Genomic DNA, 432,399 nt, shown 5'->3' on the forward strand with positions numbered 1-432,399 from the left:
ACTTTTTGCACTCACTGTGCAGCAGACTACTGTTTTTATTACCTTTTTTATGGTGACTATGATATGGTAACATGTAGGAAAGCAAACTATTATCACAGCATGCTGCTTTAAATGTTAATTATGTTATGGCCTTTAATTTATTTAAATATTATGCCAGTTAACTTATTATGAGCGTGGTTATTATCCTCCGAAAACCCTACCACAATTCTATATTGAACTGTGAACCCATTAACTTCCACTTATCGTAAATCAGCTGTTCGTGGTTGACATTCTTGAAAAATCATGCAGCGCTGCCCCTGCAATATTGCAGGATGGTTGAATGTCACAAATGGTTGAAAAACCCACACACAAATATGGCATGCAGGTCACCCATCGTCCCTTTTTTTACATTTTCCCGACTGCCATAAATCACATAAATGTGTGGCCGCATCAGCGGCATTCACAGAAAAAAAGTGAAGAAAAAAAGCAAGTGTAAAACCGGCGAAACAACAACGGCAGCTCAATATCAGCATCAACTTTTAGTTCAATTAAGCGTTACGCTGATGGCATTCCAGAACTTCCGAAGGCTTCTTTAAAATTTATGGCTTTCATAAGGGGGATTTTCCATAATGAGGAGCACCGTAAAAATGCCTCAAAATTCATTTATGTCCAGTTAGCCACAATTCGCAATAGCCCTGTTTGCTTTAAAGTCATGGCTTTTGTAGTACTTTTTGGTTATTTAATGTGCTCATGTACATGAACGACTCTCAACCAATTATTATTCCTCGAATTTCATCAACAAACTCTTTTTCAGCATACAAATTCAATGCCGCTGTCATCCGCACTCATCAATAAGGCTTATAAATGCACACGAAAATGGCATTTAAATAAAAATCATCAATATAGATTTTCCAGTCATGGACAACATATAAATTTAATTTATCTAAGGGCTCTTAAAAACAAACAGCTAAATTCGAAAAACGAAAAGCAGTTGAATTTGTAAAAAAGCTCAGTTTTTTGCTAAAATCATTGCTGGGTAGGCGGTGAAAAAACCACAAACATAACAAATGCATGGCAAAAACTGAAAAGAGGTCGAAACGGGCAAAAACATTGGACAGAAAATACAGGCGGATGAACACGGGTCGGAAAATGCTTCAAATGCGTTCGTTCGCTGCGAATCAATATGGATCCGTAGCAGGGGGGGTTGGGGGATTTGTGGGGAATCAACAATAACAACATACTGAATAACGTCAAACTAGACCATGAAAACGGGTGGAAATTCCAATGAAAAGATACCTACTACGCACTCAAAGAAAATATTATTAGCATGTCAAGAGGGTGAAATGATAACTTTGACGAGCCACGGAAACATTATCAATACAATAATATTCAATGTTATTCTTGTTTATGTATAAACAAATGTAATAAAGACATTTTATAAAGATAAATGGTCAGTTTCGATCAGTTTAAATGTGTTAACTGTTCGCCGCAGTGTAAAATCCATGGCAAAAGCATACGCCCCGTTGCACGGGATGCACCCAAAAGTATGCAACGTTTCCTCAGCAGCAGCCCAGTTCTCTGTGGAAAACTGCGGTTTTGGTTTTTATTATTTTGAATTTCTCCTTTTAGCCGCTTAGAGCCGAGACACAAAATCGCACCACGTTGACCGCAATTAAAGCGAAATGTACGAATGATGAAGGTTTAGGGGCGAAAGTGGGGCAGATGGAAGCGGTTTCTTTTTTTTCTACCTTGCTGGCAAAGAAACTTCCCCGAATAGACAGTGCTCATCTATGCTGACAGTTGAGTGAGGATGCAGCACAAGAAATTTACTGTCAGCCAGAAAGGAATAAGGCTTTTCGCTAGAATTTATTTCGCTGGTCGCAAGAAATTAAAAGACAAAGGTAGCCGCCAGGAAATGCCAGGACAATTGTGGCAGCAGCCGCAGGAGGACTTGTTTCCTTCAACTTTGAGGCATGTCCACTTTAAGAGGCACAACAAACGCTGGCTTTAATGTTGCATATAATTTTAAAAAGAGAAAATGTTCCAATAGGCGAATAGTAAACGTTTTTACTAATAAGGTTTTTATGTACTTATTATATTTGAATTTTATTGTAAAATCTGAAATTTTTAGTAATAGTAAATATCTATAGGATAAGCAGCGCTTGCCTAATGATTAATTTTACCAATAAATTCTCTTGTCACCCAAAACATTCGCTTCCGTATTCATGGAAAGGTTGGGATCGCACAGAATACAATTAGTGTGTGATAAATAGTCTCAGAAGACAACCTTTCCCCCACTTGAGACATTTGATGCAATGCCAACAGGGGGCAACAAACATGATATATCTAAGTTCATCTATTGAAAGTCATTGTGCTGCACTAACTACCGACAGATGGCTGCACTTTCAGTCCTTCGGACTGCCATGAGGCATGTGGTTAGGGCCCCTTGGGTGACCACCAGTCCACCAGAGAACCCGACCGACCACCAACCCATCGGTCCTTCAGCTGACATATTGTGTGAGTCGAGTCAGCTGCTCGGCCTATTTGGCATTTTGCTAGACGACATCTCGGAGCCCTCCTGGCTGCTAGTAGTTTGGGCTGCAATTAAAATTGTTAACCCTTGTGTAAAATCGCATTGGGGCTTGCTGCTCTTGTGGGCCAAGATCCGGCAGCTGTCGCCTCGTTCGGCTAAAACTTGGGATTTATGGCATAAATAATTAAGTATAGGCAATTTAGTGGTGACGAGCAAATATAGAGCAGTTACTAACCCAAATGGAACGAGGCTAACGTAGGTTATTGACATTGGCACCATGTGAAATGTGGCCATGACTTAAAGCGGTGCGGTTATCTGTGGTCAACTACCATCCTTTGGGTTCTGCAGTTGATGGCCAAAACATTCGTTTTTCCCGGAATGCCAATAAAGCTTCCTTGGCCATTTCGATTCACAGATAAAATGTTCAGTGATTTTACCACTCACATCTTGTGAGTGAGAGCATATATATGAACATATGCGTAAATACGAATTGTCGCCATTATCGGGGGCATAAAAACTGCAGCAGCCAATTTGGGTACAACTCAAATTTGAACTGGAACATGTGTCATCCCGGCGAATGCAATGCCCGGAAATCGACAAGTCGTCCAAAGAACATGCAAATGGATTGCAAAAAGCTTTGGGAACTCTGGTTCTTTTTTATATGTCCACCAAGGCGGAAGGCGAAAATTGTCAACGGCTTGTCGGCGCCTAAATGTATGCCATGAATTTGTGTGCGCCCGCATATTTGCATATTTCGCAGAGAAACTTTTGCCATCGGTTCACAACCTTCGAATTTTCGCGGAGGAAAAGTTTTGCTGGCAGGGCCCCTAAAAAATACAAAAATATATATATATATATATGTATATATATCCCCCAGTTAGTCTGCCAAACAATTGGCAAATATTTATAGTCTAATTGTGAGTGCGATTGAGATTGTACAAATACGTTCTCTCTTCGAGCCGCCAGCCCACACCTTTTTGCAGCAATATCCAGGGACCCACTTTGTGGCCCGGCACAAAGAAGTCTTCAATTTAGTCCTCTAAAGGATGTGCAGTGGGTTAGGTTGTTCGGGTGGAGGACAGGGCAGGTCGGGTCGGGTTGGGTTGGGCTGGGTCGCATTCGCAATCTCCGATCCTAACCGGAGGTCGCATACTCATACATATATGTATGCATTCAGATATCTATACATCCATATCGAAGGCGCGCCTTTTGTGCTTCTGACACTTGTCAAAGCTATAGGAATTTCGAAATAAACAATGTAGGTATCAGTCGACAGTGCACAGTGTGCTAAACTAGTTGGAAAAGAGATTTCCGCATGACTTCACATTCGATTCGAAGGGCCTGAACTTGTAATCCTGGGGGATTATTCACTTATCGGTGACAAAATAAGTGAAAAGTGTTTCAACCACTTGGAGATTTGGGGAATTCAAGAAGACAAACTTTTACAGTTGCAAACAAGCATCAAGATAAATTTTTTAGCATTTATAAAGATTAATTTCCAATTTAACTCAAGATTCTCGAATACTTATTATTATTAAGCGTATGTATAAAGTCAGTCATAAAGCAATATTTATTTTGACAATGTTTTTGATCCTAAGCCCACTGTATTTTTCCACGATACGAGCTTGAACATCCTAATGGTGTATATACGTATACGAAGAAACGGTTTGTTGAGCAGCTGCTGGTTGCAAAGGACATGGGGCACCAACACCACTGCACACCAGCTAACACACACACACAAGCCGAGGACCCCCAACTGTCATAAACTAGGATTATGTTGCATAAGCCTGCTTCCTCCAGCTTCATTGTTATTGTTGTCGTGAATAGAAGTGAGATGCCTACACAGTTTAAGGCTGAAAAAAAAGCTCTGTTGCTCCAAAGCCGATAATTAGATTTTGGTTGAAAATTGATGGGTATGTGTCATTCGGCAACGAGGCCGCACTGCAAAGTCCTCGCAAACTAATTGCTGCCTATCGACCTAGCCGATGCCATTCCCTTTCGTTTTGGCAAGCCAATTAGAAAAGACGACATTTGTTAGTCAAAGCTTAAATGCGTAATTTGATCCATTTGCCAAGATAAAATTTGCCGGCCCAGTGGCAAGGACAAGCGGACGAGCGAACTTTCCATTTCCATTACCGCCTCGCCTGGAACTAAATCAAATTTTCCCTTGCACGGCTAAAACGACAGCTTCCGGGGGCCGCATAATCAATAAGTTCGCCTGTGTGTGGCCTCTGTGTTCACGGCATCCAGTTCTCTGTTCTCAGCTCTGAGCTCTGTGGGCGCGGGCACAATGGCGAAAGTTCGACTTGCTGCTTCATTAAATTTAATTTATAAACTTGCCATAAGCACTAAATCACTGTGCAGCATCTGGAGGAGGGGCCATTCCAGTGCCAGGAGATACACGCTGCTGGCTGCGTCTCCGCTGCGCTGGCACACTCCTTGTGGAACTGCATAAAATGGCGACCAGTGGCCAAAATGGCGCTCCATAAACATCCGGTCTCCTCTTGCTCTTCCTCTTCCTTTTTCCCGTTTGCGTTTTTGTTTCTGCAGCTGCTGACCACCGTTATTTACATGGCAACAAAATGGCTGAAGGAAAAGGGGCGACAAAATAAAAACCCAAAATATGAACATATTTATGCAAAATAACCCAAGGCTGCGAGGAATGGAGCACTTGACAAACAATCGACGAATATTCGCAAAAAGTTTGCAGATACAGAAGTTTCATCCTCGAATTCTGAAGCTCAGAAAAAGCCAATCAAAATCGTTTATTCTACCATACTTTGAGACTTTTGATTATTGACCAGCAAAAATAGTTTAATATCTATTTATTGAAGCGTTTAACACACTTTTGACTTGTAAAACGGTAAGAAGAGCAGGAAAATAAATAGGGCACAAAAATCAATGGCTGAAAAGCACCAACGCTTAACACACTGAAATGGAAAAACAGCGGAATCAACTATGAAAGGGCTAACATTTGTTTAATGTTTTTGTTGAAGCTGTCCAAGTCGACATTCAAGCCATTTGTTTGTTGTTGACATTTTTCGTGCTTTTTCGCCTTCTTGTTGCTCAAGCATTTCCGCTCGGCGCTAAAATGTGTGCTACACTTTTTTGTTCGCCCCACACACACACACAGACTTTTTGAACTGGCTGCCTGTTTGTGTCAGGGACCGTCTATAAGAAACGACAATTTATAAGACCACGCCCCCAGCTGGCGTGGCCCCGCCCCTATTTTTTTCTCATTCTGCGTGTGACAAGCGCGTGTGTCGAGTGATTTTTGTGCGAACTGACTTCTGATAATCGGAATTAGTCTGCTACAATTCCACTTGCCAACTGTGCGTGGATGGACCTGTTGGTGGCTTTAATTAACTTGCTTCACTGCAAGGACGTGATCTTTGCTACGTAACCCTAAGACAACTTTCCAGAAATTTCCCATCATACATTATAGGTCTCTTCATAGCAAAGCTGAATGAACATATTTCACAATGAAATTGTTGCCCAGAGCTTCAATATTTATTTATTTATTCATAGCTAAAGAAGCTCATAATTAAGCTAATCAATGCCATTTGATTTTATTATTATTGATAAAACGAGAATGCTTTCATTTTATTTATTTGTTTAGAAAGTATGCACAATTAGCAATAATTGTCTGGAAAATAAATAGAATTGTTTCTAATAACAAGTCAGTTATTTATTTTAAAACTTATGCATCATTTATGCTATTTAGTTAAGAAATAATGGATGGAAAATATAGCAAATAGAGCTAAGAAAAGTATTATGATTGAGTTATGTAGCCAAATGCAAAATGTAAGCTCTCTGTTTTGGCCCATTTAAGGATAATCACCGCCTAAATTATCAGCATTTGAGAGGCATTCAGACATCGCGGCGCCCACTAAAAGTGGCACAAGAGCCATTCCACGAAACCCTTCGACGCGGCCCATTGAACCATAATAACAGGTGAGAGACAATTGGCGCCATCCAAAAGGCGCTCCTTTGAATTATGTTAAGTGGACGAGTGTCTCTGCAATTCTGTCCATTCCATTCTGCTCAATTGTGTTTATTTGCGCGAACTGCGCCCAATGGCAGATGACAAAAAGACGCTTGACCTTATGGCGCTAAAGGCAAGTCCTGAGCGCTGAGTGCCCACTCACACAGGACGAGGGCGATGTGTCGCCAGAGAAAAATTCGTTACGCGCAGTGCGAAGTGCCACGCCCTCGGCCGGGCCTTCGCCCACTTTCCCAGGCTCATAATGATGAGATGCTTTTCCCTCCCTCTCTCTCTCTCTCTCTCTATCTCTCGCTCTGTCTTTTTTCGTCTGTCTTTTTCGCAACAACAGCGAAAATTTTCAATGTTGTACGCGAAATTGTTGACAAAGTTTGCCTCAAGGCAAACACAATGCCAAAGTGGGCTGGGAAGTCTCAGTTTCAAGGCAGCAGCAACCAGCCACCCACCCATCCACGCCCCTCGTTGGCAACATAAAAATAAAATTACACAAGAAATTAAATTAGCGCAAATAGGAGCGCACTGCAAAGGAAAAAAAGAGGCAAAATTAAAATTTACTTGCCATAAAAACGACTGTTGTGACACTTGAAACGACGCAGGACGACTGAGGGGGAGGGAAAAACAAACAGCGGCCAACAAACGAAAACAATAAATTAAATTCAGAGAAGCAGGGCCATAGGCGTCAAAGGCGACTAAGTGCTCCGAGTGGCAGGCTCAAGGATCTGCAGTGCCACCTCCTCCTCCTCTAACCACCTTCCCGTCCAGTCAGACGTCTCGCTATCAACATCAACCCTCCTCCACCTTCGTAGCTTCAAGTAGCCTCATAATAAACAGGCAAGTGCAACAGTGACGATATTTCCAGTCGGCGCCCCTGAAATCCTCCAAAGCATCGCCCAAGTGCGGCGATGGATCATTTGGTGGGAATGGATATGGCACAATTAGGCCCGAATGAGCGACAGGTGGACAGCTTAAACATACAACTTAAACAGCTACGAAATACAGCACAATTTTAATGTTTAGCTTAATGGTAAGCAAAACTATCTATCAAATTGAATTTTTAATTTTGAATTCAGTTTTAAAATATAACATTATAATATGAAAATGTATTATATCACAGTATATTTTATTTCATTTATTATTTACTCATTGAACTTTTAACTTTTTTAAGATCAAAATGTTCAAGCAACGATGTATCTTCTTTAGATGCAATAAAATGTCATAAAGGTATATTAGTTTACAACTAATGCTACATTTTTGGGCGCTCTATAAGTTATTTGATTTAAAGCCATTATTTTAATTGCTTTCCCTCCGCTCATTTAGCCTCCAGGTCAGTCCGAGCATCTTGACAGCAAATTTGCAAATGGATTTTAGTGGGCTATTTTTGGCAAATGTAGCATACCTCGGGGAAAGTTGCAAGCGAAGGACAAGCGACTGCAATCCCCCCCTTTCTCCCACTGCCCTGGTCATATATGTAAATCGTGCCATTTTTGCGCTTTACGTATGTCAATTTAAAATGCAATTCGAATTGCGACAGCTATGTGGCTGAAAACTGGCAGTGGGACTTGTGGCGTGGGAGGATATGAACCAGTTTATCCTTGGTGGCTGCACTGTGTGTGTGTGTTTTGATGAACGGACGTGGCTGGGGCCGTGCCAGCGTAATGAAACAGTGCGTCAAATATTAGCCATTCGAGGTTTTGCGAAAGTTTTGCGAAACTGCAACAAAATGCGGCAAAGGCCGCAGCACAGTAGGCGGGCAAAATTTGTACAGGCGCCCACATGAGCCGAACCAGATACAGATACATACATGCAACTGTCTAAATACCCAACTATCTTCTCGTGTTCATAGTTGCCCAGGGGACAAGTTCTAGGAGCAGGTTTAACTGGCTGCCAAGCTACCTTTTTTCCAGCTTCCACAAAAATCATGCAACAAAAAATTGACAGGTGTTGTTTGTGAAATATTCACCCATGTGAGTGCCAAATTTCGGTCGAGAGTGCGTGGCAAAAATTCCAGAAAGTATTCTCCACGCCAACCTGACCAATTGAAAATAAAACGTGCAAATACCAAAAATGAGCAGTTATTTGCGCACGTTTTCAACAAATTTTCTTCGAAACACATTTGATGATAGAATTTTTGAACAAATTTTGCAAATGTTCAGCTGCCGCCACATGTATATTTATAAAAAGTTAAAAACTAAAAACTAAAGTTGGCAACATTTAACTACTACATTTGACTAGCTTTCAATCAGTAGAGAGAGCAATCCTTTAAAGTATTAAACTTGAATAAGGACCATATATATCTATCAGTGTTTCAGCCAAGTTATAAGTGGCTGGCTTGGCAACCTGAATTGAAATCCGATTACGCCGTTTCAACCGCGCCCTGAAAGCTAATTAAATTTACAAAGGCCCGCCAGCATTGACTATTTTCCATCAGCCAACATTATGATGCACACAAACCGCAAGGCAAACAATATGGGCCACAATTCAAATTTAAAACCGGCTACACGCAAATACAAGTCAATAAAGGTTCAATGCCTACTCATACCACAAACAAAACTCGTTCATTATTTAAGCAATTTTTTGTGCAAACATGCGGTGGCGTCGAAAAGATACGTATAAATGTAAATTGAAGCGAAATGTAAACGAATTCCGAAGCGGGGGGAAAATCTGTGATGGGGAATGATGATGCTGATGGGCTGACGACTTTAAAGCCAGCGCAGAATGTTGCCTACATTTCGGGCTGCTGCGCAATCAATCATGGCCGAAATCAATTTGAACGAAAGAAGGCGAACGAAAACACATCCCAAACCGGTTGAAGTGCGTAGTTCACGGAATGACATCCTTGCCGGGAATCCATGGATTCATGTATCCATGGCGATGCCCTTGGTGCTGTCTATTATTTTGCCAGCTGCTGGGAGGTGAAGCAATTGCAGATGGGGAATCACAAGCTGCACGGACACAAACAATGCTCATTAAAATTGGCAAATCATGTGGAAAATGTGTAAATAGCAATTACACAGCCACCCAGTGCACACACTGCGTATGCGTAATACTGACTTTGTTTACTTCACCGCCGTTAGTTAGAAATATGCGCAGAACCATTTGCAAAACACTCGCTGAGATTAATTTACATATTTTTGTAGTACTGTACCACAAAATATTTTCTGATCAGTTGCTTCATTGTTATTATCAGCTGGAAGTGAAATAATATGTATGTTTTAAGTGTTAAATTTTCCATTAAAAATAATATCAGTCCATTAGGCTTATAATTAAATGTACAATTATTAAATGTTTGTTTCAAGCTTAAAAGCTTAATATAATGTAATATTTTATAGCTCATAAAAGTCAAATTGTTAAACATTATATCAAATAATGCCTATTTTATGCATTTCCGAAACACATTTAATAATGCAACTTGGTCATTTGCCTAAATTATTACCTTCTTAATTGCCGAAAATGGAATTCATATGAAAAAGCTGTGCTCCCCTCGGCAATTTTTAATTATTCCTATTTGGGATACAAAAAGATAAAGGAAAATGAAAGTCACCACCCATGATTGATGGCCAATCGAGCGGCCTTGTTGGGCTGCCGAAATTTGCATTAGGCCGTCGGTCATTTCAGGCTTGATTGCTCGAAAAAAGTACATATTTGCGGTGGAGTAGAAAGTTTGTTTTAAATTATGGTCAATTATATAACGGCACATTAGCTTCGAATTATTTGGGCTATTCAAACGCTTGACTGCAGCTCTTAATGGACATGCGGAGTTTTGGGTGCTCGAGGTGTAATTATCAGTGATGATGTGACTGGGAGGTAACTTCTCGATTAGTTTATTGAAACTGAAATTGATTTGCGGTTTTGCGAGTGCTTATGCAGCCTACATATGTTTAAATCAACATTTAAATCATACTGAAGCCAAAAACAAGATTTAAGTACATAACCGCCGCTAGGTGGAGCCTGTGTATACTATAGGCAACATTCTCTTTAAAAAGGAATTGGAAGTAAAGAATATCTAATGGTAACAACCCGATTAGTTTATTGAAACTAAAATTGGTTTTCAGTTTTGCAAGTGCTTTTGCAGCATACATATGTTTCAATCAACATTTATATCAACCTAAAGCCAAAAAGTAGCTTTAATTACCCCCAAACCGCCGCTAGGTGGAGCCTGTGTATAGTGTCAGCAACATTCGTTTTAAAGGAAGTGGAATTATAGTGGTATCAGATAGTTTTAATGCTTAACAGTAGCGCTTTCTATTGCCTTAAGAATAACGTTTTTTTGCTGCTTAGGCATAAAATGTTTGGCAATTTGTATCATTTGCAAATTCCCTAGAACTTTAGTGTACTGTACTAAGCTTTTCCATTTCCAACGAAGCAGACTAACTCCCCCTCCACTTCTACGCAGTTGGTTTTTATGCTCCATTGAAGCGCTTAAGTCGTTTCTGCACCTAGACGGCAATTAATTTGGGGCAACTCTCGAAGGGAAGTTGGGCTTTTAGTACCGCAGGCAGGCGGCTTGGCCCAAAAATCAATGCCACATGTTAAATATCGTGGGAAAAACACAAATACCAGCGGGGGCGCTGGGGGGCGTGGCAATTGGAGGGTTAAATGTTGAATGAGGCCAGCAGGCAGAGCAAAACATAATGAACATTGTTGTCGCACTTCCTGTCTCTCAGTGCCTGTTCTTCGGGCCGTTGTCGCTGGGTCATAAAAGATGGAAATACTTCAGGCACACAAAAGCCAGCAGCATTGACGAAAAGTCAACATATCCTGCGAAAAACGTGGAGCACACTGCCTGGTGGGCCGTTAAGTGTGCAATATTTATTTTGTATAAAACGCGTGCCACGAATAACAACGGCGGGAAAAGGCGATGCCATCAAATGAAACGAAAAGGTAGAGACTAATGCTTTCACTCCACGAAAGGATATTTTCACGCGGTCATGAACTTTGGGCCAGTTAAAGAGTTAGTGCCGCAACTTGGAGGCACTTCATAGCATCGTCTCCTTTCAAATAAATCTATTAAATCATATATATTTTTGGTCTTTTGAAGAAACGCTATATGTTCCATAAATAAATTTAAAGGGTATTATTTCAGCAAGGCACGCATTTTCTGCGATGTGCGACTGCGCTGCAACATTAATTGAAATATTCATGCCAGATTTCCTGCTGAAGTTTATTTTTAGCCTGGCCAAAGGACTGGTAATATTTTCTCTGTAATTATTTATTCATGGGCAGACTGGATAATATTTCGTGTTTGCAACCGAGGCTTTTACCAAAGTTAGTTAACTAAAACAGATAATCGGCCAAAAAGAATAACCCGCTTTTTTGTGCTATTTATTTACTGTCAACGCTCAGTTATTGTGAATTTTAAAAATGTATTTTCATTTATCGCAGCTGCCAATCCAAGCGCATCGAAACAGACCAGTTCAGTTTTAAGAAAAGCTAACTCAGAAGCACTTACTTGTAGATATATATAACTAAATTTTCCCACTAGCAGCTAGTTCCGCATACAAGACGTATGAAAAATCCTGCAAGTCATTCAATTAACTTTGAGACCTTTTCGATTAATTGAAATTCGGGCGCTGATCGCACGCACTTGATAATGGCCATAAAACATTTTCCCACAATTTTGATTGCAATTCTTATGCCATTTGTCAATATCAACAGATAATTCAATATATATTTAATTGACTCAATTGAATCAGTTGGCTGCGCCCCTCATAAATTTCAAAATCAGACCAATTATGCAAACCGATCGATCGGTCAGTCGATCGATCAAAGAGGTGATCACCACGGATGCATTGACTTTGAAATATGTTCATTGTGATATTGCCCCCTCATCCGCAGTGGATCAATTTTTGGGCTGGTGAAAGCGTTGTGTCAATTGAAGGTGATGCTTGCCACAAGCGAATGCGATGCGCGATGCTTCACTTTGGGGCACGTTGATCAATCGAGCGATCGTGATCGTTCATTTGCCGCCTTGGTTCAATTAAATTGACCGTTCTGGTGACGTCGCACATGCAATAAACTCATCGGCGTGGGAGACCAGCCGCCTTCGCCGATATCTCGATGGTCTTCAGTAGAGAAAGTGCCACTGCCACTGCCGCACAAGTGATGCGTGTATGGCCGCGTGCGGCAAGGTCGAACAGATGTCAATTGGACCGCCGCACGTGAAAAGTGGAAAGTGGCGAGTGGCAGTGGCAAGTGCGTGTGCATCGCCCAAAGAACAAACCATAAATGGATGCAACGTGCAACGTGCAGCAATGCAGCCGTGGCAACCTCTGCTAGGAATTTATGCTCTCCGCTTAAATAATTCACGCGGTGTGGGCTCAAGGACATTGCCACAAATAGCGAGAGCCCTCCGAAGTATGCAACGCCAGGAACACTCGCAGGCTTTACAGTATATATGCAGTATGGAAGCCGAAAATAAAATGCCATTTTAATTTCATTGCAACGCGCTTCACTAATTTGTTTTGCTTTCTGTGTTAGTTCCCTGCCACTTCCACACCCGCAACCGCATTTTACGAGCCAAAACCAGTCCAAAAAATTTTAAAAGCACTGCCAAAACATCTCATTTTTATTTGTCGTCCATTAAAATGCATTAAGTGCAACGCTGGATTTCTAACACCAAGGAAATGGGGACTGTTTTCAAGTGCTGTTTTCTCCTAAGCCGTCTTTTAACTTTTAAATTTGCACACTAAACATTCTATTCTGGGTATGCATCTATATATACTTAGGTTTCTATGTGCTTTCCACTTTTATTCAGAATGTGAATACAATTTCTTCTGGCCAAAAGCCGTTTCTAAACATACTTAAAATCCAATTAGCCTTCCTATTACCAAAATTCTTCCTGCTAGTTGGGCATTCATTTTTAATTTCCTTATTCCTGCTATACAGCAAAATTTCAGATAACAATTTGGCAGAAAAAAAGAATTGTTGTGCTCTGGGTAATTATGCGCTTATCTCTGTTTTCCATCCCCAACAAATTTTACCAAAGCTCGGTCTAATTTCATTAGGCATGCAAATCGCAAGCAGTTTTCGCCATCTGCCGATTGCGGCCAAGTTCTTTAAAAGAATTTCGAATAGGAATTTTCGATTGTTTCGCCGGAAAAAAACGAAAAGGGGGTGATTTTTAATTGAAAGTAAATGGAATTTTAAATACCCTTTCCTTTGTAGAAATTGTTTTTTTTCAAATTTTGGAACCAGACAGTTAATTTCAGTCAAGTTAAATCTGTCTTAAAAAATATGTGTAAAATTATGAAAGTTTAATTTTATAGAATGGCAAAAGAATATAGAATATATGACAAAATATATAATTTTGTATATACATTTTCTTTCAACGCTTGTAACTAAAATAAGTATTAATGTAAGCCCAACTTTACATATGTTTCAACATTGATTTTAAATAGCAAACTGCTCATGATGCCTAATATGCCCCATCAGGCGAAAGGCAAACCAAAATTTGAGCAAAAATCTCATTAAAAGTTTTCGGCATTCTTGGTTCGTCTTTGTTGCGTCTCGAATTTGGCTCACACTTATTATATACATAATCAGCCAGAAGTCGCGTGCTAACCTGTCCAGGACTTTTGAGCGGGTTTATCGGTGGCCATTCAAGCGTGCAGGGAAGGGGATGTGAGTGCGGGGCAGACAAAGGCTACCCTATAATTTCACGTTTTATGTACTTTAATTTGTTTTGTTTTTGGTCGGGCAGCCGTCGACTGAGAAACGCGTGCAGCAAACAATTTACAAATACGTTTGAGTCTAAAAAGTAACATGGTTGTTAAACTAATTCGAAACCCTTGTGGTTATTTTTTGCGGTTTCAGGATATGAAACAGAAACGTGTGGTTTTAGTTCTTGCTTGTATTTCAATGATTACAAAAACGTGATCATGGAATCATATGCTTTTCTTCAAAAACCATAATTATTACATATATTAAAAGTAATTCAAAACAAGATTAAAAATTCCATATGCATTTATGGTTTTTTTGTTGAAAACTAACTTGTAATTTCGATAACATTGCATTTTTAAACAAATTTAATTATATATTTAATATTTGTGTAAAGTAAAAGCCTAATTGCAAATATTAAATAAATGTATACAAATTTGTTTTTCTATAATATTTTTTTAAGAATGCATCTTTTAAAATTATTTTGAAATAAAAATTGTTTAATTTCTTTGTTTTGATCCTGTGTGGGAAAGTTTAAAAAGTAAATACAACAGAAAGAGGAAACGAAATACATTCTCATCTCAACTTCTATGAAACAAAACGAGAAAAACACACCCAAATACCTATTCAAATTGTTTTTAAACTTTTGCGGCTGCAAGTCGACGCTGTGCGATGGGCGAAAGTGATAATTTTAAAATTCAGCCGAGGAAAAGGCGCAGGGAAAGTGGATCGGGAAAGGGTGCTCCTAATTCCCTCGGCTGCTGGGTGCACATGCCCCTGACATTTAAGCTTGGTACGAGCCACTGGCTACAGGACGAGCAGGACGCGCAGGAGGAGCAGGGCGAGCGGGGCAAGAACAACAACGTGCCACCGTTTGAGGCAGCCAATGTCAGAGAACGCCACTCGCTGATTGGCTGCGCCCGCTGCATGCTGCAATCGGAATTGTTTTTCGCCTGGCCTGGCTTGGCCCGTGTTTTCGTTACGTCCTGCAGGATTTCTCCAGGACTTGTCGCATTCTCACCTGGACTTTTGGCGCTACATTTGATTGAAGACTGACGTCTGTCGTTCCGCTGCTAAATGATTTTCCACTGACTTCTCACACAATCGAATCACTTGGCATTTTGTTTGTAAATTGCGCTTTCTGCGGTACAACTTTGCCCGTTTTGGGTCACACACACACGTATCTATTTGGGAGTATCCTTTTTTTATTTGATTTTGGTGCAGGTGCAGGTGCTGAGTGTTTGCATTAGTTTTCACCAAAGATCTCCAGGTAATAATCACGGACCACAAAATTTCCAAGCTCTCGTTTTTCTGTCGAGTCCAGAGTCTGTCGCCCAACTGAAATTGTCGAGCGAGTCGGCAACGTAGAAAAGCAGAAAAGCTGCCTCACTTTCGTGCGTGTGTGTTGGTGTGCGAGAGCGGGCGTGAGAGTCGCCTGCGTGTGTGTATTGGTGCCAGGAGCCACGTGAACGTGCGTCAGCTGTGCTGGGCCAGAAACCAGCATAATTGCCTCTTTGAGTCGCTCTCAAAGCTCGGCTCTCCGAGCTTCACGTCACCTGATGTGGCGTCACTTGATTCTATTTGTTTTCGTGTTGTTGTTTGTTGCAAAAAGCCGGTTTTTCCTCCCCGTGGAACGGGGGTCCTGGTGCAAGGAGTCACATTAGGACCCACTCGCTTTGCAACAGCACTTCGCAGGGTAAGTCCGCGTAACGCTACTTCACTTCCAGCCAGGTGGGCTCCCAAATGATGGATGAATCATTTGTCGGTGGCGGGTATTTCGCGCGAATTGCCGAAAATCGATTCAGGGCGGCATACCGAAAAGGATGGAGACCTCAATTGATTTTGAGGTGTTTTGAAGAACGGGAGATTTTGTAATCCAATTCAGGACAAAATGTTTTTAGTTTTGTTCAAGTAAAGTTCCATGAGCCCACTTACTTTAATGAATAATATTAAACAGCTCCATATAAGATTTTCTATCTTGTAACTTAAATTAAAAATAATACATTTTAAGGAAAATATAATATTAGAAACCTAAAATAAATAAATTAATTGATAATAATATAAATATATATCATAATATAAATAAAGATCTATTTAACCTTCTAGTCTTGAAATTGAGATGACTGTGGAAGCATCATGCGACGCCTTGAGCCTCTTCCGTTTAGTTAGACACAGAGGCGTCAGCTCTCCCGAACAGGACCCTCAATGGCCGTGCTCTCCGACTCTCCGGATGTCGCATTCTCTCGCGCCAAAGGATGCCGTGCACCTGCCTCAATGTGCGTGCTCAATGAAAAGCTTGGCCAAGCGAGAGAGCGAGCTCTCCGCTCCGAGAGTTGATGTAACCGAGCTTTTTTTGGCTCGGACTATGCAGGACGCTTCCTGTATGTGTGTGTTTTTTTTTGCGATTTTTTTTCTTTGCTCACGGGGGGTGGCGCCTCGCTTTTGCGGCCGCTGAAGGCCGTCGCAATCACTTTTTATTAGGAAAGGTTAGTTGTGGTTGCTGCTATTGTCGTTGGCCCGGTTGTCTGTTAAGCAGACAAAAGCTGCGCGCTGTGCTTTTTGCGTAAGGCGTGGGCGTGGCACTCTTGCGGAGTTGCAACAACGAAAGTTGCAACAACGAAGAGGAACCAAGGAAATGTAATCACAATAGTCAAATAAAGCTGGCCAACAAAAGGATTGTTTACCCGCCGCCAGAGTCTGTAAATTGAAGTGAAAGTTGTGTACCCTTTTTGATGGGTGCTTTTACTTATACTAAATTTCCTGATTTCAGACATTGATATTTTCCCTTAGTATTTGGGGCTACACATACAATGATGAAATCAATAATTATTTAAATAAATGTTTTATATACATTATATATTTAATATACATTGAATAATAAAAAAAGACTACATAAAACATATTTTATGGGAATTAAAACAAAACGTTTAATACTAACTTGTAGGTTGGCCATTAATGGAAGTACCTAAATATTTAATTTTTATAACACTTTCCCATCGTACCAGTAATTTTAATTTTTTAATTTTATTTTTATTTACAAATGGAAACAGAGACTTGTTCGATTAAAAAATTGCAATAACGTAACGACCATTTCTTCTTACGTATACGTAATATGTTTGAATGACTAAAGCTTTCCGCACTGCTTGCTCGACTTAATAAGCTCACAAACGATGGCTTTCTGATTCTTCAGGCTAGCCAGCTTTTCGAAAAATGAAGCTCAAGGATTGAAAGATTTCTTACATCATTAGTACATATTCTTTACATAGATTTTACTTTTTACTTATTAGACATTTTTACAAATTGTATTAATCTAAATTCAAAAGAAGTGTATATTGAATATTTATTTAAACATTTTTGTAAGGCTTGAGTTTACTTTACTTTAAAATTAAATGCTTAACTTAACGCTTCAAATTTTTAAAAAATCAATTTCTAAGTTTTTTACACAACAATGTTTACAAAATGTGTAAATATTCTAAAATAAATATGATTTTCTCGATCTGTCATCTTAAACTATAATTTTTAAGACAAAATTGTTTCCTGGTCGTAGATAGATAAATATAATAAACATAGATAATTCCTGTTAATACTTACCTTTACTTACGAACTTCTTGTTTTATAGCCTATATTTAAAATCAATCCAACTGATTCGTATAAGCCCTATCATTGTGATACTTTAATCCGTTTATGTCCACGGGTGACAACAAGCCAAATATTAATTTAATTCCATAATACTCAATTAATTGATAAATATATCAATCTATATACTTACACATATTCACGAACACCCACCGCTGTGACAACACATTAATGTGAACAATTTTTGCATTTGTCAAATGAAAAACAGAAAAATGAAATGAAATTGGTGCTCGGCAATGTCCAGCTGAGTTTTTATTTCGATAAACAAACAAAAATGTGTTTACACGTAAAATATTTCTTTCGCAATAAGGCTACAAATGTTTCAAAACTTCTACAATTCTTCTAAATGCATACCTTGTTTTGAGTATTCGCATACATTTATTACATTTGTTAAACATTTAGAATGTACGAAAACACAATAATAGCCCCAGAATATATTTAATATATGTATATTACAGTTTTTTTCGACATTTTATTTATTTTTCTGTTTAAACCGCTTATGAAATTTTAATAAACAGTAAAGCCATAATTTTTTCTGTGCGCAAGATAAGTTCGACGTCAATTGAAGCTTGCCAATTCTTTTTTTTTTTTTCATTCCCATTTAAATTGTGTTTGCGGTAGTTAATTATGTTTTACAGCTAATGGCGAAATGTCAAAATAATTAAAATGCCCACAACAGCTCAGCAGTGAAAACTGACCAGCCGTAGGTACATATATGTACATATTCGTAATATATGTACATATGTACGATGGAGTTTCATATACGAGTATTCATGGCATAATTGACAAGCGGTTGTCAACTGTCAGCGCCGATTAAGGTGCAAAGCCGCTTAACTATAAATTAAATATAAATATATATGTGGTGTAAGTTACACCATTGTCACTCTAATTGACTTTGGTTTCAGCATTGGTTTAATAAAATTTAATACATTCGTTGATAAACTCTGAGATGGTTGGTTATGTAATTTGTTCCGTGGACAAACGTAGCTAATGTATTTAACTGCCGATTGTCAATGCATTTAATGAAGCGGCCAAATGCACGCAACTCTAAATTGGAATGAGAAATTTATTATTAATAGACAAATGCGACTAAAGCGGCGGAATTCGAAACGTTTTGTAATTAGCCAGCTGGAGTGATGCGCCCGAACAGAAAGGCACACGCAAAAAAAGTTGGATAATTACACGGAACGAATACGAGTTTATAATTATATATTAAAATCTAATTAAATTAGCAGTCTGGCAGGCAATTGTCAAACCGGACAATTTGCTAGGATTTGATGGGAATGGGTGCGCATAAATGCATTTGCACCCATTGACCGGCAAAGAGGTCAAAATATTACGCGCCAATGACATCACATACTGAAATGTGCATTTCAATAAATCACCGAACCAATTAAACCATTTGATTGCACTTTACGCTTCGCAAAAGGTTTTAAATTTTACTAAATTTTTGTAGTAATTTTTCACTGACAGAGTAATGGGCATCTGATAGTCGAGGTATACAACCATAACGTTCTCTCTTGCTTTAGAAATGACATTGTCTTAAACCTAGCTAGTTGGTAAGTAACTTGCTGCTTTAAGCACTCAATATTTCGCTTAGCATTTCGCTTCAGTCAACTGAAGTTCTTTGGCTAATTGCCGGCAGAGTTCATTACCAATGCCCTGCAACTTTCTTAAGTGCTACATATGTTTGTACATTTATGCCAGTCTCATTAGCATAGTGATATTGATTTTCTGGTTAACCATCAATCAACAAAACGTTAGACACACAGGCCCCAGATTGCTATGCAATTGAGGCTCCAAACCGCAGCACGCCATGCTCGAATGCCTTAAAGCGCCTGTTGGCATGCAGCAATTTATGTGCACATATCTGTGTGTATGTGTGTGTAGGAGGCTCCAAGGATGCGTGGCTGTGGATCCTTCGCCCAGAAGGGAGCTGCGCTGGAGGCAAAGCCAAATTCGTAGCTCGATGTCCTTGCGCGACCATTGGGTCTCGACAAACAATTATGCCAGAGCTTCGCACAACCAACTGAATTCACAGAACGTCGAGAACAATTAACGTCTGCCCAGATGTCACTAATTAACTATTAAGCTGAATACTTACCACTCCACTCATAACATGTAAATATAACATAGAAAACCCATAGTGAACACAGATTTAGTCACTTGAATTCAACTAATGACTAGCGCACAAGTCAATGGGATATATAGCAAAAAAATTGTCTTATATTTATTCGGTTGATCTACTAAATACATTACTTAACTTTAAAGTTGTAAAATTCTTTGCATGTAAAGAAGAACAACTTTTACATTATTAGCAAACAATTCTTTAACAGTCATCATATAATTCTTAATATAATCGCCTCTATATATGTTGAAGTTGTTTTTATTAACCAATTTATTCTTATAGTATTGGAGATGGTTTCTTTTAGATAACTAGCTCAAACTTTTTCCTACGAAGTTTGAAAATTTCAGCAAGGATTCCAAGTTCAAATTTAAAGGATGCCGCACAGATATGTGTAATGTTGTTGCCAGAAATATTTCCCACATAAGCTGCAAAATCGCTAAGAATAAGTTACCACAGCGAAAGTGGCATCGGCAACTTGCATTGATTTCCACCCAGACGCACCCTGCCCTCCAGTTATTCTGGAAACCGCATCCGCATCCACCATCACCCATCCTCCGCCCATTTCTTCGAGTCAAAGACACAATCAAGTCGCCTGAACTTGGTATTGCATTCGTTGACTGACTTCCGCTCTATTTGCTGCGACAAAGTAATAGTAAAATTTCATACTTCCGCAGAATCTGTGTTATGCGTTGGTTCTCAGCTTTATACGCAAAGTTCCTGTTTCTGATTTCGGGGCTGGGCCACGCCCACATTTTTGTGCCATCGACCGCCCTCTGGCTTCAGTCGCTTGTCGCATATTTTGTGCTCGCTCAATTATACGCTAAAATGAAGCTGCTTTTCAAGTCGCGCCCCGAGGCCAACGTCAGTCCAACAGTCCAGGCCCCAGCAATTCCCGACCATCCTCATCCGACCAATTTACCCATCCCATCCCATCCCCACCCAGCTCATCCCATCCCATCTCATTGCATCCAACCGAACTCCTTCGCATTCCGACTGCAGCCCTTGCCCAAGCGATTTAACTGTTTGGTTTTGTTGGCATTTCATTTAAGCGCAGCAGCATATTTTGTTGCCATTGTTTGCAATGCGTCCGCATCCGCATTCAGTTCGGGGAACACCCATACCATCTGCATCTGAATCCCATCCCATCTCGCATTCTGAATCCCCAGGAAGAGCGACATGGCCGGGCCCGCTGTTTCGCAGCTTATTTGGCGCAGATTTGGCGGGAATGTAAATCAGTTATTGATAGCCCAAGTAATGAACGATTTGCATTTCGATCTTGGGGTTTCTGTTTTGCCAGTGAAAAATTGTTTAAGACGATAAGTCTTGTGGTGAATCAAAAGGGCGTTGGATTCGAGCTGAGAATATTATTTATGTACTTTGCGCTTCTAGGAAGTTTAACCTAATGGCTGGTATGAATTAAAGGAGCTAACTGGGATATTCTAATATATTAAATCTTGTATTTATCCTTATAAGTAACTTGTAATCCTTGAAGTTAGATATAAAAGCCTGCGAAGCATTTTATTAACTCATAGAATAGCAATGCTTTACAAGTAGATTTGCATCCAAGTTTGTATACTTTGAAGCATGCATCACTAGAACTCACCTTTAAGCTTATCTTGATGCTGAAACTGAATACTTGGCAAATCCACCTGCACGAAAAACATCTCATTACGAAATCCGCTAAGTCAGTTGTGCGGCAGGAGCGGCACCTGCAACTGGAACATCAAAGAAATGTGTCAACTCAGACATGGTCTGTCCATGGAAAACGAGAACGCCAGCGAAAGTTTAGCAGAGAGAGCGCTGCGCCAAAAATTGGTAGCGGGGCAAAAAGCAGGATGCATGGCCATATGATGTATACGCCGTGTGTACCGCACTCACTCCTGGCTGCGGAAGAACAAAAAGCGAAGCAAGCGAAGACCCTTGACACGTGGACAGGTACGGGCACAGGTAGCGGGCAGGTGTGTGTGTGGCGGTGCAGCAACTGACATTGAGTGTAATATGCCAAACACAAGCCAAAGCCAAAAACCTTCCTGCCACCGCGTTCAACCGTTGCTTATGCGACGACGAGTGGCGAAAAAAAAAGATAAAAACGTGTTGCACATACGCCCCGGCAAAAACTTTAACTACTTTTTCGATTGTTTGTAAAATGCAAATGTGACGCCTGCTCCCCACGAATCGCTGCCATCCAGGACAGGCTATATCCGTTTTTCACACAATATTATTCCCTTTTTTTTGCACTGCCTAGCACCTTTTTACATCCATTGTTCCTGCCAGTTAGGATAAATAATAATTTAAGCGAAACATGTACTCTATTCTAATCCCCTGCTTATTTAATATATATATTTAAATAATCTTTTATTGTATTTTTTTACGAGCACATATATTTAATATTTCTTTACATATTTTAAAGCATCCTTTAAATTCTGCCTTACGCTCTTTCGATATAAATAATATTAAATATTTAAATATTAAATCTTAAAGAAGAGAAATATGTGGCAGGCATATATAATCAAATTTTTTACATCTTGAAATATTTTTGTTTGATTTTTTCAAGCCTTTTCTCACTTAATTTTGATCAGACTGAGACATGATGGCTCATCATTGCAATCATCTTAGTCGACGGCAAACATCAATCAGTCTGCAGGCACTGAGCCGCACTGTCAATCGCTTTCCGCAGACAAGTAGGCAGCAATTTGCTCAAAGATACCATACATATATTCCTGCATATTGATATGTACATATATATATGTCTACGCCAATCTATATATACAACCCGATATCTACGGCACACGAACTAGTTCCCGCCAATTATGGCAGCTTTGATCATCAATCAAAGTGCACAGTGGCGGGCGGCAAACGATTGACCCCAAAGAAGCAGACATCGCCGAATCAGTTGGCCTCGAACTAATAGACCACGGTCTCAAGGACTTTGGGGGTACCGCCTGCTCCGACCCTGAGGCGTGTGTGCAAATTTTTGACAGCTGCCAAACAAACGTTGCACATTAACAGCAATTGCTTTTAAATTGATTGATTTGCCTAGGCGAGGAGATGAGCCGCCGCCGACGCCAAAGACTGTGTGAGCGTGGGAGTGCACATGCAAACATTAGCAGGACGTGCAGGACGAACAGGACGAGCAGGACGTGCAGTCCTGCCACTGACAGAGCGACCTGATTGCATCGCATCCCACCCACCGACAGACAGCGAACCACCGCCACCCAAAAATCCACCGATGGCAGCCACACCACTTCGCTCAAGCAGCTCTTGGCAAACAAAATATGATTGCTCGCAATTAGGCGCCACGATTTTGGCAGGCTTCAAACCTACTGGCGACCGCGCCAGTAACACCCACAAACCACCCACACACCACCCACCAATTTCCCGAAACTCCCGGCAGGCGCATTAAATAAGAAATTTTCAAAAATTGCCCCACAACACGCCAAAAACTAATTACCCGCCGACTGACCCTTTCATCTGCAGCCGAATGCTAATGAGGATGGGCCGCAAATGAGAAGGAGGTCCTGCCGATGGAGCTTGCGGTAGCTTTTTTCTCCGCCATCTGTCAAAATCCAGCCACAACAGCCAGGCAAATATAATCCATTGGTTAATCGGACTATTTTAATCGAGCTGCTTTGATTTATCACTTGGTGCAGTATGCATTTTAATGCAATTATTTTCACATGCCATACTCGTCGTTATGCCTTTAATACAAAATAGGCTTTTCAAATGACTTTAATTGCCAACACAAAGTGAGGATTCTGTTTTTATTCTTTAAATGATTTTAGTTTTCTTTAAAACAGGTATATTTAGTAGCTTTCATACGGAGTAACTTGCAACAACAAAATTAAGCCCACAAATGTTGGTTAATAACTGATGATTTCTGGTGGCATTAACGCCGAAAAGGATGCAAGCTCTCAATTCTGGCCGAACGCACTTTTAATCAACAAACTGTTGATGCAGCATGCGGCTCCATTTGGCTCAGAAATCGACGCCCATCGTTGCCACGCCCACAATGGGGGCAACACAATGCAGTAGGGCAACTGAAATTGCCAATTTTACCGTTTCGACAGTTTTCGGTGCAATCAATTTCGATGCAAATGCACTTGTACTTGACGACTCAATGAATGAGGCAGTAGTCCTTCTGCCACTTTTGAATGGCCAGCGACTGAACAATCTTGGTAATCAACATGATTAAATGCTTTAATCTTGCTTCGTTGCCCTTGGAATTCCGCATTCCGCTCGATAGCTAGAACTTGAAGGATCCCTTAAACTCACTTTAATGAAGCTGTCTAGAAATATGCAAACAATTAACTTGAAATCCTCAATGACACAACTGTGAATAAAAAGGAGCTGCAGGACTTAAAGCTCGCTTGTAAAAGCTTCTAAAGTCGTGTTAAATAAGTTTGCAATAAGTAGTAGCAATCAATAATCTGAATAATAATAATTCATACTCAATAAAATGTTATTGACTTTGGCGGCTCATCTAACTTACTCAAAATATGACTCTATGGCCACCAATTAAAATATTTCATAAGCCTATTAAAACAAAGCGAAAAGAAATAATTATACCCTTATTTATATTCAATTGTTTATTGCGTGGCCGGTATAAAATATGTCTGTCTGTCTGGCAGGGAACATGTACGTGTTCGTGTGAATTGCATCAAACTTATGCGCATTCATTTCATGCCTCGTCCCATTCCGGCCAACATGATGCCATTTAAATCGCGCTTTAACTTAATTTTTATTGTTGTCGTGATTTCAAGCCGGCCGAACCGCTCGTCGACCACCAGAACCAGCACCATCCTCGTCAGCATCATCATCGTCCGTGGAATGTGTGGATTGCATTTTTATTTTAATTAAAAAGTCGTCATCACAAAGCGAATCGGCCGAGACCATTGCGCGTTTCAAGTGGCCATCGTCCGATGCCAAATGTATTTACGGCTTCATTTTGTTCGATTGTTTGCTTTCCAGCTCTTTTGAGATCCATCCAGTGCGTTAGTCAATGGTCAATGGGCCCCTCCATTCGTACTCGCATATTGATCAATTAAAGCGACTTCTGTCTATAAATCCTGACGATAATTTCACATTATTTAAATTGATTACAGTGCGGCAAGCGCAATACTGAAGTATAGTGCAGAGCTGGTTGGAGAAGTCTTAATTGTTTCTTGAAGTACATTTATAATTAAAGTAAAATGTTGCTAAATGGTTTCAAGTAAGTGTCTTTTAATATTTTGCCCAATAAGTTGGATATTTTGAACTAAATTAAACTACTCAAAGTATATATTTCGAGTCAGTACCACTTCAACCTCCGAAGAGATAAGTCGTGCCACTCAGTCTAAAGCCTCGCTTCGCGTAAGCCCAAAACTCTTATCAGCAAAATCTTGATAAACAAATATCAACCACAAAGAGAAAATAAAAAACTTAACAACAAAAACAACAATACCGCTAATCCGGGCTCAAGCCCTTAACCAACAATCATGACAGACCCACCAAACATTTACAAAATCACTTCAAAAACATACCAATCCCAATTAGGCGAACCTAAATTTATAATTATTAAAAGAAATGACAACAACTCTTTCGAAAGAACTTCACCATTCATCATAAAAAAATCGGTGGACTTTGCCTGTGGAGGAGAAGTTGAGGGATGCAAACGTACAAGAGACGGCAACCTGCTAATAAAAACCAAAAATGAATTACAAGCCAGAAAACTCCTAAAACTAACAAAAATTGCAGATGTGGATGTAACAGCAAGTGAACATAAAACATTAAACTTCTCTAAGGGAGTTATTTACTGTAACGACCTTAGACACATCGACGAAGACACGATTCTACAAGAACTAAAACCACAAAAAGTATCTGAAGTTAAAAAAATAATGAAACGGCAAAACCCCAACTCTAACTCCGACACCAACAACATCACATTAGTTGAAACTGGACTTATAATTATAACCTTTGAATCGCATAAGCTCCCCGAGATAGTACGAATCGGGTACGAAACAGTCCGAGTACGAGACTATATCCCACTCCCACTTCGATGCAAAAAATGCCTCCGCTTCGGTCATCCAACACCCATATGCAAAAGTGTAGAAACTTGCATCAATTGCTCTGAAACAAAACACACAACCGACGGAGAAAAATGCACAAACGAAAAAAACTGCTTAAATTGCCGAAATAACCCAGAACTTGACCATCAACACAGCCCAATTGACCGCAAATGCCCTACGTTCATAAAAAACCAGGAATTAACAGCAATTAAAACCACACAAAAAGTTGACCATAAAACGGCCCAACACATATATTTCGAACGTCACGGCTTCCAAACGAAAAACACCTACGCCAAAACACTTACAAACGGCACAACCCAGAGGACAACAAACACTCCATCACCTAATATTCACACAAACACAACCCAATCACAACACCAAAATCCGCACCACACACCCAAATCAGCAGCACAAAACACTTCATCTAAGACACCAACAACTGAACCAGCCAAAACAACCTTACTATCCAACCAACCACACCAACACCACCACCACCACAGCTACGACAAACTAGAAGACATGGATACCGACTACACACCTACCAGAAAACCATCTACGGCATACTCATCACAACTCACAGAAGACCTAAAAATAAAAATCTTCCCGAAAGATAAGTCCAATAACCTATCCATAAACCTTAAAGCATCTAAACTAAAGGCCAAAGCCCACAAAAACAAACACACTAACAACAGCGACAGCGAATCCATATAGAACCTTAAACTCTACACAAAACCCTAACCGTTAACACTACCTTTAAGTAAGTTATAAGCTTTAATTTTCTCTCAAATGTCACTAACTATAATCCAATGGAATCTAAAAGGATATCTAAACAACTACAGCCATCTCCTTATTCTAATCAAAAAATACTCCCCTCACATAATTTCCCTCCAAGAAACCCATATACAATACACTAATAACATCCCAACCCCAATAAACTACAAACTATTAACAAATATTGCCACCAACAGATTTGGGGGCGTAGCACTTCTAGTGCATAAGTCAATACAACACACTGTCCTCAACATAACAATCGATATAGAAGCAATAGCCATAAATATAGAATCTAAACTTAAATTAAACATATTTTCCACATACATTTCTCCGACCAAAAACATAACTAACCAGACACTCCATAACACATTTAACATACAACAAACACCCTCTCTAATTACGGGAGATTTTAATGGATGGCACCCATCCTGGGGCTCCCCAACAACAAATAAACGAGGAAAAATAACTCATAGATTCATTGACAACATGCACCTTATCCTGTTAAACGACAAATCTCCCACACACTTTTCAACACACAACACATACACACACATAGACCTCACACTCTGCTCTCCAATCCTAGCCCCCCACGCCAAGTGGAAAATACTAAACGATCTTCACGGTAGCGACCATTTCCCTATTATCACAACACTATTCCCAACAACCAATCCACAAAAATTCTACAGACCCTTTTTTAAACTCAAAGAAGCCAACTGGGAACAGTTCAACGCTCTTACCCACCAAACCAACAAGAAATACCCCACCTCCCACAACGTAAACAAAGAAGCCGCTCTAATCAACAGAATCATCCTATATAGCGCAAACCTCTCCATCCCACAAACCTCACCTAACACACATCCATACAGGGTTCCATGGTGGAACAAACACCTCGACCAATTACGTAAAGAAAAACAACTTGCCTGGAAAAAATTAAACCGCACAATTACTGTTGACAACATTCTAGACTATAGACGCAAAAACGCAATATTTAGGTACGAACTAAAAAAGAGGAAAAAAGAAGCTTCCAGCTCTTTCACCTCAACCATCCATCCCACTACTCCCTCATCCAAAATATGGGCCAATATAAGACGCTTCTGCGGACTTAACCCAGCAAAACAAATTCATGCCATCACAAACCCAGTAAATAATGAGACTACATTGGCTAGCAACGAAATTGCTAACATATTCGCACAACATTTCTCTGACCTCTCCGGCGACTGGAACTTTTCAGAGGAGTTCCGGAACAATAAATATAGAAACAACCTACATCTCTACACCCCCTCTCCAATAGCCCAAACCATAGAAGAGAACATAACGTATCTAGAACTTAGCTCAGCACTACAAACATTAAAAGGATGTGCTCCAGGACTAAATAGAATCTCGTATCAAATGATCAAAAATAGCTCCCACACAACAAAAAACCGAATAACGAAACTATTTAATGAAATATTCAATAGCCACATACCTCAAGCCTACAAAACAAGCCTAATCATACCAATCCTTAAGCCAAACACCGATAAAACGAAAACTTCCTCATACCGACCCATCTCCCTCAACTGCTGTATAGCTAAGATACTTGATAAAATAATTGCGAAAAGACTCTGGTGGCTAGTGACATATAACAACCTAATTAACGACAAACAATTCGGATTCAAAAAAGGCAAATCGACTTCGGACTGTCTACTCTATGTAGACTATCTCATAACGAAGTCAAAAATGCACACCTCCCTCGTCACTCTTGATTTTTCAAGAGCCTTCGATCGAGTAGGTGTGCACTCCATAATCCAGCAATTGCAGGAATGGAAAACGGGTCCCAAAATAATAAAATACATTAAAAACTTCATGAGCAACAGAAAAATAACTGTCCGCGTCGGTCCGCATACATCAAGCCCGTTACCCCTATTCAACGGAATCCCCCAAGGTTCACCCATATCCGTAATACTTTTCCTCATAGCATTCAACAAATTATCCAATATCATATCCCTACATAAAGAAATTAAATTCAACGCATATGCCGACGACTTCTTCCTTATAATAAATTTCAACAAAAACACAAATACAAATTTCAACTTAGACAATCTATTCGACGATATAGAAAATTGGTGCTCCTACTCAGGGGCATCGCTTTCCCTATCCAAATGTCAACACCTCCACATATGCAGAAAACGTCACTGCACATGCAAGATAAGCTGCAACAACATCCAAATTCCTAGCGTTACGTCCTTAAAAATTCTAGGAATGACCTTAAACAACAAATACAAATGGAACACACACATAAAACTACTTCTACCCAAACTACACAACAAACTAAATATAATAAAATGCCTATCTAGTCTTAAATTTAATTGCAACACGCATACACTACTTAATGTCGCAAAAGCAACAATTATAGCCAAACTAGAGTATGGTTTGTTTCTGTACGGCCATGCTCCCAAAAGCATTCTAAACAAAATAAAAACACCGTTTAACTCCGCTATCCGTCTAGCTCTCGGCGCCTATCGCTCTACCCCAATAAATAACTTACTTTACGAATCGAATACTCCCCCCTTAGAAATGAAACGAGACCTTCAAATAGCCAAACTATCCCAAAACCTAATCTTCTCCAAAAACACACCAATACATAAGTTCTTGAAGCCTAAAAAAGCTAATAAGAAAAAAACATCAACAATAGACCGAACAATCAAGCTTAGCCTAGAACTTAATCTACCCTACAAACCAATAAAACTCCATAAAAACAGACCACCATGGACCCTCCCCAATCTAATAGACACGTCACTTAGAATCCATAAGAAAGAACAAACATCTCCAGACCAATACAGAAAATTATACGAACACACAAAGAATAACCTCAAAACACATAATTTCATATTCACTGACGGTTCAAAAATTAATTACACAATATCATTCGCCATTACAACGGAGACAGACGTCTTGAAATACGGCATACTGCCCCCATATTCATCCGTCCTCACCTCCGAAACAATCGCCATCCTAGAAGCAATAGAACTTACTAAAAACCGAAGAGGCAAATTTATTATCTGTTCCGACTCCCTATCCGCAGTAGATTCAATTCAAAACACAAATAATAACAGCTTTTACCCAAGCAGAATACGATCGCTAATAACGCAACACGCACCTAAAATTAAAATAATGTGGATTCCTGGCCATTCAGGAATAAAAGGAAATGAACTAGCCGATCAAGCTGCAAAATCAGCAAGCAGTATGCCACTTATCCTCACCCCAAACATAAATACCACAGATATAAAAAAACACCTTAAAGCCGACCTTGCGACAAAACAGAAAGAACACATAATAAACTGCAGTCCATGGTACCAATCTATTAACACGAACACCTCACACACATGCGATTACCTTAAACAATCCCACCCAAATTGGACCAGACTCGACCAAATAAAAATAATACGACTTCGACTAGGACACACAAACATAACCCACCAACACTACCTAAATCCCAATTCAATACCAACTTGTCCGTTTTGCCAAGGTGATATTTCTTTAAACCACATATTAAACTCATGCCCATCCCTCCTACAAACCAAGCAAGATATATTTAACAACACCAACCCTCTAGACCTTCTTAGCAAACCCAATCCAGATAACATAAAAAAACTCATACTTTTCCTCAAAGAAACTAAATTATACCACAAAATCTAAAAACAAAACAGGCATTTGTACATAACAAGCCAGCAATTAGTTACCAAATTAGATATTAACTAAATTAAGATTGTAAATAAACATTGTAAATAAATATAGCTGTAAGCCCCGTAGCTAATGCTATACTATCTAAGTTAGTCTAGTTTTGTAAACTATTCTATCTATCATAATAAATAAATAAATAAATATATTTCGAGTTAAACCAGACATTAAATTAAAACTCCACTCAATTAACTATGTAGCTCAACTTAAACTCATGTACGAATTCATTAACATTTGTACTCATTTTCTCTTAATTTAACGAAAGAGCGGAATTGTTGGCTCAATGTTAGCACTTGAGCACCTTTTGTGCAGTTTACTCAGTGTTGAGCAGAAAAAGGACCTCTTCCTTTGCAACTAAACTCAAAAACAGAGTTGAGTAGATGATTTTGCACTCCACGCATTTTCAATACCGTATCTGCATAACAGCTTGCATTTTCAGTTTTCGCGCACTAACACTTGCACGTGTTGGAAAATTATGGCGCTCACACACACGCGTGCAATGCAGCACAATGAAGTGCATACATGGATGAAGGTGAATAAAAAATTGTAGCAATTTGCAATGATTTATGATTTTGATAAATTCTCTTCGGGTGACTTTATTATATTTCCTAATAATGATCTATGACAATGTGAAGCTCTGTATATAGCGGGTATTAAAAGCTGCGCTATAATGCATTTACGTTTAAATTATCTGAAGGTTGAACACTAAAATCCCGAACTAGTAAGGATGTCTTCAAACTCAAATCAATATACCCTCTGAAAGGGTATATATAGGGTTACAAGGCTTAAATTCGTGTTTAATTTCCAATCAAGGTCGGGTATTTCTAATCAACAAATATGTAAACCTCGTATCCCCAATCTAACCATCAAAATGTGGACAAACACAAAATTGGGAACAATAATAAATGCATATTCATGTAATTACCTTGTCTGATAAATAAGTGGGTGGCTGGCCAAAAATATAACAAATTTATTGACGCAAAAAGTTTGGCATGTCAGCAAAAAATATTCGAGGCCACATAACAACAAACGCAAAAATAACCAAAAGGGAGAGAATCTACAACACATAACTAATTAAACATTTCAACTATAACCCTAGAAAACTTTCAAAAACACCATGACCAAAACTAAAAATAAACAAAATTGTGAGCTTACTTCCAAAACGGAAGCATGTACTTAAATTACTATATATTTAATATAAATATAAATAAATACTACATAGATATTCACACTTCTTCATTTTTAAATTACTGATTGTATATTAAAGCAGCCGTTTCAGACGTTTTTTGGATATATAAGGATATTTTTTGCTAGGGTATACAAATGTCGCTATAAAAACTTTTAGATCTACGCAAAATTCAAAGTGAAATAACGCAGTGCTAAACTAAAGCAAACTAACAACGCGAGAAACACGCAAAATAGCCAGGCAAAAAAACCAACAAACTGGCTATTTCCAAACCAAAAATATAATAACAATCATGGAGTTGGGGAGTTGAAAACTGAACCGGTGCTGACCTTACTTAAATCCTTTAAAATTCAATCACAATCATCGACTTATCAAAATTTTTGGTTGATTAATTTTCAATCCGTAAAACAAATTATTCAAAAGCTCACATGATTCGATTGACAGCAAATGCAGAGCATGAGACAGAAATTCATATGATTTAGTGTAGTTCAACCAAAATTCGGATCCTCCGCCAGGACATTTGGCATGTCAACATAATTGCCTCTAACTTTTCGTTTTTGCCATCCAAAGCCGTTTACCGGCTACAAAATTTTTGGGGAGTCTGGTGTTTTTCCGGTGCGAGCTGAATCATTTTACATGGGCCAAATAATTTGGCTCGGACAAAGTTTGATTATATTTTTGGGGCCAAATAGTTTGGGCCAGGCGTTGTTTTTGGCTGCTTTCTGGCTGCTTTGTTTTGCGTTAGCTGCGTTGATTTATTCAGCACAATTACATGCCAACGCAGTTGTCTGCGCTTGCTAATTTAATTAGCGACTTTCATGGGTCTCCATTCTGAGAATAGTTTGCCACCATTCCGTGTCCATGTCCACCACGTCCGTTTGACAGTCGGATATTTTGGTAGGCAAATAAGCCATTTATACGATGCTGCCACATATTTGGCAAGTAGATATGGAAAATTTGCCACAACACTTTGCTGTCTATCGATTCTAAATGCTGTGATAGGTATCCTGCACACAGCAACACAATTAAGTCATTTTTATATTAAATTAAAATATCCTTTTTACCAGGTAGGGTTTCATTTAAAATTACGAGCTAATAAACTGAGAAACTCCACTTGCTTTTGAATGTATACATTTGCAATAAGATATACCTTCGAGTAGTGTGAATAATTTGAATTTCTTATTATTATATCATTGTCTTACGAACGACATTATCGATCGACTTGTCTTGCCTGTGTGTGGTGCACAACTTTCCATTTTCTGCAATTTAATGAACGAATTTCAATAGTCGCGTTGGGCCTACGGGGAAAATCATATATCGGACAGATTTTTTAATAATAAATCCCCACGCACACACTCCATGCGTTTGCTTTTGTCACACACAGAGGCGGGCTCACCCACATCCAAAGGATTCGAAGGATGCACGCACACAGACGCCCACATGCATGTTTGCAGGCCTATCGCAGGTCCTGCAGACTCGACAACCACGTAGGCTCAGCTGCCTGGACTCGTGGGCTGATTAAAACAGATTTATTGCTTTAAATGCAATTTACATAAAAATCAGACAATAAGTTCAGCAGAAAACGTTGGCAAACGGAAGGTTTTCACTTTTACGGGGGGGAATGTGTTCGGAGCTCACCCGAAAATTACTTCACAATACACATTCAACAAATAATTTCAATTTGAATATTTAATTTGTATTACATGCATACATGGTTTAATTATAGAAAATATTTATATATGGTTCAAACGCCATGTATGAAATCAATCTACATCTTGCTATAATTAACATTATATTATAGTTCTATAAATGAACAAATACTAAGCATATGCAACTAATAATATGTCCAAAATCAGTAGGATGTGTTGATCGAATAAGTGACCTAAAAATATATCTTTTTTTCAATTAATTTCAATTAATTTTCAAAACTAAGCGTGCAGCTCCCCAAAATCCCCGCTTCATTTGGAGTAGCAACATGATTACAGTTACTTTTAATTATATAAATTAGCTACATTTCCCTCTTATTTAACGAATTAATTTACTCCCAGCTTTTGTGTCAGCAGATCGCTTGCCGAAATTTGCCTCGGCTGAAGGCAGGTGAATAAAGTGATGGCTCCTGCGGCTGGCCGCATATGTGGGCCAACTTAGTGGCAATAAGTTAAATTAGCATAAACTTAATTAGCATAAGAGTGCTGGGCCAACTGGGAGACGGTAGATAGAGAGACCAGTTGGGTGGCCCAGGTGGGCGGGATGCTGGGATATATGCCACCCAGGCCACCTCCCACTTTGCATATATTTCACAGCAAATCCGCAGCGCATTAAAAGAAAATACGTGGCAAAAAAAGAGTGCAGGCTTTATATGTATAAAATAAAATGCACAGCAAAACAATGAAGGCAGCAGGGGCGAGCATTTTCGAGTCTGGGGATTGTGCCAATGAAGTAACGACCGCACATACAGATACAATGTTGCCCAGCTCGCAGGTTGGTGGCTTGGATTGCGGAATGGCAGGATGGCAGGATGGCACTGCGCTAAGTGACTGCTGTTATACATTTAGCCAGGGCTGATGGGATTGTGCCGAGCGATACGGAGGAGCAGATATGGCCAGAGATACGTTTACAGTTGGAGTCGAGAGTGCGCCCGGCCTCACCTCATATGCTCGCATACTTGTACACTCGCCTCTGAACAACTGTACAAATGTACAAATGTACTCCGGTGGACTACACCGGGCTGCCACCTGGCGCCACCACCTGATCCCCAAAGCGTCCAGGAGCGCGACAAGATAAAAGCTGGCGCACTAAATCTGCTGCTATGTGCGCCACGGGACTCGATGGGCAACCTTCTACGGTAGCTTCTATTCTCGCACTGCTTCTTTTGGTCGGGCCACGCTGCGTATGAGCAATGCTGTGCGCGTTAAGTATACGTATTTGTTTGTCCTAAAGGATTTAGCCAAACGGCCCTCATCATGGTCGCCTGCATATGCAAAATAATGCGCTCGAAAATTTTCCACTCGTTGCACTCACTTAGAGCAATGGTATTTTAGGAAAATATGCAAGTGCACTCAGTGCTTTTATGTATTTCATTCTGATTTTCATGAAAAGTTATATTTATTGTGCTCTGTAAGTGAAGCAAGTACGAGGAATTGGGAAAATAATATATATTTTCGAACTAGCTGAAGAAAATATTGATATATTTAAACTATATTAAGATAATTGCACATAAAAAATACCCGTGAGAAGATTGTTCGGATTATTTTAATCTCACATGTGCAAGAACGAATTAACAAACTTTTATCATCGACTTTTCGCTGATACTGCAATACATTTTGCAGGCCTCTAAAGCTCGATGGCCGTCATTAATGCAGCCATTATTTCCCATATTTTTTATTTTTTATTTATATTATTTCTCCTTATCGGAGGCAGGCCTGAAAGGGGGCCAAGTTAATTTCAGAGCACACTTTACGTGCTGCAATTTGGAGCGTTTCAGTTGCATTCGGACCCGGGCCAGCAGCACATTTGGTAAGCAATAAATTGACCCGCCAGCCGACGCCATCATCTACTTTAAAAGCATTTGTTGCCACACCGCCACCACCCAGAACCAGTGGCCGCACCCCCAATCAGCAGCACTTGGAGCCATCCGCCGCCCTTTGACCTCCACCAATCCCCTCCAGCAGTTGCCAGAGCGCCATACTCGAAGCGGCGACGACGCTAAAAAGATACCGGAAATGTTACAGGAAACAAAATGACTTAATGGCCGCGATTGCAACGGCATGGAATCGTTTCAGGCATCCTCCTGATCCTGGTCCTTTCCATTTTCCTTCATGCTCCTTGGTCCGCAGCCTGCTGGCATTCATGGAGGTTGCCGAGGTCAGCAGAAAAGCATAAAGGAAAGGTTATGGCACGGCCATGTGCTGAATGGATACCCTTCTTCAGTTCATCTCTTTTCACAAACATATTTTATTTCAATAAATCATTGTTATTATATTTAAGTGCTCAAAGAATAACTATTAAAAAAAGTACTAAGTCTAGTTAATGCGATTCTGTGTTGTATGCACCCCATTCTAATAAAATACTTAAGACAAATATATTATTTTAAGGTCAAGTGATATTTGTGAAGTAATCCCACTTACATCAACTTATTTGAGCAAGCATTTAAGCTCATGCTTCTCGAATGCCACACATGAATTGCTTTCCCTAAATGGAGCAGACTCCCCCACTCCACACATGATGTCCTCCAAATGAAGCCGATGATGAGCGTGATCAGCCAAAGGCAAGTTACTGCCCATACGACCCGACCCGACCTCTTTCTTTAAACAGGTAATTGCAATTGCGACATCATTATCATAAGCTAAACGGAACTGAATGCTATTGAAACGGTTTTGAGGTTTGAATTTCTTTTGAGCTGAAACATATTTCTAATTAAATTAATTAAGCGAAGCGAGAATATGGCAAGTATTCAAGCCAATTAGTGGAAAATGCAAAATTAAATGTCTGTGCATTGAGCAGACTGGGGTGTTGAGTGGATGGGTGTAAAAATAGCTGGGAAAATGGCAACCAGAAGACTGCGGGGATCGCTCCGCCAACCCATTGTCCTTGTCCATGGAGCACTTTGTTGGCCACTCCGGCTATAATTGCGTTGAGACATGTAAGCTTTTGTTTTGCAGTTAGGCGTGTGGCTGTGCGACAAAGTTAATGACAGCATAATTAAACAAAACTAACAGCAGACTAATAAAATGTTCATAGTGCATGTCGCTCAAGGCCTCGCCACATCACCTCCCTATCACCAGCCCCTCACCACCCACAATGCCAACTCCTTTCCATATCACTAAATGTATATACTTATTCATATACCTGGCGAGCATTTCATGTCGTTGTGTGTCAACGTTTGTCAAGCGACAATTAAAGTCATAATAAAGGCATGCCAAAGACAATTATTATGCGCACGTCCTGCCACGCCCCGCAAAAAGGACCTCCCAGCTCGTTCGGTTAGTTATGCATAAAGTTCGCCACAAAAGGGTTTAACCTGAGCGTAAACATGCGCTCCTTTGTCTCGCAGGCATATAAATTTCAAAATTAAAGCAGAGTTTAACCTTTGTCCTTGTGCAAATGGGTAGGGTGGGGCTATAACCCGCATAAAGAGCCTTCGGTTTTAATGCACGCGAAATTGACTTATTTGATTTATTTTCATAGTTTAAGCCAAGGGCTTTTATTATAAGCATGCTTTAAGTGAGTGGATATTAAGAAAATGCAAGGCAAAAGTTGTGCTATATTTAAATTCGCGTTGTTTGTGAATTATTTATTTAGTACTGTACGGTGATTAAAAAAATAATGTTGTGTTTGAATAAAGAAAATCATTGTGTCCACAACACTGAGAGTACATTATACCATATTTTTTTTTAAACTGCACCCAAGTGCAGAGAGCTTTCTTCGAAAAGTTATCCAACCAGCATGCATTCACTATTCGCTCATTATGGAAAGCGGCTGATTAAATATTAACTAATTTAATAAAATGCCGGCCTGCTCCAATATTGAAATAGTCAGCGAATGTATTTGCCCAAGCGCACCTAGCCGAGATATATAAAAGGTGGTGCCAGGTTGCGGAATGATTAGGCTATCCCTTGACCGACGATGCATTCGAACAAGTCATCCGTTCTCCTGCTCGCCCTGGCCATCAGCGCCAGCTGCGTTGTTGCCACACCGCATCTGCAATTCTTGGATGGAATCTTCGACTCCATACCCCAGACTGGCCTCCACATCATCAGTGGGTTCGTGAATGCCACCAGGAATGGCACGGCCATTGCTGGTGAGTTCCTGGACAGCATAAGGAACTCCTCCGCCCAGTACACCCACGAAACCATAGAGTTTGCCCACAAAATCGCGGATGCAGTTCATAGAGCCGCCTCCGAGGCAATCGTCGACTTTTCCGTGACTCTGCAGGCTAGCATCGACATAGTGCATCAGCATGTTGGTCTGGTGAGAAACATCCTGCAGCAAAAGGCACTTAAGGATGCCCTCGCCACACTGCAGACCGTCACTGCCGTCGTAAATGATCTGGAAGTGGCCGTGCATAACCTCAATGATCAGTTAGACGAGAAGAAACAGGAGTATTCCGCCATAATCCAGGTGAAGTGGAGCCTGTGGACTGACGACCAATTAAACCGAGTGGATGAGCTGACGAATGGAGTTGGCAACGAGGAGGCCGAGGAGATCATGAATGAGCTGGTCTCCCGCTATTCCGGATATCTGCACAGCTGCCTGGAGGAGTTGCAAGCGCAGCAAGCTACGTATGAGCAAAATGTCCAAGAGGCCATCGTAAAGTACCACAATGCCACCAACAAACTGACGGCCCAGGTCAAGCTCTGCGCCCAGTTCAACCTCAACTACCTATCCTGCCGCAATGGCATCAATACAGAGCTACGCGCACTCGACTCGGCTCCCGCGGAGCTGCTCACCCTGAAGCTTCAGGGCATCCGACTACTGGCCATCGGCCTGAATGCCAACGGATGTGTGGGCCAGACCCTGGCTGATCACGAGCTGGAGAAGGCCAGCGTGGAGCTCAAGCTGGATGAGATCATTAGGCAGTACCAGGAGCAGCAGGATGGGGAAACGACCACCATAAGTTAGACGGATTCCGAGGAGTCATCCAGCAATGAATATGACAACTCCAACAATGACGACGAATCCTCGTGGAAATGTTTACAAGAACGTATAGTACTTTTAGGTGTCGGGTAGAAGCAGCAAAATAAATTACTCTAATGCAACTAAATTTGAAATTGTTTTCCTTCATCGTTTATCAATGGTGTTTCTAAATGATATTTCCTCTCAAAATATTTCTTACCTTTTAACAGTCCTTTAAAAATGAGTACCAGATAAAATGCACCACCCAGATACCGATTAACTGCTTTACTTTATATGTAAATTAAAAAAGGGTGCAAAATAATATAGAGAAGGGAAAAAGAAACCAACTTGCACTCATAGCAGCTCCCCTACTAACAAATGATACAAATGAACTGAGTGAATTCCCCTTAAAGGACCTCCCCAGCTGCTATAAACATAAATAGTTGTATAACAATAATAACGAACAGTATAACACTGAAAGTACAATCTCAACTGCTATAGAAATGAACTTTTGTGCTTTTGTATAACGGTTAATTGAAAAGGACACAGAACGCGTAGTACAGCTTTTTTAAACTTTAATGCTGTTATATTTCTCAGTAGAAATGTGTTGTTTTATATCAAATATAAAAGATTCCCTATAATATACAAATTATACCTCCGTTCAACTAGCATACATCTTTGTGATTCTCATTTATAGCTCATACGCCCCGTATACATAACTAACATACAGCTGGGTAAATTACATTTATAACTCATACGCCCTGTATAACACGTGTACGATTTCCCCTTTATGACTTTGCGAGGGGCACTGAATGAACCACTTGAGAATAAATATTTGCTGAAATTAAACGCAGTCTTTTTATCTTAGTTTGCTTACTTGCAATTTTATTGACTTCATGTGTTTGAATAGATCTCTTTAGTATCTGAAATTGCCTCTTAATATCTAAAGACCACTAAATCTGTTTTCTGATTTCTGTTTATTATTTACTTAATGATTATACTTTTTGTGCGCTAAGCCAAACAAAAAGTTTACACATTTCGAAGCATTGGAAATTCGATTCAGTTTCGTGATAATACTAAACTTATCATTTTGCGTTTCTGCCTCATGCACAAGCCAAAAGACAAGGACCTGTAAATATGTCCCAAGCTTTTTTTAGCCCACTAACTCATAGGCTAAGCGCATACCTCGGAGGAGCTTCTGCCTTACTAATTGGTAATGTTGCACTAACAGTTCGCTGGCAAAATATCGATACATATTCATTGTTTTGCTGCATGCATCGCCTTAATTTCATTCTTGTATACCTTATTGCTTACTCTACAACACGAAACAATGGCTTAGATTACATATGAATTTCGCATTAGGAATTTACTGAATTTTGTTTAGGAATAATTTTGCATTAGGAATACCAAAATCGGGAAAGCATATTTTCCAAATTAAAGAGAACAACCAAACAGTGATTAGTGATTATAATAATTTCGTAGTTGCTTCTATCTAGCATTAAGTATTTCTTAAGTCTCTCATCCCTTGTTTCATCGGAAAATATATCAACGAAATATTTGTTTCAAAATTTAAATAACTGAAAATATTGGAACAACCAACTTGATTTTCGCTGATATCATTGGCTTGAGATCATATTGCTACAATCATGTGTTATTGCTTCGATTCGTAAGTGCCTTCCTTCTATTCCTACTGTGAGCAAATGAAGATACTTAAATTCTTAGGGTCAGTTACTGTGTTGAGCATTTGGATGAAGGCCAAATGAAGTTGATAAACCGCACCGGAACACAACCAACTAAATTCTCAAACTAATTGGCACATAAATGAACCAAATGCCCCAATTTAAATGTTTCCAACAATGTCCCTATCTCATTGGTACTCCACCCTGGCCACGGGCACGCCCAAATCATTGATCTCGAAGACAATCAGCTTCCGTTTCTTGCGAACATTGGCCAATGGAATCGATTGCTTGGGTGTCGTCGTGGTCCTTGTGGGTGCGGTGACCGGGATGGATTGCTGCTGCTTCGTTGCCGTTCCCTTCGTTGTTGCCTTCGTCGTTGTTGTGGCTGTGGCAGTGGCCACTCCTTTGATTAAACTCTCATTCGTTGTTGCACCCAATTTTCTCTTTGGCTCCAGCAATTTCGAATTTTCCTTGGGCTTTTCCTGGTGCTTCTCTTTAGTCTTATCATTAGTATTTTCCTTGGCTTTCTCCTTGGTCATTTCTAGGGTTTTTTCCTGTGGATTCTCCTTGGTCTTGAGCAACGGTGGCAAAGCTGGAAGATCGCAACGCTGGCGGAGATGGCGATACACTGCATCCACGCGCTGCACCAAACGATTCACATACTTTGTGGTAGTGCGATCTACAATCGAAGGAGCCTTGATGCAGTCGTTGCCACCGAATTCGCAGACCTACAGAGAATAATAAATTTATAAAATAAATATCTTTCGGAAAGTTTAGTTTATACTGACCCGATAATGCTGCAGGATGGCCTCCTTTGGCGGCACGTTGAGGGATCCCTTGCCAGGTGCGAATTCCCACACGAAGTGGTTGCCCGCCTCGACAACTGCCTCCGGTTTACAGATGTACTTGGATCGTTGCTTCTGAGGATGCAGTTTATAGCGCCTGAAGTGATTAGTACAGTGATTAGTATAAATTATCCTTGTTGCTTCCCTTTTAAAAGTCAACTTACCTTCGTGTTTTACGTTGGGTGACTAGATTGGCTCGGACTTTGGCCAGTTGGTCATTACCACCCTCTATTCCAGAACTAGCCAGGCTGTCATCCGCAAACTGAAGATAGTAGAAGGCGTTCTGGAAGGAATAGGCTCCTGTGTTGCGATTGCGAAAGCGCTGGTTCAGTGATCTATATATATCAAATATAAGAATAAACAACAAATTGAGTAATTATCTAACTTCATGCATGTGTCCTTACCCAATGAGTTCATTCAACGTATCCGAGTAGCGTGGCACAATGAACTCGTCCAGATCCACCAGGGCCAGATACTTGTAGCGATACATGGTGCGGTAGAGGCAGTCGTTTAGGGCCGCAAAGAGTCCTTCGGTTCGAATCTCCTTCTGGCTGCGCATGCGCAGATTCCACGGCAGGATGCTGACCGTGGGTCGCTGATATTGTGTCCTTAGAACACGAGGCGTGGCATTGTTGGCTGCCTCCGCTGGCGTCAGTGGCTCCAGATCGTGTGCGGTCAGATTTCCGGGCACCAGACCCCGTTGATAGTTCTCCAGGACGCAGGAGGCGTGTGGTCCCAAAGTGTGGTTGTAGAAGGTGAAGTGGGACACACCCAGTAGGGCATAGAACTCCAAGTACTCCATCAGATACAGCGCCTGGTCGTAGTTGAAGTGCAAAGGTTTCACGCAGACGGCTATGCGATCGGGTATGTTGTCGCCACTCGGCGGAGGATGAGCCACTGGCGATCCTCTCTTGGCACTCGAATTAGGCGCTCTGCTCGCCGCAAAGTCCGCATCCTGGTCGGTGTTCCGCAGAGTCAGCAAATTACCAGGCGGAGCACGCAGTCGGGATACCACGCTCACGAAATGAGGAACAGCCAGCGGTGGAGTTCGTACCGGACACAGGATGAAACAGGCGCTGTATTTCAGATTCCAGTTCTCACGAATAATCTAGAATGTTCAATTTTTATTTGTATAGCAATATATATCTATATATTCTGACTCCTTTCTTTTGCATTGCATTGCAAGACTATCAGTGCAACAATATCAATTGAATTTCTGTGCGGACGTGTGGAAAGTGCGGAATAAATTGAAGGGCTCACCTTGACGCGAGCCATCACAGTGGCCGAGGAGTACTTGGCACGTGCCGAGGTGGAGCTCGCATCGGTGCCATTGCCAGGACTCGGTCCGTACCAGAATCGACACCACACCCGCTCCGGTCCCCTTGTCTTGGTGGCGCCCACCACTCGCACCAGGCGTGCTCCTTCGCGCCGGTCAAAATAGGCGGAGTAGACAAAGAACTTGAAGCGGGTGCCGTTGACAACCTGCCAGGCGCCATCGGTGGGCCGTGTGCCAAACGGGAAATGGGGCAGGGTCTCCTCCACCTTGTCCGGCAGTACCTGGCCCCAGGGTATGAGCGGTACATTGACGCCAAACGCTCCGGCTCCACCACCACCGCCATTGAGAAGCATTCCGGCCAGGCGCTGGCCATCGGCGCCTGCGGCTTCTGTGAAATTGGAAAATGCATGAGACATGCGGCGTATACGTAATGTCCTATTGTCGCAAGCCATTTTCTTTGTCGCCCAGCCTTTTGTGCTTGGGATTCTTACCTTGAATTTTCAATTTATTGTCGCGCAGCTGTACAAATCCTAATTTATTATCACTCAAAATGCTGGCATCCAATAGATCGTAGTCGTCCTGCAATAACAATTTATTTAGCAATGAAATTAAATGAATCTTTAACTATTTATTAGGTAAGTAAGTGAACAAATTTGATTCAAATTATAAATGTTTTAGGAACAGGAATTAAATAAGATATTTAGCTAATTTATAAATTAATTAACAAAATTCATTGGTTAGTCATTCTTTTATTTTCATCATCCTGTCAAAAAGCACATTTTGATATTCCCACCGATTTTTTCTTTAGCCCTAATGAACGAGTTGGCCACTAAGCCGTCTGTGGGCCGATTTGCATAGTCCAACTTACCTTAACATTATCATAATCCGGCATGGAGTCGCCCATCCGTCCGCCCAGGCTGGCACCGCCTCCGCCACCCGCCCTCATGGCCAACATGCCGCTGTGGGTGCGCTCGTCGATCATGAAGACCTGCAAGGAAGATGGAGGAAAGTCCTTTGGTCAATTTGAATTTCAAGTGGCTTTCGCCTTTTTGATTAAAATTGCTGGGCAAATTTACACTCGCAACTTGAATTAACATCTTCAAGTTCCGGCTATCTCTCTATGAACCATGCAGTTTAATTCCATTCAATGTCATAATATCAAAATCATTTGTTTATAACAAATCATTTTGGAATTCTTTTTTGTCAATATCTATGGACTTACCTCGGTTAGAATGATTAGTCCAAAGACGGCGAAGAAGGTGATGACGATGAGGAAGCTCATGCCGGATCTTTCCCTGGTGCCCCACTGCTTCTTGCCCCGCTTCATGGTGGGCGTGAGGGATGTTCGGGATCCGTGGTGGTGATGGTGCTGCTGCTTCTGCTGATGCGGCTGCAGTTGCTGCTGCTGCTGCTGCTGCTGCAATTGGTGCTGATAGCAGGCGTGCGAGTGAACCTGCTGTCCGTAGGCGGATTGGTAGTGGCCCAGCAGCTGGGACGCGGAGCTGGCGGAGCCGACGGAGCCCCCCGGGGATTGCTGCTTGTACTGGGGGGGGCTCCGGCTATTCAGCATGTTGGAGTGCAGGGAGTGGGGGATTAAATTTCGGTCTCAGGGCGATACTTTTCCCTATGTTTCGTATAATTTTTGAACACTCATGTGCAGATTTTCATCGCAATGTTATCGCTTTTCCAACTTAGTGCTATTCAATTTCCATATTATGGGCAAGCTTTATGCATTTTAAGGTTTTCGAATTGTTTATTTGCGAAGAAGCTGAGCAAAACAAATGGGAAATGGAGAGCGGCTCTTTTCAGAGAGCGGAAAGGAAAAGCCGTGAGCAAACGGAGATTGCGCTCTCAGGACACTTTTCCTTGCTGGCCAATTGGAAAGGAAAAATCAATAAAATCTGTGCAAAGATTGGCTTCAATTATTTTCTATAGAGAAGCTGTAGTCTACAAAAATGCCAATTATACATCCGTATAATACTTTATTCAGCCGATTTTTGTTTCAAGCGATTCTTTTATATTATTTTCACATAGTGAATGTAATCACTTTGGTTATCACCTTTTCAATGCAAATTTTATTGGCAAGTAACTTTGATTCTTAACCACTTATCGTTATACACTCGGATTGTATTAAACTATATTCATAGTAAATATTGATTTGATTTGCTTAGTTATTTATTTTTGGCATTTTATACAACATTTTACTCGCGTCGACAACAGCAGGAAAACAATGCGGCACAGCTGAGTAGCTCAAGGCGAAGGACATGCGCACAGGACATTGAACGCCAACAGATGATATCGAACATTGCCAGATATTCGCAAAATTTGCTGTCAGATATTATATATTATTTATTATTTTTGCACTAAATTTTGAAAGCCAATTTTGAAATACTTTTTAATGCAAGAAAAATATTTTTTAACCGAAATCTATTTTATTAAATATTGTTTAGGGATTCCTTAACAAAATGCATACCTAAAATATCTAAATTGGTCATCTAAAATTGTGTGTTCGTTAACGTTCCTTTCAAACTAAATATTCAAAACAAAATTTTCTAAATGTGTATTTTATAATATATTTATATAACAATCTATAATTTTATATTTTCTTAAATCGGGCAGTTATTATTCAAGAACCAAATTTATTCGGAAGAATATAATAAAAGTATAATCTTGTTTTAAGTGAACCAAAATCATGAATGAGACCAGCAACGCTTATATTGAGACAAAGATTTCTCAATTCAATGGATTCAGTTTCCTGGGAAACTTTTCGACCAAGAATGGCTTTCCGAAGAATGGCCCCTCCACATGTCGGATTATTTCCTGCCCGGACTGGACAAAAGAAATTAGCGGAAACAATAAAATTTGGCAAACTTTTGAAAACCAATAAATTCCAAGTGTTTGGAAATCAATTGGGAACAAATTGCAACAGGCAGAAGCTAAGAAAAAGTACGAAAAGCGAGTGGGAGTGAAATGTGTGCTTGGCCAAATGCATATCTACATATTGACGCTCCATTCATGGCATTCCACTTTTCACTTGATATTTTGCAAGGGAATTGCGGAGTTTGCAGGACAAATAAGCAAAGAAAAAGGTGCTCAAGTGGCTGGGGCAAACAGTTTTGTTTGCTAAACTTTTGTCATTGAGTGCGTTCCCAACAATAGCAAAGCAACCGACTGGGAAACTAAATTCGGGCTGCAAGCCAACCTTAAGTTTCGGGGAGAACAAGCCAAGCAACATTGTGGCAGAAAAATAAACATAAATTGAAGCCAAGTTAATTCTGAACAAACATGCAAAACATGGCCAAGATAGACGACAGACTAGACAAACTATTTATGGTAAAATTGAAGTTGTAATGTGGCAAGTGAGTAAATACGAGCTGAGGTAACGAAATACCATTCTATAATTAATTTCTAAATTAAATATCACTAGATGCATTGTTGGTCAGTTATTACGATGATTTACATATAATTGTGCAAATTGCCAAATAACCAGAGTAAACAAATAGATTGGAAGGCAGTGCTGCAAGTAATAAATACACAGCACAAGCCCAAGAAATCCCCAACCATTGCTGCCACTCGAGAAGAACATCCGAACATCCAGTGCTGCACCTCAAGTGAGATTAAATAAAACTGCAGGGAAAATTGAAATGAAAATTCGGCAAGGCAAACACAAATTCGAGACAAGTTATAGCAGCATCTATGAGATACCTTTCCCTTCCCCCTCCTGCTTCGGTCCTTCCTCCTTGGTTGCCAAAAAATATTTCATTTATACAGATAGAGAGAACTCGCCTGCATATATTTGCCGGCAAGTGGGAACTTTCACGTCGAAACGGCGCTGTGGCAGCTTAAGTTACTACCCAGTCCACCCAGCTACCAACTCCCACTCCCAATCCCTCTACCAATCCCACCGATATTGGCCAGGCGTGGGCAACTTAACTTTGATGAGTTTGCGAAGAGTTCCTGGGTGGGGGAAAGGCAATAAGGTGTAGCGGACTTAACTTATCCACCTACTTGTGCGGTCGGGTGTGCTCAAAATGATGATTAAAATAACGAAAAGGATGACTCTCCCACAGGCAGCTGAAGATATTAACATGGATTTGGAAACTAATAAAGGTGTAAGGACATACTCCATTTGAAAATCTCTCAAAAAACTTTTAAGTATGACTCTTTTAATTACTAATTTAAAAGGATATTTTCGAACTCAGAACTTATTCGTATAAAATATATTAGCAACATTGCATTGTATTCAACCACCATGGTGATGCACCAGCAGATATCCGTTAAGAAGGACGACTAGCATGCTTCCAGGCATTTTATTAATTTCACTGCATTTTGATGCTCTCGTTATCCTGGCCAGAGGACGAGGACAATGATGTCTGGAAATGGCTGGCAGCACTGCGGGCGCACAACTGCCGGATGCGCGGGTTGTTTGGTAATTTCCTTAAAGGAAGTGCATGCAGTTGCAGGACCATAATAGGTTCCTCCGCGGTAACCATCCTTATCCTAGCCGCCGGCTGGAGCTGTCCGAAGACCGAAGTTCGCAGCCGGTTGGCTGGCCAGTGGAAAAATATGTGTGGCCAAAAATTTGCTACACAAATTTCCGCAGCAATGAAAGAGCAGTCAGTAGAGGAGCATTGAACGCATCCCAATGCCGATTTTCATTTGATTAAGCACTTTTGTGGTCGACACCAAGCCACATAATCCAGCACATATGACCACTATAATCGATGGTTTAGGAAATGTGAAACAAATCTAAAAGTTCAACTATTTTAATAATTGGCTGATATTACTTTGCACTCTGGAAAAGTTGAAAAGTCTGGAAAGTATACATTAAGCGAAGATCAATATATATTTACTTACAGGACTTAGGGTTTATTTCTTGCAATAGTTACATTTCTGTATATTTATAAATGCTATTATTAAATATCTGTTCTCTAAAATTATTAAGAATGAGAAGTAAAGACTGCTGTAGTCTATGTCTATGCCAACTTAAAAGTAATCGCTTAGATATTAAGTACGACAGCCATTTAAGTAGTGAAGTAGTGTGAAGTTTTTGCAATTGAGCACCACCTCCTTTTAAGCGTTGAAGTTTGAAATAAGTACACATTATGGCGCTGACCGATTGTGAAGCAGTGCAGCAGGATGTGCAGTGGCACCCCAAAGACCATTAAGCCCAGGATGAATCGGAAGCACAATTAGGCTGAGTGCCAGGGACGTGGGCCGTGGTAAATGCCACAAAAATTCGCCCTAAATTAGAGCTGAAACAGGAAGGGAAAACCATCAAATGCAGAGACCACAAGTCTGAGACGATTCCGACATAAATTCAATAGAACGATGGCAATAAGTGCATTAGCAGCATATTTCACAGATTGGCAGACACGTCGCTAGATGTGGTTCCGTGGCCAGTCGAGGAGCATTCAGGAATCGAGCAGCCCAGCCAAGCACACCAGACCAGACCAGACCAGACCACACCACACCAGAACAGACCAGAACAGTCCAAAAGCAGCCAGACGATGGCCAAGACCAAGCAGTAAGCCACAAATTGCATGAGATCATAAATATTTCAAGCATAAAGTACAAAATATGCAAAAGTTTCCTATTTTTCTTTAACGTTCTGTTCGCTTTGGCTATTGCCATTCCCATTGCCAATGCCACTGTATTCGGATGCAGTGCAGCCAATTTATCCTTTTTGGCCGAACAATTTTCACACAACTTCAACAAACTTCAGTTTTGAGCTTGACTAAGCTAGGTAGTAATTTTAATAATTGTCAACTTATTTATTGGATTTTCGTTAATATCAAATGTATGGTAAAATGAGATCAATATTAATATTAGTTGTTAAAAATATGCTTTAACACACGTCTTTAATTCTTTTTGTTAATCTAAAAAAGAAAATATGTTTATACCCATATAAAAGGTATCCTTTTCGTCCTTTTTCAAATCGCTGCTGGCTGCACCAACTGCTGCTGGCTGTGGACCATTGCAGTTGGCCAGATACGAAGGACGTCAAACGGAGTAAGAAAAATATATTGCTAAATTCTCGCACAGGAAACAGCAGCAGGAGCAGCAGCATCAGCAACAGCCAGCGGGTGGACAGGACTCTTCCGTGGTCCCTGCTCCCTAGTCCGCCATCCTTCGTCCTCCGTCCTCCGTCCACCGTTCGAATCCAAGTCAAGTGTCCGCTGTCCGTTGTCCGGCACGTGCACTACGCCAAAATGGCAAACGGAAGTTCAAAAGAGCAAAGAGCATGTAACGATATTTCGGTTCCCTTTTCCCATTCCGCATGGCCCAGCGATTGCGGGCAACAAATTTGCAATAAGCAATTTTTCAATTTTCAATTTAGGCACCAAGGCGGGTGGACAAGGATATGCAAAGCGGCGGCCACATATCGCCGAGCCATAATTCAACGCGAGTTGCCACAATCGCATTCGGCCCAAAGGACAAATGAGAATCCTGCGAGTGACCCAAACCGTCAGTCAGGCGTAAAGCGCTATTAATTAACAGCGATTCTGTTTTAGCGACGAAATGGAAACTTTACTTACGATTCCGCCCAGAAGTTGATTCTAATACTTATTTTTTATGTTCCGCCATCAGCCGGTCAGCCAAACCGATTCCCATGATGCACGGCACACATGGAAAAAAATGGAAGCGTCCGCTTCTTCTAAAATCTCTGAACTTTTCAGAACGAAGACAGAGTTCCTGCCATTGCATCCACATGCACAATGTCATCCTTGTAAGACTCTTTCCTGTAGATTATATTGAAGCAAGGAGACCATCAGCAGGAAAAGAAGTTGGGTGCCACTTAAAGTAGGAACACTACTGCAGTAACAAATCCCTTGTCGATGAATTTATGGGTCAGTAAAATCATACTATATAACATATCGGAGAATCTGGTAAGGAAAGCTGGTCACGAAAGCTGCCTAAAGTCCAACAAAATAGTTTCCAATTCATGTGTTTGATTTTGGATTCAATGTTTTATTAGTTTCTCAATAATGGTTTCACACCATGTAGTGTCGTATATCAAGATTGCGTTCCCTTAGCTTCAGATCGATCCACTGCCGGTACAACTTGACGTTCGTGTAAATTCCAAGAAGTTGCGGGCCATCGCAGCGAGCTGTCCGGGTCAAAAGACCGGCCAGGTGGAACCGATCATCGTGGCCGGAAAGCGGACACATCAGCGGCACAGCGGTCATGTCCAGATCACCACAGACGAAGTCACCCTTGTCGCCACCGGCACACAGAAGGCTGTCGTTGTGGGCGTGGCGTCGCCCCAAGAGGGACAATCGCAACTTGGTCCTGCATTGATCGGGTGGTAGGACGTAGAGAGTCCAACGCTTGGGCAGGATCGCAGCTCCACCAAAATCGCTCCTCCTCCAACCGGACACATAGCACTGGCTGTAATTGTACATCATTCGCGGAGGCGGCAGGCAGATGGGCTGAACATTAGGTGCCAGCTGGAATGGTTTCTCCTTGTCCACCAGAAGTATGGCTATGTTGTGGGCCAGTGGCATTTGAGTGTAATTGGGATGCACCAATGTCTCAACCACCGATCTTTGCTGGTGCGGCTGGGGTTCCAGCTCCACGGCGGCATCCCATTCACCGGCCAACAGACGAACCTTCGCCAAGTCCGAATTCTGAACGCAGTGCGCCGTGGTGATCACCGCCAGCGGAGTGATAAGTGCTCCGCTGCAGAGATAAGCATCCGCCCCGTAGACCGCCACCAACCAGGGAAACTCCCCGAACTTGGCCTCCTGCTGTTTATATCCCAGCGGTCGAAGGTAGTACCACAGATCATGGCGTCCTCCACACGGGCAGCTCATCATCTCGCCAGGAAGTTCCGTGTTCGGGAGCTGTTGGTATAAAAGTTCGACTATCAAAAACCTATTGATTTGATTCTACTTCAGGCAATCAAATGAAATTAAGTTACGTTAAATATAACATCAGTGTTAAATGCTTGACTGCTAGAAACTGAAAAATAAACTGGTTTTTTCTCGTAGCAATGGGTAAATTATTACATACAAATTCAAATTGTCAGCTAGCATAAAAAAATTGATTTCTTTGCATCAGGTAGAGAATAAAAGAATTTTTTCGATAAATCGCTTTATTTTGTTGACTGATTGTAACCAGTTAATCATTAAATGTGGCTGCAATTCAAAAAGCCAAACGGTTAAAAATCCAAAAGGGATTAAGTTAAGAGAGTTGAGTGAAGGATTGTTTGTTTTTTATTTGATTTAATTCCAATGCGATTTAAACCATTTTTTCAAGTAGTCAAGTTTTTTAATACAGCATTCCGGTAACCTTTTCAATACTCACTGTATCGGGGATATTGCAGCACTTTTCCATATAGTGACAATTCTCATCCAAAGTCGTTCTACTGCGATCCGGATAGAATTTTCCGTCCACCATCAAGCCCTCGTTGCACTGCTCGTAGGGAACGCAATGCTTTTCCGGTCCGCAGACCTTGAATGCCGCTATGGAGGGCACTAGGAAGCCCAGAAGACAGATGACCACTATCCGATAGAAGCACATATCCGAGGATTCCGAGTCCGATTCCGTCCCTGAACAGGTGCCTTGCACTTGAACTGCGCAACTGGGCGACCGATGGTTTTTATAGCCTCGCCAAAGTTCAAGTCGGACACCCCGATTTGATTGGGCAAAAAATAGATTGCGATCCATTAAAGTGCTAAAAATAGTCGACATTGTGCTGGTGAAAAAGAGGGGCTGGACCTGGACAATATGATAATTGGTTTAGGCGGCAATGCACTCAGAAAATATTCCTCCTCCTCCTATTAAAAATTTGAAGAGCTGCCTCATAAAATCAAAGTTTTAAATACATTTTAAGCCAGTAAATGGTATTTGTAGGTATTGGTTGGATAGATAGTTCTGTCCTTAAAGATACTTTGTGAAGTTGTCCCCTGGAAAGGGTATCCATTCTATGCCCAATTACGCAGATGTATCTGGCACTTTCCTTAGTCTGCCGCCACTTACACGTATCCATATCTCTTACATTCGAATGGGACTGAAAGTGGGGGAGGATGCGGATCAGCTGTGCACTGGCTCAGGGATTGCGTCATATCTTAATGTACAATCGTCGCCTAAGTGCACGTAAATTGAATAAAATTTCGACAAAGTTTAATACACCAGACATGCACATGCACACAACACTCAGAGGAAAATGAGGTGGCGACAAGATGGCATGGGTTTTTCCGGGCAGAAATCTGCAGTTTGCCTGCCATTCCATTCGATAGACAACACCCAGCTTTCAGCATCTGGACAAATGTATATATATATATTTGATGCACCGACTTGTTTGGCTGAGATTTACGCAACTTTAGCAGATTGTCAACAGGAATTGTAAGGGATGAGTTGGAATCGAGGACCCTGAGGTGGGCGAACAAGGATGCCAGGAGGAGAGTAAATGCGTCAAATGTGTAGAAAGTTAACGTGTCCTGTGCCTGCCTGCTGGTCCTGTGCGAAACTTAATTTGTTCCATCGTGTTGCAACACTTCTGAACAGATGTTATCCTCGAGGAAATGAATCCTGTTATTGTTGCTGGCCGTCCACTTAAAACAGATTTATGAACATGTCACACCCTCTTCACTCGCCATCGATTCCCCCTTGCGGTGGCAAATATTCAATTATTATGAAAATTTATTATTCAACCAATTGTGCTGGGCGGATCGGAAGTTCATTTTGCATGAATGGGATCAAAACTGTTTGTAAATTGTGCTGTGCATCCGTATGAATCGCTTTTAATGCACCAAATAATACATATAACAACCGCAAAATGCCATCATCAAAGGATGGTTCTTATGCAATTTGCTATCACAATTTAAATAGATAAAGTATAACCAATTGCATTAACATTTTAATATATAGCATTAATCGAATCCTTGTGGTGTGAACTAAATGCCAGTCATAAAAAAAAATCGAATTTTAAGAAAATTTAATTGTGACTATAAAAATGCTGCTGCAAAAAAACCGGTGTTGTATTAAATATAAGTCCATGTTATTAATACAATTCCATAATTTAAATATAATTCTTTAGCATGTCAAATTAATCTAACCACCGTAACTTTGAGCATTGATAAGTATCACTAAAATGATATTTAACATTTGAGTATTATTTCTGCACCTTTTTACACTCATTCTCAGTTTTTTTGGCTCAACTGAGTATTTCCATTGAGTGGGTGTTTTTAACTCTCTTCGCTGCATATTTCTCTCTTAAATGCAGTTTTTTAAGCTCAACTTCCAATTGAGTGAATGTTTACGGAATGTTAACTGCAGTCTCAAGACTCAAGCGCAGTTCTGAGTGAGTCAAATAAGTAGCTTTGAGTGGAACAGACCAAGCTCATAAGAGCCATGAGCAGGATTTTGACGAGTGGATTGGATTCTTTTGTCCAGCAAGAATTTTAAAAAATTATATAAAATAATAATGATATATTCATTTTCAAAATGTAGGTATAATAATAAGCTATTACCTATTAAAAAGTTATTAACATAAATTCGTGTTCCCCATTCTTGGCTCGAAAAAACAGAGTTTTGAAATTTGAAAGCTGTAATTGTTAGTCCATAAAAATGCTAACTTACTCAGCTCTTTCCATATCTCCACTGTGAATAAAATAAACTTTGTGATTCGTATTTGATTTTACATATACTACGTTTGCTTTTATTTCAACTCAGATCAGAGGATAGCTTGAACATAAAATGGCCTACAAGCAATAGTATTTTAAGTCGTAATTGTAACTACTAAAAGATTAGGGGATTACATTTAGTACATGTCTTATACGGATTTTATTTGAGTAGAAATTAGTCAAGGCAACACGAAACTATCGTAAATTTCAACTATTTTAGAAAATTGAAATATTTTAGAATAGTAACGGTGCTCTCGAAACTAAACAAAAGGGCTTTCACATTGTAAAATAGGAAAATGTAGCATGGAAACTGTCGTGTGTATATTATAGACGTGTTTAAAACCAGCATAAGACATGCCTATTGTGTATGTGTTATCTTATACTGCCATGTCAGGAAGTAGTATAATGTGAAGCGCTCCCCCCCTCTTCATCGTCCCTCAGAGCACCAAGTCCAAATGAATCTTCCTCATCCTCCCCTCATCCTGTCCCAATCCCAGTCGCTGCCACTAGACGCATCGTCACAGAGTGTCGTTGAACAAGCGCTTGGCCTTGTAGCTCGGATGAATCGGTCCCGGTATCCAGTGTGGCTTAAGGGCACTCTTGCCGGGCAAACGATTCGCGTCGTAGGGCACCTGCGGAGACAGCTTCAGCTGGCGGTAGTAATCGCTCTTGGGGTAGACGCAGTTGCTCTTGGTCATGATCCGCACACGCTTGCCACTGCCAGTTTGTGGAGTCGCAAACTCTGCGCGCGCAGGCTGCTTGGGTGTGGACTGCGGCAGCTTACTGTTGGCCTGCTTCACTTGCTGTTTTCGAGAAGGAACAAAGATGTCCTGCTCACCTTCCTCTAAAGGGGCATCCCATCCGTTGGCCGGAGCATCATCATTACCGGCAGCCTTCGTTTTGGGAGTCGGCTTGGCCTTGGACTGCCCCTCCTCCTTGGGTGTGGGCTTGGGCTGCTCGTCTGTCTTCGTCTTGGACTCATCCTCCTTGGACTTGGGTTGGTCAACTTTCTTGCGCTTCGCAGGCCCTTCTTTCTCTGCCTTCAAAGACGGTTGCTCCTCTATCTTGGGCTTGGACTGGTCATTCTTCGGCTTAAGCTGGCTTTTCTTCTTCACCTTCGTCTGGTCATCTTTCTTCTGCTCTGGCGGTTCTTCCTTTTTTCCTTTCTTGGACTTGGGCTCGGCCTCTTTGACCTCCTCTACTACCCATGCGTTGTTTATGCTGGAACGCACCTTTGCATTGTAATTCACCTTCTTTTGCAACTCAGGAGGCAGTGCCTTGCTAATAACCTCATCGTAGTTGTGCTCGTCCACCTCCTCAAAGTTAATAGACTGCAGTAGGCGTTTGCGCTTGGATTTGTTGAGCTTCTTCAGTTTTCTCCCGGTTGCAAAGACCTCGTCCTCCATCTTATCTAAGGCAGTCACTTTTTGCTCCACCATTTCCGCCATAGTTTGTCCCTCCACCTTTGGCATTGTCCTCACGCCAAGTGGAAACTCTCCTCCCTTGTAAGTCTCAAAGATCTGGATAAGTTTGCGCAGTCCCTTGCGTCTCTTGCTGTTAAAATCGTTGGTGCGTAGCTGCGTCTGCAGCTCATCTAGAACGCAGTCAGCGTTGAGCGGCAGCTCCGGCATGTGAACGTCAACGTTGCCCGCTCGGGGATCCAAGGATGTGGCCCGCGGCTGCTCCTCCTCGGCGTTGCTCTCGTCATCCTCCTCGTCAAATCCAGAATCTAGTTTCTCGATGTCATCAATGGAGGCGGTGGGGAAACCCATCTGCTTCCAGGCATTGTACTTTTCGCTGTACTGTCGCCCCAAGTCGCTCTGGTACATCAGATGATAGAGCACCCTTGTGCGGCACTGTGCCACTAGCTTAGCATCGCGTTGTGTAGCAATGTAGGTGACAAACGGACGCAAGAACAGGTTGACCTGAGCAGCAGTGATCTCACCATTGGACGCCTTGGCCAGCTCCTCGAAGAAAACATCTAGGTAGTGCATGGTCATGCCGCGAGACTTAGGCTGCTCCGACATTACAGAAAGCTGCATGCTGCTGTTGAAGGCGGCTATCAGGTCCGCATTCCAGTTGTGCTGTTTGAGGAATCTCAGTAGATAACGCACCATGCGGCGGGTGAGCATTAGGAACTTGTCCATACGCCACTGATCTATGCCAAAGTACTCCTGGCACATTGTGCGCATAAACGCACTAAAGTAGGCCAGACTGCAGGCCGTATTACCGCCGAAGCTGTCCACCATTTGAGCCAACTTCTCGGCCAGCTCCTCCTGCACCAGCGGCTTGTCCGACATCCACATGGTGTAGTACAATCCCTTCCAGATGCGCATGAAGTCGTCCTCGTTAAAGGGAAAGGAGCTACCGGCACGCGCCTTGAACCACTTGCGCAAAATGCGGATCTGGCGATTACGCTCCACAACATCGTTGCAGGCAAGAGCACGTATGATTTTCACCTCCTGGGCGACCACCATCAGCTCCTTAGCCACCTTCGGCTGTGAAGCGTCCTCCTCCTCCTCGACCTGGATTTCGGCCGCCTCGGCGTTGCGCTTAACTGGCTTCTTGCGCGTCACCATTATACGGCTAATTCAACTTTTAGTTGCGAAAAATAAGTGAGCTGTGTATATTGAATACGGTACGGCACGACCGCACGTGTTGCCGTTCGGTGCTGCCAGATGCTGAAACGAAATTTTCCCCAAATTTCGTCTAACAGTTCTAAATGCCTAGCTCAGGCACTGACAACGGAAACTCAAGTTAGAGAAATAATTTTCAGAGCCTACGTGATTTAAATTCTCAGAATAGCTTATAGGAGTTAAGAATATTTAAATTGCTAGTTTTGATACTTAATACAACGCTTGCTTTATACATTTTTATAAATTTTTAGCCATTTATAGCTTTTTATTTTATAGCTACCAGCGCTGACTTTTTTACGGAAAGTGGCAACTCTCTTCCACAGCTGATAATTCGGTCTGCCTTTTGTAAATTTTGCTTATCCAGCAAATTTAGTTAAATAATTCAAAGAAATCATGCCCGTGGTGAACGTGTCGGCTGCCGAGGAGTACCAGAAGTACATTAATGCGGACAAGACGACCGTGGCTCTATTCGCCGCCGACTGGGCAGAGCAATGCGGTCAGGTAAAAGACGCGCTGGAGGAGCTGGCCAAGATTACTGGCGAAAAACTGCAGTTCATCAGCCTAAACGCTGAACAATTTCCGGATATTTCCATGAAACATCAGGTACGCTCGTATTTATTTTATGAAAATATAACAGAAGTGCATCATTCATTTGCGATGCCAACAGATCGAGGCCGTGCCCACAGTCATTTTCTTCACCAAGGGCTCCGCCGTTGACCGCGTCGATGGTGTGGATATTGCCGCCATAAGCGCCAAATCCAAAAAGTTGGCCGAAAGCGCCAGCAGCGCGGCGGCAACAGGACAAACGCTGGAGGAACGCCTAAAGGCCCTAATCAATACAGCTCCGCTGATGATCTTCATGAAGGGCGATCGAAATGGACCGCGTTGCGGATTCTCCAAGCAGCTCATCGGCATTGTGAACGAAACAAAGTATGCAAATCGATTAGTTGTATTTAATTTCCAGTTATAAACGCAAATATCCTTCGATAGCTTGCCGTACGAGACATTCGACATCCTCGGCGACGAAGAAGTGCGTCAAGGCTTGAAGACCTACTCCGACTGGCCCACATATCCCCAGGTTTACGTCAAGGGTGAACTCATCGGCGGACTCGACATTATTAAGGAACTGCTGGCAAACAATGAACTCGAGTCCACGCTCAAGGGCTAATTCCATCGGATTGCATCTACTCCTACAGACACCTTAAACCAGAAATAAATTTTTTGCTAGATCCTTAGACTTTTTAATAGTTTAATAAAGGATTTTTGCTACATTCGGGTATTATTTCAATCAATTGTATAAAAGGAAATGAACTATAGGTCATCCATAGGACATTTTACACGGGTTTTAATGGTGTCACAATAAAAGTTTACAAACTTATTAACGACATAAATAGTTTTTATAGCTAGAAATTTGTAAGAACTATTTATACGCCAGCCCTGGTTTATCTGGTATTTTGGATACCTTCACTGTGTAAACAGCTGTTTGGCGTCGGCATCTTGCAAATTATTTTCGCAACATTATTTATATTGTTGAAAATACCTATTAACTACAAATTTATATTCAAATCTTTAAATGGCTGAGGGTAATACCGCTGGCGGAGAGGACCAAAAGCTGACGGACATCTTTTTAAAGGGCTGGAACATATTCGACGAGCTAGAAGTCACCGAACTGCCCTTCAATGGCAGCGAATTTCAGGTGTGTAATATTCAGCATTTTATATGTAACTAAATAAAGCATTGAATCTTTGCCACAACGTTTAGAACAAAGTTAAGACTGCAATGGGCCTTTTTGAGCAGGCCACCGTCATTGTGAACCAGGTTAGCATGTTCAGTGCCAACGAGTTGATCGACGAGGTGTCCACGGAATCGCTTCCCTTCATGCTGCTCCCCTACTTTCTGGGCAAGCTTACCACCAAGATCAACAACCCCAATAGCACACACTCCATAGAGCTGGGCGAGATTTACTTCAAGGACCACCTGCAGCGCTGCCAGGAGTATGATCTCTGTGCAGCGCCCAAGTCTCAGGTGGATAAGGCGGATAGCCAGGCGGAAAAAAGCGAGCAGCGCGAGCTGGTAGAGGCAGCCTTTAATAGAAACGACAAAATAGCCCAGTATCGCCGGATGAAGGAGATTGACGAGTATATGGCCAAGATGAGAGATGCAGTCAAGAACAAAACGGTCGACGATGAGGATAAACGCGTCTTTTTCCTCAAGTATTTGGACAAGAGCATAATAGACTCCAAGCAAGAATTGGAATCGTTGGGCGTAATGAAGCAGATGGCCCAAATACGCCTTGCCCGATTGGCTGGTGGCGAATCCGACAACGAAGTGGATTCGTTCCGTCCACCGAATCAAAATCAATCTTCCGCATCGTCCAACTCCCGCGGTCATGGTCACAGCCACGGACCAGGACACCACCACCATCATCAACAGGCCGCTAAGCCAAAGCCCTTGCAGCCCTTCATCATAACACGTAATGCCACCCAGAAGGCGGTTTTCGGCTTGGGATACCCCAGTCTGCCCATTATGACTGTTGATGAATTCTACCAGCAGCGCGTCGACGAGGGCATCTTTCCCGATGAGGAGAAGGTTGCCAAGATGAATCAGGCACAGGCCATCGCGGCCGCCCGCGATCCCAACGAAAAGGAGGACGAGGAGAAGGCCGTTGAGGAGCTGCAGGCGGAGCAGGATGATCCCGAGTATATAGACCGCATGAGACGCATGGATGAGTACAAGGATGTGGTGCGTCGCGGGGACGGCAACCGTCATAACCGTAGTTAAGAAACTCAAAATTTATGTATTTTTATAAAACCCAATAAAATGGTTTAACCGCAAGACTGGTTTTAAGTCAGTATACTCAAAAAATAATTCTAGTTTCTTAATTTTTTTTCTAAATCCGAGGGATGAGCTATTTATAAAATAAAAATTCTTTCCTTTTATTAAAAATTATGACAATATTATAGCACGTTACAATTATTTTTCAACGTTTCGAATAGTTCCACTGTTGCAGTATTGGTAGGCGTTTAGCTGTAATCGGGAATTTTGCAGCACTGATAGTCACCACCAGCAACAAAAACAAAAATCTCAAGCACAAGACAAATTTTTGTGAACTGCTACATAAAAAAAACGTAAAAAAGAAGACTGTTCTCTCGAAATATTGATAGATCAACAAATATTAAAGTGAGGTGTGTAAAAAAAACCGGAGATAAGTGCTATTATCAAGTGCCAACACTTTTCGTACTCTGCAGCAACCCAAAAGCATAATGTCAGTACGAGACTTCATCAAGGGTCTGCCCATTCACGATTCGAGCAATTTCACCCATTTGAGCAACGAGCATGGGATTCGAACGTCGCAGAAGCGTGCCTCCGTCTACCTGCCCACCGAGGATGAGCATTCAGAGCAGCTGATCGTGATGGACAAGCGATGTGTCCTGCTGCGCTACCTCACTCAGCAGTGGGACAAGAAGACGCTTCAGCGGAAGAGGGAGCACGGTGGCGAGTCGGGAAATGGCAACGGCAACAGCTCCACGCCCAACGGCAACGGCACCAACAGCAAAAAGCGCCCGCGCTTGGACCCCAACGAGCTGAACTGAGCTGAGCGGCAGGACCTTAAGCCAAGCACACGATGGATATCCCGCGCAGCACTACGAACCCGAGCGAACCCACAGCAGCCACCCTTCATTTACAGTCATACATATATATTAAATTAAATATACTAAGTACAAAGGAGTTGCAGTCGAAAGGTCCTTTCAAAGTTTTGTATCACGCTGGTCATTAGTCGAAAGCCCCAGTATTTCTTAAGATTTCAGTTGTACCCAAATTAACACAGCTAAATACTGTTTTTGTGACCAACTTACTTCCTTTTGCATGGAAAAACCAACATTCGTATAAAATGTCGAGTACAAAATTTTGTAAACTTTGTTACTGCTAGTTCATGTATCACGGTATTTTTTTCAATTCTTTGCACTCACCTTAGGCAAATATACTTCTCAAAAAGTTTTTAATTTAAAATGTAATGCGTTTCTAATCTGGGAATTCATCTGCCTAACCAACTGTAAGCACTATTATTGTAAATTGGCAATGAATTATTTTGGCAGAATGAAGATCGACTGAATTCCAGTACATCACATTTATAATAGCACATACTGTGAGTTCCAATAGATTTACTTTTAAAGACAAAGATTGGATGTGATTTGACTACGGTACTCTTAGATTAGTGGTGTCCCAGGTCCTTGGGGTCGGGCTTGCCGTACTGCTTCTCCCACCAGGTCACAAACTCCTTCTTGCGCTGCTCCCGCTTGGCAAAGTACTCGGGGTACTGGGCCTTCTCCAGGGGATGCCAGTAGTCCAGGACCCAGTCGGGCGGAATCACCTCTCGTTCGAAGGCACAGCCACCGGCACTGTTGGCAACTACAACGATAACAGACGTTAGATACGCAAAAATATGACCATACGTTCCATTTGTTTACAGTTTCGGGGCTGGAAATGCTTCGTCTCGAAGAGCTCCCTTTGTCCACAGGCCAGGAGGCGGATGCCCTCGCCCAGATCCTTGGAGCAGTTCTCGTCGAAGCGGGCACGCAGCTGCACAGCGCGGTAGCGGTAGACATCACTGATGGGCATTAAAAAACAACCAAGATGCACTTGCTCATTATATAATCTTTGGGAATTCTGCGCCGAGTCCACTCACCGTCGGTCGTACCACGCCTCCAGGTTGCGCAGTGCTCGCTTGTACAGGCTGCACACCTGGCGCTTGTGCGAGACGATTGCCAAGGGAACTTGGGCCATCGTTTGTTACTATATTTGTTAAATTAAATTGCTACCGCAGCCGAGGCAACAACAACAACAGCTGTCAAAAGTCCAGTGCTCTAAAGCGCTGCACCTGAAAATATGTGTTGCGAAGCGAAAAATAATTTTAGACGACGACAACTCTGAAATTAATGGAAATTCAAAAAATATTTATAATTCTTAATTTTATTTAAATTTTCTATATAAAAGCAATGGCTATCTTTGATTTTTATATATGCTTCTGTTTTTGCAAGAAATCAAAATGATCCTGTCTAGAGTAGATACATATAACCAAACACATTTAATACTTAAAAGACTTCCTACCTTATTTTATTTATAAAATAAGACTATTTTGACTATACCGAGAAACCTGACTTTCCTATAATCGCATTTCCCTTTCAATTCGCGAGGAACAAGAAAGTAATTTTGTAAATACATCTAGCGAAATGCTTTAATAAATTATAACTGTTAACAAATACTCTTAAGATATAAATATAAAATGTCGTTAGTCCTCTGGCTGCATAACATTCATTATGCATTGAACAATATGCTCTGGTATTTTCAGCGGCGTTTCGCACAACTCGCCCGTCTTTTTGTCCAGCATGTAGATTTCGTTGAGCACACGATCCTCGTGCTCTGGATCCAGGGACGAGACGAGGGCCAGAGATCCTTCCGCGAGCTCGGCGAGAATTTGTTCGATATCCGGTTCGGTAGTGGACGGCGGAATGGGGTCATCCGGCGTTATAACTTCATGACCATGATCTTGGTCTCCAATGAAGTTTATTAAATATGTTTCTGCCTTTCGATTGGGAGTCTCTGTGGCGGGTTCAATGTCGCTGACATAGCTTAGGGTACCATCATCCATATTGATCATAGTTTTATCACGTGGCTTGTTTACATCTACGTCATATTCCACCGGATCATCCATCAGGAGGCCATTGAGCTCAGCCTGCAGTTCTCCCCCCGTTGGCAAATGACTACTCGTTTGTTCGGTTTTGATCGTTTTTTCCTGCTTAATGGCCGCCACATCCGACAGACTCTCCGTTGCCGCTGGAACTGGAACCTTGGGAGATCGTCGCTTAGCCTTTGGCTTTCGTTTAGCCGGCGAACTCCCGTCGTTCTCATCGGTCTCCAACTCCTTTCGCCTTTTGGCCCAGGCTTGCTTGCCGAGCTTTGTACTCGTCACGTGCTCGTTTTCGTAGACAACATCACCATCGTTTAGGGCCCTTGATGCCTTGCTCTGCGGCTGTACTCGAGAACGCTAAATATAATTAACAAATGTTAAATGTTAAAATGTTTACAGTCAGCTATAAACTATTTACCTTCTTAGGGTTTCCCGGAAGAGCTCGTGCGATTTCCCTCCACTGGCGATCATTTTCTTCCCGTTCGCGGTCCTCCTCTTCCAGTTGATCCTTAAGCTCCTGAATGTTAAAGGCCTTAGGATAGAGTAGTGCTTTGTTTATGAGCTGCCCATTGGTGCGCTCTTCCTTTTTGTACTTTAGCTTCAGATCCCGACGGGAACGTGTTGGAAACATTTGGCACATCAGCGAGAAGTCCGTCCCGATGATCTGCAGGCTGCGGTAGAAGCGCACGGTCTCATCGGAGGTCCAGTAGGGCGTGCGCTTGTGGCGTTTATAGAATCCATTATCTCCTGTAAAGTAAAAATCAATTCGTTAAGTATTCTACTATTACGTATTAACTCTGCGGCGCACCCGTAGTCTCGTCCATTAGGATTAAAGATGAGTTGGCTAGCACCTTGCGTGCCTCCACCTCGGCCGTGGTTTCGATCTCCAATGTTTTCTCATCAATGATCATCTCGCCATTGGCATCAAGCTTTAGCTGAGGCACTAACATAGCGGATGTGGACTCTCCCTTGGGCTCCAATAGTTGACCGACTGCGGGCTTAGAATCATCGCCACCAGACTCATCCTTGATGGTCGTCACCGACTGTTTGGGCACCATGGGATTGTTCTCCGGATTGTAGAAAATCATGTCCATCATCTTGAATGTGGACTTGTCGGGCACACCCTTATTGAAACGCGTTTCAAAGTCTCGCCGTGCATTTAACCGCTGGCCACCTTGACTTTGCGACTTATCATCGCCCTTTCTCTGCTTGCTGCCTCCTTCGGAATAGGTGGAACAGGTGGATTCGGTGCGAATGCGTCCCATGCCCGGACTGGCGGGCGGAAGGTATTTATAAGGGGACGGAGGCATAGGCGAGTGCACCTGCTGCTGCAAAGGAGTTCCCGATGAAGAACCGCTAAGATAGCGCTCTCGCCGCGTGGGCGTGGCTGGCGACTGATAGTCGCCCTCATAATCACTGGCCATGGGTGAGCCCACGAAGCTGTTGCGTCGCTGGCCAAATACCGGAGTGGGTCGCACACGCTGACGGGCTTGAGCCTTGCTGGGCGACATAGGGAAGCCATTGGTGGTCTTCTGCAAGTCCATCTGAATGACATTGTCCTCGAGGTCCGAGTGGAATACCTCTTCCAGCTGCCCAGCCGAGCTTGCGGGCATCTTGAAGGCGATTGCATCAGCCTCTAGTTCCAATTCCGCAGCAGGGGCCGATGCAACGGGCGGGGACCCAGCCGCTGCTTCCACCACCACCTGCTCTTCCTCCTCATCCTCCTTTTTCGTCGTTGGGAGCTCCTCCCTGCGTGGCTTGCGTTTGATAAGCGACAGGTTGGCCGGAGCCTTGATGCGCTGACGCCGCATGGACATCCTGCCTGGGTACTCTTAGGCTTCTTCCAGGCTCAACGGCAGTTTCACACATCAAATCGAATCAAAATCTGCGCAACAAAAACAATGCGGCCGCAACCACGAGTTTCTCAAGTCTAGTGTTGGCTAACGCCAAAAGGCATTCACAGTGGGCTGACCATGTAAGATAGTATACAACCAATTTATTTAAAGTTTTAAAATGGCTATAGGAAACTTGCAGTACTCAAAATGATTTTGTCATAAATAAAAAAAAAAACTACGTTATTATAAAGCATGTCAAGTAAATTTATTCGCAGTGTCAAAAAAATTGGAATAAATTATGGCATACTTCACCAGATTAACGTCAAAAATTTGTACACAGTAAAAGTTTGGTTGAATTTAATATTATTTGTGTTTCAGTGTTGCAGAAAAGTGTGATCACTGATCGTAGCTGTCACCTCTCAGCAGGCGGTTTGCAATTTTCCAACACTGCTGCCTGTAACGGCACAACAACAGGAACAACAACAGCGGAATAACAACAGAAGCAGCAGACAAATTGCAAGTTGCACGTTTTTTTCTTATCGGGGAAACATGATAAGTCCGGTCAGATCCTAACCCAGCTCTCCTGCAGTAAGGCTTCCGGCAAACCGATCGGGTGTGTCCTGGCTAGAAGTACTGAATTCCCCAAGTTTTCTGGTGACAAATGTGCCAAGTGTGCGGGGGCACAGTAATAGCGAAGTAGCATTAACAAGTCGCCGAACTTTTGAGTAGGTTGTTATGCAAGCGGGCGGCCGACGGACAAATTGAATTAGCCGGCATGCTGTTCAATCGATTTGTACTGGCCATCAAGAACCAGTCCCGGGAAACGCTGCGGGCCTGGAGCTACCAATGCGAGTCGATTTTCGCCCAGCGCTCGCGCCGCATTCAGCAGTTGTTCAGCTTCTACCAGTCGGTGTATGGAACTCAGGGTCTGAAGCAGCTATGGCGCGCATACTACCGCCGGGAGCTGCAGCCTCCGCTGCGGGGAATGGTAATGAGTGCGGTGGGTCTCGTCGGGCTGAATATCAAGCGAATGGGTAGTGATGGCTTCGATTGGAACAAGGAGCGCTTGGCCCTGTCCAACTTTGATCTGTGCCGCCGGGATATTGAGTTCATCAACGCCCTGCCCAACAATCAGCTATGCGACCGCTGCCAGGCCAAGAAGATGAAATACTGCTACTGTCAGCTGGGCAACCAGCGCTGCAAAAAGGGCCAATCCAAGCCGTCCACCAGCAAAGAGGCGGAGTCGGGGACGGATCCGGACACCAGCATCAGCAACTGTCTGCGACCGTTGGATCTGGACGTGCGCAATGCACCGGCCGGAACGGTACGCATTCAAGCCCAGGACGACCAAAAATGGGAGCCGTACTTTAGCAAAAACGAATTCAGCATTTGGCGACGGCAAGAGCGCTCCTCCTTATACTCATACAAGGTAAGAGGTCTTCTAAAATATTTGTAGGGCTCATTTGTATGACACCTTTCCGATTGCAGGTTTATGCTCGATTCGACGACATCACAGCGGACGACTTCCTACACGTTCAAACGGATTTGGACTACCGTCGTCAGTGGGACGACACGGCCCTAAGACTTGAGCTCATCAGCGAGGATCCCGTCCCGGGCAGCAACTCGCATCTGATATACTGGGAGATGCAGTGGCCACGACTGTTCGCCAATCGCGACTATGTCTATTGTCGCCGCTACATTAAGGACGAAAACAAGAAACTGATATTCATTTGCAACCGCGGTGCCACGCACAACACCTATCCGGCGTTGTCTGGAAAAGTTCGCGTCACTGACTATTGGAGCCTGATGGTCATCAAGCCCTTTCGCGGTTTTCATGAGCCAGGCCTCCACTTTGTCCTCACGTACTTCGACGATCCGGGCATACCCATACCGCAGAATATTAAGTCCTGGGTTACTCAGAAACAAATGCCCGAGTTCCTCACCAAGATGTACGTGGCCACCAAGAACTATGCCTGCTCACGGGCCATCAAGATGAAGGACATGTTTCACGGTTTCGCGCTTATCAATGACGAATATACGGCTAATGAGCAACGCGGCAGTTGGCTGGGCAGCTTGAGCCGGCGCAAGGTCAATAGTAAACCCGAAGCAGGTCGCTAAATCTTTTACCATTATATACCTGGCTGCTCCCGCTCCCATGAGACCTCCCTACCCAACAGAGCCACGTATCAAACCATCCGAAGGTCCAGTTCCATCTTATGTTAATACCTTCCATCGGCTTTAAAATCAATTCAGGCGAGAGAAATCGAAACCATTGAACACCAGAGCAAGTGTGCAATAGCTGGAAGTTTTGCTCTTAATTTGATGAAACTTTAAAATAAATATATATCTACATTAGCTATATGGCTAAACCAAAATATTTTAAGTTTAGAAATTGTTTTAAATGCAAATAGAAATTATTGAAATTAATTGTACAATAAAAGAAACGAAAATAGACACCCAGAGACTGAAGTCTACTAAAAAGCGATGTCTTGCATAACTATTGATATTTTACGGCATTAATTTTCATTCATAACATTATCTACACCAGATAGTAAAACTCGTGCTTATCAAATAATTGGCCAAGCATTATCTTGAATTACTTTCGAAATTTCTCACCCGAACTTCGGCTATTCTTATCGTACACTGTATACAAATCAAATTTACTTAAATACGAGGATTCCACTAATCTGATATGGTATTTCACATACTAGTTTATAACTTCAATTATATTTTATTATTTCAGTAGAGGCATAAGCGCAGTGTAAATGAAATTATACTATTAGTTTTAACATAATTTATTAGTATGCTATATAGTTACAAAATGCGCATACATTCTATAAAATATTCGATAGTCTAGACGACATTCAAGTTGAACGAATACAGTTTATGGTAATACAAGAAGTGAGATTGCAAAGTGGTGAGGGAGAAGCATCGTTATACTTGGCAACAGCGTATCACAGCTCTGTGCGGTCCGCTGAGGTAGGCGGGTTGTTCATATAGGCGATAAAGTCCTTGCTGGTGCGTCCGCCATTGTAATCCAGCTTGGTTTTGAGGTAAGAAAAGTACAGAATGGTGGGATATCCGCGTACATTGTACTTTGCGCAGAGGGCGGCAAGCTTTGTGCAGTCGATGGCGACAAACGCTATCCGAGGATCATCCTGTAAGGACGTGGCAGCCGCTGTGAACTCCGGTTTTGTGTGCTTACAGTGTCCACACCCTGAAGATGGTTAGTTTTTAATAAAGCTTTAAATATGTTTAACAATCAAGCGGCAAAACTTACAGGGTGCATAGAACATGACCAGCGCATGCTTTTTCCTCTTCAGCGTAGAAGTGAAGTTTTCGTCATCCAGAAATAGAACTTCCTTGCTGTCCTCCTCCTCCTCCCAACTCTTCTCGGGCGGCGGAGGCGGTGGGGGCTCCTTGGGATCTCTCATAAATTCAACAATTTTCGATGCTTCGCGTACATTTACTTCAAACTTAAAGACGCCATTCGAGAAAAACTTAACAGTTGGATAGCCCTTGACTTTATATTTCTCTGCGATTGACGGCTCCTTCGTTGCATCCAACGCGGCCAAAAGGCCGGGAATCTTTTTCTGCTTCATCTCCAGAGCGGCCTTTTCGTATTCCGGCTTCATGCGCTTACAGTGTCCGCACCAGGGTGCATAGAACATGACCAGGGCGGACTTCTCGTCCTTCAGAGCGGGCTCAAAACCCTGCGACGTGAGATGGACAATCTCCGAGTTGGTATCCGCCGACCATTCGGGTTCCTTGGGCTTTGGCGTCGGCTTGGCATTTGGGTTGAGCATAAAAGATACCAAAGCGTCCTTATTGTTCTCTCCTTCGTATGTAAAGCGCAGCTTGCCATTTTCAAAATAAATCAGGGTGGGAAAACCTGCAAAGGTATTGTTTAAATTAAAACTACGAGAAAATTGTTTATACTTGTTAACTTACCAGTTATGTTGAACATTTTGCGTATAGGAGCGTTCTCCTGTCGCTCTACATTCATTGCTGCCAGAATATAACCGCCCTTAGTTTTCAGCTCCGTGGACGCTTTTCCGTAGTCCGGCTTCATTTTCTTGCAGAATCCGCACCAGGGAACATAGAACATGACAAGCATGGGCCGGATGACCTTGCGTAAATGCTTTGTGAAGGAAGCGGCGTCGCTGAAGTGCAGAACATCCTTGCCGGCTGGATCCTCCTCCCAGGGCAGATCGCCGGAGGGATCACGCATGAAAGTGATCATGGAGCTGACGCTCAGCTGCCGGTCGTAGTCCTTGTGAAAGTCGCCATCCTTGTAGTGTTTAATGGCGTAGGGGTCCGGCGATACTTTCAGCTTCTTGCACAGTTTCTTGCGATCCTGCTGGCCGCAATCCAGCAGCAACATTGTCCCGGTTCCCCGTATCGCCTCCGCCGCCTCACGGAATATCTTTAGCTCGGCAGCAGCGGACTTCGCACTTGTCACGTATAGCGCGAGGACATTGTTCTTGGTGCGCAGCAGCTTCTTGAAGTCCTTATACTCTGCGATGTCATCCTGCACCGCAGAGGTTTTCGTTTTTGCGGCAACAAGTGCCACCAGCAGAAGAAAAACAAACGGACCGGTGATCCACATCAGGCGGCTTGAACTTTACACCTACAGGTAACAGTTGACTTAACTGAAGCTATATTAGTTAGTGCGCTCTGGATAATTGCATGTTTAACACAACATTAGCGTCATTCTTATTTTACAAAACGAAAAACCGCAAGTAGAAGACGTGGACTAGTTGAGAAACCTATCGATAGGCAACTTTGAAGGAGATGGTAATAACAGCTTGGATCAAAGTGCCGGCTTTTCGAAAAACACCTGCACCATCACCAGCCAGTGCTGACGCTTAGCAAGCCTAGCGGCCAAATAACAAAAATTTAATATTTATGGATTAACACTAAATATAAATATAATAATATATAATATATAATAATAATATAATATAATTGAAAAGCCATATGTACTAAAAACACTTAATCCTTAAATTTCCTTTAATAAAATATTAATGACGAACAGCTCTTCTTATGTCAGGAATAGCTGTTGATTTATTAATAATTTAATTGGAAGTTTAATTTTATGTACTTAAAAATAGCCATATCCGAAGAGCTTGCGACTATCGATACGCCGATTAGCAGCGCCTGTACGTGGCAGGCGACAACCCTATGCCAGCTCTGACACATTAACGAGCCGAAGAAGAAGAGCAGCGGAGGCAGCAAAAGAGTTTTTCTGGTCTCGCCGCAATTAATTAGTGTTTTCGCAGACTGCCGTAGTTGGCCCAAACCGTGGAAGATGCCTCTGAAACTAGACATCAAGCGTCGCCTGACGTCGCGCTCGGATCGGGTCAAGTGCGTCGATCTCCATCCGGCGGAGCCGTGGATGTTGTGCGCCCTGTACAATGGCCACGTACACATCATGAACTATGAGAACCAGCAAATGGTTAAGGACTTCGAGGTCTGCGACGTGCCTGTGCGCTCCGCCCGTTTCGTGGCACGCAAAAACTGGATCCTCACAGGCTCGGATGACATGCAGATCCGTGTGTTCAACTACAACACGCTGGAGAAGGTGCACTCGTTCGAGGCGCACTCGGACTATCTGCGCTGCATCGCGGTGCATCCCACACAGCCGTTGGTGCTGACCAGCAGCGGTAAGTGTGATGTGGAGCGGCGGAGTGGTGTGACTCTCATTTCGTCACCCAATTCGTGTGTTTACCTAGTGCACCAGCTGGGAAGTATGCTTTGGTTTCGTGTCTTATTCCTGTTACCTCTTTTTTTATAGACGACATGCTCATCAAGCTTTGGAATTGGGAGAAGATGTGGGCCTGCCAGCGTGTCTTCGAGGGCCACACCCACTACGTCATGCAGATCGTGTTTAACCCGAAGGACAACAACACCTTTGCCTCCGCCTCGCTGGATCGCACTGTTAAGGTGTGGCAGCTGGGTTCTAATTTCGCCAACTTTACGCTGGAAGGACATGAGAAGGGTGTCAATTGTGTGGATTATTACCATGGTGGCGATAAGCCATACTTGATTTCCGGTGCTGACGATCGCTTGGTCAAAATCTGGGATTACCAAAACAAAACCTGTGTGCAGACTTTGGAGGGGCATGCTCAGAATATCTCCGCAGTCTGTTTCCACCCGGAATTGCCGATCGTGTTGACTGGCTCAGAAGATGGCACCGTCCGCATTTGGCACTCTGGCACTTATCGCCTCGAGACCTGCCTTAACTACGGATTCGAGCGGGTGTGGACCATCTCCAGCATGCGCGGCACCAACAACGTGGCGCTGGGCTACGACGAGGGTTCTATCATCATTAAGGTGGGCCGCGAGGAACCAGCAATGTCTATGGACGTCGTGGGAGGCAAGATCATTTGGGCCAAGCACTCCGAAATGCAGCAGGTTAGTTAAACAATAAGCATATCCTTTCAACTTTATTTCTTACTCCGTTCTTTTCCTTTAAAGGTCAATCTAAAAACTATTGCTGATGGCACAGAGATTAAGGATGGTGAACGCTTGCCCGTGGCCGCCAAGGATATGGGCGCCTGCGAGATCTACCCGCAGACCATTGCTCACAATCCCAACGGTCGTTTCGTCGTGGTATGCGGCGATGGCGAGTACATTATCTACACATCGATGGCCCTGAGAAATAAGGCTTTCGGGTCCGCGCAAGAATTTGTGTGGGCCCTCGAGAGCAACGAGTACGCCATCAGGGAGAACAACGGCACCGTTCGACTGTTTCGCAACTTCAAGGAGCGCAAGAGTTTTACTCCAGAGTACGGAGCCGAGAGCATATACGGTGGCTACTATTTCGGCGTAAAAACCTCCTCCGGATTGGCCTTCTATGACTGGGAGACGTTGCAACTGGTGAGGCGCATCGAGGTGCAGCCAAAGAATGTGTTCTGGAACGAAAGTGGCAGTCTGGTCTGCTTGGCTACAGATGACTCCTACTTTGTCCTGGGGGTGGACACTGCCCAGGTTGCCAATGCCGTAGAGACCAAGGAGGGACTGGAGGATGATGGTGTGGAGAGCGCCTTCAATGTGCTAGGTAAGTTGAATAAATATTGATACCAATTATCTAATATCTTATCATTAGAATACGTGTCTCAAACACGATTTCTAAAATGAGATTCCGCTTTCAATTTTTCAATAGAGCTTACAATTGTTTACTCTGTATTTCACCATGAGAGCAAACTATTTTAAATTTAAATTAAAAAAAGATTTTCTTTTATCACATAATAAGTATAATTGTATTTTATTCATTTTATTCATTTGTGTTTCAGGCGAGGTTTCGGAGTGCGTCAAAACAGGTCTGTGGGTGGGAGACTGCTTCATCTATACCAACTCGGTGAATCGCATCAACTACTACGTGGGCGGCGAGATTGTGACAGTATCCCACTTAGACCGCACAATGTATCTGCTGGGCTACGTGCCCAAGGACAATCGTATTTACCTCGGCGATAAGGAGTTGAACGTGATCAGTTTCTGTCTGCAGCTGTCCGTGCTGGAGTACCAGACGGCGGTTATGCGAAGAGACTTTGAGCGCGCAGACGTTGTGCTACCAACCATTCCCAAGGAGCACCGCACTCGGGTGGCACATTTTCTGGAGAAACAGGGCTTTAAGTCGCAGGCCCTGCAAGTTTCTACCGATGCCGACCATAAGTTTGACTTGGCCTTACAAATCGGGGATTTGGAAATCGCTTTAAAGCTGGCCCGTGAGTCGGAGAACTCCCAGAAGTGGTCACAGCTGGCAGATGTAGCGTCTAGCAAGAACAACATGGCTCTGGTTAAGGAGTGCATGCAGAAAGCAAACGACTTCAGCGGTCTTTTGCTGCTCTCAACCGCGTCCGGCGATGCAGAGCTGCTCGATGTGGTGGGTGCGGCTGGCTCGGCCCAGGGACGTCACAATCTAGCCTTCCTCTCGGCTTTCCTGCGTTCGGACGTGGAACGCTGCTTGGAGATTCTCATTGAGACAAATCGCTTGCCAGAGGCAGCGTTCTTTGCCCGCACCTACCTGCCCAGCCAGATGTCAAGGATCGTAGAACTTTGGCGCGAGAAGCTTGGCAAGGTCAACGAAAAGGCGGGCCAGTCGCTGGCCGATCCGGCACAGTATACAAATCTCTTCCCTGGCCTGGGCGATGCGCTACGGGTGGAGCAGCATTTGCAGGAGGAGCGAGCTCGCAAGGCGCCGGCACGCCTCGCTGCCCATCTTCCACTGAATAGCGAACGTCATCCTCTGCAAGAACTTTTTGCCGCCGAGCAGGCTGGCGCCGGCCAGCAGTTGGAGGAGAAGGTGAAGCCAGCTTACGTTCCCGCTCAAGCTGCTGTTTCCAGCAGCCAGGTGGCCCAGCCTACAGCCGCTGCGGATGACGACGACGACCTGGACTTGGAAATAGATGGAATCACGTTGGATGATAACATTGATACGACAGATGTGAACCTCGATGACGATTTTCTAAGCGACGATTAGGACGGGAGATCACAGCCAGATCTAGAATACCATTTAAACTATCGTTTACTGCTACGGGAGTCCCACATTTCGTGCATTTCGAGCCACAGAATTCCGCGCATGCATTCACATTTGATTTGATTGAATGTTGTTTAAATATATATCTATTAATAATATGTACAACAGTAATGGAGCAAACACTGCAATAAATACTTATACAACAATTTCAAATAGGGCGCTCATTTCAAGGATATCGATTGCATTCTAATATTTTATCGATACAACATTTAAACAACCTCACAATCAGTTAGAAGTACGTTTTTTTTTTGATGATCTTTAATAATTACTTGTATTTTTTTTTTTAGTTAAATTAGTATTCATGATCCATTTTACTATATATTTGTGTCGTCGCTTGAATGAAGTTGCCTTCAGTGGCTACTACCCTTGGATCTCAAAGGAAAGGAAAGATTCTTCCTGGCAGTAGTAGCTCGCTCGTTTTATTCTATGACTGTTCTTTAAGATTATTCAGTATAAAGTATATTAACTTTATCTCACCGCAGTTTGCCCTCCACACTCTCGATCAACAATGGACGTTAAGTTTTTCGCGCCTTGCGATGGCGTTCATTAGTGTGCCCGCACACATTTATCCACCAAATCCTATCACTATCAGGAAATACTAACTACGCCTATCGATCCTTGTTCTTTACCTGTTAAATACTATTCAACCTATTTACTCTACGAATGGGGGTGTAATAAGTAGGCACTTCAAAAAAAGTCTGGCAACCACAACTATCACTAACATACATACATCGTGTGTGCGTCTGGATTTTGCTGTATTTTTTATTTAAGAATGAATTATTAACTAACCATTAATAAATTATTATTAAATAAAAAACAGTTAAAACCGCAATTCAAGCGTGAGTATTCCCCGAATTTGGGCGAGAGTGTAAGCTAAAATTTTCACCCGCTATTCGTCGGTGATGTATCGATTTTTCAAACAACTATTACCCCGAAACTTCAAACAGATACACACCGAATCCTCCCGAAAACCGTGCAAAACAAGAACACCATGGAACAGGAGAACTTCCACGCCTCCAGCTTGTCGCAGCAGCTACAGAACCTTCACATCCAGCAGCAGGCGCCCCCCAATCCTGTCCAGACGGGATTTGCTCCACGGCGGCACTATGATAACCTTGGTGGCCTCGGCAATGGCAATGCCGTCAGTGGTAGTCCGGTCAAGGGTGCTCCGCTGGGACAGCGCCATGTGAAGCTCAAGAAGGAGAAGGTACCCGCCCAGGTTTCGCAGCTGTCTCAGCCAGGTCAGCTGCAGCTGTCGGATGTTGGTGATACCGCCTTGGCTGGCGGATCGGGCTTACAAGGTGGAGTCGGCCTTATGGGCGGAATATTGCCCAGCGACGAGGCCTTAAAGTTCGTCAGCGAGACGGATGCCAATGGACTTGCCATGAAGACGCCCGTCAGCATTTTGCAAGAGCTGCTAAGCCGACGGGGAATCACTCCCGGATATGAACTTGTCCAGATCGAAGGCGCCATACATGAGCCGACCTTCCGGTTTCGCGTATCCTTTAAGGACAAGGATACGCCCTTTACGGCCATGGGTGCAGGACGCTCGAAGAAGGAGGCCAAGCATGCGGCGGCCCGTGCGCTCATCGACAAGCTGATCGGCGCGCAGCTGCCGGAATCGCCTAGCAGCTCCGCTGGTCCGTCGGTGACTGGGCTCACGGTCGCCGGAGACGGCAACGCGAATACCACGGGCGGAGGAGAGTGAGTTGCTCTATTGATGTCTAATTCTAAGTTATCCAAATCATTGTTTTATGTGTTTGCAGTGGCGGGGAGAAGACCGTAGGTAATCCGATAGGCTGGCTGCAGGAGATGTGCATGCAACGGCGATGGCCCCCACCGTCGTATGAAACGGAGACGGAAGTGGGTCTGCCCCACGAGCGGCTGTTTACGATTGCTTGCTCGATACTCAACTACCGCGAGATGGGCAAGGGCAAGAGCAAGAAGATAGCCAAGCGCTTGGCCGCCCACCGCATGTGGGTGCGGCTGCAAGAGACGCCCATCGATTCGGGCAAAATCAGCGACAGCATCTGCGGCGAGTTGGAGGGCGAAGTGAGTATCATCCAAGACACCGATCGTTACGTGCAAGTCTCTAAAGATTTTGAGTTTATCAAGATCTAACCCAGAAGCAATTTATTAATATTCTTTGTGCAATTATTATGCATGCGCAGTTCCAGATTCATTTTGAATGGTTGCGGACTCTCTCTAGTTTATATAATAGTAAAAATTGATTTAAAAAATATATATCATTGTTGGTTAATGGTAAATATTATTTACTACGTTTGTCTTTTATCCTTCCATAAAAGTAGTGTTGTAAATATACCGGTAATCTTTTTAAAGATGTATCTAGCTGAAGTTCTAATACTAAAGCATCCCTTTTATACTGTGATGTCCGATTTTTATTATTGTCCTTGTTTTTATAGCTAGTAGTTTTGACATAATTATACAAATAATTAACAAAATGCTTAAACCTTATTTATATTTCTGGTTTTATTTATGGTTATTTTGGTTTATATCATATTTCATTTAACTTTTTCTTGGCATGGTGATTGTTTTAAAGAACGAATCAGTAAAGCACATTTTTCACACCTAAGTGATATGTTTCAACTCACCATTGGCGTGTGTGCGAAATGCAATGGAGAAAAGAAACCAACAACTTTGCGCTCTTATTTACAGCCCCGCAGTAGTGAAAATTATTATGGTGAATTGAAAGATATCTCTGTGCCGACACTGACCACGCAGCACAGTAACAAAGTATCTCAGTTCCATAAGACCCTCAAAAATGCAACGGGCAAAAAACTGCTTAAGTTACAGGTAAATTTCAATCCAATAACGCTCTTTACTTAAAAACGATCAAAAACATATATCTAACATTCGAACGTGATTTCCAAAGTACATTTTTGGCTTTCCCCCTCACATTCCTTAAACATGTTCACTATCATAATAAAAGTGATGTTGCTTGAAAGTTCAAATTATGTTTATCTAAAGTTTAATTTGACTCTGCTAATTCGACTCCATTTGTATTGTTTTCAGAAGACTTGCTTGAAGAACAACAAGATCGATTACATCAAGCTGCTGGGCGAAATCGCCACGGAGAACCAGTTCGAGGTGACCTACGTGGACATAGAGGAGAAGACCTTCTCTGGCCAGTTCCAGTGCCTGGTTCAGCTGTCCACGCTGCCCGTTGGCGTTTGCCACGGCAGCGGAGCAACAGCCGCCGATGCCCAGCGGCATGCCGCCCAGAATGCCCTCGAGTACTTGAAGATCATGACCAAGAAGTAGGGGGTGCAGCCAACAGCATAGCAAAATCTGAACGCACACCACGACCACGAGTATTTGATGCGAGCGATTACAGAGCGGATACGGGATAACAAACGCCACCAGTAGTCTAGTTGCTTTTCTTTCCAGTGTTTGGCTCAATCCAGTGGCGATGTTATATATATTTTGTTTCTTTTCCACCGATTCCTTTGATTAGGCAGTTGTATTTGTTAACTATATATGTAAATGTTCATATATGTACTACACCTACCAATCAATGTATGTACACTTGCATATACAGACAAGTGTGTAATCTATATTGGAATCTTCTAGTCGCTTTCAAATTCTGAAAAACGTAAAACGGCATATAAAAACAGGATTAATCCAATGAATCTAGCTAACTAGGTTAAGGTAGACTGCGTGCTGGTTTGCGGAGGTAAAAAGGCTTATGAATATAATCGGTATTTGGTAATCGCTACTTATGCAGTTTTCTTTCACTTAAACGGGGAGATGTCTTTATTTTCCTTTTTTTGGGCTGAAAAACTTTGTAAACTTCAAATTAAAGGGCATGGATAACTGGAATTTATCAATCAACTTGCGGAATATTCTGTGAAAACGATATCTTTTATGATATGGAATTATTTAACTACAAATTAGTTAGGAAATAAATTGACAAATATAATACTGATGTTATATTAGCCGTGGCTTTATTTAAATAGGTAATTTTGTGCTTAATCTAGAGTGATATTCTAAGTTATCATAAAGGATTGCATCTATTTCTTCTTTCGGTCCTGCGTACACTTGGGGCAGAACCACTTTCCCTTTGGCTTTGTGGTGAGGCCAACACACGCGAAGTGAAACCACTCAATGGGGCACTAAAATGGTTGAGTGAAAACATATACAACTGACCACAGAGTACATAAAAATCGGATACTCACGTCGGGATTGTCGCAGCCAATCATCTCTCCATAGGACACCTGGTGGCATAGGCAATATGTGGGCTCATTGGGGTCGACGGGCATGTCCATAACGTCGCTGGGATGAGTGGCGGCCGTGTGGCACGATTCCTTCTCAGAGTCATCAACCTCGACGGTTTTCTAAATGGATATGTTAGCAAAATGCGTAAGAATGGGGTTTCGACGACAGTAGAGGCATGCAGGTACATAAGTGAAAATGCAAACGATATGGAAGACAATGGATAATGCAGGATTTCTATGGGAATAATCTACAAAAGTAAAGAGTATTTCATTTAGGGCCAACTAAAACTGGGAAATAGTAAACAAACGAAAGTTCTAAGAATGTATATATGAGAATGTGGATGGTTTACCTTTTGAGCGCCCCCCTTGCGAGTTTCTTTTTCTTGATTTACCTTAGACTTTTTCTTTTTGCTACCTTGCCCGGCATTGCTGCTCGAATTGACACTGGAATTGGCGTTAGATTGGTTGTTGCCGCGCCCAGTTTCCTCATCCGAGGATGCTGATTTTTTCTTTTTGCCCGTCGTCTTGCTGTCCTTGGTCTTTTTGCGACCTTCTGTGCAAATGGAAACAAAGGAAGGGATCAGCTTAGCGATGAATAGATACTTTGGAACAGTCTTACTCTTGGCCACCACTTCTTCGGATTTGGCACGCGTAGATGAGGCCTTCTCCTGGATCTCGCCCTCGAAGCGAGCTAAATCGTTGTCCAGTCGCCGGATCTGCTTGTCCACCAGTTCGTAGGTTTGAATGGCCAGCTGCACCTTGTCGTCGCTGTACTCCTTGGCCTTTCCGAACAGCGCCTTGATGTCCTCTTGGCGCTCCCTCCTCTCATCATCGCTCATGGCCCCGTTCTCGCCCAGCTTGCGCATAAAGTCCTTGGCATGGCTATCGATGCTTTTCATCGCTGTTTGTGCTCGATCGTCCAGTTTTCGCATCAGCTTAAAATTTCTCTCCAGCTCCGTTGGCAGACTTTCCAATCCTGTTCGTAAATCGTGAAAAATACATATTTTCGAGTGATTTCCATACTTAATTATCTTCTTACCGTCCAAATAGGTCTCTAGGTATATAGCCGAAGACATTTTCGGTGTCAAATATCGGACTTAACAAAGAATATGGAGTGTGTAAGCAAAATTCCAGCGTCTGTTTACGATAGCAACAGCTGTATTGTTGTACATGGGCTATTTAGAAATGACAACTCGCTTTTTAAAGTTATCGATTACTTTACAGTGGTTAAACACATAACCCAAAACAATTGGGCTGAGCTTTTAATAATAAATTATAAGAAAAAATAAAATATTTACATTAAGTAGGTTTCGGATCCATTTGTGGTAGTTATTCGATAAAACTATGAAAAACTTTTATTTACGACAGCGCATCAGCTGTTTTTGAGCGTGGTTACAACTTTATGATGGTTGGCAACTCTACCTCTAGTATACTCACAATCAAAAACACACTAATTTGTTTTGATAGCTCATAATTAAGTTTTGAAGAATGAGCGCCAGTTCCGGAGGATCCTGGATTAATGCCATCTACGATGAGGTAGCCCTCGAGGGTCTGGAGGGAGTGACATTGCCCTGTAAGTGATTTCGATGCCCTCCACACTTCAAGCCCAAGTTATTTGCTCATGATTTTAGATCTCTGGGATCTGCTGGCCAGGCGACTGGAGTTTTTCCCCTCTCCGCTGCCTGACCGCATTCGGGAACAGACGTGGACCTTGCTGCTACGCACTCCGCCTCACAAGATCGAGTTCTTTGAACTGCCGGCGGAAAGACCACTAATGCCCTACTATGATCGCCTCAACGACATCGACGAACAGCTGGGATTGCCCGTGGTGCCCGAGCAGTGTCCGTACATGTTGTTCCCGGCCGCCTATGTGCAAGAGGGCGACATCAAGGGTAACTGCAACGACTTTAAGACCCGTAAGCTGATCCCTTCCAGCGATCTGCATTCTCTTAATGCCGCTCAAGCCACGGAACAGTGGGCAGGCAGGCTCGTAGTGGTGGCCTCCCAAGAGCTGCGGGAGACAGCACTCACGCCCGAAAGCCTACTGATGCCCAAGAATCTGCCACTGCCCAACTACATCTTCCTGGAGACCATCGGACGGTCTCGGTACAGCGGACACACCACCGCAGGCCCTTGGTCGCTTATAAACTACAGCAAGGACACAGGGATTCTCTTCTATATAAAGTGAGTTTCATGAACTATACTTATATTTAATATTTAAAATTACATTCTTTACAGAAACAAGTTAATAAATCTGCAGCTGATTATTGCCCAGAACTATAACGAAATTAACAAAGGACGCATCTTGGTCTCTTCGCTGCTGATGCTACCGCGCTTTTACCGCATCTACAAGAACCACTCTCAGGAAAATCTTGAAAAACTATACTTGGGGATAATGCGGGCGCCAAGCCGCCAAGTACCCGTCACCGAAATAACCGATCTTCTAGGCCGTCCTACCAATTTTAAGACAAAGAAACTCCTGGTGACCCACTCCTTTCGTAAGTTCTTCGAGACTAAGCAAGTTGAAAGGCCCGTTGCGCCACTGACCAAGTCGGGAAAGCAGTCCAAAGCAACCACACGCAAGGTGACAGTGATACAGCTGCGCAATCCGAATATGCAACTGAAGGACCTGTACAAGAACGACGACAGCGAGGAGAATCAGGTATCAGAGTTCTTGGATCTGGGCCACTGCTTTCTTGATATGCCTCCGGAGGAGGAAGTTTTTCGCGCAGTGGCGAGATTCGGCAAACGTGGTCTTAATAGCAACGAGTTGTGCCACTACACGGGCATCAACGCCACCTACATGCGACACTTTGTGAAGCGAGTGAAAAAGCACGGCCTGGTCAAAGAGTACTCTGAGCAGGTGGGAAAGAGCCGGCAGTTCCGCTTTGTGGCCGTAGGACATTTGGGGGACCTTTCAAAAGAAGACGAGATCAAGAAAAAGGCACTGGAGATTAGGTGTAAGGATGAGCCGGTAAGTATATATATAGTAGAAAAAGCGTTTATCCAAATATATCTGTATCCCTATATAGAATATTACCGAAAGCACTGATGTCCTGCTGAAGGACTTGCCCGAGATCGTGACGAATGCCCGACCCATAGCGTTCAAAATTAAGAAGACCAGAGCGGCCAATCAGACACAGCGCCAAATTAATCGCCAGAAAATGATCGTGCGCCAGATCGACCAGAATTGTTTGGTGTCCCTGCCCCGCGTATTAAGATCCCTCCAGGAAACGGAGCGGCAGGCCGGCTTCAAGGACAGCCTATGTCGCCGCTCGTTGATGCGCCTGCTGCGTCCCATGGTTGAGGAAAATGTTATAAACGTGTTCGAGATCACACTGCACTACAATCAGCGGGTTCGGGTCTACCGTTTCGCCACGCATCCAAAGATCGGGCTTGACCACGCGGTCATGAAACGCGAGATTGTCAAGCTAAAGAGTAACTTCCACTTGATCACCGAGGAGCGCATGAAGCGGCCATCTCAGATGGCGCCCAAAGAGCGCAAGGAGGTACTCGCTCGTCGAAAACTGGCGCCAGAGCGTTCAAGTGCGGTGTTCAAGACGCAGGCACCCAAACTTCTTTTAGCTAGGACACTGCACGAGTTTCTCTTCTATTTGCACCACGAGCTGTCGCCGGAACAGAAGCCCCTGTGCATGACCGCCGAGCTTGTGCAGCAGTGGCAGAAGTCAGAACCGGCACTGCAGCCGCGCCAGTTTTTCGACGAGTGGCAGGCGGATGAAACAAAGGTTCAGCCCTACACTGAGGATATAGGCTGGCGCACTTTTATACCGCCGCTGCCGCGCTACGTGGACAAACCATCTGGCTGGCTTTACTTCATGGATGCCATGGACCGAATGCCGCTCTCGCTCTTTATGCGTATTTGCCGCATTGAGCGCGAAGCCAGCGACGATTTGCGTCTACAGCTTCAGCATCCCATCCGTCAGCACTATCTGCTTTCCCAGCTGAAGCTGGAGACCATTGTGCCACGCCTGAAACTGCAGCAGCTTTATGTGGGCACTCTGCGACTGCTCAACAATATGGGTCTGATCCAGGTGGGCAACACTATTTTTCCTGAGCTTAAGTCCACTTATAAGAATCATTCGTATTTAGGTGAGCGAGCAGAAGTTAGGTCGTGACTCCCTGCACCGCTGGGTGTTCCTGAATCAGCGAACCAGCTTGCTGGACACGACTTCCAGCACTGAGCACAACTATATGCAAGTGAGCGCCGATCGCTCGTATACGAAGCTTAACTTTGAGTTCTCCAGCGTGGAGCAACTGGGCAACTATTGGGCCAAGTTGCAGCACATCTGCATTTACACGAAACTGGGATACCGCAAATCGTTGAGCACGCAGAGAATTCTGCCGGCGCGTTTGAAGGTCCTAGTCTTCCAGCCAACGGTGGAGTTCGATCAGGCCGTCGAGCTTGACAATGGGACAGTTCCTGGTGATCACCTGGGTGCCGCTGGACTGAGCTCCAATTTGTTTGCCCACCAGTTCCGCCACTGGTCGTGGGTGCAGCGTCAGAATGGTGGTAAGTCGAATGCAGCAAGGGAAAAGGCCAAGAGGACAGTCCGGAAGCGGGCAGTAATTACGCGCCTGAAGATTGGACCCCGACTAGCGGTGCGCAAGGCACGCGAGCTATCTACCGGCAAAACTTTAAAGAAGTCATCCGGCCCTCGAGACGATATTGATCGGGATGCCCTGCGGAATATGCGAACATTGCGCGTCAAATGGGCGCCAGAGGAGGATCGTTTGCTCAAGATGGGCCGGGCAGTCTACATGTTCATTGATGCACCCACTATGACCTTGGCCTTGTGCGACTTGGCCGTCGTCTGCCGCGATTTGATTCGCCGCTGGCTGGGCATCTGCAACAAGACAACACAGGCCTGCGTTCGCCGCGTTCAGTTTATGGTGAAGATGAAGCGTGACATACCGGACGTTCCCAGCTGGATCTACGCTATGCAAACGCAGCCACAGTTCAACACGGTGTACAACGAACGATTTCTCAGCCAGCTGAAGCGGGACTATCCCAACAAGACTGATTTTCAAAACGCTCTAATGACTCACTTTGCTCTCATGATGGCCAAACTGCAGCGTATGATAGCGAAATCTGTAAGTTAAATAGAAGTATCACATGTTGTTCATGCACTTATATCTTTTTTTGCATACAGCAAGGTTCAGTTAGTCGCCAGTTTTTGCTGCCCGACTCCTTGGACGCCTTCGGTAGCCAACTACGCGAGTGTCGATCGGCGCACGAGGAGCTGCAACTGCTCTTCCAGGACCCCGCTTCGGAGACGGATCTTCAAGTGGCCGTAGCTCATGGCGTGTTGCATAGCAACATATGCTGTGCCAAGGACAAGACGCTGCTGAACCTGCAGACTTTCGAGATCTACAAGCACTTCTCCGAGGAAGTGCTCAACTCAGCATTCAACAAAGCGCGCGCAGATTCTTTGCTAGTAGCGGTAAAGCGGCGAAACATTCAGTCGGCGGCCAGCCGACAAATCTCCGGACCGGGCCACTTGCTGAGCTCAAAGTACAAGTACCGCTTGATCTACACCAAGCTGACACACTTCCTCTACGACTGCTTCTTTGCTTTGGACCAGAAGTTGCGGGCAGGCCAGGAGCAGCAGCTATCCTCGCCGCATTTTGGGCAACTACTGGTGATGGGCGAGTGGTTGTCGGAAAACAGGCTGAGTCTTTCACTTCAGCTGCCCGCGAATATCCTGACCGTGGACACAACCACCGTGGGCAGGCAGAGTGGTTGCCACTCGGATCGAATTTTGGATCATTACAGCTGCATTTTCGACAATGCGCCGCAAACCGAGTACTCAAAGCGGTTGGAGGGCGAGTGCAGTGGACGCCAGGCGTCGCGTGTGCGATTCCATCCGGCCAACCTGAGCTTTCGCCTGCCGACCAGTGCTTACAACCAGCTATCCAAGCTGCAGTTGCGTGCTATGCATTTCTTCTGTGCGTTAGATGCCTTGGGCGAGGCCATCACTTTAAGTCAGTCACGTTTGGATCAATTCGATTGTCCCTTCACCAATTGCATTATGCGCAGTGGCAACTATTTGAACGCCGTCGAGCGGATTGCCCACGAGCAGCGACCCATTCTCCGGCAACTGGTGGCCGATGCTTTGCCATCGCAGCAGTTCGTGCTGGAATCGCATCCAGCGGGCACACCCCTCACAGTGACCAACGCGAATCTCCTGCCGTTTGCCCAGCAACTGGAGGCGTTTTGGCGAGAAAAGCAACAAGCAATGGAGCTGAAGGACTTGGGTAAGACGCTAGCGGAACGAACCCAGCACAAGCTCACCGACTGGCGTTCCATTTGTGCCGAGCTGCTCGATGACGAGCCACATGCATGGGAGACGGAACGCGTTCAGGAGTACGAACCCGCCCTCAACAAGGAAGAGCGTGCCCGAGCGCAGGATGTGTTTGTTGTTCATTTGCCCACCATTGGAATTAAGGTTGTGGAGCAGCCAGAAGGCAAACAAACAATAGACAGCCTGCGTACTTCAGTGCTCGACAAGGTCCTTAAGTATGTCTTAACTATAAACTTTTCCGGCTTGTTATCACTAACAACTTCTTTTGGCTTACTCACAGAACTACATATTGGCAATACACCGAGAACAGCTTTGAAAGTCTTCGGCCGAAACTGCAGGAGAGTGGATATGACGATCGTGCCATCCGCCACATGGAGGACATACTGTACCACATTGAGAAGCATACACTCGGTGTGAAGGGCCTGGAGTTGCGTAGGATATTTCCCCTGGGAGATTTCCTGTTGGAAACACTGCATCTACTGGCTGACCACAATCTTATCAAGCGAGTGGGCATTGTTAGTGTAATGTACGTTCATAAAAACCACATCCGCAATTGGGTGGTGCACACGTTCCACATCAAGAGATTGGAGCGGGAAAAAGTGCAGCCCATGGTGGCGGCGGCACCTGGAACACTCCTAGCCGTCGTTGGTCACAAGCGCAAGCTGGAGGCTCAGGAGACGACTAGCTCCGTTCCAGAAAAGCGGGTGAAACTTATGGAGCAACTGAGCACGGAGAGTGAGAGCGACGAGCCGAGCGGATCTGCTTCCAAGCGGCCAAAGAGGATTACACGACAGGAACCCTCCCTCGAAGTGGCCAATGCCACGCTGGAAGCTTCACGGGATGCGATTGCCATGCGACCGCAGCCTTGGATACGGGTGAATGCATCCCTCAATCGACGCGTCCTCGATCGCTGGATGGGCGCCGTTCTCAGCGAGTGCATCGCTCGCGTCGGCTGCACCGTGCACAGTTTGTTTCTGAGGTTCCTCCACTTGGTGCCGGTGGACGTCATGTTCCTGCTGGAGCTTCTGCACGATCTGGGTTGCATACAACTCATGGAGATGCGACCTCACAAAGTGCATGTGGAATCACTGCTGGATGATGAGCATGAAGACGGCGATGAGCAGCCAGTCACGGAGCTCTACGATCCCATGCAGACATATGTTCAAGTGCATGGCAATGCAATAGGCAGGCTCACCAACTTTATTGGCCTAAAAAAGTACAGCACTGAGTTTATTTAGGATTCGGCATATGTTTACCTTGTTAGTAGTTTAGGAGCACGAATTCAACGACTTTTCTTAGATTGTATGATCAAATTTCAATGATTTCGTTTTATCTCTGATTATCTCTCTGACTGTTATTTTTTTTCGTTTATCAATTATTGTTATGTTTAAGTAAGTTTATCCTGTCCAACCTATTCATTTTGCATACTTTTTTAAACGTTGATAAATAAATGTAATTTATCTAACTGATAGTAAAGCTACTGTGTTTTAATCTGTAATTTTAGGATGTTTAATAATAATTTTGGCAACTGCAAAGATTTTTATGTCGGATATTCAATTGGCTATATATTCCGGATAAGAATAAAAGTCTAGGCTTAAATCGCATCTATGGTATAAAGGTATATATTTGCCTTTCAATAAACATGACAATTTAAAACTCCGTCATCTGGTCTAAGCTGATGGTTAAAGTTAAGTTGATGATTCATGACGTACACAATATAATATTCCTTTCTTGTGTAGCTTCCACACTGTAAGCCAAGCTTGATAGAAAGAACACGCGACCGTTTTTTTTGTCACCACGAATTCGCATTCGCGGCGTTTGTTTAATTTTCAATTCACGAGTGGTTCCTTAAATCCTGGACTAACTTTAGCACATCACTACCGGCGACAGGTGTTTACCGCTTGCCTCCGACGCGAGGAGCAGCCTTCTGCGTGACCTTGGCGGCCTTCTGCTTGGGCGCCGACTTCTTGGCGGGAGCGGGGGCAGCAGCCTTCTTGGCGGCCTTGACGGCACGCTTCTGCTCCTTGGCCACCTTGATGGCCTGGTCGCGCTGCGCCTTGCGCACCTCCGGCTTCATGTTACGCTTGGCCAGGATCTCGGCCAGCGAGGCGCCGACGATGGCACGCTGGAACTTCTGGGTGCGGCGGGTGCGCTTCTTGGAGGCCTCCTCCTCGATTCCCTTGCGGTGCTTCCGGCGGTACAGCACGGTCCACGTAACCTTGCGGGGATTGCGCTTCATCAGGTAGGAGCGCTCGCACTTCTTGTCCAGGAAGGTGAACGACTGAAAGCGTAATCAAAGTTCATTAGCCATCCTATATCGCTAGAGCATCTTCGCCGGAAACTCACCTTGCCATCGATCTTGACCATGGTCTTGCCATGACCGGGGTAGATTTTGTACCCGCTGAATGCGCACAAGCCAATTCTGTAAATACAAACACTCTCATTAGCAGGGGCACTGTTTACTATTGCCGAAATGGGGTTAGACAATGCCGAATACCATAATTAACCGAGCATTTCAACGCTTTTCATTAACGTACTTCATCTTGCTGGCGTAGAAACACGAAAAGAAAAGAAAACGGAAGTGGAAACGAAAAGCAGAGCCAAATTAGTGTGGCTGCCACGGGCAGACGAAAAGACCTAAAAAATACCACCACGTGCCGAAGGCGTGCTGTTAACTGCGCGCTGTTAGGCGCACAGAATTCAAAATATTAAGGGCATTCTTTTTGTATTCTTATTTGTTGTGTGTTATAAAATACACACAATACAATAAAAAATACAATGTAATGCAATGCAAAACCCTCAAAACCTTCAAATAAAAAGGAAAAGAAATTGAGTTGTAAAATTCTGTGCAATTTTTCTGTACTTTTTATCTTTTTCTAATTTTATTTACGTTTTTCTCAATTTTGGAATGGACAAATTAAAATTTTAAGTCATTTACAATGGAAGCTACTCTTATTGTGTCGATGCGCGCATAATTTGAAACGAAACTCATATTTAGTCCACCACTGGATCCGCTTGCTGCAGCTCCAAATCCTCCTCGTCGGTGTCATTTATTTGTAGTTTCTCCCTGAGTTTTCCAACAAATGGGTACTTCTGCTTGTACTGCTGTTCCCACTCCCGCAATGTGTTCATTTGGTTGCTTGAGAGGTCGCTCAAATCATCAAAATCCTCGCTGTCATTTAAGTACTCTGGTGAATTGATCAAAATCCTCGAAATATCCCGACCGGCATAGTTTGGATTAACGCCATTTCGTCCGTAATAGTGAACGGATCGCGAGACATCGTAGATATTAAAAATGATAGCCACCAGGATGCGACCGTCCGCCCGTGTGCCGTCATATTTCCGAAGTTCCCGAACCGTAAAGTCCTGCCGCAATGGCGGAAGATCCACTTCCTGATCATTATCATCACTGAAGTGTGGTTCCTCGCCGCTCAGACGACGCACAAGAAACCCCAACTTGTAGAACAGGACACACGATATGATCAAAAGGGGGACATTGATGGGTGCTTCCCTAACGGAATTGTAGAATCTGCAGTACCAGCTGGTGGGGTGTTCCATGCCCTTGGAGCTGTCAGCCATCCTGGTGCTCCCAATTTCAGAGTCTGGATGAATAAAGTGAAAAAATTGTATATAAACTCCCCTGACGACTGCCTTGTACTGGCTGTCCTTTGTTTATTGACTGAAGTATTTAGTTAGGCCTTCTTTTTCTGAAAATTTAAGTACACACCAATAAATCAGGGGATTCGATACCGATGCCGGGATACGTATTAGCCCTTTTGAGATAGCTTGAACCTTGTGGAACATCCATATCGATTATATTACACTCCTTAATAAAAGTATAGCTATTGCTTTATTGAAATGCAGAAATGGGTATACAATGCTGTAAGAAAATGCTGGTCAAGGTATAACAGGGAAATCAAGGGATGGGCTGATGCATCTCGAATACAGTGCGCTCCATGGCGAAAGTGCGCTTGGAACGCTGTATGGCGATATTTTCCATGGCTTCGTTGAAGTCCAGAAGGGCCTTGCTGAATTCCGAGTCGCTCTCGATCATCCTGAGGAAAATGGTCGCCTCGTCCTCAACCTTCGGCTCCATCTCCTTTTTGGCCTGACCCTTCTTCTTCTTGGCCTCCAGCTTTTCCCTGGACTTGCGTTCCTCCTCCAAGAAGATGGTGGTCAGGCGCTTCTTCAACTTGATCTCCTCCTCGCGAGCCTCCAGAAGTTTGCAGCGCTGTATCTCCCGCTCAAACATCTGAACTTTCAGGAAATACATTAGAAAACATTGGGATCTGAAAGAGATGGTAATCACCACTCACCGACATCATGAGAGACTTCTCCTTGATGGTGGCACTTCGCATACCCTCCTCCAAGCGGAGCATCAGGCAATCGCCGTTGGCCAGGCTCACGGTTAGCATTGTTCCATCCGGCTTGAACACCAGATGGGTGACGGCGTACTTGTATTTGATGGTGAGAATCGGTCGGGTGTGGGACATCAGCAGGTCCCAAAACTCCAAATTGCCCTTGTCGTCACCGATGCAGAACAGCGAGCAGCGTCCCGTGCTCCAGGCACCGCTCAGCACCTGGTTTTTCCGGCGGAAGTAGAAGGTACTGGGGCAGTTCTTCACCTCCTCCGACCAGATCCGCACCCGCCAATCACCCACCACCAAGAAGTTCTTTACAAAGAACGGATTACGCATTACGCAGCGAATGGGACCGGCAAAAAGTTGATAGGCAGCAACGATAGTATCCTGCGGATTGGTGCCCTTGCGATTGCCCACGAACAAGTAACCCATATCGGTGCAGAATATGAAGCGCACTGGGATGGTGTACTCGAACTCGAGGAAAGTTACCCCATGTGCATCCTGGCGATTTTGAACTGTCTGGGGATCCGGTTCGGCCAGCACCTCATGCACCGGCATGAGAAGATCCCGGGTATCCCAATACTTGATGGACCCATCCAGCGAACCTGAGTAAAACTCCGTGTTGAGCTTCGAGTGCACCCAGCAGATGGCCGTGGTGGCCTCGCGATGACACGCCTCCAGAGGGCACATGCTCTTGGGACCACCCTGGTTCTCGGTTAGCCAGAAGCCCACCTGACCCTCCTGGAGTCCACCCACCATGTAGGTCTCATCCCGCATGCACACCTTGGCGACCCGCACGACTCTACTTGAATCGTAGTGGGCAACCGGTCGGGTGGCATCATCCAAGTTCCAAATGTAGAATGCATGCGGATTATCGTTGCCGAAATCGGGAAGCGTGTTCAACTGCTTTGTGTAGTCCGGTGTCAGGCTCATTCGATTGGAAAAGAACAGGAGAAACTGATTGGGATCATTGTTAAGCCATTCGCACGTCATCAGCTTTCGCGATGGGATCCACAGATCATGAAAGACATGGGTACCCCTGGCAGCGATCTTCATGCTGATGCCACGGCCCAAATCCTCTGGTAGATCCACAAAGAAGTCCTCGTAGATGTTGACTGCATTGTTGGCCGAACTGATGTCCATTGCGTCGTGCATCAATTGGTTCACCTCGATGCCCCAGGAGTCATCGCGCTCGACCTTTTTGCGATAACGCATTGTGGACTCCTCGTCCATCATGTTGACCTCCTTGACGTTCCAGCCGCCTTCGTAGTGATTCAAGCCATGGGAATCCAGGGTCACGTTGTGTGTCAACACCGAAGATGCTGCATACTGTTCGCTCAGCTGCGTACGTTCGTTAATCGGATTGCGCAGTATGTATTTGAGGCGCAGCCGTCCACTCGGCTGCACACTGAGGATCATCTCGTTGCGGTCCGTGAAGAGGCACTGCCTCCCGAACCGGCGACGCTCCCGCGAGAGGATGAACTGATTGCCCAAGGTTCCCATTGCAATCGATTTAACAGCTATCAAATATATATAAGTTTTGTTTTTATCACAGATATCATAAGAATTGCGGAGATATGCGAATATCCCTGAGTGCTACTTTTCGGAATGATTGTAGGTATTAGGTTTTAAAAACCGTCACTGGAAAAAATAACAAAGTAATTTTAACGTGTTTCCTTCTTGAACAAATCTATGAAATTTAATGAAACCGTGCGTAGAGATATGCTTTTATATCTGACTTTTTACTCTTGGAAAACGTGTTTTTTAAAGCTTGTTCCTAAAAACTATTATGAAATTTAGTCTACAATATAAGATTTAAATTTATTAGTTACATAACTACTATTATGAAATATAGTCTAGAATGTAAGATTTAAATTTATTAGTTACATATAATTTTTACCTATTTATCTTGTAGTTCCTTCGAAATTTCCTTAAATAAGGCAACTTATTTATATATTATTTCAAATATATTTTAAATCCAACGCTGTTAATTAACAGTGAAATAACAGTTTCCGGTGTTTTACAGCATTCGGGTTTTACAGCATTCGGGAGACCATTTTACAAACGCTGCTAAACGCGTTAGTGTGCCTGTTGCGGGTAGTAACAGGTAGCCAAGATGCGGTCACACCGCATTGTTAGAACGCGGAAAACATTCAACTTTTTCGAAAGCAACGCCTAATTAACCCAATTAAATAGTGCGTAAAAAGTACAGAGCAAGCTTTGTTGCATTGGCATTGAATGCCCGAAAGAGAATTTAAGCATTTAGCATTATGGTGAGTTGCGGTCTATGCAAAGTGGATGATGTACTTTGTCTGTTTTGATAACCCTCTGCACTAACTGTTGATTTAGAAATGGATCTGCAGGAATTCCTTTCCCTGGAACGCCAACAACTGCAGAAGGATCGCCAGCGCCTGGGCACCCAAAATACCCGCCCCGCCGCCCAGCTAATGAAGTCAAACGACTTTAAAGTGCAATGTCGCAGGGCCAAGGAGTTTACGGAGTCCACCGAGTCCAATGAACTCGCCACACAATCGTCTTCCTTGGCAACCGGCGGCCAAAACGAAGAACTTCACTTGGACTTGCACGAGGAGGAGGAGCAGCAGCAGGAGGAGGAGCAGGGTGTGCTGGCCTCCCACCCCTCGAAGTCCACCAAGGAGCTAGCGAATCAGCGCCAGCTGCTCGTCGGCAGCGCTCGTCCGTATAAGTCGCCAGATGCGTCGATGCGACGCAATTTGGAGAACGAGCGGCCGCTCAGTGAGAACCGCTTCCCAATTCATCGTTCGGTAAGTGCACTGAAAGAATAGGGTATTGAATATAATTGTATTAAAGGTAGTACCCATTACTCTAGACCACAAAAGTTTTAAAGTATTAAAATTGTTTTGACTTAGGCATGCAAAGCAATATTCATATTAAATTGCATGCACTAAAATATAAATATTTGTTGAACAAGTTTATACAGGATGCACGTTATTCCGTATTGAGTTTGATTTCGGTGCAGATCCATTGAATCAGCGTTGAAGATCGAGCTCTAGAATGTGCGTTGCGCTTCACTGGCGCCTCTTACCGCATCGCATCGCCAATTTGTCTGGCGATTGGCCATAAATGTGCGAAATGGTTTTCTCTACGCCTCGTTGCGCTGCTCAGCTTTTCCAAACTCAATTTTTTCGGAATCATCGCCTTAGTTGCAAAAAAGGTTTCACAGTGCTCTTAGTCTTAACTAGATACTTGTGGGCAATTTGGTGAGTCCTGGACATTTAGAAAGCCTTAAGTATAATATATATTACTATTTATGTTGTTATTGATAAAAATATAACAATTTACATATTTTCGAACAATTTAAATTCAATTTTAGCCTTTACTAAAAAGGGCTTCTATAATGCTTCCTAAAATGTTGTTTAAAACAACAATAATAAAAAGTTCTGCGTTTTAAGTGTATTTATTAGTTCCTTGTGATTTGCAAGCACCTGTATGCTCATAAGCATCAAGCAATTACAATTTGATAATTTATATCAAAAAAATTCCCATTGCAATTGCAAAACCTTAAGATTTTCTTTGTAACTTAGTTAAATGCCTACAAAACTTTCCGGTTTTCAATTTGCATTATTTAAATGCTTTGAGTTCTCGGAGGGCTGCTAAATAATTGCTGGTCAAATCGCTCACCCTACCGCTTGGATTGCATAGCCTATTAGTTTGCAGCCTACCTAACGCGTGTGTGTGGATTAGAGAGCAGCGCAATTAGTTGGACATTTTAATTATTCACATTATTTCGTTAGACTTGTCCGTGTTTTGTTGCGTTTTGAGTGTGGCCTCGTTTCCTTCCGTTATCAATGTTGCATGGCCCGTTTCTAGTTGCTACTATTTTCTACTGTGGCAAGTCGATTCCGTGCTCCAGTTACCAACCATTTTGGCTCTGTGTGAACAGGCGACCATTCGCCTAATGAATTGGCTGGCACCGCTCTCAGTTGTAACTTGAAGCTCGTTTGTTGCGCTTGCTTTTGTTTGGCCTGAACTTGAAATTACCAAGTGCCAATTCGGTTCTCTAAAGCAAACATACCCTATATACCCACAAAATACACCTTTATGAGGTGAGGCGTGCCGCTGATGGCCGGCAAATCAAAATCAACGAACGGAACGCCATAAAAAAGGCAGTCTAATTGACTTCATTTGCAAACCGGCGAGCGCCAGAAGTTAACCCAAAAATCAGAGTGACGTAAAGCAAATATTGAACGATTTCTAAAAATGTACAAGCAGACCAATAATATATACATAGTTATATACAATATAAATTATTCACATATATCAAGAAACTGTCTGTCTTCTGCTAGACAGCTCGTTATAAAAGAATATTTCTTCATATTTCATATTCCAACTTATACCTTCTACCATATTTCCTAAAAGGATTAATTTTGCCGACTCATTTCCCTTTTTAAAGTGCATTGGTGTGAAAGTGCACAATTTTTAAGTGTCAGACACGCCCATATGCAATTGCAATGTTTTCTATAAACTGCTGATGAATGATAATGGATATGGAAGTTATGAATATGAAGTATGCATTTAAAAGCCACACAAAGCCAGAGAAAGTAGTTTATTCCATATATTTTTTAGGAATAGTCAAACTAGTAAAGCCAAAATGAAGCACGAAAGTCGATTGCCAATAGCTGTTTACAAATGTACTGTGAATGAAAGTCATGACCTGGACAAGGACGTGAGCAGACAAGTGGTGATTAAAAAGGTTGTTAGCGATGGCTGGACTAATCGTTATGATGTACTTTGAATTAAATTGAGGTCATCTGATTGTCGAAGAATTAAAAATACCTTTCAAAAATCGGTTAAATGTCCTTGAACTTAGAGAGATGCGTGACAACAACAAAGGGATTCCAGTCCCGTTCAGCTTTCGTACGCATTTTCATTAATTTTCGCGCTTTTCGTACACAAACTACCTGGCACTTAGTTAACCCAATTTTGATGCGACACGCAATCAGATCCGATGAATGGACGTAGTAAGCCGGGTCGTTAAAGTTCGCCACAGTGGGTGCCAGAACTTTAAGGTGGTTTTAAATATTAAAAAAAATATTTAAAATGCCAAAGTCGAAAATGTGGAAGGAATCGAATAATATATATAGGTTCCTTTATTTTGTTGTCGATGTCTGAAAACCTCAATATGAAATTGCACCCACTGTTTCTGGGCTCTTGACTTCGGTTAATGGCACAAGAAAAACTGAGCCCACCTTTTCCCCCACCTGAGATGAACTGCGTGACCCCGTAATTTGAATTCCTTCTTGCCAACACTTACTCTTCCGATTTGCAGTCTTCATTTTGATAGTTCCCTTGACCTAAATTACTGGAAAGGCTTTGCTTTTACAGCTTTCATCGCTGGACTGAACGCTCTGCCAACTATTAACTATCATATTCATAAATTGCACTTAATTATGCAACGCAGAAACGTTACTCGGATATCCTCAGACCATTCAGGCACTTGCCTGAAATGATGAAAACGTTAAAACCCACTTTAATTAAGGCGCACATCATCAGGGTTAATAGTGAGTGAAGCGTAGTAATGCATGCAGCTAATAAATTGAAGTGCAGGTTCCCTTCGACTAAAGGAACACCAGTGGGCTGAAACAGCTGGGTTTTGTTGATAACCTGGCGTGGAAAGGCGTCTCAGCCGAGTGCTGAAGGCGCCTTCAGTCGTTTTACGAAGCGCCTCGTCCTTTATGTTTATTATTTTTGTTACCCTTCACAAAACAAAGCATTTGTGGATAAAGGTAGCCAATCAAAAACATGGTGACAGCCCCCTAAACACTTGAATACTACAAAGAAATGATTTTAAGTTATATATTTTGTGATCCACAAATAGAAAAGGGTACTGGAGCCTATAGTACGGATAAAGTATATCTACATATTATAGCCAGATGTTTTACTTACGATTTTATATTATGCTTATAAGACATGTACATGGGTAGTAGCTTAGTCGACCCCTTGTCTTAAGTTTGATGTTTGTATTATATATAATTTTGTTGATGCCATCGGTGCACGCGATTTGCGCCGTCGACGGCATAAAAATTATGTGCAAAAATGGCAGTAGGCATTGTGGAGTGTTCGCTGGAGCAGCTCCTGGTGAAGTGCTGGTGCTGCTGACCCCAAAAGCAGAGGAGGAACGAAGCCAGAATAATTTGTGGCCCATGCCACATGTAAAAATGTATACGAGTTTCTTGCTGGTGGTTAGTGTCGCCGAAGGGAACACAGGGAATTAGAAACAAGCAATGGGCGCGATAAGGAATAAGGAATATGTGGATATATACATATGTATATACTTACCCCTCAAAGGAACCACTCACAAGTAAGGACGACGGCCCACTCACGTTCGTTTTCTCTCTCGCACGCAGGATGATATGGAGCAATGGGTTACGGACACATTTTATTCGTACTTCCCCGGCTTTAACAATGAAAATCAGAAGCGGCAAAATTATTTGCGTGAGCGACAGCGCGAGAACCAGCAGAACTTTCTCAAGCACCAGGTAAGCGTTTCAATATTACCATGAAAATAGTTTGATTATGTGCAAAAATTCATGACGCCCCGTAGTGTTAGATTTACGAGCTTACAATACATGTTTATCATGTTGCTTTTACTCCTGTAGATGCTCCATCCGCCGGCTAGCAAGCATCACAAAGCGGAACAAGTGAGGAAGACAACACAACCAACTGCGGTTCCAGCACCAATCCGCTCAAGCCAATCCAGCACAAGCACCTCGAACCACAGCACAACGGATAAGACTGACCTAGAGTTAATTGTAAATAGTAATCCCAACTATGTGCCGCCCAAAATTCGGCCGGGCACAACACGTCATAAACTCCTCCAGGATTTGGGACATGTAGAGCTGTCGAACATTGTAACAGGAGATGGTATTATGGAGCGCAACCTGCGAAGTGCCGAGCTGGAAACAGCTCGGAAGAAGGACTACCAGCGGGATCTGATGCAGCAAATCGATGAGAAACGTCGCTCCATAGAATTGCTAAGAGAAAAAGAGCGTCGACAGGAGGAGGCTTTGACCAGGTAATATAAGGTTGATTTTTCGTAGCACATCTTAGTATTTTACTATGAATATTAACTTACAGGCGACTGGAGGCACAATTGAAGACAATACAGTTGGAGGAGCAGTTGGAAAAAGAGCGCGTGAGAGCTGAAAAGGTAATATATTATTTGATAAAACTACTGCTGTTATTAAAAGCCATTTTTCATATATTCAAACTAAAATTGTCATAGTTTCTATAACCCAGGATACGTTTGTATTGATCGACCAGTTAACTTGTTAATCCTAGAACCTTCAGTTTATTTATATAACTAGATTAAGATCACATATCAGAAAATTCGATTACGCGCTATTGTCGTTGATTGGTATTACCATTATGTTTGGGACCAAAATAAATGGTGTAGGTTATTAGTTGTAATTGATAGGAATATTAGGGCCTCTGATTTCGTTTATCCACATCTAATGATAGCTAATTGCATTCGAGTCCAGCGTTATTAATTGAATAAAATTCCTCTTACTTTTCTTCACTATGCTGACAGGCTCGCATTGACTCGGAACAGAACCGCTTGATGCGCGAGCAATTGTTGGCTAAGCTGGAACAGGATGCCCAGTTGCTGAACGCCAAGGAGACCAACAATCTAGCCGAGACGCCCAGGACGTCGCGCATCAAAGGCAAAACCAACAACACCACCAATATAAGCACGGATAGCAGCACCAATCGGGTGTACAAATATTTCAGTAACTCTGCACATCACGAGTACAGACGCGGTCAGCCCTTGCCGCCGGCCGTTGAGTTGGACTTTGAGGTGCCTCAAATGGCCAAAATCGAGCGCGAGTGCTTCCATCTGTGCGACAAGATATGTCCGCTTTGCGATGAACCGCTGAAGAGCTACGAGAGCTGCTGTCTGCGATGCCAGCGGAAACTGGCCCTCAAACTAAAACAAAAGGACACCAAGCAGATTGGAGACAATGGGGAAAAACAGAGCGAAGACTCAGAGGAGAGAGAGGAGGAACGAGATCGGGGTGATTTTCGGGAGGAAGATCCCGACCATAACTGCCAGAGCAGCTACGCTCTGGTGTGTCACAAGTGCGAGCGACTGTACGCCATGTGCCCCCAGTGCCTGACCAAAAGCGATGTCTGCCGGGCATGCCAGCGGGAACGGAATGTCTGCATGAACTGTCGCCGAAATCTCTGCACGTTTTGCCTGGAGGAAGTTGCCTGCGGCAGGGACACAGAGCGCACTCATGTTAATGACAAGGAATCCTTTGGAGATCCGCCTTTAAACAATTCGTTTCAAGTTCTGGAACTAAACTATGCTGTGCAACCAGCCAAGGACTCTACGTCGAGTAATCTGGCCGATGTGTCGCCACCATATTCCGTTAACATAGCGCGGAACTCGGTATTCCATGCCGACTACAAGGCAACGCCGGTGAAGCCGTCTATCCTCGAACAACTGCCAGCGACTTCGGGTAGTGCCAACACCAGTTTCGAGCTGGACAGCGCCGATGAGCAGACTGTGGAGCGGGTGCGACGTCAGACGGATCAGCGCTTGTCGCGCTATCTCAAGAACTACGGCGATCTGGCCACCAAGCAGAATCAAAAGCTAAAGCAGTCGGAGCTGCATCGCAGCAAGAGCGAGTCCCGCCATCGGGGCACTCAAACGACACCGCAGTCATTGGCCAGGAGAGATGTTGTTCTTCGGGAAGCTGCCGGTCCCAATCTATCGATGCCGCTGCTGCGGGAGATGCCCAAAATGACGCGACAGGAGACAGGTGCACCCTTGGCTGAGAACGGACAGCGGAAGATTGAAAATCTAAAAAAGCGCTGGGAAGTGAGTGAATTAATTTAATATTAAATGTTAAAATTTACACATGGATTTCATTATAGGTTCCTGCAGTGCAAAAGTTCTCCGTTTCAACATCATCGCCTAAAATCCTAACTCAAGTGGGAGCCATAAGAAAACAGTTGCAGGCAGCGCGATTCTTTGACGATGAGCTTGATCCGGATGATTATTAATAAGGTGTCAACCACTCGTTTTTAGAATAACGAAAATGATTGGATTGACAGCTCTTCTAAACCGAGCAAAACGAATTTAATTATTTTTTATGTCTTCACATTTGCCATTATTATTTCACACTTATTTCATTTTGTAAACAACTCGTGTAGTTATAACTTTATAGTGAGCTGGTTCCAAGTGCTTCGGCTGTTTCATTCAGCGACTCTAATACATAAGCCATAAAGTTTGTTAACGTTTATTGTTCTTATTTTAACAAAAATTTATTAACTGAAAAGGTTTGAACAAGATAAAGTCAATAATTAAAGAGGAACTTACCAGAATTATATAAAAAGTTGTTAAATTTCTAAAAGTTATGAATTTAAGGGCGAGTCAATAAAACAATAATTTCTGAGAAAATAACTATAGATCATTGAAGCTAATCAAATATAATCAGTCTTTTAAAAACGACCAACTCATATCAATTAATTTTTAATGTTTTCAGTTGATCTTTAAGGCACGATTTTCAATGGTTTTAACCCATTTTATCCCCCAAATTGAAACGTTTCAAGTTTTATGATTAAACATAAATATTTTTTTTATTTTGTATGCATTGCTGTTGTCGGTGATCAGGAGGGGTTAGTGGAGTCTGTGGACCAGTTTACCACTGGATGGGCTGAGGAGCGTAGACGGGGGCGTACTGCGAGTAGGCACCGGCGGATCCATAGCTGGGAGCTGGGGCGCTGCATGGCACTGGGGCCAGGTTGGGCTGGCAGCTGAACAGGTAGTTCTTGGGGCAGGGAGGAGCCGGGATCGAGACCGGAGCGGCGGCGTAGGATGGAGCAGCTGGGGCGGCGTAGGCCTGGGGAGCGGCAGCCGGAGCGGCGTAGGATGGAGCCGGAGCAGCGGCGGGCTTGCCATAGCCACCACCGTAGGAAGAGCCGAGCATCTTATCCTCCTTATCGGCGACAACGAAAGCGGCCAGCAGGCAGATGGTGGAGACGATGGCGATGCACTTCATGTTGATTGGTTGATGATTTCTTAGACTGTTGGTAGCAGACTGCGATGCTTCTGGCTTCGACACTTGAGGTTTATATACCCGATGCAATGCTATGAAAAGTGCAGATGCAAGCACTGACCAAGTTTTCAGTTTACCCAACGACCCCTCGAAGTCGACGTGAGTGGCGCTTTTTTTGCATGGCCAACAGAAAGCGAAAAGAACAAACATTTCCTCTACTTTTTTTGGGCCACTGAACTTGTTGAGTAAACAATTTGTCGCATGCCAAAAATGTAAATTAATGAAGTAACGGAACTAAAATTTGTTGAAGCACCAAGAATTGAATGTACTTAGCTTTGCATTGAGCTATATTATTTTACTGAACAACTTAAACTCAATTGAAATAAATGTAATAAAATTAATATTATATGTGAATAAATTATTTATATCTTAAATATTTATTTAGTTCAATGAGCTTAATTTTTCACAAGAATTTGTAGTCGCGTGCCGAATATGCGGTCATTGCAAAAAATATTCGTTTACGTTTTTGCATAGCAACAATTGTTTTTGCAGAAACCTTCTTTATGAAGTTCTTTAAAATCTGTTGATTAAAGGTTACTTATTTGCTTCTTTAGAAAAAATTTTAAACGTCACTTTTTCCTAAAAAAATTATAAAATATTTGTTTAGCTGTGCATAGTTATAAGTGGTTTTTGTTATTTTAAATGATTAATTCATTTTATTCAGTTCTTAAAAATTTTGAATTTTAAAACTATTTTCTAATTTTATATTTCTGGGAGAAATTACCGTAGATAAACAGAAATATCTTTATTAGTCTTTGTAAGCTCTGAAAACATTGACTTAAGTCTATTTTCAATATCAAACACATAGAAAATTTGTGACCTATATAATATATAAAAATATATAATAATAATAATATATAATAATATATAATAGGAATCTAGAAATCATAAAATGCTTTATTTCAATTCAAAAATCGATGTTGCTTTTATATTTACATTATCCAAAGCATTACATTACATTAACCAAAGGGCTTGAGTTTAATTTTATCTCGTCAAAATGAAACTCGCTTCGCAATTTTGGCACAAAGTCTGTGGTCATTATCGCACAAGTCGTGGGTTGCATATTCCACCAGTTGAAAAGAGTGAATCGAATGACCAATTGAGGGACAAACTCGAGCACACTGAAGAGGTAATAAAACGGGCCATGACTTTGTATAAGCCAAATGAGATGATGCTGTCCTTTAATGGTGGCAAGGATTGCACAGTCTTGCTGGATATTTTGGCCAGGATTACGCCACCCTCGATGCCACTGGAAGCGGTATACGTGAAGTCTGCAAATCCATTCGAGGAGCTGGAGAAGTTCGTGGATGATTCTGTGCAGCGCTATGGACTACAGCTGAGGCGATACGAAGGAGTCCTTAAGGTTGCCTTTGAGCAGCTGATAGCCGAGGATTCCCAGGTGAAGGCCATCTTCCTCGGCTGCCGGCGCAGCGATCCTGAAAGCTGCAATCTATACGAGCTGGAACCTACTAACAACGGATGGCCAGCGATGATGCGGATCTTTCCGCTGCTTGAGTGGAGCTACCACGACATTTGGAGCTATTTGCGCTCCAACAATCTGCCCTACTGCTGCCTCTACGATCAGGGCTACACATCTTTGGGAGATCGCAGCTCAACGCGGGTCAATCCCAGTCTGCTGGCTTACGACGAAAAGCTGGACCAGATGACCTATCGACCGGCCTACGAATTGGAGGATGAGCGCCTGGAGCGGCTCAACAGGGATGAGCATGGCCAGGCCTCAGTCAGCGGATCCAAACAATAATCATTGGCCAAAGTTCAGGTCAAGCTCAAAGTTTCTGGCTCTGCTCTTGACTTGATTTTCTTTTCATTTTTTCCCGACCCAAAACGAGACAAAGTGGAGCAGCAAGTGTCAGCTAACTGGGCCGACAATTCTTCGCTGAGACCCCATTTCACTTGTTCACATTTCGCTTATCACACAATTCGAATAGCTTGAACAAACCGGCCTAGCCCCTTATACAACTTGTAAATACTGTATAAGAGAAATGCTAGTAAAAGTTTTAGATATTTGGTGAGTTTTGTCAAAGCTTTTCGCACCAAAAGCTCAGGAACTCTGTGGTCTTAAATGTTGAAATTTTGATGTATTAAATTAACTATTTGTTTATCTATAAGTTACCATTACCTTAAAAAATTGATATTTATTCTGTAAACTTTTCTTTATAATGAGAAATAAATATTATAAACCCGAATATTACGTCTTTAGAGCTGCTATTTCTTTGGGTTTACTTAGGCTCCCTTATGAAATAAACCAGCTCATGTGTCGGTTGAGCTTGGAGTTTACTTGGCGGTAATGATGTCGTGGTACTGGTTCCCTCGCCATCCACCAGGAGCAGTCGGTGATTGCGCCTATGACATTTCTGCTTTTGTGTCGCCTTTTTCTCTTTTTCGACTTCGTTACGATTGGGATACTCCTGACTGGATGACTGTGCCTGAGGTGCGTACTCTAAAATATCACGATAAACTTTCCACAGACTCTGATCCTCGGAACGGTCCAGCCAGTTAAGCAGATCCTGAATGGTCTTATCATGTCGGTGGGCAACTTGCGAATTAAAGGGCGGATGCTTTCGAGTGGCAAACTGTGCCCGGTAGCCAGTTTTGTTGGTTTTCGGAGTAAGACTGACGCGAAACCATTGCTGATCATGCGGATCCTCGCCTATTAGTGAGTATTCGAAGTCAGGAGCTACCGATGATGTCTCCGGAAGAAGGCCCAAGTGATCAGTGGTCACCACGCTGTTGTTGACTGCCGCTAACGGTACTTGTCTACGAATGTTGCAATATTGTATTGTTCTAAAGAGTACAAAATTAGAAATATTTACCCCAACTGAGTGTATCTGGTCAACTCGGTGGGTACGGCTCTTCCACCGCTGGCCAGCATGTACAAAATTATTATTCCCATATACGGTTTGTACCACATTTCGCCAATTTCGCTGAGTGCTGTTGAGTTTTTGAGTTCACAGCGTTATATAGTGTTTATGCTTGGGTTTTGTCAATTTCCCGGTTGCTGGGGAATCGTGTTCGGCGTACAAACCGGCATGTAAAAGTAGCTGAAATGATTACGATTGAACAAATTCTATTTCTCGGATAGCTAACACTGGTGATATACTGTCACGTTTGAGGTTTGAGTTACAATATTGTATTTTAAATGCTGCTTTCTTTGGAATATCTCCCATATTTGCATTTCTTAAGATAATTAATGTTAGATGTTATTTAAGCTCTACTTACTATGTAGTTGTATAGGAAAGCTTAACACATTTATGATGGGTGTCACATTTCTCTATTGTTAATTAGGAAATAAAAAGGATTTTCCTTTTCCTTCTTGTGGCTAATACGAATATTTGCCTTTTGAATTCATTTGGGGAAATGCCACTTGGCCAAGTCACTTCCGGTGCGCTCTTTCCGTTTCCGCTTCGCTCTCGCAACAGCTGTGGGAGCATTGCCAACATGGACGAATGTTATTATCAGTGAAATTGGCGACCTTTCCAATGTGGGTAAACTCTGAAGGATGTTAATCAACAAGGCTACTTTCACTTTAGCACACAGCTATGGCCGCCACCCCGCACCCCTTCGTCCTGCGGTGAGCGTGCGCCCGAGAGACGACTTTCTCTCAGCACACTCTCCATTTCTCTCTGTCAGCCTTTTAACAGCAGCTGAGACGGCACAGCTGTTTGGCATTTTGCGCGCGCACTTTGCTAAAACAAAACGAAACGCATATCACACATACGCGCCGTGGTACGGCGAAGGCAACTCTCCTTGGGCTCGACGGGACTCGGAACCGTTTCGCACGCTCAGTAGACAATCTTTCCTCATTTCGTTAACACACTCACAGCACCTTTAAGCGAACCAATAATATACAGAAGAATTTCCCCAAAGCAACAAACAGCAACAGTAGCTAAATGAAATACCCAAAGATAAAACGAATAGATATATAAATACACATAAATTATTTTCCATTATAAAAAGAGCTTGAATAGATCCGTGTGTTGTTCGCCGACTAATATATTAACCAGCTATATTTAATCAAACCGCATTAAATTGAATTAACTAAATGTCAACGTGCGTGTCAAGTGCAAAAAGCTAAATCCTTCGTCCTGTTGTTGTGGCTGTCGTCTCCTGAAACTTTAAACGAAAGTATGTAAAAAAAATGTATCTCTTATCAGGCAGCTTCGTTTATGCGTGGCACTTTAATGGCAAACGGGCAGAAATGGCCCGATATAAGGCGGCCAACTGGCTTTAACCATTTTATCCAATTCACTTTCTGTATCCTGTTTTATTTGAGCTATTCCTTAGACAAGTTAGCCACTTATCAGTTGAGAAACGAATGCTATGGATTGTAGTTTGTGTGCAGAGTAATTGCTGTGCTCGGTATCTGATAACATCACTTATTCCCATTGAAAGGCAATCGTTATTATAATTGATGGGCGGCCAACATCATGTGATGTCAGTGAGGGAATATTGTGAAAAAGTACAGGACCTTGAATGGTCTGAATAGTGGTGTCAATAGTATTTTGCATTTAATATGAATTGATTTTGTTATTAAAACAAAAAACCATGCAATTAAAAAAAAAACAATATATTCGCTTGAGAGAAGAGTTTGCTGTTATTTAAACCTACATTTTGGGCAACTTAATTTATTTCAGGTTTCACCTTTTGTTCGGCATTATCTGTTATTCTTAATTTAATTAAATTTTTGTTTGGCCCATGTTCGTTGAATGGATTGTTCGTTGCCTGCGTGTTCAAGTGGCGTGTAAAGTAATTTAGCAAACCAGCAAACTTTTCGGTGGCGCTTAATTTTTAGCGCAAAACAAATAAGCAATTGCAAGAGGCACGGGGCAGAAACGAACAAATGCGGACTGCGAAAGTCCTTCAGAATGAGCCGAGCGGAGTAGAGTTTCAGCCAGGTTAGTTAAGCCAAAGAAAAAGTTTTGGCCTGGCCATTACTTTCACTTTTTCAGCATTTCAGCTGTTCCCGTGCTTCGCCACTGCAATATTTTCGCCGTTGTCTAAGCCAACTTGGGGCTTCACCTTAGGTGTGTCTACAGCATGTATAGGTATATATAAATATATATATATATATTTTATATACTGGATATGTGCGCTGGAGTGATGTTGCGCGAACTCGTCCTTCAATAGTTCTGCTGTTAGATTTTCCTCATCAAATGCCTTTAAAGCGTTTTATGAACCTGCGTTTGACTTACAACTTTCATAACTTTATACTTTAATTTCAAGTAACTTGGGTGACAGAAGTGTTTAGGCTACAAACTTTCCTAAAAAGTTTTCGCTTTCAAAGCTTTAATTTTGTTATCTGTTAATGTTAAATGAAGTTTATTTAAAAGCAATTTTAATTTAGTTTTTAATAATAAACACAACTTTCACTTGAAATATTAATCAAATTATAAATAACTTTTAAAATTTGATGTTTGCCAATGTGAATACTATAAATACATTATTTCATAGAAAATTATTTATTATTTTCAATTATTAATAATTTTGATTGTTTTCATTCACAAAATGTTGGTACGTCAATATTGGTTAAAAGTTATAAAATCCCCTAACATTTATTCTACTTCTTTACTATCGTTTATTTTAAGAGTGTGGGTGCGCAGGAATAAAAACTAGCTTTTGTGTGAGCTGAGCTATGGTAACTATAAAAAAAAGTGCTACAACTCGGTTTGGAGTCGTAAATTGTTGATGTTGCTGTTGCCATTTGTTGGTGGTTTCTCCCACCGGCTTGTTGTTCCTGTTGTTTTGGCCCTGCAGCTTGACTTGTAATGAATATAAAACTGCCTTTTAACTGCCTTGGCCGTAATCCTTCTCATATCCTTGCCAGCTCGGTTTTTATTCGTGCCCGAGGGTTATGCGAATTTCTTTTCTTGAATTGTTTTACGATCTCCACCTAGAGGCTTTTACTCAACCAAATGGTCGTTCTTCAACACGAAACTTGTTGAAGCAAAGACGAATCAAACAATTGAATTGCAGGAAAAAAGCCGCCTGATTTTTGGCACACTATAAACTTGTGTATAATTTTTGCGAATCTATTTTTCGTTCGCCGCTTTGAATAGAAACGATTTGGACATTTCACTTTTGCGATTTTTTGCTCCAGTTCCTGTTTGGCAAGTCGCGTCGTTTTCTTTCGCCAGAGCAACCAGTGTTTTGTGTGAGATAAGCAGCTTGACCGTGGCCACAGCCATCCATAGGAAGTGGGTGTTGGCCTGGACTGGGCATCGCGTGGGAACCGGGCAGGATGAGCAGGACATCCATGGCACAAGGACAGGCGAAAGCGCCCGAGTCTTGGTTATCCAGGCGACGGCACGTACGGAGCCGAAGCGTGCACTGCGAGATGATAATTCGTTGAATATCCAAGCCAGCCTCGAATTTATTCCGTATAGCACCCCGTACGGATGGGAGGGGTATGGAGGTCTCTGGGAGTGCTAAGTGTTGAGCTGATATGCAAAGCAGCTATATGTATTGCTATGGACAAATCCGAATAAAACCAAACCGCACTCTGTTTGGGTATATCGATGGATATTCTGCTCAGACGAAAAGCAATTTTCGAGAATTCAAGGACGAAAACAGAAATTCCCACAGTAAACCGTGAAAAGATTTCAATTGAAATTTATGTGGAAAGCAATTTTAAAGAGAAAGCCAGGTTTAAAGAATTTACTATTAAGCAAAATATCAATTTGTTTGATAATGCAATTAAGAAAGTCGAAAAATGCATACAGTATACACACATACTTGATATAGTTTTTTCATAGTTTTTAGCAAGAGTTGTTTACTGACTTGAGATGAACTCGTATTTATCAAGGCTGCTTTTGGCGCTAACCCACATTGTGAGCAGTCATTTGGCCTCCATTATAGACTCATTGACAGACACTAAGCTGAAAGGATCAAATTAGTCATCTTGATGGGCTGTATATCTTATGGTCGTACATATATTCCGCTCTGTATGCCAAATAAGACAATAACTTCTGGCTTTAATGAGAGTGGCCAATGCCAAAGCCAAAGGCCAACGTGAATTTGTTTCAAAGTCGTTTGGTGGGCGTGTGAGCAGCGCATGGATGTGGCTAAGAAGCTACGAAGCTGCCACATATGCACGAGTGTGGGTCGGTGGGCTTTTGGCCAGGCCAACGCCTGAATGTCTCAGCGTGAAGTGAAATCTTTTAAAAAGCCTTGAAGTAGTCCGCTGCCAACTTTTCGACAAGACAGCTCTAAAAGTTCAAGTTAAGTGCAGCGGGCAATAGCAACAGCATACCAGCCATACCAGCTAGAAAACATGGCCAACAATCGACGTCTTAGGGCCTTCTATATACACTCCCCAACTGTTGTTGTTATAAACAAGAAGCCAGGAACAGAACTGGCCAAGTTGGCAACTCTCCGGATGCTCATGCGCGCGCATATACACATTCCGTCGAATCTGGAGAGCCAGAATAGCCCGAAAACCGGAGAGCGAAGAGAGAGAGTTTTATTCCCACAGGACCTGAGGACGCAGCTGCTTGCCATCCAGTGGCAAACCCATGTCCTTTAGTATACAAAACGGCAGCGAGCAAAGCGTTTGCCATTCGGCCACACAGAACGCAAAAACGGCGACAATTGGCACTGACAGCAGTCTCAATATCAGCGCCAAAAGTTCGCGTCAAATGAAGTGAAAAGTGAAAGTTGCAAACTTGTGCAAAATTATACCCCAGCTTATGCCCAGGTGGGCCTGTCGCTCGGGCGCACGTGGCGTATGTGTGATATTTCCCAGTGAGATTGAATTAAACACGTTTGTCTCCTTCGCTCAGCTCAAAGGACTCCCTGGAGCATCCTCACCCATTGGCTAATATTTTATATGCCGCCATACGGTTCCGTAGATTGAAACTGGTGCGCGATTAAGTTAACTGCTGGGGAAACGAAGAGTTTCATGGCCAAGAAAAGTAAAAGCATACATTTCACAGAAACAATTTTATCTTACAGATACTTATCGTAATTTCAGAAAGTATGAGTAGCCCATTTTTTTCTCTATACATCTGATACCAGTGCAGAAATATATATAAATATTTTATCGGCTTATCAGAGGTTATTCAATATTTGTTTAAACCAGGGGCTATATTTAAACAGCGTCTAAAAGTTCTTTGTGTTGGAAAAAGTGTTTAAAATTGAGAATGTATATATTTATTTATTCTGTTATAATTATATTTGAATAATTAAGCATTACAATAACTTTTTAACGTACTAAGGTAATATATAGGAATGATTTTGATTTTATTATTCCAAAAGTCACAAAACTTTCGGTGTCCTTACGAAGACCTCTTCCTTGCTAATCATGGTCAGTGTTATTCTCCTTGATGTTTTTCCTCAACGAGCAAAGCTTGTATTTCCTTTCAGTTTAAGTTGGTGCTTCCATTTTATGTTTATTAACCTCTTGGCTTATTTGCAAGCAAATGTTGGATCAACTAACTTTAACTGAAGTTCTTCTTTGGTTTTTCATATATTTTATCGAAATGGCTACAGGAAAAGTTTGGCAGCCATGAAAACCCCCGATTTTGATAACAAACTGCGCGTATAAACTGCAATGGGAAATGAGCACACAGGGAGAAGCCATTGTGAAACTGTGAAAGTGTAATCAAATAAATTCCCTCGCTGAATAATCCGAGTCGCAGAATAAAGGTCAAATCGTAGAAAATGTGCATAAAAACCTGCAAAGACATTAAATTCGGTGAACACAGCGACGGTGGCCATGAAGGTGGAGAGAACATAGTCATCCGCACATCCAAATCTGATTACGAGCACTTCCAACTTCAACTGCAGCTGCAGGCCAGGCTAAACAAACAAAAGCACAAAGGCTACAAATTGCCCAACTTTAAGATTCTCATGTGTTGCTGCTACTTCATCATCATTGTATTAATGATATGAAAACGAAAGGCACAAACTACCCCATGCAATGAAACTCAATCTCCAACCAAAAATGCTTCAATTATATAGATAAATGCCAACATATTGAAACCACAAAAGCGAACCAGAAATTATTGTTCAACTAAACTCATAGAAAAGGTAAAAATTTTGTGTTGCCTACTTCTGGGCGGAAATATTTTATAAGTGGTATATGTTAGTTATTGCGAAATATTGAATCTGAAACCTGTGTAAACACCTACTTATATTTCATCTTAAGTTTTAGTTAATTGTCAGTGAAACCGTTTATGTTGTGCTATATATTATTTAAGTACTTTTTTAACATGTGTTCTTTGCGACTATATTGATTTTTTTAAATGGGGTTTACTATCAATAAACCATAAAGAATAGAAACTACCTGATTTACTGGGCTGCACTGCTAGCAAGGTCTTTTAAAAATAGTCACGGGTTTTAAAATGCTAGACTAGTTAGCATGGGTTACTCCACCATATTTTCTACTTATCGAGTTATATCAATTGGCATTTTACGGGGCTGTTTGGTTTATTGAAATTAGCGCTAAATTGATTTATACCGCAATATGTTGCCGCCGTCAATATACGAATTACGCATACGGTTTGCTTTTTGTTTGTGCCCTGGCTTTGTTTGCTTGGCTTGTACCCGCTGATTACTCATACGACGCGTGGCACATTTCATGAAAATTGATTTTACACTGCGACAAAGCTCGAAGTACACACACACTTCACCCCACACCCCCTGCTAGCCCCGCATGTGTGTGTTGAGTATGTGGTATTTGTTTTTGTTTTTATTCTGATTTTCAATTCACATTGCTGACCTACATTTTCGGTTTGCGTGGGTGAGGCTCTGGTATTTTTTTTATTATTGTTGGTTTTTGGGCCACAGGTTTCTGGAAAAAATAAGGAAAAAACAGCCAGGGGCTATAATTTATTCGTTTACTGCCAGGAAATTAATTAATCCGCGGAGCCACAATTTTTAAATATTCCCAATGAATAATTAAATGTGCCTTTAAATTTTGACGAGTGTCTGAACGGTTTACGAATTATTTATTCAACAATTGCAGTTTGAACGATTTTTTAGGCGCATAAATATTTACACGATATTTTTGCCGGCCGCTATAAAAATATTTTGGTATAAAAATATTAAATGAAATTCCATTTCCATTCATGGAAAGTAGAGAGCAGCCTGGCTGGTTCCCTTTTTATATTTCGTAAAACCATAAGTCCCTCAAGTCGGAAAAGTGTAATTCTACCTTAAATGATTTTCTTTTATTTTTATTCCTTTGTATGGTCGTAAGCAGCGTATTTACAGCAGAGGCAACTCGTAAATGGAGGCAGTCGTTATTGCGCTGATATTGTCAGCTTTGAATTTATTTTTATATTATCGGACTTTATGGCTACCGTAAACATGCAGTTCGGGTGCTTTCTTCGGCTCAAGGATTTTTACGCGAATTTTAAATCCTTGGAAGGAACATGCTTTACAGCTAGCATTCTTATATATATGTAAATATTTGTACCCATATGTCATAGGCTGAAGTGAATTTCGATATTTTGTGAACATGAATGAAACGTGCAGTAAATGGAACAAATGGGATCTGAATCTTGTTGTTCGGCAGCCTTTGCCACAGATGGTTCCATTTGGTAGATAAAATACAAAGAATTAACAAAATGAATGAGATTTTGTGACAAGAGGTCCAAATTATTAGATCTATATGCAGAAATAAGGCGAATGAAAATGTATTTATCTTATACGTTTGAAGTAGTCATATATTATTTTTCTACAAATCTTTAAGTATTAATTTACAGCAAGAAGTTGAAGTTTCTAGCTTTTTTGTTCTTTAAAATTGATTTTAGTTTGTTAAGTTTATAAAAAAGTTTATATAGGTACATAGTGTGTCTGAAAAGAAAAGCATTCCCGAAATAACCTATAGAGTCCTGATTAAAATAGATTTTCCACTCGACTCAGATATATATTTTCGATTCTGTACCACCGTGCAACACAAAACATTTTTATGAAAATGTACAGACAAACACATGTGACCCGATATATATTCTTTGTCATTTGTATGCGTAGCTAAACCCTTTATTATCCTTTATGTGTTTTTATACCAATTCACACACACACACTCACTGACCACGTAAGCATATCCTGTCCAAATGTTGTTGTAGCTGGTGTCTAGCCATTGTGCAATCAAATTGTTCGGTGGGCGTTGCTTTTGGGTTAGCGCCGCTTACGCATGCATTTACAACAAATTATACGAAGGGAATTGTTATTAATGCTTTTGGCAAGGTCACGGAATGGCTTTTTGGGAAATTAGATAAAGGGTTTTAGTTGGGTGGGCAAGAATGTGACTGAAATATAAAAAAGAGCCTTTTGTATTCATATCCATTCCATAACTAATTTACTTGTTTTTGTTCTATTTTCAGATCTCATTCGATTGCTGTCTATAGTAAAAACCATCAGTTATTTCAATACATGTGTTACAACAAATTAAATGAATTAAATATATATATAAATATATGTGTATAGTTCAATAACGAAGTTAAATATTTTCAAATCTAGCTTAAAGAGAGCTATAAGCTAATGTTTTTGTGTGTGTGTAAAGTGCAATTGTTAAACCATAATCATTGAAAAGCATATGTTTAACTGCAAAGCAATCAATAATTCAAATAACCTGTAGCTGCAATAATAAACACCAATATTCAGCAATGAAATCGACGAATGGCTCCAGCAAGTGGCATCAATTTTGAAAATAATACCTTCGTGAAGTGAGTAGAACTGATTTTTTATACCTGTTTCCAGTAGACCCATTCAATATTTTTATATAGAAAGTTTAGTGAAAGTTAAAAGGACAATGTGTTAACCCAACACTTTTTGGTAAACCCATTGTTTGTTATATAAATAGACTCTAGAACTAAAACCCTTTTAAATTGAATAAATAATATTGTATTCGATAGATTCATACGTATGCTCCGTAGAAACAGTAGTGAATCACTCGTACTTAGTTATTTCCCTTTGGCAAATAATAGCTGGCAAGTTGTCGAAATTCATTACGGTAGAGTTTAGCCACCTTGTCCACTAGTCGTATGCGTAATGTGGGTTGGAACATCTATACTCCACCGAAAATGTTTAGCAAGCGACAATATTGAATGGCAAAGTAAATTTGTGGATTATGTTGACAGACATGCGAGAATTCTCCCTGGGCTGGGCAAACAGAGTGTTTCAAACAGACAATCAGGTCGGGGAAGCCATTTCTCTGATTGTGTGTCCTGTTTGCTTTTTTTAGCTTGCCCATAGTCAATAGCAAATGCAATTTTAAACAGTTCCTGGTAATTGTTTTATGGCACTCGAAGGAGTCACAAACAAATCAAAGTGAAAAACAAGTCAAAAAAACGACTTGCGACGAAAGATTTATGTGAGTGCCTCAACGAACAGAGCGGACATTATAAAGTCGTAACAAAAGACGCTCACTTGGCAATTTGGCTTATCAAAAAGCCAATAAATAATAAGCCAAAGAGCTCGTTGCACGGTACATGAAAAGTAGATCACGATTGTGGAGGAAAAACTTGTTTTTTGTATTTCACATGTCGGCGCAAAGAGCGTTCCATAGTAATAGTATTGTAATATGTGTGTGCTTGTCAACAGGACATGTTGACACTTTTTATGCATAGAAAATTCATCTAATTGGCAGAGTCTGCATATTTGATTTAACTAATGGAGGCCTGTCAATGGGTCACATGATTGGAATTGGGCTGTGATTGAAGTATCTGGAAATCCATTGATTTTTAACCATAATTTTAAGCTGCTCGTCGCTTTCGGCGAGGTCAAGAGGTCAAGTTGTCAGTGAAAATGCCAAACTCAGTGGCATTTACACACAGTTCCGTCTGTGAGCAACAAGGTCGAGGTCCCCGAAATTCGAAATACTCACCAGTTTGCCTTTGTCAGAGAAGTGCGTTAATTAAGTAATTTGCCAGGTCACGCTCACCTGTCCTTAGCAGAATAGAACACACCTTTAATGACCGCCCGGCTGGAAAAAAATCGATTTGCGTTCTCTTTTCCATTTTCATTGTGGAGCCACCAAATAAACGAGGTCTTTTCTTAAAATCGATGGTGTTTTGGACGCGTAATCAGTTAACAAATGCTCTTTTTTCGGGTTATATCATAAGTGTGGGAATGAATATTATACATTTATTTACTTTCCCATGTCGTAATCTTAATTCTAAATGTGCAAATTTATTATTATTATTAATTTCTTTCTATTTATGCAGTGCAAACTACGTTGCTGCTTAGCTTCCGCAATGCAATTTGCATCTGAAATTCGAAATTTGCATGTTGAAAAGTTATCTGATGAGTTTAGAGGACGATTAATTTTTTTTGGCGTCAGCTCATTGCATTCATTTTAGATCCTTCCCCGTTCGACTTTTGCACAGGAGAAAGTGAAATACCTTTGCATTCTTTTCGCCCGGCAAATGGCAAATTCCGCATTTTCCCTGACACAGTTTCTGCTGCTTCGAATTCTGGCCGTTTATTGCATTTTCTCGCATTTCCATTTCACCTAAAATGTTTTGCATTAATTAAAATTGGCTTATGAGTGAGAAGGTGACTAGTGGTTGATTTGGGTTTGGGCTTAATTCGGCGCTAGTCTCGAGTGTTTCTTGAGCGTACATAAATCAGACGCCACAACCACACAGTTCGCACACACAGCGAGGACATCGAGAACGCTTACATAATTTGTTAGGCGCGTCCAAGTCGCAGCCACTAAAAGCAATTTGCTGTAAAAGTAAATACGAAATCGTATTTCATGCCATGTCCCGACAGTCGAAAGACATATGCAAATCATTACTTAAGGACATTTTGGTTGTACATATCCTTGTATACACTTAGTAGTAAGCCGAAGTTGGGTAATGAAATATATTAAAACAAAACATATTCTTATTGTTATAGCCTAAAATTTATTTATTCAGTTATAACTATTTAGATGTAAAACAAAATCGCTTAATTTTGCTTTTCAAGTTTTAATTCTTACAAATAGTTTTATAGTTTAGGGCTTTGGAGACGTCAGCTTTTGTTGCCTAACATTCGGCGTTATTTGAAAAGTTTGCAGTTTTATTAAATTTTTAATGAACTGTACTTGGACGTCTATTACGATTAGAAATACTTACGAGTAGTAAGCTGCTTGTTTTGCTGCTGCTGCTGTCCCCTTTCCTGCTCTCTGGCAAACTCGACGCCCAAGGCCGGAAACGGAAGTGTGCACATTGAGGAATGGCGCAAGTAGGAGCAGCAGACGCCAAGATCTTGAATGCGGTGAATGGGCCAAAGTAAGTAGTTGGCCTAGGGAATTTTGCCAACTTGCCGGGCCCAGTGGAGGCCACTTAAATACCTGAAAAAGTTTTTCGCGCTTCCGCCGGAAATTGCCGAGGGCGGTAAGAAAAAAGAGTTTTCCAGTTGCTGGCTTTGTGGGTGAGTGTGTGCGTTTCTGTTCCATATCAAATCTTCTTCAAATGCACAGCGAGACAGCCAGGAAATGCTAAAGGAAATTCGTTTTCTTTTGAGACACGCGCCAAAAAGGGGGAAGATCTGGCTAGCTGGCTGGCTGGCAAAAACAAGACGAGGAAAGTCCTTTGAGCGCCTGCTGCAAATATTGCACAAGTGCTCGCCACTCGTCGAGCTGCACAAACACAGTAAGCAAAACAGCAGTAACATCAGCGGGTAAAAAACAAAAGCAAAGCCAAAAGCAAGCTCGTTAAAATTACAAATAGAAGGCAAGTGGCAGAAAAGTGCGCTCAAGGACGCGTTGGCGTCTCCTCGCCCGCCCATCACCCACCGATCCGCCCACCCACTTTCTAATCTTCACATGTGTGGCATTGTGTGGCAGTCATGCAAAGCGTTGTGGCAAGACGAGGCTGCATGTGAACTTACTGGTATTCGTATACGTATACGTATACGTATTCGTACTCATACCCATACCCATACTCGTATCATGCCATCAGAAACTTGCGCCTCAATTACGAAATGTTATGCTTCCCCCCCAAAAAAAATGGAGTCCTGCACCAACTGCGCCCCCAGATCCTGATTGTAGGGGGCGTGGCATGCGTGTTTACCCTTGCATTAGGCAGCACAGAAAGTTTTCGTTTTGAGTAACTACCTTTTTGCCCGCTCTTGTTTGAACTGTTGCATTTCTGGTTTAGTTGGTTGATATGGTTTCGGGTTGGCATTCGAAGGTCACTCCTGCCACTGACAGGACCTCCTGGTGGGCGGCCATCGGTTGTGTTTCCCCGGCAGGACCAATTTGAAAGTCAAGTCAGCTTTCAAATGCCACCTAGCCAAGTCCGAGCCACGCAAGGGCAAAGAAAACGCTAAATGTAAATTAAAGATATGGCTTGCTGCAAATTTCAAACAGCTAAGAGTGGTTTTGCTTCAGATCGATATGTCTTAGGATTCTTGAACAGTTTAAACCAGAAAAGTCTTAAGACTTTCATGCACTTGTCTTTCACATTCAAGATGTTATTCGAAGCTATTCATTACATTTGTCATTTTATAATTATTAGTATTTGTAGTTTAAAAGTAAAAACTTAGGTAATTTGTAATGATTTGATACAGATACTATTAAAAGTTTTAAATTGAAACGTAGCCACTTTTAGTCCCTTTCCGCCGAAGAAAAGTGTAGCCAACTTTTGTAAATGCAACTTCAGCACAAATTTGTTTGGCAATTCGCTCAATTAGGCAGGAAATTAACTGCAGCCAAACCACAAAACCAACGCCCATCGATCCCATTGGAATCGAGTCGTGCCCCACCACGCCGGAATGAAACCCCAACCCCGGCCAGCAGACGCCTGGGATTTATGTCGACAAATTATGCACATTTATTTCAGCGTAAAAGCGAATGGCAAATTATGCAGTCGAAGTCGCAGGATAGACCCCAACCCGATTCCGTGCCGCATCCGTATCCACAATGTAGTCAGGATCGAGAATCGAGTGCAGCGAGGCCAAAGGGCACATAATAAACTTATAATGCGTGACAGGATGCGTGTCGTCGGGTGCCAAGTGGTGCCGAATCCGGTCGAGTCCTGGCGTATCCTGGCGAAAGCCATAAGTGGTTGCGCCTCATTTGGCAGCCCATGCATCTCCGTTTTGGCCGCCTCGTTTCCACACCACTCCCCGGATTTATGTGCATTGCATTTTTATTCAAATTTAATTGGTATTTGTTTATGGCCATAATAACAATGTTGGCGCTAATTTAATGGCATTGCGTATACGCAACTACTCATCGTGCAAGAATTTACGATCCATGCCATTGACAGCGCTGAAATTACAGTCCAAATGGCCTTCCATCGAGTGGCGTCAACGCTGCTGGTCCAGTTGACAACTCAATAAATGAAATGGCACTCATTTCCGCCTTCAACACTCACACAGAAGTAGTTAAGTTTAAATATTTGCAGCACTCACCATTTTCATGGTATATAACAACGATATTCTGGCTAAATATACCTAATTAACAAATGTTGTTAAAACTTAAATCCTTTCATCGTGTGCAGTTGTGCAATTAAACGTACGCAAATATTTGCGTTTGTGACTGCGGGTAATAAACCAGTCCTTCTCCGTAATTGCTTAAACTTAAGTAAATAAAATAAAAGTATGCTTAAAATTTAATTTTTAATTTAATAGAGAGAAAGAAAGGCAATGTTTTCCACCAACATACACTTAAAGAAATATATATAACTACTTAATTATATGCCGCTTCACCTTACACGCATCTTCAGCTAATGGAGTGGTAAACAATGCAAATATTTAAACACCTCCCCGTTGCTGCGCCGTGTGATTTAATCACCATCGCATGTGCCACATGGTGCTCCTCTTGGTTTTGCCGGCGATGTTGCCGATGCGGCAGATAAGACATGCATTATGGCGATATAACAAATACGGCGGGGCACAGTGGCTCCGGGTCGCCTGTCGAATGACATAATCGACGCTGCAGTTTCCGCACTCCGGAGTCCGGACAGAATGAGTCCGGAACATTAAAGATGAAGGTGGGCGGTGCATACATGGATGTAAATGCTTGCTTGGATGCTCCACCCCGTCGATGTGGATGTATTGCCGCTGCTGACGGGCTGCTTCCTGTTATGACGATGGGACCAACACAAGTGGCAGCTGATGAGTCCTGAAAGGCTGGCTGTTTCAACCATTATAAAACACAGAATGTTATGTGCTGGCTGCTTCCTTCTCTTGCCACTACGGAAAAGTTCCTAATTAGGCAGTTGGGTGTTCGGGGGGCGGGAATGGAGCTAAATTAAAGCTGCAAAGTTTCGCCATGTCGCTGCTAATTGCATTTGAAGTTGATGCTGCGATGATAATGCTAATTATAATGATTTGGCTGACGTTGATTAGCTTTTAGTTGGTGTGTCTCATATTGAAAAGGAATTCGGCAAACTTATTGTTCATATTTATTGCCAAAAAGTTTCTAGCCCCAATGAACCAAACTTTTCCACTATGGTAAGGTATATTTAAGTCATTTGGTTTTCTTTGTATTTTAGCCTACAATTTCTGTCAGTGTATAAGATTTCTTCTTTATCTTATTTATAGTAATAAATTCAATGGTATTCATGTGCTTGGAAGCAGAAGGCGCAATGATATAATGACTTTTAAGTTTAATTTAAGTGCCTTACATATGTTAAATTAATTAAGCATTTTAAATGTTTTCTTTACTTTCATCAAAAGCTCATTGCTCACATATGGTTTTCAATTACGGTTCAATTATACACATTACTACAAGTCTCTGTTGCAGCAAATGCATTTTATATGAATCAATTGCATTTTAACTGAATCAAGTTAAACAGCTTAAAGTTGAAAACATAAATAATGTGATTTACACGCATTCAAAGCTTTTAATAATTGAGTCTTTCAATTATTAATTACTCAGTGGCATTACGTGCTCATTTCGCAATTCAACCGCTGGCTCATTAGTTCGATTTTAAGCCCAAAAATAAAATAAACTGGGAAGAATGGCGATGGCAAGATTTATTTGCTGCCTAATTTAGACTTACTGCTGCGTTGAAACTAAGTGAGATAGGCTATTCCACGCCCACCACTTGGGAAAAGTCAAATGTGAAATTTTCGCAATGAAAATTTTGCGGTTCGCTGAATCGAATGATGCTGCTGCAGCTAAACTGCATAAATTGAAGCATTTTGCGAAGCGCACCTTTTCCATTACGTCTCATTAATTTCCACTGGCATTGCAAGTGCACTTTTCCGTGTGCCATGTGTCTTGTGGGCGTGGTTATAATTTATTGTATGTTTACTTTACACTCGAGCGCATGCAGCATGTGGAATGATAAAGGGGGTGGGGTTGTGGTGCTGCAGGTTGGGCCACGCACCGATTTTCCTTCAACTTTTGCTCCGGCTTATGCAAATAAAAGTGCATAAAGATGCAGATGACTGAAAGCTGCACACACACACACACACACACATCTGCCAGCTTGAATATTTTATGCGCTGCAGTTGTTTTGGGCAATGGGGAAAAGTAATCTCTACTTGAGAAGCCAACTTTTGGGACACTGCACGGTGGGCAATGATGAGTTAAAATAAGTTAAAGTTTAACTTATAAAATTTCAAAATATAGTATTTTAAAGTATCTAGCTATGAGAGATATCACATAGCTATGGTAGTTTAAACACTCACTGTTTTTAAATACTTCCAAACATAAAATCAGGAACTTCTTTTGCTGCTAATAAAAATAGTTGGGAAAGCATAAAGTGTGTATATTTCAGCAATAAACATTTCTTGTACAGAAAGCAAGCTCTGTTTTCGCTATACAGTGAGGGCCATTTAAACAGTATTTCAAACTAAATTTATGTTATGCCTGTGCTAAACGCTCCGCTTAAAGTTCCCAACTGCAATTGCATTAATTATCCACTGCTGACCATTGTCGCGAGCATCTGGAAAGTGTTTCCATCTTTCAGTTTAGAGCACCAGCAGGAGCTGGACCGATGCTTAAGCACAATATTATTATTATTACTTTCTGCCTGTCGAATTTTAAGCAAAAAGTTTATCCTTCGGATGGCCGGCGAGGAGCTAGTCCATGCAGTTGTTTAAACTTGGCCCCAAAATGGGAAAGAAAGCAGCGCCCCTCCATGAGAAGGGGAAAATGAAGAGCTGCAGGCGGGCGGAAGACTAGGATGGAGAACTCAACAGCCAGGCACTTGAAAAAGTTGGACTCATCCCCATTCCGGCGCTTGCCCTCTATCTCGTTTCCATCTTCGGGGCGCCACAGGTAGGGGAGAGCAGCTTTCACATTCACATAGATACACAGATACAAATGTGTTTGCGAATATATAGTCTAGTTTTAAAAAAAAGTGCACTATATAGAGCTGCCGCTGTGCGCTGTTTGCTGAACTCAACTTGCAACTTTGTTGCCCTGGCATTTCGTACTTTTTGCTATTTTTATAACGAAGAGATCAAGGGTATGTTGGGTATACAAAATAGAGTTTAATGCACACAGTTCTCATGCTGCATACATATAAATGAAATATTTGTCATGCAAGTTAAAGCCATTACATTTAAAAGTTTATATGAGTTTAAAGTTTTAATAAGATAAAGTGACTTAGTCTAACACATTTAATGCCTTGTATTAAAAGTTAACCTATTCCTTTGAAGTTAGCAGTAATCCCAAAGTAAAATATTTTCTTTTGAACTTAAAATGCAAGCAATTTTTGTACTCAACTGAAATTTGCAGGGTATGTTACAGTCGAGTTCCGTATTATTTTGTCATTGTCCGCATTTTTTATGTAGCTCTTTCTTTCGCGCACTTTTCTGTCGAATTTGTTGCTGCTGCCTCTGTTGCAGTTGGATATTTCAGTATTTTGGCGTAGTTGCTTCATGGCCCGATGCATTCGAACACTTGCGATGTCGCATGGCCTGCATCTGGTTCCAAAAATAAAATGAAAAAACTGTCATCCAACATGTCAGGAAATTCAAGGGGGCTGCGCTGCATCTGCTTAATTTCTTTGAATACTTGCAGAAAGTTTCAATCATTTTCGTTTTTTTTTTTAATTTATTTACAAAGGTTAACCGTACCCAAAGGGTTTTTGTTTTGCTCCCTGGCTACGTTCTACTCGTAATATTTAAGTTTTATTTTTGTAAAAGAATATTTAAGGAGAGGTAGTCCACAAACGAAACTTGCAAAGAAATCCACACACTGCATTTCTCAAAATGCCATAGAAGCGTTTAATGTAGCGAACAAATTACAAAATGCAATCCTGCCAAGCCAAAGAAAAAACAAGATACTAGAAGGAGATACGGAGAAAGTCTAAGACAAAGGACCACACATGTGGCTGACAATAATGTTGACGACATTTTCTGCTGTTGCACCCAACAATGGAGCTGCGGCCAACAAACTGGAACGACAGTCGCCAACGGCCCAGTACACACCCACATGGATGCAATCCTTCGCCCTCGACGTTTTGCAACCAGTTAGATGGAGCAACACCTACCACAAAATGGGCGGCCTCAACAAAAATGATTATAAAGGAAATGTTGGGAGAAGCCAAGACAAAAACAAAGAGAAATACAAGAACCGGACGTGCCACGGTCACCATTTGTTGCCGCATTTTGACAATTTTGCCATTTAATGTGGCGCAAGCAGTAGCTCGTGGAGATGAGGATGCGGAGGGCAGGAAGATGGTTGCACCAGGAAGCGCGCGTGCTGCGATGGCAACTCTGAGACACAATGAGAAATGATTTGCTGATGATGAGCAAACAACGGAAATGCTTATTTTTTTACTATTATTTATTTCTTTTTAAGATTACTTACTCAGTTTGAATGAGAGCGCTCGTCATTTAATAATGTCTTTCGTGTTTTATAGTCATTATTTGAGTGCCTAAAAACCAAAGGAAGCAGCCCCAGAGGCACGCAGAAAATCTGATAATCTTGACAAATTTTCGACTCGGCACCGAGAACTGATTTTCACTTGGCTCGATTCCCTTTTTGCATTTTCTATTACCCCAACTCACTCGACTTAAGTGCATAGTGTGTTGTTCTGTGCACTAAGTCCCTAGTAAGAAAACAAATTGTATTTTCCCAGTTGTTTGCAATCCCGCCCACTTCGCACCCAAAAATGGCCCACATTGCGTATACGCAACGTTGCACATTTCGGTGAGGAGTCTAGACCGAATGCAAGGATGCCTTACAATCCGCTCGTACTGACAAGTAACAAAACTGTATTGATTTGTTGCTAATAGTTGATCCTGCTTTCCATTCTTATTCTATTTCATTTATTCGATTTTTTCTGCGGATGGGTTTTGATTTGATTTTCCAAGTACACACTGGCACAGAGCTACTGACACACAAAAGCCACTCATCTGCGGAATGGCAGAGGAAAATGTATTTGCGGTTGGCGAACTGCAAGGGAAGCACAATTTGGGATGTTTATGCTGCTGCTGTTCGCTTATTTATCGAGAGAGCTTAGCTGTTGTCGGGGTTCTGTGTGCATTTTGATTTAATTTGGAATGCGCTACTCAAAATGCATTTCCGTTTTGGCATGCAATTTGCCAAATGTCAAATAGGTTTGGGCCAATCTCAGCTGCATGGCTGCCAACACAATGGAAGCGGCTGACATTTGACAGAGGATTTGGAATCCTGTTTCTGGCATCACCACCGACCCAGTCTGCCAGTGTGTGTGGATATGACATTAATTTGGTGTTGACTCTTAGAAAATGTGACCCTTTGAATCATGATTCAGTTCAACTCTGATTGATGTGACTTTTTAGCACGTCCCCTCATTACAAAACTAGGCAGTACAAGTCCTGCCTACAGTTTTTGGGCCCCGAAAAGTCAAAAGTCAAGCGCCCTTTGTTTTCCACTGGCATTCACCAGCAGCCAGATTGCTCTTCCACCGAAGGCCAGATGGACAGATGCACTTGCATAGATAACCCGCATAATCGGATAATTGGATTTTATTTGATCGCTTTGGGGTGAATAATGTTTTAGTTCACTTTAAGCTCACTTGTTTAGCTAAAATCGGATTTAATGTTTTTAATTGGCATTACAATTTGGGAATGTGTTTATTTCCAATCATATAAAATTAAAAAAAAAAAATTTAATTAATATACATTTATGAAAATTTTATTTCAATTAATTTGCTTAACGTGCATATAGATTACAGTGGAAATAAAATAAAATGTCGGTTTTTTTAAAACAGCCCAATCGTTTTATCATGTTTTCCACACAAAGTAAAGTTAAAGCAGTTAACTAAATGCAAAGTCACAGCCTCCGAAGAGCTAAAAGCCCAACATGTTAGCCAATTCGTAAGAGCACCTACTTCCATCATCACCAGCTCATAAAAACAGAATGTGCGTTAGCCAGTGTAGGCGTACAAAAAGGTGCACCACTCTGCCTATGCGTTTTGCGGACCACAGTGCGTATGCGTAATACGCAGACGAGTGGCGTGGGAAGTCCTTTGCCATCGTTTGGCTGCCGCTTGTGTAATTGGGCGTGTAATTGTGTTTGCCTTTTCACATTTAGCCGGGCCCAAAAAAGGTCACTTTTGATGTGTGTGTCCTGTGGCGATGCTGCACTGCATGAGTTGAGCGGGTTCACCCAATTAAAATGTCGCTCAAAACTTTTGGCCCAATGTCCCTGGCGGGAGCGAAAAACTGTTAATTGAGTTTCTGTCCGCCAACGCGAAATGAATTATGAGCAACTTATAATGAAGACGGCTCAACTTGAGCGCAGCAACTTTTGGCAACTCGACAATGGGCCAAAGTCCATAATGACGGGCTGTCCTTGGCGCGTTCAAGGCCACATCCTTCGACGCAGCGATTTAAGTGATTGACTTGGCCCAGCACGGCCCTTATTTATTTTTCAGCGTCTGTCCCACTCTCCAGATGTCGAGGCTCGATAAGCTCCGGCGTGGCATGCCACACACCTGTCAGGATGTGTCAGGATATGTTCCATGCGTGACAGTTCAAGGCGCGGCTTAGGGCGAAATATTGGCTCCTCTCATCGAAAATTCATGGCGGGCACCTTTTTTAATGGATGAAAAACAGTTTAATTCCCATGAGTTATTTATTTTCCTGTTAAAACCCCTCGACCAATATCCTGAATCAAGGATATTAACGGGTTACGAGCCTAAGAGTACACATTCCACTAACTGATTAGTGCGGGAAATACCTAAGTATGTAATTTAAAAAGATAGAGAGCCCGAAATTATGCCACTAAGATAGAATACGGCCTGTGTGACTACCAAGTTATTTTGTATTCGCTGACTCACGACGGCTGTTTTCTGTGAACGTGCAAACACTTGAAAGTTACCGCTCAAAGTTGTCACTACGAAATAGAAAAAATATATAAACACTTCTTATCGGCGGCTACGAAATGCAGAAACAACGAACATGAGCGAGCCATTAACATTATGACATTTGGGCATAAATAAATTCCGCAAGATAGCCAAAAGTAGGGTATTAAAAATACGTTATCTTTGAATTTATGTGTCTTGGAAATTAAGATGAATGTCGAATTAGTTGTATACAAATGATTCATGTGGTGCAAAATATCCCCGATTATAAGCCGACGGATAGTGATAGGGATGGGTATCTGTACGAAATCGGACTAACTTTAAGTAAATTTAATGAAATGTACTGACATTTTGGTTGGTTATTTTTTAAGCTAACAGAGTTCATAGTTGTTTACAAATTGATAGAACATGGAAAACTACCTGCGTTCTTTGACCTAACCATTTTACAATGGTCTTGAACTTTGCGACCCATCATTAAGATACCATCAAGGGTGAAAATGGTCGAGTGATTGCCTTCTGCCATCTCTATTTTGATAAAGGCGCCATGTCAATGGTGCTCTCGAGTGCGATAGGACCGTGATAAGAAAGCACAGATAAAAAAAAAAAAGAAAACCGTCTGCAGACCAATTGGCTTGGCCTGATAAGCGAGTTGGCTGATTGGCAGGGACCCCAAACAGCTGTGATTTAGTCATAGCCGAACATTCGCCGTGTCCACATAACCACGTCGCAATAGCTGCTCGTCGCGAAAACCAGAAATCCAAATAATCATTAATATTAAATGCCAAGAAACGGCCAAGTGAATTGTGCGCGAAATGTTAACCTATTTGCCGGTAGTGTGGCTCTTTTTTGCCCACCTGGTGCTCCGTGCTGCCACGGGCCAGATCATACCACTGCCCACCTTTTGTTTGGGCCTTAGTCCGCAGTGCACTTGTGCCGCCGAGGGGAATGTGGTGCGGTTCCATTGTCCGGATGAGTACGCCATGCTGCTGGAGGTTTCCGAGCCGGGCGCATCGTTGTACATGAGCTACTATGCCTCCAGCGAATTGCAGTGGCTGCCGCGCTTCAATATCAGTTCGCTGGTGAAGATCGAGTTCGATGCGTACATCTTCTGGCCGGAGAAGTTCGTGAGCGAGTTGCTCGAGACCTTGGGTGTGCAGACAGTGAAGACGATTATTTTCCGCGATCGAACTTTGGAAACGGTAGTCACACGCGACGTTCTGAACTCGGGCGACGGGTATATGGAAACTTCGCAGCCCGAAAACATTACCACCTGGCACTTTGGTTCAGTTCCGGGGCTGAAGAAGTTCAAGTTCTACAGCCACCAGCCGGAGCTGCAGGAGTCCATATTCCACGGTTTCGACACCCTGCGGGATCTGCAGCTCAGCGTGAACGTGACAACGTTGCCGGGGAATATGCTGTCCACGGTGAATGGAACTCTGAAAACGCTGACCATCGAGAGTCCGGGCATAGTGTCATTCGGGAATCCACTGCTCCGCGAACTGCAGCAACTGCGCAACTTGAGTCTCGCCCTCATACGTCCGTCTCATGAGCGCGACCAGCAATTGCAGTCGCACTTCTTCGGTTCCATGACTAATCTGGAGGAGGTGCGCCTGGCGTCCGCCACAAGTAGTGTGAATCGCACCATGTTCAAGGGCACCAACAAGTTGCAGCTGATCAAGATGAATGGCAACGACGATCTCATGGAGCTTCCGGGTGAAATTTTCCTGGACCAGGTCAATCTTAAGACCCTGGATCTATCCTGCAATGCGATCGTCACTCTGCACGAGGATGTCTTCAAAGGCCTGGGGAATCTAACGCTGCTGGATCTATCCAAAAATAGACTGACTAACTTGTCGAGGTGGGTGGAAAAGGGGGTTCCGTTTGTTGTTTTCGCCACCTGCTTGCTTGCGCTGATTAATAGATGGCCTACCTAGCGATAGGGTCCGGACTGGAGAACTTGCTTCTAACCAAAGTAATTAATCGAAGGCACTCTTCTCCGCCTTATCGCTGTGGTTGCGGCTGCTGCTATTTCCCTTATCAATAGCCCGGGGCACGAGTAATGGCTCATCGAGAGTTCCATGTCTCCCCCTGACAGACAAGTGGGGTTATCGGCTCCTATCGTTCAGATACTAATTGCAGTATTATTATTGTAAGCAGATTGGCGCCAAAAAGTATGCCAAACATTATTAATTGACTGATCCTTATCTGGGAGTAGTAATTTATGCCCAAATCAGACTGTTATTTCGTATTTGTTACGCCACAAATACTTTTATGAATCTCTAAGCATTTCATTATGAATCTTTATCTTTCTAAGAAGCCATTAAAAACGTAAGGCGTATTTTATTTTTTTATTTATAGTTCTTGTCTATGGCAATCTTATTGTCGTTTGATAAGATGTGGTCGAATAGAAATTAATTAGATATTTTTGTGGCTGATAGATTTTAATTATAGAAAAAGCCTTTAACTTTTCACCGATCTTAAAAAATGGCTTTGAACAATGTTCTTAATAATATTGAGATTTACAATCAAAACTTTTTATACTGATTTTCTTGAAACATGTCTGTCATGTTATCATGTTGATTTGTAGACTTTATTTGTAGTCTTCTTTTTTTCTTAGCAACACCATAGAAGTTTTTGTATAAATTTAATAGAAGGAAGGCGTTGTAAATTAAGCATTAATGAGTATTAGATGTTGCAAGCATAAACATTATGTTTAGCATAAAATTACTTAACTCCGCCTACTAATCCCTCATATATGTTTTTAGAGGCTATAAATATTATTTAGAAACCATTTTCATATTGTTAAATAAATATGTAAGTAACATGTACAAATTACAAATATTTTCGATAGCTTATCTAAAAGAATCAATGTTATTGTATAGCATTAGGATAATAGTTTCGGGATGGTATGTAGATAACGATAGCCCCACTTGGAACCCGGTACTTTCTGATTAATTTTAATCTAATCCCTCTGAGATCTCCTCCTCCTCCTGCAGCACCATTTTCGCACCATTGACCTCGTTGAACGTTTTGCGTCTGAACAAGAACTCGCTGACCGCGATGTCGCCGAGTGTGTTTCAGGATGTGGTCAGTCTCAACTACATCGAGATGGTGAATACCCAGTTCTACGGGGCCACGCTACTGATGAACTACGAGGCGGTGGTGTGCACCAATGACGAGGCCTGCCAGTACAAGTCGGCCGAGTGGCAGTGCGATCCACGATGCATCTGCTGGGTGCAGCGGAGTATCGGCAGTCTGATCGTGGATTGCCGAGGAACCAGCCTCGGGCAACTTCCGGATTTGCCCCGCACCACGCTGCTGAGCACGGTGCTCAAGGTGGGCAACAATAGCCTCACCAGTCTGCCAGCCGTGAGCGCACACAGGGGTTATGCCAATGTGAGTGGACTCTTTCTATCGGACAATAACCTGACCACCCTTGGAAGCGGTGACCAGCTGCCCGAGAATCTCACCCATCTGGATGTGCGAGGCAATCAGATTCAGTCACTCAGCGAGGAGTTCCTATTGTTCCTGCAGGAGCCGAACAACACAATGACACTATCGTTGTCGGGAAACCCCATCTCCTGTGGCTGTGAATCCTTGTCGCTTCTCTTCTTTGTGCGGACCAATCCGCAGCGGGTGCAGGACATCGCCGATATTGTGTGCACCAAGCAGAAAAAGGCTTTCCAGCAGATGGAGGCCTTCGAGCTGTGTCCATCGTATGTCCTGCTCATCAGCTGTGTGGTCGGTGGCCTGGTGATCGTCATCTGTCTGCTCACCGTGTTCTACCTGATGTTCCAGCAGGAGCTGAAGATCTGGATGTACAACAACAATCTGTGCCTGTGGTGGGTCTCCGAGGAGGAGCTGGACAAGGACAAGACCTACGACGCCTTCATCTCGTACTCGCACAAGGACGAGGAGCTGATCAGTAAGCTCTTGCCCAAGCTAGAGAGTGGTCCGCATCCCTTTCGGCTGTGTCTGCACGATCGGGACTGGCTGGTGGGCGACTGTATTCCGGAGCAGATCGTTCGCACCGTGGACGACTCGAAGCGGGTGATCATCGTGCTGTCGCAGCACTTCATCGATTCGGTGTGGGCCCGCATGGAGTTCCGGATCGCCTACCAGGCCACATTACAGGACAAACGCAAGCGGATCATCATCATCCTCTACCGGGAACTGGAGCACATGAACGGCATCGATAGCGAACTGCGGGCCTATCTCAAGCTGAACACCTACCTCAAGTGGGGTGATCCGCTCTTCTGGAGCAAGTTGTGCTACGCGATGCCGCACAATCGCAGGGTTCTGAAGGGTCAAAAGAAGCATGCGGGGCCGCTAATCTGAGGCTTGAATAAAATTTAAGATATTTTAGATGAATATACTCACTCTCTTGGGCCTTAAAAGCTAATCTGCCTGCCTTGCTTAAAGTTCTAAAGTTATTTTAACTATTTAAAAAGTATTGATACATACATCCTAAGTAATTTAACGTATCTTTAAGCAAATTTTTAAGACCTTATGATTTCGTTTCCAATTTATCGGAAATTATATATTTACAAAGTAATTTTACAAGTAATATTTACAATATGATAATAATGTCAATAAAAGTGAAAAATATAAAAACATATCAACATACAGCTTCTATGACTGTTTAACCTAATTAATGCATTCAAACAGGCTGTTTATCTTTGTGTTTCGACAAATTCGATATTAAAATCATCTTCATATTCAGATTGCAAGAGCTTTAATTTGAACAACTAATAAATTGTCACAATAATTAACTCAGTCGTTAGCATCAACATTTGCAACATTTAATGGAACACACAATCGCTCGATTGCCATTAATCAATTAGCTCAATTAAAATGATGATTATGTGTTAATTACAGCTTCGGATGAATTTATGACACCTATTATACGAATTATTTTCCGCTAAATCGATGATAAGAAAGAATAGTAATGTATATACAAGTTAGAAAATGCCAGATAATGAAATTAATATTATTTTCACGCGCCTTAGCTGCTTCTTAAAACAAGTTACAAAGAAACAATGTAAAGAATATCAAATTAATCACGTTTAAAAAGCTTTTCATTGCTGTAAATTTTTAATTCACCGAGGGACCCACAAAGTGGACAGTGTTTGAGCCCTCGTCCAAATATCCCAGCTGGCTTAGGCTTCTGGATGAGCTGGTCCTGGTTGGCGGTCCTTCCTTTTGTTTCCAACAATGTATTCTGCCTGGATTGTGTCATTTTTCGCATGAGATTTTAATTAAATTTTAAATTCCAAAACATTCGGGTGCTTTGTGTGCGCAGATAAAATGCCATTTGGTCTTAAATGAATTTTACCAGCTGATGTGTGCATAAATAAACATGAACTGCTGCTCTTCTGCATGAATAAAAATTAATTTTGTTTTATTTCACATTATTATTTGCCAAAGTCACCACATCATAACCATGGGCATTCGTGGGCAATAATATTTGCAATTTATACGGGCAGAGTTGCTTAAATATTTATTCAGGCACATGCTTTAAGCACCCTCATGGCCTCCTCTTCAAACTCTAATTATCCACTTCGGTAATTGCGCTGGCCTTCATTGCTCAGTTGAGTCGAGCACTGGAGCCCTTTCCCCAAATAGGCCGATTCGGGCCCAAAGTGGCGAGCCAAGCCAATTCCCAGCCAGATATAAGTGAAAATATATGTAATAACCAAGAGGGCAGAGAAAAACATTTGGCCAACTTGCGCTCCCTACACTGTCAGCCCTTTTTTTTTTTGCCGCACGATTGCGTGGCCTTTTGTCCACCCACCACCCACAAGCCAACATCAAAGTGGGTGAGTTGGGTGGTTCTGCGGAGCGTCTTTGAAGATTCATTGCCTGCCCGCTGGCCAACACTTTGTGGGCGAGTCGAACAAAAGAGTAAGGGTCATGGGGCAAGGGACACAGCTAGAACACTTATTTATAACGCTTGGTCTTTAAACTTAAAAACTGAAATATTTCCACTATACATTCGTATATAAGTTAGAACTTAAATTCCCCAAATTAAAAATGCAACATCAACTGCATTTTTTAAAACTCATTACTATTTAACAACTGCGCGCTGTGATAAATTACTTTTCTACAGCCAACTGAATGGCGGAAATTCAATCTTTTTGCAATTCAACATTGTGATTCGCTTTGAGTGCGGCATCCAGTTCAATTTTGATTGTAAAAATGCTCAGTTGAATTATATTTCGCTTTGCCTTTGTGCCCCTCAAAAAGTTTGTAAGTGATGACATTTGATTGCTGCCCCAACACTTTGCAGCTGCCATTGTATAATCATCTGGGCTCATTTTTCATAAACTTACACTCGAAGCCGAAGTCCGAGTCCTGGAATCTGGGTGTGAGTAGTTATCACAAACATCTGTTTGCCACTGCCTTTCATTTATCACGAGTTTTGCGAAGAAAACTATAATAAAACCGATGCTGCCCATTGCCAGGGCTTTTGGCTACGTGATTCAAAGGCCAACCGTTTGCCACATTCCTTTCGCAGTGGCTAGAAATTCAAGCTGGGATTCCCTGGCGTTGAACTACTTAGTAGCCATAAAGTAAGGATGTGTGGCTCACTAGGGGCTAGGGTGGTTGGATCGTACGGATGCCATCAATGGATTTCTGGCCTGGCGCCATCAGCTCCATCAGCACCACCAGCAGCAGCAATTCGAGTCGAAAGCGGATGCAAAATGCTAAATTGTTGCTGGCTCTGAGTCAGCTTTTGGTGGCTCCATTGACGATGTCTCCAGCCATTTGAGCACACAAATCATTGCAAATGCATACGGCGAATAAATGTATATTCCGTTTATATGCGGTATAGTATTTGCTGATACTTACTTGGCCACAGTCATACACGTACTATACATGGCTTTTATTACATTGGATTTTATTGCTTTTCATTGCCGGCTTTCTCGACACTTTCAATGTATGCAGATTATTAGGCTTACTTTTCAATGCCCCAATGCACTTTCAACAATGGGGTGAAGTTCGTTTGGCAATGATAAAGTGTCAGCAACTCGAGTTAATTAATTGATATTAAGCTAATAAATGTAATTAAAATATCCTGAGAGTTCCACGACGTACATTTCAAATCCTTGCATCCTTTGTGCTCCTTTAAATGCAATAAACTTCGTGCAACTTTCGGCACTTTGTGTGTGGTGTGTGTGTGTGTGTGTGTGTGGCTGCAACCTCGTTGCGGTTATGTCCTGCAATTAGTGGAAGTTTTATTGCACACTTTCGTGCCATGTGGCCCGGCCAGGAAATGCATTTCGATGTCCGACACAAAGAGGTCATTAACAAGTGCAGACTGCAGAGTGCAGAGTTGGTCGGGTGCGGTTTCCTTTTCTTCGGTTTCTCTGTGCTCCACGCGCCAACTGATGCACTCATTATATATTGACAGGAAATCACACCATAGCCATGCGATACAGATGGCCTGCCAAATAAGCAATGCGTATAAGTTTAAGATTGCATTTCAATGTGCTATGTGACCACAAATTAATCACTTTTCTACTAAGCAAGTTAAACTAGAAAGTTCGAATTTATTGGAATTTCCAAGAATGATTTGCCCCTTAAGTTAGAGATTAAATGGATTCAGATGGAAATGATTAATAAAAGAAATCTTCATTTAGTTTAAAATCCTGTAATAGCTGTAAGCAACGTCTCGGTCGCGTATACGTAATTTTTTCCTAAACGCTCCAAAGTGTTGATTTAATATTGCGCCTAATAGATTCCATGTTCCACTGTCCCCATGCTGGCAACTTGACAGCTTTGGTATTGGATTTCCCCCATCGCCTGGCAACCAGGCGCACTTATCTTTGATTGCGTGCAATTTACTCTGGGCCAATTGATCATATTTTTGGTTTCGGGCGCGTGGCTTAGCTGCTGACCTTGTCCAGTGGGCTGCGCGGCCAGAGGCGCGGTTGATAAACGACCACCTCGATGGAGGGAGTCCCAAAATGCAGGGGCGCAGGCCGAGTGAAAAACTACAGAAGGCGTTAAATCATGAATGCAAGCGACTGCTGATGGCTGCACTTCCTCCACATCTCCTCAACCGACGACTGCTGTCAGATGGGATAAATCCGCACATTTTTCAGACACTGAGTGGCCGGCTAAACCGCTGGTTCCACTTCGCCCAATGGCCGAAAATCAATCGCACTCGGCATTAATCAAAAACCCATTTATCAGCTAGTGAGCAGGCCGTTCTCCCGGAGGTTTATTAGCTGCCGGCTGGCCACGGTCGGTGATTAGTTGAACGTTAACCCCGGGCCGGGACACACTTCCATGCGGGACCCACAAAAACTGGAGGAATCGAGAAAAAAGTGCAGTCGAGACGGGCGAGCGAACGAAAGTGCAAATTGCAATGAATATTTCACGCGAAATGGGACTTGATGGGGATAAATTTCGCTGGCTTGTTGGACGAATTGGCGGGCCGGTCGAGAATCATTAATATCGCCAACAGCAGGTGACAACTGCCAGCTGCACTATCGTCAAATCCATTAGTGTTCCACTTTGTTGAAGCCATGTGAAGAAGGTGCCAGCACGCTCACCTACAAGCCACACAAGCCACAAACGCCATTCGACCGGCTATATCCACCCACTTTCAATTTATGTTCGGAACAGAACCTGAATCCGGTTATAGTTAAAGGGTATCCACGTAATACTTGCCATAAATAATAAACGCCCTGCATGTGAGGCACCCTTGAAGAAATGACTAAGTTGGGAGCTGCCAGTGAGCTTCAGCTGGAATTCAAAGCCAGTTCCGGGTCAAGTGGATCAGCAGCTAGTTGTGCATCGTCCTCGAGTGCAAATTGGATTACCCATCAAACGGCAAGAGAGGAACAAAAGGATGCTTACCCTCAGTGCGCGTAATCTTTTGGTATGTTGGCTTTGTTCAAAAACATATGAATTATGCAAGCACGTTTGTTTATAAACAAACAAGAGAGGTAGTTTGCCTCGACTATCAGATGCCTTGTACCAAGCCTAAGGTAGTCTAAGGAGATACAAATTTTTTCTATAAAGTTCCTAAAGTGTGCCAATAATGTCAACTTTTTATATGAATATAAATAATTTGAATACTCCTGGGACTATTGAAGGCATTATTACCAACTACTCCCAAAATTAACTTTTCTCGAATATGAGCAGAATAACTACAATGAATTGGAAACAACTTACATTTGCAATTTGATAGAAAATTTTAATGAACGTCAATGTTGCAATATATGGTGGATGTAGATATTTCTTTGGACTTTTGCTTACTTTAAAAGAAAATAGGAAATCGTACGGTTATGCCTTGATTCAGGCAGTGTGTTGACTAGTCGGCGTGAAGGTGCTGTTGGCGCTTGGCGCGCCCCTTTCCGAGCTTTTTGGACCTAAGCTTGGCCATGTGCGACATAACTAGGTAGCTGCCCGGCACGATCAGCAGCATTAGGTATATTTTCAGGAAGAGAACCATGTCAAAGGTGATGTTCCAAGGATTAGGCATTTCCACGGTAAACCGTTTCGTCTCTTCGATGTAAGGAATATTTCGCAATACGATAATGCCCTCGCACAGGATGCCCATTGGATAAAGCGGTATCCAGATGGTGTACCTCAGCCAGGTGAGCAGGCCCACCTCGCGGCCCAGCAATTGGGCCAAGTAGTAGGGATATCTGTGGGGGTAAAGTTCAGTAGATAAGACATTTATCCATATTCCGATAAAGTCGTCGCGCACTCACCGCACCAATTCGACCAGAGACCATATTATAAAAACGTAGAAAACAACGGGCTTCGCATACATGCGCGGTTCCATGTCGATCATCAGAAACAGGATGAAATTTCGTCCGGACACCTGGAAGAAGGGCACCACAGGACTGCCCTTGGTGTAACCGAACATGGGGTGCATCACCTCCAAATACTGCAGCAACTGGATAAACTTGAAGGCGTTGCCCACATTGGCGTAGGTTTTCCCTATGCTATCGACGCCATCGCGATAGTAGAGTACTCCCATTACAACCATAATATACAGGTAGCCCACGAACATGGCCAGGTTGTAAAAGATCATGTACACCTTCTTGGTTTTCTCTGTGAAATAAACAAAAGGCGGTTGTTATCACATGACGAATGCAAATGGTGTAAAATCTATCTAACCCTTAATGTAACCCAGCTCGCGCTTCTGGAGATCGGCGTACTCCTTCTCGTAGTCCTGGCGCACATCGCGCGGCTTCTCCTCCACCTCGACGTCGTCCTCGGTGCGCCAGCGATCGAAGTCGATCTTGAGCCAGTGGGGCTTCTGGGGTGTGGCCACCAGGCGGGGCCACCACTCCGGCTCCAGTTTGCGTATCTGAAGTTCGATCTTGTTGTCGCTGACCACGAAGGTGGCATTCTCGTCGTCTATCAGGGCGTAGAAGTGCAGCTCGAACTTGTAGGCATTCACTCCACGAGCTCCGTGGCCGTTGGCACTGAAATTCACCGAAACCGGCGAAAAGTCCGCGATGGCGCCCTAGAAATACATTTTCATTTAACATTATTGATTTTTCACTTGTGGTTGGCAAAATGGTACCTATGCAAATGCATGCCCACCTACCTTGGCATCTTTGAGGTCCACTTTCAGTAATAGGGTTTGCTTGGTCTGCGACCAGTAGACAAACGGACTGAGATTTGCCATTTGGTCTTATCAAACTAATATAAACATCTCCAAACCGAAAATAACCTTTGATTACGCTGCGAATGCGTTTTACAGCACTGGTTGTGTGACCACACAAGGTGTTTTGAATATCCCTCAAATCTGGTATATTTCAGATACCGAAAGCATATCTCCGCTAGCTGGTGGGGAACTTGGATGGGATGGTGTGGAACTTTGCTTTAGAATATGATTTCCTATTGGAACTTATGCCGTTAATTTTTTAATTTTTTTATTCCCAACGGAATTTTTTTTACTACATTAAAATTTGTTTTTTTAATGCTAAAAACAAAATTTTTTAACATTTAAATTGTTAGGAATTTAAATGCAATGAAATGATTTTTTAACTATTGCCTCATCAATCTAAAAATGTATATAAATCAAAAATTGGAGCTTACGAAATTATGCTTATAAAAATATTTTATTTTAATTTTGGTCAAATCTTTGAACAAACTATCCTTTAAAATTAGTTTCTAAGCTACAAAAAGAGATAGCTTTAATTTTTATAAAAATAGGTCCAAAATATTTTTGTGTATTTTTCTATCGTGAGAATTTCGGGTCATTTTGATTTATGGGCCGCCACCGCGAAAGTCGGAAGTTGTCAGACAACGGGGCAAAAACAAAGCCGAATAAGCGGGAAATCCTCGGAATCGTTGAGGACCTCGAATGGGTGTGTGTGCTCGTGGGAGTGTGTTTTTGGGGTATCAGGCGTATATATATTTATATATACATGTTCGGCCAGACATGGCCGCACTGCTGTTGTTCTTTGAGCTTCCTTCCTTTTTTGAGCGGGTGGCGTTGCTAAAACAAAAGGCGACAACTTGTCAGGCTTGTTTTGCCATTGGATTTTGTAACTGGAGCGAGCACAAATGAAATGGAGCATACGTGGGCTAGGACTAGGACTGCAGGAATCGCCATTGCTAATCCCGATGGGTATTACTATTTTCTACATCTCTTTCGCAGCCATCACAACCAGCACAATCCCATATCATTTTGCACACTGGCGTAGGCCAAGAATCGGGCGGCGGAAAAGAAAATGCTGCGATTTCTCAAGAACCGCTAGACACGGCGTCCGCCCAGGCACCGTTATCGTACCGCCCATCTATCTAAATGAATATGCTTAGCTGTATCTGTATCCGTATCTGTATCTTCGTGTCAAGGTAAGTCTACTCACTAAGCTCCCTTAAAGGTTTACCTTTCGGAACATCGTAAGTGTTGCAAAGTTCTCAGGCACCTCGGCTAAAACAGAAATAAAAACAAACACTTGTTTTTCTTATCCGTGAAATTGTATTGATTGGGCTTTTAAAGAGAGCCCTGCATTTGCATTATTGATGAATGCAATTTTGTGCCCAGCGAAAACGAACAACGACCCTTTGTGGCACTGACCCTAAAATATTCCAATCCGTTTAATTAGGCCGTTTAATCGGCCTGTATGGGAAGGTCAACCTTCTTAGTAAACAGATGTTTCACTTGGCCAGTCCATCGTGGCGTATACGTGATGCAAACTGACGCACTTAAGTGTCCCTAATCACCGTTAATGACTACGCTGTATATGCTCGCCCCAGCGACATATAGAACCTCCTATGTAACGCCCATATTTCATGATAAATAGGAATGCGCCTGCTGACATTTCCTTCCACCCCCCGAAAAAAACCCAAACTCAAGCCACAAATGCTTTCATATTTTGTTTGTTGTCCATTGGCACCCAAACAAAGCGCAGCAAATGGTTAAGGTCAAGTTGGGCGCGTGTCGAACTGGAGGAACAGGAGAGGGAGGACGTCAAGTTATGACTGAGTGTTTGTGGGTGGCAAAGGAGCCGGATCCGGAGTCTTCGGGTCTATTGAATGTGGCATGCGTGCTCATATATGTTCTAATTAGGGATTCGACAAGGAAACAAGTCATAAATGTCAGGGAATCGAGAGATACACTGCAAAAGTAAATATGGGAGCTGGAAATGTCTAAAATAATTTTGACAATGGTACACAAGAAACAATTATTTTATTTTTTCTTTGTATTAACTATTTATTTTTTTCAACATAGAATTTAGGGCTTTCTTTTTCTTTCTCCAAAACGCGCTACCTAACCTACATTCCAACAAGTTTAGCCAGATCCCTGGTAACCTGATTTTTGGGAATCTTCGGTTTGGTGCGTTGTCTAGTGATAAGCACCTCGGTGGTGGCCAAAAGAGAGGCAATTCCGGCGGCAGCCGTCATGGCTGATTGCAACACTTTTGTGGGATCCACAATTCCCCGGACCACAAGATCGTCAAATTCCCCAGCGGCGGCATCATATCCGTAATTGCCACTGCCCTTTAAAACACGACGTAGTACCTCATTGGGGTCCACTCCAGCATTGCGGGCGATCGTATAGCAGGGTAGTCGTAGAGCGTCCTTTACAATCTCCCTGCCAACCTGGTGCTCCATTATCTCGGTTGGCGGCAACTCGTCCAAAACTGGAATGCATCGTAGATAGGCGGTTCCTCCTCCGGGAACCACACCATCACTTATGGCCACTCGAACGGCGTGAAGGGCATCGTTGAAGCGATCTTTTCGCTCGCTCACCTCCAGTTCACTGGTACCGCCCACGAAAATGGTGGCCAGTTGGCCCTGCAAGCGACCAAGTCGTGTATTCAGGCGGTCCAGTTCCACATCGGTGAAAGCCTCATCGATCAGCTCACGAATGTTCTGGATGCGGCACTGCACCTGCTCCTCGTTCACATTGATCGGTTGCAAAAGGTGCGTTTCCTTGGCGTCCACCACCGCCTCCCGCACCTCACCCAGATCCTCCTCGCTGAGATCCGCCAGACTGGAGGCATCCTCCAGAAGATGGGCACCCGTAGCAAAAGCCAAATCCTCCATTTCCTCACACTGCTCGTCCCCAAAGTTTGGGGCCTTCACAGCACAGACCTGAACTCGACCTTGCAGATTATTGAGCACTAAGATCTTAAGCAAATCGCTACCAAAATTTTTGGCAATGATCAGAAGGGGTCGTTCTTTTAATCTGGCCAACTCGAGAGCGGGAAGGATCTGATCCACTTGATTAATTTTGGCCATTGTGAGCAGCAGCAAGCAATTCTCCAATTCCAGGGTATGAGATTGCTTGGCAAAGAATGCCGAACAGTAGCCCGAAGCGAGGGTTAGACCCTCCTGGATCTTAGCCTCATCGAAGGGACTGTGAGATTCCTTCAGCAGGATGACGCCGCTGTCGCCCAGCTCCAAAATGACGTCACCAATCAGCTCTGCCAGCCGTTCGTCTCCATTCAAGGCCACCTTGGCCACTGCTTCCACTTGGCCAATGGTATCCACCGACTGGGACATCTCACCTAGAGCATCGCACACAGCGCGCGATCCCTCGAGAATGCCCTCCCGCAGGAGTTGGACGTTCACCTTGCTCTGGCGCAACACATGCATTCCCTGGCAGGCTATTCCACGGGCTAGAATTGTGGCCGTGGTGGTGCCATCGCCCACTTTATTATTGGTATTATTGGTTGCCTGGCGCAGCAATTGAACTCCCATATCCTGCCGGCGATTCCCCAGCTGCACGTTATTGGCCACCGTGATGCCATCCTTGGTGATCCGCGGCGAGATCAGCAGCTGTTCGATGAGCACGTTCCTGCCCTTCGGGCCCAGAGTGGTGGCCACCGAGTTGGCCAGGACGTTCACGCCCTGCATTAGCAGGCAGCGCGCCTCGGCTCCAAAGCGAATGTCATTGGCAAAGGAGCGCACACCGGTCCAACCACTCCGGCCCAATCTGCTCAGCATCCTGATTCAAGATCCTTAATACTCACGTTGCTTATCGCAATTTTGAGAAAACTTTCAATTTACCTTTATCAGAAGCTTTAACTGAAATGTAATTACCTTGCAATCGGTAAACTGGAGAAATCTGGATCATTTTTGAAGTGTAACTCAGTGAAATATATATAATGTAAGTCAAGGGTATATCTCGAATATTTTCGAAAGGGTGTACAGAAGTCGCCAGTGTGAAAATGCCACTTTATTATGTTCCAACTTGTTTTCCGTTTCGTCATTTTATTTTAACAACAAATATTACATTTGCGCCATGTTTCCTGCTTGTTTTTCGGCTTTCGCTTATTAAATGTGGCGTGCACGTGTTGGTAAACTGAGGCACACAGACGCGGCCACTCACACTCGCGCAGACACGACAGTCGCCACACCAACACAGGCGCAGCTTGGAGTCGCACAGACACGCTCGGCAGACAATGTGATTCCGCCATTAATATTAACGTTAAAGGAGCAACAACAAAACGCTCATCAAACATGCGGCGTTTAGTAGGCGCACATACACACACACACATACACAGGCACACACACACACACACTCTACACACACGCTTATAAAAAGGACAAATGCCTTCTCGTCTGTGTGTGTGTGAGAGTGAGCGAGAGCGCTGTCGGCCATTTCCTTTCGTCTTTCGCCTCTTTCCGGTGCGTTGAATGTTTCGCTTTCCGTTTTCGTTCGTTGCTTGTTTTTTCTTTTTCCACTTTTTTTTGTGTCTTTCAGTTGGCGTCGAGCGTTTCCTTAAGGCAAACGCAGCTTTGATTTTCCTTCCGCGTGTGCTGCTCCGCAAAAGGAAATATATTTCAAAAATATTTGAATATTCGCGCGTGTGTTTTCCGATCACTGCTATTCGGTGATAATGGCTTTGGTGGCCCATCGGATGATGTTGCCTGCGCGGCATCGACGCAGCACCACCCAGCAGGTGGCCCGCAACAAGGTGGGCGTGCTGCTGGTTCCCAGTGTGGCGGATTACTACGGCGCGGAGATGGCACCCGGCGTGGCCACGCCTCTGCCCACTCCGGCCGCCTCCCAGCTGCACCTGCCACAGGATGCGGCAGAAGCATCGGGCGATGGCAGCGGCTCAAAAGTGAGTGCAACAAGTCGGTGCAACGACACACATTTGGTTGGCTGTGCATGGGAATGGAAGGAATTTCCACCGGAGATTTCCAACCGAAATAGCAGCTTTGTCTTCTTGTTTTTCCTTCTACGGTTTATGTTTTCGCCTTCCTTTTTTTTTTTGGCTCCGACTGGCGCCAGCTTTATTTGGTCAAATGTGTGCTGTGCGATTTTGGGGCATAGTTGTGTTGTTCTTGATCATGGTCGGGATTAGAAAAAAAAAACATTTTTTTTTAATCAAGTATACGACATGTGGCCGTCAGGCCATAAGGAATATTAAAGTGGGCCACATACATAAGTTTGGAAGATGAATGATAGTTGGAAACGGAAAAACCATATTATTTTAAAGCCAAACAATTTTATTGAAACAATAATTGATTAACTGTAGTAAGAACTGAGTCTTATACATATACTCAATTCAAAATGATAAAAATCTGCGAAAGCAAAAGTGGTTATTGATTCTACAGTGTATTTACTGCTTATATGCCAGCGAACCAATTAAAACCCAATTGTTTCTGATTGAAATCCCAGTATTTGATTAAAAGTTCCGAAGTGCGTGACGATAAATTGTTTTTTTACGCCTCTTTGCCTGCTCCGTAAATGGAATTTTTAATCCTTGGCGGCACTGTCGATGTCCTTAATTGAATGGGGTGTGCTCCGTGGCTTTGGGCTGGCTTTGTTTTGGTGCTCGGACGCAATGGCACCTTCCATTATTCCGATGTTACCACGCGTGATGAACTTGTCGCCGACCACCACTGCACAGTAGTCCATAATTTATTTAGCCCAAAGGTTGTTCGCGGGGGTGGTGGCACTGACACCGGCCAAATTAATCAATAATTTCAGCTCTAATGCATGGCCTTGACATGGCATAAATAGAAACAACCTGCTTAAATTAGCCAAGTTCATTAGCCATTTAGCCTGCAGAAACAACGGATTAAAATATTAAGTAAACTGGAATTTTTCGACTTAAACTGTTTGTTTGTTTTTCCACAAAAGTTAGGTTGTTGAATTGTAGAGCAAGCATTTTTATGATATTCAAAGGTATTTATATGGCCGTGGATGCCTTTAAGACTTAACATTTTCTTTTATAAAAAATCTTTAAGTCAACTTAGCACTTCTTGATTCTTTTACTCAAAAAGGAATAAAATCCCTTACAAACAGAGCCTATCCCAACAATAACAATACTTATGAAAAATGAAACTCACCACAATAAAGACATGAACCTAAAAAGCTTTTGCAGTTAGCTTTAAAGGACCAAAACAGCAAGCTACTAGCAAAAGCTTTTTAGAAGGCACCTAGTTAATTTCCATGGCTTCCTACCTCAATAATAGAACCTTGAGTTTCCAAAAGCACTCCGTGGTTATTCGATACTGACCAGCTTGCACTGACCAACTTGTTGATGCCTCGACAGAACGTGCATTTGTTTATGTTTATTGCGTTTGGTTCATTTATTTATTATGACGGAGAATTATATGTATAAATTCGAGCAATGCCCTGAAGTAGTAGAAATCCGCTGGCAGTTTATTTCATTTGGGGCCATCGGCAGAGTGGGTTTACACTCTACTTCTCCTTATCCAAGATGTCTTCCTATTCGAGAAAGGATTTCGAACCAGCTGCCTATGTGGAAGTCCGCAATAGTAGCTGCCTCAACGCGGAAAAATCACCTGGCAGACGGGAGAATGAGATCATCAGGTCGGCAGCCCAAGAGCACGAACAGAAAATGCGACAGCGATTTGTAGAGAAAACCAACAGAGATCATGATAAAAAATTCAAACATAAAACTGAATACGACTAAGTAGGCATAGAAATTTGTTTCAAATATATGACATTGGAAATTATTTTCAATTGGAAGTAGAAAGTCGGCTGTTTGTATTTTCTTCAAAAATGTTTTCCACCTATTCGATCAATGATGTGGCCGCCAATGAGGAAGTAGATCACACCGAGGAGGAATTTTCTTCAAAAGTCGAAGCCGATGTGCAGTCGATCATCTATTTGGCCTACCAGGAGCACGAGGCTGTGATCCGCCACAATGTTACGAGCGCGATGAAGCAACGCGAAGAAGAGTTGGCCAAGCTGTGGAATATTCGATCATCATTATCAAGCTTAGCGCAGATCAAGGCCGCTCGTGATGAGGAACTTAGAGCTCTATTGGACCAAATCGTTACGAATGAGGACAGTAGCGATGATGATGAAGATGAAGACAAGGAAGATCCCTTTTAATGTCACTATCATCTGTTAATTAAATGCTTCAGTGGCTTAAAAGACAAGTGATTAGTTATGGGATATTTAGAAGATTCATCGGGAACCTATTTGAATTGATTTGATGTTGAGGGGGAACATCTTAAGGTAGCAGACATGATAATCCTTCTCTTAGTTAATGCAAGTAAATTAATTTGGGTGTTGACATCTTCATCTAAATTTCACTAGTCCAGAAACCAGCATAGACATTTCAATCAACATAAAATCTAGATTAAGCTGGGATTAAAAAGTTTGTGTAATGCTTGACCGATACCTTGGCAAAACATTTATACAGAGACCCAAAATGCGATATGCAGAAAGACATAAAAGCTTACAGGGATTTATGTATGAACAAAGTGGGTGGTGTAAATAATAAACCGACTTGTGTGGCAATTACGAGAATGATGATGATGATGATGATAAGGCGAAGCTGGCAAGGTCTCGTGTGCATCTTGTAAGCCGCATGGCCAATTGTCATAATTTATGCAACAAGGAGCCCCAAAAAAGCAAGCAGTCAACGTTTTGTCCCCCACTGAAACTTTAATTAAGTTGAACTTATCTATGCCTTACACATGAGACTTGAGCGTGTGCGGTATCCCCTGACTTTCCCTACCCTCTCGCCCCCTCTCTTTCACACTGCTATCGCCGTCTAGCTCTCTTCACGCGTAAGCCAGAAAGCGCTCTCAAATATGCAAATGAATGTGGCACTGGGACGTCAAATGTGGCTTTACACCCGCACACTCGCCCACACAAATACTCTGGCACCTTGGGGAACATGCATTTTGGTCATGTTTACAATGTCAGCTAGGATAACACACTGCGGATTGCAGCGGTTGTGAGTCTGTGTGTGTGCTGCCGAGCTTTTACACTGGAAAAAAATTGTGCACTTGGAAATATTCCTTGCATTTAAGGGATAGGCATAGGTTTTTGATAGTATCTGCTTAGAAACTATTGACGTACAAAATTTTCATTATCATTTCTTTTTTTAAATAGAAAAATATTATTGAGGTTTTTCAATCTTTCTAATTGAGTATTGCTCGCTTTTGGTAGGTAAATATATCACTAAAAATTAGTAACTACTTTTTGAAATCTGGAAATGCACCTTTAAAAAAGGCATTTTTCCAAAATAAAACTAGGTTTATATTTGGTGCATCGAATTTCTCCCAGTGTCTAAGCCATGTCAGCGAATTAGGCCAAGAGAGGGGTCGCTGAGAGAGCGCTGGCTGGCATCAGCTGTTTGCAACGCCCACGCACAGCTGAGCGGTACGGTGAGAGAGTGAGCTTTTTGGCGAGAGCGCGCCGCTCAGCTGTGAGCGTGAGTCCTTTCGGTTCGAAGGACTCGGTCGTCGGTGCTTGGCCAAGTCATGGCTCGGCTCGGCATCCTTACCTGGCCGAGCTTCGTCCTGGCTTTGTTTACATGCCTTTCAGGCGCTCCCGCTCCAGCTGCTCCTGCTCCACTGCCGCTCCTGCGATCCTGCCTGCATTGCAGGACGAGGACGAGGACGAGTTAGCAAAGCCAGCGAGCGACCCACTTCGGGCGGCGGCCAGGCGCTTTCAATTTCGTTCAACCTGAATCCTGTAACACACACACAGAGTCCTGGAAACGAGTCCGATTCGAAAGACGAGCCCATCCATCGGCTGCGGACTCGGCGCTCGCTTTCAATTTCGCCTCGTTATTCGTTGGTGGCCGTTGGGCGGCCTCAGTCGTGTTTTTTTGTTGTGCCCGTTCGCGCGTGTCCTGCTGGCTGCTAAATGCCAGCTGCCTGCTGTCCGCTGGCACTCCGTCGTCCAACAGCCGAGCTCGGGAGCTGCAGTTCGTCCGCGCCCATAGACCATATGAATTTCTACCAATTTTCTACTCATCGGTGTAGCGCTAATAACAAATAATAATACAAAATTCTGGATAATATGCAACGCGATTCGCAAGAAAGGGGCGAGTTGGCAAAGAAAACTTAGGACTAACGCCCACCCGAGAAGATGTTTGTGTGTGCAAGGAATGCGGTTAATAATTGATTCGGTCCACAACTGGGCTGCGGCGCAGGGAAATTCGTATCGTTTCGTGCAGAATAAATAATGCAAAAATTACAGTGCAAATGTAATATGGAATTACAATCACAACCGTATCAAGGTGACCACAACAAACCTGCAATTGTCACTGCAACGTCGTTGGGCGCCCGTTGCTTTTGTCGATTCTGACCACCAGGTAAGGAGCTCCATCAACCAAGAAAACTGGAGCTGGAAAAATCGGATCCACCAGGCACGGCGGCGTCGCTCAAGTGACAATTGCAAATATGCAAACCCAACGCAAACAACAGCACTCAAAAGCGAATCAATCAATAATAGAATGAAAAGGAAAAGCAACTAAAAGCAGATACTTTTAAATTCCACCTTCAATTATTTCGATTGACAGGTGTGTGCATTGCAAAGCCAAATACAATGGCCGGAAATTAAATATTCGTATGAATAATATTATTATGGCGACCCACATAAAAATTAAATTTCAATCATATATGTAAGAAATCGCCTAAGTTCAGTATGAAAAATGAAATAAAATTAAACAAATAAAATTATAAAACAAATACAACAAAATAGATCGCATATATCAAATTTAATGCAACCATAGAGTTAACAAAAGTAATGCAATAATAATAATAATAATAGTAATGCCACAGAAATCAAGGCAAGATAAAAAATGCCATCAATTGAGTTATTAAATCACAACACATTATTTGCAAATGGCATTTAATGTCGTGTTAATATACATCTGATTTGAATTGACAACATAATTTCCTATTATAAAACATATTTCGTTACCCATACCACATATAAAACAGCTGATAAAATAATTGAATTTATAATAAATACATTTTCATGAAATAAGCGATATATTCAACTGGCAAACCGTGGGTAACAAAAGCGCAATCTGCGAATGCCAATCTGACAAGGGCCTTATATAAGCAAAATAATTCATAACGCATAAATAATGATAAATTGAATTGCGGATAAGTAATAACAAAGGGAAACCTGAGAAATGCAAATGGAAGTCGTGCAAACAATTGGGGGAAAAAAGGGCGGAATGTCCATAAGTATACACAGCTGCTCAAGTAACCAAACACAATTCAGCCAGGCAGCATGAAAAATGATAATGACAGGCGCCGCAAACCAAACGTGAAAAGTGATTACATATAAACACACTTAAATGTATCTGCATGTAGCCATAATAATCGAACTGCTTATCGATGGTGAAATATTAATTCGAGCCGTGGGTTTTGTTGTTGTTGCGTCGTCCTAATGCCGATAAATCACAAGTCCTTGCCAACTGGCTCTTGGTGTTGTTTACCTGTAAGGACCTGCTAATTTGTTGCCACAGGAGCGTTACTCATTTCCGAGCAATTACATTAACGCCACAATCGTTTTAATTAGGCCAGCCACATGCAGACACAGTGGGCAACAAAAGTATCTCTTCAACTCACATCTTGAACGCAATATGAAAAAAATGCGAATGCAAAGTTTTCCCTGTGAAAAGTTCACCCTTTTTCGCTTTCGCCATTGGCGTCGTCGTCATCGGCGTCGTTGTCTGCCAGTCGAGACAACTTTGTTCAGGTGTTGTTGGTTGTTTGGGGCACACGTTCCACGTTCCTCGTTGCTCGCTCCTCGTGTTTTCACCAGAGTGTTGAGGGTTGCCTCCAGGCGGTCCCACCTTTGACCTTTCGTCGTTTGTTTTTGGCAAGCAAGGCAGCCATAAAGGATATGATATAATTTTTTAAATATTTCATATTATATTAAGACATTTTCTTATACAGCATTCTGCATACGAGGGTAATCAAATCCTTACCATCAAAAGTTTCTTTATAGAGCATCAGTATCTTTTGCATATAAACAGAGTTTTCAATTTCATTCTTGCGTTGAAATAGAAAAACACTAAACAATTATCAGATTATTGCCTTAATGGATTCTTAATAGTTTTTGGTGTCAAAGATGTGCAGTAAAGATTTAAAATATTAACTATTTTCACACAACTAGATACATAATGAGCGCTCAAGTTTCCAAAATTGGTTTCATTTTGATTTAGAATTTTTAATTAAGGTAGTTTAAAAACATTTAGAGGTTTCTGTTTATTATTTAACTGAAACTAAACTAAAATATATATATATTTAAAAACCTAAAGATGTTATTTGGGTATTATTTTTATATAATATTCCCACTTTCCTGTGCGAACGCGACTTTTTCATAATTTAAGGCTTGCCGGAGTGACTTTTGCACCTAATTTCATGTTTCAAATTGGCTTTCGCCATAAGCATGTTGAGCCAGGGACCTTCTTTGCTCTCCCAGTTGACCTTCAGGGAGCATTTGGGCCAACATTTTTCGCCCACATTTGCCTGCTTACCTTTCGTGCCTGGTAACAATTTTTCAAAATTCAGTTTTAGCCGGGCTAAGGAAGCGAAAGTAGTAGTGCAAAGTGGCCAACCGGCAAACGCATACGAATTAAATGTTGGCGAAAAACTAGAACTTGGCTCAAATTGGTTGGCAGGAGGTGCTTAGCACTCATCGCACAGGCTGCCATCGGCGAACGTGGCCATAATTCAAACGACGGCGCAAACTACTTAATGTTATTAGATATGTCTTTTTGGTCTCGTCCGCGGCCACGCCCCCTTCCTGCAGCTGCGGGGGCGGGCAAAACTTTGGCACGGATTTTCGAGCAGTGTGTGCGTGTGTGTGTGTGTGTCGGCCAAGTTTATGCTGATGTTGTTGATTACATCTGCCGCTCCTGTGGTCGGCCGCCTTTTGGCCTCGTCCTGCCACAGGCACATCCACTGCTCCTTTTTCTTTTTAATTTTTTGTGTGTCCTCAACTTTCCCTCGTTGACATTTCGTTTTCAGCATTTTTCATGTGAGCAAGTTTGTGCGTATTTCGCCATTTTTTTCCCCCCCTGACTCTTCTAGCTGCAGGTGCTGCATTTAAAATGAAATATGGTCGACTTTTTTGCGGTTGAGATAAATGCGGCTCAGTTTGTTTGCTCCTGCGCTTTTTTTATGCTGGCTAACTTATTAGATTTGTTACCCTGGCCCATTTCACTCTATGCAAGTGGTTCACTTGCTGTTTTTCAGACAGTTGACGTTTGTTTTTGTGGAATTACACGGTAGCTGAATGGGGTTTATTTACTAGCTCAGATAAAAATACTTTGTTGGAAGTCCCAAGTAGTTAAAAACTATTTTATTTTTTTATTTCAGGCCCAAGGGTAATTGAATATGATCACAGCACGTACTTAGATAAATCTTAGAATGTATTTCTACAAACATTTCCGCTTCTGGTGAATAGAAATCCAATTTATAGCTCGGTCTTAAAAGCCTCGCTGCATTTGCATTGCAACAAATGCAATATCTGTAGACCAGGTTTGAGTTATCCTTGGCGCCCGTTTCCAAGATTTCAATTAGCCAGAGCAGCAGCCAATCAGGCAATGTGCGCCACTTAAAACTTTTAGCCAACTTGGAGGGTCAGTGGAGTGCTGTTACCAATTTGGCGATGAAATGGATGGCTTAAAGGGGAATCATGAACCGGAAAGCAGACTCAGACAACTTGGCAGCGGAATGCAATTGCCATTATTTGTGGATTTCCATGCGAGCCGTGAATAAGTCGACGGAAATTTCCATCTGCTGCAATGAAAAATCGACGTATTTAGTATTTGTCAGGTTCTCTGTGAAGATTTTAAGTCGCTGGGATTAAAGAGACAAAAACAGGAAGGTTTATTTGTATTTGGCAAATTTACGCTTATTGGTGGCGGAAAGGGAACGGCAGCTATTTTTGCCCGGTTTAGGGTTGTTTATGGCCTCAGCTTGTGTGGCGATAGGCCTGTCATTTATTAACTCGAATTTGCATCTAAGCTGTTTGCAATGGGGACGAAGTAAAAGGGCGTAGGCCTAAGAAAACATCAGCTAGGACAACAAATTAGGCACAGCATGTTCATGCAGACCGATCTTAAGGAAATTTAAACACACAGATTTATCAAGATCTAGGGTAAATTCCTTCTAACCCTTAACACTCACTCACTGAATGGCTAATTTGAAGCGGGCTGAACTGTTGAAGAGACCCAAAATTATGGGGGCATGTTTCGCATGGCGCTCTGATTTGCCAACTTGCTTCGCCAGCACGAAGCACACACACTTTTCCGTTTGCTTTAACTTTTAAGTGTTGCTTTGTTTTCCGCAGCAACCAGCCTCCCTGCCGTTTTTTTTTTGGGCTCTGAGTTTTGTGGACCATAAGCTGTAGCTGTATGATCCTTGTGAAAGGACCTCAGACTCAGACTCGCTCGACGAGCTGTTGACATTGTGTGCGGTTATTGCTGCTGTTGTTGTTACTGTGCGCCAGGAAGCAAACACTCAGCGCCTACTTAGGCAGCTTTTTCGCCTTTCAGCCGTGTTTTGCATTGTTTTTTGAGCTCCGGAGGCTGCGGATGCAGTTGCTCGGGCCCCCAGCTCGAGTGGGCGTCCTCGAAAAAATGCCTGCCAGGGTCATTTGTTCATTTGCATTCGCTAGACTGGCATCTTTTATGCATTTAGCATTCGGCTCGCTTTTCTCGCTTTGTAGCCCTATCGAAATTCCGCTTTAAAATAATTAAAAAAATTTGTGACGCAAATGCAAATGCAAATGAAGGAGTGGTCTGTGGGCGTCCAGTGGACATGTCAAACGAATTGGCATGTGTCGTGGCAAAAGTCTAAAACTAATTGGGTTATGTCCTCCCCAGACGCTCGTTGTCGGCCGAGTTGCTCCGTCCAGCTGAGCCCATCTCATCTGAGTGCCCAGCTCGTTGTCCTCAAACAATCGCATCGCCCATGACGTTGATGGCTCTTAAATGCTCTTCATTTGCGCCACCACCACCACTCACCCATACTCATGCAAGCAAAAGTGGCAACACGAATGGGATACAAATCTAAGCCCTAACAGATGCAGTTCATACGTTTATGGGCCTTCTCATCTGCCATCTACAAGACTCACAGGCACAGATTTCGCGTTCGTGTTTCGGATTTCGGTTTACGGATTCCGAATTCCGGACATATACCTGTGTCCGTATCCGTCTGTCCGTCCGTTCGGACTGCATAATTTAGCAGGCCGTTAGTGCAAGCCCGGTCGGCCAAATTTCTTGTTGCCAATATTGTTTTGCGGTCGACATTGGGCATTGCCATCTGACAGTTAAATGGAACTTAATTTGAATAGTTGTTAATGTGGCTATTGGGATGGAGGAAATGCACATAAAACTTTAATGTTCAATAATTGGACTTACGAATAGAAGGAATTATTGGTTTATTATCTGAAACAAACATCTAAATCATATTGAGAAATTAAAAAGCGGCAAAATTTAAAAAGTGATGGGAAAATTGGTTTGTTATGTTTTGAGATTCTGCTAAAACGTATGAAATTTTTCACATTTCGTTCAAAATAATTCAATTGAATCGTGTGCCTTCAAAATACTTTTCACTTCCGCTAAATCAATCAATAACAAATTTCACAAGAGTTATATTTGTGCGGTTTTCGCATTCCCATCCAGTGGTTAACCATGGGTTTGATCAGACCGATTTTCCGCGAATGGCGCGATGTCAACAATGTGTTTTGTGCATGTTACATTTTCCATTTCCCATTTGCAGCTTGCATTTGCATAACGCGTTGCTCTTTCGATTTCCACCTGGCCGGATGGCTGATTCAGCGACTGGGTGACTGGTTGACTGGCTGTCCTGCCAGAGGCAGAGCCACCTGTCATTGTCATGGAATGGGAATGGGAATGGGAAGGGAATTGGAATGGGTAGGGTATGGTAACGGGCGACAAGTTGAGTAGATAACAATGACAATGACGGGCTCTGGTTGTTGTTTGTTGCCATTCGATGTATTTACACAGCCCTATTTGTGTATATCACGGAGGAGACTCCATGCTGCACACACACACACCACAAACAAACACCTCAATAAACAACGGCTATAATGGGCTGTTATCATTGAGGGGGCGGTTCCATTGTTTTGTGATTCGATTGTGTGAATAGGGCACAAGTCACTGGTGACCGCCCCCTGTGGTGCGTTGAATCAACAAGTCCCTAACTTATTATTTAACTCAGCGAGGAACGAAGAGAAGCAACGAAAATCAATCATACGCCAAGTGTGTCAATATGTCAGGCACTTTCTGCTTTCTGCTGACCCAGCCATTGTCTTTTTCGTTATTTTAATATACGATTTTATATATATATTATACTCTGATTTGGCCCTGAGGTCAGGTTGTCTAAACAAAGCTAACCTCATTTTGTTGCCGCCCTTTTTGTTTGCTGTATTTGCCCTTTTGCCATGGACAAGCAAAGCCTCCTCCAAACAAACTGACCCCAATAGAGGGAAAACAATAAATTGCGAAATGGTTGAGAATGCAAAGATGCAAAAATAAATTCAGAGACTTCGACACCCACACACAAAGAGGTCAGCTGAGTAATGCGGCTAGTGCCTGGTGGATGGCAAAATAACAAAATGCCAGTGCAACTTTCAAGTGGGATGGTCCTTCCAATTGGTGGCAAACTTCCTCGGCTAGAACCTGAACTCAACTCAACTAAACCGAACTGAACAGTCCGGCCGTGATATTTTATGGGCTCCGTGGACGGGCACAGCTAGTAAATAAAAAGTTGCCATTATAATTTTGAACCACCAGGGGGACGGCTGAGAGCGGAATACGGAAAGATAAATAATCCACGCGAGGGAAAAAAGATAGAAAGTTGCTTTTGCTTAGTCAGAAGTCAACTGCTATTTTAATATGGTAGAGACTGCAACTTCAAGCTTACGGCAATGATAAATGAAGCACTAGTACTAGAAAAAATATTTAATTATAAATTAAAACAGTTAAAGAGCAGGAGATATTCTTTACTCTTTAATAAGACTTGAAGTATTTCATTTTGAAATTATTGTTCCAGAAAAATGTGCATGTCAAATTTTTCATTTAGCTCATGGTTTTTCCTAACCAAATTCCTCATGGGAAAAACTAAACATATATCTTTAAAGCTTAGAGCTCTTACGCAGGCTTTTAGGTACTCACTCGGTTGCATGGAGGGGTCAAAGGGGAAACCTCTCATCCGCCACTGAAATCCCGGCTATATGCGAATGCAGTCATTAAGCGGCACCATAAAAAGCAATAAACACGACGGGCTTCACATGCAGTTTATGTCATTTGCAGCGGGCTGCATGTGCGCTTTAAGCGGACCAAATGGCCTGGGGTTCTATTCATTTTTTTTCCGAGTTCTAGCCATTTCCCGGGGCCAGCCAGTAATGACCAACGGCTACCGGCGGCCAACAACTCCGGCTCAAAACCACTCGGCCACTTTATTGAAGTTTTTCCTAGCCATTGCATTTCGCCTTCCCGTTTTTTCTTTTTGCGCACTACCCCCTTGTAATTTATGGGCCAGAGAGGTGGAAATGGCCAGTCCTGTTGCCTGTGGTGCATCGGTGGAGTACTGGGGTACTTTGTCTTAATCTGGGGCTCATTCTACGCAACATTGCCCTTTGTCCGGCTTTTATGGGTTCAATTAAGCGGAAATTATGCCGTATGGTCATATTACGTATACGCCAGGTTAGCTGCAGCACTACCATTATTTAGTGGACTAGGCATTTCATGCTGAAGTGAATTTTTGTAGTTTAAAAAGTTCCACAGCCTTTAATGCTCGAATATATCCATTATGGGTCCTTATCTCTCCTTCAACCATCGAGCAGTTCAAGTTCAGCCATCGTTATAAACTGACAAGAGACCCATTGCGAGTGTCAGAGAACTCCCTGAACTTAGTCTGACATGCAGTTCTCCAATGGGTTTTCAGGCATTTTGGGCAAGTGTCTGATGCCAAGGCGGCGACCCCTGCACGTCACTCAGTCAGGGAGTCAAGCACACGAGCCTGGTGTCAGTTAGTTCGCCTAACACTTTAATTAAAAATCTCAGCAAAAGGAGCAAAATCGAAAGTTATGAATGTTCAACTAAAAGTGTCAAGGAAGCAGAAACTAGACAGCCAGCTAAACGGAGGAAGGAGTGAAAATGTGAATGGGTAGCTGACTTCTCCTTAGAAAAAAACTAAATCAAAATCGAATGGATAGGAAGAAAATATTTGTCGCACTTATATATAAAGCCAAGTGAAGGCTTTCTGCCAGAAAAATAGGTGAAGTGATAGGAGGGGCTATAAAATAAAAATGTTATTCTCGCACAGCCAACGTGGTGAAACCCTGTGCATTATATTGAAATTGAAATCGAGAAAATAGAAAAAATTCCGAACGAAAATAAACGCTTATTGACATTTGCTCCAGCGATAATCAATAATATTTCCGGTTCCTACTGGTATCCAACGTATCCGTATCCGTTTCAATGTGTTCGTGCCAATGCAAATCGTCCACATTTGTGCAAAATTATTTTATTGACAAATTTGACTGGCAATGGCGTCGAAATAGTACGAACTTTTGCCTTATTGAGCCACTCGAACAGAGAATTCATATTCATATGCGTGGATAACGCTAAGTGTGTTATTAAAACGATGCAATAACCCATAAGCGACACTAGATGTCAATACTCAAATTAAGTATGGCAAATAAATTCTAAAATAAATGGCATTATTAATGAACGTTCGCATATCTCTGTATTGCCTTGCATTGATCACGAATTTTATTAACAAAATCATGTGATTAGATCTGTATTTAAAAACTGTTTTAATTTTCTACTCTTATTAATGTGTTCGCGCAGATACTGTAGTTTTAGTGCACATAAATATGCTTTAAGCCAACTGCTCAAAATGTGTTCCATGTTTTCCTAGAGCCGGCTGAATAAACACCAACTCATTCACTTCGAGTTAGTTTAATTAGCAATAAAATCAGTAATTATCCTGCGCAAACACGTTGGCACTGACCAAAAATAAACGCAAAATGGGCGTGGCAAAGCAGCCATAAAACGCGAAACAATCCAAAACCATTGGCCATGCCACAGAAGTCAGCTTAAAATAAATTTAAATTTTAATTTTAATCTCGGTTCCGCTCGCTCGGCAGCGACACACACAAAAGCCAACTTTGTTGGCGGTGGTGAAAGTCTGTTGCCCACACCTTTTTCCTTTTTTTGGCCATCCCGCCCCCTGTTTCCATCCCATCATCCCTTAACCAGGGAATCCGTGCCACTGCTGCGTAGACAACTTTCAGTGTCCCAGCTGCCATCTCTGTGTGTCCCTGTGCAAGTGAGTGTGGTCTGATGGAATCCTTTGGCAGGTCCCTTTGCTTCCTGGAGTCCTGTTGGTCCTCGCATGCTGCACATCACTGTGAAATTTATCATGAACTGTTCTGTAAATATTTAAAAAATTATTAATATATTCGCTTAATAACATATTACTAACCGTTCGTAAGTTTTGAATAACAAATTGCTGTATTTTGTATTATTTTTAATGCAAAGGAAAGGGTATATGATATTCGTCATGTTGTTGACTGTAAAAGTGGCGGCTGTGGGATTTCTGAGCGGCTCTTTACATATGCATGCAGGATGAATAAATAAAGCGCAGTGCTTCGCTTAGGTTCATTTCTGCCTTCTACCTTTTGGCTGCTGGGCCACCACCTTGCGATATGTCGCATACGCCGCGTTGTCTGACACTGAACGGCAGCCCTTTGATGCAATGTCTCCTGTGGGGCAGCAGTCGACTCCCTCTATTTGCGTAACCGAGCACATGTTGAGTCATCCAGTGGGCGTTTTTGCTTCTCTACCATATATGCGATTTTGTGGCCGCAAAACAATTTCGGTATTATAGGCAAAATGGGCAAACGGTTGGATGCCATTAGACTGTAATTAAACAACTTGCATAATTTAGCAGTTTTTTTGGTCTTGATCTCCTCATATAACGCCCACGACATGGGATTGTTATAATTTTGCATTGCTATCGATTTTCACAGTGGCATTCATACTGCAGCGTTAATTGGTGTCATCTAAATTCATATTTCCTGGCCCAGTTTGCTGAATCAACCAACGTACATACATACATACAATAGGCGTGTGTTGACCTTTTTGGTTACAAATGGTCAATATGTAAATAGGTTGGCAATTAAAATGCTGGCAGGGTATATTTTGTTAATTAGCCAAGAAAAAAAATGTGTAATTGGCTTTGGGTTCTGCAGGTTGGAAAGCTCTTTGCACTACTAAAAGCAATTATATATATATTTTTTTTTTTGAATAAAAGCCTCCAATTTGACCTTTTAGATTTTACGAATTGAAAACGGACATTTTTATACGTATCTAATTTATTATTCCGCTGCGATTATAAATGTGTTTGAGAGCACTAATTGGAATAATATACTAAAGTTAAATTTAAACATAGGTGCCTTAAAAGGTAGTGGAAAAAAGAAGCTTTTAAACAAACTGGTTTGCTATCTGGTGTCCTATTTGTTTCAAATCGTTGTATCTCGTTGCTTGCCATTTTGTTTGTGCCAAAAATAAAATAAAATGCAGAGCCAAGCAACACGTCAGCGTCAGCACATTTGGGCCAACTTTCAACTACACTGTAAATATATTCGCGATATATTCGCTATATACCTGCCAGCTGGCATGGTTGGTTTTTATGTGCCTTATAGTTTTTTTCCTGCTATTTTATGTTATTTTTTTTGGGGCGTTGCCGGTGCTGACTTTTAATTAGCACTGAGTGCGTGCCGAACTGAGCCAAAAGCCGTACAAATTGTTATATAAACACATACACACGCCCAACAAAGTGTTTTCGAGGGCCTAAAACATTGTCGCCACCAAATGAAGTTGGCTAGCACGAAAACTACGCAGGTCACGAGGAAATTAGTTGCCCAAGGTGCTGTGTGTATTAAAAAAATAAAACTGGCAAGTGAAAAGTCTTGAAATGGCAGCGGAAATGAAATTAGGGGAAAGTTGGGGGAAAGGACGTGCTTGCAGCCCTGAAATGGAATTTTTACTAACCCCCATATCCCTTTTTTCCATGGTTTAAGGTTAAATGTCCTTTGGAGAAAAAAAACGAATAGCAAAAAGCGGGCGATGGCCTGCCTCGCTTATTTTGCATTTTTGTGTGTTGTTTCCCATTTTTAATTTGCATGTTTACGCCAAAATAGCATGCAGACGGTAAAATATTTGTAAAACATGAGAGAAGGAAATTCCGGTAATTTTTAATTGCCCAAAAATATTTCAAGTAACATTTACCAGCAATTTCGATGGAAAATGATGCATGTGTTTCTTGCAACGCTATAAGATGCAAAGAATTTATATTTTTCTATATTATAACCCTCACAAAATGTAGCTGGCATTTTGGCTTGTCTGATATTAGCCCCAAAAAACTTGAACTTTCATTGCACGAACATGTTAATGAAGTGGAATAAAATGGCTGAAAAGAGATTGCAAAGAGTTGAAAGTTTAGGGGGCATGAAAAAATACTGCAACATTTCTTCTGATAAATCTGTTTACACGACTTTTAGCATTGACATTTTACTCTATTTAACACTATTAAAGTTTAAGTTTTGAGGTGAAGCCATTGAGAACTTTGCAACGCAGATGTTTAGATCATTATTTATAAAAGATATTAATATTTACATTTGGTTTAACCCCTCTACACTTGGATACATTTTGCAGCTTAGCATTAAAATTGTAACATTTGTGTATATTCATATGGATTAGTCATAAGTCCGGTTATGCATAATATGTTATTCACATGTTCCTTGCAGTAAATCCGTCTCTGAATCTAAGTTAAGATAATGCTGTGCAATGAGCGAGTGAAAGCGAGAAGAAAAGTGGGAGAATGTAGCATTGTTACGATGATTAGCTGATTTACTCTATGGGTGTATTTTTGCAGCAGTTGTGCATGTCTCAAAATAAAAGATAACCAGCTAGGGAGTAATTGCCGCAGAATTCACTTCCCAGTATAGAACAAAGAAATCAAGGAGCTGCAGGATAACATAAGAAGATCAAAAGAAATTAAAAACAAAATATTATGATATATGTATATGTGTGAGTTTAGAATTTAGATGCTTTTTGATACCCCAAACGGACATTAGCTAGGCGAAAGGCAAAATATGCATTGAAAATTTTATAGAAAACAACGCAACTTAGGCAACACATACATATATATATATATTTAAACCAGATACTTTGTTTAAATGGTCATAATCCCACAAGGAAATCAAGCACAGCTCCAACTAAAACATGTCGATGGATACACCCAGACAATACGCCCAAAAGTATGCAATTTGATTGTGCAGATAGAATATTTTTTAAATGTTTATAAGCAGAGATTGAACTATTTGTAAAACATATTTTAATAGACACCGAAAACCAAAGAACAAACTTTTTGAAACATATTTTTTATATACAAACAAGACGACGAAAAAGTTGAACACTGCGAATATGCACAAAACATATATCTTTCGGATAACCCTAGCCTAAGTTAAACATTTGTACAATTTTCATTTCGGATACATACACATACATTTACTTTCGATGGTTTCACGACAACTTATTTTAGGCCTGGCATACAAACGTTCGGTTAAAGCTTAAGCAAGTAATCCAAAGTACAATCATTTATGTCAAACGGGACAACACCACAGCACACCAGATATATTGGGCAAGGATAATTCTGAAATAGAAATACAAAGCGATAAGGTTGAACAGTCGTTTTTACAGGGACAAACGAGATCGAAACACTTTTTGCTAACAATTTTTTAAAATTCGTTTTACACACTCGCTTTATAAGATTGCTAGGCGATTTCAGGATAGACCGCTAAAAATACAACAGCAGTATAGTTTTCAAGCTGAAGCGAAACGGTTAATGGAAAACAATTGAAGGGAAGATATTAAAGATATTTAATATTAATTATTTAGACTAAACTTGAGCTTAGGTCCGTCGACAAAACCACTCCAAAACCGAATGTAATCCCCTGTACTTAGTGTGTAACTAGAGGTGAAGCTTCCCAAGCCCGAACCCAAAACCCAAACCCGTTACCGTATCCAAATCCGTAGTCCCTCCCCTCGATCAAGATGTATGCAGCTGCTGGTGGCGCCTCGCTGGCTTCGCGCCAGGCGCGGCAGCGCCAACGCCAGCAGAAGAAGACGCAACAGCTCCAGGCGAAACTGCATCCACCGAAGGCGGCCGGATTGGCATCCGATCATGCCGCCGAGGGCGCATCCACGCCCACTCGCAGCCAGTCGCGCCAGTTCCATCAGCTGCCCCAGAACTATCTGCGTGCTCCGCAGCCGCATGGACGGAAACTCAGCGCCACCTATACGACGCAATCGAAGCTACTACTGCCAATCGAGGAGGGTGACACGCAGTCGGTGTCGCAGCTGCGCATGCACTCGCACGCTCATTCGCATGGCCACGCCTACGCGCACTCCCACTCCCATTCCCATGGACCCGCCCACGCCGCACCCGCTCCGCTTAGTCATCATGGGCAGACGCCCTACCAGCAGTTCGCCTCATCCCACGGACGCGTCTCACCGAAACTGGTGCACCGGCACTCCGGCAGCAGCAGCAGTGCCGGCTTCCATCCGGTCATCTCCGCCGGACAGCTGCACAAATCCGCAACGGCCACGCTGCCGCTGGTCTCGCACATGGAAGCGGAGGCGATGGCGGTGTCGCCATCGGCGGTGGCCGGCGTTAAAACGACAGTGACCTCGTTGGAGACAGCCACGCCCACGTCTCCGCCGCTGGCCAGCACATCCGCTGCCGCTGCAGCCGCAATGGCGGCCGAGGCGGAGGCAGAGTTAGCTGGTGCCGGCGCCATGTTTGTTCCCCACCATGATGCCATCATTGTAACGCCGGCCACGCCCATGGCCTCGCCCGGCCACGTGGCCAAGCTGCGGCGTCCCGGGCCCGAGGAGCTGCTGTTCGACTCCTCCGCCGAACGACAGCCGCTGACCGCCGATGAGACGCTGGACGACGAGGATGAGCCAATGCATCCGCCGGCGCCGGGTCAGCTGGAGCGTAAGTGCAGCGTGTACAGGATGCGCAGGAGCGACGCCTTCGAGCAGGACACTGGCGGTGCCAGTGGTGGTGTTGGTGGTGCAGGCGGTGGTCTCAAGCGGCAACTGAGGGAGCTGCAGTTCAGCACCGGAGTCCAGCAGACGCAGTACGAACCACTGCTCGCCGATGAACCGCAGCTGATCTTCAAAGGATTGGGGGTCAATGGGCGCAAGATGCAGATATGCGCCTACTGCGAGGAGGGCATCTGCGTGTGCGAGCACCTCGAGGTAATTCCGGGCCCATCCTGGCCAACCCTGATCCCAATGATATCTATATCTATGATATATCTATATCCCTATATATCTATGATTCCTATTCCCCGATTTTGCTATGCGCCAGCTTATATGTCTTGTGCATGCTGAATAATTCTATTATCCTTGTTTGAGTGTTAGTTTTCTCTGAGTGTTCTCCTAAATTTATGTTCAATGGTTAACATACGTATCTTATGCTTTAGCAATGTATTTTTCAATAGGGAGTAAAAGTATCTTTAAAAAGGGGATTGGTTTTGTATGATAATTAGATAAAATATAAACTTCTATTGGGGCTACAGTTTTATTTGAATATTAATGAAACATTGTGGAAGTGTGAAATGCTTTTAGGTGGAAGTATTCATTTGATTTATAAACCATATCTTAATGGTGCTTAACACTTCAATCAAGATTTAATATCATATATTTAAACTGAAAACGAAACCAATAATCTGTTAAATGCTGAGCAAATAATTTATGTGATAAAATTTATAAGTTTTCGGGATGCTACTGAGTTATGGGATGGGAAATCCACATTCCCCTGAGGTATCACCACTGATTCTATCACATACACATTATCAGCAGGATGCATTTTCAATGAAGTTATCATAAATATACACTAAGAAACTTAGAAATATTCAATCGAGGCTGTGCAAGCAGCTCTGACATCCCACACCCACGCTGTTTTGTGCATGTATGGCATTTATAATAAGGACAAGCAGTTTTTGGCAGGAGTCAACCGGTTTGGTGTGTCCGTGCAGCTTTCCTCTCGACTAGCCCCATTTTTGAGGCGATGCCATAACGGCGGCATCGACAAGGCAAATGCTAAAAACGACGACTGCAAGTGCATGCATAACAACAATCCCAGAATCGGAAGCGCATAATGTGCCTTTGTATCGGCCTGATAATGCAACCTGCCCGACTTAGGAGAAAAAATGCTTTGGCAGGCTCCATCCACCCACTTCGGCCCCCTCTTTCCACCCAGCTTCCCAGCCAGGTCACCTCCTCCGTGTGGCGCCACTTGCCAAATGTTGTGTAAAAGGCTAATGGCAACACTGAATGTGTGCCATAAAAGTGCAGGGTGGCCGCCAACGCGACTTTAAGTTTCGTCCTTAAAGTTCCTGGATCACAACTCACTTAATGTTGAGTCCTGGATGAGTGCATGAGTGGTAAATTAAAAAACTCAGCACTGCGCTATTATTTGAGTTGCATAGGCAGCGATTCAACTATATATATATACATTATATATGGATACTTCTTTATGGGGAATAAAGCTCTAAACTTGCGCAAATTAAACAAAACGTGCGCACAAAAGAAATCTCTGTAAGAACCGTTTTGAAGGCGGATGCGCCGTTCTAGGCGAATAAAACTATTTCAACAAAACAAATAGATTCCACTGAATCGACACAAGCATACCCATTAGCTGATGGAAAGCTATTTTCATTAATAGAACTCAAACACATTTGTAAATTTGCATTTAGGAACTCTTCGTATATATACCTAGCTATCTTTGGGACTCTAAAGTCTTACACTTTAGTGTTTAAAATTAGCTTTAAAAATTCACTTGTATTCTAGGTAACAAAAATGTTATGGACATACATAAATACACTTAAGATTATGTCCTTAGACATATTTAAAAAACCAAGTAGACCCATAAAAGGCATTTCTGTCATAAGAGGTAGTTTCGTGTGATGATCGTACATCTGGGGATTTAGTGCCAGTGCACATCCACAATAAGTCGTCTGCGTTCTCGCCAAAAACTGGGTGTACAAAAAAAATGTAAAGTGCCAAAGAGAAAGTGCAAAAAGCGAAGAAAGTAAACAGAAAAGCGACTGGCGGCCGCTGAAATTTATTATATTCCCAGGGACCCACGCCAGCGTCATTTCGAGTCTCCTTTTCTGCCACTCGAATCGCTAAGAGAGACATGGATTTTCCTATGGCTCCTATGTATGCGTTTCCGCGCGCGTGTGTGTGTATGTGTGTGTGTGTATGTATGCATTCCTGAGCGCCTCGTGCACAAAAACAACAGCTAGTAAATTAGCTGGAAAATAGGGAAAAAAGTACGCGGCAAAATGGCGGACGTCAGAAATGCGAAAAAATATCATCATCGCCATTTGTTCCACCCGCCCACGTCGCCGCTTTCCACGTCCCCGGGAAAAGTGTAAAATGAAAATGGGCAAGAGACTTGTAATAAAGGTGAAAATAAACGGTAGCACGGTTCGCTGGGATTTTCACGGGGGGCGGGTGCCTTGAATTTATGAATAAACAAAATGGTGACATTGAGATAAATAACTGCATTAGCATTAATTGCACACTGCAAACGGTTGTTAGAACGGATTTACTACCAGAAATCAGTAACTAATTCAAGCAAGTATCTAGTATCTATAGGTGCATACACATTTTTCCAAGTAATTGTGCCTTTGGCATCCATTTCAGATTTTCAATGCTATTCCAATTTAGATTGCTCAACTATCAAGCTTAGATAACAATCATGTTAATTGAAAATCCATGTCAAGGACAGACTATTAGACGGCTTTCGAATCAGCAGTATGCTGCAATCAGCAAGTCGAGGCCGTTCGATGGTGATTATTTCAGTTTGATGAATCAAATCGCTTACGCTCAAGCGAACAAAATGCCTTGATTTACGGAGAAGTCGTTCGTCGTGCTCGTAATTTAATTTCCAATTACACGAGATGTCTGCCAAAAAAAAAAAGAAGAAAGTGCGACACTGGGGACTGTTGCTGCCTCAGAATGCAGCCTCAATAATTACTCAAACTGTCGCCCAGATCCGGCGCCATCTTCCCATTCTGGCCACTCTATATCAATGCAGGGACATCCTGGTGGCCCATTTTTCGCAATTCTCGGCGGTCTCTGGTAATTGTTTGTCAGGCACGTCGGTCTTGGCCAGTTCTCGTAATTGTAACTGACATATTGCCAGTGCACAGCCTCATTCGCCACTCCATGCCGACTTACCCAAAAGCCATCTCGCAAATTTTTTTTTTTTTTTATTTTTTTTTAAACTTATTGCGTTATTTATTGGATCTTCCCTTTTTGTGAGACTAACAATAATTATTCAAATCTTATTATATAACTTATATTAATTACAGTATGAAGTAATTGTATTAGTTAGAGACGGCCCTAGGATTTCTTTGCTGGGCTGGAGAATCTTTGCGCTTCAGTCGGCTCTGACTGTAGACTCGCGTAAGCGACTTCGCGAGAGGATTTTCGTGTGCGGCGAGCTTTGCTTGATGTTTACTTTTTTTCAACTGAATTTCCTCATTGACAAGGTTTATATGGAGGTCTCTATGGATGCTTTCGCTGCGTAGGTACCATGGTGCCCCAGTGATAGTTCGCAGAATCGTGGACTGAGCTCGCTGTATGATTTCAATGTTGGTTTTTGAAGCGTTTCCCCATAGTTCACAGCCGTATGTCCAGATGGGTTTCAGCACGGTATTGTAGAGGAGTACTTTGTATTCCAGACTAAGGGGAGAGTTGTAGTTAATAAGCCAGTGAAGATTGGCTGCTTTAAGCTTCATATGAGTCCTCTTAGATTCTATATGTCGCCGCCAGGTGAGGCGTCTATCTAGGTGAACGCCGAGATATGTTACAACGTCTGCTTGTGGGATAAGTGTATTGTTCAGGGTACAGGGTGGGCAGGTTTGTCTGTTCAGTGTGAAGGTTACATGTCTGCTTTTGGTCTCGTTTATCTTAATGCGCCAGTCCGCAAACCATCTTTCCACTATTTTAAGATGGCAGGCAAGTTGCTCTGTTGCCTTTGCTGGGCATCTAGATCGGCTAAGTATTGCGGTATCGTCAGCAAACGTAGAGGTTGTGAGCTGATAGTTCGTAGGCATGTCTGCTGTGAATAGGGTGTAAAGAACGGGGCCCAGTACACTACCTTGGGGGACTCCAGCATTGATAACGCGGTCGTGTGAAGTTGAACTGTTACACCTGGTTGAGAACACTCTTTTGAAGAGATACGATTCGAACACTTTGTGCGTGTTCTGGGGAAGCAGTTTTGTTATCTTGTACATTAGTCCTTCCAGCCAGACTCGGTCAAATGCTTGTGCAACATCTAAGAATATAGCTGAACAGTATTCCCGGTGCTCAAAAGCGGTACGAATTTCGTTTGTGATGCGATTGACCTGTTCGATCGTTCCGTGATTTTTGCGAAAGCCAAACTGATGCGATGGTATTGTATTTCGCCTTCTTAAGTAGGGAGTTAGTTGATTTAAAAATGCCTTTTCAAACAGTTTCGAGAGACACGTTAGGAGACTGATTGGTCTGTAGGATGAGGGTTGCGTTTTGTCTTTGCCTGGCTTGGGAATCATTACTATAACCGCCTTTTTCCACCTTTGGGGATAGTATCCAAGTTTCGTAATAGCGTTGAAGAGATGGCATAAGGTCAGAACCGCACACGGTGGGAGTTCTATGATCATTTTTGGTGCCACCAAGTCATGTCCAGGTGATTTTTTGGGATTAAGACCTTTTATGATAGATGCTATCTCACTTTGGCTGAATGTAACTGGATTTATAGGGGGCAAGCTTTTAGTTACTACAGGGAGTACAAATGAGTTGCTAGCAGGATTTGGTTGGAATACTTTCTGAAGGTGATCGGCGAACGCATTAGCTCTATCTTCGTCGCTGCGTATCCAGCTTCCAGAGGGACCTCGCAGTGGAACGACTGTTTCTGCCGGTGGCTGTATGCTTTTGTGTGCTTTCCACAAAGGGTTCCTTTTACTGGTGGGCGATAGTTGTTTGATATATAGATGCTGAGCGTTGGCTTCCTCAAGCTTAAGTGCCCTGGTTAGTTTACGTGTTGCTATTTTTAGATGTTCCTTAGCCGTTGGGGATCTATGATTCTGCCATTCTCTTCTTAGTCTTCGTTTTTCGAGTACTAGCTGTTCGATTTCACGATTTGTCTTGCTATGGTTTGTCATTTTGTGTGTGTCTGGAGGTGTAGAGGCCTTGGCTGCAGCAACAAGTGTTTCCTCTATCGATTTGACCAGGCGATCAACATCCTCGTCGGTGAATACTGTTTGAGTCGGTTCCATGTGAGTACAAACATATTTCGCGTACCTTGCCCAGTTGGTCCTGTTGCCTGTCAGCCTGTAGGGCCGCTCAGTTATATGTGGTCGGTGCCAGAGAGTAAGTAGAACTGGAGAGTGATCAGATGATAGTTCTGCAAGTGACTCGGCCGTAATATTATTTCTTGGAATCTTTCTTGTTATTGCGAAGTCAATGAGATCCGGTAGCTTATTTGGATCTGCTGGCCAGTATGTAGGCCTACCCGGAGTCACATGATCGAGCTTGTTTCGCGGCTTAATGAGCGCGTTATAAAGTTGTTTGCCCTTTGGGGTCAGAAGACGTGATCCCCAGTGCGTATGCTTGGCATTGTAGTCACCGGCCGCTATGAATCGCTCACCGAGTGAGTTGAAAAATTCCGTGAATTGGTCCTCAGAAACTACAAAACGAGGTGGGCAGTAGACTGCGGCCAGAGTGACGGGGCCGCTGCTGGATTGCATGCTTATGGAAGTGGATTGCAGGTAGTCCATTTCAGTTCTGTTATAAAGGTGGTGTTTGATGCGACCTCTGATAAGTATACCAGTGCCCCCATGGGCTTTGCCGTCCGGATGGTTTGTGGCGTAGAATAAGTATCCTGGGATATGGAAGTTGTGCTTGTCTGTTAGATGTGTCTCGGAGAGGAGCATGACGTCAATATTTTTATCGGATAAGAACTGGGCAAGTTCGTTTTTATGCCGTGAAACGCCATTCGCGTTCCACATAGATATTTGAAGTGGAGACATTATATTGATTTGAATGACAGAAGATGCTGTATCAGCATATTTTGGTTTCGCATAAGCTCTTGCATTGTGGTTTGCATGAATGTCATAAACTCTTTTAGGGTTTGCTGGAGTGAGATCATCATCGTTTCAATGCCAGTTGATATATGCTGCGTTTGTTCGTTCGAGGTAGTTATTTTCTGTTCTTCCCGAGTAGAAGTCGACTTTTGTGTTATCGGATTCACGGATTTAATTCCCGATTTTAAGGCACTAGCGAAGGAAATGCTAGGACTGGTACGATGTGTAGGGGGGGGTGCAGTGTAGGACGGGCCCGATTGTGGCGGGGTGTGAGCGATGTGGGTGGTCTGAGCGCGTATTGATTCTCCGCGTTTGTTAAGGCGGTTCTTTAGTTCCTTGTATACTACACAGCCACGCCAGTTCGCTGTGTGACTTTCACCGCAGTTGCTGCACATTTTAACAGAGATGTCTTCCTTGTTCTTATGGCAGTTCGCTGTGCTATGAGCTTCACTACAGACTACGCAAATAGATTTCAGCGTACAGTACGCCTTAGTGTGGCCATATTCTTGGCAGTTAGTGCACTGCACTGGGCGATTGCGCTTGTGTGGCTCTTCCACTGTGATACGCCGGTGCAGTAGGAGCTGTAACTTGTAGATTGGATGAACTTCATTTTTTTTCAGTGTCTGGCGTTCTGGCTCCAACTCGATTTTGAACATTGGTTGTGGTTCCTTATTTTTGTTTAAAATGTTCATGACCATTTTCGCACTAAAGTTCTTTTCCTTGAGCGCTTCTACGATTTCAGTGGTCGAAACAGTTGCCTCAATCCCTTTGAGAACAACCTGTAGGCCCTTTGCGCTTTTTAGTTGGTACGTATAAAAGTTTTTTTCCTGCTTCATCCAAGAATTTGGTTAGTAGACGATGGCTATCCTCGGTTTCAGTTTGAACCTTTGTTTCATTTATGTTCCCTTTTCTTAAGGGTATTACATAAAATGAGTTTTCTCCTATAAGTGTGGCAATTTTGTTCACTAGTGCACTTGAGCTTTTTTCGCGAATGTATATTGGAGGAGGCTTGACCTTCTTAGGTGACTTTGCCGGTTGTATACTTTCATCAGTAGAATTTGCCAGCAGCTCAAATCTGTTGGTGTTTTCTGGCGTTTTGTTAGTGAGCATGTTAGCATTGTCGCGTGAAATTTTTGGTTTGTTTTCTGTTTGTTGGCTTTTGTAATTTTGAGGGCTGAGTTTTCTTTTTATTGTTATGTAGCGATCCATTCCAGTCTGTATGGTGGACCCGGCATTCTTGTTTACGTTTTGGCTTGCTGGTAGCGCAGCAGAACCCTTAAGTTGTGTTTTTGTTTTGATCGCTGGTTCAGTAGGAGCAAATGCTTGCGTCGACGAAATTGAGCGAGCTGACGATACCGTTCCAGTTGTTGTTGTGATTGCAGTTGCAGTGGTTGTTGTTGTCACAGTACTAGTCACCGTAGGTAAGCGTAAAGAAATTTCGCAAGTGTTTGGAGATTGGGGGTTTTGTGACAGTAGTGAGGGAGAGCAAGAACGCGCTCTTTCTTGAGTTGTTGGCAATGGTAAACTTGTCGGGTTAGGGGTGATTGACCGCTCGCTGTTTGCAGAAGTCGCGGAGACGTAAGAGAAGTACGCGTTGTTTCGTTGCAATGAGAGCCGGCGGTCGTCTTGCTCGCGTTGTCGCTGAACTCGAGTGTCGTTTTGGCTCATAGTGTAAAACTACTTGCTTAAACTATTTCAAACACAGAATATGTATTCGAGCGATGGTGCATCGCACAGAGCGTCTATTTCGCTTTCGAAAAAAGCCATCTCGCAAATAAAGTGGTAATCATGCCTGTGCACAAAATGAAAAAGAGAGAACGTTATGGTCGACTGGCTCGACTATTGGATACCCGTCAGTTAGAGAAAGTGGAAGGAAAATTAAGATTTCGAAGTGACAGAGCAAATGCTCTTGGGTTTGCACGCGGGCTCCACCTAGCGGCGGTTAGTTTTAGTTTCACACATCTTTTGAAATAACTTTTTAAATTTTAAACAATATGAAAATTGAACCTGGATATCTCGCCGTTCATAGGGCATACCCTTTACGCTACGAGTAATGGGTATAAGAAGGATCTGACCAAACCAACGACAGCTCCTTGTTTATTGGATACTTTGCGGCGGCTTCATTGAATTATTGTTGCATAATTCATTCACATCAAACACACACACACACACGAGCAAGAAACCCTTCTCGTTTATTACAAAGCCGCATTTAAATTAATTTTCGATTTTGGCTCGATGCTTTTTTCTCTGTTTGCTCATCCCCATTCGCCAACATTTATCTTCGAAGTTTGGACAGCGTTGTTGTTGATTGTTGCCGCTGCCATCGACAATAAAAATCATTTAAAAAGACACAAATTATTCTGCACACTGCACACAGCTCCAAAATTGCTGGGGCAGCTTCATGGTCCCAGAGGGGTATTTATTTGCCTCACCAAAATGGGAAAATGGCTTTATGAAGAATTGAGCTTCATGATATAAATACATCGATTTGCATTCGTTTAGCTGCAATACAAATGGTCCAATATTTAACTCGCTTATAATTAAGTAAAAACTCTGTGCACTTAACAGACATCTTGAAAATTGATATCGAAACATAAGTGATATCTGTGACAACCACAATATCCATTATTCCTGCTTATATCTGCGACAATTTTTCAACTCGAAACGACTGCGATTCTTAAGCTTGATTTTTCGTATACAATATGTTTATTATGCAATTTTTTGTTTAAATTATAATAAGCTACATTGCCACAAATTTGGAGTCCATTAAGCCTGCTCCCGCATCGAAACAGCTCAATAACTTATGCTCAATTAACACCGGTTAGCGGTTGGCCAGGGCAAATTTGCCAGCCAATTTGGAGCAAACAGCAAATAGCAGACAACACACTCACTCACACATTCGGTCGCCTCAATGGCTGTCAACAATCAAATAACATGACTCGCAACGAGGACAGTTGCCATTTCTCACGGCATTGTGGCATATGCAAATTCCTCATCGAGGGGCGCCTCGCACGCCTTTAATTACCTGCAGACAAGGCGACCGTCGAGTGCCCGAGACAGGTGAGCACCAGGTGAACACCAGGTGAACAAGTCGGGGGGCGTTGTGCCAAAAATTCGCCAGCCACGGGATGTCGGCATTCACATTAATTAACCCGAGATATATGCACTCACTAGAGTTGCAATTGAGCAACAGTCGATTTTGGTTGGCTACTTGGCTGCGGTTTTATGGGCCACATTCGTGCCTCCTGTTTGCCAGCATATTGATTTCCGGGGTTTAGCTGCATTTTTTACTGCCGTCGAAATGTGAAAGTTGAATTTGCATAAGTTCAAAACACTATAATGTTTTATAATAGCCCGCAAAGTGGCCACGAGTAAAGGTTAAAGGTAAAGCTTGCGGGTAATATCTTGTACCTCATTTTGATTTAATTTAGGTTTTTCATTTTCGCAAAACATTATTTCTTGTAATGGTTTTGTACGGTAAGAGTTTAAGCTGTATTACAGCAGTCGTTTACAATAATTACATTGCCTGGGGCGAGTGATTGATGACATTTTATAATTGAAAGTATAAGGTTAAACTATTATCGACCATCTATCATTTGGGGGGAGCTGATGAAATTGAAGTGCCCTTGGGATAAATCTCTTAAATATCCATCAAGAGCATAGCGTATCCGTAGAGCTGTATAAATTTTCCCATAATGCACTCGACACAATTGGCCATAAAATGCATGGCACCCAGCAGACAATTCCTCACAAAAGAATAGGGCAATTCAGTGTTAATGAAATTTACAGTAAAGCGTCATATATTATTTCCACTCTTCCGAAACCCATTATCCTTGCCCAACCCACTTCTGTGCCTTTAGCCTGGCTACATGGCGAAATCATGGTGCACAAATTAATTTTCATAGTATACTTTTTATGCGCTTATGTTGTCAGCATGACATTGTTGCTGCCCCTGTTGGCGACTAGCTGCCAAATAGCAACATGTGTAGCGAAACGCACACACACGGACACAACACGCACACATTCCAATGCTGCGCGTGTGTGTGTGTGTGCTGCGTCTGTGTTTAATTGCGAAAATGTAGCAATCTTTTAGGCGTTGCATCCAGTCAGTCGGAGTCAGCCAGCCAGCTTTTGTTATGTCAGCTGCGCCTGTGTCATGTTTTTCTCCATTAACGACCACGAGTCTGCATTGTATGCCAGCACAGCAAAGGTCATCACAATATATGCACTTATAAAAGTTAAAATCTACCTCGGATCTACGAAAAAATGTTCTCAATCTACACATAGAAGAACGCGAATTCTTCAGTGTAAGCACTGACAATGCGATTAAATCTATAATAAAGAACAGCAGCTCTAAATTCGTTAGCCTAACATTATAAACAATACTTAAATATATTAAATATAAATATATAATATATTTAACTACGTATATATAAATCAAAATCTCGAAACCTCAGCAGGATATATGCTTTTGTATTATTGCCGCTAGTTTCTTGAACTCTGCTGTATGAAGGGCTGTGCAAATGGGTGTCTGCGTTTGAGAGCGTGTGTGGCTTTTGCATGAATCTGTATTTCATTAAAATTTCATCTGCATCGTTCAACGAGTGACTTTTTCCGCTTTGCGCTGTTGAATTATTGAAATTTTCGGCTCGCAGTTGCCAGTTTTGCTTAGGTCGCTGCTCCACTTGGCCAACAAAGGAAGGCATCCCTGGTGAGGCAGTGCCTCCGCTGCAGGATTTGCATATGAATTCCAGTTGCAGCAGTTGCAGCTCGAAGCTGGCGTAACTTTTCCACGGCCTTCCGTTTCTTTTCTCATCTCACAGTTGCCATTTGAATTATGGCATTGCAGGGCAGCTACATGCTTATATGCCATAAATATTTTCCATGTTTGCATTACTCACCAGATTTTTGCAAGTGATTTGCAACGGCCTGGAAACTTTGCACTCGACATGTCTTAGCATTTCATTCACGAGGGGCAATGGCAATGAAATCGATTCAAGTCGAATATGTGCCAGAGTGCATTGGGTGCGTTCAAGTGGAGCTATCTTCATAAATGAATAATTTGGTTTATTGACACGGGCTCCATTGTTTGCAAACGGATTCTCGTTTATATTCATGGACATCAATCGATAACTTAATATGAATACTCAACACAAAAAGCTACTTTACCAAATTAAATTTATAAAAAGATCAACCATGGCATTCAACATTCAGTTTTCCAGCATGAATATATCAATCCATAATAAATAAACGATTACAGTACAAAAGTAAAAAGTAAATATTATTCATAACAACGTACAATGTTTAACATTTCGGCCATTGATTTAAAGCCTTAACAATGCACACAGTAATCAAGCCGCCAACTTAATCCAACTCATAATTGAAACCAAAAGTTATTTATTCATTCAACAGAAAATTTTAAATGGAGCCGCAGCAAAGAACACAAATAAAGCATTCATATGCAAAATAAAATTGAGTCAAACAACCGAACGCCATGAATTGGAAAACTGCAACAAATGTGATATGATCAACTAATAAAATATAAATAAAGACACTTTTAGTATAAACCAAAACAACGTTAATTATGCCTCGGAAAATGGCAACAGCAGCAACACAGAACGATAAATCAAAATGGGCTTGACTTTTATATAGCTAGCAATAATGACATTTAGTGCTAAAGCAAACGAACAGGAAAAACAAAAAATAACGAGAAAGCTTTAAATATTTTTTCTACTTACTAAAAACTTAAATTAACTGCACCAAATGTGATCGAACCGAAATAATATATATTGAACAACCAATAAGAGTTACTTCAACAATAAAATTCGACAACGACATTGCCTTCTCTCATTGTAGCCTAAACGAAATTAACTCTAAAACTCAACTTCGTAGTCACTAACGTTAATTACTAGCCTAAGCCGACAATTGAAACTAAAACCAAAGGAATAAGTTGATCAACTTACAACTAAACTCAAAGACTTTTCTACGTGCAACAAGGAAAATTACAATTCAAATTGATTAAATTAGATAATGCATAGACTAAGTCGAGCAATCAATTACATTCTAAACGCAGTGCGCCTACGTTAACGCTGCGCTAACGAAAACGGTCAATTCATAGATATAAATAAATGTTTATAGCTTTCAATGCCAAAATCCAAACGAAAATGAAATCTCCTACGAACACAAAGCCGCGTGACGTGAACGCTACGTAGCAAAAGCCCAGGCGTTGCGTTACGCCGCGCTACGTAACGACATAACCACAGTCGAGTCCACATCCGATAATCCGATTCCCGTACTTCACGCCGTTTATGATCCAGGATTCGCCGCAGGAGCGTCGCAGGACGAGTCGCCGGCGCAGTCAGAAGCATCACCGCTGGAAAAAAACACAGCCTATACGAAACACACAGTGCAACAGCAACAACAGCAACACCAACCAACCAACAAGAACGACTTAACGGAGCTAGAAAAGCAGCCGACCACTGGCGATCAACGCAGCCCATCCTCAGCCCGCCACTCAACTGCGCCAGCCCTTCGACTTCGAGGCTGACGCAGTTTTTCAAACGCCACAGCTACAGAAGAACCCCCCAAAAAAACAACCACCACAAGAACTACAGCACTACACATAGGGATCTGTTTTGAAAAAACCAGATACAAGAATTAACATAAATATTACTCTTTGCTTCTATTTCTATACTCCTCCTCTTTGTGCCTATCAGTACGTTCTCGTAGTTGTTGAGAAAGTTGAGAAAGTAACCGTAATCGGACTGAAAGCACGCCTTTTTTGGATGCTGCCCTCACGATCGACGTAACGCGCGGACTTCGTGACATTTAGTTTTGGACGTTATTAAGCTCCTAAACCTGTATTCTGTGTCATCCCATTGATTTCGAACTGTGAACGCAACCCCAACGGATACGCAATCACTGACGTGACGCATACGCACCGTTGTACAACGGACAACTGACGTGTATAACATAAATACAAGAACTAAGAACTTTAACCGTTAACCAAAAGAACAAAAAAACAACACCAAGATGCAGGCCGCATTGATGCTAAGATCGAAATCTCGGGTGGCGAGAAGAAGAAAGCTACGAAAATTAGGTGGAAGACTTGAGTTGCCTAGTAATGTAGCAACTAAAGAAATAGCTCCATTTCCTCGTTATCCACCTGAGTCATGGGTAATAATATAAAATACCAAACAAAATACCTAATTAAATTTAAACCACATTCTATGAATCTCTCTATATCTCTGTCCACTTCTGAACTGAAGAGCCCTTAAAGTAAAACAAAAACAAGTTCAGTAAAGCGAAAATATAATCTTTGACCCTCTAAGAACCCAAACCTAAATCGAAGAGCGCAAGTTTCTTAAAAGTCGTCAAATGAAAATCATCAGCTTTAAAGAAATTCTAATTTCCAGCCCCTATCCATACCGAAAACCTCCACCCAATACTAACCCAAGCTATCTGACTATCTGACTATCTTTCTGATCTGTACTTCTCTCTCCCCAACTATCTATCTTTATCTACCCGTCCCCTTCTCTATTCGAGCCTCCCAAGTTTCGAGCCCAAGACACAATATCTATTTTGAGTTCAGAAACACCCCAGAGTTTCCTACCATCAGAGCATACTTTTTTCTTAAGTAGTGTGGCAACTCTATGCTAGGTTAACCAAATAGAATTCAACTTTTTCTCCAACTATTTACTTCATCTTGGAATTAACTTAGTGTGTGCCCAACTATACCCGATTCTAGAACGTAGAGCCGCTTTTGAACGAGTCTTGAATTAACTGTTAACTCAGTAGACAATTTTATAATATACGATATATCCATAGATACTATATATTTCAAGTCTAAGAGCTCTGCCAGCCAACAACTAAATGCGCTGTACAACTAGCTTAACCACCTTTATTCAATTCTCAGCAAACTATTAGTGCTTTTGCTCAACTCTCTAACTCTATCTCTCTCTATAGCTATCCAACTATCTCTCTCTTTGTCTAGCTCTCTGCCTAACCCTTCTGTCTCTATCCCACTAAGTGTAACTTTCTATAAACCAATAACTATCTGTCTGTCACCCAGTCCCTCACTTAGCTTCAACTGTAGTTGAAACATTGCACAGACCCCGCCTTCAAGCCAATAACACCCCACTCCAACCCACCCCACCAACCCAACAGAGAACCCCTGATCACCCAAAGCAATCTCAACCACTTTCGCCTACTTGCACTTGCTTAAACTCTATGTAACGTATAAATAAAAGTCAGTATAATCAAAGACGTGTGTAGTTCTTCACCCACAAAACCACTAACAGATCAGACATATCTAGTGCGCTCCCCCCACTCACACGCTGCACCCTATTAACTAGTCGAGTAGTACTCAACAGTATCCAAAGCAAGTGCTTCTAACTATTCTTCACTAAACCTAACTCAGATAAACTAAAACCAAAAACGAGCTATGAAATATCAAATACAAATTACCTACATAACAAATATAAAGCACATCAACTAATTTTTAATTTGAAACACACTTATGCCATTATTTAAAAACAACTATACTGATTATAGTTTAGTTTTGAAAGATGGTTTCATGGATCCGTTGAGTTTCTCTGGATCCACGAATCATTGAAATTGTACATTTTATTTTGCTAAACACGCACTAAGACAAACAATTTTCCACCACCTCTTGTTTCACTCATTCTACTCGAAACTACTATTCTTTCACTCTGTAAATTTCGCCTACCGATATTTGCATAAGTTTCACGTAAAACACATCACACAAATTATGTATCTTGAATCTTACATTTTTGATTTTTAACTTTCGCCAATCTCGATGTAATCCAATTGCGTAACTAGAAAAACACATACGTGACCACGCCCCCGGCGCCGCCGCAGCCGCCTCCGCCACCGCCGGAAGTAAGTGCCAAAGCATCCATTTTGAAAAAAGAAAACACTCATTTGCATACCGAAAAGTATGGAAGCAAACGTTTTATTTCCGTTCTATCGTTCGTTCATCACGTGCAAGTGTCCCACGTGTTTCTTTGTATATGTGTAACGTAATGATCACCTGCGTGATTGCCTCTATGCAATTGCGTTGTGCCGCTTACGTTACCGTCTTGCAGTTGGTTGTAATTTGAAAGTACAATGAAAATGCTTGTAAATAATTCACTTTGCTTTGCATTTGATGTCCTCTCTTCTCCCAACATACCTAACCCTCTATCCACTATCTGTCTGTTCTTCGCTCCTTTTGTATGCCAATTTTGTTTCATTTTTTATTTCAATTTTTTTCGCTTAAGTTCATTGCGTTTCGTACTAAGCCCAATACGCATTTGCACATGAAATATTAAAAATATTTTTCTTGGTCTGCCATTGGTGTGTGTTTGAGCATTATGCCGAAGCCAATAAAATATTTTAAATATTTTATTAACTGCAAAGCAGGGCTAGCGAGAAAAACGGTTTCGACCAACAGAATTGCATTGAATATTTACAAGCATTTTCATTGCTTTGATTTGAACGACCCCTCCATGTCGTTTTGTGTAAGGACCCAGCGACTATACTGCAAGAACTGCCAGTTAAGCTTGAGCAATCGTGTGAACTGAGTGCCCATCCACATCAAATATACATGCCTAGGCGGAGAATGAGTGTCTACGAAATGAAATAACTTGAGCTTTAATACCACTTATTTAAGGTATCACGTTGGGCGCCAGACTTGAGTAACTTTGGGCCCCACGTTGGGCGCCATATATGACAAATACCATAAATTGCATAATAAGTGGCTCTTGTAAAATTAGAGCGTTTTAATTAACTTACTATCGCCGAAGTAATTAGCATAAATCAGTGGCGAAACTCAACAAGTTTGCCAACCGCCAATTGAACTCAATTTACATATAGAATACATTTTGTAGGCTCTCATTCTCTTCTTTATCAATTATCTCAACAATTAATTGGTTTCATAAGTTTTTATTTGGTTTCTTTCTTGATTTGTTGGCTTTGATTTTTTTATTTGTAGTCATCAACAAAAGAAAACAACAGACATATGAAACAATCAAACGATAAACTAAAAGAAAGTATGCAACATTAACTAACAACCAAAAACGAACCACCAACAGCAACCACAAAAGAATAAACATAACACTCAAACGCCAAACAAACACTCAAGCAAAATGCATTAATATAAAATAAACAAAATGGTATCAAGTTTTCCCAAAAGATTCTGTAAAGCTTACTTGCCTCTCATTCCCGTTTTCGATCTAGGAGCTCAACTTGATTCAATTGCGAAATTTGTTCCACAAAGTCAAACCAATCAAGAAGTCAACAAAAAATAACGCTTGGAAAAAAAAAGAATTCAAATGAAAAAATCAAATTGAATGTTTTACAAAAACGGCAAAATGCAAATAAAAAAATTTTCCCTTTGACAATGCCGACCGATTCGCGTCGAGTCGACAGCCAAAGTGAAACTTTTGCCTTAAATTGAAATGCACATTTTAATTTCGGCCCGAAACCATTTTTTTGTGGAACATTCACATGTTGAAGCAAGCGCTAAAAACAAAAACAACCCAAGAAAACAAAACGAATAAGGTAGCAGAAAAGAAAAACAGAAAAAAGGAAATACCAAAACGTGTACACACAGCATATATTTTGGCTGTGGGTTAAAAGGCTTTTTGGGTGGGAGTATTGTCGTTCTTTCGATTTGGGTTCTGTAAGTCAAAATGCAAATATATTTCCAGCGGTCTGGGTAAGTCAGAGTTTGGCGTGATTCCTATAACAAATACAATTTATAAGTACAATGTAAGGAAATGTTTTTTCGTAGTTTAGAAAGCCTTTGAATTTAGCAATGCCGGCTAAAAACCTAACCCAAAAAATTCAAACTAAATTTCGAGCCCCACCTAGCCAAGCCAATAAAGCGCATTTCATCAGCATCAAAAAAATATCTATTAAATTTTCGAAAATAAAGTATTAAAGTGTTATTTTGCCAACGAAATCAAACAAATTTGGCGCACCTATTACTATGCATACTTTTGGGGCAGACTTAGCCTTGAATTATTATTATAAAGGCCCTTGAAAGTATGTATAAAGCCAGTACCGATAGGTTACACATTAAAATCATTTGTATAAATTTGTTTTTGATTTTTTTAATCTATGTCGACACATGTGGCAATCTTCTGGGAATATATACGCTGCGAGCTTCAATCGTTGCTTTTTTATAATTTATTTAAGCTTGAATTTAAGCCCTTCTTTTCACACACACACGAGACAAGATTTCTATGGTTTCCTTTCTACCTTCTCTCCTACTTTCTCTTACTCAATGCGAAGCACGCACTAAAACTCCAAAATGAACACCGGAAACACACCCACACACACACTCGTACTCCTGTTAAACACTGTTTTCTATTCATTTCTTTCAAACGCAGGTACGCGACATTTAATTACACCTATTTCACCCCCAAAAAGAAATCAACCCAAAAGTATGCAACGCTTGCTAAAATGAAAATCAATGAAAAATTCAGATCGCCAATTAGGTACAGTCTAAATTTAAGAAGTCTAGTTATTGTGATCCATTACCGATTCTATTCCTCTATTGGTGTCTAAAATTGTAATCACAATGCTCTCTCTCTCTCTGTATCTCATTATATAATATGTATATCTCTCTCTCTTTTTGTGCTGTGGCCCGTGCTCTGTGTGACTAAAAAACTTAGTAGCGTGCTAGGTTTAGTAGCTTAAATCCATATAAATATGTTTATCTATGTAAATGTGTGAGTGTGTGTGCGCGTGCAATTGCGTGTGTGTGCGCCAAATTGAACTTTAACATATTGGGACATAAAAACAGCCGGAATTTGAACAACAAACAAAACTATCGTATAATTTTCAACATTTTTTCCTCGCATGTTTGCATTACCTTGCTCGTCATTTTTTATTATATTTTCCGCTCTTCTCTATCTGTAAGTCTATATACCCTTCTCTCTGTCTATATATGCATATGGTATATATATATTTATATATGGAATGCAAATGTTATTCTGCTGCGTGCATTTTAATTGTCTTGTCGGTCTCGCTCTAATTTCGCTCAGCCAACTCTTTAATAAATTTATCTTGCAGTCTGTGCGTTTCTCGCATGCGCTTAATTACGTACAAGAAAAAAACATTATTTATTTTCCACTGTATGTTTTATTTTCCCACATGTGGGTACCAATGGCCTGTCATTTAAAACGGATTATTTCACTGACAGCGGGGTATCTATCAATTTCTTTTTGTATAAAAACCCAAAACCAACACCCTTTCAAATGCTTTGTGTAACCAACGAGCCTTTTGCTGACTAACCGCAAGCCAAAGCACAAGAGTGAGTTTATCAACAAGTATCTTTGAACTAAGCACTGCAAAATGGCCTATTGACTAACCCACACATGCCTTAACAATACTAATACAACATATTTTCCAAATATTTTAAATGGCTTGTGGTCATGGCAAAGTTTCTTGGAACCAGATTAAGAATAAACAATCTAATAATGTTTTCTTTGTGGTCTTTTATTTACCTACCTACCTAAAATAGCTACACTCAGAAGAGAATTATTATCGAAACAAATACTTTATAATAGACATTAGATTAGATTCGTGTAAAGGCTGAGAAACCCTCTAAAAAATCTACAAAGCCAGGCTCAAAGTATGTGTATCATCAAACTCCAAGTCTTCCATCCCTTAAAACCCATTCGCAGACAAAATTCTAAAGCTTTTCGATGTGATTCTTCTCGCTCGCAACCTGTATACGTTCGTGTGGTAAGCTTAGCCAAAACAAAAAGTAACAAAAATGGTGGCAGTAAGTAATCAATGGTAATTCGACAAGGACTTAATCAATTTTCGGTGGCTAATGAAAGGCCTTGGAATGTGGCAGCCGAGAATTGCACAATTTGTGGTCAGCACTCGTGTGTGCACTTGAAAGGCCCGACTTAAACTTGGCTTCTTCTGTCAACTTGACTTACTGCCATTTGTGGCTAAAAAGTTTCCCAGGCTGCCATAGACTATTTCCCCTATTTTTTGCCAAAAACAACAACTGGAAATGAAAGGAAGGCAGCGGGAAAGGAGGGGTACGTAAGAGCTCCGGAAAAGGCGAAACTTTGCAGTGCAATGAAATGCAATCGAACGGAACCGAAAACCAGCGACATGCATTTTCCGTTCGTCCCGCTCCATTGTTTTCCACCAAAAAAAAAAAAAAATGAAGAAATGGAAGAGGAAAATTTGTCGAGTGTCGTTCGAGTGCCTCAGTGCTTGGCGCAGCACTTTAAGCACATTTTATTGCGAACAAATTATGTAGCATATTTTTCAGCGCCTTCTCCACAGCCCTTGGCTTGATTTATAGTGTCGTCGCTGAAATGTGAAATTGAGCGCAGAACAGACTGCTGATCGATGGCTTTTGCCATTTCCTTGACTCTCACTATCCCTCCCATTGGTTTTTTCATAGGTTTTTTTTCAAAGTCCGACACATGCATTCAATTAAACCGGGACTCTGGCAGACCGTTTGACATTTTCATTAGGCAAACAAAGGCAAACGAAACGAACGCGGCTGCGACGTTTACATTTCATGGCCGGATATCCGGCTGCAAAAAGAAAAAACCAAAAGAAATGTCTACTTCCGTTTGAAGTCCAAGTCCGCAAGACCGGTACTCACACACAGCCACACCACTGTGCACATTTAGCCGCAAAACGACTTTAATTTGCGGTGCCACTGGCGCTGTTTCTTCCCTTGCCTCTTCCATATCGCATATATACATATATATATATATATTCTATATGGTCTGATTTCATTACACAATCTGCGCTTAAATGCTAACTTTTTCGGTTTCCCGGGTTCCGTTTGGGAAAACTTCGCCACTTTCCTTTGTGGCTTTGCCTTTAAATTGTTTTGTTGGCCAGTCGGGCAGCAGATCTCTCCGGTTGGTTTCCTTGGTCCTTGGCTGGGGATTTCCACTGGCTGCCTAGCAGTCCTGGGCCCCATGTGTTGCATGTGCTACTCGCATCGATTCGTGCGTTTTACGCGAATTGAATTTAAAATCAAATCAATTTTATTAGAAGTGCCTTCCAAGATGTGGGACAAACAAAATGAGCCAAGCGTATTTTTAGAGTGCAGGGAGCACTTAGCTGTGTGGAAAAATGCAGTTTGAAAACATTGAAGCTTCTAATGCAAAGAAAGTATCGTTTAAAACATTCAATTCGGGACTTAAACCTTAAAAATTTAATATGTACTTCCTGCGACAACAAATTTAAATGATTTATTGTATTAATTATATTCTTTTAGTCTATAAGATGATTTCTAGCTAATATTTATATCCAAACTTACCTGATCCCTGATTGAGCTTTCAAACTGTGGTCACTTTTAAGTGCCCAATATGGAGAGCAGCCCCGGGCATTACTTGGCCTAATGAACTGTCTTTGGACCTTGGCTTAATGCTGATTTGTGTACCAAGAGCGTATGGCAAAGCCGTTGCACATTCGCCCCGTGGCCCTGGCCATGTGCCAGTTTCGGGACAGCTCAGCTCCGATTCGCCGCATAGGCCGTGAAGCACCTTGAGCCCAGTCGCCTCAGGATTCCGGACAGCAAAACACCCGGACAGCAACCGGAAACAAAGACACATCAGGCTGGACTTGGACTTGGTGAAGTGTGAGAAGGGCAAGGGCGATGAAGGGCAGCTCGAAAGCTGGGCCTTTCAGTGTCGTTTAGTGAAATTGCCTGTAATGTCTCCTCTCAGTGCCCCTGCATTGTGGTGCTGCTGCATTGTCTAACCACAGTATAGCATTAGCTACCACCTCGTTCTTTACGACTTGGTCGTGTGTCAGCTCCAGCTGCGGCTACTCCTGCATTTTTCATTAGCCTGCGCACTTTTTCTTTCCCAGCCACGTGCCTTGGCTCTCGGCCCACCTGTCCGAACATCCTGTCCCCTTGCCCTTCTCCAGTTGATTTTGCAAGTGCATTTTGCACTTGATTCTGCGCCACTCGGCTCAAGTCGTTGCTTTCCCTCGCAGCTGCATAATAAAATTGTACACGGGCCAAATCACCGGAGCTGTCGGCATCTGCCTCCTTACGAGTCCTGTCACAGATTTGTTTTCAATTGTCGAAAGACAGCGATGTGGGTGCGAACAGATAATCTTGCCCGTGGAGTGAAAATATTCTGAACTTCGCAGCAAAAGTTTTGAATTGAAATCCTCAGATACAATAATATTATATTCATTTGAAGTCATAGCCAAAATCATGGTATGGTCCCTCAAGCCGGATCCCTAAAAGCCCAATAAAGGCATTAAAAATTAACCAATTAGACAGCATTAACGATAAATATGTTTTAATTGATTCAACACATTATCGACATAAAAGCAAACCAAGTTGTGCACTTGAACAAACAATCAATGGGCACAAATAAATTGCTGTCATTAATGGCCTACACTTCCTGTTCGCCAGGGAGAAATTAATGACGAGTACATGTTAATTTTCGACGCCGCCAGCCAATTGCGGCAAAACAATTTATTGTTATACAATGGAAACAAAAATCAATGGCGATAATAACAATGGAAAAGCCCACAACTCACTAATCTACGTATAAATGTGACCACTCTGCGGATAACGCTTGTGAGGCCTTCAGCCACTAATTATCATAAATTATAGGGGCATTATTGCGTCGGCGACATGTTTAATTAGGGATCTCGTTGTGAGCAAGAAATATTACCAAACTGCAGGAGAAGTGGAACATTTTCTAGGAACTCTAGTGCAACTCTTTGCTCTTTAATAAAGAATTTAAGGTTTACTTTGGACTAAGAATATAAGTTATACACACTTATTGACGTTGCTATGCAATTAAAAATTATATTTTCAGCTGATTTTTGGGCATCTTTCGATTTTCCATTAGGTTCTTACACCCAGCTTAGCCCATTTTCCTTCAGAAGCTTCCGTGTGCGATGTTCATTAGCGTTTTGTCGCCTTCATAAGCCAAATCCGATTGAATGAACTTTCGACGCTTTGTTGTAATTTTTACAACATTTCTATTTAACCTTTATTTCTGGTATTGTTTGTTCCCTCGCATTGCGTGAGTTTCAACACACGGAAAGGCGAAGCTACTTGGTGCCTGACGCCCATATAAATAACAAAAATCCATCGAAGGAACAGAGATATCAGCCAACCTGATGATTACAAATTGGCTGTGCGAAATATCGAACATTGGCAAAGGTGAAAGTTTAATGAATACATAGCGTGTGCGTAAGGGCAGCGTTTTTTTACCATTTGAAATGGCAAATATTTGCTGAAAACATACAAAAAGCCACGTGTCCCAACAGGCGTATGCTCAATATGAATAATATAGCGAAAACATATGAATATTAGATAGGCATCCGTAAAATGATTGCTTCGGGGATATAACAAAGCAGCTGACTGACAATAAACTTTAAAAAAAACTTGTTTAAATTAATGCGGAATGATTTATATAAACATATTATTTACTGGCTTTATGAGAATATATTTAATGGTTTAATCCGATAAATTTTTTCAATAGCAAATGCAACAGTTACCTTAAAAGCATCTTCCTTAAACCCCTAAAAGCTAGGCTACCCTTCCATTAATCAGCCTTAAAAATCAGCTAGTAACTTACTTAAGTTCGCCTGCACTTACTGGCCTCAACACCTGCCTGTCAGTCGAAAAGTTAGTCAAATATTTTGAAACTTCCCGACGAGGTGGCACCTCGTCCTTTTGCACCTTTTCCGCCCTACGAATAGTGGGAATAGCTCCTCTTTTCGTGCATCGCCTTTGCGTACGTGCGTTGCCTTTTGGAGTCTACGGGTTGGCCTTCGGTTGAGTCTGCTCGGTGTTCGTCAATCAGCGTCGCAAATTGTTGATTACACCTACATTAAGTCAAGGGCAGGACAGCAGTTACAGTTCCAGTTCCAGCCATAGTTATGTGGAGCAGCCGATCGATACTTTCTCTCCACTACTTTCCTTCCGACAGCTTTTGGTTGCTTGTTTTTTTTTTTCTCCTCTGGCGCTCGCTTTGTGTGACTGCGATTTTGCACACGAAAAGCAAACGAAACCAGAAAACGTGGCACTACATACAAAGTCCATCATGTTCACTTATATACTCAAACGCCAACTATATAGTCAGTCATATATACATATATATATCTGTTGGGGTTTCCTTGCTCCTTCGAATATATAGGCCAGCCCGTTTGTGTGTCGTTTTATTTGCCTTATTACTGGCACGCAGCATATTTAGTGGCTGGCTTAGTGACATTGCCATGTTTATACGGCTCCACGGAGCAAGCAGGCAGGATGGCTCCAAGCCGGGGGGTCTAGTCACTCATTAGCTCGTCTACGTGTTGGCCAGTGCATGTGTATCCAAACGCGGGTGGACAGGTGTATCTAGATGATGGCATCTATGACTCGCTGTCTGCGCAATTTAAACTGGCATTGAATTCTGTTTGTTTGATTTGCGCCAAGTTATAGAGGACACAACCTTAAAAGGGCATGTCAATATTGCGTATACGTAATATACATCTCAAGAGGTCAAGATTATTTCTCGTCTTTGGTACGTTTTAAATAAATTTTGGGTAAATCAGTAAATATATATCAATATTCCCATAAATAAAAAGAATCGATCAGAAAATGTAATACAAATATGTTTTAAAATATTTAGGTTTTTATGGGGTTATTTCATGATTTATTTTTGTTGCATGGGCTACCGAAATAATATGGTATGTTTTAGCTGCTTGCGGAGCTGCAATGAGGCATGCTGATTAAGTTTTTTGGAAAATATTTGACTTGTGTCTTGAAGTGTGCTCCCTCCATCTGCCATCTAAGTGTTTAACTCCTTTCAGTGTTCTCGTTTTCAGTTGATGTTCCATATTTTCCATACCTAAGTCTTCCTTCCTCTCTATATAACTATGTTCTCCTTTTACTTGCTGTTTAACTGTTTTTAGTTACCATTTCCTAATTGTTAACTACTTTACTCCAATGTGTGTTTATTCCTCTAACTAACCAAAAAAAGAACAAGAAAACCAAAAATGATATGAAATTGGCATCCAACTATATTTCCCATTGATGTTGTAATTGATGACAAGAAAGTACTCTTGGCAACAAGTTTGAAATTCCGTATTTCGTTTGACAAACAAATTTGATTGCTTTTGCATTAGACGTTCCTCCTGTGATGAATTGTATTGTATGCTTTTGAAAAAATATGTATTCCTATATTCTAAAGATATGTGTACTCCCCCTTAACCACAAACGAGAGACGATCTCACACAGCCCAAAACTAATCACTGAACTGTATATATTTTCTATGCATCTGCCCCACAACCAACACCGCCAAATAAAACCAATTCAATACCCAATCGCCACCGCAACCGCAACCACTGTGTGTGTTGTTGTCGTCGTCGTGCTATCCGTGCTATCGTTGTCACTCGGTCCTGGTTATGGTCACGATCACCTCACCTCTGTGGCCGGCCGATCTCCACGAAAAGTGCGCCCAAGGACGTGCCGCCTGGTTGGAGCGGGGTCGACGCTGCAGCGTCCAGGATCAGCAGCAGCAGCAGGCCACCTGCCACCGACGCTGGGTGAAGCGCAACCGAGTAAGTGCCACCACGAAGGACCGCCTACCGCCGTGTACATACTACCCGTTATCGTAATACCGCCTCTAATTGTAACCCCCATTCATATTTTTTATCACCCAATCCCCCTGCCGTCACATTTCTTTCATGCACCACTTTCTCAATGTTCAGCGCATTATCTGTTAGGTGAAGCAGGCTACAAATCTGAATGAGTCATCATCTTTATTGCCTAGATCAAACGATTAACTTTGGTTTTCATTGGAACCCGTTTGTTGATAGGGTCATACCTTTAAAGGGCCCCTGAAAACTGCATAACGCCAGGAAGACTGACTTAATTATGTTTTTATATACTAATCCTTTAAATTCATCTTCATAGAACTTAAAGTATAGAATAAAGATGATTAGTAATTATGTTAAACAAAAACCATTTAGTAAGAACTAAATACTTGATAAGTAAAAACTTTACGTCTGTCTTCCTTGAGTTGTGCTCTAATGAAAATACCCCTTTGCGATTTGTTTAATCATATACTGACAACGCCTATTTCCATTGGCAGATCCAAGACGCCTCGTTGGGCGGTTCATCGGACGATGAGGATTTCCTGGGCGTTCTGCGGGGTCCCAGCACCTTTGCGAATGCCTTTCTCTACGTGGGTCTGGGCACGGTGGCGCTGGGACTCGTCATCGCGTTCGTTGGCACCGGCGAGAAGGGCTTCAAAACCACGGAACTAAGACTTATAGGCCCCTCTCTCATAGGCAATAAAATAGCTAATGGCAAGTGTCAGTTGAACATGTGCTAAACGAGTTAACTTCTCTGCAGGATTGGGCCTGATCTGTTGCATTTTACGCATCCTCTTCTGCATCTGTCCATCGCACTGCATTTCATCTAGCAAAAAGACGCGGAAGAAAAACGGCAACAAGATTGATGCGGATCACACGACATCGTTGCTCAGAAACGAGAGCAAAAGAGTATCTATAGCGAGAGGTCCTAGTTTTCAGGTGGTAAATATAGAATTATTTATTAAATTATTATGTTAATTAATTCCATCCATTGTAGCCCAAATACCCCATAGCGCACAAACGCAGCCAGAGCAAAATGCTCAACGAGGGAATGGAGGCACTGCGTCAGATAGCCACCACATCCTTGTTCATGCAGAACGAGCAGAAGACGGCCATCAATCGCGTGGTGCCGATCATCAATGAGCCGGAAAGCGGTGGTATATAAACTAAATATGGTATAGTCCAACCCCTAATGACTTCTGTTCCTCCTAGATGCTCCACTGGAGATGAAGAAGCTGCAGACGGCTCTGAATGCCTGCGAGATGAGTGACGATGAGCAGGATCAGGACCAGGATCAGCAGAAGCAGCAGCAGCAGCAGATTGCCAAACGTACAACAGCCACAACTGCCGTTACGAGTAGTACCACCAAAGACCCAACATCAACAGCAGCCACATCGAGGATAACGAGAGCCACCACCCTGAGCACGGTTGACGAAAAGCCGGACAGCAAGCTGGTGCGTCAGCGGGTGGCACTGCAGCAGCAACGCCAGCAGCAACAGCAGCAGCAGGATCAGCAACATGTACCGAAGTCGCAGTCATTGTCCTCCTCCTCCACGGTCAAGGATTCGCTGGAGGTGATGGAGGAGACATCCCTGATAGATGCCAGCAACGAGACCACAACACCTGTTGCAACAACAGCCGCTTCATCAACTGCTCCCATGCCCAGCAGCTGCAGTACGGGTGCGATACCTCGGCTCAATCGGCCGGGCATCTCGACGGGAGCCACGCCCAAAACGACGACCACGACGACGACGCCCACCATTACGGCACGGCTGCCCACGTCGCAGTCGCATCCGACGAGCTATGACCTGCCACCGGCCCTGCCGCACACCTATTCCGCAACGGCGACGGTACGCGGACCACTGGGCATGTCCATGAGCAGCTCCACTTCCGGCAAAGGAATGGGAACTGCCTTCACATTGCCGCCCACCACGACAGCGATTAGTCTGCTGCCGCTGCCGGCGCCTTCGACGGTGGCCACCGCCTCATCCACCAGCACAACGATAGCCAGTATTCCCGGCCAGGTGCTGGAATCAAGCGGAGTAACGAGTCTGAGTCTGAGCCTAATGCGACCGGCCACCGCATCCGGTGTGGTACTGAGCGGATTGACCACCTCATCGTTCACCACCGGCACGGATCTTCAAAAATCACATCCGTCATCCGCCGGTTCGGTGATGGGGCGTGGCAGTAGCCTACTCCTTTCGCCGCCCACAGCGGCAGCGGCGTCGTCGTCCTCGTCGTCGAGCAAATTCGAGCCAGAATTGGTGCTCAGTCCGGCTAACCTTGGCCAGTAGAATTAAATGGGATTTAGTTACGTTTTTAGTTAGCCACCAGGTCTATATATGTATATGTCTAGGTTCTAGACGCGAGTGTGCAAGTGCAAAAGGATGAGTGTCTGCGTGTGTGTTGAGCTGTGTGTGAGTGATGGTGAATGGTTAAGATCGACTAGAGTTTAGATACCTATGTATGTACCCTAAAACTATCTTTTGAATGTGCCACAGGAACCACTAAGAGAAACGAATACACCCCTTAACTGAATCTCTACCAAAAGGTCATGTTCGGAAACATAAATCAAGTAAATTATAATAAAAACAGAAGCTACAATTAGGTACATCAATTGGCTAAATCATTAACAAAACTCCATAATTACCAATCAGAACATGTCGCTATTATTTCCCTTCAACTCCGCAACTCGCTTTCAGTGTCTAATCGAGTATATTTCCCGAGGCTTAACTCCTCTATTCTTCGCAAGCCACTTGATTTCCCTGCCCATCTTTTGGATGTATCATCCAATCTATAACTAACGAATATTTTCCTAACATTCTAGATCTGTGTGTCAGGCTTTAGGTGGCATAAGATACGCCCGTGCTCAGCAAAATGTTGCCAACCTGCGCTGTTCGAAGCTATCCCAAATTAAAAACAAAAACTAAAAACATAGCCAGGGTATTATAAAGTTTGTATACCAAACATATCGTTAACTAAATACACAAACGAAAACTTAAAAAAAACCAATTATAATATGAAAAGAAAAGTAAACTTGGAGCGTCGTCCTAATTAATAAAAACTAATATAAACAAACTAAAAACCCAATTAGATATGTACGAATAAAGTTTGGGGTATAAAACTAAATGGCAAGAAGCGCAAACATTAGTAAATGTGCGGGTGTTTTCAAAAAATACAAATAAACCCAAACAGTTTAAAAAGTATTATGCAATCGCTGGAGAGCTCTCCAAAACATACGAAGTAAGAATTCTGAAATTCTACGCAACTCTGCAAAGACTTTAATTCTATTCCAAAGCAAAACTGAAACTATTCTCGATATTTTGAATATCTTTCCGTTTCGAAAGCACTTTTTGAAGCTATTGCTAAATTCCAAAGAAGATAATTGCTTGCTCTTTCAACCCCAAGAAAAGTGAGCCGAGTAATAATAAAAACTAACATAAACCGAATCCAATAGAATTGAATGTGGCCGTTAAATTATAAAAGAAGCGAACATAATTAAAGGTAACATCCCAGAAACAAAATGTGTAAGATGCATGTACAGCAAACAAAGCAGCAGCAAGACATAGAAAATAATAAAAAAAACTTTATGAATTAGTATGTATGTATACTAAATGTGCAGAAATAAAATGAAATATATAAGAAATCAGTGTATGAAATTGTTTATTTAATGAATTAGAAACAAATTAAAGTATATGTTAAATATGCTTTTCTAATACTTAAATATTTTACAGCTAATGGTTCGAACGGTGTAGAAAAATCAACATGACATGGTTTGTTATAGCTCTTTCTACATTTGACACAAGGTTTCCAAAATCAGAGCTAGATGTCGCTTTTGTGGTTTTTCGTACCGTAAACGATGTCAAGAATTTTCGATTTCTTTTCATTATAATACTTGTCTTGCCAATTTCTTTCGTTATAGCCAAAAGTTCCTTTTATGGTAAATGTAGCAATCTTTGATACAAGTAAATTCTTCTATTATTTTTTATCGTATCCCCTTCTTCCACGCAGTTAGTTAAGTAACAGGTATGTAATAGTCGATAGTACCCACACCACGAAAGTAAAGTTCAAGCAAACAGTTTGAAAAGATATTTTAGTTTATTTCACTTGTATGGGCTTAAACATGTTTTCCAAAGGGAGTTTTGTGTGTTTGTTAGCAATTTCATTTTATCTAGGTAAATATAAGTACAACGTGAAATATAAATTTGTATGCTAGACTTGATTGGGTCTCCTCAGTTAGAGTTAATTTGTTGAAGTGAGCTTGCCCTTGCTGAGGTCACTAAGCTGCTGTTAAGCAGTGACATCGATTTGCTCTCATACATACTTTATTTTCCATGGTCAGCGCTTAGAAAAAGATCTACTATAACAATTATTTCGTATCAGTTTTCCTTATATTTTGTTTTATTTCATGTGTGTATTCGTGTACCCATTACCAAACAATTCATTAGAATTCAATTCGTTTCAATTTAGTTCTCATCTTATCAATTCAGTCATGCCAAGCTTCATAGCAGGGCTCTTCTAAAATATCGATCAGCGTTCAGTTCCAAAAATCATCATCATCATCATTTTTCGTGAATACCTTAAGTTGGGTCTTTGTTTCATTGTTGGGGGATCTAAAAGTGCTACAAGGTTATATATTTCAAATTTATGAATATATATTTTAAATAGTTATTTATCTATATTTGCTGCTGTGTTGGCTCTACTACTGCTTGACATTGAGTTTCTAATTGATTAATCGTGTGTGAATTTCTAGGGATTAACATAGACACCAAAAACATGATTACTTAGTTCACATCATCCGTTTCGCTCCTCCGTTTTCATAAACCATTAAATTCTTATTGAAATTTATATTGCTTCACTATAAGCTGCAATAAAGTATATCAAAGGCCTGTTCGGGCGGCATTCTGGGGGCTTGAGTTCCCTCCCCTTTCAGTGCAATCGTTCGTTTGTTCATCCATTTCGTAAAAATTCCTGATAATGCTTGATTTCCACAACATGCACAAGTACGTGCATGTATCCGTTTTAGTACTGACTATATTTTACTCTGTTTAAAATAAATATTACATGAGACACTCGTTATGTTATTGCCCCTTGATTAAAACATCTGAATTTCTAAAATGTAATTTTCGCATATCCGATAGATATTTTGTCTGTGCTGCTCAAAAAAAAAAAATTTAAAACTCTTAATATAATTCACAATATTTTGTTGTATAAATTATTATGCTGGCGGGTGGTTACTCGTTATGTTATTGCTATATCTTTATCAATTATCTGCAAGCACAGATGGATGATATACATATGTATCTATTTAAAACACAAAGCTGATCTTGAAGAGGGCAAAAATAGATTGAGTGCGTTGTCAACGCTCACTTTCAACATTTTATCACCCTTGCGCTTCAGCGAAGCCTGTCTTACGTGTCTACCAACTATGAAATGCAAAGTAACCGCCACTGAGTACTCTTAGTACACTTAACGCATAATATGCCTGGGGCTGGGTTACGCCTCGTTCCTATTTATGTACAAAACACCGATATCCAGATAGCAAGTACCCTCGTTACTTAGCTACTATCACACACACTGACTGAACCTGTTGCTGTCGCATTGTTGCTTTGTCAGAGAGGTTTTACAACTAGTATCATAGCTATTTTGTGAGTATTGCTTCATTTTTATACAGGGGTTTTCTTTTGGTAACACTAGGCTTTTCTTACATTATTTATTGAATCGTTTTCCACCTTGATATTTTGCCGTCTTTGAGGGAGATAAGAACTAAGCTTTCAGTCGAATCTGAAATAGGTTGTATTTACTGATTGTGGTAGCAAATGAAATAAAATAAAAATTCATAACTTATGTTCTTGCTAAATATTTATTTATGTAGTACCCAATTGAAAGTGTATATATTGAAGGATCCTTCGGGCCACGCCGAAGTCATTCATTACACAAGTAAAAGTTTGGCATGTCTCCATTTCGAAACGGCTTCATATTTGTTTTGAAATTAAGACTAGAAACTGGACCTTAGTGTCTAAACTCTACTTTGAGACTGCACTTCTATATGGCGCGATAAAGTCACTTAATAATATGTTAAATACGTGTGTTGTATGCAAAGTTATGTGAGGTCATCGAACGAAGCGGACAATTAGACAGATTCAAATATGGTTTGTGGACATGCTCGCACTTTGATGTAATCGATTCGTTTGATTAACGTTGAGTTGTTGGGGGTAAAACAAGTAAACCCAACAAAACCAAGTTAATGGGTTTCCAAAAAAGAACGACAAAATACGAGAGATCGTGTAAAAGTTTGGCATTTTGCCCTAAAAGTTTATGCTATTTTACAAATATACAATGTATGCATATATAGATGTATATCGCTTATGATTTGATTTGACTTGTTGATTGCCTACGAGCTAATAATACCTTAGGTTTGAACTAAGATTTCCATATCGTATGTACGTTAGTATATGTGTATAAGTATATATATCTATATATAAGTTATGTATACAATTGTATAATATTGCAATTTCCAAATGTTCAGTTTCAATATGATGTATTTTTTGTATGGGTTAGGGATCTGGGCGTTTAATGGATTGAAAGTCGTGGACTGGGTGCACCCATCTGTAGATTACAATACAAAATTGCTTGTCTTCACTTGGTTAATAATAATATTACAATTTCTGTTGTCATTTCAAGGGGGTTTTTCGTCGTCCACAGCGACGTCTCATTTACAAATTTGATCCCTATACTAATACTACTTTCTACAAATATATGTATGTGTAATTATATGTTACGATCGAGATTTTTCTTTGCTTTCGTTTGGGTGTTTGTTGACCCAGATTCAAATTCTGTTTGAATTCACCATACATCATTCGCTTTGAATTTTGTATTATTGCAAAATAAGATATTTTCTCTACTTTTGTGTTTTTTGTGCATCAGCGCCATATTGGATGATTAAATATAAGTTCTCACACCCGCTTTTCAAAGGGCAGACAGGGAAAAGTATTCTTCTTAAAATTGAGAGCTTCTCTCACTTATATGACAACGGTCTTACATTGGTATTCTGCTGTAACCATTTCTTAAAATTGTAAGCAAGATAAAATATAAATTCATTTGATTTTGTGGCTGATTGCTCCAAAAGCCTATTCAAAACATTTTACCGATCTTATGCAAGGCCTCACAGCAAATTAATGGTGTCATTCAATTGTTCTCTGATTTAAAATTATTCTTATCTTTGTCTTGTACTCGAACACTCTCATATTACTAAGATTCTTTAAATATTTAAAGAAGACAAAATTTACAATGCGCTAAACGTTTGTTGTCCATATCTTATCAATGTTAATATACACGTGCTATAAAATGAAACTGAGAAATACACAATAAAACCAAAACATAAATTAATTACTCTTTCTCTATTAAAAGGTATGTTTAAATTAAAGTAATCCAATGGCATGAAAATAAAGTCCTGTCAAAATCAGTTGGTAATAAGTAAAGTAAGGTATTTTTCAATGAGTTAATTAAAAGATTAGAATACTTCAATTTCTTTCGAGTACAAGACTATAGGATGGCCTTGGTAGGATCATGGGTAACATGAATTCCCTCTTGCTTGCCCTTTTGTCCATCGGCGTTTTTAAAACAGGCCTTTGGCGCCGGCCAACTTACGTCGCCGGAATCACATGAGTCATCATTTGAGCGTATTGTAAATGTTATCCTCTCCGGCCAACTCCACGGTGGTGATGTGGGCAGCGTGCCTCTCGCCCAGCGGTTCCTCGCCCAGGTACACGGTATGGTAGCTGATTGCGCTGCTCTTCACCGCCGCCGTAGCTCCATTCACCTCTATCCGACTGACCGACTGTGGTCCATTGACCGAATACTTGAGCGATGCATAATCTCCATCATCGTCGGGCACATGAGTGAACTGAGTGGCGCCCGAAAAGGTGTCCACTGTGTGCGAGGGACAGATTTCGGCGTATATATTCTCCTTGGTGTAGTCCACAGCGGGCACTGGTCTGCTGGCGGCCTCCGATCGCAGGCAGTCCCCGCCGGAAATTACTAGCGAATCGCGCACACTGGAGTAGGGCAAGTCGTCTTCAACCAGCGATGCGGGGGATATCGCCAGTTGGTTGAGTCCTCCTCCCAACAGAGAAACTCCCCCGGCTGCCCTTCTTCCAGTGACCGGTTCCTTGGTCAGCGCCTGTTGCTGCGCCTTTAGCAACATCAGATGCCGCTTCTCCTTCTCAGCCTCGTGGAGTTGCAACTTTTGCGGCAAGCTAAACAGAGGCAACTGGTGCAAACTGGACGATGACTTGCTGTACTGCCTGGTCTTCACATGGAACTCGTTGTAAAGCTTCTCCGTGATGAAGGACTGTGGAGGCGGAGTCTGATTCTCCACATCCTCCAGCTCGGTACCTGCCTCGCTGATGGCGTCATTGTGATTGTGGCTGGCCAGCAAATCAGGTCGTTGCTTGCACTGTCCATTGAGCAGCTCAATATCCTGCAGGGACATGGACTTCTGCATCATCGTGTCCAGAGACCTCGGCTCCATGGTAGTCAGCATCGTTGTCTCGGTGTCGGACGCTGCTGTGCTGTTCAGGGAGATAGCATCCTGCTCTGGCTGTTCGGGATTCGCCCCAAAACGCTCCTGCAGAAGCTTAGACATATCCGTGTAGCGCTCCATGCTCATTCGCTTGGCCTGCTCATCGAGATCTAAGTCAGATTGATGTTTCTCTACTTGTGGTTGCTGTTGCTGCGGATGATGCTTTCCGAACCACTTCTTCTTGGTAGACTGGAATACACGCATGCGCTCAGAGATGCGATTCAAACTGGATTCCGAGTGAGCTGCAGCAGAAGCTGCCGCTTCCTTGGCTTCCAGATTCTCCAGATCGGATTTGCTGAGAAAAATAATGGAATCCTCCTTCTCGTGCGCTGCTGCCATGGAGCTCTTCTCGCGTCTCAGGATCTTTGGAAAATGCAGTGGCTTCAGGATTCGTAGCCCCTCTCGATTTTTGCTTCCCGAACGTTCCGAGCGCTGAATTAACTCAATCTCCACGAGCTTCAGGAATGGATCGCAATTAAATTGACAAAACTTGAGCATATTCTGCACATTCGTGTTAGCGAGCATCCGTTGTTCGGAGTCAAAGCCTAAATAACTCTTTACCAGCTGAATATCCCGACTGGGATAGAACTTTCTCAGCTGCAAGGGCGTCTGGGTATCCACATCTTCAATGGAACAGCCAACGACCACGTCCTCCTTGCTCACTTGACTAATGCATAGCTGCTCGGGAATGTCGGGTCCGCCTGGACCGGAGATATAGCGCAGTGTTAGCGGTAACTGCTTGGCCGCCGTCACCAAAGCACTCAAACGATGCACGCACTCCGGATTCAGCTTGCGCTGCGCATCGCCCAGTTTCTGAAGCAGCTGAGGAATTCCCGGCTCAATCTCAAAGAACTTGCCCTTGGTGGACAGTGGGACGTACAACACCTGCCGGTTTTCATTAAGCAGCTGGGCATACCGGTTCTTTTCCTTCTCCCGTCCCATGTATCCACTGCCATGGGACCTGGTCGCATTGCCGTTGCCATGCTGCGACATATTGACCTGATCCTGTTTGCCATCCTCGAAGACCGCCAACAGACGGAATACCTGCCCGCCCCTTGCCGTCGTTTTCACGTACTGTGGTCGTCCCTTGTTTATGGGCAGGCATCCCTCGTGCGTTGGACTGCTCGTGCTGTTGGGCGAGGATTCCGTAAACGCCGGCATGTTGTCCACTGAGACAAACTTGTAAACCCGTTCCCGAACCAGCTGTATCAGAGATCCGTATTGTGTGGCCGTGGGGAGACCCTTCTCGCTTAGCATCGAAAAGTAACCTGCGGGAAAAATACAAATGTTAAAATTGTCCTTCTATCTTATGTTGTATGCGTATCTCTTATATTAAACTGGGTTCAATTAACCATTTCATAAATAAATAAATTACAATTGGGTCAAGATATATGTTCACAAAAGCTGCAGCTTCTCAAGGTCATGAAAGCATTAAAAAAAAAATAGCACAAATCAATAATTAAAAACTAATTTTGAAATCTCTTTGAACAAGACAGATATTTTGGTTCAGTCGCTGAACAAATCTGTTTACTGTCTAAAATCTGAAAACCATTTTTCCGACAGCTGACAGCTTCGAACAGAATATAGTACACAATTTGCAATCCAAAAATGAGTACAATAAAAATAAAACAAATAACGTGACGTGCGACTGGCCTTAGTATTAAGATATATGTATATGATTTTCTTAAGATAAAAGCATTTTTTGTCAATTAAATACAAAACCGACAAGTTTGATTGGTGGCTTTGTAAAAAATTAAATTCGAATGTAAAAAGAGTTAGCGCAGGTGGATTTTACAGAAAAAAATTTAATGCAATTAAACGTTACATATATCGATGAGTCCATTAATCATTTCATTTGGTTCAATTCGCGCCACTGAGTTTAAATTATAATGATACAATAAAAAAAATTGATGATAAAGAGGGACTAATGCAATCAGCGTCGAGACCAATTGAATCAACACAAGAAAAATCCAATATGCTCGTGCAAATTGAATCACTCCAATTTGCCATCCATTTTTTCCGGACATTGCAAGCCTAATGAATAAAATGATAATACCCAGCGTCGGTGAGTCTATAAATGGGCAGATTGCATAATATTTGCACCCATTGGTTTACATTGCGCCTCTCCAAACGGCTGTGAAAAGTCACATGGCGTTGCGATTTGAAACAATGGCTGACCGCACAGTACGGCGAATGAGCAGCAGTGGGTGGTTGGGTGCTGCAGGTGGTGCTGGTGGTGTTGCTGGTGGGCCACCGAAGAAGTCACCGCTGCCAGACAGACAGACTGGGCCAAAAACCATAACCACCGGCACTGGAACCCCGAATAGAGCTCATTGCATAACGCCTGATGAGCAATAGTTGCGATTACTTTCCATTGTTGAACTGTGACTGTGTCACGCAAAAAACATCAAAGTGCGGGATACATATGTCTGTTTGTATGTTTAGGGAATTGTGTACTTAGTAACCTCGCACTGAGAGATCAGAGTTCAGTTCGCTTGGCTGACTCACTAAGCGAGTTGAGTTGGTTACGAGTGGACCGTGTAATCAGGCACAACTAGTAAGTATCTAAATGCATTCGTCATGAGAACACTAAATTGTGCCTTCAAAAGACCCGTCTGGATTATGTAAATGGGCATGCGACTACAATCTACCGTGTTCGTGCCGAATCAGTCACAGATTTTCCTGCCATTTTTTTTTAATCATTCGGTTATGCCCTTAGCTACTGCCAATCGGCGCATCAATCGGTGGGTCATTGAAGTTAATTTACTGTGAGCGATAAATTAACTTCCCTCAATGGAATGACAACTTGTTTGAAGCCGCCCTCGTCGGAGCCAACTTGTAATTACAATTAGCCGCAGCACTTAAGTTCTAGCTGTTCTGTGAAAAATGTATCTTTCGCTTTTGCAATTGTAATAATCAAGAAATAGCAGGTAATTAGAACGCAAACCTACTATAAACCTGAGATAGCATACATGTAATAAAATGACTATTTAACTATTGTTACTATCAATTGTAATATGTTTGCTAATTGATTTTAGTTTATTAAAGATACATACTGTTAAGCGATATGACAAATTGTTATTTATGGTTTGAATAAACCCAGAACTCGATGCAATCATCCACTTCTGAAACTCACCCGGAAACTCCTGTGGAATGAGCAGCGTTTTCTTGCGCTGCGATGCCTGAGTCTTGGCGTTGTGTCCGTGGTAGATGTTGCGCTGTCGCACCAGCCTGTAGAGCAGAAAAAGCTCATCGTGGCCGGGTGGGGTGCCACCGTTGCTGCTGTGGCGACCGTTGTTGTTTTGGTGACCAGAACCAGAACCAGAACCCGAGCCCGAGCCCGAACTAAGACCAGGACCAGAGCCAGTTCCGTTTCCGGTGGCGCTGCCTCCGCTGGACGATGAATGGGTGCCGGTGCCGGTGTCAATGTTGCCACTGGAAATGTTTCCACCACCACTGCCACCAGAACCAAACGGATTCGCTCCCGTCGAGGAGCTGCTCGATGCCGCCGTGGAGGAGCCATGGGATGAGCTGGACTGCAGCGTTTCGTTGGAGCTCTTGCTCGCATGCAGGATGCGAACGACTCGTGGCAGGGAATTCCGCTCAAGGAACTCAATGGCGGTCAGCGCACCCTGAAAGATACATTGTTTATTAGTTGGAGTTATTTAAATAATTAAATTTTGAGAGTATTTCTAAATCGAATGCGGCTAGAAAACTTACAAATCGATAACGAATAATTAACCAATAATTTTGCGCGATTAGAAATCTTTTTGACGTCATGTACACGAGAACATTTAATATAAAAGAATGTATATTATATATTATATATATATATATATATATATATTTTTTTTTTTAATCCTAAAGCTTTGTACGTTAATCTGCTTTTACGACATATTGTATTTGTAGAACATTCTTTGGGGGGATTTGAAAACCCGTTTCTATAGTTATTCGATTTTTTTGCCATCAGATTATATTACTATTTGAAATTGGTTTGGGGTAGATTTACGCGTACTCTCTGCCTCAGATGTAAGTAAATATAGTATGTAATTATAGTATAATTCAATCTTACTTCGCTGCTGCCCTTGGAGGCCTTGCTGTCCCCGGTGGAGTAATCGCCGCTGCCATTGAGTGCGTCACAGTATCCGGAATGGGCACCGCCCAGCAATCCTGAGCCCGATCCCAAGCCGTAGGTGCTGTTGTTGGCACTGCCGCGCACGCGTCGTGCCCTCCGCTGGTTCAGCTCGATCTCGTTGCGGCGAGCTAGGCGGGCGTTCTCGAAATCGGCCACCGAGAACATATTCGAGCTGGTGTCGTGGGAGTTGAAGCGCCGCAGTTTGGGCTTGCGCGCCCCGGCCGCCGAATGGTGGCCGTGATGGGCGCCAACGGCTGCTCCACCTGCAGTGGCAAGAGCATAAGGTACGAAAAAATTAAAATAAAGAATAAAGAAACGCAACGCAACGCGGAGGAGTCGTGAGTGAGTGAGGTAGCACATTGTGCATCGGTGAGGTAATCGCATAAATATAAATGCACATGTGAGTGTCTAATTGCCACCCCGTTGTCTGCAGTGGGAAAAACCCACACACCGTCGTATCAACTTCCACATCTACGAGTACAGTGGCAGAGCTTCGTCTATAATGAGTGTATATTCCCCAAGCGAATTTCAGTTGGCGTGACGCAACAAAAAAAAAAAAATAAAAAAAAATAAGGCAAGTGGTTCAAAACTGTTGCTAAGCGCAGCTAATTTTCAGTCAACGGTCAACGAGACGATGACACACAGTGGGCAAATATCGCCCCAAAGCGTAACCGCAAAATTAACAAGAATTTTCGCAATAGACAGGAAGGAATGTCGAAAGATCTTGCACTGAATTTAAAGTGGGGAAAATCGAACTTTTATTGTTGAAGACGGCCATTTTTAGACCACAATAAATTTAATGCACAGAATAGGTGCACCTGTACACAACATTCTTGCCCGCTCGACTTTGTTAAACATCGTTTCAAGGCTAAATATAAATGAAAATCTTTTGGCCAAAGTTTTGAATATGATTTGAAACCTACGAACTTCAAGTTCAACTGACCAGAAAAGCAATCTATCTCTATCTAATAATAACATGCAAATACTAAAAACGTAGGTATAGACAAAACTCAAACTGCTCTATTTGCACTCGATTCTATAATTCAAAGTTTACTAATCAGTGCTTATTTTTGCGTTTTAACAACGTTTACGCAAACAAATTTGTCACTAACAAGACTTTATTTGCAATACAAATATATTGACTATCAGCTAATTGATACTAAATTTTGCTATTGACGTTTTTCATGGGTCATTAAAAATGCCAGCTTGGTTTATGAAATGCTTGAAAATTGCTTAAAAACTTGTGAAAAAATTTTAGATTTATTTCCAAGCATAAAAATTCGTTATCGAATTAAGTCAGGTCAACGCTCTTTGTGTAAGCTATTAATCAAAGTATTTTATTATCGATTAGGTCATTTCGATTCGCATTTCCGGGTTATTGATTACTTTTTGAAGATTTGATAACTTTTTGCTATATTCGAATGCACTTGAGTTAATATCGAGGAAGAACTGCGGGGGTCTATGACTTGACAATTTTAAGGTCGAATTGTATTTTTGGCTGAAAGATCCAAACGGATCGGATATCGAGGCACTAATAAAAGAGTCAACAACTGGAGGCGATTAACGGCACACAAGTACGTAGACAACACAAAAAGATAACACCTCCCTCATGGGCAACATATATTGTATTATATCGTTATCGGGCCGACATCCAAAAAAGCAATTGTCTGTCGCCCCAAACAATACCGCATGAAATCACTTAGCCTTATTCGTTTTTTTCCCGATTTTTTGTGTTGCTTTAGAAATACATATGTGTAGTTGAGTAAATAAGCGAACTTCGAGCGTTGCAATTAAAAAGAGATATCGCGATTTTTGATTGCTCATTGTGCGAATGCGGCCCATGGTGCGATTTGGATCCGCTGATTGGTGGTCGGTGGCGCATTACTCACTTTAATTGCGCACATTTGGCTTAATTTTTTGCCCCACACACAACACACATTTAATAAATGCAGGCGAGGGCAGAAATCACAGCATAACACCGGGAAGGGGCTAAAACGTTTTGTGAAATAGCTCTTATCTTTCGTGAAATATCAATTGCAGAGTAGACTTTCCGCCAGCGAGCGAGAGAGTAAGCCATATATACATACATATAAATAGAGAGAGAGAAAGCTATAGAATGGGTGAAGGGGGGGTGTGAGTTTGTCACGTTTCGTGTGAAATTATGCGAATCGACGCGCGCGCCTTTTGCGAACAGAAATCCGCATACAGACAACACAACCACCAGTTAGAAAAAAAAACTGCTTCTGGTAACGAGACTATTGTACCCTTCCAATTCGATCTAAACCCTTCTGCTGATCTTACCCTTACCGCAATTTACTGCAGATACACATACTTATAAACAATATGACTTAATCTACACATCGAGATTTCTTTAGAACCATTCATATTTTTGAATGGGTAGACAAAATTAGTCTTTCTAGGTCGTCTTCTTATCTACCATATATTTTATAATTTAAGTGAGTAATGTTAATCACTTCATCTCTTTATTGTTCAGAGTGTTGATTGGTATTCCATCCAAACTAGCTGGCCATAAAAATAGCACATGTTTCGGTTTTCACTTTTAAACGTTCTGCTCGGATTCGATTTGCACAAAAATAAATATTTATACGATTTGGATTCGCTTTTCACAAAGACCTCTACAGTTGGTTATCAAATAGTCGAATTATCTAATTTAGATGCAATTTCGATAATCAAGAACTTTAAATCTTTTTTGAACTATCTTTGTAACACCATTGAAATTTATTACAACTTCGTTAATATTGCACAAATATATTTTCAACTATTGAGTTTCAGTTACTGAAGTTTACCTGTAGTTGTAAACTTGGATCTTTTATTACGTGCTGTAAAATCTTGTAATGGCGCGCCTTGTACGGAAAATGACGTAGAAATGCACTCATTTTTAAATAATTGGGTGCTTTACTTTGTTGTAAAAAATTAAATGCATTATTTTACAGCAGCAACCAGTTGTTCCTAATTACCATACTATATTGTGTGAAAATAGTTAGTGCCACTACTGTTTCAGTCTCATAAAGTTGTATTTTTCAAACTAATTAAAGGAATCAATGAAAAAACATTTTCATTTTCGAAATGGTATAAGTTAAGTCTTCAGTTTAATCAAATTATGAGTGTATTAGGGTTTATCTTTTCGGTACATTCCATACCCCCCGCAGGATTATAAAGTGTATATAAGGATGATCTGAATTACCATACCCTAAATGCAGAGCATTTACAAAATAAAAGCAAAGGCGACGTCATTGAGCAAACAATTACCCATTGCGCTCTCCCGCTCTCCTCTCTCTCTTACGCTCGCTTGAAGCGCGTGCCTTGTCAACCTTCCCCACCACCCCTCCTTCGCACTAACTTCCACTCTTCGCGCTAAGCTTACCGTTACATGCAGCTGCTGCTGCAGCTGCGACGCTGTTGCTGGGTGCGCCCGCTGCTGCTGCTGTTGCGACCCCGTTGCCGCCCACTGTGCCAGCGCCTGCTCCACCCACTGTGGAGCCAGGATTTGTAGTTGTTGCTGTTGTTGTTGTTGCGCCCTTTGTCGCTGATGCAGTGGGTGTTGTTACTGCTACCGCTGATGTTGTTGTTGCTGATGCTGCTGCTGGACCGCCGGGCATGTGCGGTCTACTGTTCATCAGCCAGTTGGCCAGGTGCCTCTGCCGCTCGAGCTCGATATTGGTGCGCTGCATTCCGAGTCCGGACAGTTTTAAGGTCTCGTTCATAATCGCAATCAATCAAACCGAAAAAAAATGAATGCGCCACTGCAACGAGCGGACGCGTCGCCGCCGTCGAAACGAATGTATTCCAACTCGGTACGTCTCGCGATGCCGATTTTCAGCGACCAACTGAGCAGACTTGTCCGACTGCAGCGGCGCCCTCCTCGATCGTTGCTGCTGCTGCTGTAACGAGAGAGCCACGGAGAGCGAGGAAGAGAGAGAGAGAAAAGCGTGAGAGAAAAAAAAACGGAGAGCACAAAATGCGCGCACAGTGGGCAGCAGTTTACATAAGTGGCAGCGCGACCAGCGGAACTCAATTTCGCACAGTGGCCTCAATCTGACAGCTGCACACTCTCACAATTATCGGCTAAATAATATTTACCGAGCTGCTCAATTTTGTTTGGCAAATATTTTTGCCTTATTATTAGACTACCTACTTATTTATTGAGTGTGGTTTGGGCATGGTAGGGTACCTAATATCGGGTAGGTGTGTCACTCCCAATTTTAGTTTATGCATTTCTGAATCATCCGTATTTCACAAGAATGAAATAAAAAATATCTTATTTCACAAAAAGCTACTGGATGACAAATTGAAACGGTTAGATGTAGTGCTTCCTAGAAAGGTCGTTTTTAAAGATATTCAATATAATTGATTTCTAGAAATTTAATTTAGTTTTAGTTTTACGAATTTCTTAGTTGATCTTTTCTATTTTATATATTATATTTATGCGACACATATTGTTTAAGTTGCTTTTTATTGTTGCCCTAATCAAATGATCAACTAAATTAGCAGCTGTGCAAACCTTTTTGCAGAGTTCATATACCCCGAATCCAAGTGTAACAACAACAATTGCAAAATGTGTAAAAAGATGTTGAGCTTTAGCAAAAAAAAAATCTCCATCGTAATTGAGATGGTTGCTGTGTGCCTGTGTGTGTGAGATGGCTGTGCGTGTGTTGTGCATAAATTAAAATTGCGATGACGATGACGACGTTATCAGAAACTCGGCTCTCTCGCTCGCTCGCTCGCTCACTCGCCCGTTCGTTCGTTGGCTTGTTCAATGTCGCCGCACCTTTTCAGTTGTCGACCTCCCACCGCCCACTTCGCCACCTCCCGCCACCACCCACTCCTCGTGCAACAGCGTAGAAAGCAGAGCCAGTTCGTCTGGCGTTGGCAGCAAAAACAACAACCGCGCGTCATCTTCAAACGTTATGCGACAGCGTAATCGGCGCGATTGTTAGAAGAGTGAGCGAGATGGAAGGCGGAGCGAAAGGGATGGGGATAGCGAGGGAGGGTAGCCGTCTTTAAACTCGCATGGGCACCCATAGATAATTTCATTTGGGGATGCGCAGAACGATTTCTTCAAAGTTAATCAGCTTATCAACAATCGATCACTCTATATTAAATTGCTTATAAGTGGTCAAATGTAAATATTTAAATATAATGATATTGTAGTTTAAGCAATGGTCTGTTGCTACCTACGCACATACATACATACATAGATCGGTATTGATTTTTACTGGGAATCAATCCGAAACCCCCACAACTCCACCACTGTTTCCCCACTCGTACCACTCATTGTTCAGCACGTTTTTTGGTATTTGTTGGTGTTTTGCTTTATTTGCTGCTTTGTTTTCCTTTCGTGGTGGCCTGGCTCTTTTTATGTGCTTTCCCAGGAAAGAGTATCATAACTTTGTCATAATGTTGGCAAACCATTCGACCGGGGGAATTAAATGCCAGAAGGCATCAAGCCAAAAACCTAAAAACAGTGTTGCAAATGTTTCAGCATGTGGCTATACACCGCAGACAATTTTACAAGTGTCTCAATAAAAGAATAATAATCTATTCAGCTCAAGAGCTCCAGAGATTATGTTCTAAGCTCTTAAAGTGAGTTATAAAAACATACTTTATAAAAAAAAATTGTTTTTCAAAAATTCCACATTTTTAAAATGGAATTTTTATTTTTAGTAAAATATGAAACTTGTTCAGTGTAATTTCGTAAGCATGACGAGGCATAACAAACGATCTACATACAATGTATGATTTTTCGGGGTTGCTATGCCAAGCTTTTCTATTGAAACTATCAAAATTGAGTTGAACGATCTGCAAAATTCTGTACACATGTTTGTAAGCACATATGTATGTAGCAACATATGTATATATGTACAGTATTAAAGTACTTATAGTCGGAAGCAGATGTGCATATGCTATAAAATAAAATGTGTGTGGACTCTTTTGTATCCGGAGTGTTCATCATGTTGTTTTCCCTCCTTTCGGAACACTTGTGTTTCAAAAAACTTGGGAGAATAGTCTAAGCACCAGCTGTTACCTCTTAGTGATGTATGTAGGTACATACATATGATTTATGATGTGTACAAATCTGTCGATTAAATTCTTAGAGTATTCAGGCCTCGACTCGTTTAAGGCGTGGGCGATTTCAGAATCGGAATAACTGCATGTTCATTATACTTTAGATTCAACCTTGAATGCATCTTATCGGCGCACTGAAATAATATAATAATAATTGCCGTATAGAACTGATGTAATCGTGTGAATATAAGGAAATGGGTTGCTAATGCAATAATGCATGAAGATCAAAGAGCGGACTACAGCCACATGATCAAAACAAAGGCGATCATGATAAGATCTTAAGATGTTGCATAAATGTTATATTATTATATATATATAATACATTTAGATATGACGTAGATGTGGTTAATGGCCATGATCTATTTTTAAGACCATGTAGATAACAAACTCTTTTAACTTTTAATCATGTTATTCATCCATATGAACGTCATTTAAAACCTTCAGCTTGTATTTTCTGATTAGATATTGAACTGATATAATATAAGAGCATACGATTTTCGTTCAATTTGATTAATTTGCTTCCCAGTTTGTTCTTCTGTCCGGCGTTCGTTGCCTTTTGTCAACTGGTCCGCGGGTTCAACTAATAAAAAATAATCGCACGGAATTCGCGTCTTCCTAGCCAACGCCTCAGGTGTTTCCCCAAGGGGGGTGTTGGCCCATTGTCTGCCCACTTTTTGTATAATTCATTTCTATGCGTAGCTGTCGGCCTGTCAGCTGTCGTCGCACTTTTGATGAATCACAGGCCTGCCTGGTTGCCTGCCCAGCACAACCCAGCACAGAGTGGACGGACCCAGCTAAAAATACGCGCGAACTGAAAATGCAAAATTCATGGCCGTTCTACGCTTTTCAGCCGCATGGAATGCGGTGAAGGAGCTCCTCATCGATACCAAATGAACAATCGCCGGTTAGTTGGGTTCGGTTAGCCGTAGAGGAGACTGACTGCAGACTTTTGGGGGCGATGGTGCAAAAAAACGCCCCCCACGGACTCCACTCAACCCCTTCGTCATCCATTAAAGATAGGCGACACCGTCGGACTGTCGGTTAAACTAAAGCTTGGGTTAACATGGGTCAACACTTTAACGTGGGTCAAACACTTTGCTCTAAACATTCCGTGTTTTCGGGCAGGTTAAAAAATCGAAGAAATTAACAAGATCATTGAAAATTTATACAATCAGAACCTACTTGAAAATCGAATCAAATGAAATGAATCAACAATTAGTATTTTTCTTAAAATTTAATTTCGCTTTGACAATGATAAAAACAAATGTAAATTATTTATTTTTAAATTTTTGTTTTTGCGAACACACAATATAAAAGCTTACACATAAAAGATTATTTTTTGAAATTACTTTAATGGAAGTCATGAATTCACGACAAACTTTTTGCAACTGAGCACTAAATACCGGGAAAATTTACATTCTGTGCACGCAACTGCACAGCATGACAATAGTATATTTAAATGGTTGTTTTAGTTGATAAAGTGAATGCCAGATACATATTTCAACAACGTTTTCAACGGACATTCTAAGGCAACAAAGCTTTGTGGCTGGACATGAATGCGACCGAAAAGGTCGAATGGCCTAAAGCCGGCGTGCTTAAGACGTGGCTTAAATGGTCTTACTGTCTGCAGCTTCGACGACGGTCAGTCTTGGCCAGCAGCCGCCAGTAACAAGGGTGCAATTCGGAGGTGGAAAAGTGGCTTCGACCACCTGACGACCAGACCCGATGTTGCCGCACTCATGTGCAACTAATCGACGTGTGCTGGTTTATTGGTTTCAGCTTGGGTCTCTGATGCGGTGGCAATTACGCCGCTTCTGCATTTCGAATTTTGCATTTTGCATTGCATTTCGCATTTTGCATTCAATGATGTGGTCAGGGCCCAGCGATGGGGCTTTCAAAGTACATGGCCTAGCTTATGGCCACTATAGCTATGCGGTTGCCCCAATGCACCGTTAGCCGAAGGAAGACGCGAGGTGGAGCGGCATTGCTGCGGAGCACAGCATGTGGTCACTAGACTATTAACGAACTATATATACAATGTGCTCTTAAGTTTGCATGTTTATGGTGTACTACGAGTATGTACCTACTAAACGACGCACAATTATTTATCAAACAAGTGGCAAAGAGAATAACGATGAGCGCGAATATCAGAGTGCTGTGTGGCAGGGGATGGGGGAAATGCATTTTCCAACTGAATTGATTATGATGCTGGGCACTACGGAGCTGGCGATTTCGTTTACTTTGACCATAATAATGATTACAAATGAGAACGGTACTGGCTGGGAAGGAAGTGGAACAATGAAATGCAATTTGCAAAATGTGTCTCAAAGAGGAACTGCCTCGAATGGTTGCAATTGCAAATGAGAGGAAGCCAAGTGTTGGTTAGGTCCATTTGAATATTATAGGTAGACAGACTGCTCTTGAAGAACCTAGTAAATTACTTATTGCAGCAGTTTCTAAATTTAAGCTGCACTAAGTATTCTATATGTATAATCATTGTATGTACTTCCCTTTGTGCAGAGCTAACCGTATCATTATACGCTGATATCACTTATTTATAGACTTTAATAGAAAAGTAGTGCACGTATGATATTATTATCACGCAAGCAAAGTTATGGCAATATGCACAAGAGAATTTAGATTATTTTATCGGAACAGCAATTCCCCGCTTTCATTATCGTTCTTTAATATAATAATTTAATAATTGTATAGGTCGTACTTATTCAAGCTCTTTAATTCACTTTGTACTTTAATTTGCATGCCTTTTCCGATCCTTTGTGCAAATTTTCTTGCGTTCGTCGTTGTCAAGCAAAATGAAGAAAAATTCCGAATAGATGAAAATCGTTTAAGTAATGCGCAAATTTACAGCTTGGCTGAGCAGCTGACTGCCTCCTAAAATAAAAGCAGGGCAAATTCTCAGCAGTAACTATTTTCATTTCGTCTTACCATTTTTGTTTTTTTTTTCTTTTGCCTCTTTTGTATTTTTGGGAGTTTTATGTTAATGCTTTATAGCTCTGGCCACGCCTCGCTTAAAGTTAAAGTTCGTTGCGGGGCTAAAGCCCCCGAACTTTTATGCGTCTGCGGTGGGGCTCAGATGTGTGGGCGGTACTAGCGGGGGGGTGGTGGTGGTACTTCGGTTGGGGGTAGGTGGCGCCACATCAGCAGCTGCTGTTGGCCCACAGTTAACTGTGCTAACTGTGTTGCCTGGCACTGCGATTTATTAACAGTTAGCCAAAAGACCGGATAGCTGGCTACCTACCTACTCAACTACCTACAACTGCTACAATTATTGTAGTTATTCTTCTGCTGGGCTCCACTGACATCGTTGTTGTTGCATTTGGAAGCTAGCCCCAAAATTTATTGCCTGCAGCCACATGATGAATGATTCTGATAATAATATTTTGTTATTGCCTTTTTGCCTTGGGTGAGTTTTTCGTTCGGTTCTTCTCCGCTTCTTATTTTTTTTTGCCGTTGCAGCAAGTTTTGAGCTGCGTTCTGTTGCCAAAAATTGAAGTCACCATGGAGCCATGGCCAAAAAGACCTTGCCACAAAAAGCTGTTAAATTCGGGCTATCCAGTAAATATATGTGTGTGTGTTTGTGCCCCATGGAAGTTGCCCCCTGCTGTTGCGACGGCCGCTAAAATAAAACATTCGGCCAACAGACGAAAACATAAAGCAAAAGTAATAAACTAAAGGTTGTCATAAGAAAACTTAGACGGCGAACGGTCGGTCTTAAAGGGAAGCTCATTTGTCTTCAAGTTTTTCAGCGCAGGAACTGCACGTATAACATTTTTTAAAACATGAATTCACAGTGTTGGACAATTTGTTGCAAGAGGTTAACAAAATTCCAACTTATTTGAATTTTTGAATAGTGTTTCTCCATTTGTTTTAAAGGAATAGATCGGCTTCGCTTGCACAATATTTTTGTCGTTTCTTTTTACAAACTAATACAAATTAAAATATTATGAAAAATATTTTAAATTTAATCTCAAATAAGTATGTTTTACTTTTCAGCACCGAAACAATTGTTTATAAGTATCTAAAGTCGTATAAGAGCCGCTGAAAGTTTAACATTCGTACGACCTTGGCAAGGCAATTTGATACAATAATTTCAGCGGAATTTGAAGAGACAGTTGTGCATGGAAAATAAAACCATTGTGGTGGTCGGAAAACTAATCCCGAACGGGGAAGGCAGTGCGATAGTAGACAAAAGACAGCATCAATGTCGACACGTTAAAGCTCCGCTCACACAGCAAGCGAGTACATTTTTTGACAAATTTATGATGATGGAATTTTAAGTGATTTTTAACGAGTGTCTGCAGCAGAGACGTTGGATTTTCGGCGAAGCACTGAATACTACTCAGCTGCAAAAGCCACTGTAATGCTTGTTTTGGCCATAGTTAGCTAATAAATATTTAAATCGCTCGCATATTATTGCACACAGAAATAGTTCAATCAAGGGGAATATTTAAACATTCAACTTTGTTTATTGCCATTGCAACGAGAAACAGTTTAACGAGCGGAAAATGATCGGAAAATGTTAATAAATTTTGCCTTCGACAAACGGAATTTCTGGGCATCTTCTTTGGGGCTGCCACTCCCATTTGGTGCCAACTGCAGAGGCGCCCCATAGATGCGTAAATTGTTGATGCCACCACCTGTGCATTCGACTGTAAAATTTATTGATTGCACAAATAGGCCCAAATAGGCATCGGCAATGACGCAGATATTGGTATCTATGTATATACGCAGACCAGAGGCCATTTTCATTTTGGCCTATCCAACACACAACTTGGAGATTCTGTAACGATGTAAGCAAATTTTCGACATAGATGTTATATTTACTTTGCCATATTTTTAGAATTTAGCAGTGCGTCAAAGCTTAAAGTTTGCCTTTGAAATGGGCATTTAAAATGAATTTCTAGTTTCTTTCTGCGCATTGTGCAACTAAACCTCAAGTTGCTAAAAATGAAACCACAAGATACCTACTTTGATTTCGAAATGTCCCAGCCTTTGTGATGGTTTTCTTGGTGGGCGTAGTCGTGCGTGTGATTGACAAGCATTCTCATTGAATTATTAATTATGTAATGCGAAACCAATCGACTGCAATTTGCATATGAAATGAGCCTCACACGCTCACAAAGACTAATTAAGGTCTCTGGCGTTGTGGTTTTCGCAGAGCTTCATATATGTAGGCTTGAATGAAAATTGCACAAATTTGCATAATATATATACACCTTGATATTTAAAATGCAACGCAACAATCTTTTCAGTTTGTTACCAAGCACACGCTGGCCATTAGAAGAATTTTCCAGTGGCCCATGAGCACGGATGGGTTGTGTTAATTGCACTCGTACAAATTGGTCACTTAGGGAAATTGGTATATGAAAATGGGAAAATTAGTTTGTTTTCTTCACCGCGAAAAGAACAGGTCATCGCGCTACGCAGCTCAGCAGGCGTATTGAAAGCAAAGGATATTGATTTCTAATTTCCAGTCAAGTGCTGCAGACAATTGAATAAACAAATTATATGCCAGCAAGTAAGTAAAGTAACTGAGAGCAATACTTTAGCTTCAATAGAAATGCATTATTACGAAGAGCAAATATGAATTTAAGCTAGCAAAAAGTGAATCCTTCAGATACTTTAGTATAGAATCTATTGGTTGTATGAGCTACAAAACTGAGTAAGCCAAAAATGATGTTACAAGTGCACTTCTTGCAAAATCGCACACATTTCCGATTGAGATCTCCGAGTTAGGAATCCGTGAAAAAAGCTGGCAAACACCCACACGCACTCCACGAGGATTGCGATGGCAACCAGCTGGGATGCACAGGAGGTAAATGCAGCGAAAAAAAAAGGAAAATAATAATAAAGATTTAAGCCCGGCAAATGTTTACATAATATGGACCACAGCAGCATCCGCAGACGCGTCGAGACTCTCCAGATCCCAGACGGTAGGTGTGATGTTTGAACTACACTCGACTGGGCCGCTTGCGATGCCCGGCTCGTCTTTACTTTGCCTCACTTTGCCGTACACCACTCCATTCCGCTCCACTCCGGTGCGCATTGCTTCTCTGTTTTAAGGCCACTGTTTTTGCTCGGGCTGTGGGGCTGTTGGTAGCCAGGCAATCCAGCCCAGCCCAGCCCATCTGCATCCTTGTCGCCAGCCCCATCCTTGAATCCTTCCAGCTGCAGTTGGTTGGCGAGGCGACTGTGTCGGCGGCAGCGCTGGTGTTATTAACATTTCTGTTGACATCCTTGGGGTCGCGTTTTGGGCCCCGAACATGGCGAGATATGAACGGGTGTATTCGACATGCGAGCATTCGAAAAAGCGTTTATAGAAAATCGATTTTTACAAGTTTATATATGTACATACATCATGTACGAAACTATTGTTGCACGTATCGAAATGGCATTATTTAAAATAGTTTAAAATTTAATTTATAGCAAAATCTTACAAAAATGTTAAAATGTTAAGATAATATCTGTTTTTAATGTTTTTTAAAAGAACTCATCAATGTCACTGTGTTTCTTCTTAGTTTAACTTGACTTATGCCTTTTCCTATCATACATAAGTTTCATATCTCATTTAATACTGAGTATCATTATGGTCGAGAAAAAAGCGTTTCGCTTTCTTTTCCCCCCTTTTTTTTGATGCCTTTCTTTTTTTTTTTACTCTTTTTGTGTACTTAGCCGCCTTCTCAACTCAATCTTTCCATACGTGAAACATTTTCATTTTACTTTTGAGTGCAGGCATATACACTTTTTTTTTTTGCACATCTGAAAGCGACTCAAAGACCCAAAAAGAACGAAGAAAAAAAGTAACATGGAAAAAATTATTTATGTGTATATGAATACGTATTGTTGACATATTGAGAGATTGCGGCAATTTAGACCAGACGACACCATTTAAAAAGCCATTAGGCTTTGCTCCGTCAGCTCATAATTACGAGCACAATGGAATCCCCCATTAGTAGTTGCTTCGTAGCCAGCCTGTAATCCACTGGCCAAGTCAACCGTCTTCCGAATGTCTTTCCACAAGCTGCGTCTTCTCGTTTTCAGCTCGCTGATCAACTGCTCATTGTGTGCCCATGTGGTGTTCGTCGATCGCTTCACCTTCACTGTCGACGATCGAGACCTGTTCCTGTCCCAGAGTGCGGTGGTCGAACAGGATGGCAATCGCAGTTATCTATCTGGCCATATGATGATTAATCGATTGGTGAATGATCTAACATTGACTTCATCGATGGACATTACGCGTCCTCAGCGACCGGAACTACGGCTATATAATGTTCAGCTCAACTTCTGTTCGGTCCTCAACAATGGCTATAAGAATAAGTTTATCAGAATGCTGTACAATAACTATGCGGAGTTCCTGAACACCAAGCCCAAGTGTCCACTTAAGCCGGTGAGTTGAAAGTAATCAATAGATGGAATATCAATTTAAATAGATAAAAATATATATCAAAAGTGTAGCACGCTTTTCGATACTTAATGAACATTCTTAGCTTGTTACCATGTTTTAAGCTTTATTGAAACTGTTCTAATATTTTTAATCCTTTCTTATTTTTAGAATTTTAACTACTCCCTGCATAGGGCCTATATCGACGAGGCCATGCTGCCAGATCTACTGCCGGAGTGCACTTATCGCTTGAAAATGTCCTTTAAGCACAAATCCAAACTATTAGCCCACATGCAAATTGATGGACGATTGCTCAGCAAACGTTAACACTAAAATATCTTTATTTGCTCGTTTTCAATAAAATAGAAAAGAAAAAGAAAAGAAATTATGTGCAAAGCCCAAAAATAATTTTCATATTGGGGATTCGGTTCGATTACTGCGATAATTACTGTCACATTAACCAATCGACGGGCATGGCAAGAATGGTTCATAAATTGAAACATGCATGACTTTGGCAGCATTGGAATACATTATTCTAATGTATGGAAAGCCCATTATGATTGTCCAAATTATTCCATTATATTTATTTACATATTTTATTTAATAATAACGCATGTGCAGTCGATTGGTGTTTAATTTCACCGCTTGAACAAACGAAATAATACAGCAATATTCAATCATTATAATGACTTAAAATCGAAAATACCCAGCGTTTTTCATCATTATTAAAATAATATCATTGGAAACCATCTTTAATTAAACAAAACGTTAAATACATGTCTGATTGAGCGTTGAAAAGAATTACCAAAAGGCATTTTAGTAAAACAATAGCCATGAAAACGTTGTATTTCATATTTGGACTTTACTTCCTTATGGACGTGGCTAAATGTGAAAATAGCAAGTTACGGATTTTCTTTGATGAGTTTGCGATCAAGTATAAGGTGCCAGACGTTTTCGAAAAGATGGATTGTAATTTGTATCAAGCGAATAATCGAAGCTACGTCAACGTCGAGATGAAACTGAAAAGGGAAGTTGCAGATTTGAATGTTCGCACTGTAATGGAGTTTTGGAAACCAAATGCCAAAACTAAAATGAAGTTGTACGATGTTCGACTGGATGGATGTCTTATACTCAGAACTATACACAAAAATAAACTGTTCCACTTCTATGTGAAGAGTTTTAAGAAACATTCCAATGTTATTTTGTCGTGTCCCTTTAAAGCGGTATGTTTCACTCAATTATCGTAGGACTTTTCATAAATATATTATGTTTTTTTCAGAACTTGACCTACAAAATGGATGATTGGTTCTTGGACGAAGAGGAGTTGCCACCTTTTGCTCCTGTTGGCCAATTCCGCACGGTCACCGAATATTTTAACCAACAACGATTGATAATACGTGTTGTAGCACATGGTGCAATATTGCCAAGATCATAAGCCTTAGATAAAAATGAAACATTAAAGATATAAATAATAGCCAGCCATTTTACTACATTATTAACACAGCAATATTTTATTCAATCCACTTGATATGTAAAAAATGTTTTTAAAAACCATCAATAATTTATTATGTTCAAAGTATTATACAAGAATATCAATTAAAATAGCCTGGTTCGGATGCACAAAATTGTGTATTTTTTCTTACACACTTCTACTAAAACTATACTAATTATTTTATGATCAAGCAACGAGTTCTTAATTGGCTCGTTTTATGAATATACCATAATTCCATATTTGTGCCCTCAGCTCTCCTAATCGCAGTCGACTGTCATTAAAATGAACGCGTTGGCCACGTCTACTTTGTTTTGGCTACTGTGGTTTGGCAGCCCCATTTGCCTAAAGTGTGAGGAGCGTAGTTTTCGCATAAAGATGGATGAGTTTGCTGTTAAATATAGAATGCGCGATTTGATACAGCATATAGATTTTCGAATCGTCAATCTGAACAATCGGAGTTACGTTAACGGCGAGATGATAGTGAAGTCTGATGTGGAGGATATACTAATGCACACAACCATGGATTTCTGGAAGACATCCAACCAGAAGAAAATAAAGCTATATGATGGTCGCTTGGATGCATGTCAGTTCCTAAAAACTTCACACCGAAATGGATTGTTTAAGATTTACGTGAAGAGTTTTAAAAAGCATATACATGGAAATCTAACTTGTCCTCTAAGAATGGTGAGATAACCACATATCAAACTGTATAATATGTAAGAAGAAATGATTTTCTTTTTTAGAACTTTAACTATACGTTGACAAATTGGCACATGGATGAGAAGGATCTACCGCCGTTTGTTCCTTTGGGAACTTTTCGGACTGTCACCGAATATTTTACTCAAGAGCGATTGGCACTGCGAATTGTGACGAAGGGAAAAGTGCTTTCATACAAGACGAATTGAAAATGGAATAGAATTTTGTATATATTACTCAACGATGCGAAAAGAGCCCCATGATTGCATTTTTACTTTGGTATCAGCTTACAATAATATTTCTTGCTTCTAATATAACAAAAAGAAGATTTAATCTTAGCAAAATTCAAATAAACGAGTCATTTATACATATGCCTATTAAAATCAACATTCATATATTTATTAATGGGTTAAAAAGCTTATTGTTAGCCTCTAAAGTATCAAAATTTTAAAATTATGGAGCAAATTTAATTAGAGAAATTCTTAACATTTTTTCATTGTAGTCATCAAGTTAAATTTAAATTTTATTTGCTTGCAGCTATCTAGCAATTTAATTCGACAATCGATTACAAGGAACATAATGAATAATAATGACAGCTAGCTTAAAAATAAATTTGTTTAGACAAAATATAATTCGAGAATTCTGTAAAATTACTTGGTTATTCGGTTGGAAAATTAATCATTAAGCGGTGGTCGAGCATTGCAGTTTAGAGGTTTAACATGGACACTTTATTTTGGCTTTACTGTTTCTTAATTTTAAATTGCGTGGACTCAACGCAGCGAAACTTTCGAATAGTCGTTGATCGTATCAGCACTAAAATTTTCGATACTAAGACCATCGATACGTTGGGTTGCCAAGTCGATCAAAGTATTAATTGCAGCTTTGTTAATTGTCATATGCTGCTAAATCGTCAAGTCAACAAATTGGATGCTCGAAACGTACTGGATTTCGTTAAGCCAAATGGTCAAGAAATGAAGTTATACGACGGTCGATTAGATGCCTGCCCCCTACTCGAAAGTATTCAAAAAAATCGTTTAGTGAACATATATTCCAAATCATTTAAAAGATTTTCTAACTTGAAGTGTCCCCTCAAAGCGGTAAGTGTGGATATTGTTAAAGATATTTTAACATCATAACGTTTCTTTTAGAACTTCAACTACACCATGAAAAATCTTTATATGGACGAGCAAGATTTTCCATCATTCGTGCCGTATGGAACTTTCCGATCCATAGCCCAATTTTATCTTAATCAAACTTTTATAGCATCACGAGTTATTGCCCGCGGAAAAGTTATACCCAGGCTCTAAATATATTTACACTTAAGAAAAGAAATTCTTAAGCAGAAATAAAAAAATAAATAAACCCTAATAATTTGAATATTATGGCTCATTAGATGTTCATGTGGAAAAAATATGGAAAAAGCTAATAATTATTTGCAGTAATATTTTGTGTGAAACGAATTAGCGGTGCAATTAAAAACGTATCAAAAACTCATTATTTCTACTCCTTTGACAAAATCACAATGGTTTTGATAAAGCTATACATTTTTAATGCAGTCATAAAATATTTCTTCACCAAAATGATACGTACGAATTTACCCCTGGTTCTTACGGTCTTATATACATCCATTGGTTTTTATGTCTGGGCAAGGGTTTGTATCTTTAACAACATATCTTAACGCAGAAATTATTTATTTTGGCTTAAAAAGATGGCCTATATGACACAAATTGAGTGTCCCATTCATTCACCAGAGTTTGTGCAAAACTTTAGCTGCCGTTTGAATAAAAAATCACCGAATTCTGGATCCAAATCATTTTCCGCTGAATTTTCGTTAAGAAAAGAAGTTAGTGACGTCAGAGGCGTTTACGTATTTTCCTTTAAGCAAGGCAAATCCATAATTAACTACACTGCAATGGAACTTGACTATTGTCAGGCACTGGCAGCTCTACAATCACAAATATTATTTAAGATTATTGCCGATGAGCTGCGACGAGTTTCGAACTTTCCACTGCACTGCCCTTTTCAAATGGTAAGTGAATTCATTTAATTATTATAGTATAAATATATATATATTATACTGATAAACTTCTATTCAAGAACAAAAGGTATTTCGTTGATGAATTTACCATCAACTCAAAGTTAATACCCAGCTATACGCCAGAAATGATATTTACATCGGACTGCAACATATTCATTAAGAAACTTAGAGTCATGCAATTAACCATTCATGGTCGTGTAGTTCGCCGCTGATCGGTCGGTAAAAAGTATATAAAATAAAGTTGACTACGTCGATTAATAGAATGGCTACCATACGTTTTAATGGGCTATATATTGTAACAAAAACAGAACCATTACTTTAAATGCTTTGAAGAATTAATGTTCATATTTATAAGTTCAATGGATAAAAGTCGGTCAGCAGTTCTGATTTAGCTGTAGTCATGAAATTTTGGCTTTTATTCTTCAGCACCATGCTCATATATCACTGTATGAGATGCGAGGAGCGAAACTTTCGAGTTTACATCAACGAAGTTAACATTACACATTTAGATACGGATTTGTATGAAAAATTCGAGTGTAAGGTATACCAAGTGGATAATCGCACCTATATGGACTCGATTCATATTTTCAAACGCACGGTTGACGATATTACCGTGCATGCCGCCCTTGATTTTTGGAAGTTAAACAGCAAACAGAAAATGAAATTATATGACGTTGAGTTTGATGGATGTTACATTCTGGAAAATGCTAACAAAAACCGATTGTTCAATATGTACGTACAAAATTTGAAAAAGCATGCAAACGTTAAATTCAAATGCCCCTTTCGACCTGTGAGTATATTCATAATATAATAGTAAAGGTCAAGAAAACTAATGTGCTTTACTCCACCACAGAATGTTAGCTATGAAGTTAAGAACTTGACGATGAGCGAGCAGGATTTCCCTTCGTTTGTACCTCTCGGAAAATTTCGATCACTAATTGAGTATTACACAAATCAAAAACTGAGGGCGCGAGTCATCGCAAGCGGTAAAATATTGCCGTACTCAACTGACCCGTTTAAAGTACTAGAATGATGAATTTAAAATGTATCAACAAACTAAGCAAACTGCTCGGGGTTATTATGCACTTGCAAGCAATTTGTTTGTTTTAAAAGGAAAGATTGTTTATAAGCACATTTCCTCATCCCTAAAATATATTCAACAGGGTCAATATTATATAAATACACAGTCAATATTTTATATTATATATGTATATATGGAGCAATGTATGTCTGCATAATTTCTTGTATTATATAGATTTAAGCCCAAAGGTTAGAAATTTGTGAAGACCTATGATATTTGTATTCTTGCAATAATGAAAGCTTTTTCATAACCGCCCCACGGGGCGCCACTTCTTTTGCAACGAATAAGTTATACGACACAACTTGCAGTTTGAACTGAGTGGGTGATAAGTGTGCTTAATACCTTCTATGAAAATAAAACTAGTTTGGATCGGAAAAATACTGAATTGTTAGACACAAACTTTCGTTGAATAATTTATGGCACGATTGAAATGATTTATGGTCGAATATGCACTTTTCGCAAAATACGTCATCCGAGGGGACATCAATTACTTTAGTTTAAACATCCTGCCGACAACGAACGTCACACACAAATATGAGCTCCAAGTCGAGGGCACCAGGAGGTTAATGGATGTAGTCTTTGGGAAATGGGGGAAGGGGGCAAGTAGGGTACTCGCGCACACAAGCCTCAATGTACATTTTCCATATTTTTTCGTTGTTTTTCAGCGAAAAGAACTTGATTACACGTGCGCTAATTTAGTTGCACGCGAAAACATGCGAGTAATCAAAACGGTTGCTGAAGTGCCAGACCGCCAGACCCTTAACTCAGCAGAGGGCACCCACCGTGGCTCCTTTGCCTTTCGGTATATACATACATATTGTACATATGTATGTACGTATGCACTACCTTCGTTTTGAAACGCCCTGCTACCCACTGACTATGCCCACATATCTTTCAGTTTTCCCCAGGCCAGGACATCCTTAACCCGTTGGCGTTGGAAATTCGAGTTCATGGCATGTTCATGCATGTTGCCGGTTGTTCGTCCTGTGCGCGTTCAAAGGCGCACACAAATTTAATTTATACACACACACGAACGAGTAGGTATACCGATATATATATTTCTTTTTTTTTCTTTCTTTTAAATACAAGCTTGCACATTTTTTTCCTGGGCCCACACACTCACACACAAGGGGCAATATGCAATGATGGGTGGAGCAAAAAAATATGCAATAAATTTTTAATTTAAATCAAGCCATCCCGCTTTCCCCAACCAAATTCCCAAGTGCGAAAGGGATTTGGGGCCGGGAATTATGAGAAAGCACAGTCTGCACACCTCCATTTATGTACGTATTAACATATGAATGCAACTCATATGTACATATATGTATACATCACGTATCTACATACCTGTCTCTCTTTGTTGACTTCGTGGAACAACGGCCAAATGCTTTTTGGTGGGCTTCGAATGAGCTTCGTCTGTCGCAGTGCTAAAACTCATAAATGAATTTGACATGGGATCCATGCAGCCTGCAAAGAGAAACGGAATTAAATTCGTTAGTATTTTGATTGTCATAATTCGCTCATTGGTGATTTCACAAATATGCGTATTTAGTATGTATATGTACATATATTTTGTATGGACTAGTAGATTGCCTATTGAGGTAGCATTAGAAATTTTACAATCCAATGATTTGTTATAATGTTGTTAAAAGTTTCTTAATAAATTAAAGTGACCACCAACAAAACACATCAGCGTTGAAAGAGGAAGACAATTGACATCCAAATGACACTATGTACATTATGTATTATGTATGACATTTTCCTTATTATCTTTATTTCATCATAAACACTTAAATTTGGCACCACCTAAACCGAATGATTATGCATTTGCAAAGGAATTCTTCTGGCAGGACCCTTCACTCAGCATCCACATTCAGCCGCACCTGCTGGCAGAGGTCCTTCAGCTGTTTGCCCGACTCCTCCATTGCGGTGCGCAGCTGGGAGAGACTGATCTTCAGTCGGGCCATGCGCATGTCGCCGGCTTTTAGCCGCACCTCCTGGTTGGACGTAAAGCCGGTGGCATCTCGACGAGCTCGCTGTGGGCGTGGGTGCTGTGGGCGTGGGTGTAATTGGAGGTTCCTTTGGGTCACCAGATTGGCAGCCAGACGGGTGTCGGACTCCACCGTCTGGTCGAGGCCATTGCTGGGGCGGCAGTGCGTCTTGGGTTTCGTTTCCGGCATTCTAGCTTGGGCGGTGGATTATAAACTCCGTTCTAGTCGATTGTTGTCACAAAAATTTGGCTCGGGAAATTGACATCTATGAATACATATGTACATATGTATGTATGGGTGCTGCGTATCGAAGTGTTTCAAATTGTTTGCCTTGTGACATCATGTGCACGAAATGCTGAGCTCGCACAGGATGCGATATGGTTCGGTATTTTGTGGTGGCCACCCGGAAAAGTTTGCCGGCGGAAGGGGGCAACATGTGTGCTTTGGAGCATACCACTGAACTTTAATTACAATTAACCGCAAATGATGTAGCGCTGCTGGTGACTTGCGGTCATATGCGAAAAAATGATGATAAAATGTTACCCCGTCTCTATGCGACTTTAAAATGCCCTTTAATAAATTAAGTTTTTATAAAATCAATTTTAAACCATAAAGATAGGTTACATAATAAAGCCAACTATCTTAAAATAGTTTAAGCATATATTTTATACTGTTGCTTAGGACCTGAATGTCAAATTCGACTTGTTCAATGCAATAACTTATTTAAATCAATTACTTAAGTTAAGGGCAATAATTAATTCATGTCTTCCATAATTGAAATCGACATCCCTGGTAGCATCGTCAATGCAGGATACTGCAAAAAAGTGGAAGTAAACCTATTATTGTGCCAGGAGTGCCCGGGCACACAGACACACTCCTTCCAGGAGGCAGGAATCCAGGAGTAACACGGACACGAACGAGGACGAGGGAAGGACGAGAGGCGGGGCTGACCACATGGGAGGACGAAATGGCATGCGATGGCCGGGCAAACTCAGCTCCTGTTACCTTGAGCGAGATGTAGGGGATGGGTTGGGGCGGGGATCTTGCAATTAATTAAAAATACATGCACCGTGAACGAGTTGCAGACATCCTGGCCGTCCTCCTGCCTCCTGCAGCTGCATTAATTTGACCGCAAAATAAGCCAAGTATTCGGTGCAAGGCGAAACCATATCGGCAGAGCGAATATTTTCCGTGCCACCGCTCACCGCTAAATGCATTACACTCGAGACCAGCAAAATGATGTCCTGCTTTCGTATAAGCCCCCCCCCCCCCCCTCTCTCTTTTCCTCTTTTCTTTTGCTTTTTTTTCTTGTCTGGGAGCCAGTGGTCAGCATGTGGCTGGCAGAAGAAGAAGGTCCTTGTGCTGCCATTCGTGCTGCGTAAGCTGCGTTCATTTGTAAACAACATAGTCATCGCTCGAAAACAATAACAAGCCCAGCCAGAAGGACAGCAGCTAAAGTTAGAGTACGTAAGACCTGAATAATTGAATACACTTTGCGAGCTATGCACAACAAAAAAATGTTATTCGGGCAAATTGAGCACGAGAAATAATTTAAAAAATTGTACTGTACATGGTACATGGTATATTATACATGGCATAATTTAACAGACCAATGACAAGTTTCGCATTTCGTAGATAAAATCATAAAATCAGCCATCGCAAATCAGTGGCCGCCTTCTAATCGGAATTTTCTGCTATCTACAAATTACATTTCCCTGCATTTGTACATATGGCATAGACAAAAGCCAGGCCAAATTGCGTGGCTTTTGGCTTATATGTACATATGGGTGGGTATGAGCAGGGTATGGGAAAAGTAAGCAAGGCCAGGACATCAAATAAAGTTAAGCAAACAAGAGCATTAAGTGCATTGATGTTGTTATTGCCGTTGTCCGGGGAACCCAGAAAGCGTTTCCTTTTTTTTTTTTACTCCTCGCTGGTCCTTCGTGGTCCTTCGTCGATGCCTTTGCCGATTTAAGGAACAACTTCATTAGGCAAGTGCTCGACCGGCTCCAAGCAGCCTGCTGCCTGTCCTTCTATCTCCTTTATCGCCGTCTATCGATTTTCCTATCAATATTTCCATTCCATTTTACTCTCCCTTATCCTGTCTTCTACACGGTGTTCTCACGGGCATATTGCATTTCTATTAAATAAATATAAGTACCTAATCATTTATTTTTTTTAAGACCATTAGCAACTTAAAAACTTATTTTATTTTGGTATGAATTAAGCTTACTAAGCCAATTTAACTTATTGTACATAAGTTGACCTGGCCAGTAGCAATTAATGCTTTTTGTAGAAAGCTCTCTCCATGCTAAAACACTGAAAGTAATTCTTTACCTGAGTACCAGGTATTTCACGGTCTGGTTACTTGACAATATGACATCCCTATACCTATCAGTTATTTTTCTTCTCCATTTTCTTTTTGCTCGTGATGTTTTTGCTAGCAGACACGGCGAAGAGTGTCAAATGCCATTAAATGCCAACTAACCAGCAGTGGGCCATGTCTAAGCGCCAAGTGGCCAGGTGAGAAAATAGCCAGCTACTGATTGCCACAAGGAAGGCGAAGCGGGGGGGATCCTCCTCGGTTGGGGATTCACCCGGAATTTTACTTACCTCCTGCCGTAGACAAGAGTGGCAAACGTTTTGACAGGCTCTTCAAGCCTTTGGCAGGTGTAAAGCAATTCTTTAACTAAACTGGGACTTTAAAGCATCACGTCGTTTAGAAGAAAGAATATAAGGAAGAAGGTTATGAACAAGTTTATATGCTTATGAGCTTATTTACTAGAACATACAACTTTGAACTATTTAAAATTAAGCCCTAATGATTTATCTTAACAAGGCGAAACTTCAAGCCAGCTATCTGTACATCTTGACCAACATCTGAAAAACAAGCCAAGAAATTATGAGCTTTATGATAATAATATGGCACGACGAAAATCCGCATCTTGCCAGGCGCTAATTGAATGCATGCTGCGCCAGTGGCAAGTCCTTCTGCTCCTCCTGCTGCAGCCGAAACTGCCGGCTTTGGCCAAGATGATAAACGAGCTGGCCCAGGGTAATAGGAAACAAACAAGCATTAAGGCAAAAATATCTCTAAACAAATATTATTTACGAGCTGGCCAAGCACGAAGCGCAGACTGAAACTTTTGGCAACGGTTAGACGCCTACTATATTTGCCCAGTTGCACCATTTTGGTTATATGATATATGTATACATATATATATATATATATATTTATCGTGAGGCACCGAAAATAATCAGCCACACCTCATAAATCCAACGAAGAGGCCGACACATTTTCAGGCAGTGTAATCAGGAAGGTTGCCAAAATCGCGCTGGTGACAACAAAGGGTGCGAATTTAATTAACAATAATTTCAAATGAAAACAGCAATTAATTTAGTGAGACACGTGTTATGTTTAGGTTATGGGATTTGCTTAAGCCTAACGGAATCTCTTCGTGGAAGAAATATCCTTAACCTTAATATCCTTGCCCAGCATTATAAAAGGATTTTCATTAAATATATATGAACATTAAAATATGTATAAATAGTAAAATCTTTTCTGAGCGTAATAATGATTGAATGATGATGTTGTTGTGGGCAGCTTTCAAATTCCTTTTTGTAAAAATGATAATTTATAATCGAATGGATTTTCCCACAAAATGCATTCACGAAATTGGCTTTGTTTAAATCCATTATATGAGACGAACAGCACGATCGATTTGCGTGCCCCTCGGTGCCGCCTCAAAGTAGGCAACACAAATAAAGCTTAACATGATGCAGCCGAAGGGGCGAATGGGGAGCGGCGAGCTGGCGGATAAAGGATGGTGGCCACTCAATCCCAGTTGTTCTGCTTCAACACTTTCGCACAAACACCAATCAACTGGCAGATGAATCAAGCGCAGGCGTTGGCTGCCCAGTTAAGCCCACTCCGAGCACCCACAGTCCACACAGCCCACGTAAACACCATGCCCCCCGCCCGTCCCACGCCCTGAATTCAATTTTTTGGACAGGCGACAAAACTGCGCCACAAAGGGGGAAAATGGGGGAAAAGCGGAAGCAGCGGCAAAGCAGGGAGATGCAGTCCATGGCAACAGCATCATCCAAAGGCAAACACACTGGCCGGCACATGCGAGTGGAAAATCAATAACGTGTACGTTTATCTTATTTTCTCGTCGCAGCGTCTGCTGTCGTTTCATTCCCCTCCTTTCAAATATATAAATATAAATCTTCGGCGCACTTAAGCCTTTTAAATGATAACAATGGCCGGACCAGAAGAAGCATTCCTTCCTTCGCCCTCTCCCCCAACAACCCACCGAATAAAAAACACGACCACTGAGTAGCAGGTGCGCACTGGACACCAAAGGACTTACTCTACTACAGGACAGCATCGGGAAAAGTTCCACATTCAAGCCCCTCGGATTTTGATTTCCCCACTGCAAATGTGCGTACTTGCTTGCCACATGCCACATGTACGTACCACCCGGGCAAGTCGAGATATTCCATGAATTTATTATGTCCCCTCTGCTTTAATAGAGTTTCATCGAAAAGTTTCCCTCGAACAAATTATGAAATATACGGAGACAGCTTTTTGCCATTGAACGGAAATTGTGGTTTAAATCTGGGGGATGAATTTTGATCTAAAGCGAATATGTGCACAAAAAAAAATATCAGATAATAAAATGGCAGTTTATGTGTGGCCTGAAGCAAAAGTTTTTATCTTATTTTATTTATTGTGCTGGTATATTAAAGTAGTTGTTGCATCTTAAATTTCGCGGTAAATGGCTTTGACCTTGCAACTTCCTATAATAATTATTATTAGTAAATAGACTGTGTTTTTTATTCCTTTTGAAAGTTTTGAAATCTCAGTTTAAGAGCAACCCTACAGTTTGCTTTGGTACCTAAAATGCACTTATGCAAAATAACATTAGTGCAGTAGACCGTCATAATTGTCATATTAGACAGGAAAATCCATAGACGACAGTCGACCCTGAAGTGTCGATGGACAGCAGCTTCTGGTTCTGCTGGCCAGACAGGAAAGGAAATTGCTTAATTTAGCGCAAAAATTATCCACTGGCCAACGAGGCTCAATTGCCGGTCTGCCAGGGTCGTTTGAGGCAGATGATAAAGCAACCCTTTGCTACGAATTTCAGCCAGACTGATTTTAAATGACACGAATGCTAGAAAATAAATTTAACTCACACTCATGATTTTCACACAAAAAACATATTAAATCACAACGGCAAGAAGCGACTAGAAGACCTCTACATGCTAAGTTCAAGAAGCGACACCTCTGGAGATGATATCTCCATAACTGCACAAGCAGAAAAGAGAGTGGATAGCATCAAAGCGCCATCTGTTGGCTGGAATGTTGAGAACAAAGATGTCCAGATTCCAGAAGCCCATCTAACCCATAAGCAGATTAGCAAGTGCAATTTTTTTGAGGAATACATCAAGCTCCCAAAATATGAATATGGAAAAACAAGTGGACTGAAGCGAATCCGATCCGAAGAGTTAGCTATAAAGCAAGGTAAGATATATATATAAATAATTTCATTGTTATTGAAGGGCTAACAGGCTTTGAAATCTTCACAGAAGATCAAATCGGGGAGCATAGATCATCGAGCCTTTCGCGGCTATCGGATGTCACAATCAAGCCCACCTGCGAGGTGAGTAGTCAGACTTCGTGGACAGCAGCGGATGAGAGTAATATGGACAGCAAGGATTTGGAGGCGAAGCTGGCGGCTGTGTGCGGCGGAGGTATCGATCCCGAAACGGACAAGCCCAGCAAGATCCAGCAGCACACGATCCACATCGAGGTGGAGTCGGTGACATCGGCCACTGCTATGCAGAGACCACCGCTGCACCAAAGGATGTGGCAGGTCCTTGTGCAGACGGCGGATACGATTGTCGCATTCGTCTACATGATCGGCGAGAATTTAACAGTGGCGCTTTTCATTGTCCTGTGCCTGTGGTGCCTTTACCTCCTACTAAGCCACTTTTATGGCAACTTGCAGACCAATGCCAACCAACAGAACGAGCTGAAGCGCAACCTATTGCCGTCCAAATAATTGTAATAAGAATGATTCGTTTTGCACGTGATTGTATAAGTAAAAATGCAGTAAACATAGTTAGCAGAACAGAGTTCCAACCAGCGAGTTGCGCATTCTAATTTATCTCAACATATTGGGTGTGCAACAACACATGATGGCGAGACTACAATATAGCGCCGAAGCGAAATCGGTCAGCATATAGCAAAATCGATCGGCCAGCGGCGGTCGACCCAGTGCATTTGGAATCTGCATGGAAACGGCATCGATGAATATCGTGTGACGTGTCGATTCGCAAGGTGCCAGAGCCGGGGCGAAGTCCACAGGACACACTCTGATGCGACGGCGCGGCTGTTCTGTCTGCACGCCGATCGAGTGGATGTCCTTGAGCCTATCGCTGTCCTTCTTCCTGAAGATCTCCACATCTTCGTCTGAATTTTCTGCGGGTTGATACAATTAATAAATGCGGGTGACATCTCATTTCACCAAAATGATGGATTTTTGACAGTTTTTCAGAGTTTTCAAGGACAACTCCAAGAGACAGTTTCTATTTTTTTTTAAGATTTGTTTATACTTCATTCTGATATCTTTACCTTCCGCCAATGCCTTGGACATCCAACCGTACCAATTCCTTTTGTTTGCTTCGCCTAAATTCGATTTTGAATTGGTGCGGACGGTGATCGAGCTGTGTGTTGCAGCCAGATCACTGCCCTCCAAATCCTCAAAACATTCGTCGGCCTGAAAGCCCAAAATGTCGAAGAGCCGCTGGCAGGTGTTCTTCTGCTCGGACAGTTTGCGGGGTTCGTTAACGGCATCCTGAACCAAATCGCCAATTAGCAAGTTAATGACAATCGCAGTCTGTGGTGGCTCCCTGCACGCCATTAGGTTTACAGCGTCCACAGATCAAATTTGGAAAAGTATCGAAAAATGTCTTACAAGCTACTGAAGTCAACATAATTTCGGCAAATACATAACGATGTTGACAACTATCACACCGGAACTGAATTTATCACTCACATTTTGTATTAGCTGGTCAAAAAAATTCCCAGTTTTCAACACAACACGATGGATAAACATATGGATAAGAACGATGAGGACAAGAGGTCGTCATCTCCGGATTCTCAACATCAAGTTATAATAAATATGCCACATGGTCGTGTTGTGTATCTTCAAGATGCAAATTTGGGCGCCACAGAGACGGACGCTTCTGCACAACTTGACCTACAGGAGCATCTTTCGAATGCGGATTGGATGGAGAACAATCGGGTGACTTCTGAGCTGGATGATGAGCCCAGCACAAGTGCTCAATCCACAGTTAAGCGCCAGAAATCGGAAGAGGATCAGAGTCTCCAGACCAAGACAGGGATTTTAAAAATGCCGGGATCCCATAAGCAGTTGCATAATGTACTGGAAGTAATCTGTCGCTTCTCACGCGATATCCCCGATGCAATGGAGGGCCGGGTGCAACCCCACCCGGCAGTGATTGTACAAATACCACAATATCGCGAATTGGGAACCCAGACCGCTGAGTTGCCATCCCGGTCGCAGCGATTGCGTTTGGATCTGACCGACCTGAGACCAGATCCAAATCCACCGCCCTGCGAACGCACGCATCACACATTCACGATTAGTGGCCACAATCTGCCGGGCAATCCTCGCCAGCTTCGTCAAACGATCTGCGCGCGAATTGGACGATCCATTTGTGATTTTGTGGCAGCCTTTTGTCTTTGTCTGAAGGTGAACAAGGATTGCGTCTTCTGTCTGGGATTCTTTGTGGCCTTTGTGATCAGTGCCAGCTTCCTGACTGCCTTCTTCTATCGCACCCTCAGCTTTTCCTCGTCGCCTGTGCGAGTGGTTGCCAATCCGGTGAGCGGCACCATGCGCTATGAACTTGCCACGCTGCGATTCAACGGAGGGTACTACTACATCTATAATAGCAGTCAACAAAAGCTTCTCTAATCTAATTGGAATTTGAGTTTTATTTTGGTGCGGGTTCTCCAGTTTATTTCATAAATGTGTGATATAATGTTCTGTTAAAAATAGTGATCAAATTCTTATTGAATTTGTACAATCTTGTATTATAGTTTAATTTTAACAAAGAAATATATACGCTGGGGTATATTCTTGATCAGGATCTCTAGCCACGGTTGATCTAGCCATGTCCTTATGAACGATATGCTTAGATTTAAAATAAATTTTCTGTTTATTTTTAAGCTGCCTCAAACAAAGTCGGGTTGCGAAACTTTGGAAATGCAAGCAAACCGCATGACCAGGTTCAATCAATGGTCTTTCAGCAGTTTTACTGGTTGTCATGGACTCCAAAGTTTGCAGTTCGCTTACGCCGCTGCCGCAATGGTACTGCCTTTCTTCGCCAACTTTTTCTTGATTTTTTTTTCTTTTTTTTTTTTTGAGTTTAACTCTAGACAAAAGTCGCTCTGTATAGCGGGTGGCAGAATGGTGCATGAGTGGATGGAGCGAGGATAGACCTTGTCCGGCTTGACTTGACTTGACAATGGGTCACACAAAAAGTCGGCCTTTGGGTACGGGAAATTGGCCACAAAACGTTCGTCGCCTGCTGTGCCAGGAGCAGGGCGGTCGCCAACTTTTTGGCAAGATGCCCGGGCACAAAGGAATTATTGTTAATATAGGCAATGCCAGCCAGGCCCGGCCAAAACGAAGACCAGCAGGCCGGGAGGGGGGGGGCAGGCATTGACCGGGGGGATGTCTTTTCAATATAATTTATTTATGCGAAATATGGCAAATATTCTTTGGAAATTGTATGCCCAAATAAATAACGAACTTTTTATACACTTTTCAAAGAGATTTTTTCGGCATTTCATTTGCTAGCTTTTTTTCATAATATAATTTAGGCAGAGAGGAATAAGCTATATTTTTGTAATTACAGTTTATTTAATTATGCATTATAATTTTATTTTTATACTTTATCTGAGTAACTTGAATTTGCATAGGACTAATATATATTTTTAGCTTATAAGATTACATAGCGATTTTATTTTCATTCATGCGAATCAACTGGCTTTTTCACAAAGAAGTACCCTTAATTTTATTGACTCCTTGGAGGAGGAGGGCTGCTGTCCAAAACGGATGAGCTGTTATGATAGCAAAATCAGCTAAATTGAATTTTACATAATACACTGCTGCTGCATACGTACATACTCCTATATGTATGTATATGCACATAAATATCTACCCGATTTTCTGGCACTGTATGCTCAACGAAATTTGGTCGTGGGACAATTAAAGTTTGGGGGGCGATAAAAAAAAGCGCCTGGAATTGCCAAACAATTTTTGGATAACATTTTAAACTTGGTTGGGGGTGGAAATGGGGGCGGCTTCCTACTTTTCAGGGAGGCTGATGATGATGGGGTCGGCAACGAATGTTTGACTTCAATGGGCGAGTAGAGCGACGCGGGCTTCCGCCGGCAGGAAATTGAATTGCACGAACACGCGAAATTACATCATTTTGGAACCACGGTAAACAATTTCCCGTTTGAACCTAACACTTTTTTTTCTCATATTTTATTATTCTCATTTCATTCTCGCTGCATATTTTCAACCAATTTTTGTCAGGCAAATTTTTCGTTGCCTAGGTGCCCATCCACCAATCCTTGTTAACGGCAATTTGTGCGAAAATATCAATTTCACTTTTTTCCCCCTTTCTTTTCTGTTTTTTTTTTCTCGTGCGACCATTTTGTGTGGGATTTGGGCAAAAGGAGAGCACCCGTGTGTTGCAATAAAAAAAAAAAGAAAAAGAAGAAAAGCATTATGATAACAACAAAGGCAGCCAAAACGTCTGCAGAGCCAGATAGACTGACAGCCAGCATATAGAGTACCGGATACACAGTAGATACATCGATACACATGCTAGGTTTCAAATGAAAAATAAGAAAAGAAAAAAAACGAAAAGTGGGGGAAAAAAAGCGAGAATCCATGGATCCATGCCACTCCCACTGGGGCACAAGCCCTTCGCGTTCTCAAACATGGCAGCACTGTCAAGTTTGAAAGGATTATTGCCACTTGCCGCTTGCGGCGAACGTTCTTAAAATGTAACACGTTTCAAACAAGTTTAGATACGTGTAGTGTATGTTTTGTCTGTCGGTCGAGTAGTCTGGGCCTCGATGGCTATATGGCTATATGACCGTATGGCTGGGCTGGCTAACACTCGTATCTCAGTCGGTATCTCTTCGGGCCAGCGTCTATGTAAAAAGTCATCAACGGGGGCCAGTTTGCCCAGGCCTAGGAATCAACAACAACAACAACAGCAGCAACAAAAAACAGCCAGCAGAGGCAAAAACAAAATACAAACGGCGGCGACTGGTTTGACGAGCTTTTTTCAATGGGCTCGCGACCAAAACCGAAAAAAAAATTACGAAAATAATAAAAAAAAAAACAGACAGCCCTACACTTGGCTTGAACTCTCCTCTGGCCAGATCTTTAGCCAGCTTCGTCCCGGGTTCAAATCCGACTCCAACTGCGACTCCAAGCGGTTATAAAAATTCGCGCTTGGCGTTTCTTATATGGCCAAAACTAAAAAAAAAAGGCGAAGGAGAAATGTTAGACTTGGAGATGCTCTAAGCACGCAAGCCAAAAAAAAAAAAAAAAATTAGGAACACACGAAAGACAAACGGATATATAGTGGTCGCCAAATATCAAAGAAATTCAAGCTCAAATTTTGAGGCAGACGAGGGGGGACAATTGTGTAAGATTGATGGGAAAGCTGAGGTCATTCATCATGCGATTCCCGTCTTTATTGGACAGTTCACAAGGCTTGATAGACGAAGGTTTCCAAATACATTTGCCACCACACATATATTTATTATCGAGGATTATCTTATAAACGTGCAAAAAGGGCAACGGAAGGCTCAAGTTCGGATTGTTGGGCACACAGTAGCAGATTTCCAATCAAGCTTTAATCGTGCTCAAAAACTTCTAAGGAATCCATATAAAAAACATACACGTGATATGCTATATATATTATATCACAAAGGGATTTTCTGGGAACTCTACGTCTTATAAGGATTTTTAAGGATTCAGCACAAGGAACTGGTTTCAAAATATTGAAAAATACTTTAAAGAGGGGTCAAAGTTCACATCATTTGTGCTGCAAACTTCCAGCACTTGACTTCCCAAAATCGAGGGACTCTAGGTTCACCCAATTTTACGACTGCAGGGTATTTAAAATGCAACACTTTAAGTGCGACTCACCTTTAAGAGGGACTGGCATTGGTATTGGTGTGCGAGTGTCTGGCTGCCAGCGGCATTGGTATGCGTGTGTATCTGTGAGTGCTGCTGCTGCTGCTGCTGCTGTTGCTGCATCTAAAATCTAGATGATGACGATGGAAGCGATGCTGCACATCCTGGCGGCCATCTTTTCGACTGGCTGAATTAACTTTTTGAGCCGCCTCTCACATGTTGTTTTCTCCGGCGTTGTTGCTGTTGTTGTTTGTCGATTAACACTTCGGCTGCATGGTTATATGTATATATGGAATATATATGTAGGAATAAATTCGTTTAGACGTGTTTTTTTCAAACGGTTTTACGAGCGATTTGATATTGTTAAATTGATTTACTGCTGGCCGTGCGCACAAATCAAGTTTTTTGGCTTTATGATTCGTCGTATACGGAATAAATAAATAAATAAATGAAGCCAAAACTAATCGACGGAAGCCCCGAAAAAAGCTTTTGAAAGTGGCCCACGCAGGCGGCAAATAGCAATAGTTGAGAAATGAGATAAATAATGGCAAAAAATCCAAATTAAAGTGTAATAAAAAAAAAAGAGGTCTAACCACTTCTTTTTCTTTTTTTTTTATTTTGCCTTCCACCAGCCGAACAGCTGAAAAAACACAAAACTGTCGACGAACCTTTTGGCCATTTGCAGCCGGTTTGCAGGGGCAGAACCAATTAAAATAAAACTAAAAATAATACAAAAAAGAAAAATAGTAAAGAAAACTTTCAAAATCAGCAGAAGGGAGGGGGGGTGGCGCAGAAAAAATGAAGGAAAATCCGAACCAGTTGCAAAGCGCCAGCAGCTGATCCGCCGGAAAAACTGAAAAGCGCGTCTACACAACCTGAGCAAAGGACCTGCAGCCGGGCACTGAAATTCCAGGAGCAGACCGCCTGCCACGGACGTCAACTTATGTAAAGCCGACTGCCGACTGCGAACTTCGGCCCACATCGCGCTGCTCGCCCCCCACCCGCCCCCTCTTCGACATCCACAACATTTTCCCATTTTCCGGCATTACTGCCGAAGTAAGTGCGTGCGAGCGAGACGCCAGCAATGCAATTTTGCGGGCCAAAGTCAGGCAGTTAACCAGCAGGCTGGTCCGCTTCTTCCTCCTCTGCTGCTCCTGCTGTTTCTTCTTCTTCTTCTGCCTGCTTCCTGCTGCCTGTGGCTGCCACATCTGTGTGCGTGCGTGCTGGTGTGCGTGTGTGGCGCCTGCGCACTGAGCGCACAGCTGACGGCGGTAGGAACCAGGCCCGAAATCCTTCAACATCGGGGAGGGGCAAAAAAAAGCTAATCTCTGTTATTTCGTTAAACTTACATATTAAGTAAGGTATCATAGAAAGTCAAGCACTTTAGAGTTTTTGTATTTTTACTATATTACTTTTTTTATTTTCTCGTTAAGAGATAATATTCTGACATATGTATGTTTGCTCTCCGAGAACATATTGATTAAAGGATTGAGAACTGTATACTTCTAAAAAAGCTATAAGAACTTTCAAAAAATTTAAAAACAATGCAAACTTTGTGATACTAGGCCACAATTGTATCAGCCACGTGATTTTAACAATCACAAAATGCCCAGACATACGATAATCCAAACTTGAGGTTGACAAACTTTGAGCCACCTTATGTAACGTGTTGCTCCCCTAGATTTTGAGCGCCCAAGCGTGAACCGTCCCTGTAGCCAGAGGTTTAACCTCTGTTGCTAGGCGCCCGACGCAGTCCCTCCACTGCCGACGCCGGCAGAGCTGCGCCGACAGCCGAGCCAGCTGATTTTTGTGGCAGAGCCGAGAAGCCGTGGAATGGGGATTTTCCCGAAAAGTAACGGCTCTTTCGGGAAAAACCGTTTTCCGTATTGATTTCGGGGGGCGCTGCATGTGAGCTTCCCATAAACCAAATATGCATTCTAAAACGCCCGATGAAAGGAGTAGTTAGCTGCAGTTGGAACGGTGGAGAGGGGAGGGGAATCGAAAGAAAAGAAGAAGAAAACAAGTTCTGGGCGCACAGTGGGGCAAGCTTAGAACTGTAGTGACCACTGTGCGGCAGCAGTTGAGCTTCTAGTTTCGCATTTGCAGTAAACGCTTCTCTCTCTTTCTCTCTCTCGCTCACGCAGGAAACCTGTTTTCGAGAATCGTTTTTTATAGCTTTTGCCACTTGCCACCAGACCAGGCCAAAATAAAAAAAAATAAACAAAAAGTATTTCACAAGTTTTGTTTGCTTGCTTCTTTGCTGTTTGTGTTGTTGTGGTTGTTGCTGCGCTTGCTGGTTGTTTCGCTTCTGTTTATCATTCACTGTTGTTGCCACCGTTTGGCGTTTACCTTTTGCACAATCTTCGTTTACATGAAAGCGGCGACGACACGCGACCAAAGGCACACACACATTCGCACCTACACCCACACACGGACGGGGAACGCGGACAGAGGACAGACACACGGATACGCGAACGCAAGCACGAGCTAACGGTAACGGACAGAGAAAGCGAGCACGTCCACCCGCAGCAACACTCGATAAGCATCTGACACAGTGTTGCCAGGTGACACAAGTCAGAGCGTCTTCAACAAGTTTATCACTAAAAAATCCCAGCATGTTAAAAAAGCGCGCGCGATTCAAAGGAGGATCATTCTATTATTTAGACATACTCAATCAAATCAAATAAGCGTTCGGCAAGTTTAAATCAGTACTTACACTACAGAAGTAAATTGTCCTCTTTAGCTTATAAGCATAGGTAAATAATAAGCTTCTGATGTAAAAAGCTTATTTGTTAAATAAATCAAATTTCAAATAGTTTTGTTTATAAATCCGATACGTAAAGTGTGGCAACACTGGCGCCATATGATAAATGTTGCCACCAAGCGTACAAATATTTTCTTTCACGAAATTGACGAGGGCTACAAAATAAAGTCTAGTTTGGCGCCCTTTTTGAATTTCACTGTGCAAAATAAAGATTTGTATAAATAATCGTCGAAGTATACAAGTTCAAAAATAAAATTATTTTAATCTTTAATTCAATTAAGCAAGTTCTCTTTGGAGTGTAAAATATTATTTTGATATAATTTAATTTAAAGAACGTTATTGGTATTTTCTGTATTCCTTATGCGTAAGTATCAATGATGTTTAAGTTTGTTTAATTAACTGAAAAGTATGTGCTAGTGCTTAAATCCGTTTTATTTAATACATTTAACTATTATCAATATACCATACCAAATACAAAGAGGCATATTGTCATCACTCTGTAATATCAGTATTAATGTACACGGAAATGAACGCGTCAGGAAAATAATCTGTTTTTATTGTACTGGTCACACTAAAACGGGAGTACATATATATATGTGGTGAGAAATCGGGTAGTTTAAAAAAAACCACCAAGCGAGTTGGACGTGCGACTGTTTAAAACGGATCTCGGAACGCCGTGGGAGTCGGAAAGTCGGAAAATCGCTGGACGCGTGTTCGTGCGTTTGCATGTGTGCGTGCGTTCGTGTGTGTGTGTGTGCTAGTGTGCGAGCGGGTGAGCGAATTAAAAATAAATATATTGCCAAGTCAGGCTTAAGAAATGTGCGCTAATCAAAGAAAATGTCCCCAATTTCGGCCAATTGAGAATTGTGGCTAAACAAAATATTCGACGGGAGTTCAAGTGAGTGCCAATTGCGGAGACAAAATGGCTGCATTTCAACGCATTTAATTTACGGGCAACACAGAGCAAACGAGAGTGAGAGAGAAAAATGGAGAGAGGCAATCGGAGAAGACAACATAAAAGAGAGAACATGAAAGAAGGGCAAGAGGCATACGAAAATAAGTAAACATGCAAAAACATTGTTAAATTAGCCCTATTGCGAAGTTAAACTCAACATAATAATATTAACGAAAACATTGTTTCGTTTAATTATTTTGAAACAGCATTGTAAACATATCGATTTGGTGTTCTCTTGTGCCAGCAACAACAAGCGTCTTAAAAGCAACAATAATTAATTTAATGCATTTTGTTGCGTTTGCGCCGCAGCTGTCGCTCTCTCCTTCCCTCCTTTTCCGTCTTCCGTCGCTCTTTGTCGTCTCTGTTGCATCTCCCTCTCTCGCTCTCCTCTCTGCGCTTGCCCATTGCATTTGTGCGAGTGCAAGAGGCCAATAGCTGTTTTTGTTGTGATTTTATGTTTGTTTGTATTGCTAATGTTTTGGTTTTCCAACTATTCAAATACTTATTAAACAAGAAAAAACGCATACTCAACTTATGAATATAACGTAACTAAATAGTAAAAAAAAACATAAATATAAATAAAAACAATCAAATAAATAAAATTCGTCTATTTTTATATTTAAATAGTATATAATATTATTAATAAATAATAATATTAAATCAATCTAAAAGTTTCGCTCTTCTGCCTTCAGAAATTAACAATCCAGTGAATAAACACACAAAATCAACCAAAAAAGAAGGTTTTTCTTTTTTATTTTCGCTTTTAATTTGTTAACGAGAAAATATTGGAATAAAATAAAAATAAAAGAAAAGTGTACGTGACAAGAGCTCGAAAAGAAGTTGCAACAAATAGCAAAAATAATTCGTGCGTGCGAAAAAGTGCTGCGAAGTTTTATGGCCCATGCAAAAAGTGCTAAATTTGTAAATGGCATGGAAAGTGCAAAGCTCTGATTAAAAACCCGCGAAGATTGGTGTGCGAGGTGCCCCCCAATAACGCAACCAACTACTGCCACAAGGAAATTATTAAGACCAATCAACGACCTTCGCGGAAATAATAAAAAAAATTGCAAAAACATAGCAAACAGAAATTTGGTGCTAGTTCTGTTTAGTCGACACCCATCCACGTTGGATCCCCATCGCAAATAATGTCATCAAAATGTGCTTTCAACACTGTATTCGTATCGATCATTTTCATCATCATCGTAAATGGTAAGATTGTAAAACTACGCTTAAATAGTGAAGTGAAGAATGTAATCCAAGGGTTTCCGTTCCTATTTGATATAATTTTTCAAATATTTTAATTTTATAATACATAAAGCATTAGTCTTTTATTCTGCCTTGACTCACTGGCAACCGAAGAAACCACAACAATCGTGGCTTAAAATGAAATACAGCCGAGGGTGCTGCAAATGACCCATAGACAATAACATTGGTGTAAGTGCTCAATCAGGCGGAAACAAAGTTAACATTTTCACCCAGAACCCTTCGAGCAACAAAAATAATTACGTACTTTGCCAGGATAATTGACGAGTGAAGGATATTCGAGGGGGGAAAAAGAGGGTATTGTTTTGAGGGTGGAGCACAGAGGGTTCTCCTATAATTTTAGTAGACACTTTGGGTAATTGTCTCTGGGTTTTCTCGCCGCCCAAACTTCGCTGTGGGTGTATTTTGTTATTAAACAAATGGGGTTGCTTAGCATAATTAATTTAATTTCGCTATTGTCACTCCAAGCGAATTGACAGAATGTTTTTCTTGTGACCCAGAGTGTTTGCTTTCAGTCAGTCGGGTTTGCTTTCAGCAACATTCTCACTTGCAGGTGCCAAGGTTTCAAACTCAACCGACTCTAATAACAATCTACATACCCGTGAATATACTTTTCACATATGTATATGTTCATGTAAATATACAGATTCAGATTCTACCTATTTATTTTCACAAAGCAAATCCATTGTTGGGGCAAAAAGAGCGAAGAAGGTGGAAAGCATAAGGTATAACGTGAGTCATGAAAACCTGAGTAAAGCTCAGGGGACTCATCCATTTTTATTGTGAAATTGTTAGCTTGGGTTTAACAAAAGGGGCCTTACAAATTTTGAAACTATATATTTTGATATGAAACACACTTTAAGAATGCAGCATTTAGTTCAGAATTGTAATACTTAAGTTATGAATATATTGTGTGTTGTGATAAACTTTAAATTTATGATGAATAAAAAATGTTGAACATGAACTAAAACCGTTTTTTCGCCACTTCAACTAATTTGTTTGCATGGCAAGATTTTCCTAAGTTCAACGTTACGAAATTCGAGGCGGGGCAAGGGCTCATGACAACAACAACAACAACATCCACTCTTGGCTAATTAGCCAAAGTCAAGCAACATGAACACGGGCAAAAGCAGCGAGGATTGAGGGCCAAGAATCAAGCCAAGAAGATGGCAGAGTGGCGAAGGCGAAAACTGGTTTATCCACTTGGCCGGCTAATCTGACAACAAAGAAAGAGAGCAGACACAAGAACCGAGAACGGAGAACCCAGAAGCGAGGCGAATAGAAAAGGCCAGAGACAAACAAAAAATCAGCGAAAAAGGTCAATGTCTCGGCATTATCTGTCTGGGCTGCACAAACCATATTATAAAATGATTGAAAATGAAAAAATTATAAAAAATATATATGCAACAGCTGGCGGAGAAGAGTTTTTCTCCCACAAATAAGCAGCGGAAGCGAAGGAAATATATATACAAGAAGTGCTGTGAAAAGCAACAGTTCTGAGATACAGTAACAAGATACAGCTGGGAATTAAGATAAAGATACTGTATCTCAGTTTCAACTTGAGATTGCGGCTACTTTTTACGTAACTTATCTGCAGCTTTTTGGTTTCGTTTTTTTTTTTTGTCTTGAAAACAGAAAAAAAAACTTAAAGATGCAAGCTGACGAGTAAAATGAATTTCTAGAGTCACATCTGGCTTTTTCTGGATTTTATTATTGTTATTGATAAGCTGTTGACTAAAAGTTGCTTCAAATATAATTTCAGTCGGGAAAAAACCTGTCGTAAATCACATATTGGAGATGTGGTTAGGGGATGGGAGGAAAGTTTAGGATGATAGGGCCCAGAGAACAATGGACACTTTGCCCCGGCATTTATGCAATTTTCCTTTGCTTTATTTCCCGTACGTGCCGAGTGCAACATAGTAAACAAACAAATAATGAAGCCACCATTGAAATCTAGAGATGACAACGTGACCGTGGATGAAGAACTTCGTGCTGTTTCATAATATACTCGTACAAACAAAATGACCCACAAAACTCGTGGATTTACTTTGTGAATCCGACCCATATGATAGACGCGTTTGTTCTGTATTTGCCGTCGTATCTGCCAGATACAAATGTATCTCTCATTGCAAAGTGTGTTACTATCACCAGGCGGGTGACATTTATTGTTTGCCGAGTGCCTCTGCCAAATAAAATGTAATAAAAAATGAAATACATGTATGCATTTATATGCGAGAATGTATACATGCGGTGAATAAATCCCTTAAGCTTGTTGAATGACTGAAGCGCCTGGCACTTCAAATTGATGAGTAGCTTTAATGAAAGGGCGTGACTCGATGTAAATTGCCCTCTTCTAGGGCGCTGCACATGCAGGGAAATGTAAATGGCTTTTCCGAGGGTGAAAGCATTGGTTGAATCGACGCAAATGTCGTTATCCTGGCAGGTGAAACTCGTGTTGGCAATTTCCGAAACCGACTTAAAGGTTTCAATATGCCATTCATTAACATAATCCGCCAAATCTTTATCATATATATGATTTCAGTAGATTTAAAATTACATACATACATATGTACATCAAATATATAGACTTTTAGATCAGTATTTTGAGGCATTACTAATTATTCTAGATATGGTCTTAGCACTTCCTTTGGGAAAGTGAATAATTTGTGCTCTTGTAACCTTCATTTCAATCAGGAAGCCCAAAGTTAGCCACTAAAAATGCGCTTAAATTGGATTTTATGTGCGAATTATGCTGCCTCATTATGCCAAATGGCCTAAATAACAATCAAAGCGGGACTCGCATGACACCAGTGGATTTGGGTGGTTTGAGGCCGGAGACTTGGAGGTTTGGTAGAATTTAATTAAATTATTAAAGTTACGCGGTAAGCCACAGAGATACGAGGGGTATACATAAACAAACAGACGAGCAGACAAAGGCATAAAAACTTTTCTTTTCTTTCCTTTCTTCCCCTTTGCCCCCTTTCTTCTCTTTTCTCCCCCCAAGTCAAGTTGCGAAGCATAAACAAACAGAAGGCAAACGATTCGCCAAGACGGAGATACATTATGCACAGACGCAGCTACAGATACAAGATACACCATACACACTACTCACCATCGCACAGCAACAAAGCGAGTGAACAAAAAAAAAAAAAAAGAAAAACAAACAAAAATGAAACGGGGAAGCACTGATAAAGGAGAAAACTAAGAGAATAAGACCAAGTCAAAGAACATTTTCGTGCTGGCATTCGCTTTTCGCATTCACATTCAACTGCAGATTCACATTCATTTGACTTGGGCACACAATTATGCACATAGATACATATTTATCCATATATACAAATGTATATATGTATGCATAGTTTCGTCCTTTAAGCCGCAGGATATGTTTTTTTTTTTTTTGGTTGGAACTCTGTTTTCGCTTCTGCCTCATATTTTAATAAATTAAATATGGAATCCTGAAAATAAAAGGAAAGTATTTAAAAGTGAAGTATTTATTTATGGTTATATACACTATTTCATATATATTATGTTAGTATAGCAAAATACATTTGCATTAATTTTATATACATATGCACATATATGTTTTTTAAACAATTACTTTTACTTTTTTCTCTTGTGGGTAAGAGAAATTCTGATTTTGTGAAATTTCTACCTTCCATTTTCCTCATTGTTGCGTCTTCATCTTTATGCGTTTTTCCACTTTGTATGTCTCGCAATTTTCTTATTGTTGCTCGGGGTTACGACGTCTAAAGTTGGCTGGAAAATGGGAACGGGTTGCGGGGGGTAGGTCGATGATGATGATGGTGGTGGTGGTGGTGGGGCGGCGTTGGCTTTTATTTTTATTGTGTCTCCACTCTGCCACAGAAGTCGACATTTTTGTGCTGCGCGCTTTTCAAGGGGGTATATTTATCATCATCCCCCTTTCGGCTTGCGCCCCTTTCGGTGCCCGGCTTTTCCGGCGTTTTTCGTCGGTGTGCCAAAGTTGATTTTCATTAGTTTTAATGCCGCTCATTATGTTTCGGGCTCTGTCGGTCTGTCTGTCTGTCTGTGTCTGGAATCTCTGTCTATCTGTTTTCCCCCCTTGCCTGCGGGGCGAAAACTCGCATCACAGGCGACACCGTGCACGCAGATTGCTGCCAATAAAGGCAAACTTTCGGCCAAAGAGTCGTGTGTGCAGTTAAATATTTCATTTGCCATTCCGGTACTCAGATATCCAGAGGAATGTGTGTGGATGCGAAAAGTTTTCACGTCGATGATTGCTGTGCATTTTTTAGGAGAAACAAAAAATATGTCCATATTACTTTGCTAAAAAAAACTAAAAAATCAGAGGGAAAAGACTTTTAAATACGTACGAAAGATTTATTTTCAAATTTGACATACGAGAGAACCAAATAAATCTGTTTTTACTTTTCAAAAGTAAAAATTTCACAGAGCATTCTTTTAATTACTGTATGATCGTATTATTTATTTTGCAGCTATAATTTAAAGTGCACATACATGCATAAGTAAATATTGCCAAATGCAACAGAAAATAGTTGCAATATTTCTGCTTTTTAACATCATACGATATATTCCACCTTTTGCCTTTTATGTATGCTGACAATATAACTGAATTGATATGCAGCAAACAGATATCAAACATTTCCATAAAAGCAGCCAGTGAAAAAAAATGAAAAATGGGTCTGCCAATGTCAGTTTTCTTTTTTACTCAATCAGAAATTGCATTAAAATGTACATAAAGTGTTAGCTTAAAGTTGTGAAATCATTTTTAGGAAACTGTGTACCATTATTACCATTTTTTCAATGCGTCAATTAAGATTTTCGTTTATACACAAATAATATACCTTAAAAACCATAGCATATTATAAGTGCTATAAGTTTATAAGTGAAACTAAAAATAATTTAATTTGCACAATACTTGTAGTAAAATGGCAACCATAAAAAAACAACTCATAGTACTCGAAGTTTTTAATAAAAGAATTTTAATTACTTGGTATGAATTGATATAGATTCTATTCTATAACAATGATTTTGTTGAATCTGGTGGTAAATATACATTATTTAATAGCCTCTGGTTCATTTCTTTGCATTTCGGTTTAGAATTCGAAATAAATGGGGTAAAATCAAATTAAAGATACATTAAAAACCATTTTAGTTCACTTAAATGTGATTTATAAACCATTCATTTGTATTTATGTACATATGTAGGTTGCCATGGGTGATGGAGGTACGTAGAAATTGAAATGAATGTGTAACAAACTGAGTGGCATTTCCTGCAAAATTGTATTTCATTATCATATTTAGCATAGAGATCGATGTTTAAAAGCCAGTTAGCCTCGATATAATATAATATTTATATCAATATACAATAATTTATAATTTGGTTCATATAAAGACATTAAGTGCATTAGAGAAAATGAAGTAAGTCTGTTAATTGAATGCAATTTATTACAAAAATCCAACCCTTTGGAAGTAACTTGCTTATGCTGCACCACCAAAAAACACCCTTAAAATTAACCCCAAAAATTGACAGTACATAAAATGCTGTCAATAAAATTGTTCCACAATTGATGAAAAAAAAGTATAAAAATAATAAATAATTTAGAGCTTGCCTAAAGCTCAATAAATTATATTAACGATTCACTTGGCATCCGTTGAACAATTATAGATTGCAATATTAACTTTTAACTTTATCTGAAGCCTTTTGCGGCTTGGAATTATAAATTATTTAATTTCTTTTGTTACCACGTTAGCTTTATACTTTGTAGAAATTGTACATTTGGTTCAGCGTTAATTTTATGTGTCAGCAAATAAGAATAGAAACAATACCACATTTTACGGTGGATATAAAATGTTGACAGCCAAATGAAAATAATTGTTACAAAACGCATTTCCGTGTATATTTATTTGTGCATGAAAATGCATTTACCTGTCGAACAAAATATTTAAATGAGCACGGGAATTTTAATGAGTGCGTAGATACATTTTATTCGAATTATACATAGCATTAGATAACAAATTTATTATTAAAGAATTATTTATTAAAATATTATATTTCTTAAGATTGTGGTTCTGAATGACATCAACTTTGTTTGATGGTATAGAATTCGACCTTAAACGAGAATTGTTCCCGTTGGCTTGTCGGCCTGTCAGGAAGGAAACATTTTGCCCTCCCATCTTACTTTTCTGCTCTTCGCCGAAAAGCTGCACTCTGCTTACTCAAGTGGATTTTAATTTGAATACTTTTGCCTGTTTTTGTGCTGCAAGTTTACCCCTTTTTAATAAAAGAAAAAATACCTGAATGAGTGGAGTCCCCTTGCCGCTTGTCGGGTTTTGTGTGCTGCTCGCATATTTTGGTCTTTGAGCATAGATTTAAAACAAGAGAGAACGCTGGAGTCGATCCCTCGACTGACAGATACCCATTACTCAGTTGGATTACTTGGGAGAAATTAAAAATATTGTTGACAAAACAAAAAGCTATCGCCTACGGATGTAGCCTGATCCGGCTACTGATTCTGATCAAGAATCTATAAACTTAAAAGAGTCAAAAACAAATCTTTTATACATTTTTACTCTACGAGTAATGCGTATAAATTCCATTGAAATCCAATTAATAAACTTTTAAACTTATCTAAAATTGAAAATGTTTCTTTTTATTTTCAGGTTACGCAAAAGATATTTCTGGAGTTAAAAGAGGTAAGTGTACGTTTAAGTTAAATTGATTGGTAATGGACAGCAAAACAAACTACAGATAATCTTTGCGAAATAATTGGTTTATTAGTTGGAAAATTTCCAGCTACTTGGGTTAACTTTAGTTTGAATAGGAAATTTAAAATTGGATTTCAACTAGGTGTTCGTAGTAAGTCAATTATCTGACTATGAATTTATTGGAATTCGGTCTAGGAAGTAGATTATATTTTCAGACATTTATTAATGCATTTGTGGTTTGAAATGTTATAGTATTTGATTACAAAACAGTGATTGCTTTTTTGATTGCTTGTGTATTGCTATTATATCGTTAATCTGTTGCGTTTGCGTTATTAATTAATTCTTGGCGATCGGAGACTGCTAAATGCTGGATCGGAAAAGCCGAAAGTGTTTGCAACTCCCTTAGTTTCAACTCAATCTCTTCCACATTTATGCACCCAATTTTTTTCTAGAGCCCCACACATTTGGCCCATTCACACGCCGGCACTTCGGCACGGCTCTCCGTGGTGCAATTTATAATATGTGGCGGCAAAGGAAGTCGAAAAAAGAGTAGCTGGAAAAATGCCCAACGTCGAGTAGCTCTAGAATTCGTTTAGGTTGTCCCCACTCTTGCTAGCCAGCATACTCGAAACCCCGGGCTTTTCCTCAACTCGTCCACGTTTTTCCAACCAGTTTTTCACCTTTGTCGCCATTCTTTTTTTTCCTCCTCAGCCCTTGCCTTTTGCAGGTTGCATCGCTGTTGACTTGTCAGTTGACTGACGGGCAAAAAGGAAAAATCGCAAAGAACTGCAAAAGTAGTGCCTTTTATTCTGTTTTGTTTTTTTTTCCCGCACATGCAAATGTTTGGGTCACTCGACAAGGCGTGGCACACATGTATTAAATATATGTATGTATGTATATAAAATGTATATAAAATTGTTCGATTTTTTATGATTCAATTTTATGCTTGTAGCGGTTGTGGTTCCTGGCCAAATGGCATAAAATCAATGAAGCTCCGGCGCATTTGGTTGAAAAATGGCGGCCATTTTGAAGCGCCCCCGCCCAGCCGATTGTCATTATTTATTGAAAATATAGTTTGATGAGTTTTTACTTGGCCCGAGCCAAGGGAGCAGTGTGGTCGCCGGTTGGCAAAAGCTGCAGATGCTGCCGCGCGCCACACACCTTTTTCCGAGCCCCGGAGAACTCCTTTTTTCCGGCAGTGTTGTTTTTTTCAGCTGCGGTCAATGGAATGGCTTTTTGTGTCTGCCTTCTGTCTGTTTGCCTGTCTGAGTTTGTGTGTTTTTTAAAATTGGTTAAATCAGCAAACTTTCACCCTGCTCCCTTTTTTTTTTTTTGTTAATATGCTCCGCAGGAGCTTTAACTTTTTTAAAGTTTTTTTTTATGTTGGCGGTTGATGAATTCATAAATTGACGGTTAGATGTGCATATTTTAGTCTGCTACAATTCTAATTTATTATAATTAAATTTTATGTGGCAAATATTTTTAGGACTAAATGTGTGGGAATGTTTAAATTACCACCTATAGGATAAATAACAATTTACATGGTATCAAAATCATTTGCCTTTAGTATGCAATGGAGTGATACAAATTACGATCAGTTTTTTGAACAATTGTTTCTCTTTGTAAGCTTTGATTTCTTTTGCCTCTTTAATGACCAATATTTTTGGTCAGGTTAAATCCTTGATATCCTAATACCTGGTTATACAAATCCTTATGACCATATGTGTGCATTTATCACTCAACTTAATAAAATATACATGGCATTAAAAAACAGTCTGCGGCCAACAAACTATAGTCCATTCCTTCCGCTTCATATTACAAATCTTCCGCTGATACGATTATGTGGCGGCTTCTAGGAAAAAAAAAGTAAAGAAATCGAATTGGGATTGGGAATTGCTGGCGTCTATGTTCGTATATCCATGTGCCTTGAAGTGAGGGGTCATAAAAAAGCGGAAAAAAAACGTTGCTATTCCGTGGGGTATGACCAGTTAATAGCATTTCCCCCCCAGTTACGCCCACGCAATCGACACAATATTCAAGGGAGTATGTGCAACAGCTTTTTTTTATTTTTTTCTTTATTTTAGTTTTTATCCATACCATAACCCCGTGTGCCAAGTATCTTTCCCATATTCGCTGAATCTGGAGCTATGCCGTTTTTTTTTCAGCGGGAAGGAAAATGAGGGAAGTATGAAGAGTTGATTGCACCACCGGATGCGCATAAAAAAAAAGCAAAAATTTGGAGCCATAAAGGGACAAGATAGTTTGGAAAAAGTCCATGCAGAGGATAGGGTTACATGCAAGAAAAATATGCAAACGAATAGGTTGACCGACTGATTAGTTTGCGCTCCGCTGCTCTCACGGAAAGTGAAATAAATAAAGTGTCAAGAGATGTGGGAAGTTTGTTTCACAATATAAACATTATATACTGTACATATGTACTTGTATCACTAGTGATCTTAGGAGGGTTGTTATAACTATCGAAAGTACAGTATGCCATGTCGAAAGCAGTTAGTAAGCGGATTTGCTTACAAGCTTGTAAATTCCCTCGATATTTGCATGATACTTTCTTTATCCTGTGCAGCATAACAATAATCGCTGGAACGCTTTAATTTGCGTCGCTCAACGCATTTTCATCTGCTTTCCTTGGTTGATAAAAAAAAAAAACAAAAAAAAAAAAGAAGCGGTGCAATCCTCAACGAACTAAAGAGCTGCAAACATTGTGCTTGAAAACTTTCTGTTGCCGGCTATTGTGCACTTGCCATATTTTTTTTTTAATTTTCCCCCTATTCCTTTTTTTTTTTTTGTTGCCAAACAGATTTGCCCGTATCAGAGACAGAGCAGACATTTCTGGAGTTTGAGCTAAATGCGAAGTGGTGGCAGGCTGGCAGATCCTGCCGAGAATCTGGGGATAGCTCCCCAGTTCCCATGGCCATCCTGCTATTTAGCCATGTTTTGTTTGTTTTTGTGCTTTGGCTGCAGTTTGAGCGCTGCCATTCTCTATATATCCCTCCGCCCCCTTTTAGTATTTCCCTCCACCAGTGTTCTTATTCGCTTTGCAGCCATTTTTATCTTCAATACACGCTCATTTACGCCGTCTGAAGGCTTTAGGGTATATTCATATCCGTTGTGTTTTCAGACAGGAATTCGCGAACTGGGAGCTGAGTAGCTAAGCGATATGGGTGCATTCCGCTCCTGATTACACTGGTAAACCAAAAAAAAAATGAAACGAATGAAAATATGAATTTTCTATATAACTAAATTAAATATAACTTAAAATTTAAATTACAAGTGACGTAATTTCTAATACGAAATATAATTTATTAAAAGTCTGATACTCAACATAATACTTAAATAGTGTAGGTAGCTTTTTAATATTCCTAAAAAACGGACTGTTTTTTTGCTGCCATTGTCTGTCAAATGTTTGGCAAAAAACAGCGGATAAGCCACTGTCTTCTTGGCAATACATATTTACTCGAAAAAAGTACATAAAGTGTATAAAGCTGTACATATTTTAAATCGTCTCACCGAAATTCGCTGCCAGCCAGCATTTTCGCTAATAAACTTTGTCGCCGGGGATTTAATCAACTTTATTTTATTGTTCATCCTTGCAGCCAAGTCTGGCCCATCCTTTTTTACGAGCAGCTTACTCCTTTCTAAGCCACGGCAGCCTTTTTGTGTTGGCCAACAGGATTTCCATTCCATTGTGAGCTCTCTGAGCTGCCTGCACCCATTGAATGGCCTTGTGGGGTATTGAAAACATTGATTACCAAATGTGAGGCTTAAATGTCTGATTTGGCAATTCAGTTGTTCTACCCTTGCCATTTATCGGCTTGTTAAAATAGCGTTTTATTGCATGCCACGTATTCATTTCGATTTCGGCCTTTATGAGGCGCTTTGTGAGCTTTTCAATGCCACTGCGGTAGTTTCTTCTTTGCTACCACAAAGTCAAAGTATAATATGGTATCTATAGTTAAATACCCTCATATAAATAGCAACAGTTTCCTTTTACCTTTTAACGACTTACAAAATTAGATATTAATAGATATTCATGATCAGCCTACGCACTTTCTCCACAAATACGCACCCATTCTAGAAAGAAAGCAGCCAGACATTTTCTGTGGGACAATCTGAAAACTCATTACCCAACGCTAATCAAAGGCACACGCAGTGGGCCAGCAAACGTTTTTATGCTCGGTAATTAGGATGTTGTCAGTGCCAAAGGGCGGGTTGGACCACATGACCCCACCCACGAATAACTCAGTTATCAGACACGAGCTGGCTAATAGAAGCATTAGACTGCAGGACTTCGCCTCCGCAAATGAGTAAAAAAAAAAAAGAAGGACGTAACAAGAACGTATATGTATTTATGTATGGCTCACGCAGTGGGTCGCAAACACGCAAGCCAACTAATGTACACAACTTAATTATCAAAGGAAAATCGCAGACTTATGTATGAGATGCTCGATATAAATAATGGCCAACAGACAGGAGGCGTCTCGACTGGAAGGGGCACAAGTTAACGCATCTTTAATGGGCAAAGGTGTATCTACTATAGAAGCTGCCACTTCAATCAAGAAAATAAGTTGAAATAAGTTGAAATATGGATTCTACTTACAAGTATGCGTCTATATCCTTATATCATGTATCTAAAATACTATAAAGTTTAGCTTAAAAAGTTGTTGGTTGAAGGTAATAATGTTTTATGTATCAAGTTGCTTCTATTCATAATTGAACAACATTGAAAGGACTGCAGGACATTGCCCAGTCTTTGTTTACAATTTCGAGTCGGAAAAGGAGAAATATTTGTTAAAGGATTTCGCAATATTATGAATACACGATATTTTCGGTTTATATATATATTTTTCAACAGCGCCAGCCTTTCGTCTGCAAGTGGAACAGTGTTTTTTTTCGTTGTGTTCAGTTTTATTTTCACAATTTCATCGTCCACTTGTTTTTGCGTTCATCGCTGTCCATTTTGCAATCTGTAGAGCTCCCCCTCGGTTTTTTCTTTCTGTTTTCGGTTCGTTGGAGCATTCGCCGTGTTCATTGTGCTATGCTGCATGTTATTAACCCCGGACGGAAAGTTTGGATTCAAAAGATCGATAAATTACAATCGAGGGCTGTGGACTACTAAATTGAAAGCAACGGAGATAAACCCAATTAGTTAAAAACAGCGGATTAAAAGACTCTTTGATTGATTTGCATTCCATTTATCCAGTTTTTGATGTAATTTTTATGTACTTCTTGACAATCAATAATTTAAAGAAATCTAAAAATCCACTGGCTTAGCATCTTGAATTGCGTTCAATGTTTTTCAATTTTTTCCTATCAAACATTCACAGAGCTCTAATTTTAACTTTTTCGTTGATTTTCCTTTCAACCCCACAATTTTTTGCAATCAGCCAATTTTTCAGGATTGCCTGCGAAAAGCCAATAAAACGCGCAGGGAAAAACAAATAAAAAGGGAAATAAAACACCCACAAAAGTCACGTCAATGCCGTCTTGGCAATTTCAATTTGTGTTTTGAACAATTTAATTTTTAAGCCGTCGACGGATGCAGTTGATGATTTTTCCGTTTTTAGGGTTGCGAGATATATACATATATATGTATATGGCCACCAAATACAATCAAAAGCTAAAAATCTATTATTCAGGACCGCCGTTCCCCATTGTTTATTCAGTCAAAGCTGAACGAAACAAACAAAAAACAGAAATAAAAAAGCAAAGTGTGGAAACTTGAAACTGAAAAAAGGCAATATTGCTGTGCAAAGAAAGAAGCTGGAGAAAAGCGGCGAAAAAAGTATTGAAGCGCATCTCAGTGAAATTTTCTGTTGTCATCCAGAACAGAACAGAATAGAATGGCAGTGGAAAACCGGCTCAGCCTTCAGCTTCAGCTACAGCTTTAGCTTCAGGATATATCCAAAGTGTCAGATGTGGAGAGGAGCTGAGGATTTCCAATTCCACAATTCTCTTGGCGCAAACGAGCAGGCAGGCGACACAGAACTGAAATTGTTGAATCCCCCCCAAAAAAAAAAAAACAAAAATACAAAAAATGGAAGAAAAGAAATTAAGTCTGAAACATGAAATAAAGATGAAGTGCCTGTCGAAGAAGCTGACTCAGTCAGTCAGTTAGTGCACTTTGTCTTTGGGTGGGAGGAGGTGGAGTAGTTGTCGGATTTCCAACTGGGATTGCGATTGAAAGTGGGTTTCTGGGGATTGGACTCCTCTTGTTTTGTCATTTCTGCTCCTGGTGATGATGGCTGACGAGCAAGAAAAACTAAAACTTGTTTTTGTTTGATAACACCATATTTTGCGATTCCAAAAGCAATTACACTTAAAATTATTTAGCAGCCTAATTGAATGAATTACAGTTATCTAAAGATATTCAATCACGAAACGAGATTGAATATCTTATTTGCCATAAGCACATATTTCCCACATATGCTTCATAACTATTGTTCTCAGTACATTCTGGGTAAACATCTGGCATGTCTTGTAGCTTAAAATCGATGTCTTCGCCCGACGTCGCTCCGACTATTTGTCTCCTTCAATTTGTAATCATTTAAATTGATTTTTCTTGTCGTTTCTTTCTGACGTCGTTCAATCTGCCCGCCATTGCGTTCAACTGATGGCTCGTTTTAATTGATGAATTTACGGACTGAGCTCAATGAAGCTGGGTTCGGAAAAATCGAATTTTTGAAATTTAAAAGCTGGAATCGTTTGCCCATTTTTTGCCCATGTTTGCCCACCAATTAGTTTTTTTTGCCCACGTCCAGTTTTTGAGATATGAATTTTCGAACAAGTTCGAAAATTTTCGAAGATCAAAAATTTCACTTTTTTCAAAATTTTTTTTTTTTAATCGCAATAACTTCGTTTGCCCACGTTTGCCCACCCTTTAGAATTTTGAAATTTTCGAAAATTTTCAAAGATCAAAAATTTCACTTTTTTCAATTTTTTTTTTTTAAATCGCAATAACATCGTTTGCCCACGTTTGCCCACCCTTTAGAATTTTGAAAAAATTTATACTTTAGAAAATATAAGACATTCAAGTTTACCTAGGTGTCTTTGCCCATCCTTTGAAATTAATTTTTTTCGTTTGCCCACCCTTTAATATTACATTTTAACGTTTGCCCACCCTTCAAAATTATTTTTTTCGTTTGCCCACTCTTAAAAATAAAAAATTTCGAATGCCCACATCTTAAAACTAAAAAATTTCGTTTGCCCATCCTTTAAAATTAGTTTATTTCGTTTGCCCACCCTTTAAAATTAGTTTTTTTCGTTTGCCCACCTTTCGAAATTAGTTTTTTTCGTTTGCCCACTCTTAAAAATAAAAAATTTCGATTGCCTACCTCTTAAAACAAAATAATTTCGTTTGCCCATCCTTTAAAATTAGTTTATTTCGTTTGCCCACCCTTCAAAATTAGTTTTTTTCGTTTGCCCACCTTTCGAAATTAGTTTTTTTCGTTTGCCCACTCTTAAAAATAAAAAATTTCGATTGCCCACCTCTTAAAACAAAATAATTTCGTTTGCCCATCCTTTAAAATTAGTTTATTTCGTTTGCCCACCCTTTAAAATTAATTTTTTTCGTTTGCCCACCATTCGAAATTAGTTTTTTTCGTTTGCCCACTCTTAAAAATAAAAAATTTCGATTGCCCACCTCTTAAAACAAAATAATTTCGTTTGCCCATCCTTTAAAATTAGTTTATTTCGTTTGCCCACCCTTCAAAATGAGTTTTTTTCGTTTGCCCACCTTTCGAAATTAGTTTTTTTCGTTTGCCCACTCTTAAAAATAAAAAATTTCGATTGCCCACCTCTTAAAACAAAATAATTTCGTTTGCCCATCCTTTAAAATTAGTTTATTTCGTTTGCCCACCCTTCAAAATTAGTTTTTTTCGTTTGCCCACCTTTCGAAATTAGTTTTTTTCGTTTGCCCACTCTTAAAAATAAAAAATTTCGATTGCCCACCTCTTAAAACAAAATAATTTCGTTTGCCCATCCTTTAAAATTAGTTTATTTCGTTTGCCCACCCTTCAAAATTAGTTTTTTTCGTTTGCCCACCTTTCGAAATTAGTTTTTTTCGTTTGCCCACTCTTAAAAATAAAAAATTTCGATTGCCCACCTCTTAAAACAAAATAAATTCGTTTGCCCATCCTTTAAAATTAGTTTATTTCGTTTGCCCACCCTTCAAAATTAGTTTTTTTCGTTTGCCCACCTTTCGAAATTAGTTTTTTTCGTTTGCCCACTCTTAAAAATAAAAAATTTCGATTGCCCACCTCTTAAAACAAAATAATTTCGTTTGCCCATCCTTTAAAATTAGTTTATTTCGTTTGCCCACCCTTCAAAATTAGTTTTTTTCGTTTGCCCACCTTTCGAAATTAGTTTTTTTCGTTTGCCCACTCTTAAAAATAAAAAATTTCGATTGCCCACCTCTTAAAACAAAATAATTTCGTTTGCCCATCCTTTAAAATTAGTTTATTTCGTTTGCCCACCCTTTAAAATTAATTTTTTTCGTTTGCCCACCTTTCGAAATTAGTTTTTTTCGTTTGCCCACTCTTAAAAATAAAAAATTTCGATTGCCCACCTCTTAAAACAAAATAATTTCGTTTGCCCATCCTTTAAAATTAGTTTATTTCGTTTGCCCACCCTTTAAAATTAATTTTTTTCGTTTGCCCACCATTCGAAATTAGTTTTTTTCGTTTGCCCACTCTTAAAAATAAAAAATTTCGATTGCCCACCTCTTAAAACAAAATAATTTCGTTTGCCCATCCTTTAAAATTAGTTTATTTCGTTTGCCCACCCTTTAAAATTAATTTTTTTCGTTTGCCCACCATTCGAAATTAGTTTTTTTCGTTTGCCCACTCTTAAAAATAAAAAATTTCGATTGCCCACCTCTTAAAACAAAATAATTTCGTTTGCCCATCCTTTAAAATTAGTTTATTTCGTTTGCCCACCCTTCAAAATTAGTTTATTTCGTTTGCCCACCCTTTAAAATTAGTTTATAATGTTTGCCCATCGTTTAAACTTAGTTTTTTCGTTAGCCCACCTCAATAAAATAAAAATTTTCAGTTAAAAACATTTGCCCACCCCTTAAAAATGATTTTTTTTCGATTTTCCACCTATATTTAGTTTTAATAAAAACTAATAAAAAAATAAAATATATGAACACATATATGTATGTATGTACATAAATATATACATAAATATATATATATATATTATATATATAAAAAAAACTATATATATGTATATGTATGTTCATCAACACTTGCATGAAATTTATCAATGATTAAGAAGAATTGATAAATTGTAAGCGAATGAATAACATTATATTATAATTATTAAAGAAAAAACCATGTAACGGGCGCGATCTCCGTATGTATGTTCATTATAATCATATAAGTGCTTCTGTCCGCCGATTTTAAAATATGTGAATTGGCACCACAACTTACAGCTATTACGTACAAATTTAGTTTTAATAGGTGGAAAATCGAAAAAAAATCATTTTTAAGGGGTGGGCAAATGTTTTTAACTGAAAATTTTTATTTTATTGAGGTGGGCTAACGAAAAAACTAAGTTTAAACGATGGGCAAACATTATAAACTAATTTCGAATGGTGGGCAAACGAAAAAAATTAATTTTAAAGGGTGGGCAAACGAAATAAACTAATTTTAAAGGATGGGCAAACGAAATTATTTTGTTTTAAGAGGTGGGCAATCGAAATTTTTTATTTTTAAGAGTGGGCAAACGAAAAAAACTAATTTCGAAAGGTGGGCAAACGAAAAAAACTCATTTTGAAGGGTGGGCAAACGAAATAAACTAATTTTAAAGGATGGGCAAACGAAATTATTTTGTTTTAAGAGGTGGGCAATCGAAATTTTTTATTTTTAAGAGTGGGCAAACGAAAAAAACTAATTTCGAATGGTGGGCAAACGAAAAAAATTAATTTTAAAGGGTGGGCAAACGAAATAAACTAATTTTAAAGGATGGGCAAACGAAATTATTTTGTTTTAAGAGGTGGGCAATCGAAATTTTTTATTTTTAAGAGTGGGCAAACGAAAAAAACTAATTTCGAAAGGTGGGCAAACGAAAAAAATTAATTTTAAAGGGTGGGCAAACGAAATAAACTAATTTTAAAGGATGGGCAAACGAAATTATTTTGTTTTAAGAGGTGGGCAATCGAAATTTTTTATTTTTAAGAGTGGGCAAACGAAAAAAACTAATTTCGAAAGGTGGGCAAACGAAAAAAACTAATTTTGAAGGGTGGGCAAACGAAATAAACTAATTTTAAAGGATGGGCAAACGAAATTATTTTGTTTTAAGAGGTGGGCAATCGAAATTTTTTATTTTTAAGAGTGGGCAAACGAAAAAAACTAATTTCGAAAGGTGGGCAAACGAAAAAAACTAATTTTGAAGGGTGGGCAAACGAAATAAACTAATTTTAAAGGATGGGCAAACGAATTTATTTTGTTTTAAGAGGTGGGCAATCGAAATTTTTTATTTTTAAGAGTGGGCAAACGAAAAAAACTAATTTCGAAAGGTGGGCAAACGAAAAAAACTAATTTTGAAGGGTGGGCAAACGAAATAAACTAATTTTAAAGGATGGGCAAACGAATTTATTTTGTTTTAAGAGGTGGGCAATCGAAATTTTTTATTTTTAAGAGTGGGCAAACGAAAAAAACTAATTTCGAAAGGTGGGCAAACGAAAAAAACTAATTTTGAAGGGTGGGCAAACGAAATAAACTAATTTTAAAGGATGGGCAAACGAAATTATTTTGTTTTAAGAGGTGGGCAATCGAAATTTTTTATTTTTAAGAGTGGGCAAACGAAAAAAACTAATTTCGAAAGGTGGGCAAACGAAAAAAACTAATTTTGAAGGGTGGGCAAACGAAATAAACTAATTTTAAAGGATGGGCAAACGAAATTATTTTGTTTTAAGAGGTGGGCAATCGAAATTTTTTATTTTTAAGAGTGGGCAAACGAAAAAAACTAATTTCGAATGGTGGGCAAACGAAAAAAATTAATTTTAAAGGGTGGGCAAACGAAATAAACTAATTTTAAAGGATGGGCAAACGAAATTATTTTGTTTTAAGAGGTGGGCAATCGAAATTTTTTATTTTTAAGAGTGGGCAAACGAAAAAAACTAATTTCGAATGGTGGGCAAACGAAAAAAATTAATTTTAAAGGGTGGGCAAACGAAATAAACTAATTTTAAAGGATGGGCAAACGAAATTATTTTGTTTTAAGAGGTGGGCAATCGAAATTTTTTATTTTTAAGAGTGGGCAAACGAAAAAAACTAATTTCGAAAGGTGGGCAAACGAAAAAAACTAATTTTGAAGGGTGGGCAAACGAAATAAACTAATTTTAAAGGATGGGCAAACGAAATTATTTTGTTTTAAGAGGTGGGCAATCGAAATTTTTTATTTTTAAGAGTGGGCAAACGAAAAAAACTAATTTCGAAAGGTGGGCAAACGAAAAAAACTAATTTTGAAGGGTGGGCAAACGAAATAAACTAATTTTAAAGGATGGGCAAACGAAATTATTTTGTTTTAAGAGGTGGGCAATCGAAATTTTTTATTTTTAAGAGTGGGCAAACGAAAAAAACTAATTTCGAATGGTGGGCAAACGAAAAAAATTAATTTTAAAGGGTGGGCAAACGAAATAAACTAATTTTAAAGGATGGGCAAACGAAATTATTTTGTTTTAAGAGGTGGGCAATCGAAATTTTTTATTTTTAAGAGTGGGCAAACGAAAAAAACTAATTTCGAAAGGTGGGCAAACGAAAAAAACTAATTTTGAAGGGTGGGCAAACGAAATAAACTAATTTTAAAGGATGGGCAAACGAAATTATTTTGTTTTAAGAGGTGGGCAATCGAAATTTTTTATTTTTAAGAGTGGGCAAACGAAAAAAACTAATTTCGAAAGGTGGGCAAACGAAAAAAACTAATTTTAAAGGGTGGGCAAACGAAATAAACTAATTTTAAAGGATGGGCAAACGAAATTTTTTAGTTTTAAGATGTGGGCATTCGAAATTTTTTATTTTTAAGAGTGGGCAAACGAAAAAAATAATTTTGAAGGGTGGGCAAACGTTAAAATGTAATATTAAAGGGTGGGCAAACGAAAAAAATTAATTTCAAAGGATGGGCAAAGACACCTAGGTAAACTTGAATGTCTTATATTTTCTAAAGTATAAATTTTTTCAAAATTCTAAAGGGTGGGCAAACGTGGGCAAACGATGTTATTGCGATTTAAAAAAAAAAAATTGAAAAAAGTGAAATTTTTGATCTTTGAAAATTTTCGAAAATTTCAAAATTCTAAAGGGTGGGCAAACGTGGGCAAACGAAGTTATTGCGATTAAAAAAAAAAAATTTTGAAAAAAGTGAAATTTTTGATCTTCGAAAATTTTCGAACTTGTTCGAAAATTCATATCTCAAAAACTGGACGTGGGCAAAAAAAACTAATTGGTGGGCAAACATGGGCAAAAAATGGGCAAACGATTCCAGCTTTTAAATTTCAAAAATTCGATTTTTCCGAACCCAGCTTCTTTGAGCTTACGGACTGACATTCCAGACATTGATAGGGATAAGCATCTTAACCTTTTTATGAGATGCCTGAGATGCAGGCTGTACACAAGATGGAAAACTACCTACTGGGACAACTTTTCCTGCCTCGAAATTGTCCTTTTAAATTGATTTTATCATTTGCCTCGGACATTGAACCCCATGCAGTGCAGCACAAAGAAACAGATTTATGAATCCACACGTCTTTCGTTATTGACTTCAAGAACAAGAACCAAATGAGTTGCGTTGAACTTCCTGAAGTTTGCCCTGGTTCAGAGCATTTACCAAAATAAAAACCTTAATTAATATTGCATGTCACACACACACACACACATACTTTTGCTGCAGCAGTATGGGTGAAAGGCAGGACTCGAGGGCACAATATAATTGAGATTGATGCAATTGCATATAAAATTCATATAAATTACTTGAAACTAACACAAAGACTCCTCCGACTCCATCGGGCTCCCAACTGCGACAGCAAAATGTTGGCCAAAAGGGTGTGGAGAGGAGTGGAGCGTAGGATAACTCGTTTGCCCAAATGAGTCATAAACACTGAGGAGGCCAAAAGCGAGTGTCAAATGCACACATGTGCACCATCATCACGATTGGGATGAACCAAACAACATTTGAACTTGAAAAAGTTTTCGCCGAAATTCGTTTTTCGTCTGCAAGCGAGCGGAAAGTTGCCAGCAAACAGGTAACTTATTTGCATATTGAAGTAGTGGATGTGTGTTGCTTTATTATCCAGTGGGGGGTGTAGATTAACGCTTTTAACCTTGAAACAAGTGTGGTTTAATGACTTAGCTTTTACTTATAAATAAGAATAAGTTGTTTGGTGCGATAATGATTTTAGGTTATCTAAACCTACGATTTCTGTGGTTCAGATATTATTCCAATAATTGTCAGCCCGTTTTTTTAAACTTAACTTGGTCCACCCTAAACACGCCCGAGCGCAGCAGGAGAAGGCTTCAGTTTTCCTCCATGTTTGTTATATATCGTCATCGCCAGCTGCTTTTGATTAGCGCCTCCCCACATATGCATCTCGATACATACATTTATGCAACCCATTTATGTACACACATATCTACATACGAGGATGGAAGATAAAGTATTGGGGCGTTTGGTTTTTGCAACTCCGCTTAGTCAGCAATATATATTTTGATTCATGAAATATGCAAATATTATGAAGGGTGAAGTATTATTTAAGAACCTTATCAGCAACATTGTATTTTTTAATTGTGGATGTTATCTGAATATCATGTATATTTAAAATAATTTTTGAGAACAGTTCGAGCGAACCTCTTGTGTTTCAGCAGGGGTCTTGCATGCAAGGCACAACAAAATGGCATTTGAAACATGTGTCAAGTTCCATGCACTTGTTTATGTTTGTCGGCCAAATTTCCCGGCCCAAGGACCCGCCCCAAAGTCCTTCTACCTCCCCACCAAACACCTCCCCCCGCTACTCCACACGTTTTTCTGCCAACACAACTACAACTAAAACGGAGAGCAGACTTGACTTTGGCTTATTTATTGTCATGTGCCCATTTGGCTTCCTTAGCAGCTGAGAGAGCCTCGTGAAACGTGTTTGTTGATAAACACAGCCATGAATCATTTCTCGTCACCGTTCCCCATCCCCAACATAGCACCCCCCTTCTGACCACCTCCACCCTGCCACGCCCCTACCCCCTTACGTTTTGCTTGATTTGCATATGTGAGCGTGTGTGTTCTGCACACAGAATTTTCTTGTTGCGCTTTTTATACCCATTACCCTTGGGCTAAGCGGGTATATTACATTTCGTGCCATTTATGCAGTCCAATCAGATATTTATAATTAAATATTTCATATTTTAAACTAAAATATTCATATTTGAAATTTAATTATTTATTCAATATTCTATGAACTATTTCATTATAACTTTTCCTTGTTTTCTTAAGGTGCTTTTATGTGGAAATCTTATATTGTTTTAGAACCCTGATTACACGGTATCTCACGTGTCGAGTTGTCATTTCTTTCTTGGTTTTTTGTATGATTTGTTGGCGATTTTCACGCCTCGTTTGGTTAAGTTTCGTTGCGTTTCGCTTTTGAGCTTCAACTACTGTTTCGAGAATTTCATTTGTTTCCCATGCATACATGTCGCAATTTCTGTTGTATCTATGCGACTGGCTGACTGGATGACTACTGCCTGAATGGCTGACTGGCTGACTGGCTGGGTTGTGTATGTTATCTCGACAGGGCTACATGTCCATTGAGCTTTTGTGTTTTGAATTCGCTCTGGGGAATTGCAAGGGTTCTGCCTCTATCCCCAATGGAAGGGGAGCACTGGGAAACTCTGAGCCGAGCCCAGCGGCATGTTATGCTGATAAACACGCATAAAATTCATAAATTCGAGCTGCGGATTTAGCTAGCACGACATTTTAAGCTGTTGAAATATATCGCAATGTTTTGCGAGTAGCACACATTTGTTGAATGCCTAATGAATCGCTAGTTTTGTGGCAAGGATGTGATTTCTTCACATGTCTAGAATTTAAATGACATTGAACAAACTACGATAACATAAAATATTATATTTCTAAATTGTTCTAAGACGCATTAATGAGAACTAAATAGGTTCTATTCAATTTATTAAAAATATGCAAAAGTTTAACACATAAGGTACAAAATTTCTTAAGGCCCTTAAATATAACTAAAATCTAGTGAAAATATCCCTTTAAACACTGTATCTTCCTTCAAATTATATTTCCTGTCACTTTTCTTTATTTTCGCCCCCAATTTCATTTTCGAGATTACTTTGCAGCGATGTCGTGTCGCAGAATTGACACATTTAGCAGTCGTCATTTACTTTTGTTATGCTAATCTGCTGCCATGGTGGATTTAGCCACTCCCTTTTTGGCAGCTGCCACGCCCCCTAGCGCCCATTGTCGGGGGTAACCCTAATAAGCCCTATTATAACGCTTTGCTGCCACCGTTAATGCCCATCGCTCCAATTATTTTAAACATATTACAAGCAGATTTGGCACAGATTACAAATTAGGTTGGATGCTGCGGCTTGTTGGTGTGAATTAGTGTGGGAGGTGTGTAGATATGTATATATGTTACGTATAGTTAGTTGGCTGGGCTGCTGACTCTCGTAACTTTGAAGTGTTGCGAACTTGGCGCACTTGATGGCACTAATTTATGCAGGGCCAACAATGCCACACCGCATAATCATGATCCAGACCGCGTGGCTAATTTGTTTATAATTTTCATAACTTACCGTGTGCGCTAAGCGTAACTCATTTCCTTTCCTTAGCCAGCCATCCATTTTCCTGACGCCGCGTATGACTGCCATAGATTTCGTATCCAAAATACGCATCTCTGGGTTTCCTTTATCTACATACATGCCATGTGTGTCTGGGTTTTCATTTTTGTGTTTTTTTTGTGCAACACTTGGCATCGCACGACTCGACTCTTGGCAGCCGGTGGCAGGGGTAATTTGGCCGTCATGTGCTGGCAAAATGCAATTATTATAATTATTTTTTGTTAAACGTGCCACAAAAAAAAAAAAGATTGGAACACAAAGGCCAGTGGAAACAATAGAAAAAAGTTAACATTTTATACAGGCGCATATGAAAAAGTGAAAGTTGCGTTAATTTATGGTCTGAATAATCGGATCTGAGCGCCTATTATTCTTCTTTTATTAAATTGTTCTGATTTTTTGTAAACACTGATTTTTATTAATGATTTTGGCTTTATTAAGGTATTAGTGGTTCCACATGTTTTATAATTAAAATATTTGAAAGGAAAATCCACATGCACGAATTTCATAATTATTTTTTCAGCTTGAAGTTAAATGGTAGAAATTATTTGTAATTTTTTTAGGGCTTACATTGCTTATAATTTTTATTAGTTGGTTTTAATATTTATGTTGCATACAAATTATGTTTGCGCATATAGTAATAACAATGAAATTTGTATGGAGAAATGTGGCACAGAATTCATTAGTGCTGCGCTGTGAAACTATTCATTATTGAAACGCTGGTATAGCCAGCGGCCAGGATATCTGCTTCAAGGCACCCACATCCAATTTCCCAAGTTACGTGACTTGGACAGCATTGACCGTTAAACCGAATGTTGCATCAACCCGGTAATTAAAGGTAAAGCGCTGGTCGGATGAGGTGGCCAGGACATGGGTGGAGGTCGTTTGATGATGACGACGACCACCACCACGACGACGACGCTGACTCTGACTCTGACTTTACCAACAACGCGCTATGTGTTTTGTGTGTGCACTAGTTAACGCCGTTGTTGTCCCTCGTAACTGTCGGAACCGGGACCCATTCCTCTGGGTGCAGTCCTGCTTTTGATTGGCATACGCGGGATGGATGCCTTCGTATATAAACGTGACCATAACCAAAATCCCCCTCCTGCTGAACCCCCTCCCGCCCCAAAAAACCAACCAGCAGCTGGGGGCAACACACGCAGCAAATGGCGACGTCTTGTCGGCCGTTGAATGCCGCATTTCATTAACTAGCACAACGGCATCGCCAACTGCAACTGCAACTGCATCCTGCATTCTGCAGTGTGCATTGTGCACGTTCATTGTGCGTGTGCATTAGCGATCCGGCCCAAGGCCTTCGTCCTTCCACCAACTGCCACCCACAGCCCAACTCCCCATCACCCCATCTCACCCATTACCCACGGGCTCATTGTTTACTGTGGTGTGCAGCATATTGGTTGAAGTAAAACCCATTTAAAAATCCAAAACCAGTTCCTTTGACTATGTAGTGGAATTTTGGTCATGGAATTATTGCATGTTTCCTTTGAATATAAACTCATAATTTTAAATTTACATTTAAAAACACTCCAAATATTTAGTTCTCGTAAATATATATTTCTATTGAAAGCTATTCGAACTTTTGTTTAATAAACATATTAGAATTTGCATTGGAATGCCCATATTGCAATGACATTTTTGAAGCAAACTCCTTTAAATTATCTATAACATTCATCCAGATAACTTCGGGCGCACAGTGCATCGTGGAAAATGGTTGCACTGGGATGGTTGCAGTGGACTTCCGTTATGGTCATAGCAACCTGCTCAACATGTTAATGCAACGGCGAACCAAAATCCAAATTCCCATGCAGCTGCTGCTTGACAACAGCCCCACAGGGATTGGGTCGGTGGCAACTGGTTGGGGTTTAGTTGGAATGGGGTACGGTGGGGTGTGGGGGGATCTTGGCGTGATGGGTTTTGCTACGTGCATCCAAAATGTTCAGCACTGTTCCATTTGCCCAGCTGCTGCTTTTCCGAGGTGCTACTGCGACCTCTCTCCATCGGCTTTGAAAAGATAATTCCACATTCTTGGCTATCCGTTCCAGGATGCCGATGTCCAGGATGTCCCCTTCTTCCTTGCATTTTTATTTGATTTTAGTGCTTTTGCCCTTTGTTTTGCTTCTATTTTTGCACAGCTCCAACTGTGTGCTTTGCACTTTTATTACTTCTGCCTGCTGTTCGTTGTACTGTGAGTTTAACTATCTATATTTGGTTGGCTAAGTTACAAGAATTTGGAGACGAGCTCTCTGCATTAAAATATCATATATGTACATATCACATAGGCATTTCCTTTAAATTTGTAATGAAATCAAAGATTTAATATTCTGAAAGCACAGCAATAAAAATTCAATTACTAGGTAAATTAATAAATTAAAACAATTTGAAATAATAATAATGAATGGAATGCTTTTATTGGTTTCTTTGTTGCAAGTTAATGATGCGAAACATCTGTTTAAATATTTAAAAAACATACAAAGCGTATATACCATACATATCGCTTCAAAAAGAACTCAGCAATTATACAATTTGACTTTTTTGGCACAATATCTCCTATTCCACTGGGAATGGCTACTAAAGTAAGATTCGGCGCAGTTTCCGATAAAATTTGAAACCAGCTGTAGCTCAGCAATTGAGCTCCCCCTGGGGCTCCACTTCAGTCAATCGCTGGGCTCCCAGCTCATATCGTATTTATGAATGGAATGGTTTTCTGGATTTCTTATCAGCTCAGCGCTAACACAGAAATTGACCGATTGGGGTGTCGTTTTTATAAAGAGCACAACTTGAGTAATACCATCATTGGACAAAGGTTTGATAACATATCAATTTGAATACCAAGTGATAAAAATAGAAATTAGTTCACATTCGGATAGAGACTACTGAAAGAGCTTTACTGCCACTTTATCTTGCCTTACCCTCAAATTGCTTGCTATAAATCCAATCTAAGACAACTGTTCCACTTAAATCGTTAAGAAATTGGCTATTAATTTGCCAGCTTGACATTTGAACTTAGCATGCAGTGCGCAGCAAACTTATGTCAATGCCCCTAATTAATCGAGTTCATTGCCTTGACCAGTGGCGAAAAGGCGATGGCAAAAGAGAACTAACAACAGCAAAGTGCAAAAGGGAAAAACGAAATCAAAAGTAAAAGCCGAGCAACAGAGACAAGACCGATGACCTTCGCTTAAAGTTCAGATGTAAAGTACCCCAGCGATCCAATGTAAACTGACACCCTGGCAAAACTCGGCCCCAAATGCACGGATACAGATACAAATACAAATACAAGTACAACCTTCCATTTCCGTTTCCTCCCCATCCATCTCTATGGCATCCCTCTCTCTTTCCCTCCTTCGTTCAGACTATGCCGTCATGCAAATGACAGGTAATTGACCTCATAAAGTATTCTCCACTCGGTTGGTGGGGTGGGTGGTTAGGCTGGTTGGTTAGGATGGTTACACTCTTTGGGGGTGGGATGCAACAATTTTTACTTTTCATGTGTAATTTGATGTATGTGCGCGGTGCATGTTCGCCCCCTTTTCCTTTTGCTCGCCCATTTAAGTGTAATTTTGTATGTCTCTGTTTTATTTCTTGTTTTTTTTTCGTACACATCTGTCACGTTGCCAAGAAGGAGGCAAAAAAAAAAATAAAAAAAAATAAAGAAATTCTAAAATGTTAATGTGCGGAGAGTCGACTACTCCCTTGTTCTTGTTCCGCTGTGGCACTTGAAGTAAATGCTCAAGTATTTCGCGGATCGGGGGTATTGTGGGGGCGTTGATGTGTGCCTACTTTACTTTCTTTTTCTTTTACATTTTTTTTCTGCATTTTTTGCCTTTGCCTTTGGGCCGCCATATGTGGGCTGTATGGATAAACGAGCAATTACGATTAATTGCATTTGATAAAATGCCATTAAAAAATGTAAAACAGACAGAAGTACCAGTAACTTGTGCTGCCCGACCCTCTGTGAGCATTGTCTTTGGAAAATGCCAACGTTTTGCGTAGGCCGTTTAAGATCAACGGCAAGATGAGACCGCAAAATGTGTGCACTTAATGGGAAAGTTACACCCATGGTTTCGCAATCATAAGTAGTTTTTCAAATGTTATCTGCCGTTTTTCAGCATTAAATGTGAAGGCAATTCAAATTTTTAAAGTGGCAAATATAATATTTTCTTCGGACCTCTTTATCCGCACGGTTTTGTGTTAAATTCACATTATGCTTTTTAGCATAATCCCTGAAAGATTAGGAAGATTTTCTCTTGACAATTTCAATAATTTATTTTGCGTTTAGCCCGCCCTGTTCGGAGCACGGAGCAGACAATGGCATAATAAACCATAATCAAATATATTGTAATGTTTATTTTTCGTCTTCTCTTTACAGGTGAGTGCTCGGTTTCTAACGCTGAAAATGTACTTCATAAAAACGGAGTTCGCTGCTCCAGGTAAAGTTTGCTTTTATTATCAAAAGCGACAGGGACAACAGTAGCAGGACGAGGATGACTGGTTCCATTTTTTATATACATACATATACATTTTTTTTTGTCCTGGCAGTTTAAGGAGGCATGTCCCATTTCCTCCTGTTCCCCTCCAAACGATGGCCACATAAATAATCGCTTTTGTGCGACCAGCATCCTTGCAACGAAGCACACCTTCGGCTTTTCTGCCTCGCCGTTTCATGTTTTCCTTTATAATTTAAAATTAAATGTTGCATTTGGCACATAACGATGTAAAATTGTTAGCAGCTCTTCTGCGGGCAGGCCGTGTAAAATATGCACAAATCCCTTGGGTCCTTCAGCGAGTGCATGTGCTTTAGATATGTACATATGCAGCAGTTGGGGAACCTTTGCCACTTCGGCATACACTCCTCCATTTTCCTGACCTTCCCCAACGGCATTCGCAATGTCTCTGTGTGTGTGTGTGTATTTATGTGGTTGTGTCAGGGCAGTTTCCTGCAAGGATAATTGCAATTTCCTTTGCTTTTGGTTTTTGTCAATTAAAATAATTTAATTCTCAGTTCGCTTTGAGCACTTAAATGGCTATGTACCGCTAGCGATTAAGCGAGCTGTAGTTTCAGCTGTAATGTGGAGTTTATAAATTTAATTGTATGAATTTAATATAGTATATAGAATGATCTTACCATATTTGAAAATTATATATGTTCATCTATGAGCAAGGGTTATAAATGATGGTTGTTAGGAAGAATTGTAAAACTAGTTTAAAGTACATGGTTAAAAGTTATACATATTAGTTATAGTTTGGAATTGGAACTCTAGCTTTTTAAAGAAGCACATAATTCAATTAAAATATATTTTTTATTATGGAACTTGCCAATGCTGCTGTCATATTTGCTTTATATTCACAATTTTTTCATTAGTTTTTCATGCAAACTCAGCAGTAAATTCGCTCCATATCTCCACACGTACGGGTGTGTGTGTGTGTGTATGGCATTTTTATTCGCTGGATACGAAATAATATTTACGGCCTGTGGAGCGAAGTTGAACAGCAGGGACCAAAAAACATGGCCGAGTTCTCCCCAAACGTCACTGGCTGCAAATCAAAAAGGATAAACTGTGCTTTCATCTGCCATCCAATCCTCTTGCTCTGTAGGCTTAGTTATATGCTATGTAGTGCTGTGTGTGGGCGTTATGGGGGGCGTGGCTGGTCGGGGGGGTTATCCAGCATGATTATGAATTCGTTGCGAAAATGCAAACTTCCGTCATTGAGTTGCGAGTTTGCTTGTCCGTTTGCAGTTTGCTCTTTGATTTCGAGTTTGCATTTGCAATACTATATACATTTATGTAGTGTGTGTATGCGTTTTTGTATATGTATATGACTGACAGAGGGCGAAGGATAAATGGATCGAGGATGGTCTGAAGGGTGTAGGTGGTGGTGGGGGGTAGGAGGATTGGATTAATGCCGGATGGCTCACTGAATGCGTTGAACTTTTGTGTAAAGTGCAATTGCATTTTATTTCATGCTCACTCTCTTTGCCACTCGCCTTTTTTATGCACAAATTTTTAGCAAGCTGAGAATTTCCATGGCGCCATTTGGCCATGTTTGTGCGGCCAACTAGTCCCACGCTTTGAGGCACAAACCAAAAAACAATTTTAGACCATAAGGAAATTGGTATATCAGCATAAAATTGTGAAAACAGCTTGCCAAGAAATAAGAGCACGTAACATGAATTTCTTGGAAATATCAATGAAAGTTTTGTTATGAGCTTACAGCTTAATTGTTTTTTTCTGTAATCATATAGCAAGTCTTCAGTTACTTGCAAATATTATTATAATGTCCGTAATATGTTTATAAACCTATTTTTCGTTATGAGAGCATTCGATATTCTTTACGTTGTATTTCTTTTATGGCCATTTGCTTTGCTAATGAAAAGGATTCGTTTAGAATTTTAAGCAAATAGGACGTGAGTAGCAGGAAAATGTGGCCAAGCCCAACTCATTTTTGCTACCTTGACTAGTGTAATTTATGCACGTGTGTTTTTGTATAATTCCGAACTATATATATGTGTATGGGAGCCATGGCAGTGCCATTGCAGTTATATTTGCTTTCATGGGTTTACCCGAAGCATTTTAATGCTCATTATGCATTTTTGCTGGCGTGGCCTGGTCGTTGCCATTGGCATTACAACTGCCGCCGAATCCACCCACTCCTGTTTTATTATGTTTATTACTGTTAAATAATTTGTATGCAATTAATTTAGCTGCAGCGAAAAGAAGAGGAACCAGAGCCAGAACCAGCCGGAATCCAGCCTGATTATGGCACGGCCGAGTTTCCAGTTTCATTTACCATCTCTCATTAGCACGAGCACTTTAACTATGGCTCTGTTCTGGCCAAAATGGGCGTGAAGTTGAACAAAATTTGTAGTTTCATATTTAAATGAGCTATGAGAGTGTTGCGCATGCCAGCTAGTTGTAGTTTGTTTCAATAATAATAATAATAATAACAAAAAATCATACAGGCATATTTAATTGAATTTCTTTATAAATCCGGACTAAACGTATAATATGTATAGACAGGATTCGGTAATGTAAAATTTCTTTTCATGCAAATTTATGTGTGAAAAACTCTCACGCTGCTGTAATTAGTATTTCCATTAAATTTTAAACAAGAATTTTCCGGGCAAAAAAAAAAATTAAATGTAAAGCATAAACAAAAACAGAAAAGCCGATGAAACAAGAAAAGAACAAAAAGCGCTTCGCCATAAAAGCCATAAAAAGTTTGGCTGGAATTGGGAAAGCCCAAAAAGTCATCATGCGGCCATAATTTAGACGTAAAAACACAATAGGCAAAAAGGCTCTGCCCTTTAGGCATAGCCAAACACAAAGTAAATACATATATATTTTATATATTGTGTTTATTGACAATCAGCAGCCATTAAAATGCCAAGTCCGACAAAACAACAAATAGGAAAGAAAATTAGTCTTTCCATGTCCTTGGAGGGGAGAAATTTCAAGTTCATGACTTTAAATTGGAAAAATCGCCAAGGATATGAATCAATAAAAGTACAAGTATCAAAGGTAGTCGTTGTTTTCTATCACAAATATTATAAGGCTAATTTAATTTATGCTTCTCAAGGTCGACACTTGAATTAATGCTGCGGTGTACCGTCAAGCAAAACTAATCTGCGAAACAAATCAAATGAGATTGTGAAATTAGCTTACAGCTAAAAACGAAAACCAAGTCAACCAAGCGGCAACTTACAATGCCAGTGGTTAAAACAAGGTTGTCGGAATGAGTTCTTCGGCATAGACATCGTATGTAAAATCTTATGTATTCAACTTGTTAATGAGTTTTACGAATTGTGTTGCCTTCGCGTGCATCGTGGGCCAACTAACTGAATCTGAATTATAGCTCATTTAAGCTCAGGTTCTTCATTACCAGCAATTAAATCATACGAGCCAGTTCGTTTCACTTGCAAGTTATTTTTAAATTGTATAATCTACTAAAGGTTTAAAATTATACATTATGTATAGCAAATATAGGTTTAATATAAAACAAGAGAGCACGCTATTGCCGAGTGTCTCGACTATCAGATACCCATTGATCAAAGCTGGCTTTGTTCGCTCATCATCTAGTATTGTATAGTATCTAGATAAAGCTGATTAAAATAAAAAAAAGTCCAAGAAGTAGGGCGGGCTTATCATTTAATAACTGCTATACTTAAATTGATTGATGACTAATGAGGTTTTAAATCAATATACCCAAGAACAGTGCCACTGCTGCCTGGCATCCGGTTCTTAACATTATTATGTTTATAATCGCAATAATGAACACCCATCTGCACCCTTGAGATGGCAATATGCAAGTCGATGCAATGGGAAATGTATCAAGTGCAGGGAGCGGAAAAGCAGTGCAGCAATCGAGAATGATGATTATGGGGACTGCGATGGCAGTGATGGCTGGGTTGGAGATTCGAACAGGTTCCAGCTAAGCGCTTGCATCGCCATCGCCATCGCCAGTTGGCTTTTAAAGGGCATTTGCTTTGCTACCGTCCATGTTGCGTTGTCATTGCTGGAGCAGCTATTGTGGATGTTGTTGCTGTTGGTTATCTTGTTGCAGTTTATATAATCAAATCTCATGCTTCGTTAATTCAAAATGTCGTTACGTGTAACATGACAAGCCAGCTCCTTGGGCACAGCTCGAAAGTCTGCACATTGTGCCACATCATCCTGACAGCACCAGCGGCAAACGAGAAGGACCATGACGCAGGACGAACCCATAACTGAGCAAGTGAAACGTAAATAATACTGAGGCGCAAAACGAATGGAATCGAATAGAACAACAAACTTTGGCGTAACCACATCATCACTACCCACCCGCTTATCACTTATCCGCAGTGCCACAAAAGACGCCCCCTTGTGTGTGCTACACTTTTGGAGAGACCACCAAAGTCTGTGGCCCTCCTGATTGCGTGTATCTCGCAACACTTCCCTTCAACAATATTTCCACGATGTTGTTCGACATGTGTACCTTGTCAGGCATTTTGATAAGCGTCACTCAAAGGGGTACATAAAAAAAATAATGGAACGGTGTCTTTCAATTTATACTGCAATAAAAAGTGAATTGTTCTGTAAATAAACATGAGTGCTAACTTTAAAGTTCGCAGAGAAAGGTGTTGTTGCACTGAAATAAAAACGTAAGGGTAATAACAATTGCTAGAAAAATGTCGCTGGTTTCTGTAATATAAGGAATTTCCTTTCATCCTTTTATCCCTTTTAAGACTTGTGACCAGTACGGGACCTGTACGGGACCGAGTACGGGACCAGTAGAAATTCAACAATTCAAAATTGTTTAATAAAACCGTTTCTTTGTTAATTTTTTATTAATTTAAAAGTGATTGTGTTGTTTGTAAAAAAGCGATTGTGCGCACGGCACTCCGAACAGCTGTTTTAAACAGCTGATATCTAAAGCGTGCGGGATTTTTTTAAATTTCTGGTAAGCAACAATAAAGTCTTATACTAACATAATGGAGTAATCAAAACTTAGTATTACGGACTTTTGAAAAATGGCTTTTTAGCCACAAAAAGGTACCATTCACCCTATAGTGCGATCTGTCCAAGTCTTGTAAGGCCTCAATTGTGGCTCGAAGTACAATTGATAAAGAGTAGTTTCCATAACGAGACTTTACCCTTGGCGCTGACAAAAAAAATTCAACCATAATCCATATCTGTTCATCTATAGTTCTGTTGGGCATTTTCCGGCTCGCCGCTGTGTTTAGCACGGTCATAAACTTTATTTTCGTTTATTGTTATTGGCATTGTCTGCTGCCATTTTATGTTGCCTATAAATTTGGGCTGGCTTCCGAAGCCAAGAAAGGCCGAAACAGGAATCTACTTTATTTATTCCTTGTAATTTCATGTTAATGGTTTTGTTGTTGTTTGCCAGATAGTTTCTCCCGGATCAGAATGGTTAAATTATTCCAAGGGTCAACTGTGAATAGGTTCTATGTACTGTCATCTTAACTCTTTCTTGATGCTAAGGTGGTTAAGGCTTAAAGTGCGTTTAATGTCCATAAAAATAGACAAAAGGAAGTTTCAGGAATATTGGCATTTTCTTTCCCAGAATTTCTGCGCGTACAAAATGTCAAAAAGGAATTCTGTTGAGTCTTTGAAAGTCTGAGCACACTTGGCAGCATTTTCCTCTCATCTCCCGACGTCTATTGGACATTTTTGGCAAACAATCAAAGCAATTATGGCAGACTCTCAGTTAATGGGAGTTTCCTTCCCAACCTCTTCGAAATGTTTTTCCTGGCCAACCAGGCGAACTCGGCCTACACCAGGCTCCTGGCTCCTGGCTCCAGACTTCCAGTTTGCAGACGGGCTCCTTACCAATTAACGTCAATGGAAAGTAACACAAATGTCACTTAATGATGCTAACGACTTTTTCATCTTCCTACCGAATTGTGCCCAGCGTTTTGCCCTCTTTTGTGTGTATCTTTACCGACCGCAAATTAATTGGCGCACTCACAATTTATTTTGTAATTGTTAAATTAATAAGTTTGTGGCTGCCCCGCCCTGCTCCTGTGTGTGTGTGTGTGTGTTGCTGCCACAAAATTCAGTGCCAAAAGTGGGCGTCGCTGACTGCCTGCAACTTTTTGTGGAACATTTTTAATTGCTAGTGTCGGCGCTGTCGTCATCATCGTCACAAACCGTTTGCCAACTTCCAGACGACGGCAATTCCCAACTACGGTTTATAGTTTTTTTCTCTTTTAATTTTTTTTTTTTTTTTTTGAAATTTAGACAGCATTGGGCCGGGTTTGCCTGTTGAAACTCTTGGGGGTACTCAGGCTGGAAGTTACCTGGTACATGGAGCAGTCGGGCAGGAGGAAGAACCTGCTGATGGTTGAATGGTTAATGAAAAAGTTTCGAACTGTTTTCCGTACAGTGGGGACGAAAAGTCAGCATTCACTAAGAAAAGTGACTGAAATGCTCACTAAGAGCAGGCTTTAAAATATTTCAGCTAATGTATTCAACATTTGTATGCATCGAATGAAACATAATACACATAATTATATATTATATATTATATGTAATAAAATAAAACACAGTGTTGCATCCACTGTTCAATCGCAGCTCTGGTGTTCATTTCCTTTGCGTTTTTCTTAGTTCTGCTTTGGCAATATGCTCATTATAAATGTGCAGGGCTTGTGTGCAAAAGAGCGTGCTTATAAATCAGAAGTATGTACGAATATGCATATATATATATATATATATATATTTTACTTTTTTTCCAACTCCAGTTGTAAGTTGTATGCAAAAAAGGCAGGCGCATCTTTTGTAATGCTTTCCTCGCATTGTCTCTGTTTTTTTTTTTTTTTTTTATTATTTTTTATGCCTTTTTGTTGGCGTTGCCATCGTCATAGACATGGTTACCCAGCTGCTGTGGTTTTTGCTGTGGGCTGTGTAGCTATATTAGCAACGCCATTTGATAATGGATTCCTTATTTATGTATGAACAAAATCCCCATATAAACCGGGATGATGGCACCGATGCGGAGTTTGGGGTCTAGCTGTCATGGCTTAGCTAACACGCTCAGCCGGGCACTGGCAACTGGAAACATGCTAAACGCTGACAGACTCATTAACAATTTAGAAATGAATTTCTTGTGAAAATTGAAAACAGAAAAAGCGGCGAACAAAAAAAAGTTGCTCATTTGTTTTTTTTTCGAATTCGGCGTAAAATCCCTTATCTATTATTTAAATGAATCGATCGATGAAACGACATTGAAGTCATTAAATTTGAATAACGTGAATGTTAAAAAACGCTTTAAATTATTCCATTAAATTTAAACCTATAATGTGATGACAATGGTTAGTTCATAAATTCAAATTAGGAAAGCGATTGAATTGAAATATAAAACATGTATTAAATTTAAATTTGCGTATGCGTATCACCACTTAAAGCGAGTCCTAAAAACACATTTCATTGAGAAAACTGTAAATACAAAATATGTTATAGGGACAGCAGATCAACAAAGCGCAACGAATTGTTACCAAATTTGGGAATGGCAAATATTCGGTAACCCAGTTTCTGGTTTATACATACATATATGTATATATGTATATGGCAATGGCAACAGTATTGATATTTGCATATGTGCCATATGTGAAAAATTGCACATGTGCCGGGGCGGAACGGATATAACAAGTGGGTGAAATGGAAGGATGTGAGGGTATTCATTTACCACAAACCCCTTTTCTAGGTTATTCATTGCTTTTGACTATGAAAAATGCTTTGGGGCTTGCTAGGTCAGACTGAGCCGTTTGTTACTGTGCTGTTGCCTTCATAAATTTATGAATGTATTTAATTGAAATTTTGTTTCTGCATGGCAGAAGCTTTAGCACTCAAATTCACAAAGGGCCACCTATTGGAAATCATCAAAAAGCATTCAAAAGTTAATGGGACGCATGCATGCATCATCATCAAGGGAAATTATTTCTTATTATTTTTTTATTATGATCGTTAAATAACGAATTTATGTATGCCTTACACCAGTGAAAACGTGCAGAGTGATATTTAAATGAGTCATTAAAATATACAAAAAGATTAAATACAGACACGGTCTCCTCCAAGTTAAGCTATCTGTATGGGCTAAAAATAACAAAATGATTTGCGAGCTGCGGATTGTTTGTTAACGCTAATTGCATTCGTTAGAAGTACATAGAAGTTGGCCCAAAAATATTTGCTTTTCCAAACAATATACTTTTTATAAAGGTATCTAACTTAGTGACGATAATGATAATGATAACTGGCCAGCTAAAATTTGAACAAAACTCACTATCAAATGGAAAATTCCCATGACAGCCGGAAAACTTGCAATAAAAGTTGCACTTATGGCATTCGATGTTAAATGGAACGCTTTAAATTCTAATGCCCAAACGCTCAGGGCTCATGTTCGTGGTGTTGTTAGCAACATCGCTGTTGTGCCCTCCAGTGCAGCAAATGACATTATTAACCCAGTTTCTCGTACTTTAAGCTCACAATACACACTCTCACATGCTTTCAGCCATCATGCGCTTCGACACCCACAACAAACAATAAAAGCGAGAAAAAAAGGACGACCCTAGCCGATCATGTTTATACCCTTTGTCTGTAACTTTTACACTTCGCAATATAAACCAATAAAATTTTAAAAATAGTTTCTATGTCCAACATAATTTCCCTTAGAATTGAATTTAATCTTTTTAATATATGACATCTAACAAAAAGTGAATTGAAATTCGTTAGCATCTTTTCTAAGCTTATTTGTTAGGCGGGCCTTTGGTTGTTGTTTATTTGTCGCTTCACATGCTTCTTATTACTTTTTACTCCTAGTTAGTAGTTGGTGCTAAGCTAACGTCTTCGCCCTACTTAAAGCGAAGAACAAGCGACTAAACTTCAGCGAGGGCAGCTTCACTCAGTACTTACACAGTCAACGCCTTTCTGTTAAGCCAACAAGAAATATATCACACGTATGTGTAAATTAACAAAGAAAAAATATATGACAAGCAAATCGAAAGTCACAGTAATTAACTAGGGGTTTCTTCACTTAAAAATCTGACAGTAAAGGTGCATAGTATTCACTGATGTTTGCTGGATTTTAAGTTAACATAATAGTTATTAACTTATCAAAACCTAAGGTGAAACATTCGTGATTAAAACTTAGTTCGTTGGAAAATAATTACATAAAATGTTCGATGTCTTCACTAGGGGCCTGCCAACTTTTTAATTATCCCACATTTTCCTAATTTACTTTTTCGGCGAACTACTTTTAATTACAAGTCTCGTTGAGTTTGACCAGTTCCCCGCCTAACTGTTGGCAATTTATGTTGCACTCGAAGAACGGCATAAAGTTTCTCAAGTGGTGAAGGCAATTTTGTACTTGACATGATGTGGCTCTGCTTTTTGGTCCGCCTGCCAAGTGGATCTCTGAATGTGGATGTGGTTTCCGGTGGGCGGAGTTTGGTGGGTGGTGGGCGGTGACTAGCTACGGTTAAAGCGGCGAAATCGTTAGTTAAATGAAGCCTAGTTTAGGTAAGTTTTTGGTATGCAAATAAATCTGTGTAATTAGAAAGTTTCTGGCCATGTTTTTCAAGCTCTATAGTAGTTAAGGGACTTTATGCTTATAATTATAAAAGTACCTATAAAATGGGATTTATTATTAAATAATATGAATGTCAGGAAAACGCATGTGGTTTTTGTTAGTCTCATTCGATTTCAATTAATTTAACGCTCAAAAAAAAACTGTTCCATTTGTGAAAAGCAAACATTTATAATTACTTTGAAGAGTCATTCACAAAAGGTGCTGGCTGTCGAAGTTTTATAATTGAAAATACTTGCTGTGACTTTTTCGATTGGGGAAAAGGAGCAGGCCAGACCGACTTTACATCACCTACACGGCGTCATGTTGCACTTAGTCAACTTCAGGGAACCCTTTCCCTTAAAGTTTTCCCAATTAAAAAGTTTCCTATTCGCGTTCCATTTCCAGTTAACTCACTTAACGCACTTCGGCATTTACACGCGTGAATATATTGTAAGTGAAACACGTTCAATTAATGCGAATGTTATTAACATATTAGTAACTCATCTGGTAAACTTTTTGGGGCATCGAGGCAGTTGCATTCCATTTGCCAACTTCTGGACTTGTTGGGCCTGTTGAAAACTCTAGCAAATTAATGCTGTTGAAAAGTTTTCGCATTTCACAACATATTGCCAAAAACCGCGCGCTGCCACCTTGCAAAATCACAAAACAATTTGCATATACATCTATATTTCTATGTATATGTATATGTATGCTGTGCAAACTTTGTCCTTGGCCAGGACGAAACGAATGACGAAGATGACGATAGTGACTGCTGGGCAAAAGATACAGTGGCTAGACGAAACTTTCATCCAAACTAATAACCTTTGAAATATCATAAAGCTGCCAGCATTTGAACCATCAACTTTTATAATAACAAAATAGCGAAGAAGGAGTAGAAAATATGCTTAATGAGCCAGAAGTTCGTTATGCTGTTTGAATTTAACTGAGCGACAAGTTTGACTACAGATGCTCGCAACTTCTTCATAGAAATAAACATTATGAAATATTGACAGAGATGAGTGGACCAGCATGGTTTTTCCTGAACGTCAAACTTTTCGGTTCAATGGGTGCATGAATTGATTGCTGGAAGTCAAGTTGCAACTTCAAAAAGTTCGGAATCAGGAGTTTATCTGTTTTAGCAGGACATTGACTAATATGAGCTAATTAACACAATATATATTAATAAATATTTCTTGTGCTAATATAATTTTAACAGTTTTTTGCTATTTGTTATAAGTAAAGTTACACGAATCCTTTTCTATATTTTCTTTTCACATAGAAAGTTGATTCGCTTTTTAATTACACAAATTCCCCTTCTCAAGCTTTTCGAACTTCTTTCAACAAACTGACTAGCTTTAATCTAATTATAGTGATTCATGCCTTGATGGTTTTAAATCCAAGCACCCAAAGTATTTACTGCATAGAATGTCTGGCGCGTTAGCAATAATCATATTAAAAGGTGAGATACTCGAGGGCTGATTAAATAGTGGAGCTATTTTAAGCACAAAGAAGCTCTAGTTTCAGCTACAGAATGACATTCTGTCAGTCGGGGACTATAAATTAAATTCCATCTTCAAGAAAAGCCAGGTCTGGCTAAGTGCTCAAACAGACCTCGCAGCGCTTTTGTTTGCCTGCGACTGTGTGTAATTTATTAGATTTTGGCAAATATTTTGCCAGAAGCGCATTTCACTGTCAGAAGTTGTGGCGTCACAACCAGACAAACAGACAGATAGACAGACAGTCAGTCGGAGAGGAAACTCGCGATATTTTTGCCTCATTCTTGGGAAAAATGCTTATGATGTAATGTTTTTATAAGCTCCACTATGTCTTTCCTACTCCTTGTCCCACACAGGAGCCCCTTGTTTGAAGAGAAGTTGCTTTCCTAGACAGTTTTCCCTTTTGGACTGAAGCCTTGAACGTTTTCCTCCTTCCTTTGTTTTCCTTGTTTGAGCAACGAAAACTGCTCCGTCTCACTTCTATTCCACCAGCTCCTTGTGCTTTTCCCGTTTGGTTGCAGCTGACAGCTGCCTGCCAATAGTTGATTTTCCCAATATACGTTTTCCACTTGATTTTCCCCATGGCTGCATTCAGTTTCCCAGGCGAAATTCACTGGTCAAGTGACGCGCTTCTATGTGCTCCATTTTGTTGAATTAAACCAAATTTCAAATGCAAGCCAATTTGAATTATAATAATATTATAATATTAGTAAAATTATCAAGATTCTGCTGGACAGCTTGCTTGATAAGGGGGGCTTTACATTGAAATTTAAACATTTGTGGCCAACTTTTGTATTTTGATTACCCATTGGAATCTACTTTATTACCCAACTCCCAATAGCTTCAAATAGCTAATAGGGAAATAAATCTTCTGCACCACTTCTCCCCGAAGACTAGGTACTCCCCATAATACCTGCCAATACGATCCACTGCCAAAAACTTTTATTTTTTTTTTGACTGGCTGTAAATATTGATTTCGCGCACAGCACGTGCGCCACTTGAGCGCTTAGATTTTCGCCGAGGACCAAATAGGCTGAAGGATGAAGTGATGGTGGGTTAAGCGAGTCGTATGCTCTTTCTTCCTTTATATGTATATATGTATTTATATATATAGCTATACATTCCAGCATATATCCTTTGCCTGTTCGTGTGGCGCTTTGGCACACGTCCTTGTGCCAGTTTCCAAGTTGCCTGCTGCCTTTTTCGCTGATGTCTGGCTTTTTGGCTGCCTTGGAAATTGAAAGTCTTTCCCTTTACTTGTGCTGAAAACATTTAACGTAATGCCAGGACACGTGCTCCGGCCATCAATTGAGCTTCTGTTACCATTTATTTACCCAACAGTTTGCTCCTATGTGTTAAGTGCTAATTGGGTTCTTGTATTTTATCACCCTGCCCGCGCAGTCTGTTCCTAAATGAGCACATGTACTAGTCGTCTGTTAGCTGATTAATTTTTAAAATTACTTGATGGCTAATGCCACTAATTATTTCAAAGTGTATTCTAGTGCTTAAGTGCTGGCTAAGCTACAAAACAAAATAAAATAAAAGAATAGAATGGAAAAATCGCACAGGCTCTCTGTTCATGGGATCCTTCCAACTTTGGAGTGGCTAATTAAAGTTTTAAGTTTTTGACCGGCACATTCAGGGCGGAGGATCTATTTTTTTGGCAGCAACGGTCCCAGATGCTTGGCCACTCAAGTATAAAAGTTTTTCAATTTATTTTAGGTAAACATATTTCGCAAGAATCTGGCTAATTAGGTTTTTTGTAAAAATAGGTGACTGTAAGAATTTTAAGTCCGCCTAAAAGAAGTTTTTTAAAAGCCAAAATGCTGAGAAATATATATGTTATTTATAGTGTGTATTAATTAACTTATTTTTATTAAAACATAATTGCTAAAATGCTATTTAACAGCCATATGCAGAAATTGTGTAAATTAATGGACAAGCCGACATTTAGCATAAATGTACCGATAAACACATCAACGCCCAGATAACAATTTTGAGTATCATTAAGGGCGAACACAAACCCCTTTAGGGCTAGACGATATCCCTGGGAAACTGCCAGACGCCAACACAAATAGACATAAATTTAAATGGCTAAGGGCCTCGGCATGCAATCTGCCATGCCCACAATACCGTATCCCTTCGCGCCGCATTTCCATCCCCCTTTTCCCCTTCAGTTCCCTTACCACAGACGATGGAAGGACCAGTCTGTCACAACAAATGTTTGCCAGGAGGAGCACGAAATGCAGGGCAACTGCAATATTGCAAGCTGCAGCTGCTGGTTGCAACCACCAACTGTGACTGTCCTTTGGTGGTTATGCTGCTGCTGCGATGCCACATAATCAGGACAAGTATCCTGGGTGTGCGACATTCTGCCAGGTTGCCGCCTGTGCATTATAATTATTATTTTCCATGCAATTCCATGCACTGGAACAAAGAAAATGCTCCTAGAAAAGCTAAATTAGTTTAAATAAAATTGCATTTAGCCTGGATTTTATTCATGGATATTTTAATATATATATTCGTACTTATTTTTTTTGTAGTTTGCCTTAATAATCACGCAAGCATTTGAATAAATCGTAAAGTAATGCACTTAAGAACATGCCTTGGATATGAACATCCATTTAAATTAGCTATAATAATTATGGTTTTATTTGCATGTTTATTGCTTTAAATTTAAATGTTTATTTCTTTAACTGCAGTTAGTAGCATTTATTCCTCTTGCTTTATGTTTATTCGGAAAACAGCTCTTTAATCTTGAGAAAATCTATAACTAGAAATGCGTACATTTCTCTGTCTGCAAAGGGAGTTACCTTTGTGGCAGCTCCTCAGTCGGCTTTATTCATCTGGCCTGGCCTCAATGTGCAGGTGACATTACTACGGAAAAAGAATGAGGCACTAGCAGCAAACTTAGCCTTGAGCTAAAGTTGAGCTTTAGGCCCCGTGATGATTTATGCACGTGTTTAGTGTGAAAAATGCACATTAAATGCATGCATGGTAGCGAAAGTGTTGCCAAGAGAATCCTTTTTGCACACTTCTGTGCCCATTTGTGAAAGTGGAGGCAGGACTTGTGTGGTCGGTCTGTGGCACAGGAAGTGAAAGTGTGTGTGGTGGGTGGGTTGGTTGGTGTGACTCTTGGATCCATATTGGGGTCACTGGTCATTATCAAGATGGAGCTAAAGAAATGCCGTAAACTGGAGCTGCGATGCGTCCAAGTCCCTCGGCACCAGCTCCAGCTCCATTCGCCTTCTTGGCTCATTTGATATGCAGGGCAGATAAAGGCCAACGCGCATTCAGCCCTCACAGCTCCACTGTTTGCTCGAAAGAAGAGGAAGAACGGGCCAACAATGAGGCGATAGTTTAATGGCAGAGCAAACTGTTGAGCAAGCACATCTTCCTTGGCAAGCCATCAACCGAGGGGAGTTCCTTGAGTAGCAAATAGCTAATGTTACATAATAAGACTGATTTACCTAGGACTTGAAGAATTAGTCGATTCAATCTTGCAACAAAACTGACTTTTTCTTTGAAGACTACATATTTCTCTAACATAAGAAGCATAACAACTGATTTTTGGAAAGTAATTTTGAGGGCACTTAGAATTGAATTTGAAAATTTTCAAAAAAAGTTACAGGTTTCAGAATTTAAGAATTTGCACTGATAAGCTTACGTTTTCATCCCCAAATTGACTTTCTTAGCTCCTTGAAAGATTTTTATTTCCCACTCGCTTTCTACCTTTCGTTGGAGCTTTCAGGACTTCCTCCAGCCGAATGAAGTATTTGAATGGAGGCGCAATAATTCTCTTCTCCGCTGCCGGCATTATCCTTTCACACATTTCACGCCCAAAACTCGCTGGGAATGGCCTCGTGCCACGCCCATAGTCTGACGAACAGCCTTTCAATTTCAGCCGTACACTTTTTAGCATTGCATACCTTTGAACGCAGCGCCAGGTTTTCCTGCCCTGCAATTGTTTGCACTTTGCACCCCAACCGACTCCTGCGGCAGTCCGTCTGCAATTTACGCGTCCCTGTTTGCGCCTTTTGTTAAAAAGAAGCAACGAAAAAAGAAAGAAAAGAAATGGTGAAGGAAAATTGAAAATGAAAAGAAATTGCTTCAGAACTCACCTTTGGGGCCAGTGCCACCTTTTTGAGCGGTAGATTTGCACTTTTCCCTCTCGGAATCATGTATGCACATATATTACTGTTTTGGCGTTGGCCCTAAAACAAATTGCATAGACATTTGTTATTTCGGCTAAAGCGGCTTTCAGCTTGTTCTATTGGTATTTATTTTCTTTGGCCCTATACGTGCATATTAATATATGTACCTATCTTTGCTTATATACCATGTACTTTTCTTCCAGCAGATTCTTACATTTGCGAAATATATGTATAAAAGAAATGGCAAAAGGAAATTGCATTTTTATAACCTTACTTACGTTTCCTTTCGAATTTCTTAAATCCCCTTTTATACCTGTTGTTTATTTATTACCTTTTTTCTCTTCGACTGACTGAGTTTGTGTCCTGTATGTGTGACTTTGCTCGCTTTTTTGGCTTTGTCTCTTGAATCTTCGTTGGGTTTCTACTTTTTGTCCTTTTTATTTTGGGAAGTTGGTAGTTAAACTTGCTTCTAACGATCTAACAGCCCCATGTGGCCCAAAAGCGAAGGTGTGTGTTCAGTGGGTAAGGTAAAATTTATAATGTGAATTCTGGTATTTAAAGACAAATTTTATGGCTTTTTAGTTGACAGTCGAGAGCCGGGAGCATAATTCAGGTGCCCACAGAAGTAGGCAATGATATTTTTATGGCACTTGATGGCTTTCCCTTCATTTAAAACATTTTTAAAATGTTCTTATAAAAATAATACAAAAGCACTTAGCTAATTAAACATTTTTTCTTTATCTTTTCTGGTAATTTGGTTTTATTTTAATGGTGTCCTTACTGGTAACTGGTATAAATATATATATTAATAAAAAGAAAAGCTTGGAAATCAAAGGATGTAATAGAAGTATATACAATAGTCCATATATGGCAATGTTATATATTAACTTTTCCAACTAATCAGAATTAATTCAAGCAAAAAATGAATTTTCTTTAATACGAGAGACTGTTTAAAGTGATGATTTGCTGCCCAAGTTTGTTTGGCTCAAGTTGGGGAAAAGTAAATAAGCCAAACTGTCATGGCTGGTTGACCGATGACCAAAAGCCATTTATTTGGAAGACATCTTTATCGAGTTGGGTAGGACGAAGTGCTGGGATATTCGGGCCAAGGAGCGGTGGAAAATAGCTATCTGTCATGTGTTGCATGTACATCAAACCGGAAATTATTTATTAATTGCTCACACCACCGCATAAGAATCGAAATCTGCGCACAATTAAATCGATATAAAGAGTTGCACCAGCAAACATCATGGCCGGCTGACCAAGCACACAAAATATTTCATGCGTTGTCGAACGAAATGAATGCATAAATAATTGATTTAATTTTCGTGTTGACTACAAATGAAGCGCTTAAACGAATGGATGAAAGGGTGTGGAATGCGGTTCATTGGCCAAAACGAAAGCATGGCCCTGCGAATTTCGCATTATTAACGCGAAACAAACAAATAAATGCATTCTAAAACCTAAAGTGGATGCAGTGTAAATAATAAACCATTTGATGCCCATTGAAAAATTTGGAGCAGCGTGGTTTACTCAACATATTATGTATTTAACATTTTCCAACTCTGTTTAGAAATATAAACGAACTTATTTCTTGTTGCATAAAACTCCTTTATTGATTTATATGGATATTTCTTTTTGTATAATGAATTTGGAAAATAAACTGAACTGAAAGTGAATTGTACAGGGAAAAAGCAAAGTGCTGATACCTTTTAATTTTGGATAATTGGTCAACTATTGTGTGGTTTTTGCGAATACGGAAATATTTGCTGTAATGTAAACATAAATTATGCATATTTTTTGCCTTTCTTTGTGTCACTGTTGTCATTCATTTGAAACTGGCAAATTCATGGTTTTACCATAATCACGGTTTGAGTTATGTCCTCGCTCATTTAGTTTATATTTAAAAGTGTTGATAGTATGACTTTAAGGGAACAATGTAACCATATGTATAAAAAAAAGTCAAACCTAGATCAACAACCTTTTCTTAAGCCCCATAAAATTAAAAGACCATAATGTGGAAATCCATAAACTAAAAGTCCACTTTTAATAAAAAAGCTACTTATGTTCAAGCGGCATCCTTCTTCTTGTTCGAATTGGTGCCATCATTGAAGGGCTGTACCTCGCCGGACGCCCAAATACAATAGACAATCGCCGTGATGACAAGAACGGCAAATGCGACCCAGAAGACTAATCTCCACTCCAAAAGGGTGGCATTCGGTGTCATTACACCAACTAAGTATGGTGATACCACGCCCGTAATCGCACCAATGCCATTGGTAACGGCCATCAGAGTTCCAGCATAATTGGGGCTCATGTCCAATGGCGTGAGCTTCATGCCAGCATAGTAGGTGCCCATCAGACCCATGGTGATTGTGAATAGAGCAACGACCAGGCCGCGATTGCATCCAGCATAGGATGCAGCTACCATGAAGACAGCCGGTCCAAAGGCGGCCAATCCTGTCATGATTTTGCGCGTGTTCGTGGTGCTCATGCAGTTGCGTTTGATCATTTGATCGGCCACACAGCCGCTGGCCAGCGACATGATCCACATGGTAACGTAGGGCAGTGAGGAGTAGAGACCATTTGACTTAATCGAAAACCGCAGCACATCCGACATATACTTTGGCAGGTAGGAGACCATGATATAGAAACCCCAATCGTGTCCGATCTGAGCGCTGATCAATGCCCACATGGGTATGTTTGTTAATATGGCAAAAAAAGGTGTCTTTGGCTTGTTCTTATCCGGGGGCGGTACCTCCTGTGCCAAAAACGCGCGTTCCTCTGGCTTGATGTAAGGATGAGTGAATGGACTGCTAAAGCACAATAGCGTGAATATGACAAACCAGACAAGGGCGATGATCGCAAAAACATAGAATACCCATGGCCAATCCATGGAGCTGAGCACATAGCCGGAGATAATGTTACCAGCAATGCTACCCATCTGACCACCGCCGAGTACGAGGGCTCCCAGCATTCCTCGCTCGTTTGCCGGTACCCAGCTGGCTAGTAGAACGCTGAGTGCGGGGAAAGTGGTTCCTTCACCAAGTCCCATAAGGACTCGGAGGACAATTAATGCATCGGCACCACCATAGACAATGCAGACGGGAGTGAGCAATGTAAAAATAGCCGTAAAAAAGATTCCAAGACTGAGAGTCCACTTTCCGCCAAATTTGTCAGCCAAAATTCCGCCGGGCAAATGAGTGACAATATAGCCAATGTAGAAAGAGGCCAGGATTAGACCCTGTTTCTCCTGCGACCAATCATAGTCGCCTCCATCGAAACTACTCGCGGGATCAGACTCGGCATCCGGTTCACAGATCGCTTCGGTATGGAAAATAGTATAATTCCTCTTCACCACTAGCACTGTGATGGCCTGGGATAGACATATCCGCATGGTGTACGCATTAAAGATGGCAAAGAATCCCATGATGGCCAGAATCCAGCGTTGGGGTATTACAAAGAATTTTGAGAGCTTTATGCCCCATTCTGGCTGCTCCTTTGTTGGATCCGCCATATAAATGCGTCTTTTTTGTTTTATTTACTAAAAATTTACGCACGAAATAGAATTATTTGACTTGCATGAAATTTGGATTTAAAACAAAAAAAGAAAACTAATTTTTTCACAGTATTTCACATTTATCAAAAACTCAAGAAACTAAAATTTTCTGTACATTTTTGTTATGTATGTGGTGAGAACGTAAAACCGGTATTGACTGTTTTGGATCAGTGAGGGAAAAATCAAATGTTACGCTGATGTCTGGCTAATGTGATGTATGAAATAGAAATATTTAAAAATCATATTCTTTACAGCAGTTCTTCTATTATTTTGGCACCTCTAATCACTGAGCCCGGCACATCAACCATATGTTATGTGTATAATGTGTGAGGCCTCGGTATAACCCACTTCCTGTTTCCATGCACCATCTGTGGGGTTTTTCTTCTTGTCTACCCGACTACTTGGCCATACAGAGCAGTCCCAAGATGTCCCTAACAATTACATTTCCTTCAAAATTTATGTATGTTTTGCAACCTTTTCAGTTTCTTTAGCTTCGGTCCTCGTCGTCATCTATTGTTTTGAATGCGAGTGAGTCAGTCACATGTGTGCATGTGGCGATGGTTGGGAAGGACGGGAGTTGGCTGGGTTTTGACAACCGCAGGCGCAGTTCCTTGCGGTGGCCTAACCGAAGAAGGGCTTCCATTTTCATCATCATAAAGTCTGTTGAAAGGAAATCGATATGGGCAACTTAATCATGAAATGAAGTCGCCGTCAAGTTGTCTTTCATTTTCAATTCCATTCTCAGAACCTCGACGTACCCACCCCGCCCACCAACTTTTGGCCCGCCCAAGTGCTTTGTGTTTACCTATAGAGTGCGAAGGGCCAAAAACTTTTCCCTAGGTTTAGTTCAGTTCAGTACGGATCGTCGTGGTTCATTTTGCCTCGCTTTGGTTCGGTTCGGTTTGGTATGGTTTGGTTTGGTTTCGGTTTTGCCTTGGCTGGAATTGTTTTGTTTGTTTGTTTTCATGTCTAAGTTAGCTTACTTTTGTGAAAAAGTTTCTTCTACTATCCGCTGTGGCGCTTATGCTTTCAATCACCCACGGTTCTGCCCCCTGTTGCAAGCATTTTTTGTTCATTTCCGTTTCGACTTCCGTTGTTGCTTCGTCAGGTTTTATCCATTCTAGTCCAGAAATGCAGGTCAGGCTGCTGGTTCTCAGTGCATTGTGGTATTATATTAATTTTTCATTCCTACCTTCGTTTTGGGGTCAAACGTCGTTCAGTGCCCTTTGGTAACCAGTAATAATTGGCAGTAGTTTTGGTAAGGGAACAAGGAACAGGGTTGCTTTAAATTGTCAAATAATATTGATGGTATTAGTTTAACGAGGTATTTTTTAAAATATTATTCAAATTAAATAAAAAAGATATTGTATGATATATGATAATTTCAAGACTCATTGCACTCAATATTTGCTTTGCATTTGAATGATTGGTGAGTTTCATTGCGAAATTCAGTTGATTTACCCAACAACTCACTTCGAAAAATCAAAGTCAGTACAGATTTTGTTTCCACTTAATCCTAAAAATCAGAAATTAAAATGGGATTGTTAAGTTAAAATGTCAATAGGATCGCTGGCGTTGTCAATCCTGAATTTTATACTGCATAACGCCAATGGTACAGTGACCCACTTTAAGCGTGTAAGCTCTAACGAAAAAGGAGAAAATCCTTCAATTATTCCGAGCGTGTTTCGCCCCCCTGGAGGCCCCAATCCAACCATCTCAGCCCACTTTTCCGCCCACCCTGAATGGCCAGTAACTGACGTTGAGCAAGGTCCGCGATAAAAAAAATGCATGACAGCAAAGGTCCATGGCAGAAGAAATATTTTATGAGGTAGTATACATTTTTCATGTTATTTAAAGTTCATTATTAAATGCGTCAGTCACAAGAATTGCTTAAAATTATGGAAGTAAAACAGAGATGAACATGTTTCTTTATTTGCCGACTAGAAAATTACAAATTCTTTATTCTCAAATTTTCTAACAAAAATATTAGTCATTACATTAATTTCCATGTAAGTGAATGATATTAATTTGTTACTATCCGGTCTAAAAAAAACCAAACTCAAGAACAGTTAATTTTCGCATCTTTTACTGTGGATTTTAATCAACTTTAAGGGAATTTTGTATTAATATCCCACAGAAAATACAGTCAACTTTGTTGAAATTATATATGCATGTGCTTGCGTTTTTCATGTACAATGTTTGACATCACTGTTCATCATATTTTCGTGAATAAATGAAACTTTTTCTTTATGTTTATTATGTGTATATATCAATCCATTTGCTTCGCTCGACAGTATTTTAAACTTTATTCATGCCATTCCATGTCACTACTCTGCCAGTATCCTTTTGTTTGTTTCAAAAGCGAGATGGGGGCCAAAAAAAATGGCAAAAAGTTATTATTATTTTTTTTTATTTTGTTTCCATACTATTTTTGCTGCTGGGTGAATGTTTCCTTATGCAAGTTTGCTATTTTGCTTCCCCGCTCGCTAACATTTTAACAACCAGCATATTTTGCCAGTTCAATCGCAGGAGCCTTCTCGTCCTTGGCCTGCGGAAATTCTTCACTTTTGTGATTGAAAGGCATTTTGGTTGGCTTAGTTTTGGGTAGTTGGCATGGCTGCGAGGCTTGTAATGCGTATGCTCCTCAGCAATTCCGTTGCATGTCACATTGTTGCCCGATATGCTTGCAACATAGTTGAGCACAGCTTTTTGTTCCTTTTCACTCGGCTGATAAGTGTGGCAGCGTGCAACTATTAAATAGTTTCGCAGCTGCCACTTTCAAGTTTTTGGCCCATGACCCATTCTTGAGAAACTTCTTGTGCCACTTGGATGGATGGCAACTTAAGGGTATAACAATTTTTGACTATAGCTTAAATCGAAGTCGATTTTTTATTTGCTGTAATTTTATGTTAATGGGCAACATGATTTAGCTTACAATAGAACTATAACTATTGTCAAAACTGTTCATGAAATGGCAATGTCATCTCAGCACTGACATATGTAACTCCTTGAAGCAATAAGTGAAGTATATTCAGGTATCCCTAATTTGATTGCAGACAACACAGGCGTGTTGTTTCAGATATCACTGCTTATATAGGAGCAACGTTTACCTACTAGTTGGGAAATTCAACAAGCTCTCGGAATATTATTCAATCATCTCTGAGCATTCATGTAGTTGGACCGAAAATGGTTTCATAGTAAATTGGTTCAATTGCTTAATTATAATTTACTAACACTATTAAATATATTGGTTGCGTTTCCCCACCTGTCCGACATCTAATCATTTCTCTGGTCTGGAATTTTACTCAAATCACCGAACATCCATAATTATTTTCATATTTGAGTTTGTTTGCCTACTTCTCAAGAGATTTGGTTGCACTCAATGGATTTAGTTGGTAGCACAAGTGGTTACCGTGATTGTGTGTTTTCCTACTGCGGTTTCGAAGCTCATTAAAATTGTGGTTTATGATTTTACGGAGTATTTGTACTTACAGCCAGTTCAAAGAGCTCTTTGGCTTTCAACAGCTGGTTAGCTGCCTATTTGTATAGCTAAAGTATGGATAATCGATAAATATCTTATTAATTTAAAATATATTTTCCTTACGCTCCTATTTCTTGCATTGCCTGACCATTTATAGCCCAATCGATAATTTAATTAAGCGAACTACAAAAATGCGACAGTATCCTCCGGAAAATGTGAACTGGTGAAGCAATTAGTGAACAAGGGCTTTCAGGTGGGATGGGTGTATTCCCGGTGGTATCCCAGTGGCATCGAGTGGCATCCCAGTGGTCATATCCGCTGAAGTCCGGTAGGACCTTTTATTCGGAGCTTCGTCCATCCAAATTACTGACACATCAGTTGGTATTGTCTTTCGCCTTTGTCTACGGAAATAGCGCAGCGGCAAAATCAAACTAATCAGTTGAATGATTGGCGTCGACAGCCGATGAACAATGGCCACGTCCGACATCCTTTCGATGTCCTGCGAATGAATGTTGTCGCTCCATTCAGGAAACTTTTCCGATACTTTTTCCCCCCTTTTTTTTGTTTGTGCATATAACGAGATTTTCCCTTCTCTGCCATCCACGTCGTATGAATATTGTTCGATCGAGGGCATGCAATAGCTCAAATTACTTTACAGCTTGCTTCATTTAGTTTATAACGCAAGGGGTTCTTTTTTCCGCTTCTCCTTGTCTCGTGGCACTGGCAGTTTTTAATGTGCCTTAATTTGAACCTGCCTGGACATTAATTATATAGCTATCTCGACCAGCTTTGGCCTCCTTCGGCCAAAGTGGATTAGCTTTGTGCTGTTAGTGGCGGCGGAGTGCTACTTCAAGTTAATTTGTTATGCAAAAATTACCCCAGTGCTTTGGCCTGTTAATGTTGGCATTTGTGGCTACACTTTTCACAGGGAAAATCGTCTTGAGTGAATGCGGGTCAAGATTTCAGTTTATGGACCCGGATAGTTTCTTTTGTGGCAAAAATATTAAATTGTATATATACTTACCTTATTTTGAAAGCATACAAAGTGGGCATATTTGTATTATTTGTTAAGTGCCATCCGTAGTATGCATTATTTGGTGTTTTGCCCAACGCCATAATCTACTTTTCTTAGACGAAATAATTTTCACTTCATACGTGCTAAGTTACGCAGTGCTTAGCTTACTGGAAAAATCTTCCTTTCCGGTCCAATTTCCATCTCTTTTCACTTACCTAATGAGAAGCTTTCAGGGCTAAAGAGGGGCACACACAAAAAAAAATTCTTTGAAAGACTAGCAAACCGGAGCATCCACAACTCAGTTGCTGTAACCGCAGCTAACACACAAAACCCACACACAGACACACACACTTGGGTGCTAATGCCATTTTGACGTTGCCTTCGGTTTTTACGCGCCCTTGTTTTCGAACGCCCAAATGTAGACTACACTTTAGTTGTTTCACCGCAGAACAGGGCACGCCCATAATCCATAAGTTAAGCTCAATGGTTTGTTCGTGTGTTTGCCAGTGTGTGTGTGTGTTTGTGTGTGAGTGTGGCGGTCGCCGTCTGTCGGTTTGGCCAGATCTCTCCGCCCTTTTCAAGCGCTGCCCCCTTTGCGGTTTAGTTCGGGCCAAAACATATACAAAATCCCTCCCTCCAAAAACAAAAATTGCCAACAAACCCAAACCTCCAGGACAACAACTAAAGGGTCAAAGTTACTTTAAACGTTGCCACCAACAGCAGCTAACGAAGCGGCTTAAAAGGCCTCGTCTGGCAACAAAAAAAAAGGAAGACCGAATGTGTGGGGCGTGTGCTTTGTTAGCAATTTATGATTATTTTTACTCGCTTTCTTCTTTCTTCTTTTGGCCGCTATCTACTGACCCGCATTTTTGGTCGCACGGCCGAAAAGGCGGCCAAAATTAAATGTGTGCAAAGGTCAGTTCAAATATTTTCATCACTCGAGGAATTCTGGTGTATAAGAATGATGATTATGTGCTAATCCAATGGCCATCAGCAGCCATCACAAGTATGCCTTTGAGCAGTGAAAAATAGCCATGATAGAAGCCTTTTTGTTGTCTTAGCCATTTGCTAAACAATTGTCATGTATTAGGAGAGAACTCCTTCGTTTAAGAGAATTCGATTGGAGTAAATGTCGTTTAAAACAAACAATTTAAACAATAAACCATAGTGTTATTTATAGCATTCGAAATTTAATGCAAATGACAGAGAATTAGCAATGACTTTAGCAGTTGATGACAAATAGTTTTGTTATTGAAAAGCAAAGGAGACGATCAGGAAAAAATACATTAAATATTCATTACAGACGCGTGTGTGTGCGTATGTGTGTGTCTGTGTGCCTGGCACTATTCTGCATTTTCCCGCTGGCTAGTTGGCAAAATCAAATTAAATGTTCAAATTGCTGGCAACAAGGATATCGCATTGAATGCAACTGACTTGTGGAAATCCCTTTCATATCTTCTGTTGATATCGCAAATCCAAAATTCGTATGGTAATTGGAATTCTAGTAAACATTTACAACCTTGCAAGTTGGACTGGCTCATATCTTGCCGTAATTTACACATTTTATTCATCCTTGCTATTGATTTTTGTTTGTTTCGAGATAAACTGTAGTAAATTCAATTCAAAATTTAGGACAATGTCGTCTGCCTGTCTTCCTTGGACTTCTATGTTGCAATGAAACATACGTTGAGTAAAGAATTGACCCCTGAAATATTAGAAAAAACTTTGTTAGTTGTGCATTAAATTAAATAATTCGCTTTAATAATTTCAAAACCCTTTTGAAGTTCACATGCTGACATATTTGTCCTTTGGCGGATACCCTCCATATTCTTTTTGCAATCTCTATCTTTTCCAGTCCGTCCGACTGGCTGCTTTTCAGCGAAGCGTTCCGGAGATAAAACGTATTTTTTATACGCATACATATTTTAAAAATCTCGGTCAATAAGCATTCGGCATTGTCAGCATTTCTTAGCCTATCTGCAATCTGGCCCATTGTATGCAAAAATACAACAAAGTCAACAGGACTCGCACAAGTCAACCGCGTTTTTTAAAAAAGTTGAAGAGTATGTGGGTACAGAAATGTCAAACGCACTCAAGTCTTTTAAGCACATATAATATAAAGTTTGAGAAACTCTTTTGACTTCATAAATTTGCATGAATTAAGAGAGAATTAAATGTTAAAATTCGAAAGTAGCTACATAGAATTGTGGCTTAAGAGCTTATTCACACAAAGTAAATTAAAGAACTTTTAGAATATGAAATAAACAACTATTGTTGAAGTAGGTGAACATTATTATTAAAGGGGCATTTCCAAAGTGCAGTTAAAACGTTTTAATGGGGGTAACATATTGTTTTGACCCAGTTCAGAAGCTCAGAAAGTCGTGACCCACGCACACTTCCGAAATTCGTTGTTCATCTGATGGATTTTTGTTGCTGGCATTTCTTCCATTTTTTTTTTTTTTTTGGAAAGTTGACTGGCTTTGGTTTTTAAGTTTGCACACAAAGTTGGCCTGTGTATTGGGTAGCAAGTGAAATTACTTGAAATGCATTACATGAAAAACTTTTTCACCCCTCCTGTTGTTGTTTTTACTGCCGATTTGGCTGTAGCCTTTAAGGCGCTTTTCCTACGACTTGGCCAAACTAATGGCCCTCTCTGTTGTCCTGGCCGGCCTTAGTTGGCTGCCAAGTTATTGCCCACATTCCCGTCGCCCCAGCCGGAGTTGAGTCCCACTCGGTTCAGTCTGGGGGATTATTGGCCAGTTTATGCAACTGCTGCCTCTACTGGAACGAACTGACAGCTCGGCTTGGGGCGCTATCTATCGATATGCATGCCCATGGCCCCAACTATCCTGTGGTCAAATTTGTCTTGAGACTGCGGACCAAGTTTTACATGCCCTTCGAATTTAATATGGTAATTATTTTTTTCTTTTCCCTACTAGGGTGGGGTCAAATCCGGTTTGCAATCGATCGATTTAAGCTAAATTTATAATTGGCTGATATTAAATAAGGAAAATCATGTACTATCAAGTTATGCGTTTTTATTAAAATTAGCTACTTCACATAACATCTAATATCGCAGTTCTCTTCCATTAAGTTTCTGCCAAACTCATTTAATGGTTACAACGTGTGCTTAAAGTGCTTTAGATATTCGGTTAGATGCAGATGCATTCTAATGTGCCTCATTGTCCTTGGCATTTGTTTTTATACAAAGGATAAGAGTCCAGCAGGATGCGAGTGGGCGTAGGTGGAAAGCTTTGCCTCTGTAATTGCTGTTATTACAGGTGTTTGCTTGTTTGTAGTTGCAGGTCTGCCATGTTGCTGCAGTTTGTTGCCTTCAAGCTAAAGACTTAAGGCGCTTTACTTGGCCCACACAGTACTGCCTGCATTTACTCTATCACCAAAATTTCTGACAAAGAATATTCATCTGGAAATATTTTATATTCTAATCGCAGAGACAAGAAATACTCAGCTTGCGTTGACCTCTACTTTTATATTTAAAGCTAAATCCGTTTTTTTTACAATTAAGCTAAATTTTCTATTTTTTTTTAGTTTCTTATACTAGTAAACAGTTGACCAACTACAGGAGTTCAGCTAAAATCATGTTATTCCCGGGACCGTATTATGCACGTTTCACGTCATTAACCACTTTTTTTGTTTGACAAGTTCCAACTTCTTTAAAGTTTCTGCATTAGAATTTTTTTTATTTCGCTGCAATTTTCTAACCTAATGGGATGCACGTCATGGCCTTAGTTGACATTTCTGTTCGTTGCAAAACCACAAAAAAAATCTCCAAAGAAAGTTTTCCTGCAACTTGGGTGTTTTGGAGAGCGGACCGCAGCTATGTCGGCTTTGCTGCTTTGCAACAAGAAAATAAAGCGTAAAAGCCGCACGAAAGGTTGTCAAATAAAATCCTGCAAAAGTGCAATAAATCACGTAGCACTGAAATCATTTTATCAGCGCAAAGCCCTTCAAAAGTAAGACGAACATATATATTCATTTATTAGATTGAAAACAAAAGAAAACCTTGCCCTAATCCACGCTGTATAAGGTTTGTCTATTTAAACTGGATAAATTTCTTAGTTTTCCTTTCAAGAAATGGTCTTTAATGAAAGCCTTTGTAAAGTGCTTTTAAAATCGTGATTATTATATTATTTACCTAATAATGAGTTTGTCATCGTTCGAAATTCTCATTTTCCCCAGTCTTGGTAAATGTTTATTTTTCATTTGTATTAAACTTCGGGCTATTTAAATTTAAATTGATGCTGTTCCCGCAAGCGATGGCATTAAAAATGTAAAATATTGGCAAAATAAATAAAAAAACAATTACAAATACATTTGATTACATTTTGATTCGAATGAGTAAGAATAAATCACTTATTGAAACTTAAAGCATTGATATTTATTGGCTTTGAGTGTAGATAATTAACTTAAATACAGAATTGCATAAACATATGTGCTTATGTGATTTTTTTTTCTTGCCCATGGAAATTATATTACTCATCATTGAACAGATAAAAGATTTAACTTTGCCGATTTCCGCTTGTCCAATGACCTCGACATCATTTATCAATATCGGAAAATCCCAAACACAGGCTAATTTCATTGTGGCAGTCTTTCCCAACATTATTCCCCAATTTCGCCCGCACAATATAAGCCTTCTTAAGCCTATCAATCAAAAACTAGCAGATTAAGCCAAAAACGCTGACCGAATCCTCAAGATATTTAACTCGAGACCCATTGAAGTGGTTCTTTCTTTTGCTGGTTGGCTGCTTGGTTGGTTGGTTGGTAACCACAATGCCACCAAATTGAATCATCATTTTCCACCGCATCGCCAAGTTGTGTGGGTCGAGCAGTTTAAAAATGAATAACTTCGAGTGGGATTGGCTGAGATTTCTCTGCTGGGGTTTTTAGCCCGAACTGTCATCGTGTTTTCGCAGTCATCTCTCTGTAGTCTCTTATCTCCATCTCCAGTGGAGCGCATTAAAGGCTCGTTTGTCCTGGCCATGGCGACATGGATCGATGGGGACAAGGGAGAATTTGGGTTAATGGAATATAAGTGAGACAAACGAAAAACGCTTTTCCCACTCGCCTTTTCATCAATGCGATTTAAGTTGCTGGCTTCAACTGCAACCAGTTTTTCCGTAATACCGCTATATTTGGATTGGCTTTTAGTGGCAAACTTGCCAAATGTATCTGAGAAAATCAAAGTCGCTGGTCGAAAAAAAAAAGAAACATTGAAAAGAAAAGTTTTTTCTTTCTTGGAAAAGTCGGGCACAGCCAGTCCACCAGTCTTGTTTGTTGTTTACTTCATGTTTGTGCTGGCCTTTTCTTTGGTCAAGCGCATTTAGCCATATTCAATTTTCCGCAAACACCACCGAATAGCGAAAGTAGTTTCCAGCGGGTTTTTCTTCTTCCTCGATTGTTTTCGTTTTGTTGTATTTCTATTTATTTGTGCCAGTTGTGCAGCAGCTGAGAAGAGAAGCTCAGCTGAGGGGATCGATGGGAAATGAAAAGAGCTGGCCGGAAAAACCGGAAAGCAACAGGCAAAATGTAAGTCAAGGTGTTGTGATAAATTCAAAAACTCGACATTGATGTCAACTTGATGAAATAAAATATTAAATCTAAATCAGCGTGATTAAGTAAATTTAAAATAATACAATCAAAAGTGAATGTAAATGCAATTTTAAAGAGCACGTTACATTACTTTCACTAATGAATGGCCAATGTTTAGTGCGTTTTCGTGACCATTAAAATCTCACTTTCTGTAATTTCGCGGAATCTATTGATGCCACCTTTCGTTTATTTTTTCAAGCAATTCTTTTCCCCTCGGGTTTTTAGCTTTGTTTAATCAGTTGCTGAGAGGGTTTTCCGCATTGTTGAACCACAGGGAACGACGCTGGGTAAACCTTTGTACCGTTTTGTGGGTCAACTAGTAAAATGACCCCTTTGGCCAAGGGCTCCCTTACATTTAGCCCCGCTGCTGCTGCAGGTTGTTCCCTTTTATTCTGGTTCTTGATTCATCATGACGTTAGCACAAAAAGGAGCGTACAAAAAATCGTTGTTTAATGTTTGCTTGAACATTCAGTTTAATTACCCAGCACTCAACCCCCTGCCCCCTACCCCTATAATACTCGCTTTTAGATCCTTTGGCATTTATTTCGTGATGAGGATTTTTTCCTGATACTTTCTGGTTCGGTGTAATTTTTCCGACAGTCGTTTTGAAGTTGAACCCGCATCCTGCCGGCCTGTTTTTATGTTTCTTTTAAACTTACGTTTTTTTTATTATTTTGTTTTTTTTTTTTTTACCAAATTTTAATTAATTTAATGCCGAATGGGTATGGACCAAACTAACATCGCTCCTTTTTCTTTAATCAACTGTGTTAATTTATTTAAAATGAATTAAGAAATAGCCAATGCTTGGAGATATGCATTTTAGAATTAACAAAGTAAATGCATTTTATTTGTCGCCCCTTTGTAAAGTTTCCCAAAAAAGTATGTAACTATTTTTTGAAACATAGAACGTATAATTTATGATATCGTAACAAAACATAGCCAGAACATTCTGCTTTTTTGTGACCACAGCCATCCAAGAGCTGCACACTCTAGTTGGCAACACACTCCATTAGGTAAGCAGGCGGCCTTGATGGCCTGGGCTCTTAGCCCTAACTGGCAGACGAAAATTCTCTGTTAAGTAATGCAGTTATTCGTGCAACTGTGTGCGTTGTAAGTGCATTAAAAACGTTGTGGAGCTTCAACAGCTTCAACTGGCCTGGCCAGGAGGAGAAGGACGCAAAGCGACGCCTTGCATGCCATTTCCCTGTCGTCCTTGCTTGCCTTTCCATTTTTCCAGTCCATCTGCCAAAATAAATATGTTTGCGGCAGTCGTAGAGCAATCCAGCAACGCCCACACACAAGTGCCACTTGCCATCATCAGTTAGGCAGTTGGCTGTGGCATGTGCTGAAACGACTTTTAGTCATCGAAAGGGGCAACTGCAATAGTAAATGCATTACGGAAAACTGCAGCAAAACCATACCAACTCCATGCCATCCCTTATTGCATAAATGCAATCAAATGTTAAAAGTATTAAGTGAAGGTAGTATTCGGGCGCTGACAAGGAAATGAAAGTAATCAAAGGACTTTCAGGCCAGTCCTGCCTCCTCCTGAGATGGACATAAACACGTCGAAAGTCTGGTGTGGAGTGGTCTGGTCTGGTCTGGTTGGTGTGGTGTTGTGTTTCAATTTCCGGTTTTCAATTTAATTTCAATTGCGGTTATCAAATTGTTTCTCGGTTTTCGTCCTGCAATCGATTTTCAAGATTTAACAAGCAAAGGATTCTCATTTAGTTTTTATTTTTGGTAAATATCTTTTATTTAACCAATGCTGCAGTCAAATTTCATTTGCTTTGATTTTGTGAAAAGCCTATTGGGATATTCTCTTGTTGAAAAAGCTCAGAATCTATATCAATATTTACTCATTTCTTCTCTTTTTTACAGGTCATGAACGACTTAACGAATACATATCCCACTATGAAACACTCAACTATGATCACGAGCACATCCGAGCTAGTCACAATAGAGCGCGACGATCAGTGACCAAAGATCATTATGTACATTTAAAGTTTGCATCACATGGAAGAGACTTCCATCTTAGATTAAAACGTGATTTAAATACATTTAGCAATAAGTTAGACGTGAGTATGGCTATACAAATCATCTGGAACATACGTTCTAATGCATGTATTGTATGTTGTATTTGCAGTTTTATGATAGCAAAGGTCCCATTGATGTCTCCACGGATCATATCTATGAGGGCGAAGTGATAGGGGATCGTAATAGTTATGTATTTGGTTCCATACACAATGGGGTATTCGAGGGTAAAATTATAACGGAACGTGATGCCTATTATGTTGAACATGCCAAACATTATTTTCCCACAAATCGCACGGCGACAACAACACCACCTTCGACTTCGACGACATCCACAGCAACAGCAGCCACAAAAAGCACACAACCAACACGGCCTTTGGCCAAAAGCAACACCAGTACTACTGCCGTTAATAGTAAGACAGAAAACTTTATAAAGAAAATTGCTGAATCCACAACGACGAGCCAGCAGCTTCCAGAGTATACCGAATCGTCGTCCTCGTCGTCGACAACAACATTCCCACCCACAACAGAGTATTTCGAGGACGAAAAGGAGCGTAATGCCGAGGACGAACTTGATTTTCACTCCATTATCTACAAGGAGTCACATGTCGAGGACGCCTACGAAAATGTGCGCGAAGGTAAGTCGAAATAAGTTGCTTTTCCCACTTTTCAAAAGTAAGTTGCCTGCCGATGCAGAAATGAAAAATACCCCCCAGCACATTGTTAAATGTGATTTATTTAGCCGGCGAGCAACTCGCCGAAAAGTTCCTGACTTTATTTTGCACTCATCCATGGTTGCTTTTCACCGTTTCGAGGATGAGGACACAAGTCAGCCTTGAAATTGTTTGATAACATTTCGTTTCTGTTTTGACACCTGAGTTATGACAAGTCGCGAGTGGCTGCTAATCATTTCGCTTGTGCTCATCTCTTCAGTTGGCTGTCAGTTTGTCAAGCCACACAATGTTGTTAAAAACTGTCTTGGGTTCGCAAGTTGTAGAGCTTAACAACTTGTTTATCCGAGCAGTGAGAAATCTGGCTGTAGAGCTTAGTTAATGTCACGGTACGAGTTTCGATTAATATGATTTCAAAAAACGTTATCCTTGATGTCCTTATCCTTATTCGTAGAATTAAAGGATATACTATATTTTTTTATATATTCCATAACGAAAATATCTATTTCAATGGGAGATGCCGTCTGTCCGTCCGTAGGCTAGATCAGTTAGAAGTTGATAAAAGAGTTATGATGAAGTACCGCCGTTAGGTGGAGCTCATGTGCAACTTATAGATTAAGAGATACTTTGAAGAGCAGTGGGTATATGTTAGTAGTGTCACTCGACTACAGCGTTCTCGCTCATGTTTTTTAGAATCAAAACAAAAATAAACTTTAAAGTTTTCGTTTTAATTTTAAATTTTCTGATACCTAGCATATTAAAAGAAGTCAAGTATGCCAGCTCTAATTGAAAGGCAAAGTTTCACAAATTTCGGAACAATGTTTTTCCTTCCCAATTAGAATATGTCGACTGAAATTGAAACGAAAACTAAGTAGTCTATAGCTAGAGTTTTTCGCCGCCAATGGCGATGGAAACTTTGATCCGTCAGCTGTGCCGACAAAGAAGCGACAGAAAAACTTTCATACCGTTGAAAGCGGCACAACGGGCAACGTGCAGCAACGTTTTTCATGGTTTATGCAAAAAGGCGAAACCCGGCGACTTCATTTTAAAAGCAAGCCACGCATGAAGCGCCGTATGAAGCGAAGAAAATAAGAGGAATATTCTCCTCCACCCGGTTCAATGGTCAATTTTTTATGCAACTCGTCGGCAACAATGGTGCAAGCAAAGAAGGTGTGCCTGCCCCCAGAATCGCACACACACTCGACACTCGAACGTACTCGTACGTAATATTGCTGCAACAATGACACTGACAATGAAAAGTTGCAACTGCGAAACTGAAAAAAAGCGGATGCATCGCCGTTGTTATTGTGCAGGCAGCACCACCAACTATGACGACATCAGGTTCCAGACCGGCGGTTACTTTACACATATACATACACTGAACGAAAATGTTCTGTTTCAGCTGTTTTCGATAAATATGTAGATATGTTTCAGTAGTCATGTTAGTAGGATTTTAAAAGTGAATATTCCCAATTACTAGCAATTAATCGATTTTAAAGCATTGTATTAAATGAATCAAAATTTGTATAGTTTTCAAAGCCTAATATTTTGTGTTCGTGTATAGAATTGATAAAGGGTAGCATATAAATCGATTTATTTTCTGAAAGTGCAAGCAAAAATGTTCCCATAACCATGGATATAACAAAAGGCGTCTGCCACGCCCATGTAAAGTTGTAGCAACAATAGAAGAAGAAGAATCTAATGCATAGCTAAACAAGTGAAATGGGAGCAATGGTGGGTATTTTGGTTGAGTTCCAGAGAGCAGCTTTGTTGGCCAACTTTTTTTTTTATCTCCTTTTTTTTGACAATCTACAAGCCATTGTTGGTGCTGGCAAAAACTTGTATGCAATTTGACATTCCCAGAAAAACACACACACGTGCATGGGGAATCAACAACAACACTTGACAACACTATTGTCATGGGTGCATTTAGCCAAGTAGCAAGTTTATATACATATACATATGCGTTTTGGGGGTGCGGTGTAATCAGTTTAATGAGCTCACACACCAGCCACGCCCACCTGTCAGCTTATTTAGTGCTATTTAGTTTGATTGCGACTGCTGCACATTTTGATTGATGTAAAGTGCAAATTCCGAATAAAACAACCAAATTGACATTTCATTTTATTAACTTAGATCGCATTACAAGGCAATTAATTGGTTTGCATTTAAAATTACGATAATTAAATGTGTCTCAATCAGTTTGAAATTTGTTTCGATTGCTTTTAACCACGGCCGTTAACCAAGTAAATAATATATATAGTATCCTATTCTAAAGTACACTTTATTAAGTTATTATTTTGCAGCCACTTAACTACGTACATATCTGAAACGTTTGAATGACTCAGAGCTCTATTACTACTTTTAAATGGCACAATTACGTGCTCAACGTTGCCATGACAAGCGTGGAAAGTAAAACAGCGGTGTCAAAGGTTTTTTTCACATAACTGCCATTGGTCACTTAGTCGCGGGGAGCATAACATAAACTTTAATTTGTGAAAAGTGCAAAATGTTCGCCTTTGCCACTCGCCACTCGCCGTTCGCTTACTCATTTTCTATTTATGAGTTTTTGCTACCCCCCAGTTCATAGTTACCCGCATTTTTCGCCTGGTTTTTCCCCTTAAGTTTTTCCTCCCCAGCTTGTCCAACTTTATTAGCCCCGGTAGGGTGGGCGGGGAGTGGCAAGTGTGTCGCGAGGTGTTTATGCTTCTGAAGTTATCAGGAGTTTCTTAACCCACTGGCGACACACATACACAGCACTTTTAATGCCATTTTAGCAGCATATTAACTTTTGTAGTGGAAATGAGCAGTCGTCGACGGACCCTAGATTACATTGTTGGTGTGTACACACTCATTCATCCATTTAAAGGGGGTGGCGGCGACAAGGGGTGCGTTAAGTGCGTGTTAAAACCGACCAAGCGGCGCACGCACATTGCTTATCCGCCCCCTACGCGGCACCCCGATCTCTTCCTCCTACCAACCCATTTATAGCCCCTAGCTGGCACACTGTCTCGCTGCTCCACTCCCGCCAACTTGCAGGCAGCCAAGTAACGAAGCGTGAGCCCGGCGACCCCAGAAGCAGCCAAGGGGTTAACATACGCCACAACACAAGTACTCAATTACACTGGCAGAAATTAAACAGCTTCAGATTTGTTACTCAAAATTGGGCAAAATTGGGACATTGGGCAGATATCTTAAATTAGGTTTCCGTTTGAAATGTTAAAGAATTTTAAATTTCAATATTCCAACTTAGATAAGAACTGGTATGCATAAAAGTAAACTATTTTTGAATAAAGATAACAACTTCCGTTACTAAAACCTCAAATTTTTCCCCTAATATGCTTCCTAACGACAGAGAAGAAGTAATCTTGCAAGGAAATAAATCTGGCTTTTCTCAAACTTCAATTAATCTTCAACTTTCTTTCAGTGCACCCAAGTGCAATGTGTTCTTGAATACTGCCTTAGCTGCTGTTGCCTGGAAATCACAATTTATACACAATGTTGTAATATAATTTTTGCACAGCAAAACAGAAAGCAGCTCGAGTGGCACATTGTTTGCTGGCGTCACTGTTGCTCCTTATATAGTACTCCACGACAGGATCTCCCTCAATCCCTGCAACCCCTCTTCCCATTCCATGGCACTCCACCTCCCCCCACCGCATTTTCCGGTTATCCTTCGGGCTCTCGAGTGCATTGACCATGGCTGTGGGAACTTTATGTGCAGTCGCTGCAAGTGCCATAAATGCAATGCGGCTCACATTTATTTACGACTATTTGATTGCACTTGCTATAACACTATGCAAATTTATAGAAAAATGCCTCTCTAGCACAACAGCTGCCCCGCACTCGACTCACTCCTTCGTTTCGGCCAGGATGCCCATTAACTTTTGCTGAACTGCGAACTTATTGGCGCATAAATGTCAATGACACGCTGATGTTTTAAACTCGATCCATTTCGAATTGTTTAAAACAGGGCTTTGGCAAAAAAAATTTTGCGGCTGTTGAAACTTTAAATATATTGTAATTTTTAGCTACATAGCTTTGCGCTTAATGAGCCGCTGTTGTTCTTTTATTTCTTTGATAAATGAGCAACCATTACAGCATATGAAAGTTGGAAGGCAAAAAGTTCTATTCATTAGTTTTGCTTTCATTCTTGTGCCGTTTTCAGGGAAAACGATAGCAACTTATCTTTTTAAATTTTGAAGAAATTTCGGGCAACAAAATTCCAATGTAAACTGGCACCATCGGCTGAGTAATTGAATACAATTTTATCCAGTCCTGTGCTGGATCGTGCTTGGGTATCGTGTTGCTATGAATATGTATCAGTCAACGATGCATGAAATAAGCAGCCAAAAATACATAAATACAGGATTTACGCCGCGTTTCGATAACGATGATGCCGCGGGGGCAATGTTGACGTTGGCATAACATACAATAATTTCCGGTATTTGATAGCAGCGGCAACGAAAGCCGATGGAAGGAGCCGCTTTGCACAGCAGCACGGAGTGGAGTTTGCAATTGTAAACAAACAAATTTCATGCTACGTTGCACAAGTAACTTCGCCCGCCTCCCCACCCGCCTCGCCACATAGTTCTTGTGATAAGGGAGCGATGGATAACATTCACCAAAAAAAAAAAAATAAAGAAAGTGTGCCCAAATTGACATGCGACAGTCATAGCCGGAAGTTCTATTTTCCCTCTTTTTTCCGTTTTTTGTGTAGTTCTTTTGATACTCTCGTAGTGTGGGGTATTTTGGGTTGTTTGTATATTCACATAGTTTATTATATTATATTACATTCTATTACATATATTATATTATGTAATTTATACATCTAACTATTTATATGATACATCATAACTTAGACCCTGGACTCGGCTGCACATAAATCCAGGGTATCTGATAGTCTCATAACCCAACTAGTCTAGACTCAAGCGCTTTCTACGCCATTGTTTTTTTTTTTTTTTTTAACAAATCGGATTGAAATCAGACTGCAGCACAGAAGGCAACCGACGTCCATGTTAATTGGCAACGCTGCCGGCTGAAGTGGCCATGAAAGGGGCAGATGGATATTGAAATCAAATGCGTTTGAGCACAATGGCCTCGCCCTGTGATTGCGATTGTGTGCGCCAGTGGACGGAGTGGTGGAGCTGCTCCAGCGGAGTGGGTGGCTGACCCCGTCCAATCTGCTGCCCACGCGGCTGCGGTTGGTTGAATCCATTTTGCATGCGTGGCGACATGTGTCAACTTCTATTAAGTTACCGTTGGTCATTCAACCCGCGGTCACCGACAGAGTCGCCTGCAATTTTTCAGTCTCTGCGGTCAGTAGTTGTTTGTTAGAACGGGTGTTGCTGCAGCACAATGTTCACAGACTGTCTTTTATTTTGTAGTTGCGATGTCAAGTTGCAGGTATTTTAGTGCTCTGACTCATTCTCCTTTCATATTAATACAAGGTGTTTAATGCATGACTTTAACTAATCATATGAATGAAAACCACGTACCTTACATATTCAAACAGTATTGTAAGTATGCAGCATAACCCTAACTACATAACATGCCACCATACCATATAGTATGTAGTGATTGATAAATATTTTATTACTGCTAGTACTATGTAGTATTGGGTTAGAATTTTCCGATGAAGAAGCCTTCCTGCAGCAAATTTGCCTCATGCCAAATTCCGATTAATAAGCCACTCCCCCTGTTTTCTACAACATACGATCCGCTTATAATTTAACCATAATGGTGCCCCTACTCCTCAATCGGCAATGGAATGTGCAACGAACATTTCCAATCAAATACGATTTCGAGCATGCAAATCAACTAGCCAGCAATCGCAGTCGGTTTCCTGTCCATTACACTGAAAGGGCGTAACTGGACGAGCTAATTACAAAGCAGCTCACCAGAAATGGGTCATCTGCATCGTTAGTTGCTGCTGAATCTCAATTCAAATCTGACCGCATAATTACAATGCAAAAGTCAACAAAAATCAAGTGCACACAGATACAGATACAAACGCAGATACGGATACAGATTCAGACACACACACACAAATTGCAATTAGAAGTGACAAATTACGAAACAGGCAATAAGAGCCGAATGTAAAAACTGTCAGATAAACATTCATATGTTTTATATATGTATGTACAGAATGCATATTAAATTTTAATTATTTTCATACTTCAGAGTCGTTATGTATGAGTGCTCACATTTTGTTTAATACTTTCTTTTTTTAGCTGACATGAGAATAATTTGTACTCTGCAAACTTTTGTACTACTATCTTTTATGTTCTTTTTTTTTGTCAGTTGTCTGAAAATTGTTGTTTGCCAACCGCACAACAATTGCATTTGATAGAGGAGCGAACACACACCGCTCCCCGCACCGCTGTTATGGAAATTGCGGTTAATTGAATTCACTGAACTGGGTTCACAGTCAGCTGCTACTGCCGTTGACCGCTGCCCCATGTGCGTGGCACATTGTCCCCCCACTAGCTCCTCCACTCACCATCAACCACCCACCATATCGCCATATGTGAAAATTAATTGAAGTTGTGCAGTTTTATGGGGTTTCGCAGCGCTGACCAACGCAGAATGGCGGACAACAACCGGCGACAACGACAACTACCAAAAATCTCGCATGACTAACTTTTTATGCCCCACCTCACACCGCCGGCCAAAAAAGTATGTTTGATGGGGGTGGGTGTTTTACTTTTTATAAGCACGCCGAACCGTTTTTATGAGCACCACACCACGAACACCACACCACCTCAGAAATGACAATGTCCAGTGTACACAGTGTTTGTTATTTTTACGCTTTACTTTTAATTGACATTTGTCCCAGCATAATGAATCGCTGATATGCAACATGCCAACTTTTCATATTTCATGTTTGGCCAAACTTATGCCTTGTGTTTTTGTCCTTCAACACGAACGGAGTTTTGTATTCATTGTCAGTTATATATTTGTTATATATAAGACTTTTTGGTTTATTAAAAAACTTAAACTTGTTTAATTACCTAAATGTATTTGGCTAAGCTCTATTAAACTAATCTTTGTTGCAAAACCCTCTTTAATATCACACTTAGTATGCACTCCATGCTGCTATGTTCAGTTCCGTGCTGCTGCCCTCGACTCATCCGCGTAGTCATCCTCCGGCACTCTGTGGAGGAGGGCCTCTGCCCTCTTATGGCATCCGAGTCGTCAGTCTGACTCATTCTCCTCGCGATGGCTTCTTGTGATACACTTCGTTTGGTTTTGTTGCTCGTACCCCTTTTGTTCGATGTTATGCACAGTTGTTGTTCGTGTTGCTGTTGCTGTTCAGTCTATGTGGCGTGAAAATTTAAATTAGATTTTAAAATTTAATAAATGTTTTGGGCAAATGAAAAGGTGCCATAAGCAACGCACGTCGCAACACCTTTTTACCTGCCACCTGAGAGCTCACCTTCAGTTTTCCGCCGGATTGCTGCGAGTGCAGTTCAGATCAGAGAGCGTGAAAACATTTCGCAACATTTAAGTCGCTTTTAATGGCTTTTTTGTCTAGCTGAGTGGTACTGGGTACCTACCTGTACCATCATCATCGCCATCATCATCATCATTGCCATCAGCATTCTATGACAGACAAACACACCTGATGAAAGTTCCCAGCCATGACATTGTGTGTTGCTCTGTCACTTCAACGGGGGGTTGGGGATATCGCTTTTATTTTTCAGCAGCTATTTTCGGGCTGGGGTTGCTGCAACTAGATTGCACATTTGTGTTGCATGCCACTTTGATTGCCTTGCCGAAACGCAACATGTCTGCGAATTGGGTTGTTATTGCCGATATATCACAATGAAGCAATCTGTCATCATAATCGTCCGATATGGAAGGGGAATGATGCGGAGGATAGCATCTTGCTCTTCATCTAATGTGGTCATCAAAAACGCTGACATTCTGACATATAGTGCATACTATAAAGTATACAATATACGATAGTACTCTGTTTTCACATATTTTTAGCGATTAAATAAATAAATAGGTGAATAAATGTTTATTTTAGCTCTTCATAGCACTTTAGATTAGACGGCAAATATTTTTCTAAAATATAGTGGGATAGAATATAGTTGGATAGCGCTTAAACCAAGACTCAGCCGCATTTATTTTCGCATTGTACAGTCATATTCAATGGGAGAAAGAAACAGACTGAAAAGAAAAACAAATAAATATAAATTGACGGAAATTAGATTTATGACCATCATAAGTTCTATGCCAGGCTTAGTGGGCATATCAATTTAATCTAGAAATAAAAAAACAAACAAAGGATTTTTGATTTTTTATCTAAATATTTGGCTCTTAAATACAAATATTTAGGGGTTGCTGAAACTAACTAACGTATGCAGAAACTGCATAAATTGTACATATTTTGTATTCAACGAATCTTAAGCAGTCTCTAAAAACTGAGATCCTTTTTAAATGCATTTAATTTAATAAATGTCCTATATACCCTGTATATTCACTGTACAATAAATGCGAATTACCAATACCAAAACCACATCATACGAACATATCAGGACGAAATGAAACGGTGCAATGGTTTTCTGACGCGACAGAATGGGATAATCGGGAATGGATGCGGAGGTGGAGGAGATGTGCATGTTGAACAATTCAATTTACCACAAACTCGTTATTTTGGGGAATCCGACCAGGATTCCCCCCGAATTGATCCCCTTAACCCGTAACCCCATAGCCCCATAGCCCCCAACCTTGTTCGTATCCACATCGCTAGCACCTGGACCGCGGACAGCGCTCAAACCAATAATTGTAGCCGACAGGTGTGGACCCCGAGTACGGAGTACTGGAGAGCTGGATGGCTGGATGGCTGGCTGACTGTCTGGGTGGGTTGGGGTGCAAAATGTATTTAAAATCTGTTGGCGTCATCAACGAAATGGGGACATTTTCTGGTTTTTCGGGGTAGATGGCCCGCACTCTACGAATCTGGCAAATATTTATGCAAATGTTTGGCTGCAGTACTGTTGCCACTCTTATCCAAACTGTCCAGGTGACAGCAGCACAGCGGGGATGCGTTTGGAGTCGAGTCCGCAGGCAAAATGGGTCCAAGGTTTTGGGTGTGAGACGTTCGTGATTCTGTCCGAGAAATATTAAATTAATCGTTGCGGTTGACGTTGCACAAGATGCCATTCCTGCCGAAAGGATTCTACTTTAAAATATCGTAAATTCTCTTTAAACGAAGTTACTCTGATTGCAGAAATATTCCAGCAAATCAATCTACAATGAAATATTCCGTTTTATAGAAATTAAAAGTGTTAAAAAGGAAAGAAGTAAGAAAAATATAGTTTTATCTTGAGGTGTATATTGCACAAATATTTGATTTTAGATTTCAAATAAATTACGTGTAAAATGCGTATGGAAACACAAGCTGGGCAAACACAATGGCACGAAAAATGCCACCCGAAACTTTTACAATCAAGAGTTAAGCAGAAGTTTATAATATCGTGCGGCCACATGGCGTATGCGTAATGTGTCCAAATGGGGTTTACCAAGCATTACATGACTCCAGAAAGTGGGCAAGCATGTGGAATTAGGATAAATATATATAAGGACCAACATACGACTATGTGCAACATGACAAGCATCAGCTAGAGGAAGAATCTGGTTGCTTTGGCCAATGTCTTGGAGCATTATTCGTGCGGAATATGTAGAGGACTGCCTGCAGTTGATGTCCTTGCAACAGCTGCAGTACCAGACGAAATTTAAACAATTTTAAAATTCACACACACACACGCGCGCACATGGTGTTTACCAAGGACATTGCTCTCTGCCCAACTTCAAAATATGCATAAATCTTGTGCTGAAAATTTATATTTACATGTTGCTCGTGCTATTTAACAACATTTGGTCATCACAACCAGGCCGGGGCAGGCATATTATAGAGCTTCCTCTTCCTCCGCATTCCTCTGCACTTCAGTTGCTGCGGCTTCCTCCGAAAGTTTTGCGTTTTAACACTTTGCAACTGTCCACTGCGTTTTGGGTGGATGTTGCCGGAGTTTCGGCTACAGCTTGCTACAAGTTGTTTGTTTTATTACAAGTGCCAAATAATTTAACTGCTAAATTATTAAATTTCCATGTGAATGGTCGCCTGTCTGAGTTGGTGTGTTCATGTGGGGGATTTTGTGTATATTTATACGTAAATATATGTAAGTTGGCTGCTCTCGTTCGTTGTGCTCGTAAATTTGCTGGTGACCAAGCGCCTTGGGAGCCCAGTGTCAGTTCAATGGGCCATTTGGGGAATCTGTTTGTTCGTACAGACATCCATAAATACGCACATGTTTGTGTTTAATTAAAATGGACATTAGGTTGTGGGGCTAGTGCCTGCTCACACAAATATATGTAAAAATACATCATTTGATTCGGAGATGGATAAGGCAAATACTGTGCAGAGAGCGATTGCCCATGCTGTGATTGCCTTCAATAGGCTCTGATTAACATGTTTCTCATATGCAGACTCCAACTTGTCGTAAACTCAAGGAGCGCAGCAAGGACATCGTTGGAAACCGCAACCCTTGGATAAAACGGGGCAGTCATTGAAGGGAAATCCGGGCATTGAACACTTCATTTAGCAAGTTTAAATTGAAGTGAAAATTGCGGTTGGTCGGGATCCCAACACTGCTAGTAAACTTCGAAAAAGTTTAATTTTTGTAAGAATAAAACTTTCTTGTAATAATGTGTTTTTGCTCAGGCACCAAATTTGCTATATGAAGGTGTAATTTCGTTATTGTAAGCTTTGGAATATCCTAATTAGACGTGGTTTTTCCCAGTGTAAAAGTACTAGCACCAACCTGTAACGACAAAAGCAACATCAACCATCGATTATGGTAGGCAACCTCTCAGACCAGACTTTTAGCCAGGATAGAAAGGAAAGCTGAAATAGACGGGGTTTGTTAGTCGCCCGCTGGCTGTCATGCGGTCTTTTTTAAGTGCTTTACGGTTTATTTTCGGGACATTTTCGGTACACTTGATAATGACGATGACAACGACTTCGACATTGGCAACTCTGTTGTCATAGGCGACTGTAACTGCTGCCAAACACACAAACGTGGCCTCTTATGTCCTGTGGCTCGAAAAACGTAGCAGCCCCTCCAGTGTTCCAATTGAATTTGAAACAAGTTTCGGATTGTTCGCATTGGCCTGAGAGTTCCCTAGTGCTATTGACTTTGTGTAATGCTGATCAGAAATCGATGGTATTAGTGTTGTGCCCGGATTATATTCTGCCTAAATGCTAAATCCTTGGTAGTAAAGCCAGAAATAAGGCACATTCTGCTAAAAATATATAAATAAATAGTTTAATCCTGCCTGTCTAGCAAATATTTTATGGAGCAACATGAGCCCTCATGAACTCAACACCTCACACAAAGCTAGCAACATGACAAAGGGCATAATGCACTTCTTAACAGTGGATTATACTTGGGGGAACCTATAGACTATAACCACAGCCATAAACCACTTTTATCATGGCCCTGCACAAAGATTCTCACTCCTTAGAGCGACCGTTCACCACCCGCCCAACATTACTGGCCATCCTTATTTCGACTGGCCGACTTATTTTTCCGAATGAATCTCCGTCCCTCCCCTCTTTTGGCCAAGTGGGGCAGGAAACTCTTTTCTGCTTATCTGTCGTCTCGCTCTGGCAAAAGGCAATGCCAAAATTTCAAACCAACCGGGCAAGTAAATATTTCCAGTTTTCGGCCACAAATGCAATTGGGCTTGATGATATTTGTTGCTTCCGTTTTGGTTTGCAGTTGAGGAAATGAAGCTAGTGCAGTTATTTTCTGTACTACACTGTTGTCTTAAATTGGTAAAGGTACTTATTTATATTATTTATTTCACAAATATTAGCCAAGATAAACAATCGTTTGGCCTTGCTTTAAGCTGACTAATTTTTGGGCTGTGCTAACTTTTCTGTTTATGCTAATACTTAAAAGTATCATTTTCGCTAGAAATTGCTATTTTTTACGGTATACAACGTTACTTTCAGCTGGCTTGGCCCAACACTCTATTTTGTCAATCACTATCAGTTAGGCCATAAGTTCCAAGTGTCGTAACCAGTTTTCTGCGGCCCTCTTCAGTCACCTGTCCCTACATTAATATAAATGTGTGTGTGTGTGAATGCGTGGGCTTTCAAACATGTACAACCGAATAAGGTTCTCCATTTATTTTATGGCCAAGCTGCATGCAATGAAAATTCCCAACAATTTGGTAAGCCCACCACCATTACACCACCATTCCATTCCGCAGACCTCGTCCATATGGTGTTGGCCATATTCTCCGGATTGGGTGGTTCAATATACCCACATTTGTGCATTCTCGGATGTCTTATCAGTGCCAGCCTTAGGCACAAGGCTCCGAACATAGTTTAGTTTAAAATTCCGGGGCGTATTCCTCGTCCTCGATGTGAAATTCTGTGTGCCTGTGTACCAGGTCCTGCGTTCAATGTCAGGCGGCTGTCCTGGTCCCAGTGGTAGTTTGTGCTTTGTGTGACAAGTCGACATATTTCTCTTGGTTTTTGGACCGGGCTTGTTGATATTGCACTTTGCCTTGCATGCAAAATGCCGCCTACAAGGAGTTGAAGCAGCTGCACACCAAAGGAGCAGGTCAAAAGCCAAACAGTTGCACTGTCGAATGAACTTTTCTAATTCCATGAGCCATGAGCAGCAGAGCAACCGGGAGGAGAGCCACTAACCTACCCCAACCTGCAGGACTATCCACAGGACCAATCAGGCTGGGATCCTGTGGCTCGTTTCCATTTGCCTGGCAGAGGAAATTATTCCGTCGTTAATTAGTGCCTGATAGAGACGAGCCCATACATTTGGCTTATTTCTAGACCATTTAGAGCCAGGCATCAGTGCTCTGTCGTTTCGGAAACTTTTTCTTTTTCATTTGCCCCAAAGTCATACCAGGAATCGCCGTCACCATCGCCATCACCATCACCACCATCATCATCATCATTGTCATCGTCATCGTAGTCGATGTCCTTGTCATCGACCGCCTTTAGTTTGCACTTGACCACAAATTGCTTGGCTACCGTTTGCTTTTGCCTTCTAACTAAGCTTTTGTCGTTCGACTTCAACGTCCATTCGCACAGATACAAATTTTGTTTATCTTTTGCTGGCACTTGAGTTAAGTCGAGCTGAGTGCAAAGTTACGGCTGATTGGAAGTGGAGATGCGGATCCGGATGCGAAAACGAATACGAATACGAATTCGAATGCCAAGCTGAGTTCTGACAGCTGCGACAATTAGGCTTCTATCCTTCTGCCTTCGAGTCCTTTGTAATTTGAAAGTCCTGCATTGAATAACTCAATTTGAGTTGATTGTGACATGTTTTCCGGCTCGCAATGCAAGTGAATACGAAATTATTTGATTATGATTGAATTTCGTAGTTTTAATTAAATAAATTGGGGCAAATCATCGTTTACTTGCAATTCAATGTTAATAATACCGAAACGTAGCAACTTTCTAACCTAATTGAAAAGCATCTTTTCATATTAAGCGCACATAAATAATTTATGCCTTTCTACCACAATTCTATTGCCATTCAAAGACGCATTTACTCCAAGTCACCCAACATATGTAGAAACCACAAAAACTCCAGGCATACGTACCGTATCACTGTTGTGATCAATGTATTTAATATTAATGTGTTCTCGTGTGACTAAGACCAGATGAAGAAAAACTACGGAAATGAGAGAATCGCATTCGAGGATGGATGGGTCGTAGGGTGTAATTCATTCAAAAGAAGGCCAAAAGGCCGGGCCAGAAAAACTAATTTGTATGCGGAAGGCAGCGGGTGTCGCCAAACGGACGGACTTTCGTTCTGTTGGACGTTTTGTTTTGCTTTTCGCCATGAACGCGGCTAAAATGCGTAATCTTTTTTGCTGGCCCAACGTGGCTTTGGTTTTCCTGAGTGTGGCTTTATGCGAAAGTGCCAAAGCGCAGGTGACGACGATGACGGCGACACTTTTTGCTGGAAAAGTGTGACAACAACGGAAGGCTGTCGCCACGGCCAAAAGACATTAGTTATCCATATGGGCGGAGGTGGATGGTAGGTCATGGATAAGGGGCCCCTTAAGACTTATTTAGAGTCCTTGGGCGTTGAAAAGCGTTAAGATGCCAATGTATAGCAATGGAATGCAAACTAAACAAAGTCGGAATACAGGAACTAGAAAATATATTCTTAATTAAAATTCACTTTTCAATTCGAATTTGTAAATAGAATAAATGGGATGAAGTTAATCAAGTAATATGTAAGCAATAAACCAATAAATGTATGGGTAAAGGAACAAGTTTATTAATTTGATGATGTTCCCAAAAGAAACTCCATTCCTCATTGTTCATAGCAATCATCGCTGAACAATTGCGCAAATTAAAACATTTTTAATTAAGGCAAACATAAAAAGCGTAACAATTGTCGGGCAAACAAATTAAGTCTAAGCTGGCGAACAAAACTCGCTGACGATGCTCATGAGAACGCATGTGGGGGCCGAAGGGCGCGGAGGGGCTGGATAAACAAAAGAAGAAATGATTAAATAAATAAACAGCAGCGGGAACGGTAACAACGTGGTAATCAAATCATTTACAAAATAAAAGCAAATTAGGGAAAATTGCATGAATTGTGCTCCCGACATTTACACATCAGCAGCAGCAGAAAGCAGGGAAAATTTTTGCGATGATTTTCACTTGTTAGTGGGAAAAGCAGCGCCAGCAGCGAAATCGCACATGCCACGCCCATGTAATGTACGCCCACGACTTGGGCCACAGCATTTATTGCGCCCAGATGTATGCTATATTATTTTTGTGTTTTCCGCAGCAAGCGCGCAGATTTCACATTTTTTTGTCAGGGTCTCGTTTAAATGACAAAATTTTTTAGGAGAGCAAATTGCTGAACCATAATTACTTTTTATTACTTATATTTTCTTAAAAAATAAAATCATTTTCGCTTAAATAAGCTAAATAAAATGTATATGTCATAGAAATCTGATATATTCGTATTGAATTTCGTTTAAAAGTAGATATATTTATTGGCGCTGCTTTTATTTGTGGCACAGCTGCACATTTAATGCCTCATTCACATTTCTATATTTTCTTCCCTTCAACGTCTTGGTTGCAACTGTGTGAGTTTGTGAACTTTTTGTTGCCTCGAATATTTGGTGTTGCTTATTCAGTTATGTTGAATTTTTTTGCTTTTCGCTTTGCCTGCTCCTTATTTTGCTTTTAAAGCGTCCAAATTGTGTAAAGCGTCTGTTATGGCCTTTTTGGGGTGCTGATTCAGTTTTCGGGGCATTCTTGGGGGTGGGCTTGAATGCTCTTTGTGTGTGCCACTGTGTGTATGTGTGTGTATTTATGGGGTCTTTCGCCCTCAATTTCATTTGCAATTGAATTTGGGATTATTTTTCATTTTTGCTTGCGCATCTCACACACACACACACACTCGTTCACACTGACGCAGTAAGCAAAGGCCACAAGTGGCTTGAATGGGTCCATGGTCGTAATTGGGAGCCGAAAGTGGGTGGTGGTGGGTGGAGGTTGGGCGGTGTTAGTGGCATGAAGCAGTAAATGGGGAAGTTGGAGGCAAAAGCCCAGCTACAAAAGCCGCTTGCATGTCTGAACGTCGTTTGTCTCCGACTCAAGCTGAAATTTTCCTGCTTCTGGTCTTCTTACCACATACCCAGTAATTTAACCAATTTTGGGTAATGTGCATATGGGTTTTTAATAAACATAAATACAATAGCTATACACTTGTTATTAGCCAATGAAAGTGTAGAGATACAAAGTTTAATAGTAAACTAAGTGGGGTCGTTGAATGAATTACTTCCAAAAAGCAATACCACTACCCACTTACAGGGTATGCTGTAGTTTTGCAACTTAACTCCCAATCCTGGCTCCTTTTTTTGTGTGTGAGGCTGCCAGGACGACAAAAACCCAAGCTTGCCTGAGCCCGACTAAAGGCAACGGAAGTTGTAAAATTCATAAGTCGAGCGGGCGAGCGCGTGGCTTTTGTTCAATTGGCGCAACAAGGAAAAGGCACAAAAAGCAAAATAAAATCTGAACAAATAAAACGAAAATGCTGCGACAAAAAAAAAAAAAAATAACGAAAAACATCGAAGTAACAGTGGAAAATCTTGTACAAGTGCAAACGTCGATCTGAACTGCAGTAAAAAGATGACACAAAAGTGCACTTTAATCTCTGTGCAGAAATCTCCACGAGGCGTTGGGCGATGCGATGCAGTCAAAGCCAAAGCGAAATATGATTGAAGTGTCCTCGCGGGGGGATGGTGGGGTAGATATGGCAGTATGGGGGGAGGGGGCTAAAAGGATGTGCAGGATGCTGGAGGCTGTGCAAGGAATGTGCGACAGCAAATGAAGGCAGTGTCGAGTGCACTCAGAAATACAATAAATGCAGCTCTCTATTTTATTTCAAAAAATTATCTTTTGCGCTTGACACTTTTAAATAAGAAGAATGTGAGAAGGAAGTTTTGATATAATTCTTTTAGGAAGACAAGTCTCTTCTGTTAAAACGACTTTTCAATTGAAATGCACAAGCAAATCAATAAATGTCAGAAAAATATAGAACTACTATAAATTAGTTAAATTCCAAGAAATTGAAGAATATTTATGTGTATATTAATGAGAAACATTTAAGGGTCCTAAAAAAGGCTCATTAAAGAAATTAAAAATTGTAAAGATGGCTATATCTTGTATTAAATTTATACAATTTTTTTATTATCTCATACATAATAACCATTCAAGCAGACAGCGACATTCTTTAGCAAATCCTGCTGATTGCTAATCCCATCCTCGTTGACTTTCTCTGTCTGTAGGAAAAGGAGTTACCGTGGAGCCCAGAAGCATGGGGCACGAACCAGGATGGGGATGGGGGAAAAAAGTAGACTTTGAGTGGCACAGAGAAATTGGAAAAATGAAATGTGCTGGAGACGCGCGCTCTATTACGCTGGCGATGGCGATGGCGATGGCGATGGCGACTCAACAGCTGTTGATTGAAATGGGGAAAAAAAGGGGTTTGGTAGGGAGTTTGGCATAGTGGGTGGGGTGGTGGTTCAGTTGGTGGAAGGGGTCAAAGGCTGCGACCTAGCTAGCGTGGCATAAAAACCAAAAATCAGACAACATCTTGGGGTTGGCTAGGCAACATCAGATATGTCGATTGAATGCAGCCAGAGCCTCCTTGAAAACTCATAAGAGCGGCAGCAACAATAAAAAGCTCGACCTGAAAGTGCGGGGAAAAGCGAAAAGGAAATTCAAGCAGAAGGCGATGCAGCAAAATGAAATAAAAACAGGTCATTGGAGTAAGAAGCGGCATGCAACAAAATAAAACATTGCTCATGCCACAAACACACACACACACACATATATATAAGTTTGTATGTAGGTGTGTATATAGTATGCAGCATGTAGAAGGCAGCGCACTCGAGGGGCTGCCTTTGATATGCAAATTGCATGCCACTGTGGATTTTCCGGCGCCTTCCTGAAGGAGCACGGGGCATTTACGGAAGCTGTGCCTGCTGCGGCTTTGCTGGTTTCTCGAGGGCTTACGTATTTAGTGGCTCCCTCCTATGTCTATGGCCACGGCTTTGCCCGGAGAAACATTCCACCTGCAACCCGATGCACTGATGAAAATATCATATGAAGTGCGAACAAAATCTCTGATTTTAATATCAATTATTATGCTAGATATATATGCCATTGAGTAGCAACTATAGATATGGCTAAATATAATAAAAATCATTTTACGATTATCCAAACTTAACATTTTTGATTAGATACATACATATTATATTATACAATATTATATGCCAATTTGCTAGTGTAAATGATTGCTTTTTACAATCAACTAAGAATCACAATCTTGTCATTATTAAATGTTTACTTAAGACATTCAGTCACTACATAATGTTTGAAACCGTTTGAGAGAAGCCAACCTACTTCCGTTTCCGTTTTTGGTGCACTTTCGATTGCTTGTTCAATTCCCACTACATTTTTTGCAGTGTACTGATTTCGGCGTTGGTCGCGTGCTTGGCCACGTTGCCATTCTGCACTGAAGTACGACAACGCCGCCAAAATGCTTGTAATAAAGACAAACAGTTTGGCAATGGCCAAGTAAAAAAGCGAGCGCGAAGAAAACGAAGAGGAATAAGCAAATGCATAATGGTAATGGCAAACAGTAGCAACCCAGCAAACTTCATGCCGCCCCCGCTCGCTTGACACAATGGCATCAGGCAAATAAAAATTTATGGCGCCACTGAAAGCTGCAACTGCAGCAACGTCGTTTCCACTGGGAGGCGAACTGGATGGCTCAGCGAACTGGACAGCGGTCCTTGTTGTGCTGCCAGGATGAATATCCTTGGCATTCGGGTGCCAAGAAAAGAGCGCCGGCAACTAGGGGAACCTGCACCCTGTTGCCCTGTTGTTATGCCTTTCGAGTCCTGGGCGAAAGGGTCCTCCAAGGATCCTCGTGGAATGCAGAGAGTATTTTTGAGAAGCAGCCAGGCGGGTGGCATAAATGATGTTTAATGAAAAGTGCAGAGCGTCTTCGATGTTGCTACAGTTGAATTCTTTGCCGAAAAGCGTACTTTCAGTCCATTAATTTTCATTAAATTGCAAATATACATAGGTAATTTTAAATGAAAAGCCCTAGGTAATTTCGTTTTAAAATAAAAACAGGCTCTTAAATTCGCAATACAACTAATTAAAGTTTACAAAAGCTCTTTCGGTAGCATAAAACTTCAATTATGAAAATCAAAGTAAATAAAATGCATTCGACTTGTTAATTGAATCGATTTCCCCAGGCTTTACCCGCAAATGGACATACATTCCTGATGGAGTTCCATATGACATTTAATTTTATTCATTTAGCTTAACTTACAATTCGTTTCACTGCCCCAGATATTCGGGGCCAGTTGTCGTAACTCAGAAGATTATTCTGGAAATGAATGTAAATGGCTGAGACCATAAAACTCGTGCAGCTTTTAAAAATGTGCACCACTCTGTGGTACAGTACTTTATTCCCTTTTCCGCCCTGTTGCATCCCATCCCCCCTGCGCCCTTTTTTTCGGTTTATTTAATGTTGACAATCGCGATGAGGGGGAAAAACGCCAGCGAATCGCGTGCAAAACGCGTCCTCGCATTGTGGATAAAAGGCAGCGGCAGACCGCGTTTCTCTGACTGCGCTTAAACAATAAAACAATAAATTTTCATTACCGGCTAGCGGCTATTAACAGTTTCCGCTGGCCAAGACAATGCTCCACCAGGAGCTCCTGGCAAAGCTGTAAATATAATTGTTGATATACTTTTAAAGTGCAGCGGGCGCCAAAAAGAAAATGCAAAAAAATTCTAGTAGAATGCCCCACCTTTGAATCGCCACAGCGATTTTTCCAAGCTTCAATTTGTTTTTTTACTTTTCACTACAACTTTTACGTAAACATTTCACTTTGGCATTTGCATTAACATTTTGTTTTTTTTCGAATATCGCTGCTGCGTGGGGCTGCTTTTAATTACATTTTTGTGGCTTTCACTTGGTAGGTCATAAATAATTTTACCCATTGAATTTGGTAGCATAGGGATGCCCCAAAATGCCGAGCTGCATCAGCAAATTAACATTCCTCATTCCGACTCTAATTTCTTTTATTTCGGTTGTGTCCATTCTGGCGAACTTACTTCCCTCATTCATTCTACGCTTTTGTTCCTCTTTGCAGGTCACGTGGCCGGCTGTGGCATCACGGATGAGGTCTCTCAGTGGATGGAGAACATACAAAATTCAGCCGTCGAAGAGTTGCCGGAGCCCATGTCAAAGGACTACCAAAAGCTCCACCGGAAGCAGCTGCACAAAAAGTCCGCCCCACAGCAACAACAGCAGCCCCATCCGCCCAAGAAGTACATCAGCGGGGATGAGGACTTCAAGTATCCCCATCAGAAGTACACGAAGGAGGCTAACTTCGCCGAGGGTGCATTCTACGATCCATCGACCGGACGTCGCCTGGGCTCATCCGCCAACGTGGCCGACTGGCATCAGCTCGTCCACGAGCGCGTCCGCCGGGCCACCGACAATGGTGCTGGGGATAGGGGCTCATCCGGCGGATCTGGACGCGGTCGCGAGGACAACAAGAATACCTGCTCGCTCTACATTCAAACGGATCCATTGATATGGCGCCACATACGAGAAGGCATTGCTGATGTGAGTACTTGTGCATAATCTATTTTGCATGATTCTGGATATTTCTTATAAGCTTGAAACTGTTTTCAGAGAGGGCATATCTTAGGTTCAATATTCATTCTTATAATTTATTTTATATTTAAGGTAGCAATGATTAATCAAAAGTTTACAAAAATACTTTGAATTTTCCGACTTGCCAGACTTTAGTATATAGCAGAAAATGAAGACGTGGTGTTGACAGTCTAGGGGCTCGAAAGCCAAATTAAAAAAAAAAAAACTGAAACAAAAAAGCACGAAAAAATCATCAATTTTGCAATTTTTACGAGCCAGCAGACTTCTCATGAAAGTCAAGTGCACATAAAACAAGAGTGGTTCAAAGTTTCTGGAATGGGAATATCAGGGGCCACGTAGACACCGTAGTTGTTAAGCATTTTTGATATTACATTCCATTTTCAAAGAAATGTATAAACAAAAATTGTCTGGTGCCCTACACCATAATTTGAGGGCTCCGCTGTTCGTTCATTCGTATTAATTCATAGAATACATATTTATGTCTGTGAAAACGAGAATATTGGAAAATCAATACATGTATCTGACAAATTACTACTAAGTGTAAATATTTATTTAACACATTTTTGGTTTTTGCTCAATTAAATGAAATTTAACTGCATAATTTTAGAATTCGTTTAACATGTAAACTAATCTTCATTAAATCTGTAGAACATTTATTCCAACTTCATTAGCATTTTGTGGTAAAACAGCATAATATCATAACTTTAAGAAAACATTGGTGCAATCGTGAATTGGTTTACTCACTTATTCAGCGAAATTTCACGCTCCATAAACTCGGCGAACCCTTTTGTCGCATTCCGCGGAGTTGCCTACTTTTTGGGGCATCTGCAGAGCGATTGGGGCATAGCAATCATTCAATCAGCTGACCTCCTTCAGCGCGTACAGCGTATGCAATCAACCGTTATAGCCCGCAACCGTGCTCCACCTCCCACCTATTGGAAAACCTCCCGCTCCAAGTCACTCCCACCGCTCCCCGCATTTAGAGCCATTCTCTCGCCGCACTTTTATGTTTACGTTCATTTTTTCGCATTGTACGCGAGATGATGTCGACGTCAACATCCTCGTCAACGGAGTGCCAGCCCTATTTCCGTTTCCGCTCACGCCCACGTCCTTGCTTCCATCTCCTTCTCTTTGTCTTTGCTTTCTCCTCTGCCCCTCTCTTTCTACTCCACGTGTGTTTATTTGCAATGAGTTTTGCATAATTCGCGCATTTGTTTCGCTCACTCCTCCTACGCTTTCCTATGTATTATATATCCCGATTTTTGTCGCGCTTTGTTTTTAAATCCTTGCAAGGGCATCATAAATTTGCCAAGCAGCTAACTTGGAATATTATTGAACTATTAAGATATATTATTTACACCTTATTCTGAATAAACCATTTGCATATCAAATTATAGTTTTCTACAACGTTTAGATATTTTTATTTGCAAGAGTATATGAAAATCGGCTTCAACAAATTTCGCATTTTACATTCGCCTTTGCCTTTGTCTCTTGCGCCCCGCGGCATTTTGATTTTTGAGCCAAAATCGGTGGAGAGCTGTTGCAGGATCCGGATGTTTTGGGGAGTGCGCATAAAACCTTATAAACTTCAGCTGAAATATTCGACGGGCTTAGCTGAATTTGCATTTTTATACAAATATATTTGCGCAGCGTTGCTTGTTGGATGGGAGAGTGTGGGAATGGGCATGGATTGGATTGGATGAGCGCCTGATGAAAGGGGCGTTTGAAGAGGTCCTTTTTGTTTGTCTGGCGTGGTGGGGGCCCACTACGCACCCGTTAACACAGATGTCAGGCGCATTTCTGCGCCATCTCCATCGCATTGCGGCTTTGGGACTACCACCCCACGAGCCAAAATAAGTCAAGTGATACCACATTAATTAAATCTGTCTACCTGTTCGATCGGTTAACAAACAATTCCTTTTCAAACTGACAGTATTATAAAAGCATATCGACTTATTGAACAAGAAATTAGCATAGATATTAAGATTTTATTAATCCACAATTTTGGAAGTTACACTTAAGGCTGATTTTAACAATTATTTCATTTGACTAGTAAACTTGTAAATTGGCGTTAATTTTTGTCAACACCATTTGACGTGCTCTCCTTTTTGTTTGCAGCACGATCGTGGACGCAAGTACGAGGTGGATGAGAAAACGCGCGAGGAAATCACATCGTTGATTGCACATCACGTGACGGCCGTTAATTACATTTACCGCAACACAAAGTTCGACGGACGCACCGAGCATCGCAACATACGCTTTGAGGTGAGTACACAAACGCCCACCCACACACACACACAGCGGGAATTCCGCGGACAAACAATGATGATGCGATAAGGACAAAGCGGCAGGACCCGCCTCACAGGATCCACTGACCACATGCGGCCATTGGTAGCTGGTTAAACCATGCGTAGACAGGAATTTAGTGGAGCGTATATTAAAGCACCATCTGGGCAGCACCATCCCCAGATTATGGTTCCTGTGACTAATTGATTGTGTTAATTATAAAGCGTATCAATAAATTGTGGGTCAATTTGTCGCATTCGTGAGATTTTCAATTGTAAACTTTAAATTCATGTGTAAATGCATGAGTATCGATAAATTGTGTGTAAATGCAATCGGTTTTAGCTCAATTAGTGTAAATAATGTTTTCATTTCATTTCCAGGTGCAACGCATTAAGATCGATGACGATTCGGCCTGTCGCAATTCCTACAATGGTCCACACAATGCCTTTTGCAATGAACACATGGATGTCTCGAACTTTTTGAATCTCCATTCCCTGGAAGATCACTCGGACTTTTGTCTGGCTTACGTGTTCACCTACAGGTTGGTCATTGGCTTAGCCAGAATTTCCAGGCCTATTTTATAATCTGCATCTTCTACAGAGATTTCACTGGCGGCACTTTGGGTCTGGCCTGGGTGGCCAGTGCGTCGGGAGCCTCTGGTGGGATCTGCGAGAAGTACAAGACATACACGGAAACGGTTGGTGGACAGTACCAGAGCACCAAGCGATCACTCAACACGGGCATCATCACCTTTGTCAACTACAACAGTCGGGTGCCACCGAAAGTGTCGCAGCTTACGTTGGCACACGAGATTGGCCACAACTTTGGGTCACCTGTAAGTCTTTAAACTCTTGTGTTGCCTACAGTTGGTATAACTCTTTAACTTTAATTTACTCCATCCACAGCACGATTACCCGCAGGAATGTCGTCCTGGTGGCCTAAATGGCAATTACATTATGTTCGCCAGTGCCACCTCCGGTGATAGGCCAAATAACTCAAAGTTCTCGCCCTGCTCCATTCGGAACATCTCCAATGTCCTTGACGTGCTGGTGGGCAACACGAAGCGGGACTGCTTCAAGGCCTCGGAAGGTGCCTTCTGCGGCAACAAGATCGTGGAGTCTGGCGAGGAATGCGACTGTGGCTTCAACGAGGAGGAGTGCAAGGACAAGTGCTGCTACCCGCGTCTGATCAGCGAGTACGACCAGTCACTGAACTCCAGTGCCAAGGGATGCACGCGCCGCGCCAAGACCCAGTGCTCACCATCGCAGGGTCCGTGCTGTCTGTCCAACTCCTGCACCTTTGTGCCGACGAGCTACCATCAGAAGTGCAAGGAGGAGACGGAGTGCAGCTGGTCGAGCACATGCAACGGAACCACGGCCGAGTGTCCGGAGCCACGTCATCGCGATGACAAGACCATGTGCAACAATGGAACAGCGCTATGCATCCGCGGTGAATGTAGTGGATCGCCATGTTTGCTCTGGAATATGACGAAGTGCTTCCTTACCTCGACCACGCTGCCGCACGTGAGCAAGCGCAAGTTGTGCGACTTGGCCTGCCAGGATGGCAATGACACCTCCACCTGCCGCAGCACCAGCGAGTTTGCTGATAAATATAATATTCAAAAGGGTGGTATTAGTCTGCAGCCCGGTTCGCCATGCGATAACTTCCAGGGCTACTGCGATGTGTTCCTTAAGTGTCGAGCCGTGGATGCCGATGGTCCGCTTGTTCGGTTGAAGAATTTGTTGCTCAACCGGCAGACACTGCAAACGGTGGCCGAGTGGATCGTCGACAATTGGTATCTAGTGGTTCTAATGGGAGTGGCCTTTATTGTGGTCATGGGTTCGTTCATCAAGTGTTGTGCCGTGCACACGCCCAGTTCCAATCCGAAGAAGCGACGAGCTCGTCGAATCAGCGAAACTCTGAGAGCTCCCATGAACACTTTGCGTAGAATGGTAAGGTTTCGCACTGCGTTTCGTTAAAAGCAAACTAAATTGTATTACATTTGCACAGCAACGTCATCCCAATCAGCGAGGAGCAGGGCCTCGAAGCATCCCACCGCCGGCGCACGAGGCGCAGCATTATCCCCGCGGCGGAGAAGGTCGCGGCGGCGGCGGTGGAGGCGGCGGTCGCCACGGTGGCTCTAGGTCACACCATCAGCAGCATCCGCACGATTGGGATCGCCATCAGGGCGGTCACTCAATCGTCCCATTGCCCACCGGCGGCAGCCATTCAAGTCGCAACGCGGCGGCGAATCAAGCGAGAAGAAGCGATGGACGAGGTCCACGATCCACCAGCAGTGGGCGGCCGCAGGCTACAACCAGCGGTGCCGCGAGAGAAGCAGCGCGATCTCATGGCGGGTACGGAGCCGAACAGGCGATACCGGGTTCCATTGGTGGTGGTGTCCAGGCGGCCATTAGCAGCGGCGGTGTGGTGGCTCGGGCCCAGCTGCCGCTGCCATTGCCGCCGCCAAATGGACAGCAGCAAATGCAACAGCAGCAACAACAACTGCAACTACAGCAACCGGCAATTTCGCCGCAGCAGCAGCCCCAGCAAGCGTTCTACACGCCGAAAGGTGTGTGCCCCATTTCCCCGCAAGTAGAAAGATAGAGTGAGCCCTGAGTTGGTAGTTTTGCCCCAGCCATGCTCCTCCATTTTCTCACCCCTACCTACCCCCTGTTTTTCTTTCCACAAACTTAATTTGTCGTTTTTCTTTTCGTTTGCGAAACGCTACAAAAAAATTCAGAACTACCACCACGCAATAAGTCCCGATCATCACGTACCAACACCTCCAACAACACAACCACCACCAACTCATCCACAGCGGCAGCCGGAAGTGGTTCGGTCTCGGGATCGGGGGCGGGCAGTAGTAGTAAGAGCAAGAGCGGGAAAAGTGCCAAAGCCAAAGACTCAAAGTCGCAAAAATCGCAGCAGGCCAGCAACAGTCGCAGCAGCAGCAAGGAGAAGGCCGTCAAGCCAGTGCGCCGAAATATCGTTTATTAGGAGCGGAACCATCACATTGCCATACACAACACTGAACGAAATATAGCCCCGAACCCAAAATATCAATGCAACCATATATAGAATCGCCCGCTGCTAGTCATCGAACTACATGTATGAGTTGTTGCTTCCCATCCACCGACAAACACAAACAGAAAAGAAATTATAATGATATTTCATTTAAACGATGCAATTGGTATGACATTTGTGATTTTCCCCCGGTTTGTTATGTTTGCTCCTCCATTGGTTTGAGATCCAATTTTAATTTTTGGTCGTATTTTGTCCTTCTCCTTCTCCCCCTGGAATGAGTTCCAAATTCTCCCCAAATATTGTAGTAACTCCTTGTTTGGATAAAGTTTTTGTATTGTTGTTGTTATGTTTTGCATGTGCAGTTACATTGTTTATTTAACTCTTAACATTTTAAACTCAACTGTGATGATTTAAAAATCACTGAATAAGCATTTTATACTCATCTGCGTTTTCAAAATAAAATCATAAAAATCTGTGATTTGAATCTGTACCTTTTATGCCAGTATAAAATGCTTTTTAATGAATATTTTTTAATTCTTTAAGTACTAACAGCACTAACGAATTGTGTGTATTTTAGAAATAACCGATTGTCATTAATGCTTATTTTGCTGCCTTTTCTAGGCGTCGCGCCCCCGCCGCTACAAGTAAGCTTTAGTCGGCCGACATCGTTGCACGAGCAACAGCAGCAGCAACATCATCTGCAACAGCAGCATCAGCAGCAACTGGAGCCGCAGCAGCAACACGCCTATGCCGATGCTTATGCGGCCTTGGGGCGGGGCCAGTATGAGTCCACCACGCGGGCGCCCAACAACAGCAAGGTTTGACAGCCAAAAGTAGCAATGGAGCGCCACAAAAGGCCAAAGGCTAAGCGGCTCAAGCAGCAGGAGGAGTCGCATCCACAGCAAACAACAACACAGCCCAAACAGCAACAAAAGCAAAAGCAGCAAAAACAACATAAATCAAATGAACTCAAATTAAATGTAAATGTAATTTTTATGCTAATTATTTTTATTTAAACAGTGTTTGTATGCCACAAGGGAAAACAGCCAGCAACAAAAAGAAAAATACAAAAATAATACAAAAAAGGAGACAAATTTCGTAATACAGAAAAAGCTGAAAGTGAATGATATTTTTGATTAACTAAATTGAAATGAAAATACGAATGCAAATTATAAATAATAAAATTAATTAAAAACGACAACATGCATAATACATATAAAGTTGCAAGTTGCATATATATACATTTGTATGTATATATTTATTATGCATACACAATTATTAAATAGCAGCAGCCACAACAAACAAGTAATAAACATGCAGAAAAAACTAAGGTTTAATTGTATGAGAAAGCATTCTATATGTCGGTGAGATTTCTAAGCGCTAGGCCGAAATACAAAATTAATTACACACTTGAATAACAAAATGTGTTTTGTACAAAAAATGAATTAAGCGAAAACAGTGCGATTTAATTAAGCGTCATTATAAAAAAAAGAACGGAAACAACAAAGCATTTAAATTGTATTTATCTGTACCGAAGGCTAAACATTTATTTAAAGCCGTCAAAATTGCATTTGTAAACTAGCAAAACAATAAAAACGATGAAAACCAAAAAGTATAAAAACCATAACTATTAAATGAAGAAGCGAGACTTAAACAAAAACGGTGGAAACAATCCAAACTTATTCATTTGTTGCTGAACGCATTTTTCTGTATGACTTTCGAACGTGGCTTTGATTGTTTTCCGTATACATTTTCCTTGTGCAGAAAAAGCAAACGAAGTAACTAATTTTTATATTTCATGTATTTTTACTATCTTAGGTACAATTTTCTATTGTCAATTTTTATTAGTATTAGGTTTAAAGCTTTATGTTTTAGCAATCTGGTAGCAAGACCGCCACTGATTATGTTTAATGTTATCTATCATATACGTGTATATCTGCCAACATATAAATCTATTTTTATGTACGTATCTTAAAGTGCGTAGATCATGCATACTACGAGTGCTTGTAATTTACTTTGTTGTAGTCTCATAGGTTACTAGTTTATGTTTTTTGTTTTTGTCTGTGTTTCGTATTTGCATGCTCAAGAACTAATCGTGCAACTATTCACGGAGTCCCGACTGATGTACTACTCCAAGAAAAGACATTTATAGCTTGAAACCTATCTGATATTATTTTCGAAACCATTGTGTTAGCTATGGAATTTTCTTAATTCGATTTTACAAGCCGTTTCCGAGCTACTTATTTTGAGATATTTACTGATTAAATGAATTTACATTTTTGTTTGATTTTCTGCCAAAATTTTGCGTAAAAGAACATCTTTAACTCTTGTAAATAAACTCTATAAAATATATATAAATATAAATACTAAAATATACTTTAAGGAATAAATTAAAATTGAATTGCAAATACAGTGAAGGCGAAATACGTTAACAAAATAATTAAATAACATAAATTGATATAAAAAGTATGTATTCAATTCAAATTGACAAGTGAAAAAATGCAAAGAAACGAAACAAACTCAAAGCAAACAAAGCAGAACTATGCTTTTAGTTTTTCTCAAACATAGAAAACAAAGAACAAAAACAAAAAACATTTAACTATTAATTTAATTAAAATAAATAAAGAATTAATTAATTGACTTTAAGTAAACTAATTAATTATGATTATGAACAAATTTCTTAAAAAAGAAGAATGAATATGAGAAAAGATAATAAAAACAAGAAAAACCTACTATTTTATAAAATACACAAACGTGTCTTTATTTAAACATTTCTGCGCAGAGGATCCGAAATTAAACTAACAGGAAAGCATATATGTATCTATTATTTTTTTTATTTTCATCAGTGAAACTAAGAGACAAGGCACATTGCAGAAATACGCATTAGTTTACAATTACTTATAAATTAGTATACAAAAACGGGTTTGGTTAACAACGAACGAGACGAACACATTTGTAATTCCATGGGATCTTGGGATCTTCTGGTGCAGAATCACTATGCGCGAATTCGAGAGGCCTTCTTGCTTTTGTCAGCTTTCGGTGGCGGTGGTCCACTGCGTCCAGCCTGCAAGTGGCGGTTGTAGATGCTGCCAGGGAAATGAATAATAAGTTGGAAATACTTTTTGGGATGTATCTATGGTGCACTCACATCTTATAGGTCTCCGTTTTGAGGTAGTCGATGACGTGACTAATGCCAAGTAGATATTGCTCAGCAATTGGATTGACCCAGGGATTCTCCTCCATCTTCATGACTGACTTGTTGCTCAAGAGGTCCAGCTGGGCGATCTCTGGTGGCAGCACCTGCAGCCTATTGTTTTGAATGTGCAGCTCCCGCAGTCGCACCAATTCTCCAACCTCGCGGGGCAGTTCCAGAAGATCGTTGTCGCGCAGTCCGAGTATCTGCAGATTCTTCAGCTGACCCACCTCCTTCGGTATATACTCGAAGTCATTGTCGCCCAGATAAAGAGCACGCAGTGTCTCCATACCAAAGAAATTACCAGGCAGGACCTGTTCGTTCAGATTGTTGTAGGACAGGTCGAGCACTTCCAGCACCGGAAAGGCTCCGAAGCCGCGAGGAAGATTTATCAGCCGATTGATGGACACATTGAGGATGCGCAGCTTTGGCATGGACGACAGCGAAACGGGAAGTTCGGTCAGCTGGTTGTTCGAGAGGTTCAGGATCTCCAGATTCAGTAGGTTCGCGATTCCCGGACTGATCACGCTGATCTTGTTGTGGGACAGGGTCAGCCGCGTGATGTTGGACATGTTGACTGCAAATATAAAGGAAAGTATATTAAGTAAGAATACTAAACTCTTAAAAATACATTTTTTTTGTTTGGGATATCAAAGATTGTTTTTAATAATTGTAGAACGCACTGTAAATTCACCACTGGGGTTCAAATGCAAACAGCTGATTACACGCAACAAGTATAGACGCCAGAAGTTGGAGTGAGACAACAATATAAGCAGAGGCATGCGCAATGTTTTTTTCTCAAAAATTTAATAATTTTAAGATTAATAACTGTGGTATATTCTAATTTATTGTAAATGAAGTCATAGTTAAGGAGTTGATCAAGGCACTGTTGTACATTTTTCAAATATGTATACACATCTTATTCGCGGTATTTACAGTGTTTGTTTACGTTCTCTACACTCAAACTTATGCATTTTTTGCTGCTGGCGTCATCACAATAAATAAAACTAAACTAGTCCGTTTAAATAGATGATTAGACTCATTTCAAATGCATATTATTACCACAACATAAATATATACGCTAGAATGTTATTAATTTACACTTTTTTTAGCAGCTGGGCGAGGCTCCATTCTGCGTGGGAGTAACCGCAGTATGTTTACTCAAAAGTGCAAAAATCCGTATAATTCTTTTAGGATCTTTTAATTTTGATACTTACATAGTCCGGGCAACTCCTCGAAGGACGACAGCCCCTTATCGGCCAAATCCAACTCGGGATTGTGAGTTTCTCGGGCTTCATCCAAAACCTTCTTTGCCTTCGACATCTTTGCGCTCACTGGTATACAAGACTGACTCATTTTCGTTGATTCCTAATACGCCCTAAAAAATACCAAAACAAAAGATACATTTTTAATAAATTTATTTGAAGTCTTGTCAATAACTTTATATTTTTCTATGAGCAGAAGAGTAAAAGCATTTTGAAAACTAATTTCATAATTTTATTTTAAATTCCGCAATCCATTTATTATTAATGTAAGCTATAACTGTTTATATATTTGAGGGCTGCCAGACAAGCAGAAATATGTAATTTTACATGGACCGTAGCAATGTAAGCTAATATACCATATTTAAGCAATTAAGTATTTAGTTAATTTCCTAAATAATATTTATATTATTTTAAAAAATATGTACATTATTCATTTGTATTCATTTATATATGTTTGTGCAATCAAAGGACACCAAACCATTTTTGATAAGTGGGTGCCAACATAAATTTTACGCGCGTTAGATGTTAGCTATCATTTTGACATGTAGAAAGTGTGGATACTTGTGGTTCATTGTGTGGTAAAAACATAATTGAAACACATTACCGTGGGTTTTATTTATTGAATTCATAATAACCTGCATTCTTGAATAATTTGTAATAATAATAATTTGGCTTATTTTTATTTTGTAGTTAATGAAATATTCAAATGCCTTAAAGGACTTTATTATTTTGTATTAAATTAAAATATAAAATATTGTTATAATAATATATTTATTTTTATTTTCATATATATCTCGTGTAGTTGTTCTAAAACTAAAGAATACACCACTATTACTTACAGAGCACTTCTAAAACTGTGTTCTCAGCCACTTCCAGTAGCTCTCAAACTGCGCCAACTGCACTTTTTGTTAGCATATGTTCTTGTTCGGTCAGTTTTTAGCACTTTTCTTCCACATGTATACAAATTTAAACATTTTTTAGGTCACTAGGTTACACAAACACTGCACTTGACCTATTTTTTAGAGGAAAACACAATGGCTTTTCGTACTGTAAGCAGGAAATTTTTGAATATCTTGACGGATTTGTACTGATTTCTTCTGATTGTATTACAGAATGGAACATGGGGTTCCTATTAGAACACGTCTTCGCTCTTCGAAATTAATCACGAAAATAGCCCCAAACTGCTGAATGCGTCGTGCGTCGTCCGATCGTCTCGAGAAACTGAGGAGATCTCTCGCAGCGTCAGCAAGATCGATCGATGTGGATGTGGGCGAGTTTGGGGTGATGGGGGATCCAAATATCTCGGGGGCTGGTTTTGCCTTTTTGGATTGTCGCCACTGCCGGCAAACAGAAAAAAAAAAACAAAGCGAACCCAAACCCAATACCGGGTTTTGTTGATTTTGTTTAAAGTATTTCGGTTTTTCTCCCAGCATCTTCACTGCAGTGTCGAAACCAGTTTGAATTATATCGAAAAGCCAAAACAGGCATAACTAAAGCATGAAATCGCTGGTTTATCGCTTTAAATGCCTTTTTGATAAGTTAGACCCCACAGTTGATTAATATCTTAAAAGCAGCCTTCTTGTTGACTCATATAAGATTTTAATATGAAGTATCACATCTGCATGTAAACTGGGGCATTATGATTTTTTTCGCTATATTTTACGTTCTTGCTTTACTTATGCTGCTCACACGATATACACATGAAAGTAAAATTCGACATATAAGTGAGTAAGGACACGAATTGGTATAGTAAATATATAGCTAACCGTTGTTATAAGTTTGCAGGCGCAAAAGTGGAAAGTGGGGACGTTGCATTATAAAACAATCGCCATGTCCTGGCATTACCCACTTAAGTCGCGTTTGCAATTCGGCAGCCATTTGCTGTGTGCCAGAATCTCAAAAAGTCTGGGACAATATAAGTTATTTTAAGCGCTTAGAACCGAAAGAAAACAATATCGAAACAATAGCAATTAAGCAAACTTAAGATATTTATATCGTTGCAGTGTTTAAAAACTGCAAACTGCAGTGCAATAACAAATGAGCTTAACACATATTTAATAAAATATTTATTCAATATAGTCATATTGGCTTCTAAGTTTTTTAATGAATTTTGAATATGCTTTCTTTTAATTATTTTTATTTGAAATATAAAGCTAGCTATTTCTTTAATTTTGCCTATTTAATGGCTGCTAGATACAAATTTTGAAGGGACTCCGATTTCTGGGCTGCAAACATGGCCGATATTATCTTCTTCAGTAGAAGCTGCTCGGGGATTTTTCTGCTCTGGCCATTGGATGCATTTTTAATTTACTCTGTGCTGCTCCAGTTGCCGATGCAGTTTTGGATCTCGAAAATACGTAGGAACTAGATGTTTGTGTGGGTGGGTGGCAGCCCCGTTTTTTGGCTTTCGTATTAATTTTCATCCCGCCGGTTGTCGAATCCGCAAAACAGAAAGTTTGTCTTATGCGCCTGCATAATTTGCGTGTTGCACATACCATTTTTTCGCGTTTTTTTTTTGGTTTTTTGGAATGGGGGTAGTTGGAATGATGGCGAGTGCCTTTGCCGTCGCGGGACGTACACACTTCCGCCGTATAAAATATGCAAAGCAATGCAAACTCTCGCCTGGCCAGCAAAACAACAACAACAAAAACAACAGCAGCGGCAACAGCAATGGGAGGGAAATAAAAACTTTCCCTGGCCCAAAAATTAATTTTTGTTTTAGATGGCGCGCAGATTTTTCGGCTGCATTTTTGGCTGCACTGCTATTGCTGCGGCATAGTCGCCACCAAACGACCGCCGGCCACTGTCCGTAATTTTTGTTTTAATTAACTTTTTGTTTCCTTTTTTTTTTCCTGCTGACAAACTTTTGCAGCTCGACGCAAATTGTGCTAATTTTGAAATGGTGGCCAAAATGTTTGGAAATACATAGTTCATGCTTAGTTCCACTCACAATAATATATGACTGCAATTAAGGATGCATTGTGTAGCAAAATCAAAGCCTGAGAAATGTCCTTTATTAGGTAATCGTTTCTTCCATAGAATTATATTGTGCTTTGCAGTTAGATTTTCTATGTAAAATTGTAACCGCAATAGCGGCCAAAAACCATAAATTCTTCATTGCCAAGCTCGCTTAAATTCCGAATCGGACATTTGGCGGCCATAAATTCGCATTAAGTGCTAACTTCATTTAAATGTTGTCCATGCCAATGTGCGAATGTGCGTAGGAGCGGCAAATAATCGATCCGGATTCCACTTAATTGATGGCACTTGCCTGCCCTCACTAATTTGTGTCCCTATCTCACCGAATTGACCGACCACAGTTCGAAAGAGTTGTCGGCTGATTGAATAGCTTCAAGTGGGCTTAAAGTGGGTCGAAAAATTCGATCCGGCTGCTGGCAACAGAAATATAACATCCTCCCTTATGGAGCTGTCAGCACACGGACATGGGCGCATACTTTTGGCCGGCAGTGTCCGGCCGTTGGGCGCTTACTATATTCCTGGCAATTTTTCAATGCGCTTTGTTTGGCCATTTCCAAGGCAACTGGCATAAAGCCCGATAGCACAAGGACCTGCCAGGACATGGCAATCATTGGCAACGGTTGCTTTGCAGCCTCAATGAGGCTTCGACCACAGAATGTGCCTTTTGCTTTTGGCTTGCACTTACTTATCCGGCTACCAGGCATCCTCCGTCCTTCCATTAACAACCATTTCCCCCCCAGCTCCGTGCCGTTTGATTTACTTCAAACAATTGGCAACATCATACATCAACGCGCTTTTGTTTTTGTTCTGGGCCTTCTTGTTATCCCTTTGCGTTGGGCAAATCCTTCGTCTTTGTAAGAAGGTTTATCGGTTTTTGGACCTCTCGTTTTGTCAAATTTTGTCAGATTTTGATGCATGCTTTAGCTCATATTTAAATTGAGTATAATTAATACATGTTTACAATTTAAAGCAATTTGCTACAGTTGTTAAATATTTGTGCGAGTCTAACCGAAAAAAAAGTTATTTAATATGCACACGCATATGATGGGAAAACTAATCCATTTTAATTAAAGTAAATAAAATTGTACTTTCACAGCGATAGTGGTCAGCAGAGCAAACAGAGGGATTATGCAAGCATTACAGAATGAGAAAAAGCGGTGTAAAAAAATATACAAACACAAAAACGAATCAAATGGGAATAATTATTGTAGTTCAGCGGTGGGGCAAGGTTAGATAAACGGATTTAAATTACGCACGTTATTTTTTTTCGTCCTTATGTAAAATGCATTATTCATAATTATGAGCACGGCAAATAAATAAAATGTCACATTAATTTGTTGACAATGGCGAATTTATTAGCCGCACACAGGGCTCAAATTGTGTAGCTTACAAAGCTATTAATTAGCCCTGAGCTGGAATGCGGACTGTCAACAAATATTTAACTGCTCATTAGTTGCGCCCGAAAGCCAAAACTCCGTGTCAGCCCGACCGACTGCATTAAGTATACGCCGCATATGACCGACAGAATCTGCACCTTATTAGGATTCAGATTGAGTAACGCCGCCTCGCCTCGGTTCCTCTGAAGTCAGCTTCTGCTCCAGTCTTCCGCAACTCTAGCCGCAGAAGCAAATGGGATAAAAGACACACGGAAAATGGAAAAATGTGCGAGCTGGGGAAAAACTACTTGTTATTCAGTGCGTTGAGCTTCGTTTAGCTGGGCGAAATGTTTTAGAACTCGTTAGAGCGTCCAAGGACTCGGCAGAGATTGAAACAGGGTCCTGACAGGCTGCTGCCTCATCAATACACTCCTTCCACAGCCCCGAGTCATTGAATATCACTGGGTAATTGACTTACTATCAACTGTTGCTGGCTGCGCATTTTTGGTCAGTTGACAGGGATAATTATGTTACTGTTTTGGTCACCAATTTACATAAGTCTGCACGTTTGCAACCAAAGAAATGTGTTCAAACATAAATCTTTCTAAAATCAAAGCTTAAATTACAAGCAGAGGAAGAGAGCTAGAAACATTCCTTTTTCTTAAATAAAACCAAATTTGTAAGCTTGTGAAATGGCCATTAACATTTGTAGTTAGTTTCTCATAAAATGTACGACACAAATTTTCATAGGAATGTTGTGTTGAAATTGACAGCCATTTGAAAAAATGCACAAAAAGTTTTCAAAAGCGACACTGATTGTGAACACCTGTTGATGCAAAACACTGCAATGGGAATAATAAAGTTTTTTCATTTGACAGTAACATCGTGTCGAAGTAATGTTTGCATTTAGCAATTGGTCAGTCAAACTATTGTTTTGACAAGTGAACAGCAAAAGAACATCAAATAATTGCACAAATTATGAAGGATTTGCTTGTTTACCATAATTGCAGTATTTAAGTCAATCAACCCAATTAATTGAATTCTTATCGAACACACAATTTGAGTCCAGGCAGCCAGGTACTCGAATCGAACTATTGACAGTCACAAAAGTCGTCCAATTCGCACAGTTGTTCCGTGATGAATGATGCATTTTCACTTGATTTATATCCAATTTTTCTTTCCCATTTTGTGAATTGAAACCAAAACAAGACAGAACGAAAACTAAAAGCAGAACTGTTGAATTTCATTGGCCAAATTGATAAAGTGGCTGTAGCAAAATCGAAAGGAATTGTAAATGCAAGTCGATTGATCGATAAATCTGCAAAAGGATTTCGGAAGATGCGAGATGGCAGGGAAGTCAGGTTTTCCATCACGGACCAAGCAATCAACGTGCACAAGTACACGGATTTCGGGATTTATTTTCAACGTTTCTCCTTTGCCGATTGCTCTTGTGTTTTGCATGCATAAAAATATGTGTTTTTTTTATATATTTTCCAGCTTGGCCTGAAGATATTTGAGAGATGGCACTTTATGGCTATGAGCGTGGTTTGCTGAATAAATCGATGGCAGATAATCATATTATATTAAAGGGTAAATGCTGCGATTTGAAGTCTAAGTAAGGACAATAAAGGTATAATATTTGACTAACAACATCCTCATTTCATATCCGAAATTGGCTCCACAACAAGATTATTGATATGTTACTTCCGCAAACATTTGACCGAAAAACGTTGACTTGCAAGCCAAGCCGGCTTGAAAAAATCAAGAACTTTTCACAGTAGCTTTACAATGGGAGGAGGAATAATCGCATCTCAAACATTTAAACAGATTTGCTTTCAAAAGGACCACAGTCGAGTGGAGTGAAAGAGAGAGGCAAGAGGATAAAGAAACAGTGAACACATCACTTTGCCGGTAAGCCAGTGGAGTTATGTTTTGGGTAGAGGGTAGAGAAGGGTCCTTCTGACGGTCTATGCAACGTAACATGCTCAATTTAAAGTGGCTCTGATTTACCAGCTTGCGAGTGTGTGTGTGTGTGCTGGCAACACGTCTCTTTTTGTTTGAACTGCAAATAGATGAGCCACACACAAGTGCAACTTGCAGGCGTGTGTGAGAGCTGCAAGTTATGGAGAGAGAAAAATTTTTGTAGCATAATTTTCGGCGCCAACAATAGACGTACGTGCAGTGGCCGGGGAGGCGGTGGGCGGGGCACAGACAGGAGGCACATGGCATATATCAGCACATGCATCCATAAATCATATTGCTGCAGGCAGGAGCAAAGTGCAGGCAACCAGGAAGCGGCCGGGATCCTTCATCATCCATGTGCTCCTGGATGCGGTGTGTGTGTGTGTGTGTCCGCTTAGCAGCCGTGTTGGCTATTTTAAGGATATTTATACTGACAGCGGATTTTTGATGGAAAAACTTTTGTAAATTGCTTCGCCGACCACAGGAGCACAAACTGGTGCAGCAGTATGTTGACCAAAGAACTAGCTTTAATTTTTGGCAGCGCCACAATGAGAAACCCAAGGATACGGGCCTCTGTATCCTGTGGACGTCCACTGTTTGCTTTGGCCAGCCACATTTATTAAATCGACCTCTCCATTTTTTTTTTAATGATGTGTTCGTCGGCTAAACTAGTGCTACACAAAGGGTCGCTGGCCGTAAAATAACAGAAAATAATAATAAAACTTGAAGAAAATAGGGGAAGACAGAATTGCTTTTCCTTGGCATTTTATTGTCCTGCCTGCTGCAGGTCGTCCTAGATACATTGTGTATTTTCACTGCCGTCTCTTTGTTGTGACCACAATATTTTGCCATATCATTGAAGTTTTAAAGCCATTTATCAAACTATTTTTGTGCCTTTTGGGATTCATTTAATAATATCGTTAAACATTTAATCGCTTACATACAATTTAATGTTATTTTATTAAAACCCAATCAAATCTAAATGGCTACATGGCCAGTTTTTGTTTAGTTTCTTGCTTTAAAAATAAAATTCAGATAAAAGTTATAAAAAAATCAAATAAATACTGTTTCAAATTGAAGCATGCTAAGACCTGTTTTAATGTTTTTGCGCTTTTCTTGTTTTTCTGCTGTTGTGTGGCCAATTAAATTGGAAAATATTGTGATATATTTTGATTATCTAAATGCCAACAATTGCGGGTGATACAATAAAAGCATAAACCGATACCAATGAAACGATAAATGGCAAATGATTCAGGAAAATAAAGCCGCATAGGTAAAAATAAATACATTGTATAAAACACACTGAAATATGTATAAATCCAATAGAATCAGTTTGTGGTCGGTTAGCGTGCAATTTGCAAATTGTTGTCAAACTCAATTCTGTAAAACTATTGTTACAAAGGAAAGCACAAATACTCGTGCATTCATTTGTTGGACAGCCATTTAAATTTTAAAATAATGCGTCTAGAAAATTAAAATTAATTTGGTCAAAAAGAACCACAAATGGTCTTGTATATTTTTGTTTTTATAAAAGTTCTTTTGGGCTCTATGATGAAATCTGAATTCGGTTGTGTAGAACCCTTTATGACACTTATTAAATTACAATACATATGTTTTTGTGTTTATTAATTAAACAATATTCTCTAATAACAATATTCTATAATATATGGTGAGTTCACTAGTACATGGACATGCAAGTAGGGCTTTATTATGAAAAAACGGAAAAAATTATTTCTCTATTGAAGAGCGACTTCTCCAGGTGCAGCGCTGAGTAGGAAAATGTGAGATTTGAGGGACTCTCCCAGGAAGTGAGTCCCTAACCTCGATTATTTGGACCATTTCCGGTGACCGGCGATCTCAGCTGTGTAAGAACTCGATGTCAAGGATACCAATCTCGTCCAGCAGCGTTAGGCTGCTCAGTGCAGGATTTTCCAGGCCGTACATGGGTACATGGAATGGAGGCAACCGACATTGTGAACAGAAAGTGTTTGAGGTATGTTGCATATTTTCGACTGTAGACTTCTGCTGCCATACCATAATGTTCATGGTGCTTAGGCTGCCAATTATGCTCAGTGCGATGTGATGACTCCCAAAATCGCTGCCATTGTGCGAAAGACTTTCACTGGTCAATCTTCTTGAGCTTTTCCAGCGCGGAATTCATTCGCACTATGTGGACGTACAATTCGAATTTCTGTGCGAAGTAGAGGGAGCAGATAAATACATAGATATATATATTTAAAAGTTTATTAAGCATAACTATAATAAATAACTGATTTGTGCTCATCTTAACTCAGTTTTCTTTTGTTTTATAAATGTAGAAAGTATTCTTTAATATTTCGCGAAATCATCGCCTAAACTTGCTAGAGTTAGACATTTAACGAAGCTATCGAGCTGCAAAACCATTATAATCACTCTTTAGCCTCTTTCGCTCCACTGTACACCGAAAACAAAGCCAGTGCTCAAAGTGAAAAAAATCTGATGGCCAGGCAGCCGTGCCACGATTTCGCGTTTGTTGTGCAGCTGCTGGGTGAAAATGTTGCACAGCATGCATAAATAATAAACGGCAAGCCAGCGAACACACACACACACACGTTGGCATTATGCACATTTTGCCGTTTTGCAAAATAGGTGTACAGGGGGTGGGAAGGGGGGAGCTGCACGAGCCTGGCAGCTTCTAAATTTATTTTATTAAGTCAAGCACACAGACAGCTAGCCTGGGCGCTGTTTTCCCGCCCGTCCGGCTAACGATATAAATAAAATAATTTACGGTAACTGCTGACGCTCATCAGGACACCAGAACCAGGACGAGAACCAGGACGAGAATGAGGTGGAGTACGAGGCTGAGGACGGGATGTTGGCGGCGTGTTGACAAAACCCGGCACAGGATCATCATCATCAGCAGAGGCCGCCAACAGTGAAGGACTGGGGGGAAAAAAAACACATAGACGCAGAGTGTAGCATACATTTTCGCGTTGGGCTTTTGTGTGCAGCTGCTTCCAGGGCATTTTTTTTTTTTCGTTTTGCATTCGAAATTAATGCACATGTGGCTGTTGCTTGCTAAATATAGTTATAATTATGCGCGCATATTTTTAATTAAGTTTCGCCGCCGCGCCGCACGTTCATCTCCTTTTGGCTTTGGCTTAGCTAAATATTATGCATACGCCCCGTTAAATTGCATTAATACGAACCGCTGTCAGTTTTCTTCTCGCGGTTTCTACGCACTTCGCTCGTTTTTTCTGTTTGTCAAAAATTACATATGTTAAACATCCGCTCGCCACGATTTTATGCAATGCAAATTTTCCCCCTTTGTTTATCACGTCCGGGCGGAAAATGCTTGAGAACTGGGTTGAGCACGGATACACACACTTGACTCAGAAGACGGGAGATTTCCACTTCAGCAAATCCTCGGGCAAGCCAAATCCGGCACTTAAATGAGCCAAAAGTAAATAAGTAGACGCGTAACAAATGAATTACCATTGCTGCAATGCCAAATAATTCTAGACGAAGGTAGTAATTTTTACATTAGTTCAGTATGCTAAGCAACTGAATATTTTCTTTTCCACTTTCTATAAAACTTAGTTGCACCTTATTGCATTCAAGCTGCCATAGAATGCACTTCCTTCATACAACTTTGACATTCTATCCGAGTATTCATCACTCAACCACATTTGCTGTGGTAGCTCTGGTTTATGAATGTTGATAAATATTTACAATTTTAATAAAAGTTTAGTTGGCTACTTTCAGACTGTGTTTACTTTTTTTTGCACTTTTCCTGGCGTTTTTTGCCTAGTGTCGAGTAGCTCAAAACACTTTTCTGTTTTTAACGCAAAAGTTTTGTTATGGAAATGCAGCAAGTTCTTGGTACTTTTTCATATTTTTCTTCGTTCCAGTCGCTACTTTTTTTGTATCTATTTCATTTTCTTCGGTGCGAAAGTTTTAAATATGATTTTATTATTGCTGGTGCAAGTTGTGCGGTTTTTATTTGGTCAGTTCGCAACTGATTTGGCAAAGTTGTTGCCATGGGATTTTTAAATAAAGCAAACTGCTGTTTTTCTAGCCATCGTTTTGAGACTATGAGAAGATTCCAACACCGCTGTAAAACTGCCAGGACGTTTAAGCATCCAGGCATGTCCTGTTCTGGATTTTCTTCTCTTTTTTGGCAAGGTTTTCTACTTAAATGCATTTGGCGTTTTTCGGTCTGAAGATGTCCAGCCGTCTGCCCCCATCCATTTACCCACTGCGTCTGGTTTCGGGAAAAACTTTCACCGTTGACTTTATTCCGCGAGGGTCCTCTAGTTAAATTATTATAATGATTTACGCTAAAGTGGCTGTTGTTACTGGAGAACCAGGGTTCGGGGTCTTACAATCTGCCTAAGAATGGTTAAAGTTGGGCTGTTTGTCATCATCAAATTAAATGAGACATCACCAATTAGAGTGTAAGACTGGACCCTTTCTTTTTTAAAATTAATTGACAGGTCAAAGGCTTTTTTACATATTTTTTGCGAGTTAACAAAATTAACCGCAGACCAGAGACCAGATTGATTTCAGTTTTGCCAAAGTTTTTAATCCGTTTCACACTTCAGGCATTATCATTCATTCCACTCAATTTCTTGTTCAATGAAACAATACACTATATTTATAAAACTTTGCTTCATTTTGTACAAATGATTTAAATGAATTAATTTAACAGTAGCTTGTGAATGATGTGAAGTTTAGTTCATACTTATTGAATACTTATCGAACTTCTTGAAGGCTCTTCACACTTTGCTAGAAAATTCTCTAGGTGAATTGGAGCGTTTTCCACTTGTACCTATGTCAAATATGGGTACTTGGCGGTCAACCCTTTGGCGAATACATCTCCATCATTCGCACTTACATTTGAACGTTTCAATTTTCAAGTGTTGAGATTGGAAGTGGCCCGATGTTTCCTTCAAGACAGCTTTCAGCTTTGTGCCGGCCACATTCCACTCGGTCAGATTGCTCCGTGTGAAGGGCCATATAGCTGCAACCCCAGAGTGATTCTATGTTTTATGAAAGGTGACATGTGCCAACAACAGTCGAGTCCCAGCCACATTTCTGGTCGACCCCTTGGTCCATTGTGATGCCAGTTCCATTGTTGCCAACCCGCTCATGTACTCCATGTTGGGACTCGGCGTGTGTGTTCTTGTGGTTTCTTCTGCAACATGTTGTGAGTTATAACAAACTCAAGTGGCATTCAAGTGTGGCAACAGTTAGCTAAAGGAATTGAAAACTCAATTTAGTGCCTAATAAATAAATTAATTAAATTAGGGGCAGAACAATTTATTTATATTTTTAATTCGTGAACATAAAAGCGAACAAGCTGACCTATAAAAAAACCATGTGACTTATTCTTAAAGCTACAAGAAGTGGTTTAAACTATAAATCATATAAGCTCCGCATAAACTACCGTTTTAAACTTTATTCCAAGTGAGAATCGGGATTATTTTACTCCAGTTTAGAATCCGCTTCGGTTGAAATCTCAGCGCACTAATTTATGCCGCTGCAGCCGTGGCAGCTCACTTAATATCCAGAGCCGCTTCTCCTGGCCACGTCGAAGGGTCTACGGAGTGAGGATCCTTACGAGGAGTTGGAGCAGGAGCAGGCGCGGATTCTGGAGCGGCAGAAAGGCGGCGACAAAGTGACAAACAACTAAGCGAAAATCGCGTGCGTGACGCGTGGCAGGGGCATAAAGTTTGTGACACGTTTCCCCAGTTGCATTTTGTTTTTATTTTCGCCACGCAGCGAGTCCTTGCGCCAAGGAGCAAAAAGGTTCGCAGCAAATGGCGATGGTGATGGTGACACTTTACAGCCGCGTTGCATACTTTCGGGGCGTTATGCAAGTCACGTTAATTCCGCCAGCCAACTGTGAAGGCAAAACAAAAATAAAATCAGCAACATCGGAGTACGGAGTAAGGAGTCCGGAGTGTCGGCGAAACTTTTGCCATTTTCAAAGGATCTTAAAAGGTGGACGAGGCAAATCAAAATGTTACCCATGCTTATATAGTGCGAGTAGTAGGTCTGCTTCCTATTTGTTTGGCCTTCTCCTAGAAATTATGACCACCCACCCACTTTTTGCGCGCCGCGGCGTTGGGGAACTCATTAGGCGTGTTTATATAATATAAATTAGCTTAATTTGAAAACATTTTTTGATGCCAAAACTTTGCCTGTCTTTTCATCGGCGAGAAGATGCTCAAAGCGGCAAGGAGCTGGCAAACTTCTGTCTCGGCTAATTTATATGCCCGTTGGACATTCTCGCGTTGGCCAAAAAGTTGCCGCCAAGTTGCTCGTCTCCTGTTGCGGGTTAATAAGACGACGACCAACAAATTGCCAACATTACTCTTCTCCGGCAGCAGCAGAAGGGTGAAGTGATAAGGGGAATTGATAGGGTGTGGGGGGTTGCAAATAGACTTTTGAGTGTTGTACTTGGTTTCGCCACGCCAGCAGGCTGGCTGTCTTGCCGTCTTTTGTCCAGTTGACTCTTTTGGGTTTCGGCCGCCGATTTACTCTGTGCAAGTGTCAAAAGCGCAGGCAATTAATTTGGCCTAATTAGACTCTTGGCTGGCTGCTTGCCCGCTTCACTGGCTTCCATTCGCCCTTCCATAGAAACTGCAGATTTTGTGGCTTTTCAGTATGCTAGGGCCACAAAGGATTTTCGGCCTGTTGAGCGATTTATGGCTTAATAGAAAAGACATATTTAAGGCAAGTTTGCGCCAGACAGGAACGAAAGGGGTACATATCATGTGAAACTTGCAAGCGGAGTATACTATAAAATAATAAATAGACTTAAGACAATTTATAAGCTAATGAGAGGAGATTACACATCTAATCAAAATACGTAATTTAAGGTATTTAAGTCATCTTAAGTCTTGCGCATTACAATGCACGTTTAAAGTGCTCGCAAATAATTTTCTAGGAAATTGAACATTAAATTAAATAGGTAGTGGAAAAGATGTTAAATTACAAGATAAATGTGAAAATAATTGTATCCTTAATACGTAATATTCTAATTTTTGGAACTTAAAGAACTATAAAAGTCTGTTGTCAGCTGCATTTAACTGCTTTAAAGGCCTCCATCCAAAAATCATATCCAAGTGCAGAAGTGCAGAATGCAGACAAGTCGAACTGAAACAGTTTACACTGCCTCTGTGCCAGGCCATAATTTGCTTAACAACTTTTGCCAATAGTTGTGCCGCCTCTTTTCCCATTGCCCCGCCCACATTTGCCTGGACTTTTTTCCGATTCTCCGTTCTCCGTTTTGGCTGCGGGCCAATTTCTTCGGCGCCATTCGACACTGGCCGCTTATATAATAATTTTTCAGCATAATTTATGGGCGGCAAAAGTTTTCTGTGGCTGCCCAGTCGAACAATTGCCACTATAATGTTGTGGGCTCTCTAGCATTTCTCATATTATTCGAGCCAAAAAATGTTTGCCGCTCCGTCCAGGCGTGAACTATGCGGTCCAGCATCCGCATCCTTCCACTTTGCCCCCTCTCTCTCATCCTTTCTCTCATCGTGTTGCCATAAATTCATGGTGCTCCGCTTATCGAAAGGAGGACATGGAAAACAGGACCCGATCGGAGCGAATGGCATAGCACAGGCGTCAGAATTGATTTTAAATTGCATTCTTCGTTTGGCATTTCACTAACAATTCCATAAATTGGGGTAATAGAATGGTTAATATAATAGATTGGCAAAGCCAATTCGAATGTTCGGAATTGAAAGGATAAGGGCATCTAAAACAGGATGTACGAAGATTGTTGATAATTGGAGATTTAGTTTTTCATTTCATTTTGGTTTGCTTGTGTGACATAAAAGTGTAAATGTTTGCAAGATTAATAATATATCAACAATAAAATATATGCTTAAGATTATAATTTTAAAGACAAGACTGATCAGCTTTGTTCTTGTCTCAAGTATCATGTATATTTCAACAGATCAATGGCTTCATAATTTATTTTACATTCACTTCAGTCGGGAGATGTGTGGATTATCTGTCGCTGCAAAAAGATCCAACAGGTGGTAAAAGTTGCTCAAGCTCTTGCAAATCTGACCGATAGCCAAGTGAGAATATTCCACCCTCCAGTGGCGGCTGATAAGTGGTGTTTATTGGTTTTGAAATCGGAGACAACGCGACGCGGCTTATCATTCAAGTGCAGGGGCGGAGAGCGGGTTTGCGTTGCGAAATATTCAGACGCAGCCATCTCTAAACAAGCAAAGATATAAAAGTGATCATTGCGGTGGACCTGTGACTCACTTCAGATACAGATACACTCCGTAGCTGAAGGTATTGGAAAAAGCTCAAGAAATGTCATGTGAGCAACCAAAACAGAAACTCCAGAACGGGAGAGTGAAAGAGCGCGATTCTGAGAAGAAACGTTAAAATTTTTGCACTTGATATTATAAGATAAATAGTCAATTGCACTGCAAGAAATTTTATACTCTTCTTTTATTTTTAGATTATTTATTTAGATATTTTATTAAATTTTATTAAATTTATGTTTAAATATATTTATATTTAGTGGCAATGATTGATTTACGTGTACTTGAGATGGTATTAGGTTGCTAGCTTTTAAAAGCTGACTTGTTTGTTGTTCTTATTTTGACCTGGTTGCTAGAGTAACCGTTGTTGATCTTCGTCAATAAATTATTGTTTTTTTATAATAAAGAGAATATTTATATACATGAAATGAATTTAAACTAATTGTGGTTTTTTTATCGGATTTATGATAGTGCAATTTGTGGATAAATAGAACATACGTTTTTTATGCGATCCTCAAGCCGATCTTGCCCCGTTTCTCTAAGTGTGAGAGCCGAAAAGCTCAGCAACAGGTGAGCTTGCTGAGCGGACCGATTGGCAATGGAACGCGGACTGAGCGCGCCTTTGAGCCGAGCTTTTCGCTCTGAGCCAAGTGAGTTTTTTTTCTTGCTTTCTACCGTACGTGTGTGTGCGTTTTTTGTGGCTGTTTTTTGTTGCTGGGCGCGGCAGCAGCGGCAGTTCGACGTGAACTCGCGAGCGGCCAACACGTAAGCGGCGCGTTGTGCAGCTGTTTAAAAAACTCGGCAGCAGAATAACAAAAAAAAACAACAAACCCCAACAACAGCAACCAACTCGATAATAGGCAGCGGCGCAACTGAAGTGTGAATTCATATTGAGGTTATGTAACGCCATATAGTGTAAAATAAGGCGAAAACAAAACGCACTAGCTGCATTAGTCAGGTCACACGCTCACCTGCAATAATTCAGATAATTCCCAGCACGCGCTTCGATTCGGTCTTATTACGCATTCGCAATGGAGGACGCAAAAGCTCCAGCCGCAGCGCAGGCGCAAAGTCATCCTTTGGAGGATGTGTCCCTCAATGGAAACGATGACGACAAGCAGACGCCCAAAAATTGGGTTAAATTCGACGACGAAGCGGATAGCGGTGAAAAAAACAATAACAGTAACGACGGCGATGCCACACAGCAGCAGCAGCAGCAACAACAACAAAACAAGTTAACTCTGCCGCCACCGCCGTCGGTGGTTAGTAGCAACAACAACAGGCGGGCGCGCTCGCGCAGTCCGGCCGCTACAGTAACAACAACAACAACCACACCTGTCCAGGTAACTTGCTCACTCTCTCCTTCCTCGCATCTTTCTCTCTCGCTCTCTGCCCCGCTAACTCCCCAGCGCCCTCTCGCTCACGCAACGAAACGCATTCCAATGCAAGTCAGGCCCTTGTTGACCCTCTCGCTCGCACACCCGTTTGGCGGTACAGCAAACACTCGCATTAGTAGAATGCTTTGGTTTTAAGAAAATAAATAAAAATGTTCAATCTTAGATTTTAAGCGTAAACGAATGTAGGAAAGCGACCCCAAAATTTTATGCATTTTCCAATTTTATATTGTCAACTAAAAGTAGGATTTAATACTCGAATGTAGGTTATATCGAGTCAAATCGTTGCAATGTTAAATTTTTTTTGCTGAAGCAAAGTTCCTTCTGTTTCCCTCTCTCAGAGCGTGTAAAAGCACCTTTATCAAGTCCTCACTGTTCTTTGCCGCCTAATGGAGTTGTTATGTGAAGTGGCTTGGGTTCTTAACTTTCTTCTGCTTGATTTTGGGAACGTTGCACGCATGACAAATGAAGTTGGTTGTTCAGCTGAGAGTTCGGGCTGAAACGGGTCCCATCCGGTGATAAACTCTGACTCAACCTACCTTTACTTGCGATGCCTTTCATTCAGTTGCCACTAAAAAGAAGTAAACACAAGATTCTTCTGAGAGCATACTTACAGATTCAGTTGTTCTAAAGCTACAAAAGACATAGCTCAGTTGGAGTTATTTTACTCACTTTTTTATTTAACTTTTTATTTAGATTGCTCTTACTGTTGTAAGACGTTTTGTTGACGAGTACTGCAATTGTTAAAATATTTCTGCGGCCATACTGATTATTTGCTTTTTTGTCGTAAATATTTGTCATTTATCTTTTTATATTTCATTTCGCTCACTTTGAAGCTTGTCAACACAGTCTGGGGGCTTCAATTACTTTGCACAACCCTGACACTTTCATTTCAAAATTGTTTATAATGCGATAGAATTTCAGGGTATTACTATGGATTTAAAAAAATAAACGAATGAATTTAATAATTTCAAGGATACTGTTTAGTTTACCTTATTACTCAAATTTTTACTTATCTCTAACTGCGATCTCTAACTATTGAAATAGAGCATTTAAGTACTAGTATCATTCATTTGACTGCTACTTTGCTGAGATTCAGCGATATAATTCCCACTTATCTTTTATTTTAAAGTTTACACCAGATTATCAGAAGTTTTGTTTTAGTTTGCCTACCTAATAGTAAATATTAATTTACCGAATACAATCTCTGTTTGGATTCCTTATCGAAAGTGATAGTCAAACTACAGAAAAGTGGAATGCCAAAAAACCTTTTTTACGTTGCAATTGTAAGATATTACGAATTTCTATCTAGAGAGAATTATATACTACGTAGAGCAACGTCGGATTTGCTCAAGAGCTGAACGAAAACCAATAAATCGCATTTGGCTTTTCAATAACAGGCCTTTTCAAGTCAGTGGATTGCCTTCAGAAATCTGTTTTTGTCAACGGAGAACGTGCCCTGCCCCAAATTGCTTTCCGTTTTATTGTCGCAATTGAATGCGAACTTATAGTTGTAAGTTTTAGGCTTCTACCATTTTAAAGACTGACTAAAAATCAATAAAATTGATTTTGCTTAGCCATTTGCATAATTCTCATGGTGGCTGGCCAGCGTTTGACCCTTGGGCCATTGTCGTCTTAAGGGCAAGACCATTGCAATGCTAAACCATACTTGTTTGCCTTTCCCCAGCGCCCGGCAGTTTCCTCGACCACAGCTGCGACACCGGGCGAAGTGCAGCCGCATGACCCTCCGCCGGATGTGGCGCCCGCTGTTCTGACAACCGAGAGCACGCACGTTAATCTGAGTGCATCCGGCAGTGGCATCGTCAGCGGAGCAAGTGCGAATGCAAGTGCGAGTGGATACGCACCTGGCCCGGTCCGCCATACCCCGCAGCTACTAAACCAAAAAGCCGCCGCCGCCCCCTCTCCGTCGTCCGCTGGGGCGGCATCCTCCGGCCATCAGCATAATGGAGGTGGCGCCAACGGAACTGGAATTAGCCAGCCGGCGGACCAGGGATCCGGGATGCGCACAATCGAACTGTCAACGGGTCGTATACGCGAGGGATTCGGTGAGTGATTGACAGGAATTTTCGGAAACATCTATTTCCACGGGCTAGTCAAAAATATCAAAATTAATTGATAGGTATTTGTTGTTTACTTGTTTTGATTTGAATAATTCATTTTGTTGACAAATATGATGTCCTCCTTTAATAAAATTTTACAGTTTAATTTAATAGCACTAATGTTTATATTTTACACCCTATAGCAAATGGCGATGTTATTGTCACACTTCTGCCGGCCAACACGAAGTGGCCGTGGATAACCCCTGCCATATTCCGTCCGGAACTGGTGCCCGAGGAGCTGATGGCTCAGGGTCTGACGGTAAGTCTGGCTAACTGTTCGTTCAAACTAGAAAATAGTTAAATATAATTATGACTTTCCAGCTCACTGTGGAGGACTATGTGAACGCGATGGAGACGCTGGTGAACGACTACCGCTTCACCGTGTACAACATCTGCTACAAGCGCATCCTGGTCTGCTGGATACTGTTCGCCTTTACGGTTTTGCTGGCCCTGCTCTTCTCCGGACTGCAGGGCGTGGCCCTGTTCGCCCTGGGCGTGGGATGGCTCTTCCTGAACGCGGCGGCCATTTTCCTGTGCATGTGGGTGAAGCTGCGCCTGTCGCGCGGCCTTGAGAAGTGCCTGGCCCGCGTGAACCGGCAGCTAATGCGCCACAAGATCCTGCTGGTGCTGGACGATCGGGGTCGCATCTCGTGCCACAAGGTCAACCTGTGCTTCATGTACTTTGATGCCACACAGTGCGTGAATTTCCTGAACGAGTTCCTGGAGCATACGGAACAAACTGGTGGCGATGCCATTAAGGCGGGCTGGGAGGCAAAGCTGGACATTGACCTCAACGATATCGTTATCCAGGGCAGTCAGCCGGTGCGAATGCCCCGCAAGCAGGTGAGCTGGAAGTTTACGTTAACTATCGGAGGGGGTTGTTTCTAAGTAGGGGTAGTTGACTTCATCTCCATCTCCCGGGATCGCACTCGCAACCCAAATTACCACGTCTTTCTCTCACTCACGCCCCTCATGATCCAAATGTCCAACTACTCTCTTTAGGCCGTGGCCCAGGAGCTGTTTCTGAGCTACCTGCAGCGCTGGGGCAAGGACTTTCTGCGCCGCCGTCTGGATTGGACCTTCCAGGAGGCCGGTGTCCACGAGACGCCCCGCCATCTGCAATCGTCCATCTGTCCGTGCCAATACGAGGAGGAGTTGTTGCGCAACAAGATCAAGATCAGCCTGCAGCACCGCCACTGCTGCGGCATCAACTGCATGGGCTGCTGGCTCTAATCCCTGACATGTAATCCTCAAAAATGTTTCGTTTCTTAGATTGCCGAGAATCTATTAAATGTTTAGCCAAAAAAGATTGAAACGGTTATTTTATTACAAATATTTTCTTTGACTCCAAATTGCAGTTTAGCACTTGAGTTTAGTGAATTTTATGAATAGAATAATCAAAGTATCTTTTGTTTTCCAGTAATAGTAAAATAATTTATAATGTTTTTAATAATTTAAAGCTTAAACATCATATATCATATGACATTTTTATTTTTAAAGGGATTCCGAAGCTTTTGAGAATCCTTAACTAATTGCAAAATAGTGTTTCCCAAGTATATTTTCAAATAATTGATTAATTGAATGTATAGAAAGTAGTATAAAGTCTTTGAATAAGTTTTTGGAATGTTTATTATTCGATTGTTTTAATAGTATTAATATTATGTAAACGTGTTTATTTATGTAATGTATATATTGCAATTTTATGTATCCATTGTATCTTATGACTTGTATGCACTTACTTACGTATGAAATTTGTACGAATTTCAGCTGCTGCCGAAAAGTATGCAGCATCCTTAGAAAGTAATTCCGGCTTACTAACCTCATGCCCCATACAATCATCATTGCCCACGTTCCTAACCCAACTCACCAGCACAATCCACATGCACCCAGCCCTATCTGTTTACCCCGTGTCTCACCACCCGATCTCCCCCGAATCTCTGCAGGAGCGCGGCCTGCAGCTGTTCCTGCGCTACGGATCCCGATGGGGCATGGAGGCCCTGAGGGGCCTGGTGGACGTGACCCCCTTGGAGCCGGGACGCCACTGCGGACAGTTCCAGTGCCCCTGCCAGTACATCAAAGAGCACCTGCAGTGCAAACCGCGAGGCAAGTTCAAGTGTTGCAATTTAGTGCATTGGGTGATGGCATCTGAACGCTACGATATCGATAGTTAAATCTTGTTGTTCTTGTGAATGTCTGTGTGCTGTAACTAAATGAATTTACCGAGAGGCTATGTTTGGAACCCATGAATTTATATAATCTCCTACAATCGCGTTATCCTACATGGAAAAACTTGCTAATTTTCCGCCTATTATGCCAATGATCGACTCTCTTTCGTTTCAGATGTTAGCCCATAGGGCTGAGGCGAAATTTTGGGGGTCCATTGGCATCCTTCCTTTCATTCCTTATCTATAATTCTTCCTTCTATGCCTTATTATATGTGTGCTAAATTAACCCAACAGATATTTCTAAATTTTTGATAAACCACGTTCTTTTCATGCTTCCGCAATTGTACACAAAACAGTTGCCATAAACAGCATTGGCCAAGTAGTTTGGACCCGATTCCCCTTGTTTGGTGGCTAGAGATTTAGCTGTTTGTTGGCCACAATAATACCCAAGCACCCACACGATTTCAATTGGTGAAACACAGAAATACTAAGCCGTTTCGATATTTTTATTTCAAAAACAATATTGCGCTGCATATTATATATTATATATTAATCAAGCGAATGAACATCTAACATAAGACCTGTACAAATTTGCCTCTATGAAGTACTTATAACTTGTTGGTGTCACAAATAAATGTCAAATATACGTGTACAGATATATATATGTATTATTATTTGTCAGTCGTTTATTAACTGTCATCCGTTGCTTAATGATTCTATATGTTAACTTTCGTTGAACGCCTCTTACAGGTTATCCATGTGGTTGCATTGTCTATGGTTCGGATCCCAGTTTTCAGTATCGTTACTAGATATGTTCTGCCTCATTTTATCATTTAACCCAACTATCGGAACTTAGTGTGTGTTCAAAATGTGCAGTTTTTAAATTGAATGTTATGTAAGGTATTCCAAATAAATAAATAGTTCTTCCGCATTTTCAGTTTTCCTGCAAAACGTAATAATTGCCGAGACGGCACAAATTTGTATATAGCATATGAAACTAACCTAATTGAACATCAATGTAGGAAAATATTTCAAAATAAAATAATTGTTACAAGTGAATTTCGAAATTTGCACCTTTAAAAAGCTACAAAGTCTTTCCCTCAAATATCGAATTAATGTCAAGTTTTTTCAAGCCAAGGACTTACGTTTATGACTTGCAACTGTTCACATGTGAGGTTCCTATATCTCATTTTCTGCTCCCCCCTTTATTTGGGGTTTTTGTGGGCCATGTGCCAGTTTAACTATTATTGCATTATTTTTATTGCATAATTCAACTTAATGTTTTGCCGCATTTTAGCCACATTCGCGTTCCACAAATTGTGGCAAAACTTTTGCCGTTGCCAGAATCGCCCATTTGGTGGTGTTGCATGTGTAATGAGTCATTAACACATTGCCGCATTCGGGACATTCCATTTTAATGCCCGTCGGCCACTTAAATGCCTTAATTTTAATGACATCTCTGCATTCAAATTAGGTGCGAGGCGATTGTATCTGTGCTAACTGCAGATTCTCAGAATTCCCTCGATTGCGGGCTCACTTTTTTTTTTGCCTGGTGGTAAGTATAGTTTTTAGGGTCGATTTGAAACGAAAAATACACTCAACCGGCAGCAGGGCTCTTGCGGAGTCAACGAAATTAAAAACAAAACCCGATTTCACGCTCCAATAAAACAAATTTAAACTCTTGCGGCAGAGGCGGCGTGTGGCCAGAATGCGCCATTAAACCCCGACCCCCAAGAACTCAGTCCAAAAACACAGAACCCAGCACCCAGAACCCAAAACCAAAAACCCAAGCCCATTTGCCGTGAAACTCTCGAGCAACTCGTTGGCCCAACTGCACTCCAATCGACAGCGAGTCAAAAGAAGTGCAGCCGGTGGCCAAAGGCATTCTGGCACCAGGGGCGCGTAAACTAATCGCAAACAAACAAACAAACAAACAAGCAATACAACCGAACGAACAAACACTAGCACCCACACACAATCATTACGCTTATTGCAAAAAACCAGATCCGGGGCTCATCAAAGTTTCGCCAGCGAGGCGGCTGGTGCTGCTGCTGCATTTTTCGGAAATTCAATTCATTTGTGTAATTTTCATTTGAATTACAGCCATCAAAAGTGCCATGGTTAGAGAGGGGGGCGCCCAATCCGGTGGGCGTGGCAAGTGCTGATGGCCCGCACTTTGAGCGGTTTTCACGGAAGAATGCGAATCTGGTTTCCCTAACTGAAGTCAATTCGAATGCAGTTTAAGTTGAATTGTTAAAATGTTCATTGTTGCTAATACAAATACATAAAACTAAATGTTAATTTTCGGTTTTAATGAGGTTATTATATGTAAATGCTATTCTTCTTAGAATACTCATCATCTAAGAGATAAATTTTAGTAAAATTTACATGAATCACTGAATAAATAATAAGGAATAATGAATAAATAATAATGAATAATAATTTGTATTAAGCTGCTTATGAAATTTTTAAATCAATAAATTAAATAACAAAATCATTTGCACAAATTTAATTTTATCCAATAATTATTGTTGATTATTTTTTAAATAAAAGTTCTTGTTTTCGACTGATTCTTAAGCCAATCGTGTTTACACTTAACAAATTGGGAGCAAGAGTATTCAACTAATCAGGAGGATATTTTTGGGTATTTCCAAATCCTTGTTATTTTTGTTTTGTTTTTTGTTTGTTGTATTCGAGTATTTTTTCCTCCTGTCGACGCTGCCGTCGTCGTTTTTGCATTTATTTTGCGGCTAAAACTTTAATTGAGTTTTAAACCATTTTGCCGGTCCGTCCCCATCTCCGACAGCGTTTTCACTGCGTCCGAATTGTTTGTGTGGATTTTTTTTTGCTGCCCAGACTGGGCGGTACGAAAAGGGGGTATGGCCCGGCCTTTGAGTGATGAGTTTGGGCTGCAAATGTTTTTATTTTTGTTTTTTTTTTCGGTGATCCTTGCTTTTCTTTTCAGCCTCTCAGGGATGCCAGGGGATGCATTGCTTTGCCAACACTTTAATTTTCGCATTTTTATTTGTTAGTTTCAGTTTTCCGGGCAGTTTGCATTTTGAGTGCCAGGATGTTTGAAAATATTCTACTGCTTTGGGGTGAAAGCACCTGTTTAGTTAATCATAAGATCCTATTCAAAATAAACTGGTCGGTTGTGAAAAAGTAATTAAAAATGTTTGCAAACCATTTATGACTAACTTTGGCCCCTAAAAATTAAAATAAGCTAGATTCGAAATACTTATTATGTAGACCTAGCCCACTAGTTTTTGCCTTATTCTGTCAAACTAATTGAAATATATGCTATCAAAGTAATTCTATCAAGTATAAAACATTTTTAAAGGCCCGTATTTATCATTTTTACGGCCGGGTCTGTGATCTCGAATTTTCCCATTTATTTTCGAATGATACCGGACTATCCTGTATGCAAACCATTAACAAAATTTGTGCGGCCAAAGGATGCATTTACACCTCTAATAAATATGGTATTAAATCCATTTTGACAACAGGCACCGGTGCGATAGCGAAAAGGGGAGCCGGTGCCCATCTATCATCATAAAAATAAACCGGACAGAGACCAACAGGAACGTGCTGTCTGCCTCCCCTTTGGCCGCAGTGGTTATAAAACATTAAACATGAAATCGGTGGTGGATCGCGGATGGAAGGAGGGAGTGCGGGAGTGCGGGAGGGAGCGAACCGAACTGTTAGGCTCCCTGGGCCACAATCAACATCATTAACGCGTGCTCTAAAAGCCATTTATTTAGTGGCCAATGCGGACAGGCTGAGCCATGTTAAAAATGCTCAAAGGCTGCAGCCTTTGGGGCATCGAGTGTGAGTGTGGGAAACTATAAATTCAACGCTTTTAGCATAATTGCCGGCGCATGTGCGTGTCGCTCCAGAGACGCTCGAGCGTTGTGAGCGTTATGATAAGTGGTCGCCCAAGGATGTAAGCGTCAACACTGGCGAGCGCTATGTTATGCCCTCCATCCGGCCATTACTCGCCCGAATCCTGCTCTTGTTGGTTTACCACTCATATAGCCGGCAGTGTGGTAATTGCCATCCTTCTGCAGAGTCCAGACCTTTGTCAAAATATTATACAGCTTAATAGACTCGGGCGGCTAAGAGGATGACGGGCTGCTCTTTAACCCTTCTGCGGCATAAAAACACTCGAGAGCTGGCAGGCACTAACACTGGATATTTATCGTTTGTCTAATCGAAGCAAATCAGGTCAAAGTGGTCGGGCGGCGGTAGCGGGTTAACGGGTTAAACAGGCTCAATGGGGCGTATGCTTGATTTATGCGTTTCAGGTCTGACTTAATTGCCGCAAATATGCGTGCAGACCTAGTGATAATAAACATAGCTCTGGGAAGATGGATGTGATGGAGAAGTGACTGAAACTGGTATTATATTTCTCTGGCTATTCTTTTATTGCACGCTTGCGGCTTGCACTTTAATTAGCATACCATATATTAAAGAAGTGCTTCTAGAACTTAAGTGAATAATTTAAGTTGAAGGAAAGGCTTCTATAAGGGAATTATATTTTTGTTTTGTTTTAGAAAACTGGGGCTTTAAACAATTAAATCTTCCCCAATTTTAGACTGCCTCTAGTCAGAAGTTTAGCCTCATTCCATTGAGTCCCGCATGCTCACCTGTCTGGGCCAACCAGTGAGCATCCTGAAAAGGCAAACAAACACATGGCCATTTACAGTCACGTTCACGGAAAAATGTCGTCGACATTTTTAGCTCCTTGGCCATTTTTGCTGCAGCCGTTTGTGCAGCTGGCAGCGTTTATGTTGACGCAGATTTAATTACAATGTTGGTGCTTCGTTCACGTTTATGCCACTGCAACTTGGACTGCACAGTCGTCCTTGTTATGGAAGTATGTGTAAACAGCTCCCGGCAGGAGTGCGATGGTGTGGGGATTGCCCTCTGGCGGGGAGTAGTAGCTGCCGCCTTTGTTTAACAACAAATACCCTGAGCGTCGAACAGTCGCATATATGTGCGACTGACTTCGCCATATTCAGGTCTTTCTGGTCTGGCTCGACTGGTGCTACCTTTATGCACTTTACAAATTGAATTTTCCACTTGCATTCGTAGCGGGATTGTTCCATTCGCAGAAGCCACGTGAAAGACAAGAGAGATCGAGTAACTCTGACAACTTTGTTAGCAACACTTTTTTAGCTACCTTTTGCAGTTTATATGTTCAAGTGTTTATTTTAAAATTGTATATCTTTCTTCTATGTAATCATAATTTTCAATTAGTAGATTTGTTAGCTATTTTTAACAAGTCTAACAAATAAATTAACTTAACATAACATAAAAAAAAACTATACATAAGTTTTCTGTACATTATTTTTAAAAAGCACTTCAGACAATCTAAAATCTCTAAAGATTTCTGTGCCACCTTTACCAACGCGAAATTTCCTCCTTACAGCAAAATTGCATCGCTCATACGCACTGTGAGCCGCAAAGTTAGTGAAAGAGATGGAAATGACGAGAACGCATCGATTATTTGGTATGTTCCATTCAGCCTCTGCTAATTGCTTGGAAATTTCGCTCATTTCCACACCAAGTAATTTCAATGGCAACCGCAACATTTCAACAGAGGCAGCTGCAACAATTCCTATAAACAAGCTGCAACAAAAGCGAAAAACAGGAGAAAAATCGGTTTGGCCTGGATTCAAATAGAGTCTACGTATGTGTAGGCATTTACTCTCGTTTTCTTCCATTGTGGCCTTGCTTTTGCTTTTATCCATTATACTTCACTCGTTTTTGTTCTTTTCTTGAATTATTGCATATGTGGGCAATTAGACTCTCTTCAACGAGTGGACTAATTGCCATCCTTTCTTTTTAAATTGTTATTATATAATCATTTTGGCAGCATGTCAAATGCAAATAAATCTAATCCCAAATAAACCAAAATTGTGATATATACCTTATCCGATTTGAATCCACCCTTGTGTTTAGCAACTGCATTTTGTATTGTTCTTCTGCTTGGTTACTTGCGGAAAATTGCATGGTTGTCTGTTACCCAGGATCTGGATGAAAAATACGATGCCGGATGTTGTTTTGTCCTTGAGGGGGGAATTTAGTAACATTGGATGGGCTTGTTTTTGGGCTTTATTTTTGCTGTAAACTTTTGCGTACATTTACATACAAATATGTCACATAGATATGCCACTTATTCACATATATAGAGCTCAATACATATATAATAAGATATAACTAACTTAGACGCTAGGTATAATTTTCCGACATTATATTTAAGTATTCTGAGCTTCTTAAGTAGGCTTAATTAAATAGTTCTCATCATCATTTTCAACTGCAAAATTTTGCTTGCTTTTCCTGCGGTTCTACATCTAAAGATATATATTTTATTTATTTAACGCGTTAACATTCATTTCAACTTGTATATGATAGTATGAGATAATTATTTACAATGCAAACTTAAGCGCAATTTATAATAATTATTATAATCATTATTATTTGGATAGGGTCAGGTATGCCCTATGAGCCTCAGATGGAAATATATGTATTAGTAGCACATATAGTTTTCTTTATATATACAGCGATGTTTCAATGGGTTTATTTAATACTCTTGCCTTGCACCATTGAAATATTTACAATTAATTAATCTCTACAACAAAATAAACAAAATTAAGGTAAATTTCGTATTCATTGAGCTTTTTATTTATTACATGCTCTGTTTGCTCATAAAGTTAAACATATATTAATTGCAATGCAACCCAAATTAATTGAAGAAGCGTATTGTTAACAGCTTCATTTTTGGGTTAACAAATTGCTAAAACAATTTCAATAGTTTGTTAAGTATCAGCTCTAAATCCAATAAATTACTTAATACAACACTTTTTTGTTTTAGCTATTGGTTCTCAATTTTTTGTTTTATTTTTATTTGCTCTTATAATTCTGCTAAATTTACTATGTAAATTCGCTATGTATGAGTATGCGTAAATACTTTCATCTAAATGCAAATTTGATTAACCGTATTTCCGTTTTTTTGCCATTCCAGTATTGCATTTTTTTGGTGATTTAATTAATTAATTTTCTTTTAATTGGTTTATACATAATGAAACATTTTTTACTTTCCTGTGTGTTGTGAACAAAAACCATAATGATCTCTAATTGTTTTGAAAATTAATTGTGAGAAATGAAATGAAGATATATATGACTTTTTTTTTAGTAATATAACTTTATTTATATAAAACCATAAAAAAAGTATTACATGCTTTCAATATATTGTTTGTAATAAAATATAATTGTTTTTCAATACATTTATGAAAGTAATAGGTACATAACATTTTGTTAGACTTCCGATTAGTTCTAAAACCCCATCAGTTGCCGAATGTCGGATGTAGCCATCATTATTTGCTGCACTTCAGCTGTCACTTCTGGCCAGCTCGTCCCTAACATGATTTTCATTTTACGCTCTAGTATAAACATATCTATATCTGACTCTCAACCACTGCAGTTGCCTGGACCGCTCGCACGTCCCACTTCGTCCTCGTTATCCTGGTCCTCGTCTGGCCAAGGTTTGATTTCATTCTTCAAGCTGCTTGTGCCCTAAATGAGTTTCTTTTTGCCTTTGCAATTATTTGATTTCATCTTGAAAACATCCGGGAGCAGAGCATTTCGAAAGTACTTGGCCTGGCAGGGGTGGTATTTTTGGCGACAACCTTATTACCACGGTTGCCCCAAAATGTGCACATTAAATGTTGCCTATGCGTCGCGCTAATAGAAAATGTTCCGATGTGCCGGCCGATAAAATGCAGCAACATTGGCAGCCACCGAACAAAACAGCCAGCCAATATTACTATGCAAATGAGCATTGGCCACTGCCATTGATGTTGCCACTTCCACTGACATTGCCACTGCCACTGCCACAGCCTTTGCCATTGCCATTGGCGTTCGCATAGGCGTTGGTATTGCGTTGACGCGCCACACGGCGTATGAGCAATGTGAAATATGCGCGAATGCCGCGCCCACATCTGTGGGCGTTCGGTAATGCGACTGTTGTTGTTGTTGATTTCGCTCACGCAATGGCTTCTGCTCTCCCAGCATTCGGCGGCGGTATCGTTGTTGACAACGGTCTCCGGTGAGTTCGGCCGATTTTCCACATTACTCATACGCCACCGACTTGGGGCTGAGACCAGCGATAACGTCGACAGCCAGAGAAGGCTCTGTCCCGCCGCCAGCGGCAAAGAGCTCGATAAACGTTTGAAAATCCCAAATGATTGCGTTTTAATGCCGAGCATTATTTTAGCAAGTAGATTATGCTGCGCCAGTGAGCCTGCAGAATTGTGGAATGCTCCGGGCGGATTACGCACGGGCGTTTGATTGTTATCGCCATTGTTTCCAGCATGGTTGCCTGCGGGTGAAAAGAGCGAGTGGGAAAGCATGTAGTAATCAGTTTTTTGGTTAGTGGGGTTTATGTTTTCATTTATTCTGTGCATTCTGCGAATACCAAATTGGCACTGGATAAATTATCATCACGGGGTCTGGTTTTGGGTCAGGTCGAGCGGATATTGGCATTGGTGGAATGTGCCATCAAGTTGGGACATGGATTTTGGGTGGCATTAAAGTAAATTGCTCTTCCCTGCCGGCAAGTGTGCTGTGCACTTAATAGTTCGATGGTTGTGTGCGAGGGTTACTTTGCTGGTTAAATCGTTGCATATATGTTACTGACTGAAATCATCTATAATTTTGCTGGCTTGTAAGGGTTGGTAAATTATGAAACTTGCCTTGCTTATAACTACGTTTGGGTGCCAACTCTAAGAAATAAATTTGTATTCACTGCTCTCAGGACTTCACTCAGCTTGTTGACCTCCTACAGTTGCCCCTTTCAGAGTTTTTTCTTTATTTACACATATTTACCAGCACATTCCGCCATTTTACAGCGTCATTGTACTTCTTTACAACTCCAAGGCATTCGGACAGCGATTACTTGGCCATATTTCTCCGTTCTTTGTCTGCCCTGTCCCAATTGACCACCCACTGTCTCCGGCTGATTGAGTGTCTTTGTGGCGTTTTCTGCTGCTGTTGGTTTTTATGCACGTCATTGAACGCACTTTGTTGACCGCACGTCAATGCCGGATATATCGCTATATATATGGATTGTATATGGATGGGGAACAGTGGTTGAGAGCAGACGAAAAATGACAGTCGAAATCGGAGCTGGTTGCAAAGTAATAATGAGTTCCAACTAAAAAATCATTCCTTAATTGCAGCCATCCATCATTATTCCACTTATATTCACCCCTTTTGTGTACAATTCGTCCATTGCGGCCCACTGCCATGGGAAAGTTGATGGGGCAGGACCTGCGGGGCTATTAAATATATTTTATCTGCTTTTAATCTTTGGCGTTCGACTTTTCGTCGGCTGACCCCATAAATAACCACAAAGTGGGCTTTAAGAGCGCATTCTCTTGACTCTGAATGGTTTGTTGACTGTGCGGCATGAGGCTATTGCCACAACAACAGTCGGAGTCATAAATATAAAGTGATAGATGGGTATGGGTTGGCGGGCCAAATGCGAAATTGAATTGTCTACAAAAAGCTTTGATATAAAGCGTTGGGAAATGGGATTCTAATGAAAGAGGATTCTCTTCAGAGAAATTCTTAAAAATCGTTATGTTAAGTGATAAATGAGAGCATAATAATTTCTATTCCAACTGATAAACTGGCATCAAAAGTTTTGCAAGCGGAAAGCCCCCACGATCCGACCCACATATGACATCCAGCATCACACCGATTGTTTACCTTTGACTGCCTGCTTAAAGGTAAACCTTAAAAGTGCCACATATGCCCCAGGCATTCGACTGATGTCAGCGGTATATAGATTGCGGTGGGTTGGGAAATCCCGAGGTAGCAGACAGTCAATGCCCGCATTTACGGTTGATTGAGAGCACGGCGAAAAGGTGTCAGCCCGACAGGCAGACAATTTGGATGGCATATTTCATTTGATGTGAGGCAATAAATATTTCCGTTTTGGCCTGGTTTTCCTTTTTGTTTTGTCGCATCCTTTTTTTCTGCCTTCTGCCTTTTGGCTTAGTCCTCGCATAGCCTTTGTGATATTTTATTTATAAGCCACGGCGCGGAGAAATCAACGTCGGAACTGCCAATCGGCAATCAATCAACAAAAATCATTTCCCAATGCGATTTTGCGGCACAGTATTGCCAGTCGCTTGGCTGGAACTCTGTTAAAAAAAATTTAGAATACCCACACTATTGTGTGGCATTGCTAATTTTTACTAAATATCCATATATCCGAGCGAACGATGAAAAGATAGATAGATTTCATATTTCAGCTTAAATGGTTTTTTATCTTAGGTATTATATATTTGCAGATTCACATTTAATATATTTCTATCAATATATAAATCTGCTTATATCTACATTTCATTTTATTTTATCGACAAATATAAATTAAATTCCAGCTGGTTAATTTCTTAATACAGATTTTATATTCAAAATAAATGCACTCTAACCTTTGCTTTTATTTCATAAATATCATATTTATGAAACACTTATGATATCATAAATAGTGAATAATAAATTATTTTCAATTATAATCCACCCAGTAACTTAAGCCCACCGTTTCCTATTCTCTTAGTGCTTCTTAAACTCAGCATCTTCTGTTCAAGCGTCTTCATTGAGTTTTCCCAGACACTTGGAGCACCCAAACTCCTATGTTGAATCAATGGCGCCCCACCAGGAGTAAGTCCCTGCTCTGCCCACTTCTCCCACTAGAGAGATATCCACTCGCCAGGTTTCCCCCTTCCATCCGTAGACTCTCTGCCATAATGAACAGACATTTTATCTGGATTTTTGCATTCTTCTCTTTTCTACCCCCTTTTTTGGGGGCGCTTACAATGCTCGAATGCCTTTGGAGCCAGAATGCCTCTGTAGCCAAAAAGGACTGGGGGGCTGCCACGCCCCCACTGAAGCGGTTTGGGCTTCAGTTCATTAGTGCAATCGGTTGAACGGCATTTTACGGACGCGTGCCTTAAATAATTGCATTTTAAATGCAATAAGCACAGTCAGAAATATGCCCGAAAATAGGAAACCAGAATAATAATACCAGTCGGTCGTTGGCCCGGCAATTCAGCAAAGGATTAATTCGGCCCAAAGGCAGGCAGCAGAAAATTGGCAAAGCCATTGTTTATGGCTAATTTAACTGTCTGCTGCGGTTGGAATATCAACTATCACATCCGGAGGGCGTTTAGCCGCCAAATTTGATAGCCCATAAAAACAAAAGGAAGTGGACACATGTCCTGTCCACACCTCCGTTCAAAACATACGCTCACAAATACCAGATAGATGGCCAGCCAGATGAACCTTGTCGTTGACATGGCCAAAATGTCAGTGTCAATCAACAATGTCGCTAGTTTTTATTGCTCCCAGCCGCTTGATGGTGTTGCTGGTGTCGCCCGTTGGCATTTTTATTGCTGCAAAATGTATCTGACTTGCAAACGGAGGAGGTCAACATATCAACAAACCACAAAATACTATTGGGTAAAATATCTAACATGAAATATTTTATTGTATTTATCTATGTTGTTTTTCTTGTTTAACAAGTGCTATTATTATGACTTTTGTGGTTACGCGGTTGTGTGCATTTGCAAAAGCCGGCTTTAAATTCAATTTATATTGGCAACATTTGAATGCAATGGTAAACAAGTAGATATTTCTTTTCAAGTAAAGCTAAAAGAATTTATTGCCATTTAAAGTTGGCCTGTGTCTTCATCCGCCATTCTCTGTGCAAGTTTCGACTTCTTTGTTTGCCAAAGTTATTGTGGCGTAAGCCCCATTTATTGCTTTTTCCGTCAATGCAATGGCTTATGGCACTACAACAGTCCAAGATTCCGGCAGCAGAGAAGTGCAATTTGTATTTGCCACGGAATGCGGATGAATGAAAATAACACAACACAGCGGCAAGCTGTAGGGAAATTTAATTAATCTCCAACGTTTGTGCTAAACACTTGGGCAATATTGTGCGCAGTCCAAGTTTTCGGACCCAGGAGAAAAGATTAAAATTATGAGATCACACGGCGACGCACTTGAAATGAAAGAAATGCCATAAAAGCAAAAAGGCGACCACGAGGGGCAACTTTGGCCTCGCAATGCGCAAATATAGTTGAATATGCAGCACGGTCCATAAAATGCCACTAAAGGAGAGATAGCCATGAAAAAAGTGGGTGGAGGGGAATGCGGTGATGGAGATGGCTTGGAGATGGGTCCTTCGGAGCGGATGAAAGGCTGAAGGTAGATAGAGATGTGGATATAGTACTTACCTTGGGCTCCGTCACGCCACTCCTCAACCCCATAATCAGGCAGAGCGTTAGCCGAGTCAAATTTATTTCTATGACGTCTCTTGCCATCTTTATATATTTTTTACACATTTTTAATTTTATGCAGCAAGCGTCAGTCGAGGAGTGTGCAATATAGTTCAGGGAGAGATCGGGATAACGCGGTTGTTGTCGGTTCATGTTGTTGTTGGTTGGTTGGAGAAGGGCATAACATGAAAGAAATATTCAAATTAGGAAAGGTTTTGGGAAACAACGGAGAAAAGGATAGAAATGGAAACCATATAAAAAAGAATTTAGTAATACACATTTACACAGAGATGCCATGGGTAATTGTATGCTAAGGTATTTCTATTTAATTTTGCATTTATTTGCATTTAATAGCCCTTTGAAGCGGCTAAAACGCCGTACAACAGCCAACAAAAACAACAGCTAGCCAAAACAAAAACTGAAATCGCATGCAACTTTTTGACTTGATGGAGCTTAAACGAGGTGGATGGATGAGGATGGGGTGCGGTCTTATGTGGAGTGCTTTCCACGATGGTTCTTGTGTTTTTCGGCTATTCGCGTTGATTACTGTAATTTCAGGATGTTAAGGACTCTTATCGCTTTCACTTAGCAAATCTATGATGTTTGTGAGCCGAGGCTAAGTGATTTTTCGAAATTTAAAGTCTAACCCTTCTACTTTTATCGAAAGATTTAAGAGCCTAGTGATGTTCACACACAGTATGATTCTTTTGAAAATAAACAAAATATGATGTCCTTTGTTTTGATATTCGTGATTATCTGCCCTTTTTGAAACAATTTAATGCATTGTGCTGACTGTGATTTTGTGCTTTGCAGTGCATAAAATTAAAAACCCATTAAATGTTGCTCTACAATTCATGACGAAGCAAAAAAAAATTATGCTGCGATGCTTATGGTTGAAATTTAATCAATTAGGGAGTTGATCGAATGGCTGTGTACTGCACATGATGCGAATTAAATTTTTTTCCACAATTGTTTGCTTTTAAAGCGTACAGCAAACTTTAACAAGTGAAATGCACTTAATGGTCAATAGAGAAAATAAGTCTTACCATAGCTGCGGTTCAGCAAGGACATTTCTGAAATGATGGCAGTGGTTGGTGTCGGCATTTCTGTAAGCAAAATGGATATATTCATTAGAAAAGCTGGCTGTGTATATATTATTTCAAGTGGTTTTTTATGTAGCAAATGCTAAATATTCTCGCTTACCGTCCAGTTTTATATTTCCATCCGTTTCGCCAAGCGAATTCTTGGCCACGCAGCGATATGTGCCGAAATCGTTGGGTCCAACGGCACGGATTTTCAACTTCATGTACTTTGTGTAACCGCTGACGGTTGATGTGGTCTCGTATTTATCGCCGGCTCGCGAGGTGTCTGAAAGTGCGAGAAATGCGGGAAAACTGTCAGTCGTCAGCGGCGGTGGTCTTTTAAGTGACAATTTTCCAGCCATAGCGATATGGTTGGAAAACAAGTGCATGTACGTGTGTGTGTGTAAGGGGAAAAAATCAATTAATTAATGTCACCTGCACTGGGTGGCCGTAGTTTTTGTTGTTTTCACTGCCGGCCAAGTGCAGTGAAGTGAGTCGTTTTCTCAATCGGAGGACTCCAACTAATTACACCAAGCCCCTCCATACAGAAACCAACACCCCACTTCTTCGCCGAATGTGTGATTGTGTGTGTGTAATTAAAACTGGCGCAGTTCCTCAGCCATTTCCATTGCCATCGCCAACTAAAACTTTTCTCATTAATCAGTGAAAATCTAAAAGAAAAACTTTTGTTCAGCTGCCGTCTGTGGCTTTAATTTCGTTCCATTTCGTTTCGTTTCATTTCGTATTGTGTTGCCTACTTTTTGGGGCCCGGCTATGAAAACGAGAACAAGTAGCTGGCAGTAAGTAGCATTAAATATATAAACTTAATTTCACTTTGATTGCTTGGCGCATTGTAAGGCGATATCGCATGTTATCCATACGTCATGTTGTCCTTTGTCTATGCCACTTTGCGAGTGTGAGTGTGTGTGTGTGTATGGTGTGTTCTTGGGTTCCTGTGACAAATGTCTTTAGTTTCCCCTGTTTTCTTTTTCGTCAGCACCAAACAATGGGGAAAAACAATTTTCCACATAGCGCCCAACTTGCATGTGACCCGCTCCTGCGACTTCTTTTTATAGCCCCAGTCACCTTTTGTGATACTTCTCCATCTCTCTGCATATGCCATGCCACAACTACAGACGTAGGCCCACATGTAAGTCCCTCCGACACGCAAATATATAATTTTTCTCATAATCATCGGCGGCAGCAATTCTTTTCCCTGCCTGCCAAGTCTTTCCAGGAACTTTATACTTTTAATACCAGCCGCAGCGAAGGAAAGTTTCGGTTTCTCGAACTAAATGTAGAATTGCTTGTTCCGCAGACTGGCGCTCTGTACGTTTGTGATATATGGCATCTGCTGCAGACAGTTCAGCGAGGGTAGCTCATAAACATGGAAATCGAAATTCTGATATTCAGAATGTAGCTGAGTACAAGAGCATTTAAATGAATCGTTAAAAATATTATAGTAAAATAGGTATAAATATTTGTATTTATTACTCTTTACACATAAAAGAATAGTGTAACAATTTTTTTGGGTTTTAATTTCGAATTGCATAAAAGAGGGTCGTTTCTTCTCTTCAAGCTACCCCGCTTAGTACCTCTATTCATGATAGTTATATGGAACCCAATGGAAAGGCGGTTAAAATTTATTACCCAAACTTTTGGTGGCTGTTGGCCATACATCATGAACGTGGCTTTCATATCTCGTATCTTGGCTCGCATTTTCCTCGCAATGACTTAGTTTTTCGCTTGTGCGTGTGTGCATATGAAATGTCATATATCCGAGTCGCTATTTCCTACCAGGGACAGCAAAAGCCAAGCCATAGATTTCCCTTTGAATTGGGCATGGCTATGCCTATCGAACAAACAAAGTGACATTTAAGCATAAAATGAAACCAAATGACAGTTCATCAAACGCTCGTCCATATACATATATAGCTCTATTTTTATGCATATGAGCTGCCACCAGTGAGTCATTGAGGTTGATTTCCATTGAATTTCAGCCTTAAGGCGACGGAACTATATATTCATTGGAAAACTATCAACCCAAAAAAAAAACAACATTTGGCATCACCCTTAAAATTTTCCTTACCCTAGCATTTAAATTCCATTTTAATTTAGCAAAACTGCCATGAGTTCCGACATTCAATTCATGCTATTTCCCTTTGGTATTTTGGCACAGATGCAAATGTGTCTGCAAATGTGATTATGTTTAAATAATTTCCGCAACAAAATAATATTTTCGGACGTTTTCATTACCTCTATTCAATTTGTATTGCGTATCGATTTTGCGAGTATATTTAATTGCTCATTTCCAATCTACCAAATATGTTTTTATGTAGCTTAGCAAATTTTACATTTTTCCCGTATTTAACATGATTGAGTTTTGGAAGCGGCGATATTAATTAATTTTATTTACGACATATTGATTGTTTATATGAACTTAAAGTTGGAGGTCATGTTTCTGTGAACCTTTAAAACCAAATAACCATTTTTGAACTTTTCCTAGCTAATGGAAAAGCCTAATTATTTTTTAAACTTGATTTTGATGATTATGGCAATTATAACGTAGTTGTCTTAAAGGATTCAAGATATTTAAAGCTCGCAACATACTCACAGCTTGGGGTGAGTGTTTTGGAAATCTACTCAGCTCTCTATCTGACACATGTTCAATCTCTGCCTGCCCCCAACATTTTGGCTTCTTTTGAAAACTGTCTGGTGTCAATCAAAGAGAAAACTGTTAAAACGTCATCCCATAAAGATGGGACACTTTAAGGCAGTCCTGTTCGAAATGCCACAATGTAGCTGCCTTCTGTGTGCACGTGTGTGTAAACGTGCATTTTAAGCCTGTCACACAGTGCGTATGAGCAACGCATTTTATGGCGAACCATTGGACGCGGAAAGCCGAAAACTTCCATGTAAAACAATAAAAAAAGGACACCACATTCAACATTCGCTTGCACTGCCTTGCATCTGAAAAAGCGAAATAAACGGGATCAGCTCAACTGAGGTTTTCCCAAGTTTTCATTTTGTTTTCCCTTCGGGCCTTTCCCATGTCAATTTTTCGCTGCACCGGCTCAAGCGTGTAAAGAAGTCCGAGGTGTTGGTTGGCATGCTTGAAAATTACATTGTAAGCTTATTTACACAGGTTTCCTGCAGTTAATACAAGTTCCTTCCTCATTCAATCTTATTTACAGGCAGTGCTTCCAAAGAACGATTCACGACCCTGTCTTACCCGATATGATCATATCCCCGCGTTCCGTGGTCCAGTAGTTAATCGATGCTGGATAGGCCTCCGTGTGGCACTCGAGTATAACATCTTGGCCCAGATAGGCTCCCTCCAGCTGATTGGGTATGGAAAGCATTGGCGGAACTGTTAACAAGGAAAATGTATTAAATTGTTTAAGCTAGCTGAATTAAAGTGTATTTTATAAATTATAAAAAGTGATAACTACATTATTTCAAACAAAATCATAGACTGTAAGCTTGATGCTCGCGAAAGTAATCCACTTCCATTATCTCTAAATTGAATCCATTATGCCATCAAATGCAACTACCATACATCCGCAGTAATCTGTTCCAGCATCCGCAGCCCCATGGAATAGCCCTTTTCAGAGCCCACACCCATGCCGGGTGCGTCACGAACCTTTCATCAGCTATACGGCTCTATCCGAGTTTTACCGAGAATTTTGCATACCATTTTACGTGAGTTTACAAACTGTTTTTGGATTAAAATGCACTCAGTCATTAAAAGTGCGCCTGGGAGCGAGTGATTGTGTCTGGGACACGGCCGTCCATCTGGGCGGGGTGTGTGTGCGTAAATAGCTTTGCTTGCCACCGCCGCTGATACTGAAGGGGAAAATTCGTGGGTGGGTATGGGTGTGGGTGTGGGCAAGGCAGTAACAACAACAACAACAAGAGTTGCTCTGCGAATGGTGAACGCATTTTGGCCACGCACACATCACGGGGGCACAAAATAACACCTGCCGACAAACAAACAAACAAGCAAACGCCCACAAACAAAGCGAAATGAGCGCAGTGCATCAGCGCTGGGCGACTAGAGATGGAAGCTGGGGGAAATATCCTTTATAAATTCAAATATGTATATTTTCGAGTTTCAATGAGTGGTAATATTTTGATGCAGCCTAGAGTGTCATTCACATATTCGAACAAACAATCCTTACATATAGCCTGTGCTCCACTTGAGTACATTTCCACAATCATCACTCATCTGTTTGTAAACTATGGCTAGTTAATTAATCCCATCGTAAGCTGTCCATCTCTAGCATTTTCGGCCACTGGCAGTGCGGCACACACGGTAAGCTCTCACAGGTAAATTAATTTAACGTGACTGCAGCTTTTGGTCGATTTTGGCCAAGTGCGTGGGCATTTCCACCCACTGCCCACCGTCGCCGCCCATCGCCCCTTTGTGTGCCAATGTTGAGGACGCGTTGCGGTTATTGCCCCAAAAACTGCATTGGCAACATGCAAGTGGGGGTGGTGCCACCACCACCACCGAAGTGGGTGTTGCACCGCCTTGTTTTGTGTGTATTTTACGCATTGAATCCAGCGTTCGTCACACTTTCCAGTTTCCACACACCCTCCCTACTCAACGTGGCATAAATATTGCAAAAGAGTTAAGCTCGAAATGGATTTTACGTTATTTCTGCAGTATCCGTTTTACGCAGCACAGAAAATCGGACTAAAAAAAATCGTCATACACCAGACTCATTTAAATAACGAAATTGGTTACTTGAAGTGGAGCCACAAGAACCATGATGCAATAGTTTGATAAATTTAAAAAAATAAGTTACAAATTGATCATCACATATTATACTGATTTCTTAACAATTTCACAAGTTATCACAGTAGTAAGATATAATATGAAAGAAAGCAACTGCAACTTTTCGCTTCTTTAGCGAGTTAGCTAACTTTTGTGTTTTGGCCAACCAATTGACATTTACTCACATTGCACACGAAGGTGGACCCGTTTACTAATCGAAGGTGGGACTCCGTTGGAGGCGACGCACAGATACGCGGCCATGTGCAGGCGACTCACTTTGGTGATGTGCAGCAGCTCACCGTCGACCACGTTGACTGTGGGGATCAGGAATTGGGGATTGGGTATAGAATTGGGTATAGAAGAGAGAAGGGAGGAGGGAGAGAAGAAACCGGTGAGGCCAGAGTGCAATGCGGCGAAATAAGGTCGCTTACCGTGCTCCCCGCCAATTAGCATCTCCTCGCCGTCCTCGCGTCGCCACATGACGTAGGGCTCCGGATAGCCACGTGCCTTGCAAACCAGCGAGATGTTCTGACCCTCGCGCACCACCATATCGTTGCTGGTCAGGCCCTCGACAATCATCGGTGGAACTGGATGGTTGGGGGAAAAAGCGAGCCGGGTGTTATCGTGGCCAATGGGTCACACTGGGGGTCAGTGGACGGCGATAGGGATTAGTTGTCGTACTCACCCACCACCTGCAAATAGCCCTTCCTGGAGCGCATGGGATCCTGTAGGGAGTGAAGAGATTAAATTGGTGATTCCCCGAACTTACTTAGGCCACTTGAGCTCACCGTGTTCACTTGGCACATGTACCAGCCGCGATCCGTCTCCTCAACCTCCTTGATGTGCAAGTACCACTGCAAAAATGAAATATTGTTTTAAAATTTAACCTATTAATTTTGCAGTAATGCCCACCGAACGATGGTCATTGTAGGTCAGGCTGATGCGGCTGTTCTGCGAGATCACGTTGTGGTGAATGGATAGGATCGTCTGCGTGTCCACCCGCACCCAGGCCACCTTGTAGCCCTTGAGGTTCTCCACCACACATGCCATTAGGGCATCTCGACCCACGGAAACGGTGACATTGGCAATGGGTTCCGCGAATCGTGGAAAGTCGGAATCTGCAAGGATAAACACGGGGTGAAACAGATAGTTTATTTTGTTTACTTAGTCCTTTTCAGTTCCCTGGGACCTTGCCGCTGGCAAAAGAGCGAAGGGACGGACATTTTCCTAGCATCCTGTGTCCGCTGCACTGCGGCACATTGCGCATACGTCCCGTGTGACGCTCGAAAAACAGAAGAAATGGGAGCGTATTAATTACCTTCCTGTGCCGTCTGCTGGGTGTCCAGTCGCGTGTGCTTGCCTGCGAGCGAAATAAACGAAATGGAGAGTGTTAGGACATTTAATTAATTTAATTTCACTTCTGCAACGACATTTCGGCTGCCCACTCCAAAGGGGTAATAAACAAAAATTAATTAGCCAGGCCAGCCAAAAAACGTTGTCGTGGACAGAAGACAGGACGGAAATTGTGTCTGTCGTCGTGTTTTGCTGATACGACAGAAATTCCGGCTGCGCTTTCAGATTTTTGTTTTTAGTTTCATTTATTGCACTCGTTCTATGACAAAAGTTCAAGTATAATTGTTTCTGGCTGCGTTGGCACTTTTTACTCATTCTCCGCAGCTGCAGCGGAAACTTTTACTGTTCGAGAATGACAGGAAATAATTGTGCCAAAAAAGGTGAAAGGTGTTGGCAGGGAAATTTTCCAATAAAAACTTCAAGCAAAGTGCAAAACTAGTAATGTTGCGTTCCACATTTTCGTCCCGATGGCAGAGAAGTCAAATTTGTTTGCGACTGTTATTTGCAATATCGGAAATATTGGGCTATTCATCTTCAACCTTTTTTTTATTTTTATGGCCATGCCAGACACTTTACAAATGAGTTCGGGAAATTTGAGCCAGCAGCAAAAGCAAATCGCATTCGCCTTGAAGAGCTCGACGAGCGATGTCCGTAACATAAAACCGGGTAAATTGAAAAACGCTTAAGCATTTTTACAGCTTTTAACACGGTGCCGCATATTGAATTACGTTCACTTTAGCCCGTCTTCCTTTGCCAGCAGGACAACTGCTACCGTTTCCTGCCACTGGCCATTGGCTTACCACCCCCAATTTTCCCACCATTTTCCCCCATTTCCCCCGTCCATCTGAATTTTCCTCGGGCACTTTTCAACTTCAGTTCCCCCGGAGCAGCTGCTGTTTATGCCTTTTCAGCTACGAAAAAATGCTCAACACGATTTTCGCTGTTGATTTACGTTTTAGCACGTTTTTCGTACAGCTTAGCTGCCGTTTTTCCTGCTTTCATTCTTATATAGCAAAAGTTTTTTCCATAGTTGAGCATGACAGGTTGCACTCGGCAGCTTTTCGCTTTCCATTCGAATGCTGTTTCACTTTTCCTTTGCTATTTAATGAGCACCTTTTTATCGCCACTGAGATTTGTCCCTGACTCCTTTGGCCTCAATCCTGCAGGACACAGCACCCGCTATTCTCTCGCATTTTGGCAATGTAAAATGAACCCCATTTGACTGCGCTTACCCTTTGCATTCGTGATTATGTTTTTTTCCTTTAATTTGTTATTTAGCTGCTGTGTGTCAACATGGCTCACGTGGCACACAGCCCTCGACTCTCAATTCTCGACTCCGGGCTCTGTACTCTGGCCCCTGGACACCAGTCAATCAGTCGGAGCTCCAGAGCTCTATTCACGATCCGGCGACCGGATTCTATTTGTCCTGGGTCCACCTGCACCCATTGGCCTCTTTGTGCAAACGCGGGCAACCATTCAATTTGTCAGGCTCGACGGCGGCAGGTTCCCTTTCCCGCAGCCTAAACTGCCTTTTGAACTTTGTGCAAACAAAACGCACCGGGAAATGTCCGAGCTGAAAAGTGCCAGCCACTTTCAATGAGCCCATCCTGTGCGCTTAAGCTCGATTCTGATGCCGAATACTATACGCAAACTAGAAAATTTGAAAACTCCCCAGAATAATACAAAAGTAGTTATCTGCATGAAATAAATTGTAATAAAATGTAATAGATCGTTACTTTCTAAATTCTCTAAAATACGAGTATTCTTCATGAAAAACAACATTCAAGGCTAAATTTGAATTTTGCGCTTTAAGAAATGCATGCACAATGGTATCAAAATGCTAACTTTAGTTTATAAAATTTAAGTGCGAGCATCCATTATGCACTGCAGTTGTTTCCCGGATATTGAACGGTTTAGTGGTAAGACGGATTACAGGTTGTGGCGATGGGTGGTTAGCCTGGACGAAAGGAGATTCCACCTTGCCATCCGCAGGCCTAATCTCGACGGCCTCCGCAAACCAAATGGTCGTCATAAACAAAGGACACACACAAAAGAAAACTTTTGCCAAGACGTGCCGCCTACTCGATTTTCGACAATGCCCGCAAATAAACTGCGGATACAGTGGGCGCATAAAGCAATTATTCCAGTAAAAATTAGGTGGCATGACACACGTTTTTGCCATTTAAAAAACATTTGCGGACATTTGATAGAGCGCTCGAAGTTCATAGCCAGTTCTTATCAATTTTAAATACCCATAAATACCGATTAATCGGATAGGTTTTGTTTAGTTTTTACAATAGCTTAGATGTTTGACGTTTTTAAGTCTTTTTGCTAGAAATAAATTTGAATGGATTAAATTAAAATTGAATTTGCTTTAAAGACCTTAGTGACCACATGTTATTATTTTCCTGCCCACTGTAAGCTGCTTAGGTCTTTGCTGAGCTTTCCTTCCGTTTCCCTTTTTATGGGCCCATCTTTTTTGTTGGCCATTTTTTCCGTTTATTTGGCTTGGGATGTCTTTGGTAAAACTGGAGAAATACTTCTGCCGGCCGTTTATTGTCGTTTATTTGTCTTTCTGCCATTTTTATATTTACGCATATAATCGCTTTCAACGCTTGCCGGCGCCTTGGGAGGGCCTATAGGAAGGACGTGGGTCTGGAAGGCGCTTATAAATATGATGTTATCGCTTTTTATGGTCCACTTTTATTGCAGGCACTCAGTCTTGCGTTTTGTTTGCTGATTGCTTGCCATTATTCAAATGTATTTGTTTAATTCCCGGGGATTGGCAGCCACAAATCATTTTAAATCCGCAATATGTCAACAAATATTTGGACAACGAGCACATTCTTTTTGGTTCGTATCGCAGATGCTCCTTGTGCGGGTCATTATTGTGGCTTATATCCCTGGCTAAGGACTCTTGGCGGCCCATTACAAGCACCCACTTAACCACTTGTGCATTCCCTTGCCACCAAAGCAGCCTAACAAGCGGCGAGCTTATAATCACATTGCGTATACGTAATTAGTTCAGGGATTGATAAGGCGAGGAAATCGTCTACGCCGAGCTCTATTGCCATACCACAAGCCGTGAGAATGTTCCACAAACTGATTATACTTGCACTTTGTTGACAAACGAGCTGATTAAATGCCGGCTCTCGCTCATTATGCAATTAACCGGCAACTCAGACCCTCTGATCCGCCTTTATCGCCCAACACCACCCAACTGTGAATGTGAATGCGAATGCGAGTGTGCGGGTGCCTAATAAGATGACCGAAGGCTCTGGGGCCTATTTACCTTAAAGCCTTAGATGCGAAACTAGTTGATTGTATTAAATTTTGATTACCAATTGCTTAAACATTAGAGACGATTACATTACTGCAAAGGCGTTTGAGCCTACATGTGTAATTTAATATGGCAAGAAAGGTAAGCAAATCTTAAATATTTGGTGTCAGTACAATTACCTATGTTAATAATCAAACTGACTGATAACTGGGTTGCTACACAGCTAATCTAAATTTATGTTTTCTTGAGACAAAGATCTGCCGAACAACATATTTTACAATACCTTTTAGTATTGTACAAAAATCCCGTTTAACAACATTTCTTCGCACTTTTTTCTATATTCCTTAGCGTGAAATAAACAAGAACTACCATATTCAACAAACCCAACAGGTTAGCAACTGTTAATCAGGAATGCATACTACGAGTATAGCTGGCAGCATATGGAATGCTTTGTGCAAATTGTTTACTTTTTGTCATAGAGGAAATACCAACCAGATTCCCACAAAATCCGACACAGAAAACCCAAGCGGCAGAATGCTGTGAATTTGAGCACAGCGAGTTGAGGGAGGAGGTGTACGAAAAAGTGTCTAAGAATGCAAAGCAAATATCTACCCGACAATATATGTAGTTATATATTCAGAGAAAACAGAGGAGACCGCACAACGAACTGGGGATGCGGCCAAAAGTGCATTTCGCCAACTTGGCAGACAAATGAACTCGAAGTGAACCCGAAGTACACATGTTAGGAGGATACTTATTGTGTGTCTTGCTGCCAAAATGCTTAGTCTGTGTAACGAGTTACTTGTTCGCCGACAAGACAATGGTTCAATTCCAGATTCAACCTGATCGATGACGCGATCCGAAAAACTCATTAAGAACTTTAATTAAATCGAGAGTCGGCCAAGAGCAAGTGCGAAGATTGCACTGCAGTAAGAGAACTCATTATTCATAACGACACGAAGGCAGAGGACTGAGAATCAGGGTCCAGCTGGAGTGGCGTTGGCAGCTGCAACAGCTCGACTCGGCTTTTCCCGCTCCTCCATGAAGCATGCGGCAAATAAAAACAAAATATGTGCGAAAATGTGTCGGAAAGTGAGCGAAAACATAAAACATGCCAGCGAGCCAGAGTGGGGATCCGAATCCACGGATCTCCCAACTTCCCCAACAACTTATGTTGCAAGAACGTCAGGACTCTGCTGCAGCAGAGTGGTTGAGGAGGTCCTTTAGGTGTTGGCCATGGCTTCAGTCACCTGACAGCAGCTACGCTTAAATTGCGCTTAACGTTTTAATAAATGAGTGTGACAAACGCAGTTGAATGGATTACGGGCAGGTGAAACTATGCGTTTATAATTGCGGTTTGCTCACTTAAAGTGGTAGGAGTACGACTTAAAGGGACCGTTTAATTATTAAAGGAGATTCAAAGCATTATTGAACAGAAGTTTTCAGAGTTCAATAAAGATTGAGAGTTTTCAGTTGCAACAAAGTCCTCAAATTCTTGAATTAAACATGCTGTCACTCACTCAGTTCGTTCTCCTGCTCAAAAGGCGCTCACTCAACTGGGCGATGTGACAGCGGGAAATTAAACGACATGCAAATTGCATGACCATCAAAAGTGGCCGACACTGTGCAGTGCATTACTCATACGCCCCATATGTCAGCGCTTCGACGACTGGCGACATCTTGCCGCCGAAAGTTGGGCGAAAGGAGCGAAAGGAGCGAACGGAGTGAAATGAGTGAACAACGGAGCGAAACGAGTCGTAAGTGAATTTATTTCAAACAATTATGCAGCAATTAACAAACAGATGACGGCAATTAAACTGCAGCCAGGCAAGCGGAAAGGCGGTGCAACGGGGGAAGATGTCGAGTTGTGTCAAGTGCAGCAATCGACAGGCGGCAGCAGTGAATGCAACTTGTGAGTCTGCTGCATTATTCAGGCAATATTTCACACACTCACGCGTCGAGAAATGCACTTTATGCCTGCCCTACCCTACCGTTCAGTTCGCTGCGAGTTGAATAATTTTTCAATAATTCAATTGGCCTTACTCGCTTTTTCCGGGCAGATTACGTATGCGCCGTGTTATCTTCCGGAGATGGCGGTGCACTTGCGTGCCTCAAGTGGCGGAGTGTTGTGTTCGATCATTTTCGATTCGCCATTAAAATCATTGTTTGTTGCATACTTCTACTCTTCGAGCAGAAGAGGCCACGAAGTGAATTTCCGGGCAAACATTTCCGGCCGCAGAAACCACTTCACAAATTAAGTTGTCAACAATTTCAGCCATATCGCAACGATTTAATCTTCACACCTAAATTATTTATGTAAAAAGCCACGCTTGCCCCGCTCGCACACCATTTCCACACCACCCACCTTCCCCCTCCCAACACACCGCATTAATACATACACACAAGTGCCTTGTTAGCCGTCGCTCATGCAATAAAACGCTCAGCTGCTCTTACGCCTGTCGCTGTGTTGTTGTTCAGCCGTTGAGCCTTTTGTTTAATAAATTATGTAAAATGCGCCAAATTGAATTTGAAATTCATGCAGCCTTTCGCCTGGTTATGGGAATTAAGATATGTCGACAGTCAGAATGAGCGGTCACAGGGGGAGGGGCGGGTGGATAATGGTAAAGGGGGCAGTGGGCAGGGGGCAGGGGGCAGGGAGCAGGGAGCAGGAAAATGGAACTGAAACGAAGCCATTTTCCCAGACATAAAGTCGCCACTTTCAGTCTGGCACGTACAGACAGTTAACATATGCCTTGGATTTGGGATTGCGGGGAAAATGGCATTCTGTGGTTCGAGTTGGGCAACGATTTTGCTGGAAATAGGTGTAAATTGGGCTGACTCAATTTAATGAGATAAATATTCAAATTTATTCATATCGCTGCAGGTGGCTAAAGGCATTGTTTCGATTTGTAATTAAATAGAACCCTGGCGCTTGTGGCTTTATCAACAAATGCCGCTTAAAGTCAGGTGAGTTAAGTAAATTGAAATTTTTTGGTTCTGATTTTAAGAATTTAAGAATAAAACATATTTCGAAAGGAAAGTATTTATATTATGATTTAAGTAAAAACTTAACTCTTCACTTTAATTTCTTAGTCTTTAAAATAAAACTTGGCACGTCTGGGTTGGGAAAAGTTTCATACGAGCTGCTTTAAGTAGACCATAAAACCGAAGAAAGTCAAGAAAACGGCGCGGACAGAAAAACTTCTATGGCGATATAAAAACGAATGGGATTGCATTAATGTGGGCAAGTCAAGACCGCCGGTGCCCAGCATGCAATCGTAAACATAATTTACTCGCCAGAATTCGTGGAAATAATAATTAGGGACTGGATCACAACAAAAGGCCTTGGCCGTTCTGTCCCAGAATTATAAATGAAGTGTGAACAAGAGTTTGAAGCCACTCCCTTTTCCGCTGCCGAAGTCCGCAAAAAAAAAAAAACAAAAAAAGGGGAAAAAATGTGCGCCTTTTGAGACATTATTAAAAGTTTTTCGTTTTCCCCCCTTTTTTGCGGGATTCTTTGGGGGGCAGTCATTTACATTAACATCCTTTCATCCTGTGTTGACAAAAATATCAAAATGAAATTGCTGCATAATTTGTTCTTTCCGCCTCGCGTCTCCGTTGCTGTTTGCCGAGTGTCGTTTGGGGAAACTTTTCTATTAATTTTTGTGGCCGTCATTTGGCGGCCAGCAAAGTGTAAATAAATACAACCAGCTCCACCCGCAGTTTCTACGCAAAATTTCTTATCTTGGGGACCGTCGAAGCGCAAACTTAAATTAAAATGTTGGCAGGACATTCGTTGAATTATTCAGTAACTTTGTGGCAAACTCTTTGGCTTTTTATTTTGCGGCCAGTTGCCTTCGCTGAAGACAAATGTAAATTTTCTCCCGCCATCTTAGCGACATCTGTTTCAATGTCTTTCAGGGATTCCGCGTTGAACAAGCTAAGTGAAGTTCGTTAGGTAATTAAAAAACAAGGGGAGTTGCAGAATCTCGTGTTCCTATTTACTCGCAATGCTTTAAGCAAATATTTAAATGTTAACGAGAAGTTGGCTCTTTATTGTTGTAACCCCTCAATAAATATCGTTTAAGTAAAATATACAAGGTATAAATAATTTATCTGTATACTTGGGGTATGGTGAAGCTATAACTTACGAAATGTTTGGTAAGGGAAAGGAGCATTTTTCATTCAACTCAAACCGTTTAACTTAAATTGTCTTAAATTTCAACAGGCTGTCGCCGAAGAGCCCGGCGGCCACAGTGGTCATAAAAAATGAATGTGGCCAACTTGACTCCAATCTGGAGAGTGGCTGGGAATGGGCTGACGACCACCCGGCTCCAGACTGACTGAGTGAGGTGGCGAAGGCCAGAAAGTCAAGCAGTTGGCTTTTCACTTTGCTCTCGCAGCTCCTCCTCGGCTCAGTGCGTCCTGGGGGCATAATTTCCCAATTTCAGGCTCATGTGCCGCACACACAAACGGGAAATCCCTTTAGCCATCTCTCAGCAACTCGCTCGCTCCGGGATTCCCTCTTCAATCAAGCACAATGGGCCGTTGAATCGCTTAAGCGCTCGCTTTTCCTTAACTCCAACCCCCACCCCCGCACACACACACTTGCACACATAAAACAACACTTTGCCACGGTCAGTTACCAGTTACGCACGGGCCACGCCCACGAAACGCCCCTTTGCAGACTTGCCCCACTTGTTATTTATATTATGACCACTCACAGTTGTTGGCTCATTGTCATAAATTCTCCCAAGTGTTTGCCGTGCGGCCCATCCGAAAAAGTGAGAGTGAAAAGACGAAGAAAAGATTTCCTTGGCCGTGTGCGAGAAATGCTCGTTGTTTGTTTGTTTGTTTGCCTTGGTTTCGGCTGCCGTATCCCGAGGGTCATTGTAGCCAAACAATGGCAGCCTCTTGGCCAATTTAATAAATTCCATAAATTGTTCATGTTCGACTACCAGCATTGACGAATGCAGCCTGTTGGTTGTCCGTATTTCGAAGTCAACCAGTCAAGTTGTCCGTGGTATCAGAGTGCGTATCTCTGGCCAAAGATAACAGCCAATTTATAAGCACCACTTCTTAGCACACTTGTCTGAAAAAAGAGTTTGCTATTTAATTACTCCCCAGGCAGAATGCGTGCTAGCCCATATTCGTTTTGCACCTCGCCGAGAAAGTTTTCAACACGCCCGAATGGAAGTTTGAGGTGCTCCATTTGAATTCATGTTAAGGCAACCACTAAGCGCATAATCTTGTAAACTTGGCCAAAATTCACCAAATGCCATAACTAAAATAAGCAAGCAGCCAACGAAGGATGCTCAAGCAAAGGGAGTGAAACATATTATGCCCGAGGGCACAGCCAGATTCTGAGCATGGCTTCTTTGGCAAAGTTTTTGCAATGGTAATGGTAATGGTACTGGTGCAAGTGCTTGATGCAAATTATTTGGCCTGGAGGTTAACTAGGGTCGTTTAGCAAATGCCTAACCCACAAAAAGACGCAGCACCAATAGAGATGATCTCGTGAAGAGAGACCTTTAATTAGGAAAGCGAAAAGAGTGCTGTAAAAATCTTAACTACAATTGGGATATTCAAGATTTTATAGCTTATTAACTTTAACTAACATAGTTTTTTAGTTTTTGAACATTAATCTTTCGTGACTTTTGTCACGCGCTTCGTGAGCCTTAAGCTCACGCTGCCATTCCTAGACTCGCCGTCTTTTTATGAGTCCTGCATGCATTGGCATTCATGAGAGTGAGCCCAGTATTTTTGTGAGCCCAACGAGTGGGTGGTAGATGGGCGCACCGGAGGGCTTACCACAGTCTGAGCTGCATCTCCGAGCCCAACAACAATGGCAGGTACAATAAATGCCTTTCAACTGCGGTTTCACATGCACTTGAAGTGAAGTGGCGGCGAATGGAGGGTAGCACGAATGGAGGGGAGTTGACTTGGGGTCAGGGTGCACGGGCTTGGAGGCGATGTGCGGAAACTGTGAGGCAATGGAACTGGTCTGGTGGCAGTGTCATAAGCCTCAAGTGCTATTTGCAGTGAAGTGCAGCATACATGATAGTTGGGGTGTCGGCTCCATCTGCTCTCCCCAGAATTTTGGTCTCTGCCATACCGCATCTTACTTGTGCAGCTCCGTACTGGTCTGCTCCTAATGAAACTTTATCCCTGGAGTGCTAAATGTCTGGCCAGATGGCCAAGCTCGAGCAAAAGTCCAAGCATTTTGGGCACTTTCCCCAACTATGTTTCGGTATCTGCACTGGGTTATTACCAGCATCTGTATCTGAATTCTTATTTTCCATTTCGGAAATGGAATGCGAAGGACGCACATTTTAAAGCTGCCTCAGTCGGTCATAGTTGCACTCATCCAGATATGGATGAATCTTTCTAACAGCTTAACTAACTCGATCCTTCAATTGAGCACTTTATTTCGTACAATTACCTAATTGTTCTGTTTCTGACTTTTAATGCAACAACAATATTTACGCACTGCTGGCTGTTCGAAGGGCGAATCAAAGAAAACAACACCTGCAATTAGTTTTCAATTGATGTGGGTGGCAGAGAAATTGGATCCTCTGGCAAAGAATTCTCGGTAAATTGGCTGAAACCTGGAAACTTCACTCTCGATTTGTGCCAAGGCACTGCGATGTCGGATTCTAATTAAGATTGATGTGTTTATGGTGTAGCCAACATTTGACTTTGCCCAACTAAAAGCTCGACAAGACCTCGGAGTGGCGTTCGTGTCTAGGAGTCCCAGTCCCAGTCCCAGTTCCAGTTCGATTTCGATTTCCACTTTCCACAGTTTGGCATTTCCTTCTCCTTTGTAATTATTGATGAGCTTCGCTTTGACTTTCGACTTTTTCAAGTGTATTAACGTAATTAGCCAGCCATCCCAACGTTAAGCGATTTCTATTGCTCCATTAAATTCGCTGCACTTAAAGCTCAATTGTGGGGCAACAATCGCTTGACTCTGTTCCGTGCTCCTTCTATTTTTCGTCTGTCTAGTCAATCAAAATGTCATGAAAGTCTGGCAGTCGATGAACTGATTGACAATCAGGAGAAAAAGGAAACCTATGCTCCACTGACTCCTGGCTCTCTGGATGTGCGCATGCAAATTTCAGTCCGTGTCCGACTGTGTTGGTCCGTGTCTGGAGTTCCATGGCTTGTGTGGTTAACCACAAGGCCAGGTATCGCTGTCGTCTGCTGGTCTCCCAGGTGTCTATTGGCTAACAAAAACCACTCACCTTAAATTGGTCTTTATGGTGGCGAAGTTAAAAGTCATAAAGGCCATTTAAACGACTGAAAAAATGGATTTTAAACTACAAGTTTGATCTGATGGAGCAGGAAATTTATACATATCTTTCGACTTCCTACTTCAACCTCTGTAATCGTAATCCCATTGAAAATCACAGCCATTGTCTAGGTCTGTAAAAATATCAATAACAGCAATTACATTTTCTATTAACGAAATCACAACAGCATGGGTTTCCCCACAATGTAATGCCAGCACACAAAATCATCCATGTCTACCACCTCATCATACCCATTCCCATCCACATCATCAAAATCATCAATAAAAACAATCGAAGCCAGGCAGCGGCAATTGCCGAACCGAAGGCAACTCCATTTCCCCGTCTTTTCCGCGCTGGCAAGTTCATCAAACCGAGCAGGAAAACAGAAAATAAAGCGAGACTGGGGCGCAGGGAAAATCGGGAGACTGGTGGAAACTGTGGGCCGTACATGTGGTCGTTATTGTTATTGCTTTTCGGCCATCTCCGTCGCATTCGCCAGTGGAAGCCCTTGCTCCAGCCTCAAATGCAGGATGCGTCTGAAAAAAAATACCCGTAATTTTGGAGTTGTTTTTTTGTGGGTGCTCTTGTTGTTTTTGGCTCCATGCTGGAAACCTCTTCATCATCAAAAAACATGAGAGGCGCCATGGTCATAGATCCATGCGAAATTAACATAGACGAAAGGCGCCGAAGGGGAGTTTGGTTAGATGGGATGAGTCCTGCACAAAATTTGCACCCACCATGTGCGGCAAATGAATGGGAATGTTACTCGGAAAGCTGGAAAAGTCGGTCGGAGGCCAGAATTCATGAATTTCAGTCCCTCGAAAAGGGACTCTCTTTATGAAGAAGTCGAAAAATGGGTTTCTATGCAAGCAATCTCTTTAAAAAAGTCATTGAAAATAACTTTAATTACATTTTACTTCACATATTAACATTAGCTGAAGCCTGGACAATATGGACAACACATATGGCATGCTTATAGCAACTTTAATTGAACACATGGCCAATAAAGTGCGAAAACTAAAGTGTTTGCAGATAGCAAGGAACCGTAACTAAATGCCTTTCCGGACAATTAAATAAACACAATTTTCCAATTGTATTTAAAGTACAAGCTGGCGCACACAAAACACTTAACCCGAATCGCCTTAGACGTCTGCTTAGTGAACGAGTCGTCCAGAAAAAGGCCGCTTAACTTCCGGTCAAATAGCCAGCGACATATAGCAGGACCCGGTTGAACTTCAACCTACCAAATCCTCAGCCTTCCACGGGTCCTTGGCCTCAGGACCTCGGCACGTCCGGCTGCAAAATTTACTTAGCCCCGAAATGGAAGGCAAAAGTGTGAAAAAGCCGACGAAATGTTGTTATCTAAATGCGCGCTGAACTTTTCATGCGAAAGGATAGAGGACGGAACACAAAAGGCGGACCCTTAGACAAAGGATATACGAACATATACATATATAGACCGACGCCCACAGCCAGGCATTCCCAATGCGCTTATTAAAATCCTTTTAAAACCGTACCGACTGCCGGCAGGAAAATCAATTAAGTCGAATACACTTCCCCGAGGATAATTGCTTTCGGAACTGCCGCCAGCCGAAAGCTGAAAACTTTTGTGCCAATGAACATCAGCTCCCATAACGGGCTAAGCGAAGCGTTAAGGCCTAATGGCAACTTGGCCGATTTCTATAGGCCCTTACGAATGTGGTAATGATGGGATTTGGCGACGGCGGGCGACAATAAATATTTATTATTATGAATTACTCTAAAATTTTATGTTAAGATATTGGTCATTGGTCGGTATATTAAATTAAGGTTAGAAAAACACGGTATACACCTTGTCTATCAGACAAACTCTTAGTTTGCCTTCCGCTTTTATAATTTTTCGCCAAAAGCTCAAATTAAGTGCGCTCCAGATTCTTTGCCCCAAATCGTTAAAGTTGAATAAGTTGGTTAATTAATTTCGTTGTTTTCAGAGACTTGAGTTTGCCTTCAGCGACTAAGTGATTTGTTAATTTGTAATAGTACGGACGCCAACTGGTTACCGCAATTAGCAATAATGAATGGGCTGCTGCATTTGATTTTAGCAGCCAGCTATTAGCCGTAATTGTAGACTTTTACAGGGCCAAAAGCCAAAGTGAAATTAGCATGCCCGGTGGGCATAATTTGTGAAAAGAAATCCAAACTTTCACTGCCCTCCTCCCAGTTCACCCAACCGAATTTCCCCGAATAGTCCTGCGCACATATACAATGCGGAGGCGTGGCCAGGACTCTGATTGCCCCGACGTGTTTACAAGCGTTAAGCGGAGCGCCATTAAATGTTATGGCCGTGTGGAAAAGCACGATCCATTGAATGCCAGTGTCCAACCAGGTGATAAAGTGTCGAATGTGGCCAGTATCAGGAGACGGGAGGCAGGAGGCGAGGATCCAGGTGCCCGGTGCCGGGAGCACGGATTCAACAAAAGTGGAGGTGTTGGCCATTTGTGGATGGCCAATGCTTTCACTGCTTCAAACTGAAACACACAAATTGAAATAGAAAACTTTTCCGATGGAACAAAGTTGGGCGTTTTAGAGTTTAATAGCAGTCGGTGGTGTGCAGCTTTTGGTTAATAACAAAATGGTAAGACTTACTGACGGGCAGTCAAAATTAAATATCGATGTGGACACGAACTTACCTGAAAAGAAGAGGAAAAATGTGGTTTATTAAAACATTTATCGCTATTTAAAATATTGAATATTAAAGATATTTTGCTATGTATATTATATGATAAGCACTATGGATATCTGTTGCATTAGCTGATTATCTTAACTATCAGTGTTCTTTTAATACCTACGATATAATAGCCATTAGTAAGTTAAGTATCCCGTAATTTAGAAGCCATCGCTTGACTTCATTCGCAGCCAGTGAATTTAAATAAACCGCACCCTCGGGCTATTTATCAAACATGGTGATGTGGAGGCCACATTGATGGGTTAAAAGTGGTTGGTATGGAATGCAAGTGCGATGCTCTGGTCAACCGCAAGTTTACTGTAGCACGGCTAAAAAGGCAAATGCGGGCTAAAACGGGGAGAGGTACAGGTATCGCAGTGGATAATCGATGGTTGGGGAGGAAAGGTCAACCGCAGGAGTTGAACCTGGTGCTTGTGGGGAACACAAATAAATGGAGCGACCACAGAATGACCACCCAGGCAGCAATTAAAAATCCCTCCTGGGGGCAAACAAGCAGCTAATGTCCTGCCTCATTGAGCCATTAATTTCCAGGGAGCCAAAGGTAAGGCGGAGGATAAAGCTGGTTTATGGGCAGATGGGTGGGTGGCTAAGCCTGCAACCTTTGCAATTTGTCCACATCGATTAGTGTCCGGCGCACATCGTCTTCGACTGACAGCATGACAGCCATGTCCACGTCTATTATTTTCAACTTAACATGGCCCGCGCCTCTGACAATTGGCCAGGACATTTACCCCGGCCCCCCTGTTAGCCCTTGGTGGGACCAAAGGGCGCCACAATACGACTTGCTCACCGCATAACTGCACAATGGCCGACCTACAACTCACTTCCTTCCGCCGCACGGCTGCCACGCCCAACTTTCTCACATTCCCGCCCATCCGCAGGACCTTTCCCTGCAATATCTTTAATGCTTTTTCTCTTTCTCCTAGCCTGGCCTTTTTTCCTGTCGTTGAAACGTGTGTCCAGCGGAAATGACAACGACAGTGGCAATTACATTGTTGCATGACACAAATAGTGTTGCCTACAACAAGGGGAACAACAATTGCTGAGACATGGGGGCAAGCTAAAGGATAAAAAGGGGAAACTAAAGGGGAGCAGCAACGACTCGGTGATACCCTAACTCTGCATTTGGTAAAGATTGCCAGACACAAGAATGCGAATACAATCTCAGCCAAATAAATAGTTATTTTTTAAAAACATATGTAAATTTAAATACCAGTCATACAAAAAAAAAAAGGGGATTAATAATACTTCAACAATTAAGAACTGACACGATTTGTCCGATAACGTATCATTTTTCATACAAAAATCTTATTGATAACAATTTTTATATGCAAAAATATCCATATTGGCAAAAAACGATCAATCCACATTAAACAGCAAGGCATTTAAATTAAATTTTGCAATCAACGACGGCAGATTAAATACATTCAGTATATGCTATCTTTTGCCTACTGAGTAATGAAAAGGCAGCTATAAAAATAAAATATTTTCATGTGGCACAGACACTGCGTGTTTTTCTGGGTGACAGAAAAGGTATAAATTTAATTGATGTCATGCCGCTGAAAATGTGTCACATTTACTCGCTTTAAACGCCTGGCTGCCCTCGTGACGTTTGTTCAATTGTTATCAAATGTCCTTTTTGAAAGTCCTCGCTGCGTGCCATATGCCGAATTCCACACAGTGTCCTGCGTTCTGTGTGACTATTTATGGCATCTCGTTTTGGCAAAGCCCACTCGCCATTTCCCAATGCTGTTGCCATGGCCGAGTGCCAAACTAATTGCTACAAATTAGCGCCTTTATACTCGACCCAACCAGCTCGAGCATCTGACAGAGAAAGCATTTCCCCTCCACTTGTCTTGGATTGGCGGACCTTGCCTCGTGCGTGTGCAACTCAATTATGCCACAATACACAGAAATACAACAGCTAAATTAGGCTCAATTTCTGGCAATTGAAAAGGACTTTCGGCTGGAATTTTGCTGATTAAAGGGAAAAAATATGCTAGGCGCTTTGTATATTTTTTAGCTGTAATATATCAAAAAATGTGGCAAATAAACTTTTATTCAACAAATTTAATAAAGCTGTTTAGCGCACCTGAGGCCGAAGGATTACATCGTAGCATTGACCAAACGAAGCCATTTCCATTTGTCCTTATAAATCAAAACGTTCACCAATAAAGTTGGCAAAAATATATTCAAAGTTGTGTAAAATGTTTGAGGTGTGGGGATAAGAGAAGGCACCTTGTTGTCAGACAATTTGGGCCACTTAACACCTCGCTGATTGCCAGCCGAAGCGCAACAAATCGTTTATTTTGAATTATTTTAATTCTTGTTTTTTGCCCTTTTTGCCAGGATTTTTTTAAAACAAATTTTAGATGAATTTTTGTACGCCTGTTTGCATTTGCACCGCCCAGCCGTTTGTTGTATTTTTCACTGCGATTTTTCTAGATTTTTTCCTAGCTTTTGCTTGCTGTCGAAGGAAGGCAACATGGACAAACGACAATTTCTGTCGCTCGGTTGTCAGGACAACAACAACAACAGCAATTGTCGAGCGTAATAATAAATGAGAAGTGGAAAAGTTTTGCCGCCGCCGTGCTTATTGTCAAGCTCGGCCAGGCCATAAAAAACAAACTTCAATGGCAATAAGGCGACAAAAAGAGAGCTTGAATTAAAAAAAAAAACGAAAAGAAAAGCCGAACCAAAAGAACAACGGACAAAACAAAAACAGCCAGAGGAAAAGTTCAAGGCACTGACTTTATAGCTGCAATAATGCCCGTCGACCAACTGGGCGGCGGTTGTTTTGGGCGGGGAAGTCCAAAAAAAAGGTGAGCCACACGCCAGCAACAGCGAGCCGCAAAACAAAGCCAGTTGCAACCAGGAAAGGGGGTGGAAAGTGGGTGGAAAGTGGGTGGGTGGACCAGCTGGTAAGGTGAGCAGGAAACAACAAGGCCACGCCGTATCCCGCCGAATGTGTTGAGGCACTTTGGCGAGGTAACGAAATGTAACAAAGTGCCGGGGCGTGGCGGTCGCCTGGTTTCAGCAGGCAACTTTGGAGGAGGGCCAACATGGTCGATGGCGCGGGGGAAGGTGGGAAGGTTGGGGGGCTTTAGGTCAGGTTTGTTGTGTGGCTTACACCGGAAATTTGTATTTAGAAGGCCTCGGGCGCCGTTCTTGTTGCTCCTCTTCGTGGCCCCAAGGAGGGGCAGGAAGGATAAGACCCTAATATGGTCAACCAAATTTAACTTTTTAACAAGATCCGGAAAATTTATCTCAAGTTGTTGAACGGCAGCTAAAGATTAGCGAAACAATTTTGGCAGGACTCAAAGTGGTAAGATAATCCCATCATTAGTTACTCGTTTAAATCTAACAAACTGATAGTTGTATTAAAGAAGTTGAATAACACCTCAGAAAAAGCTAATATAAAATATATAATTCAATAAATTTAAATTTTATTTCATGCTAGTTTTTTAATGCATCGAAAGTTATGCAGTAACTTATTTAGCCGTTCTTTGACTTAACTATTTTATAAATTGAACTGATTTCTGCTGAATTAAAAACCCAAACCAAAAACCGTCTTACTCGATGAAAATCGAATGTTAATGCGGGCAATCAGCAATCCAATCGAAAGTTGATCTATGCCGAGGCACAGTATTAATGACCATTCCAATGACAAAAGGACAATGTCGGTCGGCACGCCAAAGTCAAAAGCACCGCATTCCCACAGGACATTCATTCACTCATTCAGTTGGGTAAACATTCAAACGAACCCGATGGCCAACACTTCGGCTCTGAGTGACGGAATGACAGGCTGATGGACAGACACAGAGCCCGGGCACATTAATAGAGTCAATAGAGAGACAATAGTTGAAAATTAACAAATGAATTGAAATTACTTAAACAAACTCATTAGACGCGGGCCGTGTCATACCGGAGCACCCATCTCCTGGGACTCGCTGCCAAGAGCATTAATATTCTGGCACAAATGTGGGTGGGCGGTGCTACTGTATCTGCCCCAGGTAAGCATTGGCCAACGCCCACCGCAATTGTCCGTCGAAAAGTGGCGAGCTTTTTACCCATTTCCCCCACATTTCGCCATCGCCATCGCATGTAATTAAATTTTCCAACCTTAATATGCTAAGCATTGTAATTTTCTCCCCCTCGCGTCTGCCAGTCACGAGTTTAAATTGTCAGAAACTGTGACAGCCCGACACCTTTTCGCCCAGGTGCAGAGGAAACCGGCGAGGCGACAAGCCGCATATCTATAATTTTCATTAATTTTAATTGGCTTTGGGCGGGGGCGTAACGTCGCTCAATTACAATGTTTTCAAATTTTTATTGAATTTTAAACGTGTACAGGGCTTTCTGCTCGGCAAAGGGTTCAACGAAGTTTTTCAGGCAATTAAAAGAGCACATTTAAATTCATGATTGAATGGTAAATAATAAGAATGGTTTAGATTTTAGAAAGATACACAGTAGATATTTTTAGTAATTAAAAAAAAAAACGACACATTCCTGTTGGTATTTAAAAACAGATTAAGTCTCTAGCAAAGTAGGTTTGAGAGTACTGCCTTAACGGAATGACACAAGCCTTTTAAAACCTTCTGTTTGTATACCTTTTTGAATATTTTTCGAAAATTTGGGAAGCGTTTGGAAAACGGCGCGACCCCTCGAAATTCGAAATTTTTGTTGTGTTGCCTTCAATTAAAGGTCCGATTAACTATGTCCAAGTTGGGCGCCATCCTGGCGCAAAGTGCTGTTCATCTTAGCGAACATCGTCAGCTTTTGAGCCAGGCCTTCTTATCGTCTATCACCTATCAGCGGAGCAGGGTTAAAGTTCGCGGAAACCACTGTTGCACAATGAAGGTGGTGCCATCTCGCGCGGAGCACGTAAATGCACTAAAGGCCGAGGAGTTCGACGTCCTGGTGATCGGAGGAGGAGCCGTGGGTTGTGGTTGTGCTGTAGACGCAGCGTGTCGTGGTCTTAAAACCGCCTTAATTGAGGCGGAGGATTTTGCAAGCGGCTCTAGTTCGCGAACCAGTAAGCTGATCGATGGCAGTGGTTCATATCTGGGCACTGCCCTCCGGGAGAAGGATGTCGAGCAGCTGTACATTATGCTGCAAATGATGAGTGAACGGGTGACCATGCTGAAGAACGCTCCGCATCTGAACCGGATTCAGCCCATGATCATACCCATCTACAGTTTTTTGCAGATGCCCTGCACCTGGCTGGGATTGAAGGTAGGTTGGCGAGCTGAGACTGGTTGCCAGAAGTATTAAAGTTATATTCCAAGGTTTATGACTGGATATCTGCAGCCTCGAATATCCGTGGATCGCACATCATCTCCAGGGAGGCCACCATGTATGAGTTTCCGCTGCTAAAAACCGATGGGCTTCGCGGTGGTGTCGTCTACTATGATGGTCAGGTGGACGATGCCCGGATGTGCGTGGCATTGGTGATGACCGCAGTGGCCCTGGGCGCTAATGTGGGCAACCACATGGAGGTGGTGGAGATCATGCCACAGGAGGGCTGCTGCCGAGTTGTAAGCGTTAAGGACAGGATCTCCTGCGAGCAGTTCTACATTCAGTCCAAGGCAGTGATCAATGCCACTGGCTCCAGCACTGATGCCATCCGGCAGATGGACAAGGAGGGAACCGCACCGATTCTGTTGCCCACTCTGGAAACCTAAGTATCCCTGCCCCGTTACTTTGGTTCCGGACACTACGGTTTGTTGAGTCCAGCTCAGAAAAATGATGATCTCACTGTTTATATGGTACCGTTTGAGAACCACATGGTTCTAGGCAGTCGCGAGGTGGACCTGGATGAAGTGTCTAGCCGTGGAAGTCCCACTCCCGAACCAGATGACGTGGACTGTCTGCTAGAAGCAGCCAAGAAAAGGATGGATCCCTGCGTGGAGCTGGGGCGCTGCCACGTTCTTAGTGCCTGGACGGCCATCAAGGCCAGTGTGAGCTGTCCAACCGACAAAGAGAATGACGATGACAAGCGTGGAACACCGCTCAATAGCTACATGATCGAGGTTAGTCCCGACGGTCTTATCACGCTGGCCGGCGGACGATGGAGCAGTTACCGCGTAATGGCGGCCGATGCCGTCGATTTGGCAATTAAATCTTGTGGACTGTGCGACGATCACGTGACCTCGAGTTGGACACAGGACTTGAAGTTAGACGGAGCCGAATCATGGTGTTGCATGCTGCCGCTGGAATTCGTGCAGGACTACGGTGTGCCCATGGACGTGGCGCATCATATTTCCGATTCCTATGGGTACAATGGACATGCTTTGTTCTCTCAGGCTCCTGATATGAAGAAGCGCCTTCATCCGAGCTTCCCCTATATAGAGGCAGAGATTCAGTATGCCATGCGAAACGAGTACGCCTGCACCCTTGTGGACATCATCGCCCGACGGCTGCGCATAGCCTTCGTGGATGCGGCCGCCACGCTGCACATGCTGCCCAGAATTCTCAAGATCATGGCCGCCGAGAAGGGTTGGGATGAGGATGAGCAAAAGGAGCAGATGGTGGCGGCCCAGGAGTTTCTGGTGCGCCAAATGGGTCTGGGATCAATAGTCCAACCCAGGAGCACCAGCAAGAGCAAGCCGAAAAAGAAGGGCTCCTCGGAGGGATGTTGCTGCCGGGCGGCAGTTCGCAAGGGGGCCAGGAGCTACTCGATGGAAATATCAAGAAAGATTTGCATTCATCCCTTGGTCCAACATAGATCCATGTCTAGCATGTTCTTGCCCCTCATGACGAGCTTAAGTTATGGACTCGGACGCTAATCGGTTGACATCGGACAGAAAGCGTTAACTAGCACTTGGCGCAACAAATTCATATGGTGAAATTTTTAAATAGCCAACGTTTCGTTGCGTGTGGGTCTTTCTATACCATTAAATAAAGTTCGGAACAATAAACAGTTTTAAATGAAATGGCACTTTATTACTATTACTACTACTGTAGATCATATCCACATCTACAGTAGATCCCATCCATAGTTAATCATCTATTAAATTCTTGATACCCATAGACGTTAGGGTCTTTTGCGATATTGGTAGTTCCTGATTATCTAGGATCATGCGGAAGATCCTGATCCTGATTCCACAATTTTCCTATCTGGATTGCTTTAGCAAATTAAATAATAATGAATCGATTTTTCATTTGGGCCCTTCCACAGCTTTCATAAATTTATTTTAATCTTCGTTTGTCATTTGTTTTTATAAATTAGGGTTTTTTTGCCATATTGGGGGCGATAATTTTGAATTATTGTTATTGGAGCCCAAAAACCATTTATTCTTGGTTGCGATTCTTCAAATAAGCTTATCGTTCATATATTGCTTTTTATTTATTGGCTGATTGGCGCTGGAAAATGTGAGTACGCTTGTGAGTGGCATTTTGTAAGTAGCTCATTTTTCCTGCCACAGCTCGTTAGCCATGTAAATGGGGTTTTTATGGCCGCATTTTTAAAGGGCGTCGAAGTTAACAATAAAATTAAATGAAAATTTACCATTGAAGTCTAATTTATTATCATTTTTAAAAAGCAGCATTACGCAATAGTAACAGAAATTATTCCCTTTCATGGTTTTTTTTAATTTCATAGTTGCTCGACTGGTTGGACATCAAATACTCTACTTGTTGCAGACATATGGTTCACACATCATTTATGCACTTCATTTGAATGACGGTTGGGAAAACCTTACGTGAAATCACGTGCAAAATTTCGTTCCGAATTAAATAAAACTATTAGCTGGCCGAAGTCAGAACACTTTCACTTTTCGCCTCACTTTTTGTAACAAAAGCCTGGAGTTCTTTTTCGGCCGCATTTTTATGCTGATTAGTAGAGTTAATAATTTCAAGCACGCGAAACTATTTGGGGAATTTCTTGAAACTTCAAGCATAAATTGCAATGCCCACACCAATGGTCGGTCTGCCAGTGTGGCCAACGCCTGCTTCGCTTCATTTCCCCTTTTTCAACAGCCACTGCGGCGCGAAGAATTTTAATAAGTTTCGGGCAGCAGTCTGAGGAAGTAAGTAATAGGCTAAAATGCAGGCGATGCACACGCGAGCCCATAATAATAAGAATCCTTGCCAACGATTTGCAAAAGGGAGCCCTTCGTCCTGTTGGCTTCAAAAATACCAGTCAAGGACATTAGCGAGTACCAAAAAAACGTATTAAATGAGAAATAACGCCTTAAAATGGCGAAAAATAAGAAGCATAGGGAACGTATAGCGGAAGAGCCGCCATAAAATTCTGAATGTAATGGGAGGCGACAATCGGAAATAAGAGGAAAATAGTGTGTCATAAAAATGCTGTAGTACTCCTGGTGTAAAAATCACAGCGGCAGCTGAGAATAAAGTAGAGATTGAGATCTTTCAAAGGAAAATTTAGTATGTGTGAAAAATACCGCGTAAATGCAAAAGTTGTGTTATAAAGTTATTAATACATATACCAGGAAATGCAATACAGCATGAATTCGTTTTCAAAATCATAAAAAAGCTTCTTATTTCTATATATTTTTAACCAATTTTTGAATTATGCTTCTGTAATCAGCATGTAATATATTTGAAAGATCCCTTTGCCATGTTATTCAATTATTTTTGCCACTTGCATACACGGCTGCACTCAGACAGTTTCCATCTAGCCAAATAAAGTGTGAACTTGCAATGGAACTTTTTCATATTTCCAGCATTGCGAAAATAGTTATTCTTGGGCAAACCATGCATAAAATCATAATATATCTCCAGATACACGCAAGCACAGCTATCTCGAGCCGAGTTGAAGTGGAAATGGGAAAGTCGGTGGCCGGGGAAATGGCACTCAGCTGCAAAACATTGGTCCAAACGATAAGTGACAAACATGGTAAGGCAAACAAATGTGTATTTTATACGTTTGCCGAATGGAAAAGGCGAAGGCCAAAGATGCACAACTGTCAGATAAGTGTGTAGAGCATTTTGCGGAGTGTCTTTCTGCCCGCAGGTGACATGTTAAACGTCTTGTAAGCATTTGCATTTCCATGCTCATAAAATAGAAGGCATAAGATGGAAATAAGAAAATTTCCTTCCCCCCTTGGGGAACGAACGGGTGGAAAATGTTTCTGTAAAATATCTGCACAATGCATATACATATTGTATGTGTGTATGTGAGGAAACAACTAAAATAGCATGACGTGGCAGGGGCCAACATCTTTTATCTGCAGTTCATTCATTTTGTTGGCAGCGACTTCAAAAGGGTTGAGTTGTTGGCTCTGGCTTAAAGCATATTTGATTATGTCACAAAATATCCTTGAGCGTTTTCTACGCCGTATCTGTCGGCCTCTCCGTTTGCTTAGCCAAAGATAAATTTCACAAATATGCAAATAAAACACTCCCCCTTTCCGCACGGCCGGATGAAAATGGAAAATTGTTTTCATAAATATTTCAAATATGTGCAATTTTTGTTCTTGGCCAATTGGATGTGAACAACCTTTTGAAAAGGCAGGAAAACTAGGCAAAGCAGCTGCGAACAAAAACTGAAATTATTTTCTCTTCCGAAATTGCTTTTAATGGCACACACATTTTTCTGGGCAGATCCAAATATCGAGGTCCATTAAGTTTTAAGAAAAGAAAGTTGTTTTACCTGTAACTGTAGCACAGGCTCGGCCAAAGGAGGATTAAAATGCAGGCTTTTAAAGGTTTTAAATTTTAATCGATATCAATAAAAATATTTTTCTTTTGGAATATTCAATGAAGATCTTTTTGATAATATACTGCACACATAATGGTTCCCTTAAGTCGGGGTCATTTATGGAAAGAAAACTTTTGCAAACACCTAAGAATCACTAGCGTTGAGAACTTTCTAACTTAATTAGCTATACACATATTATTTCGCTGATTTATTACTAATTTTTAAATTATTTTTCTTATATACTCAGGCAGCTAATAAAAATCGTTTTCAAAATAGATTCCACCAGCTTTAAGCCCCAATAGAAATTACGTTTTGCGAGTGCTCAATTATTTTAATTAGCTTATATTGAAACCCTGTAAAATATCACTTGGTTTTTAGAGCAAAAATAGGTTCCTCTGTTGTCACTATACTTCGACTTCCCCCGCTCGGTTCATCAGTCAATCAATCAAACTAAGAAGCCCATCAAGAGTGGCTCATTAAATTATCAAAGCACTTACCCTTTGAGGGGATTTCGGCGAGTGTGGGCGTGGCTGTCATCAGCATGGTAACCGCGGCAGTGGCTATTATCGTGATGGCCAACTGCCGGACGTTAAACTCCGCCTGTGGGCGGAAGCGGCGGCGTGTATGTGGGCGTGGCAGGCGGTGGGGTCCTGCCATGGCCATGCAAATCCTTTAACTTAATTTTCTTCTTCTGCAACGGTTAATGTAGCGGAAAAAGTTCAACACTACGGCTACAAAATGTTGCCAAATGTTAAAGCTGGATATTCACTGGCCGTCAAATGTTTTCACCTTTAATCACTTAAACGTCGCGTAATCAACAGCAACAACAAGGGGGCTGTAATCAACACCAACGGCGATTGAAATGGAGTGTCATGATGGCGATTATGATGATGACTGACTGGGTGGCCCCATGACGATGACGAGCAGCCAGCTTGCCACCACTTAACTGGGGCCCTCGGCCCCAAAGTCAAAATCCGAACGCGGATCCGGATGCGTGGAGTGATTTGCTGCTGCTGTTTACACGCATTTTTCCTAACATAGTTTGGGCCACGGCCTTTTGACTTCTGACTTCGAGCCAAGTTTGTTTGCTTTACTTTGAGTTTTGAGTCCTCACTCCACGGTACCGTCGAAATTCATTGCCTGTGCGTTAATTTGAAGCGTTTAGGACTTCGGCTCAGCCGGATTAAATATCTTCAGACAGCACGCAGACAGTAATTTGATTTGTCGGCGGAAATTCAACATTAATTTAACTTTGGCCTTTAACCTTTTGTTTGAGCAGGCAAATCTTACACAAAGAAGAACGTGTTTTACTCAAACTTAAAGGGAAGGTATAAAATATAAATTTAAAAAAATTACAAACATACAATTAAAGACATTTTCGTATGAGGATAATTTAAACTTAAGCCAATAAATAATGCTGTATGTAAATTTGAATTCAAATGTAATGAATTTCCATTCTGTAAAACTTTCGATTGCTTTTTTGTACAAATTTCAAAAGTTTTTCAATTGGATTTCTGGATATCGCAGGAATGCCTTCCTGCGGACCCGTGAATTTACTTTCCTCAAAATCTCAATTTGCAACGTCAAGCTGTCAACGCTCTGTTCGCTGGCAAATCAAGTCTGACAAATGAAATGATTACACAAAGTAAACAGCAAACACGTAACACACAAACCACCTGTCAGAAACTTTTGTGCACCCACTTTTTTCACCAGTCGAGGGAAAAAGGACAGTGGCAGGCAACATTTCACAGGCGGAAAGCCAGAAAGGAGTATGATCGAAGAGGCTGACACTGACACAAACGGGAAGCGGAACGTACCAAAAATGCAACGGCGATGCCAGCAAAATGGCAATGGCAACACTTCCGTTTCCGCTTCCGACGCTGCGGGCGACTTTCTCGCACAGTTGGCAAAACGTTGAGCAAACTCAAACGCAAACTCGAAAGCAAGTGCGACGGTCGGATGGCGCAACATAACAAAGCTTGTTAGCGTTGCTGCCCCACAGCGGTGCAACAAGCGCCTCTAATTTTATCCCAATCTCCCAACAAAGGGATTGCGGATATCGCAGGGTGAGGGAATCCGCCCCTTTTTTTTAATGTTTTTTTTTCGTTTCGGGGCATCAACCAGAACACGGAACAATGGCGACGAAAATATACGAAAATTTTAAACGCTTTTAATATTAAAGCGTCCGGTATAGAGACACAAACGTCGAAGAACCCGGCGGCACAGGACCACCAACAAAATGCAACACGGCGTGCAACAGCAGCAACGTCGGCAAAGGCATGCGGGGCATGCAAAAAGCGGCAACTGCATGAAAATGCCACACAAAACCAAAAAAATTTTAGGGTACAGCGATGGGTATTTTTTGATAAGACTTTATGCTTCCTACTAAAAGGCTTTCAAATGGTATAATTTGTAAGGTAAAAATATGTTTAAAATTATGTTATTAAATTTTACACATAATTAAACAAAAAAAATATGTTTAAATTAAAATAAAAGGTTTGCTACTTTTTACTTAAATAAATTGCTCGCTATATTTTAAAACATAAATATTCGTACTTAGTGAGATCCTGTAACTTACTGTCTACATAATCCTGGTTACCCTGTAAGCAAACCATCTTCCTCGAGAACAAATTCGGGTACACTTAACAACATAACTCCTGGGGCACCAGGACTTCTGCAATACCCATTCCATACCCTACTATGCCTCATGCCTCTTCGCTGGGAGTGCATTTTTTGCCGAGTTCTTAGACTGTGCGACCCTCTTCGTGACGAAAATGTTTCGCTTAACTGGATTTTCAAATATTTATTGCAACAAATTATTTTGCTGGTTACATGGCGGCTCTTTGTTTGTGTGTCAACATGGCCAACATCCCCCCTTCCCTTGGCCCCTTCTCCGCATTCACAGTTCGTAAGCGGTTTTTATGGCCATTTAGTTTGTTGCATTCCACTAAAAGGATTTGGTGTCGGGATATTTGCGGTTTTTGCACAATTTCTGACAAATTAGGGTATTACAGTTGCATTCAATTTATTTCGAGTGTAAAACCCATATATAATGGTTAAATTGCTATGCCGTGGTAAGTGCAAAGTATTTTCGTCATGAAAGAAAGTAGCGTCATAATCAAGTGTTGAAAATGAAAAAAGGATCTTTAGTAAATTAGTGTGTTTTTTTTATAAAATTTTCAAATTATTATCGATAGTAAACAAAATAATATTTTTAATTAATTTTTGGGCCTTTATAAATGAAAAAACTTGTAATAAAAATAAAAATTTTGTTAACTTGGACCAATAATTGTATTTAGGCCAAATCCAATAGGTGTAAATGAGAAACAATGACCCTATCTATCATCATCATTAAAGGACCATCACAAAACTTTTTCAAAGTGCAAACAAACGTGGCACATGTCGTCAAAAGGTTGAACCAGCAGTTTAGAGCCACGATTTGGTTTTTTGCAAAACAACAAACAATTTGATAATTACTTTGAATTGAGCACGCAATTGCGAATGCAAGAGTAATGGTAAACCGAAGTCGCTCCACACGACAAATGCACAAAAAACTTTCACTCGCTCACAACTTTGGCGAGGTCTGCCAAAATCCGGCAAATGACAGCGGCAGGACCAACGACAGCGGCAAGGATAACGACAACGCACCGAGTAGCATTTCGCGTGGAACGCTCGCGTAGAATCGCAACTCGCACGTCAGTTAGTTTCGTGGCGACCCTCGCTGCGGGCACAGTCCGTCCGTTCAGTTGAAAGCCCGATTCACGACTGAACGGGCGGACGACTTCATTGGTGGAAAAGACACTGCAATAATGGCCCAAACGACGATGCCAATTCGTGACGCCAGTGACTTCGGCTTTCGGCCGCCATTCGGGTTTTCGAAATTCATCCGTTTCAGAGAAGGAATGAACTCTCGGTAGCGGAGAGTGGTTCACTGGAAAGTCCTACTACTATAAGCTATTTACTCTTCTCTTAAGCTTAAGATTCTATGGATTATTAACATCTCATTATTACCAATAAATGTGTTACGTTTAAATCAAATAAGTGTAATGGTTTAATATGAATTTTCACACATATATAACCAATTTTCAATTAAAAAACTTTAAACCCAATTCATTTTAATAAAAAAAAATACCCCAATTAAACGTTATGTATCTTATGAGTGAAACATTTGAATGACCTGTAATATCGTGCCATTTCCTACCATGAACAATTACTTCCAACTATCCATCCCAAACCACCCACGAATTCATGCCACGCTCAACTTTCACAGTCAAATTAACACGCATATTTAAAAAGAACAACTGAATAAATTGGCTTATCTGGCGAAACACACTGAAATGCCAGGCCACTCCACTGGCCTCCAACCCCTTGGCCAATGTCAAAAGCAGCTACCACACAACTGAAAACTGGCCTCAACAGACTGCTAGCCACAATAAAAAATATATTCCACATACGCAGCGTTGGCTGCTGGCATCATTTAGATAAACATAACTCGGAAACTTAAAACCAAGTCGGGGGCAGATTGGAAAGGACGGGCCATCTGACCAATGTTGAATCCATATACGTAAAGAGACAAATTCCCGGCAAGCAGTTTTGGCCATGAATAAAATAAACAACACCACCAACTGAGTGAAACAGAAAAGTAAAATAACTAATAGCTACTGTGCCTGAGCTCTCAACATTTTTGAGTGGTTAGAAGACTGGTTTGAGTTAAAGCTAGAAAAGTTTTATCGGGAACTGACACAAATTCCCCTTGACCGACGCTCTAAAGTGAGCATTAGGAAAAGTAGGATTGTTGGTTATAATAGTGGCTCGGGCGCAAAAAGGATAATCCAATGATGTTGACGAGGACCTTCAAAGTTGACCAACGGGTCATTGTTTAATGCTTGTGCATATCAGTTTATATTATATATATTTACTCCCTAATAAAGTTAAGCATATTAATGGATTATTAATAAAGGAACTGCTTAGTTATTTAGCAATTATGCTCATAAAATCATATAGTTAAAACTGTAAGACATTTTCAGACACGGCATCAGCTATTGAGTTAATGGCTTTCGTCTAAAAATCCTACCAATCTCCACTCTCTGGTAGTCGACTATTGCTCCTTAGGGATCAGCATTTAGCTGAAATCCGAGAGCATTTTCTGCTTTCTGCTGGTGTCATGCTGGAAACGACACCCAAAAGTGTGGGCATTAAACGAAAGTTTCTCCTTTTTTTGCTCCCGATGCAATTGCAGTAAATTGCCAGCACAAAAAGAGGAGTTGTTAGAGGAAACAGAGCCCTTCCCAATGGCGCACTGAATGGCTTTCCGGGACTATCTTGGAGCAATTGATTACTACGGGCGACTGCATGGGCGTGGCATGTGGCATACTGCTACTTAGAGCGCATTAGCAACAATCAGCCGAAGGAAAAACAAGCTGATTGCATTGAGTGCGAAAATTGCTGCTAAACTGAAGTTAATACCCAAATGACAAAATCATGTTAAAAGCGTTATCTACAATGATAGAAAATACCAATGATACAAAATACCAATATTCAATTGTTTATGTAACTAACAAATCTTACACCTTTCCGCCCAAGAAACTCTTCAACTCGAATAAAAATATTCTTTTTCGCCGTTAATCAAATAAATGAGTACTTAATAAATGCCATTACATTTTTATTACATTCTCGCCGAAAAGGAAATAAAATTGATGGTAGTGTGTCTGGTCCATGGAAAGATACATAAATTGAATAAATCGTTTAGCAGCTTTTGGACATTTCAGGTGATATATATATCTCAATTCTAGACTTGCTAAGTATGTGAATACTGAATAAAATAATATGATACTTTATATGATTGTTAAAACCTCTCTAAATATTTCTATTTATATTCTTACATTTCAAAACATTTAAAGCTGTAATTAATAAGAACATATACTTCGAAAAAAGTTTTTAAAGTCATTTACACTAGTTTTTCATACGCACCATCAATGGTTGCTAATCCCAACCAACTACCTGTGAATCGATCATGCGGCGCTATTGAAACCTTTGCCAATCTCCGCTAATCAAAGCTACCCAATATTGCCTCCCACAAGGACAAATCAATTCGTGCAGGCAACAGCGACCTGGGACAGAAAAATCCCACCAAATAGCGTTTCCATTGCTATTTTCTGGGCTCCAACTGGCGAGTTATGGCCGCTATTTCCGTTCGGTTTTCACAACTCAACGCGCCGACTTGCTCGCTTTTCCTTTTGCACCTCCAGGTGGTCCAAAGTCCAAGGACTGGGCCAAATCGGTTAGCACAGCTTCCAGCGGATTTCAATTTTATCGCCGCCAATTTACTGCCGCCGTACTGTGTTTTGCCGCCGTTTTTGTGTTGGTCTGGCCCATTCACATTTTTAGCCTTGTTGGCAAAGAAGGCCGTCGCTGTTGCACATTTTTCTCGCCACATTTTCCTTTGTGCTGCCCCCGGTGATTTACCTTTGGGTGATTAGTGCTGTGCTATCGAGCTGTACTACCACTGATATGGCAGCGATTTACAACATTCGACCGATACCAATTCCAGTCCTTCGAGGGATCTGAAATATAGCTATAAAATACCGAGAGTCCTCTAACGAAACATGTTATATATTTGCAATAGAGTTAAGAGTTGTATTTATCTTAACTAATGTTGATGCCATAAATCAAAATTACAGAATTATGAGACCAATACATTTACTTCGAAAATGAGTTCTTAAGCATATGCTAAAATTACAAACACCTGTTTTGAAACTATCACCTGTTTTGCAACTATCTAAAAATATCACGTTGCAACTACAGAAGCTCTTATATAAAGGAAAAGTTAGAGGTGAAGATGTGTAGTGACATCTATTGTTCTCTATGCTTCAAGTAAGCTTGTACAGTGGAACCTAAGACAAATGAACAGCATTGTTTCGTAAAAAATATGTAGAATTACATGTGGTAATTAAATAGGCAAAGCAAGAAAAATGTATATAATTCGAAAGGCAAGCTATGTTTTACAAATATTTTAACCTTTCTGAACGTATTTTATGTGTGGATCATTGGCACAAAATCCATACAAAATATGTACAATATTTTATTATCATAGAAATGAATAAAAAGCGCTATTTCAAAATGTTTCTTTTATTTACTAGCTTGGGATGCCCATATTTAATATTGAACATTTTGGGCCCACTGTAGCTACCAGCCGAGTGCAGCAAATGCATAAATTAAACTTGAGTTCAGCTTGAAGTTTGGCCAACTACAAGTGCATGTGCGTATGCGTGTGTGTGTGCGTGTGTCGGCGCGGGTGTTGGTGTTAGTGTGCGAGCGTGCATGTGGACCATTATCGATACCGAAGGACATTATCGGCATACATGCACCAGCAGACAAAAAGGGGTAAGTTTGGCGCGGGGACGAGGGCATGGGCATGGGCATGGGTATGGGCATGCATAAAACATGTTTTGGTCGGTTGGCTGCAAATTGAATCAATAATATCCAATCATGGGTTAACAATGCGAATTGATTTCTAGCAGCCATGCAGGAGAACCACCTACCATTTCAGACTCGGAGCACCATCACCATCATCGCCACTGGATTCCAGCAGCGGGAAGGAACCAGGAAGAGCGACGCCTGCACATATGCAAACATGACAAGATAAGGCCACAACAGCAGCTTTCACTGAGCCTTTAGCTTACTTCCTCTGGCGAAGGAGGACCCATGTAAATATTAATTAAGTTGGCTTGGCTTTTGTTGCATTAGGCTTCGGTTTTTGCAGCAGGCCCTGAAGCAGCCAGTTAAAGGGCTCCCAGGTGCCGGCATCTATCATTGTATTAGCTGCAGCATTCGGTGGTTAGTTCGTTAGTTGCCCTTTGTACTGCGTCGTCGTCTTGGCTTAATCAAGTTAGCCGTACATGCCCTTTGTGTGTACCGGACCATTTAATTAGTTCAAAGGGTCGTGTTTGATTTGACACTAATTCGGTGTATACTTCATTCAATGGACAATATTTGCACAGATGTGAGCTCATCGCATCGAAGTAAACTGCTTGCAGTCCATTAATTTTCATTTGATCAGAGATCCCGTTTTCAATTGCTGGCTAAAATCGTAATGGCCCCGAAAATTTATCTCAGCTGGGAAATTAAATTTTGTACAATTTGTAAAACTTTTCCAAATGGTGTCGCCAACTGCCGCGAACCGAGCACAGCCAAACTTTTACCATTTCCATTATAAGTTTTACTTGATGCACCCACCGCAAGCCCAACCAACCGCCCACCCACAGAAGGAGCAACCTCAATCCCAGCTTATGCGTTTATTTAATTTCGCTCCAGCATTACGCATACGCCCGAGTGTTCACCGAGCTTCTATAATTGCCGCGTAATTGCCGAGAAGAATATCTGTCAGCTACAACGACAACTTTAAACTCTGAGTGGCGCTAAACAATCGATGAGTAAAGTTAAAGTTTTATAAAAACTTTTGATCCTCAGATTATTCATTAGGTCCTACATTAAAAAACAACAAGATCATTTGTTTGTTTTCTATTTATGTAACTCGAATTGCTGAAACATATTTATATTTTCATTTTGACGACTTTTGAAGTACGATCGTGTAATTTAAGACAGTGTAGCAACATGACCGTCAGTCCAAAACAAAGGACGTGGAAAACGGGCAGCCAGTTGCGCTTTTGTGTTGTGTTACCAAAATGAATTTAGATATGGAAGATACCAGTAGGATGAAGTGATCCAGCATTGGCTTACATAAACTCGATGTCAGACAGCGGTGGCTGTACCATCTCATTCACACCGTCGACGAAGATCATGACCAGTCCGAGAATGGGGCGCAGATTCTCCGGCATGTGGGTGTTGTCGCCGCCCAGCACAACCACACACGGCTTGCCGGTGACCAGACCGGGCACCAATCGGGTGACATACTGACTCATAAGATGTTGATTCTCGCGGCGATCGTCCAACGTCATCAGACCCTCGGGCCAGCGATCCTCGTGGCAACGGTCAACCAGCATATTGAGCATATGCATCGGACAGCCGCTTTCACGCAAAACGTCGCGCACCATCAGGTGCATGGGATTGTCCGGAGTGGAGATCAGACTGCCCCAAGTGTGGACGGTGGCCAGACGGAGTCCATTGCCCCACTGCATCAGCGAGAAGCGGTCCAGCTGTTCGCCAATGTTGCGCAGCATGGGATTGGTCGATCGCAGTGCTGCGATATAGTACTGGAACAGCTCCATCTCTCGGCGCTGGCTGGAGTTCTGCTCCTCCATATCGGCATTCTTCAGCTTCAGATCGGAAACCTCTTTCACCAGTTTCTCCACCAGCTCGCGCAGTTCGAACACACAGTTGTGGCGCGACATCTCGTCCTTGGGAACCTTTATAATAAAATAATAATATTATAGCTATCTTAAGCAGTTCTAGTTACACCCAGAATGTTCACCTTCATTCCGCATCCCTTGCTGCACTCGACAACCACCTTGGGATTATGCTCGCAGGCGGCCACGTGGGTCCGGAACTCCTCAAGGGCCAGCATTTGGGAACAACCGCTTTGCGAGAAGATGCACTTGATCTTAAGCCGGGAGAGCATGTTGCGCATGAGGCGCGAAACGGGCACCAGATGTGAGTTCAGTAGGCCGGAGCGGTCCACCGGGCAAATCTGCTTCTGGATCATCCACTTGTCGATGCAGGCGCGACAGAAGGCGTGCTCGCATTCCGATGACTGGACCGGCTCCTCCAGGACATCTGTGCAAATTGGACAGATGAGCTCCTCGTCAACGTTACCCACAATGCAGTTTAGATCAAAGCCCATGACGAAATGGTTTGATTTCGATACCGAAGTTTATGTCGCTGGAGGATGTTTGCTGTAATATTTTTTTTTTTGGCTTGGAGCCATGCACTTACCACTGAGTTCGATATGTACCTTTACCTATATCCGAAACTCGATTTTTACAATATTTCGATCAAAAAGTTACTTTTTACGTCGGCGCTGAGTTGTGTCCGAGCTGGCATCTGATCAAAAGCCAACTATACTCGCTTATTTTTGTAAACCTTATACGAAAATGAATAGTGATATATATAGAATGTTAAGCTTATTAAAAAAAAAAAGAAATTCTTTTGTTAAGCTAAAAAATACTAGGCCTTTCTTTCGCTCATCTGTTATGCAAACAGCTCTCATTGAGCCTTCTACCATTTAGGACACTTCAATTTCAATTCAAGCGCAACTGAAACCAGCCAAACAACCAACAGAACACTGGGAGTCATCCATCCAAGTCGGCCGAAAGCGAGTGGGGGGGGAATGGGTCTGAGAAAACGTTTTCTTGAGGCACTTGCATATAGTGCGGTCGTAAAACCCTTTGCATATTTATAGTCCCAACTGCTGCGGAAGTTATGCAAATTGGAAAACTTATGGTACGACAACCCGGAATAATGCCAACCGTCCAGCCAACCTTCGGCGGCCACGTTTTGGCTCAGCCTGAGAAGAGGCGAAGAAGCGATGCGAGGAGTTGAATTTTATTTATAAAGTGAAATTTTAACAAATTAACAGCAAATGCTGGGACATGGGCAAACAAATAAACTTTCCATCTTCAGCTCCACAATGGCCGAATTTCGAACGAACACTCGTCAGACGACACACAGGCATGATTGTGACAACATATTGCCATGTCAAAATATTTACACTATATCAACTGCTCTATGCAAACTCGAATGTATATGCATACGTATAGAATGGGCATTGTGTGACTGGAAATTCGGTTTTTAATTTCACTTGGAAGCGTCATTCGCTTGGATATTAAATTTCATGTTTTGCCTAAGAATGACATTTGCTTTTGTGTGCCTTTTTGCATTTGGTTTGTGAGACAACTTTACTGCATCGAATCCTTTTCGTTGGATTGCAATTTCAGTCTAGTCCTGCCAAATGCTTATCTTCGAATGCAACTGTCAGTCCGTAGCTGACATTTTAGTTTACTTTAAATTCCTGCTCAAGCCTTTTCAGTTTGCCATAATATTCAATGCTCATTCTTACAATTCGTTTTTATCTTGAAAAACAGTAATCGAAATGCTTGAATTGATGAGTTGAATAAATCACAATTGATTTGCGATGCCCAACTTCGGCTGGTGTGAAATATTCTTTAATAAATCGCATTTTGTGCAAAATAATTAAATCCGTTTGGGGTGTGGTGTTCGTTTTATCAATCCATTGGCTTTGCGCAGTTCAATGGCAATATTTCACATTTCTGAGCTGATGGAGCGCATTAGAAAATAATCAACAATTTTCATTTGACTTGGCTCCGATAAAACCCATCATCCAGCAGAGAGATAATCAAGCAAACACAAAACGAAGCACTCAAGCAGGAAAATTTAATAAGTTTGTACGTAAGCATATGCACAGCTCGCCACAAAAATGTTTTTCCAACTGATCTGACCGCATTTGTGAAAATCAGCATTGATGATTCAAAGGCTCTAGGATGCACACACTCTGATGAAATAGTTGGGTAATAGCTTATGATGTTTTAAGTGTGTTATATATTATAGAAGTGTCTTTTTTTTTAATAAAAAATATGTACTTTTTTTTTTAAGTGCAAGAAGATCATGTTCGGGTTTTCTCAGTGTATTTATGTACGATGCCCAACTAATAAGGTTAGCAACGTGTAAACAGTCATTACGTGAGTGGCTCTGTGTTGGTATGTAACGAGCCACAAATGCTTGCCACACAATGTTTATTTGCATTTATATTTGCTGTTCTTGCGCCGTTGTCATTTCATTGCAACATCAGTACGTGCCTCATTGTGCCCAAGTCCTCAACATCCTGATGCCACATTCCCTCTACTCTGCAGTTAGATAATCACTAATGACGGACTCGCAGAAGCATTCTGCTCACAGGTTTCCCGCTTCGTCTTAAGTTCCAAAATTGTTGATTGGCTGTGTAATTATGTTCTAAACATATTTACCTTATTCTTGAAGTAGAATTTGTTGGCTGTGTTAGGGATTCATATGTATATGTATATGAATTGTAAGTAGGTAAATCAATTATACTAATCACTTAAGTTGGGGTTTTGGGAAGGGGTGAAGCTGCAAAGCTGCTTAAATATACGTTGTTATTATCCTTCAAAGAATTTTGATAAATTTTCACTTCTACACTAGCAGTCATGTTAACCTACATCCCTGACTTCTTGCCCTGGACATTAGGAACCATTTCTAGAGCAACAAGCAAATTGCCATCCGTGTTTCGACCGCCGAAAGATACAAAAAATTACCATGAATTACCGTAATTCAGCTCGTGGTGCCCCAAAGCCATGTCCATTACATGGAAATGGGACATGTCACAGGACATCGTCGCCGGCAGGACAGCCCAAGTGCGTTGCTCCAAATCTCCTGGTCCTTCTATGGTCAAGCGGTCACGTTCGCATCGTATGACCGGAACGTGCAATTTTTCCTGCTGAACGAAGGAGGTGGAGGATTTTCCGGGGTAGGGGGAAGCGCAATAAGCACAAGTTTTATGCAATAAAATTAGCCCACACTCAGCACGCGCAGGACACGCAGGATGCTTCAGTGGCTGATAAGATAATTTTATTTGGATGTTATTGCATAAAGTCATGTGAGGAGCGGAAATGAGTGGAACTAAAGTAAAGCGGCTACGTGCACCGGAATTCCGGATGAGATGGGGTAGAAACTTGACTGGGCAAATTAATAACGTAGTTTGAAAATGGTAGGGTGAAAGCAAATGAAAAAGTGAAATAAATAAGTTTCTTTTTAATTTAACTAAACAGAGTTTTGTACAGCCTGTGTCGAAAATAATTGTAATAGCTATATTAATGCAAAAATCAAGATAAATATCAAAATATGATCTATATTTCCCCCACTGGACCTACGTCTTCTTTACAGTCTTAGCTAAATCTCATTGCCATCATCATTATTCCAGGCCCAAAGGAATTAGGGCACAAATTAGGCAAAAAAATACGAAAACATCGTGGACTTGGCTCTGACTTCATTGCTCGCTCAAGCGGTACTAAATCGCTTGTACAAGCCTGCCAATGGCAATGGCCTTTTCACTTGTAAAGAACTTTATAGAGCCCAACTTATAAACATTATATTTATAATTAAATGTAGTTTAAAGAGCTAGAATGAAGGCTAAAGAAGTCTTTCAAGGCTTGCTTGCTACCTCCTTGATCTTGACATTTTTAATACAAATATTCACATATTCGTTTAGAAATATATTTTTAAATCATTTTAAAAATTAATTTCAATGTATGAACTGTAAATAATACAAAAATATACTAATTAAGCCATTAAAATATCCTATGAAAATATTTATAAATATTTTTAAAATGATTTTCTACACAAAAGAGCATCTAAGCCACGCCTCGAGCCCCACAATCATAAAGCTGCAAAATGTTTGCTGCGAACGTTTTGCCGGAATTTAACAACTGACCGCACACACAAAAATATTTTTTTGCCACACCCGAGGCGACAACAAAAATGCGGAACGATGGAGCCCGTGGAGCACCAACCACAACATGGGGCACGGTGGTGGAGAGAGGGGTCGAGGGCGAAGGCGAGGGAAAGGCCTCGAGTGCCGCAAGAGCACTTAATACTAATTAGCTTTGCGCCTACGCCGTGACCTACGACCTGGGCGCTGGAACGGCATTTCCGGAAACGGAAACGAGTCTGGGGAGCAGATAGAGGGCATTGGCAATCTGTGGCGCGCTTAAGTGGCCGCCGCACGCAGGAACACGGCTTTTGGGGCGAGGAGGCGGGTTAACAGCTTGAGGGCGTCATTTTTATGAGCTAATTAAGTTGTTAGACTTGATGAAAAACTCATTTCGTCGCAGGTCCATATCTAATTTGCATTAATTACGACCTGGCGACAACAAAATGCAAGAAATGCGAACCAAATTATTGGGGTTATTTTTACTGTGTGCTTTACGGCACAAATCAAACCAGTTTTAGCCAGGAAACATTCCTACTTGAAAACTAACCATATAATTGGCTGGCAATTTACGTTTATTGGCAAGTGCAGAAATAAATAATGACAATTGAAACGAGCAACTTTCTGACCGGATTCCTACTTCGGACTTTTGCGTGCAACACTTGCAACAATTCGAGTCGCTTTTGCCCGCACTGCGAAGCTCAAATTTGCACATAGTTTATAATTTTCTTAACAACTTCGCTGCATTCAGCCAATTGAAATGAGAGTACACAACTTTTTAATGGCCAACGGCTCGAGGAACTTGGCCAACACACTTTCCAGTTGGCCTGGCCAAAAAACTTTTCGAATTATTGGCGAATGGCTAAGCGCTTTCTGGGGGTGAACTGTCCTGGAATGTCTGCGACATTATTTCGCAGCCCTTTTTGTCAGTCAAGGTCACTGCAATCTGACTTCCGAATTAATCGGAAAAGTTTTTGGCTCACCAAAAAACTTGAAGCCCAATAAGAAACTGGATATAAATATTAAGTGGTCCAAAAGTCTTGAAAGTTTCATGAAACACGAAATATACAACAAAATATTCTATGCAGCCAAGTGCAATCATGTTGCTTTAAGCCTTTATTTATATTTAGCTGCCACATTTAATATGTCCATGAAATCAGTGGTATTTATTATTTTCGAAATCAGTGCCAAAATCCATTTAATGGACTTCTAAACCTCAATGGCCCACTCTATTAAAACACAGCCATTCCAAATCAAGCCCGATTTTTCCATGCCAAAATTGAAGCCCAAAAAAAACCGAAATCCGGCCAAATTAAGTGCTCCCTGGGGTCCAATCAGCTGGAGCTCGCCTGTTGGACTGTTGGACATTTTGATGTATAGTCGTCAAAATTCCGGCCTGTCGCCCAAAAGCACAGCAAGTCATCACAATAAATGCCAATTTATTTTCGCTCTTTTCAGTTCGCTTTTTTTTATATACAAAACGAGCAAAAAGGACTCGACATCGGCAGGCAAATCGAACAATGATTAATCATTGCTTCGAATGACATAATTATTTCGTCAGTTTGCTAATAAAATCGTTGACGGAAAAGAAACTCGCTCGCGGCCATAATGATTATGTAATGAATATGTTGGTCTCGAAAACTTTTGCAAAAGTTCCTTGCGGTGGAGGCGAGTAGCAAAAGTGTTACCTTATTGGACGCTGGTGTCGCCGTCGTGATAAATTATGTTAATAACGTTGAGTAGGCAACTTGGCTGAAAGTTGAAAGAGCTGCGAAAGTTTTTCCACGCTCATCCTTCGTCAGGAATCAGGCCACGTTCCACTGCCGCACTTATTATTATATTATGCTGCTGCTGTCCCGTTCGACCGTTTTTCGACCATAATATTGTGTGCATATCATATTGAGTGGGTCGCCCTAAGTAGTTGGTCACATCCCCCGCCCCCCCTGTCAGGATACTTTATTAATTCACTTAGCAAAGTGTAATCCTATCACGTCAATAAGATTATGGTTTCCAGAATCTTTAATATTTTGCAGCAGACACATGCGGCACTTGTTGTTGCTGTTTATGGAAATCAGAACCCTCGACTTGGCTTTGGCTTTGACTTTTTCGCAGTTGGCAGTTGGCGCCATGCATAACAATGACTTACTTCTTACTTCTGGCCAGGGAGTCGACGAAGTCCTTCTGCTCGACAAAGTCGTCCTTATCGACGAACCTCAAGTTGGCCGGGCGCTTTTAATATGTGGCAACGTTTATTCTTATTTAACTAGATTGTGTTGTGGGTGCCATTGTTGGCACTTTGGATCTCGGTGTTTGCTTTTATGATTATTAAAATGTTACACATGTTTGCCATTCTCGATGGTTGCTGGACGTCTGTCAACATAGGCGGATATGCAGATGAAAAAATAGTCCTAATAAAATGGAGAAGAATATACTTAGGAAGTGCTAGATTGATATATGAGCATATAATCATTAAATACCATATAAATAAAGCTTGTACTATTTGACAATTTTAAGCAATATGTTGTCTGCTGGCAAACATGCGCACTTATTGTGATGGGGAAAACATAATCGGGCCGGAGATCTGCCGAGATTTTGTCGAACAAATTGTTGGCAATCCGCTGGCTTCTCAAGACGACGTACTCCCTATTGGAGAATCGTTAAGACAACAATGCCAGTACATGGAGCAGAAACCAAAAGCAATTACGCAGTCTTGTTGACCAGAAACGTTGACTAGAAAAACACAAAAGCAGCCAAGGACGAGATAGGAAGCGGCAGGAGTTGGAGCAGTTGGATGTGGGTGCACAGAGAGCAAAAACATGTACATGTCCGGTGCAATAAACATTCATTACGAATGGGCCAAAGTGCCACAAACAGAGAAGGATACGGACACCAAGTCCAAGTCCACAAGTAGTGGGTGTGGGTGGCTTCCAAGGACCTTAGTTCTTATGGCCCAGCTGCCATTCGAAAGCAGACGGCCGGGAAATCAAAGCAGGACTCTTACACACACACACACACACTTACGCAGCGGCACATCCTGTAGGAAAGGACATGTTGCAGAGAAATACGTTACGCCGGAATTGAACAATAAAATAAATGATATTTGCCCAAGTAGCTGGGCTCCGTTTTTAAATTCAATAAAATTTTATGAAAATGCTGCGATTAAGTTGTATATGCGTGTCCTGGCACATATGTGTTAAAGGATCAGGGGCATAAAAAGGGTCAAGGCATGTCGGAATGAGATTGACTTTTATGACAACGGTCCGTGATCGAAGCGAAAACTATATAATCAGCAAGCGGAATGCAACAGCTGCTGCAACAATCCGAGAAAAACGGCAGCAATTTTTCCGCTTCACCCTTCGCTTTAGCCGCCCCACTGGAAAAACTCAGCGAATGGAACAGAGCGTGCTGGAAAAATTGCTGCTCATTTAAATTCGCACAAAACAAAAAACGGGGAAAGTGAAAACAAATAAATTTGGATCATAAATTTCACTTGTTTATAATAGGCAGCTTGGTTCGCTTGCGCATTCCATTTAAATTCGCCATTTGAACAAAATGTCGATTACATTGCGTTCTGAAAGTGAGTTTTATGAAAATGCTGTGAAACAGGAAAGCAGTATGTTTTTAGACTTTAATTTTGTGTCAGGATAATAATAGTATTTGAGATCGTGAGTGCATATTTGCTTATGTTGCAAGCTTTACATTTATTTTATTATTTATCCCACTCAAACTCAAGACTAGATTTATATTTTAGTGCAACTGTGCCAATATAATATTTCAGAAGTACATTGCTCTTGTTCTTGTGTATGCTCAACGGTAAGGTTTCTTTATTCAGAATTTTAATTAAAAATGTTTTTATTTATCGTATTTATTTGTGTTTCTTCAGTTCGCTTCCAATTGAGGGTTTTTTCCACTTTTTTTTTTAGCCGCAGCGAAACGCGCGTGACAAATGCGTGGCCATAACTTTCTGGGCTGGCAGCCATGGCGTATGTGTGACATTTATTACAGCATTTTAAAGGTGCTGCCTTCGGGGCATCGCTAATAAATTAGCTGGCATTTGGAGAGCTGCGCAAATTGGTGGCGCCACACTTATGTGTGTGTACGCATGCGGCGGGGATTCGAATGATGTCGAATAAATCATATATTTCAAATTAAAAGTCGTATACCTTTGGGCATTTATCAAATTTGCCACAGCGCAAGCCAATGGCAATTAAATTAAATTATCGTTTCTAATTATAAGAAAAATAAAGGAGTATATCTTAATGGCGCTGGATTATTGCCGTTTATATATTATTTAATTGGCTTTATTTAATTTAGTTATACCATATATTTGAACTGCAAACTGGGTCCCTTAAGGTAGTTAAAATCGTTAAAATTAAAGCATATGCAATTCGAATGGCCACCTGACGTAAACATTACTCATACACGCATTACTCACACACACTCACACACACAGCGATAAATGAGTCCTTGCGCCGGAGTTTCATCAGTTTCCGGCGGAGTGCGAGTGCAAATGAAGCTCGTGCGGCTCACTTAAAATGCCTCGCAGCGTAAATTACGCGTATAAAATGAACATTAGATTCATATTTTTATACCTCAGCATGTATGTGTGGATGTTTGTGTGTCTGCGTGAGTGGGTGAGAGGTGCACACAGAAGAGGGCATAAATAAAAGGCAGAAACTCCTTGCACAAACACACATCCTTCCCGTGAATGCCAACAGCAGAGTCGAAAAAAAGGTTTTCTACCAAATAACCTGCAGCTATTTGAAGCACAAACAGACTCCCACTCACACTCCCGCAAAGCAGCTCACACACACACACACAGATGCCTACGAGCTTATTTCCATTACAAATGAGCTTATTATGCGCTCAAGTCACAAAGTCATTGCGACTTAAAAGGATTTGCATGTGATTAGCAGTACGAAATGTAAACAAAACTCGAGTGCCAAAAGACAAAAACAACATAGCGAGTGGTACGAATGAGTGGGACTATAAGCAACAACCGTTTGATACTCATTATTTCGCATTAGGAACAAAATGATTTCAATATAGAAGAAGTTATTAACGTATGAGTTTATAACACATATTTATAATTTTAACAATTTGCAATATGATTAATAATACTTCTACTACTTCTAATAGCTATGTATCTATTATCTGGAAATTTTTATATATTAATCTATTAACGTTCTGTCTTCCATTTTTTTATGATTTTCATAAATTAGGCATTATGTATATGTTGGTCGTTATAGCTAATACATCCTTGAAATACAGGATGTTCAGGGCGAAAGCCAAGACGATTTGTAAGCACTCGCCAAGTACATGTTACACGTGTGTCTGTGATCAAATGTACGCATGTATGTGTGGCGTATGTGTGAAATTGCCGGAAGCTAAAAAGCGCGCCGCATAAAAACAATGAACACATCATAATCATAATTTTTGTGGCCTAATTTCAGGGGCCAGTGAATTAGAGACGAAATGCGCTGGCTGTCTTCATTTTTCGATGCATTAAATGGCCAGCAGGGAGCGATGTGGCCTTGGCCCCGCCATTTCTAATTTTCTTTTTCTTTTGGAAAATTCTATCCATTTCGATGACAGCGGATGGAGAGAGATGGAAATTTGGAGCCGGGAACAAGGTCTTTGCGCCTCGATTACCTTGCATAATGGGCGACGTCTTCTTTTGCATAAGCGCCGAGAATTTGCACAAGCGACGATGGCAAATAGAAAAGCACTTATTCGCCATTTCGGACGGGGGGTAGTAAGATGAGGTGGTTGGGGCTGTTGGGGCTGTCAAGGCTGTGTAATTGAAGCCGACTTGAAAGTGTTGCCCGGGCTTACTGACAAAAGAAAAAAATGCGGAGGCGCTGGCCGTGCAAAAGAAAATATCGATTATCTGGCGACAGGAAAGGCTTCGCTTTGGCTGAATAAAATATGCACTTTTTTTTCGCCATGTTTTCAATCACATTTTTAAGCAGCACAAATACTTAGGTATTATCTATACATAATATACCTTCCATCTAGCATGTTTGCCGACCGAATTATAATGACGTCAAATGGAAGCAATGACTTGCAATCGCCTAACCCAACCCCCTCGAAAAAATAGGAAAAGCCGGCAAGTCAGGAGTGAAAGACCAAGGAAATTATGCCAGGCGGAGCATGAATGGGACGTTAGAACGACTCGAGCCGAGTCCATAGAAATGGAAGATGGAAGGCACAAACGACCAGACTCTAAGTTTAGCTAAAAGCCAGATAAGTAAATAAACATAGCAATGTATGTATAGAAAAAAAGAGATTTGGGAAATTGTTGTGCTTTTGAATAAATAAATCGCAGAGCAAATAAAGGTGAATGGCAAACAGAGAGCAGACAACAATGAGCCATGATGCCGCCCAAGTACGCATAAGTGGGCTGCTGCTGCTGCTCCTGCTGCAGGATTCCAGCATTCTCCACTCGACTCCACTGCCAAGTACTTGGCCAAGTTTAAGCTGCACACACACACACACACGGACGACACTTGTTTGCTTTAAAACTGGCTAAAAAAAAAAAAGTGGGCCAGCCCGTTGGGTGCGGGGAGGTGGATCCTGGGGGCCAGGAGCTGGCAGCACCAGCTCGTCAGCCAAATTAAGGATGTACAGCACGTGTGCTTAGCCCGCTGGCTATTAAGCGACACTCCGGAACGGGAGGGGGGAGTAAACTGTGCATAAAACTCAATCAAGTCGAGACAACAACCAGCACACATCAATGGCCTTTACATACTTGTCCGCCCTGCACTCGAAGAAATAATCCACAAACTCAATTAAAAAAATACCAGAAATTCTTCAAGATTAAACTTCGCAAATTGTAATTATGTAAGCGATTTGCTGAAATTTTCGATCACAATTAGAAACTATTTTTCTAATTTTCTTCATTATCTTTCCATGTTCCATGTGAATATCCCACCATTAAAACATAATACTTAATAATTAACTTAATTATTATTAATTAAATTGAAAGTATAGACAATAGATTTACACAATTTAGTGTTAAATACATTTCTGTTGCCGCACCTAAAAGATTTTAGTGTTTTTCCATACGACAAGTGTAGTTTTCCCGAAGTGTTCCTGCCATTGTCCCTGCAGGCATGTCAGGCTCTAATGCAAACTCTGACACGCTCCCAAGCCCCCAGCTGCACACGGCAGCTGCTGGAGAAGATCCTGCCTGGTGTGGGAACCAGCGGGCATGACTGTGGCACAAACCAGAATCCAATGTTTTGGCAACAAGGCACCAGAAAAAGGCCAAGCAACTCCCCCATATTTTTGGCCTTTTGCTGCTCGGGGCCATTGTGAGTTACCCGGAGAAAGTCAAATAACTTAGGCAAATCCGGAAAGGCCAAAAGAGTTTTGTCTCAGCTCCGCTGTCAGGTTGTGGCCCCCAGCTAGTGAATCCACGTCTTAGAGGAGCTCGAGATTGCCATAAGGGGATCTGCGATCAAAAAAAGCCAAAGCTTGTTCTTCTTTGATAAATTTTAATTGTTACTGTGGTAAAACAATATGCGTTAACCTATATAGATCTAACATATTAGGTATATACTGTGGACTCCAAGAAGAAGTATTACATATATTTGGGATATTTAATTTCTTTCATACTTAATGGATCTATCTTTATATCCGTTCAAGCATTCTCCACTTATTTGCCATTCAAGAACGACTTTCCTTTTTACTTTCAGAATATGGTTGAGCTTTAAAAAAATGTATTAAACAAATACATGAAAAGTACTGAACGCTTTACGACTGAAGCCCCTGTCCACTTAGACTATTCCCTTCACTGCATCCATGACCATGAAATTTCCGGAGATGGCTTCTCCCTGGACGAAGACAATGCAGTTAATCGGAGGAGGAAGAGGCAGGACTCGGGATATCCAATGCCAGTCGTAGGGACATGTGAGCCCTCTTTTGTTGGCTGAAATTGAAAATCCTTTGTTCACCCACTAAGCGCTTTTTAATTAGATTTCAAGCACGCCTGAATAGGTGTCCTGCGAATCGGACACAAGGATCTTCCCGTAGATGCATTGCCCATACTCATGCCTGTCGTTCAGCATTTAATAAGATTAAAGTTTCTGGAGCGTTTTTTTCCAGGAACTGCTGCTTAGGCCAAAGAAAAATCAACAATTGTAAATCATTTCAACAAATGTCGACCACGTGATTTCCGGCGGCACGTGCTTCAGCTCCAAGACGCCCCAGCTTCCGGTTCCGCCAACAGCTGCCGAAGCAGAAATTATTGGCAAAGCGTTTAAGCGCAATAAATATGTTTGATTGCTGGCAAGTTGCCCAAAAAGATGTATATCTAAAGATAAATATATATACGTGAAGCTGGGCGAGAATCGCTGGCTCCCGGCATCCTGCGATCCTTTTTCACCCACACCAGCAGCTCCGAGCTCAGCGCAAATTTGTAATTCATTTAAACGCGCAACTAAACCGCTTCAAGCTGTTTGCTCTGCACTTTTTAATAGTCGCAGATTGTACTCCATACTAAGATCACTGTAAAAAATCGAATGTATTTTGCAAAATAAGAACATAGGTATTAAAAAAAATGAGAGTTTCTCATTTATGTTTCTACGTAGTATATATTATATGTTAAAAATTTTTTAAAAATTTATATTCAGTTTAACTTAAGGGACATGTCCGTTTTTTTTTTGCAGTGCAGTTTCAGGAAGCTGCACAGACGGAACTCCGCTGAATTATCCAGCCAGCAAAAGGGGCCACGAGCATTGCTCGACTAAATCAAACGAAAGCGCAGCTAAAACGCTTTTGTGCAATTCGATTATTTACGTTTATTCTTTTTAAATGATATTTCCAGTCTGGCCAGTGGGTTCGGTGGCGCGAGGAACAAGAAACCAATTTGCCGACGGAGCGGAGTAGCTGTTAGCCAGCCGGAGGGCAAGCAATTTGTAAGGAAATGAAGCGCAAGCAGGGGAACCGGAAAATGTGCTGCAGTTGAAAGGCGAAAGGGTAAACAAAAGATCAAATTAATAGCCGCACAGCATCGATATCGAAACCGGGTTGGTTTGGTGGGGGCAAATACAGCTGTGTGTGTTGCAACATCTTGCAGTGGGCAAACATTGAAACAGGTGCCATGGCTTTGGAGCTGCAGCGGATCGGATAGGCATAGGTATAAAAAACCGGAGGTGACACCTAGAAAGCATCACAACCACTTCCGGCCTTCCACAAGCAACAGTTCGACTGCTAGCCACGATATGTCAGCCAAATACACCCTGATCTTTGCCCTGGCGGCTCTCTGCTGCCTGGTGGTCTCCACCGAGGCGGCCGCCCAGCGCAGCCGAGTCCTCAGCTCTCGCCGTGGCTCCGAGCTGGTCGAGAAGACGTCGGACAACAAGGAAGAGTCCGAGCTGGCCGCCCAGGAGCAAGAACTCGAGCGCCAGGAACAGGAGGATGACAGGCTAGAGGGACGCAGCGAAGATGTTGCCGTGGGCAGCGACAACAAACAGGACAAGGAGACCGCCACCAACAACAAGGACACCATCGTGAAGCCCAACAAGGATGACGCCCGTGCCCGCCGCATCGTTCGTGCCGGTCGCCGTCGTGGTGGACGCCGCGGTGGTCGCCGTGGAGGCCGTCGCAGTGCACGCAAATCCGTGCGCCGTGGAGGACGACGAGGTGGACGCAGGCGCGGCGGACGACGTGGTCGTGCCGGTGCTCGCCGTCGCACCTCCATCAAGAGGCGTTCCGGCAAGGGCAACAAGGCCTAAGAAGTTCCAATCACAGATATAAGACTAACTGCCCGATCCACCGATTCGATACATACACAAATAAATTATGATTTTAACGAAAACACGCTAAATTGATTTTTTCTTTTTTTATATTTATATACTTTAGTATAAGTGTTTTCCAAGCCTACAGCTTAGATCGATACTTTATTTTCTCTACCGACTTTCATCTAAATGAAAATGCTTTTGGCCCATAACTTTCTGCCATAATGTTCTGCCTGAACTCGTCTTGAGGAAGTTTTTCTTATAGAGTCTTAGACTTTCTTTAATTTCGATCAACTGACTAAAGCTGGCTTAGATATGTAATTGTAAATCATCCAGTTTTATAGATCAATTTAAATTTTAAAACATTTAAAAACAAACAAATTTAAAACAACTGTTATTGCCTCTTTGTTAAAAAACGTGTAATAATAGCCATAATTAAGTTTGATAAACAGGGTTTTATGCTTTAAAGAAGTACATAATGTGTACTCGATTACAGAATTGTTAAAGACCTCCTAAAAGTGCCGGCAAACTTTCAACAGCCTTTGGTTAAAAATTTGCAAAGCGCAGGGCAGTGTCGGCCTGATTCGCATTCTTTGCGACGTCCCGTCGTCCTTTCGTACCATCGTCCTTTGGTCCTTTGGTCCTGTGCCATCCCTGCAGCGACGTGACATGTGACAAGAAGTTGCCGCGATGTTGCTGCAACAGCTGCTGTCGCCTGGCGGCTGAAATCCTTGGTCCTTCCTGCTCGTGCGAGCACCCGAAAAATGATGAATGTGCCAATGTTGCTGGGCTGTTGCCACATCCTCTTGGTCTTGGTCCTGGCCGTGCCCCTCATACACTCTGCCAAACTTCCTTGGCTTTGTGCTGCAGTCGTGGCGAAAGTTTTGCGGCCGCCGCCAAGTTTGTATCCATTCCGAGATTATTAGACACCATTTGGTGCAACATGAGCTGTCCGTACCCGCGGCGGCACTCGGTGGCAGTGTTAACTCCAGCTGGGAACACCGCCAGTCCATCAAGACAGAAGTTTGTCCAAGTGTAGGACTGTACCCGATCTCTGAAAACGTCAAATTAAACCACAAATAGTTTGCGGCCTGCAGGAAATTAAACTCATATATGAATGGAGTGCATCGGCTAGTGCCATGCTGCACATTTTGATGGGACCCTTATAGTGTCATCATCATCATCCTCCAGGATTCGGATTTCGGGTAACTCGGATAATGAGCCATGTATGTTACGGCATTGGCTTTCGGTTATCGTTTAATTAAGGCAGCCCCATGCGAAATGTGCATTGTGAAATGTTTGGAAGTTTGTAATTTCCTCTGCAGCTGCAACATGTGTCCATATTCATTGGCATTCACTAAGCGACACCGAGATGCAGACAAAAAGTTTGGCCTTTGTCTGAGTTGATTCAGCTAACAATAGGCGGCCATTGTTTGGCTTTTAGCAGCAACAAAAGCCAAAGAGCCAAACAATTTAGATAGGACAATAAGCCAGCGGAAATTAAATTGGCTGCTCTAGTTTACATAGTAGTTCTTCTCGCCCATCATCAGAAAGCAAAGAAAGCTGTTTTAAAACGAACTTAAATTAAACATTCAAACGAATATATGTACAAACGGAGAAAGTCGGAATGAAAGCATAATTATCATTACTTATCCATACACCGGTCTCATTTATAATCTGCCTGTGTTTGATAAGCTTAGAACTGGGAAAATTAATTTAAATTGGAATTTACTCTAGTGAAATTTGAAGAAGTGGCTTTAATTTTAATTCTAGCTCTTAGATTAACCTTCATTAACTTTCACATCTTCTTAAAGCCAATATACTAACGTTATTGATGCTAAAAATAAAAAAAATACACCAAACAACAGCTTGAAACTTGGTATTTCTTGTTCAATGCAATTGAAATCGCCGAAAAAGGAACTGAGAATATTATTCAATAAATTTAATATTCCACAATGGTTCTCAGCTCGATTGCCTTCCTTGAATGGGATTTAATACAAATCCGCTGAACAAGATGAAAACAAAAATCTGTTATTCAGATTGACTTGGCACAAAAGCCGACCTCGTCCAAAAAGCTTGTACATATATATTTATGTATTCAGTTTTTCTTTGCTTTATTAAATACTTTTTCGAACCCACTGTTACTTTCGGTGCGGGACAACAAGAATAACGAGTAAATTTTCGCAGCGAGGGGGCAGAAAAATGGAAAATCACTTGCCGATTTTCAATTGAGCGGCGGAAATGTAACGGAAATAAATTTACATAAATACAATATGGTGCGTGCTTCTCGGCGCCATTTTATTTGCACAACACATACGCGTTGCTCTATACATGTGTGCGTGAATGGAAATGCACACACATACGCACACACATGGAACATATTTGCACCGAAGTGCGTATTGATTTGCGGCATATGCATGTGAAATGCTTTCCTCGTTCCGATACAAAAAAATGTGAATTTAAAATGGCCGCTCCATCTTCGTGTGCCCACTTTGTTTAATGCCAGCAAATATTTTCAGCACTTCGTGACCAAAATTTCGGAGCGCACTATCTCGAGTGTAAATAGTGCACACACCTGCCTTAACTGCCATTCGAATGGCGTCAGGTAGATTTTTAGTTTTTCCCGTTTTTTTTATTTTCTTAAGGTTTTTTTAGCATGCACCTGGCATTATTTGCATAAGATAAAAGATGAAAAACAGACCTGAGTTAAGGCGCCCGTCCTTCAAGTGCTTACCAGCCAAAAAGCGTCGTCCTAAATGTGTTTTCCATAAGAGCCAAGCAAATCCCAGAGTTCTCCGAAAAGAAATGGCGGCGATGGCGAACCTGATAAAGACAACACATATTGAAGGAAGAAGGACGAAGGACCTGTGCTTGGAATGGGGCCTCTGTCGCCATTTTGTAGCATTTGCAACTTATATGCATATGTGGTCGAGGAGCAGCCGACTCTTGCCCGGAGAACAAGAAAACGAGCAAAACTCCGGACCGCCAACGTGCTCTGAAATTACATTTTCCCTACACGAATATTTCCCACGACCAACTGCACGAAAATGCACCAGATTTTTTCGCTGTTCCCACATTCTACACTTACCCTCTTCATTCAGAAATCGGCATTCGGCTGCACAGTGGTTGAAAAACCCTTTTCGGATCTTTTCCTGAATTTTCCAAGTTTAGCAATACAAAAATTTTCAAAGCAATCGAATTACAATACAAAATGTGGTTTTAAATATGTAATAAAACGATCCTAATGCTTTGTTATAACATTTTAATATATTTAAAAGAATATAATTTTAACTAAATATACAATTTTAAGATTGAACTATATGAGCGATTAAAGGGGGTTACCATGATAAATATAAAATACAAATTCGAATGAATAAAATTAGCTCAGATAGCACACTGTACCGTCTTAGTTTGACTGGCATGGAAATCGGTGTTACCACTCGTAAGTTTGCCGTATTTTACAAATGCATTTGACATAAATTTTAAAAGGCTTAAGTGCCGAAGTCCCTGTCCTTGGCGAGACGACGAGAGCCTTGGTTTCCTCGATAAGACGGGGCAGAGCGGTCGTTTGAATCCCAGTTGGGTGAAGACATAAAATAGAGCAATTACGGCAAAGATCATAAATTATGCAAAGCCCGGCAACAAGTGCGCGATAAGTCCGGAAACCGAGCCTGCGGAGTAAAATATGTGTGAATGCGGATGGAAGTTTGTCTGACAATCATCACTCACTCGCAGGCACTCACCACTCATCGCGAATTGAAATCACTCCAAAAGCGTCTTCCACATACTACTATACTATATATATATATATAGGGGGAAAAAATCGGGAAAAGCAAGCCAGAGACACTCTAAGAACTGAGTGCACGTCGTTTATCAACTGGCGGTGGAAAATGCATTCCGGCACTGCAAGTTGCCAGCTGTATTCACACTCACACTCACATTGAGATTCAGATTCAGATTCAGACTCGTATTCAGCCACCTCCGCCAGTTGACAGTGGCAGTGACATGCAAATCGGGTTTATCCTTCTGCCCAGGCATTAAGTGTGTGCGATTTTCTTTCAACAAGACAATTTAACAGAAAAACTCATGCTCGACAGCTTGGCAATGCGAGTGTGTGGGTGCAAAAAGGGCGCCATTGCAATTGCAGTTATGAATAAATACAGATAGCAGTTTGAGCCCTAAACACTCGCCGCCACCTAAGTGCCACCCCCAGATTTTCCCCCCATTTTTTAGCTTTTTCTAGGCCTTCAAAGCCACCCACTCCGCCCACACATTGGCGTGTGGTGAGGCGTGTTATCGTCGGATTTGCATGCTTGCACAAGCCATAAATGTCAATTGGCATGGCAGGCGGGATTTCGAGGAGCCAAGTGGCTGCGAAAGCACATAAGTGCCCCAGCTGGTGTCATAATTACAGATGACTATCAACCTAATAAAGCGATAAGAAAATCCACTTAAAGGAGTAAATAAAAATAGTGCTCGAATTACTAAGGGAATTCTCTTAAAGCTGTGATCTACTTTAAGTTCCATTGCATAATTACAAACGATTATCAACTTAATAAAAAGGAACTGCGAGATATAATACGTTTGACCCCTTCCCTGGTAACTCCGAATTAACCCTAGTATTTTGATTCCTAACCCATCAGATCTGTAAATCTGTATTTATCAGACAAACAGGGAGCTCCAGAAAGTATGGGGTGTTGCCCCTTCCAAAGAAGCCAGCAGAATGAACTGATTTAAATGCTAAAGTGAACGATTATCATTTCGATTTTGTATAAATAGCACATGAATTATTCATTGCCACTTACTTATGCGCCATCAAAGTGACTTAGGGGCTGCTGGAGCTGCTTATATTCACCCCCTGCTGCCCAAACCAACTGACGCCTTTGAGATGACAATATGATGATGATGCCGGGGCTTATTGAACCCAAGACGAGGGAATACAATATTTGTCGCCCACATTAACACCAGCCGTCGTTTAGATATCATAGTTTGATAAAGTCAACTTTTCGAATTAAAGTAATTTCCTGTTGTTGCTGAACTTGTACATATAGTCGACCTGGCGGAGGAGTGGGGAAAAGTTGTCACAATTGTTATTCCAACAGATGTAGCATTGCGTCAGAGCGAGACAGATAACACACAAATTACTGTCGATTTCATTTTACGCCTTGAGCAGGAAAACTTTACTCCACCGAATCCTACGCTGAATAGGAGCCACAATCCTCCGACGCGATGGAGTTGCGTCTGCGGCGGCAGCCTTGTCCTGAAATTCGATAAGGCGACAGACACGACAGCGCTAAAACCTGGAAGCAATTTGTGCATAAACGTTCACAACGATAAAATTCGCAGTTTTGTTTATTTTTCTGACAGATTCCAAGGAGCACGGAGCCGTCGAGGATGTTGCCGTCGGCAATGAAAAGCTTTGAAATCCTGTTCTCGGTTTGTTCAAGGATGTTTCCTGCCGGTGAGCTGGAATTAGTTTTTGATTTGTTCCCGTCTCGGTTTTTTGGCTTGGTCAGGATTGGATTGCTCGGAATATTAAGAAGGCAGCATCGATTTTAAGCTCATGCTTACTCTATTTTGATAAAATTTAAGAGATTTGGCACACAGTTTGAATTACTTAGTTTAACTTACATTAGCATAGATGTTTCAATGCTAGTTAGTCCCATATGCGATTTAATCACTCCGAAACAATCATTAGCCAACTTATAGCCAACGGCCACACCCCCAATCGGCTGACATTGTGCCCAAACGCATAATGGTAAATCAATAGGGAGAAACAAAAACATTCAATCAAATATCTGGCTTTTTATCCACGTGCCGGCAACGTAAATTAAATTCGAATTGAGGGCCACAAAGTGGGTGGGAAATGGTTAGCCTGGATGGCAGACATACCACAATGCCAGGCTAAAACGTCAATCACACTGGTAATCAAAGTGGCAACAGAGTGGGGCTGAAAAATTGCAACAAATCCGAAAGCTATTCGCATGTCAGCTGGAAATTATAATTGATGCGATACTAATACGAAACCCATTTTACAGCCGCAACACATTCGCTCCCAACTGATGACGATTGATGCGATGCAGTCGCGGAAAAAGGCTTGGAAACTGGCGCATGATGGCAATGATGGCGATGATGGGAATGATGAGGAAGGGGATCCTGGGAACTGGAACTGCCACCCATAAGACTCGCACTGATGGCGTATGTCATTAATGTCGCCAATGATGTTGCTGACAAACACACTCATGCCACACCCACACAGCGGCAAACATTGGCTACAAATGGTACGCAATTGTCATCCGAGCGTAGGGTCCTTTGCATGGCCATGGCTTTTTGCAGCCTGCTCCGTGGTCCTGTTTCCTGGGTCCACTCTGCGGGTCCTGGTAATTAGATGAGTGTGCCATAAATCATTTTCTAAATCATTTGTTGCTGCTCCCTCGCAATTGCAACTGCTGCTGATGGCCCTGATAGTCGTCTGTCCGACTGCTCACTTTTTCCATCCAATTCCTTTCGGTTGGACAGCCTGAAAGAGACAGGAACAATCACAAACAGCCAGTTGAGCAATTGCACGAAGGCTAAAAAAAAATATGCCAATGAACAAGAGTATCTTAAACAAACTGGATAACTCTTAAATATTCTGCTATAAATATATAAGTAAGCTATAAAGTCTATATAAGTATGAATATTCTGCTTAAAAAAAGAAGTAAACTTCTTCTTAACATATTGAAAAAGTAAATATGTTTTTTTAGTTATTTTAAGTATAGAGCTATTTCTATTGAAGGTCAACTTTAAATCAATGAAACAGAATCACCACCATAGAGATTAATCGCAGCAGTTGATCAGGCCATTGTCCCTTCCTTAAACGCTTTCAATTGTTGGCCATAAACGGTGGGCTTCTTGGCCAAGCCACAGCGGCCTACGACAAACATGTTACTCATTATGCAAGTCACAGTCACAGGAACCGGGGGAATACATGCTACACTATGTGGCTGAAGGACTTTTCCGGGGTTGGGGGTATTGGTGGTAACACAAGACGACCAGGGGGCATAGTGTCTACAATCTAAAACGCATATTACTCGTACAATGAGCCACGCCCACCGGCAACTAACAAGGCAAACAAGCCGGCCAACGGTGAAGGACCCACAAACAAACAAACAGGCCAAAGGGGAAATGGGGCAAGGGGAGTGGAGAAGCCTGGGGATAACACAGGGATAACGCGAAGGGGGTCGAAATGGCAATAGCTGCTAATTGTGTAGAACAACGAAGAAAATTGCAGGGAAAACAAAATGTACGATCCATGGAAATGTCGAGGGGAGAGCGCACAGGGCGTGGCCGGGCGAAAGTTTAACTATAAAATACTGCGACACATCCAACAGATATCAACTATGTACTAACTACTAAGCCAGATGACCAGCAAGGAATAAAGGAGTCAAAAGGGTCAACAGTGGCGCACGAAAATGGGGATAAAAGGAAAGGGGGTTGCCCCGTTTTCAAGGCTAAATCCTCAAGGAAAACATACAAATTTACAATTTGTAAATTAACTTATAGATACGTAGCATATCTTTCGATTGTAACTATATCCTTTAAATTGCACGCCACTGTGCTGTGAAACTGAAAAGTGGTCAAGTTTATGGCAAATGCACTTTAAGTGCTAAAAGTCGAAGCTGCATAGTTGCATTGACGCCGACATTAATCGCCTTACCAAGTGCATGGAGTGCATCTGAATGGCTTGTCCTTAAGATGTCCCAGATGGGGCGAATGGCCAATGAAATGGCGAACTGCGGCCACTTTTCATGTTAATTAAGATGCGACAAACACACATAGATATCGGGAGTGAAGAGATCTGGGGATTCGGCTTATGCAGATTTATGGGCGCCAAAGGGCCCAACAACTGCTCGAATAGCAAAACTTTTGCGACATTTTGGCTATTGTGTCCGTCTAGCATGGACATAATTAATAGTTGGCTAAAAGGTGAGATAGTCGCACAAAGGCTGCACACACAAATGTGGCAAATGTTTTGTGAACTACTAGGTGTGCTGCTGCTGCTGCTGCTACTGCTGCCTCAATGAAAAGTTGCCCAGATAACATAATTATATTTCAGTTTTAATTGTAATTTATGTCCTGGCCAAGCGCATGATTTATTGGCCGTATGTGTTTTTGCACCTAAAGAGCTAAATTTATTGAATTTCGGCTACCCAGGGAACTAAGTTTGCTCCTTCCTTAAATAAGCTGAAAAGGGACTTTTAATACAATTAAGTTTTAAATTAACTTATCGAAAGGCTTTCATATTTGCCACTTGCTTAAGCGGTTCTTTTTTATTTTTTATTTTATTTAGCCAGCATTGAAATTAATATAAATAATAAACATGGTTTAATTTTCTTCATTACACATTTACACAACTCATTAATTATTAAAAATAAAAACTTGTTTAATCTATTAGACACCCATTCGCCTCATTTCGAAATAAAAAAAATGAAATAAAAAACATTTAATTAGCGAAATTAACGCAGTTTGAAGAGCAACAAAAGCCATTTCTTTAATTGCATTACCGAACCCATTTCCACCAAACTGATTAAATCACTTTAATTTTCGCGTGAGTTGTCATGGCAATAAAGTGAGCCAATTATGATATTTAAGTGGGAAAATATTTGCCAGCTGTCAGCCGCAGAGACCCGTGATCCCTATTAGCCTACTCGAGCATTATGGACAAGTGGCCGTCGCTGCTGCCAAACTTAAGCAGTGTCAACAAATCAATGGGAAGTCCACAAACACGACACAAAGGCATCGAACTAATTAAATGGCGATTTGTGTCAGCGATAAGCATAATAATTGCCGGACAAACAAATCAACACAGAAGCCCAGGAATTTTCCACGATTTTCTTTCATTTCCAGATGTGCGGGTGTCGCGCTGCCTAATGAAGCATTATGTCATAGAAAGATATTTATATATATGTATATACATATGGTATGTACGTAAGCTGAGAAAAATGACGAAATGAAAATATACATTTAACTACTTGCCGCGCACTGAACCAAGAAATTACAAAAATAAGACGAAATCAAACATCACGTCTTCTATTCAAGTCCCCACACCCACGAACACTGCTCCAACGTTGTCCGTATTTGGACAAGCCATCATCAAGATGTTTCGAGTCATTGAAACAAAGGCCAAGTCGAGTCAATCAAACAAAAGAACGGCCCGTGTCCCATTTCTCATCTTCCCACTCCAAGACGCAGATACATCCGAAGTCAGGAGACGGAAGACAGAAGCCTCCACCCCAACTACAGATAACGCCCAGCAGGAGGAATACGGACACGTTTGTATTTCGATGCCCATTGAACTGTGGGAAAAATGTCAACATTATGAGTTGATGATAGGCCGGCGATGGGTAGCCGATAGTCGTGGAATTTAGGGCGAAATATTTGAGCTACATACCCACCGACACCAAAAGAAATACGTTTTGTCCATCATAGCGGGGGGTCAGTGGATGGTCAAGGGTCATCTTTCCAAGCATCTCTCTTATCATCAATCTTTGCGCCTCAACACTTTGAGGATGCTGTGGCAGCTGAGGACTGTTGAGCCCTGATGAAGTTATAATATTTATTTGGTTTATTATCCCAACTGTTTGTGGTTCCCGGGGGGCAGGGAGTGGATCTGCTTAGACAGTCGCTGATGGCTCATTTTGTTACCACCATTTGGAAGGAGTTCATTCCACAGTATGGAAGCCCATATCTTAGTTTCTTATAATGGTATAAAGCAGTTAATATGTCATTTTATTTATTTTGTTTATATGAACTAATTGCATTTTATTAAAGCTGCAAGATCCATATTAACTACTAACTGTATTGGATTTAAGAACACTAGCAATCCTTTCCATTGGTAAGGAACTTCTTGGGTAGCTTTTCATGCCCAAAAAAATACCTATATATACACCGAACTGTGTATCTTTATTATTCCAACATCAATATTCCAGCTGCATCGATAAGTCATGCCCCCCAACGACGATGGACATTTTGCACCGTATACCCTTGTATATTCCTTTCAGGAAGAACTTTTCCCGAGGAGCAGAACATTTTTATCAACTTTGCCAGCGGTATCGAAGGCAGCGGGCTCAACAAATGCCCTGTCAGAATTTATAAAAATGTATTTCGGCAAAAGTGAAAAATCATTCACATAACCCACCCAGTCGCACACCCATTTACACACACACACACACTTCTCATTGTCGCAGCTTCGGCACACGTGCTGCGGAATGGCTAAAGAATGGCAAAAATGGCAGTGATGTGGCCTTAACACCACTTTGGTGGGGGTGAGTGGGTGGTGGTGGGTTGTGGGTAGTGGGTAGTGCTGCTCCTTGCTTGACACTGCCCCAATGCCCCATTGTTGTTCCGGCTGTGCGGGTGATTGGGGGGCTGTCACGCTGTTTTGGCAACATTGTTACGTATGTTGGCTAAATCGTTTCGGCTGTCTGTCTGTCTATCTGCCAGCTTCTTTCAGCCCAAAAATCTCACCGGCAACGAGGTGTTAAGCAAGCAATTGTATTAACCTTATCGCAACTTTGATTTATGCATGTAAACACAGAAAGCGATGCTTGTCAAGAAATCGATCATGTCAAGAGCATCCGCACAGGCTTACTAATGAGTTCTTATAAATAACAAAGCAGATTACGATATTAATGGCAACAAATTCTCAACTTGGCAAGGAAATATTGTTTTCAAAGAATGAATAGTTTTCAAAATTCTTTGTTACCTGTAACTCAGAATACTCGAATTAATATTTAGTCTTTTATGTTGGTATACAAAATCAGCTAGTTAAGTAGGTCATACAATGCGATACTTTAATATCAAATCGCCTTTTGTATCCACTACTTAAATATATAATTTCTAATTAATTCCGATTATTATTATATTAATTCCGACAATACTCTGACATATATCACTATTTAATGTTGACCTTGACTGGAGATTCCTAAAGTAGTACATCAAATGGTTGATTTGCATGTTGAGAACAACCCTTTAATGGATACTACTTAAGGAAGCTTCCATCAACAATTTTTCTTTGAACTCAATTATTTCACTTACTATTGCAAACTGATTGACGTTGAAGAATACGCGTGTAATTTATAGGCAAATCTCTTAACTACTCAAACCCGATTACTGCTTATCAACAATTTCCATAATCTCTGTTAATCCCCAAATAAAATCCCAAAATGCCTCTTTAAACTGTGCCTAAATAAATAACAAATATGGTATTTGCTGTCGATAAAGTGCTGCTTTTGTGTTTAAAAATTACAGTTCAATAATAATGCAAGTACATTTAAAATCGATTTAATTAGTTATGATATGGTTGTGTGGAATATAAGCAGACTAGTAAATTTCAATCTCTTAAAAAATCAAATTAACAAAAAGATATATATATTATCAATGTATTATACACAGTAAAATCCTTCTGAAAAATGTTTTAAATAGTAAATTAGTAAATTTACTTCGCAAGTACTTTAAATGCGACCCTCCACATAATCCCAGCAGCAATCAGTGCCACGCCGAACCGGAGCTCGATGAATCTCGGCCAGCTCGCAGGACGAATACGAGGCAGACCCTATCGCATATTCACACACAGACACACTTACTCCCGGTTTAATAAAACAAAATCCTGCGGCGATAATTTACAACACGATTGTGCTTGGCAAATTGCTTTGATTTAAGCGCGCCAACGTGCCAGGACTGCGCACATCCTGCGCTCCAAAAAAAAAAAAAAAAAATGGAATAAAAACAAGCAGTCAACATTGGACAAGGAAAACCAGCCACAAGATGCTCCTCCACACACACACACACATATAGAATGGGTTGTGTATGTGCACGTGTAACGAGCACACACACACGCACACCTTCACACTCGAGTGGCAAGCCGAGACGAAGGCAAACCAATTCAACATCCGTTTGCCGCTAATTCACACGCACACACACACTCACACACACGCGGCGAGGAGCTGGCATCCTGGCAGCAAGGATATATGAAATACGCGCAAATAACGTGTTAGGAAAATGGCGTGAAAATTGTTATATATATTATATCCGTACGCTGAAGCACTTGATATGATTTCTTATGCTCCATTCACTGCAAAAGGTGTTGAGCAGTTCGCGTCCCACGCACGCTCGATTGGAGCTGGAAAGGATGTGTGCCAGCGACGGGCATCAAAATCAGGGGCATGCCTCTGATTCAAATTAAAATGTGGCAAATTCACTCTGTTCCAGCTGAGATTGGAGGTGGGCTAAGGTAATAGGAAAAGTTAACTTGGGATGTCTTATGGACATAACTTTAATTTACTTACGATTTCAATACGTTTTCTAAAACAATATTGTACTTAAACTAAAAACGGTTCTAATTAATGTTCCACACTCTTTTATTTAACAATCCTTTTCCATTTTGATATGTAAGTTTGATGAGTTAATAATATCTTCCCATTCAAAGCTTCAACACTCTTCATGCATATGATTCTTTGACTCCTTGTTAATAATTTTACCAACCGAGTTTCCACAAGCCATGTCTTCTGTTTCACACTAAAGAGATACCAACTTCTTCGCCGGGAAAACTGCAGTTTAAAGACAACGCAACCGGATTCTGACTGAAATCCATTTTACGGGTGCCAAGTGCCAGACCAAACCGAATGTCTGTAAACTTGCACGTGACTTTGGCGCAACTTGCAATATTTGCAGCTACGGCCAAAACCAAAACTAAGCTGCCAACAACAATGGCAACTCCCGGCCAAACTCCTGAAATCAAAACTAAAAATTCTGAAAGTCACATAGCAGAAAGTTTTCCATGCAGGTATCGTAGATCCAACGGAAGACTGCCAAAGTCTGTGACTGTTTGCTTAAATGATTTCGCAGTTTTTTCCCCTCACACACTCTCGTCCCGAACTTTTCTTCGTTTTTTGTTTGCAAGTGTACTTGTTCGGATGGCTTTCGTTTTATATTTTTTGGCTGGGCGCCGCATAAAAACTAATATTGTGCTGGGAGTTTATTGGAATTTGGGCAAAGAGGAACTTCTAACAGGTAGTATCTTGTAATTTTATGGAGTTAGCCGTGGGGACTTTGCTTTATGGAAATCGCAGCCAAAAATGTCGTAAAATCAACGCAGGCCACGCATACAAAAAAAATCGAATGGCGCTAAACTCCTCGGCAAACTTGTGCGACGGATTTGGTCTTGCGGTTAGTTTCTGCCAATTCTGCAGATGCCACACAAAAGTAACCCCCCCGAAATTGTTATCCACATTAAACAGTTCGTCGCAGCTTTTCGCCAGTTGCGTATCCTGCGGATTGCTCGCTTACGTGACGCGTATTTGGCATGCAGGACACGTGGACCCCGGGTCCTATCAATAGGTATTTTCGTTGGCTGCGCATCGATGGCTCTAATTAATGTTTAAACTCCCGGCCTTCATTATTCAGTGATTCCAGTGCCATGGGACGTCCGGTCGCCACATAAAAACTAAGCATCGCACGCTGAAATGATTTTGGCCAGCCCAGTGTTCAATGACCGAACTGGCCGCAAAATTTAAGCAAACTAGTGCAAAATTAATTTGCATTTAAAACAGCACTAAATATGCAATGCATATAATAAGTTCCGATATTAATGGCATTGAGGCACTTATCATATATATAATTTCATAAAATGGGTTTTAGCTTCATATCATTCTTAAAATTGATAAGCTTAACTTGACTAAAATCAAGCATGTAATAAATTTGAATTAAGACTAAGATATATGCAACGACTCTTAGCAATAACATTAATTATAAAGCAAAGCAAAGATAGCAAAATCAAAGATATTATATTAAAGCTAAAAATAATTCTTAATATTAGACTTCAATTGCTGTGGAACAAGAAATGTAATTTCTTATTATGATATAAATCAGAGCAACAATTCAGCCAAGATTTCTTGATGAAGGCGAGTACTCAGGGCTTAAACAGGAATTGACCAACTTGAAATTATGAATAGCCATTCGTTAGTGGAAAGTTGTGACCAGCCACCATGTGGCTGCTCCACCGGAAATCCACTGGCGGAGATGACCCAGCGGGATGAACTGGTGGGCGGAACTGGGTGGAGCTTGGTGGGGGAGTGCGTCAAGTGGCATCGCCCGGTATGGCAAAAGTGCTTCAATCAAGTAAAACTTGCAATATAAATTCAAACATTTTCCATTCATTGCGTTTTTGTGGTTGTTGCCACTCAAGCATCGGCATTGCCATGAATATTCCTCTGCAATTCCTCTCGCCACGTAGTCCTCGATATCCTTTCTCCGCATCCAGAGTTTCCATCCAAAATGTAGCTCAGTCGGGCTCTGATGCTATTATTTTTGGTTTTGTAGCAACATTTACCTGGGCAAGCAAATTGCAATTCGAAGTGAAATGCCACTCCTTTACGGCCACGCCCCCTCCGCCACGCCCTTGGAGTCGCGGTCAATGCAACAAATTGGATTGCATTTGGTTTGGTTTTGAGGTAACTGAACAGGTAGCTTTATTATTGCTATTATTTGATCCTTAACTGCTGACTTCACAACGTATTTAATTTAATTATGTTTTACTAACCTTTTGCGTGGCATGAAAATACATAATTCTTAAGAAACATATGTATGACATTAAATAGATATCTTTCACAAATCAACAAGCATAGCGCACCCATTCCACATTAAATTATTGGCATTATTCACATAATCACAGAACATAACCAAAATCATTTAAGCCAACTTCCTGCGAAGCCAAAACGACTTACGAAATCGTCTTAAATTTTCCCCCACTGCTCCGCAAAAACCCATCCACATTCGGCTGCCACAACTTGAGTTAATTTAATAAATCTTGAACAACTGAATAAGCTTTAAATTAATGACCCTGTAAAGTTCATATAAATTATTGCGTTATCTCGAGCATTCACCCCCATTCACCCCCAGTTCACCAACCAAACACCCATCCACACCCAACTTCCAAGCTGACACGTGGTGGCACAATATGCTGGGCATACGAGAGAGATTGCCCCCAAAAGTTTTCCGCTTTTCCTGCCTTTCCTGCTCCTTTTCCCCGCTCAGCCGAGTTTTTCCCAATGATTTCTCATTTCCAATGCCGACAGCCGCCGCAGCCGCTGGAGCAACACATTTTTACTCCTTGCGAAATCAAATTTGTATCAATTACAATTGCATTAACATATAATTTGTGAGCGTCTCGGATTTCGCAGCATCTGTTCGGCGCCCAGAATCGAGCATTTAAATGGCCAGCAATTCACCCACTTGAATATCAAATAACAGCCTGCTTATTGGGAAAAATCGATGAGCATTAGCATGTAAACTTACCTAAGAAAACTTCATAGTAAAAACTGTGTAATTTACTTGCTTAGCATCTATGTATTAAACTAAACAATCGATCCAATTAAATTTCGAAGAATTAACAAACCCCATAGCCATTGGCAAATCAAATTACCAATCATGCTAAGCTAGTAAAGTAGAATTCTATTACTTCATTATACGCAATTAAATTAAGCCCTTGCAACATTATGCTGCTGGCTTCATTGTGGGCCAATTAAATTCCATGTGCATATTCGATGAGCCAACACCAAGTTTTGCCACCTCGCATCCAATGGCTGGGCAATAACAAATTTTGGATACGAAACCTTGGGGCTGCGGATCCCGGGATATAACTTCGCACCAGCTGCCGTGGAAAATCAACAAGGGCGGCTCCAAAGCTTGGCTTGTATTCGTGGCCTCAAGTAGATTACACTGCCAACAATGGCTTCCAAGGAGTGAATTTAGCCCGACTCGCCGCGGCGACCCAATTTCCATATGCGGCAGATGGCGGTTTTTGGCTTAACTAGCCGAAACTTGGCTCCAACTTTGCGTGCCAAGTCAAACAAATCGAGTCGAGTCGAGTCGAGGCGACTTGGTGTGGGAAAGTGTTTCGGCTATCCCTGTTCACATGCCGTCCTTTGGGGGCCTTGGGGGCTGGAATTCGGAGACCAGATTCAGATTCCCAATGCGGTTGCAAGGCGCAGGCAAACGCCAAAGTTGGCGACCACAAGCCGAATATGCTCCGAATGCCAGAAGCTAATATTATTGAATAAAATTGAATTTCGCCAGCGTTGTTGGCTTGGCGAAATTATTAAAACATGACTCGGGCAACTCCAGTTGGCTTTTCCGTTCCGTTTTCCGTACCCGGCTTAGATCTCTGGTCCAACAATTTCATTTTGCGGCTTGGCGGGGTTTTTGTTGCGGCACGCCGCACGGATAATTCAATTAGGTTCTGGAGTAGTTGGTGCTCCAAAAGCGGAAGACAGCAAATTGCAATACTTTTGCAATTATGCGGAGGAACTATTGGATGCAGCTTCTAATTGCCGGAGGGATTGGCAAGTAAGTTGCCATGGAGAAATCCCACCACTCAGACTGGCGCTTGGGCTCCTGAAATTTTACCAATAACAAGTTAAATATAACTTGGTCATAAAATATAAAGTATATTTGTAGATTATATTTATCATTATTAATGGTTTTTTAAAGTATCTAGATTTGCTGGAAAATACTCTTTTAAAATGCACATCTTTTGTAAATTGTGTGTAATCTGGATTAAAAAAGGACTACAAACCAAACTACTTACTCAGTCCACAAAACATTAATCGTCCTGCCAATGGTTTGCCTTATTTTCCGTACTATCGAAATTATATAACAGGCAGCTGCTCAATTGAATTTCCATTGGCAACTGAACAACAGGCCATCTCGGTTTCCACTGCTTCCATTTCCATTTACATTTCTCATCGGGCTCCATTCCGCTACGTTCTGGTCGACCGACTGCCTCAAAGTAAATATCCAACTGTAAATCCACAAATCAAATGCAATCAATTCAAATTTCACACTTCAATATTCATTAGAAATTTATTTTGCATTTTACAACTGCAATGTGCAAGGATATTCGCCAAAGGCAATCGCCTGGTAAAACCAAAGAACCAGCTACTCGGCATCTCAGTTCGATTGGAGGACGAGCGAACGTATAAAAAATAGCTTTGAATTTTCAGGAAAATTAGCTGCCAATTGTTTTCACCGCTCAGCATCGACATTCAGCTGATAAATGGAGAACGGACGGAACGGAAATTGTGCTAAACCAAGCGGGAAATTTCGAATTTAGCCCGATTCTGGTTTTACCCCACAAAGAGTTGCACTTTAAGTGGAATACTTTAATTTGGCAGACTGATTTTGTAGTTAAGGAAATCGCACAACTTCCGACATCCCCAAGATGTTCGAAAAAAGGTGAGATACAAAGTCAACAGTGTACAGCAGCTTGATTAGTGACGAAGCGCACCGCAAGAGTACCTAATAGGGTGGAGTGTGTGCAAGGTCTGGGAAATTTACTTAATTTCTAAAATGTATTACCAAACTTCGTCACAAAAGTCGATACGATATATATACTACGCTTATGGTGGTGCATTCGTCACGTGAATATGATTGGTATTTCGGTAGCACATTTAAATGCATATGTTTTTGTCTGTCCAGTGCAGTGCATATAACTTAATTATGCAGAAATGTAAACGGGCTCGAGGTTACAGGGTTGCCGAGTTTCTCTATGCGCCGCTTGAGGTCCCTGCAGAAGCTCAAAGTTCATAATAGGATTTAGTTGGTACAGCTTGTTGCAGCACTTTTGGTTGCCCCTCTTGCCCCTGCTACCGATGGATGGCTGTGGCCTGCTGAAGATGATGATGATGGTGCAAGGCAGTCCTGGTCGCTGCTTCTCTGGCAGCTCTTCTGGCTTTCTGTGTCAAACTCAGAACTGTGGGCACGTCCATCATATTCAAAGCACTACTTGGCTACAGTTTTCGTTTTAGAATTGCGGATTTCACAGGCGAATTAAATTACATAAAGTATAGTATATACAAGGCTGTGAAAAACTGGAAAGTGGAATATAAAGGAATAATAAGTGGGAACTTATATTGAAATTGTATTTCATACTTCTGGGAATATTTAAGTTTTTGAAAAGAGATTTTATCAATACTCCCACTATATTTTAAGCTGAAGTCTACAATCTTTAATATCATATGTTATAATTTTGAGAAGATCTCATTTTTGTGTTGTATTTAGATTTTAAAGTCTGAAATAAGCATTTACTCCACTGTACATTGTCAAATATGGTCACTTTCTAGTTTCTTCGTGCCTGGTGGCAGCCACCTGACCCGTGGAGTTTTTCCTGGCTGACACATAAATTATGCACACTGGCAAAAAGTTGGGGGCCTTGGTGGAGAAGGGGACGACTCCAACTGTTAAACGGAAAGGGGCAGGGGGTTTTTCTGCGGCTTTCCAGGGAGAATAGAGTGCGCTGCATCTTATAATTCTTGTATGAAAATAACAGCAGCCTAAATGTCTTGCATGTGATAATGAAAATTTATGAGGGAATGACACGGCAGCCCATCTCTACGGACATTTTTTGTTTCCTTTTTGACCACAACGTTTTGCTTGCTAGTGGGTCATGCATTTTTAAAAGGGCACTCTATGGCAACCTCACCGGAAACCTCAACCATCAACTTTGCCAACCTGCCGCCGCCGGCTCATCAGCATCATTTCTGCTGCTGACTGCGTAATGTATTGATAAACATTAAAAGCCAATCAGCGTAATGGGTTGTGAAGTGAAGTGGGTTTTCCCCCGCCATCGCGTTCCACGTACTTCACTTTCAACAGCTCATAAAATTGCAATTGACTTTGAGCCCGGCATATACGAGTACTCGTGTGCTCCTTGCCTTTTGGCTTCGCAAAATGTCGCAGTCACATATGTGCTTAATTAAGTGAATAAATTGATATTTGGTGCGAGTTTATGACTGCATTGCAGTTGTGCTCCGATTACGTCGAGAGTGCTCTGCAAATGATGTACTTATCCACACTTACTGGCGCATTAATATCCACTCGGGAAACTGCTCAAGGGTGTGCGAATGGCAATAACATTAATGTGTTTTATCAACAAAAAATTATCACATTTTCTCGATCGTTAAAATGAAATTATGATTTGGGGTGTCTCTTTAAATAATTCGTTTAGTTATGTTGAAAGTAGAGCATTCTTATCTACTAATTAACTTATTTTCCTTGAACAAGGCTGGCTCACCACAAACTCTAGGTCATAATTTACTCAATGAAAAAAGAACTGCTGTTGGTGGAAAATGGAAACTTTTACCATTGGACCACAATAACCAGCTAAATAACAAGCTCTTGGAAAACCAGGACAACAGCCAACTATTTAGCATACCACGTAGCCCGAGAAGGAAATTTAATTAATTTACTCCGCCTGGTCATCCTGTGAGCATTTGTCTCATGGCCTGGACAAGCCATAAACTGGAAAGTTACGAGTATTTTCAGCAGCTGCAGCTACTTCATTATGTGACTGATGATGTACAGCAGAGTTACTGGTAAGTTATCAGGCTTTTTTCCCTCCATTTTTGATGTCTTTACTTGAGCGCGCGAAAGGATGGACGGAAGCATCCAGCTTGTCTTTATGGCCGTCAAGGAGCGATGTTCAAGGAAAACTTTCCAGAATGGCGGCGGCGAGAGGAAAAATTAAAAAAAAAAAAAAGAATAAGAAAATTGGCACATAAAAAGTTTTTTAATGAATGGAATTAGTGTTTGAGCTGCAGCGACTTTGCTAAATCGTCCGAGCATCGCCTCGGAAGTCCACTCAGAGTGCCACTCCTCCATGTCCGTAGGAGTCACTGCGTCAACTTTTGGCATGCCATCAGCATCGGGCGGTGGCGGCTGCTCCTCTTACAGGGCTAACAAAATTAGCGCTTATTAGTGCCAGTTGGTCAAACTTGGCTGTGATTCTTTTGCACTCTTTTCCACTCCGTGCTTCCTGTCATAATTTCCCCAGAGTGCGACTACCACGAATCATTCCCTAATTGTTTCAAATGGATTTTTGCCAGCTCGGATGTGTCGCGAAATAATTTCACTGACCTAGTGAAACCACAGCGTGGTGGAATAAAATATAATTAGAAAAAATATTTTTCGTATGCTGTGGCCTTTGTAAGGCCATATATTTTCATTCGCTGTAAAAATAATACTACAAATATAAAATATATATAAAATATTACTACTATAATAACGAACCAGGACGCTTTCCTTTGAATTTTAACTTAAATGGAAAGTACTGCATGTCAGCTCTAATTCATTTTGTTGTGCAACTCAAAAAATTGTCAAGGCTGGCCATCCTAAAGGAATGTGTGTGCAAACGAGGACACGACTTGCATTATAATCCTGGGGCACGATATGGCTTCCCAGAGGCGACGACCACAACCGAATAGTGGGATGGAGGCCAAAAAGAAAGTAAGCCAAAAAGCCGCAAAAGATATCAATGAACAATCGATGCTGCAGACTAACCACAGACCCACCTCCACCTTGGGGATGCGGCAGAAAAGGGCAACTATCGACGGATACGGATACATGCACGTCCAGCAGACGGAGATACAGATACAGATACAGATACAGATACAGTTTCGTCCTTCGGAGGACAAGTCGTCGCAGTGAATTTGTAAAATACGTGACAAACATTTTCAATTTGGCGGCTATCTTGGCCGCTCCTCCCCCCAATCATCGCATTTCCCCCATTCCAGCTGCCATCATCTGCTCTACTATTTACAATTCAATTGTTCTAATTTCGTTTCTTTCGCTTGGATGTAGCAAAAAATGAAGTTCAATTGAATCGACAGTCTCGAAAGTTAAATGCTTGGCCACTATTTTCCAACTAGTTCGTTTTCACCCGTCCACTTGTTTTTTGTTCTGCTGTATGTTTCTTGTCCAAATTGATTTATGTTCGATGTCTGTTCAGTGGTTTTTTCGCACTTTGGCAGCTCCTATCGCAGAGCGAAGCTTTTATTGTCTGGCTAACCATATTTTGTGGTCCTGGCGGTTATAAATTTATCGCAATTTTTGTGCCATTTTAAATGGCAACATAAATTTAAATTTATAACGTGTCGATGTCCGCTGAGGTTTCTTTGTAGTTTTTTGGTAGTCAGTCTGGTTGCATCTCACTTAGTTGAGCTTATGTTTTTGATAATTTGTTTTATTTCATAGTTAAATAAATCTTTTTCATAATATATCTAATAGTTTTTTTGTATTTATTCCCTTTAATGATTCAGGAAATAGTGAAAAAGTTGTAATTTTTTTGCAGATTTGGTCTCATTTAATGTCATGTGCGTAGTTAAAATGAAATTAAAAATTAAAATTACATTAGTTATGACTGTGATTAAGCGGAATCAAGGTAATTCCACTTACCTGCAGCTGTCGCAGCCAGCTTTACACTTCAGGCGTTAAGTATCCGCCCCGATGGCCATCAATTGAACAGATTCGCAGTTGAGTGGAGAAACTTTTAAAACCAAGAGCGCATAAAAAAGCCCTACAAAACATTTCAGCAACAACAGCTCTTAAATGGCTACGACATCTGCCATATGTTTCAATGAATGGGCTTAAAAGTGTTTGGAGGCAACACAGAAAGTAAAAAAAAAAACAACAAATTAAAAACTGCTGCAGCATTAAGTGTGTGATGGCATTGGGGATGTTGCATTGCCGCTCAGAGCCTGGCAATTGTGTGTGGTGCTTGCCAAGTGCATTATTGAGTTTACTCGCTTATTTCATTGCGGCCCAGCGCAAAAAGTTTCATTTTCAGCGCGTTTAAACGCAATATGCACCTTAAATGCACCTCCAAACCACCTGGACCACCCGGACCACCCGGACCACCCGGACCACCCGGACCACCCGGACCACCTGGACCACCGGGAAAAGCGCTTAATGTGCTTACATGGCCAACAGGCGGATGCAGTCCGAGGACTGCCCGAGCTCCACTGACGAGGTGACTTAAGTAAGGCGAAAGCCGTTAAGGTATTTATGACCATCAGCAGGGCACCACGAAGTCAGACAGAATCGCAGTCCAATGATTTTCCTACTTTGCGTGAAGTTTGTTCGTAAGCTTTTCACAGAAGAAATAAGTCATTAAAAACATGAAACATGTTTTTATAAGGTATTAAATTAAAACTGTAAGGAGTTATGGTATTAAGAACGAGCATGAAACAATGAGCTTAAACATGTTGTTTATAATTAGTGTTTTATTTGTAAGTGGTAAAGTTTTTTAAATGTTGGTGATAATAAAGCAAAACCTTGTTAGACAAAGTATAAAAACCTTTATTTTCCAATTTATTTACTCAAGACTAAGACTACATCCTAAAGTCCTAAGCTTTCAATTGCCAACTTCCCATTGCGGTAATTTGATTAGTCGGCCGACTTCTCGACTTTTTTCCTCCTGCTGTCTGCAGGCTGGCTGACTTGTCTGGGCAAATTTATATAAATGCCCGCAAAATTGACCTGTGGCCTCCCCCGGCAATTATAACAAATTATCAACTCGCTCACACGAACGTAGCCGAGCACACAAACGCACACAGCCGCAAAGAGGGGCAGACAAACTCGGCTCAGGCACACAAGCACACACACACACATAGAGCCAAGTCAGTTTCCGGATCCGGTCGTAGAACGCCCGCACGGCCACACGCACACACCTAGACGGACATTAATTATTCATAACTGGAGCTGCAAGTCGAAGGACCGAGTGAGGAGCTGCTGTTCGGACGGTGTCTTTGTCTTTGGGGAAATCTACTGGCCCAGACCCAGACTCACTCCATACCAACTTAGACCAACCCAACCCAACCCATCTCACCTGAATGTCCTGCGGTCTGCCAGCAGTTTCACTTTAATGTCTTCAAAATGTCAAGACGCAACTGCCTGCGGAGGCGGAGACGTGTTTTTAGCTTAAACTTTGCCATCACACACCTCTGTGGGTCGCCAGGAAGTGTTTTGGGTTGAAATTTTTCTTAAACACCTTAAACTGGAGAGTCCTTAAGTCGAAGGTCTTTACCTAATTGAACAAGAACTGGTCGCATGTGGCCACTGCGCTCAAAACTTGACCCTTATTAGCTGGTACGCCACGTGGCGTATACGCGATATTGCTATGAGTAGCAAAGGGCCTTGCTAATTATTTTAAAGAATGCATTTAGAAATTAAAAGCATACCATTTATATGCTACATCTTCAATGGTATGACTTATCTTTTGTCATTATTCTTTGGTTAATAATAATAAATTTATATTATTTAATATATTTATAATTTTCCTAATTTAAAATTAATATCTGAAACAATATTTCAAGCTATAAAAACATTCAAGACGCATAACTATGGCAATTAAAAACGTAAAGCAAAGGCCGTGATAATAAAAGCCAGCCGTTTACAACCGAATTTATGGACTAGATCGGATTTGTCGTAGTGATTAAGTTCACTCAACTACGTTGTCCTTCCCATCCGCTTAGCGCTTCATAAACTCGTCGCTGATTTAATAATATTAAGATCAACGCCATAAAGTGCTTGCGTTAATGTTGTTCAGTTAAAATTTTTATGCTTGCGCCATAAGACCAAAGTGGCAAACTGCAAAAGGACGACTCCTGCGCAACGTAAAAGGATGGCGGGGAAATTGTGCGGGAAAATGCTGGGGGAAAAACGCGGGAATAATAGAGAAAAGCAAAAGGGGCCAAGCGGGCGTTTTTGCAGATCCGACCTACATTCAGCCTGATGTCAGAGGGAGACAGTCAGGACTTTGGGACTGACATCTGTTGTTTGCAACATAATAATCATTATAATTTATTTTAAAATGCAATTTACGCGACAACGAGTTGAGTTCAGTTGAGTTGAGCTGAGTTGAGATGATGGTGTGCATGTTAAGCGCGCGCTGAAAAACTGAACTGAAAAAGCTGACTGAATGATCATCGCGAATGAATGGCAATGGGATGTCGGAGTCCTTGGTCCCTGTTTATGCCCTAAAACGAGTTAATTAGCGTTGATTTTGTCTTCGTTTGTGCACAAACTGCTGAACAAATAGCGCTGCGTACTTCATTATTGACCAAACAGGTCACGTAACAGAGCTCAAATAAAAATCGACACCGAAACGGTTTAGTGATACAACGTATCCACTCTATATATATATATATATATACTATATTCGTCGACGCAGTTGCTCATTTACAATTTGCTGCCTCTCATCCTCGTAGTTCGTCCTTTTGGTCCTGGCGCAGTTTGTTTTGTTGCTTACAAAACCGAAAAAGGTAAATAACAGGAAACATTTTACACTAATTAGCGACGCACGCAAATGGGCGGCTTTTCGAGTGAAATGGGCGTGGTGTGGGGCGGGCTCCACTGTTTTTTTGGGGCCTGGGGATTGGGGTTGGATCGGTGAGGGGGGGCGGACTTGTATAAGTGGCGGCGATTCCATTTGGTGGCCCGTTTGAGGCATAAAAGTCACTGCCGTAAGCCTAATTATGTCGTTCGGCGAGTACTTCGTTGTTAAAAATCTTCTTTACGCGACTAAAAGTGGCTGTGGGCGGAATATCTGATTTAATTTTGCATAAATTAACCTCATTTCAGATTTACGTACATTTTAGTAGTATCAACTTTTGACTGTGCTCTTACTTACTGAGGCTTAAGGATTGAAGGCTTTAAATTTCTAAATAAAATAGTGTCCAGTAATTAATAAGTGAGTATAGTCACAGAAGTTAAAGGCTAGCTTACCATTTCATTTGGGTCAACATTCAGATCAAAGCCCCTGTCCGAACTGAGGCCACATCCTGCCAAAAGCGGACTTTGATCTAGGCTAAATCGCCACAATCCGCTGGTCGGTGGCCATTGATTTTCCCACGATGTTCTGTGACCGATTTCCATGTAGCTCGTTTGCCATAATTAACGTACAAATCGTTTTACGCAACAAATGGGAAACTCATATCTGGAATACCCTGCGGACCGGTTGGTTGGATTGCATGGCTTTCGGGCGATTTTTTTCCCCCTTGTCGTCTGTCAATTTAATTACAATTTATTCGGCATTTTACTGGGCGAGCGACCAGAACAGGCATTTCGCATGTTGTGTGGTCAGAGCTTTGGCACATTGTTTAATTTATTTTAAACATATTTTGTTTTGTGGCAATTATTCGGCAAAATTCCTCGCAACACTCCCCGTTTATTGAGGTGGTTTGATTTGTGTCGCGGTTTCACGTTTGGTTTATCTGATTTTCGGCATTTTCGCGAGTGCAAAAGATTCAATTTTCATTTGGCAACCAAATAAATAAGGATATTATTCTAACAAATCGATTTAGTGACACACTAATGGAAACTGAAAATAAATAAGCAAGAATGCTCTTATAAACACATAAATACCATTGTTTGAACAAAACCATTTCTTATTGATGATAAAACCCACATATATTCTAGTATGTATTCAAATATACAAATACAAATATACTTTTAAAAATATATATATTATAATAATTGTGCGGGGCAGCTTATGTTTAACCAACGCCATTGTCAATACCTCAACTGTCAGATACCCATGACTCCGCTTGGCGAATGCAGAGAAGATGAAAATATGACACCACCACAGCTCCACCTAGCGGCAGTAACATTGATTGACCATCACTTCTTAATTAGAAGAACAAACAACACACAAATCACAGTCGTGTAATTAAACTGAAATAATCCCCAGAGACTAATTTTAGTACGACTGCAGACCTATAATAATATATATTTAAATCCTTGTCCGAATTAACACATATATATATATACACTTTACGAGATGTGACCTCCACCACACTCATTCCGTTGCTCCTTTGTCACTTTCAGACTTTGACGAACTCTCACTGAAAATTAAAGAGAGCCACAACAATTTTATTACCGCACGACCTCGAAAAACTGTAAAAGTGCTGCTGTCATTTCAAATTTATGCGTCTTTTGTGACCAACTGTACCCACGAGGGTCCTGGCTGCGTCGTGCTGCAATTTCTTTCTGCCAGCCAGCCATGTTTATGATATGGCGATGGTGCAAATAGTTTGCTAATTTTTCCTTTTCGGAAATTAGAGCATAAACTTTTGCTCTAGCCGCTCTTAAAACTTGCAGAACAACGCACAAAGCTACACAGAACAAAATCTGAGTATTTTGTTCGTTTTAAGGTTTTATTCTAGTGTTAGTTGTAAAAAGTATCATGTCATCTGGCCATCTATTAATATTTTTTCGATGATTCGATGAACCGAAGGATTAAGTTATCTATTAGCTACAGTACTGAAAGGACCCTTATAACAGATTAAGGATTACAGCACGCACTTTTAGTTTTTTGGAAATCCCTGGGATGTCTTAAACTTCTCTCTCTGTGGAGGCACATGCACCATCCATATGGCGTACCGAAAACCAACACGCTTAACACTTTGCCATAAGAATCGCAGCTGCAGCTTCCGCACAACAAGTAAAACAACAGGGGCAGCCAAAGCAATTTATTTGGTTTTCGTTAAAAGTTTCCCTTTTTTTTGGTTTGGTTTATTATTAACGCCACACGAACACAGAACACAGAGAAGAGACATGTAGGGAAAGTACTGGGTATGCGAAAGGGGAATTTCAATGGGGGAAAGTTTCTATCCTTTGGGCATATTGTTGTTGCACTTTGGCTCCATCTCAAAGTAAAAGTTATGAGTTCGCTTGTAAAGTTTCGTCTTGTTTTTCTTGTGTTTATTGTTGCCTTTTGCTTGGCAGAAGGCTTTAATTACAATTAAGCCTTAAATCATATGCCATAGTTGTTAAATTGGTATTAATGTCAGTTTCACACTCAAAACTAGGACAGGACACCTGATGTTAGTTTATTGATCGCATAGTCTGCGATTGAGCATAAAGGACATTGAAGATAGAACAAAGTAAAATATATATGTTTCAACACTTAAACATTTTGTAAGATATTGAGCTGCCACAAAAGTCGCCATGGTATTTGTATTTATTTGAAAGATGTCTAAAAGTATACAATAATACATTTTAAAATTAAAAAAATAATTAAAACAATACAACAATTTTTTTAGAAGTAAGAAATATCGCCTTTACATTATATTATATTATTATTGTATATACAGAAAACAGACTTTAGTAAACAGACTTTAAGCAATTTAATTTATGTACGTACGTACTACGTACACAATTTGATAACTTATATTTGAGATATCTAAACTTAACACACTTGTTTATATGGCATAACCTATAGATAGCATAAACATTATTTTCGGGTATTCTAAATACGTATTTTATGGATTCGAATGACTGTGCATACTACCAATCGTTTTCATGCAGTTTTCAGCCCCAAAGGAATGACTTTGCATTCAATATGCTTTTGCAGGAATGTGTTTTTACGTTCCATGATGATCAACCAATATGGATAGCATATACCATTTTTACGGCCATCGCCTATCGACTGTGTGGCAACAAAATAAATTTGAATTGTCCTTTTTCGTATTTGCACACCGCGGAACAACAACTTTAAATGCAATAGTGTGGGTAGTGCACAATGCGAATACGAGTTGTGCATGCGAAATGCTGTGTATGTGTGTGCGTTCACGGGAAATTGGCATTTGTGTTACTTTATTATTTTTCATTCCAATACTGCTGAATTTTTCTTTCTGTTTTTTTTTTTTTATTTTTGTTGCTTGTTATTGACCAGTAGTGGCTGAAATTTGTATGCTGCGCCCTCTTTTCACGCCCGATGAGCGAAATAAATTAATAATTGGCGAAACTCAATCAAAAGGCAGGGCATTCAGGAATAACAATAACATTAATGCACATAAACAAATTTTTTAAATATTTCAAATATAAACACAGCGTTAAAAATTAAACGTGTACTTTGAGTTTAAAAGTACCTACCATGTTTTATTTGTTTTTATATTATTTTATAAATATGATTATTTAAAATTAATGCCCGATTTTTATCAGTGCACAACCGCTGCAGTCACGCGTTAAATTTAATAATAATAGAGAGTAGGTGGACCGCCTGTTACACGCTTTGTGCAACAGTTTGTGGCCGAACCACCAATTTCTCGAGTGCGTTGGAGGCGATCAAGCCAAGTTCGCACAGCACAACAAACTTTTGGCACACTTTAAACTTTAAACACACTCAATTAGATAAAATAAAATGTTTAGCTAACTTTTAAACCGGCGCTGCCCTTCAGTTCGTGGGGATCAGGACACAGCTTGACCCAACGGGCCAACTTTTTGACTAGCTGAAAAATGTTTGAGAAGAGCAGCAAACGAAAAAAAAAGAAATGCGAGGTATGGGGGAAAAAAGAGAGCTCAAAGTTTTATACAACTTTTGGCAATTATCTTGTGAGCCAAGTCGGTCCATAATCATATAGCCTATGCCTGGTTTATGTGTATGTATATGTATGTATGTGCTCTGGAAATCGTGCCTATTTGGGCCAACACACTGCAGCCTGTCAACAACAAAATGGCCAACAGCTGCAGTTGATGCCAACTATTTTTGTTATTTTCCGATGGACAGCAGCACAAAAATCTCCCCATGGCTGGGTAAACATTTAAAATAAAAGAGTATCCTTTAAAGCCCATTCTTCACCGCCCCCATGCCCCTCGTCCAAACTTAATTGTGCCAATAATGTGTTGGCTCTAATCCTTTAAGTGCTCCTCGGATGGCAGTCGTCCGAAGTTTGGTTTTTCCTTGCCTATGGCATTAAACATTTTTGGGAGAGCTTTCAGCTTTCGATGATTTTTGTATGTGCCAAAAATATACATATTTGAGTATTTACTTTTTACTTTAATATTTAAACTATTATTTCATATATAACTATTGTATTGATAATTTTTAAAGATGGATAGCATTTAAAATTTAAAATAATACTAAGTTTAAATATAAGTTTCGGAAAACAGCATCTTCTAATCAAACTAACAACGATGGCAACACTTTTTTATCAACAAAAATACATTTACAGTATTAATTCATTCATCTGAGTAGTGCTTTTCCTTTTTTAAGAGAGCGCAAGCCACTTTTCCAACCGCTCTCTTAATGCCTGGAAGTTTTCAGTGCGAGCCAATGAGAGCCAATTTCGGATTCATTTTCGAATATAAACATCAGACATCTGTGCACAAACACCAACAAAGCTCATGGGGCCAAAAACATGGCCAAAAGGTGCATCCAAAGTGCATAAATAACAACAGACGCAAGATGGACTGGCAGGCAGGTGACGAAAGTTGCAATATTGTTTCCACGAAGGGGAGTGGGGTGTTAAAGTGGGTCAACGTGGCGTATGCTTAATGTCTTTGCCACCGGCTTTAATGAGCCCTACCTCGCATAGCATCTCCCCGTTTATTTCAGCAGCTAAAGGACTTGCTGGCAGGATTGAAAGGACTAAAAGGGAAAAGAACAGCACGGGATACCGGCAGATTCTAATCAAAGAAAGTAAGTGTCTGAGCGCTATCAAAAGAGAAAATATACTATATAAGAGGCTGCTTACTGCTTGGCGTTTTTGCATGACTTGGCACTTTTACTCCACACTTTTTTCTCTTTTTTTTTTTTTTTTTTGTTAACAAGTTTCTTACGCTATGACTTGGCCCGGCTTATATAGTCAACTTTTGTTATGGCCAGAAAAAAAGCAGTGCAGGGGTTGCAAAAAAATGCTAAGAAGCGAAAGCAGACGCATAAAAACTTGTTGAGATTTATCTTGCCACACGCGAAGAACGCTGCAAGTTCCGCACTCGAGCACCTCCACCGCCAGCCAGCCAACCGTCATCTAACTGCATTAGACTGCAGCTCCTGCTCCTGGCGTTGCATATTCACGGCGCATATGCCAGTTTATTTATGATTCTGCTGCTCCTGGCATCCAGGAGCATTTAAGCACCTTAAAGTAGGCAACGCTCGGTGCAGTTGCGTCGCAAGTTGCG

The 432,399-nt window shown here is 41.1% G+C and overlaps 48 protein-coding genes across 78 annotated transcripts; 27 read left to right on the forward strand and 21 right to left on the reverse strand.

The window, feature by feature from the left end:
• The first annotated feature begins 37,250 nt into the window (after positions 1 to 37,250).
• On the forward strand, positions 37,251 to 38,416 carry LOC117150675. Its single transcript, XM_033317680.1, has one exon. The coding sequence runs from the start codon at positions 37,279 to 37,281 to the stop codon at positions 38,272 to 38,274; it is 996 nt and encodes a 331-aa protein (XP_033173571.1). The 5' UTR covers positions 37,251 to 37,278; the 3' UTR covers positions 38,275 to 38,416.
• A 728-nt stretch (positions 38,417 to 39,144) lies between these two features.
• Positions 39,145 to 44,294, reverse strand: LOC117150436. Of its 3 annotated transcripts, none has more exons than XM_033317320.1 (9): positions 44,128 to 44,294; positions 43,291 to 43,836; positions 42,937 to 43,056; positions 42,560 to 42,647; positions 42,053 to 42,456; positions 41,197 to 41,900; positions 40,957 to 41,127; positions 40,736 to 40,889; positions 39,145 to 40,675 (listed from the first exon to the last, which is right to left on the reverse strand). In XM_033317320.1, the coding sequence occupies exons 2-9, from the start codon at positions 43,636 to 43,638 to the stop codon at positions 40,136 to 40,138; spliced, it is 2,529 nt and encodes an 842-aa protein (XP_033173211.1). In that variant the 5' UTR covers positions 43,639 to 43,836; positions 44,128 to 44,294; the 3' UTR covers positions 39,145 to 40,135. The 3 variants fall into 3 exon arrangements, with proteins under 3 accessions (XP_033173211.1, XP_033173210.1, XP_033173209.1); XM_033317319.1 differs by having other exon boundaries at positions 43,291 to 43,937; XM_033317318.1 differs by lacking the exon at positions 44,128 to 44,294 and having other exon boundaries at positions 43,291 to 44,097.
• A 4,745-nt stretch (positions 44,295 to 49,039) lies between these two features.
• Positions 49,040 to 50,632, reverse strand: LOC117136732 (phenoloxidase-activating factor 2). Its single transcript, XM_033297766.1, has 2 exons — positions 50,379 to 50,632; positions 49,040 to 49,915 (listed from the first exon to the last, which is right to left on the reverse strand). Exons 1-2 carry the CDS (start codon positions 50,592 to 50,594, stop codon positions 49,064 to 49,066), a joined length of 1,068 nt encoding a protein of 355 aa, XP_033153657.1. The 5' UTR covers positions 50,595 to 50,632; the 3' UTR covers positions 49,040 to 49,063.
• A 2,449-nt stretch (positions 50,633 to 53,081) lies between these two features.
• LOC117136715 (ribosomal RNA processing protein 1 homolog) lies at positions 53,082 to 55,387 on the reverse strand. Its single transcript, XM_033297741.1, has one exon. It carries the CDS (start codon positions 55,276 to 55,278, stop codon positions 53,218 to 53,220), a length of 2,061 nt encoding a protein of 686 aa, XP_033153632.1. The 5' UTR covers positions 55,279 to 55,387; the 3' UTR covers positions 53,082 to 53,217.
• Positions 55,388 to 55,728: 341 nt separating this feature from the next.
• On the forward strand, positions 55,729 to 56,570 carry LOC117136743 (glutaredoxin 3). Its single transcript, XM_033297778.1, has 3 exons — positions 55,729 to 55,938; positions 56,003 to 56,265; positions 56,326 to 56,570. Exons 1-3 carry the CDS (start codon positions 55,729 to 55,731, stop codon positions 56,501 to 56,503), a joined length of 651 nt encoding a protein of 216 aa, XP_033153669.1. The 3' UTR covers positions 56,504 to 56,570.
• Positions 56,571 to 56,797: 227 nt separating this feature from the next.
• Positions 56,798 to 58,170, forward strand: LOC117136723 (immunoglobulin-binding protein 1). The gene is made up of 2 exons (XM_033297755.1): positions 56,798 to 57,031; positions 57,097 to 58,170. The coding sequence occupies exons 1-2, from the start codon at positions 56,909 to 56,911 to the stop codon at positions 58,114 to 58,116; spliced, it is 1,143 nt and encodes a 380-aa protein (XP_033153646.1). The 5' UTR covers positions 56,798 to 56,908; the 3' UTR covers positions 58,117 to 58,170.
• Positions 58,171 to 58,377: 207 nt separating this feature from the next.
• Positions 58,378 to 59,345, forward strand: LOC117150232 (DET1- and DDB1-associated protein 1). Of its 2 annotated transcripts, none has more exons than XM_033317029.1 (2): positions 58,378 to 58,515; positions 58,584 to 59,345. In XM_033317029.1, exon 2 carries the CDS (start codon positions 58,599 to 58,601, stop codon positions 58,926 to 58,928), a length of 330 nt encoding a protein of 109 aa, XP_033172920.1. In that variant the 5' UTR covers positions 58,378 to 58,515; positions 58,584 to 58,598; the 3' UTR covers positions 58,929 to 59,345. The 2 variants fall into 2 exon arrangements, with proteins under 2 accessions (XP_033172920.1, XP_033172919.1); XM_033317028.1 differs by having other exon boundaries at positions 58,380 to 58,520.
• A 136-nt stretch (positions 59,346 to 59,481) lies between these two features.
• LOC117150231 (NADH dehydrogenase [ubiquinone] 1 beta subcomplex subunit 9) lies at positions 59,482 to 60,193 on the reverse strand. The gene is made up of 3 exons (XM_033317026.1): positions 60,023 to 60,193; positions 59,805 to 59,944; positions 59,482 to 59,745 (listed from the first exon to the last, which is right to left on the reverse strand). The coding sequence occupies exons 1-3, from the start codon at positions 60,118 to 60,120 to the stop codon at positions 59,549 to 59,551; spliced, it is 435 nt and encodes a 144-aa protein (XP_033172917.1). The 5' UTR covers positions 60,121 to 60,193; the 3' UTR covers positions 59,482 to 59,548.
• Positions 60,194 to 60,544: 351 nt separating this feature from the next.
• Positions 60,545 to 63,014, reverse strand: LOC117135928 (transcription factor TFIIIB component B'' homolog). The gene is made up of 3 exons (XM_033296500.1): positions 61,833 to 63,014; positions 61,443 to 61,771; positions 60,545 to 61,381 (listed from the first exon to the last, which is right to left on the reverse strand). The coding sequence occupies exons 1-3, from the start codon at positions 62,839 to 62,841 to the stop codon at positions 60,626 to 60,628; spliced, it is 2,094 nt and encodes a 697-aa protein (XP_033152391.1). The 5' UTR covers positions 62,842 to 63,014; the 3' UTR covers positions 60,545 to 60,625.
• A 205-nt stretch (positions 63,015 to 63,219) lies between these two features.
• On the forward strand, positions 63,220 to 65,356 carry LOC117135941 (stAR-related lipid transfer protein 7, mitochondrial). The gene is made up of 2 exons (XM_033296525.1): positions 63,220 to 64,288; positions 64,348 to 65,356. Exons 1-2 carry the CDS (start codon positions 63,635 to 63,637, stop codon positions 64,975 to 64,977), a joined length of 1,284 nt encoding a protein of 427 aa, XP_033152416.1. The 5' UTR covers positions 63,220 to 63,634; the 3' UTR covers positions 64,978 to 65,356.
• Positions 65,357 to 65,638: 282 nt separating this feature from the next.
• Positions 65,639 to 67,637, reverse strand: LOC117135934 (protein disulfide-isomerase A5). The gene is made up of 3 exons (XM_033296513.1): positions 66,811 to 67,637; positions 66,140 to 66,751; positions 65,639 to 66,076 (listed from the first exon to the last, which is right to left on the reverse strand). Exons 1-3 carry the CDS (start codon positions 67,466 to 67,468, stop codon positions 65,814 to 65,816), a joined length of 1,533 nt encoding a protein of 510 aa, XP_033152404.1. The 5' UTR covers positions 67,469 to 67,637; the 3' UTR covers positions 65,639 to 65,813.
• Positions 67,638 to 68,052: 415 nt separating this feature from the next.
• Positions 68,053 to 71,547, forward strand: LOC117144190 (coatomer subunit beta'). The gene is made up of 4 exons (XM_033309242.1): positions 68,053 to 68,525; positions 68,657 to 69,276; positions 69,340 to 69,922; positions 70,158 to 71,547. The coding sequence occupies exons 1-4, from the start codon at positions 68,171 to 68,173 to the stop codon at positions 71,342 to 71,344; spliced, it is 2,745 nt and encodes a 914-aa protein (XP_033165133.1). The 5' UTR covers positions 68,053 to 68,170; the 3' UTR covers positions 71,345 to 71,547.
• Positions 71,548 to 72,095: 548 nt separating this feature from the next.
• LOC117150954 (interferon-inducible double-stranded RNA-dependent protein kinase activator A homolog) lies at positions 72,096 to 75,137 on the forward strand. 4 transcript variants are annotated; one of them, XM_033318129.1, is made up of 5 exons: positions 72,096 to 72,240; positions 72,349 to 73,105; positions 73,168 to 73,453; positions 74,078 to 74,215; positions 74,435 to 75,137. In XM_033318129.1, exons 2-5 carry the CDS (start codon positions 72,393 to 72,395, stop codon positions 74,681 to 74,683), a joined length of 1,386 nt encoding a protein of 461 aa, XP_033174020.1. In that variant the 5' UTR covers positions 72,096 to 72,240; positions 72,349 to 72,392; the 3' UTR covers positions 74,684 to 75,137. The 4 variants fall into 4 exon arrangements, with proteins under 4 accessions (XP_033174020.1, XP_033174021.1, XP_033174022.1 ...); XM_033318130.1 differs by having other exon boundaries at positions 74,438 to 75,137; XM_033318131.1 differs by lacking the exon at positions 74,078 to 74,215.
• Positions 75,138 to 75,344: 207 nt separating this feature from the next.
• Positions 75,345 to 76,811, reverse strand: LOC117150955 (inhibitor of growth protein 5). 2 transcript variants are annotated; one of them, XM_033318134.1, is made up of 5 exons: positions 76,676 to 76,811; positions 76,256 to 76,612; positions 76,029 to 76,189; positions 75,598 to 75,756; positions 75,345 to 75,534 (listed from the first exon to the last, which is right to left on the reverse strand). In XM_033318134.1, exons 1-5 carry the CDS (start codon positions 76,710 to 76,712, stop codon positions 75,433 to 75,435), a joined length of 816 nt encoding a protein of 271 aa, XP_033174025.1. In that variant the 5' UTR covers positions 76,713 to 76,811; the 3' UTR covers positions 75,345 to 75,432. The 2 variants fall into 2 exon arrangements, with proteins under 2 accessions (XP_033174025.1, XP_033174024.1); XM_033318133.1 differs by having other exon boundaries at positions 75,987 to 76,189.
• Positions 76,812 to 77,124: 313 nt separating this feature from the next.
• LOC117150953 (general transcription factor 3C polypeptide 1) lies at positions 77,125 to 83,435 on the forward strand. Of its 2 annotated transcripts, none has more exons than XM_033318126.1 (7): positions 77,125 to 77,209; positions 77,268 to 77,820; positions 77,875 to 78,610; positions 78,669 to 79,688; positions 79,747 to 80,748; positions 80,808 to 82,174; positions 82,240 to 83,435. In XM_033318126.1, the coding sequence occupies exons 1-7, from the start codon at positions 77,125 to 77,127 to the stop codon at positions 83,195 to 83,197; spliced, it is 5,721 nt and encodes a 1,906-aa protein (XP_033174017.1). In that variant the 3' UTR covers positions 83,198 to 83,435. The 2 variants fall into 2 exon arrangements, with proteins under 2 accessions (XP_033174017.1, XP_033174018.1); XM_033318127.1 differs by having other exon boundaries at positions 77,132 to 77,209; positions 77,290 to 77,820.
• Positions 83,436 to 83,742: 307 nt separating this feature from the next.
• Positions 83,743 to 84,591, reverse strand: LOC117150956 (60S ribosomal protein L24). The gene is made up of 3 exons (XM_033318135.1): positions 84,497 to 84,591; positions 84,306 to 84,381; positions 83,743 to 84,240 (listed from the first exon to the last, which is right to left on the reverse strand). Exons 1-3 carry the CDS (start codon positions 84,499 to 84,501, stop codon positions 83,854 to 83,856), a joined length of 468 nt encoding a protein of 155 aa, XP_033174026.1. The 5' UTR covers positions 84,502 to 84,591; the 3' UTR covers positions 83,743 to 83,853.
• Positions 84,592 to 84,821: 230 nt separating this feature from the next.
• LOC117145840 (probable steroid-binding protein 3) lies at positions 84,822 to 85,630 on the reverse strand. Its single transcript, XM_033311651.1, has one exon. It carries the CDS (start codon positions 85,536 to 85,538, stop codon positions 84,954 to 84,956), a length of 585 nt encoding a protein of 194 aa, XP_033167542.1. The 5' UTR covers positions 85,539 to 85,630; the 3' UTR covers positions 84,822 to 84,953.
• Positions 85,631 to 85,790: 160 nt separating this feature from the next.
• On the reverse strand, positions 85,791 to 88,031 carry LOC117150745 (dynein intermediate chain 3, ciliary). The gene is made up of 2 exons (XM_033317778.1): positions 86,276 to 88,031; positions 85,791 to 86,211 (listed from the first exon to the last, which is right to left on the reverse strand). Exons 1-2 carry the CDS (start codon positions 87,821 to 87,823, stop codon positions 85,876 to 85,878), a joined length of 1,884 nt encoding a protein of 627 aa, XP_033173669.1. The 5' UTR covers positions 87,824 to 88,031; the 3' UTR covers positions 85,791 to 85,875.
• Positions 88,032 to 88,430: 399 nt separating this feature from the next.
• Positions 88,431 to 95,694, forward strand: LOC117143462. Of its 2 annotated transcripts, XM_033308177.1 has the most exons (7): positions 88,431 to 88,593; positions 88,670 to 89,103; positions 92,707 to 92,838; positions 92,959 to 93,374; positions 93,437 to 93,509; positions 93,891 to 95,183; positions 95,240 to 95,368. In XM_033308177.1, the coding sequence occupies exons 2-7, from the start codon at positions 88,672 to 88,674 to the stop codon at positions 95,366 to 95,368; spliced, it is 2,475 nt and encodes an 824-aa protein (XP_033164068.1). In that variant the 5' UTR covers positions 88,431 to 88,593; positions 88,670 to 88,671. The 2 variants fall into 2 exon arrangements, with proteins under 2 accessions (XP_033164068.1, XP_033164076.1); XM_033308185.1 differs by lacking the exon at positions 88,431 to 88,593 and having other exon boundaries at positions 88,672 to 89,103; positions 95,240 to 95,694.
• A 127-nt stretch (positions 95,695 to 95,821) lies between these two features.
• LOC117143479 (vitelline membrane protein Vm34Ca) lies at positions 95,822 to 96,416 on the reverse strand. Its single transcript, XM_033308195.1, has one exon. The coding sequence runs from the start codon at positions 96,364 to 96,366 to the stop codon at positions 96,007 to 96,009; it is 360 nt and encodes a 119-aa protein (XP_033164086.1). The 5' UTR covers positions 96,367 to 96,416; the 3' UTR covers positions 95,822 to 96,006.
• A 936-nt stretch (positions 96,417 to 97,352) lies between these two features.
• LOC117141314 (FAD synthase) lies at positions 97,353 to 98,461 on the forward strand. Its single transcript, XM_033304704.1, has one exon. It carries the CDS (start codon positions 97,421 to 97,423, stop codon positions 98,183 to 98,185), a length of 765 nt encoding a protein of 254 aa, XP_033160595.1. The 5' UTR covers positions 97,353 to 97,420; the 3' UTR covers positions 98,186 to 98,461.
• Positions 98,462 to 98,622: 161 nt separating this feature from the next.
• On the reverse strand, positions 98,623 to 99,494 carry LOC117141320. Its single transcript, XM_033304717.1, has 2 exons — positions 99,258 to 99,494; positions 98,623 to 99,201 (listed from the first exon to the last, which is right to left on the reverse strand). The coding sequence occupies exons 1-2, from the start codon at positions 99,353 to 99,355 to the stop codon at positions 98,664 to 98,666; spliced, it is 636 nt and encodes a 211-aa protein (XP_033160608.1). The 5' UTR covers positions 99,356 to 99,494; the 3' UTR covers positions 98,623 to 98,663.
• A 766-nt stretch (positions 99,495 to 100,260) lies between these two features.
• Positions 100,261 to 107,829, forward strand: LOC117149659. The gene is made up of 3 exons (XM_033316809.1): positions 100,261 to 100,569; positions 104,932 to 105,471; positions 107,772 to 107,829. The coding sequence occupies exon 2, from the start codon at positions 105,103 to 105,105 to the stop codon at positions 105,331 to 105,333; it is 231 nt and encodes a 76-aa protein (XP_033172700.1). The 5' UTR covers positions 100,261 to 100,569; positions 104,932 to 105,102; the 3' UTR covers positions 105,334 to 105,471; positions 107,772 to 107,829.
• Positions 107,830 to 108,033: 204 nt separating this feature from the next.
• Positions 108,034 to 181,790, forward strand: LOC117150657 (serine-rich adhesin for platelets). Of its 6 annotated transcripts, XM_033317648.1 has the most exons (8): positions 108,034 to 108,113; positions 131,269 to 131,465; positions 151,067 to 153,679; positions 178,030 to 178,137; positions 178,671 to 178,869; positions 178,934 to 179,115; positions 179,171 to 179,330; positions 179,386 to 181,790. In XM_033317648.1, the coding sequence occupies exons 3-8, from the start codon at positions 152,468 to 152,470 to the stop codon at positions 180,465 to 180,467; spliced, it is 2,943 nt and encodes a 980-aa protein (XP_033173539.1). In that variant the 5' UTR covers positions 108,034 to 108,113; positions 131,269 to 131,465; positions 151,067 to 152,467; the 3' UTR covers positions 180,468 to 181,790. The 6 variants fall into 6 exon arrangements, with proteins under 6 accessions (XP_033173539.1, XP_033173548.1, XP_033173556.1 ...); XM_033317665.1 differs by lacking the exons at positions 108,034 to 108,113; positions 131,269 to 131,465; positions 151,067 to 153,679 and adding exons at positions 166,123 to 166,737; positions 168,403 to 168,462; XM_033317673.1 differs by lacking the exons at positions 108,034 to 108,113; positions 131,269 to 131,465; positions 151,067 to 153,679 and adding exons at positions 166,124 to 166,737; positions 168,403 to 168,462 and having other exon boundaries at positions 178,934 to 179,112.
• LOC117150688 (protein toll) lies at positions 120,348 to 124,134 on the forward strand. Its single transcript, XM_033317703.1, has 2 exons — positions 120,348 to 121,491; positions 122,630 to 124,134. The coding sequence occupies exons 1-2, from the start codon at positions 120,446 to 120,448 to the stop codon at positions 123,969 to 123,971; spliced, it is 2,388 nt and encodes a 795-aa protein (XP_033173594.1). The 5' UTR covers positions 120,348 to 120,445; the 3' UTR covers positions 123,972 to 124,134.
• On the reverse strand, positions 128,910 to 130,370 carry LOC117150707 (very-long-chain (3R)-3-hydroxyacyl-CoA dehydratase 3). The gene is made up of 4 exons (XM_033317723.1): positions 130,210 to 130,370; positions 129,774 to 130,125; positions 129,362 to 129,707; positions 128,910 to 129,295 (listed from the first exon to the last, which is right to left on the reverse strand). The coding sequence occupies exons 1-4, from the start codon at positions 130,288 to 130,290 to the stop codon at positions 128,959 to 128,961; spliced, it is 1,116 nt and encodes a 371-aa protein (XP_033173614.1). The 5' UTR covers positions 130,291 to 130,370; the 3' UTR covers positions 128,910 to 128,958.
• LOC117150696 (heat shock protein 60A) lies at positions 132,324 to 134,204 on the reverse strand. Its single transcript, XM_033317711.1, has one exon. It carries the CDS (start codon positions 134,064 to 134,066, stop codon positions 132,390 to 132,392), a length of 1,677 nt encoding a protein of 558 aa, XP_033173602.1. The 5' UTR covers positions 134,067 to 134,204; the 3' UTR covers positions 132,324 to 132,389.
• On the forward strand, positions 134,963 to 135,402 carry LOC117137316. The gene is given in 3 exon segments (XM_033298704.1): positions 134,963 to 135,271; positions 135,273 to 135,323; positions 135,325 to 135,402. Coding segments are annotated over 3 exon segments (438 nt in total).
• Positions 137,060 to 137,470, forward strand: LOC117150716. The gene has a single exon (XM_033317734.1). The coding sequence runs from the start codon at positions 137,104 to 137,106 to the stop codon at positions 137,437 to 137,439; it is 336 nt and encodes a 111-aa protein (XP_033173625.1). The 5' UTR covers positions 137,060 to 137,103; the 3' UTR covers positions 137,440 to 137,470.
• A 2,227-nt stretch (positions 181,791 to 184,017) lies between the features above and the next one.
• On the reverse strand, positions 184,018 to 225,478 carry LOC117150932. 3 transcript variants are annotated; one of them, XM_033318099.1, is made up of 6 exons: positions 225,293 to 225,478; positions 222,956 to 223,212; positions 211,036 to 211,155; positions 190,830 to 191,155; positions 189,894 to 190,389; positions 184,018 to 188,025 (listed from the first exon to the last, which is right to left on the reverse strand). In XM_033318099.1, exons 2-6 carry the CDS (start codon positions 222,972 to 222,974, stop codon positions 185,846 to 185,848), a joined length of 3,141 nt encoding a protein of 1,046 aa, XP_033173990.1. In that variant the 5' UTR covers positions 222,975 to 223,212; positions 225,293 to 225,478; the 3' UTR covers positions 184,018 to 185,845. The 3 variants fall into 3 exon arrangements, with proteins under 3 accessions (XP_033173990.1, XP_033173988.1, XP_033173989.1); XM_033318097.1 differs by lacking the exons at positions 222,956 to 223,212; positions 225,293 to 225,478 and adding an exon at positions 194,278 to 194,794 and having other exon boundaries at positions 211,036 to 211,126; XM_033318098.1 differs by lacking the exons at positions 222,956 to 223,212; positions 225,293 to 225,478 and adding an exon at positions 194,278 to 194,791 and having other exon boundaries at positions 211,036 to 211,125.
• On the forward strand, positions 204,007 to 204,951 carry LOC117150938. The gene is made up of 2 exons (XM_033318106.1): positions 204,007 to 204,387; positions 204,553 to 204,951. The coding sequence occupies exons 1-2, from the start codon at positions 204,007 to 204,009 to the stop codon at positions 204,706 to 204,708; spliced, it is 537 nt and encodes a 178-aa protein (XP_033173997.1). The 3' UTR covers positions 204,709 to 204,951.
• On the forward strand, positions 205,167 to 205,816 carry LOC117150942. The gene is made up of 2 exons (XM_033318111.1): positions 205,167 to 205,604; positions 205,661 to 205,816. The coding sequence occupies exons 1-2, from the start codon at positions 205,215 to 205,217 to the stop codon at positions 205,814 to 205,816; spliced, it is 546 nt and encodes a 181-aa protein (XP_033174002.1). The 5' UTR covers positions 205,167 to 205,214.
• Positions 206,030 to 206,805, forward strand: LOC117150941. The gene is made up of 2 exons (XM_033318110.1): positions 206,030 to 206,557; positions 206,617 to 206,805. Exons 1-2 carry the CDS (start codon positions 206,156 to 206,158, stop codon positions 206,776 to 206,778), a joined length of 564 nt encoding a protein of 187 aa, XP_033174001.1. The 5' UTR covers positions 206,030 to 206,155; the 3' UTR covers positions 206,779 to 206,805.
• Positions 207,222 to 207,876, forward strand: LOC117150939. The gene is made up of 2 exons (XM_033318107.1): positions 207,222 to 207,666; positions 207,718 to 207,876. Exons 1-2 carry the CDS (start codon positions 207,289 to 207,291, stop codon positions 207,874 to 207,876), a joined length of 537 nt encoding a protein of 178 aa, XP_033173998.1. The 5' UTR covers positions 207,222 to 207,288.
• On the forward strand, positions 208,016 to 208,883 carry LOC117150944. The gene is made up of 2 exons (XM_033318112.1): positions 208,016 to 208,598; positions 208,667 to 208,883. The coding sequence occupies exons 1-2, from the start codon at positions 208,278 to 208,280 to the stop codon at positions 208,817 to 208,819; spliced, it is 474 nt and encodes a 157-aa protein (XP_033174003.1). The 5' UTR covers positions 208,016 to 208,277; the 3' UTR covers positions 208,820 to 208,883.
• On the forward strand, positions 208,880 to 209,675 carry LOC117150937. Its single transcript, XM_033318105.1, has 2 exons — positions 208,880 to 209,397; positions 209,461 to 209,675. Exons 1-2 carry the CDS (start codon positions 209,008 to 209,010, stop codon positions 209,638 to 209,640), a joined length of 570 nt encoding a protein of 189 aa, XP_033173996.1. The 5' UTR covers positions 208,880 to 209,007; the 3' UTR covers positions 209,641 to 209,675.
• Positions 211,433 to 212,018, reverse strand: LOC117150940. Its single transcript, XM_033318109.1, has one exon. The coding sequence runs from the start codon at positions 211,866 to 211,868 to the stop codon at positions 211,545 to 211,547; it is 324 nt and encodes a 107-aa protein (XP_033174000.1). The 5' UTR covers positions 211,869 to 212,018; the 3' UTR covers positions 211,433 to 211,544.
• LOC117150935 lies at positions 216,895 to 217,828 on the forward strand. 2 transcript variants are annotated; one of them, XM_033318102.1, is made up of 2 exons: positions 216,895 to 217,209; positions 217,275 to 217,828. In XM_033318102.1, the coding sequence occupies exons 1-2, from the start codon at positions 216,948 to 216,950 to the stop codon at positions 217,748 to 217,750; spliced, it is 738 nt and encodes a 245-aa protein (XP_033173993.1). In that variant the 5' UTR covers positions 216,895 to 216,947; the 3' UTR covers positions 217,751 to 217,828. The 2 variants fall into 2 exon arrangements, with proteins under 2 accessions (XP_033173993.1, XP_033173992.1); XM_033318101.1 differs by having other exon boundaries at positions 216,904 to 217,209; positions 217,278 to 217,828.
• LOC117150936 lies at positions 217,806 to 218,735 on the reverse strand. Its single transcript, XM_033318104.1, has 2 exons — positions 218,323 to 218,735; positions 217,806 to 218,169 (listed from the first exon to the last, which is right to left on the reverse strand). Exons 1-2 carry the CDS (start codon positions 218,609 to 218,611, stop codon positions 217,853 to 217,855), a joined length of 606 nt encoding a protein of 201 aa, XP_033173995.1. The 5' UTR covers positions 218,612 to 218,735; the 3' UTR covers positions 217,806 to 217,852.
• Positions 218,771 to 219,718, forward strand: LOC117150934. Its single transcript, XM_033318100.1, has one exon. It carries the CDS (start codon positions 218,795 to 218,797, stop codon positions 219,686 to 219,688), a length of 894 nt encoding a protein of 297 aa, XP_033173991.1. The 5' UTR covers positions 218,771 to 218,794; the 3' UTR covers positions 219,689 to 219,718.
• An 848-nt stretch (positions 225,479 to 226,326) lies between the features above and the next one.
• Positions 226,327 to 313,105, forward strand: LOC117150910 (disintegrin and metalloproteinase domain-containing protein 10). 5 transcript variants are annotated; one of them, XM_033318062.1, is made up of 12 exons: positions 226,327 to 226,605; positions 227,355 to 227,871; positions 234,589 to 234,621; positions 285,775 to 285,971; positions 286,040 to 286,565; positions 306,357 to 306,835; positions 309,005 to 309,151; positions 309,553 to 309,713; positions 309,773 to 310,007; positions 310,078 to 311,124; positions 311,183 to 311,744; positions 312,821 to 313,105. In XM_033318062.1, the coding sequence occupies exons 2-12, from the start codon at positions 227,808 to 227,810 to the stop codon at positions 313,021 to 313,023; spliced, it is 3,654 nt and encodes a 1,217-aa protein (XP_033173953.1). In that variant the 5' UTR covers positions 226,327 to 226,605; positions 227,355 to 227,807; the 3' UTR covers positions 313,024 to 313,105. The 5 variants fall into 5 exon arrangements, with proteins under 5 accessions (XP_033173953.1, XP_033173952.1, XP_033173950.1 ...); XM_033318061.1 differs by having other exon boundaries at positions 311,183 to 311,529; positions 312,821 to 312,939; XM_033318059.1 differs by lacking the exon at positions 312,821 to 313,105 and adding an exon at positions 311,916 to 312,340 and having other exon boundaries at positions 227,335 to 227,871.
• Positions 272,244 to 273,938, reverse strand: LOC117150911 (sialin). Its single transcript, XM_033318063.1, has one exon. The coding sequence runs from the start codon at positions 273,740 to 273,742 to the stop codon at positions 272,294 to 272,296; it is 1,449 nt and encodes a 482-aa protein (XP_033173954.1). The 5' UTR covers positions 273,743 to 273,938; the 3' UTR covers positions 272,244 to 272,293.
• A 1,906-nt stretch (positions 313,106 to 315,011) lies between the features above and the next one.
• Positions 315,012 to 317,870, reverse strand: LOC117150912 (ras suppressor protein 1). Its single transcript, XM_033318064.1, has 4 exons — positions 317,497 to 317,870; positions 316,610 to 316,770; positions 315,348 to 315,969; positions 315,012 to 315,285 (listed from the first exon to the last, which is right to left on the reverse strand). The coding sequence occupies exons 2-4, from the start codon at positions 316,746 to 316,748 to the stop codon at positions 315,195 to 315,197; spliced, it is 852 nt and encodes a 283-aa protein (XP_033173955.1). The 5' UTR covers positions 316,749 to 316,770; positions 317,497 to 317,870; the 3' UTR covers positions 315,012 to 315,194.
• Positions 317,871 to 331,989: 14,119 nt separating this feature from the next.
• LOC117146328 lies at positions 331,990 to 338,447 on the forward strand. Of its 5 annotated transcripts, none has more exons than XM_033312452.1 (6): positions 331,990 to 332,596; positions 334,335 to 334,713; positions 334,911 to 335,026; positions 335,089 to 335,610; positions 336,711 to 336,870; positions 338,407 to 338,447. In XM_033312452.1, exons 1-6 carry the CDS (start codon positions 332,285 to 332,287, stop codon positions 338,430 to 338,432), a joined length of 1,515 nt encoding a protein of 504 aa, XP_033168343.1. In that variant the 5' UTR covers positions 331,990 to 332,284; the 3' UTR covers positions 338,433 to 338,447. The 5 variants fall into 5 exon arrangements, with proteins under 5 accessions (XP_033168343.1, XP_033168324.1, XP_033168334.1 ...); XM_033312433.1 differs by lacking the exon at positions 338,407 to 338,447 and adding an exon at positions 337,683 to 337,852; XM_033312443.1 differs by lacking the exon at positions 338,407 to 338,447 and adding an exon at positions 337,289 to 337,592.
• A 4,607-nt stretch (positions 338,448 to 343,054) lies between these two features.
• On the reverse strand, positions 343,055 to 383,240 carry LOC117150352 (neural cell adhesion molecule 2). 5 transcript variants are annotated; one of them, XM_033317207.1, is made up of 13 exons: positions 382,939 to 383,240; positions 379,959 to 380,152; positions 356,463 to 356,504; positions 356,057 to 356,262; positions 355,933 to 355,998; positions 355,830 to 355,869; positions 355,576 to 355,731; positions 355,330 to 355,458; positions 353,597 to 353,734; positions 350,486 to 350,650; positions 350,329 to 350,388; positions 349,241 to 349,327; positions 343,055 to 345,315 (listed from the first exon to the last, which is right to left on the reverse strand). In XM_033317207.1, exons 2-13 carry the CDS (start codon positions 380,122 to 380,124, stop codon positions 344,549 to 344,551), a joined length of 2,022 nt encoding a protein of 673 aa, XP_033173098.1. In that variant the 5' UTR covers positions 380,125 to 380,152; positions 382,939 to 383,240; the 3' UTR covers positions 343,055 to 344,548. The 5 variants fall into 5 exon arrangements, with proteins under 5 accessions (XP_033173098.1, XP_033173097.1, XP_033173096.1 ...); XM_033317206.1 differs by having other exon boundaries at positions 379,959 to 380,296; XM_033317205.1 differs by having other exon boundaries at positions 379,959 to 380,601.
• LOC117150353 (glycerol-3-phosphate dehydrogenase, mitochondrial) lies at positions 374,357 to 376,723 on the forward strand. Its single transcript, XM_033317209.1, is given in 2 exon segments — positions 374,357 to 375,029; positions 375,083 to 376,723. Coding segments are annotated over 2 exon segments (2,019 nt in total). The 5' UTR covers positions 374,357 to 374,510; the 3' UTR covers positions 376,583 to 376,723.
• Positions 383,241 to 387,966: 4,726 nt separating the features above from the next.
• LOC117142252 (E3 ubiquitin-protein ligase NRDP1) lies at positions 387,967 to 389,473 on the reverse strand. 2 transcript variants are annotated; one of them, XM_033306110.1, is made up of 3 exons: positions 389,353 to 389,473; positions 388,892 to 389,298; positions 387,967 to 388,826 (listed from the first exon to the last, which is right to left on the reverse strand). In XM_033306110.1, the coding sequence occupies exons 2-3, from the start codon at positions 389,258 to 389,260 to the stop codon at positions 388,197 to 388,199; spliced, it is 999 nt and encodes a 332-aa protein (XP_033162001.1). In that variant the 5' UTR covers positions 389,261 to 389,298; positions 389,353 to 389,473; the 3' UTR covers positions 387,967 to 388,196. The 2 variants fall into 2 exon arrangements, with proteins under 2 accessions (XP_033162001.1, XP_033162010.1); XM_033306119.1 differs by having other exon boundaries at positions 389,372 to 389,444.
• Positions 389,474 to 402,060: 12,587 nt separating this feature from the next.
• LOC117150132 (protein nemuri) lies at positions 402,061 to 402,687 on the forward strand. Its single transcript, XM_033316944.1, has one exon. The coding sequence runs from the start codon at positions 402,106 to 402,108 to the stop codon at positions 402,616 to 402,618; it is 513 nt and encodes a 170-aa protein (XP_033172835.1). The 5' UTR covers positions 402,061 to 402,105; the 3' UTR covers positions 402,619 to 402,687.
• Positions 402,688 to 432,399: the final 29,712 nt, after the last annotated feature.

This window comes from Drosophila mauritiana, chromosome 2L, assembly GCF_004382145.1.
Source record: "Drosophila mauritiana strain mau12 chromosome 2L, ASM438214v1, whole genome shotgun sequence".
In the NCBI taxonomy this organism is placed as follows: domain Eukaryota; kingdom Metazoa; phylum Arthropoda; class Insecta; order Diptera; family Drosophilidae; genus Drosophila; species Drosophila mauritiana.

Coding starts and splice junctions, on each gene's coding strand:
- LOC117150231 (XM_033317026.1), bottom strand. CDS start 60,120: ATGGCCCAAGTTCCCTTGGCAATCGTCTCGCACAAGCGCCAGGTGTGC. Junction 59,945..60,022: donor GAGGCGTGGTACGACCGACG/GTGAGTGGACTC, acceptor AATGCCCATCAG/TGATGTCTACCGCTACCGCG. Junction 59,746..59,804: donor GCATTTCCAGCCCCGAAACT/GTAAACAAATGG, acceptor TTATCGTTGTAG/TTGCCAACAGTGCCGGTGGC.
- LOC117150910 (XM_033318059.1), top strand. CDS start 227,808: ATGTCATCAAAATGTGCTTTCAACACTGTATTCGTATCGATCATTTTC. Junction 310,008..310,077: donor GCCACAACTTTGGGTCACCT/GTAAGTCTTTAA, acceptor CTCCATCCACAG/CACGATTACCCGCAGGAATG. Junction 311,125..311,182: donor TGAACACTTTGCGTAGAATG/GTAAGGTTTCGC, acceptor ACATTTGCACAG/CAACGTCATCCCAATCAGCG.
- LOC117136723 (XM_033297755.1), top strand. CDS start 56,909: ATGGCTGAGGGTAATACCGCTGGCGGAGAGGACCAAAAGCTGACGGAC. Junction 57,032..57,096: donor TCAATGGCAGCGAATTTCAG/GTGTGTAATATT, acceptor CACAACGTTTAG/AACAAAGTTAAGACTGCAAT.
- LOC117141314 (XM_033304704.1), top strand. CDS start 97,421: ATGAAACTCGCTTCGCAATTTTGGCACAAAGTCTGTGGTCATTATCGC.
- LOC117150953 (XM_033318126.1), top strand. CDS start 77,125: ATGAGCGCCAGTTCCGGAGGATCCTGGATTAATGCCATCTACGATGAG. Junction 78,611..78,668: donor TTAGGTGTAAGGATGAGCCG/GTAAGTATATAT, acceptor ATCCCTATATAG/AATATTACCGAAAGCACTGA. Junction 79,689..79,746: donor ACAATATGGGTCTGATCCAG/GTGGGCAACACT, acceptor ATTCGTATTTAG/GTGAGCGAGCAGAAGTTAGG.
- LOC117150932 (XM_033318097.1), bottom strand. CDS start 194,617: ATGAACGAGACCTTAAAACTGTCCGGACTCGGAATGCAGCGCACCAAT. Junction 191,156..194,277: donor AGCAGCAGCTGCATGTAACG/GTAAGCTTAGCG, acceptor TTGCCACTGCAG/GTGGAGCAGCCGTTGGCGCC. Junction 188,026..189,893: donor CATTCCACAGGAGTTTCCGG/GTGAGTTTCAGA, acceptor TTTTTCCCGCAG/GTTACTTTTCGATGCTAAGC.
- LOC117143462 (XM_033308177.1), top strand. CDS start 88,672: ATGGATCTGCAGGAATTCCTTTCCCTGGAACGCCAACAACTGCAGAAG. Junction 93,375..93,436: donor CAGGAGGAGGCTTTGACCAG/GTAATATAAGGT, acceptor ATTAACTTACAG/GCGACTGGAGGCACAATTGA. Junction 95,184..95,239: donor ATCTAAAAAAGCGCTGGGAA/GTGAGTGAATTA, acceptor ATTTCATTATAG/GTTCCTGCAGTGCAAAAGTT.
- LOC117150232 (XM_033317029.1), top strand. CDS start 58,599: ATGTCAGTACGAGACTTCATCAAGGGTCTGCCCATTCACGATTCGAGC.
- LOC117150955 (XM_033318133.1), bottom strand. CDS start 76,712: ATGTCTTCGGCTATATACCTAGAGACCTATTTGGACG. Junction 76,613..76,675: donor CCTAGAGACCTATTTGGACG/GTAAGAAGATAA, acceptor ATTTACGAACAG/GATTGGAAAGTCTGCCAACG. Junction 75,535..75,597: donor TTGGCTGCGACAATCCCGAC/GTGAGTATCCGA, acceptor CAACCATTTTAG/TGCCCCATTGAGTGGTTTCA.
- LOC117150911 (XM_033318063.1), bottom strand. CDS start 273,742: ATGGCGGATCCAACAAAGGAGCAGCCAGAATGGGGCATAAAGCTCTCA.
- LOC117146328 (XM_033312413.1), top strand. CDS start 332,285: ATGGAGGACGCAAAAGCTCCAGCCGCAGCGCAGGCGCAAAGTCATCCT. Junction 334,714..334,910: donor TCGTATACGCGAGGGATTCG/GTGAGTGATTGA, acceptor TACACCCTATAG/CAAATGGCGATGTTATTGTC. Junction 335,611..335,769: donor TGCGAATGCCCCGCAAGCAG/GTGAGCTGGAAG, acceptor TACTCTCTTTAG/GCCGTGGCCCAGGAGCTGTT.
- LOC117135928 (XM_033296500.1), bottom strand. CDS start 62,841: ATGTCCATGCGGCGTCAGCGCATCAAGGCTCCGGCCAACCTGTCGCTT. Junction 61,772..61,832: donor CCTAATGGACGAGACTACGG/GTGCGCCGCAGA, acceptor TTTACTTTACAG/GAGATAATGGATTCTATAAA. Junction 61,382..61,442: donor TTCCGGGAAACCCTAAGAAG/GTAAATAGTTTA, acceptor AATTATATTTAG/CGTTCTCGAGTACAGCCGCA.
- LOC117150352 (XM_033317207.1), bottom strand. CDS start 380,124: ATGGCCATGGCAGGACCCCACCGCCTGCCACGCCCACATACACGCCGC. Junction 356,505..379,958: donor CGCCGAAATCCCCTCAAAGG/GTAAGTGCTTTG, acceptor TTTCGCTCGCAG/GCAAGCACACGCGACTGGAC. Junction 349,328..350,328: donor CTTGCTGAACCGCAGCTATG/GTAAGACTTATT, acceptor AAATATATAAAG/ATGGCAAGAGACGTCATAGA.
- LOC117150942 (XM_033318111.1), top strand. CDS start 205,215: ATGAAAACGTTGTATTTCATATTTGGACTTTACTTCCTTATGGACGTG. Junction 205,605..205,660: donor TGTCGTGTCCCTTTAAAGCG/GTATGTTTCACT, acceptor TGTTTTTTTCAG/AACTTGACCTACAAAATGGA.
- LOC117150912 (XM_033318064.1), bottom strand. CDS start 316,748: ATGAGTCAGTCTTGTATACCAGTGAGCGCAAAGATGTCGAAGGCAAAG. Junction 315,970..316,609: donor CGAGGAGTTGCCCGGACTAT/GTAAGTATCAAA, acceptor TTATATTTGCAG/TCAACATGTCCAACATCACG. Junction 315,286..315,347: donor AAAACGGAGACCTATAAGAT/GTGAGTGCACCA, acceptor TTTCCCTGGCAG/CATCTACAACCGCCACTTGC.
- LOC117150939 (XM_033318107.1), top strand. CDS start 207,289: ATGGACACTTTATTTTGGCTTTACTGTTTCTTAATTTTAAATTGCGTG. Junction 207,667..207,717: donor TGAAGTGTCCCCTCAAAGCG/GTAAGTGTGGAT, acceptor CGTTTCTTTTAG/AACTTCAACTACACCATGAA.
- LOC117149659 (XM_033316809.1), top strand. CDS start 105,103: ATGTGCATAAAAACCTGCAAAGACATTAAATTCGGTGAACACAGCGAC.
- LOC117141320 (XM_033304717.1), bottom strand. CDS start 99,355: ATGTGGTACAAACCGTATATGGGAATAATAATTTTGTACATGCTGGCC. Junction 99,202..99,257: donor ACCAGATACACTCAGTTGGG/GTAAATATTTCT, acceptor CAACATTCGTAG/ACAAGTACCGTTAGCGGCAG.
- LOC117136732 (XM_033297766.1), bottom strand. CDS start 50,594: ATGTGCTTCTATCGGATAGTGGTCATCTGTCTTCTGGGCTTCCTAGTG. Junction 49,916..50,378: donor GCTGCAATATCCCCGATACA/GTGAGTATTGAA, acceptor TTATACCAACAG/CTCCCGAACACGGAACTTCC.
- LOC117136743 (XM_033297778.1), top strand. CDS start 55,729: ATGCCCGTGGTGAACGTGTCGGCTGCCGAGGAGTACCAGAAGTACATT. Junction 55,939..56,002: donor ATATTTCCATGAAACATCAG/GTACGCTCGTAT, acceptor CGATGCCAACAG/ATCGAGGCCGTGCCCACAGT. Junction 56,266..56,325: donor GGCATTGTGAACGAAACAAA/GTATGCAAATCG, acceptor ATCCTTCGATAG/CTTGCCGTACGAGACATTCG.
- LOC117150954 (XM_033318129.1), top strand. CDS start 72,393: ATGGAACAGGAGAACTTCCACGCCTCCAGCTTGTCGCAGCAGCTACAG. Junction 73,106..73,167: donor AATACCACGGGCGGAGGAGA/GTGAGTTGCTCT, acceptor ATGTGTTTGCAG/TGGCGGGGAGAAGACCGTAG. Junction 73,454..74,077: donor GCGGCGAGTTGGAGGGCGAA/GTGAGTATCATC, acceptor TCTTATTTACAG/CCCCGCAGTAGTGAAAATTA.
- LOC117142252 (XM_033306110.1), bottom strand. CDS start 389,260: ATGGGCTTTGATCTAAACTGCATTGTGGGTAACGTTGACGAGGAGCTC. Junction 388,827..388,891: donor GCAAGGGATGCGGAATGAAG/GTGAACATTCTG, acceptor TTTATTATAAAG/GTTCCCAAGGACGAGATGTC.
- LOC117144190 (XM_033309242.1), top strand. CDS start 68,171: ATGCCTCTGAAACTAGACATCAAGCGTCGCCTGACGTCGCGCTCGGAT. Junction 69,277..69,339: donor AGCACTCCGAAATGCAGCAG/GTTAGTTAAACA, acceptor TTTCCTTTAAAG/GTCAATCTAAAAACTATTGC. Junction 69,923..70,157: donor GAGCGCCTTCAATGTGCTAG/GTAAGTTGAATA, acceptor TTTGTGTTTCAG/GCGAGGTTTCGGAGTGCGTC.
- LOC117136715 (XM_033297741.1), bottom strand. CDS start 55,278: ATGGTGACGCGCAAGAAGCCAGTTAAGCGCAACGCCGAGGCGGCCGAA.
- LOC117145840 (XM_033311651.1), bottom strand. CDS start 85,538: ATGGCTGACAGCTCCAAGGGCATGGAACACCCCACCAGCTGGTACTGC.
- LOC117150936 (XM_033318104.1), bottom strand. CDS start 218,611: ATGGCGTGCAGGGAGCCACCACAGACTGCGATTGTCATTAACTTGCTA. Junction 218,170..218,322: donor GTCCAAGGCATTGGCGGAAG/GTAAAGATATCA, acceptor ATCAACCCGCAG/AAAATTCAGACGAAGATGTG.
- LOC117150745 (XM_033317778.1), bottom strand. CDS start 87,823: ATGGGAACCTTGGGCAATCAGTTCATCCTCTCGCGGGAGCGTCGCCGG. Junction 86,212..86,275: donor AGAAGTCTCTCATGATGTCG/GTGAGTGGTGAT, acceptor CTGAAAGTTCAG/ATGTTTGAGCGGGAGATACA.
- LOC117150707 (XM_033317723.1), bottom strand. CDS start 130,290: ATGGCAAATCTCAGTCCGTTTGTCTACTGGTCGCAGACCAAGCAAACC. Junction 130,126..130,209: donor TGGACCTCAAAGATGCCAAG/GTAGGTGGGCAT, acceptor ATGTATTTCTAG/GGCGCCATCGCGGACTTTTC. Junction 129,708..129,773: donor CGAGCTGGGTTACATTAAGG/GTTAGATAGATT, acceptor TTTATTTCACAG/AGAAAACCAAGAAGGTGTAC.
- LOC117150935 (XM_033318102.1), top strand. CDS start 216,948: ATGCTAAGTTCAAGAAGCGACACCTCTGGAGATGATATCTCCATAACT. Junction 217,210..217,274: donor AGAGTTAGCTATAAAGCAAG/GTAAGATATATA, acceptor AAATCTTCACAG/AAGATCAAATCGGGGAGCAT.
- LOC117150688 (XM_033317703.1), top strand. CDS start 120,446: ATGTTAACCTATTTGCCGGTAGTGTGGCTCTTTTTTGCCCACCTGGTG. Junction 121,492..122,629: donor AGACTGACTAACTTGTCGAG/GTGGGTGGAAAA, acceptor CTCCTCCTGCAG/CACCATTTTCGCACCATTGA.
- LOC117150696 (XM_033317711.1), bottom strand. CDS start 134,066: ATGCTGAGCAGATTGGGCCGGAGTGGTTGGACCGGTGTGCGCTCCTTT.
- LOC117150436 (XM_033317320.1), bottom strand. CDS start 43,638: ATGCTGAATAGCCGGAGCCCCCCCCAGTACAAGCAGCAATCCCCGGGG. Junction 41,901..42,052: donor CTGTGATGGCTCGCGTCAAG/GTGAGCCCTTCA, acceptor TGAACATTCTAG/ATTATTCGTGAGAACTGGAA. Junction 41,128..41,196: donor ACGTTGAATGAACTCATTGG/GTAAGGACACAT, acceptor TGATATATATAG/ATCACTGAACCAGCGCTTTC.
- LOC117135934 (XM_033296513.1), bottom strand. CDS start 67,468: ATGTGGATCACCGGTCCGTTTGTTTTTCTTCTGCTGGTGGCACTTGTT. Junction 66,752..66,810: donor CAAAATGTTCAACATAACTG/GTAAGTTAACAA, acceptor ATACCTTTGCAG/GTTTTCCCACCCTGATTTAT. Junction 66,077..66,139: donor GGTCATGTTCTATGCACCCT/GTAAGTTTTGCC, acceptor AACCATCTTCAG/GGTGTGGACACTGTAAGCAC.
- LOC117150675 (XM_033317680.1), top strand. CDS start 37,279: ATGCATTCGAACAAGTCATCCGTTCTCCTGCTCGCCCTGGCCATCAGC.
- LOC117143479 (XM_033308195.1), bottom strand. CDS start 96,366: ATGAAGTGCATCGCCATCGTCTCCACCATCTGCCTGCTGGCCGCTTTC.
- LOC117150940 (XM_033318109.1), bottom strand. CDS start 211,868: ATGCCGGAAACGAAACCCAAGACGCACTGCCGCCCCAGCAATGGCCTC.
- LOC117150944 (XM_033318112.1), top strand. CDS start 208,278: ATGGCCTATATGACACAAATTGAGTGTCCCATTCATTCACCAGAGTTT. Junction 208,599..208,666: donor TGCACTGCCCTTTTCAAATG/GTAAGTGAATTC, acceptor CTTCTATTCAAG/AACAAAAGGTATTTCGTTGA.
- LOC117150937 (XM_033318105.1), top strand. CDS start 209,008: ATGAAATTTTGGCTTTTATTCTTCAGCACCATGCTCATATATCACTGT. Junction 209,398..209,460: donor TCAAATGCCCCTTTCGACCT/GTGAGTATATTC, acceptor ACTCCACCACAG/AATGTTAGCTATGAAGTTAA.
- LOC117150938 (XM_033318106.1), top strand. CDS start 204,007: ATGTCTTTCCACAAGCTGCGTCTTCTCGTTTTCAGCTCGCTGATCAAC. Junction 204,388..204,552: donor CCAAGTGTCCACTTAAGCCG/GTGAGTTGAAAG, acceptor TCTTATTTTTAG/AATTTTAACTACTCCCTGCA.
- LOC117150934 (XM_033318100.1), top strand. CDS start 218,795: ATGGATAAACATATGGATAAGAACGATGAGGACAAGAGGTCGTCATCT.
- LOC117150956 (XM_033318135.1), bottom strand. Junction 84,241..84,305: donor TGGTCAAGATCGATGGCAAG/GTGAGTTTCCGG, acceptor TTACGCTTTCAG/TCGTTCACCTTCCTGGACAA.
- LOC117150716 (XM_033317734.1), top strand. CDS start 137,104: ATGTTTTCCACCTATTCGATCAATGATGTGGCCGCCAATGAGGAAGTA.
- LOC117150657 (XM_033317648.1), top strand. CDS start 152,468: ATGTATGCAGCTGCTGGTGGCGCCTCGCTGGCTTCGCGCCAGGCGCGG. Junction 153,680..178,029: donor GCGTGTGCGAGCACCTCGAG/GTAATTCCGGGC, acceptor CTCCACGAAAAG/TGCGCCCAAGGACGTGCCGC. Junction 179,331..179,385: donor CAATGAGCCGGAAAGCGGTG/GTATATAAACTA, acceptor TGTTCCTCCTAG/ATGCTCCACTGGAGATGAAG.
- LOC117135941 (XM_033296525.1), top strand. CDS start 63,635: ATGCTGTTCAATCGATTTGTACTGGCCATCAAGAACCAGTCCCGGGAA. Junction 64,289..64,347: donor CCTCCTTATACTCATACAAG/GTAAGAGGTCTT, acceptor TTCCGATTGCAG/GTTTATGCTCGATTCGACGA.
- LOC117150941 (XM_033318110.1), top strand. CDS start 206,156: ATGAACGCGTTGGCCACGTCTACTTTGTTTTGGCTACTGTGGTTTGGC. Junction 206,558..206,616: donor TAACTTGTCCTCTAAGAATG/GTGAGATAACCA, acceptor TTTCTTTTTTAG/AACTTTAACTATACGTTGAC.
- LOC117150132 (XM_033316944.1), top strand. CDS start 402,106: ATGTCAGCCAAATACACCCTGATCTTTGCCCTGGCGGCTCTCTGCTGC.